Below are 538,513 nucleotides of genomic sequence, written 5' to 3'. Positions count from 1 at the left end.
AATTCCAAGTCAATCAAGCCGTGTATTTACTTTGAAGCATGATGCCATGTCAACTTGTATTAAATTAAGATTAGTAGAGTCTCATTATAGGACTCCAACCTGTGTACATTCCACCTGCCAATTTCAGACATGGCCCTTCCACGCTGTGTTCAAGGTTTTACGCAGCCCAAACCAAGGCCGACGACTTGCTCCAGCAGCATGCTGTGCGACAGTCGTGGGACAGGAGTGACCTTGCAGCCTCGCAGGAACGGTTGTTTGCTAAAATCTAGACCTCAAAAGCCCTGCACTTTCAGAACATATTTCTATGCCAAGCCATGGCTTGACAGTAATCCGTGCTCCAGCCCTGTGGATGTTGCAGCCTAATCGACTCGGCGTTCGGTAATGCCAAGCGTGTGGCTACATACACCGATGACCTTACGTCAGAGCCATGTTCCATCTTGCTGCATATAAGCTCCAGGCCGGCCTCAGCATCTTCCGGCTTGTTCGCGTGGGCAGCTTGGAAGAGCGAGGCCAACTGGGGCGACCGTTTGGTCGTCTGAGTTTGGCCGCTAGGGTAGATCGGTAGATCTGGGGCGAGTAATTGTAGTAAACGTCAAAAAGAGACGCAACCCTACACATGCTCAGGAGGTGACAGTTCTTCTCCGGGATGCGGCGTGGCTGCGAGGGTGCAGTCCCTGAGTTGCGTCACTGTAGTGGGTCTGCAGACACCTGTTGGCAGACAGCTTAGCAGCAAGACACTTGTGCTCCTCGACTGTCTTTCGAGAGTGCTTGCGGGCGAAATTTGACGACCTCATGGCAACAGTGTGGCCCGTTTGCTGCTGCGTCAAGTCGCACCGAACGTAAGCAGCGGGATTGTACAGCGATTGAGATTGCAGGCTCTGACGCTCCACAGCGGCTCGGAGTACCAGACACTGCACCACCAGCTGCTTGACACCATCCGTCAACGTACGCGCGCGGTGCTCAATATCCGGCCAAAAGTCATTGCCCCAGAAAGGATCCTCCCGGACTGCCCCTTCCAACGCATCGAAAAAGAAATCGAAGCTGGGAAGTCGCTTTTGCGCGTCGAGCGGGCTTAATCCTTGTAGGTTGTCCGACAACAGGCACGCCACGGCAACAAATCGGATGGTCGGCTCAGAGTTGAGGACGTGTAAAACGATGCACGCTGGGCAGCGTTCTGTCTGATACCAGTCGTGCTCCTCCCTGAGGATGCATTGTAGCCAGGCGTAGGCGCTGCGTGCTTCTCCCCGAAAAGCACGTTCGCAGTCCGTCGATTTGATCCCGGGTAACGCGCTGGTCGCAATTCGGGAGGCTTGATGGTGGAGGAGGAACAAGGGGAGGAGAATGGTGTGGATGATATCCCGATGGAGACGAAACTCCTCCTGGTCCTGCTTGGAACAAGAGCGACGGTGCAATGAACAGAAGCTGTAACCGTCCAAGTGTCAGATTGAGCCACACATATATGTCATTCCGGATGATCATACCTAGGAGCATCCATTCCCATCTCTTGGCGTCTCAGGTGGTCCCTGACCGCTTTGAAAGCATCGTTGCGATTCAGCTTCTCCGAATGCTTGTTCGAGATCCGAAACGGTGACACAATCGGGTTGTTCGACATGTCTGTGATACGGTGGGTTTATCCTCAAGCCACGAGTCCGTTGTTTCGAGCAGATGATATAATTTCAGATGATGGACGCTGCCAGAGAGGGGCTTGCAGCGGCCTGAACGAGGTACCCACGAAATAAGAGTACACAATCAACAGTATACCGTATTGGTGACGTCGGTCGCCAGTAGTGAAGACGCTACAGATCCCGACCAATCAAGCAATACGGAGGCAGACGGAGCGAATAGAGAGTCGAGAGCACGGCGATACACAGAGGAAGACCCACGGATCGCATGGTCCAGTTTCAAGAAAAGGGAAACTGGTTCTAGTCGGAAGCTTCTGGGAGCTTGACAATGAGGGCGAGCGCGGCAGTTTAAAGTTCGATGAATGACGGAAACAATAACAGTGATGGATTGTTCGAGAAAGGAGCAGAGGAGAAGATGAAACTATGTACGGAGTATAATCAACCTTTCGATTAATATTCGCAATTGAGGGCTTGAAGTTGTTTCTTAAAGAGGAGAATAAGGAGGAAATCCGGATGCGGACAAGGGTCTTGGAAGGGACGTCTTCCACGCAAGCTGCGATGTCGATCGTCAATACCTCGGAAATGAAGTCAGAAACGGATGAAGGGTAACCTGAAACTAGTCGCATAATTTGTACTACACCAAGAGTGACCAGGGGAAAAGGGTCCCTTTTTGTGTCTCTGCTAGTGGTAGGAAGAAGACGTCAACCAAGTGGGGGAGAATCTCCTATTGATAGATAACTTCTACTCCAGAGTACGGAATTAATGCTTCTCTGCTCTCTTCTCCCCTCTGCACAGATCGCAGACATCCAGACCAACTGTCATTTTCCTAAACATTTTGCGACCCAACCAGCAGACACAACCTGGAAGCAGCCAAAGAGATGATCGGAATGATGGGATCTGCTGTGTGTGGTGGACCCGACACGTATAATAGCCCGCGGTCTCGATCACTGCCAAGAGACTCCGAATTAATTATCTCCAACGCCATCCGAAGAAACGGTTGGTTCTCATGCCATGATGTTATCAAACTAAGGTCATCTGTCTCAAAGCCGAGAGCCACCGTCAAAGTAAAACTACAGTCTGGACGGAGGATGGCGATATCTAGTCTATTGATAGAGAGGAGAAAAAAGGGGTCGTGTTGCTGATAACTTATCAATGAGGATTGAGCATGGCCGAGGGGCAATGCATGGATTCTGATTAAATCAGGGTCTGTCCGCCGATCTCATCACAACAGGAATGGAACAGTTACAGTAGAATCTGAGCTGATCTCTTCCGAACAAGGGATGTTATCCTGTTGATCCAACGGTCTAGCCGAAGAAAGTAGTGCTAACGGAGTCCTCCGTGCTGTACTCCAGACTCCGGAGGACAATTGAAGCCCTCGAAGCACGACCTCAAAGCAAACCAAGCAAGTGTCATGTGATAATTCGTTACTTGTGGTGCGATTGACCGTGTTGCTTGTGCTGACTACTTGGCTCATCGCTAACTGAATCGTCACTTGTCAATGTTAGCATTCTGTGCGAAAAGAGAGGTGGAGAATACTCTGTAGATTTCTTCATGAGTTCTCCGTTCCCGTAGAAAGCACCGAAAACTTTACCGGTTAGCAAACTCGAGTACAAGGTCGCGGATAGTCTTCAATGTGACTTCAAACTTGCTTTTCTATCTGCCTGAGACGGTAGTTAGGCACATCTGCCGTACTACTAGCAGCAAATGCCATCTGATCAAGCGCATTAGTGTTGCTTGGGTCTGAGGACCGTGAGGGGTGAAAAGTAATGGTAGCCTGAGTTGTCAGGCATCCACTAGTCATGCTTTGGGACAATTTCTGCCTCAGGCATCAACTGTCACGATAACCTCAAATAGTACGGAGTAGATCCATCAACACCAAGCTCTGTACGGAGTATATCAGACTCATTCTGCCCTTCGCATCTGGTTAGACCCGCTAAGTACCTGATCTTCAAGTACGAGCACTATCATTGCCCTCCTTGTGATGCTTCCACATCCTTTGTGTTCGATCCCTCATGACTCTCCCTGGTTCTCCCTACATTCCTTCCCCCGCCTACACCGCGTCGTTTTCATGATCCCAGCAGAGTCAAAATGCTTCAAACGCGCGACAACTTCTTCATCCAGCAGGGATCATTTAGAATTCCATCAGGGGCTGACAAGCAATGCCATTGACGTCATTTTTCTCTAGGGGCTAGCATGTAGTGTTTGTCCCCTTCACTGAAGTAACAAGATTCGAGCGAGGAGAACTATTTCCAATACCTGAACCAGGAGGCTGAATCGGCTTCCTAAGGATACATATATCAAGGATGGGTCTCTCATCTATCTACCTTGTTTGCTGGAAACAATGCGACATCCAGTTTCCTTCTCAGAGAGACCCGTTGTGTTAGCTCCTTCCTTAGCGGCTGTTTGACTGCCGAATCAGGGAAGTGACTTTGGCTCTTTCCAAGTTGTGTAGTTGCTGTTTTATTTTGATAGCCTCAAAGTTATCTGGAGCGTCTGCCATCCTTTCTCTTCTTTCTTCTCTCATCCTACTTATTTCAATCCCACCGATATATCCTCCCAGTCTGCAGTAATTAAAACATCAGACCCATCTGTGAGCATAGTCTATCAAACGGGTTCCATCTGAAGAAGGCATTCAATATGCTTCGCTCCTCGCTTACTCTGACTGCGGTCTCGTTGCTGCTGGGAGGCTTCTCCCCTGTGGCTGTTGAGGCTGTTCGGACAATTTCAGCTGTTGGTTCCCGCTTCTTTTACGAAGACGGTACCCAGTACTTCTTGAAAGGTGCGAGTTCATCTTCCCCTCAGCCTTTCAGGCAATTTCACTGACGCAAGTACCCTTATTACAGGCATCGCGTATCAGCTCGTTCCTGATGATCCACTCATCGACACGGAACAATGCACTCGCGACGTTAAGCTCATGGCCGAGCTGGGGACCAACGCCATCCGCGTCTACCATGTCGATCCCCATGCCAATCATGACGGCTGCATGAAAGTTCTGGCAGATGCCGGCATCTACCTGTTCGTTGATCTCGACACTTTTGACACACAGATCGAGCAGGTCAGTTCTCATTGCGGGATACATATTCTTCCACCAGCTGATCCCTGACTGACTCGAGCAATAGACTGATCCCCACTGGAATGAGACCCAGTTTGACCGGTTCAAGCAGGTCTTGGACGAGTTTCAAAAGTATGAGAATACAGCGGGTGTGTTCGTTGGAAATGAGGTCCTCACCACAAAAGAGGGCTCGGCCGCTGCTCCCTATGTGCTGGCTGCGGCTCGAGATATCAAAGCGTACCGCGATGCGCAGAACTACCGAAACATTCCTGTGGGTTACTCTGCAGCGGATATTGCGGAGCTGCGTCCCATGTTGCAGAATTATCTAGCTTGCGCGAAAGATCCTAATGATCGCTTGGACTTCTTCGCACTGAATGCCTACGAGTGGTGTGGAAATTCCGGGTACGTTCAGTCTGGCTATAGAGAGCTTCAGAGAAACGCAAGTGGCTATCCGATCCCCATCTTCTTCTCCGAGACTGGCTGCAACGCCGCACGGCCTAGAACCTTTGGTGACCAAGCTGCCATTTTCGGCGAACATATGTCGGATACCTGGTCCGGCTCTATGGTCTACGAGTGGATCCAGGAGGTCAACGACTACGGTTTGGTCAGTTATGGTCCCCCTGCGCCAAATGCTCCTCCGACAGACACTCTTGTTTATGATGGCTTCACTCGCAAAGGTGTCCCGACCCCCGTGTCTCCTGACTTCCACAACCTCAAGACCCAATGGGCTACACTGTCACCCACTGGCGTCGCCTTGTCTGACTATGTTCAATCCACCTCTACTATCAGCCCCCCGGAGTGCCCTGCCTACACATCTGGGGCTTGGGAGGTCGACCCCAGCTCTCCGCTGCCCACTCTGGGCCAGACGCAGACGAAATCTGGCTCAACATACCAGGTCACTAATGTAAGCGGTTCTGGAAACCTGCCAGTCCTCAGCGCCACAGCTACCAGGCCGACATCCTCGACCCCGACACAGCTGCTCCACAGTGGTGCTGCCAGTCCCCTTTCTCTTCCACGGATCGCTGGCTCAAATTATATCGCGAGCGCATCCGTGTTGATCGGATTTGTGATTGGTATGGTTGCTGTGTTGCTATGACATTATGACTACGAAGCGTGTTTGAGACCTTGATGGTGTCTATTCCCTTATTGTCATGTCGAATTTTTTTCGCATGTGGTTATTTGCTGTCTAGCCTAGCCGTCTGATCACGGCCATCATACGTTACTTTGTATCAACATGAGCGCAGGTCAGCCATGTCGACAATAAAATGAATTCCAGCTTCCGTTCGTTCATGGTCACCCATAGATTTGTCAATCTCTCTCGTTTCACTCCCGCTATCAGAACATCGTAGTACCTGGCGAAGGAAAGACGGCTAAAAACGCTATAATTCAGTATAGTTACAGAGAAAGCCATAATATTCCAAATCATGAACATTGACGCTCGTTCATCCCAGACGGTCGGAACCGACTAAGAACCCACGTGCGAGACAGACACAAAAGGCCCCAATCAAAACACTACTCTGGCAGCCAGAACTAGATAGTAATAATCGGATGGGTATACAAGAAATTGCCTCCAGAGCATACTGCTTCAAGACAACGAAGAGGCAAAAGAAAAAAGGGATAAAAACAAATCCGCTCAGCTACAGGGGAAAACCATAGTCGGATGGAGGTATGTCAGGGAAACAATGGCGCGCTTAGGAGTAGATGCCTTGAGCTGCGCTCAGCCATAAAGATGTGATGAAGGGTAGCTGTGAGTGAAACTCTATCAATCAGTGATTGCAACCCCGTAGCCTAGAACAGAATCCCGGGAGGGAGCCGGTCTCAAGGGTCCGTCTGGTGGCATTGGCCAGGGGACCCTAAGTGATGAAGAGGAAGGTGTGTATTCGCTGCTTTCCTGGTCGGAGTCGTCGTCGCTGTACGTGTAGGTGTCTGTCCAGTCTGCGTAGCCCGCATAGCTGGCTACTGATGGAGATGGGGAAGGGTGTCGCGAGACAGCGGGTGGTGGTATCGAGTGATGAGGGGAGTCTGTCCGTTGCTCTGCTGGTTGGGGAGGGCATGGTGTGACTGTGAGTCTGGGGTGGGTTGAACTAGGGGCCGTAGTCTCCGACTCTGAGAGTTCGTGCTGTGGGACGGTCTGCGTCTTGGATGCTTCGGCGGCGTGGATGTGCAACTTGGATGTGCAGTGCAGAGCAACCGACTCATCTATCTGGCGCAGGGCGGCGACGAAGCGGCTTTCCACGCGCGTGGCCGAGGGCCGGTTGCCCGGTTCCTTGTCCAGCATGCTGCGCACTACGGCGAGCATTGGCTCGACGGCGCCGAAAACGGGATCCTTCCGTTTCCTCGCGTCGTGTTCCAGTAGGGCGATCCACGAACTTACCTGGCCGATATTCCGGTCCAGATGGAACGAGCAGTCCGCAACGCCTCCTCCGCGGCCGGCGGTCCTGTTCTTTGCGCCCCGGTGGTGCGCAAAGGCGGTAATCTTGCGCTTGCAGAGGTGCGTGAAGATGTCAAGGATCACGGCTCCGAGAGAGAATATGTCCGATGCCTCGGGGTCTGTCTGTCGGGACTGCCAAGTCTGCACCACGGCGGTTTTCAATCGAGTGCCTGGGAGTCGGGCCGGGTCGAGGACCGTAGAAGCGGAGCTACCCGAAGAGCCGGAGGAGTTGGACGAGGTGATTGATGGAGTGTATAAGATAGGCCGCTTGACTGAGGTGACAACCCGCTTGCGAGCACTTCCACTGGACCCGGAGGACGATGAAGACAACGCGAAGGAGAACCGCGTCGGTGAATCGGGCAGTCCTCCAATGCGAATGGCGGTGCCGTGGGAGGTGACAGACTCAGCTCGTGGACTCAGCGAACGGTCCACCGCGTCATCAGAGCCCGAGCCTCTCGAGAACAGGCTCAGTCTTCCAGGGCAGGATGATGGCTGACGTCGACCCGTGCGACCACCAGATGGAAGAGCTGTTCGAGTGGGGCCGGTATCCTGAACGGTAGCGGCACGTACCCAGCGCTCCGGGGCTCCGTACTGATACGACTCGACGTCGTCGATTTTGGCAGGTGGCAGTAACGTATCGAGTGCCTCAAACTGGCCGAGGAAGATACGGTATTCCGAGTCAATCAGGATATTCGACGGCCGGATGGTGCCATGGACTTGGTTGTGAGCATGCAACCATGCCAGCCCATCAACTAGACAGTGCGGCCAGTTAATCAGGATCTCGCGACGTCGATTCTTGGGCAGGCGTTTGAAAGGTTGGGGAACATCGGTGAGAAAGGACATCAGGGTACGATCGTATATACCGGAAAACAGAACGCACATGGTATCATCAACAAAGTAAGAAGCGTAAATGGAAAAGACGTGATCATGAGATAACCGTCGCAAGGAGCGAATCTCGTCCAGAACCTCCTGTTCTTCAAAGAAATGCGGCGCGCCTCCGACGGTAACCTGGGTTCGCAGATATACCTGACAGACCGCGCCAGCCAGAACGACTTTCTCGATCCCTTCTCGCGCAAGCGCCGCCTCGTTGCGTATCAATTCGACAGGAACGCCTTCGTTCTCGGTATACTTGATATGATCACCTTGATTGATCCCTCGGACGAGGAAACGCCACTGAGCATGGAAGAACTTGGCGTCTAGCGTCGGATTCTCGTCGTCAAGGGAGAGCTTCAGACGATCGACACTGTGGGCTGCAATTGGCAAGTCTGCGTCATCGAATGACTCGTCGACCAGGGAGAAGATGCGCTCAGGGATGCCGATGTCGACTAGGATCAAAAAGAGTCTGCCAGCCTTCTGCAGGATCCAGTCGAGATATGTCTCACTGGTAAGGCCCTCTCCCCAAGGTAAAGGGGCCACAAGGCGAGGCAAAAGATCGGACGGAAGATGACCAAAGACATACTCCGGACATAGAGTGGCTTGGATTCGATCTTCGGGCCACCAAAGGGACGTTGTTACCGACATTGTCGGCGCATGGCGAACCGAGCCGGCGAGGAAGAATCCCCGATGATGGGGTGGGTATTGATATACGATCAGACGTATGGTGATATTGATCGGGAATAGAGGAAGTCTAGACTATTAGAATGATTACATGTAACACGACCCCGCAGCCATGCATAATGATTCTCCTTGCAGGCGTCAGCGGGATTTTCAGCATCCTGTATATTTACAGGGGCCAACAGATGAGGGGGGGTGGATTTATCCTGGAATAAAATGCTTTCGAGAAAGAGATATCGGGAAATGTAGTTAAAGGACCCCGAATGAACAGAACAATAACCTACTGGTTGACACGAGGCTTATCTTGCACTCAGCAAGGGTACGTCAGGGCATTATCGAGAGGCGTCAATAGCGGCAAATCATGCTCAAGACTGACCATGGGTGCGAGGAAATGAACAAGACAAATAAGGAAGGAGAGGTAAGTAGATGAGTTTGTGGGATGGGGGACTCAGTGACTGAGAGGGAGCGCCATGATTGATCCAAGTGATCCATCGAGTAAAAGAACAAGAGAATAATCGCCAAAAGCCGAAAAAGCAAAGGTAGACTAGGCTATAGATAGTGGTCTTCCAGACTTCGAACGAATGGCAATGGTGGAGCCTGGGGAGAGATAACAATCCGCATACCGTGGGTGAGGTAGTTTGTACTTTGTCGTAGTACAGTGGGGAACTCCGGAGAATGATTCAGATGAGGATGAGTTAGGGCTATAGCCGAATGAATATAACAGGGATGTAGATTAAAAGGCTTCGATGAAGAAGATGATGAGGAGAGAGGTCAAGTTGATGGATAATGAAGGATGATGGAGAATAAGAAGTGATGGTCAAGTACGCCTCAGGATGGATTCCAGGACTGCTGTCATTATCTACACCAAGATTCCTGCATCTCCTCGGCGGTTTATGGTGGCTGATACATGAACCATGGTCAGTATCCAGATTCAGTAGTACGCAGTATGTCCGTGTCTTTCAACTAGGTAACACAGTCCACAATCATGAAGCTGAATGGTCTAATTTGGAATACACTAGAAGTATACATGCTCGGACAGGATACTGTGCGACAAATTGGACTCTCTAAACATCAGTTCCGTGCGAAGAGAAGAACTGAGAGAAAGGAAGACGCGGCTAGCAATAGCTATCTTGGTTCTTATCAGTTGGTAAGAGATATTATTTGTCTGACGTCCATCCAAGGGAACTGATAAGACATGTCAACAGGGTTCGAGTCATTTATATTGATTCCATGTCAGATGATGAAGATATTGACACTCTCACAGTTGATCAACAACAACTGCATTATTTGGCCCGTCTACGTATGAATCTTAGATATTGTTTGCTTTTGTCGATCCGCCAGACTCAAGAATTGATCCTGATGATCTCCGCTGTACGGAGTATTGACTATTACATGCACTGACTGGAGATCCTACAGCGTCGAAACTCCGGCGCCAACCGCATGGACAGTGGATATTATCATTATCGCTAAGGTATCATCATTAATGTAGCGCAGAACTCCGGTTCGCCCGTCGCCCGAGGAGATCTTGAAGTGGAGTGAGTGATATTGACCGTTGAAACCCACTGCTTATCGTCCTTTTATTCTCTAGTTCAATTGTCTAGTGAGAAACTAGTTGAAGTTTGATAACAAGCCATCGCATTATTTTCTCCATTGTGTTTCTTTTTCTGGCGTAGAAAGAGGCAACAGGATAAGCTGGGACAAGCAGGAAAAAGACAGGCTTGAGATTCTCCTGACTCCTGTCACATCATATCCATTCCCTAGTCTGGCATACTTTGTTCAGTTTCACCATACTTCCATCGCAACTCGTCATGAACAAGAACAAATTGGTATGAATTAAAGCAGATCACTCAACCTACAATTCATTCCCCTCTCCCCTTACCACTCCTGCTCCCCCTCAACGCCCGCAACCCACTGCGACTCCGTGTCCGACCTCGCTGTTCCTCCCCAGCTCGCCGACTCCTCCAGGCCTTCCGGAAATGCCCCTGCTCATCCCCAGACTGCTTCGCCCGGTGGCTGAGGAACTCCTCGTGCGCTTCTTTCTCTTCCAGGAGGATCTTAATCTGGTCATGAAAACCCGGTGAAATCATCACCAACCCGTTAGTCATCTACACCATGCCTTGAGCTTGTTGGCAAGAAGGAAACGAAAAGGAAAAGGGGAGATGGCTGTTTACGACAGTATCAGACGTCAATTGGTAACCCACATATTCCAACCACAGCTCCTGCTCCGAACTCCACGCCTTCTGACACCGCGCCAGCTCGTGCTGCGCAATCGCGAGTTCGCGCTCCTGCGACGAGGACCACCGCGAGCGGTCGTGCGCGATGCTCTTGAAGCTAACGATGCGGACGAGGCGTTTCCGCTTACCGTTATGGGGATGGTTACTGCTGCTACCTGCGTCTGCTTCTGCGTCTGCGGGTTGCGCCCTCACCGCCAGATCAGGAGTGAAGACGCTTGAAGTGTCGGTGTCAGTGTCGGTGTTCGTATTCGTGTCGCTGTCGGAGAAAGTATCTTCGTTGTAGTCGCCCATCCTCGTCTCTTTGAAGAGCGGCCCGAGCCCGTTGTCTGAGCATTCGATGTTGGGCAAGGTGAGGGAGGGTACAGCGGAATGGCTGTGATCGGCTGCTTTGCCCTTTTGGTGGAATGAGCGCTCTGCTTTCTTGAGCAGGAACGTCAGGCGGAAGACGCATTTGACAGTGTGGCCCATGCCCATCTTGGTAGCCATGTGGATTGAATGTGCAATGGGAATGGAATGAACGAGGTGAGATGTCAATGATTGACTAGGTAATCTCCGGAGTAACTATGTGCTTACCTCTCTCTCTATTTATACCCATACTAATCTCTTTCTCTTCCAGGATGATCCAGAAAACCAAAATAAAATACTGCTGCGAATCGTCGTCGATAACCATAATCGCTATACCTCAGCCATTGAAAGGCCATCACTCATCCTATACTGCACAATAAGTCACATCCAAAACAAGTCAGGCCTCACACTGACGCACTGCATCACCCTTCTACAATAGGCTAGCCAGCTCTCTCCGCGCTCTGTTTGGCTGCTCTCCCCAGACCTGCAGCCTGGTCGGAACCCCAATGCGACGGCTCACCAATCACGGATAGCACAATCTCGTCGTGTCAGTCTAGATCTCTACAGTCACCATGCCAGCTCAGGCCCAGGCGCTGCATAGCGTGGCACGCTCACAGCAACGGATTCGCCGCTCAAACAAGGAACAGGTTACCATACATGCTCCCCGTCCCCATTTAAACCGACACCAGAAGCATCATCGAAGTCGCCAGAATTTCTTTTCAGGTACGATCCAAGAGACCAACTCCATAACCCTTGGCCCACCTGAGCCATTCTACCACGCATAACACCAGGAGAGACGTCCTGCCAACCAGAACAGATACAGGTAGGTTCTGAGTGGCCCAACAAGACAATGGAAAAGAAGCAAAATAAAAAAGTCAAGTCGAGTCATATACACATCGTGTCCAATGATATCGTGCAATAAAATGAGACACCAAACACATTGGCAAAGAAGACCCACCACTGTACTCCACGAGCAGCTGACTTTGTCAATGCCCAATCAAGTCCAATCTGCATGAAAACCAAACAAGAGGGGAATAGTACGTCAATCAAAAATGAGATATCACAATGACAAACCAAAAAGAAAAGCCATGTTTGGAAACCCAACTGGCGGCGTATTCAATCATTGGTCCACCGGATCCGTAATAGCCCGACAATATGTAAACCAAAACAGATCAAAACTCAAGAACCTCATTGCACAGGAAACCAAAAGAGAGGGCCAAAATCAGAGACGACGATCAAAGTCGAGGGTGATGGATGAACGGTCATCGACGCCACGCCGTGAGAGCGGCTCCTCTACCTCCTATCTGCTGAGCTGACGCCTTGTCGCCCATCTCTGCCTTCATTTCCTCTCTAATGCGCTCGCCAATGATGACACTGATCAGTCTTCTATGCATATCGGCTTCTGTCCAGCCAATCTGGCCCGTCCCACCCGCCTGCAGGTCGCCACGAGCCAGCTCTTGCACAAATCGGTCAATGATGGCAAACTGGGTCTCGGTAACACGCACCCCATGCTCACCGTCCGATGTCCAAATCCAATCACCAATGATGTCAGAGCGGCCAGGTGCTGGATAATAAGGAAACCGTTCTGGATGACGTTTTGCCAATCGATAAAGCCGTCGCAGGAGAACGTAGTGATTGTCTGTGAAATATCCTGAGACAGCGAGCGGAAAGTGAGGTTCGTAGGTCTCGACTCTGACATCTTCGACGGGTCGAGCGGCACTTGACGTAGGCGAGTCCGGCTGCGCGTTATTCTGCTCCGGGGACTGCAGACCCTGCCTTGATGTCTCATCCGTCTCTTCGGGATACATTTGATCGTCAAGAAGCGTCTGTGCGTTGGCTGATCTGACGTCAGGCTCCTCTTCTGAGACTTCTCCAGACCCAGGACTGGCTGGTCCGAATGACTTTCGAACTGGAGCTTTCAGCCAACCGGGAGTAAGACTAGTAATCTTCTGAAACCAGGTTGATGCCTGACCATCTCCACCGAACTGTCGATTCTGTGCAGGAGTAGTACTATTTTCTTCGTAGGCGGAACGTTTGTCGGCTAGCGCGGTAGCTGGAATATGCTCGTTCTCGATCTCCTCCGCCATCCGATCTGCACGTTGCATTTCGCTCTCGTGCCTTGTAGTAGGGTCGATCTGAAATGTGTCATCATCCGAAGCCCTGTTAGGGCTTGATTCCAGATAGATGCGTGAACCTTGGTCGTCTTCGAGCCCATGATCTTCCGCATTCTCTTCCGGATAATCGGCATTTGATCGTTGCTGCTCCGGTGAATCTCCGTTCGCACTCTTTTCAGGGCTGCTTTGACCGTAATAGCGACGAATGTGCCGAGGGGTTTCCTCCCCACGAAGCACAGCGGAGAGATCCACTGTCTCCTCGCGCAATCTCTTGACGCGCGAATGGCCCAAAAACGGCACCTTAGCGTTATCGTTCGTCCAGGACTTTGGAGAGAAGTTTTCCCTAGGCTCGCTTGGCGCAGGGCTGCTCTCCGATGGGTTCGATTCTTGACGTGCTTCGACGTCATCATTTTCCCTTCTGTGCAACGTTGACGAGCGATGCGAGATGCTGCTATGGTCTCTCGCTTCTTGTTGCCAGATATCCTCATAGCCCTCTTCGTCTTCCTCTTCGTAAATCTCTTCAGCCAGACCAGGTTCAAAGTCATGCTGCGGCGATTCACCTAGATCAACATCCTGGTCGGGTATGTCTTCGTCATACACTTCCCGGGCCTGATAATCTCCCAACTCTTGCCCACGGGAACCCCCGGGATCAGCCTCCTCGTCTGACTGACTCCCCATTTGATCGCCGTTCGCATCAATCTCCGGACTCGGTGGCCCCGTCGTGTCACTGTCAACCACAATGACTTGACTGGCGTTCGCCATCTGGATCTCTCGGCTCACGGCTTCCCTCTCCCGCTGCCATTCCTCCAGTCGCCGTTTCATTTCTGTACTCGGAGTGTCCTTCACAGCAGTTCCGCTGAGTACCTGTTGAGGAGTTGTGGTTGCGCCTCTGGCATTGCCCGTCAATCTTGCTTCTACTGATGCCGTTTGTCTTGCCCGTTCAATCTCCGTCTTTCTCCTCCTTTTTGCGAGCTCTTGTGCAAACCCCAAGCCTGCGCGCAGTTCTCGTCTCATTCTCGGGTGTAAGTCGCTGAACAAGAGCTCTAACCGCCTTTTGGGTGCTTCCAGACTAGAAATTTGTTCTCTCAGATCCGGTGTACCAGGCGTCGGCACAGGTGCCCCCTCGTATGGACGCCGAAGGGTGCCTTCAAGGGCTACGCCTGCGCGGATAATTCGAGCCAGCCTCGCAAGTGGGTTTCTTTGCTTGGGAACAAAAGCTGGAACAGGGGATTCACGCAATAGAGGTGCAGACCGTCTTTTCTCGGCGGACACGGGCAATGCTTGAGGCTCTGTTGCCTGCAATCTCGATTCTTTTTCCACCTCTACATCTGGGGAATTCTTCCTAGGATTCAGGTTCAGGCTTGACACCTTGCGCTTCGATTTCTCCGTATTCGTCATCTTCTCTCGGGCTAGGAAGGGCTTCAGAGCACCATTGCCACTCTGCGAGTTGATGCTCAGCCCGTGTTGTCTGACCGAGGGTAGTGTATCCAATGAAACCATGCTAAAGCCTTCGCTTTCCATGATAGAATCAAACTCCCTATGTTCTTCTGTTGGGTCATTTGTAGGACGAGTCGTCTTCTGTTCCTGGCCAGATTCTTCAGGATGTGCCCTAGATGCAACTTGGACCGCTCTGTCATCGTCACCCAGAGAGGAGGACGTTGGACTTGGGTATGAGCGTGGCGGTCTGGGTGTATGACCAGCATGTAGTGTATTTTCTGGGGAGAATCCTTGGCTTTCTCGAGAGGGCGACGGCATTTTTGAGGGGGTCGACTGCGGTTCTTCATCATGTCTTTGTCCGTATATCTGATCCACTGCAGTCACATCTGGTGTGTCATACGTACGCTCATTATGTATTCGGGGGGAGCTCCGATCCCAAGCGGCCGCATCGGGTTGCCCCATGTTGTTGTCTTCTGGAAAAGTATCGACAAGCATGAAACCCTCCGGCAAAGCGTCGTCGTCCGAGTCTGCGTCCCCAGCAAGGTTCAACGGACTCCATCGTTGTTCGGCCTCCAGTTCAGGCTCAACGGGCCGGGTGTCTTGATGATCCGCCGAATCAGCCACTTGCGTATCGCCGTCTACCGTATCCGGATTGAGAGACTGTTTCCTTGGTCGACCTCGCTTTCTCTTCTGCCCACTTGCGCCTGCTGGGCCCGGTGTGTGTCCTGGACTGCCTGCTGTAGGTGTAGCATCCTGTTCCCGTATGTCCGACTTCCTTGGTCTCCCTCTGCGCCTTTTTGGTGACTGTTCCGCATGATCTTCGGCGTCCTTGAGCGGTATTTTGACTGTCGTAGCCGTCGACGGCCTCGGCCGCTTGCGCGCCGGGCTCCCTTGATTCATTTCCTCGTCTTGTGTTGCCTCGAGCGTTACTCGAATCCTCCACGGGCTCAAGTTTCCATCCGCCTGTGCCTTTTCTGGAGATAATGAGCGCTGTCGACCATTCAACTTCCTAGTCGGAGACACAGGAAGCAGAACATCGTCGAAACGAATCGAGTGTGCGCCCTTGGCCGGACTAAGATTGATGCGCGACCGCTTTCCCTTGCCCGTCCGCGGGGTCTGAAGGAGCTTAAAATTGGCTGGCGACATGAAGCTCTGGCGACCGGCGAAAGGTCTGATCGGAGATGATATCAAATAATCGGCGTCGCCAGGGGGCCCAAGAATGTCTGGAGAAGAGCTGGAACTTTGAGAGAACATTGCGCCATGCAACAAACAATGCGGTTCATGAAGAGGGGCGATCGGGCCGCAAATCGCGTCGCGCAAGAATAGCAATCTACAGAGGTTGTATTGCCAACGCGACTATTCAGAATTCATCTTCATCAACAAACCAGATTAGCTGTCATCAGTCTGGACTCGACCCTAAGAGTCCGCATATCCCACATAAACAAGTCTCCCGATCAGGCAGACCGAGGGTCCGGGCCGATCTGGATGCGAGCAGACGCGTCGGTATTACATAATCAAGAAATATATTGTTCCGTTCCGAGTACGGTGAGCCATAGAGGCCGTGGCTGCAGTGGTCGGTCGATTTACCAAAATGCTTCAATGGAAACATTCGTCAAGATTGAAGAGTGACTTTTTTCATCATCACTCATTTACTCCATGTATAAGTCAACAAAAGTTGTTGCTAGTCAAACCAGTTCCTCTCAGTAACCTCCTGCGAGCATCTTATTCTCGGCCAAGAGGAGAAATTAAGAAAATGATCGACAAGCCTTTTTCCCTTCCCCGCAAATGGAGGTTGGAATCCCCCACCGGAGTTACCTGTAAAGGTCTAGCGTATTGTCTGAGATTCAACCACGCTTGACGCCTTGCGGCCTTGTTGACCTGAGGCACTCACTAACTAGCCAAAGCTAGATTAACGGTGTTTAGGGGGCGTATTGCTTAACTGTTGCTGGAGCATTGAGAGCAATATACACGGAGAAATTCATTTCGCTTATCCCACAACTGCTATCGGCTGGATCCTCCAGTAGAATCTTCCATTCACTGACAACTTCGCCCCAACTGGTTCCGTCAAGCTTGTTGGCAGGAAGCAAGATAACGTGTGACTGCACGCGGCACGGATCCCTGCACATTCTGGACTAGTCAACCAAAGCCCCCGAGACAACTGGAAGCTTGCCATCTACTACGTCCATTCTCGGTAAATTTACGAGTCATCTCAGCAAATCAGTGAAGCACAAAAGGGTTCAGGCCTGCCCCAGCTTCCTGCCGGTTCCTGCGCTTTGTTTTCCCCGCACGGAGTAGCATCATGAGGTGAATGGGGGCGTTCTACCAGCAGTGACGTTTTATCGTTTTTGGCTAGGGGATTATGAATACCTCCCCAGTATTTAACCGACGCACAACCCCTCTTCGTGGCTGCTTTCGTTCTTTGCTGTGTCCTGCTCGGATAACGCCTCGTGTCTTGATCATTTACTGCTCCTTCTTCATCACTATCACTATTCTACTGGGGCTCAGGATGCACGTCAAGCACTATCTCTCGGCCGTCCTTTATGGACTGCCAGTTTTGGCTCAGAGTACAGAGTCGAGCTCCTCTTCTTCGTCCAGCACTTCAGCTACAGATCCCTTCAAGGTCTACACCATCAGCGCGGAAAACATCACTGCCAAGCTGATTCCGTATGGAGCACGACTGATATCGCTGATGGTCCCGGATCGCGATGGCAAGGAGCAGGATGTCGTCATTGGCTACGATGACCCTGAGGCCTACCTGAATGATACAGAGACAGTCCACACCTTCTTCGGTGCTGTTGTTGGTCGGTACGCCAATCGCATCAAGAACGGCACGTTCACCATCGGCAGTAATGAGTACCATGTGCCGGAGAATGAGAACAACGGCACCGACACCCTCCACGGAGGCAAGGTAGGCTACGACCAACGGAACTGGACTGTCACAGCACACTCCAAGTCTTCCGTCACCTTCACTCTCTTCGATCAAGGTTGGGAGGACTTCCCCGGAGACGTCATCACCCACGCCGTCTACAGTGTCGACACGACTGTCACTCCGCAAAACCCAAAGGGTCTCCCCCAACTGACCACCAAACTGATCTCCCTTGCCCTGACGGAGGCGACCCCAATCATGCTCTCCAACCACATCTACTGGAACCTCAATGCGTTCAAGGCCCCTAATGTCCTGGATGACACCTTCCTGCAACTCCCTTACTCCAACCGCCTCATCGCCACAGATGGCATCCTCATCCCCAATGGCACCATCCTCACCGTCGATGCGTTCAATGGCGCCCCCGATTTCACCGAGGGCAAGCTCATCGGCGCCGATCTCAAGGATACCTACGGCATGTGCGGCACAGACTGCACCGGCTACGATACCTGCTGGCTCGTCGACCGACCCCCTCAATACGCAGCTCCGGACTCACTCGTCCCCATCGTCCGCATGAACTCCAGCGCAACCGGAATCAGCCTCGAAGTGTCGTCCAACATGCCCGCTCTTCAAATCTACACCTGCGACAACGCCAAGATGGACTACCTCCCCATCAAGCCGTCCCAGGAGAAGCGTAACAAGGAAGAGGGCAAGGAAGGCGCAAAGAACGTCATGCAGTATGGCTGCGTGGTTATCGAGCCCGAGGGCTGGATTGATGGCATCAACCACCCTGAATGGGGACAATTGCCGCTGCAGATCTTCTCTCCCAACGATGGTCCAGCCGTCAACTGGGCTACTTATCAATTCGGCACTGTCTAGACTTTTGAGTCGTCCGCTGTGAAAATTGGTGGTTGAACTGTCTTAGCTGACGTTGGGTTCGAAGTGGTATCGCTGCTCTGTTTTGACATACCAGCAGCTTTGAGAACAACGTGTACATAATAATCTAATGCTATTCCAGTCATAATCCTGCTGGCTGTCTGCCATTCCTTCGTAGCTGCACATCTATCGTTTCTCGATCGGAGCGCGATCTGGAAGGATCAAGGAGTCTGTCATAATAATCTCCCAAATCAATAAACTATTCCGATTCTAACTGGGTATCATATATACAGGTCAAATTTCATCTTAGGTGCATGACATGCGAATCAACGTATAGTCACACACGTCCTTGCCCAAGTTCAACCCCAGGCTGCTAGTGTCCAGCTCGACCGGTCCCCGCCTGCTCGAAGACCAGAACGTCGATCAGGAACATGGCCATGATCCAAGTCCCGGCTGGCACCAGCAAGACCATGCTGAAGGTATTTCTCCCGCTCAATCTCCACCTGTCCCCTGATCTTGAGGCTTGCCACAAGACTAGCTCCGGCCCAGGCACCCAGAGATTCCACCTCGCGCAGTATACCATGTACCTGGTGTTTCGTGTCCTTGTCCTTGCTACGGCGCAGCTTCTGCTCAACGAAATCTACCTCTTCTTCGGGCGCCTCATTCTCTTGACTGTCCGGTACCGCTGAACTTTCAGAGGGCTCTATGGTATTGTCTTGACTGCCCTTCGCGGGTGCCGGCGCTTTCAGCCTCAAAGCTAGGAGCTTCTCCTCTACTTTCTGAGTTGCTTCGCCGCGGACTGGGCTCCAGCCATACGTATTGACCATAGCCGCCACCTCGTCGATAACTCGCCGTCGGATGCCGGGAATATTAGCACCACCTCCAACGAATATTATCCGCGACATACATGTGCCCCTAACATCGGGTGGCAGGCCGAGTAGCGTGTTGTAAACCAACAAAGGTATTGACTTTTCCTCGTCGTCCAAATCGCGCTCCGCTGATTCCTTGGCGAAAAGGATCTTTTCAACAGGCTCCGCAAGTGCCGAAAATGGAATATCAATATAGGTCGAATGAGGATTCGATGGAGATGGAATCGACACCATCCTGTTGCCTATGGACTCGGGGCCGTTTTCAGTCGGTGATTGCATGTTGCGCGGTTCTGATGGTGAAGGTGCTTTGTCACCTACCCGGGGCTTGCACCAGGCAAAACGACTGACGACTTCTTCGCAGTACTCGAAGCTGACCGTTATGTCGTCCGCAACTTCAGATTCCCGGCTGGCGTCCGAGGCAAGGCGAGTGAGCATCCTCCCCATCTCCTGAAGCAAGGACTTCATGGCCCTTGTACTTCGCTTGGCCGCAATCTCTCGGTATTCATACAGCCCGGTTACAGTAGTTTCTGCCCATCCCAGATCTACCACCAATGCTGAGCGGAGCCCTGCTGCTACCGCGGCCATTGCAGGGCTTGGAAGAAGGGTAATACTCGGGAATCGCCAGCGACTGAAAAGAGTCGACAAAATCGAAGATAATAACGGATGTGGTATGATAGACGGGATGACCAGCACCAATCGTGATGTACCCGCATCTGTCAGCAGATATTTGTTGTATGTTTCCCGAAATACCCGTTCGATTTTGTCCTCGATGAGCCCCAGGTCGACATCACGTAAATCCATCCTCCACAGTTCGTAAGCGCCAGTCCATTGATCTGCATTGACTGCTCGCGAGCTGCTCGTATTGTTTGTCACCTTCAACCACCCTCTATAGTCGCCCGCTCTCCTCCAGTCTTCAGGCCCATATCCCACTACACATATGGGCGTGCTTTCGCCCTCAAATCCAGCTCGAAACCACCGGGATCCGAGTTCAAATATAATCGCATCCTCTTCTCCGCGGAAGGAAGTGCCCCCCGAGCCGGTGCTCGCAAAGGAAGAGTTATTGGACCGCAATTGCTGTTGAGGTGTATGAGGTGACGACGGTCTGCCGGTTTGATTGTGGCGTAAGTTCAGGGGGAAATTGGTATTGAGGGGAACTGAGCGCTTCTCGTCATCAAGAGAGGCTGTAGACGGGGTCGCCATTGCTTCGTAGCAACTATATCGATCGATGGTAACTTCCGTCGAGGCGTGTTGACTCCTAAATTAAAGCGCGGAGAACGGACCGATTGAGTGTTGACCAACCCCGAGTCATTCTTTCCCTGCGCAACTCACCAGTCAGGGGTCCAATTAACCATAAAGCGCTGGAATATATTGGACACTCATTGATCTGTAATCCTCAGCTCTCCCAAAGTGCAAGCTGCCTAGTCATTGCGAGAGACCGACAAAAGAATTCCCCTCGTCTCCTGTTATCTGGACGGATCTTTTGTCGGGCCGTCGCATCAGCTTCCCCGACGTCAACAACAAACAACACTACGGCAACAATCAGGATATTTTGCCCGCTTCACAGTAGTCGAGACTACTGCCCATTCCTGGATTTTGCTTTTTGGGCTTTTACTTGTGGTCTCTGGTTTGTCTCATGGGGATTCCTGGGTAGGTGCAAAGCTCGTTTTCAGAATAAATACTCCTGGCCTCTCTATATATTTTGAATTGCACAACCTAGGACCACAACATAAGAAAGCTCATTGAACAAAAAGTAACGAGGCTATAAATCTGCAAAGTCAGCTAACATGGGACAGACTCATCAATGCCATTGGCTCTGGAGAACGGATTTCCTTGTCCAAGCTGGCAATAACCCACTTGGAACGGACTTCAAGACCCATACGCATTGCCGTGGATATCTCGATATGGCTGTTCCAGGTGCAGGCTGGTCGAGGTGGACGAAATCCAGAGCTGCGGACTCTGTTTTACAGACTATTGAAGTTCCTAGCACTGCCTATCCATCCACTATTTGTTTATGACGGGAAGGACAAACCGCCCTTCAAAAGAGGCAAGGCGGTCTCTGGTCGCAGCTACGGGAACGCGCCCATCATCCGGCTCTCGAAGGTTCTGATCGATCTGTTCAAGTTTCCTCGGCACGATGCTCCAGGTGAGGCTGAGGCAGAATGTGCTAGATTGCAGAGAGCAGGTGTCGTCGATGCCGTCATGAGCAACGATGTTGACGCCTTGATGTTTGGCTCGACCCTAACCGTTATGAATTTCTCCAAGGAGAGTGGCAGTGGTACCTCCGCAGCCACGCATATTACCTGCTACAGAATGTGTGGTGATGGCGGTCATCCCTCAAATGTGCCGCTTGACCGTGCTGGTATGATCCTATTCGCGATGCTCAGTGGCGGTGACTACTTGCCGTCCGGAGTTCCAAAGTGTGGCAGCAAGTTGGCTGCGGAGATTGCCAGAGCAGGCTTTGGCGCAGATCTATTGGACACTATCAGGTCCGACGGGCCTGAACTCGACATGAAACTAGAAGAATGGAAAGAACGGCTACAGTATGAGCTGGACGAGAACGAAAGCGGGTACTTCCAGACGAAGCACAAAGCAGTACGCATTCCAGAGTCGTTCCCAGATAGGACGGTCCTATCATATTACGCCAAGCCTGTAGTGTCCTCGCCACAGGATATTGAAGTGCTTAAATCCCGCCTGATGAATGCTTGGGATCAGGAAATCGACGTCCTCGAACTGCGAAGATTCACTGCTGATGCATTCGAGTGGAATTACCGTTCTGGGGCAAGGAAGGTGATCAAGTTGCTCGCAGAGCCTCTTGTCTCCTATAGACTTCGCTTGCAGAAAAGCCCGTCACCCTTTGCCGGGAATACCTCCTTGTCAGGCAGCGATGTGCAAATGTTGCAAAGGATTTACAAGAGCCGAACCAGCTTTAGTACTGATGGCCTGACAGAGCTACAGTTGGAGATTGTCCCGATAGATGTCGTTGGTTTGAACCTACTCGCCGAGGAACCTAATCCCCCGATTCCTTCCCAGGAAACGACAATAGTTTCTGGGGATGAAGAGGAGGATGTGGAAGTTTATACAGAGGCTACAGTTCAGTCGCCGACTAAAAAGCGAACCGGGAAGCGTTTCGACCCCTATGCCGCTGAAAAAGTCTGGATCTTCGAAACCATTGCGACCATCGGGGTGCCTGAGGTCGTGCGGACCTGGAAAAAGGAACAGGCCGAAAAGGCTTCCGCGCCGAAGAAGTCAAGCAATCGGAAGACAGGTCCCAAGAAGAAGGGACCAATCGACCCCGGCATGAAACGAGGCAGCATCCTCAAGTATGGCACACTCACCAAGCAGAGATCTGACATCTCAGAGTTCAAAGGCGCACAACTATTTGAGGCGGCAATGTCTGCAACTCCTCCAGAATCGAGAGCGCCAGGGCTTCTGCGTGCTGGGAGCTCTCCAGACGCCTTGAAAAGGGGTACCCCAGTCTACGGCCCATACAGTCATAAGCGCAGGTTGGATATTCAACCGCAAGTATATCAGACTGTAGATGATTTGGTTGACTCATTTACTTCTTCGTGCACCATATCCTCTATGCCGGACGTCAAGCGACATCCGATGGCCACGCTATCCCGCACGGGGAGCCGGCGGGCGGTTGTACGTTCTGGCGATGTTGAGGTGCAGACTCTCGACTTCTTAAGTGCTGAACCTGTCTTCAATTCCTGTCCATCGCGTGCGTCTCCCGCTAGAATCAAAATGAGTTACTCCAATGTCAGGTACGGTGACTCCGCCGATTCTGATCTATCCTCAGACACAAAGTCTGTCGTGTCTCCACCATCGCCTGGAAGCGAGAGTCATCAGCAGACGAAATCGAGGCCCGTCAAGACGTCAGCTAAGCCTCGAAGGGGGGTAGAAGATCAGGAGTTGGAGGACATTATGTCTGCGGTTACACTCAGTGATGAAAGCCCTTATGAACAGTTCGACAGTTTGGCGCAAACACCGACCCGCCTCAAAGCTCGACCACTAAGTGGGCTGAAAATTCATGAAATTCATGCTCTCGCCGCTGAAGCTCAAACAACGCGCTCTTCTCGAACAAAGGAGCTCGTCTCTCCGACCGCAAACCATTCATGTGTGAAGGCCCCCGGTGTACGCCTGCTGCCAAGTGCTCCAAAGACGTTGGTAATGGACCCGTGCGCGGATGATGCGCTCGAGCCGACAACGAAGGAGGAAAAGCGAGTTGAATCGGGCAGTAAGGTGGCAAGGCCTCGCCAGACTTCCTCACATCTGGAATCGGTCATTGTGTGCGGTGGGTTCTGGACGACTGAGGCTAAGTCCCAATCTGAGCTGGCTTCAAAGGAGACAGAGCGTGACTCGTCCAACAGTGACGAAAAGAGAAAGAAGAAGCGCATCCCGCGTGTGAGCATTCTGGACTTGAGCTGAATTTTGCCGACTTCAAAGTTGACTTATTGGCACTCAAATTGCGGTGTTCTGGCGTCTATGGGGATACCAAGGATATTGGAGTCTAATTTCATGTCATTTGGGGCTCGTTGTTTCTCATTTGGCTCTATAATTAAGTACATATCCCTTCATAACACACGTCGCAGTGATTGCGACGATGAAGGAAATCATAATAAGATTGGAGAGAATCTTCAAGCAAGCAACAGTGGAAGCGCCCATCGACGGGGGGTTTGAAACAACCATTGCGGATGTCCCATCGTATATGGCCATCCCAGTCTATAGGGAATCCAAGGTGTCTATTCTCGTAGACCTGTCAAGGAAAAGTAACGGACCGATGTATAGAGTGGTATAAATATGAGCTACAGGAGAACAGTGAATAAGGGCATCAGAGAAAAATTGACAGGCCCGACCTCGGCATTCCTAGGAAAGAGGTATATGTCTATCAAGGTCGAATAGAAAGAGCGAGCAAAGTTAACCGAAAACTTTCAGGAATCCCCACAGCCCAATTCCACTAAGAACGGGGATAGTGAAGTTATCGTCCCAGCTGAACAAGTCGATGAACTCGCTTCCGGCGGCGATAATACCGGAAACAACACTCATGGCACCCAGTGCCAGCGGGCCAGTGATGACTCCGCGCGAGGAATCGGAATCGGCAGTCCAACCTAGGAGACCCCTGATAGGATCCGGGAGTAGGTTCAGACGGCCGGTAAACATGAACGAACCCTCGGGATCGTTGGGAAAGGTCCCGACGTGGGGGACAAACCAGCCCCAGAAAGCAGCGGCGGTGACGACGCCGACGACCCAGGCGGCCAGGGTACCAGCAAAGCTCTTGCCCTTGCGCAGTTGGAACGTGCGCCGGCCGTAGAGACGGCCGAAGGTGGAGGCTGCGGTGTCGCACCAGCTGAGGAGCAGGACACCCATGACCGCCACGTCCTTGGGGAAGAAACGCAGAACGCTGTATGCGCCCAGCAGGTACCATATCACCCCGTTGTAGCCCGACACTTCCGTCTCCCGCATGAGCGCGCCAACGCAGCGAATGTAGATTTTATTGAAAGTCTCGGAGCGATGGCGGATGATGTCTGTCGCGGCGATGGGGACGAGAGCGGAGAGCAGCCATGGGGTGATTTGGAGGGTTTGGACGCCTCGGCTATACAGATAAAGGGTAAGGAAGCCGATCGAGCCATGGAGGAGCTTGCGCGGTATCTCGTGACGATGGATGAAGCTGCGGTAGCGAGTGTGGAGGGGGATCAAGCCCAGAGGTGAGGGTGAACGAGAGATGTCGTGTGCGCGGCCTTTGCCCAGGGCGGAATTAGGTGACAGGAAGTCGATGGGCGATATGCGGCCGTTGGTCTTCAAAGGCTCCGGTTTCCTGGCCGGTATCATGGGATTAGATCGCCGCGTGCGAGTTGAACGAACAGGAGCTGCTGGGCTGCGACTGCGAGACCTGGTCGGCGACCGACTCGAGTCCGCATCCACGTCTTCGCTTCTCTCCTCGGATACATCTACCAGACGCTGGCGTCGCGCTGCCGACCGAGTCCTCGGTCCGGCATAATCATCCCGTGAGCTTGACTCACTCGACGGTACAGGCGAAGGAGATATGACTCGGGGAGTTGCCGGGACGTCGTCGGCAGAAGAAGAGGGCATTTCGACCGCTCTTATAGCGAAAGGCGGAAGGGCCGGAGCCAGTATCAGCCCGGACAGAGGTCGCTGGCGCAGATAGTTATAGTCGCAGACAAGCGCGTCAAGGAAGAGAAATCTGTCAGCTGCAAAGGACGCAATGATGGGCGACGAGATGATGAATAAGGTGTGTGTGAATAGAAAGTTGGTTTATCCCGTAAGACGTTGGCCCAAGGCAGACATGCGGCTGCGCATGTTTCTGTGGATTAGAGAGAGATCGACATGGTCACTTGACCGGCAAAAAGACAGCACTGACAAATAAATATCTGAGAAAATGAGAAGCACTCGGTAGGTACTCGGAAAGCAATTTGCAAATCAGATTTTTTATCCGAGTATTATGTGTTCGTGGTTGCTTTTTTCCCTCTTCGGTTTTATTTCTGTCTGGTACCTTTAGGCTTGTGATTCCGCCGAATCCGCAGGCGATCACGTGTAAATTGGCAGAAAGTACTCACCGCCTCAATATCTAATCGGCGATCGCTTTGATAAGCTATTTTTTTTCCTGCATCAGTCTGGGCAATCGTTGCTGATCATCGGGTCGAACTGAAAGGTCCGATTCTGCACTCGGCTGCTGTCATGGCTCCAAAACCACCTTCAGGCACTTCATCCAGGGCCTGGGATGCAGTGACACCAGCCCTGTCAGAATGGGTCTTAGAAGCAATGTCCTCAATGGGCTTTACCCGCATGACCCCAGTGCAAGCATCCGCTATTCCTCTGTTCATGGCGCATAAGGATGTCGTAGTGGAGGCAGTCACTGGCAGCGGTAAGACGCTGTCTTTTCTAATCCCGGTTGTAGAGAAGCTTTTGCGTCTCGAAGAACCCATCAAGAAACATCATATTGGAGCCATCATCATTTCACCAACAAGGTAGGCATTGATTTCAGGGCGCGCGGCAGCCAGAACTGTGGAAAAGCTCGATGCTGAGTATGTGATTAGAGAACTTGCATCACAGATTTACAATGTACTATCATCATTACTCGCCTTCCATCCTCCTTCAGCCGCTGCGATCAACCCCTCCGAAGACGACGATGCCCCTCGACCTAAGTTCCCCTCATCTACTCTCAAAGTCGTTCCACAGCTCCTCCTCGGCGGTTCGACTACTCCTGCAGAAGATCTGAGTACGTTCCTGAAGCGTTCACCGAATGTGTTGGTCTCCACGCCTGGACGGCTTCTGGAATTGCTTTCTTCTCCTCACGTCCACTGTCCCCAATCCTCATTCGAGATGCTGGTTCTTGACGAGGCCGATCGACTGCTAGACCTGGGATTTAAAGAGACTTTGCAGAACATTCTGCGCCGGCTTCCCAAACAGAGACGAACGGGTTTGTTCAGCGCCAGTGTTAGCGAGGCCGTTGACCAGATTGTCCGAGTCGGTTTGCGAAATCCTGTCAAGGTCATGGTCAAGGTCAAGGGTGGCTCAGGCGTTGACGATAAGCGAACTCCAGCTAGGTTGGTGCCTCTCTACTTTATACTTGAACAGTGGTCTAACTCAATTGTACCAGTCTGCAAATGACCTATCTTACGACGCCCCCCTCGCACAAATTCGCCGCTTTGAAACGCATCCTTTCTTCAGTTCAGCCCACTCCCTTGAAAACGATTTTCTTCGTCTCTACCTGTTCTGGTGTCGATTATTTGTCCGCAATCCTCCCACTGCTGCTCGGTGACGATTTCCTGTTGATTCCACTGCACGGCAAACACCAGGCAAATGTCCGCCAAAAGAACTTCAACCGCTTCATCAACTCGCACGATCCAGCCATTCTTCTCACCACTGATGTTGCTGCGCGTGGGTTGGATATCCCGTCTGTCGATCTCGTCGTTCAAATCGACCCTCCATCAGACCCGAAGTCGTTCATTCATCGATGCGGCCGTGCTGGAAGAGCCGGCCGGAGGGGTCTGAGTGTAGTACTTTTGCATCCAGGACGAGAAGAAGATTATGTTTCTTTCCTAGAAGTTCGGAAGACACCTGTTGTTCCATTCTCTCCATTGATTACTTTCTCTGACGCTGATGCGGCCGCTGCCACGGCCACTGCCCGTAAGGCTGTGTTGGCTGATCGTGCGCTGCATGACCGAGGCCAGAAGGCCTTTGTCAGTTGGTTCAGAAGCTACAGCAAGCACCAGGCAAGCAGTATCTTCCGTGTCTCTGACCTTGATTGGGAAGCTTTGGGCAAAGCATGGGGCTTGTTGAAATTGCCTAAGATGCCCGAGTTGAGGAACTTCACCGGTGACAAGACGCTCGGCGTGAGCCTTGACTGGAACAATTACGCATACAAAGACAAGCAAAGAGAGAAACGGCGGAAGGAGCTTCTCCAAGAGGCCGCCGAGTCTGGTGCCACTCAATCCACGTCAAACAAGAGACGAGCCACCGAAAGTGTCGCATGGAGCCAACAGGCCGAGTCGAAGAACAAGAAGCTCAAGCGACGTGAGCAGAAGAAATCGAAGCACGAGAAGGCGAGATGGGAGAAGATGACGGAGGAAGAAAAACAGAAGGTTCTTGAGACGGAGAAGATGGTTGAGGAGCTGAGGAAGAAGAACGAGGAAGAAAGACGACTAAGACGAGCGGCAGCCAAAGCCGCAGGCGCGAAAGCTGATGGTGACGACGAGGAGGAATTCCAGGGATTTGATTGAGATACCTCGCATATACACACGATATCCGTTGGTTTTGTATGATCTTGATACCTGAATGTATACCTAGAGCTCTTCCCAGATAGATTCCCGTGTACATACAAAACAACTTTTCTTGGCAAGTCTTCTGAAGATACTTTTTCTTTGCCCTGTGAGTTCATTTACCGAATTACCAGTTAACTCGTCTGCTTTCAGAAGACTTCTCATCCAGGTCAAGAACTATCTGCATCCCCTGGACAGGAGCCCCTCTCTCGAGATCAGTCCCTCCAACCTCTTTGGCATGATCTCTCTTATCCTCCTTTTGATTATCTCTCACTTCCTCGTTTCCCTTCTTTGATTCTTCTTCCTCCACCACAGGCGCAGCCTGAACCGTTGGCACTTCAGCAACCTGCGCACCCGAGACCGCATCCTCAACCAACCCTCCTCCCGCCTCATCCTGCACCAGCAACGACTGTATCGATAACTCCGAAGAACAAGAGCCCTGCACGCTCGGTTCCTCCTCATCCCTCCTCTCCGCATCCCCAGCAGTCCCCAACTCCCCCGTACTCTCCTCCCCCATCGGGAGCAACAAATCCCCAATCGAAATCCCTCCCCCAACAAGACACGGATCAATAGGCGTAGCCTGCTGCTGCGATTGTTTAGATGATGGTTCCAACTGCGAGCCCCCAAATCCCTGCTGTTCTGGGTATCCCACCAGCCCAACCGCGGCGGTCGAGGTACTACCGCCAAAATCCGCAGTCCGGCTGCACAGGGCGCAGAAGCGCTGTCCGACGCCGCGTGCGATGTACCGGATAGGACAGACTTGGATCAGGGGCGTGGGGCTTCGCGGGACAGCGAAGACGCGGACTTGTGGGCAGGGCTGGATTAGCTGGAGGTAGGTGCAGGTGCATGGGGGTTTATTGGGCATGTAGTAGCACATCGCCTATGCTTCGGTTGGTTTATAGATAGGACTGGTTTCACGACGATGGGGAGGTTGATGGGTTTGATGTCTTGTGAATTAGTGATGATGAATGGTAGAAGCTGGTTAGAGAGAAGGTGAGAGGGATAGAAGAGCAGAGCATATATACTGAATCGGATGGCGGCATGCATTCATTGTCTTGTAAATGCAATCTTCTCTTTGTCTAGTGATAAAGGATGAGTATGGCTTTGTCGAAGAATGATTCTTTCTCAAGGGTTGAGGGTCGTGACAATCGACATGGTCCTTGTTCACAGACAAGGAAACTGAACATGCCGTAGTGGATTACGAAGATCTCAGAACCAAACTCATGCAGGTGCCGTCATAGAGGCAGATGAATCCCTTAATCCGATGCAGATAGGACAGATGCGAATACTGTTCCCATTGCCAGGTTCATTGCGAAAGCCAAGCTCAAAAGCGCCGCTGGCTACAAAATTAAAACAAAATCTCCTGCTTATGCCACATGCTTCGAGAAGAAAACAATGATGCACTGGACTCCGCCAGTTGAAAACAAGAGAACAAGTCAGATTCGATTTCATAAATTTCATGAAAAGACCTTCACCGAGGAGGCCTACAAACTCCAGTCTCAACAGGCTGGAGGAGGCCGCTGGAGGTTGCTCAGAGAATGAAACAAAACGCAAGTCACAAACGACTTCCGAAATCCCGCAGAAAACACCTTGAAACATGGTCTGGGCCCATAACGATTCCATAAAGCAGGAAGGGGGCCAAACAGGCTATGCTCAGTAGACGGAAGATGGAAACAAAAAAACACAGCAACATAATAACCATACAAATCAAGAGGTATCAAGACAAAGCAAGACCGTTTAGAACCTTTCGTCACCCTGATGACATGACTCCAGCCTAGGCTTGAGCTTTCGTAAATTCCTCCAAACTTTGACGGAAAGCACGGTGAACTTCGTCCACAGCAGATGCGTCCCACACGCTGGCGACCATCTGAACGATCTCGTCATCAACGCCCAAGCTCTTCTGGAGAGTATTGGGTTCCGGCCATTTAAGCTGCTGGAGATCTCCAGTTGAGCATTGCTCATAGAGCCACTGAGCATCACGAGCGAATTGATCATCGTCGCCGAAAGTCTCCACAGGCGGTTGTTGATTGACAACAGGCGAAGCGGTCAGAGGACTTGAGTAACGACTAGCAGTGCGGAGCCCACTAGGTGTTTTGGGTTTGTACTTTTCGGCCTGAGAACGGACTCTGGCGAGAGCTTCCTGATCAACTCTGGCTGGGGTAGAAGGAGGCAATGCTTGGCGTGGCGTGGGACGTGGAGCAGGCGATTGCACACTACACCGCAAAGATCAATGTTAGATGAATGGCAATGGGGCTTGAGTTGAAGGTGTCAGCAAAATACCTTTCTTGTACTTCTGTACTGGTAGTGGTGGTTTGAGTCTCAGAGACAGACTTGGCCGCGGGGGATTTTGGAGAAGGCGCGCCGCTCGACTCTGAATCGTCAGAGAAAGCATCGTAATCCAGCTGGAACGTGCCTTGTTTGTTGGGAATGAAACCCGGGGACCGCTGAGGAGTAGACAAATCGACACGAGGAGCGGGAGTTGGTGTTGCGGGCGCAGCGGCAGGGGAACCAGGCGCCGTCACTCGAGCAGCATCGCCCATGCCGATAAAGTGTCTTCCCGTATAGGGGTCCGTGGCACGAGGACGCGTGCGAAGTTTAGAAGGAGTATCCTCGGGGCTGGCATCGAAACGCACCCTCTTCGATGGCCCTTGTTCCGACCGCATAGCACTGCGAACGGCAGATTTGACTAGAGCATCAGGTTTCGTAGGAGGTACAGCCTGCTGGGGTTGCACATCGGCTTCCTCTTCGCTGTCAGAGCTATAGCAGAAATAATCCAGGTCCAATCCATAGCTGCATCCGGCCGGGTTGGGAATGACATCAGGCGACGGGGACCGCTTGCGCTTCTTTTGAGTAGCGTCCTCAGCGGTCTGAGGCAAGGCCCGCTGTTCACTGACCTCTGTCACTTGAGAAGTCGATGGAGGTTGGTCCTGTGCCGCAGATGGCTTCTCTGCTTCATCTAGACGTGATTCTGGCTGAACGGCTTGGGAGGTTTTCTTAGGAGTAGTAGTCAGATCTCCAAGGAAGCGAGCACGGTCAATCGGAGCCGGGAAGAGGGAGTAGGACAAGGTGCGCTGGCGTTTGCTGGGCGGCTGCTCGCTCAAGCGACGGCGAGAGCGTTTATCGCTCTGGGTAGCATTCTGATTCGAATCGACAACCTTGGTGTGAGAAGGACGCTCTGGCAACGGCTGGGATGATGACACTGGAGGCTCTTGCGACAATGACTGCAAAGACGGCTCTGAAGGCAACTGTGGGGTTGGCGATGGTGCTGCGTCTGGTGAGCCAGGCGCACTGAATCACCAACAAAAAGTGAAAAATCAATAGGGCGAGAAAACGTACCTGGAGGTTCAGACGTCTGAGACCGACCAAATCTTGGAAGCAAACGGGAGAAGGAACGAGGCACAGAGTTGATCAGTCCGCGAATGTTCCAACCTCTTGCCTGAGGGGTAGAAGGAGGCTCGGCCGTGGCAGACACATCTGATGCATCCTGATCGTCTGGCTTGCTCTGTTTCTCGGTAGATTCGGGGTTCATCTGGAGAGGCTCCGTACACGGCTTGACGGGGCTTGACTCCGCTGCCCGGCGGTCGGCTTCGTTCTGAGCGAGCAACTGGGGGAGGCGGAAGACCGTCTTGTGAATCCGGCCTTGGTTCTCGATCGTCCGCCGCCGAAGCCGCTCGGAGTAGGGGGCGGCGTTGTATGTGATCCGCCGGGACAGCGGAGTCATGCGGCGCGCAAAGGGGGTGCTTCCGGGGGGTCCCACGTTCCGCCGCTTATTGGACGACGGGGTTTCGGCCCCGTCGTCACGGGGACGTTTTCTGTTCACTTTTCGAGGTGTTAGCCTCGTTTCCTCTTTGGCGGGCTCCTTGGCGGGTTCCTGGGCCTCTGCCTCGACTCTCCGACAACCTAACAACTCCAACAGGTGAGGAGTAGCCGAGAGAGACAACCATGGTGGGTCGACGCTCTCTTTGGTGGCACCAACACCCAAGCCTGAGCGGGAGCTCATCACCTCCGACTCCTCTGGAATCGGAGAGAGAGCCACACGCGCCCATCGCGCGGCATTCTTCCGCGCGGAACGGCTAACTTGACGTGACTTGTCAACTTCCGCGGCCGCCGGACGGGATCGCGAAGGGCCCGGGCTCAATTCGGACACCTTCGCCGACACCAACCGCCCATCACTAAAGGTGGACGTCGTACCCAACTCAGTCGGGATATCGAAGGTCGCGTCCTGCTGGACTTGACCTGTTGATGCCGGTATATAGCTCAGCAACGGAGTCGCGGATGCTGCCGGCGTGCCGCCGTAGGCTGTATCCGCCAAGCACAATCCAGAGAAACTCTGGATCAGGGCAGCAACCTCGTTGTCAATTGACGACGACACAGCCGCAACAATCGACGGAATCGGGACCTCCTCGTCGCGATCGACAGGAGACAGAGGAGACAGGGAACCTTCGCGAGAAGATTCGCCTGAGGAGATCCACGACACGTCGACTGGGGCGGTGTGTTCCTCAACGACCATGGGGAAGTCATCGAGTTCCGAAGAGCACTGACTGCAGACCGACATCGGCGAACGGCAGTATCGCTCTTCCTCGAACTTTATCCCTTCCATGGCCGCGAGGAACAACCGCGCAGCGATCGTTGACCCAGTTGAGGCCTCCGTCACGGCAGGTGGCTGGGTGTTGTACTCCTCAGAGGACAACAAGACGACATTTGCATCGGATCCACATTCGTCGGCCATGATGCTGTCCGAGTCATCTCTGGCAGCATTTTGCGCTGCAGCCAACTCCACTTGCTTGTGGCGGGCGAGGCAGGCATCAATGTCTGCCAGAAGAGACTCTTTGAGCACGAACCTGAGAGGGGGAGAATCCTCCATCTCGAGGTCCGGTGTGTGAGACCGTTCCGAAAGGGGCGACCCAATGTCGCTTATGTCCTCGAGCGGATCCAGATACCAGGTATCTGCAGGAGCACCGGAAACATCTTCGACGAAAGTCTTCGACGATTCCGCTCCCTGTGGAGATGGGGCCTCGGGAGAGGGTGCCGCAGCTCGGCTCCTATGCGGGAATTCCGTGTCCGGGCGTAAAGGCGAGGATGGCAGTGAAACATGTGGGAGAGGGGGTGAGGGGGAGAGAGATGGTGAGGAGGGCCAAGGCTCAGGGTAAGGCTCAGGAACAACTGCTTCAGGCAAAGGAATGAAGGACAACTCACTGTCCGATGCTTTAGGCTCAGACAAAGCATGTTCACCAATCGAAGGGATGGGCTCGGAGTCCTGGGGTTCCGGGGGTTCCTGTGCGGCGCTCGTTTCATCAACAACGGATCCAGGCTGGGACGCTTGTTCGGCATCGGTCGGTTCTGTTTCGTCATCAGACGTTTTCCGAGTAGACTGTCGCGTCGATCGACGAGTCGAGGTCTTCCGGGTTCGAGTCTGAGTCGTCGGAGCTTCCTCTATAGACGCTATTACGCCATTGCCGGCACGTCGACTACGGGAGCGGGATGTGGTCTGTGTAGTAGGTTCGGCGCTAGACTGTCTGGTGCGTGCCTTTCTGGTGGATCGAGTACTAGACTCTGTTGCAGGCTCCGCACTGGGCTGTCTGCTCGCACTCCTGGTAGATCTAGTAGCAGGTTGTGATGCAGGTTCAGTACTGGGCTGTCTAAGGCTCGCGCTTCTCGTCGATCGAGTGGTAGGTTGTGATGCAGGTTCGGCACTACCCTGTCTGAGAGTTGCAGTTCTAGTAGATCTCGTCCGACGAGGTTCGGATTCGAGAGCGACGAGGCCGCCAGGTGAGAGCGGCTGCGAGCGAGTACGCATCTTGACTGTAGACTGCAAAGCAGAACAACAACCGACTGAAAGAACGGCACCAAGGCAGTATTATACCGCGACGTGATCTGACAGGTGAAATGGATCAAGTAAAATTGAGTTTGCAGATGCAATCGAAATGATACTTGCAAGAGTAGATATCTGTGAGTTTAGAAGATTTGTAGAAAAGACAAATCGTGGACAGTGAGTTGTGAGATGATGATTGAGGGCTAGATGTGTTGTGGTGAGGAGAAAAAAAGTAGGAGAGAGACGGGGGAACGAGGGGATATTTATTTGTTTTGATGTTGCGTTTGTGGGTTTCGCCTTGCACCTGCTCGAGGGTTAGCGACCTAGTGATATTCACTTACCAGGCGATGGTGATGCTGTTGTCGAGTGGTGAATGCGCTACAACAGCATCGGAAGCTCAAGTTGTGTTTGTGAGTGTTGCAAGTGGAAAACGAAATTCGGGTGACGTTCCGGCAGAATTATGGAAAAAGGCGGTCAGATTCCTCCGCCCTTTCTCCGCTCAGACATCGCACAGCGCGATATACATCATTGTGTCCACATAGTAGGAGTGGCAATGGACATGTAAAATAATACTAGCTGAAGTCCCAGCACTGTGCTGACTCTATTTGAATGTCGTCTCGGATGAACTGTACACAGCAAGTCTGCTCATCCAGCCTTGAGCACGGAGCAGATAGCGAATTCATCCATTCCGGACTAAATCGACACCATATGACGGTGTTCTCTTCAGGTATAAGTGACAGTCAGGGATATCGATGAGGAGTTATATTTGTACATTCAGGTCTCTCTTATGTGGACAATAAGAGGGCCAAGCTAAGCAGGAACAGCGCGATCACCTCAAAAGCGCTGGAGAGTGCAAGTGCCATAACATACACACATGCCTCAGTGTAGAGAACAGAGAATATAAATGAAATAGAATACAAGCACGCCGGCAAACCTTTACATGCTGATCTCACCCTTCCAAGCAGCGTCCGACAGGCCGAGCGTTTCAATAAGATGCTGCCACCTTGGTCCACCCCGTTCCTTCCTACGCAGGTACCGAAGCAGTTTCTGTCTCTTGTGAACCAGTAGTCTCAGGTTGCGCTTGTTGTGCTTGTCCTTGTTGGTCGATTGGAGATGTCTGGACAAGTTAATGATCTTTGCGGTCAGAATAGCGACCTGGACTTCGGGAGAGCCAGTATCTGGGCCTACTCTGGGCGTCTTCTCGGGAAGGACAGTGGAGGAGTCCTGAGCGACAGCTGTGGGCTTGGGTGGGAGGATCTTGTCGGTATTATGTCTTCCGAATGTATCAATGCATTTCTGTATGAGCAGACGAGTGCGGTCTTTGGTGTTTCCGTTGTTGATATTGATGATACGGCTGATCGCTTCTTGAGCGTTTCGATGTTCCTCGAGATGTCTTTCTGCAGCCTCCTTTTCAAGTTGAGGGTCTGCCGTTTCCCGGTCCGGGTTTTCTAGCGGTGATGTCAAGTTTTTCGAGTATTCCAGCGCCTCCTGAAGTCCTTCCGGCGAGATAAAATGGTTGAGGGCCGCATCTTCTGAGGTCGGAGCCTTCGTGCCTTTCAGCTCCTCGATGAAAGGGGTAGGTTTGCTTTCCACCGGATTGCCAAGGGACTCTTCACGCTCTCGAGCAAGGGCTTGTTGACGAGATAGATTGGCAGCCTTCCGTTGACGGGATTGGGCCATTAGGAACGGATCATGTCGCCGTCGCTCTCGAGTCTCCGCAGACCCGGCTCGTACAGAGGTCTTGGATGGGTTTAATGACAATGCGGCAAGTGGACTATGAACATGCGAAGACCCTAAGTTTGTCAGTTCAACTCTCAATAAAATGAGAAGGGACAAGAGAGAAAATCTCTGTAAACTTACCTGTAAAGGCCTTGAAAACCGGCTGGGAAAGGAATCGTGGAGGCATCTTGATCAATTGCCAATCCCTTGAGCCTGCTAGCTATCACGCCCTCAGCAATGCTTTTGGACTTTTGATGCTGCTGAAACGAAATCTCGAGACCGCCCGACATGCACTAGTCCTGATGGGGAATGCTACCTCACGTGATAAGGTCGGCGGATCGGAGCCTCAAAGATTACAGCGATACAGAAGAATTACGCGGGCGGTACAAACAGGTATTTGACCTTACGATATCGGGTAACCCTAGCCCTAAAGCTCACAACCGGCAAGCGAAATTCATCTCAGCACGCGGCGAGCAAAAGTTACATCTTTCGCGTCGGCCTCATCCTCCTCCATCACCAGCACGACAAGCGCCAGACGATTGATATATTCAAATCGCCGTCTTTGACAATATCAATCGACCAAAATGGCTCCCTCTCAGCTCCCTCCCATGTTCAACCCCACCCCCCAGGACATTGAGATGCTCCTCGCAGCTCAATGCCACCTGGGTTCCAAGAACCTTCAGGTTCACATGGAGCCTTACCTCTGGAAGACTCGTCCCGACGGTGTCAATGTTATTAACATTGGCAAGACCTGGTATGTAGCCTTGAATTTTTGATTATCGGGACTTTGGTGACTGGCTCTAACACGGGGATCGCGAATTTGTAGGGAGAAGATCCTGTTGGCTGCTCGTATCATCGCTGCCATTGACAACCCCGCCGACATCTGTGTTATCTCCGCTCGTCCCTACGGCCAGCGTGCTGTCCTGAAGTTCGCTGCTCACACCGGTGCCACCGCCATTGCCGGTCGTTTCACCCCCGGTAACTTCACCAACTACATCACCCGCTCTTTCAAGGAGCCCCGCCTCATCATCGTCACCGACCCTCGCACCGATGCTCAGGCCATCAAGGAGGCCAGCTACGTCAACATCCCCGTCATCGCTCTCTGCGACACTGACTCCCCCACCGAGTTCGTTGATGTTGCCATCCCCACCAACAACAAGGGTCGTCACGCCATCGGTCTGATCTGGTGGTTGCTTGCCCGTGAGGTTCTCCGTCTCCGTGGTACTCTCGCCACTCGTGAGACCGAGTGGGACGTTGTTGTCGATCTCTACTTCTACCGTGACCCTGAGGCCGAGGAGAACAAGGAGATTGCCGATGAGACCAAGGTCCCCGGTGCTGAGGAAATTGGCGCCGGTGCCGTCGAGTCCGGCTTCGCTGGTGAGAACTGGGATACCCAGGCTCCTGGTGCTGGTGTTCCTGGCACCGCCTTCGCTGCTGCCACTGCTGCCCCCACCAGCTGGGAGGCTGACGGTGGTGACTGGGCCGCCAGCTCTGCCGCTCCTGCCGGTGAGAGCTGGGCTGAGACCCAGCCCGCCGAGGCCAAGTGGTAGATGATATGAACTGGTGACAAGGGCAGCCGTTGAGGAGAATCAGTTTCTTTTCCTTACAAAAGTATGGCGCATTGGAGGGGGTCCGACGTCTAGGCGACTGACGCGAATAATCATTTGCACAATCCGAATGATGACGAGAACTCATAAGAGTCCTTCCGCCAAAATCTCTTGGCATGTCTACCCTAGTCTCTTGTTCAGGAACTTGCGAAATGAGAAAAAAAGATCAAAAGAAGCTTTTCAACGGGCGCCTCACCATCTCACATCTTCTATACATCTCTTGGTATGCTACAGCGCAAACAAAAAATTTCCGTTTCATCAGTTACTTTACTTCTGATTTCTTTACGCACCGGGGAGGAATTGCAACGTCAACCATTGACTGGCGCTTATGAGGGAAAGATATCCAGTTGTTCTCGTATCAGTGAGCTTCTGGGGGAAAGCCCTGTGCTGTCAATTTACAAGGTGGACTTGATCGTTACCTTGGTTTCTCCTTGTTGCTAAGTAAATGAAAAATTGTGCTACCAGCTATTCTGTGCATTGTATCAGAACTACCTTTGTGTCTTCGTAAAGTCGGCAAGCAGCAATCGCTCCATGGGGAGTATAGACGTAGACACTCAGCGCCCTTTGCGCAGATTCGTTTGTCCTACGCAAGAATCCCAACACCAGAGGATCATTACTGTAGAAGCAACTGAAGCTTCAACATCTAGCAGACCACGCAGCCTCCCTGGGTCTGTCCCCCGGTCTCTGTCGTAGTCATACCCGCCAGTCTCGCCAGATCCTCAAACGTCTCAGCCATAAGTTCCCCAGTGGCAGCGGAACACTCCGCATACCGATCACAGCGTAGCTCTTGCGCAATGCGGTACGACTGCATCTATCAGTCGCCTAACTCTCCATTGACACCGACAGGCGGCTCGTGGGGGCATTGTGTAACTTACTTCTTGCGGATAGATGATACCCTCGCCTTCTTTTCGAAGGTCCCTCTTCAAACCCACCATCATGACGGGTATACGCTCCCCAATACCACGCTGGAAATACCGTATTACATCGTGCCGCCACTTCAGGCAAGATTCGCTTAGCATGAGTCATGGCATATCGGTGAGCTGACTGAAACAAACCTTCTTGAGCCCATCCAGGGTCTCCCGGTTCGAGATGTCGAATGCCAGGAGTACCACGTCCGGCTTCAGGGTCGACCAATGCTGGTTCGGGCTTGCGGTGTCATATAGCTCAAGCGTAAACGACTTCTTCGAGAAACGGATGTCGAAGAGGAATGGCTGGTCACTATCTCGCAGCAGGTCCAGTTGCCATCTTTGCCCATAACTGGTTTCAGCTCTGGGTCTTGCTTGGATGTTCTTTATGGCGCTGTATCACTTCAATGAGCATGCACATCAATCCAGTAATATTCCAATCGATGCGAAATGCCCTTTCAATAAATATAACAACGAGAGTCAAGCTTACGATAGAAACGTGGACTTCCCGCATCCTGGGTCTCCCAGCACCAAGATGGTCACCACTTCTTTATTATCTTGGGGACTTTCCATGTCCACGGACAGACAATATATTGGATCGACTTTGAATCATGTGTTTAGGCAGGTAAAAGCTTCAGAGGATATATGTCAGTGTCTCATGATGTTTTGAACTCAGTGAGTCCATTTTTGTCCGGGTGAGATAAGAGTCCGTAGGGAGAATATATAAAGCAAGTGCGCATACCTACGGTATCACCTTGATAGCATGACAAGGCTACATAACCGTTCAAACCACCAACAATAGGAGGTTTTCCAGAATTCCTTCTGAACCGTTCAAGTACGTATGCGATTCTTATATCAATTACGAATCATGCACCACGATTCATGTCTCCACGAGCGTCGTCGAGCTTCCGACCATGCTCGGTGTAATTACATTACCATTAAAATACAAGTCGAGGGCGGACTCTTAAATTTTTGTTTGATGCATCAAGTTTCCCCCAGATCTACTCCGTAGAGGATTCAATATACCTCGTCCAACACCGTTCGGGGAATGTGGAGAACCCCAGGGAGGCCCCTGTCTACGTTGAGTCGCATCACAGACTCCATTGCAGTCAAGATTCACTGTCGATATCCCCATACCCGATCCGTGAAGCGCGGTCGCGCAAAATCGAACACCATGCCTGGCCCCGCGGATGCGCCTCCCGAAGGCCAACCAGACTATTCGACCTGGACGACTTCCGGTCTAATCGCGCGGATCACAGAGCTGGAGCGTCAGCTTCACTCACGAAACACCGAATACGCTACCCTGCCGTCCAAGGGTGTTAGTGAGGTCGGCGTGACGAGTTCCGCTCCCCCGCCCTCTGAGCATTCAGCGACAGACACACGAGAGCTTGTCCCCGCCAAAGCAGGGAAGGAGAAGAGACCTCTATCGCCTGACGATGATATCACGCACACAAGAGCGCCTACCCGTCCTCCGAAGCAACCTCGAGAGATCGATCCTTCCAAATACAATACTCGCTTCATAGCGCTGAAATTTGCATATCTGGGACAGCGCTACAATGGTCTGGAGCACGCGAATGGGAACGTCACGCCTCTACCCACCATTGAAGAGGAGCTGTGGAAGGCCATGCGGAGGACTCGGTTAATATTCCCTAAGAACGCGGAAGCCTTCGACGATTCCCGGGGGCCGAGGGAATTGAAACCTTACGCAATCAGCTGGGAGGGCTGCGATTACTCTAAGGCCGGGCGGACTGATCGTGGTGTGAGTGCCTTTGGTCAGGTCATTGGAATTAGAGTACGAAGCGCCAGGCCTAAACGGCCGGATGCGGAGGCAACGTCCGATGTTGAGATGACGTCCGGCGCCCATGCCGATGATACTTGGGATGATATTGCAGATGAGATACCCTACATAAGTATGCTGAACAGAGTGCTCCCAGACGACATCCGGATTCTAGCCTGGTGCCCAAATCCGCCTCCGGGTTTCGACGCTCGTTTCTCGTGCAGAGAACGCCAGTACAAATATTTCTTTACGCAGCCTGCTTTCTCTCCAACTCCAGGGCCGCTGGGTTTTGCTATGCGAGGATCGGGTGACAAGAATGCCTCTGCACAGTTACGGGAAGGCTGGTTGGATATCGATGCCATGCGAGAAGCTGCCAGGTACTTCGAAGGAGTGCACGACTTTCGGAATTTCTGCAAGCTTGACACAAGCAAGCAGATCGAGAACTTTGAAAGAATCATCTACCATGCAGGCATCGAGCTCCTCGATCCAAAGAATCACCCCTTGGGCTATGTGAACCAGCCCGGCTTTCAAGCTCTCCAGGATGCACCTGCCGGAACGGACGCCGAATCAGGAACAATCACAAATTCGGCTGCTGCTAAGGTGTATGTATTCAATTTGCACGGGTCTGCCTTCCTGTGGCATCAAGTACGGCACATGGTGAGCATCCTTTTCCTGGTCGGCCAGGGACTGGAGCCTCCAACTATTGTACGCGATCTGCTGGATGTGTCGAAAAATCCTTGCAAACCAACGTACGAAATGGCGTCTGATGCCCCGCTAGTCCTCTGGGATTGTATCTTCCCAGACGAGGCAAGCGGCAGCCGTAAAGATGCATTGAACTGGATTTACGCTGGAGACCCCAGGCAATCCAAGAGTCAACTAGGCAAGGGCAGCGGCAAGTTCGGTGTTGGAGGAGTAGTGGACGGACTTTGGTCTGTTTGGAGACAGCGGAAGATGGACGAGATTCTGGCAGGCGCGCTGCTAGACCTAGCTGTTAGCCAGGGTGACCAAAGTGTTGTCCGGGGTAGAGGATCTCATGACCCTATTTCAGAGAAAGATAATCGGGGGCAAAAGGTTTTCTATGGCGCTAATGAACCCAGAATGGGCGGCAAATATGTCCCCGTCATGCAGAAGCGGAGGACAGAACCCGTGGAGGTTCAGAACGCCAGGTGGCTTGCGTCAAAGCAGCGAAAAGTTGAGAAGGCTTCGGAGCCTGCGCATGGGGACGATTAGAAAAGGGAGGCTTGAAAATACCTTCCCAGAAGCATATAGAGCGTCGCATCATAGACTGATCTTGCCCAATATTATCCAGCTCAAATATCTCATGATTTGGCGTCATATAAACAGCGCCGAGAACCCCTCCAAACCTCTTCCAGAATTGCGCGCCTCGGTAGGAGTTTCTTTCCATCGTCTGTAAGCATAAGTCGAAAAATTGCTGGTATGGAGGGACATACAGGGAAAACCACAACAACGTCCGGCTCACCCTCCACAATCACAGCGAGGTAAAAGCGGACTTCAAATCCTTTGAAAGCTTCATGAATCACTATATCTTGGATCTGCGTCGTAGGAATGAATCTCGTCGCAGCTTTAGACAGATAGGTCGCAGATGAGGTAGATGTCTGGATGCCCAACCCGCGGATGACCAAAAGAGATTCTTCTGCGTTTATGAAAAGGGGTGAGTCTTTGGTGCGACAGTCGTCCACTCCGAGGGATTGAAAATACCTGTATACCCCTTCCTGAACACACAGTAGAGCAACAATATGCTCACCAAAGCGACAACTCCAGACCTATATGCATCCACAATGCGACAGACAAAAGAACCCAACGGGCTTGACCAGATCGCGGTCCATCGCACGAGGGAACCATCTTCGTGAAAGAACGAGTGGCGCACTTTCGCAATGTCAAAGAAGACTATGCAGAGAAAGACGAGAGCCCGCAGCAAGATCTGGAGGAAGAAAAGCACTCTAGCAGGTGTGCTCGTATGCTTGGATGCGTTGGAAACAGTAAATGACACGGTCGTCGGAGACGGACGCCGCAGAATCAGGTGAACCGGCATCTGTAACGAGGGTTGAAGACCTCACAAAAGGAATTGACAGTCGAATTGAGTCCATAGGACCTGTGACTATGCGGCGCAATCAAGTGGCATGTTCCCGCGAGAAGCTGCGAGAGCGAACAATGTAAGTCATAACGCGATGTAGACATGCATGGGTCTAGAGTGAGACACAGACCACTCTTAATTGCTTGGATAATGGATCCTATGGTCTAAACTATTTTAAGTCTAGCTTGTGTACAGCTGCCCGCCAGGCCGCCATACATCATCACGTGTCTGTTCTGCAGCACCTATGTTACCACGGCGGTCCCACTCCTTCCTAGCACATTCACACTTCGATTTTTACCATGGGTGACCGTTCAAGAAGCAGATCACCGAGAAGACGATATGATGAGGATCGGAGCCGGCCTCGCAAGACGGGAGGAGGATTCCGGTGGAAAGACAAACGCCACGATGGTGACAGACCTGGAGCAGAAGATAGCAGGCTGAGTCGGGGTTACAGAGACAGAGGAGACCGGCCACGATCACCACGAAGGGACCGAGACTCAGATCGATACAGAGATAGTTACAGGGACGGCGATCGCGATCGCGATCGCGACCGAAGACGACCAGACGATAATCAGAAAGATGAGCGCCGGGAGAAAAAGAAAGAGAAGCCAGAAAAGAAGGCTGTTGTCGCACCCCAATCCTCAGAACCTATGATTGTGGTGCATGTCAACGATCGTCTCGGAACCAAGGCTGCGATACCATGCCTTGCATCAGATCCTATCAGTTCGTTGCCTATCCTGTGTCTCACCTTCCAAGTGTGGTCACGCTGGACTAACAACAATATCATTTACAGAGCTCTTCAAGGCCCAGGTAGCTGCACGTATCGGGCGTGAACCACACGAGATTCTACTCAAGCGGCAAGGCGAACGACCATTCAAGGATCAGCTCACATTGGAGGACTATGGAGTCAGTAATGGCGTCCAGCTTGACCTGTGAGCAATCACTTTCCTCCCCTACTTCCCTCCTCATCACAATTTATCAGGAAGAAGCATGATACTGACTTGCGATTTAAAGGGAGGTAGGAACAGGCGAATAAAAATTGCATTGCCTTGGATCCAGACGGCCATGCATCTACTTTACCTTTCTTTCTCTGTGTTTTTACCATGGGTTTCATTTAGGCAACAACTGGGACTCGGAGTATTAGGTATCATCATGAAAGTACTCTGGCATTTCAACTTTCGCTTCTTCTGGCCGGTTTCCTTCTTATCTTCCAAGTTTGCATGTACCTACCGGCAAATGACCATGCTCTATTTGTAGTGCATCAGGCTAGCATGTCGTAACAGAAAGAGCAGAACGCTGTTTTTTCTGTGCTGGGGATGATAGCAAGAGTGCTGACTAGCTGGTTATTTGCTGGTGATGTGTTTTTGGACCTTGTTCATTTCATGGACCGAGTCATGCTGTTTGTTGATATTTATGCATCATCATCATCATTACCTGCTCTTCTGTGCTTTCCGCGGGGTATGACGAGATCAGCTCTGCCCGCTTGACCCGATGCGGCAATTTTGTGCCTGAGGCATAACGGCAGAAACCCGAGGCAGCGACCCAAGCCGGTTCCACTGGCGGAAGAGGCATTTTTTTCTATCGCGGGACTCACACGACCTGCCTTTCGATTTCTTCCTCCACTACTCCAATGTCTCCTCAGTCCAATTCGTCGGGCTCCGTCTACGCTCTTGATTCTCCGCCATGAGGTAGTGCTTGTCAACCCTCGCTTCAAGTTTACAATCTCCCCTCTAAAACCCGCTTTTCCACCGTTCCGTTCTCACCGATCGTCTTTTTCTTGTCAGATTTCCCGCCTCTTCGGACACTCCAGATTTCTCTCCGCTCTCAGACCATCCAATATCACCCTTGCTTCTATATCCCTCCGGTTTTCCAAAGTCCGATCAAAACAGTCAGAACCATCAGCCAGCCGAGATGGTTCGGAATATTGTCGTTATCGGGGGCACCTCCCACCCCCAGTTGACTCAGACGATCTGCAACGTCCTGGGTATCCCCCCGGCCGACGTATTACTTTCCAAGTTCGCAGTGGGGGAAACTCGGGTTGAAATCAAAGAGTCTGTCCGTGAGAAAGACGTCTATATCATTCAATCTGGCGGGTTGAAAGTGAACGACTCCCTCATGGAGCTGCTCATCACCATTTCTGCCTGCAAGACTGCCTCTGCCAAGAGAGTCACCGCCGTCCTCCCTTTGTTCCCATACTCTCGCCAAAGTGATATCCCATACAACAAGGCTGGGGCGCCTCTTGTCAAATCATCCAATGCTGGAAAGCCGGGTAATGGCTACACTTTCGAGAGCACCCCGCCAACCCCGCACCCTGGAAAGCCGGAGAGTGGAGGTCTCTTGAACAATGTCGATAGCCTACAGAAGGGTTTGGCAAAGGCGCAACTTGATGATTATAACAACGGCAGCCCGGTCAAGAAACGCATTCCTAATGGACCTCCGCGCAGCGACACCACTGACTCACTGAAGTCGGAGGTTAGCCTTCGATCCACTGTTGTCAATGGGCAGGCGAATGACGACAATGTTCAGTCCAAGATCAGCAGCTTCCAGCCTCGCCCTGGCTATAAGCAATGGGTGGCTCAGGCAGGTACCCTGGTGGCGGATCTTCTCACCTGCGCTGGTGCAGACCACATTATCACGATGGATCTGCACGACCCTCAATACCAAGGATTCTTCGACATCCCTGTCGACAACTTGTACGGCAGACCTTTGCTCAAGAGCTACATCCAGCAGAACATTCCGAACTACAAACACGCGGTCATTGTCAGTCCTGATGCAGGAGGTGCCAAGCGAGCAACCGCGATTGCGGATTCTATGGGAATGGAATTTGCTCTCATTCACAAGGTACGGTTCACTTGATGATTCTGTATGATTATCATGCTGACTGTGTGCGTAGGAGCGACGCCCAACGAAGATTACAGACCGCCAAAATGCTACCATGATGTTGGTCGGTGATGTCAAGGATCGGACCACGATTCTGATCGACGACCTTGCCGACACATCTAACACCATCACGAGAGCTGCAAAACTGTTGAAGAAGGAGGGCGCGTCCAAGGTCTATGCCTTAGTCACGCATGGTATCCTGAGCGGCGATGCGATCGACCGCATCAACGCTAGCGCTCTCGACAAGGTCGTCGTTACCAACAGCGTCGATCAATCGGACCACTTACGCCGATGCCCCAAGCTGGAAGTGTTGGAAGTTGGCCATGTCTTCGCAGAGGTAAGCCGGTTCTCTTTTCTATCTAATGCGAATCTGTCCTAACGCTGTGCAGGCCATTCGCCGTGTCCACCACGGCGAGAGCATCAGCGTACTTTTCCAATACGACTGAACAGGGACTGCATATCTCACTGCTTTATGGCGGTTATGTCTCGCATATGAAAGATATTCCATGAAATTTTGAAAATTTGAACGTATGAAGCGAAGCCGCTTTTTGGGTCTTTCCGTTTTCTCTTCCTTTGCTTCTGACATAGATGTTGGTTTCTGCTGTCATGTCTCCAACCTTTGCCAACTCTTATGAAGCCTTACTATTCCATCCACCATATACCTCCTATACATTGAATATACACGAAGACCTCCACGGGCGAACGCATGAGCTTTGAAATTACGCCCCTATATGGACCAGAAAATGGAGTTGACTGCTTGGATTTGCCTCTCTTGTTTCGTGGCGTTGATTTGCGGCTGCAATGATGTATTGCAGGTCGTGGATGACACGATTATGCTTCTGTATCTTAGGAAAGATTCATGAGTCAGGACATATTGATTTCAACTTTCTAGTCAACCTTTTACTCGTTATACTTTAGATACCACTGGCTACCTTCGACATTGCCTCCTCTCTGCTTAACATTGGTGTTTTGTTGCTGGCTTGGCGTTTACTTGTTTCTTGCAGTTGTGAAGTGGCAAGCTACTCAATCGATGCATTGGCGCAAACAGATATAAGCATGCTTTTGAAAGACGAATCAATTATATGTTACCTGTCTAGGCTATTGGATTTGAAATGTTCGAATAATGAGAAGCGTAAGAAAAATGAGCAAATGCTTCTAGAGTAAGATATTACTCTTTAGCCTTGCTCAAAGAACACTGCACTTATCCTTCGTCGCGGGGGGCTTTCAATGTCAGCCAGGTAAGCCCCGGATTCCTCGCGACGTCATTCGCCCCATGTATGTGCCAGTCCAACTAACGCATAGTCACCCTGCATAAGGACCTCCATGACAACTGATATCCTATTGGGCGCGTCTCCTGCAGTGAACCCATGCTGGCGGTTCGCTATGAGCAGGAAACAGTGGGCGGAAGTAATCGGGGGCAGGTTGTTTGACCGTCATTAGCCGGATATGTGAATCCAGCTTACGATTTAAGGGTGAGCTGTGCTGGGAGCACATTCAATACCCCATCATATAACATGCTTGAAAGGTACCTGAATAAACTCAGGCTCAAGGTCAGATGCGTTCATCTATACTATATCACAAGGAAGAAGATCCCCCAAACGCCGAGGCAAGCAAACAGAGACCAAGACGAAAAGAACTGGCAAGGGTATGCCGAGCGAGTTTGGGCGCTCATAGGGAGGGCACTTGACTGAAGCCAACAGCCCAAAAAATCAGACAACAGGGTCATTGAAACTAGGTACAATAATAACAGAGACTAGGGATCGCGATGAAACGGTATGGGAAAAGGCGTAGCATCGAAAGACGGCGAGGACGAGCTAACATGGAGATGGCAAGGAGCAATCAAGCTTAGAAGACAGAAATGAAATTTCCGATTCTCTCCTTCTGGTTCTGCGCGATGCACTCCGCGATCCAGGTGACGTTTCGGATTTCCTGCGAACCATGTCAGCGGTGCTGTGAAGGGAATATTATCATTGAGCTCGAGCGACGAACCTGTTCCTTGAGGCGCATCCAGGCGTATACCACCGCCGGGGTGAACTGGCGCGTGAAGACAATCTTACACAACTCCATTTCCTTTTGGTAGAATAGATCCTCCAGACTCTTCCCATCTGAGCTGCCACCCATCCCGAAGCCTCCACCGCCGCCCTGGCTGAGACCAACTGCGTCGAAGAAGGCCTTGTAGTCGGCATTCACACTCACGGCCAAAGACACGCCTTCGAGGTCGTCGGCGCGGGACAGCATCAGAGACCCCTCAGGGTAGAGCTTCCCGAACTCGGGGTACAGCTTCCTCCGTTCCTGCTTCGAGAGCTCGGTGCCGAATGAGTTCAGAGTGATGTTGATTGCACGACGGTCGGCCTCGAACTGCAACAGCTCAGACATGACCTCTTGCGTAGGAGTACCCTTGAAGTCCGGATGGGTGTTGACGAAGTTGTGAAAGTCCTCGAGGTAGTTCTTATAGAGCGTATTGCGCACGATTTCGATATTCAGTTCGTCCAAGTCCTGGTGGCTGAGACTCCCCTTGAAATAGTCCGCCAATGGTGTTTCTATCAGCACGGAATTGTACAGTTCCTCGATGTTGGTGGCGACGCATAGCACCGGCAAGGTCTCGAACCACCCTAGGGGATGGCAGCGCTCCAGGAGCTCTCGCGTGTCCCGTTCGTGCAAGGTGCCGGTGATCAGAAGAGCAATGTTGTCGATCATGTATCCGTATGTCAGGTATTGCAGGAACTTGGCGGTAGACCCCGTGGCCTGGGCGAGGAGGTAGCGGAATTCCGCTACGAGCTTGTCCGTCATCTTACCAGCGAGGGCAGATGTGGAGGGGTTGGGAGGTAGTGCGGCGAGGAAGTCGCCATAGGCAGGGGCGAGTTGTAACTTGACATCTGTTCTCAAAGCATGTTAGACCATATGACGGTGGCAGAAGAGACGTCGAATCAACGGACCATCGATGTTTTCGCATTGGGTCAAGTTGGAGTAGTTCTGGCCGGTGAGCAGGCTGTTCCGATACCCCCGGACAATCCCCTCGATGTAGCTGTCCAAAATCAGTAATCGATGCAATGGGGCTATGAGGAGCTCAAGAGCCAGCCTACCCATTGTTAACATTGAAGACGAGACCCTCCATTTCGAAGTACTGATAGCTACCTCGAGGTTACCTGAGCCTCTCCGCAGACCAACACCTGGAGCTGTTTCTCTGCCACAACTCCCGCTGTATTATGTAAGCATGCACGGCCACACTACGCACCCGCCACAGGCTTTGGTGGCTTGGGTCGCTTTTTTTCAACTTTTTAGTTTTCGATGCAAAAATTCCCGCCAACAGCCAGAAAAATTAACTAACCTCCAGCTCGCCCACGGTGGTTTCGCCCACGGTCGCTAACACACTTTCGGCCGTTTCTTCTTCTTTTCTTTCAGATACTCGATTTATTTTTGAGCAGCTGAGAGTCAAGGCCGTGCACCATGACGCTCTTTATCCTTACCGAAACCAGCGCGGGCTATGCCCTGCTCAAGGCGAAAGACAAGAAGCTTCTGAAGAGAGACGATCTGGCTACGGAAGCCTCCACTGCAGAGGGTGTTTCAAACTTGTGAGTGACTGTTGTCATGTCCTTGTCAGAGAGTTGATTGATGTTCAATTCTTGCATGGGCTTCTGCGAGCAAAATTTTTTCTCCGCTTCAAAACAGTGCTCTAACACCGTAGTAGGGTGAAATTGAAGAGCTTCCAGAAATTTGACAGTGCTGCTACGGCTCTGGAAGAAGTCGCTTCGCTTGTGGAAGGAAAAGTTACTCCTCGCCTTGCCAGCCTGCTGGACGAGATCAAAGATGAGAAGAAGGTTTCTTTGGCCGTTGCCGATCCCAAGCTCGGTATGTGACATGAACATCTTGAGAAGTCAGATTACTCAGTTTTCTAATCCTATGTCTCCCAACAGGCAACGCAATTGGCAAGCTTCCCGGCATGTCTATTCAATTGGTCGCGGACTCGACCACGACTGATATCTTCCGTGCTATTCGCGAACATCTTCCCACACTCATTCCTGGCCTTCTCCCCCAGGACATGTCTACCATGTCCCTTGGTCTGTCCCACTCTCTCGCCAGACACAAGCTGAAGTTCTCCCCCGATAAGATCGATACTATGATTGTGCAAGCTATTGGTTTGTTGGATGACCTGGACAAGGAGCTCAACACCTACGCCATGCGTGTGAAGGAATGGTACGGCTGGCATTTCCCCGAGCTCGCCAAGATTCTGAACGACAACATTGCCTATGCCAAACTTGTACTCAAGATGGGCATGAGATCGAACTGGGAGACCGCGGATCTCGCAGAGATCCTTCCGGAGGAGCTTGAGGGCACCGTCAAGGCCGCTGCTGACCGCTCCATGGGTACAGAGATCAGCCAGGAGGATTTGGAGAACATTCAAGCGTTGGCCGAGCAGGTTGTTGGTTTCGCCGAATACCGCCAGCAGCTGGCTGGTTACCTGACTGCCCGTATGAACGCTATTGCGCCTAACCTGACCGCCCTGGTTGGCGAGTTGGTTGGTGCCCGTCTCATCGCCCACGCTGGTAGCTTGACAAACCTTTCCAAGAGCCCCGCCAGTACTATCCAGATTCTCGGAGCCGAAAAGGCCCTGTTCCGTGCGCTGAAGACCAAGCACGACACGCCCAAGTACGGTCTCATCTACCACGCTTCTCTTATCGGTCAGGCCACCGGTAAGAACAAGGGTAAGATGGCAAGAGTGTTGGCCGCCAAGGCCTCTCTTGGTCTGCGTGTCGATGCTCTCGCTGAGTGGGATGACGATGCCACTGAGGAGGACAAGGCCGCTCTCGGTACTGAAGCTAGATACAACCTCGAGCGTAAATTGGCCGCCATGGAGGGCAAACCTCTCAAGCCTCGTGGTGTTGCCATCGGGCCCAACGGTGCCTCCGTGCAGCCCAAGAAGTTCGAGATCAACGAAACCAGAAGATACAATGCCGACGCCGATGCTCTTACTGGCGATCAACCTGCTTCCAAGAAGGACAAGAAGCTCATTGAGGAAGTTTCAGATGAGGAGATGGCCGACGCTGATTCCGACGAGGAACCCAAGGCCAACGGAACCAAGGACGACGACTCGTCCGACGAATCTGAGGAGGAGTCGAGCAAGAAGCACAAGTCCAAGAAGGGCAAGGATACCGAACTTGAGAAGATGGCCGAAAAGGCCGGCTTGAGTGTCAAGCGGTACAAGCGCAAGCTGGAGCGCGGCGAGATCACTTTCGACGCCAATGGCAACCCCAGCGCCACCAGCAAGAAGGAGCTGAAGAAGGCCAAGAAGGAGGCCAAGAAGGCTTCCAAAGGCGATGAGAAGAAGCGTAAGCGATCAGATGACGGCGAGGAGGCCGACAACGGCGAGAAGAAAAAGAAGAAGAAGAAGAAGGGAGAGGAATAAGCCATGCAATGATCTGAAAAGAAAAGTTTACGTGGATCGATCGCTTTATCAATCTTTGTATGATATCACACATTGTGGGTTCAATGCTGCTTGTCATTTTGATTATTTTTTTCCTTTCTTGTGAGAGTTACTTGTTTGGGTGGCATTTCAGGATGCGATTTTGCTGGTCTATCCATGGCGCAGAGGTGCTTATTGGTACAAGGCAGTACAATTCAGGAATAATATGTTCATATCAATCTTCAAGTAGTCAGTAGTCTATCTCACTAGCCTACGTTTCCCTAGTACTACCTCAGTCCTCAGTAATAAGCAATATGTCAAACACAACTGCCTATGTAACCAGACCGCCCATGGTTATCTGCCGGCAGAACAGAAGCATCCCCGCCATCACCAACTTTTTCCAGCCAAAGCACCCAGCACAAAACACAGCTATATACCCAGAAATCACTCAATGCAGACATACCACAGTCATACATCATGAGGGCAAGCTCTCTTAATCTACTCCACCTACCATCCACAATATCTAACTGACCCCCGTACAGATAATCGACCCCCAAAGCGCCGTCCTCACCAACATCGAGGTCCTCGCCTATATAACCGCCAACCCACCACGACGACCCCCGAACCCTCCCCCAAACTCCCGGAACTGGGTTCCTAGTCCTGATCTCCGCGACCACAATACAGTCGTTCGAGAGGTAGGTCCCCCTCCCCTCTAGATAGAGTACAAGAGGGGTAATGCTAACGCCGACGCTGACGGATAGATCCACAACTACATCCACCGTCTCTCCCCGCACCTCCTCAAATACCCAGCCTATATACATGGCGAACCGCCACAGTCGCAACAGCAGCCATCGTCGGGTGCGTCCCCGACGGTACCGCCCGTGCAGCCGAGTACACCTACTCCCATCGACCTCGCGCTCCGCGAGCTGGTTACGCGGCTGAAGCCGTTTGGGTTGACGAAGGGGGAGGTGGTTATGATTGTGAATCTGGGGGTGGGGTTGGATACATCCTCCGCGGGGGCGCGGGCTGATGGGGAGGAAGGCGAGGGGGGAGAGCAGGATGGGATGGAGGTTGATGAGGTGGAAGGAGGGAATGAGGGTGGGGAGGAGGCAGGTATGGAATCAGGGGGTGGGGGGTTGAGTGAGGAGGATTACGGGGCGCTTGCACTGCTGGATACGGTGATTGAGGAGCGGGAGGAGAGGCTATCGGAGGATGATGTGGCGCAGATACTGGCTATTATCCGGGAGACGTTAGGGTCAGGGTCGAAGGGGAGGACGGGGAGTGTTGGGTAGATGGGCATGGGTGATATGGTATGACAACGAATCTACGCACGATTTTAAGGATGTAATGGTCTTGTACTGTGTCTATTCACTGGTCTATCTGGTATACGACTGGTATCTGGCGATGTAGTATGGCTTTTGCGGAAGGACAGAGGTCAACTGTGCTCGACCCATAATCAGGTTGCTTCAAAATGGAAGTCCAAAACAGGCAATGATAAATCGACTCCAAAACACCGAGAATGCAAGATCGTCAGACAATGAGCTGACTATACCAACCGGCAACGGAGCCGCAAGCGTATGTGCAAAGATGTCAAAATACATGCAGAGACAGAAGACGGGCCATGTTTTTCGCTTCTTGGTCATGTGCCGTAGCTAGGCACGAAGGGGACTCTGGCCAGACTATTAAAGTCATCGTTGCGGTCGACCAGGTTGTCTGTCCGCAGAGTCATCTTTCCCCTGACCAAGTTTGTTCTCATTGTTCACCTTTGCCTTTGACCAGTTTGCCGAACTGATTGTAAACAGGCTCGTCCGGGTCCCCGCCTTCGTGGCCCCATTGCCCCAGATCATCGTCGAAAACCTCTCCTTCGAAGCCCGTGCAGACCTCCGCATAGTCGAGCCACTCTCCCTTGTCCGTCCAAACGCCTCCCTTGCCGCCGCGCATATCCCACCAGTCTTGCCCTCCCAGCAATGCAGATTGGGCAGCATCGAATCCAGTAGGGCTACGCATGTACTTGCGGAGAAGGGCGCGAGCCCACGGTTGGTACCACATGTTGTACCACCAGGTATCTCGTATCAATCGTTCGGAGTGCTTCACCGGCCACGCTTTGTCATCCTTGACTGGCTTTTCCTCGTCGAGATGGATCAGGGCCGGCACAGACGCCGAGTGGATATTCGTCAGCAAGGGCATGTTACGCCATGTATGATTTCGTGGATTTGGAAGAGCGTCAAGGGTAGAGTTGAACTCTGGTTTGACCTGTTCGTCTTTGCCGAACCAGGGTTGGACGAAGGGATTGCGCAGTCTCGGACTGGCGAGATCGGGGGGAAGCAGCAGACGTCTCTCTCGAGGAACGCCGTGCTTCATCTGGACGGAAGATGTCAGGGGAATATTGTGGTATTGGAGCCATTCGACATCCTTCTTCGATTTGTGTGTGTTGAAGAATAGACGCGATTCGAAATCAACGCCGATTCCGTATTCGTAGCGATGACCTGTCTCAAGGTGCGGGTTCACACCTGTGATATTCGCAGCCTCGGAAATGCCAATTAGTCTGTAAACCCACTCGTTGAACCAGTTGGAACTTCTCCGTCTTTCTAGCTCTCGCACGTACTCCTGGCGTCCGTACATCTGGGTTAGAGCCAGATAGTCACTGCGGTTGTGCCGGTTCTCCTCCACGAAGCGCAGTACTTCGGCGTATATTAACTTCAGGTCGGCAGCCTGGCCGATCACCGTACCGGGCTTCAGCCACCGTGGTCGGGTCAGGTGTCCCTCCGGGTGAATATCGGTCTTCCACCCGTAGGCATCCGGGGGCAAGCTGGACTGCGGTACGGTGACGCAGCCGGCGTCCACGGTCATGTTGGGGAAGCACTCCTTGCCTGCGGCGAATAGCACTCTCTGAGAGTATTTCTGCAAGGCCTCCTCCAGGCCTTTGCGGTAAGGATGATACTCCTTCGCAAGGCCGTATTTCTTTCTTAACTTGGCATTATCCTCTCGGAGGATATTCTGAAACCGCTGGATGAGCACCTCCGGCGGTAACTGGAAGAAAACATCATAGCCATCGGCGATGAGGACAAAATCGCCGTCTCGCACGTGCGGGGTGTATTGCAAAAAGTTGTATATGCCCGTCACACGGTCCACCACGTAATCATATTCGGAGGATCCGCTTGGGAGCTTTCTGCCGTACTGGACTAAAGTAGGTGGGGGGTAATTCAAGATCATTGCGGATGTTATTGTGCGACACAGCGCGGCGCTCTTCTGCCCAGCGGGCAATACAAGGTGAAAAGAAGGGTTGTTTTTCTCCAGACTGTTCGGTAGAGTGTCATTTCGACTTAGAGCAGGTCCGCCAGTGTTGATCATGGGTGTGTCTTCGGGGCGGCCACCGAATGGATGGTATGAGGGATACTTAAGCCAGTAATTGACGGAGGTCTATATAGACAGCTAGTGTCAGTCGTAGATCAACCTGATGTAACCAGAAAACATACCTGTCTAAATGGCGCTGAGAGACAAACGTAAAGGAAAAAACATGCGGCGAGGGTGAGAATGAGGGCCCTGGCCGGACGAGCCCTCGGTCGACCATACAGATAGACTCGTTGCAGAAGCGTCGTCGCCGTCGAGCGCACGGAGTTATACTGATCGCCCCAGGGGGCGAAACCGCGGAAGGTAGCCATTCTGGCCGCACTGTCGTTCAACGGATGACAATCAGTCGCAGTGTCAGCTCGAGCCGAGCGGAAAAGGAACGTTGGTATCAACCACTATAAACGGAGGTCGTGCTCGAGATAGGCATTCCTGCATTGAGATATTCGAGGGCGAGCGAAGACAATGAGGGATTACAGCCGTAATAGTCGTCAATTGTGCGATTGGAGGAGAGGAGCGCTCAACAGTCAATCAAGCCATGTACCATATTGTTTGCGCCAATGGAACAGAAGTCAATGACGACGACGCAGTGTAATGCGATAGGGGGTTGGATGGTGAGCAGCCTATACAGCTCTAGAAGTCGTCGGGCCCTAATCAATCATCTGCGTCGGATATGAGGTTTAAAGATGAAGTGAAAGATAAAAAGCGCACGTTGCAAAAAGCCACGGGCTCTTAGCAGGCATGGCGACTGTGGTACTCCGTGTGATGGAGCAGGAAATGATTTACATCGTCCCGGTGGAGCTCTCCTGATAGGCGTGGACCAAGATCCATCCGTCGCCATATTTGATGCGATCGCCCGACGCTATGCCGCGTACGACTCTTATTATCTACTCCGTAGCTTGTCGTCATTTAATTTCGCTTCGGGGGTCATTTCAAACATCAAATTTTACAAAGAGTTTCTCTTATATTCCTCTGTCCACCAGTATTGGAGTCCGTTGTATTGATTGTCTTCTATTGCCCTTGCCGCGTCATCGCCCCTCGGGTCCCGGGTAAAAAGACGTTTGGGATTCAGGGACGATTAATACCTGGCCAGGCTTGGCGCATGGTGGTTTCATCAGATCAGCATTTAGTCTAGCCTCTATCTACTCAGTACTCCGGGCTGTCTAGATGGCCTCCGTGTGACAGTGTTCTGGTCCAGTTACTCAGCGAGAACTCCAGGTTTGCACGTCTGTATACACAATATTTCTCTGAATCTGTACACAATCCTATATAACTATAAGCGCATCATTCCAGGTATATCTCCTCACGCAGGCGCTGTAGATTCTTGAAGATGCCACCTCCAGGGCCCTCACTTTCCTGCCGTTGATGGCCCATCGTCTTCCCTCTCGTCGACGCCGATCGCGCTTGGGACTGATCCGAACTGCCCTGGTTCTCCAATGACCGGCGCCGGTCATCTATAATCTTCGCCAGACTATCCAGGAAACGATTTCGCGCCTTCTCTTCAGCGGAGCCTTTCCAGATCGTCGCCAACTCCCGTAGCGCTTCTAACCGCTTCGTAGCTGCATCCAAACCTGCTTGTCCACCACCATTCGTATTGAGCAACTCTTTAATCTCGTTCCGGAGCTTCTTTGCGACCTCCTGCCCCTTCTCCTCAAGACTCTGGCTCTCAGGCCCAGGTTGAGGGGCGGAGACCGAGATGAATGACGACGTCAGGGAGGTCTCCGACGGCGGTAACGGCCACTCCATGGCATCTCCAAAGGTCTGAACCACATCCTCCAATCGCGACCGTACTTGATTCAGCATCCGTAGTTTCGTGATGTAGTCCGGATCAGCGACCGTGGCCTTGTCATCCTGGCCCATTTCTGCCGCTGCCTCTTCCTCTTCCCCCTCTTGGGAAGCCCCAGAAACGTCTTTGTCGCTGTCCATAGTAGTCTGTAGACCCTCGGGTACAAACTGGGCAATGTCCGGCTGAAGGACCTCGGTCAACGTATCCGAAAGCCCAATCGCTTCGCCCCGCAGCACCTCAACCTCATAAGCTAGACGCCCTCCACTCCGCAAAATCTCATCGGTAAGTTGTGTGAGTTGATTGGAAAGCCGGACATTCTGCGCATTAATCTGAGAGAGAATCGATTGGACTTGAGCGGACAATTCCGCGAGGGGAACGGCGCCCGCGCCGCGGGATTGCGATGACGCCAGCGTCAGCGGGGGAAGGACATCGTTGAGGAAATCGGCTGGATCAAAGGATGGGTCGGTATAATCAGGGGTCACATCTTGGAAGGATCGTGTGTTTGACGTCAGGGTAGCTGCGCGAGCCGGACTGGGAGTCTGTGTCGAGGACATTGTGTTGGAGCGTTTACCGGGGAGGACTGGGAACGGGAGCTCGTTCTTTGTAACTTTCACTGGAGCAAGACTAGAATATGACAAGAATTCCTCGCTCCAGACCCGCGACCAACATCGGTTAATCTAGAGTTTCTGTATCGTTATGTGCCGCCCTTGTTGACAGCTCCAGTGGTGCTTCCATCGGTGTCAATGTTTAATCTTCACCGCCTACGGCAATATGTTTCGTTGATGGCATACTGGAAGAATGGAATTGTCCAAAGAAAGCTTCAATTAAGTATAGGCATTATTCATTGCGGAACGCAGAGAAGCAAGTTATTTCAGTGCAGTCATCATCAAAGATTCCAGGAAATAGCCGTGCTATCCAGCAAACCACGGATTTAAGCGCATCAGGCAGTCAATCAACATGAAAGAAAGTGGGTATCGTCGGTCGAATCAGAGGAATTAAGGTAGAGCAAAAGAACGCAGGTACTCATCCGTGACAGATGGCGTCAATGGATTTTCAGCATTATCTGATCTGGATCAAGACACCGGCCTCATCATGTTCAGATATCTTCCACCACTCGGGCATTGATCGCGCGCTGGAACCCGTCGTCCGCCTGTACAGGCTGCCCGGCTCCGTAATTGCTTGGACCCTCGCCGGCATTATCTGCTGCAGCCAGCTGTTGCTGCACCGTCTGGTTGACGGCGGGCAAGAAGATAACCTTGCTGTTGGCGGTCTTGGCCATGGCTTGCATGGCCTCGAGATAGCGGATTTGCATGGCAGGAGCAGAGGACAGAATGTCCGCAGCCTAGATAGGTTCTCGCGTTAGCTCTGGCGGACTTGTCGTGGTGATGAGAGTATAACATACCTGGCGCATGAGCTTGGCGGATTCCACCTCGGCACGAGCAGCAATGACCTTGCTCTCTCCAATACGCTTGGACTGCGCTGCCATGGAGAGCGAGTCCTGCAAATCATTGCTAAAGATGATGTCCTTGATGAGCATCGATTCGACTAGGACGCCCCATCCAGCTGCAACCTCCTCGATGATCTCAGATGTCGACTGGGCGATCTCCTCGCGGCGTTCAATCACATCCTGCAGAACCCTCGCTCCGATAACATGCCGCAGAGTTGTCTGTGTGCGCTCGATCAGAGCTTGCCGTACGTTGGAAATGCCGAACGCTGCTTTGTGAGGCGAAATGATTTGGTAGTAGATAACCGAGGTCAGATTGAGAGTGACATTGTCCTTGGTCATGCAAACCTGGCGGGGTACTTCGACGATCTGGATCTTAACGTCGACGGTCGTAAGATGTTCGCTCAGCGGGTTAACTCTGACCAGACCAGGATCGACCGCACGCTCGAATCTACCACAGGAGTAAGTATACCATTTGTCGCACTTTAGGCAAGTATTCCATACCGTCCGAATTTGGTGACCAGACCAACCTCGCCCTGCGCCACTGGCTTGAACGGGTTGGGGCAGCAGATGCAGCATGGGATAGCTCCCAAGCCACCAATGCACTCACCCAATGTATGGACTATATTTCAACCAGTATGAGTAAATAGACGACATCAGGCGAAGAGTAAAAAGGCCAAGACTTACTCAAGGAAGCGTACCAGCTATGCGCATCCGGGTTATCGGCATTATGCTGGATCTGTTGGGCATAACTTGGCTGCAAATCAGCAAGGCGCGCTGGCTGAACGACCACGGGTCCGCGCGTGTGGGCGCTGTGGCCTGGCGCGCTTTGCACCGGTGCCTTTCCGTTAGGAATGTTCGCTTCGGTGGACATCGTGGCTATCTGTAGTGTTCGCCTGTATGAAAGTTGACTAACAGCGACCAGATAATGGGACTGATTGCTAAGAGTGCAGTATAAGGTGCTCCAGAGGGATAAGGGATGAAAAGCTCAAGTACGAATCAACTTAAGGTTCAGGCCGCCACACTGAAGGGGACGATTGATGATCGTGAGACTTGGAGTGTATTGCGTAGTGAAGGGAGATGGGGATGTTGCGGGGTTTAAATAGCAATAGGCAGCTCTCTCTTCCCGTGCAGTACAGATCTAAACTGCCTACCTACCTACCTATCTATCGATCGCTCATCCGTCATAAGGTACACTACCAGTAGTACCTCTCTAATGCCTCACACCAAGCTGCCTGTATGAGGTAAGTAGCTACCGCGCAGCACCAACCGTGATGTATCTCCGCAAATCCATGTGGGGCGCAGCACTTGGCGATATCCGCTGGATCTCTTCCGGCTAGGCGCTAAGCAGTCTAGTCTCCTGCTCCTCCAGGCTATGTAGGTATTGGTTTCCCACTTGGTGGGCAATCGGGCGCAAACCACGGATGGATGGTTTCCACATCGAAGGGCTGAGCAAGATATGTTGGAGTTGCTCCTGTTGCTTTGTTCTCTTAGGCTCCGCAGAGCTTTGAATGCTTCTCAGTTTCCTTCATGCGCTATTCCATGGTGCCATACGGAGTACACCTCATGCCATTCTGTCCTCATCTATACGTTGCGGTTACGTGGTAGATGCGCTCTCATCAACAGCGAACCGCTGTCTTCATGACTATAGCACCTTAGCTCATCCATGGCTTGCTCAGATCGGTACCCTTTTGGGCACCCCCGTATTCGGCATCCATGAGCCGCAAATGCAGAGCACTGCCGCAGTTGGCGATCTGTCCCGTGTTATCCGACTATCAAGTGTCAACCGCCATTCTGCCCCAGTAGCCTGTGTTCTCTGCTGCACAAAGCCGATGTCAGGCAATACGTTCATCCACGTGAGCCTGCATTGCCTTCCAGATGGTTTCTAGCGGCCCTTAGTTCTGCATTGCCCAGCCTATCCAGCAAATCAGATAAATTCCCTTGAGCTAATGGGATGGAGCTGTGACGTAAGAAAACCGCTGGTTGCTGCGATACAACCCTCGTATTGAGATGGAAGAGTGTACAAGTGGACAGTGACAACATTGGGGTAGCCTCAAAGGTGCAGCGTGAGTATGTTTTGAACCTAGTTAGTATATCCCACGGCCGGCGGAGGCAGTGCTTCGGACATCGGCATGTGCGGCCAGAATCCCCAAATCAACTTCCTATTTGGTATAGGTCGACACCTGCAATTTCATATCAGTTATCTACACTACTACACCCTGAGTCCCATGTAGCACACGTAGACAAAAGGATGGGATGGACAATAGCTTAACTATGCATCAGCGGAGAAAAGAAGATAAGGTTAATAATAGACCAATTTTTCAAGCTAAAGCATCATTGGTCTAGTGGTAGAATTCGTCGTTGCCATCGACGAGGCCCGTGTTCGATTCACGGATGATGCATTTGACTTTTTTTGTCTGTCAGTCCGCTTTCTGTAACCACTCCAATAACCCCCAAAAAAAAAAGTTAGCCTCAGTTTCCTGCCCGAGACATGGGAAAAAAATGCGGCCTATTTCCGTCTGGTTCTGTTCCTCTCTGAGGACAACATAGCAATGCAGAAGGTCCGCGTGCTTACATGGAGAGGCTTTCAATTGGTTTGTCCAAGTAAACAGCAGTGTTACTGGCAAGGTCTCAGGGCAAGATTATGTATTCTGGATACATATACTAGCATCGGATGGAGACCATCTCGCTTAACACAAAACAATGATCCTCCCGTAGACGGTCCTCATCCATTTCTTCGACCTTACGTGACTAAGTATCTATGGCTCCCCAGCCTACCATGGTAGTTGTAACGGCGTAGGTAAGTCTTTCCCCAGAACAACTTCTGCAGTCCCAATGTCACTGCCAAAGAATTAGCAACAAGCCTCGTGCTTGACTGTTTGATCCAAAGCTACACTTACCCAGGTCCTCGTGGTGCCCAGAACTGCCCCGTTTGACTGATATCAAAGCCGTCTATGAACGAGGCCAGAGATTGAGCTGCTTCATCAGGGGTAACAGCTGCGAGCAGTCATAGGATCAGCGCCACTTATAGCACAATAGACAGGTCAATGACCTCTTACCTCCACCGGCATCCCAGTACTTGTCGAATCCTACACTCTTGGTCATTTCCGTGCGCATGAAACCAGGATGTACCAGCCCGACAGCGATGCCCTTCTCTTTCAGGTCTAGGCTGAGAAGTTTCCCAATCATATTCAATGCGGCCTTGCTGGCATGATGACCATAGTTCCCTCCGCCCTCCTTTTCGTGTCGCAACGTGATACTCCCGCTTTCACTGCTGACCAATATCACTTTGCTCCCCTTGTCCAGCAGACCCGCTTTGACGAGCCGCTGCACTACAAAGACGGGGCCAATGGCGGATGTGGTATACATCCTTACTTCCTTTTCCCAGTCGGGGTCATCAAAAGTCTCGAATCCGAAATAGCCTGCCGTGATGATCACGCAGGAGAACTTGGTGGATGAAGGCAGTTGGGATACCAGAGTTTCACCAACATTGGGTTGGGAGACATCAATATTCTGGACCCATGAGACGCGAGATTTAGAACTGTCTTCTGGAGGGGCACTGGATCGACTTGTTGCGAAGACACAGGTTGTTGATGCCTTGGATGCATACAAGTGTCTCAGCGAGGCTCCAAGGCCTCGGGTGGCACCGACAATGAGGATGTTATTGCTCATTTCTAGGTTTCTTATTGAGCTTGCTAAAAGCTGTGAGAGCTTTGGAGGTTGGCACTGCTACCCGAATGCAATTGATGGTCTCCTGCGCTTAGCCACGTGCATAAGCGTTGCGCAACCTGAGGAACGGATGACGTAAATGTATCCTTATTGTGTTCATCAGGGCGATATATATCTAAGATACTCTTATCGACCTACAACAAACCCAATTGCAGACGAATAGCGATCTCACTGGTCATTTCGAAGCTTTTCAATACAAATACATAATAATCATGGCGAAGAAAGTTGCACTCAGTCAAGTGATGTACCATGTCTTCGTTTCATGGGTACAATAATGCTCAAACATTCCCCTCCGATCCACTCTGCCGTTTGAAACTTTTGACTGGCTAGCTAGCTCACTTCAATCAAGTTCTGTCAAATTGACAGACACGTGAATGTCATTAGAGACTGCTTTTTAATAGTACTTTGCGCTATCAAACTATTCTTAGTTCAGATAAGCGTGGCTTAGTCACGGCATTTCTGTCCCTGTCTTGCAAGCGGAGAATAGAATGACAGTAATGGATCTGGAGGTAAGCAAGCTGCCTTCTTTCTTTGAAAGTCCTTCATGACGGGACACTCATCGCTTCTATAGAGAGTCTCACCCTGCATGGTGAGCCGGTGACAGCCCCCCCCCCCCCCTAATTTTGACTTCGAAGGTGGAGCCGGCCTCCTTATGGTTCCCGCTGCTTGATGATGAGTGCGATCCTGCAACAACTGCGAGAACATGCAAAGAAAGCCGGTGCTGCCATTCGCAGAAGCAGAAAATCAGAGGGTAAAAAGCCATACCGGAAAAGTCTCTTTCCGTCCTCATTGTCATCGAGCTCGGTGTAAGTTTTACTTTGTTTATGGGATTAGCTTTGTATATGTCAGCATAATAGCTGACACGGGCTCAGTATCGAGAAAACCGACATAGTACCAACTTCATCGCCCTGGGATCTCCTGCCCGTCGAAATCCAAATCAAGATTTTCGCTCAATGTGGTATCAAAGACTTGCTGCAGCTCAAACTTGTTTGCAAGGCCTTTTGTCAAGTCCTCACACTTCATGAACAGCTGATCGCGCGCCAATACCTTCGACAGGCCCGTCATGGAACGCTACCATCTCCCATCGACAGCGAGAGAGAATATACTCGAAATCCCGAAGACGATGTAGTGCTTCTGTCCGACCTTTTCCCTCCCGCCAAAAGTGCCAAGGGCGGTCATTTATACACTTTCCGCTATATGCATAGCTTGCGACGACGGGCAAAGCTGTGTTCTAAGCTTTGCTACTACCTCGCAGACCGCGTCATGGATCGATTCGTCCACTGCGAGCCAGCTTTTGTTAAGGCAATGTTTCCAACCAGAAATGAGCGCAATGAGTTCCTGAAACGGGGGAAGTCCAGTCTATGGTTCAACCTCATACCACTGATGTAAGTGCTCGTCGCGAATTATCCTCCAGCTACTGATTCTAATGAGACGCGTCTTCCTACCAGGTACTACACGCTATACTTCCTGGAGGCTTACAGTCTTGCCCGTCGTGAGTTAAAAAATGCACTTTTGCAAGACATGGAAGCCGGACGATTGCCCGTTCCTATACCCCCGGATGTCCGTAAATCCATGTACCGAGATTTGCAGATCGGAATTCTTCGATCGGCCCCCTTCACCAATACTTCGACTCTGATCTGTACGCACCATTGTATGCAGCTGCTCGTTTCGTACCTACGACATACTGTGCCACCCGAGGAGCCCGTGGCAGATGACAGCTGGATCGGCTCGCTGCTTACTGCGTCACCGTTTCTTCGAATAGTGGAATACTTCTCCGCAGAGATAGGTGACGGTGGCAGTCAGCGAGTGCAACGAAAGGATTTTATGCGTAACTTTCATAATGATTTGATGCTGAACGAGAAAGACGATATCAACTCGTTGGTGTTCGAGAGCACACCGGTGTCGCATCTACATTCATCGGTGCAGGATGTTTGGTTCGATGTTGCTAGAGAGGAATTGGCCTCACGGAGAGCTTTTCCACATGACGCAGAGAATATCTGGGTCTGGAAGGGTGTTCCCGTGGCACTAGGTTGTCAAGATTGCCGTCAAGGCAGGGCCTGGCGTGCATGAGGAAAATTGTCTTTGGTGTATATTTGAATCTGCTTCCATCTCGTTGACCAGGACACAGGCGTTAGATACAAGGCATGGTTCTCAGTTCGGAGTTGAGGCTGCATAGAAATGGGTTGAGCGCTTTCTTTCTCTATATTGTTATCGCTAGAACAGTGCACTGTATAGGTTGGAAATCTATTCACTGACATGCTTCAGAGTCCAAATTGACTTGACATCTCTCGGTCTCTTACGTTCTGGACCAACAGCCCTAAGCCCTAAACGTATATCCCTTTGGGAAATTTGTTTGCTTTGTTTGCCTGATTGTCGCGTTCCATATCGCGATGAGGTAGATACATCCAGTGGTGGGACTCTTCCTCAACTTCGGTATGCGATCCGAAGTCTTCACAAGACAAAGGAATTCAAAAGATCGTGATGGCACACTCTGAGTTACAAAATCTTTGGAATACCTCATGGACACTACACCGTCTTTCTCCCCTGCACCATGGCAAAGAATTCCAGTCCCTTCTTGGCAATCAGGCCGCCCTGAGAACTTATGCTAGCAGATTGAAGGTTCACCTTGCAGGGGATCTGTTTACTGGTGCTCAGGCTCCATTAAGCGCAGCTGGCGCTGTCGATGACGATGTCTTCTCCAGAACCGGACCTCTCAGAGACTGCGTCTGGCAAACGTTATCGGCACCCTCAACACAAGCTACCTCGGAGAAACTTTCTGGGATCCTGGTCACTCTTGAGTATGAAAACATCACCTATAAAGCTGCTCTCCTCGCAGCACCGGATGGCCGTCGTACCTCGGCAAGGCGACAACAGTCCACTCAGCTCCCGCTACTACTGACGCGGTTCCCAAATCCACTGCGGCAAACCTTCATCTCTTTTTTGTCTGCTAATTTTGACACTTACTGCTCTGTTCTTCGCTTGCCCTCAACTTTCATGTGTACGGCCCTAGAGGTGTACATCGATATCCTGAGGTCGGGAGACCACGACGGGTCTTCCGGCTCTCATCGGGTGTTCGAAGATACCATCAAGGAGACGCAGCTCACGTTGTCCTTTTCGCCGCCTGTTGCGCCGGCTTTGAGATCCCTCAACGTCAATCTTCCGCGTGGCTCCTTCACGGACTTTGTGCGCGGAAGCAACGCAAACAGCGAGTGGACTCACCAGAAGAATTCTGTCTTATCAGGTCTATCCACCTACCTTGAGAAGCACTTGGCGATGAAGCTGAATCTGGGAGATCTGGCCAGCGGTCACCATCCTGTCAACCAACCCGTGCGTCTGACTAAAATCGCATGTGGCAGCTTCGTCCTCGGCGGAGAAGGTAAAATGAAGCTGGTCGCGCCGTCGGGACAAGCTGGCTCCAGCTCTGAAGATGGTGCTACTGCAGCTCGTGAGAGCAGAGATCGTTTGCTATCGCGGGCGAACGAGGCTTTGCTTCAAGCTGTTATAGGTCGAGCTGCTATGACCGGCGACGAGCAGACATGAGCGTGATGAGATGCTTCCAGCGATTTTGCTTGAGCCTGACCCAGCTTTCACTTTTCACTCTTGAGGTGATCAGATACACATGACTGTTTCTGAAACCGTATGCTACGCAGGGAGCAGTCCACGAGCCGTCCCCTGCGCTGGCATAAACACGGCATTAACGATCTGCCTACATACGCTGGCCAGCACATGAGGTGCTCGTGCCTGAACTGGGTCGCCTCCGTGGACGTCGCCCAAACTTTCGCATCAGGGGCGTTACTCAGCCATCACCCGACCTGACGCAGGCACAACGCAGTATTGCGAGCCTATTTGCTACAGAAGTGGCAGCAAATAAGAAAGATCACGTTCTCCACGCAGTACATCATATCATTCAAAGAAGTGCTTGCTCGTCTAAACTCCACAACTATGGAAATCCGCAAACCTTATCCAATGAGGCAATCTTGCGCTGGCTCAATGCTTTTCAAGAATCTATAAATACAGCGTGCTGTCTGGGAATATATGCAGAATCGTCAATCGTTCAAATACATCGTGAAGGTCAAATAGCGACAGGTTGTTTGGCCGTGTGACAGGAATGCTCTATTCCGGACCACTTCAGCTTTCGACCGTCTGCTCTTCCGATTCGGCAAGTTTGAGTGCTTCATCCACACTGGGGACGAAATGCGTCATTCCTCCACATTGTTCCACTATACCGCTTCGTTCGAACATTCGAAAGACGTCGCGATTGGGAAGACGGCAGAAGAACACTCGCGTCCCCTGGTCCGCATATCCTTCCACTATCTCGAAAAGAACCTGAGTGCCAGATCCGTCAATGCTAGTGACACCATGGACATCGAAGATGATATTCTTATTGTTCTCCGGAGAACGCATTCGAGGGAAGGATGGATGCACTCGGCTCGAGCCATATAGCTCCAAACGGCGTAGGCGATTTTTAAGGTCGCCAGTATTGGCAAAAGTGAGAGGCTCGGGAATTTTGACGATAAGGGCGCCCTCGATCAGTTGTACATTCTCGGGATGTAGCTCGGCATTGTCGAATCGACCCGTATCCGGTATCTTTCCGAGAATTTGAATGCGCGACTGAGTCGAGTGCCGGATCAGTATCAGGACGGAAAGTCCCATGCCAAGTGCGATTCCCAACTCGAGTGAATAAAAGATCGTTGAGGCGAAGATCAGAAGCATCAAGGCCAGTTCAGTCCAACCGCGTAGACGAATGAAGAACGCCAGATCGTGAGGACATTCCTCAATCAGTGAAAAGGCGACAACAGAGATCATCGCTGACAGGACCGCTTTCTAAATGACATCAGCTTCCATAGATTATCGCAATTGGCCGCAATCTATAACAGGGGAACCCACCGGAAGATAATATAAATAAGGAAGAAGTACTAGAATGCAGACCAGAGTAATGAGACTCAGGAAAATACTGCTCATGGGGCTTCGAGCTCCAGTGGAAGCATTGACCTTGCTTCTTCCATACCCACCAAACGCAGGTAGGGCCATAAAGCAACCCCCAACGACATTGGCCACGCCGAGGGCCACCATCTCCCTGTTGGGACTCACCGTCATACCCTTGATACCGTTTCCCCTGCTCTCACCCAGTCCCTTCGCGGCTACAGAGGACTCAAAGAAGCCAAGCAGCGCGATAATGAAAGAGGTACTCATTGCGGTGCGCACATGCTTCATATGACTGAACTGGAAAGGCCATTTGAACGCAAAGACGCCATTTCCTGTATTCTTCATGGGACCCAGAATTTCGAGCCCTTTCTCATCCCAGTCCAGACGCCACGTCAGAATCGCCGCAAGAATGACTACCAAGATGCGATCTGGAAAGTAAACGACCTGAGGATAGCGCGGTTGCAGTTTCTTTTTCAACGTTCTGAATAGCGCACCGAGTTAGGACATACATACCCTGCAGGGAGGATTCAGCACATACCGGAAGACCATTATAATGGCGAAGCTGCTGAAAGACATTGCGGCTGTGAGGCGGTGGCAGTTCCTGATATTTCGGAAGAAAAACAGTAGCTTGTCCACAGTACTGCCGTGACTGACCCCGGCGTCTTTCGCCATCTCTGCCAACCCAGCCTCCGGAATCAATTGATCGACGAAGATAACAAAGCCAATGGCAGTGATGAATCCTCTCAGGAAAGGCCGACTGAGGACGTTATCCAGAAATCCCAGACGAGTCAGTCCCGCAATCAGGATCATCGAGCCTGCCATGGCAGTCGCTACTCCCACCACCATGGCATTTTCAGCAGCATTATCCTCATGCGAATTTCCTTGTCGAACACTCGTTTTGACGATTGTACCGGTGAGCAATGACCCTGCTGCCTCTGGGCCAACGACCAGTAAAGGGCTGCTTCCCAAGACGGCATAGACGAAGGGGTTGATCACGAAAGAATAGAGACCATTGATAGGCGGCGCATGTGCGAGGTTCGACGACAACGAGAGTGCCATTGGGATATAGATTGATGCAACTGTCAATGCAGAGATGAGGTCCCCTCGGAAGAAGGACCATTGGTACTGGCCAATCCAATTGAAAAATGGGATGTAATACGAGAGGTAACTGATTTAGCTGAAGGTTAGTCATGACGGATAGACCCTTCAATATGGAACGTCTTCGAACGACACACATGCCCTTCAGGGTATCAAAACATACAGTGCGTTGCGATTCTTCACAGGTAATCCGGATGTCGATGACTCCAACGAGCGTAGGTTGTCTGGTCCATGTCCACCACCCGAGTTCCCACTGGAACCGCCCGAAAGGTCTGACCTTCCGGCGTTCCATCCCAAGACGCCATGTTGTTGCTCTGGTCTCGGGGAGAAAGTGCCATGGCGACAAACCTTCTGTCCGCACACAGCTTCCTCGTCATGGTATGATTCCAGCAGACGAGTTCTAGCATCGGGTTCTTCCGTCGTATACGTCGGCAAATTCCGTGGGTTGCCCTCAGGGATAGCTGCAAAACTGGTAGGGGAAGAAGTCCGAAAGATATCAAATATTCGATCCCGCACCGAGCGGTGTTGACCCGTCCCGTGGAGGGAAGTGGAATCCGACATGCTTATACAAATACAAGACGAGACAATGATCACTCAATAATCGGGGACATCAACGATCATCCAAAAACCGCCATGATCGGGTAAAATATAAGAGAGATAGAGGAAAGAAATCAGGAATTTAGTAAAACAGAGGGGAAAAGGCTAGACCGCGAAATATTAGCTAAATGTTTCAACAAGATCCAACGAAAGTGGTGGCCCAGGTGCGAAGGGCGGTGGAAGGGGCTCGGCCAAGTAAGCCGAGAAATGGCGGAGGGCAGGCCAAGGCAGTAGGGAAAGCGATGAACATCCATCAGAACCGGCTTCAACAAAATCGTTACCGCTGTTGATTGATGTTGAGCTACATGGCAGGGAGACCTTTTGTGACTTGAGACTTCCAGTCTTGCCTCGAGATACGATAGCAGCGAGGCTGACCTGATAAAATCGATAAGCTGGATTGTTTTCTGCCGGGCGGTACATTAAGATGTTCAACACGTGATATAACTGCACTGCTGGTACCTATGGCTGTCCCGAATTCGATGCGGGCTGCAACAAAGCCCAAAAGTGGGTTTTGAACCGCCACAAAGTGATTTGAGATTGTCGAAGAACTCGCCTGCTGCCGCACCTCCTCTTCCCTCTGTACCTGTCGCACACCTTCGATCTTTTAATAGGAGCCATCTTAGAAAAAGTTTCTCGCGCTCCTCATTTGTCTCTCAGCCTCAAATCCTTGACGAATCCGGCCTAATACCAGGCGCAGCCCCGCCAAAATGTCGTTAACAAATTGCCGTTTCTACGAGGAGAAGTACCCGGAGGTCGACAGCTATGTCATGGTCAATGTCAAGCAGGTATGCGACCGTTTTTATGATCATGGTCGTTCTTTTGCAGGAATCTTTGACTAATCCCTCTGTTTCATTTTGCAGATCGCCGAAATGGGCGCATACGTGAAGCTCCTCGAATATGACAACATCGATGGCATGATCCTGCTGTCTGAACTGTCGCGGAGACGTATTCGTAGTATCCAGAAGCTCATCCGGATTGGTCGCAATGAGGTTGTCATCGTGCTTCGTGTTGACAAGGAGAAGGGCAAGTGTGACCGATTCTGACCGTGCTCAAGACCCTCCGTCTAACAGGTTCCGTCTCTGTACAGGTTACATCGATCTCTCCAAGCGTCGAGTTTCTCCGGAAGATGTCGTCAAGTGTGAAGAGAGGTACAACAAGAGCAAGGCGGTTCACTCCATCATGCGCCATGTTGCCGAAGCCACTCAGACTCCCCTTGAGGAGTTGTATCAGAAGATCGGATGGCCACTGAACCGGAAATACGGCCATGCTCACGATGCCTTCAAGATCTCCATCACGTAGGATCAACCAGTCCGTCTACATATTTCGACCTTATGGCTCATCTTATAAATAGGAACCCCGACGTGTGGCAGGATGTGGAATTCCCGAGCGAAGCCGTCAAGAAGGAGTTGACACAGTACATCAGCAAGAAGCTGACTCCCTCCCCGACCAAAGTTCGTGCTGATATCGAAGTTACCTGCTTCGGCTATGACGGAATTGACGCCGTCAAGACCGCTCTTCGTACTGCCGAGGCGAACAACACCCCCGAGAACCAGATCAAGGTCAAGCTGGTCGCTCCTCCCCTGTACGTCCTGACCAGCCAGTGCCTGGATAAGAACTTGGGTATCAAGTTGCTCGAGGAGGCCATCGAGAGAATCGATAGCGAGATCAAGAAAGCCGGGGGTGGCTGTGTCGTCAAGATGGCACCCAAGGCTGTCACCGAGCACGACGACGCTGCTCTCCAGGAGCTCATGGACAAGCGGGAGCGTGAGAACATGGAAGTCAGCGGCGATGAGAGCATGTCTGAAAGCGACGAGGGTGTCCCTGAATAAATTCTCGACGCTGCACCTCTTTTAGTCACGACTCCTTGGGCCAATGGGCCCTTTGCAAATGACAAAACCTCCATTTTTCTTGCATACGTTGGGAATTGGGCTGGTGCCACAAGAGAGAGACGGTTGTTTCAGCGTTGGGTCAGAGAAGGGGGCAAGAAAAAAGTTTCTGATAGAAGGGCTTCGGTTATGACACGAATTACGAGACAGAAGACGGGTTTAATGTGCTCACGAGCGGGATAGGGCTGAGCAGCAATGTCTCAAACAATGGGTTCACACTGGACTTGGTTTACCTGAGAACAGTACACCCATGGGAGGATCTGCTGCCGCACTGCTTCCCGTGGCGTAGCGATGTGTCCTTATCACTCAGATTTGCGTTGATGACTGAGCTCTGGTCACAGTTCTGGGACAGCTCTATCTCTTGATTTGATGTACATAAGTTCATATCTAAGTGCCAACTGCAAGAGTACGTTCTAGACTACGAAGATTATTTCCAAAGGCGAAAGAAGGGTCCATTTGACTGGGCTCAGCAAATATCCATCTATAATCGTAGGTACTAGGCTGCACGACAGACTTGCCAAAGATCGTTGAGAAATGTGATGTTTTGAAGTTCCGGATATATCAGTGGTGGCTGGGGATGGCGGGGACCTTAGTGTGGGAACTCAATCTTGCTCGAAGTTTGATTCTCCATTGCCTTTCCTTTCTTTTGAATCAGGCATACTGCTCTTGAGAAATCCTCGACTGTACGGAGTAGAATCACAGTCCACAGCATTCAGTATGGGGTACTGGGGAGACATCTTCAGCTCTGGAAGTCGAACTCACCATCACCGTCTTCCAGAACGGCGGCGTTGTACGTCATCACCAACGGCTGGGCCTGGTCTCCGGTCAGCATCGCACATTTCTGAAGCTAACACGGCAAATAGTGCTTCCCGCTTACAGGGCTGACCAGGCGGCCTCTGTCAGTCCTGCTAAGGAGGTGACAAAGGTCGCTCTCCGGCTGAAATATCAGATCGAACAGGTCATTCCGTTCGAGATTGACGAGAGTTCCATCACTAAGCCTAACAGCCGAATCATCACCGACGAGGTGATCCAGACTGCCAAGCAGGCAGGTGGAGATGATCACAAAGGCTGTGTGGTGTACTGTCTCCTTGTTTGTCTACGGTGGTTCAAGCTCCAGGCAGGGGCCGAACTCTGGGAGTCTGATCTGCACCTGCGTCGCGCGCTGGCATGTGAGGTCATTGCGAAGCGCATGTAAGAGAAGCTTTCTCAAATTCGTCTAAAAAAGCTAATGTTAACCAATGCTTTCAGTATCGAGTCCGAGGAGGACCAGGACTCCCTCATGAAGGACGCCCTGTTACAGAGGTACTCCATCTTCTTGGACGGAGAAGCAACTACACCGGCCAACGTCATCGAGCGAGCCGTGGATCTCCATGCTCTGAGAGTCATAGGCTCTTCGGGATACCAGAAGTGTATCAAGTATCTCTGGCGTGGGTGGTTCTGTCAAGAAGAGGGTAACCCGACCAATTTCGTTCCCTACCACGACAAAGACAATACAGACTTCAGGATTCATTTCCATCCTGACCGCATGAGAACGCCCCTTTATCAGAACGCGTGTCAGATATTCTTCTCGTTGATATACCTCCTCCTGTATACCATCGTCATCAATACTGTCAACTCTACCGGAGATCTGGACGTTGTTGAAGGAATCCTCTATGTCATGACTTTGTCCTATATCTGTGACGAGCTCACCAAACTCTGGAAGGTTGGAAGGGACTACTTCGACTTTTGGAACGCATTCAACTCCACTCTTTACACCATCCTCGCGGTGTCCTTCTTCCTCCGTGTGGCTGCCCTTACCCGATCGAGCTCCGTCAATGATGAACAGAGGAAAACACTCAACCAGCTGAGCTATAATTTCCTGGCCATGGCAGGTCCGATGTTTTGGATGCGTATGATGCTCTACCTCGATTCGTTCAAATTCTTCGGCGCCATGTTCGTTGTGCTGAGAGTGATGATGAAGGAGAGCTTGATTTTCTTTGCCCTTCTTTTCGTCATTATTGGAGGGTTCTTCCAGGCGTTTTACGGAATGGCCCAGGCAGACGGCGAACTCGCTCTTACCAGGGGTATTATACAAGGCATGGCGAACAGTGTCATGCAGAGCCCGGATTTCGGCGTATTCGAGGAACTGGCGTTCCCGTTTGGTCTCGTCCTCTACTATTTGTTCAATTTCATTGTCATGATTGGTAAGTCGGTCGCCTCGCAGCAGCGACCGGGGGTTGATTTGCTGACGGGGAATAGTTTTGCTCAACATCTTGATTGCACTCTACAATAGCGCTTATGAGGATATCTCCGGCAATGCTGTGGACGAGTACATGGCGATCTTCGCTCTGAAGACAATGCAGTTTGTTCGAGCCCCAGACGAAAACGTCTTCATTCCTCGTGAGTTTTCCTATTGTTCTGCAGACCGGGCATTAACTAACGGCGAGCCTAGCGTTCAACCTCCTCGAAATCATCTTTCTGGTCCTTCCCTTCGAGTGGTGGATGCCGCGCGAGCACTACGCCAAGCTGAATGAGGTCATCATGGGTATTATCTACTCACCACTCTTACTCATCATCGCAACGCTCGAGACCCGCGAGGCACGCCGGATCCGGTGGAATCGTCGCCAGGGAGAAGAGGATGACGATGTTGTTCACGAGTGGGAGGATGTTGCTGAGGAAGTTGACTTTGACGTGGACGACACCTGGAGACTGGCCGTGCGGGACACCACCCCAGATCCGAATGCAGAGAACTGCACCCTGGAGATCATACAGCTGCGGGAGCAGATCAAAGAACTCACAGCTGTGGTCCATGCGTTCATCGAGAAGAAGGATACGGCGGAGCACATGAGGGAGCAATCAAGTTCCAATCAAGCTGACGCGGAGTAGGATCTATGTATAGGATAGTTGTCTTGGTTTGATATTTTTGACGCTTTATTGGTGCCTTTGTTGATATGATGGCGATCTCATTGTGATTTATATTAGTTGACTATGCGCCTTGATGTCTGCATTGTATGCTTTCGTACCTGACATAATAATATAAACTAGTTCATCCTTACAAACTCTGTGATTCACAACGAAAGCTTGAGGTATTCAACTGTCATGCTGACGTGTGTTTGTATACCTGACTTCCCATGAGCAAGTGGATTACGTGGCTGCCCCTGGACCATATCCCCGCACCTCTCTTAAATCAACGACAAATGCATCTTCAGCCTTTTCCTCCTTAGACAAAAACGCTGTTAATTAGTCTAGTGGCATGTGGCGGTTTATCAACCAGAAGACCGCTAAATGGCAGTCTTGCCAGTTAGAAACTTGCATTAAACAGCTCGATCCCATCCAACAGCATGACTGACCACTCCCCCACCTTGCTCTATGCAGGAGAACACTTGGATACAGTCGCAGGATTCCCAACACTCTACACATTCAGTCCTGCAAATCGCGACAATCCTCTGATTGTGTTTATACCGGGTGGCGGCCATAATGCTCGCATCTCATATGGTGGCCATCCTGGAAGTCGCAGTGAGGACTTCTTAGCCCACTGGCTAAATAAGCTGGGCTACGGCCTACTTGCCATCTCGTACCCGCTCCAGAGCCAGCCGGACGAGATCATGGCTGCAACATCACCAGAATTTCGTATCCGTGATTGGGGTCTGCAAGCAGCGGAGGTAACGAAGATGGTGATCGAGAGGCATGGCCTGTCACCCAAGGTCGTGCTCGTTGCTTGGAGTATGGGCGGCCGGGTAGTGGTTCCGTACACGCAAGCAGCGAAAGCACGGGGATTAACCGTTGAGCTATTTGTGAGTTTCGCGGCTACTCCTGGACTGGCGGCTTCTCGGCCTACTGCCCCTGGTATCAAAATGACGTCCGAGGGGTATGCTGCATTGGATAGAATGTCGGAGCTTTTTTTGAACCAGGTCCATGAGCAGAATATTTTAAACTCCCGTGTCATTATTCCGGACGACGTGTATCTCCGCGACTACTACGGGCGTACGCCTGTCGGCTTGCTCGGCTTTGGCATGAGCTATTCTCCGGAGCGCGGGTTTGTTGAAGATCGATATACCTCAACGGAAGATGCCGACGCGAACAACTTTCGTCAATGGCCTTTGATTTCTGCTCTGCACGGTGACAGCATCCTGGACGGACGGCATGTACTTGCGGACAAGGCCACCTGGGGATTCATGCAGGTGCAGCAGCTTGTGAGTACTCTCGAAGGTCGAGGTTATAGATCGCTGAGCCCTGAGCGCTGGGAGGAGGTTGTTAAGCTGGTCCACTCACGGCCGGAGAATATGTGCCGGCAGATTCATGGTAATCACTTTTTCTTCCTGGGGGAGCAGGGCGCTCGTGAGACGGCGGCTGCCATTGTTGAACAGCTGAAAGAAGCTCAGATCTTCATGTCGACGCTTGACACTCTGCTTGCGTCCTGAGGTCATCTTCACAGCTTCTTTACTCGTACTGGACATTTTTTGACTGCAATCGCCTCTGCGTCGAGTAAAGTATCTCTTTGATTGGTCTGGTGACAAAGTCCCCGTCGACGGAGTACTTGGTCTGTTTCAGCCTAGACTTGCTTTTTCGCGACTCCGCAGCTGGGCTTGGTTGGAGCAACTACGATACCTCAGGAATAGCGCAGCATGCGTTGACAGTGGTGGTCGATGCTGGTAGTCATGGACAAGAGAGAGGAGAAAAATTGCGGAGCAAAAAAGAAAGCCGAACGCGGGGGTCGAACCCGCAACCTTGAGATTAAGAGTCTCACGCTCTACCGATTGAGCTAGCCCGGCTGCTCTTGTTGAAGCAGAGTTGCATTAATACCCTATGATTCCACGCTGCTCTCAAAAAATATAGATATTCTTTGCTCCCGTACCTACCTTTGTTAGCAGCGGGTGACTTGCACATCTACCTAGTCAATAATTAATGGACCATATTTTTGATCAATAACCAGGATACAGTCAGCGCCTCAATTGCTCCATAACCAAAGGCCACTATAATATTCTGTCCGTATTGAAATGTGGTGATCCCCTAATACTTAAGTCTGAAGGCACTACTGGTCCGTTACCATCGAAAGGATATGCCAAGGTTGGGAGGGGTCTGAATGGTTCTTTGAAGAGCGCGAGTGTCTACTTACCCCTACTAGCATGTTGCTTGTTCGTATCATAGTGGGAAAGGTAGCAGATGGGAATCGCCTTGTCGATTTTGAGGAATACTCCTATTCGGCAAGGTCAACCAGGTTCAAGATATCTCCAAAGTCTTTTTGACGGATCCGTTCCATAGCCAGTTCTTCAGGCATTGCTTGTAGGAATTTGTCAATCTTATACACCCAAAAAGAGTTCTGTGGGTTGACCTGGTGGGCAGAAGTGTATTTCTAATAATGGATACCAACCAGTGCAAGAAGTTTTCCCTTTAGATCTTTGCTTTATCTAACCCAGCCACTGCTAATTATGTCTCTCTTAATCCTTTCTATTATAATGTAAGTATAGACAGAATGAGTAAATACACATAAGACTTTTAGCACTGGGATAGATGTATGTTGCGATATTAGATACATTATCAATGCTTTAGGTAAATGCATGTAGCCCATATTTAACACATATTCTATCTGTTGATATGAGAACATGCCCTTCTTAAGGTTAAAAAGCTTAAGGGCTCCGCTCGCTAGAAGTGTCAAGCACTGATTAACAAAATTGCTATTGACCGGGTTAGATACACTCAACAGAGGAGTGCATGGCGAGGAGGGAGGCCCTTTTTGACTCGACGACATTATGATTGCATTCGCTAAACAGGGAAGTGTTGGAAATATTTCATTCCTGGTCTGCAGAGGTGTCTAAGTATGGATATTAAGGGATCCAGTGGTTGAAAATATGCAGTACTGTATTAGAACAATAGTCTTCTGTAGGAAGTGATGTGAGGACACTTGAGGTTTATGCTGGATATCCTTAACTTCTTGCACATGATACCATGTAAATACTAGGTCTATCCTCAGGCTGGTGATCACTGTATTTAATACTACTGCTAAACATAAAAGCTCTATAACTTGAGCTCATCCATTATATGATCCATAGTCAATCACCATGGCAATATCCTGCCATTCTTTGGCAGCACAGTATCCTTCTTGGATTGGAGCCAACAGAGCACTCAATCCATTAGCGACGGATGGTTTGAAAACTGAGGGGTCAACTATAGAACCGGTCAGAATAGGTAGTACAATCCGGGACTAAGTACGAGAAGCTATACCACATCGTTTCGGTAATCATCATGCATTTGATCAGTTGTGAAATAAACCAGAGGCTCCAAACCATCCTGTTCCCGGTTAACGCGGAATTCTCGCCGTCCTTGCAAGCTCGACCGCTGGCAGCAGAGTGTGCTCAACAAACGCCAGAACTCCGTTCCCCTCATCAACTCGTCGAATCGCGATGGCTTTATGGATCTTCCTGCTCAAGACCTCAGGGGGTTCAAGGAGGTCTATTTTGCTGTCTTTGACTTTCAGCACAAGATGTCTCGCACGGCCATGGACTTTGTAACCAGGGTCGCTTGAGCTCTTTTACCACTATGTAACTAAGGAACCATCGCGTTCATGATATATGCGTGCTAGAGCTGTTAACAGAACAGTGGTATGCAGACCTGTTCATACACAAGCTTTAGCAACCACTCCTTGGCCGCAATGAACAGCTTGCGTTAGTCCAGACCTACACTGATTAGCTCATTCGCCTCAGGCTGAAAGCTATCTACCTCCAAACTAAACATCAACATCCAAGTACTGTTCATCCAGCACCTGAATAACGGGGTAAAGAAGACCACTCAATGGAGCATTATCGGTTTGTTTGAGGATCTCAGCACCCGCTCACTTCGCATCATGTTTGGATATGAGCGAGCCAAGCCTGTACATATCCAAGATATACTGAGGGCTCCTCTGATAGGAGCTGCCCAAAACAAACTTGAGCTTCTCCGTAGAAACGCCCACTGCGCGCAGTATGGCTGTGATGGTGTACCGGTAGAATTCGGCCCGCCCTTCCACCAGCTCAATCGGGGTTTTCAGGTTGTCGAGGAACGAGTTGATATCGGTCAGGAGCACCGTAGGTCGCAGCCAGCCGCTAGCAGCTGGGCTATTTTGACGGCTGGGACGAAGTAGGCGCCCTGCGGCCGGCCAGTCGTAGCGGTACCTAATTATGAGTATCGGCGAAGTTCTATATCTAACAAACGATACAGTGTCGTTGTCAAAGCAATCTAAGTGACACACCCCAGTATATCCGCGGGTTGTTACTTTCAGCGATGATCTTCTCGACCATTTCGGAGTTCAAGACCTCGCCAAGGTTCTCTTGAATGCGAGCCCGTCTCTCGGATGGCTCCATGCTGGCCTGTCTAGGGGATTTCTAGAAGTACGAACATTTGTGTGCTCTATGGGTATAAACAGGGCTGGAGACATATTATATAGCCCTCACTTGGCGTCAAGGAGGTAGATCTTATTGTTCTCCGTAGCTTGTAGACTACAAGACATAGGGCATGGAGTTAGACGATACAGCTACTTAGGGTTGGTCTCAATATTTTTGTTCCACTCAAATTTGATGTTGTTGGACACTGAAAACGACCAGTAAGTGAATCTAAATACTTATCACAGATAAAGAATTTACATAGTGGCCGTTGGTACAATACCCTAACATGAGACTCCTACTCTTCTAGCAGTAGGATACTATTTATCAGTTGAACTAGAGTAACCGCATAATATAATCAGGCTTCATAGCTAAGAATTCCCTTATAAAAGCAAAACAGAAGTGCCTACCAACAAGAGCAGCCGGGCTAGCTCAATCGGTAGAGCGTGAGACTCTTAATCTCAAGGTTGCGGGTTCGACCCCCGCGTTCGGCTTTCTTTTGCTTTTTCAGTCCGTCAACGGGAGGATTTTTGACTGGAGAGTAAATTGAAGCCGTTAATCTGGTCCATTCTCTGTTACTTATTGTTCATGATAGAAAAGTTATAGAAAAGTTGTGGTCTTGTTCTATGTCCCACACCCAGTCCAGTGCGTAGTGGGTTTACTGCTGCTCCATGTGCTGGCTTTTATGACTCGTAGCCTGCGGTGCCCTAACTACGTGGCTGCAGGTAGCTCGGAGTGTACAATTATCTTCTAAACATCAAAGCATACTAGTATATGTATGTGTGTTTTCAGACCATATGAAGAAGAACGTTGAGGATAACCATCATAAGAATATAGCTTGAATTCATTGAGTCTCACTAAATCCTTCCTGTATGTATAGTTGTTTATGACGAATCCCTAGCAGCACAGACACCCAGACTATACAGATAGAATAACCATCTAGCTCCCAAGCCAACTCTGAAAGCCCAAGCCCCCATCCGGAAAGAAAGACTCCCACCCAAAATCCGGCCCAAGGCCTTCCATCCCCGCCGCCACCAGTGCCGCCTCATCAGGCGACGCCATCCGGCTCGAGCCGGTATCCTCCCTCGTCTTCAGCAGACTATCGCACAACTCCAAGCTATCCTTCGCAGCGCGCGCAACCCACAGCTCAATCTCTCCCCCCGCCTCGACCGCCTCAGCCTGAGCGAGAATCATGCTTAGAAACATATGGTTCTTCACATTCGTCTCACCCAGCCGGATGCGCTCCTCAGACAGCGCGATGAGGTCGCGGACAGCCTGCTTGAGGAAATCGCGGTACTGGCGCGTACGTTGCATCGTGCCGTTAAGTCGCTGGGTTTCAACATGCGCCAGTAGCTCGAGGCTGATTGCTGAGGTGGCGCACCGGATGCCCTCGCGGAAGAGACCACCGGCGGTAGCCATGAGCCGGGCAAACGCTGGGTCTGGCTCGGGAGAAACCATGGCGAGGGCGGCGTCGAGGCTGAGCTTGAGCGAGTAGTGGAAGAGGGGGTTGGTGCGGGCCTGGTTGCTGAAGGAGTAGTGTAGGGGGATCATGAAGCGGCGGATTAGGTAGTCTAGGAGGTTTCGGTGGAAGGGGGTAGATCCGTTACCGTCTTTGATTTGGTGGCTGCATGCATGGAGGGCGTGGATTAGCTCGGAGCTGAGGGAGAGGACGCGGTCGTAGGAGATTTCGGAATGGGGACCGTTGAGGAGCTGAACGATCTGCAGGCGGATGGGCAGCGATTCGATTAAGGCGAGCTGGGTGGATGTACCTGTGAATGTGTCCTTGGCGTACGGCTGGAGCTCTGTCGTTGACTCGTCGAGCTCATCATCGTTGATGTTGGAGGGTGGCTCGGTATCGAATTCGTCAAAGGAGATTCTCGGCGGCATCCAGGAATCCAGGGACGCCTGGACGACGGATTCGAGAATAGTGTACCAGAGCCTCCGGCGCAGCTCGGCTTGTAGAACTGATATAGCGGGGAGGTGTTTTGGGTCCCGGTGTAACCCGAGTTGCATGGCGCTGTGGACAAGCGATCCGATCGAGATCCATATCGTGTCAGCGCCGATGGAGAAGATCTGCCGGGCCAGAATACTCAAGCAGTAGATTTGCAGCCCGGCGATGTCCAGGCGGTCTTTTTCCAGCGGCCCGGAAAGCCAGGTCTGAGCGGCGTAGATCCATTGCTGAACCAAGTCGATATTGCGAAGCGCGGCAGCTCTGTCTCCATGGTCGTATAGACTTGACCCTATGCCGATGACAAGAAGGACCTTGAGACGTAGACTAGGGGCGGCCCCGTCGGGGTTCTCCCAATATCTTTGGTACTCGAGCCAGAAGGTAGGGACGTGAAGTATACGATGCCTGCAGTCACTCAGAGTCAGTATCCTCCTAGTATCCCTCGGAGATATACATACGTCGATTCAAATGATGTCAAATAGAGATTGGCCATGGCATGAGCCGTCTTCCGGGAAGGGGGCGCAAATCCGAAGCCCGGAAAAGGAAGACCTCTCGTGGGTCGGCTGATCTTGATGCTCCTCGCCCTATCCTTGCATTTCCGGAGCAAGTCACTGGCCTGAGAGATCATTACCGAGGCTTCAGGCCCTTGAAACGAGCCGTCCTTGCTACGCTCACCCATTATCTCGCTGTAACAGGCGATTATGGCGGCGAATTCATTAGCTGCGCCCATCCAACGACTCCTGCCCCAGTCTCTTGACTTGTTCAGGACAGCTTGCCACTCTTGCGGCCCCGGCGACTGGCGCACATGGACCTCTTTGAGAGAACTGTTACCGGTCCGGGATCCGCTTGCTGAGGATTCTTCCAGCTTCTGTATCCGATGCAGAAGATCACTAACAGTGGCCCCCAGGTCATTGCGGTCAGAGTGAGGCACCGCTGCCGCTGGCGCTGTGACCCCAGGTGTGATTGAGCTGCTCCCCTGTCGAGGCACCGAGATAGATCCGTTACTATTACTCAAGTCCCCAGCTTGAGCGAGTTGTCGCGGAGCCGAGCTGTCTGACGGCCGGGGGCTCTTGGTGTGGGGCGGCGAATCATGCTGCTGGGTGGTCACAGCGATGGACTGGTCATCAGAATCCTCCGTATAGGTTTTGTATACACATCGAGTCTTGTGCCGCAAACACTGTGCGCACGGGTTATTGTGATCGCATTTGATCTTGCGGCGACGGCATTCTCGACAAGAGAGAGCTGGCCTTCGACGGCGACGCTGCTGTGGCTGCGACTGAGTCTCCATGAGACACTGATTGAAGCAGGAAAATCCACTCTATCTTTGCTTCGGCCGAATCATGTATCATGAATTTGGCAGAGAGAAAGTGCGTCGACGATGGATTGAGGACGCGGAGAATCCTTGCCTGACTGAGGCAGTTCTCGGCCGCATTTGTCCATTATGTCCGTCTCCGAAAGCCGCTCGGCCGAAGAATGATTTATATGTACAGACAGTATAGATCTTCCCTCAGAAACTTTTGGTTAATAACCCCAACTAGTGCCTTGCAGTAATTGCAATATTAGTTAGATTTTGGTTGGACCTGGCGCAGTGAGCAGGCGTTGGTGTATACTGATGAGATGTGTCTATCAAGCGGATATAGCGTGTAGATAGGCCTATGAGAGGGAGAACTAAGTAGAAATAGATGACGCCTACGCAATTACCGATGACTGATTATCTGTTATCTGATTGACTGGGAAATCAGAATTAGAAAGGGTCGAAGGGTAATATTTCGAGCTTATGGCTGTCCCAACGGACGTAATGGGTTTCAACCTCTGCGGAAGACGGAGACACGAGGGTAGAGATCACAATATGCAGTAGACCTTGAGTCCGCGAGGATGGCATGTTATGTCCGCTTCAACCGGAGTGCTCCAGCCAAAGTACCGACAGACGGAGATACCATGGCCCTCCTATTGAGATGACTCCTCTTCTTGGTCTTGTCTGAACTCTATAAGGCGTTGATGCCTCTCTAGTGCACCTTTATCATCACCGATTCCTCAAGTAATACCCTCAGTTCCAGACAGTTGCCACAGCACCATGTCAACCGCAACAGCATTGGGTCATTTCGGACCCAATGGGGCGCAGAACGAGCATGGCCGGTTAGAGGTCACGACTGGAGAGTGCACTGCCGACGCCTGCTTTGAAGCAGATGAAGCAGATGGCGCGCCAAAGTCGATGGAGTCGCGACACTCCACCGTGCAGGATCTCGCACGCCAATTTACCCACAACAGTTCCCCTGACTGCACCGGTAAGCCTATCTTCGGAAGTGACGATCCTGATTCTCCCTTAAACCCGGCCGGTAACAAGTTCAACGCGCGCGAGTGGGCCAGAAATGTTGCCAGGGTTGCTGAGAAACGAGGCCAGGAGTTCCGTCGAGTCGGCTTGTGTTTCCAGAACCTGAGCGTCTTTGGCTACACCAGCGCGACGGACTTTCAAAAGACTGTCGCGAATATTTGGCTGGCTTTGCCGAGAACGATTGCTCGTCGTCTCCTGCCCAGCACTAGCACGTCAGGCCAAACACGAGTGGACATCTTACAACGGTTCGATGGCATCCTCCATCCAGGAGAGATGTGCGTGGTCCTGGGTCCTCCGGGGTCTGGTTGCTCGACTTTTCTCAAAACCATCTCGGGCGATCGGAATGGTATCTATGTCAACCCGAATTCGTACTTCAACTATCAAGGCATCTCGGACAGGGAGATGCACACTGCCCATCGTGGTGATGCCATCTACACCGCCGAGGTCGATGTTCACTTTCCCATGTTGACGGTTGGCGAGACCTTGACATTTGCCTCGTACGCACGCTGTCAGAGGGAGCTGCCAGAAGGCATCACTCGCAAACAGTACTGCGAGCATCTTCGCGATGTCGTTATGGCCATGTACGGCATCAGTCACACCATCCATACCAAAGTCGGAGACGAGTTTGTCCGCGGAGTTTCCGGAGGCGAACGCAAACGTGTTACGATTGCGGAGGCGACGCTGTCCAATGCCCCTTTCCAGTGCTGGGACAAGTAGGTGACCCATGACATAGGCGGAGAGCAATGCTGATTTGTTGCTACCACGCCCAGCTCGACGCGTGGCCTGGACGCGGCCAATGCAGTTGAGTTCTGCAAGACCCTCCGACTGCAGTCGGAATTGTTTGGCCAAACCTGCGCGGTCTCAATGTATCAAGCACCCCAGAGCGCCTACGACCTATTCGACAAGGCCCTGGTCATCTACGAAGGGCGGCAGATCTACTTTGGGCCTGCGTCCCGGGCCAAGGACTACTTTATCAGACTGGGGTTTGAGTGTCCGGCTCGCCAGACAACGCCCGACTTTCTTACATCCATGGCTTTTCCAGCAGAACGCCTCCCTCGGCGTGGCTGCAATCCACCTCGAACGGCCGAGGAATTTGCAGCCGCCTGGAGACGGAGCCCGGAGTACGAGGCATTACAGCGTGAAATTGAGGATTACAAGGCTCAGCATCCGATTGACGGCCCGGACGTCCTGGCTTATCGACAGCTCAAGAAGGCCCACCAGGCAAAGGGTCAACGTTTAAACTCGCCATATACACTGACATACTCTCAACAGGTACAGCTCTGTATGTGGCGGGGCTGGAGACGATTCTGGGCAGATCCTGGCCTGTCGATCTGGGTTATGATTGGGAACGTCATCATGGCGCTCATCATGTCGTCCTTGTTCTACAATATGGACCAAACAACGGCGTCTTTCTACGGACGATCTGTTGTTCTCTTCATGGCTATCCTATTCAATGCCTTTGCCTCGATCCTCGAGGTCATGACCTTGTACGCGCAACGGGCCATTGTGGAAAAACAGGCCCGCTACGCCTTTTACCACCCTTCGGCTGAATCGTATGCTTCTGTCCTGGTTGACTTGCCCATGAAGGTTACTGGTACTGTTTCCTTTAACTTGGTGTTCTACTTCATGACAAACCTGAACCGGCATCCTGGGAATTTCTTTTTCTACCTGTTGGTGGTCTTTCTCATTGTTCTGGCCATGTCTGGGGTCTTTAGATTCATGTAAGTTGCAAGCCTTTACCGAATGAGGACTTGGTCTAACAGTTTAGCGGCGCGCTGTCTCGAACAGAACAACAGGCGATGGTACCCGCCTCAATTCTGATGCTTGCTCTCCTCGTTTTTACCGGCTTTGTGGCCCCAATCCGCTACATGCTCTCGTGGTGTCGGTGGATCAACTACCTGAACCCGGTGGCGTACGGCTACGAAGCGCTGATGGTCAACGAATACCACGCCCGGAATTTTACCTGTTTATCCTACATCCCCAGTTACGGAACTGCTGGTACGACAACCGTGGCCTGTGATGCTGTGGGTGCCGTACCCGGCCAGTCCTACGTCAATGGCGATGTGTACATCAACTCAGCCTACAGCTACTACCACAGCCATAAGTGGCGCAATGTCGGCATTATCGTCGTCATGGTGATCTTCAACCATATCGTGTATTTCCTAGCCAGCGAGTATGTCACGGCTAAGAAATCCAAGGGTGAGATTCTCGTCTTCCGCCGGGGCTTTGTCCCCAAACTTGCCAGCAAGCGCCGTCAGGACGTTGAAGGGTTACCATCGGGCCCAGTTACAGCTTTGCTGGAGAAGCCGGGCAACGGCTACAATTCCAGCAGGGCGGGAGGCTTCCAGGGCTCCACGAGCGTGTTTCACTGGAGCAATGTGTGCTACGACATCAAGATCAAGGGCAAGCCTCGGCGCATTCTGGATAATGTAGACGGCTGGGTGAAGCCTGGGACCTTGACGGCACTAATGGGTGTTTCGGGGGCTGGTAAGACCACGCTGTTGGACTGCCTTGCTGATCGCCGGTCTGGCGTGGGTGTTCTCACTGGGGAGATGTTGGTTGATGGAAAACCCCGTGATATGAGCTTCCAGCGCAAGACCGGTTACGCGCAGCAGCGAGATCTGCATCTTGAGACGAGTACAGTCCGTGAGGTGAGCCTGCAACCACTCAAAGGCCAGCATCATTGCCTCAATCCATGTCACTGACCACTGCTGTTCCTGCAGGCCCTCAATTTCTCCGCTCTCCTACGCCAGCCAGAGAGCGTCCCAAAGACAGAAAAACTGGCCTATGTCGACGAAGTTATCCAGCTACTCGACATGCAGGAGTACGCCGATGCTGTTGTTGGTGTGCCAGGTGAAGGCCTTAACGTTGAGCAACGCAAGCGTCTGACGATTGGAATCGAGCTGGCTGCTAAACCACCGCTCCTGCTCTTTATTGACGAACCCACATCTGGCCTCGACTCGCAGACTAGCTGGGCTATCTTAGACTTGCTGACCAAACTTTCCAAAGCGGGTCAGTCGATCCTTTGCACCATCCACCAGCCCTCTGCGATGCTATTTCAAAGGTTTGATTGCCTGCTATTACTTGCCGAGGGAGGCAAGACGGTTTATTTTGGTATGTTTCCTCTCTAAGCCCTCAAGCGAGGACCTCGCGTTGTGGTATTCGGGCAGGCCTAACATATACTTACCCCAGGTGAAATCGGGAATAATTCAACGACACTTATCAATTACTTTGAGCGCAATGGCGCCAAACCCTGTCCACCCGGCGCCAACCCCGGCGAGTGGATGCTCGAGGCTATCGGTGCTGCACCTGGCAGCTATTCAGAAGTCGACTGGCACGAAACATGGCGCTCCAGTCCTGAATACCGCAATGTCCAGAGCGAACTCGCCCAGCTGCGGTCCAAGAGCTCAGACAACTCGTTCACCGACGGCCACAATGAGCCCTCTTTGTATGACGAATTCGCAACTCCCCTCTGGCGCCAGTTCCGCATAGTAACAAAGCGCGCCTTCCAACACACATGGCGCAGCCCGTCGTACATCTACTCCAAAATCCTCCTCTGCACCGCTACCAGCTTGTTCATCGGCCTGGTCTTCCTCAACTCCCCATTGAGCATCCAGGGCCTTCAGAACCAAATGTTCGCCATTTTCGAGCTGATGAGCATCGTAGGTCAGCTGGTCGACCAGCAATTCCCGCACTTCATCACGCAGCGCTCGCTCTACGAGGCGCGCGAGAGACCCTCCGAAACCTACAGCTGGAAAGTGTTCATGCTTGCCCAAATCCTGGTCGAGATCCCCTGGTACACCCTCGCCTCGGTCTTCATGTGGGCGCTGTTTTACTTTCCCATCGGCTTCTACCATAACGCCAACACCGCCGAGCAGGGCCCCGAGCGGGCCGTGCTGATGTGGCTCCTCTTCTGGGTGTTTCTGGTCTGGGTGTCGACGTTTGCGCACCTGTGCATCTCCTTCGCCGGCTCGGCCGACGACGGCGGCAACATCGCCAACTTCTGTTTCGTCCTGGCCTTCTTTTTTTGCGGTGTCCTGGCCGCGCCGGACCAGATGCCCCGCTTCTGGATCTTCCTGTATCGAGCCTCCCCGCTCTCGTACTACGTCTCGGCTGTCCTCTCGACGGGCCTGGCGAATGTCAATGTGACCTGTGCGAGTAACGAGTTTACCACGTTCAACCCGCCTGCAGGCAAATCGTGCGGCGAGTACATGGCGGAGCATATCGCGGCAGCGGGTGGCTACCTCCTCGACGAGAACGCCACGAGTAACTGTCAGTTCTGCAAGGTCAAGGAGACGAATGTGTACCTGGCGGGTATTCATGCGGACTATGGGGCCAGGTGGCGCAACTTTGGGATCATGTGGGTGTATGTTGCTTTTAACGTTGTGGCGGCGCTGGTCTTGTACTGGGTTGTGAGGGTGCCAAAGGGAAAGAAGTCGGCATAGGCATTTGTCTCCGCTCTCATGACATGCAGTTCTTGGGCCCACGCGGTAGTTCACATGTATATCAGTCTAATAACTTTCGATTGAGCATCTCATCCCATTCCTGCGAGGACGGTTACGGTAGTAGGAAAGAACAACGACAATCACCTTGTTGCAGCCTGAGCTGTTTATTAGTCGCGCCTGATTCCTGCCGGCAGGACAACTATCAATCCGACTCAGCACTAGGACTCGTTATTTACAGATGAGCCTTCTATTCTAGACTCATGAATGCGCATGACATCCTCCATGTTTATGTCCATGGTGGTGATGACGGTGTCCTCGATGACCGGGCTTCTGGCCGGCTTCAGTAGGACGCGGGGTCGGCTGGGGGTCTGGAGTAGATGCAGGAGTACTCGTTCCGGGAGAAGGCGTAGAAGGAGAAGACTGAGGTGTAGGAGTGCTGCTAGCGACACTCGTAGACGCCGAGGTTGACTTTCCGCCAGAGGATACCGCGGGACTTGTATCAGGTGTACTCTGCGGTAGCTTCGAGGTCGCTTTACCGGAGGGCGCAGAAGCAATCAGTGTGTTTGCCCCCGAACCTTGAGCCGCGACATCCTCCTTATCCAGACGATGCAGCAACGATCCCCAGCCAAGCCCATCATAATGACCTGACCCCTCGCCCCAGGACCCTGCGCCCCCTTCCGCACCGCCATAATAGTTCAGAGACTCGTTGAGGAACTTGGTCGTCCAGGGCGCATCCATCCCCTTGATCGTCACGTAGTGGTTATACAGCAGCTCCCAGGTCGGCCGCATTGCGCCGCGCGACGCACTGCTGATTTCCGTGAAGCTGACGATGCCGTTGGAGTAGGGCACGAAGGGGACGTCGTGGCCGAGGTTATACCGGGCCCAGTACTCAATCCTAAGATCATCAGTTGGAGTGCACGTGGAAAAAGGGACAGAAACTCCTACTAACCCCCTCAGAATACGACTATCATTCAACGCAAACAAATCCTCCCCCTGGTTCCATGCCTGCTGCCCCACCACCGCCAGTAACTGAACATCCAGCGCTGAATGGCCCTGGTCGCGACCTGCCTCCTGGCCCTGGCCTAGCGGCGCCCCTGTGCCAGGCTCCTCAACAATATCCGTGATCGCATTATGAATGGAGCCGGTCCCTTCCCCCTGCTTGAAATACTCCACCGCAAAGTCCCAGACTGTCTGGTTGTCTGTCAACACACCCATGGCCATCGCGGACGCGACATTGCACAGCTCCCAGTTCGCAAAGAAGTGGAGGACATTATGTTGCGATGGCTCCTCATGCCAGAGCCACTTGTAGTGCATGGGTATGAAGATCGTATTAGCCATATCGATCACAGACGGGAGGACCCTGGTCGCAAAGGGTTCGTAGTCCCGGAGCAGCTCGGCGGCATTGGCAAGCTGGTACCCCTGCAGTCCGGCTGTGAGGTACTTGTCGTCGCCGCCGCCGAGGGCGGTTAGCTTGGTAGCCCAGGCATGGAGGATGTTGCTCGCTGTATCGGCGAAGGTAGTGTTTGAGGAGATCTTCCAGCGTAGGGCGAGATTGAATGCGGCTGCGACGTCGTGCCAGAGGTTCTCTGCGTTTGCGGCGTTGCCGTCCCAGTCGCTACGGTAGACGACGCTGGCTGGTGAAGGGGCGTAGCTGGCGTCGGAGAAACGCAGACGGGTCAGGACGTTCCAGGAGGTGGTCCATGGGTCTGCGTTTGCTTTGATCTTTTGCTGTGCGCGAGTGATGTCGCTGTCCGTGACGAGAAGGCCAGGGTGGACGAAGCTGGAGGCAAGAGGGAGCAACGCAACAAAGAAAGACAGATTAAGATGCATTGTGAATAAAGTAATGAATGACAATAGTAGGAAAAGGAAAGAACCAGCTATAAAGAACAGAAGTTGTACAAAGAGAGTGGTTGTAGACAAAAGAGGTCAACTGGAAAAGAGCGTAACGCCAGCCGCGTCATTGGGATGTCTGTGATTAATTACTCTGGAGTAGATAGACGCCGATGAATTAACCAAGAAAGATAGTTTACTCTGTACTGCAGTGTCTACAAGTTAATCAGGGGCGTCCGTCAATCGTCAACCCGTGGGGAGATGAGCTAGGGTATATCCAAATCAACCTGAAACACGGCCCATTTGGAACTAGGATCTAGGGTCATGGGGATCCCACCAATAAACATGCTGACAGATCTAAGAAGGATCTGAGCGGGATCTCAAGGTCGAACTGTCGGAGATGAACCGAAGCTATTATCACTAGATGGAACTTAGACTAGGTCTAGCATCCCATTCCCATAGTTAGCCCTAGCCCATACAGCAAGGGCCTCATTGAGATTATTGTACATAAACTACAACGAGTTATGACTCTCTACAATAACTTAAGGTTGTGGTGCAATATCCACTTATAAAAGAGAGTATCAAGAACATAGCATACACACAATTCTTAAAAGACACTAAAGTCTTATAATATCAAGCATGGATCAAGAATGCAATACACAAGGAATTATAAGCACTTTAATTAAATTAAAGTTTCAGAGATTTAGCCAGTGAGACAGGTCTTATAGATTGCATATCATAGCTAATAACTAGTCACGCTAGCAGACATCACGCTAACCAGGAAAGATCTCTGATAGGTGTCTAGCTACAGCTCAACAATGGAATTAATTATATCAGTGAGACACTAGATGCTTCCAAATCACCGTGTCCATACAGCAAGGCACATGCTTTATGCCAGAATGTCACCAGTCGTCTTCTGGGTTCAAGGACTTAATGATGGTTCTCTAGACCTGAAGACCGTCCTCGCCAAATTCGTATTTGCAGGGTCCTTGGCGATGCGGTCCTCTAAGTTCTGTCTGTCATAATGACTTAGTAGCCTCACGGTTGGTGGTCAAGAAACACTTACAATCCGTGCCAGCCACCTGTCCTGCAACGCTCACAGTAAGGCTTTTCTTCTAGTCAATCGTTAGTATGCCATTGCCATGAGTAATACAGTGGCGACAACACACCGCATTTTACTTTGCGTCGTCGACAGGTCCTGCGCCTTTACTTCGTCCGCCTATGTTCACCCTTGTCTTCTACGTAGATTCGATGACCAAGAAGTGGAGGGTTAGTCGAGCGTACAGCTCCAGTAGCCGCTCTTGTTGTTCGGAAATTCAAAATCGGAGACTGATTGATGACCTAAGGATAAGAGTATCTGACCTCCTCAGATGCTTCCTCAGTGCTAGCCGTCAAGCTGACTGCCTGGAGGGCGCATGCTGTTTCCTAGAGCATCAAGCCGGCTGACTAAGCTCGTATAAGACGTGCCAAGCATCATCAGGGGCATGCAGTTCAGCAAGATCTCGGAAAAGTTCAACAAGGTCACACCCCTTTCTCTTGGGCAGTTGGACAGTTGCCTAACCTCAGAGACCAATTCACGATGGACGCTACCTCTCATCGAAACATGCCAAATCCACTTTTGCTCCCGGAAATTGTGGCGTCTGTCATCGACAATGTCCACCTGGTCCCAGATCTCTTGAACTGCGCCTGCGTGAACCGCATGTGGAGTGTGGCAGCTCTGAAAAAGCTCTACAGGGGGTCTCTAAATGATATGCAGTTCCGCACACCTGACATTGGATCACTTAACTGCCTCTTTGTAGCATCACGAGAGCGCTTCGCTCGAAATATGAGCTTTGTGAAGCATCTTCTCCTTTCTCCAGACGCAATCGCACTTGACCAAATCGGAAGAACAAACATCGTATGCCATGAGAAATGTCGCCCGTTGCGCCATCGCAAACATGCGAAGCTCCTTTTGCAGCCGCAAGGAAGTGGTCTTACCAGCCTCGTCGTCCCCTACAAGATGAAGGGTCAAGATTGGTCTACCATTTCCGATCTCCTTTTCACACCAACCATTGAGTACTTAGCTATTGATAGCTTCTACTGTGCACTGGTGATGAACGGCGCCAGCTATTCTCAAGGATCGATCATCCCTACTGTGAGTGTTGTCTGGCCTGTGATTCTTCCCATTTTCAAGAGGGAATGTCTAACTCTAGCGGGTAAAGTTCTCAAACCTCAAAGCTCTCATAATCTACAAACCAGATGGTGGTCCGGGGATTTATGAGCTTTGCCAAATGCTTCGATGTTGCGATTTGCAGTTCTTCCACCTTGAGGAAACGGCTCACAGCCGTGCTGATCGCATGAGCCGATACGACCTTGCGGAAGTCCTGTTGTGCCTTCGACAACACCAAAATCTGGAGACGTTGGCGCTGATCGTCCCTCATTGTTCTCCACCCTTGGAATCAACAAGAGTAGAGGAGCAGGTAAACCCATGGCCGAGGTTAAAGGCATTGTACCTTGCAGAGCGGCCCCAAGAATGGCTAGAGCTATTGCCAACGTTGGACGAGCTTCAAATCCTCAACCTGCTAGACCTCGGACCCAGGTCCTCCACTATCAACCAGACTGTACTTGGAAACATTGCAAAATGCAGAAATCTACGGGCCATCGACCTTAATATCCGTGACCTTGACAATGTAGAAGCACTCCTTGAGATTGCGCGCGGCTGCCCGCTTTTACAGAAGTTTCGTGTGAAGGACGTACGCTTTAGTGGGGAACCTTGTCTGGGAGAAGACCTGTTTCTTGATCTGCTGCGTGCCCTGCCTCATCTAGAGTTCCTTGATCTTGATGCGAAATTCCAGATGGACGGTGAAAAGCTTCGAGAGCTTGTCCATCACTGCCCGCGACTCGTCGTGCTTGACCTGCGTTACACTCAATTGCACCTCTCTCTCGACACAATGATAGGGTTGCATCCCTTCCGGCAGTTAGAGACCATGATGTTTGCACACATATACTTCGAGGATCTACCACGCTTGCAAAGCGATGCCATCCTCACCATTGCGACGTTGTGGCGCAGGATATTCCCAAGGCTGCGAGATGTGCGATGCCATTCGGACCCGCCGTATACGATGGAGGATGATTGGAGCGAGGAATCAGAAGCAGATAATGACGGTATGAGTGATGATGACGACACGTCACTCTCGTCAATTAGCGACTTCGTGGCCAACTCTGACGGCCAGAAGTGTGAACAGTATACTTTACGAAGGAAACTCTGGAGGGTCCTTGGTTATGGGAAAGCCCTGGATATTAATCATAAGATCATATATATGTGGCAGACCAATCTGGAGATCAAGACGATTGGCTGGCCTGTGGTGCCTTTGGCAGCGTTCTCCGATCCAGAAGCATACTCCACGAGTACTAGATGTGGTTGGTAACAGAGGTCATCCTGCACAACATAATACGGCCCTCGATTATATATTCTCTTGCATGACATACGATTGTAGTGCATACAGCATACTAGGACAGTTACCACTAGTGATATTCTGTATACATACCCTAATCTTGTATACTGTGGCAACCCCTGCAAAGCCTCACTCCCGTATCCTGGAGAATTTCATTGCTCTCTTATGCTTTAGATTCTGGCACAAATAATAGGAATCCAGCCAGATCCCCAAACAGCACTATGGTTAGGTGTATACTTTCATAATAAATTTCGTTGAGTTCCCAGGCGTACCGATTGTTGCCGATCCTTGACCACTAAAGAGATGCCAAGGATTACCAGAACTCAATCGGATACCCGAATACCCGCACTTCTCACTGAACTGCGACCAACTATTAGCCACAAACCCGGTACACAACATGAGTCCTACATCGAGGTTGCAGAGCAGACGACCTACGCGATCTTCGCTGGCTTGTCTTCCTTGCCGTTCACGTCATTCGAAATGCGACGGCAATCGTCCGTGTTGCGCCCGCTGCACTGATGCTGGCAGGGAGTGCTGCTATGCTCCCTCACGTCGCGGTGGGCTGGACCGCGCAGCGCTGGCAGAGCGTCGCAAAAGACTCACTGCGACAGATGGCCCTAGAGGCACTTTATCTGTTGACGACTCAAGTCCACAACGTGCTGTCCAACCCGCTGAGGTCGACTTCTCCCAGGACTCGGCCCTGCTCGATACTACCATGAGTGGTAATGGCACATCAAACATTCCATTAATAGTAGCGAGCCCAGCTCAGATTATTAGCATCGAGGACGATGCCCTGGTCGATGCTTACTATAAGAAGTTTCATAAATCTCATCCCTTCATATTACCGCGGAAGCACCTCGCAATAATGTACCAAGACCTGGGCAGACGGCCCAGGTTCACGCCACTCATTGCAGTTCTACGCTTAATCGGGGATATTTATACCTCAAAAGGTTGGTCGATACCGCTGCAGGAGTACATAGAAACCTGCTTTGCACAAGTGGCCCCATCCGACCCCATCATGGTCCAATGTCGCCTTCTATATTCTATGGCGCTCTTCTGGTACGACTATAAGGACGATGCCAAAAAGGAAATGGACAGTGCAACTAAGCTTGCCATTGATCTCCAAATGTTTCGCCAAGAGTTTGCAGCGTCGCAGGGAGCCGATGACCCCGTGCTGAAGGAAAGCTGGAGGCGAACATGGTGGATGCTGTTCATCGTCGATGCGTACTACGCCGGTACTCTGGGGACGATGAACTTGGCGGTTGTGGATATCGCTGCTACTGTCGAGTTACCCTGTGAAGAGTCCGAGTACGAGTCCGGGGTTAGTATTAGCAACATGGCGTTCTCTAACCCGGTCTCGCGCAGGTTAAAGAGCTAACTCGATTACAGAATATTCCCGAGCCGAAAACCATTGAAGAGTTCAACTGCCGCGAATTCAGCCCTGAGGGCACCAAGTTTTCCTCCTTTGCGTATCTTATCGGCGCCGTACAATGCGCAGCATCCGCAATATCGGTGGCGCCGAAGACAGCCGTCAAAGAAGACTCAACGCGTGTCATCCAAGCCGCCGACTGCAGTCTAGACGGATGGCGACTTCTACTACCGACGGATCACAAGCAGGTCATGACACATACTGGGGAAATTGACGAGCTCATGTTCCAAGCTCACCTAGTAATTCACGTGTAAGTATCTCCTATCTATCCTATTTAGACACTACACGATCTCATAAACTCTTTAGCGCAACTATTGGCCTGCACCGGCCCTTTTCGACCCTCAAATTCAATGCAATTGAGGACGTTTCCAGCTGTGCCCGAGAAGCGCCCCTAGATACCCCTACTCCAGATCTTGTCAATGTACACACCGTCCGAGTCCTGCGGTCCGCAGAGGCACAAATTCGCCTCCTTGCCCTACCCGTGCAAGAATTCTGCCACACCCCTTTTACCACCTGCATGGTGAGCGAGGGAACACTAGCGCTGCTTTCGGCCTGCAAATTCCTATTTAAGGGGAAAGATCTAGCAATCGCAAGAGATCAGATCCGGATGACGATCGGGTGCCTCAAGGTCCTTGGCGAGGTATGGCCGAGAACAGCGAGAAATGTTCGCGAGCTACAGACGATTGGGCAGTATGTGCTTGGGGTTGGGTCTAGGGTGGAAAGCAATAGCGATGCGTCGAATTCCACCGAAGGTTTGCATGCTTTTGAAGGAGAAGGAAGTCTGAGTTCTAGTACGGATGTACTAAGCAGCGACATTGATCTTCTTTCTTCTATCAGGTCTATCCAGGATCTGTGTGGATGGTATGGCCTTGGTGATCTGGATGATCTCCCCTGGGGTATGGTCGATGGGTTGTAATATGTAATTTATATTTACTACTTCTACCGGTTGAATGAGTACGAATGTTATGGAAATGGTTGTGCCCGCGGCATTCTCTCGGTATAGAATGATTACACTCTATCATTACATGTCTTTCTATAGGGATCTTATTTAGCTCCCACTCATACCCGGATGCCTGGGTCAGGTGAAGTTCGTGAAATACCATGATAACGGCTAATAGACATATTGTATGGTTCAAAGGACAAGGGAGAAATTGATATGCCGGAATTGGCCATGGTATTTGGCAACAGATTTCCCGGAGACCCTGCTATTAACAATAGGCTATTGCTATTGAGGCAGTCCCTAGCAGCAATTCCGGCGGGAGCCAAATAGCAAGCGTATATCCTGCTTAAATATTTATTCTTCACTCGCCCCTAACTCTTGTAATCCTACTATGTTTATATGCATCACGACTACTCACTTCACTACTACAATCTACACTCGAGAGCATCACTAAATCTCGTCAGAAATGCAAGCCGTCCGCCTTCATCCCGCCCCCAACGGCTCAAAGCCCTACTCCCCCACCAACCCAGCTCCACCATCTGCGTTAAAGCTAGACAAGATCCCAACCCCCAAGCCCTCCCGCCGAGGAGAAATCCTCATCAGAGTGAAAGCCACAACAGCCATACGCGATGCATTAACATGGCCCGAAACATACGCGACCGAGTTTGCGATCCCAGGCAACGACTTCTCCGGGATAGTAGAAGACGTCTTCGCCAACCCGGATAGCACCACCACCACCACCACCAGCCAATTCAAACGCGGCGATCAAGTCTTCGGAATGACACATGCCGACCGGGGCTCAACATGGGCTGAATACACGATCGTGCATGAGCACGAGGCCACCCTGAAGCCCGAAACCCTGCCGTGGGAGAAGGCTGCTTGTCTACCGCTCAGCGGGTTGACGGCTTTCCAGGCTCTGTTTGAGCATGCGGGCCTCCCCTTTCCGGCGGATGCCGCCGTCGGGGAAGAAGAAGGGATGATCAGGAAACGGGTCTTGATTACCGGGAGTTCTGGGGGTGTGGGTATTTACCTGGTCCAGCTGGCTGCGATTGCAGGTCTGCATGTTGTGGCTGCGTCTAGCTCTACCGAGCGCAATGGAGAGTTTCTTAGGGGGCTGGGGGCTGATGAGGTGGTAGAGTACTCGGCCTTGGGGGAGAATGTGGAAGGGTCTTTTGATCTCATTGTCGATACTGTCGGGGGGGAGATTCTCCGACGATGTTGGTCTTGGGTATCGGGGTATGGGACGCTGATATCAGTTGATTCGGCAAGTTTTGATTTTGTGAATGAGCATAGAAAGTGTGGGACTAATAAGGGGAAGGAGGATGTGAGAGCTTTATTTTTTATTGTTAGGAGTGATGCTGAAGCTCTGAGGCAGTTGGCGACCTTGGCGGATCGAGGCCGGCTGAAGCTGTTTGTGCTGCAAACGTTTGATCTATCACAGGCTCAGGAAGCGTATGAACAGGCTAGTTCAAAGGCTTCTGGCTACGGGAAGGTTGTTATTCAGATATAGGAGATCTAGTCTCTGGTCCCTAGATCTTGAGCGGATCAAAACAAACAAGGACAGAATTTACGTTCAAGTCAAAGAATATAGTTTGAGTTAAGTTCTATCATTCATATGCCAGCGTCTTGATTCGCCTCTTACAGGAGAGCAGACCCGACACTGGCAGCTGGGAAGCAGATCTATAAGGAGATTGGTACAATTACCCGATTATTTAGTTCGGAGAGAAAGAAATGTCATTAGATCTGTCCCTAAGCCTGTTACAGGTGGACTACATCATACGGTATACCACCGGCGGGTGCCAGTATTGATATGTTAGCAATGACAAAATCTGTAAATTTCTTTTAGAAACTTCCACATGCCCAAGATATGTGATAGCTCTACTTTCTCCTAGCGTACCTAGACTTTCTCGGTTTCAAGTTACCGATACTCCTCATCGATCTGGATCAGCGCTGCCACTCCATCACGGTCATACACATCCGAGTCTAGGACCATGGTCACCATCAGGGTGGCCGGCTCAGTCGCACTAGCGTTGTCGCTGATGCGGTGATGGCAACCCGGGGCTTCATACCAGGTGCCTCCCGCCTCGATCACCTTCATCGGGTCGTTGTTCATTTTGTTGAGCACCGTGCCGCTGAAGACATAGGCAGAGACCGAGGCGCCGCCATGCCGGTGGGGAGGGGTCGATCCGTTTGGGGGGAATTCCACACGTAACCCAACCATTGTCTTGCCGGGACAATTGACGAGCTTGTAGGCGTAAACTATGCTAAGGGTTGACTTGGGCCGGCTGTGCGAGTTGGTTTGAGTTGAGAGACTGTGGTGTGGAACAGATCATGCTTACCTCGGGTCATAGGTCGGTTCTTGCATTTTGATAATTGATGATTGATGGGCTTTGCAGGGTTTTGGGATCTTGCTTTGGACTTGTTGGTTTCTCGGTCGATAATGAGTCGACAGACTGGTGGTATTTATAGTTTGCTGGCTGGCTATTCTGACTACGTCAGACTCGAATGTTTCTCGGGAGCCTAAACTTGAAATTCTAAATACGGATATCCGATCATACGAACGCGATTCGTGGTCCTGGCCGAAATGATCGCGGATCGGGCATGCGGGTTAAGTTCGGGTACCCGACATGAAATGGATAGCCTATCCGGGTATTAAGTGAAGACCGAACAACCGTCAATCAGCTCACTCCAGCAAACAACCGGGGAAAGAGCTCTTCTTGGACACCCTTTAGCCTCGCGATGGCGAATCTGAATATGTCTTCTGGAAATGCTGGCGCGAACAGCGTGCAGAGATCGGGGAGGGTGCGGAGAAGCTCACTAAGGTGTGGCTACACCTTTTTTTGAAACCTTCCCTCGACCCTTTAACCAGAAGATCCGCAAACTTTCTGAATCCCCTGAGACCGAGGACGAATCAGTCTCCCTTATCGCGAGGCTTCGTCTAAGCATCGAGTACAATACTCAGAAGGATCCCTCGTGGAGGCTACCAAGGCTCAGGGGGCTTAGGAAGAACCACCTTCTCTAGGAAAGAGGAGAAATCCGAAACCACGACCATCACGGAGTCTAGGGAGACTAAGAAGAAGGAATTCAAGAAGTTCACTCTGCAAGATAAGAGGTGCTATAACTGCGGGAAGCCAGGGCACATTGCGAGGGTCTGTCGCAGCCCTAAAGTTGACTCGCGAAAGCTACTTGACTAGTGGCATCAGTCAAGCCTTCCCTTCAGGCTTGGCTAGATTGCGGTGAAGGAACACCAGCACGTCCAGCGCTGGTGGAAAGAGGGAGTTCAGATATTATTGTACCCGCGACCCTCGCGAAGGAAGCTGGTTGGAAGCTGCTTCCCTACCAGGTCTTCGCGAAGACCCTGACTGAGCAGGAGGTCAGAAACGAAGGGGTGGTTGAATTGGAGATTACCCTTGCGGATAGTGAGGGTAAGGAACAGCGGTTCCGCGAGCTGGCGGTGGCATCCCCAGATGTCAGCTATATCACTCTGGGAATGCCATGGCTAGAGAGACATGATTCCGCGACGCTATGGGGTCACGAGGGAGAAGGTCATCTTTCGCGATGACCCATTGACATTGGTGTGATCACTGTGGAAGAGCTTGCGGAGGACGGATATGCTGGTAGTAATGGTCAACATACACCAGGAAGAGACCATTGCGAAGGATACCAGGGTCAGTCCCTGCTTAAGTGGCTTCGTGACTATGCGGATGTCTTCTCAGAGAAGGCCGCGAAGGTACCCCCACGCCGCGATGGTGTGGATCAACTAGTAAAACATAACCCTACAGCAAGTTACAATCGCTAGAAGCACTAAAATAGGCATAGGAGTGGATTACCATTGACTTTATCAGTCGACTATTTACGTTCCTAGGATATAATTATCTTAATATTGACGAGACCAACATAGAAATACCGTAAATATGTCCACCTTTGACGGCCGCCATACCTGCGGTAAGAAGCAATAAACACCTACGATGGCCCCAGGCTAGGACATAAACATAGCCACAGAAACGGACAGGAGCATGACGATACTTAGCGATGGCCAAGAGCAAAATCTTGATCCCTCGCTTGTCGGGGAGGGGCTTGAACTCGAAGTAGAAGTGGCAGTCGAAGTGGCAGTCGAAGTCGAGCTTGTTGTAGCACTGGTGCTAGTAGAGGAGCCAGTGGACGTTGTCGTCTGGGAGGTACCGCTACTCGTCGTCGACGCAGTGCCCGGTTTTCCTAATGTGCCACCACCAACCGCAGCAGGTACCGTTGTATCTCCTGCATCTTGTGCTGCTGACTTGAATGCATCAAGAGTATCTGGGCCATTGCGTCTGCGAGTAAGATACACAGTCAGAAACATGCTTGCTCTGCCGGCGTGTCATACTCACGGAGGATTGATGACCCCGACCATACCAGCCTGGCAATGTCCGACCTCGCCACAGTAGTACCAGATAGGGCTGGTATCGTTAACAGTCAATGTGAAGACCTCAGGCTTTGAAGGTAAAGTATCAGTATGCTGCTTTTCCTAAGGACTTTGCCGAAGGACTCACGGATTCTCCGTCTGTGGCTGAAATAGACCCGCTGAAGAAACTCGACTGGTTAAGCGGGTGGCACGGGTTTGAGAAGGCAGCCTGAGCTACTGAATGGGTGCCCGGGTAGAAGTGAAACTCGACTTTGCTTCCGGGGGATACTGAAAGAGTATCTGGATTGAATGTGAGACCATCCTCCCCTACATCAACAGTGTGGACAGCACTCGCAGCTGAGGATGATGTAGTTGTTGGTGTCTCAGTACTACTGCTTTGACTACCGGACTGTGCATAAATGAGAGGCAGCCATGAGATGGCAAGAATGAGATTCAGCGCTCCGGCCATTGTTCGTATGCACTATTGAACTTGTCCTATGTGGTAAAGAAGGTTGTTCAATTCTACGCATATGGTCCCAGTGCCGATTTATAACTTTGCAGGAACTCGTACTAGCTGTCCCATAGGAGAATGAGTCCCCTCATAATCCTTCAGAAGACCAGAATACATGCGGTTACATCATGACTGGAGTGAAAGCCAAAGTAAGAGCTACCGAAACGATAGTATACCGGACACTGCGCTAGACGCAGAACTCAGATCACAGGACACGAGCTATAGACTCAATCCGTGGAAGCAGTAGATTGGTGGGAGTATCGCGTTATTTTTAGGGCTGTACTCTACTAACAACTTGGTAGACCAACGACACCTCCAGTCTCAATAGGTTGGAACAAAAGCGCTAGGACAAAGGTACATTAAGCTTCCTCCATAAGTAGGATCATTGCGGCCATGCTAGAACCTTAACAATGTGGCGCTCAACCCCATGATCTGACTATCCCAAACTCAATTGTAGCTGTTGTGATGATACTTTGACAGCACGTTGCATTTGTGGTTCCCTGCTGCTTTGTACCATGGAACAGAGTGTTCTCGCCGGGATCTATATCAGCCCACCAGCAATATCAATGGAGGTACTCTGGTGTGTTCTTTCGCGTTACAATATTATTATTCCTCATATGGCTGCGCTGTGCTCATCCACATTCGACTATCTATAAAGTCAACATGCAGAAGGTTTGCACTGCCCTACTTTTGCGCCATCCTGATGGGACTGAGCCAACATTTGCTTTGCATAGAGCCCTTGATTTCGCCGGGGCATGAATGCAAAGCCACAAGCTAATCACACTCGAAGGGGGCTGTAGAAGCTTACATGGTCACACTGCTTGCTGAATTGACGCAAAATAAGCACTCAACTTCCAACTGGTGGTGTATTTCGCCAGCCTCCTTTTATTATATCCTATCCCCGCGGATAGTCAATTGGGTCTACGGGTCTACTCAGGTATCCGGGATACAATGCTTATTGTATACTGTCTGTGTTGGTGGCTCGTCGTATGCAACCACGCATTCGGCCAAGTCCAGACCTTTACTCCTGCAGGAGAAAAGGCAATAGCATACAGCGTAAATGTCCCTGAATCAACGGCCGGATCCGGCTCCGGGCCCATTTTCATTCAGATGCGATCCACTAAAGAAGTGCAGTGGTTCGCATGGGGTCAAGGAGCCGTGATGCAAGGGGCCAATATTTTCGTCGTCTATGCGAATGAGACCGACATCACCGTCTCGCCGCGGTTGGGAGTCGAGCACGTTGAGCCTCTGTACAACCCGCAAGCTCGATTCTCGATCCTCAATGGTAGTGGAATCAGCAATGGAACCTTCACGGCGAACATACGGTGCGATAGCTGTATCACCTGGCCAGGGGGCCACGAGGATGTGACAAGCACATCAAGCCCGTGGATATGGGCCGTGAAACACGGTCCCATGCTAGATTCAGACAGCGTCTCTGCGACTATCACTCTCCATGACCTCTCAGGTGTTGCCACCGTCAACATGAAGCAGGCAACCGGTGGCAGCTCCGAGAATCCGTTTCTCCGTGGATCGATGGCGTCGAATTCCAGCTCCGCGCAGGCCGTCCAGACCGTCAACTCGGAATCCGTCAGGAAGAAAAGAATCGCACACGCCGTCCTCATGATAGTCGCTTTTGCTCTCCTCTTCCCCCTAATCGCCCTAGGAATCCCTCTTTTCCCGTCCTCCAGGACAGTGGTCATCCACGCCTCGCTGCAGCTCTGCACCCTCGCGCTGGTAATCGCGGGGTTCGGCCTCGGCATCTCAATGGCCAAAAGCCTAGATCTCGTCGGCTCCTACCATCCCATTATTGGCATTGTAGTTGTTGCATCCCTAATCCTGTTCCAGCCAGCGATAGGTCTCGTCCAGCATTGGTATTTCCGCCGAACGGGGAAGAAGAGTATCGCCGCCTATGTACATCGGTGGCTTGGTCGTACGGCTATCACTCTGGGGATTATCAATGCGGGGCTTGGATTTCGTCTCACGGGCATTGGGACTTCTGTGGCTCCTACTGGGGCGGTGATTGCTTATGGCGTGGTTGCTGGGCTCGTCTGGGTGGGTTATGTGTTGACGGTTAGCTTCCTCTCGTACAGGAAGCGTCACTCGCGAACTTAGGTCTATTGATGTGATTGCCATATCTGCTTATATATGCGTTCATGGTATCTGCGGTGAAGCTGGCCTGGGATATAGATCACTTCTATATCGTATCCTATGGTTTAACAGTGTTAAGATCATTGTTGGTTTGGAATTCTATATATGTGGCCAGCCATAGACTATTTCTACAAGTTCATACTAGACATGGGGATTTGAGGGTGCAAGCTTGGACATTACTTTCAGCCCAATTGCTCCACTGCGAGGATTTGAGCGGATTTGCGCATTTAATCTTCGTCCAAGTCTTGGTGCGGGGACCAAACCAACTGTGGATCTCCATGAAAAGGGTTATCATATTGCTGTGCCATCCTTTCTCCAACGATATGCAGTCCTCAATTCAAGCTGTCCAGTTCTAATCATGACACGCGCCATCCTGCCATCCTAATGAAGGCTGTGCATAGCGTCCCAAGAACAATTCGCCCACTACAATGCCTCCAACCACCGCGCAGAATACCCCCACATTGAACGTCATCACTGCCAGCATTCTAAACGGTTCAGTGATGGACATTAACAGTCGGACAGGATGCTGTGAACTTACAGTGCGTAGCCCACCAGAGCCCGGAATCCCTCGAGAAGTGAGCTCGTTCCGTCCTTTCGCCAACTCCAACGTCTGTACACGCTCCACCAGCGACGTTTTACCAGGGGGCCTTGCGGCTCCTGATTTAAGTCGGAAGGAAATTCATGGCGTGTGCGTTCAGCATCCGACTCCAGGAACTGAGCCGATGGGAAAGACGCCTCATACTCGGGATCGGTTTCGGCGACCTGCATGTATCGAGGCAGGGGACTTTTGCGGTCCTTGGGAATGGCATGTCGGCGTCGCGCGCTGGGCAGCTGTAGCTTGGGAACTCTTCCCTCCGTCGGCTCGGAATGCTTCACGTCGAGCTGGAACTTTAGCACGCCCAGGAAGCGGTTGAACACGGCCAGGACGAAGAGGAAGATTAACGTAAGACTGTAGGAGGCTGCTGTGGTAGTCGTCCAACCGCGGAAGAAGAGTGTAATCTCGGTGCTGGTGTCGAAGACCATTGACATGGTCATCCCCTTGCTGTGATCGTTCTGGTGCATCCTGTCGACATTGCAATCCCAATGAGCATACGGGCCGGCGACGGGACCTAGATATCCCATTCAGCGGCTTTTGGATCGCCTGCCAAGTCACCCGAGCCCTATGATGATCCTCCCGGGGTCCCGGTGATCACTTGGCTAACGGACGTAGGCGCGGCAGTTTGAGCAAATTCTTGTCAAGACAGCTGGGTGCCCAATTGGAAAGCTCCTTTCGATCAGGTTCTCCCTCCATGTTCAGTCGCGAGATCATATATAAGCTTATCTCTGTACCTGACTCCCAACTCTGACCTTCCATCTACAACGCCTCCGTCCGCTTGGCGAGACACTTTTGAAAATGCACTGCAGTACTATCTCTAGAAGGCTAGAAATAGCCGTCTAGGTACACAGCTCTTAGTCGAGTGGCTTTCTGGCTCGCCAACTGTGACCTAGACCCACTTGAGAGAAATGCGCTCACATCCTTGCACTCGACTTAATATAGGACAGTATTATGCATGATTTGTAGACCGGTGTACGGCGGGCTAATAAATCATCGACCCAAGTCCGTTAATTCAGAGAAGAAGGACACCTGCAAATCTTGCCTGCACCACTAGCATAGGTGGTCTGACAGGATTGCTTAGTATTGCTTCCACATGGACGTCGCTATGATGGCGCTCTAATCACCTCAGCTTCGGTTCTGACTGCATAAAAATGCGCAGATTTGAGCATGTTGCTAGACCCAAATAGACGCACGCTGCACTTGTCCACTACCAATCGAGCGCTTGGCTCGACTGCTATTATAGACAGCAAGGATTCGACTAAGGACACTCCGTTGCTTTCCGGACACTCTACATCCCACTTCGTCGCCGAGGAAATGATTTATTTAGTCAACCCCTTATAATGTGACATCCTTGGAGAAGTTTGTCCTTGACCTTGATCGCACCGCACTGCTGTACAATGGCGGCAACCACTGAAAAGGATGTCAGTGCCCGAACAACAGACAACATCGAGGCTGCCTCCGACACAGTGAGTCTGGAGGAAAAGAACGAGCGGGAAATCATCGAGCATCCCAATGAGATCACGCAAGATGCCCAGATTGGAGTGCAAAAAGCCGAAGCCACGGCCCTAGTATGGTCCAAGACGGCCTTGTATGCCACATATGCCTGGTGAGTAAGAGCAATCGACCTTCTACCAGGACAGACTACAAGGATACAAAAAGAATGACAGCGATTGCTAATGGATACCGTGTACAGGATCTGGGTGTGCTTCTTTATTCTAAACCTGCAATTTTCCATTAGCAACAATATGATCTATTACGCTTATGCAGGCTTCTCATCGGCTCCCCAGATCTCCCAGGCTCATATTCTCTCAACTATCATCGGGGGAGTGCTACAGCTGCCTATCGCAAAAACTCTCAATCTCTGGGGCCGGGCCGAGGGCTTTCTCGTTTTCGTCGGGGTCTTTATCCTCGGGATTATCGTGATCGCCTCTTGCAATGGCCCCAATGGCTTCGCAGCCGGATACACGCTGTATTGGATTGGCTACACTGCCGTCAACTTCATCCTGGTTGTCTTTGTCGCTGACGCGTCCGGATTGCGAAATCGAGCATTTGCCTACGCATTCATTGGGACCCCGACCATCTGTACAGCCTTTGTCGGCCCGCTCGCTGCTCAGGCGTTCTATACCCATTCCACGTGGCGGTGGGCCTACGGCTGTTTCGCCATCATCATCTTCTTCACCTTTGTGCCTCTTGCGCTGGTCTTCAAGTTCTACCAGCGCAAGGCCGAGAAGACAGGCGTGTTCGTCCGGGACCCCAGCGGCCGGACGCCTCTCCAGTCGTTCCTGCATTACTTTCACGAGTTCGACCTCGTCGGCGCCTTTCTCCTCATGGCTGCCTTTGTCCTGTTTCTCTTGCCATTTAGCCTCGAGACTTACGGCTTCAGCGGGTATTCCTCGGCAACCTTTATCAGCATGGTTATCATCGGCGTGCTGCTCTTCCCCGTCTTCGCTATATGGGAGAGATTCTTCGCCACGACCGCTTTCATCAAGTGGGAGCTCTTCAAGAACCGGACTGTGCTCGGGGCCTGCATTTTGTCTGCTGTCATTTTCTTCAACTATTACACCTGGGACCAGTACTACTACTACTACCTCCAGGTCGTCTACAACCTGAACACCGCCAACACAGGTTACATGACACAGATATACAGCGTCGGCTCGACCATCTGGGCCGTCCTCTTCGGCATCTGGATCCGCCAGACCAAACACTTCAAGAAAACCTGCCTGTACTTCGGCGCCCCGCTGATGCTCCTCGGCGCCGGCCTCATGATCCACTTCCGCGGCACCGAGAGCAAGATCGGGTATCTCGTGATGTGCCAGATCTTCATCGCCTTTGGCGGAGGCACCCTCGTCATCGGGGACGAGATGGCCGTCATGGCGGCCGCGGACCGCGACGGCGTCCCCATGATGATCGCCATGATCAGCCTGGCTGGGAGTTTCGGCGGGGCGATCGGCTACGCTGTTGCCGTGGCCATCTACTCCAACACCTTCCCGCAGGCTCTGCTCCGTGGGCTTCCGGATGATATGAAAGGTGACTATGCTACTATTTATCTTGGGGGCTCGACGGCGCAGGTGATGTACCCGCCTGGCAGTGTGGCCAGGAATGCGATCAATCGTGCGTGGACGGAGAGTCAGAAGTATGAGTGTATCACGGCTACGGCGATTGTGGTTCTTGCGTTCCCGGCTATTGCTATGTGGAAGAACTATAATGTTGATAGGAAACAGGTCAAGGGGACGGTCATCTAGGCTGTCAATTGTTGTAATATGCAACCCGGAATAGCATGGCTATATTGAATAGATAATAACCTAATTTCACTGGTGCGCCAAAGGACCTGTACTCCGAGTGCGATACAAATCAGACTCTAGATCAAGCAGGAAATAAAAGGGCCTTGGGACAGAAGTTAAGCGCTGACTGTGAGAGTATGATGAATGAACGCTGGCTACGGCATGAGCTAACTGTATTCTTCTCATGCACGACCGTGTTAGCGTACAATAACCTGCTCAAACCCGCTCACAGGAGACGAATAGTTGGATCTACCTCGCTTAGCCCTGTCTCAGCCACTTTCCTAGTGTTATCAAGAATATCAAACACTTGAGCAAAGACGCAGCCGTCTAGACAACCATTTCTAGCGTAGTAGGAATAGTAGCAGAATATGTCAACACCTCCAGAATCTGCCCTTTCTGTCCTATTCCCAGCTGAATCCTTCTCGTCGGCCACCCCTGCTTCAATCAATGGCTGTATGATCAATAGCACAAGAGTTATGGCTATCCCCCGAGGGAAAAAAAGGAATGCTTTGGCAAAATTGCACCTCACATATCAAACACCCCACCATATCTTCAAATGAATACCCCCGCTTTCCTGTAAGAACACGCGCCTACGCAATGCGATTCGTATTTGCTCACCGACGCGGACTCCTGTGCTTGAAGGCTTCGACGGGGCCAGGAGTTCGGTGAGTGCTGGGAAGCGGTTGCTGGCGATAGGGCCGCCGCCCCCGGGGATGTGGTATAGCCCTGGTTGGCGGGCGAGGGTGGTTACCTGCGTTAAGAACCAATAGAATGATGCTGTTGCCGGTGCCGTCAGACCTGGGATAAATGCTGCGAGTGCTTGAGGTGCGGTGCGTTTTCGAGGTATTACTCAGAGGAGGTAAGACTAGTCCTATTGTCTCTGGCTATCATTGATACTTCTCAAAGTACTTCCTGACCCCCTGTCTGACACTGGCGATAAAACCGTCCTCGACAACACCCTCCTGCCAGCTGAAACCAAGCGCCATAATTCCATCCCCACCGGTGACAACACTAACAGTGACTGCAGCCCCGGGAACAGCAGCACTGCGACTGAGCAGCACGCTCCCTACTTTCCAGAGAGAAGTCCCGGGAATAGCGGCCGGCGAGAAGAGTCCAACATTCGTGACTTCAAACGCCGCATCGCGAGGCTTTCCGAGCATAGAATGGAAGACGACAGACACATCGGGGATGGTCTTAAAGACTACAACGGACGTGTAAGGCTCGCCAGACGGCGAAACGTCGCAGAGGTAGTCATTTATTGATCTAGAGACCTGGCGAGCTCCGGACCATATATCTACCAGGCTAGGATCCTGAGAGGGCTGATCGGCCCGTGTGAGCTGCACTCGGGTAGCGTCGAAATACGTTCCAATCGCATTATCGGCGGCTTGACGAGGTAGCTTGAGCCATGGGCGTAAGCTGACTGGGATAATGCAGGTGAGAGCCTGCACGGTTGATGGAAGGTTGTCGAATAAGGCTGCGGCGACGACTGACGACAGAGCGGAGGTGACGGATAGTTTCGTCTCTTTGCACTCTTGGACGAAGGCGTTGGAGGCGCTCGGCGAGAGGTACAAAGATGCCCAGCGGGACTTGCACGGGATGTGGATGAAGGTACCCGTCCACTGTTTGAGGTCTGTTGTCGGAGAGGGAGGCTGACGCGGGTTGATTGGCATGGGATGCAATTCTTCCAGAGGAGGGAGAACCGACGTGTTCTCATCTGGCAGGATTATGTTCTCAGCCTTGTCGTCAGGCAAAGTAGAGGAAGACGCAGCCTCCAGAGCGTCACGGAACGCATTGTGGAAAGCGAGACCCGAGACCCCATCGCCAATGGCATGGTGGTAGATGAAGGAGGCCGTGAACTCGTTTCTCCCCTTGGATTGTAGGATAATCAGGCGCCAGAACGGCAAAGTGCCGTAGTCAGTCTTGAAGTCGGTGTTATGCTGCTCCTCGAGGATTGCGTCCAGCTCTTTGTCTTGTCCTTCGGCCGCGCTGGCTAACGGTACAGATCGTTCGAGAAAGGCAATGCTCCGACTGAGATCGATCCAAGGTAGACAGGCGAAGTGAGGATTAGGAGTGCCTTCATTCACGGGAATGGCGAATAATATGCGATGCTTACGGACCAAATCTCCAGCCGCAGCGTAGATGAGACCACGCAGGTCGGTTACAGCTGGAGACGAGGACTCGGATAGTTTGTAGTGGGCTGAGAGGCCGACATTGTTGAAGAATTCGAGATGGTGACAAGATGCCGAGACCTGCTCGAGTTTCCCTTTACGCATCAGATGAAGGCATCGTTCCTAGATGAGGTAATACCTAATGGCCGCAACTTTTCGAGCTCATATATGTCTGCCATCCCGGTGAGGCGGTCTACCTCTGTAAGCAAGGCTTTCGATATAACACTACGTGAGCTGAACCTGACGTTTTCGGAGCCAGGAGTAAGACACTTAATAGCGGACGAGCAAGATGGCCGACTAAGGCGACTGCCCGATGTTCAGCTCACAGTAGCCCGGTGATTCCCGGTCATCATGAGCTTGGGTGAATAGGCAGGCTATTTGGCCTCGGTCCGGTCCCAACCGCTGATAATTGCCTCAAATATGCTCCAATCCTTGACATTCACATCGGGATAGGGTCCTGGCTCCACTGGCTCCACTGTCTCGCATGTCTCATGCCTCCTCACCTCGTACTCGGAGATATCTCCAGGTCTTGAAATGCGGTGCAAGGTCGATATGAAATGTTCATTCCCTCATGTCAGAAGGTATCGTTTGCTTCTTTGGATTAGCTCCTTGTGGCTCGTGTCATTAGGAGCATTTAGTCAATTGGAAAGAAGACTCCCATACGAATCTAGTCAGTGTTGATATTGCCTTTCTGGTCAATTGCACATTGCCAGCTTGTCTGCAGCACATCCCTAACTTAATCACAACTGGCCTACGTTAGATCGGCATTGCATTGAAGATCCAGATCGCAATTAGAGGCCCATCACAGTGCATTACCATGCATCACTCCAACAGAATGTCTTACAAGGAAGCAGGGATCTCTCATCTCATCTTGGATATCATCCTCGAGTATGCTCTCAACAAGTTTGACCCTGTACAGGACCGATTGCAGGGGGCTGCGAATAACTTCCTGCCAATCATTGAACGATTTGTCGTTGCAGGCACGCGAATAGAGGCTTGTCTCCCTGCATTCCCGTTCAAGTCGGCGAACAAAGTATACAAGGTGCTCGGGGGCCTGCCCGATAAAGCTGAAGAGCTGGCCCTTGACCGTTTGAATACCATGTGCGCGCGTGTTCGGGAAGTATACTCGCCTGGCCTTCAAGTGACTATTATCTCGGATGGCATCACATACAATGGTAGGTTGTGACTCGGTTCAATCAAAACATGGCTAACTAGTCGAGCCGTGTGCTGTTAGACTTGCTATGCATATCCGATCAAGATACGTGGGCTTACGGAGAGGCTCTACGCAAGATGGCCGCCCAGAAGCAGTACAAATACATTGTTTTCTCCAGAATAAAAGACCTGCTCGATATCCCTCTGCCAGAAGAGATGAGCGAAGTCGTCTACGTCGCTAACTGTACCACTTTCCGCCGATTGCTCCTCAACAAGTATGAGAGAGTCGACCTTGACATCGACCACGAGATTGCCTCGAATCCTGATACCAAGCTGACCTACCTCGGATACAGGAGGTTCCTGGAGTCTGATCTGAAGTACATCTTCCCTCGAGGGGCGCATCGGTCTGCCCACAGCTACAAGCGAGATTGCAAGTATCTTGCTAAGCAGATGCTGATAAGAGGTGATGTGGGTGAAACGACCATCCAGTTATATTGGTATGCTCTCTGACGCTCATCCTCAATAGGCTTTTGCACAGGCAATCAGAATCTCTTTTCCTAATCATTTGCGGCTTTCCATTCACGAGTCAGTGGCCGGCACTAAGCTATCGATATCCCTGCTGAACACCAAGACTGGCTTCACCACTCCATGGCACTGCAGCGTCGCTCAGCTGGCGGACGGGCAGTGGATCAGCGCTCCGATGGGCGAATTCAGCAAGGACGACAGGCTGGAGCTCGTGTACGCGGACGGCCGCCCCAGTCACTTTAGGGAGAAGCCACGAGAGGGGGACGATTTCGGCATCAGCGAGACCACAGCGAGCTACCTCCAACGACCTAAACGACTCAGCGCCAGTGAATATCTCGGCGGACCTTTTACATCCGACCCCGTCTCACCCGGATTGTCTTCACCCAGTACTTCTTCCACCTCGTCTTGTGCGAGCATGGAAGGCAGCGCAGCAACCACACCGGAAACACACTCTCCTCCCACCTTCGCGTTGAGCGGTTTGGGGATCGTCGCGGAGGACAATTCAAACAATGCTTCAGTACCATACGGCAAAAGGCTCATCCCTCAGATCATGGACAGCTTGGCTGCCGCCGAGCCGGAACGTATTGTTTTCTCACTGACGACGTTTTCTGGCGATTCACTTGAGTTCAGGCACATTTCTGCTCGCGCCTTTGCCAACGCTGTTGACAAGACCGCTTGGTGGCTTTATAACCAGGTTGGCAGACCAGACTTCATCCAGCCTGTGGGCTACATTGGACCACGTAAGTTGGCAAAGAGCACCCGGCATGTTGAGCCTTGTTTGAGACAAAGTACTAACTTTATGATTGAAAAGATGATCTACGACACGTCCTGCTGACCTATGCATGTGTCAAAGCTGGTTACGCAGTAAGTCATTGAACCACTGCTTGGACTCGCCCTGCGTCTGTTCAATTGGCTTACGTCGCTTCACTTCCCGTAGGCCTTGTTCCTGTCGCCAAAGAACAGCACGGAAGGAGCACTTGCGGTGCTCGAGGCAACAGAATGCAATACCTGGGTCAACGCTTGCGACATATCCCCAGTCCCTCTGGTCAAGGAGGTCCTGCAGAAACGCCCCATGAATGTTCTGCAGCTCCCTCTACTTGATGAGCTTCTCGATGCCGTGTCTACCGACCCTTTTCCGTATACCAAGAAGTTTGACGAAGCCATCAATGACCCGTTTTGTTTCCTGCATACGTCTGGGACCACGGGAGTGCCCAAGCCAATACCCTGGTCTCACGGACTGATTGGCACCATGGATGCGGTACGACTGTTACCACGAGGGGGCGATGGTGATTTGCCCCCGTGGACAACTGACTGGAAGACAGGCGATACCATTTACTCATCTTTCCCCATGAGTCACGTACGTAATCGAATATCTTTCTCGCTGAGGTGATAAACAGGAAGAAGGTCTATTGGCTGACTGTATGGATAGGGTGCCGGTATTATTATGGATATTTTGATGCCCGCCCTTTTTAACCTGCACTGCGTCTTAGGACCAGCGGGCGTCCTGCCTAATATCAATCTGGTGGAAGCTCTTGCAGTGAATACTAGAATCGATATCTGGAGCATGGTACCGTCCCTTGTCGATGAGTTGGGAGAAACTCCCGGAGTAATGTCAAAGCTCAAGTCGTCCAAATTCATCTGTGCATCTGGCGGTCCAGTCAGTCCAGTAAGCGCTGGCAAGGTTAACGAGGTAATAAGAGTGCTGAACTTGACTGGTACAACAGAGGGTCTGTTTATTGGTAACCTCATACCACCAAGAGAGGATTGGTTCTGGTTTTGCTTCCATCCGTATTCCGGCTTTGAGTTCAAGCAAGTCGAGCCGGACACATACGAGCATTTGGTGCATCGCAACGAGCACTGGCCCCTGTTCCAGGGCATCTTCCACACTTTCCCCGAGAAGCAGTCGATTAATTTCAAGGACTTGTACATGAGACATCCCACCAAGCCCAATCTGTGGGCCTTCAAGGGGAGAAGCGACGATCTCGTCGTACTGTCGAACGGGTACAAGATATCGCCCTTGCAGACGGAAGCCTTCATCACGACCCATTCTGCCATCAAAGGATGCCTTGTTTTCGGAACTGGGAAGCCCCAGGCAGGTCTACTTATTGAGTTGAATGACCCTTTGCATAAGACCGACGAGCTCCTCGACAGCATTTGGGAAACAGTCCAACAGGCCAACTCCATGTCTCGGCACAAAAACCAGCTGCTGAGGGACTTTGTGGCTTTTGCAACACCAGATAAGCCCTTTTTCCGCACAGACAAGGGCACGGTGAAACGATCCGCCACACTGAAGCTTTATGCCGACTACATTGAGCGTTTCTACAGCTCACGCAGTGACGATATCGGTGGCACTTTCGACTTCGACATGAGCTCGACCCACTCAATTGAGGACAATGTTCGTAAGATCCTCGCCTCTTCGCTCCCTGATATCCAGGAGGCCTCTGCAGACACGGACCTGTTCGCCCTTCGGCTTGACTCTCTCGGTGCCTTTGCGGCCATCAAGACAATCCGGGCAGCTACGGGGCTAGGTGATCAGATTGGCCCTCGGCATATCTACGCCAATCCGACCATAGCCAGCCTCTCCGGTACTATCGCACTTCTGGCGGCCGAGGCGCAGAGTGCAAGCGAAACTACCTTATGTGAAAGACCAGTTGACAATGTCGGGGCCAAGATAGCGAGCATGATTGCCCAGCACAAGGCGCGGCAATCATTCAGCTTGAACGCGTTCGACTATGTCAACCCGAACCACGGCATGGGCTTGGTCTTGTACTTCCCAATACGCGACGGGGTCAGTTACGAGCAAGTATTTGCCAACCTGCAGGAGGGTCTCAACCGCACGTTTGATCTGATTCCAGCCCTCAGCGGCAAGATGGCGAACTGTTCGGAGCAAGTGATCGGCTACACCAAAGGAGACCTCTGCGTCACAATTCCGCCTCTTGCCAAGGCAGATTCTGCACGCAATCGTCTGGTCTACAAGGACCTCTCTGCTGTTCTTCCGTCATTCGACCACTTGCGCAAAGGAGGCTTCGCGCCGTCGGCCTTCAGGGACAGTCTTGTCTTACGGGACGATCCTTTCCCCAAGATGCCCGCCGATATCTTCGTAGGACAAGCCAATTTTGTGTCAGGGGGGTGTATACTTGCCGTCGACCTTAACCATTGCTGCCTTGACGGCCTCGGCGCCATGGTCGCTCTCAAGGCCTGGGCCGAGAACTGCAGATATTTGCAGGGCGATCAGTCGGCAACCTGCGGCTGGTATGACCCTGAGAGCTTCAACCACAGCTTGCCGGAAATTCTACATCAGCAGGAAGGCTGGGCCCGACCGCTTCGTGAGGTCGACCCTGGTACATGGGGCTTCCTGCCATTCTTTCCCCCGGACGATGAGAATAACACCAAATCCGAGAAGGCTTCAGAAGAATCTCTTCCTCCTCGACCTATCTTCCCGCTCCATCCAGTCTGGCCGCTGCCTCGCGCCGAGCGATGCCTAAAGACGACCATGTTCCTCATCACGCCTGAGAAGCTGGAGCTGATGAAACAAGACGTCATCGCCGACCCCTCAACCAAAGGCACCATCCCATCCATCAGCGACACCGTGCAAGCCTTCTTCTGGCGTGCCGCCATCAGGGCACGATACCGCGTAGCCACGGAGATCCACAAGCAGAAGTTCAGCCCCGACAACGTCTCCATCCTCGAGCTACCCACCGACATCCGCCCGCATTTCTCCTCCCGCCTCCCGCCAACCTACATGGGCAGCATGCTCATCCTCAACCGATCCAGCATGCCCATCGAGACACTCTGCTCCGCAGAGACCACCATCGCAAAAGTCGCGCTGTTACTGCGCCAGTCCGCCGCGCGCATCACCCCGTCGCTCGTGCACGACGCGCTCACAATCCTGCAGTCCCTTCCAGACCACAGCCGGTTTTCAACTGCCAACATGGGCCTCGAGCACATGCACGCCATGATCTCCAATATGATGCTCTTCCCGACCAGCGAGATCTGCTTCGGAGACACCTTCTTCGCGAACGGGGGCGTGCCGGAGACAATGCGGCCGCAGCTGGAGCGTGGCAACGGGCGGTTTCGATTCTTGGTTGTCTTCCCTATGAGGAAGGATGGAGGGGTGGAGCTTGTTCTGGGCACGCACCCAGAGGAGTTGGAGATGTTCTTGACGGATGAGGAGTTTACGAGGTATGCGGATATGGTAGATACCTGCTGCTGAGCTGCGAGTATTCCTTGGGTGGGCGGGTGTTGAGGTATTATCGCCTGGTGACTGGCATTATTCGGCAGCAGATCCCGACAGCTGAATACCGAAGCTAAGAGATATGGGTATCCGATCAATCCATATCCAATCCACAGCCAGTCTACACAACACTGCCACAAACTGGCAAACACTGCCAAACACTCTGCTGGTGGGAGGACTTTCAGTTGGACAACAGGCACCCTACTCCGCGGTTTGCAGTTACCTGCAGCTAGCAGAGCACGATGCACCACAATTGTTTTCTTCTCGAGTTGCGGTGGAAGATATTGGTTGACGGTCTGGTCATCGCCCGCTGAGCAGCGAGCAGTGAGCAAGTTTAGAGAGTCACGACGTCTGCCCGTGCTCAGGTCGAAAGATATGGCCATCTAGGTGTTGTCAAAGAGTTGTATGTGACGTGCTAATCAAATCAATGGCCACTCGCTTGTGGATTACCTTAGTTAAAATGATCATCGGAAGTATATAGTGTCTTCAGTATAACCACAGAGGAATCGGGACTTTTTTTGATTCCCTTGGCTCATTCCTTATATGTATAGGCTTTGCAACAATACAGATGAGTTTCGCCGTATGTGCTCCAATCCAAACACAACCACTGATGTACGTTCGCCCTGTAGAAGACGACCAATAAATGTATTGTTTTTTCTTTCCCATCCTCGCCCAGCTAACGGCATCCATCTCACTTACATCGTACTGAAGGCGGCCTGCATGGATGATGGCTGGTAGCTTCCCTGGCTTTCTTCAGATTCGGATTTTTCTTTTCACGTCTGGGGTCTAGTGCGTTCTATTAGCATTGCTGACCTAGAGAACTGAGACAACATACCCCGCTTCCGTCCAGCAGATGCGGCAGGATCTATTTCAGGATCCGAAGAATCCTTTGGTGATGCTGGCCGGATGAGGGCGCGCAACCAGAGACTGCTCCTGCGGTCACTCGACGGCCTTTGGTGACAGGAATCCCGCTGGAGACGAGGAAGGTAGGTACTCAGAGTTAGGCTGCTCAGGATCAGTGAATTCGGAGCTAGCCTAGTCCACGTCGAGTTCGGTGGTAAATCCGCTGCTGGGACCTGGGGGCGCTCGCTATCGAAACTGTGTGACAAATTGGTAGCTTTTACCTTACTGCTGGTACACCATCAACAAGACATCCTACAAAATATGGGGTCTTATCTCACCTTCTACTACTGCTACTGCTTCCTCTGCTTCTGTTGCTTCTTCGATTCCCCACTCTCGTTCCGAGGATATCTTTGCCTCCAGTTCTACTCACCTTCCTTTGATTGTGAGCCCAGTGAGGGTGGTAACTGTAACTGAAACGGTCAGTTGCACTGGAATAGCTAACCCACTGTCCATTAGATGTTCAATCTCAACATCTAATTCCATTTAGAAGGAAATTGGTCAATAGCAGCTCCCCTTGGTGCAACACTGCAGCCTTATTCACTGTCGTTGCTATGATGGTGTTACTGTAAATTATTACAAACTTCCCTACTCCTTACGCCGGTACTTTCCTTATTATTATATCGTTTTGGTAGACCTGTCTGGGTTATGGACCTTTGCTCCCTTGGTTTAACAATATTTGTATCTTCTAGCGCAATGTCCATGAGGTTTACAGGTACACAATGAACGACGTAGCTCTGGAAGTGAGAATGCTCTCCAAGCAAAGGGACGGAATTCCACATGATAGATCTTTAAATGAACGCAGTAACGAGGTAAAGAGGCTGCCTGGTAGGGTGCCACCCCACACCCAGCCTCGCATACTAGTGGAGATGACGAATTTGATTTTTGGTGTAGCTGACAGACACCAATCAGGCCACTTCCAACTATTACTGAATACATTATTGTCGATATTTCAGAGTCTAACCTACTTGGTCTTTACTGTGATCGTCGGAGGTATAGGACTTAACCGTGAAAACGGGACAGTCCAGAATCAACGATCGGAGCTCTGGGATGGTAATCCTCTTTGTAGGTTCGCATTCAAAAACGCGGCTCAGGATGCCGACCAGCTCCTCAGACAAAGGGAGAATGGACTTGAGGAAGAATGGATCCTTCCGATAAGCCCGGTACGTCGAATCCTCGATCGACGCACGCTTGAACGGGTTGCGACCACACGTCAGATTGACAAGGATGACACCCAAGCTCCACACATCGTTGGGGGCGGATGCGTAGCACGACATGGGTCGAGGATTTGATTGCTGGCATTCTACTTGTCGTATGAGGTGAGCACTGACTGTAGCAAAAAACAAGTACTAAGGAAACATACCTGGAGACATGTAGAATGTCGAACCGCAGCCAAAATCCGCGGTGAAGTCGTCCGTGGTCGCGAGGTTAAATCCGGCCAGTTTGACCGTCAGCCCCTGACCGGTCACCCAGATGTTCTCCGGATTGAGGTTACGGTGGTAAACTCCTAATGAGTGGCAATAATGGACAGCATCCAGCATCTGAAGAAAGACGCGTTTGGCAAGGGGATCATTGCCCACAAAGTTGCCCTCTTCAGTGATGCTGGAGAACAGGTCACCCTCTGGGCAGAATTCCATGACCATATAGGTACAGTCCACGGAATCCATTATATTAACCAGGGAAACAACATTGGGATGTTCGCTGACCCGATGGTGGAGGCGGATCTCGCGCTGCTGGAACTGGAGCTGCCGGGCATCGAGTCCGACCTTATTCAGTGCTTTGACAGCATACACCACATTTGTGTGGATGTCGATGCCCTTGTAAACCACGCCATCCGCACCGTTTGCAAGAATGCTAGTCAGTTCCAGCCGGTCGGCTAGAAGAAAACCTAGACGATCTTCCGGCGCCAAGATAGGTCGTATTGGGGATGATGGTGAAGGTGTTGACAATGGAACCATAGTTGGCTCACCGGTGACATGCTTGCCAACCGGACTATCAGTTCTCTCCTCACATGATCCTTGTATCTGTTCGGTTGTATTTTCCAGCGCAACATCAATTTCACTCACATCAGTTTTAGACTGGTGTGGCTCGCGACTAGTTGAAACGTTCTCAGACCATGCCTCCCACGAAAAGCTCTCCATTGAGGACCGCTCGGAACTGTAAGATACAATTTCAGGTCGGTCAGATAGCCCACTACCGAGTGTGGACTCATATCTACCGCTGGATGATTTAGGCAGTGAGAAGCAAGCTATACGGCGAAGATGGCCTGCGATATGGACCGGACTGGCATTTGGAGACAGGCACAGGGGGCAGTTACGGATATAAGCTCGATGGTCATTGTCAGGATCTGAGATGACGTTATGTTTTGAGGCTTCGTGGGACATCCAGTCGCTGAGAGTGTCGTACTGTTGATCTGGTTCTTTGCAGTCCTCAAAGGTGCAAACGTAAGGACGCAGATCGCGGAATATATGCGTTCTGGACGTAGGTCAGTCTGCATGTTTGCAACTACCAAGAAACTGTACTAACTCCCATGCCTCCTTGGTGATGAATTTACGGGGGCATATCGTGAAGCAATACGGGCATTCAAACTCCTTGGCATTTGAATCAGTCGCAGGGGGTGGTGGGATTGAAATGTGGTCACTGCTCTTGTCACCTGCTAGAATAAGGCATGATTGTGTCGATATGATGGAAGCCTCGTCTTCTAGTTTTACCCGGGCCACGTTCAGCATTGTAGCTGTGGATGGTTGCGATAGTGCAGATGGAGGTCCATGAATAACACGGCGTTCGCGCTCGAGGTGAATGTTGCCATTTTGGGAAGTTTTCAATGTCATTTCAGTTGACTTGGAATATTCCTCATATTTGACCTTGCGCTTTCTCCAGTATCGGAATTGCTGCCTCCGCCGCGTGTTTGCTCTTGCCAGGCGCTGAACGAGGTAGTGGTTCTTAAGATCATCAGGGTGCCGGTGACCAAAGCAACGGAAAAGCTCAACAAGATGGCTCAGGTCTAGCGATGCATAAACTTCAATCAGATTGACTCCTGTGTCTGGATCCACTTCTGTATACTCCAGCGCCTTGGAAAGACCAGTTCTCATGGCCGGATTTCGGATCTTGAACGAAAGACGGTACAGCCGATCGATAGTTACGGTGATATTTCCGAGATATGCTTTGGTGACTGGTTCGGATTGGTATGACGAGAAGTCCTCTTCTTCAGAGTCATCACTGCAGTCTGACTTCGCTATATTCTTGTCGTCTTCTGGTCTGGTTTCTTGCGCCGAAGCCACCAGAGCGTCACCCAAAGCACCTCTCACTGTGAAAACGGTTAACCGAGTGTCTGGCGAGTAATAGTTGGAGAATGCAGACGCTGTGATAATCCAGTCTCCAAGTCTCGCAACAGCTTGTAAGCATACCGAAAGAGGGGAGGAGAGTCCCGAAACCTATAATCGAGAGAACTATGTCCACCATGATAAAGGCCAAGACTCGTTGCCCACAGCTCGAACCGTTGAAGTTCATTTGTAAAGTTGTCTTTATCACCACCATCGACATCGATCAGGCCGTCCAACGCCGCAAACTGATTGCTGACTCTTATGCCGATTATGACCAGACTCTCAATGAGCTCTGGACTATCATCGACGGCCATCTTAGTAACCTGCCCAATTCCCACAATATCAACTCCAAATGAGTCCGAATGATATGTGTTTGAGCCCGTTGTCCATCAAAGGAAATGTGGATGAAGCGGGGCAGTTGCCATGCCCCTTCGTGTTCCCAATCAAAGAGCGCACCAGGAACAGGGGGTAACAAGGTGGGTTAATCAACTGTGTAACAAGGCTGAAGTAACCCCGCAGTAATATTTTCGACTTCTTCTCAGCCTCACCGTATCACCCTCCTTCTTTGAGTATGCTATCGTCTCGAAATGAGCGGCTTGGAGGTCGTCGGTGTCGTTTTAGGGGCGATACCGCTGCTCATCTCTGCAATCGAGAAGTACAAAACAACCAGCCAGCGGCTCAAGTTCTTCAAGTACAAAGAACCATTTATTGCACAATTGATACAGTCGTTAGAGGAGCAAAAGTTTTTCCTCGAGTCAGATCTCTACGTCCCGCTGAATGCAACACACCTAGGAGAGGAGCAGATCAATGATCTGATCCACCAACCAAATTCGGATCTATTCCAGGATCCTAAAGTTGCTCATGCCATCCGCGAATATCTCGGCGATGGATATGTACCATACGAGCGGGCAGTTGGTCGATGTCAGCGTATTCTGGCGGAGATAGCTTCTAATATTGGTGGTCTAGCATCTGAGTCGCAGGTACTCACGACTGCTATAATACTCCGAGATCGAAATTCAGACTTACTGACATTTATCGTCAGGGTAAACTCTCGAGTTTAATTCAGGCCCATCCCCCGAAAGATGGGAAATATGAGCTCACCAAGAAGATCAAGTTCAGCCTGCAAAGAGATGACCTAGAAAAACGGATCAGGGATCTCAACGATGCCACCGCCACACTACGCAGAATCCGAGAGACCTGTGTATCAAAGACGGAAGTAACTCTTCAATCCACATCTCGAATGATTGCAAAGTTTACCTCTGCGCTTAATGCTGTTCGGAATTATGCAGATCGATTATACTCGGCCATCTCGGCTGGGTATAACGTGGGTTGCCACCCTGAACATGAGACCAGGTTGTTCCTTCAGAGTCGCTCGGCGCTTATGGAGAAGAGACACACAGGCGCCAAGAAAACGACTGTTGCATTCACAGTGGCTTTTTCCCCAAGCAATATCGCCCCAAGTCCGATACCATGCTACAAAACGGACGTCAAAGTGCTGGAAGAAATGGAGAGTTGTTATGCGACGTATGCTATCCCCGAGACCAAACAACCAATTTTGTATCGAATGCTAACATGGTGTTTAATTGGCCAGTGCTAAAGCTGGAGAACATGTCAAGGTGGCCATCAGTCTACCGACAAAAACGAATATTTCCCCGCCTAAAGACCTAGAGGATCTCTGTGACTCAGTACAGCAAGCCAGAGATGGTGAACACTTCCTCGACCTCTATCTTTCTCAAGGCGGGTGCCTCTGCTATTATCATAAGCCTTTCAACGTTGGCGCCCTTGTAGATGCCATCGCAGACTCCACGGAAGATATCATGTCGTTGGAACAAATTCTCGGGAAGATGGAGCAGCCAAATGAGTCTTCGGCAATAATCCGGTGGACTCTTAACCAGCGGATGGCCCTTTCATTTAATATCGCATCATCGATCATGCAGTTAAACTCCACACCGTGGCTTTGCTTTCCGCTTACGTGTAAGTCGCTATATTTCACACGCCGTGTCGAGCTACTTTCCCAGAGAGGAACCGCCCAATACGCAGACATCCCTCAGCCCTTTATTCGTCAAATTTTCTTCAGTGGTGTAAAGGATTCAGCAAGATGTGCCTGCAATCCGAGAGGATCCATGCTTGAACTTGGCATTATACTTCTGGAACTATGGCATGCCAAAACTTTCGAGACATATGCCGTAGAGAGCGGTTTGAGGATCGACCATAGTTTCGGCAGCCGGTATGATGTGGCGGTACAGTGGCTTGACTTCAGTACTTACTATGTTCTACCATTCTATTTGGATGTTGTTACAAGGTGCATCGAATTCACGTTCGCGACGAGTCGCGCGGCGCCCGATTGGCATGATATCGCCTTCAGAAAATCTGTTTGTGAGTATGTCTTGAAGCCGCTTTGGGAGAACTGTCCAGCAAAGTTCCGATGAGTACACAGTCTTGTTGCAAATAAAGAAACTGTTTGGAACTGTGAGTGTGGAGTTAGCAAGGTGTTGGTGAGCGCCTCTGGATTAGTACCCGAGATAAAAGAACCAAGATATTTCAACTTGCTCTCAAAATCAAGTATAAGTTCATGCTGAGCACATACCAATTCGAGGCGGTGCTTTACAGCGATCAATTCCCTCCCATATGATGATCTGAATCATTCGATATCCCTACTATATAGTGATTTGGACAATCCCTATGTAGTAAAAATACTAAAATGGTATGGAAATGTAATGCTAGTTAGGCAGAACCCTAAGCAGTCTACATACTTAAACCCCTAAATACGTTATTTGGCTGATATTTGGTTTAGGAGGGAGATCTTCGCTTCTTTCCTCCCCAGCTTTGTTACTTCCGTTAGATGCCAAGCCCGTGACACCAAGCATTCTACAAAGACTGGATACATCCACCAGTTGGATCCTGCCATATTGAGTGACACCTGCTATTCATCTTGTTTGGCATTGATGCAGTTCAACTCTACAACAGACGGTGGAGAGCTTGATTACATGTGGAAGGTCCACCATCTATCGTAACACTTAATCTGCTTTAAATAGGAGCTGAGGGCATCCTGACCTATCTGCCTAAAGTATTGGCATCTAAATCACCTTCCTGTTTGGTACAGTGTCTTGTCCAAACCCTTTTTCTAATAGGGTGTATAACACTAGTAACTTTCAATTAAAAGCCCTTAGCAAGATATGTAGACCGGAATATAAATCAATGCAGTCATCTTCCAAAAGCTGCCTTTGCATTTGCATAACAGGTATAGGAAAAACCTAATTGTAGGGAAAAACCTATACCAAGGCAGAATACTATTCAGTTAACGCCCATTAGTAAATCCTGTCTCTTATACTCAGCGCCATAGGCGCAGTTTTCCACCGAATCCAGAAATAAAATCTTAACATTTCTTTTGGCTGCAATGAGCGACTGGACCGCAACAGTACGTGCAACCTGTTTTATAGCCTAGTACTGCCGTGGGGTTGAGGCAGGTGTATATAGCTTGCTCTTGATAGGCTTTAGTTTATGTTAGCAACTGATATAGTTAAATAGTACTTAATATTTGCAGTGGGGTTACCCATACAGCCTCCGTTACCCACTTCAGGGTGTTGCTTAAGATACCAGCCACAGTATTCCTTGCCCTGGGCACAGCCTGCTGCTGTGAGGGTAGCAGTCATCAAGCAAAGAGTGAGTAGAGAGATCTTCATCGTAACAGTTTAATTTAGTTAAATTCAATTTCCTTTAGGTGAATTTGAAGGGAGTCAACTTCTTGATTATAAACAGGTGAGAATGCTTCTTTTATAACATGCCTTCAAGGTTTAAGCAAAAGTTGGTTCAATTTCATAGCCCTATCGTTTGCGGAAAAGCTGGAAAAGCCAAGTTCATAATCAAACTTTCATTCTTAAATTCGTTTCAAATTGCTGACGGACGTCCATTATCTCACACAGTCACTATTACCACTATGATTCTGGGCCAGTCCCTTTGAATCAATTTGGTGTATTTTGGTATGGTTATAATAATGATGAAGATGATGGGGGGTGATGATGTTCGTACTGTTGACGCAAAACTTATTTATTTGAATCAACTGACCAGAGTCATAGTGGTAATGGTGATTGTGTGTGACAATGACGTCCGTCAGCAATTCTGAAATGAATGTGAGAAGCAGCGAAACATCGGAAAACGGCACATATATCGTCATCAACTTCCCGCCACATAGATATCTTCCTGTAGCTATGATATCAGGGTATTAAGGTTATGTCTCGATCGATTCGCTCAAGTCACCTTTAATTATAGAAGGTTGTCTGCTTCTGAACTGGTACGCTGGATAGAAGATGACCTAGGATACACAGAATGAGTTTGTTTGCCAAGTCTTTATTTCAACTATGAAGACACCCATGTCTTTCGGATCTGTGATCTTTCTGTGCTATTCTGTGCTGATTGTTCCTTCAGGAGATAAGCATAGACCATAGGAAAGAAACCCACGACCATCTGGTCTCGACCAGCTGTGGGGATTATGCCTTGATTTATGCACTACTCTTGAAAACTAGGTGTAGAAAGGGTTTCTTTCCACTTTTCACTTGAATATAGGTCCGGTTTGAAGATGGCCATGAGAATCTTATATTTCCTGGCCCTGACACTGTTGTTCGGAAAAAGTGATACAATCCCTTGGTTTTAGCTGAATTTCTCTGCTTTACAGACTCCTGGATAATTTAGTGTATCTTAGGGGAATGAGAGCTGGAGAGGGTAGTGCACCTGGCTATCCACTTCCATAAAGGTCAATAAGCTTGACAATGGTCACTTATTGCTAGCAGTGGTCATGTACTAAACAACTAGTAAGAAGTTGGCCACCTCTGTATTCTATATAAAACAATGCTTTTTACGCATTCTAGCACTGGGCTGGAGGGGCTGGGAGCTGAACACTATACAACAACACTATACAACAACATGAATGTAGAAAGAATTAGAAATAAAGTATGCATGCTACCGATTTTTCACTATCTTGCTGCTCTCTTTCTGTCTTGACAATACGGATGTTTTATCGCGCCAAGTTATTTGCAGCCCCTGACTCTTGCTCAGAGATAAAACGAAACATCGGCACCAGCTAGCTCATAAATAAAGGTGGCAGTCAAAGGGGTTTGTTCAAAGAGTTCTTTGTGAAGGAAACCAACTCCAAGGATTCCCATTACGTTTAGCTGCATGAAGGTAAGTCCGGACATGGATGAGGATTAGATGTAGGAGCGTGGGCCTCGCTCTTCCTTAGATGCTTTGGCACCACGACTTCGAACGGTCCTTCGAGCCATGAGCGTTTCCTTCTTTCGATTCCGGCGACGTCTGAGAGCTATTGTGCGAAACAAGGAGCGTCTCCGCGACTGAGTAATTCCCTGTATAGGCGTACTCGCAGTATAGGAAGGACATTTCAAGTCTGTAGAAGTTCAAGGATCTTATTCCAAGATTCGAAGCCAACTTGGCGTCTATTGGAAACTATGAAAGGAAATTGGTACCGAAAAACTCCAAAATCAAGACCTGACCCGTCGAAGAACCAATTGCAAGATGCTTTCCATGAAGAGCAAACGTACAGTACTCTTCCATGGCCTTCGGTCGATAGTCTGGTGGCAGCCACAATATTTTCTGCCCTCTGTATGTTACCCATTTGCGGTCACGTGCCAGAGAATAGAGATTTTTCTCTCTTATAGAATCGAAAGAGCCAGGAAACTCAGCTGCACAGCAGTCCGCGAAATGAGGCAGCAAGTCAAAATAGGTCAAGCCCTTAAGTAAACTGTTTTCATCCAAGCCCTGACCTCTTAGGATCTGTATAACCGCCCGCTTGAGTTCGTCTGCATCAAATCTGCCTTGAATCTTCCCTTTAATGGTCACCCGGTGTCTCTTCTTCTCGAAGATTCTATCAAACATGGACGTGTATGCTGTGATACAGTCATCCACCGTCATCTGCAGCCGACCAAGCATGATTGCAATGAGTCCCCCCGTACTGGTGCCGCCAATCATGTCAAAGTAGTCGCAAGGCTTCGGTGGGTTTTCAAGGTTAATTGTGGCCATCAATTGCCTAAGGATCAAGAGGGACGATAATCCCCGAACCCCACCCCCATCAAGCGCGAGAAGGCGGATTTTCTTAGACTTGAACATCGCACAGATCAGTGGGACAGTATCGATTCGAGAGGCCTGCTGTGTAGAAGCCGATTAGGCAAAGCAATGTAAACCCTTTGTAACACAGTGCGGTGTCTCCGCTTTTTAGGTTCGCACATTGTCAAGCCTTGGGAAGTTGGTTCATGGGTGCTTCATAATGAACAGGAGAAGGAAACAATTGATTGAGACCAATAGCTGGACAGCGGCTAATAATGATATGGGTGCTTCGCCATGCAGATCAAGTGAAAGCTAGCGGCTATCTGAACAATCTTGTTGGTTGTTGTAGCAGTGATATTTGGCGCGCTCCCCAACCATGTACCCAATCTAGTTGATTGGCTATCCTTTAGCGAGGAGCTGCCATTTTCAATATCGCTCTCTTCGCGAGTCAGGATGTGGCGGCGGACCTTCATAATTTATCGACTTTCGTGCTAAAGATGGTGAAAAAGGCTACTCCAGTGGCTGGCGGAAAAGGTTGAATTTGTGAATTGGCCCACGTACGAAAGGCCACGTCAGTAGATCAGGTTTTGCGGGTGATTCTTCGACGCCTCGAGAGGGTGGGGTGACACAGGCGCTTAAAGAATACACGCATACCTGTAAGGTGCAACACAGATCCAGAGTCCAGACCTGGTAGGTTAAATCATAGAGAAATAGGTTGTCATGGGGCTGCGGCCAAGATAGGGTCACTACCTCAGGAAGGCTTATGAGCATGTTCTAGGCCTGGTGATTTCATGGGGAATCACCATTGTAACCTTCTGGTAGAGTGGATAGTAGCTGCCTAGAGCACTACCTTCTTACATAGGTCCATTTAGAAGAGGAAGATATGTAGAAGAGAAATAGTAATGATGGTATTTGAGAATTATATAGGATATTGGGTGTATTAATAACTTTTTATTCATGGTACCCTGAAGCAGATCACCCCCATGGCAGGATTACAGGAAACGCGACTAACCGACCCTACTAGCTCAACGTAAGGACTAAGGAGCCATCTCAATGTAAGCCTATTTTCCCATATAAAAGCTCATATTTCAAACACAGATCTCTCAATACTATAAGCCTACATACTTATAAAACTTAGTATGAACCTTTAGTACTAGTATCTTGATAATATAGTATAAGGAGGATAGATTCTACAGCTTCTACTTAAAGTTAATAGTATCTAGTACTGAAAAAAAATATATAGAAATAGATTTCTAGTATTATCTCTATTCCCATTAAACTATGAAGTCTGTGGCTCTACTATTCTATTATATAAGTAATTCTTAGTATACTCTATATATTAGAGTGATGATAGTCAGTAATTATAGACTAATATACTAGAAATATATATAGATGAATATAGACCTTAAGTATGCGAATAGTATGGATATACTATTAGAATAAGTAATAATTCTAGTATAGGTACATACAACAGAACCTATACTTTTTTATAAAGCTTTTTAATTAATTTTATAGTCTCTATTGTGGTTATACAAGTTATAAATATGCATATCTTTCAATTCTTACCTTGAGAACTTGAGATGCGATGCTCCTTACGTTGAGCTGGTAGGGTCGCCTGCTAGGGCGACCCTGAAACTTAGGTGGAAGGGTCGGTTATATGCATATCTGTTTGAGGTATCTGGCTCTTGTGACTTTAGTGATTCTTAGAGTCATCTTAAGTAATTATTGATACTTTATATTAACTAACTAGTTATGTGAGAAGCTTAATAATAATTATCATCCACTATCTTATAGAAATATAAGCCTAAGCAGGGTCTATATAATAATCATAATCGTATTATACCCTCTATAAGAAGTAGCTAGGAGGATATGCCTATATTCTTTATCCTGAGTATTAATATTAGCTTCTTTCTCTAGCAGGATCTAGATAATCTTTTTATATCCTCTATAAAAAGTAGCCTAGAGGATATTCCTATTCTCTCTAATTAAGTATTAATATTCGCTCCTTTATATAGTAGGTCCTATATTCTCCTAGTTTTAGCTGAACTTCTTCACTATGGGGAGATTCTTGGAAAGCTTTGGTGTATCTTAGGGATGATGAAAATTGGAATGGGTTCAGCAAATGGCTATCTACCTTACAGAGAGGTCAATATAAGAACATTGACAGAGTTCCTTATCTGCTGGGGATTGCGATGTACTCAGCAACTAGTAAGAAGTCGGCCACCTCTGTACCCTACATATATGACTCTTTCTATGTATACTAGACCTAAGTCAGGGAGGTTTGGGTGATCAACACTATACAACAAGATGACCTGAGGAAGGTTGGGAACAGAATATAGTACGTACTTGACGCATTTTTCGTTCAAAGACAATGGTCGATGTTAGGGTGTTTGGTATTTCCTTATCACTGTCTCGAACCTCCTGATCTTGATTCCTTCTCGATACAATTACTTGAACGCGATTGTAATGCGTACTTAGCAGTTGCTGCATGTCAGTGTCCTGAGGGATATCTCGTCCACCGGTCCATCGACAAGTCAAACTCACTAGGTGGTGGCTGGTGGGATAGAGCAAACATCCGGAACATGTGTGGTGCCATTTTGTAGGTACATTGCAGTAGGTAGTGAACAATCTAAAATGGCTATTGACTTGCTCCTGTGTCCAAACCATATACGTCAGTCGGTAAGATACTCCTCTTCGTCCTCTGCCGACTCCTCCTCAGATCCGAGACTGGCAAACGCTGCGGCTATATTGATTTGCTTCTCTGCGAGAACATGTTCTCCTTGACCATTATCCCAGCGCGCCTCATATCTTATATTGTAACCGTCGACGATCATGACAAGGTCATATTCAACGCGGTAATGGCGTCTGCCGAGCTCATTATCCGGCTTGACTGGCCGGATGTGGCCCTCGGTACGCAAGAAAGTCATATCAAGCTCAATCTTGCCCGCCACTTTAGCCCCTAGTAAACAAACTCAAAGATCAGCAATGAGACATTTCCATTATCCAACGGAGAAAAAGGAAGAGATACGTAAGGAAGGTGTGAAGGCCGCTTCTTACCTCTATTGTTCCTGTGGCCTCGTTTGTAATGGCTCTCGTGGCGTTTGTCTGAAACATACAGATGTTGGTTGCATTTAAACCTCTGCTTTGTGTTCACTGGAAATGTGAACATGGTTCGAAACTTGTATTTAGCAAATGGTGGAACTTCATCGCCCTACAGGCGTGAATCTGTGTCAGCCAACGATACACTAGTTTTGGCCGGGTCTCCGTCGCCATACCTTCTTCAAAACCCAACATATGGTATTCTTCACGTATAAGTCTCCGTCGTTCGGATCAGCCTGCTTAGGCCTGCTTGAGAGATGAGCCTCAATAGCATCAGGATCCCAGGGCTCGGTGCGCAGGTAACCGTAGCTCGATTGGATGATCCTAACCGGTCCTAGTTCTCGATTGAGAGCCCGGAGAACTGCACCAGAAGCGACCGCAGTGTCGCTGCCGCATTCGGGACAATCAGTCTCTTATTTGCCGTAAGCATCCAAGACGAACTCACCGGACGTTAGGGCGCACGAGACCCACGGCTGAGCCGACAATCTCAACTGACCGCTGGCGCAAGACCGCTTTGAGATAGCGATGAAGGGAAGGTGACGCAGCGAACCCCCCAATGAGTAAGACTTTCTAGTCCAGTTGTGAATAGCTGCAATATTGACTACAAGACGATTTAGGAGCATGCACAGGCGTACCTTGACGATGATCCCACTTCTGCGGGCTGACTGGAGCTGTTTAAGCATGAGCTTGGAGATTCCCTCCAAACAAGGGCGGAAAATATCTTTAAAATCCTTTCTGGAGTACAGCGCCGTTAGAGATCCAGCATCATAGTTATAATCTGAGCGGGCCTTGGCCTTACTGATCCAGTCTCATTCGGTGGTCTGTGAAGTTCTTTTCTTGATTCTCCTTGAGCCCTTGTATATAAAACGCGTGGCCTGTGAAATTGCTATCCATGATGTCGCAATTCCTTTTGATTTTGGTTTCAAATTCCCAAACTTGGGATGCAATGATTCCCTCGATGGTTATCGTTTTGCGTGCCCCAGGAGTGGGAGAAACGAGGTAGGTTTCATCCTTTAATCTGTCTTGCAAAATCTCCTCAAATCGTTCATTCAAGTAACTAGAGCCACATAAAGCACCTAAGGTAATGAATAAATTTTTAGCGGCCTGGTTTGTGAGTGTAAGACTTACAACGCACCTTCTGGTTTCACAGCCTCCTTTTCCAGCTGTAGAGGTTCAGTGTTTCTCAATTTATATATCACTGCGTCGACAGTCCCACCCCCAGCATCAAGAACCATGAAAGTATCTCCGGCCTATTGTTCTTGTGCATTATGCGTTAGACAGTCTGGGTGCATATCGGGAATTACAACGGGGTGATGCTACCTTAACCTCTCGAGTTGACGCCAAAACATGGGCAGCAGCAGCCTCCGGTTCGGAAACGATGTAGAGATTTTCTACACTGTTTGATATGGTTCGACCGAAGAGCGATCGATGGCTGGCCTCAATTAATGCATCTTGCATTTTTCTCACTGCCCGTCTTCGCCAGACAACTGGAACACAGAGCACCCACTCGACTGAGTCGTTGTCATTGAAAGTATGCGACGAAATGAGTTGAGCTTTGGTATGCGCAAGCAAGTGCCTTAAGAAGTCAACAATTAAGTCCATGCTGTCTGTGATAATCTCTAATGCCTCCAGTTTCTTTGCAGTCACCTGGAGTTGTTCGCGGAGCTCCCTAGTGTAATCAGTCTTGTCCAACAGCAACTTAGAACGGGTGATTCTCTGAAAGCTGCTGCGATCTGCATCCGGTAGCCTGAAATGTTCAGGTACGGAGAACCCCCAACGAAAGATTTGCTCCGTAACGAGCGGGGCGTCAAGATCCATCATCTCAGCAGAACTCGCTTGAGTGGGCTGGGCGTTCAGAGGATAGCACGTTTCAGTGGGCACTTCCATCGTCAACCCTCGCACACTCTCACCAGCACCGGGGTACAACGAAATGCATGAAATCTGGTGGGTATCTACAAAAGTTCTGTCCTCACCCGGTCTAAGGACTGTGTACGCCACTGCGGAGAACGTTGTTCCAAAGTCCACCGCAACTATGAACTGTCTGGGCTGCTGTCCCTCATCCCCGTCATCTGTACCGTTTGTCGCTGGCAATTCAGGACCGGTGGATGATTGATGAATTTCGGACTCAATGACGTCGTCTAAACAATCGTTTGAGAAAGCTCTGACGAACGTGGGACGCATGTTTTGGAAGAAAAGGTCTGGATATTCGTCTTCCGGATCAGTGCTAGGTTCAAGGACGAGGGTGACATAGAAGTTCCTTTGAAACAGGAAAGTATACCTCTGACTCTGTACCGGCAATGTCTCTGCAGAGCTGAGTGAGCGGAAGTTGCTAAATTCGTTCAGTATCTCGCAAGAAACACAACTGAGTGAACTGAAGCAGGAAAGGAAAACCTCGCTCCCTGCTCTTCGATAGCCCATCGAAGGTCTCCTACCAGGGAGCAGAAGTACGAAGAAGAAGGCTCTCAGAACGAAGCGCAGCTGAACAATGTCGCCTAGCCTAGCCAGAAGTCCGTCGTTTGAACTCCTTCTTGCGACATGGACTGGCGCAGACATCTCTGTTTTGATTGGAGGCCCTAGCAATGCTAAATTTGGCTATTCATGCAAGGAGGTGGCGCACGTATCAGACGACTGGGCCAGCAATGGAGACTAGGCCCATTGGGCGGAAGGTAAATTGCGGCGCAGTGAGGTTGCATATAGTCGCTGCTCAGCCGTGCACTTGCAGTTCCTTTTCTCTAACATCTCACTGCAGCCAGTGTCCTTTTTCCTTGTTTGTACACATATTGTCTACTCGTCCGAGCGACTAATTAACCTGGTATGGGGCGGTCTAAACGGGTCCCTCGTGCGGAGCCCGCGAACTGGAAACCCGACGAGGAGAATGAGCTTTTGGCGTGGCTCGACTACAATCTGGAGAAGAGCTCGGATGGGTTCGCAGCTTTCAAGCAATCAGTTTCTGGGCACCTTCATAGAGTGTGCAATGTCAGCTACACCTATGAGCAGTGTCGGAGGAAATTGCATTCATTGTGGTCGCACTACGGAGACGATAGTGCCAAAAAGGTCGCCGTATTGCACGAGCGTGGCTCCAAGACTCTGACTCTTCTAACGACGGCGCAAAAGGATTCTATATTGGCCAGAGTAATTGCGCTTAGGGAAAGGGACCTGAATTTTACCCGACGTCTGAGGAGTGTATCTCGAAACAGTGCAACTCCATCGCGTCATCAGGGGCATAACCGACAAATAACATCTGCGACAGTGCAACGGCCACAGCTACAAGTTCCTTCCGTTGTAATTTCGCCAAATCGAGTTCGCAAAGCCAAGCGGCCCCGGAGCCAGAGGAGGAAGAGAAGACGTCTTTCCAGACAGGTATTGATCCGGCAAATATGGCGGAGATTAAGAGCTGATTCTGTTGAACTGTGAAAAAGGTCCCGGTCAGAGCTTCGGGTCTGGAAGGATAAGAAGATGGCGAGGCCAGAAGCAACAAAGAAACTGACCCAGACGATACGGACACAATAGACAGCATGGATATGGTCATGGCCCGCGTACCTAGCACCAGGAATGGCAGTGATCAAACAACAGCAACAAATCATCGGACCGCAGAGGTATTGGAACCTCTCAAGTCCGAACTTGCAGCACTCCAGGAGCAGGTGCGAGTACTGGGTGATCTGCAAGATGACACTCGATCTTTTATAGTCTTCTTGCATATGCGTTTGCGCGAAGCTGTCCAACGCGACGAAGTGGCTCAAGCCCGTATACACAGCCTTGAACGGGCAGAGGGGGCACGAACCGATGGTAAGTCACTAGTCTCTGAGATGGCGAATCTGGAGGACAGGATCGCATACTTGCAGAGGAAATTGGACGTAGCCAGGGATTTGGGAAGGTTCACCCAGCTCTCGGCAACAGGCGAGATACGACCCTGGAACCTAAAGTGGGTCGACGAGACAATGGACGATATCGATTTCTACATGAAGCAGCTACTCTTAGATCACGATAACATCGACCATTTTGAGGCCCCAAACATCGACAACGACGTGGACCTGACCGGGTTTATGCGAACAACATTGGGGCTGAACCCCCAGGAGCGGGTTTCTACAAAGAAAGTGCGAACTCAGCTGTCCAGATTAAGTTTGCAGTCAGTTGTACGTGCTTTGACTGCGGCCGCTCTCTGCGGATGGGTGTTTCAGGCTGAGCTGCCCGGTATGAGTCTGACAGACTCAGTGCTACTAGATGAGTACAGGGGCCATCTAAGAACAAGAGGTGCACTATCTTTATTCTTCCTCATGTCTTCCCCTCTATTCTTGCTTCCTTCTATGGCCCTGCTCTGTCTCCACTTTCTGCTATAGTGCTAACAGGGCCCAGATGGAGAGGTTGCCCTTCGGAACCTGGATTTTGCTGCGCACCAATCACTTTTCAATGGAACGCTGTTCCAAGACAACATACTCCCTCGACAAGCCGAGTCACTCGCCTGTCGACTGTCGAAGCTCCTGTCTCGGATTTTCCGCAACGACGACAGCATAGTGGTGCATTCCGCAGGATCGTACGGAGTTCCTTCAGCCCATCGTTTCTACACCTGGGGTGTTAATGAGCGCGTCTGGATGAGTACTCGAGATAAAATGATCAAGATATTTCAACTTGCTCTTGAAATCAAGTATAAGTTCATGCTGAGCACGTACCAATTCGAGGCGGTGCTTTACCCCCCTCGGACGCCCTTCCTAGCAGAGCAGATGAAGCCAGAGACGGTGGAGGGCAGCGACTTGACGACATCTGCCTCTACCATGCATGATCTAGAGGTTAAGCTTTGCTTACTGCCCTCTCTGTATTTTTGGAGGTCTGATTGTATGCGAGTGAACGGCAATACGTTTGTGCAACGTCATCCTTCTGATCGGGAAGAATGTGAACGACTTACGAAAGCAGTCGTGGTTGCCGAGCCACTATGAACTTTGCTATATATGATTTGCTTATCCTCAATGATTCAAACTTATATGTGCGTCAGTTTCGCGATGGGAGATAGTGGGCTGTATTGCCTTAGTCAATGAACCATGGGGCATCATCTGGTAGTCGGCCTGAGAGTATCTCTATCCAGCGTAAAATACCAATCTGCTCACGATCTGATAATGGGTGCGCGCGCTTTCCCTTTTCTGGGCCTGTAATGTATATATTCTGGTCTTCACAGGCGCGTGATAACTTGCGGCTAAGTTCGATTGGATCCGTAAATGACGTGCCATCCAGCACCATGAGGCAGAAATCTGGCGACTCTGTGGTCCAGAAAAGAGGCCTTTTAATCAGAATGGCACCTGTACGGTCCAGACTTTGGGTCGAGCCATACAGACTCTTAAGTTCAATGGGTACGCTGGAACCGCATGCAATGGCCTCATCTTTCACCGAGGTTGGGTTGCCCGCTTGCTTGTACGCGAGTTTCTTTTCAAAATCGAACAGCGAGTTCTCTTCAGCCACACCGCGCAAGATCCAACGCGAATTGGTCTCTGTGGCTTCAGATACATCCGTAACCAGACGAAGATACGCCGCGGAAAGAGCGGCGGCCAGTGAATCGCTACCCGAGAAGCGACGGAGGACACGCACCCCATCTGTCTCAACGGTAAGGTCCGGAATAGTGCCGAGGTGTGGCGTGACGAGGTTCCTGCCGGTGGTCACAACCGCCAGTGTGCGGAGGGCTAATCGAGATGCGACGATGCAATGGATCTCTCTAACCACTTGCCAGTCCTCGCGGAGATAGGTATTGAATAGAACCCGAGCACGGACGGGATGATCGGCAAGAGCATTTAGGCAGTGTGGCCGGTCAGTCCACATCGCCTCCAGTTGGTAGACGGCGTTCATGGTGACTGTGATGCTTTCGACGTCTTCCATCAACTGCAGCAGCAAGGAACAAGTGTCGTGTAAACTCGAGCTCGGCTCACCCAGCGATTCTAGCGTCTTTTGAATCTGGGACGCATCTTCTGGGATAGATAATATGTGGAAAGAGAAATGAACCATATCTGAGTGACGAATGGTGGCATGTTGTCTCCAAGGAGGCAGGTGAGTACTGCTTTGTGAGTATTGTAAATATGGACGAGGATCCTCATTGATTACGATATCGGAACAGTCCTCGAGGTCTCCTGATCGAAGACCGGCAGAGTCATTAACTTGCAGATCTCTTGGGGATGGGTCTAAAGACAAACTATGAGTCCGTCTGGTGATAGACCGGAGAGATGTTAGCGTCACAGTATCTTCCTTCGGGTCAGCGCTAGGCGGGCACTCAGGGTAAATAGACAGAGGCGTCTCGTCCCGCCAAACGTCATCGCGGCCACTGAGACAGCGGAGGACATTTGGCCGAAAGATATCTCGCGCCCAATCACATATGTGATCGACAATAAGCAACATCTGCAGGGCATCATCTAGTGAAAGCATGCATCCGTGCCATAAGTCGATAATTCTCTGCAGCCCCATCCAATCAGTTTAAGCAACAAATAGTCCATGAATCGTAAGCACGAACGTATCTAGTCCCATCAACAATGCACGCATACACTCGCCATTCATCCCCTTGGTTTGCCATAAACCATACCAACGGACTGATGGGGATATGATTCATTTGTTGTAAATCTTGCTGCAGCTTCAGCAACGTTCTCAGGGGAAATGCGCTCTGTCGTTCGACTGACTCAAACCCGGGGCTGCCTTTCTCTGATTTCGCTTCGATTAGAACAAAGGGATATGACACATGGCCGTCCGCAAAAGGGCTGTGTCTTAGCGACTGGGAGCTGCGTAACAGTTGTTTCAGGCTGGTGGTATGCTCCAGGCCGATGATGCGATCCGGATGTCGCTGGGAAACGCCCTGCTCAAGGAGGCGGCGATCCTCACTGTGGTATAGAAAGGGTGTTCCCGACCGATCTGAAAACAAAAGATTAGAACCTGCATCATGACTGCTGGCTGGTTAGTGTCGGCATCGTTATCCCTTCCCTTATAATATCCGTAGGATCCCGGTCAGTTACGTACATATCAACTAACATCCTCTCCACGTTGCTGCAAGTGCATGGTAACCTTTTCGCGCGTCTTTCTCGTAGATTTTCAGCTGCTGCAGCCCACTCGGTCTGCACAGCCTGGAAATCCGCCTCCCAGAACCGCTTGCGGCATTTCCGACTGGGTCATCCACCCTTAGCCACGCTTCGTATGAGGAACAGGGAAGCAACGGACTGTTCCTGGGTTCGCTCACCATACAACTTCGGCCTTAAACCTGGAGGTAATAAAATTCTCGGTCGACCACCTCCACGTTTCTTCATTGACCCTTTGCCTACGGCACCGATACGCCTCGCTACGGAGCTTGGCGGCCTCTTGCTTGATATGCATAACGGTGGACAAGACCGTCAATCGGTGATCTAATCTGCCGTCTCTCCCATAATCATCGTAGGTCTCTTGTTTGATCTGTCGGACCTTGGCAAAGTTCTCTCTGTGCTGAATAGGCCAGTCACGAGGGAGTAAGGGCCCATCAAAGGAGATCCCATATTCATCCATCAGGCGCTGCTGATCCTCAGGTCGGAGGCCTTTCTTTCCGCGAGACGCCATTGCTCAAGATATCGTCCTGGTAGAGATATGTTTTTTTGGCGTTTTTCGGCCTTTCGTCTGCTGTACGCAACTGGGAAGCTCGACGACTCAAGGAGCCAACTCATCACCTGGTCGAATTAGCACGCCACGTGACCAACCACAAGGCTGAGGCAGAGTGCGCCTACAACAGGCAGACATTGCACTGCCTAAGCTAGGATAGAGGCAAAGGCAAGTCGGCCGCTAATTGCGCTTGAAGCAATCACAGATAAGTACGATTTTGGCAGAGGTGTTGAACAGTCTCATGGCCATCCTCTTGAGGTCATGGTGGGGTCCTTTGAAGTAATTACGGAAGTAGCTTAGTTGTCTGCTTCTGAGCTGGTACGCTGGATTGAAGATGTCCTAGGATACGCGGAATGAGTTTGTTTATAAGAGTGCTACTGTCCTTTTGTTACGTCTTTATTTCAAATATGAAATACTATGTCTTTCAGATCTGTGATCTTTCTGTGCTATTCTGTGCTGATTGTTCCTTCAGGAGATAAGCATAGACCATGGGAAAGAAACTCACGACCATCTGGTCTCGACAGCTTCCGCGAGCCGCTTCCACGAGGGCCTCCTGGCGGTAATCGTGAGGATATTCAGCGGACTAAGGGCTAGAACGCTGGCTATGATTAGGTGGATCGACGCGACCCATCCTGATGACTGCCCAAACCACATGTCCGTTCCTTCCGGGTTTGGCTTGTACCCTATTTCCCCAATCATTAACTCGGCCAGGCGCTTGCAGATTGACAACCCCAGGCTGGTGCTGGGGTATGGTTTGGCGGCAGAATCTGCGAAGCGGGAGAATGGGGGCATGCCTGAGTGCACCACCTTCACTCGCACTACTGTGTGGGGTCGCAGCAATACAGATAAATGACCATATGAGGCTTGCGTCTGGTGTGGAACGCCAGTTGGCGGTCTTCTGTTTGCGTTCAGATATAGTACTTCACTAAAACCTGATGTATATTGTTTGGGAACAATAAGAGTCCCAAATAGGATGGCAAAACAGTCAGTTCTTATCACAGGATGCGCCTGGCGGAATGCAGTATCCTGCTGAAAAGTTATTCTATTAGAAGCTTAGAACTAATGATACTGTCCAAGGTAGAAGCTTATAAGGTGGGGCTGGACTTCACATTGCCCTGGAATTGGCATCCCGCAGATGAGGTGTTTATGCAACAACGTGATCCACTAAATCTCTCTCTACTCTGGAAGAGAAAGGAGTTGAGACCTTTGAACTTGCAGTTAAAAAGGTAGAGAGCATTGATTCTTTGAAGAATGAAATAGTGCATAGGATGGTGGGAAATTAGATATGTTGTTTAGTAACACTAGATTAAGTAGTTATATACCACCTTTCTCTTCAGCGCAGTCACCATCTGGCTGCTGGTCTAATGTACTTATTAATAGGAGCTTACTAAATCTCATTTTGTGTCCTAGTGTATGAAGCTCTAGTAATTGAAGCTGATGCTACTTGCATCTGCAGTAGGTTTGATAGTAATGTATTTAGTTTATTCAAAATGCTTAAAGTATTCACTCCTCCTCTGCTATCAATGTGTTCTACGCAGATGAAAATACAAATGGCAGATGGGCGAGCACCGATGCTGTATAAATGATCACTAGAGAAGTTGAAACCATGCCAAGAACAGCATGTTGCTGGAGACCTTCACTCTCCTTCATCTACTCTAACATATTGCTGTAAGAGACTCTCCAGTATAAAGGAGATGTTACTAGGAGACATAAGCTTTGTGGAAACCTCGCCCATAAATAAAGTCACGAACTTTAATACCCAGGGGTTCCAGTTCAATCTATAGAGTCTAGACAGGTCGTCGATCAATACTGAGCCAATCTCCTGAGCTCAGAAAAAGCAGATACATATGGAAGGGCACTATGCATGGGTGGTTTAGCTCCTTCGCGCCGTGGCATTGAGAAAGATACTTGATGGCCTATTCAAAAGGATGGTCAGCCTAGACAACCAGCAGATCCAAAGGGCTATTCTTAAGACAGGTCAGGCCTCTGTGAGCTGGGTGTTGGATATTTGGTAGGTACACCTACATCCACCTGTAGTATATACCTGCTTTTCCATATAGGTACTCTTGACGATATACAGTCAATGCTCCTTGCTATCAACCTTACGAAGTATAAGTAGGTTAGTAAGAGATAGGATCCGTGCGACAACTGCCTAATGTCATCAATCCCATGGACAATTTACAACCCAATTCATGCCATAAGTCGTCCGACATCTTCTCCTCTGTATCAGGCGGAACCCATAAGTGATCTGTGACCTCGCCGTTCAAGAGGTCGGGCATGTAGACCTGAGCATTGGTTGCCTGGTCAAGCAGGTCGGCGCCCTGCGGAATTTGTGCGCAAGAGCCAAAGATGTCGTATACAACAAGGATTGCCGCAGTGGCATATTCAATATGAAATTGAGTACTAGCTCCGGGGCCTCCAAGCAGATGAAGGGGAATGGTGACACTCTTCCTGCGCTCAACTTTTGACCAATGAAAGCTACACCGGACCGAGTTCTAAGCCGTCTTGTTGCCTGGACATGTTGTTATGGAAAAGTGTGAGTCGCTATTATGTTCTGTGTGAAACCGCAAAAAGCTGAGTCCGGCTGGACGTATTTTCGTCTCATCCAGATGGTCAGACCTTGGCATAAGAATAATAGAAGAAGAGAGTAGTTTCATGGGGTTAGCTAGAAGAAGTGCCAAGGATACGCCATGACATGACAGGCGCTCTCTCCACCCATTGCAATGATGATTAGTGATCAATTTGCTCTGATTAGTTAAGAGTTCCGTCCTTTTCCTTACTATATCTGTGTAGTATGCGAAAGTAATCTAATTGAGAAACCCAGGAGACATGGCGATGGTTCTTGGTATTCGTCACTCAGTCACTCAACGAACATTGTCGGCATATTCACTGCAGTAATGAATAGTTTTTCCTTCCATTCCAACCCAAGAACAATACTGACTCAAGTGGCGAGCTACTAACCCGATTATTGCTAACTCGTCGGTAAACTTGATTACCTCGGAACCGTTTGATCACAAATCCAACCCCTTCTGGTTCTACTGGCGCAGCTCTTGTCGAACCATCAACTCAACCAGTCCACATGCCACCAGATCAAACGTCATCAAGTTCAGGAAGCTGATGAAGACACCTCTACGCCGAACCCGCCTATTAGTGATCAGTCCGTATGCGGGCAGACTTCGCTGTATTGACATCCCGTTTATTCATCAGACCAAGCCAGTGATGCCGAGGGGCTGCAGTCGGTCACCTATAGATGGGTTAGGTGCTCGTAGCCATGAGGTTAAATATTCTACAACTGTAGGCCATGGGACCCAGGCTTTACTCATAAGTGTTGGCCATTCAAAGTGCGAAGAATACTTGTAATATTTGCCAGGGGAATAACTTCATCTTTTCATGCTTTGCGCATTGCCCCTTACTTACTATAAATCCGGTCCGAGAGCAAATATATATAAGTAGCATGATTCCCATCTCTACGCCATTTCGCTATCTCCTTTCGGTGTCGATTCAGCTCCAGATCTTAGCTACCTGACCGCTTCCGCACGAAGTTCCAGTGATTCAGTAATATCCACCTAGGGCGAATGGGACTGAAGGAATTGGTACAGTCCACTGGCTCCTAAAATCACTTGGCATTCGTCATGTTGACCTAGATACAATGGATTCAGTATATCTAAAAATATATATAGTCCTATATACTCCGGAGTAGCAATTTTACCTCTAAATACTTATCTACGCTTTCGTTCTCCTCACCATGCTGGTAAAGAGCAGAAAGCTTTGCAGACTCTGCACCATAGAGAGCTATGCAGTGTTTATGTACTCTCCACACCGTTACACTCGAACGCTATATTGCCAATTTCCTCCTCAGAAACTTCCGATGCACAACTTCTGCACTATAGAAGGATTAGCAATTCAAGGCTTCTTAAAAAAAAACTGATAACAAGTATGGCATTCTACGTTTCGAGGTTGGTGCTTCTGTAGGTACTGAAGAGATAGTTCTATTAGTCTTGAACATATTAAGGACGAGTAATTTTGGTGAAAAGAACGCTTAAGATGGCGTCGAAATTGAATACTTCCAAGATTAATAGCCATCTCTATCAGCCACTGCACCGTAAGCTGGGCCACCTTTTCCCAGGAAGCCCTTCAGATCAGCCGCCAGCAACTCCGGCACCTCCCATGCAGCAAAATGCCCACCGCGTTCAAACTCCGTCTCTCTCACCACGTTTCCAATGTCACGGTACCACGCCCTGGGCAACATGACAAGCTCCTTCCGGAACTGCGCTACTGCGAACCGCACATTCTGTGGGGCGCGAGCTCCAAGAACCTGTCCGAGCGTCATTGACTTCGTCTCCGCCTGCTCTTTCTGGTCCTGTGCCTCATTGTTCGGCACCGAAGCCTCGTAGTAGATCCTCATCGAAGCTGTTGGTCCCGCACTTGACCAATAATACACACTCACCCAGGTTAAGATCTCTTCGTCTGTCCAAGGGTATCCGTCGGACCAAGAGTGCATCTTATCATAAATCCAAGCCAGCAGTCCTACAGGGCTATCTTGCAGCCCGTACCCTAATGTCTGGGGCCGACTCTCCTGCTGTCTCATGTACGCATTGTCACGAGTAATGTATTTCAGCGTGCTTGAGAGTGATGCGCGGTCTTTCGCCGAGAAGGGTACTGTTAGCAACGACTGAAGAAAGCGCAATGGCCGTCGCCATGGATAAGGCGGGATGACGGGAATGAAGTTCAGGTGAATGGCCTGGATGTGCTGCGAATATAATTGGGCCATTGTGCGGCCGATCATGCTGCCCCAGTCGCCGCCTTGGATTACTGGTAAAGGGATTAACTGATGGGTGCTGCGTAGAGGGAAATCAGGGGAGACAAGCCGTAATTTTCATAACCCATGGTTGTCATGATATTGTGGAGAGTCTCGGCGTACTGGGCCAGGCCAAAACCTTTCTAGAATATGGTCTCACATCAGCCGTTCGCCTGGACTCGCATCGTTGTTCTGACCATCCTATTAACACACCTCTTGGACCCCCTGCGAGAACCCAAAATTGGGCAGTGAGGGCGCTATGACATCGAACGCCGGGCCGTTGCCATCATCGATCGTGAGCAGTGGAATCAGCTTCGTTGCCTCCAGGAAACTGCCCGGCCCTGCGCTAATTCATTAGATAGAACTATACGCTGATCTGAGAGAAATTCAATGTATTCATACACCCGTGGATAAACAGGAGGGGCACAGCTCTTGGATTCCCACTCCGATGGTGTACAACGTGCACATCCAACTCTCCAAACCGAGCAACAGCGACCCGAACAGTGAATTGCTTCAGCTGCTCATTCAGCTTCTGTTCCTGTGCGCGCCAGTCAAATTGCTCGCGCCACACAGTCACTAGCCGCCGGATCTCGGCGACCGGGACGCCCATATCCCAGCCAGCACCGTCGAGTTCATCAGGAAAGGTCGCCTGCTCGAGCTTCTGGTGTATCTGCTGTAGTTGAGCATCAGAGACGGCAATTTTGAAGGGGGTGATAGTGCTCATGGTGGTAGCGTGAGTTGATTGTCAAAAAGCTGCAGGGGCATGGTTTTTCAGTGCGCGAGAAAAAGTTCGATTACACGGAAAGCCTAGCCCTAGGCATGTGCTTCTGGACTAGGGGGTCGGCAAGATGAGAAATCAAGATTACTTTTTGTTAAATAATGTATTCGCAATAAGACCTCGGCAGACTAAGGTACTGTTGTTGTTCTTGTTGTTCTTGTTATCACAAGGGCAGGTGCTTTACCTAAAACGGATATAAAGCGCCGGCTGCGCTACTACTCTGTCATATCCCTGATATGCCGATCTGTGGGTCGCGCGGGGAAACATGCAGCTAACATGTTTGACGTTTGTCTAGGGATACTACTCTTGGGGCTGCCTAGTTAGCGATAACAGCTTACACAATGCCATCAGTTACATGACACACAATGGTGCCTGCAAGCTTAAATACACGCAGCTATGCCACCAGGACGGACCCAAATTACCAATATCCCCCAGTGTACTGCGTCCGCTGACACGAAACTCTCGCAATCATGATTCTTGCTGCTCTTGAGTTCTCGCCGGTGCAATTTTTTGTCTTACTTGCTGGAACAGCCACTGTTGCACTATCCCTGGTAAAGGCGGCCCAGTTCTTTCATGGTACAGAACAGTCATCAAACCGGGAAGAGAAGAAAACAAAGCAGAACTGATGATGAGATAGAGCGGAAGTATGCTCATAAGCATGGCTGCAGACCACCTAAGCACAGCGTGTCGCTTGGCCCGTTTGGCTTGGGTATGATCATGACGATGCTGGCCGCAACCCGTGAGCACCGCTTCCTCGAGCAGGTCCGCAGCTGGCATCGCGCGTATGGCACTACATTCAAAGCGACGATGATCGTTCGGAAGGCTATCTTCACGGTGGAGCCTAAGAATGTCCAGACGGTTCTCGCGCTGAAGTTCAAAGACTTTGAGCTCGGCGAATACCGCAACAGGGCAGTACGGCCACTCCTTGGATACGGTATCTTCTCTACCGATGGCAGTGTATGGGAGCATTCGCGCGCCCTCCTGCGCCCCAACTTCACACGCAACCAGATAGCCGACATCAGCGTCTATGAGACCCACGTTGCTCACCTTATCAAGCAGATTCCGCGCGACGGTTCCACCGTAGACCTGCAGGATCTATTCTTCAGAATGGTAACAGCCCATACTGCGCTCTTCTCGCACCCACGTCTGACTGACTCATGGTAAGACTCTTGATTCAGCCACGGAGTTTCTGTTCGGAGAGTCTGTCCATTCGCTCGGCGATGCTGCCTCTGCCCCAGCCTCATCGTTTGCCGCAGATTTCAACGCTTCTCAACGAGGATTGGCCCTCCGCAGTCGACTTGGTTCGCTCATGATGTTCTACCGAGACAAGCAATTCTCCAACGCGGTGGCTGATGCACGCTCTTACGTCGATCGGTTTGTACAGAAGGCCATCGATTATCGGATTGCCCTTGACAATGGTCAATATGTTTCTGAGGAGGCTCGCAAGGTCAACGAGCAACAGTATGTTTTCTTACATGAGCTGTCCAAAAGGACGCTCAACAAAACAGAACTCACCGACCAGCTCCTCAATATCCTGCTCGCTGGTCGCGACACCACAGCCAGCTTATTGAGCATCACCTTCTTTACGATGGCGAGAAGGCCCGATATCTGGAACAAGCTCCGACAGGAAGTATTGGCACTCGGGGGTCGGAAGCCCTCATTTGAAGATCTAAAATCAATGACCTATCTAACATGGGTGTTGAACGAGAGTATGCATCGCCCAATCCGCCCTAGAAATCAATATAGCCTAACAACTTCCCTAGCTCTGCGCTTATACCCCGTGGTTCCCATCAACGTGCGCATGGCCAACAAAGACACCGTCCTTCCAGTCGGTGGCGGTCACCGTGGAAAGGACCCTGTCTTCGTCCCCAAGGGCTATGAGGTGATATATTCCGTATACACAATGCACCGCCTGCCTGAGATCTTTGGAGATGATGCAGATGAGTACCGGCCGGAGAGATGGGAGAAACTGAAACCGGGTTGGGCATACATCCCATTCAACGGTGGTCCTCGCATCTGCCTCGGGCAGCAGTTCGCGCTTACCGAGGCTGGATACACCACAGTCCGACTCATGCAGCAGTTCGAGGCCATCGAGAGCCGGGACCCCAAACCGCTTACAGAAGGGCTGACTTTGACCTTGGCAAGTCTGAACGGCACAAAGGTCGCGATGAAACCGGCCAAAGGCTCATAACTGGTATGGTGAAGTTTGCTATTTCAGTCCCTACGTCTTGTGTCAAAACTGTGGCCATACTGGCTTCAGCAGTTCCATTCATTCTTCTTCCTACAGCCTCTATGTGCTTGCCGTACTCCCGTCATTGCTCATAGCACGTAGGGGCCAGGGGTGTATTCTGTTACCGGACCTTGCTAATGCCCCTGGAGCTTCCCTCTGTCCTACTTCGCAACCTCTTCATTCTGAGCTTCTTCCTTTCCTGCGTGCTTTTGTTATTTTGTTCTTGTATTTAGGATAATCATACTCGTACAATTTACTCTATCCTGTGACATCTTCAACGCCTCAATAAAGCTAGAGACACCACCAGAGTTTAGTCTTCGTGCTCTTGCTCTTGAACTATACAGCCACATAAACAGCTAAGGATAATATGACAACCCAGCTCATACTACGCAGTCAGAGAATACTCAAACACGTGCTACCAGTGCCGCTGAGAATCGCATACCTTCATTTTGTACCGTTACAATCTCGGAATCACCCAAGTACCCGGTAGGAGGGATCGTACACCCATGTTATGCGGGGACGAAGGTAGTGTAGAATTGAGATAAATAAAGGTCCCCTGGGAGATAGCGCTGCAGAACTGGACAGAAGAGATGAACAGCGTTCTCTAGCAAGGGCCGACACGAACCATTGTCTCCAAACTATGTCGACAACTTCTTGCCCGGTCCGGCTAGACGCCATGTTGGCCCGAGTACATCTAAAGTCTACGGTATTACTGCAACATCAAGATGCGTTTCGACCAATTCGAACCATGTCCCCGCATACCCGGATTTTCGGGACGCTCTGACGCGGTGAACAAAGTCTCGTAACTTTAAAGCACATTCCCTGTGGACAGGAAATAAAGACAAACTGTCCAACGTTTCCTCCCATGGCTCTTGAATCTCAAGCATTGCCAACGTCAAAGGCATTATCACTGGTAACGCTCTCGATTCCTTGCGGGCTGGACGGGCTAGAAGGGATATTTCCGTGAAGATGCTCTTTGCAAAGGATATTGCAGTATCATCTCGGACTCCGAATGGATAACGTAGGCGATGTACTATCAATAGAGCGGCCAACTGATAGACTTTTGCCTGTGTTACCATTCCCAAGATTTCATGTTCCGCATACAGGTCAGATAGGCAATGCGGTGCCCGGGGCTTCCACTCTCGAATTGTTTGCGCTATCTCAGCCAGCCTGTCATGAATCCCTTGTTGAGATTCGATGTTTGCATGAAGGGAATTCTTTCTTAGAGCATGGCTGCACTGACAGATATCATAGAGATGGGGTAATAGTGTCGAGCAGAGGCCCACATACCGATCGACAACGATGCGATTGGGAATAGGGAGCCGTACGATAGGAACTTCGCGATGCACGAGGCATTCGACAGTGTCGATAAGAATTGGGGCGAAGATCACTGTATCCATTTGCGGATCCTGGATCAACTCTTCATACCATGGCTTGGCTGATATAAGCGAACTGCGTATGATGGAGCGGGCCTTTGAAGAGCATGGCTCAGTGAGTACATTAAATACATACATTGCCTGGCCCAAAAGCAATGTACAAGCAGCTTCAAAGTCTCTTGTGATAGTCACATTACGCAACGTTTGTAGGCCGTTTGCAGCCTTGGACATGTTCGGCTCATCTCGGCGCGCGGTGAGGGGATTTTGATATCCTGTCATCAAGCACAGGAATGCCAGGTATCCTTCCGTCAAAATCGGTGCTGACAATCGTAAGATTGTATAAAGGGAAATCTGGAACTCGGACGCAAAAGTGTGTCCCATCATAAAGGGAGCGTGTATCGCTGTGAATCGGTCCGCGTCCATGACTGTACGCAGGGCATCCGAAGTCGTGCGAAGACAAGTGGGAGCCGCAGGTAATCTTTCTGGAGGCAAGCCAATAATACTTCCGTCATCCTCCCCATATGCCCAATCTTTGGCTGTGTCAGTCCAAAAGACTCGCTTCAGCCATTGGTTGAAAATACTTGGCGGAGGGTGGCTCTCGCTTCGGTAGTTTCTGTATCGGTGTTGTTCGACGCCCCAGATGAACATTTTCCCATTTGGGAAAGTTTTTGCAGCAGGCCGGCGACCCAAGCGTGGATTTTGTCGAGATTGAGAGCACACAACTTGAAGGCGATGGCATAGGACACAGGAGAATTGGTCGCCCATAAAGGTACATTTTTGTTTCTTCCGATGACAGCGATCGCAAGCGCCCATACTTTCTCAGAGGTAGCACGGCACACGGTACACAGTCAAGATGCTTAGCAACAAAATAACTAGTTTGCAGAATGTTGGAGAGGCCACAAGCACAGGACATGTTAATGACGCATGAAGGAGGATAGAATCTTAAGTACTCTTGGTGACACCCCCTGGCTTACCCCGCCTTCTCTGACATGTGCGTAAAAATAGTCAGCCGGTGAAGCCAATTTCAGAAATAGCGTAGATAAGATCATGTTGTCATGCTCTATCCTGCGCTTTTTCGGGACTCTCCATTGTATTACTCCTAGTCTGCTTTATAACACAGTTCTTAGAGGCATAAACTCTCTCTTTCCTCTGCCTGCTTCCTTTCCCCTTCTGCCTTGAGCAAAAGCGCCTTGTAGTCCGGAGAGCTGCTCCCACTCCCGCGGAGGATACTTCGGTATGTGGATGCTAGGAAGTCAGCCTTCAAGCAATCAGTTTCCAAGCACCTTCGTAGAGTCTGCAATGCCAGCTACACCTATGAGCAGTGTCAGAGGAAATTGCATGTGGCCGGTCAGTCCACGTCGCCTCTAGTTGTAGATGGCGTTCATGGTGACTGTGACGCTTTCGACGTCTTCCATCAACTGCAGCAGCAAGGAACAAGTGTCCTGTAAACTCGAGCTCGGCTCACCCAGCGATTCTAGCGTCTTTCGAGTCTGGGACGCATCTTCGGAGATAGATAATATGTGGAAAGGGAAATGGACCTTATCAAAGTGACGAATGGTGGCATGTTGTCTCCAAGAAGGCAGATGAGTACTTGAATATGAATGAGGTTCCTCATTGAATACGATATCGGAACAGTCCTCGAGGTCTCCTGATCGAAGACCGGCACAGCCATTAACTTGCAAATCTCTTGGGATGGGTCCTAGAGACAAACTATGAGTCCGTCTGGTGATAGACCGGAGAGATGTTAGCGTCACAGTATCTGACTTCGGGTTAGCGCTAGGCGGGCACTCAACATCCTCTCTCGTCCACGAAGCCATTGCTGCCGGTCAGCAGTCCATGCTCCGTCATCTGCTGTCCACCTGTAGGTATTCTCCCAACTACCGTCCTCGTGCAGCCCCCACTGTTGCTCTTCCACCACTTTCCTACGCCATCGCCCAGTGCGATCTCAACAATACCAGCGTCCAGAGGTGCCTGATTGTCCTACTCTCCCATCCACAGCTGGACGCCAATCTGCGCACACCCATCTTCGGTGTCCATCCGCTCCACTTTGCACAGCCCATCATGATCCCGATCTCCTCTCGGGATTCATTCTTGACAGGTTTGCCACAGCCGGGGTCACGACACTTGGACACACGCTACTCCATGTGGCTTCCTTACCTCTGACGAATTGTCAGACTGTTGCCGCCAATCCAGACGTCGCCAGAAGCATTCATCGCGCCCGCACGCTTGACTCTTATTAGCCTCCATATCGACTTCCCAGTCCGGTCTACATGCAATTTCTGACGCCTGGGGAGACAGGTGTGATTCATCCGCAGCCCATGACAGTAGCCCAGCAACAGGCCCAAAAGGCCACGATTTTGGCGGCGACCTTGAATATGGATGAGGAGACTGTGGAGCTGGTGAGACAGATGGATGGTGGGGAGGCAGTCTGGTAGGAGGCGACGAACTACTGGGGTCTGACCCCAAGGCAACTATGGGGGGAGTAGTATACATAATGACAAATACATATGTGGTAGGTAAGGTAGGTTATCAAGGCCAAGTAGCCAAGTACACGATCGTAAGTATTCTCCTACTTACTGTTAACCGCCCAGAGCACTTTCACTTCGAGGAATTCTCTTGCTCAATATCCTGCATAAGTTGCTCCAGCATCCTTGCTTCATCCTGGTCCTTTCCAACTCATTCTGCTCAGATATCCATCTTAGGTAGGCGGGAATTCTGGAATTCCCGCCTGTCCCTTGAAAACTTGGTGTCGCCCTTCCACAGATTGGACTCTGGGTAATCTAGAGACTCTACAGAGACAGATCCACTCTCCATAAAACTAAAAATGACATGCGCGCCATTTTTAACGAAGGGGACTAGAGCATGCAAATTGGTCTAACCAAGGTTAATCAAGAAACTTAAGTATAGTGCTAGGTACACCTCCATGAGTCCACTTGAACAGGATCCAGTATGAGATGGCATATAATGAGCATGAAATGCATTAGCATTGGTAACCGCATAGTACCCCTTGCCATCAAACGCATCACAAGGGGGTTTCATTTTCCATGGGCCTGCAATGGAAATGTTAGCCTGAGCCTAATCATTAATCCATTGGATATACCCACGTTGCCACGCCTTCCACCGAATATCATCAAATGCCTCCATGTCCCGCCATCGTTTCCACCTCTCTTCAAAGGTTTAGCAATCCACCTACATAATAACACACTGCCCTTTGGCTAACAGCTGGTGGACAATGTCTGTTTGGTTCCATACTATGCGGTCGGAATGGCTCATTACTAAATGGGGAAACTTCAACGACAGATACAGGGGATCTGAAGTTCTTTTCCGATTCTACAAAGTCTGCTTAGCAATGGACACTATTCATCCCATCAGTCATAATTTAATAGTCGCTTCCTCTCAACCAATCGTCCAATAGGAGCTCCTTCGCGGTTGGTCTGTCCTCAGGCAGCCACCGTAATGCCTTCCGTACAAACCCAAGGAAAGGCATCTTAACATCGCCCTGGAGTCGACATTCACGACTCTCAAGGAATTGCTTGGGATGTTGACAGAGCTCCTCTAGTTGCCTGCAACGGATGAGCTGTGATCTAAGTGCTATGAAATTATACTACACTTACCATTCTCATCCCAGAACTTCAGAGATTCTTCGCTTCGTCTAAGAAACTCAAGAGGGGGTGGTCCCAGAAGGGAAATCGTCTCCGCAAAGCGCTGAGCGTGGTCTGTATCATTTTCAAGGGGTTGATCTTGGAAAGATGTCCTTGCTCGAACAGTATCCATGCCTAGGGACGAGAAATTAATGGATCCCCAAACACTCGATCGATACTCATGCCGTTTGACCGACGGCCCATATATCTTCCGAAGTTTTTCATTAGTAGGCAAAATACTAGTGATGGTAAAATAAAAGTAGCGCTTTTCTGATGGTCTGTTTAGATATTACATCATCTAATACAACCTCTGATAGGTAAGGTATCTTTGCCTCTCTAGCATGGACCCAAATCCTAATTTCTGCAAACGGCAGTAGATTACTTCATTTTTGCCATACATACCTACAGAGTTTGACTGCACCTTTTGATAAATTGTTCAATGAAAGTCTCTATCATCCTATCTAGCTCCTAGCTGTATTTCCGTATATACCTCCCACAAGTTTCACCAGGTTTACCAGCAACAGGGGATTCGCCAACGCACACCAAGGAAACAGCTTCTCATCATGTCCCAACCAAAAGAAGACCCAGAGAAGCTAGCGGATCAAGTAGTCTATTTCTCCTTACGCCTTTCCTCTCCCGCGACGTTTGCCTCAGCGGTCGACGGGGCATTCGCGCATGCGGACCCAGAAGAGGCCCAATTCTACCAATACCTAAAGCAAAACAACCGAATCCAGTCCGAATTTCACGCCACTCTTATCCATGTCAATGACCGCACCGCAAATCCTGCAATCTGGGAAAAGTACAAAGCAGATTACAAAGAGGCGCTCAGTCGGGAGGGCAGCGGAGACCTCACCCCTAGCTTAGGTGCTGGGGAAATCCTCCCAGATCACCTGGTCTGGGACCAGAGAATCATGGCTCTCGCGGTTAAGATGAACGGCGAAGATGGACCGCTCCCCTGTGCGAACGCAAGCCCACACGTCACGGTCGGGACAGCGGACGATTCGATCAAGGCGTTCGAGAGCAATGACCTGTTGAAGCGGTGGAGGGAAGGTGATCAATCAACGGGTCCAATCTATGCTAAGGTCTTCCCAAGGGGGTATAATTTTGAGAGCTCTATCCAGGCTAATTTTGCTGGGTGATGGTCTTCGTGCATTTCATCCTTGTGCTTAGGATCTGTCGCCTGGGTCAAATCATCCCCTGTACTCCTTAGTCGTCATATATCTCTTTGGTGTTTAGGATGCAGAGATCGCTTACTACTGTCAGAAAATATACTTGCAAAGCTTGAAATGAGAAGTACACCGAACGAACCATTACTAGAGGTGACCAGGACAGGTTCCTTCTGCTGCCAGGTCACCTAGCTTTTCCTTCCTGATAACTCCAATATGCATTCTTAGTGCATAGAGAGTTTCATGACCAAAGACGCTCCACAACAGTTCCTACTCTATTATATGGAAGATGTATGCGTAAGCAGAGGAGTCATAGTACCCTTGCATCTTATGCTTGACATGGGGACACTTAATGTCAGTGACAGCCTATATTAGTAGCACCAAGTAAAATCTCAATGCCTAGCTGAACAACTGTTAAGTTCAGCAGATACTACAAGAACGGGTATTCCACTACTTTGAACCATTTTTACCAATGCTTTCCTGGCTGGAGTTCTGCTTAGTTAGGACTCCAGTTTCTTCTTTGAGAACTTCTTTCTTGTACCTGTCCTCTTAGATGATATCCTCTTCTATCTCAGTATGGTGACTTGCCAGCTAATGTGTTCATTATCTATATGTCTTAATAATTGCTGATTGTTCTGCATCTTTCAATAGCAGTTGGCCTAACAGCTCATAATTGCTTTCACGGGCTGGCCATATTATGAAATGCAATTAGTATTATAGTAAGCTTACGTAGGAATGGGATTCATAAAGTTCCACCAATAGAGGATGTATAGCGACCGAAGATAAAACATAGCGACAGACAAAGAGATCAAAAGCTGACAGTTCTGTCATCTGCTATGTTTCCTGCGGGGTTGTTGGCTTTGATATTCTAAATGCTGACACGTCCACCCACCCTGCTAATGGCCAGTGATAGTATTCTAGTCTTAATCGTGTAGTATTATAGCCATTTAAGGGTGAATTAAACTCCTACTTAGGCCTGGTAAGCTCTACTAAGTGGGAGATGATGCGATCTGACTCAGACCAGTCGTGGTGAGATATGGACAGCGCTGGCTGAGCTGAGAACGCCTCTATTGTAAGAGCGCTTACTGAGAATGAGGGCTACCTGGTGTGCTTACTTCTTGTTAACCTGTCGACCTATTAATCTGGTCCACGTGTATGCTGATAATATTGGATTTGCTATATAGCTGAATGTAGTTATTCAGAGAGTGGTGATATTTGAGAAATGTGTATTATGACTCACAAGGCTTATCTAGTACCAGGCTGTACATTCTTTGATTCTGCTCTTAACAGCAGACAAGATAACGCAGATATCGACAAAGAAGATGCGCTTCCAGTTGTCTGAAGTCCACCATGAGGCGGACGAATTCGAGGAATTAATTGCCTGCGAGGTAGCGAGCTTCGAGCATCCCCAACAATCAATCTTCAGATTTTTCTATCCTATTTTTGGCCATGAATCTGCGGCAGAAAAGCAAACAGCCTTTCGAAGTCTGGTCGAGCTGCAACGCCAGTGGTCTCGCGATGATCCAGACATAGTGTGGACCAAGGCCATTGACACACAGAATAACAACAAAATAGTCGGCGGCTTGTTGATGAAGGTCCATAAGAAGAACCCTAATCCTCAAAAGGATGACGATGGGCATCAGTCTGCGTTTTGGTATCCTGCCGGTAGCCAGCGGAGGTATATCGATGAGTGCCTGCGCATATTTACAGCCCCGCATGAGAAATTCATGCAGAGACCGCATGTTTGTAAGTTGTGCGCCGAGAGAAAATCTGGAAAGTTTGCGAATTAACAAGTCGATAGACCTATTTATTGGCTTCGTCCTTCCAGAATACCGACAACAAGGAGTTGCCGACATGTTTCTCGCTGATGCATGCCGGCGGGCAGATGAACTCGGAATAGAAGCGTGGCTTGAATCTGTGGTGGCTATGGGGGTGCCGATTTACATGCGACACGGCTTTATTCCCTTCCGTAAGCACGCGGTAGAGCCTCACGCTGAAAGACCCGATGATGAATGGAAGGATATGGAGGGGAAAATGCAACCTCTGCGGTTCTGGCCGATGTGGCGACCTCCCCATGGCAAGTTTGTCCCTGGGGAGACGAAACCACCTTGGAATGAATTTATGAGTGGCATGTTGAGCAGGTTGTAGCTCGTATCAGTATTTCCTTTCAGTGATTTAAGTGGGCCTAGTTAATATAGTTGAATGAGCGTGGTATCGGGTGGGAGTAATGATTGTCAGAGCTGAGAGTAACAGTTGAACCTCTGGAATATTACATTGTCGCCTTTGAAGAACACACTCCCAAGATGGCCGTATGCAGCTAACTAGACAGGAACAGTCTAGCTCTTCTTGAACCAGTCATATGTACATTAATACTGGACCGCAGCGCTCGGAATGACCGTAGCTTAAAAGTCATCATAAGGTAAGATTCAGTCAGCCATCGACTACACTCACGCCGAGTCGCATCTAGCTCACAATAACATATGAGAATATATAATAGTGTAAATTACCCACAAGTAGCGATCTAGGCACCCGATTGAAACTACCACTTCGAAGAATCATGTTCACTAAGCTATTGACAAAAGTTACATCCTCCTTTCTAGGCCCAGGACCAGACTCCTACACCGAGGATGATTATTCACACCTTGTTAGGGATCTGGCAGAATGGATTATGTCAGATTCGAAATGGAGAGCCGATTTTGAAGAGGCAATCACCACAGCCCGTTCACACAATACAACTGAGATGCAGGACATTCAATGTCTAGAAGAGTACTTTCGATTCATCAACGACCAGCTTTACTGGATACCAAGTGAAGCTGCACAGCCCAAGGACTTTCTCTCCCGGATATGTAAAGTGTGGTTTGTTCTCGACCAGCCCTCTGTCGCCGCTTATCAGGGCCCAACTCGACCATTGTCTGAGCCGGGAAAAGACCAGCATGGCAAACTAACCTGGCTCTCAGACTGGATTGTGAGATACAGCAAGGAGATCGGAGTTTTTATGGATTCACCTGCTTCCGCAACATCACTGGATACATTCAGGACAAGCCCTGCGTACAATATACAAGACTACATCGAACCTCGAGGAGGATGGAGGACATTTAACGAATTCTTTCGCCGCAACGTCAAGCCCGGCCGACGCCCCATTGCTGCCGTTGGAGACAACTCAGTTGTAACATGTCCCGCCGACTTCGTGTTTGAAGAACTTTATCCAGTCTCGGCGGATTCTACCGTGACCACGAAAGGACTCAAGTGGCGGATCGCTCAACTGCTCGATGATTCATTGTACACGGAGCGATTCGCCAATGGAACGTGGCTGCATGGGTTCCTAGACGTGAATGATTATCACCGAGTACATGCACCCGTCAGCGGAACGGTCTTGGAGGCCCGAACGATTGTCGGGCGAAACTATATGCAGGTTTATGCTACCAGCCTTCCAGGAAGGGATGCTATACCAAATAGAGCCGCACAAACGAACGTAGTCGGCCACACAGCAGGCGCAGTGCTCAGTGTCCGCAACGAGACAGGCTACCAGTTCTGCCAAGCTAGAGGCCTGATCGTGCTGGATACAGGCGCTGGTCTGGTTGCCGTGTTACCTGTCGGTATGGCCATGGTATCATCAGTCATTCTCACTGCCGAAGTTGGCGCAAAATTACATAAAGGTGAAGAGCTGGGTTATTTTCAATTCGGGGGGTCGGATGTTGTTTTGATCTTTGAGGACGGGCTGAAGGTTGACATCACTATGGAACGGGGCCAGCATTATAGGATGGGCGTGGACATCGGTCATTGCAAGTGTTCTTAATTTTGAGTCTGACCTTTAGGACGTTCACATCTACCTACCTTTTAGAAAAGAGCTCTAATCAACCCTGCGCTATCGGTCCAATACACTACATTGTCGGGCTTACCGACTCATGTATAGATGCAACACCGCCAACAGTTGGGAGAATCTGCATAGGTAAGTTTTTCAGTAGCAACATCATCCCATGTACGACATAGTTAAGTACGGAGTTCCCGTGATTGCAATCGCTGAATCATTACGCTAAATAAGAAGTATCTGCTCATATACAATGAGATGCCTTTAGGATATTAATATGGGGTTTGGGTAATAAGCCTAAGACTCAGTCGACCATCATAGATTTCCGACAGTTCACATAAGTATCCTCCCAGTTGAGTGTACTACACACCCCTAACCTCACCCAGGGAGTGCTGAAGATGTATCCACAACTGAGGAATTTGCCATACTCGACCCATTGGCTGCAATGGCCTCCGCAAAAGCCCGAGGGTGGTAGCTTGAACTGGTATATGTAGTCTGAAAGCCTTGGCTATGTACCGCGTCCATAGGCATGAACTGGTCCGACGCAGGGGATGTGGCGTGAATTCTCCAGTGGTCAAAATCTGTTGCTCCATTCCAGCTTACCCAGAAGGTGGTTGCTGAGTTTGTAGATGCACTGTATGTTCGAAGCGCAGGAGGGTCACTTGGCTTTGCAGTCCAATTGGCCTTGAATGCACGGTAATTCTGTGAATCTGGGGATTCCAATGTAGCAAAGAATATTGTAGTGCCGTCCTCGGTATGTTCCGAAATCGAAGGATGGATGCCCCAACCGATCAGAACGTTCTTGTTTGGCAATATTTGGGTGTTTCCCTGGAAAATAGAAAGCAGGCCGCTGCCAGGGGCATGGTATTGTCTGGTCAATGTTGAGGTGTTCGTATTGTGGTCGATGGAGATAATCTTCCCGGACGAAGTGGATGATGTGTTTTTATGCTTGTTGCTTGCATTATCGAAGAAAGAGAGAATTGTCGTGGTCTCATTCTCCTCTTGAAACCGGGCGTCATGTTGATAGGAGAAATTGTAACCTCTCAGCTGGAGAGAAGATTGAGTGCCGCCCAGTTGCCAGATAATGGACCCATTCTTGCCGGAAATCTTGTATATGCAGCTGGTATGTCTTGCAGATACGAGGTAATCGCCTTCGTGATTCTTATCAACCGAATTAATGTGAAAATAGTCCCAAGCGCTACCGTTAGTCCGGCCATCACCAACCACTCCATCTAACCGTAGAGGGGTTAGGGAAGCCGAAAGAGGAACGTGATCAAGCGACTTCCACTCAAATAAGACCTTTCCTGTCTCTATATCAACCTCTTGGAACACGCCGTCTATAACCCAACCCTTTTCAGGACCTATGCCATATGCTGAGAGATTGTAAGGTCCTGTTTGGTATATTGTTATGAGTGCTGTCTTTCCATCAATGACTCTCATTTCATGCAAATCGCTGGGAAGCGTCCCATTCCCGCTTTGCACAGTGGTTGTTTCTTTGTAAGCGTCGTCCAAAATTGTATGGTAACCCCTTGCATATCCCTCGGTTTGAACTCCTTGATAATAGCAGAGGTGGTCTGATCGATTATAAGGGCAGACATGGAGGTCATGGAAAATATCAGTGGCAGAGCTATTAGCCCCGCTCCATACAAGGTTCTAGCCACGTCAGAGCCGTCACGAAATCAGAGCAGGGTAATGCACAAACACCAGAAGTGTCAAAAATATAGGGCCCCGGCAGATCTACGCCATAGGGAGTGAGAAATAGATAACCCGGGGTAAGAAGACTATCGTTTTTTATGCTGATATTGAGAACTGGGGCGCGGATATCCGGTCGCTTGTCAAGTCGAATCATAGTTAGTATACTCCCGGGCAATATAATGGGAGCTTTCACTGACAGACTGGAAGGACATCGAATTTGCGCAATTTATGACACGAACAAATGTCAAGATCCAACTAATCATCACCAGGCCTTTCCTAAAAGATACTAGGTTGCTGTTCTGGTTCGAAGCCATGGTGACTTGGTTACAGGAAATCACTGCCCTCAGCCATAAGTATCCCGGGAGTGCCTGAAAGGATTTGATAGTCCTATAACTGATTTGGAAAGACAGTCCAGAGCATTAATAGGACGATCTATATGTTGAGAGACAATAAACTTACAATTCTGCATTACATCATGACTTAGCTTCCTGAACTTGAATCTATAGTAGCTGACTACATAGCGTGGAATAGATATATGGTTCAGAATGATATAAGAATGTCTTTGCATTTTCTGAACTTTATTTTCACACTAGTCCTAGGTTGTAAGGACACATGGGCAGTCGTTTCCAAATTGATGGCCATTACTTCTACATCACAAGTCTGGTGAAAAGTTGTGTAAGCTACATATCATGACCACTTACTCCGGCCCTCAAAATGGGCGGCTTTGTCGGAGATAAGTGCCTAAACTCTGGTTGTGTTCACTGGACAGCCGGTTGAAGATAAGCCTAAAGTAGCTGAACTTAGGGTTTAAGGGAATCGGCGGGCCATCGTACTACTGGCAGGAAGTTCCCGCTTTGTTCGGTTCGGGGCCTCATTGACTTCCCCAGATTCCGTACGTACTCCGTACACTTCCCTGTAATGGGACACCATGCGGATGCGCTAGACGCAATACTTAGTCTAGAGACCAAAGTTGAGTTTGTGGCTGTCAGCGACACCTTGGAATATATGTTGGTGCGGTGAAACCAGATCTCAATTACATTTAGACGCATGCGGCTTACATGACCTCATCGCTATAAATCAATGATTTCTCTTCAGCTTCTTTTCCATCAGGCATTACACCTCTATATACTGTAGTCTTTCGCCATCAATGCATTCCATGAATGCACGATGGAAGCAAGAGTATGTATTACATAGTAGTATGCAACTTCCTTATCCTATTTAACCAAGCTTTGGTGTACCGCGTACGTCACAGTATGTATACTCTTCTGGCGCTCGTCAGTCTACATCCAAATTAGCTAAAAGACACGCTGCCTCGATTTAAGAGTACCTACCAATGCAGTAATATCTCTGTAATATTCCACTGATTTATGCTGGCCTCTCGCTTATGCCAGAACTGATTTAGTGACACATTCGTCTTTCCTCATTCTCGGAGCATAAGAGCTGTAAGGAGACGGGCAATCTCGGTAGCCTTGGAAGAGGGCCTGAATGGTCAGACCTTAAGGACATGTCCCCAATCAACGGAATCTAGAGAAAATATTTTTAACCGACTTCGACACTTATTCTATGTTACTTTCATAAAATATGTTTAGAGCCATGGAACACATATTAAAGTAGTTAAGTATCACTAAAAAATGCATTCAAAGGCAACATAAATTAGTAAATAAGCGCCAGAATCCTAAGTTTGTCTAGCATTAAGCCCCATGTAGCCTCCCATCAATCCCATCCAAGAAATTACCAGATAACTTTTGAGAACCTTTTGCAGATCTCAGGGAAATTAGACAGGGATCAGCTCCGCAATAGGGGAGTGCTCATTTCAGCCTTGCACCCTACAGATAGTCTCCCACCTCAGAAACAATTCCGATTGCCTTGGTCTATTGCATTGTCAATGTCGCAACCAGAGATCCTTTCGGTAGATATACATACCGCAATCCCTGGGCTTTTCGCCTCCCTTCACCCACCAATTGTTTCCAGTCCTATACCAGCCCCTGCGATTGTTTAGTAAAGATACCCACTGAGAATACAAATCTCTCACTTGTATTTGCAAATGTATTCAACATGCTCATTATTCCTATAGCTTCCCATCCTATCGCTTCCGTCGCAAGGATACCTGTAGTAAGGGATCTGTGAGTTCTTGCTGCATCGATTCCGGTTGTTGTCGTTGCCGTTCTTTCTCTCCTCGATGGATTCAGCGCCAACGTCAGGTTCTGGAGCTGGTATGGCAAGGGCAAGGGGAAGTAGAACAGTGAGAATGTAGAGTGGTGACTTCATGTTTGAATTGATTACAACCGTATTATTATAGACTCTTTGCTTTGATACTGATGGTCTTGATGGTCCAAGGTTAGGTTGCTGCTTGGGTGAACTTGGGTCCTTTAAGTATTCAATGCATATTGTCTGAGATGATAGTAAAGCTCTATGACGATGAACTTCATCACACGACTGTGGCCACCAAGCATGTCTAGAACGTGGAGTCTGGGCATAACATGACTCCTGAAGACCATTCTAGGCTTCTGATCATGCTCGTCCATGGCTGTTGGGGCCTTTGGACGAATCAAGGCGGAGAGAGGGCAACCGGAAATTTCGCCAAGCAAAGCAATAGGCATGGCAAAAAGTAGAAACTTGGTGCTGAAAAGTAAGTAGACGGACTGGCCTGCGTTGTCCTTTGATGCGAGTCAAAACGGATGGTCTACAGACCCAAAAATAGAAAGAGTTGTTGGTTCAAATAAGCTCAAGCTTAGTTATACGCCTGTAGCCAAGCCTCTAGTGTCGGCCGATCGGCAGTGGCGCTTTGTGGGCCAGGATGGCATGAACTCATGGCCATGACTGCATTGTATTCAATATAAATTAGCATTCTGGGTCGTGGTACACTATGAATACCTTTTGCAATTGTAGATTGAGTTATAGAACATGAAGTCTTCTCTGAAATGATTTCCACCATACTCATGAGACCTCAATGAAGTAATCAACAACTACCCCATAAACCAAAAATGTTCCTTCTCCCATGGAGTCAGCTACGTCTTCATTGCGTATCGAGCGAATCGATTGTCTATGATCCTATTACCATATTGGAGTCAACCAAGCAATTACTGTCATACGTGGTGTCAAGTGGTACATCAAAATCGCCTGCTCCTGTTGCGGCCGCGTCGCCACGCCGGAATCATACGACACCGAACCTAAAATCAATGCATTGTTTTATGGGTATCTCCCAGGATCCAGAATTACAACACAATAGAACTGGTGACTAATTAATTCTATTGTGGTTGGCAGACAGTCCCATCATATTATCTCAACCGTTCTGTGCATCTGACAGAGTACATTCAGACGCATCACAACCACTGTAGGACACAGTATTCCCCCACCAATCCAGTCATCTGCAAGGCGAAGAAGATAAAAATACCTGCCACTGCTATTCCAAAACTGAAGGAGGAGATCATCACCTAGGCATATGTTTTCCACCACGCCGAGTATCTCCGCTTGATGTAGTAGTTGACGATGAACCCAACCACAACTGTAGGCCAGACATAGCTGAAATTGTAAGGAGCCCACATTACTCCTCTTAAAATCACGTGAATGTTAATGTAGCGTAGCCAGGACTTGGAGTAGCGCTTTGCGAGGAAATAGAAGGGGATGGGGAGCAGAGCGCCGATGAGGAATCCGTATTCGAGGGGCTTGGTACATGCTCCCATTGTTGAACATCCGTTTGGGTCCGATCAGTCCTTATATTATTGATACGCTGAAGAAAGAGTGTGTGCCTGTATAATTACTCTTAGATATACGAGGGTGAACGATTTTGACAGGCATGACCAAAGACGTACCTGGACATGTAAACCTCGACGGCTGATCTTTCGTACAAACGTCGGGGATATTTGCCATTTGCCATGCATTGACGCCAATAGTTACAAACGAGGCGATTATCGTCGCCACGATCTGGGCTGTGAACATGGTGCGCGGAGGGATCTTCATGTAATGTCCAGCTTAAATCTGCTGCGAACTGTACCGACTGCAAGCAAGTCACCGAGCTATATGCCTTGAAGATCATATTCGCGATCGGTCGGTTAGAAATCACATAGCCGGCAATGAACTCCGCGATCACGTTGTCGCTGAGCTCGGTGTTTGTGACGGCCTTGAGGATACTAAGGCAGAGCTGCAGGACCAGAGAGATGCCTAGTGCTATGATGAGGCCCCAGATTGGTAGCCCTGTGTTATATACCTGACAGGCTATGCAGCCCATTGCGAATGAGAGAGCCAGGATTGCTAAATACCACTACTCTAGGACTTCCCCGTAGGCTCTCATCAAGCAGCTGGGGATATCATCCTATAAAGCACTTGGTCGCTTCTGCTCGAATGCCGTGCTTATTTTGTTATGATGCCAAAGCAGTGATGCAGTGCCATATAGATGAGAACTACAGGGCAGATGGTGCATTCATGTATGGTGGTCTATAGGCCATATATTCCCTGGTGTTGAGGGGAGTCTGAGTTAAGTACGCGGCTGATGTTGTAGATGTTGCTGGTGCCATTAAATACTCTGTTGAAATTAATGGGCTGATGTGCACTGCCCTAGATATTCATGAAATAAATTAGAATAATAATCAAGAATCCAGCAGCGAAGGTACTAAATGCCCTATTTACTAGTGAGAATCATGGAGTCACTATAGGATCCCTTAAGACAGAATATTCTAGTTAAATGTTGGCTAGGGATTTAGCCCCATCCCACTAATACTCTTAGTTAAGTCACTGTTGCGGCTTTTAGTGTGATTTAAGCTAAATTAACTGGCCATAGCATGGCAGGTGATAAACCAGAAACTATCTCAGGATCCCAGCACATCCAAACCAGTTAGATAAATTAACAAGGCTAGGAGGATCTGGAATCCTGTGCTATTAGCCAATACTTTTATGCTATAGAATATATCTAGTTTCAGTGCCTGGAAGATGAGCGCCATAGCTCTAGCATTGCCTATATCTCTATAAGCTACATTAGCTATGACTGTTATGAGCATATGTTCCTTCTGGTTGAAGGGTCTAGGATTTAGACTGATGTGCTGTCTAAAGATATTGATATGCTTTGCCACCAAAGTCTTAGCCATAAACACCCTAATTAGGTATGATAGCACCTGGGTGAGGTAAGCGCTTATGCTGATTCCTGGCTGATAGTGAGAGAAAAATTGGTTAATACCTGTGCTGAGAACAGTGAATGTAACTCCCATTATCCAGGCTTGGATGGCGTTCACAGGTAATTCAGGGTTATTAGTATTATCTATAACAGCCTGGACTTCCTGGTACAGAGAGTTGCTAAAAAGCTGATTATGAGTGTTTTGAAGGGCAGACACGTCCGTAATTGCGGTCTCCTTATCTGATGCAGGAGCGACTTGGTTGAAAAAATCAACAGGAAAGTTTGGATCTAACTCATGATGTGTGGTTGTTTCCCTGAGCTGCTGCAGAAGCTTTTCCTTTTCGTGGTTAGGGGAAGGGATTCCTCATTCTCGGAGAGAGGCTGTGAATTGAGGTCAGATGTAGGGGTGTCGGATATGTCAAGTGTCTCCTTTGATGGAGCTATTTCGGTATCAATTTTATCCATCATCGCAGATTTGCTTTATCTGCAACAACTGGGAGAAGAGACAAGGGTCAGGTTACAGACAGTCGCTCATCGGAGCACCAACATATACAATATCTGCATATATATTTTACAACTACAACATTTGTCATAATTTATGTGGACAGCCCTATGAACTCGCTTGCCAGATGAGATTCATGCAACCTTCTTCCTTGTCATTTATCTACTTAATGGTACTTGTTATACTACCCATGGTTCTGCAGGTGAAGAGGATTGCTTGCGGAAGGCGGCCAACAGTAATCAAAAGAACCACAGAAGACTCACCATGGGCCTCATAACAACAGGATAGACAGGTATAGTTCTGACCGTATCATTTAAGGCCTACGCGGCTGGCTGATAGTGACTGGCGCGGAACATGGTGTTTAGGGCTACTGGAATATTCCTCTGTTCAGGTCCAAGTCACACTGCATTTAGACCATGACATACAAGATTCTAGTTTCTACCGATAACTCTAGAGCTTATGTTATCTGCTAAAACCTCTATGCAATTTTGTGGCTGATTATATAAGACAATATGTAACATTAGTAGCAATACTCATGAATAGCTGAGAGTTCCATTCCGGATTCGTCCCAACCACTATCCCGCCGCCCTCCCCTACCCAAAAGCGAAACACAAAAACGAGAGAGGTAGGTAGATCAAAAAAGAGAACCCGTAATCCAGCATATCCAGAGCTAATAATGACTAACACTACAGCAACCCTACAACCTATGGCAAAGAACCTTTCTCATAACTGAAGGAGCTGGACCATCCATGAGTAAAGGGCCTTTTTCCCTCCAACCAGAAGGAATGTGTCCAAGGTGATCACACGTAAACTCTAGGCCCTGGATTCCAGTAGTGGTTGCATTAAAAAGTCATCATATGCAAGCTCTTCTGCTGTTGGCCGTTGATCCGGCAACCAGCGGAATATCCTTTGCAAGAAATTCAAAAAGAGGATGTTATCTTCTCCAGGAAATTGCCGCTCTCTCGTCGCTAGCGTTTGCTCTGGTATAGGCACAGAGCCTTTCCATTTACCTGCAACAAGATGTCAGAACAGTGAATGGTCAGGAGGGAAAAATAGGTACCTTGCATGTCCCAAAACTGCTGACATTTCCCACTTCTCTTCAGGAAGTCCTGAGGGGGAGGTCCCATGAGTGACACCATTTCTGCTAGGTGCTGTTCATCATTCAGGACATGATCTTTCTTTGCGAAGAAAAGATGACTGCTTTCGACTAAATCCCAAACCTAGGACATTCTGTCAGCGGGCAAATTAAGCATAGGGAGGAAACTCACCATGGCACCGATTGACCATATGTCAACCTTGGAGTCCCAATCCATATCTAAGATCACTTCCGGTGCCCGGTATATTCCGGGCATAATATCTCCCCTGTGTTTTCCGCTGCCAACTCGAGCCTCACCAAGGTCGGAAATTACAGGCAAGCCTGTACTAACCGGCAGTGGCCGTGAGAGGTAAATATGACGATCATCCAGGACTTTTCTAGCAATTGGTCTCGTCATCTCATCTTCTTCAATCTGCGAGAAAATTAGAAGGATCATCGATTCCAAAGAGTATATTATTTGACGAGATGTCTAAGAATACTGAGCATTGCCTCTTTAATGGTTTGATTATGTACTTACCTGTGTGAATAACATTGTTTTCATGCATAAAAGCCAGGGCAATTAAGGTGAGTTGAATGCTCCTCTGAACAAGGTCCTTTGGGAACTTCTTCTCGGGGAGCAAGTCACGGAATTCAGTGAAACTCATCCCAAGGGGATGATAAATCAAACAAGTGTGCTTCCCATGGGGACCGACGACCTCGAATGAATCAAGGACTAGACGAACTAGTTTTTTCCCAACATGTTCACTGCATTTCATTAAATGCTTGGAAACACTGATCTCATTACTAGGCTGTTGGCCCTGAACACATATCTTTAATGTGTAGAAACTATGGTCTCTGCAAATAATCAGATATATGCGACGCTCTCATGACCTCAGTGGGTACTCACTGAAGATCTCGGCACAGCCAGGCTGTGGAAGACGTGCCATACCCGAGCTTGGAGACGACTTGATACCTTCCCGCAAAAACTTCACCAATATAGACAGGGTAGTATCGTTCTGCAACATAAAAGGGAAGTTCTTCCTTCTCTATTTTCTCTGAGGGGTCCAGTTTGACGAATCCGGATGCAGGAAATTGACGCGGCCGAAGTGGTGGGGCTGAAGTCATAGTTCTTCTAATGATACCAGGTGAAGGAGAAATAAAATTGCCAACTGAACATTTCAAAGACACCAGAAATGCATTAGGACGCCGAAGGATTGCTGACATGGTAAATCGTTATAGAACCGGTTCCTCCTGGTCCTGCCGCCCTGCGGAGAGAAGGAGGGGAGGTCGATTAATAACAATTGGCTCGCGGCCACTAAATTCCAAAGGCGCCTAGTCTACGCGCCGAACTATGTTTATTGATTGTAGATGGCGGCAATTGTTTCAGACCATTCGCCAACAGGATAGGTAATTTGCTCAATGGATAGATTGTACTGGCTTGTTGTCATTGATATCAGCCCTTTTCAATATCATTAGAGCACATCATGATCGGTTTTGCGGCATTGTATGTTCTTCTGCATTGCACTTGGTTTTCTAACAGACCTCTCGTTTCTAAGTTTTCCCGGGATATCTGTAAGATTATATTTAGTATAAGTCAATCGTACCACAGTTAAATATTCCTAATCTGTACTTGGACATAACACATTACTTGGCTATATTATACTGAGCCTGTTCATGGAAGACCCGTGATTATTACCCCAATGGTGGGCTTGGGACTTCCTGGCAAATTCCTGCGATAAAGTTAGTGTGAATGGCATATTTTGTGAGAGACTCATACTTTTGGCTCCATTGGAACTATGGGGTTAGTAATGGCAGTTGGTTCAATGCAAAGAAGCAGGTTGAGATCGGTGGATGATAATGGAATTTTGTAGCTGGTTGAAAGTATAAATGACTCCTGACTATGAAATGCCTTACTTAGAGGATACAGGATGCATATCTGTAGCAATGTTACATAATATTTATCCCTTTATCATATTCCTCATCGGAGTACTTAGCTCCTTTGCAAAGTTGCGTCAACCTCCTGCTTGATATTAACTTCATGACTACCATCCGGACGTCTCCGCTGCGTTACTATCCCAGGCTCGAACATAGTCATCTTTGGAAATGCTGGGTAGGACCCAGGGAAGTTGTGAACCTGCTTTCTGTCATACTATAGAATTGAGCACTAATCTGGTAAGACGCACTGAATTAAATGGAGGATAAAACAACACGAAGGCATCCGACGTCTTCCTGATGGTCAGCAGTCCAGCATTAAGCGATCATGACCAACTCTCAACATTGCTCAATATATGCACGTTATATCTTCTCCTAGGAACCACACTAGGAGAATGCGTTGTTAACATATCATATCCTTCTGAGTATTGCTCACCATGAAGCACCTTCCCTTGCTTTGGTTGATCCTCGCGGTCAGAACACTTTCTGAGCTCTTTCAAATCCCTTTCCAAGTTGCTCCAAGCAGCAGGATTGCGCCAGAGGCCATAGGTGTAATATGGATACATGAAAGCCTAGTTTGTTCTTGGTATAACACTTACTAGCCATACAAGCTTATTATAACTTCTACATTCCTACAGGCTTAGGATGCTATGCTACTTTAAAATTTTATGACTAGAGTGGTAGCATACTTCAATCTCATTAACACCTCTTCATAGTTGTTCATAACTCACAAGTCTAAACTGGAGTGACATTGTTACTACTCATAGCATTACTAAATTAAGCAGAGTATGATCCTGTTCTAATCAGATGAATGAAGAGCAAATGAAGGAAAGCAATAGCTTGCAGATGATTGAACCCATCCAAGCTCCAACAAAGCCGACTGGGACTGCCTTGATTTCTAGGGTTAGAGAATAGACACCTCAGATCTCAGGCATCAAATTATCAAACCCTAACAATCAGGCAGCCGTCTATCAGTGTCAGCACACCTAAGCTTATGAACAAATATTTATGATCATATCTAAATCATCATCGAAAATTCAACATGTCCATCCCTGACACTGTGTACAAACGTCTGTAATCATACCAAAGTCATCATGTCTGATCCTCTTAGCCTCATCTCCAGCAAGTGCTTCCATCGCCGCGTCATTCTCGACACAGCTTATGGCCCCCTCACCATCACATTCGCCGACATAGGCTGCACCACAGGCCCCGTACTGCTCTTCCTACCGGGTATGTTTGCCTCGCGCTATCTCAGTATCCCTATGCACGTAATCGCGGAGCGCGCCGGAGTGCGCCTGCTCGTGGTCGACCGGCCTGGAATGGGCGCGTCGACCGATGTACCACTCACCCAGCGCATCGCCGTCTGGGTCGATATGCTGCCACGCCTGCTGGCGCATCTGGGTATTCCGCGCGTCAGTCTTGTGGCGCACAGTGCTGGAACCATTTATCTGCTCAATACGTGGGCGCAGTGCCGTGAGATTGTGAGCCCTGTCATTGCTTTCTTAGGTATTTCAACCCTACCTCTCTCTCTTTTCTTTGAAGACGAGGGAAAGAAACAAGACACAGAAAAGAGGACGTATAACTCAGTACTCTGTTATAGCTCCGTGGGTTGATCTCGCACATTCCCGCGTTACAGTAATGCAAATGGCCCAGTACGTGCCTACCAAGGCATTCGCAATGTGGCACCTCATCCCGCGCTTCTTCGTAACGCAGGCTAGCCCCGTGCTGGCGTCGAGCGGGGCTGTGGTCCGCCGGATGTCATCACAGAGCAGTGAAGCGGCGGATCGCTCGTTCTTCGATGCTAATTGGCGGCGCGTCGAGCGTGATTATGGCGTGCCGCACGCTGAACAGGCGGAGCTCGCTCGTCTCGCCCTCCGGTTTATGTATAAAGAGGACACTGTTGGGGCGAATAGCGAGGCCTTGCAGTGTCTTCGGAAGGGCGATGGTAGCAGCTGGGGGGCCTGCTCGGACTATGCTCACTGCATGCAGACGCTGGCGGGCCGCGAACGGTCCACAGGTGGCCGGGTGAGTGTCCGGACGTACTTTGCCGCCAAGGATGTCTTGGTGGGCAGTCGGGGCCAAAAGTACTTTGAGGGGTGCTGGCGAGCACCGGGGTTGGAGGCCATTGACTACGTCTCGACGATCGTCGATGCAACAGATCACGATACTCTGGCGCAGTCGGTGGAGGTGTGGGAGGAGATATTTTCTTCAGTACAGTAAATGATTTCTATGACTCGTAATATCTTGGCCAGATTTGGGTGGGCTACATACCTCGTGGCTGCCTCGATGTTCTGTATGACCTGTTCGAATGTTAGTAGTGGGTATTATTGCTTTGCTACACAGTTCAGCTAATGTATTTTCCACCTAGCTGCATGCCTCTATGCGGAGGGTAGTATACTCTAGACCTGTGTGACCAGGTGACTAGATTAAGTCAGGTTATACTAAAACTGTTATCGCCCCCACACATACTAGTTGCGAGATCCACAGCCTTCAAGCCATATATCCCTTGACGATTTGATTTTCTTCCACCGTGACCGGTATGGCCTGAGCTTCGATGATTATGGAACGGTTCCCCAACGACTGATTCCCGATAAATGAGGGCAAAAGAACCATTCCTAGGAGGTACACCGGGACCAGTCTTCCAATTAAGGTGCAGCGTGTCCTAGATCGCTCACGTGATGACGTGCGTTCAGTAGCTCGTCGGAAATATCTGAGGAATTATGACAAATGTCCAGAACTGAGGTCTCGAATGGTCTTGACTATAATTTGAAGTAATCACAATAGATACAAGCCCATAGGGCATGCTATACCCAGAACGCCTCATGCCATGCAATATCGAAACGCCATGCTGAATCCAATAACCAGTAAGCCACCGGACAGATATAGCAAGCAAGACAATTCAATCCAGAAACATGCAGCGTAACTGCAGCAAAGGACCAGCTTCGGACTATGCACGAAGCTGGTTGCCGGTATATACGCCCTCAAAGTCAAGAGCAGCCAGCATGCCATTGATGCGGTCGATCTCCCGACTCAGATCCTCGACATTCATGGCGAGGCTGCTGACCTCATCAAATTTGCGACGTCTATTTGCGTCTGCAATCATTTCCGAGACAAAGAATTTCTGTTCTTCTAGGACGATAAGGCGTTCACGCAGCGCCTTCTCCTCCGCTTCCAGAGCAGAGACGGCGCTACTTGTGTCGCTTGCTAGGCTGGTATTACTCCCGCTAGCAGCTATACCATTATACTTGATGGACGCGAGTGCCGACTCCCTTGGTCGGTGACCACCCACGGCATGATTAGTCGGAGTCCCAATTGAGTTGGCGGGGCTTGCAGGTCGCCCGTTTGGAGTTGCGTGCTTGAGAATCTTGGGCAACGCTTTCAGCGGAAGCATGTGAAGGTGCAAGAAGTTAGTGGCTTGTTGGTAGATGGCCTTTTGAAGTCGCTGTTGTGTTGGTGAGTCGGTTGGCATATCACGAATACGCCTGGCTGCGACATCATACTGGGCGAAGGAATCAGTAAGTCGTTTGCGGACTTTCGAGGCTTCAACAATCTGGGCCGCAGAAGGGGGTCGCCTTGGATCTCTGGTAAGAGAGTATGATGTTAGATATAGCAGTAAATGATTGAGATTTGTAACATACTGCAAAGTTGTGAGCAGCTTCTGAAATTTAGGCAAGAGCAGCCGAATGCCCCTCTCAAACTGCGCCAGATTCTCATACGCTCTGACGTCCGGAGGTCTGCGCATGATATCTGCTTGGAAATCCCGTCGGTCGAACAAGGTCGATTTACATTCCTTGCAAAGCCTTATGTCGACATTGATAGCACCCGCATTCGGTGACTTCTCTCCAGTCGCCTTGGCCACTTCATCTGATTAGCGTAAGATAACAACGCAAAGAGCCAAAGGGGATAACATACAAGGCGTTATACTAAGAGGAACTTCACTGGAACATCCCGTCGCAGGGTCACCGCACACGACCCGCCCGCAGGTTCGGCAATGGTGTCTGCGAAAGGTATAACTGGTGAACTCCTGCTGGCAGAACGGACACCGAAGTACGCCAGAGTCGTCCTGCCAGCTAACAATAGTCTGCTCGAGCGCTTTCCGTTGGTCGTTTTGCCATGAAATTGGCCAGCGCTTTCCCCCTTGTATCTGATCCGGAGGTAGACTCGCTAATAGCTGGGTGAGTCGTGTCAATCGCTTTTCCAGCCGAGAAATCTCCAGTGTGGCTTTGTCAACGGTCTGCTTCCTCACAGCCTTGAATTCGTCCATTCGATCGCGAACGAGGCCTGACTCGAGTCAGTACTGCTCTGTCACAACCACCCACACTATAGACACCTACCATTATGGTCGTTGTACCCTTCCCGTGATTTATAACAGGTCTCACAAACTCTATACCACAAACCCCTCACAGGCTCATGCTGCGCCGATCTAGACAATTTCATCTGGTACATGGTATGCTCCTCGCAGAAGAGCTTCCCGCACTTGCGACAGTTGACGCAGCCATTCGTGGCATTCAGGCGTTTTCCGCACGACGGCTCCAGACAGGTATCATACAATCCCCGAACTTGCCAGTGGTCCTTCGTAATGATGTCTTCGGGGTCCAGTACTCTCGGCGGCTCGTTGTAGCCCGGCTGGGGCCCGGCGGGCCGACTTGCACCAACGGACGGGTGATTGTTCTCGTTCGATTCGAAGACGTCCAGACCTTTCAATTTCTGATTCAATACAGCTAGAGGCTGGAAGCGCTTCGCCTTTTCCATCTGCACCTTAAACCAATCCTTGACTTCATCTTGCCGATCGTCTTCGAGGTTTTGATGTACGTCATCGAGGTGTCTGAAGTTATTGTTAGGCAGGCGTCGCGAATACAGCGCATCGGAACAAATACCTATTCAATTGTAAGAGGGTTACCTGTAGCTTGTTAGCTTACCACACAGTGACTCGTTTCCCAAATAGGAAGCCGGGACAGGGTTGAGGTGAGGGGTGTAGGCTATACCATCTCCTCATTGCAGATCGGACAAGCAAGCTGAGCTCCGGCAGCCGCCGGGGCCGCAGATATAGACGTCGCGCCATTTTCTAAGGAAATCCGGGAAGTGAGATCTTGCGTTTCGGATGAGAACTGGGAGGCGGAGGCCTGGGAACTGAGGGAGAGGCTGCTGGCGGACGGCGATAAGATGCTTGGCTTCTGTTGCGGAGATGGCGTGGACGCTGCTGCAGCGAGAGCGTTCGGAGTGCCCAGGACACGACCTCCACCCAGCGTCCTCCGGGACATGATGAGATGCGGGTTATGGGAGCATGGGAGATAGACCCGCGACAAGTGGTAAGACTAGGCGGGTTTGTTGGCGGGTTTGGGGCGACAGGGCGATGATGAGCGTATCCTGCCTAGCTCAGGCAATCAGGCTGCGGAGCTTATTCGAGGGGGAATGTACTAGCCTAAGGCAGATAATTAATGCCTTAGGCGTTAAGGCGGAAATATCCCCGCCATCATAGGTATCATTCCTCATGTTATTGCTTCAAGATTACTACATTCGGTCCTAATTTCAGAAGCTGATCGCCTTACTGTCTATCTAATGTTTCAAGGTTGGGGTTCATAACGATCGTAATATTTTTTATATCGCTAAAACAACAAGACAAAAAGAACAAACAACAAAGACTGATTTTTTTTTGTGTTTTTCCATCACTTTTTCAACTTTTTTTTCTGTTTTGAAACCCCAAAATTTTCTTTTAGTTTTCAACTCCTCCACAGCAAATGCATATATACCCAGATGCAATCTTCCCTATGTACTGCCAGCGTGTGCCAAAATCCATCTCCATTCCTCCCATTCGCTATCCTCATTATCCCCCTGATCCTCCGAATCTCTATCGCTCATAGTCCCGGTGGTAGCTGGTCCCGGTATTAGGGTTGTCATATTCTCTATGGACACGGACGGTGCCGTCATCGCGGCGATCGACATCGCGGTGTCGATATGTCCCGCTAGGATTCACTCTTTCACGGTGATGCCTCGTCGAGCCATCGGTACGATAGTCCATGTGCTGGTCGTACGCTCCAGTGGTGGGATCGTAGGCGGTTGTGCCGTAGCCGTTGTCGTAGGTGGTGCCGTATGTGCCAGCGGTGGTGCCGTAGCCCCTGGTACCATAGCCTGTGTTGTCATAGGTGGTTCCCGTGGTACCGTAGCCCGTTGTAGAGCCCGTCGTGTCATAGGTGTTGCTTCCCGTGGTACCGTAGCCCGTTGTAGAGCCCGTCGTGTCATAGGTGTTGGTGTTCCCGTACGTGGTTCCGGCGTTATCGGTGTAGTCGGTCATGATGATTGCGTTGTTGTGTTTATCACAACTTGCTAAGACAATATAATTTATTTTTTTTTAGCGGATATCGCAAGAGACTCAGCCTGATTGATACGCAGAATCTGATCTGATCCGGAAAAGACCAAATCCTCTCTGGAGCCTCCCTCGACCTGCCTTATATTATCCCTCGTGGCGGTGGATAGCACAGCAATGATCCCTTTCTGACATCACGGGCGGCGTCAACACCTCAGCGGCAACGAGGCGCGACTGGCCGGAATCGAGCCCAAGGAACGCGTCCGAGTCCGATATTCGTTAAAAATGCCTTCATTCCATTTCGACACGCCTCCTTCCGTGGAAACGGATTTCTTTCCAGACCACCAGGCTGGTTCTGGACTCTGATGATGTATCTCGGAGTGGGCGAGAGCCTCCTTACCACGAGCCACCACCAGAGAAGTGATGAAATTCCCTATTTGGGTAGACTTGCGAGTCACGTTTTCTGGAAAGGCTTAGAACGAGATGGTACTTGCAGATGTCAAAGGTGGCACATTGTGGTAATCATCAGCCGCACTGTTGTGCCGCATTTGCATCATGTTCGAATGTCATGTTGTTCTCCGATATTCTGTCAGTCAGCGAGTTTCTCTCTTGCTCTCGAGTTGTGCTGACGAGGATTGTGATCCTTGCCATGTGCATCGCCATGGATAACTATGTATCAGACCCCTTGAAGAAATCCTGCACTTTGGTCAGCCAATGTTCTAGTGAATTTGGACGTAGACTCACATTTCTATTCCCTGCGTGGACCAACATCCCTTCGTTACGTCCAATCCAACAAAAGAATCTGCATAATAAACATGGTTGTATTCTCTATCCACACGCATCAAAATATAGGGTGCATTTATACACAAGCGAGCGACGCGCTTTGAGTATGCTCGACGAAGAGATAGTCTAGACGTCTACCCACTCCCACATCATTCTAACGCAAAAGAACCAATAGAAAAAATCAAAACTCTAGCTTTAGACCTTCCTCTGTCGTTCCTTCTCTGCCTGACTCTCCAACTCCTCTTGCTTCTTGCGCTCCATCTCGCGCTGCAGTTGATCGGGCCGGCGAACCGCGATGTCCTTGGGCCGGAAGTCACTGAACAGGTTCTTCAACACGTTTTCGATGATCCAGCAACCGGCGTAGTCAATGACCATCAACACAGTCAGTGTGACTTTGAACTCGGTGCTGAATGGAACGAGGCGCATCTTCTCATTCAATTCCGGAATGAACTCGGTGGCACAGGAGAAGGCAACGCCAGAAGCGGCAACCAAGCCCCAGTACATCGCCTTGTTTTCGCGGATGGACTCTCTGAAGGGTCGGCCTTGGTAGTTGATGGAGAAAGTGGATATCTGCTGGATGAGCTGAAGAAGATAGATGGCGCTGTTGAGAAGCGATGGCTCGAATTCACCCTCCAGATCGATGTCGGATTTCCTCCTGGTCAATGTGAGTAACATGAACTGACTATTAAAAGCACAGGGTACTTACGGTTCAATGGAATAGACATAGTTCGACAAGTAGATCAGAGTAGCGATATGGATGGCGAACTGGCCGAGAACGGAGCCGATGATGTACACGTTGAAAATGTTCGGCTGGGGTCGCTCCTTAGACAACCCCTCCACGGACTGAAACGAGAGTTAGCACAACGTGCACGAAGTAATAGATATCGCACGATGTAAACTTACCTTGGCTCGGGAAATTGAAAGGAAGCAAACACTCATGAGCATGCCGCTGATGGTGACCTGACCATCACCAAACTTGATACCGTCAAGGTAGATGACACTCAAACTGTAGGCGCTGATCAGGCAGTTCAGGGCAAGGATCTTGTACATCTGAATAGTCGCCACCAGGGTACAACGACCTTGACGCAGGATGTTGGGGATCGCGATAACATTAGCCAGCTTGCTGGTGAACGGCGCAGCAACCGAAGCGTCTCCCAGCTTGATTGTAGGGGGCTCGCTGTCATCCAATTCCTGCTCCAACATGGATGACGTGAGTTTGTCAGCGAAGCCGGCAGCTGCAATAGAAGCTTGCTGCTGTCGCTGTTGCTGAGGAGTCAGGTTGGCATTGGATTGCTGCAGAGCTTGCGCGCCAGGCGAGGTGATAGTGGGGATATGCTCTTCCTGGTTTCCTGCCGTGGCCAGTGTAGCCAGCGTGGCGGCACCCTTGCGTTGAGCCTCCCTTTCCATAGCCTTCTGATAGTGCGGGTTGCGCGGTCCCGGGGGGTAAAGATGCGCAATCTGGACAGGAACAGGCGGAGCTGGCTGATTGAAGCGTTGCATCATGGCCACCTGCTTCTCATAGATTTCCTTCATCTTCGTCGTGCGGTAGTGTTCCGCGATCTTCGCAAGGTCCTCGGGAGATCCGTTCAGCAGCGCAACACCAACGTGGGCCTGTTTCAAAGCCCCGACGTCGTTAGTTCCGTCACCGCACATCAGAGTGGTGTAACCAGCATCCTTGAGTCCGACAAGAATATCTTCCTTCTGCTTGGGGGACACGCGAGCGTAAACCCAGGTGTGACGCAAAAGGGTTGAGAAAGCCTTCTGACCCTTGAATTTAGCCAAAGCGTAACCAGTGATACAGATGTCCTTTGTCTCGATAATCTCAGGGTCCAAGTCCTGAGTTGGATCCACGTCGCGGTTGAACTTGTCATCGATGGATCTCCACACTAGTCTTGTACCGGACATGTCGTTCTCAGGAGCGTCGAGGATAAGGACGTCACGGTCCACAATCTCAACTTGGCGCGCGACGTGAACGGCTGTCAAGGGGTTGTCGCCGGTGATCATGACCACACGGTGGCTGCTCTCATTCAGCATGCGCACCGCCTTGATAGCGTCATCCTTCAAAGGACATTGAAGGACAAGGAAGCCGGCAAAAATCAGGTCAGCTTCGATTTCTTCACGAACATAACCGTTAATGCGTCCCTGGGACAACTCGGATTCGGCAGAGAGATACTTGTATGCGAGGGCAAGAACTCGAGCACCATTCCGAGTAAAGTACTTGAAGGTCTCTTCATAGTGCGGTGGCGTGTTGACCAACATGGTCCTGATAGTTTCAGGAGCACCCTTGACGCCCACGAAAGTTGCCTTGGTCTTCTTAGACGTCTTACGGTCGGCCGTCACTACTGTAGCAATTGTGCTTTGACGCTTGAGGGCAGAAGAGAACTGGAACCGTCTCTTAATCTGCACAGATTCAACTGCGCGGGGGCCTGCGGGCTGAGCAGCCTTGCTCATGAGAGTGTCGTTCCGGCCCAGAGTCCAGCCGAGCCACTGCAATGTCGCCTTCTCCATGGGGTCACCAACAACTTCGCCTTCGTCCAATTTCACCAGAGCGTGAGCGCTCGCAAGCACAAGGGTCGTGTCGAGTGGGATTTTAGCAGACTTGGCAAGTTCCGTGTGAGCGCCGTCCTTTCCAACATTGGCACCCTCATGGCCCAGGGTGAGACCAGCAATACCGTCGACAACCAGGTCCTCGCCAGTCAATGTGCCAGTCTTGTCAAAACAAGCGATATCGACACGTCCGGCGAAGGGGATACGGAAAGGCTCGGTGCAGAAAATTGCAAACTTGCTCAGGGCAGCCAGACTCGTGTTGACCGCAAGACTGAGCTCCATAGGCAGTTCGGGAGGAACGACGCTAGTGACGATAAGGACGCAATCAAGAAGCAACTTCGATCTCTTGCGATCCTTCGCTACACCCTCCTGCCACACATACCATGCAGCAGCGATGGCGAATATGAGGAGGAAAAGAATGAACAGCAGGGCTTCAACGTTGTTGGCGGAGACGCGCTCGGTGGAATAAATCATGGTACGAACAAGGCTTCCCTGGCTGGTCTCGAAACCGGTCTTCACAACCACACCAACAGCGCCATTGTCCGGAGGAAGGGGAACCCCGGATGAAAGTTTCTGCGCATTCTCCGACCCATCTTCTCCGTTCGAATTGTGATGGGTGATTTGCAATACCTTGGTACCTCCGTGAACAAAGGCGTTCTTGTCCAAACCATCCGGCTCAATCAAGTCGTCTCCGGGTCTAAGCTGGATCGACTCCTTCAGGAGCGGCGTGCTCTCACCCGACAGCATTGCCTCGTTGACAATAGCACTACCTTCGATCAAGAGAATGTCACAAGCAACGCCGCTATCCTCCTTGGTGCGATTAACCGACATTAGATCTCCAGGCAGAAGCTTGTCACTAGTCAGTTCTTGCCACTTCTTTTGGCGGTACACCCAGACATCGTAAGGCTTGATGTTCATGCCACGGAACTCGTTGAGGGTTCTCTGACGTTGCCACACAACGGTGCTTTCGAACACAACCAGCATGAACAGGGTGAACAAAGAATAGTACCAGTATTCGTCCAGCATCCACAAGCCAACGCAGAAGACCTGGAAAACAAAGAAGGGTGCCACGGCATGCTCCTTGAATAGCTCCACGAATGTCGGAACGGGAATATCGAACGTGTTGTCTCCATAGTGATGCTGGATGCGATCGATTTCTTCCTTGGAGGTCAGGCCCTGGGTTTGCTGAAAGACCTTGACGGGGGGCTTGGGCTCCGCGTCGAGGACGTACGACAAGGGCGCGAAACATTGACGCTCCGGGTAGTAGAGAAAGCGGCGCTTCTGGAAGAGGAACGAGAATGACTTCTTTCCACCCATTGTGTCGCAATGCAGAGGGCAAATCTCGGCAGAGCCAGCGTTGGCAACCGGGATCACTTTAATAAGCTGCGCAGAGTCGAGAGATCGGGCCTTGGTCGCGGTGAACAGGGTTTGGATGTTGATGTTCCATTTTGTCATCAACCAAAGGAGGGACTGCGCCGTGATGATCGATCCAGACCAGACGAATGTCCATTCTTGTCCTTGAATGTATGTATCGTAGCGCTCAGGGGAGAGGTAGACGGCGAAGAAGGCAGGCCAGATAATCAGGAAAGGCCACACATAGGCGTGAAGTTGAGTAGGGAGAGGGTTATGCAGTGACGCATATTTAATTTGAGGATCGTCCACGAGTTTCGCCCTAAGCATTGGTCAGTAAAACGGTCATTGCACGCGACAGATTGATGATGTGGGACTAACATGGTGACACTCGAATGACCACGACGGTCAAACGACGCAGAATTATGATTAAGTTCCTCGTTTAGTAAATCATAGGACTAGGCCTCAGGAGTGATAACCTGGCAGTGCCTCAAAAAACACCGAAGATGTCCAAGAACGAGAGATAGGAAACTATCGCGAAGAAGCCACCTTTGGATTCCCTTTTTGAGGTTGCGCCGCTTGAGCCTGAAATAAGTTGGTTTGTTTCTCGCCACCGATTGGCCAACGCCACGTGCCGGGGCTTTCGGACAAAGGTATTTCCGGTTGCTTAAAGGTATCGATTTGTTGACCAATCATCATGCAGTTATGCTTCTCTTCCATGGCTTCAGGGACAACCAGACGAGGGATGAACGGTGCTTGAAACCAAGCAGAAAGGCATGGACTTTGCTTATGTGGAAACTTAGCTGACGCGCCCAGCGCAACATAAGCCTTGGGCAACACTATACCTTGCCCCTGATGGCCTACTGGACACTGACGGGTGGCGTAGTGAAGATTTTCCATAACAGTCAATGCTAACAATTATAAAGGCATTTGCCTCCCTCCCTACAAGCGAGCGAATGATGTCGCCGTTGGAACAAAAAGAAAATCCATGGATCGTTTTTTATAGCAGGATAGGGAACCTGTCTATGCGTCATACTTCATCCGAACTCACAAGGAAAGACTTGTGTACATTCACCCCATGCAAAGGCTCCTGCTTAGGATTCAAGTCCTCCTGGCTGCTACTCTTGCTTCCGCGGGGAGAAGTCTGAATAGTTGTGACGACGGCCCGTGATTCATGGGGATATACGTCAGGTCGCCAGTACTGCGTCGCGTCTCGGTCATGCTTCGATTGGTGTGTCCCATTGCCGTTCCCGTTCATGCTCGAGAGGGGCACGCTGCCGAATGTCTTCTTCGTAGTTTTGCTCCTTCCATAACTGGTGCCGCGGAACCAACGGAAGAGTGGACGGAGAGTCACGAGACTACCGGCCATTATACCCAGCGATGCCTCGACGTTAGACCAGATACTGATGTCCGTTGTTGCATCTGTGTGAAGTCGGTTGATGTTAGCGCGCGATAGAACCATTCGCCGGAGAGACTTACAAAGGAACTCATGGTCTTTGTATAAGTGAAGGTAGGGGATGCGAACGATGACGGCAGCGCTGGCTCTGAGCAGGAGTTAGAAAACAATTTCGAGGCAAACGAGACGCGACTTGGAGACAAACGTACATGCATCCCAAACTCAGAATAGCAGCCAATGCAATTTTTGTCTTCCGCGTCATTTGGAGCTTCCAGACCAGCGAGATGGGCAAAAGACCTAGAACAAAGTCGCACAGTGTGGCAGTTACACTGTAAAGATAGGCGACGTTGATGATAGTGTCCGTATTCAGGCAGGTTCCTTTCGCTCCAGGTGATAATCGGTTCCAGAAATACGACACCGGTTTGCATTGCAAAGTCAGGACGAACCAAAACACAAGACCAACCACGATGGTCACTCCAATGACAGTCCACAGAAGGACTGTATGCAGTTTTGTCACGGTGAGACGGAGGAGGGCTACCGCGATCGAGATTTTGGCGACCACGCACGTTACTACGTAGCTTGTCTGACCGAGCCACCACCACTATGAAACAGACGAGCGTAAGCATGATAAACCCAGTGGCGCACAGGACAGAGTGAAGGTGGTTTGAAAGACATACAAATAGTGCTGTCGAGAACTGTTCCACATTCTCCAATTTGCGGCCCATTCCATACAGGGAGCCTGTTATACCGCATAAGGCGAACAAGATGTTCAAGGCCTGCGAGGGAATGAGTCCGAAGTTCTCGCAGAGCACGGAGACATGCATACCATTGCGGCCACCATGATAGTGTCATCCCACCCAAAGGCCTTGACCAACTTCAACCGGACAAAGCATCGTAAGCATACAGCGATGAAAGACAGACCCAAAAAGACAACAGTGACGATAAAGATCGACGCGCTGCGATCTGGAAAATGCAGCATGATGACAGGCAGTTAAGAAGTCGCCTATGGGTAATTCCTCATGACTGTACAACACCTGATGGCATGATCTCAATGACGGGGCGACACTATGAGCACGAGGGTCAAAGTTGCAGGTCGGAGTCAGTCTCGAAGTCCCAGAAGCTCTCAATAATCAAATGTGGATCATGGTCGTTCTTAAGGGAAAAGAGACCCAATTTACTAGTTCCTAGCATTGTTACAGCAAATAACCTACGCATTATAATAGCCGCAGAGCACAAGGCAAAGTCAATTCCGGCACTCAAAAGTTTAGCTGTCAGAGTGGCGATTAGCATTTGCACTCGCGAATTGCCGAATGGAGCCAACCATGGTTGACTATGTTTAAGAGCAGTGGAGATTCATTTTAATGACCGGTGACAGTGCTGAGTACGGAGTAGTAATGCAGCTGCTAATAATGGCTACCTATACAGTAATGCACGCCGAAAAGGGGGGAACCATAGTTGGGATTGGAGGGAAATGCAGAGCAGTACCCCAAGGTCATAAACTTCTTTTCTTCTTTTTCACATGGCAAATCCTCCTTGCTTGGGCTAACTCTCGCTGTCGTCAGGGCCAAAGTTAATCGAGTGCCTAGGTTACTACGCACTACCTAGGTTTAGAGCGCTGCCAAGGACCGTAAGCGAGATCGAGCCTGGAACGAACTTGCCAGGAACAGCATAGATTCGCACTCTGCTGCCTCTGCAGGCTGAAGCTGGGGGTTGCTGATGTGTACCTTGTCCCATAAGTAGTCTCAGCCAGAGCATCGACACGTGCAGGAGTAGCAGTTTGGAAAAAGATATTGCCAATTTGCGATGGTTGAAGGAAATTAGCGACGCATTATCTATCCTCTACGAGTAAGGTCGCGAAGCCGCAACTGGTATCTACATAATGCAGAACGACGGGTGAGCGGCAGAGGTAACATAGCCATTGTAGCACCACCATTATTTGTCAAGTCAAGTCTGACAGACTGGCATACGACCCGGGCTCGAAGAAGAAAGTGGGCACTCGTTGTCGGGAATCTGGATTGTGGAGATTTTCGTTCGTCGATTCTCAAGAAACGGGGCGCATAGGCACACACACAGACAAGCACCTGCGCATCAGCCAGTTCATGCCTTGGGAGTTGCTTGGGATGCCACTGGATGGAAGTCCGTGGTACGGAGACCGCCGGGAAGTACTGAAACTAGATGTCGATCTGACAGTTGATTTCCACTCTATCATCCCTTGCTGCCCTGCTTTTATGTAGCAACATCGACAGAAGTTTGGTCAACACCTATCTATCCTGACTCACTTGTCCCTGGAAATCGAGTTTCAGCAAACCTAAGCAAAAATGGCACCCATTGGCCGACGAGGATCTTTGCCATCATGGGCAAAAGGAGGACACCTTTTTTAGTTTGGTTGCAACAGCCCACATTTCATGCACCTAGATCGCGCTAACGATGGCCACTACAGTAGTTATTAATAATATTCTGCTCTCTTCCCCGTGCATAAGCGTCGAAGCACGGGATCTTTTTGACAAGGAATGCTACCATGGCATTGGGTTGAGCCTACATTAGTCGACTTGAGAATGATTGTAGTCAATCTAGTATAATTGTGTGGCGCGTCAAGTCTGGAGAAGCAGAAAGTCTTGTGTCTACAAAGTAGAGTTCGGCTAAACCCAGGCTTGTCTTCACCAAGGAGTGAACTGCCGAACAAGGTTCAGAATCGGGCACAGATCTTCCAGACAATCGATATCCGGCATTTTGTCAGTTTCACTTGGCGATCGAAGGTTGCAAAATTTGGATCGTCCTCTTGCAGCCGAAGTTAGCTCATAAATGGCTACGATCTCCGAAACTTGCTCTCTTCCGTATTGCACAGAAAAAGCCTTGTTCTAGAAATTCTCCCCGACGCTTTTTACAAGGGTACCCCTGAATCTCTAAATACTCAACTTTACGATCAGCGATGCTGTGTTCACTGATGGTACGAGACTGATATGTCTTATGTTCAGTCCAGACATCTAGACTCTGAACTGGACGCCTCCTGGAGGTGGCACGGCTTGTTTCACAGCAAGTTGGCTAGCGCCTATACGTTGTCGATCAGCTAGTACAGAAGGGTAGAGCAATCAGCATTCGAAATCCACTCAGTATTCTACGATTTTGACTCAACTAACAAGCTTACCACGGGACAAGCCTATTGCTCCTTCACCTTGAATGCGTTCTCTGCAAGCCTGAAACGGGCCAAGTCATGATCCTGTAGCTTGGTAACGGCAGTCCAGATTCATTGATAAGCTACTTCCGACGGATGGCCTTGAAGCCCAGGTACTTGTCAACTGACTGATCTGCCGGCCGAGAACATTTGCCGGCATTCAGTCATTGACGCAATTACAAGCTTGAAGCAGCTGAGACTTTCTGAATAGGGCTATCTTGACTCATGTCAAGCGACTCAAGCCAACTTGTCAGCTCGCTTAACGGACGTCAGAGTCCTAAACAAAGTGGATCCGCGACAGAAAAGGAAAGTCATGTCCTTTCGTGTCGACCGCGCATCGGTCTTCTCCGATCAGAAGACCGATCTGACTATGACATCGTCTCCTTGTCAGACATTTAAAGGAATCGAGGCATGCGCCCTAACTTTTCAACATCCGTATGGAGTGTTCACGTTGGACTTTAGCTACCATGCTCGGTAGCGCGACTCAAATGCCGGAATATTTACAGAATAGAATCATAGTAGGGTTACATCGTATCATTCTGCTTGACTCCCAGACGTTCTACTGAAATAGCAACATATCAACGTTTCATCTGTCTCGGATTGTCTCGATTTATATCTACTCTGGGACTAGCTGGTTTGGATTTCCTCGTTCTCAAGACCCATCGATCTGCTTGCACAGGCTTGAAATGGTAGACCGACGTACGATGGCAAAGTCGGCGGGGTGGGTTCATGGCTTCCAATGCTTCTCTTGTCGAATAGGCGGTTTTATCGAACAGAGTTTACTATATACAAATGCTAGAGCCTCTTCACATCCAACACCAACCGCATCTCTTATGGTTAATACAGAGCGGCTCTAGCATCTTGATACTGGTGTCTCGAAATATGCCCAACATTTGGTTGCTTTCAAAGCAAATGGCTGCCTGGCCCGCTATATCCTATTAAGCTTGTTCACAGCTTATCATCTCGCAGATGCTATATATGTACACACTGACAATCTTAAACGCTTGCTAGCACATACAGTGAAAGCGTTCGGTGGTAGAAGCCTAAAGCTTCTATGCTGTACTCCTGCAGCATGATGTTTACCACTTCGCCTCCTTGCTACTCAGGAACGCGTTCAGAGTCGCGACGATCTTCTCCAAAGCCTCAACCTCCCGCTTCAAAGCAGCATTGACCTTGTCGGAGTCGCTACCGAGCTTCTCGTAGAAATCCTTTCTGTACGGCGTGGCAGACATCGCGGCGGAGAAGATGGGCTTGACAACGAACGAGTGGTGGGGCTTGAGTGTGTTGCCGTAGGCTTCACGGAAGGAAACCGACAGTTCAGTCTCCTTGTCGAGGTTGTGACGGAGAGCTTGAACGGTGAAATCAAGGCCACTGTCGAAGTCATAAAATGTTAGTTTCACTGTCATCTCGCCAAACATATGCTTGACTTATTTCATGTCCACCTGCTGGTGGATGCGGAGAACGTACCGGACAAGCCACAACAATCCCTCGGTGGCGACGTGCTTTCCAGTCTTCAATTCGTTCACGACAAGTGCCTGGAGAGTCTCAGACTCAGCAGGGGCAGCCAGCTGCCTGTCTCTAACTTTCTATACCGCCGTTAGTCTTGCTACAGTGGACACGTAAAATGAATGATACCTTAATGTTTCCGAGGAGGTCGTTCTTGACGGGGGCAAAGCACTTGCTACCGAGGAGATCTAGAACAGTCATTGAGTCAAAATCAGAACTTCAAAGCAGCTCATAGAAATCCGTTAGACACATACCGAACAGGGTCACCAAGGACTCAGCGGCCTCGAGGAACTCAGTGGTCGAAATGCCATTGTCATTAACAGGAACATCGGCGAAAGACCGCTTGAGAGTATCGAACCAAGTACCACCAGGGGGAATAGCGGCAGCCATTATGAAGAATGTATTTGACCACAAAAATGTACAATTAAAACTGGAGAGAAGATAGAAATGAATAATGATGATGGAAATTGAGGGGAAGAGACAGCTATCAACAATAGCTGAGCTGTCACTCACCGCCAGTAGCAGTACACGCAAGCCACAATAAGCGGGGCGGGGCGACCCCTGAGCATAACGGCAAACAGTAAAAACATACCAAACTAAACAAATGGTGCAGACGGTGTAATTGCACGTGATCCGTGACATCATCGCCCTTGACATCAGCGATCGTCTGGTGCCTGAGGAAACTGTTTCCCTGCTGTTTCAGATTGTCCTCCACTCCTGAATATCAATCCCTTAAAGAATGCCTCGATTACACACAGTGGACTAATCCACCAATGCTTTGCATACAGTTTTCCTTCTGCTAGTTCCGGGGGTCGTGGTGAAATCCGATGAGCACTCAAAGCCCTGCTGATCAGTATGTCACCGCTGGAAGGATGGAGACAGCCCAAAGCGTGTTCGACGAACACCAGCATGGGCTTGAGCCATGGTCTTTTACGGCCGAAAGATTAGTAAGTATCTTACCAATAAGTTCGCTAGGAAGATGCAACTTGTAAGTAAGAGATATCTCGGAGCTGACTGACGGCTTTAAGCGATATGCCTCCGGCTATCACTTGCACATGACAAATAGAAGATTTTTCATCGGACCAATTCCCGAGGGCTGGCTGCAGCATCACCGCAAGCACTGGTACAAAACCAGACTCAAGTTTCGGAACTATACTTCGAGGGCTGTTACGTTTACCGCAGACACAACCACCCCTACCGCAGATCAGCCGGAACCAGAAGCAGCCTCATCATCTGCTCGAAAGCAGGATACCTCACTGGCTGATACTACGATCCAGGTGGCGGTTGAAGACAGGTCAGAGGAGGAAGGTGATGATCGCGAGACGGATGAGCAGCCTGATGGCCTCCAGTCCATACCGTATCCTTTGACAGAGGCCGAAGCTCCCCCCGGGGAAATAACCGTCCTAGATTCGTCTCAGGAACAGGGCGAACCGCAGCTCAACAGTGAATCAACTAAGAAGAAGAAAGGAGCACCGACAGCATTTTATACAGCTAGAGAAAGCAATCCAGGAACAGCTGAGCAAGATGGCCGCACCACTGAAGCAGAAAGCAGGCGGACGTTGAGTATCCCTAGCCAAGATGATGCCAGTCAGTCAGCTCCCATGGCACCCGTTAGCGAATATGGCTCTACGACGGCATTGCTAAGGCCTAGTTTGCGTTCTAAAGGGAAAGGTAAGCTCAAAGCCTTGCCTTCTGCCAGCCTTGGGCGACAGGAGCCGCAGAGTGAAAGAGAAGACGATGTGATCGATCCCCGGCTAAATAGATATTCTACAACTTCACTCGGCGGAAAAGTGAAAAGCTACCAATTGGATGACAAGCTCATGGACAGACAGCAGCGTCTAATGTCCCGTATAGCCTACACCTATGATGTGCTCTCAGGCAATCGTCGACAACGGCGCAAGCTGCGTGAGGGCGAGATTATCCGAGCGGAGAGGATGCTTGTTCGCGTCGAGGTGACTGTGCAGAAGGAGCTCCCGAATGACTACACTGAAAATGATAGCCTCAGGTTGGAAACGAAGGTTGCAGAGAGTTGGAGGGAGTTCCTTGTCGTCTGTCGGCTAACATCCGACGCCGAGTCATCTGTTGCGCTTCAGATGTATAAGACGCGTGTCGTTCCGGAGATACAAAAGTCAAATTCCAGGGTCAAACCCTACCACGAAATCGCCTTGAATCGCAAGAATACCAAGGTAAACCTCTACTCTTGCTTGGATAAGACCATTGTGATTTGGAGACCCTGCAAGCGTGGCACCAAGATATACATAATTCAGCCCAAATCCGCAGTTCATGCCACTGAGTGGTTTACGTTTATTTATCAAGCGTTGGGACGGCACCGTCCAAGTTCATTATCCATCAATGTCCCTGATTTGGGCGTTTCTCTTGTCTTTCAAAATCCCTTTGAGCAGTTGGAGTCCAAGTGGGAGGCTCAGAATGGGGACAATAGCGATGGCACACCCGGTCAATCGAGAGATCGCGTAACCGATGTTGCTGCGGCTATCATTCGGGGTTGTATGGACCTGCTCGAAAACCGCACCGAATGGGCGGAAGTGCTACGCGAGTGGTCAAAAACCGAGAAGATGGGCCTGGCCTGGAAGCGCTACGACAGACTGGAGTGGGTGGTTGGCCTGGGCGAAGAGAAGATGTACGGATCTCTTGCAATGCAAACCACCCACCAGCTTCAGCTGCGACCAAGGCAACACTATCAAACATTCGTCAAGAATGGTGATGAGAAACTCGAAGAGCCACAACCCGTGGAGGGCTTCTTGGTCCGTTTGACATCTCAGAGAGGAGTGCATCAACGGATGAACAGGATGTTTTTTAAACGTCTCTATTTTTTCACACAAGATCATTATCTTTTGTTCTGCAGACCAGCGAAAGCCCTGCCTCCTACTCCTCCGAAGCTTTGCTCGGAAGAGGCTGGCATACCCTCAGCGCGGCAGATATTGAACGAGATGCCTCTCTCATATGACGTTGATCCCTTTCCAATCCATGACGGCGAGATCACATGGATGTCTAGCGGGAATGAGGCCCACCTGAAGGAACATGATCAGAACGCCTATGCACATACCAAGAGGTCCATGCACAACCTCACCCATGCGGATGGGTTCATCGATCTTTGTAAAGTTCGTGAGGTACGTCAAGTGTGGCGTGGCAGCTCCCCTGCAGATCCAAACATCCGGGAAGGTCCCGATGTCGAATTCAACCCTGAGGCGCAAGACACCCATCGGGATGATGGTGCGACAAAGCAATTTGACGATGATCGAACTTTTGAAATGGTACTTGAGAATGATCTTGTTGTTCGACTGCAGGCATATGACAAGACCACCAGGGACGAATGGATAAAGAGAATGGACGCGCTGGTCAAATATTGGAAAGCCCGCGTTGCAGCCGACTCGGTTGAGCTCAAGGCTATTCGGCAGCGCAATCTAAATATCTTGGGCATCGATGAAGGAACTGAGTCCGTGGTAGGACAGTTCTCCAAGGAATGGGAAACAAAGAAGTCAGAAGCATCACCCTTGTTGCACAACATATGTACTCTATCGGGTTGCCGGACAATAAAGGTACGCCATGCGAAGCTACTGCAATTGAATCACATACTGACCATAAGGTTGCAGATGTCCGGTCAGCTCTTTCGAAAACCTCGCCGCCACTCTACCTTCAAGAGGTGCGATGTTATTTTGGCTGCCGGGAAGCTTCTGATCTTCCATAGCTCATTGCGGAAGCGTACTGGCGTCGAGATTCCTCATGTTCATCAGAGTCTCGAGAACACATTGGACCTGGAAGACTGCTACATCTACTCGGGTCTAATGACCGAGTCTGATCTGCTCTACGCAAACCGGACTTTCGACAGCAACCATCCAGGCCACCATGCCTTACCTCGCATTTACCTTTCATCCGATGTCTATACCACCTGCGACGAGGACACAGCTATCACGTTCGTCGTCTGGCAGCCTCTACGAAAAAATTATTTTAGGGCACAGGAGCTCAGTAAGAAAGGGAAAACGAAGCAGAAGCTGAGGCAAGTGTCTACGCTCGGCGTCCCTGGACGGACTGTGGTATTCAAGGCACGGAGCCGGATAGAGAGGGATCGTTGGGTCATGAGTATTTCATCCGAGATAGATCGATTGCAGGAGGAGAAGCCGGAAGACATGCGCCTAATCAAACCGCCGAATGATTGATTCGGCTTTGTCGTTTCCGGCACTGGCAAGACGCCAGAGTAGCTCTTTAAGGCTGCTTGAGCCAGGCTGTTTCGTTTGGATCACCTTGGCATATCATTGTTCATGATCACATTCTTGTATCTTACACTCTAATATTAATACACGACACTATATACAGTGCATCAAGAAAACATATCTGCAAGGAGCCGAGGCATAGGACCTTACTATTCTATTTGAGGTCTTTCCAACTTGACAGCCTCCTTCAACACCCGTTGCCGGACATCCTGGCGATAATTCTCCCCAAACCTATGATCCCCATCACCTTCAACAACCCCCTTCTCCCAATCCCGCCATTTGAGCCACCTAAACTGCGGCCTCAACACGGCAATCACTCGGCCCGTGATGAGACTAATGCTCACAGGCCCATACGTATTGCTATCAAGCGACTTCTTCGGATCCTCCGCATCACCCTCCAACCAGACATGATTGAACGGCACAATCTGCGACGCCTTCATACACGGTTCACGAGTCGTGATCCGATCACCGGGGAGACCGATAACCCGCTTGATAGCGGTGTGTTTAGGATTAGCAGGCGACCTAGGACCACGCATACCGTTAGCATATTCATATTCCTTCCATCAATCGCAATCGCATAACCAGATGTAGAAGTAAAGCGAACGACCCACCGAAAAGTAACAATCATCCCCCGTTCCAACCTCCGTTTCCGCTCCCACGGCCACCCCGCCCCGCCGAACGGCCACATATTCACCAGCACCATATCGCTCTTCGTATGCATGGTTTCGTAGTCCTCGTTCAGGAAGGGCGTCATTGACGGCCCCCGCACCCACATTACCTGGAGGACATGTTCGGAGAAGAAGATCCCGATGGGGACGATGGGTGCTAGTATGCGGAGGACGCGGAAGGTCCGGCGGATGGGTGTTGGGAGGGTCGCGTAGCGTTGGCGGAAGAGGGAGGAGAGAGACGGTCGGTTGGGACGAGGTGATGACTGCGGTGGTGTTTGCGTTTGTGTTTGGGGGAGTGAGGGCGAGGGATATGCGGCGGCGCTGGCGGGTGCGGAGGCGGAGGCGGAGGCGGAGGGTGGTGTGGTCGGCGGAACAGGTGATCTGGATGATCGTATTTTGGCCATTTCCGGTGCGAGGACTCTGAATCTTGAGGTCGTTTTGCCTGTCGGTGGCCCCTCTGGTGTGGGCTGAGGTGGAGGCATGTTTGTGGTCGGTGTGCTTGTGAGTTGTGAAGAACGTTATCGGTGCATGTAGCCTCAATTGAGATGATCGGCTGGTTCGGATATGAGTAAAGACAGTGTGCTCGAGGCGAATTAAGATAAGGAAGATCTATATTGATCTAGAAGTAGGAATAAGAAATTCTCCTTTTGTAAGAAATATCTCGACTGTCGCATGCGATTGTTAAAGATATCGGTAGCGTGACTGCTCTAGAAGCTTGTTTGCAGCGTTTGCACTTTACTTCTCAAAGAAAGGCTTCAAAGTTTTGATGAATCAACTAGGAATGAGATACGCCATCCATCCGCGCCAGAAATACATGCAACGCCATCATGTCCAATTCAGATTATCGTAGCTGCATCAAGTCGTATTAAGTAGCCCTGAGCTTCCTTTCTGTCAACCTGCCACGTGCAGACTACCAGTCCTTTGCCAGATAGTTTTCCACCGGGTGAGAGGCATCCTCCTCGATGATACCACTGGACTGGACACTCTGTACGTCTGCTGCAGAAGGAGCCCTTTCGATCTCGACAGGTTCGTCATCAAGCTTTTCCGCTGGTCCGCCCTCTGACTTGTCAACTTCCTCCCAATCATCCTCACTTTTATCGTCAATTCTGGACTGAACGCCTTCAGTCTTAACGTCGGCGCTTGGTTTGATGTCGTCCGCATTGAGCTTTTGCTTTTTATTTTCAGGTTGGCCTTCCAGGGCAGGGTCTGCAGTGGGTGGGTCGGGAAGTTTGGCTGCAAGTATCTCTGGTGTTGGCGAAGATTCATCGGCCGTCTCTGTCGGGACTTCGGAATGGGTACTATGGCGAGGAAGGTCTTGCTCAACTGGTGGAAAGATCAAGCTATCAGCAGTCAGTCTCGGGCCGCCAAAAAGGTAAAGAACTCAATCAGCGTCACTCACGGGATGGCTTGCTCATAGGCCACCTCATCCTTTCGCTCGAAGTTGCAGAAAATGATCCTTTCCAGCTTCTCGATATTGCCAGGACCCTCCAGAAACTTCCGAACCTCATCAAGAACCGCAAAGGCAGCCTCGTTGCTTGGATATCCATAGACGCCGGTGCTTATCGCAGCAAAAGCAATGCTCTTCATGTCGTTTTCGACAGCTAGCTCCAAGCTTCGACGGTAGCAGCTCCGCAGTAACATCTCAGGTCTGTCGTCACCCTTTGGCAGCTCAAAATGGTAGATTGGTCCCACGGTATGAATAACCTTCTTGCATGGAAGCTCATATGCAGATGTTATTTTGGCATCGCCAGTCCTGCAGCCCTTCAGGGTCCGACATTCCCTCAAGAGATCTGGTCCTGCAGCGCGGTGGATAGCTCCGTCCACACCGCCCCCTCCAAGAAGCGATTCATTGGCTGCATTGACAATGCAGTCGACGTTCTCCAGTTTAGTGATGTCGTTTCGGATGAGTGAGATGATATTATTGAATGAGTTTGACGGCTTGGCAAGTGGAGCAGAGGATGGGACTAGACGGCCCAGTTTGTACAACAGCGACACAGTTGGGATCTCTGCTAGGGGTACAAGGGGAGGTGACATTGTGTAAGGAGTTTGACGCTTCTGATGGGTTGGAAAGCTATTCAATAGGTGTAGGTAGCTTGAGAGTTGATATGCTGCTGAAAGAAACGCAGTGGACAAGTCAATAGAGAACCGAACCCCGCAAGCTGAGATGGAATCACCAAAGAAGGAACCACCAGACAGCTGTATTGTTTCTCACTTGTAGCGTTAAAGATGACCTTTAGCAATTGTCCTCGGGTGAAGAAATAGAGCCCAGGGAGATGCACCAAGCGATTGTTGATGCTATCTAAGTTGTGAAGGTGACAGTTTCCCCGCACGTGATGACACATGATCTGCATGCTTATCGATAAGAGAGCTTTATCTTATCTTTTACATCATACCAATCCGTCAACAAGTAGTGTGACCATCAACAGCTCAAGAGTATTCGTTCATTATTCAAGTCATAAGGTTGCTGCGAGGATCATCATCAATGAAGCGACTGTCCGTATCAAAGTAAAAGGCAGCTTCAAACATCATCTCTTCGAGGATACGTGCCCACTGCAGACTTGTGATATGTACCATAGGGGCTCGGTTGTTTATTAAAAGTGGACACTTTGTATGGACTACAGATACAAGCACCTGGGAGACCATCAAACCAATAGTTTAGACGGCAACAGTCTGATCTGACGTCTCTGCAGTTTGGGTCCGAGATTACGCCGTCCAAATCCGTCATAGAAATTTGACGATCCCTTCTTACGAGACGATACGGAGTAACCATTTCCACTATGGTCGTCGGGATTTGCTATCCATCCCAAAAGCGAAGCAAACACCGTTGCCGTTAGTCCCGGACACTACTTGCCCTCATGGTAACAATAATAATAACAGTATTAATCACGATTATGATCCATGCCAAAAAGCAATATGATTATGTGACAGGGGTCCGATTCCTTTGAAATGGAACTGGGCCGATTCGCCCAGCAGGGAGCTTGCGAGTTGCAACAGTCCTCTTGTGGATTGGTCCTAAGCAACGTTGCTTTTCGAGCACTAAGTGGGCTCGTTATGGATCCAATAATGGACATGAAAAGGATAAAGTATCGAAACCCCTGTGGAGTGTACTCGATACCATGATCCTGAGCTGTAAGTTGAGAGTCGCAATAAAGAGTTGCCTTGTGAAGCTGTCATTCAAATATACTTCCTCTAAACTATTTGGTCTTGATGGCTCCATTTGAAGTCACAATCTTCGGGCCCATTTCTTGCAGTGGGCCTAAGACGTGCATCATGCAGTGCGTGGCGTCTTCTCGCTGAAAGTCATCTTCAAGTCGCAGCGGCGGCAGGGTTATGCAAACACGATTGCAGCAATCAGATGCGGAGCTTCAGGGTGTTCAGTCATGGCGATAGCAGTATCATTCCTGCGTAGGTCCTTCCTACTGTGAGCCAGACTGATCATGCTGGTCAGAGTCTCCGTATCCTGGTCCAGTACCTTCTACCTTGGTTCCCTCACCGGAATCCCCAGCTCCTCGACTCTTCAATGCGCTGCCGCTTGTTGCGAACCCAGATTGCTCGTCGGATATCATGATTGAATAACTATCAGAAGCCACTCTTGAGCCCTGGAGAGACGTCGTGCTGCTTGCTTGAATTACCATCGTCTGCAACAGATCGCATTCAAAATGGCTATTCTGCAAGGCGTTGCCGGACGCTTGGGTCCTTGAGCTCTGACAATACGCACTCCTGAGCCCTGTGCCGCTTTGCCTACGCACAGTTACGATGCAGTTGTTCAAGTCCCGTCGTTTCCCTGCCTTTGCTAGTACAAGGCTTTCATCTTTTGGGTCCCTAGAATGCCAGTGCAGAGAAACTGTCGTTTCTACAGAAGACCAAGCGCGGTCTATGCATATGGCAGCCTCTGTTTCTTCAGGACGGACTTTCCGGTCCGCAAACCACAGGTGTTTCTGTGATGATAGTCCCGATATACGGTCCAGACTCCATCTTGCGTAGGCTCCTCTCTGTGTGAGGCTGTCTATGAGACGAAGCTTTCACCCGTTGAGAAGTGCTATGGACAATGATATAAACTTATCAGAGTCATAGCACGATACGCCATCTCTCCCTTCCATCCTGTAGTATTTGTCTATTATGCTGTGTTCAAAACGATCGGATAGATAGGTACGCACCTGAGAGGCCTGAGTTGGGATTAGCACCGAGGCCTGAGATCCTTACGAGCTCAGAATTGAGGATTGCTGTGCCTATTCTGTACAGAGCATGATAGACTATTTTAGTTCTTGTACGATTCTACACTGATATCGAGATTGGCCTGGCCCAGCGCACGCGGGATCTACTCACGACAATATCCTTGGAAGGCCAGATACTCGCAATTGAATTATGCACAGTCCTTTCTGCTGAAGTATCTAAGCAGCAACTCGCTTTAGTAGACACGGTAAAAGGGAAAATCGTCTGCAGGTTGAATGTATCTCCAGGTTGTGGGGACACGCATTGCGCAATATATATTTCCCATCACCACGACTGTGTCGGGACTAGAACAATCTGACCTGATATTTACAGAGATTCAGTGCAAAGGATAGCCTGACCTCAGTCCTCGAAATCCTAATTACGATCTTTGTGCTCGTTGAGATTTTCCTATCACTTTTGACCATGTGTCTCGAGCTGTGACTTTTGCAAGGCGCTGGTGGTCAATTTCGAGATAGATTAAAATAAAGCACGAAGGAAGCCCCACCAGTGACTTCCTTCCATTCCCTGTAAACAGCTACTCCACTCCGTGCCGCCTGAATCTTCGATTATTCCGTAGATAGGGGGATCGGAAATAGCAAGTCTATTAATTAGAAAGATGTGCGGAATACTCTGTAAATAATACCAAGGGACCCGTCTTCGCTGATTAAATTGTTTCCACCCCACCGCAGGACTCCAGCCACTTGTTAAGGTATTTAGGATTCGAGAAGGAATTAATAGAAACTAGTACACAGAAGAAATTTGATTGCAATCGCGCTTAGCATTCGTGGCGGTGGCTCGGTGGGTAAACTATTATTCTTCGACGGTCATGGGTTAATGCGAGATGATCTTATTGATTGATTATTGTCCGTGGCGATCCTGTCAAATTGTCACAATATTTATAGTAAAGGGTGTGTGGGGTTAAGAGCCAACAGCAACAGAAGCACAAGAAGAGAATCATTACTCTGATGCAATCTTTGGTTAACTATGGAGAAAATAGTGTTCGGGGACATCGTCTGTTGGATTGTCCACGTGTGTTGGCCGCTAATTTCCATGGGTCCTTGATCCATGGTACTTTGTAAAACTGTATTGAATTGGGATGATGGCTTTGGGCCAGACTTTTCCTGCATTCAAGTCGTTCCGCTGCGTTAGAAAGCGGACTTTTCCCAGTTGAATATCTAGTTTCATAGATAGACAAGTTGATGACACAATGCCAATCATCATTTCACTCCGCCACATCGCTGTGCTATCGCGGAACATCCGAAAGGAAGGAAGCAGGCCTGGAATCACCCCATCCTCAGATGTGCAGACTGCAGAGGACGGAATAGATACAGTACGAATTTAAGATTGCAACATCCCTGCTGGCAAAAGTGGAGACGGAAAATCTTCACCCGCGCAGTAGAAAAGGAAAGCCGTTGAGTGGTTGGAATGCATCCCTCGGCGCATCTCCATCGGCCCAGGCAGTCTGTGCAACGATGATGGCGCAGGAAGGCTGGTCTCCTGCAGGTACTGGGTAGCCTGGCTAGTTCGTCTAGGCGTGGAGCACAGCAGGACTCCGTAAGATCAAGGACACGTTATTATTAATTTTTCTCGGCTCCGAAGCAAAAAAACTCGGGTATCCGTTGCTGGTACTAATTGGGACAGGTGCAGCTGTCCTATATGAAAGAGGCAATAGCCAAGGGCGCTACTCCGATATGGGAAGTGACACATAGATCGTCCCGACGACGATGGTAGAGATCCAATGACCCAGCTCCTGGATTGTTGGTAAGATGCATATCGACCTATCTTACATCGATACTCGTAAACAAATGACGCCGAACCAAATAGCTTGGAAACGGTACCAGATGTGACAGCTCGTAGTGGTCCCTCGGGCCCTCCATATACAATCAACCTACAGTAAGATCCATCGTTAATGTTTATTTATGTCAACATCAAGTTTGCGATGTCATTTGCTTACTTTCTACCCTTCTAGACATCGTCTCCTGTAACTTGGTGTCACTCACGTCGCAATCCAGGCCTCCAACCAAGGTAAAAAAGACAAAGCGTCTGAACGAACAATGCCATGTCTGAAAGATTGACTCGCATCCATGGTTACTAATGATCAACCGTCAACCACTTCCTGGAAGAGACGGTCAAGACAAGGCTCCTCTGTCCTCTTCTAGAAAGAACTGGGGCTATTCCTAGCCTATCTACTAGTTCAACGTTCGACGTTGGATGTGGTAGATACCCACTGGACCAAGCAGATTTTTCCCCCCTCTAATTTATATTAAAAAGCTCCATCGCAAACATATAACTCGCCTTATTATAGCCACTTTAGGCTCGATCGATGAGCACCCTGCCAGACTATTAATTCGTGGCAACACTACGTAATTAATCCTCCATTCGAAATCTAAGTAGCGGTGTGTATAAGGAATGGACGGATTTTGATGCAAATCCGCCACGGCTACCTCGCTCTAATACACTTTGACAGGCAGCGATGTATCTGACCCAACTCCCAGAATTAGTCACACCCCAGGCGCAGCAAAAGCGAGTTGAGGATGAGGAAACTGCACAGGCAATTCTAATTCTTTTACACCAGTCATACAGACTTAGAAATCTTGATAATACATGATGCCAGCATTAATCTGCGACAGGCGGACAACAGCACCAAAACCACGCGCGAGTGGATCAGGAGCCACAATGCGGAAAAGATGCTGTGGGGACAAGGTTCAACGGCCTAATCAAGGATTCCGTCACACTCTGTCCTCATTCCTCAGTTACTAGTCTCGATAGTTCCACTCCCTACTCGACGCAGTATGGCGCCATGCATTGCATCGTTTATCGGCTCCTTGGCTTACTCTACAGTGTACACTGTGGAAGGGATACATGCCTCGGAATCACGAGCAGAGCACAGGAACGAGGTGCATGATTCATGGTACGACGCTGCTTGTGGGAAAGGGGCTGCAAGTTGGAACTTGTTTTCTTTCGGTTAGTATCACTTGATTTATTAGATATTATTTTCTGCTGCTGCTAGTAATTATTGAATGGAGCTCTTTGTAACGGCAGTACCGGTGCAGACTTGCCGATTCTCCAATCGCTGTGGAGTCGACGATGGGGGATAGTGTCAGTCTCCGAGATAAAGCTAAGCGAGATTGATTGATTGTCTTCAACGGATTCGATGGGCAAGGCAACCCCCCTGCGACTATCGATTCTAGTTCCCCCCTTAGGGGCTATGGGGTGCATGGGTTATTAATTGATGTCTTACGCAGTAGACAGATAGTGCTTAGTTGCCCATCTTAAGATCTAGTCTAGCATCAGCACAACGTCATGAGGGATTAGCATCCCGGAAGATATAAGCTATAGTATACCGGGTGCACTTATAATATATCGGATTATAGCTCTAAACGAGCAAATTCTCCGATCTACTATTTAATACCATGCAATGGCACGACGGTTCCTGACTCGAACTCTCGTACTAAACAGTCAAATCTTGGTCCGCAAAAAGATGAAAAATATTGTCTCGTGGGACACTTCGTATGGTATGTCTGTCGCCTATCCTCTTCTAAGAAGGTCGTGGAGCAAGGACTCCAAAAACGAAAAGTATGAGATGGCGGTGGGCAATCCTCTGTGTGATTGGTAACTACTCTAGTTGGAGATTGCTGAGTGTCTCCTCATTATTGTCCTTCTTCAACTAACCGTCTGACCGAAGAAGGGTCATGGGCCTCATGACCAAGATGGAGACCAAGGTTTGGCTTATTTTATGAGATGAGCGTTAGGGCCTGTGGAGACAGGGTCAATGCCCAATGCTCAGTGAAGACTACCTCTTTTTTGACAGGTGACGACAGCTGTACGGTATGTCCGTGAAGGCTGAAGTAAAACATGGATAACGAGAGTTGGATGCAGAGAGTTAGTAGAGCAGGAGTCGGACAACATCGTCAGAGTCCGAAAAAGTGGCTGGAAAATTGAATAAAAGCCGTTACAGACACGAGAAACCAAGGCTCAAGGCCGGTCGGTCAAATGGGCGCTATCTGCCCATGGCCAGGCGATTCCGGATCGGTCGAGCTGCAGCAGTCCCAAATCTAGTTTGTCCAGTAACCGCCGCCGAGGCGTCGGCTCAATCTTGCTTACTGTGACGAAACCCCAGCTGTCATCCTGCTTTTCTGTGACAAGACATCGGAGAGTTTCCCGGATGGTCCCACCTGTGGCTTGTGTAAGCCTTGGTTGTGTACGGAGTACATAGTGTGACAAAACTGTAAGCAGTGTAAGGACAGACACAGCATACCTACGGTAGTCATACACTGGTCCAGGTAGTAATGGTGTGAGATTTTGCTGTCGCTTTGTACTCCAGACGCAACATGCTGAAACCATTTGGTCAGCTGCATCAATTGTACAGAGTCACTGCATGGGGACTATTTCTCAATGTGTGGCGCCAGGAGGCTTATAGTTCACGTAGCGATAGGATTTGGGACAGCGGATCGTGACATGCTGTCAGAAGTACATGTAAAAGCAGGATCACTCGGGAGTCAGTCTCGAAGCTGTCATGGTACGGTACCCAAGAGCATGGTGGAACCCCCATGATACTTTGTACAAGTGCTCTGCGACTTGTCAAGATGTCATGTCTCAATTCGGCAAGTGTTCAATTTTCTCCGAGGAACCTGCAATAACCAGACTCAGGAGACGATCAGCTCACAACTAATATGAGAAACTGAGCGCGGAAATCTCGATCCCTTTCCCTGGCAGGAAAAGAACGGACAGTGGATAGCCAGCTAACTACTGCCCCTGTAGTCAGAGGGCCAAATGATGAAAACCAGACCAATCATGAAACGTCACTTCAATTAGTGGCTTTGACGGCGTGTGCTGGAAAATTGCGATCGCATTTAGACTCTTTCCTCACGGAGCCAAGTGACGCCGCTCTTTTCCTCTCCAGGAAGACTATCTGATCATTTTCCTAAAGTAGCAGAACGAGAGAGTGCGGTTCCATAGCTTGGTAAGTTGAGTGCGATTTTGTGAACTATGCTGGATCCATGATCCAATCTCTATTTCGTCGATAGTCAATACCCAATCCTGTTTTAAGCCAGTATTCGGGACCGTTGTGGCTAACGGTCTATGGCCTGTCATATCTGGCGCTGTCGATCTCCTCCGCTTCTCGTTCAACACTCTTTCAGCTTCGTGATGGATCATCAGAGACGGAGTACTACCGTCTGCGATCTGCATGTCAGGGGTATTTCACTAGCAACGGCTATTCAAGTTCTCTCACGCTTGGAGCCATTAGTGTTCGAGTTTTCGGGAAATCAGCTGAAAATGGTTATGGCTTGGTTATTTGAAAGGTAAGAGTAAAATTAGCAACGGAGAGGACCTCGAGTGTGCCACAAAACAAAAATCTTCTTGCCGTTTCCGAAATATTCTGTAATGGACATAAGGCCGCCGGGGAAAATGGACGGATGGGATAGTTATAGCCAAGTCGGTACACTGCTCAGCGCTCCCTAGTCGACCGGATGCACTGTGATTGCTCCAGACTTGCTAGTTTAGCTAAATAATCGAGGACACCGTATGAGTACGCTCTTTGATCAAGGGCCCCGGCTTCTGTCCTCCGTACCATGACATAGAACCACACAAACGGTTACTTGTAGCAGTAACCATATAGCACAATGGCATTATACCAATGGCTGAGCACAGCTTTCGATTGCTTCTCCGAAAACTGAATGGCTCGATAATACAGGCATCTGTTTCTGACTTGAGACAGGAGCCGCGCAGCGGTCACTGAGTCCCCTGCAAATATCCACGTTATTCTGCGCAGGAAGCACGCAAGACCACCCAGTGAGAGCTTGCATTCATAATGATCCTCGTTGTATATTCATGCCGATATCAGGATGCAGTCGGACTCAACTGCAGAAATTGGGCTGTCCTTATTCAAGCGGAACTTCCTCTACGGTGTTCTCATCAGCTCTCGGCCTTACCTTCCATGATCCACGAGTCCTGGTGCCAATGATCGAGCAACAGCAATTCCTTACTCGGACAAAGTAGAACGGCTCGTCAAGTCTATGCAGACATCGTAGTAGTTATTCCAACGCGATCAAGCGATGCTCTACTCCGTAGTTCGATGGCGTCGGTCGCATACAGCATGCAAGCGACCATCCTGCACGCTTGTATCACTGGCTGCCTGGCTCTGGTCGTCGGCCTGTGCTTTGCGAAGCCGCCAAACTTGGAATAAGGTCCAATTTTCCGTAGGTAAGTTTTTGCATTTGCCAATATCTTCTAGTTCATCGGACTTGTGGTTATTATTGAACCAACGTTACATGCATCGCGACGCACCCCTTGCGACCGTTAGTCAAGACTAGGTCTCGCGCGCTGCTGAAGCAAATTCCTCACCACGGAGGCGTACTGGGAATGATGGTTGGAGAAAATACTGACTCGAGTGTTTCAAGAGTTAAGACACGGAATAGCACTAGCAGCAGAACTCGGTTTAAAGTTCAAGATGATCGTTAGCGGAAGTTGGAGAATACTCGGTGTCTCATTATCAAACCTCCATCAAATCCCGAGAAATATCATAAACTTGGGGGCTCTGGAGGAGGAATCATGAGTATTGATCAGCATGTGTGTTGCCCTGCCAATGTTGTTCTGTTATTCATGCTTCCATCATAACTAACTAACTAACTAACTAGTTAGTTAGTTACATGCTGTCCTGGTGACTCATTCTCTTGCCGTTTTCAATGGCCTTGTTCTGTCTGCCGGGGTTTGCTTCCACTTCGGGAACGCATTGACCAAGAGAAACGCTCGGTGCAGGAGCTCTCGTATCTACCTGCAGAAATTCAATATAGATCCTACCGCCACATGTCACTAAGCCGTTAGTGTTTTATCAATCTCCATTTGACGTGTAGACGGCGATGCAATTCATCCCTAGTTGACGATATTAGTGCATCATCAAAGAACTATCGCCTTCACATCTTGCCGTCTCGGGGTAAAGATGGTTGATTATCGAAACACGACGGATAACGCCATCTGCTGGCGAGTAGTTTAGACATTCAGGTTCTCAGCACAGCTAGCGTGCTCGTAGAAGGCAACTCAGCAGGACTTTGCAAAGCCGAGGTTTTATTTTTTTTGTTACTCTCTGTAAGACTGCAAGTCGATGTCGCTACTGTAGTACTAGACTACTCTCTGTACCCCGTACTCGGTTAGACATCGGTGGAAACTGATAGTGTTGTGCGCTAACCCAAATTGCCTGGTACAGATCTTGCATGTCCAGTCAATAACTAAATGAGCGCCTATTATTAGGAAGATAATGGCCGGTCATGCATAGCACAAGCACCACGACTGTGTGACTTGTGATCTGATCTGACAAGCCAATCCCCTGCTGGAGCAAAGTAGAAATAAATAAATCAAAAAACAAGATTGAAAATAAACTAGACCAAACTTTACAGTATTCATGAGAAGGTCGATAATTACGGAGAACAGGAAACTCAACCGGGGGGATAGTTAGCAGATTGAGTTTATCTTCATGGGTCACTCGGTGCGTGAGCATGGACCGCTAAGGAGCGCCCGCAAGGAGCGTTATTGTATCCCCTCGAAAGTTGGCTGTCAGGACAACTCAAAAACTGGTCGACACAGCTTGAAGAAGACCACAAGCGATGCCAGAAGAAAAAAAGAATATGTCCATTATGCTGGTTCAGTTGATGTTTTCTCGCTGCATCCATGCGTCTGGATTTAAGCCATCGATAGAGACGAATCATACGTGGACAGAATGCAAAATACCGCACTAGGCAATACCTGGCAGCGATCTAAGCCTCATATAGATCGAAGCATGCACGATAAACTCGAGGGGCAAGGACGATGGTACTTAGTTGCAGGCTTGCAGGTGGCACGGAGTACATTTCTAGTACGATGATGTTACCGGGTAGTGGAGATTAGAGCGCAGTGGGCAACCAACCACTGGACAACCAGTAGGACGCCAAATTTCCATCACAACCGTTGACAAGACGGATCACATCTGTTTTCCTGTAATACTTACCTATCATTAATACTTCCCCATCATCCATCTGGCAGGTCATCAGCGCAATTGCACCCTTAAATTACCATATCTCAGGCATTTGAAAGTTTGTCCACGGGCTTTGAATGGTGCCGGTGGCGTTAAACGAAGAATTGGGACTAAAGTATCTGGTACCTACTTGTATGTTGTGGTCAGCGCTCAGTACTTTAGGAAGACGAGGTGCATTAACACACCCTTTCCATTTTCCCTTGAAAATTGGAGAAGTAACTGTGTTGGGCTGTTCGTAATAAGTACCTTGCAATGAAACAAAAGATACCACCTTAGGGAGTACTACCACTACCAACAGATGCATGCATATCGGGATCTGTGCATGCGGCCAGAAAGGGAAAGCGTCCGAATCTGACAGAAAAAACCGTTACTGTATCAACGAGTTTAATCTCAAGTCTACCTACACTCAGTGCTCGATGGCTAGTTTACGACCATGGAGAGAAGGTTGAGGGGAGAACGGCATCAATACTTAAGAACTTCAAAAAGAACTAAATAATCTAAACCATACCATTAGAATGGGTGCGAGTGAAGGTTAACTGCCGATGATGACTTAATTAGAGTCCATAAGTTACGTCAAGTCATCACGGCCATGTGCGATGACATACGGAGTAGACCAATTTATTTGGTCGTAAGATACATGCGCTCATCAATCCTTCTAGCTCCAATAGGATGGTCCAGATCGATCGGACGGCGGGAGCAGGTACCTTTACAATCAAACAGACCAAGCCAACATGTGTGTCACAAGCCCATGGCCGTTGTGTCTCGGTAATTGAGAGTAATCGCGGGTGGCTGTACCGTGGAGCGTGATATTGGAAAATGCTGCCTTCGCGACCAGTCAGACGAAGAATCGAGGATTTCTCGTTCCTTGACCACTCCAAGACCAGCTGCGATGAATGCTACATTGATTGATAGGGCAGACATTCATGATGAGACAGCCATGCGATTTGTTATCTGTTTTGGGAAATTGGCCCGACACTGGCTGTTGAGAATAGTACCAAGGTCCAGCTCATAGATAGACTAGACTTCCGCCTCACCAACCGATCGGCCATTGTCCGCCCTCCCCTAGGCCAGGGAGATAGTTGGTCCTTTATATCGACGTCATATGGTTCTTCTCATAACAACAGATCGCCACCATGTAATAATAATAATAATTAACAACAATTGGGAACTTCATCTTGGAATGTTGACCGTACTGGCGCGGTACCTTACGGAGGATTCAAACCTCATGATGACGATGATTATGTCACTTTGGTGAGCGGCTATGCCCGAGATCTCAAGCAAGGGAAAGCGGGGAGCGGTGCTGCGTGCCATGGAACGAACTCCTACCACGCCAGCCAGGCACAAGGGGTTTCTCTCTGAGAATTACCGTAATATTCTGATTTCAGTACTCTCATGTTATTCAACTCCATTTTGAATTCCTCCCCCCTCCAATCACCGCTCGTGGTGTAACCAACGACGATCGAGCATTCGAGAAAGTGGGGAGTGTGAAAAGCCCCTCATGCAGGAAGAGATCTAGCCATCCATACAGAGACCTACCCTCAGTAGAGTCCCGGTTGCTTGTGTCGCGCCAGCGAACGAGCGGTCAGATCTCTACCAGTCGCGATTTCAATGGTGCGACTTTTGCCTTTGGGCTAGCTGCAGGCGGTGATGAGTGTAAGCGTGTGTCTTGCTGATGTGCGATCAAATTTCCCCACTGTGAGTTCGATCGTTCCCAGATCCGGGTCAAGGATAATCAATGTTGCAAGCCTGTGCGTGCTCGTAGAGTCGTAGCCTTATCTTACACACGAGTCAGATGGTGTTCTAATGATCTTCCCTTCTTTTCATCCTGCATATGTTGGTCTACTCGTAGATCCGATTGGGTGTGTTATTCATGAGCATTATTCTTAGCAAATCTCTGCTACAAGCTCTTGCTGCTTGCCGATGTTTGCCATGAGACAGATAACCAAGCCTTTGTTATTTGTGCAGAACTGCTTGGAAACCTCAGAGGCGAGACTTCGGCAGAGACCCTTGTGCAGGATGAAAACAAGGAACAAACTCAGATATAAGGTGTACGGCGCATTAAATTAGATCTGATGACTGATCTCAGATAAAGTTGATGGATAAAAACTCGCTTTCCTGGTTGGCCTTACTGTGTAGTCCGCCATGGTTCGCAAATTATATCAGGCAAGGGAAGCAACATCAGAAGACACACAGCCGTACTTTCCACCTACTTCCCTTGCAATAAGTGCATGAACGGAGGATCTGATCTCTACACTACGGTCAACTACTGTCAGCACTATGGTCATGATGACCGCCATAACGCTTGATTCTCTGAGTAGGAAGCAGACCAGAGAGAACCTCAAGTTTGCATAATCGCCACCAGAACGATCAGGAGGTTCCCTCCAGTTTGCGGTCAAGTTCACCTCATCTTACAAAGAACTCAGAACCCCCCGTCTATTTCCTTTAGTCTTGGAGAGCCGTTTCCCAAGCTAATGTGCATATATGTACGATCCAAGTATGGCGTCTCTCCTACATCCCCTACCCCACCCACCCATTACTCAAGAAAAGAAGAGGTCGGTCTATTGACCTCTATTGGTAATGAAAAGATCCCATCAAGTTTAAACTCAACCTTCTCTCCAGACTCTGGACTCTCGACTCTTGACTCTCGATTTTTGATTACGATCTTTCCCCTGACTTGCGTGGGCTTGGCTAATATTATTTACTTATTATTCAAATTCCAACGCAATGGTCCCGCAAGAGCTATGTGGAAGTGATCGTGTCAATCATTGAATAGGTTAGATCTTACTCGTCTGACCTGTCACCTGTCTTCCCGACAGTTCCAGTACGTATCTGGATTTGGAATACTTCGTACCATGAACATTGACTTCGAGGCTTTCTACTCTAGAAAGAATAATAATGATAATGGGTGAGTTCTGTCATATTGGCGATGGTGGTAATTAGCGAACTGTAGGTGGACGAGAATTTACAGGTGACTTGAAATTTTTTTTGTACGTATTGAAAGTGTTTTACACTTGTAACAAAGAAAATGAGCTTAAAAAAAAAAAAAAAAAGAAGGCAAGATCTAGGTAAGATAGAAGATGAGGGAACCAACGCAGTGGAGATCTACAAATTAATAAGAAATTAATAAGGAAAATAAAAAATAGAAATAAGGGGGAAATAGAAAACAAATTAGATTGGAGAAAGTCGGGAGGGGAAAAAGAAAATAAAAATAAAAAGAAGGGAAAAGCAGAGGAGAAAATGTACTCCGTGGAGAAGACCCAAGAGGCCAGAGGAGAGCAGCCCCTTGTCATCAGCCCCACCCAGATATCCGCTCATCACCAATATTGACCCAACAACTAACTCCACACTATTCGTCGAAGATCCGCAGTTCGCAGCTTGTAAAGCTTCTGTAATTCGCCGTAACTTTAAACAGGTCACAGCCCACTGAGTGACTCGACAATCTGGCAGGTGTAGACTACCATGTCCGATCTCAAGTAGTAAAGGGTCCTCTGAAATCTGTTTGGCCATCTGTCCTTTCAAATGGTAACAGTAAATACTACTCCAGCCTCTGAGCTTATCCGTCCTGTCGATGATTCGACTTACCTAGTCTTCAGCAGCTTCCGCTTGGATGGACTTCCATATCTCGAGTGCGGGCGTGCCTGTGGCGGTCTTGTAATTTGTCTTAATTCTGAAGTAGAATCTAGGTGCACACGTAGTCTGCTAAGGTGTTAAGTATCTTTAGTGAAGTGGTACCCCGTAGGTAGTAACTCAGGTACTAGTCCATAGTAGTAGCCCGTAGTGGGATAAGTAATAATATTGAGGATATTGGAAAAAAAAAAAAAAAGAAAGGTCGATTTATTATTTTGTTTTTTACTTTATCTGCATTAATAATAATATTATTATTATTCTAGAATTATAATTATAGTCATAGCTAATCTCTCCCTCCTCCGATGCTGGTTCTTCTTTAATCTTATTCCAGTAATTATTTAGCTTCTTGCTTCTTGACTGTCTTCTTCTCTACCAATCTTCCCTAAGATCCTGCATCTCATCCTCGCTCTTCAAACTCTTCTGCTTGAAGCAAAACTGCAGATTTCGGAAGAAGCACCTCGAACTTAACCGCTTGCGCGCTTCTTCCTGTCGCCTCTCACCCCTCAGCCTCTATCCATACTGATTACTTACTTTTCCCCAAAATCGCGCTTCTGCTTCCGCGTCAATAATTTCCTCCGTCGTTTATCTGAGATTGACGCATACCTAAGTTGTCATTTGGAGAGACAAAGAAATTGGCCAACGTTTCCTATTACACGCGACGCATTCATTCATTATCCCTTGCATCTACTGCGCCGCCCGCACCTCCCGCCCGCAACTCACACCACTATTGTCAAGATCGAAAGAGACCAAGACCAACACACAAACATTTGACAGCTGGAAGTTTATTTCTACTTTCTTTTTTCTTACCCACGCAAATTGGTTCTTTGGACAGATGTCACTGCGAAACACAAGAACGGCTGTTTTGATCTGACCTGTTCGTCGCGCGCTTCGGATGATTGCCGTATCCTTGATTCCTCCACCCAGAATTGTGAGAGGATCAATCTTATTTGACAATCGCGCCGCCCACTTCTAACCGCATCGCATCGTCCGTGGGCTACTTGATCCCTCCCTGCGCCACTCCACTCTTCTTACGTCGGAGTTTGATCCCAAGCTTTTTCTGTGAAGCAAAGTTGTCAAGAGTCCAGGCTTTCATTCTTCGGAACACCTTATGATCGTCTAACTCCATATCTGCCACACAACCCGCCAACCAACTCAAACAATTTGGTAAAAAAAGGTGGTACCTCTCTTCTTTTCCTCAACATATTCGTCGCAACCATCTTCCCTTCGGCAAGCAATAGGGGATAGTGTTCAGATACTGCGATTTCAGGAAGTGGACTACTGCACATCCCTCAAGGACTTTACTCGAACCTCGAATATTGCCGCAGGACCGCCTAACGCTCTCCAGCCCCTCGTCACTACACCAACGCGACGAACCGCCCTGCTAATCGACAAACGTTGCGATCCCCTCCATAATTGATTGAATTTCGCCGGGCGGCAGTGGCCAGTAGCGGAAATTTGGAGTGAATGAGGCTGGAACACTCAGAGTGACGTTCAGGCGTAATGGGGTCATTAGAGGCAACTCACAGACAGAGGTCAGTTTCCCGTTTTCCGTCCCGTCATGCGTTCCCAGGCAATCGTGAAGGAAGCGTTTGCTGGAGAGTATTTACTGACTGTAAATTTGCTGGATCTAGGGACCATCTACCAACTATAAGTTTCTTCACAAAGGACGGATCTGGATATCCCTCGAGAAATTCGACCATCTCATCACCAACACCACTCATTAGCCCGACTACCATGTATCCCAGCCAACCTTCGCCTTACTCCTATCAGCCTTCTGCGGCTAGCGCACCTCCACAACCCGGATATATCTCCCCTCCGGATTCGAGGCGGGCACTCGAGGAAGAGAAGGAGAAACAGTTGCAACCACAGAGACAATCACTCCCTTCAATTCACGAGGCGTTAAGGAATGATAGCCCTTTACCATACCCTGCTCCGCCTACGTCGGGTCCCCCGCCGCAAGCTCATCCCCCTCCTCCACATGCTCTCGTCGGTCGATCAGCAGGGGATGGCCCGGCCGGACCCCCCAACCCGTTCTCCAACGGAGCACCAGCAGGCCCATACATGCGCGAACCTGCTTATTCTCAGCTGCAAACGGAGGCTTCGCGGTCAAGCCTCGCATCTATCACCACGCAGGAATCGAGAAATCCCTCACTACAGTCGCTCAACTCGAGCAAATCACCTACCCACAGTGCCAAGACTGGCTTGACTTCGATCACGGGCTCGCAGACGGGATCTGGGTACGAATATAGTGCTCCTACTTCGGCGGGCAGTATAGCCTCACCCAATGGATACACTGCGTATTCGCAGCCGTTCACTTTTCAGTCACAACCTCCACCAAACGCACCGACATACCCTCTAGCCCATCATGATACTAGACCCTATGCCGCAACGCCCTGGAATCCTGGCGCGCCGGAACCACCACGTGTCGAGGAATTGAAAAATGGGCTGGCAGGGCGTCCTGCGGTTCCGGTACAACCTCAAGGCGACTCCGCCAAGCGCCACTTGGACATCTACGAAGTGGAGACTTCACTCAACGAGGTATGTATTTTCATTGCGAGGAACATGTTTATCGGCGTTGTTCGCTAGGTCACTAACAGACTCTGGATTAGATCGCCGAAGTGAGTACGCGGACCTTGGACTTTTCCCGGCACTATGCTACTAGAGCGCACCAGACCCAGCGGTCTGGGCCCATGTTGGGGACTTTGCCTTCCCTTCACGAAATTGAAGACATGATCAATCTGCAACGTCGGAATCAGGATGCTTTGATGCGGATACGAACCGCTGTTTTGAACCAGGAGCATGCCCTGGCGGAGCAGATGGCTCAGAGAAAAGCTTTCAACGCTGGCGGAGTCCATGATAGTGACCATATGGCAATGTACCAAGAAGATTTCAAGGGCAGTGGCGGATTTGCTGGGCCAGATACGAAAAAGCGACGAGGGGTAAGTTCTACTCTGTACTCTGCTTATTTGCTCACACCTTTTCTTTGGCTCCTGGCACTATCTTTGCAGCGAGTCTCAGGCTTTTCCATTGTTTTCCGGAGCGTCATTTCCCGACTGGGCAAAGATTTTTACCGAGCTAACCAAGCATCATTATAGAAAGCCGCCCCTCCTGGTCGTTGCCACAGCTGCAACCGAGCCGAAACTCCAGAATGGCGTCGTGGTCCAGATGGCGCTCGGACATTGTGCAATGCCTGTGGCCTACACTATGCCAAATTGACGCGCAAGATGGGCGCTAGCAAGGCTGCATCCCTAGGTTCCAATCTGAAGCCCAAAGCCGCTCTCGATCCCGCGCCTCCCGGTACCCGATAGTCACGTGTTCTCTTATTTTATTCTTATTTTTTTTATTCTCTCCCCTTCTCCCCTTTTCTCATAATTTCCTTGTACTTTGTGGCGTTGAAAAGGCATTGGGATTAGAAGTACTAGGCGTTCTGTGTCCCAAAGTTTTGTTTGGATCACGAGCTCTCGCATCTTGATTCTTTCTCTGGATGTCACGGCCAGTATGTTCTTTACTTTTGCGGATGGATCATCCTCACTTGATCATCCGACAGTGGGTCTCGTTCCTGCTATTGATTTTGTTTTTGGAATTACCCTTTCTTAATACCCCTCGCACGTTATGAGACAGCTACCAGCATAGACTATTTTCTTCTGTACTGGGCGATTATTGACTACTAGTTGATCTAAGACGTCTTTGTTCCCCTTCGTGGCTCGTGTTATTGTACCTGATCTACATTTGTTTTGCAACTCTATACCCCAGCTTCGACCCATGTACTCATCACTCTAACCGTATGCCTGCTGTCTGGGAAGGCTTTGATCCATGGTTCTACTCACTATATTCGAGAAGATGTTAATCAATAAAACACGGATGACCATGTGTCGTGTGCCACTCGTTTTCAGTTACATCTGCTCCGCGATCTGTCGAGAGGGTATACATACCTTAGCGCATCTTCTGTATCATGGCTCAGAGAAATTGTCAAGCAAGACCCACTTAGCGAGCCCTTAGAAGATGGCCACGATCAAGTAGAGGAACAAAAATTTGGGGGGATGGAAACAACCAGAAATAGAGAATCAAGCAATTGCCAGTCAGTACTCCGTAGTCTGTAGGTACTGGACATTGTTAATCTCCGCCACGGTGAGGAGGTCTAGCACTCGCTTGGGTTACTTCACACCACGCAGGCAACAGCCATAATACGGTTCCATAGAGTTACAGACTACGGCCTTCGTATCAGTTCTTCAACGTTTGGGATAGGCACTACTCCGCACAGGATGAGTACACATGGATATAGTGCAGTCTCTCTGGCGGTACTTCGTCACGAGGTACTTTATGACGTGCAAGGCTCAGGAGGTGAACTCTGAATAGATTCATCAGGCTACTAGGACTAGTTGTCTAGTGACTGTTTAGCGTGCATGGGACGCATGGGCCTCCAGATAGACTTTGTCATAGCGTAGGATGTGTGCCGCATGGCTTTGGGATAGAGTTTTATTCCCACAGTTCAATTCCGTGGCGTACGTAGCATCGCTGGTAAGTTGCAGGTATCTCGGAGGCTTGCCGCTGTCCGTCGTGGTTGTGTATTCTTCCTTTCGTAAATGAGAGTACTGCATACTTCTGATGAGGTTGATATAGGAGAAAGGGCTGGATCTTGAATGACTAAAAGCGGTATAGTGGGTACAAGCCAGACCTTAACGGGAATCTTACAGACTCACAGAGTACTGTAAGCACCCAATCACCGAGTTCCTAATTCCAAAATCGCGCTAGAACCCACCAGAACCACCACCGTGGGCCGATTTTAATTAAACATCAATAATGTTACGGAGGAACCCCGTAGTCCCAAATGACAAATGACCATGAGAGACGCTATGGATTTACGGAGTATGGTAGAGATATTTGAGTTTTGACTTGCGTATACGTCCAGTACTTCCAGGCTGAAAACATAGACTATGAATTTCATCCCTGTACTGCGAATATGTATTTACATAACCACAAGGTTTTGCCGTGTTTTTAATACCGAGTGAAACCTACCAACCTGTATCCAGCCTAGTGTTTCGATCGAATCGCATCGCATCGCATCGGATCGGATCTCATGGATCTCATCTCATCTCACCTGATCTAATCTCATCTCTAATCTTGCATGGGTCATCAGACTCGCTTTTTACGACAAAAGGATTTTTTTGGCTGGTGCCACTGTGAGACTATTGATCAAGAGTTCTCCTGACTCCAAAACGGAAGGTGAGGATCACAAGTTCCCCTCACCGCACAATCTGATGATTACAAATAAGCGTCCGATTCAACGCTATGGCGATGTGGTGTAACCTAATTTCAGCTAGTGTCTCGTAGATTGAGTTTGGTCGTTGCTGCTTATCCGGGATATCTCCGCTGGAGCCTGCGAAGGATTGGTGAGAGGAACTTCACGAAATGGGATGCTGTCCGATGGTGGAATATCGATGGCCTAGTCTAGAAGGGGGCAGTGTACCCCGTAATCCATAGTCAGGTACCGTCCCGCTTGACTCAAAGGTTGCAGGTTGATTACATAGATTTCAAATTCGGATCTCCGCGGCATCTGACGTATTGTCTTCTCTCACTTGGCTATCGACAAATAATGCTTCCAAATGTCAGAGAATTATTTGCCGGGGACCATAACCACTGGTCTTCCACATTTGGTACGGCATTATCGGCGACCACGCGGGAACGAGAAGCAAAAGAGCCGTCACCGATCTCCGACCGAACACGGACGAAGGCCGTGGCGACAGGAATTCATTCGCCCAGCTAAGCAAGAACAAAGTGTATGGGATATTACGGACGACCCAATCCCTCGGTGCCAGGGAGCGGTGTGCTCCAACTTCAGAGTTCGGTCTATGGTACCATACTCTGCTCAGTCTGGTAGTAATCATCGTTGAAATTCAAGTCCGTATGCCATAAGGAGTATGTACTTGGGTGATCTGTGTTTCTATTCCACGAGGCATGCATGTCCAAAGTTTATTGCAGAAAGTACTCCGTACTCCGTGCGATATTCCATTCCCGACCGATTATGGGTCTGTTCATGCTATTTTGGTGTTGCATATCGACGAATACAGCCCGCTTAGAGAAAGAAGATACAATACGACGATCTCTTCTAGAAAGGTACCACGATAGCCGGGAGACTAGGACGGCCCAAATTCCAGATCTTAACCTCTTCCTGCCGCGTTTAGCTCGTTAGTGGCGGGGCATTCAGAGTCGAGCCAGATTCCCATTCCCGGTTTGTTATTCTGATTGGGGAATAGTTGATTGTTGAGGGTTGGGGTATTGAACTTGGTTGGATGTTGCTAGGTCAGGTCTAAACTCGGATTCATTCTAAGGGGTAGGGGTGATGTAGGAGTACCAGTCGACAGATGGGTACAGTAGTATGTACCTACCTGCATCATTCTGTAACGGAGTATTTTGCGGTATAGAGCCCGTAGGTACAGCATTAAAAGTCATCGTCGTGCCTTTGCAATCATCTATCACCCATGGTCGAAATTGCATGCAGTTGGAGTACTCCGTAGTCATCCTGTCTTATCTTGGTTGTTTTTCTCCTGGACTCTCGAGTTCAAATGGCCAAGCATGAACAGTGACCCACTACATATGTGTGTCGTTCTCTGATTGCTCGGTGGTGATACCCGAAGATCAATGGGTCCCAAACGGGTAGTCAGATGGGATCCGAAGAACCACTTTGCTCAGGGGAGAACCAGATATCATCACGATGATGGCAAATTCTCAAAACTCAGCCTACCTATTCCGTGTACCATTACCATACTATCGGATCGTCACCAGTCATTCTGGTCTAATAGGACCGGCTCTGAAAAGGAAGCTCCAGATAGTGCCCAAGCAAGGTTTGTTTGGGATATGAGATGGATCCATGTCTCGCTCCGATCTCTGTCTACCACCTACGTTGGGACCGTGGGCTTGAAACACTTTCTTGGTCTCAGTCACCGGGCAATAATATGCGCTAGTAGATCAGCAGATAGGGCAGTTATGACTACTCACGTTACACAGCAGCACGATGGCTTAGATTTTACTAATGACTCGCTATTATGCGCTTACAAAACAGATCGGCATCCTCCACGACAAACGATTTTCTTCGCTTGCATCCGAATTTCTAGTCAATAGCCGTGGCGGAAGCAAGGAGAGATTTGCCCAAATCGACCTCACCTGACTGGTCAATACGCTTTTTCCTGCTGCAGCCTGCATGCCGAGATCTGTAGATGTGTAATACAGTATGCGGATCTATGCGGATGCAGATCCCAGGCAAATCCTTAGGGATACTGTTCACTACGTCAGCGTGTAAACCGCCCAGATAGGTAAAGATGTCCCCCTACCTATGTGCTCGGCTACAGCGCATCAGAAGAATGCCGAGTTGAATGTCCATAGGGCCATACCTGCATGCTTGCATCTCACAAGAGTGGCCCGAATCGAGAGATACAGTAGATAAGAACACTATTGAGACACGGGGCCTCCTGAGACCCGGAAAAGTATGTGGATCATAGAACGCATGACGTCCTGACCAACTGAGTTAAGCAAGACGAACTATCGGCAGTACCTGAGTAGAGGATGTCACTTGTCCAGAAACGGACAGGCTCGATGAGGTTTGAGGCTTATCTGCAATACATTCTGCATCTATTTCAAATTCCTCAGGGCGTGCTGCCGGTTGGACGTCGATGGCCAATCTGCAGATAGAAGATCCGGGCCATGCAAGGCTACGACTTAGCGGCATTTGATCGATCCCCTAATCCCCTATGCTCGTATTGAGTACCAACCGTGGATGCTCGATACTTGGCAGAACACTCGGTATTACATCGTAGATCTGCCTTTGAACTACCAGAGAATGCAAGGTTGAATGTGTCCTCGAAACTCAGCAATCGCCGAAGCGGGATGGATCAGAGATAGATTTGGAACGCTCACTCCCTAGCAGTTTGCGCATTGAATACTACCCTAGTCTATTGTCTATAGTTCCATATAGACCATATATTCATACCTCATCTAGTGTCAAATGTATGGGGTCATTTATATTTTGTATAAGCTGTCCTTTGTCTTTTATTAGTACTCACCTGAGCGACTATTTGTAGAAGTGATCATCGTTGTCATCTCATTAGCTAAACTGCAAGAAAGGAGACTTAGGAAGCTAATCCCAGAATGGTAATTCCTCAATACCCTCCTAATCTTAAGCAATCATTCAGCATTCTCCACCGTATCTACCCGAGAATAGCAAGGGGCTCATCTACGATCTATGGTTGGTTGGAACTATTGACCGGCATAGCTAGCATCAAGACATGCATACAGTCCCAGATCATGCACAAAGAATGTCCCAGCGGTCCGCAGATATTTCCAACATAAAACGGAATGTGTAGCTGTACATGAGAAAAAAACTTTATTCTAGGAGATTAATGTGCTGTGGGTGCGAACATGACTCGTCCGAATATCATTATCAGCATGCACCTGACTTCCATATGAGGTAAGGTGGTAATACCGTTATTCTGCTGACTGTAAGATACTGGTATTTCTGACATAGGTATGTACTACGTAATTTTCGTACCCTGAATAAGAGTCCTCTTACGTCCTATTGGCTTTAGGATCATATACATTGGATACCGATTCTCAATGAGTCTTTTGGAAGGGATACATGACAGCTGTCATTTGCTATAATCAGCATTGTTAATGTTACATTTTCTGTGCAAATGCGAGTATTTGTGACCTTAGTATCAAAAGTTCCGTTGGTATCGAAACACCAACAACCTGTATGTTACACCAGGTTACGATAGAGTAATCTTTGGAGTTGGGACCAGTTTTAGAGTTTTGACATGGCGTAGTGGAGACGTCTGCCCTTGCATACCGTTGTAAACATACAACGTTGAATTTTGCGTTCCTCGCTCGGCGGTATCTCGGGTCGAGTTGTCAACTGGACATTCTATCTAGAGGCGCAGTCGGCAATGGCGTGGAGATTGGCGATAACTGCGCCTAGCATGATTTGGTAATGTCGGTTTGTCGAGGAAAGATGGATATGTTTACAGAGCGTACGAGGTAATTCTTCTGAAAAGTCCTTGGTATTGCAGATATGTATCATGATCATCCGGGAGTACTTCCTACTTACAACAGTAGCTTCAACAGTAGCAGTACTCAAACTACCACGGCGCTGCATCTCCTCTACAATCGTAGAGACGCTTCTGATCCCCAAGGCACATGATCGCTGTAATCATCGCCCATACACATCAGCCTTGGAATTGATATAGTCAATCCCCTTCTTCCGCCATGTGTCGGGCTCCATGTGGCTCGTAACATTGGCGTCGAAGAGCAAGTCGACTGGCTTTCTTCTGCCGTACGGATCCCAATGAACGGGCGAGTTCTTGATGCCCGAGTTCGGATCCAAGTCGTGGATGAATGATGCCCACATACTCGCCATCAGCTTGCTGAGCTGCTTGTACGACTCGGGCGTGCCGTCAAACGGTTTACCACCATGATAGCCAAGTCCTTCGATGTTGTTGAAAACAAACGCCACCTCCTCAAAGTGGGTGGCTCCCAGGAGTAGAGGAACGTCTGCCGCGTGGACATTGAATCGGTAGCAGTACGCCGGCGTAGATGTCTCTGTCCACGCTTCACATTGTCGGCGGCGATTGGCGTGCATCATCACATCGCCTGCGTAGGCGGATGTACGTCGCCATTGGTAGCCCATGGATGGCACACGTTCGGATCCGAGGTACTCAGGGATGCCTTGGGACGGGTCGTCAGGATAGAGCTGTAGGATTCGCTTTGCTACTGGATGGGGGAGCTTGGTCGTCCCCCCATATTTGGCATCTATCTTGGTGGTTAGCAGGTCTAGTAATAAAGATGAAAGCACTCCAACAAACCTGTGAGGTACTCGTAGAATTGCTCCGTGGTATTGATCCCAGAGGGACCAAATGCCGTCCCCTCGTCTGTGTTTGTACCAGCAATGATGGGGACTTTGACATATCTGTGTTCCTTCAAGAGGACACTGCCGCGATCCGGGATGAGATCCCCGTCAACCACGGGGGCAAATCTATAGTTGGGTAAGCCGCCAGTACCGTTGAGCGCGGCATTCAACGTCTCAAAGGGCACGTCACGCAGACATTGCAGCGTGTCTTCGTCGTCTGAGCATTGGACTTTCGACACAAGATCGTCGTAAGAGCCTTGGAACACTGTGTAGCTGGCTGGACTGACGGATATTGAGCCACCAGATTGCATAATAGCTCCGCGGAAGAGTCCATCGTCTCTGCCGTCGTATGCTGTGAGATGATAGCCAACAGACATTCCTCCAGCGGACTCTCCCCAGATGGTGACTTTGGCCGGGTCACCTCCGAACGCCGCAATATTTTCTTGGATCCATTGAAGCGCCAGTCTTTGGTCTCTGAGCCCGATATTAGTGTTCCCACTGTCAACGACCTCCTGAGAACTCAAGAAGCCCCATGCGGAAAGACGGTAGTTGAGCGAAACGGCGATGAACGGTTTGCCTGAACTCGTAAGCATCGTGATAGAGTACCTTCTTGTGCCTGGACATATGGCCTACCAATATCGTACGAGTTTGCAACGATAGCAGACATGTTATAGCGCTCGTCAGAGCCTGAGCCCATGTAGAATCCACCCCCATGTATCCACACACCAACAGGCAGCTTCGAGTTCTCATCGGCCGATGAACCGCGGATGACGTTTATGGTGAGACAATCTTCAGACATCGGATACCAAATAGAGTCCGACTACTCTCAATCAGCTTGCCTGACTTCTGCCAAAGAGGGAGGAGTTGACCTACGCCGTATCCAACACAGATATCCGAGTACTTCTTTGCATCGCGCTCCCCCTCCCAGCTCTCATTCAAAGATTGAGGGACTTTGAATCGCAGATTTCCCACGGGCTGCTGCGCATACGGCATGCCTAAAAAGAAATCTTGTTGGTAATTCGCATTTCTCACGCCAACGTAGGTACCATTTCGGACTCGGACTCTGGGATTGGAAACGCTGCTCGGTGCAGCATTCCCCACAGCCCAGAGGGCAAAGAAAGAAGCAGCCAAATGTTTCATTCTGAAGGCTCAAGTCTCGCTATCTGGAACTTGCACCATTTCCTCCCCCGCGCAAGATTCGGCTCAATCATCTTATATAGACCGGTACCCATTGTGGTGGCGCAAAGAGAAAAAGCGCGAATGACGCTACCACTTCTTGCAAAGCTGGTTTTTTCGATGATTGTTGATCTTCATGGCGTGCCCTCGATTCCGTCAGTAGGCTCTCATACATGCTCCGCATGACAGCGAGTCATGGAGTTTGCGGGGCCCTGAAGGGTGCGGGGATCCCACAAAACAAACCCCGGCCGTTCTGCCTAGAAGAGCAACGATCATCATCTCCATTGCGGAGAACGTAACTTCGTGGGGGCAGAATTGGGTCTAGAAATCGAGAAATAGACTAAGTTATGATGCTCAGGCTATTGCAGGCGGCACAGAAGTGCGCCGAAGAATAGCCGTTCCCGACACGCTCAAGGCATGTGAGATGGAGATATAAGACATCGCAAGCCGAAGTCTGTTGCCGGACAAGAGTCTTCACGGATGATTAAGCTCTGACAAAGATTTATTGGATAGTTACGAGTCAGGGAGGTTTCCTCAGGTGGAGTCATCGGCCTCAGGACCGTTAGAGTTAGAACATGAAGTGGCGTTAAGGTGACCCGGTAGCAGATGTTCTCGAGGGATGGCCATCTCGTTGATGACATCGGTGTTAATAGAGTTGATACGATGATTGTGAGTAATGTAGATGGACCTTCCAGGAAGCAACAAGCAAGAAATGGCTGACGGCTCAATCCGCATGTGCACCATGCCCGCCCGCAGACCGCAAGGGCCGGACGGAGAAGGGGAAGCCAAGCCAAGGACAAGACTCTAGTCTTGGTCCAGCACAGTAATACATGTTTCTTGCTGGCAGTGAAGACCTCGACTGCCACTTCAAGGAACTCCGAAGCGACGGCTCATAGGGGACGCAGCCATTCTGTATTGTTGTACAACGAGTCAATCAACCTTTCCGCGCATCTTACTCTGCAGGTTACATATTTCGATATCCCGAGTTCTAAATCTGGTCAACTACGACGGAAGGTATCCGACAGAAGGTCTATATGGCAACGAACGCTGGCTAACACGGCAAGAAGCTGAGTACTGCTCCAGGAGGCTGTGGGAAATGCTATGCAATCATCCTGCTCGTGTTGCCTCCTAGTCCTGACCATGTCACACAGTCAGAGGCAACCTTTCGAGCCGCATTTCAATCTTCATGTGCCTCTGCCGTTCGGCGGTTAAACGGGTCATACTTGTCAGACAGCAAAAACTTGATGCAGCTCGCAGTGTAACGGTGGCACGTCCAACCCGTCCTGTAAACGTCTTTCCAATGCAGTGATGACGAGATCTGTCAGCGCCATGTCCCTGATTCCGACGGATGCTCTATCGTGTGACAATTTCTGCTCGAAGAGAGATCCCTCGATCAAACATGTGCCCACTGCTCCCTCAAGCTTAAACAGCAGGGGTCAATCTGCCTCTGCAATTCAAAGATCCAAACCCTCTTAACGGGAACCTGCATGTGAAATGGCTGATGGAACAGCCGGGGGGATGTCGACCTTCGATCAAATGAAGGTCTTTCCCCGGAACCGGCAGCTCTCTGCCATTCACTGGCACAGGCGCACACAGCGCAAGCGAAAAAAGCTCTTTTCACTTCAACACTCGCACCTTCAATCAACTCCACAAGTCCACAATGTGCTGGACACTACCAAACCAATCTCAGCGACAATCGGATGTCTCAACCTCAACCGCTTGCAACCTGACAGAGGAGGTCGACGCCATTATCGCAGTGACAAAAGGATTCCTCTCTGCCTTGGAAACAAAGTCTCGCGATGACTTCGACAAGTACTGCGTCAAGGCAGGAGGAATGGCGCTCTGGCCACCGCCACCCAGTGTGCCACGATTCTGCACCATTGGAGCCTTTGTCGAGCACATTTCAAAGATCAAGGCCGATATCGACGAGCGCATGTGGGACCCTGAAGTGAAGGTGCACAAGTCGGCGAATCTAGCCGCTGTGTGGGCCCCGTTCAGGGCGAAGATCAATGGGGTTGTGGACCATGTCGGTGTCGAACTGTTCGTCCTCCATAAGATTAATGGGGAATGGAAGGTGACTGGTCTGGCTGATTCGTGTCGACGACCCACGGACGACGAGAAAATTTCACTGGCCTGAGATCAGTTTGGCTACACACATGATCGGTTTCGAGGCACGAAATGCTTGGATACCTGCAAGCGATTCTGCAGAGAAAGCCAAAGACTAAATGTGCAAGGGCGAGAACTGAAAAGGGCCTGGATATCGAAGACGGTTTTGCACAAGTTTTGTAATAGAAAACCAAGTAACGCAAGAAAATGCTATCTATAGCTGAATGATACTATCCACCAATGCTAGGTCTGTGAAACAAATCTCGTCACTCGAAAATGCAAATGCTTTCAAGTTTATTTGCCCCTCAGTAATTGCCACCCGACACTCCCATCCCTGCCTTCCTTTACGGTCATCTCTTCGACAGCTTTCACAAGGTCGTAGCAGATCTCTTCAGATACCACGCTGTCCTGTTTATACAAAGGATGAGAGGCAACGAACTCTCGAATCCACCGGGCCCCCGTCCAGAGAGTTCCGTTGGCTCGTTTCCTGATGAGGTCAAGGTAGGTAGCTAAGGAACACCGAGTCTCCACGTCCACATTGACGCTATTCAGGTACGATTCAACGAGTGGAATGAGCCCCGGGAATGATCCGTCAGCAGAGCCATTGACAATTTCATCAATAGTCATAAGATCGTACTCCAGATCCACTGGTCCAAGTGGAGGTGACGGAGGGGGTGTATTGTAGGCAGAAGAAGTGGCGGATGAGGCCTCGCTGGCGCTGGTCGATCGATGACTCGCTCTGGGGACGCGGCGGGAGAATGGATCTTTGCGGAAATAAAACTTTCGGTCCAGCACCGCATTGCGTGCATGAGCCGTCTCCATGTTCTCGGTGGTTCGCTGAATCGGTATGTAGAAGTTAAGGTCGAAGCTGAGAATGGCACGAGTGACGAGAACAATAAAGATACTGAAAGCCGCATTCTCAAAGTCCGTCATCTGGATTTCCATTGAACGGAATTCGACACGCCAGCCAATGTCAGCCTTGTCTGGTGGCGGCGGCTTGAAGCGCATGTGCTGCCAGTTAGTCGACTGTAGGTTCTCAAAGTGGTCGGCCTTGTTCAAATCCAGCTCGTCCAGATCCTCTGAGAAGATGACCAAGGGGTCACGGATGAAAAGGTGGGCAAAATGCGTCGCTAGCAAATCATCCATGCCTCCCTCGATAAGTCGTTTCTTGATGTCTTCGTCCACGATCAGTTCGGGATCCAGGTACTCCTTGCGCAGCCTTGGGTCCTGGGAGATGTAGGTGGAGTTGGACGCGTATCGAGACTTAGGGATCCTCCATCTATCATTCTTCAGAGGCTGGCATCTTTGTTAATTCCATTGCGTCGAAAGGCAGGGGATGCGAGAGTCCTTACAAGTTCGCCAAGCTCTTCCCGCGTCCTATCGTCAACAGAATTCCCGATTTGGTTCCATCGAACGTCAGTATCGACAAGGAATCCCTTGTATATTGGTGTCGCAGCCGTAAGTGCCAGTAAAATGGGTCCCAGTGGGCTAAGCTGGTCATACAGTTTCCTCCCTTCCGTTATGTTTTTTGCTTGAAATGTGATCTGAAGACAGCAACTGCCCATTCCAAACGCCATCGCATCCATATAGACATGGCCTTCTTTTGCTGCTCCATTTCGCACATCATCATCCTCAGGCCAATTGTGAAGATCATAGTCAACGGTGGGGTCCTTGAAAGGCACTGGGGTGTTCTTGTCCACGAATACGGGCACATTCAACTCGACCTTTCGGCCTCTTCTCGATCTGATATTTGCTGCCAGTGTTGGGAATCTGATATGTGGATTAGCAATTTCGTCGGGGACAAACTGCGAGCGCAGTGCTGGCCCAGATGGAGGATAGTAAGGCAGAATGTAATCATCCTTTGTTCCTAGACGAGGAAACGTGGTAAGTGTGATAGGGACCTCATTTGGCGCCATGTGAGACTTTGCAATCTCTCGCCTGAACCGTCCAGTTAGTGACCGTAAATACACTTAATGGTAATAACAAACGTACCTCCATTTCATGTTCGATTCCACTTTCAACAGATCCTTAAAGTCGATACCCCACGGCCTTCCTGGAGTAGCCTCTAGCATAAACCGGCCGAACTCGGGATGAAAATGAGGAGGTTCTTCGCCCTCACTAAGTCGCTCGTATTAGGCAGATCCGGCAATAAGGTACACAGTCGAAAAGCTTACTGTTCTTTACCATGCGCCGGACCAGAGCGCTTCTCCTTCCACAATGCCTCGTCTCTGGCCAAGGACTTGAGAATCTCAGCTTGAGCCAGAGACAATTGTGCCTTTTTAACCTCGTCATCGATAGCTACCACAAGGTACTCGACCTGATTTCGCGTGAGCCATTTGGCCAAAAAGAGCAATCAACTCGATGGTGGAGCTATCTACCTCGTCACCCCATAGCAGGGCATCACGCTCTTTCCCTTTGGCTCTGTTCCAGATAGCCAGTAATTGCTATCCCTTATGTCAGTAAGGGCCCTGGTATCCCATGTCGCACGGACAGAGCACATTGACTTCAAAGGGACTGACCTCAATTCCCCATTTCCGTACTTGATCGGAACGTTTCTTGGCTTCCTCCCAATCAAGTGCTGTTCCAAGTGCTCTTAAGCTAACATTAGCACCAGATTCTGCGCATCGTCGCTCTTGACATACAGTAAACCCATAGTATCATGAAAGACCCAACCAACCCAGTACAATCAACCAAAGCGGTCAAGCCGAGGACAAATCCGAGAACCCGCACTGAGGAGGCGGAAAATCCCTGGCAGTCTAGGCCTCGAATGAACGCTGGGCCAGCGAGTAAGGTGCAACCAATGTCCGTGGCAAGCGATGCAAAGTATCTAGGGTACACAGGAACAGGAGAAGAAGAAGTGAGATTATCTGATCATCGCAGAAGTGATGGTTGGACTTTATCTGCTTTTTTGCGCCGAAGCTTCGGTGGCCGGAATCAACCGCCTATTGGCGTAAACCTTCCCACTGGCATAGTAGTGGGGGAGGATTTTTCGTTCCCGCGGGGCAGCAAAATTGGAATAGTCACTGAACCCATCTATGTTGCTGATAACGCGGCGGAAACTGCGCGAAGAGGATTTATAAGCAACAACCTGGAAATACAAAGCGCGGAGAAATCGGATCATGTGATTACGTCTGTGGCACGTAATAGGACAGCAGTGCAAGTATCTTGCTTATTTTTTTTTAAGCAAATGACTAGGACATAGACACTTTTGTAGCTTACTATTGATTTGCTATGACTCGTTGAAGACATCTGAACTCCGCGATACGCCGGTGCGATTTAGAGTAGCGCGCCATGGATGATATATTGTCTATATGGTCCTCTTCTAATGCAAACTCCGGAATTGACCTCCAGGCAGAGCTGGAAATTGACTTCTTACTTTATGGTACTTGAGGAAAGACTGTTTATTGGGAGCATGAGGCAGTCCCTGCGGAATGGTATGACATATCGAGACTGCCACGACATCAGCCCATCCATGAGCCGCTGGGAATGGCCACATTTCGAACTCGACTCCTGGCATAACATAACGGGAGGAAAGACAGGAAGCGGAGACGGGAATACGAGAGCACCAAGAGCTATTTCTGTTGCAAAGCAGATTTGCTGACAAATACCATAGGCCAACAGCAATCTGCAATCGCCAGCCACCTTGGAGTCGACTGAAGCTCTCACACATGACCAACTCAACGTCGTGTAAAGGATGTAGTCACTGCAGAATGCGCCTCGGTGGATCAACAGGGCTTAGGTCACGGCAACTTCATTGCGAAGAAAGATCCCAACGCCAGTCGGTGCATGGACAAATAACCTCATAATCTTATTATGTACACAGTCGGTTCCTCCGTTCATTTCGAATGCACAGTTGGTCTCTCACAAATCAGTTGCTCCGGGCGCCATTCTTCGCGGCTCGCAGCTCATCCATCTTGGCGACGCGCTTCTTGAATTCCTCATATTGACACTTCTCGTAGCTGTGTCTCTCATCCTGTAGCAGAAGCTCAAGGGTTAGTAGCTGCCGGAAAACCGAAATCATGTACTGGCACGCAAAGCACAGTTGTAATACCTCGCATTTCCAAGGAAGGTAGTACTCCTGCTGTCGGCAACGGTTCAATGGGATCAGGAGGTGTGCACAGGAGTCTCGGTACGGCAGCGGAAGACGGGCATCGGACATTTCTTGACGGGAAGCGACTATCTCAATGAGTTAGCAGCCATTGCAGATATCCATCCTTCGGCGCCCGATTCCACAATTCGGGTGCCAATGGCACCAAAACATACCAGTGCTATCCCCGAGCCCAACGGCGCTCTTCACTGACTCCACGACAGTCATATTGATGGAGAAAATAATGCACGGAAGAGTGTGGTTGAAGGATAAGCGACCGGGCAGCGATGGTTGCAGCTCTCTTGCTGGCATTGCTGTTCCTTCGTTCCGCGATACGGTCAGGTGACATCACGTGCTGTGTCTTCCGCAATAGGACTAGCGCATCTCAGGACCACTTTACGCGGTTCTTGCCTCCCAAGCGCGTCTTCGCTAGCCAGCCTGCAAAGCATCGCGTTTCTGGGATGTCACTGAGTGTTCAACGAGCCACTGGTGGCTAATACTTCATCTTTTCATCTTCAAAGCTGTTTGTTTCATAATCTATTGGGCTCCTATATTACTGCATGTTATTTAATGCCCAAAAATAGGTTAATCTAGGCGTTGCGATTGGCCATCAGAGGCCGTCAAGCCGCGTCAAATCATCTGCTGTTAACAGTTCGGGAACATACTGATTGCATCACAACGGTTTGCGGAGACGGGCATTATGGCGGCAGTGGATTTCTCAAAAATCTATTCTGCTACGTACAGCAGCGTAAGTCTTTTCTAATTGCGTTTCTCTTATTTCCCTACAGCCTCAACTTTTCTCCCATTCCTCTTTCCATCCAACTTACCCCTTCCTTCGCCGCGAAGCCAATCTAACGCAGTTCAATAGGTTCCAGTTTACGAGTTTAAAATCGATGGCGAAAGTGTTATGCGCCGACGAGGCGATAATTGGATCAATGCTACACATATTCTCAAAGTAGCTGGTTTTGACAAACCAGCGAGAACCCGGATTCTCGAGCGTGAAGTCCAGAAAGGGACCCATGAGAAGGTTCAGGGTGGTTACGGCAAATACCAGGGTAGGATGTCCTACACGGTCAAGTGTCGTTGTTTGCCTTGGGCTAATATTGTCGTTAGGAACATGGATCCCACTGCCCGAGGGTCGTTTACTCGCCGAGCGCAATAACATCATTGACAAGCTAAGGCCGATTTTCGACTACGTAGCAGGGGATCACACTCCTCCGCCGGCACCGAAACATACTTCCGCCGCCTCATCGAAACCAAGAGCCTCCAAAAAGAAAGCTGTGAATGAGCAGGTATTCAGTGCTGCCAAGCCCATTCGCAACATGGGACCACCGAGCTTTCCACACGAACAATTTGAGATCAACCCTGGTTATGACGATAACGAATCGATTGAGCAGGCGACACTCGAGTCATCGTCCATGGTGGCAGATGAAGAGATGATGCCTATGTCGCAACATGGTTCTTATTCTCGAAAGCGCAAGCGTGAGATGAATGAAGTCACTGCTATGTCGATTAGTGAGCAGGAGCACATACTCTATGGTGATCAGTTGTTGGATTACTTTATGACAGTGGGAGACGCCCCAGAAGCGACACGGATTCCGCCTCCGCAACCTCCAGCCAATTTCCAAGTGGATCGTCCCATTGACGATTCAGGCAATACCGCTCTTCATTGGGCCTGTGCAATGGGAGATTTGGAAATTGTGAAAGATCTATTGCGAAGGGGCGCAAACATCAAGGCATTATCCGTCCATGAAGAAACACCTCTGGTACGCGCTGTTTTATTTACGAATAATTACGAGAAGAGGACATTCCCAGCACTTCTGGACCTACTCCTTGACACAGTCTCATTCAGGGACTGGTTCGGCGCCACCATTTTCCATCACATATCGGAAACTACCAGGAGTAAAGGGAAATGGAAGAGCTCTCGATATTACTGTGAAGTCCTGTTGGAGAAGTTGCACAATACCTGCTCGCAAGACGAAATCGACCTGCTACTCTCCTGCCAGGACTCAAATGGGGATACAGCCGCTCTAGTTGCAGCTCGAAATGGCGCATTTCGCTTGGTCAATCTGCTTCTGGGGCACTGCCCGCGAGCTGGAGATCTGGTCAATAAGAAAGGCGAAACGGCCGCAAGCATTACCCAGAGAGCGCATCACCCCGAGCGGAATATTCCTCCCCCGCCATCTTCAATAACAATGGGGATTGATCACACAGAAGGCGATCTCACTGTCCTGGAAAACCCCGACCAGACCGTTGCTCTTCCGGCCGGAGCTACGCCTGCCACCTCAGCCTTACTTGCCAAGATTAGTGCCATCATGGCCGAAACTAATAAGAAGCTCGCGGCTTGTTATGGGCATACAAAGTCTAATGAACCAGACTCAGACGACGTCGCGAATCCCGAAGCTTTGTACGAGCAGTTGGAGCTGGATCGGCAGAAGATTCAGAAGCAGACTGCCGCCTTGGAAGCCAAAGAGACCGAAGGAGAACCGGTTGAGGCACAGCTTGAACGATACGAGCGACTCAGAAGCACTTACGAATCTCTTCTGGAACAAATTCAACAAGTCCGCCTGAAAGAGCGACTAACATCAATGCCTCCACCAGCAAAAGAGAACATGATGCCGTCATCGAGCGATCAGAACCAATTATTAATCACTTATCAGCTGGCGCGACAACTATGCTCCCTACAGAAAGCGCGCCGTGCAGCTGTCAGAGATCTAGCCCAGCAGACCGCCGATGCGGGGGTAAGCACCAAGTTCGATGTGCATCGAAGGCTTGTCGCCCTTGCAACGGGCCTAAAGGAGGAAGAGTTAGACCCCATGGCTGCAGAGTTGGCTGAGACGTTGGAGTTTGACCGAATGAATGGAAGGGGGCCGGGCGGCGAATCACCTGAGCCAGTGCAAAAGCGTTTCCCTTCTCAAAGGGAGCCATCGTCCCTCCCGTTCTCTGGGCCAACAGTATCTGTGGACGCCTGAACGGGGTGGCTTTGGCTGGGAAGCATGTCCATATTCATGACCCCAATCGTACAAGTTGTACGCCCTTCTGATTTACTCCCATTCCGAAGCGGGGCCTCGTAGCTCTCCATATTCATTTCTTCTCTGCATGTCCCTGCATTATCTCATGATTTGCGATGCTCATTGCACTCCTGGCTGACAGAATGATGCGATGTCTGCCAGCAGATACCCAAGCTCAATTTCGTATGTTTTCTGGATGATCTCGTGTTCCCAACTACTGAGTGTATTTTTGAGAACTTATCTTGTTCGACTATTGCATGTGGATCTCTCATCCGCGGGGACCCCGGCTGATAATAACCTCCTGACACTGGTTCTGCGGTGAATGAAGAGATTGTACATAGTAACAAACCAAATTATGCTGAACAGCAATGGATGTTCTTGGAGGATAACGAAATTTCAAGCAGACGATAGAAGTTGTAAGTTGTAACAGACTGTCTCAAAGTGACATCATGATCGGTCTTAGCTGGCGATCATTGCATGCAAGGGAGACAAACATAGAGCCTCGGCCTGTGGCAGTCTTAAGCGTCTCACCATCGAAACCAGAGCCAAGTCGTCCAAGGTACTCCGTAGAGAGGACCGCTAAGAAATACCATGTACAGCTCTTCCGTCAAGTCATGCCATCATGTGGAGTTCGCTAATTCTATCTTACTCTCCAACACAAAACTATCAGGGCTTGCTGGACAGGCGGAAATATTGCACAGTAGCCATCCCCGTGCCTCAATCCGAGTATCCAGCTGAGTCACAACCTAGAACCTAATAGGTAGATGTGAAAAGTGAACGCCTATAAACTCCAATCCGGCAGTCCTATTGGCTCAAGAGCATCATATGCAGGCAGCACATCGCATATCCTGCAAGCGGTCCAGCACCGCCTGACAGGCCAGTCAGAAGCAGCGGACGGCGGTTCCTGGGCGAATCCTGCAGCAGAAGCGGTTGGCTGGCGACGAGCAAGGCCACGTTGAAGACGCTAGACTGGGATCATCCAAATGGAGCGCGAAGACCTGGACCAATCATGGCTCTTGTTTCGTAAAGAGGAGTACCCCATTACTGTGTTGTCTCGTGTTGTTAGATTATTACTAGGTATGATAGAGACACATGTTTGATAGTTAGTTAATAGCTATGTGTGTTATTAAGCCATGTATTGTGTTAACGACAATGGAGGAATAGAAGCAATTTAAATGAGACCCAAGGGATTGCAGTTGTTGCCCTTATTCATCAGGCATCAATCAGACTCGCCTTGGTCCATTTCATAATTATTTTTTTTGGATCATCCAATCAGCAACGTCTGCTCATACTTTGTTCTTTGTAGGCTAACTGTGTTTGGTTAGAGTTTCTGCCAAGCGAGCCACTCAGCGTATGCATCTGACACTGCAAACCACTGACTTGTCTCAACCCATCATCTCCCGCCCGACTTTCTGGAAATAATAATAAAATTCACTTTCCTTTAAGATTGCCTGGAACAACGCCTTTCAGGGAGTCTTCGGACCTTTTCTCTTCATCTCTTCACTCTTTCTTCACTCCTCCTGTTCATCATCCTCTCCTCATCCTCCCCATACATCTCCATCCCTCTTCTCCATACATCCATTTAACCTAATCCCTCTTCACTTCTCACCCCTTTTCTTCTTCTTCTTCCGCAGCTTCTCTCTTCTGATTGATACTTCTTCTATTCTCGCAGTTTTGCATTAAGATTACCCTGCTCCCCAATCACAATTGGCTCCCTTCCTCTATCTACATCGAGCTTTGGTTGCTGAACCCCGTCCAAGGGAAAAGGCGGGCGGAAAAAGAAACAAGCAAAACCACCGAAGCAGGTGACTGGCGCGTATCAGGCCGATACCCGAACACTGTCAACTTGCGGAGTTCATCCTCTTCGCCCCCAACGCCCACTCATTTCTGCCACCGCACCGTCGACCTTCCTCCCTTTTCTTCTTTTCCCCCCTCTCGGCTGAGAAACAGACTCTATTCTTTTTTCTTGTGCGGGATACCGGGAGACATAATAAAATCGTTTAATAGAGGGTAAAAAACAAAAAGTCTTACTTTTCTTTCGAAGTGAAGTTCTCCGCTTCGCGTCGACTTTTCTGCTCTTCCTTGTCTCTGGCCATCGCTTGTGTCAGAGCTTCTTTCCGCTTATCGCGCGTCAAGCGTCCTTCAACACTGCTGGAGTTGCAGAGCACACTCCACGCATTCATATTATCTTTCTTTCAGATCGGAAACTACTCGCTGGATTCTTCTTCGACGACACTATTGACTAGCCTCTAATTGTCGCGTCTCTCACTGTCGGATTGCATCTGTCGTCGCCGCCTTTCACTTTCATGTCAGTTCTGAGCTAAGGCTTCACTTATGACACATTGAGTTGCTCAACCGTTCGACGTTTGGGTATCATCTGGTTGCTGTTCTCCTGGATCTAATCGTTTACTCTCTTATCACTACTGGTTAGTTGCCTTGGGTTGGTATGCTAATTTGCTCATGCTAACACGTTGTAGGTGTCGACTGGCTCTGTTCCGAACAAAATCAAATCACCAGCAACGCTTTCCTCACACTCCGTCAATCTTTCCAGGAATTCAGCAGTATTGCCTGATTTCCGTCCTGTGTGCCCTCGACATCATCCTAATAACGTAATTCCTTGAACGAAGCCATTGCTCATTCACCGATCCACCTCCCTCCCGCCATTCGCGGAGTGTTGATACTACTCTTTTATTATCTCGTGCACATATTGTCTATATTCCATTTACACGAACTTTGAGTATGGACGCTGGCGGTCTTGCTCAAATGACTTACAATTCGTCATTCGGTAACGGCAACAGTCTCGGAGCTCCTGGTTCCGGGTTTGCTTCTCGGAGAAAGGGCTCCAACATCAAACGTTTGAACGTGCCTCCTCCACATATTTCTACCATCGATGAGTCCCAGCCTTCGGCGCCGGTTCCTCCTACCCCTCGTACTAGCCGGTCGCATCTTTTGGCGGGTCTGAGAACTGCTCCCAAATCTGCGACCCTGCCGTCCGCATCACAACGTCAGCAGCATCTTGGCCTGGAAACAGGGCGATATGGAGCCCATACCAGTGGCACAGCTGATCGTGTTCCGCAAACTGCGACGGGAGCTGGCTTTCCCCGGCGTTCGTTTGCCACCAATCAACATTTGGACATGGGAAATGGGCGGCCGATGTACACTCTACCGGAACAGGTGCTTGCACCGCCGGCCATCGACATCGCGGGTGATATGCCGATGGACGAGACCCTTTACGCGGAACTGATGTCGACCAATCTCTTCCTGGCTGCTCAGCAGCAGCGCTTGCAGCAGCAGTTGATCAGCGTCACCGCTGCAGCACAGCAGTTTCAGGGCCTCAACCTTGGAGCGTCCATGGGCCAGGTCCCTGAAATGCCCTCTCTTTCCGTTCCCGCCATGGGCTTCTACCAGCAGCAGCTCCAGCAGGGTGTTCAACCTGTTGTGCAGCCCGTCCCTGGTCAACCAGGACTATTTTCTGTTTATAATCCTCTAACTGGCCAGCACAATTATGTTTACGACAACAGTTATATGCAAGAGAATGGTTCGTCGCCTTACCGGGAAGAGGAGGATCAATCGCCCGTTATGCAGACTCCGGCCTTCTATGCTGAGGTGTCTCCGCCATCGGAATCAGTGCAGTCCCCTTTGGAAAGGCAGCAGACAGTCTCGCCCCCGAGAACCAGCCCATCACCTCCTAAGGACGTCGCTCCTCTTCCGCCCCCATCCGCCAACGCGTTTCGCCGAGGTCACAAGAAGAGTTCGTCTGTCAACCCAGCAGCAGGAGCCACGATTGACACTGCTCGGGCCAACAACGCTGCCGTCAACTCTGCTGCGCCCAAGTCGGCTGTCTTCCCTTCCACACCGGCGACGGGCACTTTCGGTCCCGGTCAAAACCGCGCTGGAGAGCATCCCGTTCGTCAGCCCCGTAACCCGCCTTCCCTGGAAGAGCTCGTCGCCAAGCCGACTTCCAAACACGAGGGGAGCAAGAATTTTGCAACTCGCCAGCGCCGACGTGCCATCCACAGCCTTGTGCGTGCGGGGATTGAGCGACGTGGGGAGACACGGAGCTTTGGATATACCAGCAGCGGTGGCACCAACACTCCGGCTAGCGAAAAGGACTTTGCATTCTCCGATGGCGATGATGCTACTGTTCGCAGTGGCAGCCTTTCGAGCAAGCCTAGCCTGGGCAGTTTGCGCGCTGTTGCCAACGGTGCTATTGGCTCTGAGCGCAAGGAGCGATCCTCGCGGGAACGCATGTCCCAGGACAGCCCTTATAACACGACTACCCCTGTCAGCGAAGATGGCAGTTTCTTCGGGGGTAAGTTAGCGGATATCCGGGCGGAGCAATCTCCCCCAAGCGGCCCACCCTCTGTGGCTGCTGTCGTCGCAGGTCAGAAGACGGCAGCTCAGGCTCCTGAAAGGCGCAAGACGCCGATGCTCGTGCTTTCCAGCGCCGAAAAGCGCAAGACCCTGTTCATGTAATGTGGACGTCGTACATAATGTGACTTGAGACGTAACGGACTTGCCCCACTTTGAATGTCTTTCTTTTTGTCCTCTTGGTCTTCTTATTGTTGCTGTGACCCAGACTAATCTGGAATATCAACCGTCTTGAGGCGGTATTTTGATTATTATGATATTGGTGCCTTCGTTTCCTTGACTTGTTCAGAGTGTTTGGAACGCCATGGACACCCAACCGCCGACACTTGTTCAGTTGAATGATACATCAGTCGGAGATGAATGACTTTCTTTCTCACTACCGTTCTGCGTCTCCTTTTTCATTCTTTTAATTATTCGAAGAGATTGACGAACACATGGAACAAGCATGCAGGGACATTGTTCTTTGGACTGAGACTCTGCTTGGCTTGACGTTTCATGTTTCTCTCATTATGTGTATGTACATCTGGCTATGTGCATATGGATTCCATAGTAATGGACCAAGTATTCGTACAGACATATTGCTCCAAAGGGCATCCCACTGCCCTTGATCATAGACTGGAGACGTAGCAGCCTTTACAGTAGAAACAGAAGAACATCGTTCTATCAGATTATTGATTGATCTCGGTCGTATTGACAGAGCATTATGGATCGTGACTCATGAGCATCATCAGGAAGAATAACTCGTGTCTCTTCAGAAAAGTATATGGATCAACAATCATGACCACGACATGCTTTTGTTTCTTGCATATGATCAAATCGTATCGAATCAAATCAAATCGCCAACAGAGCATACTCGCTACCAACCAACTACCGGATAATAACATGAAAGAACAAAGCCGCCGTGGAAAACCGTGTTCTCGCCAACAATCAAATCAATCAAATCGATACCGATCCAGTACAGTCCGAAAAAGAAAAGAAAAAGAAACGCAATAGTACAATTGTTAGGGATATCCATCGAACCAAATCAAATCAAAACAAGCTGAGACGAATGGCAGGACAGGGTAGGGAAGAAGCAACGCTAATAAACAGATGAGATGAAATGAGATACGAGATGAATGCGAATGGTGTATGCATGCGACGTATGCGTGAGGTGTGCTTTTGGGGACAAGATGCAGGAGGAGCAGGGGGTGAGTATGGCTTGGACGAGGCGAGGCTAGAAACTGAACAGGCCGCTTCGTTTCTTGCCGAGCGGGTAGACGACCAGCGCGGCGAGAAAGAGGCCTACGGTAAAGCCGATGGCGACCTGGACCATGCCGTAGCCGATGTCGAAGACGACGCCATGGAACTGGTCGTCGATGTGGGTCATGTTGCGGGCTGCGTCGACGAAGCCCTGCGTGCCGTTGGAGATGACGCCGTAGGGCGAGCTGGTGGTTGTGATGGACTGGGCGGAGGCGATGCCTGAGATTAGGGAGCCGCTGGCGGCGAGGCCGGAGGGAACGAGAACGAAGATGGCAGGGAGCATGGCTGCGGCCGCGAGGCCGTGACGGAGGCGGCTGTAGAGGTTGCCCAGGACGCCGATGACGAAGGCGCCGAGGGCGGAGGAGACCTGCGTGCTGGATGCGAAGCGCTTGGCGCCGAAGTAGTTGGTGACGTAGCCGGCGAAGGCGATGAAGAGCATGACGGGGATCTGGCGCCATTTGGCCTGGTTGACAAGCGCGAGGCAGAGCGTGAAGAGGATGACGAAGGGGAAGTGCTGCAGGTACTCGTCGCGGATCGGGCTCGGGGGGCAGGTGTACTCGGTCGAGGCGTCCGAGTCCAGCAGGCCGTACACTGCGGTGCCGATCGTGATGCCGAATCCAAGGAACATTGAGTAGATGATGGCGTAGACCATGCGCACGGAGCCGGCGACGATGCTGCGTGACTGCAGTTCCAGACTGGCGCACAGCACCAGGTACCCGGGCAGAATCAGCGCGATCGACGACTGCGCCAGGGCTGAAAAGCAGAACAACCGTTCGCCTTCGTACCGGATGCTGCCAAAAGCCCTGGCCAGGAAGGAGGTCAGCACCGCCGCTGAGATCTCAAACACATTCGAGTAGAGGTTCGAGCGTGGGGACAGGACCAGTTGCAGGATGCCCAGTAGGCATCCGAGCAAAAAGGCGATCGGCAGGTCGATCGGCCGGGCGTTAAAGGCAAACGGCCCCACGGACGCCGAAGCAAACCCGTGGACCAGGATGAGCATCCACACGGAATACTTGTTCTTCTTCTTCATAATCTCCTCCAGCCGCTGGATGGCTTCCTCCACGCCGATCACATCATGAATGACCTCCTTATAGACAATATGTACATCGGAGAGCTTGCCCAGGTCGACTCCCTGGGCCGATCGGACCACCTTGACCTCGGTGGTGTGCGTGGACGCGTCGTCAAAGGAGATGATCATACAGCCGGGTATGTACAGAAACTGGCCATCGATCTCCAGGACGCGAGCAGTCATGGTCATGTATTCCTCGAGACGATGGGTCGGAGCACCGTACTTCATCAGTGCCCGGCACAGCCGGATGAGATATCGCTGACGCGAGAGCAGCTCGGCGATGTGGACGGTGATGCGGATCTCATCCTCCAGACGGGGTTTGGTCCAGCGTTTGCCGCCCGAGCCGGGGATGGGACCACTGCTCCGCGAGCGCTTGAGCATCGCAATGGGCGAGCTGGACGAGTTCTTGGCCGTCGAGCCGGAGAGGGAGGTGCTAGATTGGCTCGGGGATTTTTCGTACCACTTCCGTTGTCGCTGGGGTTGTTTCCAGCCGGGGTCCGGCGATAGGCCCCGGCTGCTGACCTCCCCCAGACTGCTCTGACGGGAGTGGCCATACCGGCCGCGGGAATAGTGGCTGCTGCCCGATGACTGGTCGTATAGCTTGAGGAGGGATGAGAGGATGCCTCCCCGGTAATGGGTCGGCCGCTCGACATAGGCGTCCGGATCTCTCTCTTCGATTGGGGTGACCTGTCCGGAGCGGAGTCCTGGGGACGGTGCGCGGATCCGGGTCAGAAAGTTAAAGTCTTTACGAGTCATTTGTCGCACGAGCTGATGGGCCTCTGACGTTCGGGTCAATGTTCGTCCATCAACGAGGCCGTCTTCATCCTCGTCGGGAAAGTCGTCGTAGAAATGTTTCTCGGAAAGATTGATCATGGGAATGTCACTACCATCCTCTGAAGGCGGCACGACCTCTGTGGGTGTCGAAGCGACTGATGACGGCACGCTCGATCGGGGGCTTGGTCGGGGAGATTTGGAAGTACGTCCCAGAAGGGACGCCAGTCGCTGGGCTCGCTCCTGAGCAAACTGAAAGGCTCTCCCTTTCTCTCCGCTGATCTCATAGTCCCTTGGAATCTCCGACGAGCCCGCTTGCGAGTGGACAGCGAGGCCCGTGACACCTGCAGGGGCGTTGGAACCCAGATCCACCAGAGGAAATGAATGGGGAGCTCTCTCTGCAGCTGGAATGCTGGCGGCAGGCAATGGTCGCTGAGGAAGTGACGAGCCCCTTCCGTCAAAACGGGTCTCTGACGTCGATCCCGCTGCTGGAGCCTCGAGCAGGCCAGCCTCGCTGACGGTGAACTTGACGCGATTCGCACTTTTCAAAATGCCTGCATTCCGATGCCTGCCCTGGGTATTGATAAAGTCCAGAGGCTTTTCCTGAGATGAGCCCTCATTGGGAGTCACAAGAGGAGAAGTACGCGGCCCTGGGGCAGATCTGCTCGCATTATGGGATTCATCAGTAAGGCTCGAACGGCGGGACGAGGATATCGGTAGATCGAAATAACCGCCGGCCATATTTGTAAAGGCCTTTCTTTACACGACAGACGGATTGCGCAGAGACACACACACACACGGACTCTCAGGACTGTCTGTGCTACCTCCGGATTTCTTTTTGCCTTGCACAAGTTGTGCACCCTCCTCCCCTTTTTCTTAATTCCGATGTTTTGCTGCTTCTGCTGAATTAAATATTAAATTAGATAAGTAGTACTATCTTTTGTTTCCCCCTTTGCTTGTGAAGTAGCAGCTGGAAGGACGTGCAAGGTGTATTTGCGTAGCCTGGCAACCGGGTCAGATATGCACTTGCATCACAAGGTAATCACTGCCAAGGATTAAGAGTAAGTACCGAGACATACCTCGCAGACTTTGTGCCAGAGCCCGAAGACAATGGAGGGCACAGATGATAAGATCTTGGGATTGTAGTTGGAGCTGGAGCTCAACCACTCGGTGGGATGGAAGGGGGTGAAGATCCCGCTACCAAGAATGCAAGTACGTCACGAATACATGGTCGAAAGATCAGATATGAATAAGCCAGCAGGGACCAGGCGAGAAAGAGTACGACAGCTGCAGGCGATCAAAAGGGAGAGGGGGAGGCGAAATCAGAAAGGCAGAGGAGAGATGATGCACAGAGGTACACACACTCGAGGAGGGAAAGGGGAAAAACCAGGGTAATGATGGGGAAATGACGAAGTGAGGATCGGAGAGGCAATTAAAAGAGAAGATTTCGAAAAATTATGAAATGAAAATCAAAGATAAAAAAAGGGATCTGAGGTTGTCTGTGTGAGGATGTGGATGGAAGCAGCCGAATTCAGCCAGCGCAATGAAGCGAATGCGGATAGGGACAGGAGAAAAAGGCTATTGATCAACAGAGAGCTTCCTCAGCATAAAATCATATGAGAAAAAAAAAAAAAAAAAGACCAATCAGTCTCGACCTTTTTGGGTTTTGTGTAGCAAGATGATGTCTGTGGGGATGAAGGAAAATACTGTATGATTCTCGTTTCCAAGTAACTGACGTGAGGCGAGGGAGGAGGAGGAGATTTGTATCCGAAGCTTTGCCACAACACCTTGGAAGAAATGAGATGAAGACAGCAGATAAGAAGGGAACTGACAGATGATAAATTGTCAGATGGGGCAGTTTCGGTCTTTGCTCTGATTCTAGAAGGAAGAGACAATAGGTAGCAATGGTGTGCCCGGAGAGAAGAATATCACAACGCATCGCCGAGACCAGCCAGAGGATTTTGAAAACATAAAGGTACTTGTTAATTCATGGTAATAATGGTAATAGCTTTGACTTTTCATCCTCCTCCAATGATGAATTTGATTTAATGGATTAACAATTAACAAAAGAAATAGAAGAAAGAGCAGGGACATATTAACAGACGGTGACACCCAGCCGCCAGAAGACCTAGACCATTAGAACGGTGCTGCAGGCATAGGCATAGATAGAACTACTCCGTAAACTAGACAGATAGTAAGGTCGACGACTAATCTGGTTCCACGGGATCCATGAGAATGTACCACACCGGCCAAAGGATCTAGTCACTGGGACCGAAGAAAGAGTCAGAGTCACATTGGCTTGTGCTTTGCTCAGTCAGGCCTCAGGAGTACACGGCCTGTACTCCTAAGGTACAGTCGATCAATCTGAAGTAAAGACAGCAGAGCTCCAATGTGAAATCTCCGTTTTCAGAATTGATATTTCAGAATTCAATCCTGAGAGAGGGATCTCCACCGGTGCAGAGACAGATTCTGCTATAGATAGTCCTAAATCCAGAGTCAACGCAGCCACAAGCCATCGTCTAGAAAAAAAAAAGAAGGGTATTTCCCGTTGTTTTTGTCTTTTTTTTTTACTTTTACGTTTATCATCTCGGTGCGGAACAGTGGGAGGCAAAAAAAAGCCGGCAATGTGGATCATCCGAAGACTGATAGACACTTATCTATATCAGCAGCTGTTTAGCGCCCGAACGGCACCGTCGTCTAGAACTCCTGAGACCGAATGGAGAACAGAACTGGGAAGTTGGAAGTGGGAAGTTTGGAACTAGGCTCGGGGGGGAAGACGGATTGGACCCAGACTAAGGAGGACAATCCATGGTTCTTGGGAAGAAAACAATGAGAATGTGCGAATAGGAAGCGTTGTTGCCGTCACGTCAATCATTCGGCAACCCGATGGCCGATAGGAAGCCACGGGTTGACTGTGATAGGATGAGGCAAGTAAGGATACAATTTTCTAAGATTGAGGATGATCAAGAAAGACAGATGGGCATTGGACATCATCGACAGGAGGCGAGAGTTCAGTTCTTTCCAAGTGGGGTGCGAGGATTGCATAGTGGGGCCCAACAATAGACTGATAGCATCAGGTCTTGACTTCTGAGGTCCCTGGAAACCTTGTAACTAAACACTATGAGTTCTATGCATGATACCAAGTGATGACTGATAAGAAGGCATGAAGATTACGAAGCTTCTGGAGACGTCAGGAATGACCAAACAGAGATCTTCATTCTTCACATGGACAAGTGAGGTCCAGAGTAAGTGGTGGTGCTGGCTTGCTGCAGCTGCATGTCAAATGATAAATAAAATAATGCAGTTAGTTATGAATCAGCCCAGCACATCCTCCCGACTGCTGTAGTCCAACCCCTTGGCAGTGGTCCCCTGATGATCATCCATCTCTAGTAGTTTCTGGCATGGAAGGAGCTATGAACTTTTTTTTCTGTCTATAGCTCAAGTGCTAATGGTAACCATACTAGCACTGAAGTTAAGACTACTAAGTATACCAATGCCCAATCTCCACTCCAAGGAGCTTCAAGAATGTTTACTCCTGTGGATAGTTTCCAAAACAAAGTGAAACGTACGTACGCCTCCCAAGGCGTTGTATCAACCTCAGCCGACTCCTTACTTCTCTCCCGGAAGTGGCTTGCAGCCAACCCTCCGAAGGATCGACCATGATACCAGCTCCACTAACAAGTATCTAATGCGTACGCAGTCCAAGCAAGGCTCTCACTCCTGAGTCCAGAAACCTGACGAAAGAATCTAATCGGTGCGATTCCAGCTGCGATGTTTGCTCCAGGCAACACCTAATGACTGCAGCCTGAGCCCCTTTCATGATGTCAACGGGATGCACCGTGCCTCAACTTCTGGATGATTGCGCGGCGGGGTGTTACACAGCCTCTTGGGAGGGTAGGTAGGTAGGTAGGTCTGATCCTCTTCCTGTTTGACGAGGTGGACGACGATGTGCTTGCGCTTTCTTCTGCTTCGATTTACGCAGTGGCTGGATCATATGCACTCTCTTACTCGGTGTCTCAAAACACGTTGGAAAGACAATACCTTGGCAATTCACGCCCCATTCTCACCACGACATGTGCAGGATGTCAACTCAAACCGGTACCATGAGTATCACCAGGAGGACGGTTGCCGAGGATGACTGTACCACCTGCGCAGACGCAGGGACCAATATTTGATCCTCATTCCGTTGCTGCTGTGTAGAGGGAGAAACGGCGGCAAGGGAAGGAGGACTCTGTGACAGAGTCACACCGGGGATGTATCGCTTCCGACCCGGACGGATACTGAGACGTGGTCACTGCGTGCGTTAGGGCGACAAAGCGGATATGACAAGGTACCGGTTGTCATTGTTGTCATTGATTGAAATGGGTATGCGAGGTAAATGCCCGTTGTTGACGTGATGAAGTAGAGATGAGCGTAGGAAGAGAACTCACGAAACTGCTATTTCTGGATTGGGCGGTGGATCCGAGCTCTCGGGTGATATGAGAAAATCCTCAGCGTGGGAAGATGATTGGCGACTGCTGAAGAGCTTAAATTGCCCAGTCTCCCTGATTATCCAGGAGTAAGAAAAATTACCATAAGCGCTAAGTGTCTAGTTAAACTTACCTTGATACAATAACAGCAAATTTTTCTTTCCGTAGCATGCTGCACTCGAAGAGAACATCAATCAGACTCAAGGAAACAGCCAGCACTTCGCTGCATTCAGCAACGTCCATGGAGAAAACTCGACGGTCGGATCCACTGTACCTCCGTACTCCCTACTGCTAGTGCTAGCCTCTACGGTAGCTACAGTCTACAGAGTACTGTGAGAGATAATACAGCAGGTCAAGCGAGTCTTATCCAGTCATCGGCACTTCTAGATCTTCGCCTGCCCCATAGGCTCTGTTCCTCTGGTCATGCGGATGGCAGATCTTACCACTTGTCTAGCTAATTGCTAACTGCTTACTGCTTACTGCTAGCAGCAAATTCGGAAGATTAGCAAGAAAAATATGATCATCACATGGCAGACTAGACCAGACCCGCACCGTTCGCTGTGTCCTAGAAGGCAGACTATAGTAGACATCTATACTCCATGCAGTAATAGTCCTGGCACATGAATACTCTTATCTAAGAATTACTTTTATGACAAGCCACATGAATATGACTCCCTGGTATAGAGAGACGGTAGAATAAAGATATATATAAATACACCCCATGACCGCCACTCCAACCCCCCACGTGGAAACAGCACCTGCATGAGATACCTTCCTGCATCCTTAACTTAATTGGATCCTCGGAGGGTTAGCCCACTTCCTTGGACTGGTGAAACAAGCTGGAGAGTCGGTCAAGCTGAACTGCTTGACTACTCGACTCTACTAGTATGTATCTACTGCGTAGAGTGGCGTATACTACGTATGTAGCACCGAGCTTAGACCTCACACCCTCCACTACATTACATGACGAAATATTGATACAAGAAGGCCAAGACCGGACGCTATGGATTAGAATTGCTGCCCAATGAAGCCTGAGTCTGAGTCTGGACCTGATGACGGATGGCTCTGGCTGTTATTATGGATACTCTGTGTGCGCTAGAAGTACCCACGCAAGGTACGGAAGAGTCTAGGACATACATAGTTTGCTGTGGTAGTCCGCTGTACTAGGTACTGTTTCTTGTGCGTAAATGATAGTGTCCTCACTGAAGGAACAACGCATCTGGATGCATCAGGGATGGAGTAGTGGAATCACTACATCTGCGGTATACTCTGCAGTATCAGGTAGACGATTGCTGCATGTATATATTTCCGCACCGGTGATAACGCAGGAGTGGTATTCTAGGGAGGAATACATGTGATTGACGTAGTCTAAGGTCATGCTCATGTACCGGGTCAATTGCGCTAAGCGCACTATGTTGTACTTGTAGTCGCAGGACTATACAGCATCGCGTCCATCATCCGCAATCAATCAAATCATAACACCTCAACTCCATTGCTTGCATCCCAACCAACCAAGAAATAAAAAGTGACTGCCCTGCTCGTGGCCGCTCGACTATACATAGACATGAAAATGGAAAATTATCGGCCAGGAGACCCTCCTGTACGATACTCAATGAGTGTTTTGACGGACAACAATTGATCACCGTCGCTCCACACGGCTGAGAGCCCCGAGAATGACTCCCAGATCCTCCCTTGGTCTTCCGTGCCGGAGGCTAACACCTCTGCCTTCGGCTTCGCCTCCCTCAATTGCAAGTCGCCTCATCGCGTTCCTGGCATCACGCTCTTCCAGTCGTTCCGCACAGATGCGTAGTACCCGTGTCGAGACTGCGTCCGAAATCGCGCGATATAGCTCGATGTCGTGCACGCCGGCTGCGAACGAGTCCAGAGTTGGTGCCAAGCCTGATGCCACTCGGGATAGACGCGCAGATACGACAGATGGTGGCATTGGTGGTAGATGGCCCGATTGCGTAGTGGCCGATGGCTCTTGCGATTGCGATTTTCGTCGTGCGTTTGCCGTGCCAGGACGTAACATGGCATAGATCTCCTGCTGCGAAGGCTCTAATAATGAGGTATCTATCGACTCTGGCTGCAAAGACAATGGTGATTGAGTCGGTTGGTCGGCCAATTCGGCTTGGGATGAGCCCTGATCCTGGAATATATCTGACGGTTGCTTGGATTCAAGTTTTAGTCGTGGAATCGATGGAGGTCGTAAAAGTTCATTCAGGGAATGCCTTTCCCTTTGCAACCTGTTTCTCGAGTGTCATTTTATGTGCCCTTTAAAACCATGTCTAGCAACATACCTTTGTATTTGCTCCTCAAGCTCCTTGATCTTGTCCGCGTTTTGGATGTTTTTCGGGTTCGGTTTCTTCACCACAACAGCAGGCGGATTCACGTCCTCGCGCCCAAACCAATTCGAGAGCTCGGAATTCGTTGAAAAGTCTTTGAGCAGTTCTTCTTGTATTACTCGAGCTACAGCACGTTAGCCTGACATTTTTGGAAGGAACCTGAATAAAATACCAGCTAGACGAGCACTGGCATCTTCCGGCCGCGCTCCTGTAGGTTTATCTCCCATTGCTCGTGTCGCGCACCAAGTCAAAAGCTGCCTCATCCTCCGCGGCTCTGGGAGCCCATCTGCAATATGCTTGTAGAAATCGGCCGTGTCGACCTCTTTGTGAGGCAACGCTGAAAGGTAGTCAGTACGGCAGTCTCCATCGCAAATCCAACAAGAATAGTCCTACCGTTAGATGCCCCAGAATCAATCAGTGAACTGGCCCTCCTTCCTCTCATCCCCAGGCTACTCCGCCTCCCCTTCCCTCCTTTTTCCGATTTGGCCTCTTTTCGCATCTCCTTGTTCCGCTGGATCACAGGCGTATCGGCTAGAGGCAGCGCAATCTTCGCAGTACCGGACTGCTGTGGTTCAGGCGACACAAAGCCGTTCCTCGCCTCGACTTCCGTCTTGCTCGGTCTGCCTTTTCGGCGCTTTTTCTCCTTGGGCACAGATTCGGTCTCCTCGCGCTTCCGCGTCGATGAACGTGTGACACTCTGCGGTTGGGGTTCTGGCTCTGTAACCGCGGATCTCCTCCGTCGCGTCTGCCGCTTGCCTGTCACTTCCGCACTCTTCTCCGTGTGCTCCACGTTTTCTTCCGGCACCGTTTCTGTCTTCTTCTTCTTCGGCGGTCGACCTCGCCTAGGCGATTGCTGTGGTGGTACCTCAGGGACGGGGTTCAGGTTCTCTGGTGCAGCATCAACCGACGACCTCGGTTTCTTGCTGGGCAATCGCGTAAATTGAAATCCCTCAATATCCTCATCATACGCCACTAACAGCGGAACAAAAAGAAAACGTTAGCAAAAACACCCACAGCCCCTCATTCACCAAAAACCAACTCCCAGGTCACCCCAGCCAGCCCAACCCGCGCAAACTGAAATCACTCACCAGCCTTCCTCTTCCCCCACCCGCCATTCACATTAACCTCCTCGTCCCCCTGTTCCTGTCCTTTATTCAGTCGCGCGCTTGATCGTCCGCCCCTCCCCCTGCCACTCCCGCTCGCGCCGCCAGACGCCGAACGCGTCTGCGCCTGGGACGCAGCCATATCAATCTCCCGTAGTGGTTCGCGCTCTTTCGTTCTGGTCTTGGTCTTGGTCTTTGTCTTGGGAGCGGCGAGAACCGTGACGGTCATGTCAGGGCCTGGGTCGTATGTTGTGACGTGGGTATGCAAGTGAACGGACTAGATCCTGTCTCTTCCGTAGTGTGAGACACTGCTCCAGCGCCCGATGTACCAAAGCCGATGAGACTCGAATATAAGTCCTACCCCGCGCGTGTAATCCAATTCGGTGAGTTGTTTGTTTGACCTCCGCCAACCTTCCCACCGGCGGCTGCGCAACGAGACGACGATGGGTTCAATTCAATTCAATTCGGTATCCGAGTAGAATCGAAAACAGGTTCGCTTGCTGAATTGACTAGGATCCGGAGCGAATGCACGGTCGCAGGTTGCCAGGTCGAGCAGGCGGTGTTTCTGGGTTTGTTGGTATGCGTCGGTCGCAATTCTATCAGCCCCTCGCCGTACGTTCGCGATTGACGGCGGCTGTCGAGCAGACTAGACTGACTTCATTGATTGTCTGGGAAAAGTTGCAAATGCGTGCTTGCGCAGCTGGAGCATCAACATCGGCGTCGGGGTGACGGGGTTTTGCTCTTGCAAGTCGCTGCAGCACGCGGTTGTTTTGGTCGTGGCGCGTGGAGGACGGCGCTAAGCTGTTTTGGGAGCGACACTTCCTCGCAGTTGAGCAACACTTCGAAGCATGTCAATATTATTAACAATCCAAGTTAACAATACTATATTGTTGAATGAGATGAATTTAAAGGGTATGAGTTATCTATGTACGTCACATAACTAATTGATGCACCGTCTGAGACATCCCTTGGCTGCGTCTATTATGTCCATTGCAACACTATTCAACATGTACAAACTCTGCCAGACAGAGAACTTCAAACGCTAGTGAATGCTGAGATGATAGGCCCCAGGCCTCTTTAAGAATAATACTGCAATCGCTCTCAAGTAAAAAGACTTGAAGGAGAAGCAAATTGATCATTGCAATGCGAAAGCATGCGTCGGAGGAGCCAGGCTGCCCTCTATTCTACGTTTGGCGTCCTGCTTCTCCTCAAGGCTGACCTCTTCGGTTGGCTTGGGCATGTCGGGCTCGAACTGAGGGATTTCAGGGCTGTGACCAACAGACATTCCTACTCGGATCTGAATACGGCAGATCTCAAGATTAGCGAGAGTCGACAAAATAGAAATCAGGAATCAGCAAGGGGATTGTGCTCACCAAAGTCTCCAAAGCACCCCTAGAGTTATCGACCAGGTCTCTATCAAACTTCATCACGCCTTCTTCGAAGAGGAGCAGCACAGTACTTCCGCCAAACTTGAAGTATCCAAGCTCTTCGCCACGGGTGACCTTCTCGCCTGCCTTCCGAGTGATCACCGTGCTTCCGACCATCATGGCCCCCACACAGACCACCATGACCCGGCCGTGGGCGATCGAGTCAATCGGTACAAGTATTCTTACGTTTTCACCGTACACATCCAGTGCAGAACGGATCGCCATCGGGTTCACTGTGTAGTACTCGCCCTCGATGGTCTTGGGGGTACCCATAACACCGTCAACGGGAATATGGAAGCGGTGGTAGTCCTGCGGAGCCAGGCGGAAGATTCCCAAGGCTCCATTCTTGTAGCGCGGAGCATCCTCCGGGTACGCATTCCCGAGAAGCCTCTCCACGGAGAACTCCCTGCCCTTGACCCAAATACTGGTCGCCTCGTCGATGCGGTCAAAAACAACCGATCGGCAGTCAGCAGGCGACACGATGATTCTCGGCTCATTTGGAGCTGAACAAGGGCGTGCGCCAGGCTTCAATTGTCGGTAAAAGAACTCATTGAATGTCTTGAATTGGTCAAGGGGTAGCAGAACCTCTGACAGGTCAAGCTGATGGAAGTTGATAAAGTCCCGGATCTGAGCTGCGGAAGCTGGATCATCATATTTCTTGCCTTGTTTGATGCTCAGCGACTTGAGGATCTTACGAACTGTAGCTTGGTCAACCTTCAAGTCTTCGGGGTGTTTTTCGTTTGGCAGTAACTTACTTCGCTTCTTCTCCATTTCCCGGCTCTTGAGGCCCCTGTAAAGGAGCCGAATACCCAGGCGCACGTAAACGCTCATTCGCTCCTCGTTGATCTGCCCTGTAATTCGATCTTGAACAAGGATATTGGCGGAATTTGCGCCTAGCTTGTAGCCACCGTAAGATATCTTTGTGATAACTTTGGAGTACCATTTGCGTTGCGCCTGGCTGGAAGTGACAAAGCCACCCATCACAAGATTGTCAACCTGCCGCCAGTCTTGGCTTGCGCATGTAGCAATGTGGGTGATAATGTCCGCATCGGAGCGCTTCGCGAGCCGCGGTTGATGGCAGAGAGGACACTCCCGAATCTCAATAACATGCTCTTCACCCCGCTCGTCACCAAGATCATCGGGATGGAGATCCTCCTCGCTCGTGGATTGTTGCTCTTCCTGGCCTAATGTCGGTACGGATGCTGTGCCAGGATCAGTATTGGCGGGCAGGTTTGTGCTCGTCTCCACAGGGTACTCGTCGCCGTCAGATTGTTCTTCGCTTCTTTGGCTGCCATTTGAGGATGGGGTTAGAGATTGCATGTTGGCATTGGCCATAGGGATCTTTTGCAGCGCCTGCAGTGTATCCTCCAGACACATCACAACTTGGTCGAAACTCAGATCCACAGTTTCGACGGGCTCGTTTCCGGAACTGAACCGTTGGAAGAAACTGTCAATCGTAGACTCTTTCAGGGTCGAGCCAAGAGTGTCAAGCATCGTTGTCAACTCGACCTTGTCGATTCGACCACTGTCGTCAGCGTCATATTGTTTGAGCATGAGTCTCCAGAATTGCTGACGAAGCGCACGGTAGGGCATATATTTCGCTTTCACAATAATCTCTGGAGAGTGCTTGTCCTCCCACCGTTCCTTGTTCTTTAGTGTCAAAGGGATCTTGTACACTTGAAAGTCATGCGAGTCCATCTGGCCCACTTCGCCTGCAATAGCAGTAGGAGTGCTTGAAATATTGCTGCTGCTTTCTCTTCCCTCAGGAACGCTGGTGGGTGGAGAGGGAGCTGGCTGCTCTGATTGAGACTGGGTAGACAGTGAGGCAGCAGAGCTTCTCGACCTTGTTAAACCGGGCCGTGACATCTTCGAAAGACTGTGAGTCGACGGTGAAGGACTGACACCTGACTTAGCTCCTGATTTACCGACAGAGCTTGTATCGGAACCTGTTGGGCTAAGTGATGGATCCCGGAGCCGATAGAGCCCCGTTTCCGGATCAGCCTCCGGAGCAGCCTGGATCAAGGTCTGTAGCGGAAACCCAGCCGATGCAACAAAGTCATTGCCGGAAAACTTATCTCGATCCATGACAGTAAAGCTCATCGTGTAGGACTGTTCATGTTTCATGACTTGGAAGACCATCTTCTCGTTGTAGACCGGGTTCAGGTTGTGACGAACGACGGGAGTTCTGAGAGTTTTCCGTCCAAGCGAGGTCACGACAAATGGATCCATGTCAAAGGAAGTACGTGTCACTTATATAAATCAGCAACCGCCTTAAACCATGGAGGTCGAGCAACATACCGTTCCGTTCCGGTGGAAGATCTGTTACCTGCACAATCTCCATGAACACGATACCCTGGACTCCGTTGCCGGCCCCAGAAAATTGATACGCTCGAGCTGCTAGTGATTTCCGTTTCAAGCGAGCGAGCCGGAGTCGTTTCCTCCTCTTTTCCACAATCTCTGGTTTCGTCAGGTCGTCGGTCTCATCTGAGGTCTCCTCATCCCTGTCGGCTTCATCCGATTCATTTGTTGGGACTTGCGGAAGGTCATCATCTTCCTCGCCAGCGCAGACCAAGCTCCTGAACCTTTGGTAGATCTCAGTCGGGGGTGCCGACACGTTCGACGGGTCGATCAGCGCAAACTGAAGGAGGATCTCTCCAGACACGGTGCTGTCCTTCTTCTTGGTCGGCTTCCGCTTCGACTTGAGTGTATACCATTTGGGCTTGACAGACGATCAGCTGGTGGCCATGATCTAAGCCAATATATCCTCCTTACTCACCGGCTGATTGATTTCGCCATCGGCGAAGATGTCTTCGAGGGGGATGTCAAACTCGCCCAAGTAATCTTTCCCGAATCTGTCATGGTCCCAGCAGATACACTCCAGCAACGGTACACCAACCACCGGCATCTCGAAAGTCACGTTCCATTCCGGATTCAACGTCTTCGGTATCGTTGGGGTCGATTGTCTTGAGTCTCCGAGTGTAACAACTAGATACTAAATACGCAACCTGATTAGCCCTGTCCTCAGTTTTCGTATCCCATTGATAAAGCTCACCGGATCACTGGTTCCACCTCGGTCTTTAGCTGCAAGATTTCTGCCCTGATGTTGTTCAAATTGAGAAGTTAGCCTCCGGAAGTGGCATTCCACGGAGCTCAGCGGAAGTTCCGGGCTGGAGAAGGGGTCCGCTCACCCTAATTGCAGAAACCTTGAGAACCAGCGGCCTTGCCTCAGTTGTTCTCATCGGACTTGTGCTTCTGCTCTGACCAGGAGTCGAAGCATTGCTCTTCACGCTGAGATGAGAGCTGAGACGTTGAGGCAATGGTAGCCGCACCATGGTGGACGGCGGAAATTGCGGGGGAGCTGCTTAAGATGGCAGCCGGAGGACACGTCGCGTCAGCCCCAAGAATATTCTAACGTCTGAGAAGAGATGATGTCCAGTATGTTGTTATGATAACAGGTGCAGATCGTAGAAAGAATGATGATATAATGAATCGCAAATGGGTGGTTCTAGGACCGTCCACCGACCGGAGGATGTCGCGGTGTGGTTGAATCCGGATTGATCTAAGATCTGGTCGGGTCGATCAGAGTTCCGTTCACACCAAGAAACGGGAGCCACCACAAAGTCCACAATAGATTGCGAAGGAAGAATAAGAATGGAAATTGTGACGACAATGCAATTGAATTTCTTGACAGCTTGATCTAAGGGAGTCAAGATGAATGCGTGAAGAAAAAGACAGAGGAAAGAAAGTTGATGGGAATGTGAATAGGGGATAGATACACTACCTCAAATTAAGAGAGAGAACAACAATAAGTACCAAGACTGTTAGCACGGGTAGTACTATATTTTGGTTTTCTTGGTGGGGGCTTGAGCCTTCTTTAGCTGACCATCTCACTGAGGCGTAGAATGAGGAGATCTCTACAGGATAATATGCAGAATTCTAAAATTGAGTGTCGAGGAGAAAGAATTCACGATTGCAGTCATTTGTCGTGGGAATCCAATTAATCATCATTTATTTGCAGGTTGTGAAGCTAAAACTATACATACATACATCGAGCCTACCGGAAGACTCTTGGTTACGCTTTAAGACGTCAAGGTCAGACACAAACAGGCAAATGATAGAAAGTGACAGAAAGAAGAGCTGTGGGAAGATCAAACATCGATCCACCGACGGCTCAACAAGCACTGGGCAATTACAATTCCGGTCCCCACCACGACCGTTGCTGTCGAGCAATGAGGAATTGAGGCTATTCTTGAATATGGCTGCCTACTTCTCTACCATATCTCATCTTCAATCATTAGAGAGGCAAACCTTCGGAGGCTCCTCCTATGCATGCTAGTTGTGCACCAGTGCAACATTCTCAAGTCGCTTGACGTCTTTTTGCATGACTAGTCCACCTTTTTCATCCATGAGACCGACTCCCACTTTTCCCCTCATTGATCAGTGACGGATCGGATCAGTGGGGGGTAGGTACCATACAGTCTCTCTGGCTCAGTGGAGTTATTCATATCAGTATGACACTACGTACCACATTTTGACTTTACTATGCATTACATAGTATATCTTTTGATCTTGTTCGACACCACCTGTTTTGTAGTTCATCCTAAAGTCAACTAGGGAACTGAGCACAGTTGAGACGCAAGAAGGCGGGGGTTACTGCCGCCAAACCCAAAGTAGCTGAATGGGCTCCTAACAGTGCTACTTCGTAAGCAAGAGCATCAATCATAGTTAAACTAAATGCGGACGATTTTCCAATATGACGCAAGTAAGTTCAACCTAGACATTGTTTCGGTCCGTTCCGAACCGGTGCATAATAATGAAATGGTATACGGATGTAAGGCTTCGATTCCTTGCTAAAGTAAAAGAGTACTCAGAGGCAACGACCAGATAGATGAAACAGAAAAGCATTAGTCTCTCCGTCTCGAGTCTTCTCTTTCCCAAACCTCATCGGCATTGGCCTTGCCCTTGGTCTCAGGCACCCATCCGTAGATGAAGCCCCCAAGAAGGCAAGCCAATACCGCAAAGATCCAGTAGATCTTACCACGGCCGCCCAATGCGTCATTGAGCACGGGGAAGAACTGAGCCACGATGAACGTGGCGGTCCAGTTGGCCGCCAGCGCCCAGCTTTGCGTCGCACCCACAGCCTCGGGACCAACTAGTTCAGAGGCCAAGATAAAAGGTACCGGTCCTAATCCAACGGCGAAGCTGGCCACAAATAACAAAGCTGCTATCGCGGACAAGATTTTCTGATTGAAATAGATTCCAAGCGCCAGCAAGACGGAGTTGCACCCCATGCCGGAGATGCTCAGAAGCAGGCAGGTCTTTCGGCCAATCTTATCAGGCAAAGGTGAGCACGCAAGAGTAATGACCAGATTAAGGGCGGAGATCATCACAGTCAATAAAGCCGCTCCCGTGGGAAGGAGACTTTGTAGAAGCGAGACACTATACATGATGATACTGTTAATGCCGGTGAACTGTTGAGCCACCATGACTCCGATGACAGCAACGATGGCCGGACGGTAGTATGGATCTGTCACAGCTTGCAGGATCGTAACTGGAGGTTGCTTAGGTGGCAAGTTGCCAGAAGGAGGGGTGAGCAGTGACTCCTCCTCCGGTCCTGTGGGCCTCTCAGAGCTCTTCCATCCTTCAATCTCCTCTTCGATATCTGCATCCTTCCCACGTATCCTTTGCAGCACATGTCTGGCCAGGTTCGCCTGTTGATGCTCAGCCAGCCAAGTGGGGCTTTCCGGTACGAAGAATAGACCAAGGAGTTCCGAGCCCCCGAGTAACCCAGCCACGGCAAGTATGGCCCTCCATTGATCTCCTTTGCTGAAAAAGTAGCCGAGCGTCTGGGTAAATAGAATACCTACATTGGTCATAATCTGCGTAAAGGCGCCGAAGAACCCTTTCGCGTTGGGCGGGGCAATTTCGGAGATATAAATTGGACCAACGACAATAGCAGCGCCCGCACCAACACCACTCAGCAACCTACCGACACTCAAGATCGGTATACTTGGTGCAAACGTTTCGGCTGCCGGGCCCAGAATGAAGAAAATCGTTGTAGCTCGCAAGGCGAATAGTCGCCCATGTTTAGTGGAAACGGGCCCTGCCAGCAGGGCACCTAGCAAACCACCAAGGGTGTATATGGAGGACACCAGACCGAATTGGGAAGGGTTCATCGGAATGCATTGAGGCAGAGTTCTGAACAATGCTGAAGCGGTAGAATGGATGCTCTTTCGCTCGCAGGTAATAACAGCTTGGGGGGCATTAAGCTCGGCCTGTTTCAGTCCAGGGTAAGTAACGGCCAGGAGTCAAGCAATCCAAGAGCGCTCTGCACAAACCAGATGATAGCCAAATTGAAGCGGCCCCAGTGTGACAACAAAAACGAGATAGACCAGGTACCCTGTGACCCTGGAACGGGTCAGTCCACTGGGACTCATGATGCTACTGGTCTGTTGGTCTGTCGGAGTGGATATTGATCTGAATCATATAGCTAGATCGAGGTACAAGAAGCCACGAGGGAGGAATTTAGTTAATAATATCAAACCATTGTATTGCTGAGATTGAAGCTGAAAGTATTCTGACCCTACTACCCGTAGTAGGTATTGGTTGGTCGCAGATGACGTTGAAAGGGGCCGGTGGGAGCTTAGACTGCTGCCGGGATAAAGGAAACTCCGTGCTGATTCAGTTCATGTAGATCTAGCAATATGTCTACGGTCTACAAGGAGAGAAGTCGTACGGTCAGCCTATTGAAGTTGATGAAAATACTATGTCCCGAGACTAGCAGCGCCTTCAAAGTATGACTGCGCAGATGCTGGAGTATAACACGGGATCCAGCAATTTGTCAACGACGATACATATCAGCAATGAAAAGTGGCCAAAGACACTACCATGGAATTATGCAAGCCAACTCAGACATTCAGCTAATAAGTCATAAAGAAAGTAAATTCATCATCCGAACTGTATCTCTCATGGAGCGAGAGTGACTTGCGAAAAAGCAACATATGCCTGCTGACTAACAAAAGAGGGGGAAATTCAGGGACAATCGAGAAACAGAGCCAGACCGATCACTCAACATACTCAACTGCCATTGCTATTTGTCTATCAAAACCCAACCTCATCATCGTTTCTGCATGCAATCGTTTCTAGTAGTTGTGGAGACAGGCTGTCAAGAATCCTAAGAGTGCACTGTCCATGCCACTACTGCGACCGTGGATTTCGATGAGGAGATCCTAGTACACTACTATATCCACCCCAGTTGAACGGTTACCGAGAGATACCTCCGGACCTCCACCTTTCGGGCCCTTTTGCTATTCCACACCAATCTTTCCATCCATGAGTCTGACAAACCAGCCTTCATCATCCGGCCCATTAACTGCATCCTCTCGGTCCGCTGCGGCCAGCGTCAGCCAAAATCTGTCTTTAAAACGGAATTTACAGGCCGCTGTTGATGGTAATACCGGTTAATATCATATTGTCACCTATTTTACATCTATTTCTTCTTTTCCTTGCCACTCGACTCTCTTAAGTGCTCATCTTCTCCGTCTTCTACTTTCTTCTTACCCTTTTCAGAATCCTCTCATGTGCTGCTGCCTTCTGGGAGAGATTTAAGCTTTTGTTGCAGATGAAAAGATAAAAAGGCCTTTGAGCTGTGGAGCTCCGCTGCGGCTTCTTTGTATCTTGCCCATCATGTTTGGAAGAAACTTCCCATTCTTTAACTCCATCGGCGGGTTCTATCCACGTGGTAATCTCCCTCTAAGCTGGCCCCAGTGTTCTGCCTGTCATCATTTGCTGCAGGGCCTTTCCTAATGAGTTTATCTATCTGCGGCGAGACTTTCCGCCATTTGACCCATTTGTCGCCTTTTTATATACCCCTGTTCTTTGCTTTAACAAAGGAATTAACTGGAGTCCCAAGCATATACACTCTAAACATCTAGGTTTCTTCAACATGCTGACTCTTTGTTTAAAGAAAGTCTAGACTCGAAGAGACCCTCGGGAACTGGGTATACCAGCAAAGTACGGGTCCGTGACAAGTATCACATCGTTGGCTTCATCAGCAGTGGTACATATGGTCGCGTCTACAAAGCCATCGGAAAGGATGGCCGGAAAGGCGAATATGCGATCAAGAAGTGAGTCAAATCTCCCCCGTTAATTTTTGCCTATAGTGGCTGACCAAATAAGATTCAAGCCCGACAAAGAGGGTGAAATCATCCAGTACACAGGTCTCTCGCAGTCGGCAATCCGGGAGATGGCTTTGTGCTCTGAATTAGATCACCCCAACGTAGTGCAACTGGCAGAGATCATCTTGGAAGACAAGTGTATCTTCATGGTATTCGAGTACACTGAGCATGATCTGCTTCAGATCATCCATCACCACACTCAGCCGCAAAGACATGCCATTCCGGCACCGATGATCAAGTCGATATTGTTTCAGCTGCTGAATGGCCTCCTATACCTTCATACGAATTGGGTTTTGCATCGAGATCTGAAGCCGGCAAACATTCTAGTGACTTCGAGCGGTGCGGTCCGCATTGGAGACCTGGGCCTTGCGCGTCTATTTTACAAACCGCTTAACTCTCTTTATTCCGGAGACAAGGTTGTCGTCACGATCTGGTATCGTGCTCCCGAGCTATTAATGGGCAGCCGGCACTACACGCCGGCCGTGGATCTTTGGGCAGTTGGATGCATATTCGCGGAACTGCTCTCTCTCCGACCCATCTTCAAAGGAGAAGAAGCTAAGATGGACAGCAAAAAGACTGTCCCATTCCAGCGTAACCAGATGATGAAGATTATTGACATCATGGGCTTGCCCAGAAAGGAAACATGGCCCGGTCTCGTATCGATGCCTGAATTCTCCCAACTTCAGTCGTTAGCGATGTCGAGAGGATATCTCAACAGACAGTGCAATCTGGAAGGATGGTACCAAAGTTGTCTGAAGAATAATGGGTATTCCCCAGGGTCTGCTGCAGGCACGCCAGGCGCCGAAGGCTTCGACCTACTATCGCGGCTGCTCGAATACGACCCTACCAAAAGGATATCAGCCCGGGAGGCGTTGGAGCATCCGTATTTCACCACAGGTACACCAGTCACGGCTAATTGTTTCGCGGGCTACGAGGGCAAATATCCCCACCGCCGAGTCACTCAAGATGACAACGACATCCGCTCCGGCAGTTTACCCGGCACCAAGCGGAGCGGGCTGCCAGACGATAGCCTCATGGGTAGGGCTGCAAAGCGGCTCAAAGAGTGATTTGCATATATTTTCTCTTCCGGTATTCGAGCTCAAGCATGTGACTGGCGTTTAGGATTCTTCTCATAGACCATTTAATGCATGGATTGGCGTCCATGGGCTTTCTGATTTTGCAGTTAAGATATCGTTGCGTTTGCGCCGACTTGGTCATTGTCTCAGGCGCAATCATTGGCGAATCTACTATGCTATAGGAGAACTCGCCTCATTCCAATTAAAGTTCGAACTGTGCATGGTAGTAATTAGACTTAGATTGCAAATGAAATAGGTGCCTTGATGTACAAATTCCATCCATTCCTTCCGTCCCTAAACGCCTAATGAAAGCCCATTGCCATTACCGGTTCCCATTCCTATGTCCATTTCATTATTGCATTTCGTAAAATACAATTGATGTCAAGAGTGAGCAGAAAAGACGCGTAATTTCAGTAACCTGCTAGGAGTCAGTAAAAGGCCTGAGGCAACAGATAATCTCAAGCGTAACATACCACTTTGTTCTTTCCGACCATCTCCTCCCTCGTCCTTCTCATTGCCACCATTCCCGGAAGAAGCGGAGGCCTGACCAGCAGCAGCATCCTTGATCAGCTTCTCATCACCACGCAACTTCTCAAAGTAGGCCTTGATATCCTCCGCACTGACCGCCGTGCCGGACTCCGCAAAGGGCTTCAGGAACTCCTTCACTTTATCACGGAGGTGGTTGTACACCATCGCACCCTCGATAGCCCGGACACGGTCGATGTTACTAAGGGCTGCCTCGCCGCGGTCGTAGATGCTGCCCGTTCCGGTGCTGCCTCCACCGTTGGCATCGCCATCCTCCGAGAGAGGGGGCTCGTATGTTTCCTCCTCTTCACGGAGTTGAGGGTACTTGGCTAGGTTGGGGTAACATTCTGGGCAGCGGCAGAAGTGCTCGCGGAAGTCTTCTTTGAGGAAGAGGGAGAATGTTCCGGGTCGGGGTGGGTTAGGGAGGGATTCGTGCTTGGGTTTGGCGGGTTCTGGTTGGGTAGTCTCTGATTTTGATTCTGTGAAAATTTGTTCGCCATCGGCCTCTGTCTTTGCCCGCTTTGCAGCTGGCTCGATTGTCTCCTTTGCCTCTGTCGTGTCATCATCGTCGGTCTTACGTTTCTTGGTGTTGGTCAACGGGTCGGAAGACGCATTCAAAGGTTCTGCGCTTGTGCGCTCCTCTTCGGAGCCTTTTGACAGACCGCCATCCTTGTAGACTGCTGGAAGGAACCCTGGAGTTCCTGCGTATCGCTTCAACCACGGATTTGATTCGACACACTTGTGACACAAGAATGTTTCGAAGTCATCTTCAGCCGGGAATCCGGGGGGCAGAGGTGTATCCTCATCGTCATTCTCATCCGCCTCATTATTCTCCTTTGCGGCTTCGACATCCTCCGTCGCAGCTTTCACTTTCTTATACCAGTTCCTTGGTAAACCGATCAGGCACTCCGGATGCCACCAATCCTCGCCACAACCACCGGTTTCGACCGTACCCAGCCCAAGACACTGAAACATTGTTCCCTTTTCTTCGAAGGCATTGTAGTCCTCGCCGCAGCCGCAGAACCTGTTCTGAAAATTGTGGTTGTATTTGTTCTCCGGCGCTGGCTCCTGGGCCCGAACTCCCTTTGCACCGGTCTCAGGGTCATTTCGAAGCGTACAGGGTAGGCCGGACGACACGCGCGTTGTCCCACAGTCGCAGACAAAGTTTCTCTTACTGAATAGCTCGACGAGTGTATGCTCGCCGTGGCAAGCGATAGAGCAAGAATAGCAGACGCCTGCGGAAGTGTGCGCTGCATCTGGCTTGTCGGAGGGAGGGTTGCATGTGAGACAGGCGAACAGAATCTGTCGCAAAGGTCCTAGAGCTTGTGTGCAGGAATCAAAGGACTAGACGGCGTCAGATGAGGATCGCTTGTTGTCGCGATGGGGAGGAGACCGACTCACATATGGTAGGATCTCGCGGGCGTCGGCCTCGAGACGCATTTGCGATTCGATGAATCTATGGACATCGCGTGTTAGTAAACAGCGGCATAGTCTTCGGATTTCTTATCAAAACCATCATATAATTCAGAAGTAGGCTTCTTACTCTTTGGCGGTTTGCGAGTTCTGAGAGCTGAAGCTCTCTCTCCGCTTACCGGCATCTTGAGAGTTCTTCTGCTGGTCGACGCCGGCTAACGGCTCAACCGGTTCAGATGCGCTCATTGTCGCTATCGCTCTTTTTATTAGGCCAACAGGTCACTGAAACAGGACACTAGATATATCAAGCAATGTCTCAGGTTGAAGAGTATACGACCAAGCCCTATCAGGATCCGACGCGACGCGGGTGCATAAGATGTTTGTTCTGTTTGCACCAACCTTTACTGCTTGTAATGTTCAAGAAGCTCAGGATTTCGCGGATGGCCTTGACTTCGAGAAAGCGAAGACCCGAAAGATTGTCAGTCGTGGATATGGTCGATAGAACAAATTTGGTTCTTCAAGTCTTTTTGGTTATGAGGTGGTCGTACGAAGTGCAGTCAGTATCACCGTCCAGCTTAACACTAACCCTTTAAAGCGGCGAGGTCCGAATGAGGCAAGAGTATTACCCAAGTAGGACTTAAATTGAATCTGACGCGTGGGAGTCGCGCCTTGACGCGTCGTTTACCGCGCACCAGCACCAACACCGCCAAGGATTCTTTTCTCCCTTTGCTCCTCTCCCCACTACTGTAAAGAAGTGTCTGTCATCCCGGCGACTTCTGTGGACATAGCCAATTCAGTCTGTCCTATTCATCCTTGAGTGCCAGGCTGAAAATTACACAAAATGAGGTATGTACTTTAACCTGCACATTTGCCTTGTTGGCTGAGGAGCACTCCGCTTTCTTTCCCAGGGGTCTAATCAATTTCATGGCAGTTCACCACTTCGACCCAGCACATCTGCTGCCAATCGCGGCTTGGGGAGATTGAACCGACGTAAAAGATCCAGAGAGCCTGATGATGAAGCGTCATCTGTTGCTCCTCCCTCGAGTCGTAAGTTTTCATCGCATTTAAAGTCAAAAGTGAATTTGTAGATGGCTGATTTTTCCTAGCTCCTCCTTCCTCTCCTCCTATGCTCCCCTTTGATGATGACGACAACGAAAGAGATGAAGAAGCAGAGCTTCTGGGTGACATCGACGATATTGATGAGATGGCAGAGGATGAAGATGGAATCGACCTGTTTGGAGACAACTTTGAAAGAGATTACCGAGATGCTGGAAACGACCGTTATCAAGGCGAATACATTGACGATGATGGAGACCATGAAGAACTTGACATTGCGACTCGTCGGCAGCTGGAAGCTCGCTTGAACCGAAGAGATCACGAGCTCGATCGTCGCCGCCGCATGCCCGCCGCTTTCTTGCAAGATGATGATGAAGGTGATATGGACCTCACTCGCCAACCTCGGCGGCGAAGACATCACTACGATGAGGACCGCGAGGATATCGAAATGGGCGACGACGCCATGGAAGAGCTCTCCCTGGAGGAGTTAGCTGATGTAAAGGCGGCCAACATCACTGATTGGGTGCTGCAGCCACAAGTTCTGCGCTCGATATATCGAGAATTCAAGGCTTTCCTCACAGAGTTCACCGACCAAGCTGGTCAGTCAGTCTACGGACACAAAATTAAAACACTTGGTGAGGTGAACTCTGCATCACTTGAGGTCTCCTATGTTCACTTGAGTTCCACCAAGGCCGCTCTTTCTTATTTCCTTGCGAATGAACCGACCGAGGTCCTCAAAGTCTTTGACCAAGTTGCGCTTGATGTCACGCTCTTCCACTACCCTCAATACCAAGATATTCACAAGGAGATTCACGTCCGAATCTCGGATCTTCCGATCGTCTACACATTACGGCAGCTGCGCCAGCAACATCTGAACTGCCTTGTCCGCGTCAGTGGCGTTGTCACCCGCCGGACCGGCGTCTTCCCGCAATTGAAATATGTCATGTTCATTTGCCAGAAGTGCAATATCACATTGGGACCTTTCCAGCAGGAGGCGAGCGCGGAGGTCAAGATCTCTTACTGTCAAAACTGCCAGTCGAAGGGGCCGTTTACCATCAACTCCGAGAAGACCGTGTACCGGAACTACCAAAAGCTCACATTGCAAGAATCCCCAGGCTCTGTGCCCGCCGGACGACTGCCGCGTCAGCGCGAAGTCGTCTTACTTGCAGATCTCATCGATTCTGCCAAACCAGGCGATGAGATCGAGGTGACTGGTATCTACCGGAACAGCTACGACGCTCAGCTTAACAACAAGAACGGTTTCCCTGTCTTTGCCACAATCATCGAGGCGAATCATATCGTAAAGTCGCACGACCAGCTGGCTGGTTTCCACTTAACCGAAGAAGATGAGCGCGAGATTCGTGCCTTGTCCAGGGATCCCGACATTGTTGATAAGATCGTGCGCTCTATCGCGCCTAGCATTTATGGGCACCAGGACGTGAAGACCGCTGTTGCCCTCTCGCTTTTTGGTGGTGTGAGCAAGGAGGCACAAGGCAAGATGGCCATCCGTGGAGACATCAACGTACTTCTTCTCGGTGACCCCGGTACAGCTAAGTCGCAGGTGCTGAAGTACGTTGAAAAGACTGCCCACCGAGCAGTCTTTGCAACCGGTCAAGGTGCCAGTGCTGTTGGTCTTACGGCCAGCGTACGTCGCGATCCTTTGACCAGCGAATGGACTCTGGAAGGAGGAGCTCTGGTGCTTGCGGATCGGGGCACATGCCTGATCGATGAGTTCGATAAGATGAACGATCAGGACCGGACTTCGATCCACGAAGCCATGGAACAGCAGACTATTTCTATCTCCAAGGCTGGTATTGTTACCACCTTACAAGCCCGTTGTGCTGTGGTGGCAGCCGCCAACCCCGTTGGTGGGCGCTACAACAGCACAATTCCGTTCTCCCAGAACGTCGAGCTCACAGAGCCCATCCTTTCGCGTTTCGATATTCTCTGCGTTGTGCGGGACATGGTCGACCCAAATGAAGACGAGCGTCTAGCCAACTTCGTTATCGAGTCTCACCACCGAGCCAACCCCACCCGGCCTCTCAGGGACCAGGACGGCAACTTGATCGATTCGGAGGGCAACCGGATCGACGAGGAAGGTTATCGCCTGGATAAGCACGGCAACCGCTTGCCCCCAACTCCCGAAGAGATCGCCAAGCGTGAGGCAGCCCAGCGCAAGGCGGAAGAAGAGAAGGAGGGCGAGATCCCCCAGGAGCTCCTGCGGAAGTACATCCTGTACGCGCGCGAGAGATGCCACCCGAAGCTCTACCAGATCGATCAGGACAAGGTCGCGCGGCTCTTCGCCGACATGAGACGCGAGTCTCTGGCCACTGGTGCCTACCCCATCACTGTAGGTGGTTTCTAACATGATCTTCTTTCACCCTATCGTACTAACCACAATTAGGTCCGTCACCTGGAAGCCATCATGCGTATCGCCGAAGCTTTCTGCAAGATGCGTCTGTCCGAGTACTGCTCCGCCCAGGACATCGACCGCGCCATCGCTGTAACGGTTGAGTCCTTCATCGGCAGCCAGAAGATCAGCTGCAAGAAGGCCCTCTCCAGGGCATTCGCCAAGTAAGTCACTCCCCTCGCACCTCCTTCCATTTTACATTAAAAGGCAGTGATCTAACCACAACGAAATAGATACACACTCTCCAGGCCCAAGCCCCAGTCCAAGCGGCGAGCTGGTATCCCCGCTCCAAACCCATACGCCCTTCGCCCGAGTCAAGTCACGAGGGCGTAGGCATAGGGATAGCTAATAGTGCTCGTGCTTATGCTCACATTCATGATGATCATCTCTGTTCCTCATCTCGATTTCATCTAATTTCTTCCTCCGTCACGATCACCACGTTGCATAATGCTCGCTTCGCTCATGCTTCTTCAGCAAGTCACATGCCCTGTTTGTCGTCTGAAGCTGGATACACATGGGCTTTGTTTTCAACAGGATTGGGTTTGGTTTATGGAATGGTTTCAATGTGGGCGTTTTGTCCTGTGTATATTTCCAATGCTTGGTATCATAATCTGATATAGAAATAAGTTTGTCTCTATCTGGATTATTTCAAGAGTTTACATCTGGGTGATAATGAGTAAAACGCCTGTACTATGTTGATCTTGGAAAACAGAGTAGTGATTTGAATACAGACACAAAGTACCTATCAATGTACGCTGTATGATGCATGATTGAATCTAGTGAAATGACATGACCCTCGTGATAGAGCGATACAGGTGAAAAAGCTAGGGTGTGAAACAAACAGGCGAGAGCCCGTCCGGGCAATGCAGCATCGGATATCCCGTCCCAATCCGAACAAACGCCACTCCTTTTGCACCCCACGCAGACTTCTGCTGAGCAGAACGACACCAGGCCACTTTTCACAAGCTTGTGCAGATCGTATCCCCATATTGGTGGTAGAAAACCTCAGCAGAATGTTCAGAGGTATAAATGCCATGGCATGTCAACGTGCCAAGCGGTGTCCCCGCTACGATGCGGTACAATCATGTCCGAATATCATCGGCATCACGGCAAGTAAGAGCTTATGATACTCCCATACTATAATAGTATCGGTATGGAGGACATCCCGGCGAGTCCGGCACATACGCGTCCAAGCGTCCTTCGATCCGTTGCTTCCCGATCGGATTCATCGGATCGACACAGCCCGTGGAGAGAAAAAAACAAACAGAACAAGGCAAATTTCCGAGAATGCCGGTTCGAGGTCAGGCAACTCAATCATTGCTGACCCGCCGCTCGGGCCGGGGCTTCCGCAAACTCTTCATTCTGTTGATGAAGCCGCCGCCGCCTCCGCTCTTCCCATCTTCAACCCCAGTATTCGAGCGTTCATTAGTGAACCTTCTTTCGAGGTTAGTGCTCTGTTTGGGGCTGCTGGAAGACCGTGCACGGCCGCCTTCAATGCCTGAGCGCGATTCCTCAGCGGTGTTGATCCGAGCGCCTTTCTTATCCCAAGCGTCATCATAATCTTGGAAGAATGGGTTCTTCTCGTTCGCACGAAGCGACCCAGAGTGGCTGGAGCTGAGTGGAGGATTATAGGAGGCGTCTGGGGAGGCCATCCGTCCACCTTGCGGCTTATTGATGCCTCGTAGTCTTTGAGCAAGACTCTTCTTCCGCTGAAGGCCTCCATTCTGGGAGAACTGGTTCTCATTCTCGCTCGCGCGGCGCTGCATCGCAGCACGACTTGCTGGCGCTCCCTCAAGGAAAGTGCTCGTACCAAGGCCCATACTTTCTGCTCCATGAATAGGTTCAATGCGTGATTTCGGGTCGAAGCTGACGGCCTCCCCGCTTCTTGCAGCACTTGTCGAGCCGTAATCATTGAACCCTTCCTCCATCGTACCGTGAAATTGGTCAAGGTTAATATTCTTGTTGACGGGTCCAGAACCTCCCAGGGCCATGTTGGGAGAGTCCTTGGGGAAGGCCTGCATGGGAGCGGTGCGCGATCCTTTGCGGTTGCGGTGAGGGTTGCAGGCATCGAAAGGTCCATCGTGATGGAACACTAGTAGAGGTGATTAGTATTAATTTCACCCTTCTTTAATCTGAATTGAGTTCAGCGGGCATAGCTTACTCCCCGTGCCGTAAATACTGGTCACATCCAGTTTATCGATAATATCCAGCTGGTAGTTGGTCCTCTTAGACCGAGGTTTTCCATCGCGATGACGAGCTTCCCGCTCACGTCGCCGTCTCTCTCGTCGACGCTTCTCTTCATCAGAATCCATAGGCTTCGGTCGGTCCATGATAGAGGACTCTGAGTTGCGGCGGGGCCGTCTTTCACGTTCCCTATCCCGCCTCTGACCCGTGCGACTCGTCGTCTTTGTCAAATTGGGCGGATCGGCGAATATGTCGAAAGGATCCTTTGTTCCACGGTCTGAGCGCTCCCTCGGCGGGCCAGGTGTACGGGAGTTTGACGGTGCTGTTGAGAAGCCGTTGGCGGGAGGGGGTGGAGCTGGTCGGTGACCGTTGCTCTGGGGCTGAGAGTTGAGACTGAGGTTCTCCTGCAGGTCAAGGAGCACGAATGGTTAGATAGGTCCAGAGAAGCCACCAAGGAAATAAGACAAACGTACGAAAAGCTCCCGTGTGTTGGAGGTCATATCCTGCTGTTCCACAGGTGAGAACAGAGTTCCCACTGGAGCCGACCGTGGAGAAGAGAGACTATCGGTATCGTCGAGGAAAGGATTCGTAGAGGTCGGTCGCGGCGGTCGGGATCCAGATGTAGCAGAACCGGCAGGAGACAAGGCGCGGTTTCTGAAAGGGTTATTGGAGCCTAGGTTGACAGCCAGGCGAGGTGAAATCTGACCGTCTAGTTCACAGAGATTACCGTCAGTAAGACAAATCGTTGCGAGTGTAATAGACAAAAAAAAGCAAGCGACGCAACGTTTAGATATAGATAATAATTGAAGGACAGAGCTCTCGAGCCATCAACAGGCCCCGCCAGATATGAAACAACAGAGAAACGCAAATGATCACCGACGGCGAAAAAGGATCAGGATTTTGCAACACTCAAAATAGTAAAGACTGACGCACCTGCTGGGCCCAGCGAAACGCCAGGTGGATAAGGATATGACAGGGTTGGAGGGTGCTGATGGGCGTTCATCTTTGCAGCACACGCAATCAAGATCGAGAAAAGATAGAGATGAACGAGGTGATTGGGGAGCTCAAGACTGTGTTCATAAAAGCAGGATCTTAGAGAGAAGACTAAGGTCGATCAAAATGATTGAGAGCGCGCGTAAAGACTGGACTGTCCCAGCGCCGAGGAGTCGCTGAAACAACGATATTGGTATCCGCCAGATAACGGTCAGGGGGTTGAACTTGGTCGATACGTAGTTTGATTGGGAGGGATGGAAAGAGGGGCGTTGGTAGATGAATGGAGACGGGAGGAAGACGTTGTTAGTCTATGCTGTGTACGTAGGACGGTAGGAGATCCTTTGCTTTTTCAGATTTCTCCGGTAGAAAGAGCAGATTCGGAGAATTTAGCAAGCACAGGAGAAAGAAGTAGTGTTTTGGACTGGGGGAAGAAAAGGAGGAAGTAGAAGGAAGAGAAGGTGAAGGCGGTTGCCCCTGTTCTACGGTTTAAAGTGATCAACTTCTAAGGTAACCGACTGGCTGGAGGAACAGGGAAAAAAAGAGTGTACTAAGACACAAAAGGAGAAAGGGAGAATATCACTTGACAATAATTATTGGTTATCAACTGATTCTGGGGGGCGCAAAAGTAAAGAAGACGACGGGCTCATTGATCGTCGTTAGTTAAGGGGGGGGAAAGAGGAAAAGGACGGGAAAGTGGGCGGTTGAGACCTGTGCGGACCAGAGGAATAACTAGATGGATGATAATGATGACAAAGATGACAATAATAACTAATCAGTACAACGAGGGGCATTAAATGACATCTTGAATAAAAATCAAGAAGAAAGAGTCAGAAAATATTTTGTCAGATGAATCAACGCAACAATGACTGATTAAGAAACCATATGACAGAAGAGGACTACTATTTGGTGTTGGAAGATAAGGGACAACAGAGATTAACCGCGGATCGACGGCAGGAGTTGATTCATTATGGTCAGTTTTAGATACCTAGAGCACACTCTCTATCCAGTTATCGAACCCTGTAGTAAATAATAATTTAGTATCTACTTTCTTACTACTCTGCCCCAACCATGCCTCATGCCCATGCAATGTCAACTTAGCTACTTACTCCTACGTACTCCTCCTGACCTGACTCCACTCTGCCGTACCCCAGAGTATTAGTCCCGTCACTAGCCATTTAGTCGACCACACTGCAGAAGTCAATCACCCCAGTGCTCATAATTGATCCATGACATCTTCAAACCATTCCTTCGACACAAACCTGTACACCTCTAGAACTGATAGAGAAAAAAGAAGAAAAGTTGGCGTGAGCTACATACCAACAACTCCATCGCCGGCAGCCTTCCGTCAGGAATGCCACGCGCGCCATTACCAAGGCATGTGGACTATGTACCAATCCAGGGGTGTGACCCTTATCCTCCTACGACCAGCCTACAAGGTGCCACTGTACTCCGTCATCGGAGCTGGGTTGATAGCAATAAAACTTCCTCCTACAATCTGTACCGAGGGGTAGATAGGATAGTTTACTGTCTACTGACATGGAATGTTTGGGAATTACGTAGTGACGGCCCCGGTTTTCGACCCTGCGCTGATGCAAGGATCCATTCCTATCGTGCTGCTGGTACGTCAGGGACGGCTTTCCAGGGAAACCCATCTTGGAAATGGAAAATAAGAATACTCAAGAGAAACTTGTCAAATATCAGGGTTCAGTATTCATTGTTACATCATTTTCTACATCATTCTCTATCCGTTTAGAATCTGAGACATTGGTTCACACCTCGCCAAATATTAGAGCTCCAGGTCGTCACCATACACCAAGAATAAATACATCTGAAAAACTCCAATCTCTCCCTAGAAGATAAGTAAGTTGGAGTAGCTTTAAGCTCCACCCGAGCACTTATTTGCCCTTGGGTTTCTTGGTCTGTGCCAGTCCAAGGCACTCGGCCATGTTGAAAAAGATATCAATAGAGTTGTATACTCCGCCAAACAGTTCCTGGCATGGACCCTGCGCGAACACGGGCACATCCGTCAGCGAGTGCACGCCCTGGTTGGCGTCCACTGGCAGGGTGCCGTTGATCAGGAACCCGGTCACGGCATCCTTGTAGTTGGCGTAGTAGTTGGTCTTGGAGCCGGTGGCAGGGGTGCGAGGGCCGGACGCGTGGACCTGGTAGTTCTCCCGGTGATCGGGGAAGGCTACCGTTCCCGAGTGCAGAGTGTATCTGGGATCCCAGCGAGCGGGGAAGTGAACGCCCTCCGAATACCGCAGGGTGTTGGCTCCGGCGACGGTGTACTGGGACAGACCAGATTGCTCGTAGACTCCAATGGCCCGACGCTTCTGACGGTCCTCGCTCTGGGCGTTGAGGTACTCGGTGTCAACGGAGCCAGTAACGTCGAATCCGTGTCCGTGATCGGCAGTCACGATGATCAGGGTGTCGTCCAACTGACCAAGAGCCTTGAGCTTCTCAATGGTCGCGCGGACGGTATCATCCAGCTCCAAGAGCTCGCCCAGAGACCGATCATAATCCAGAGAGTGCATCTGCTTGTCAATGCTGGCGGCCTCGGACATGAGGAACCAGCCGTCCTTCCTGTGGCGGGCATTCAGCACGTCAATGGCCTTGAGGGTCATGTCCTTCAGACCGGGCAGATCCTCAGCATCGCGACCGGAGCCGTCCGGGTAGTTGGTCTTGTTCTGGAGATTGGACTGGTAGACGTTGCGGTCGAGCCAGGTGGCCAGGTTGGAGGTCTGGAACACACCCAGAGCCTTGGTGTCATTGGGAGCGGCATGGAGGGCGGTATTGTTCCAGCTGATACTGTAGCCTTTCTCCGCGAACAGGCCGTAGTAGTCCCGCGAAGCGTCCTTGCTCTTGAGGAAGTTCTCCGCACCGGCGCCAAAGATGACGTCAGGACCCTCCAAGCTAGTCCACTCGTACTTGGTCAGACCTTCATAGAAAGCGTCGATGACGTGCTCATATTCACCCCGATCACTGGTGTGAGCGGCCAGAGCGGCGGGAGTCGCGTCAGCTAGGAAGGCAGTTGAGACAATACCGATACCAGCCCCCGGGTACCGGCGACGGAAAATCTCAGCAATGTTCTCAAACTTCGGATCGTCAAAGGGATCCTCAGAGGAGTCGACGTAAACATTCAGAGCATTGACGGTGGTCTTGTGCCCAGCGTACAGAGCAGTCGCAGAGTTGGCGGAATCGGTGATGAACGAATCCATCGAGTGTGTCATCTGGTGGCCCAGAACGGGGAATTTGTCCATCTGCATCTTGGTCATGTACTTGCCGTTGATACTGCGATGAGCGATGAGACGAGCAGCAGTGATCATGTTGGTGGTCATTCCGTCGCCAACGAAAAGGATCACGTTCTTGGCCCGCCGCTTCGTGGAAAGGTCCCGGACAAGCCAGTTGGCCGTGGTTGTCTGGTTTCCATAGTAGGTCAAGGTAGCCTCGTACTCTCCAGGCTCATAGAGTGCAACTCTCCTGTAGGCCTTCGAGGTCACATTGACAAGCGAAGGCGTGTTCGCGTCTTCCGCAAACAGGTCTAACTATGGTCAGCAGGTGCGCTGTTGTGTCGACAGCTAATGACGACCATACCTTCATACCATGTGAAGTTCCATCTTTCGAGCTCGGGCTCTTCGATGTCAAAGTACTTCGTTACAGGGACTGGCTTTTTACCCTTCTTGGCGATAGTGAACTTAAAGTCGGGGTCGGGTACACCCGCGCGAGCCTCAGAGCCGTTGACGGGAGAGTGAACCTCCAGTCGGATATCGAAATATTGACCGGGAAGAAAATCCGCCCTACAGAGAAAACACGCGATCAGCCCTAGATTCTCCCAACACTTATAAACAATGGCAAGCGATATTCTTAGTCAAAACATACTGATCCGGAGGGAAGACACAGCCCAGAGTAGGACAACCACCCAAGCGTTGAAATGTCTGAGCATGGGCGCACGAGGCAAGAAGTGACACCCCGGATACCCAGAGGAACCTCATTTTGACAAAGTCTAAAAGAGACGAGGATTGATCCTTTGAGAAAGCAGATTCAACCGTGGAGGTACCACTCCCTTTATAAGTTATAATACAAATTTAGTCAGGGTGCCAAGGACCATCCTTCCATGATGCATAAGAGGTGCATTGCGCAGGAACTGGTACGGATGGTTCTCTCAGTCGTCGAGACCGTGCACGAGTGCTGTTGGTGGCACCATATCAGACTGGGAATTAGGAAGGTCAAAGGATTGAGCCAAGACCCGACGGGCTTGGCAGATAACGAGGCGTCCTTGCAATGCGGACATGTCCATCAACGACCAATGCGAAACGAGCTTCCCCCACACGTGCACAGGCGAGGTGCTCTCTTAGGAAGCTTGGGTAACAGGGGCACAAGCTGCAGTTCCAGTTGCCAAGCAAAGCCGGCGGAGAAAGCGTCTTGGCGACGGCTGAGATGCCAAGAGCACGTGGACGTCCCCAAGAGTGACAATGGTGAAAAAAATGAGTGGTTTAATTACAAGCTGGGAAAATATACGCATGGTATCGTCGATATGTGGCCTTGCTCGTATCCAAGACCAAGTTCTAGATAGATTTGGCTCGGTTGAGTCCAAATCGAAAAGCCGAACCACCGATAACCGGGCAATAAGGCAATGGGGTCATCTAACAATGCGCGCATTGTTCTGTCACTGTTTGATGTTCAGAGGGTGAGCTTTTCCATTGAGGTTGGTCTCAAAATGCCGTTGGTGACTACGGGCTAATGTCGTGCCCTTTGCGGTTGTCCTTAAGCCGGTCCAGACAGAATAAAATGGGTTGTCTAGCTCCAGAATCAATCAGTATGCTGTGTTGGTTCCTGCTCTTCGATCCTATTTGGCCACACTAATAGCTCCCAGCAAGCTAAGCAAAAAGGCAAATCATCGGTAACAGAAGCTCCATATTTGTTTCTGCCAATGAAAACTGCCATTGAGCGCTCGGGGCCTTCCAGCTCAGCTTTGAAAACGACTCCGACATGGAGACGTGAGAAGCTCTCCAGACTGCGAAATGCAGTGTCTTTCAGCGAGTAGTATTCGCATGAGGTAGTTATGGCCTCAAGCTCGAATCAGAGACGTTGTGCAGGCCCCGACTCTTTCGTGACTCCCGGTACCTGATATACTTTCAGATCTTCCCGACGCATGGGGATGGTCAACGACGATCTGGAACACAGCCTATCCCTGTCTTGTGTAAGCTCGAACCAATTTGTATTTGATGGTTTGCGATCACGTTGTGCCGGTGAGCCTTTGGATCCGTCCTTCAACCGATGAGAGACGATGAACTAGTCATAGATTGGTCAAGGGGAAAACCTTCACCTTTGACCTTGACTGTCCGAAAGAAAAAGCAGTAACTCGTTTATTAAGCAGATAGATTTCTTTTGGGGGATTAGATAACGTTCAGCAGGCACACAGAGTAACTTTTTCAGCTTGTTAATGTGTCGACTCCTCCTTGACCACACTAAGATCACAGAGGTAAAACTCGTGCACAAGTATGTCGGAGTTAGGGCCACTAAAAAAGTTGATTATTCAATGTGTTTCCTGCCATAGTATGTTCTGTTGTCTTTTGGAAGTGAGTGGGACAACACAGGTTGATATCAAGCTTGTGTGGGCCACTGTATCTTTTCCCTTTTTTGGCGAAGCGCGCATCATCAGTTCTCTGAGATCTTGGCAACTCTGAAACAGTTCTTGCACCTTCTCCCCTTCATGCTCCAAATTCAGGACGAGAGTCTACTCGTCCCTCTTGTTTTCTACTTAGAATATACTTGAATCTTCTAGATATCAATCGACCTTTGTTTCTCCGGCAGTGATTCAATCCCTCCTTGGCGATGGACCAGCAGCCTCTGGCTCACCCCCAGCAACGTCCCCCGCCGTCACTCAAAAATCCTCGATTTACCCTTGAACTAGAGTTCGTCTCTTCGCTCGCAAACCCCTACTACCTTTCCCACCTGGCGGTGACTTATCCCAACCTCCTGGGAATCTCCAAATCCAGCGACGACAGTAACACCGGCACCGAGGGCCCAGACCCCGAAGCGCAGGCCTTCGCCGCGTACCTTGCCTACCTCTACTCTTACTGGAAAACACCTGAATACGCGCAATTTCTGACGCATCCCGGCGCGACTTTACGAGCATTACGGCTTCTACAAGAAGAAACCTTCCGTCGCGACATCATTCGCCCTCAAGTCATCGAAGCTTTAGCAGGGACCGGTCTTGAGGATGGGCAGGGTGGACAAAACGTAGAGGCGGGAGACATTGGGCATAACGAAGGAGACCAAGGGACACAGCAAGACAAGGAGAATATCGCTTCAAAGACATGATGGGCTTGTGTCAATCGATAAATGATTCTTTCGTCCAACAGCCCTCAGGGCAGTGTCGCGGCAGGCTCGGCACTCTTTTGAGGTGTTCCCAAGGAGTAAACCCGGGGCACAATTTGCTATTCTGTTGTAGACACAGGATCTGCAGTGGGGTACAGGGCTCCCCTTCCATTATCGAGACTACGACGACAGTATGATCGTGAGGTTCATGCAAGATGCAGATAATGTATGTTCTTACATACAGACCATCATGTGTGACCGAGGCATTCCCTCAATTGTCCTTCATACCGATTACAAGGGAGATCAGGGCGCGTAAGCTCCAAAAGCTTCATCCTTTCCGAGGATTTTGCTTGTCAAATGGATCGCAATGCTATCCCCATTCATCTTGGTTCAAATGTGGGGTCTGTTGCGGGACTCGGTTCAATTGTTGGTGTTCATTTCCGTTTCTATATCTAGACCAAGCACATTGGTCCGAGTATAGATTGGACAAACACTCAAAAATACTTCTACTCCTTGAAAGGTAGATATGTAGTTGAGAAAGAACACGGTTACAGTTGAATCTTTGGATTTTGCGTTATTTCCAGAATTGCATGGGGTCTTTTATTCTTATGCAAACCAGCCAAGTCATAGGAGTTACGTAGTCACTCCTTGTCTGATCAGCTCGGTCGGGGTGAAAGCATGCCATTAAATGCCAAAAAATATTATCAAAAAGGATTTAATGTTACTCTCATCCCAGTACATTTAACTAATTCTATGATCCCTTACCTCACCTCGATTGATTGATCGCACACATGCGACTAGGCTGGTGCGGCCAACGGCGAAGATACCCAGCTTTCCCCAGCCTTAACTCCGTGCGCGACCCAACGCTACTGTACCTCTCAAAAGTAACCTGGAAAAACACCGAGTAACAATCTCACTTCTCCTGCGTCATTCCCCAACACTCGGATCTCATACTCCTCTCATCATATCTTGTGCAGACCGGCTCCTAGGCACAAGCAAAATTATTGAATGTACACTCCGATGGATTAACCCCGCGTTTGGTGTTTATACCGACCGAATCTCCTTTCTCTCTCCTCCGGCCCTTCTGCCAAACTTCACACTGGTTTCTGTAGGCTTGTGCGGAGAGCAGTGCAGTGACCTCGTCCCTCCCTGATCGGCCGATTTGCATATCCATGACATAAAAGACTGCACATTACTTAACCAGTGCTATTTGGAAGTTCCGTCTCTAGGTAGTGACCACTACTTTCACTCCTCCAGATCGTGTACGGCGTTGTTGACGACCGGTCAACTGGGCCTTCGTATTGCCATACAAGTACCTCATAATTCAATTTTGCAACCATCTGTTTCAATGGAGAGCGTGCGCCAATCATGCCGGCCTAAACACCAGGTCTTGGTCCTCAAATGTTACCCACAATACCAGAAAGGAGTCCAGGATGTGAAACCAAATTCCAGTGAACTCTCTTATCTACTCTACTATGTGAGCACGCGCCGGAGCAAGCTGACCAAGGTCGGCGCCTTTCTGGAGAAAAGGGCAGCTCGGGATGTCTGGCGTAACAAGTTAGGGTGAGTTTAAAGCGAGCCCGCGCGCAGTTATCAACCATCGCGGTCGCAATTCCCCCTGACTGATTTGGGTATTTCATATAGAAATGTACAGGTAACACTTCAAATCCTCACGGCGCTCATCGAGAAAGTCCCCCGCGATCTTCCTATCTATGCCAGATCGGTGATGACCGTCCTTGAAACCGTCCTACGCTCCGGAGATCTTTCCATGGTTGAAGAGTCGATATCGACGTTCGAGACGTTCTGTCGGCATCAGGATATGGCCGCGCTATCTGCTGAACAGGATTTCGCCAGTCAATACCGGGTAGTCGTGCAGACGTATGCAGATTTCGCAGACCAGACAAAATCCGTTTCCCAACTGAAGACTGCACCGAGCGGTCCGATGGTAATACGTTGGAGGACAGCGGGATTGCGAGCGATCAAAGGTGTGGTTAGTTCCGAAGCAGGTCTCGCGGCGGACGGCGGAGATTCACTGAGGATCCTTCTCCCGGTCATTCTGGAATGTCTTTACAATGGTGACGATAGCCTGTTGGCGGCCCTCGAGCTCAGACTGCACGAGTCGGAGAAGAATGAGCCGGCGCTTGGTCGACGACGGAGGGTTAGTACTGCAACCGTGCAGACAGTTGACGCAATGGATGGAGATCCTGCATTGGCGTCACAGTCTGCGGCCGACGTTGACAGGCAGGCGGAAATGGACATGCGTTTGCTTGCTCTCCGATGCTTGGAACGCATAGTCGTGACGGGGAGTAGCCGTGGTCAGATTCGCGTCACTACGAAAGTGGTGCTGCAATTCATCCTGGGCAATGGCCCATTATCCGAAGATAGCAAACCTATGCATATGGATTCGACAGGCGGCTGGGCTACGTCTCTAGTGGAACTCGTCGCCAAGTGGTGTCCCGTTCAGGTCCGTTTCATCATTTTGGTTTCGGCAATGGAGGTGTTGCTCGAGGACCAGCCCACAGAAGAGACCCTGCAACGCTCGCACGCCCTGATATACTTGATCGACTGGTTGCTCAAATCCCCTGTAAACATGATCGGTCTTAGTGTTATTGACATTCTGCTGGGCCTGATGCAATTCATGTCGACCCTGTTATCGCGCCCAGCCAGCGCGAGGTCTGCGGAACAAGGACTGGACGAGAAGCTGAACGATCACGACGTGGTTCTGTCCCCTGAGAGATTGGAGATTCTTGCGCTACTTCAGAGGACTATTGGAGATCTCACGACACATATTTACTACGGTGATCAGGTTGTCGATATGGTCAGGACGATCCTGACTCGCGTGAAGCCATCCATCGGCAATAAACTTTCACCTGCCACGGCCTTACCGAACCAGTCAGACAATACGGAGGGTAGTACTGATTCAGCTGGATTCCCTGGAGAGATGAATGCGGCGGCCTTCTCGCTTCCTATTGCAAAAGTGACAGCGCTTAAAGCAATCAAGGACATTCTCTCGGTAGCCAATTCGAACAGAAACACAGCCGCTGGAGTGGAGACTAGGAACCCTGTGGGCATACATGCCTGGGAAGGAACGCAGTGGCTTTTGCGTGAATCCGACAGGGATACTCGCCACGCGTATATCGATGCCTTCCTCACATGGTTGTCGTTGGAAACGACTCAAGATGATATCAGGGCTACATCCGGGCCCGTGAAGGGAACAGGCACTCTCCCAAGACGTGAATCGCCGGAAGTCACTGAGAAGGCTGACAAGCGACCCTTGAACGTGAGTCAGAGAGAGAAAGTCATCATAGCGGCTCAGTTGAACTTCCTCCGAATGTTCCACTTGACAATATACGATATTGCGCTCGACTGCCCTACAGACGAATCCGAGATTCTGCTACTTCATCTCCTTCTCACAAGCCTTGTGGAACGACTCGGAGTCAATGCCGTCAGATTTGGGCTACCCATGGTTCTGAAGCTTCAAGAGGATTTAGCATCTGTGCAGTCCTTGCGTTCTCCAACTGCCAAGGTCAACATCGGAAGCTTGGTCCATGGATATCTGTGGGCAATGTGCGAGAAGTTTGAGTTGGAAAGCTATAGAGTTGGCAACGAAATTAGGATAGAGATTGACAGGCGGAGACAAAATGGCCTTTGGCTCGACAGAGTGCGTATGCCTGCCATTCGTATCGACGATATCATCGAATCGCGTGAGAAGTCTCCGCGCAACGACGATATCATGGCGCAAAGCGAGCTCATCCCTTTCAAGGCCGGTATTGAGGAACTTGTCAGCAGAATTGAGGAGGTTTATAATTCCTCCATGACCTCGCCCGCTCACAGCCCTCCGGCATCACCCGGACACAGCTATGCTCTTCCCGTCCTAGGACATGGAGCCGCGACTGCTAATTCACTCAAGTGCAATTTACCGTCATCTATCAAAGAGCAAATGCTTTCACCATGGTCCAGAGAGGCTTGTCTGGCGGCCGCTGAGAAGGAGAAGGCAGAGGCTATGTCTATCAACGGATCAAAACACGGTACACTAGGGTTGCGTAATTACGCCACCTTAAATGGCGCCGGTAATAGCTCTCATTCCATCGCTACCTCCGCGCATCAGAGCGCCTTCGGTGCTGCAGCAGGTCTGCAACATCTCCGGCGCACGAGCATACCTGACTCGCAGGGTACACCTGTCAACGGCTCGGGCAGAGAGTCGCCAGTGCGCGTCAACGAACTGAGACGGGTTCTTTCTGTGAATGTGGAGGGTAATGCTCGCCGGTTGAGCCCACTCCGCGGGCGGCTGGATGCTTCGAATGGCAGTATTGTCTCCTCGAGTAGTGAGAGCATGGTCAGTGGCTTTTCGTTGTCTGAATATGATGCGGATGGGAACTCAATCAGACCACAGTCCATTCGGGATGGTCGATTGTCCGCCAACGGAGACGGCATGGAAACACCTAAAGCCTCTTCTATTGGTGTGAACGGCGGCCAGTCTCGGCAGTCTTCATTGTCGTACAACGTGCGGTCTGATGGCATCCCTCCGGTGCCGCCGATCCCCCCATCCATAAGCCTGCCCGGAGGGTTTCCGAACGATTCTCAGCGTTCATTGGCAAATGGCGAGCGACCCTCGACCGCTCCCGGGCCCCGTCAGGTTTTCACCAACGGGAACCAAGGGACGTCCTCTGCGGATAACGAGAGGACCCTGAGTAGACACAAGAGCCGTTCCAGCACTGGTCTTGCGGCCACAGCTAATTCCGACAAAGCTTCATACGTGGCTGACGGAGGTCCTCCCCACGCTGCCTTGCGTCGGGACGTGCAGAACCTCATTGACGGATTTCTATCGCCGATGGATGCCGAGTCGAGGCGCAGCGGTACCAATGCCTCTGGCCGCAGGGCCAGCAGCACGCACGCTGGCAGAAGGAGGGCGACAGGAGGGATTGGACGTCCTCCTTATTAGGCCTCCTAGTTCATTCAACATGATGACTATCGATCTTCGTGCACAACCCTTCTACTTCTTCTCTTCGCGTTCGGGCCCCTCGGCAGGCCCCATTCCCCCTCTACTATGCCGACTAGCATGCATATAATCTTATACCTTTCTCTGATCCTCTCGCCTCCATTGCCGTAACACCTCCTTTGTCCAAGACTTTCTCTCCTCACCCTTTATTTCATCTACTAGGCGATTTGTCTTGTCTATCTTGGCTCCGTCATGGCACATTCGTGTATCATGTATCGACATCTGCTCATAGAGTTTGCCAGCTTCGAGTACCCTTCCCCTTTTTTCTTCTCCTTGTTCTTTCAGCGCCGGATCACAGAACATACCATGGTTGGGTAACTCAGCAACCCCAGTTATTGTTGCATGTGAATAGGCGGGAATGGCATTTTGTGCGTATGTAGATTATTGGGAAATATACATATTTGCAAGTCCTGTATGATGTAATTGAGCAAGTGTCAGGGAAGTCTGGGTATATATAACGACAAACATGGATGCGTCGCAGACACGACAACGCGGTTAGTCCAAAACAGAGAAGTAGAATATCAACCGAACACATGGCAAACGCTCAGTCTACAAGCCAGTCTGCTTGAGCAGAGTATTATCCGGAGGAATCTCCACCTCGACCGGCCCAAAATACTCCTTGAAGACCTTCTCCAGGGTCTCCTCAGCCAGCTGCATATGACCACCGGGAACAGTCCTAAAGTCCAGCTTTCCCTGTTCATCCAGCGCCTTCAACCCCAACCAGTCCTCCTTATACAACCGCCTGTCCTTAAGCGGCGTCACCTCGCCGTTCGTCCTATTCACCTCCGCAAACCACGCACTCTCCTTCGGATTCACCATGGTATCGTCCTCAAACATATACATCGCAAAGCGATTCAACCCCGCCAGATTCTCCGCGTACCTTTCATTCTTCAACACACGCTCGTTGTTTATGTCTGCAAGGAAGTTGCTATGCTCGAGGTACGCCTCCAGCTCCTCCGGATCGCGGAAGTACTGCGCAGGCACGAACCGCGACTGCGCGAGACTCGACCACCGGCCCGCGCGCAGCAGCGCCTCCGCCCCCCGGCAGATCCAATCGCTCCACGCGCACTCCTGGAACTCGGCGATCCCGTTGTGCTGGCTGCCGAAGGTGACGAGGTTGCGGACGGGCGGGTCGTTGCACCGCTCGACGTACCCGCGCAGGAACTGCCCGCCTTGCGAGAAGCCCAGCGCGTTGACCGCGGGGGCGGTCGAAAGGATCGGATCTGCGCGGAGCTGGTCGCAGACGAGTGCGATTTGCTCGGTGAGGTTGCCGAGGAAGGTGGCCTGACGGTCGGCGCTGGCGGTGTCGCCGAGGTGGATGAGGTGGACGTAGGTTCCGGGGTTTGTGGACTCGGCGAGCGCGGCGACTTCTTTCATGCCGTCGCGCTGGAAGTCGTCGCCGAGGCCGTGCCAGATAACTAGCGGGAGCGGGGTGAGTTCTGTTTCATGGGGGCGGAGGGGAGATGCTGCGGAGAGGATTGCGAGGGTGAGGGGGAGGAGGGTCGTTAGGTAGTGCATCGGCATGTGTGTATGTGCTCTCAGCTTGATCGAATGATTTCCTGCCTATAGTTTCTTGATAAAAAAGGGCAATATGATGATGGATATTCTGTGTAGGGATGAGGTTGTTGGAAGCTGAGGCAGCAATGAGACTTGTCCGCTATCGGTCACGTTACGGTCTTATCACCAGCTCAACGTAAGGAGCCATCTCAACGTAAGCCTATTTTCCCATATAAAAGCCCATATTTCAAACATAGATTTCTCAACACTATAAGCCTAAATACTTATAAAACTTAGTATATACCTTTAGTACTAGTATCTTGATGATATAGTATAAGGAGGAAAAATTCTATAGCTTCTCCTTAAAGTTAATAGTATCTAGTACTAAAATAAATATATAGAAATAGATTTCTTGTATTATCTCTATTCCTATAAGAGTATGAAGCCTGTGACTTTACTATTCTATTATATAAGTAATTCTTAGTATACTTTATATATTAGAGAGATGATAGTCAGTATATTATAGACTAATATACTAGAAATATATATAAATGAATATAGACCTTATGTATGCAAATAGTATAGATATACTATTAGAATAAGTAATAATTTTAGTATAGGTACATACAACAGAACCTATACTTTTTTATAAAGATTTTTAATTAATTTTATAGCCTCTATTGTGGTTATATTAGTTAGAAATATTCATATCTTTCAATTCTTACGTTGAGGTGGCTCCTTACGTTGAGCTGGTAGGGTCGCCCGGTAGGGCGACCCTGTAACTTAGGTGGAAGGGTCGGTTAGGCCCGTAGGGCAGGAGTGCAGGGCTAATTCGTCGCGCATGTAACGAGCTATTTCTCGTCTTTGTACAAGGTAACCAGGCTCAATGCGATTACCATGTTATTACTAATTCTATGATATGTCCCCTATAGTATTTGGTCTGTTGTACTGACAGTAGGTGCTGAGTCGCATTGTTCAAGTCACCCAACAGGTGTATGATATACATATATATATCAGAGATCTCCGTATAACAACAGAGGATCAGGCGAGGACGAGAGGAGTAAAGGGTGTACGACATTTTCTGTCATTTTTTGCCCGAATATTCTGGGCGATGGTTCTATTTGAGCCCTGTGCTCATTGTGTCCCGGAGTACAACCTTCGATTTCTGAAAAACGCCCTGAGTCGGTTGCTGTTGCATTTCTCTCAGCACGGGCTACAGAAAAGCTGCGCACGGATCCAGGGTTGCTGTTGCTAAAAATTGGAGTCCCAGTGTAAATTCTATCAATTATATTGATTCGTTCATCATCACCAATACCCGTGTGACTGACCCGTGAGGAGCCTTGGGTGTCCGTTGGATTGTCCGGACTTTGGCTGGCAAATCCATAGATCGATGTCGCGTGACTGTTCTCAGTTAACGAAGTAACTTTCGGTTCCTTGACTGCAGAGTTCCACGGTGTCGATATCCAGTCTGTTGTTCCATTACTTGCTTGATCCCCTGCAACATCTATGGGTTGGCCGAATATCACCATCGGTGATGCATACTGTCTAGTCCGCGAATTTCCACAAGGAGTGTCGTTCTGAATAACTGGCCCCAATGGATAAAGAGGGTTGACTTTCTGGCTCAATGGCCGTCGTATACTGCACCTTGGCTCTGGAAGCCATCCAGATGGTGACCGCGTGACTGCCGCTGCACGTTCATGTTCATGGTGACCGAATGATTGATCGAGAGAGTGTGAATATTTTGAGGACTGTGAAAACGGACGCTGTTCAAGCTGCGGGCCTCGATGGCGATCTGGACGTGCCCTTATTATTATCTCATCATTCGAGCACCTTCCCTTCTCGGCAGCTATCTGATCGTCAATTGTGAAGCGATTTTGGATGATTGACCCGGATGATTGATGGACTCTGTTGCTGTCATGGTGCCTCCGGTGCGCCGAGATTGACGCTCCAAAATCCTGACCCTGAAACCCGGGTGCTTGGATCAGTCCACTGTGGTTCCTGCTGGATGGTATCCGACCCGGGATAGCAGCTTCAGAGAGACGAGATCGTGGGATGGCCATAGAATGTATAGACGACTTAGGATCTTCTGATTTCTTCTGACAATATGATGATCTGTCAACCGATTCTTCTCTTGCGCTCCATGCCTTGGCGTCACTGTATGGCTGTACTGACGGATCCGAGCCTTGGTCGGGACGGACTGATATATCTCCATCAAGGAGCATTGGTTGAGAGGAAAAGTTCTCGTGACGCTGTTTGAGAATGTCTTCGCCAGCATGGCACCGCCGTCCATTTATCTTAATATCTAAACCTTCCATCCCAAGTCGATCCGACGATATATTCTGTCGAGGAGCCCTGCGAGACTTGGTAATTTCAGATGGCACAGCCCTGTTTTCCACGGCAGCTATTCTCGTTCGGTCGGCCTCGGTTAATCTTCGTCTTTTGCCAAAGTTTTCGACCTCTTCGACTGGTGTGAACGAGATCTTGAGAGGCCGTGCAGCTCCGACAGCAGCCCAGTCTGTTGTTTCTAATAATTGACGCTTGATATGTTCTATGCGATCGGACGGCTGTGAGTTATTCACTTGCTCAGAACAGACTGAGGAATCCCTAGCCAACCGTGACGGGGAGGGATTGGCCGTAGTCTATTTGAAATACCCAGTTTAGCTGCACATCCAGAGGATGGTCATTCTCCCACCCGCCGTGGAGCCACACAATCGTCGGGTTCGAGGAGCAAGCATCCTACCTGACTAGCCAATCCAAGCCTCTGAGTCTCGTCTCCAGTGGACTTTGCCTGAAGCGATGGTCCAAATGTGGCAAATTCAATGAGCGATGGAGCCTGTCGAGAATCATTTGTGCTCCTCAGTCTTGATTTTGCGAACTTCTGCTTCTGATTTCTAGCGAGATTGCTGGAGCGATTGTTCGAATGCCGTTGCAAACGACCTCCCGTCCAGTTCATTGCAATATGTAGCAAGTAGATGAGCAGACGACGGTCAAGAGACGATTGAAGATGCTCTGTATAGGTGTTCTGATGTGTACCAAGTCCTCAGGCCGTCATGTGATATCGGAAGGCAGTTCAATATGCCCATTGAAGTTCTCAATACCATTTTGCCAGACTGATCGTATTCAAGTATGCGGTAACAATTATATTGGTAGCTAACTACGAGCAGACTGTAAATAGTTCAAGGGGACAAACTGCAACGGCTCTGCTCTTTATGGTGGACGTCTAAGAGGATAGTCCCCATATTGCATGACATCGCGGGACTGTTGCAGCAGCTGCGCGTCATGGCCTTCTGCAATCGTGCAAGTCAAAAGTGTACCCTTGGCTTCGGTGCAATTGTTGCCCAAATGACTTGCAGCGAAGCGGAAGCTTAACGGAGTCGATCCATCGCGACTTCATGACGGGAGTTCGAGCACTAAGTAAGGGGCTCTGAAGCTCATGGCCAGTCGTCGTCCGTCCCAGATGGATGGTTAGGCTACTACATGCATGAAAGACTCCATCGCCTGTACAAAGTTGAGCTGGAGGTGAAGGTTGGTACCTGACTCTGTCTATTGGGTATGTATCTTTGTATTAACAAAAATTCTTATCTCTGCCGTTAAGCTTTCTGTAGGGCTTCCCAAGGTTAGTTCCGTAAGTTTCCGTCTTCGGCGGGCTCGCCCAAGAAATCCTTCCAAGGGAGCGGGCCGTTCCGGAAAGACGGTCTTGAACAGTATGAGAACCAAGGTCGCTCGAAGCCACCGAGTTCTACTTTACGAAGCTTACGGCGATCCAGATTAGATAATAAAGGGCAAAGCAAATAGTGCAAACTATCACGTGATGATTCGCTTCAAAACCGCGTTCTCGCACAGAGCAAAGAAAGTTCTCTTCTTACTCCGTTCATGGTCCAACATCAACCTGAACAATCTCTAAAGCGCTTGTGGCATCTACCAGTCCAATGGATGGCGACAAGATTGCCGTATAGCTACTCGGCCTGTGCCTTGATGCAGGCACAGTCGTTTGTACTTACAGTGCTCAGAAATCGGGCCATATCGGCGCCTGCCTTCTGACGACTCGGAGTCCAAATCACAAGGTAAGCGCTTTTTTTTTTATTTTCAAAAAACCAATTCTCTTTTCATGAGAATTGTTTGAAAGTGCCCCACTATGTTCTCCCTCAATTTGAGCCGGGCGGGATGATAAAGGACCTATTGTGTCCTTGATATGATGATCACCATTACCAATAAGCATAGTTCAACTGAAATCTTCGGATTGCTGAACGACAACCTTCTACCATCTTTCACCCCTATCTGATAAATCTCCCGTCTGCGCTGCTCATACTGTTCATGTTTCTCAAGAGAGGATCGATTTTTGATGAGTTGCTAATAATTCTCGTCAACAGGTGCCAAAAAAAAAATAAAATATTTGTAGATAAAATGAGGGCTAGGCTCGCTCCGACTTCAGTCTCCTCATGCATTGCTGCCCAACCTGGACGGATTACAGTGCAGCCCAACCAGTAGGAAGTGGATTCTCTGGTCTGACGATGCACGGTCGTAGATAAATGCGCACTGCTCACCCTTCCAATATCCTGTTTGCGCTCTCTGACAGCGGTTTTGATGTTTCGTCGCAGGCTGAGCAGCATCAGCAGCATCAGCAGCATCAGCAGCAAATGACTGCACATAGTGAGGCTGCATGAGGGGTGAAACTGCCAGCTACCCCCTGGTTACCTGCAGAGGAAGGTAGTTATCCTAGTTCCCCGATGCGTAGGAGAATTTGACGTGTTGTCGTCTCATCCAAACGATGAGTTTCTGACATTTCAGCGATGTTCACGAGGGAAAGCGGGGCACAAGAGTAAAGGAGCAGCCGATAGTCTAGCTGATCAGCGTGTTCCATCAGCCGCCGTTCACTGGCTGTGGGCCGATCAGGGACGGCATCAGTGACTATTCCCAATGCCGTATCCTCTCGCTTGTAGCCTTGTGACCTTGTTGCTGGATCTGACTCGCCCTCTCGCATGAGTCGCACCATATTAATTCTCTGATGTTCTGCTCTATGTGAGGCAGATTGAGGGATATCTTGGAAGGCTCCCGCAATCTCGCCCTGCACGAGATAAATGGCGGGAGACGCTCTCATCCAATCGACTCCGTAGTGCGTCATGTTTGTTCGAGAAGGAATCGGCAGATGATGCAAGCCCGCAGCCCTCAGACTGGCACATGGCCAATAGAAACAGCAATCGCAAATGGAGCAGGCCTTTAAACTTCCGCTTCACCGCTACATATTGAATTTCCGAATATCCCAATAATAACAATGCCAAAATTACTCCGAAATAACGACGATTGAGCGGGAAATGAATATGATACATCCACTTTTGGAGACGCGAGTTTCTCTGCCACGTCAAAAACTGCAATGATTGGCAGCAGAAAGGGGGAACTATTGGCAGATGGCACACCATCGTCACCACTTGGCGCTGCGCCAGCTGCATCCGAAATCACCGCCCTCTTCTTGCAGGATCGAATCATCGGCCTCGATAGTGCCAGTGAGGCAGTTGGATGCTGCAGGACTCCAGGCCGGCCGCACGCTTGGACGGTCATTTTCGTGCTTTTGCCCACTTTGCTCGCCCCTCTCCTGATCGCGTCTCCTGAATCCCGAACAGGATGAGGTCTAAAAAGGCCGTTGATCCCCCCTCGAGCCAAATTTTCTTGATCTTCTCTTTTCTGATCTCATCATCCTCAATCTTCCGCTTCAGACTTGGCAGCCGACTTCCGTTTTGATACCCCAGGCTCTCAAGAATCTGCATCTCTCTTCTCTAATTCGCTGTCAAATCGACTCTTAGATCAGCTACCTAGTTCATACAATACTGCCAATCTCGCTTGAAGGCTTAATTGTTCTCGTTGTCGTTCTTCTCTCCGATACTGCGCAAGCTTCCAAACCCTGGATCTTGGAAAGAAGAAAACCATTACCCTGGCTTCAAACAACCCAGACTGCCTTTTGGAATACATACCACCGCCCGGATAGGATCTGCTTTCACTGTTTTTTTCTGTTTTTGTCCATACTCCCAGGCTTTAGTCTGAACAAATCATCGACAGATAACAGGTAGACCCCTCAATTGTTTCCTTCTCGTTCCCTTTTCCTTTATTTCCTTTTCTTTCTTCCAACTTTGAACTGGCCATTCTGCGACAAATCTGGACCGCTTTCACAACTCCATACTTCGCCTACTTGGACTCCCTGGACTTCCGGACTTTAGTTGCCTTACTGGATTTCACTGTCACATGACAGTCTCCTTGAATAATGACTCCCACTTGGACTACAAACGTCTACAGCAGCCGCTGTCAGACTGGACACTCAGTGTTGCTTAATGTTGCACACTTGCACATCACTTCCATGGACTTCATCGTTTTGCTTTGCCCTACTATGGACTTCTCACTTCAATCCTGGAGCGAGACTTGGATTTTAAGTTGACCTCGGAGCCTTCATCTTTGCCTGGGAGAACTTCACTGGACTTTGCCTGACCTGCCTTGGATGACTTGAAATGATGCTTATGAACTCCGTTCTTCGCTGGACCTCTGGATCTCTTGAATAGTGCCTAAGGAATCACATACTCTGAGAGTCGACCTTCATGGGACCATCAGTTTACCTGAACTCTGGATTTACCCGCTCTCAATTCATTGTAGTCTCAACAACGAAACTTCCTCTGGATAACAATACCGACATGAACAGGCCTCCCGCAGGATAGATCCGACGACGTGTAGCATTAGCTAAACGTCATTCCTTTGACTTTGCAGCTGTCGAGCTTTTCACACTTCTCGGTGACCATGATCATCACGCCGGAGCAACGACTTTCGTCTAAGTGGACTAGCCATCGACCCTTACCAGGTGCCCTTGTTGTGACGATCTTTTACGGGCGACTTCCAAGCAACGTCTGCAAAACGGCTAAACTGGCGCTTCAGGACATCGACTGGATCTTTAGGATGGACTCTCAATTTTTATTTTATCTGCAATGTGTTATACTATAACGTTTGTGAATGAAAGTCGGTTACTGACTTCAATTGTCTTTCAGTCTAGTGCTTGTCTTTGATTGCTTCCCAGTCATAGCTGGACCTATAAAACACAATGTCTTGCAGTGTCAAGAATGACCCGGAGCGGGTTTCTCTGTCCCAGTCAGCTTTGCAAAACATGGACCAGATCTCTCAGACCAGACAGACCCAAGGAATCTCAAATATGGCCCCCAGAATGATCCAGGATGATGAACTCTCAAGCCAGGATAACTTCTCATTGTGCTCCAGTACACATCATGGCCATGGAACTCCTCACGACCTGAAATGGGCTTTGCATGATGCCGATGCATTTGACCACAGTGTTATCTCATCGAGCAAACCTGAAACCCCTGAGGTGCAACTGCTTTCTTTCTCTTTGTCTCAGCAGCTTTTGCCTACCACCGTTGGGCCAAGCGATGTTATCTACCAGTCAGGATCCGATTTCCAGGATATTGGGGACCATAATGACCTGGATTTCTCGCACGCACATGACTTCAGTCATTATTCTTCCCTCGTGGATTTTGCCGCATATGATAATGATACCTGTGGCCAGAATGGGACCCAGCCCTGCACTCCTGATGATGCTCTTTCCGTTGGACACAGTTCTCATGCTGAAGATTGCCACATGGTCACCACCAATGAATGGAACACCATTCTAGCAGACACCAGAAACTACCACCCTTCTTCCATGGATCACCTCCCAAGCAACATTTTCCAGCCATTGCCTGTTTCTCCCCCTTTGACCGAAGCAAGCAATGATGTTTCCGTGACCACCTCTTGCTCCCACTCAGGGTACCCGACTTTTATGACCCACGAAGAAGCCATGCTGAAGGATATCACTGCCACGCCACTTGGGAGCCAGGGAATCAACTTGGGAGATCCTCTTTTCCCTCTCACGCCGCCTCTCAGCGAGCAGGATCCAAACAGGTCAGTACTTCTCCATGATGTTTGATGTAAGGCAAATATTGATTCGTTTGCAGAACTATCAGGCCTACCAAGAGTGCTCGCAGACCAGCATTGCAGACATCGTCACCATCGTCCCAGGCCCCGGTCAAGCAGGAACAGGAATTCTTCCCACCCCTCCCTGCGAGAGAGCCCTCTCGGCAGAGGTCCAAGGAGAACACGGAGTTGCGGAACCCTCGTGACCACCCATATTATTCCTACCCCACCCACAGTGATGGAAAGTATTACTGCCCCTTCGCCAACGGCGAGAAGCCTTGCAATCACCCCCCGACTACGCAGAAATGCGCTTACCAGTGAGTATAACCGGCTATTATGTTAGAATGTTCAAATCGCTGATAAATCCGCCAGCAAATACCTTGATTCCCACCTGAAGCCTTACCGTTGCAAGGTCCCTGCCTGCATGGAGGCTCAGCTGCAGTTCTCATCCAATGCCTGTCTGTTCCGCCACGAGCGTGAGGCCCATGGATTCCACGGTCACGGTGATAACCCTCACCTTTGCCTGTTCGAAGGATGCGACAGATCCGTCCCTGGATATGGATTCCCCCGTAGATGGAACCTCTTCGACCATATGCGTCGTGTCCACGACTACGCCTCTTCCGAGAGACCTAGCTCTCCGGAACACTCTCCCTCTGGCGTTTCCGCTCCTAAAAAGAAGGAGGCAAGCGGACGCAAGCGCAGAGTCACGGGTGCATCTGGTACGCAGACAATGAAGCGGACCAGATCCACGCACTCTCAGACCAGCACCTTGAAGGCTCTCCAGCAGACCGCAAGCCACCACGGCCAGAGGCTCCAGAATGCTGAGCGCAACTACTACAACTGCCGCGCGCGCTTGCTCGAGGAACTCAGCAATATCACCCCTCAGGATTCCTCCATGCACGACAAGGTCAATGCCAGCCTTCAGGAATTGATCACTCTGGGACTGAACTACCGTCACATTGAAGCCAGCCAGACTTCTTCCCTTCCCAACGGACTTCCCGCATGAATGCACTCCTGGATCCGAGTTCCTTCTTTTTTGACTTCTTCCCCTCTGAGGACTCCTTGTCGGAGACCGATGATCAATCTTGACCTCTCAGTGCCCGGGAGGCAGGTTCTACGCATGGAAAAATCACAGACACGCCCCGGAAAGCTTTCCACTCTGGCCATCGGATTTGCTGTTTGTGTCCCAGAGATTTCTTCCATGTTCAAGAGTTCTCGCAGTGCTCGTCATACCTTCATTGGTATCGGCGCGTCTTGATTTTAGAGCTCTTTCTTTGAACAGACTACTGGACCCATATCGGGCCAGTACCACCGCAGCGTCAAACTTGCTTGACGCGCGGCTGTCTCGCCACAGTCCCAACGGCCAGCTTCTTCGGAAGCCAGAGCCAAGATGACCCAGGTCATCAGGGGAGAGACAGACCCTCCTTGCTTCCCTATTTCCTCCCTACCCTTTTTACAGGGGTATTTGGATTCCCTCTTTTTGTATAAAAGCTTTTTGTATTCGTGGTGACGGGGTGTGCTCTCTGCTGCCCAGCACTTTCGATGGCTGGTCTTGACAAAATAAAAAGTCGGGCAGGCTTTTGTGTATGAAACATTGTGTTCTTTTTTTTTTCGGTTACTGAGCTTAGACTTTTTATTTATAGTCTGTTTGTTTTCGAGTTTGGTTTTTGCTTTGGTTTCGATGTGGATAAACTCTTGGATTGAAAGTCAATATAGCAATTCTCTTATTGATATAGTCCTCTTCATTTGACTAAAAATAAGTAGTCAGTTCGGAATGACAATAATTTACTGTCTATCTCTATATCCAGATCGTCACTCGTCGCGATGTCATTCAACTAAAACAACTTTTCCATGGATCAAAGCCAACAAGCTATGCAATGCGATGAACTACCCAAAATCAAACCGCGCAGAATCTTGAAGAGGAACGAACCCAGCTTTTAAACTCCGTTCTCGCCCGCAAATTCCGCATTCAGGAATCTCACAAACGCATCTCCCACCTGGTCAGGCGCCAGCCCGCCCTTGACCGCCGACGCATGGTTCACCCCAACATACGCCCGATTCAGTCCGATCCACTGCCTCCGCAGACGCTGCAGACGCGGTAAAGCAAGCATACCGCCCGCACCGGCAAGCTCGTCCGTCGTACCTGACGTTGCCACGTGCGCCGGGATGAAGATGGGGGCCGAGGCCTCAGGGACCGGAATTGCGATGCCGCGGGCGTCAGGATTCTGGGCTAGCGCTGCCTCGGCGGAGGGGTTGGCGAGTGTGTAAGAGCGGATTGCGCTGACAATGGCGGAGGTGCATTTCTCCATGGCGTAGAGGGCGGAGGAGTCCGTTGCGGTGGGTTGGACGGTGGCCTGGTGGGGCTTGATCTTTGGGCGTTGGCGCGCAGCAGAGCGCGGGGTGCGTGCTGTGGCGGAGGTGTTGATGCTGGCTGTGTCGGAGAGGAGGGCGCTGGATGCGAGCGCACTTGTGAGCGTTGTGACGGGGGTTTCGGGTTCGGTGGAGGTGGATGGGTGCGGGATGCCGGTTAGGGCGGTCCAGATCTCCGCGATTGGAGGTTCAGGATCGCTCCACGGGACGGTGAAGAGGGGCTTGTCCCAGCGGCTGTGAGTGCTGGGTTCTTCGTAGCGGAAGATGAGGTTCTTGAGGAGGTCGGGAGGGTATGGTTCTTCGGTGTCTTCGGTAGTGGGAGAGGGGGCTTCAGTTTGCGTGGTGCTTTGCGCTTCGACTTGTGCGTCCGCGTCTGCTGTCGACGCTTCCTTTTGTTCTTTGTCGTGCGATTCAGACTTCTGTTGCGCATCCCGGCGATGTATCCTGGCTTCGTTGTTCGCGATGCATTGATCGACAGGGGTCCCGACGTGTACCTTCAACATCCCGAATCAGTCTCCACCCAAAGACTGGATCTAAATTGTAAACTTACGACACAAGAAGTCGTCCCTAACGCCTTCGCCTCACACCAAAGCTGATACCTGTACCCCTTGATGTAATTCATCCCATCAAGAATCACGAAACTATCCCGGCCCAAGGCGCGCTTGGCCCGCGTGTATGCGACCCCCCGCGCCTCCTTTTCCGTCCTCGCATTGTCATATACGGTCCTCGGATGCGAAGGATCATGCGTCGGGACGATGTGTATCTTGTATCGGGGTCTTGAGGCGGGGATAGCGCCGGATTTGAAGAGTTCATCTTGCGTCACCTCGAGGAGCGAGGCGAGCTGTTGGGCGCGGTACGAGAGACCGGAGCAGGGATAACCTGAGAGGACGATGAGCTGTCATTCCTTTAGTATTAACTCCATTTCATAACGATATCGGAACACTAGAGCAGTAACACTTACCGGCATTATAACAACAGTGGATGAGGATGTGACGCTGTGTTTGGCGGAGACTTTTTCTTCGCGGGGCTACTGCAGGCGGCATGTGACTTGGGAAGCTGATGTCTCTGGCTGCTTCGCGTTGATGGACGTAGTCCTTACAACGTCTACAAAGGAATGTGGATACGATTACTTAAGAGCACTAGAGAATTCTAGATTCTATTGATTAATTTAAATGCAGATAAGAATGCTTGCATGCCACTAAGCCAATCATCCTACGGGTATGGGTTCGTCAAGGTCATTAATCGCCAAGGTATATACACTTTTTAGTCTTCACACCCACTGTCAATTCAGTTGATCCGGAGCCCACCGAATCTCATATCCGAATACCGTCCTACGAAGTAATTCGTCCTGCAGCCTTGTCAGCAAACGCATTATGAGAGAGGTCGTCAAACCTACACCAGGGTCGTTCTCGAACAAGACCTTATCCATGACCTTTTCGAAGATCTTGGTGACCTGAAACCCGCTCTGCTCTGCCAATGGAAAGAAAGTCTGGTTCCTGGGAAGAAGCCAGGGCTGGTAAGGTGTAAAGACCACCAACGCGACGGAGTCCTTGGATTTCTTCAGTGCCTTCTGCATGACCTTGATCAGATTGGGATGCTCGTGATAACTGTACACCACGTCGGCCATGATCAGAAGGTCGAAACTGTTTGAGCCCTTGGGGAGATACGCCGTCAACGGTTCAACCGGATCACCCCATTTGTATCCATCAGCATAAAGGGACGACGAGCTCGGAATGATAGCCGCTGAGAGCGAGGCATTGTATCGCATGTTCTCGACCAGGTCCGGATCAGGGTAATCGGTCATGACGACGGTACGAGCTCCTTTGACTGCACTAACGATGCTCGGGACACCTGCCGCAGCCCCAATCTCTAAGACATCTTTCCCCTCGACAAGGGAACTAGCTTTCTCTTCTATATATGTGGCGCTCGTCCGGCCGGCGTTCCACAGCAGATCACCCTCAAATACGGTCAGTCGGCGAAAGCAGAGGATTGAGGTATCAACAATTGCAAGGGAGAGTAATGGGAGGTTCAGCGTGTTCGTACGTAGAGAGGATGACTGCCGACAAGGCGCACGCGCACCGTCTGGCCGGTGAGCAACTGGTGCTCTGCGAAGGTGGGTTCTTTCTCAGGAGGGTAAAACCCTTCCGGGTCCTTGAAGGTGTCCCCAAATCCCACGAAATCTTCTTCATTTGCCATTGTGCAATGGAGTTGCGAGGGGGATGAATGGAATGAAGCGATTGCAAGAGGACATCATATGGCGCAGTCCAATCGCAACAATTTCGCTATCAGTGATAAATTCTCTATCGGGGATGGTGGGGTAATTTCTCTAAGTAGACTAGTGCAAGATTTTGTCACCTGAGATCACGTGAGAATATATCCACAAAGCTGCGGAGGCTTCCCTCGAATACGATACCATACAGCAATCTCGCAGGGGTACCTGCATGAGACGCCGGCAACCCCGCATACGGATACGTGGAGATACGTACCGGGTATAAATCGGGTAACTTTCGCCATTTCTTTTTTCTCCAGAGATTCTGGAAAGAAATCATCCTCCTCATCGACGCGGACGATCATAAATGGGCGACGATAGTCGCTGTGGATCCTTGCGCATAGTTTAGTCCTCTTAATCAAGCATAGACTGCATCTACCAAGTCAGCGACTTGTTAGAGTTCATAAGTACATACTCTCTCTTCTCTTCGTCTTGGCTGGCATCTCTGGGCCAGGTTCATACCAGCGTCATCACCGGTTCAAATACTTTTCCCTCCAGTTTCCTATCGGACGTCATTCCGCGGTATATCTGGGTAAGCCCCCACGTGTTGCGACTTTGAGCGGCCGATGATTATTTTCTTCCTCTCTTCTTTCACTTCACATCACTTTCACCATCACCTCCACCATCACGCCATTCAATCAGTGCTAACTAATACAGCACTGCCGCACTAGCCAGTTTATCGCAATCAGCCCATATTGTCAAGTCCAACACTGCACCCCGCTCCTCCGTCCTTATCCATCCTTCGCCGGCGAAACTTGGACGACTTGATCTTCAAGTAACTCCATTCTGACCACCATCATGGACAACTCTGCCCGCACTCTGCACTCCATAACTCACAGCAACACCCAGGGCTCCAACTCCTCCATACCATCCTCGTCAGTTACACTAGGCTACACGCCCTCAGCGATGGCAGCCCAACCGCAGACCATCCTACCTTCAAGTACAAACCAGACGCAGTTCGGAGCGAGCGCGCAACAACAACAAGCACAACAAAAACACAACCAGACGTCTTCTTCTACCGAGTCTGCGAACACGGCGCCCCCGCCCCCAGCAGCTGATATCTACCCCCACCAGGTCACCGGCTCGGGGGGTCCGTTAGCAACAGCCCCTTTTCTACGAGACTTTAGTCTCGTCGCCGAAGCAGCGAAACGAGCGCAGATGTCTGTCGTGCTGCGGGATTTGGAGAGCGTCACTCTATAGAGGTCTGGGTGGGAGCGGCCATCGCTTTCGTTTGCAGCTATGGGTGCGGTGCATTAGGCAGATGGTGGTCTAGGACATCGGGCTCGGGCGTGCAGGACAGGGATTTCAAGTTGGGCTGATATTATTTATTGGAGTTTACAGTTTACCTACATCAAGGACGGCGACGGGTTGGGTTGGATTCGCGTTAGACTTTACACAGATATACCATTCACTTTGACTCTACAACAATAAAGAACTCAATCTTTTCTCAAGAACAAGAGGTCCTTCTATCTCAACTTCTGCATCGACAGCGACCGATCTGCGGAGGATCAGTTGGAGTACCCTGTACCCCGTACTTCGTAGAGACCGAGGCCTTCGGTTAAATTCAAGGCTGAATGCGATGCCAATGTAACCCAGCAGTCTGCCCTCGAGAACTAGACTACTCAAATGATACCTTAACATCGTAAAGAAAATAATTCCAGCATAGATATAAACTCGTTTTTCCACCAACGAAAGAACAGAAAACCACGCGGCGAACCAATCTGCTCCGCCGCCCTCCATACCAAGAGAAGAATCGATAAAGAAGCCGAGCAGCGATTGGTGAGATTTCACTCTCTAGCATACTTGAGGCTTGACTAGGGCACCCGAGCAGCGCTTATCCTATCGCTAGTAGCTACCTTAGTGTAAGCTGATAACGGCTTCTTCCCTGCTATCGGTTGGTGATTGGTGCGGTTATTGAGTGGCTGGATTATCACATGCATTAAGCCATTAATTTTGGGAGGGGGAGACCAAGGTGATTGATTAAGCTCGAGGATATAGCTATTGCTATAGCTATAGTCTCACTACTAAGCTGTGTACATATATTTGATTCTGATGACGAAAGGAAAGAGATGCAGAGCCAAAGACAGTCTATTATTGTTGAACACCAACACCAACACCAGCACCAAACGCCAAGCTATGCAGAGAACGATGAATATATGCGTGGACCGAAGAGACTTTTACCGAAGGCTGAAAGGGATTAGTTGAACGTTGCGAAAATGCAGGCTAGAATAGCCGTCGCGGTCGCATCGAACGGAAATATATGGATGAGGGTGAGACCAATGGAAAGGCTTGAAACCGTGGCCGGGTGCTACATATTCGTCGACGACCCGATCAAGTTCGGTTGCGAGATGCTCGCGAGCTGTGCCGGCGAAGCCCTCTTCCTCCTCGACCCGAACCGGAAAGTTGACAGTCGATGGCTCAGCCCTCTCGTGGGCGGGGCCCAGTTATCGAAGGAGAGGATGGAGAGGGGTCTCGAGCGCGGCGGGCCAGACGCCGTGATGGGACGCTGATCGTGATGCAGCGTTGTGTCTGTGTCTGACGGGCTTGCGGCCGCATCGAACATCAGCATTGACTGGCGTCTGCTCCGGATCTTGCTGGCCACGTTGTTTGGGTCGAGTTGTAGGGAGAAGTCCTCCTTGATATCGTCGAGGGCGTGCGAGAAGCGGCGGAGGAGGCGTGGTTTCTCGTAGATGGAGGGCTCGCGCTGTTCGAGTCCGTACAGCTGCAGTGGGGTGGAGTTCGGCGAGTCTGCTCGCAATGGGGTGGAATAGTAGCGGTGGACTTTGGGGATGTCTCTTCGCGTTCGGCGACATTGGGGGACGGGGAATGAGAAGACGGGATTGTTGATGTTGCGGCTGGAGAGGGAGACGGGACTGTCGGGGTACGATTCCCGCGAAGAATCTGTTGCGGAGGATGTTGACATATTGCTTATAAGATATGGCGGTGCTGATGATGATGATGCTTATTATTGAAGGCCCTTGTGTGCAAGACCGAAGATTGTGGATGGAGAGACTGCTCAGGAAACACCACACAGGCTTTCCTTGCCAGTTGCAGCTTTCACTGTCAGTTGCCTGGGACGTGTCCCGGTGGGAGAGACGTGGATGAACGAGCAGTAATAACTGGCCATGGGTCTCAGAGAGAAGAGAAGCTAAGTGGAAAGAGTGGAACTATGGAGTCACCAGTCTCTACGGTCCGTCTACGTCCGAAGTCGTACATGTTTGTTTTCAAGAGTCTGCTCCAGCAGCATTGCCCGAGTTTGCGCAGTCGCACGACAGACGACTGTACTCCAGCCATCCTCTCCTGCCCCCAGTCTTCTTTCCGATTCTTCCCCTCACAGCAGACGTAGACTCGAAACTGCGTATACACTTCGCATACTGGGTAAACACTACGAAGCAAAGACCTAAGCCACCAACCGAGCCGATTCCCGATAGCAAACCCGATTGGAGTGCCTGCTCGGACAACGTTCAACGCGCCAGATGACGCGGCAGTTGACGCCGCTGCCAGAAATATTTCAAGCAGCGATTGGACTTGCATCAGCAAAGTGAAAGATCGAATCTTTCATGTCTTGATCTCCGATTCTCAAATCTCAAGTTCTCAACCCATGTCTTAGGTACATGTACGTATGTGCACTCCTGCATCCATGGTCCGCAGCCATGGCTACGGGCTGTTTCACAGGTCCTCCGTACCTGTGGAGACTCTTTTGTCCACTTCGTGCAATCAAGGGATGAACTTTTAACACGGTGAAAGTGCTGCTCCACTACAAATATCCATGCGAAACAAGTGCATATTAGAATGGAGGAGATACAGAGCATGAATACTCGCCATAATGAGCAGAATACTCAGTTTGTAACTCTGCATATGCATCAATGCCAAGTCTGATCATAAAAATAGAGCTCAGCCACCTTGCAGGTGAAACATGGTGTCAGCCACTCCGCTATTGCTGCTAGCCCACAACATCACTTTTCTTGCAGTATTGATTCAATTTGCAATAAATATCGCCGGGAGGTCGGATGCTACAACCTCTGGGTAGCGGTGTGCAAGTAATCTCATGGCTGTGGTGGATTGTTTCATTCAACTCTCAAGGTCAATTGAGCAACTGGCCAGCGACTCGAAGCCATGTTCAACTCCTGTTTTGGCGCTGAGCTCCCAACTTTCAGTGACTGTTCGGTCGGAATAGGTTGTAGGCAGTACTGTGCTACTAAGAATTTCAGAGTGAATGGGTTCGCGCTACTTCGTATATGTACGAGATTTGTAAGTCCAAAATGTGATCGAAACCTCGCAGGGGACGCGACGGAGATCAGAATGGGACATAGGACATGGGCCATGAGCATTCCTTTACTTTGGACAGGGGCTGCTATTCACTTTCATCTACGCCTGAAGAAAGGTACTCTAGAAATTCGAGTCCAATCTGACCATTTGTTACATCTTTGTCACTTCGTTATGCTCCATATGTTGGATATCTAAACAACCTTATGCCGGCTCTTCGATCGCACGCATGACCCATGCGCCTTGATTTAGTCGAAACAGTACTTGACGTTCACAGCTGGTCTGAACGCTAGACACATACAATAAAGTCCATGGAACCCCTGCTATCAAAAGTCACAGTCATATCATCCATCAATCATAATCCATATCCCCGAGTATCATTCACATCACAAAAAGGAGATTCACATCTGTTGCCATGTTAGCTCGCAAATCAATGTTGTACGAGTTGACCCACCTAGTGGATGGCTACAGCTCAGCTGCGGCTTCTGTGTGTACTTCCCCTCGAGCTGTGCTCGAATCGAGTTCAGTAGCTGCAGATAGCTCTGATTCGGCCACTGTCTCAAGGACTTGATGAAAGCCCAGCTCAAAGCACCACGAGCTTCTCCGTCCTGGAATGTGTCCGCTCTAGAGAACACCGTCAGCTCTGCAGAGAGACGATGTCAGTCAATAAGGGATATCAAGAGCACTCACGACGTCTGCGTGTCCTTGGAACCTGAAAACATGACCACATCTGCCGGAGACGTCTTGGTCATCACCGTCCGCTTACGGGCCGAGTCGCCTTTTGCGGCCTTCTTGAGAAACCCAATCGCCGTCATCGCTACTCCGCTCAGATCGCCTTTCCCATATGAGCTAATGGCGCTGAATAGATCCTGTGCTGCTTCTTTGGCGAGGTTCGGTTCTTTCAAGATACCCTGCAGGGGTTAGCATGGTGCTCGATGAGCTTCAGAGGGTCTAAGCTAACCTGAGTTGAATAGACGTATGGCAGATCCAAAGCTGTCCCCGAATGGCAGGAGTCGAATATCACTGTCAGCCGAACGCCAGGACGCAACGGCCGGACCCTGCGTTGGTGAGCTTCAAGCTATTAACCAGAGGAAAGAGACTAACATTATGTTGTGCATTTCATCATCCACAATGTGGCCCGCAACCCGATAGTCGACAGGGTAGATGACGTCGTCATAGCCTTGATTCTGTCAGCCTCTGCTCAAACTTAGACACTAGGCGACTAACCGTCCTCTTCGTCACCATCAAGATCAGGAGTTCGCCCGCCATGTCCTAAGCCCCTCAGTATCTCCTCGCAGCTTGCAAACACACAGCCACCCACCTGAGAAATGAAGGAAAAGCGAGTCGTTCGGCTGCGCATCTTTGACCAGCCACTGCATTGCACGCAGTATATTCGCCTTGGTAGGAATGCTCAGGGGATTCTTCTGGTCATCGGTGAGAATGACCATGTCCTCCCGCCGATACCCGTATCGCTCATGGAGGAAAGTCGACATGTTAGTGACGTCGTTGATGCATCCGCGGAGCTGATTCGGCTGTCCGATATAGTTGATTCCGATCAGCAAGGCTCTGCGCCGCCCTGTGCATGCTGAGTACTGGAAGCGGTAGTGGGAAGGTGCTCCGTTGCCGAATTGCTGCGCCTCGAGGGGCGGGCGCGGAGGGAGAGCCGGCGCACTCCATGACTGCGAGTGACCTGCGATGGGTTAGTTGTGTGCGTACTCACTCCGGTTTGACGAGCAGGGAAAATGGTAGCTCACCATGATGAGGATACTGGTACGGAGATGGCGAGTGAGGAGGCGGCGTGGGGTAGGGCGATGGGTAACTGCGATGGGCAGGGGGAGGAAACGTATGCGCTGGAGGAGGGCCTTGAGGCGGATACGGCAGATATCTGGAAATCGTCACTCATGAATGCATCAATGCATATGGTGTCGCGAATGGAAACCTACTGATAAGGCTGCGGAGGCCACTGCTGCTGCGGAGGGGGGTAGCCACGAGACCGACCCGGGGGTGGAGGAGCCGAGTGACGGTGGTACATCAATTGTTTAATCTACTGTTTAGGGAACTCGCTGAGCGCCGACCGCAACTAATACAACAAAATGGTCGTGGCCAGCAGTCGAAAGACCCGAGGACAATTGATTAGTGAACTAGAATAGTTGGTCGTATGGGTGAGCTGAATCAACAACAAAACCCAGAGTGCACCACAAGTCAGGACCGGAAACAGATTCCAAGAACGAGGAAAAGTTGAAGTTTAGATAAGAAACAACTAGCAGCTTGGACAAATCATGATACTTAAACCTGTGCGATTATTGAACAATGACCCCAGGCACTAAGGCCGTCAGGGCTGGCTGATAGTGGAGAAAGACTGCGCACCGTCAATCGCTGCCATTTGCTCGCAGATCTCGACGGTGTGGGACATGGCACGAGGCACTACACATAGGGCAGAGAAGCGGTATGGACGGTCTGCCGTTTTGTTTCTTGACTTGGCAATATGAACCTCTGTGTTTATCATTAGTTCCTCTTTCTTGTACGCTCGCATCAGGGTTATTGCGCAGTTGTGTTGTCTTGAACACCAAGAACCACATCATCACGCTTCCACAAAGTTACACTCGAAACATCCATCAGAACCTGAGTGGACCATTCTAGTCAATGACTACCTTAGCCTAGGGCACTTTTAACTCGGGCGTGACTTGGTCCACTTCGCCATACTTGATACAGACATCGGTGCAGATCGATCATGGACTGAAGTCATCAAGTTCTCAATTGATATCCAGGCCTGTTGAATGCTATCCCAGAACCCTTTACTTTTTGCCCACACCATTATTATTTTCAACTTACTCGTGCCAACTACTACTTAGAATTTTCTGCTCATGTGGAACGCATGATCTACCCGACAGAGAAGAGCGCCTGAACGGCACCATCCATTCCGGGCAATATGTCGGAACACTCGGTTCATTTAGGCATCTACATTTCTTTAGCCGTTAGCTTCTAGACAATTCTAGTAACATGGTCGCAAATTATGAGCCGTTTTTTATATGCAGAATGCTGATTTGCTGAAATCTGATCTTAGACATCAGAAGGATTCTTGGTTCCCCGCAGAGGGGATTCATTGACTCGTAGGGCTGAAAGAAATTCGGCAACGACGGCAAGAGATAGGGACCTCGAATCTGCCCAAAGATCTTAAGCCAAGTGAGATCAATGGGCGGCGATGAAGGCTATCATCTACTGTGGATAAGCACCTTCCACAGCTTGAGCATCACCTGACATCAAAGCAACGATAAATCAGCTTATAGAGGCTGTAATACCCTTTGGCGCTGTATCCAGCTAAGAACTTGTCCAGTGGTCCCGGATGGATGGCGTCTGAATACACCCTGGAACTTTGAGGATAAATGGATTTCTTCGATGCTGAGACAGGACTCGCCTGCGGATCCTTGTTGTGCTGTTTTTTACAGTCGTTGTTTGGCCATGATTGAGTTTGCGTTTCTCTTTTGACAAGATGAGCGATTGAAAGGTATTTGCACATCGTTCCAGACATTAGACCCCGATGACCACTTCCGCCAGGGAACCTGGATTGTAATTCTCTTATGACCTGCTTATGCAGTAAGCCAAATATAGACTAACTTCTTTTCGAATTTCATCAAAGAACAGTCAGGTAGATTGTTCTCTAGCTTGTAATTCCGAGTCAACGAAGGGGGCAGCGTTCTCATGACCTATTTCGGCTCGAGGCTTGCGTGTGAGCTCAAGTTTCGTGAAACTCTGAAGGGCTACATTATACAATGTCTATTGTCCGGAGATAGTGAAGACGGATTCCATCAAGTTGGCAAGCAAGAGGAAACCATTGACTCGACCCATCGTGACCGCGGGTGAGTGTCATGGAGGCCGCTATCGGATACAGGCGGTTGAGGTCCAGGCGGAGCTGTCGCCGGGATGCGTGCATTGGTTTAATTATAGACGCTGATGATAGGGGCCAAAGTGGCCAATAGTTGACTGGCCATGCGTTGCACCGGGGCGATAATCTGGTATCGAACCCAGGCAACACTAATTTGCTCATAGTCGTCATCTTATCTGTTAGCGCTGACACATGATGCACTGCTTACTGCACTGCTGACCAGTAAACTCCGTGGCACGTCCAATGCCACGGCCGGACTTCGAGGAGCTGTCAAAGCTGTTCCTGATCCCCAAGTCTAGACACCCCGCATCGTGATCGACCGAGAGCACACAATCACATATTCTTGGCTCTGAGCATGATTCCTTCGGGGAGTTTTCTACTGGTGGGACTCGGAAGGGTAACAAGCCCGGCCGGCCATCAGCAATCATGCATCATGCTTGGTCCCGTCCGTACTATGATATCAACAAGGGACATATGGGGAGAACATTCCGATTGGATACAATTCGCCTGTACCTCAGCCTTTCCAACCTCAAGATTTTGATTCTCCAGCCTCGTGCCCGCCTTGTCTGGCGTGCCTGTTTGATCATCATTTCGGAGCTTTGGAGGCGCGAGGCAGTGCAAAGCGGGGGCCAGACCCTCAGGAACTCACGGACGGGACGAACAAGGCTGGGGATTCGAGGCCTCGAAAGTCGCACGCAAAGTGCTCGCTTTGATGGTTGACACATGATGGGGGATTTGAGATATCAGACGTGTTTGATAGCACAGAATTTGGTAGATGCTGCATACTGTCCAGTTAGCGGGTCGGCTGCCTTAAAAACAAGGCCATGGTTGGGTTTTGGGCGCAGGCGGCGAGCTTTCAATGCTGGCCAGCCACCAAAAGGTACGACCAAGAGTTGCATCCTTTGTGGTGAACCATATTCTGGTAACGATAATCATCACGGGTCGATAATCAAAGAGAAACCTGATCCAGAGTGGGCTAGTCGTCCAGACACTCGAAGGTGGCTAGAAAGTTTGAGACCGAAACTTCCCCTCTTTAGGCAGCCAATTACTCCGGGGTCTACAAAACAAACGGAGTATTGAGGCTCGGCAAGTCGTGGCTCTTTAGTCGGTCACTTGACAACAGGAACATGAGCGAATTTGCTCGTTTCTTTTCCGAATTGGGTAAATATTGATCATGGATACGATGATGATGGAATCTTGGAATTTCCACGAGGCTAGCAACTTCGGAAGTCCGTAGGCCAGTTCTTTCTCGAGTGTTCCCCTTGCATTGACACTAGCAGGTCTGGAAATTGCCACTTTGAGCCTCATCACAATCCACAAAGGAGTAATTTTTGGCGGCGGCACTCCGGAATCGGTGAGGGACCGAGGTGGTCTTGGATAAGTCTCACTTGGCCTTCCGCATCATTTATTGGAGATCAGGAATCGACCATTAAAGAGTTGTCATTTGTAAAATATTTTTAGCTCCCGTAAATGTGCTGCTGAGGTGACACAGATTGTAGTGTGAACTCGGTGGAAACATTATCATGGCTTGGGACTTGTTTCAATGGATAGCCCCATTTGGGGGTTAAATGCAAGGACAGAAAGCGATTGGAGAGCCTCGTCAATAACAACACTAGTTAGAATATGCCACATTGGAATGGAAATTGGGAGTCTTGGACCGGATCCTCCGTGGGATTTGCGGCTCTGCAGTGGCCACTACTGGACCATTGGATGCTTTTATGTTCACCCATGATGACCCATCTGAAGATAACTGAGCGTGGCGTTGATCAGCATTCGTGCCGCCCAGACCCTCTTGTGGTGTTGTGGCTGACTGGTAAGGTGTGATCCTTTTTTATTTTGCTTTGAGAGGCAAAGACAACCTTTCTTTTTCTTTCCAAAACAGTTAGACTGCTCTCATTTCTGAGCTCCTTAGAAGCTAGCTCGATCCGTGGGAATCAGGATGGAATCCATATATTCAATAATCCACGCGTCATCTAGTGGGCCAATCCTACCCAAATGAACAAAGCTCTCCAAAGCTTATACGGAGCCTCAACCAGGAGGCTCAAGTCACTGCCTTCATATAATCTACAAATCTCTCACCGTGTGACATCCAAGATGGATGACTGTGTCTCCACCGTTGGAGATAGTCATTATCCTTTACTGTTCGCACCCCCATCACTGTCATCACTTCATCACAGCGCACTTTAACTACAACATCATTACCTTCCTTCGCTTTGTTATTCGATATATTATCCATGCTCTGTTGGAGCTATCATCTCTTCCTCTCGCTTTGGACATGACCGACATGAGCAAGAACCTGGACTCCATCCCATATGATGTATTCTACCAGATCGCTTCGGGGTTGGATTGCCACGACTTTATCCATCTCAGTCGAGTCAACCAGGCTCTCAACACGTTGATGCGAAATGAATCCATTGCGAGAAAGACAATTGAGGTGTGTACTTTCCTCGCAAGTGCAGAAACAAGGGCAGCATCTTAACATGGTTTAGAACCACCTGCTTCATTCCAAGGAGGGACGGGAAGCGGATAGAACTAGAACTGGGTATCGTAGAGCAGTTGGCCGTCTGTTTGACGTCAAGGAAGCTTTCGCCACAGCTCAGCCGTATTCAGCCTCGGTTCTTGCATACGGGTCGGCCTTTTTGTACGACCAAGGCTCCCTCTGCTACATCTACGACAACAAGATTCGTGCCTTGGATGTGCATGGGGTCGGCCAAGTAGAGCAGGTTTTGAACGTGCATAATGTCCTCTCTCGCGCGATCCCAGGCTGCAATCCGGCGCAACATACCATCCAGATATCGCTACTGCACTACCGTGACGGGATTCTGGCATTTCTGGTCGAGATTGGAGAGGTGCGAGATGCTTGGCTTCTTGCAGTAGATATGCGCAGGAAAACAGACTGCAGAACTGGTCGATTACGTCTCCGCACACCGCTTCAGTCCACACGACGACTTTTTGTCCGACATAACAGGTCCTACCTTTACTACGGAACTCAGTCTGCACTGAGTCATTATGGCTATCCGCAGTGGGCCGTCCACTGCGTGGATTTAGCTACTGGACAGCACCTAACTGAGAAACCTGTCGAGCTGCACAACTTCGTTGGCAACGAGATCGGTCAGACCGTCTGCTTTGAGGTGCATCAGGACCATCTGTATGCCGTGTCGACCCTGGTAGACTTTGAAGAAGAAGAGGTTGACTGGACCTCCTTGTACATGTGGATCTGTCTGCCCCCTCACGGGAATACGGGCTCGGTGACGCCTAGGACTGAGTGGCGTCGACAGCATCGCGAAGGCCCAATCAATGACACATGGTCGGACCTTTCGCTTCGAGTGGACGAAGCGACCAACCAGCTCCTGATCCTGGAATGTCGTCGCGAATGGCGCAACGGAGGCAGTGATAATTGCCGGACTTACTACATGCAGCCTCTCCCGTCGCCTGCAGAAATCTCCCGGAGTAAGCGACCGGCCAACCACCCACCATGCAGCTCGATAGCTGCTGAATTGCCAGACGAGCCCTTAACCAAGACACTAGATTCGTCGAATAAGGCAATCTACGAGAGACCCCGGAAACGGCTGCGCAGACACTATCACTCAGAATATCCACAGGACGATCAAGACAACCTCCATCCCGACACCCCATACCAAAGACGCGACTTCATCCTGGCCAAAACTAAGTTCCGCACTTACAACCTCTCAGCCTCGACATTCGTCGACCTCGTCAACGACCCCCACCCATCATCACCAGGAGGCAGCCACATCCCCCACGATCGCCTCCGCCTTCGGACAGTCTCCCGGAAACGAAAAAGCCCCATAGACGAGGCAAGCAACACCCTCCACAAACCAGAATTCACCGACGACGATGGCAACCCCATGGACCACGGCGAGGAGCGGTTCACCTCCCGGGGAATCCACATGTGGCCGCCCGACAACGCCCCCGCGGAGCTGACCCAGCTCCTCTGCCCGTCCCACCGCATCGGCAAAATCCAAGCGGTCGCAGACGAGCGCTCAATCATCTACTCCATCGACCAGGAAGGACTGTGCGGCGGTAATCAAGCCATCATACTCATCAACTTTGATCCTGTCATCAGACATCCAGGTTTGAAACGTCTTACTCCGGACTCGGGCGTCCGGCCTTGGGGGCCCAACAGTGATCACGCAACCGCAATCAGGCCTCCACGCCAGCAGGAGCGGACAATGTTACAGCCTCCCGTCAGCACAGCAAGGACGAACCAGGCGGTGCCATCTGTCCGGGAGGAGCCCGCTATGTATCTAAGCATTAATCATGGATATTGGCTTCGGTGACCGATCCGTCCTCTCTAGTTGCAGTCGTCTGTAATCAATCAAAGAAGCAAGCTATCTGATCAGTCGTAAGCCCGCAACTGGTTGATCATGTCGTAGTCGCACTCGTCACTTTGCAACTAAGACCTGTAATTGAAGGAATACGAGGCGTACCCACTTAACCTTTTTCGCTCGTATGTGCAAAAGCACCGGATGCAATGTTATTAACTTTGAAGGTGGTACTGAGTCATAGGTCTACATATTGAGCAAGAGCTAAGCCAATCTGGACATTGCACTCCACAGTAGGTGGCCTGACAGGCAGCTAGGAGCGGGCTCGCACAACTGATTATGTGTCTGGGTGCATCGGCAAGTACTCCGTACTTTATTCCCTTTGTCTGGACTCTCTGCCAGTATGAACGAGACATCTTCTAAGTACCCTGAAGTATTCATTATTACATAACCTGTCGTCTTGCTGACCCAATATCCAGTCTATTTTGCATCTCCGCAGGATGTGCTTGATATATGCCGTGCGCGGGATATTGATGCTGATATTGACCTGTAGCCTGCGCTCCGGTCGCCGGCATACTCTCCAGACGAGCATATTTACATTGCCGACGCTCCCACAGTGCCCAGGCGATTGATGCCAGAGCAATGGCGCCCAAAGGCACACCATCCCCTACTCCGATAGCCAGGTCGTGGGACGAGGGTGATGAACTATCCCCTGTTGGTGTTGGACAGGCGGTATTGGTAGTTGACACAGAATTTGACGATGTCGTGATTGACGAAGAATTCGAACAGGGGGCGTTTTCGAGAAGAACGACGAGTTGGCCTGGGTATTGGTAATTGACGAAGCGTTCACATAACCGGCTAGAGCTGCTACCCCTGGTATCACTGTCCCGTTTTCGATTGTAAAGGGATCGCCGTCTTGGCATTTATTGTCCACCACGGATCCGCAGCTGTATTTGGGGTTTTTTGTGTCGTAGCCCATATTGAAGATCGGGTAGCCGCTTTTTCGATTGATGTTCGCGAGATGGCATGATCAGCTTGAGGTACCCACAAGTGGCTTCGAAATGTCGAGCAGTAGGTAATTAACGTACAGCATGGAGCATAACACGCCGGTCCCCAGTTTATGTCCGTATAGCTTCCACGCGAGAGGGCATTTGGATGAGAACCCTGCAAATAGCACAAGCCGTTTGACAAGCAGACATCTTGCTTGTTGCAGCAGAAGATTATCGACAAAAGAAGGCGAACAAAGGCTAACCAGTGCGCCGTCTGGGCTGACGGGTGAAGTGGGCAAAGGATGCTGAGGCTTCACCGTACGGAATAAAAGGAGCCAACAATCAGCACCACTGTTGGCTCCTGGTCCCTTGAAGCCCGTGCAGATCCCGCGACTTCAGATTCGGTGATTGTGCTTGAATATCAGTTCGGCATTTACTGAGCCGCTTTAAAATCTCTTTGTCGGTGAACTTCATTGGGGCAATGGAATGGCCCCCAAATTGCTCAAACCGGTCCACACTCTGTGCACTCTGCAGAGCTGACAGACTGCAAAGGCTGGTGAAAGAGTCACATTTTTAAGACGTGGTAAGAGGCGGAATCATCCGAGTTCAGGAATCAAAATGGAGCTGAGGAAGTGCTGGTACTTGAGATGACAAATTTTGAAGCTCTCACTAAAGTAAACACAAGAGGTCAAGCCACTGAGAATAGCAAGCCACAGAGGACTGCAGATATTGACATGTCAGATCATCGCAGCCAGAAGTCGCCTCTGACTAGAAGCCGGCAGTCAGGATGGTAGATGGACCAAGTGTCTCAGGCAACACAAATTTTATCAAACCTATCATGGCCTAGAGAAAATCATGCCAGCAAGCTATTTCGCAAAATTAGGAAGTTCCTTTCCGATAGATCTACAGTTACGCTGATTTATCCGACGGAATCAGAGTTCAAGAATTGTTGGCGCTCATTTGACTAGACGATAGAATAACCAACCAGAGCAACCACATCCGACTAGGTCAAGATGATGTCTGGTTCTAGTTGAAGACTGTCTGTCATAAACACTGGGAGCCCTCCCCTAACGATATGGACCAATGCTCAATCTGGAGCTTGCAACCGTGCGTCTTCCTGCGGCAGAAGTAGAACCCAATCAGCCTACCATACCTCGCAATAACCTCAAATCGTACTCACCACTAAGCTCTTCCGAGTTCAAATCATCCTGCACATGGCATGGCATCTTCATAGCAAAGGGACACCGCAGCCCAGAACCTAGTATCCGCTTGCAGTCGCAACCTCAGGCTGCTGCGTCTACCCTCCTCATCAGCAAGCAAAGCACACTATTTATCAAACGCAAGGCAACAAACCGCATACGGAACCGCAATAGCAGTAATATGCACCTGCGCGGATCCACTCACAGGCTCACACATCATGCGGACGGAGTCAACGAACGAGATGATCGGGCCGACGGGGAACTCTGGACCGCAGATCTATCACGCTGACCTTCAACTTACAAGCAAACCATTGAGGAGAGAGATATGATACTTACAACTAACTGCATAACATACTCATCCGCATTCTCCAATCCATCAATATCAAGCGGGACCATTCCGTACGGCGTAATCTTGCATTCGATACAGGCGGATAGAACGCGGGTGGTTGAATCGAGGAGATGGAGTCTCTCGCAGTGGGAGTTTATCTCGACCCAGAGCTGGCGGAGTTCGCCATAGAACTTTGTTTTTTTGCGCTTGCTGTTAGTTATTGGTATTGCAATACTTGGGATGAGACGAGAGCTTACGTTGATGGTGACGGAGGAGGTAGTAGTAGCCATCTGTCATTTGTAAGGGTTGCTGGAGGCACGTGATGTGTGATTGTGGTGTTGGATGGAGATGGATGACGTAGTTAGGGGTGAGAGGGGTGGGATATGAGGAAAGGTAGAGTGAATCTTGCATTGTTTACTGGGGGTGAATGTGACATGGGGTAGTGAATGGAGTTCTACTGGCACCTGGATTTACAGGACTGTTTTGTTGCGGAACCTGCTGTAACTGTTGGACTTTGCTATCAGTGCTCATGAAGAGATGAGCAATGTTCTGTGACTTATGTCCATAACCAGGTTTTATGTTTATCTGAGAAGAGAACTCTTGTTAGTTTGAACCTCAAGGCAGGACGATCAAGTAGATTTATTAAGCCAGGCTTTGGCTTGCCTAGAGTTGAGAACTAATCAGCGCTTGTATATCATGGGCATATTCAACTTTACTACCTAGCGTAGGCTCATCACTGACTAAAGAACGTGGAACAGCTGACGACAAAATTAGATTGATATTACTGTCAGATAGAACTAACATAAAACGCCCATGAGGACTACCTAAGATTAACCAAGTTAACCAAACACGGAACTGGATACCCAAGCCCGAAGGCAGTCAGCTCTTATTCCAAGTTATTACCCATGCACCGTTGTGCCTATTAAAAAGGAAAGCTTTCCACCAAGGTCCAGAAATCAAGGTGCCGTCTAGACGGTCTCGGTAGTAGCAGCAACAGGTCCATCTTTCTCGCCGTGAGCAGCGACCTTGAGCTTGCCCTCGGCAATCTCCTGTTCGAGCTCCTCCAGTCTGCTGCGCTTGTTGAGCTTGCGCCAGGCGGGAAGGCCGCTGTCGAACACTTCGTCCATTTCCTCGAGAGTGTAACCCTTTGTCTCGGGGGCCATGAGGAACATGTGGATGAAGGCTGCGGTGTTGAAGGCGGCAAACTGTAAGATTTGTTAGTTAGCTTTCCTACGGTTATAAGTTTTCCATGCAAGTACGTACGATCATGTACATCTTCCAGTTGATCGCCCACAGCAGAGGCGGAACGAACAGAGCAAGAAGACAGTTCCAGATCCAGTTCGACGCGGTAGCGAGGGAGACAGCCTTGGCGCGAACCTTGGCCGGGTAGATTTCCGCAGGGTAGGTCCACGAGGTAGGACCGATGGTTGTCGCGAAGGAGCAGACGAAGAGGTAGGAGAGCGCAATGATTGCTTTGCCGACGTTGGGATGGTCGGACACAACCCAAGAAATGGCATCCAGCTTGGGGTCGTCATGAGGGTTGGGCTTGCCAAATCCAGCCTGTAGACCTCCTTCAATGTACAAGAAGACAGCCTGCATCGCAAAACCGATCAGGATGGCAGGACGACGACCGAATCTGTCCAGGTACACGATGGCGGGCAGGGTCAAAGCAGTGTTCAGGATGTACTGGATGGAAGCGGTGAGGAGAGGGCTTCCAGTTCCCGTACTCTGCATGATATACACAATGTAGTACATCATGACGTTCATACCTATCGCAGCAGCCATTAGTCTTTGCCTCATGTAAAGGGTACGATCGACTCACCGCACAACTGAGACCACATCTGCAAACTCATACCAAGGAACACACGCTTGAGAATGCGAGGCTTGACCAGTTCCTGGTAGCTAGTAGACGCCTGCTCACGCTCCAGAGCCAAAGCCTCCTCGATTTCCTGATATTGAGCCAAAACCTTGGGATGGTTGCGGTCTCCGTTTCCGTGAAGGTTGGCAAGTACCTCCATAGCTTCGTCCCAGCGGTCTTTGCTTGCAAGCCAACGGGGCGACTTGGGGTAGAAGAACAGGCCGACGAAGAGGATAAAGCCAGGCACCATCTGGATACCCCAGGGAATGCGGAAGGCAGCAGTACTTTGAGTCGGGTTATCGGCACCTCCGTCGATGTTGCTAGCACCATATTGCTGTCAATTGTCAGAAACTGTCTCCACCTGGTCAAAAATAGCTGGTCACCCACAATAAAGTACTGAATCAAGATACCCCAGGTGATGGCCCATTGCTGGAGGGAGATAACTCGACCACGAATTTCCTTTGGAGCAACCTCTGCCTGGTAGACAGGGACCATAGCCGAGGCGATACCGACACAAAGACCAGCGATGACACGACCGACGACGAGGAGAGCAATACCATTGGAGGCAGTCATGAAGCTAGACAATTAGTTGGCATAACAGATGCAGATACGCAACAGACTTACATGGAGCCGATAGTCCACAAGATAGTCGAGAACTGGATCGCGGTGACACGAGAGTAGCGATCCGCAATGAAACTCGAGCACAGAGCACCAATGAGCGAGCCAAAGGGCATGGCACAGGTGATGCCACCCTAGTACTAGTTTAGAAGAGGGGACTCAGATAGACGGCTAATTGGAACTTGCCTGCTTATACTGGCCGCTGCCCACCCGGAAGTAGTTCACATACGCCTGAGTTCCCAGGACACCTTGCAATCGTCAGAAACTCATCGATTAAAGAATAAAGAACTATACGCACCGCTCATACTACTGATATCGAACCCAAAGAGACCACCCCCTTTTTGGTCGGAAAAGTCAGTAAGGCGTCAACAAGCGGTTCTCGGAGACAAACTCACCCAGGGTGATGAAGCTACAGAGAAAGTAGACATTGTAAAACTTCTTCATTTTTGCAGCCAGCTGTCAAAAGCAGCTTTGTACGACAGGCCAGCCACTGCGGGGGAAAAAAAAGAAGAAACTTGGGAAGAGAAAAAAGAGGCCAAAGAGATAAGAAGTATCCAAGATGCGAGTACCCCACAGCTGGTTAAATACTCTCTGCCGTGCTCTCGCAAGCGACAACAACCAAACCGGACATAGCTCCAGAAGATAATCCGAGAGAAACAAACGGGCCACTTAGCGGCATGGCCCGTTGTTTCTGTTTTCTGATGGACCGGTCCAGTGAATACTACAGTCCCAAACGTCGCCTGATTCATTAACCCCGTGGTGAATGCCTGCAATGATTGGACCACATCCACGGCGCACAGCAACATCCCAGTACTACCTAGCACCCAGAACGATGTATTTAGGATCAGACCAACGAGCGCAAGGTTCTGGACTAGTACAACTCTGGGCAAACGCCACCAACATCATGTGGGCTGGAGGACGATATTACAGGGTTGCGCTGTGCGGATAGGCTGATACTGGATCATGGGGGCCGTCCCTCAAACGCCTCCCCCGCAATCCAGCAAAGTTTACGCGTCGGATTTAAGGCTTGACTGGTCTGGACGAGGAGCTTAGGACTCTTGAGGAGAGATGTCAGCATCGAGGTTACGAAGAATATGACCTATCCACGTGGTGAGCTGGCTTTGAAGTTGCAAACCTGGTGTTACCCCAGACAAAAAGATTACAAGGGTAGACAGCCTCCTCTTAGCTCCACAGGTCAGCCATTTTCCTACTTTATCGGAAATTGAGTCCAGACTATGGAGTATGGACCCTCCCATTAGCTCAAGGAATAGGAGAAGAAAGCCCTGACCGGTTACGGGAAAATGCACACCGAGAAGCGACACGCGTCTTAACCCCCCCAACCTATCTATCCCTTGGCAGTTGGCACAGTGTATAAAGAAACTTCAACCACGGGCTGCCTTGGTTCTGACCAATAACTCTGAGAAGCCAAGATAACCGCTAGACGCTCTGGTCATTGGTCGACGAGAGAACAAAGAGTGCAACCCTCGAGTAATGGCGTGTGATAGGTGGAAGTTGCAGGTAGATCGGTGGAAGAATCAAGGCCCGATGTCACGGTCTCATCTTCACATGGTTTTTGCTTCCGCACGGCGTGCTTGGCTTCCCACGTTTCCTCTTTTGATGCGGAGGGGGGAATTCGTGTGTTGAATTATGGTATAATTCAAGCATTAATATTGTGTTTGTTTATGTATATACAAGGGACTGCTCTTCATCTATACACAAGAAAATCGAAGAGACAATGGAAATCAAAAGAACCCCAAACGCCGCTCATGTCAATATTCCCGTCTCGGATTCATCAAGCAGGTCGTGATTCGTTCACAAGAATCCTTTCAGCACATCAACCAATAATAAGTTATCGTCGGGACGATCCAGGAATTCGGCCAGCGATCGACTAGTCAATTTGCTGCTCAGACTTCCGCCCAGACTGCTCAAGTTCAGATGCTGCAGTTCGGACAGCACGCTGCTAGTGCTTTCCGACGACGATGAGTCCGTGATATTCATCTGGTCGAGGATGTTTGTCCCGTTCTTGTTGAAAATCCCCCGGAGGGTGTTGACCAGCAGTCCACCGATAGGAATCTTCGCGCTAAGGGTCAGGTCCTTCATCACATTCGTATAATATGGCACTTCCACGCCCTCATAAACGACCGATTTGGTAACGGTGTCGAGAGACAGATATCCGTTGCGGAGGGAGTCTTTCTGGCTCTGCAGGACGGGTCCAAGGTTCTTCAACACAGTTTTGAGATCGAGTCTGCCGCGGACGGGATTGGAATGGTTGCCCGGTCTGAGGACGAGATTATCGATCGTTGCATTGCCGATGACGAGATCGCCGCTCTTGAGGTCCAACACAGTTGTGCCCTATCGGTTGTTAGTGATCCTTGACAGCGGATGATACTCCTGACTTACGATTTCCAATGTCATGACCGAGGGGTTGGGTAAAGTGGCGTTGGCGATCAGGTTGGTACCGTCTGGTTCAGCAGGCAGAAGCAATTGCGACCCCTCGATGAAAAATCCAGCGAAGCCGTTTAGGGCTGGGCAGGTCAGCCAGTGGTTTCGTTACTAATAAGAGGTTCGCTTACTGTTTTGCTTGATCGTCTTGTCCATTGTCACTCGGGACTTAAGCTTGCCCAGATACGACATGGTAGTCCCCTTCAGCGACAACGGTGCATGTTCCCCAAATACCACATTGCGCACATATTTGGTCCACTGATCCACATTGAGTGGAGTGAACTGATTAGTGACTCCCAAAGTGGTGTTGCCTGAGATAGTTGTTCCGTTGAGGTACAATTTGGCGAAGGTGCTGTTTCCGGACTCGCCCCGGTTGAAGAGATCCAAAGTGATGGGATCGATACGAACGGGAACTCCGATGGGCAATTTGAGTGCAGACTGCATAGTGAGGATTACCGACTCTGGATGAGGTTGCATGACACTTGCATCGACGAGAACAAGGTTGGAATTGTCGACAACTCGCTGAGAAACAGAGGGAAGAATCACCAGGAAGCTATTATAATGTCAGCAACGTCGGATTGTCGTGAACAAGGGCGGAAGACGCACAAGACCGGGAGGATGATGGCGAGAAAGATGATCGAGAAGAAGACATAGCAACACCAGAACCGGGCCCAATGGCGACGGATGGCCTCTTTCTTTGTTCTCTGTTTCTTCTCCAGCGACAATGCTGTCTCGACATGTTCAATCACCCCACCGTCCCCATTGGCCGGGGGTAAAGGCCCTCGATGGATACCGAGGGCATATTTGGCCCCTTTGGCACTGAGATAGGAGGGCTTTTCTTCCATCTCGGCCATGGTGAGAGTGATCCGGACAGCAAGAGTCTAAAGATAGACCAGACCTCGAAATCCCGGGTAGTTGGTAGCAATGGATATATGAAGAAGACGCGATGGGGAGAATCCGCGATCTTCGCCCTCGATCCGCACGAGAGTCATAGCTGATCGGGCCACACCGTCACACGATAATTTCATTTTCCTTCAATTCCTAGCTCCGAGCCAAATTCAAATGTCTGTTATTTTCTGCGCCGTTTCACTTAGCCCTGGGCCCAAGTGCTCGCAAGTCTTGCTTTGTTGTATTCAGTTTGGCCCATTGCGGTACAGACTTAAGCCCCTTTAGGGGGTTCCCTCCGCATGATCGGCACTGCGACTTCGGCGATCTCCCCCTACAGCCAATCCCGGCGATTGATTACCAGTTCACATGCGGTCATTGGGATAACGATCATCGCAGACTATTAAACAACCGCGGTTGCTAGCTCAATGCTGATAAAATCTGGTCGGTTGAATGGTGGGGAACAGTACGAAAGTGGCTTCATTGTCGGGTTGTTTCGACTCAAGCTTTGCCCGCAAGTGCCACAGACGCTGGACAAGCCCGAAAGTTGGGGAATGGAACTCTCTCCCCGGCTAGGGGGTGAATATGCGGGGTTTAGAATATGACGAAAATTGTCGGATGCGAAGCATGGCAACTGCAGCGTCTGCATGTGGTCTGATCATTTCATCATTGAGCTGAGATGAAAGTGATGAAAAGCGTGTGGAAGCGTTGAAGATCGTATGGGGCCTCCGGTGTCTCCTAATTCCACAGTAGAATCTCTCAATCTTGCAGCAACTCCGTTACACACTGGGAAGACGTCAAAACATTGGCATACGATTAATCCCTTCAACATTATTCTGTAAGGAAATAACAGCGTCGCGTCAAAATGTCTCTCGGCGAGACGCTCCCCGAAGAAAAGATTCAAACACCCACCACCACCAGCATCAAGTCCGAAACCTATCCTCTCGATGCGCTGGATAACCTCGAAATCCTCCCCCAGATCCTGCAAGAGGGCATCCTCTTCGCTGGATCAGGCACAGCGCTTCTTCTCCAAGCAGCCACGCCCGAGATTCGCAACGATCACGACAAAGCCAACAACGGCCCCAATCTAGCCACCGAGCTCGGCGATGCCCTGCAAGCAATGCTGAGCTACTTCTCCTGCCTGGTCTTTGGCACCCGGCAGGAGAAGAAGACGCTACTCGAGATGCTTAATCGAGGACAGCCTCCTCTCCGCGGCAGCGAGCATTACTACGCCGCCGCGCCCGACGTCCAGCTCTGGATCGCGGCGACGCTCTACGCCACGGCAACAGACTTCTACCAGCGCATCTACGGCCGGGTAGACTACCGGACGGCCGAAAAGGCCTACGCGGAGTTTGGTCTTCTCGTCCACACGTTGGGCCTGCCTTCGGGTGTCTGGCCCGAGACGCGCCAGAAGTTCTGGAAGTACTGGGACGACCGCATCGAGCGGTTGACGGTCACGCCGGACGCGAACAAGTTTGCCAAGGATCTGCTGCATGACAAGGCTGTGCCGCGGTGGGTGCAGATGCTGAAGCCGTTTCTGCGGGTGGTGACCATCGAGATGCTGCCGCCGAGGCTGCGAGAGGAGTACGGGCTCAAGTCTACGATGGGGACGCGGGGTCTGTACCGGAGCACGATGGGGTTTTCGAATGCGGTCTATCCTGCGCTGCCGGTGTCGATGCGGTCTTATCCGTTGCGGTACTATCTGAATGAGCTGAGGAAACATTTGAATGTTGTTTAGTCGGTTATTTCTGTATACTCCCTGTGCTCTAATGGATTACCAGCAACGAATCTGCTTCAGAAATTTTACCATCACGTCATTTTGTAATAATCAATAGAATCACTGTATATACATAACTACCCATGAATTCATCACTCATATATACCCAGACTCCATACCAACTACGTCAACGAAGCCAACAACCCACCCAGCAACTTCTCCACAGCCGAAACCAGCTACAACCGTCAGCATCAACTTCAAGAAACGAGGAAAAGGAACATACCGGCGTCGCATCCCCAATCAACGTCGACGTCTCATTCACAAAGTTCGGCGTCAGCAGCGAATGCGCATTATCAATCACGTCCTGGAGCTTGTTGACATTATCTCCCGAGAGCAACTTGGCGATGTTAGCCGGGTTGTCGCCGCCCAGGAGCACGGCGCCGCCTTTGACGATGGTTTGCAGGTCGTTGAGCATGTCCTCGCTTAGAAGCTCTTTGACGCCGTTGAGGATGGTGGGGAGTTCGGAGAGGAGGCCGCCGCCTGTGGATTGGGGGGCTGGTGCGGCCACTGGGTTGGGGTTGGGGTTTGGGTTGGCGAGGGCGAGGGGCAGGAGAGGGAGGAGGAGAGTTGAGAGTCGCATATTGTTGTTATTGTTTTGCTTGATTGATGTAGGTAAGATGTGCTGAAGACAGTAGATATTCTTGACAAGAGGCAAGTATATGTATCGCTATCTACTGTTAATCAACTGTTTCGGATACGAGGCCTCAGTTGCAAGAAACAAGCATCATGATTACCCCGCTATCTACTGTCCAGCTCCAGTGCCATCAGCTTCATCAAATGCGATGGGTCTATCTATGGAGTCTAGAGTAAAGCTCCGATTTGACATGTCTTAGGTTGGTCCCAACCAAAGTCTAGCCCTGCACCCGTGGATCTGGACAATTACCTCCGAGGCTGTAGATTTCACTCAGCCTTTTTTTACTTTGTGTTATCAAGCCAACCTAGAAGTGAATAGATAAAGATGTTCCAATTTCTCGACATTCATGTGATGCACCTGCGCAGTGTTCAGTCCCCCGCATCTCCAGCCTCCAACTCCACTCCCCACAGTGGCCCCCATGCCGCAATGCATTCCCTTTTGGGTAGCTTGACGCCGGTCCCTGGATGATGTGGAGATAACCCCAAGCATCGTCTCGAATATACGCGGTTTCTATTAAGATATTCCTCTCAGATAGATTAATGACCAGGGTCTTTGAGCCACATACGTGGATGCGTCAATCTTTATTCATACCCGGGTTTACACCGTATTGTTGAATTCGCGGTCTGGTACGTTTTCCGAGTGGATTTGACCTTGGTCAAGCTACTTCGGTTAAAGCACTGTGACTGTTGATCGTTGACAATCTGAGTGTAGAGCCATTTAGGGACCTCGGGATCGGAGACTCATGTGAAATCTGTCTACGGAGTACCTCGCGATTCTTTCCATGAATTGGCACAGTCTCAGTGTCGTCGTATTCTATCTAGCACAGAATGAACCAACTGTCTCAGTCATTGCTCCATATGCCCAATTCAAATTATCTACCCTGTCGCAGTCGTAACAAGCCGGTATGTCTTATCAAGAGCGCATCATGAATTCTCCGCATCTCCACTAAAGCTTAACCGAAGAGCTATACCCATGGACACCATTACCCAATAGACAGACATCTAGTTCATCCAAAGCCTAGCCTAGTTCAAGTCATCACATCATTCATAATCCGTACTTCGTGTCATCGCCACTCGTTCCTTGATTTTCAGACATCCGTCAATGTGGCCCGTAGATTACATTCACATTCATTCGGTCGTCCCTCACAGCGCCAACGCCAGCCCCAAAACCCCCATACCCACTCCCCCCGCCATCAACACCCCCGTCGGTCTCGCCGCAGCAGCCATTCCCTTCGACGTAGACGTCGCACCCCCCGCAGACGCACCCGTCTCTGTCGCTGTCCCCGTAGCCGACGCAGTAGCCGCAGTCTGATACGCCAGGCCCGTAGTAGCCGTCAACGCGCCCTCGGAGATCTGGCTCTTCACCACGGACAGGTAACTCTGGACGTCGCTGGGGAGACTGGCGTACCAGGCGGGTGTGCTCCCGGCCTTGAATTGGCTGGCGAGGGCGCTGCGCTGGGATGGGATGACGAGTTCCATTAGTACCGAAGGCGGCAGTGCGGTGATGACTTCTGGGATGAGGGAGCGAGGGGGTGGGGAGATGTTGGCGAGGTTGGCGGTTTTGGTGGGCAGGGTGAAGTTGAAGTTTAGGGATTGTCTGGCGGGTTGTTAGTTGTAGAAGCCCCAAAAAGTAAGAAGGCTAGACTCACAAGGCATTTCCGAGGGAGGACCAGTTGGCTAGGTCGCTGGATAGAGCTTCGGAGTCACTCTGGGGTGCTGCGAGAGCGGTGGTGAGGAGGACGGAGAACCAGGCTGTGACTCTCATTTTGGAAATATAGATCCAAGTTTGAGGTATAGAAAGAGATTAGGAGAATAGATGTTGGAAATGAAAACGAAAGGTAAGATGATATATAAGACACCTCCATGCAAGCTAGTATGGAGCAGACTTCTAATACGAGATCCGACTGGTGGAGACGGACAACTGCTGTAGTGCTTGTCAAGGCTTGTGACGATGATCAGTGACTTCATCTTGTGGCTAAAGACTATGACAGGCTAGCCAAGCGTTTGCTGCCTTGTTCACTACTTCTCTCTTTAATCATTGCAGTGAAGCTGTTGCTTGTATGTAAAGCCAGTGAATAAAGAATGATCTCCTCATCGTATATGTTGAATGATCATTGTCCCTCCCAGAAGGATATATTAACCGCTCTGCTTCCTTCTATTCCTGCTAATTTCTGGCGCTCAATATACTCATCAACTCAGATATAACCACTATATATCTTCCGTTTGTCTCTGCAATGATTTGGTCTTCTATACATATCACATTCCATGGTTTGACTCAGAGAGCTATTAACACTATCCCGAGCATCCCAATTGGCACCTAGACCCGACAATCCAGACCCAACGTTGCGTCGACTAAGGTAGTTTACGCCAGTCTTGACAAATGAGCGAAGCCCTACTATACCTATCCTCGCTGGGCACCGACGGCGGAACATATAGACATCAGACCCAATCCACTCGCAGACATTCCAAGGGATCAGTGGCCCTTGATCACGCGTAAATATTGGAAGATGTCGCAAAGTCGACTATTAACACCTTAGCCCACGGGTGTTCCTCCCAACTGGCCAGGCTGAGCCCAGATGGCAGACCGGTATACCCTCCCCAATGGAAAAGGCCAGATGACCTACCCTTCCGGAAGGGCTAAGAAACGAGTTGCGGCAATGGAAACCATGATTGACAAAAGTTAGCACTGATAAGTTGCAAAGCCACGGAGAAAACCAACCATAGGAAAACGAGGTTATTCTTTGAAATATCCGATCCCGAGTCAGACAGTGCAGAGGTATAGCCATTACCTTCATTTTCTCCCTAACACAGTGCAAGAGTCCCTGATCTAGCATTTTCATGTTCCTAGTTAACATCTGACATTATTCTACAATCTCGACATACGGATCGACAAAGAGACCTCAACCAGCACTCTCCAGCTCGAAACGTGCAACACTGTTACCACAGCTCTGGTCCCAGTCGACTGACGAAAGCAAGGCGAAGGTGCCTCTAGAAACCTCAGTTCATTGGAAGTGTTTGCCAAATTCTTCTCCATCGTCAACAAGGTCATTCTTGTATCGTGAATTGAACTTCGATGTGGAGTGGCCTGTCTTTTATCTAGTAAATAAGGCACCGTACTTGACTGCGTCAATTACCTACATCAGGCTGGAATGGATGCGGGCGACGAGACGGCACGGCTGGCAATAAGGATCTACACGGAACGAAACGAGTCCTGCCATGCAGAGGTTGGGAATCCCAACACTGCTCGCTACTTGTAGGCACTGGTCACTCAAGGCTTCGCCTTGGGAGCAGGATGGACGGATCAGATCCAAGTGGGAACCGCCATACGCGCTGCTCGTCCACTTCGACCGGTACGATGGACCTGCTTATCAAGACGTTGACTGGCATAAGATCGTGCGGAAGAGGGAGCAAAGCTCACCAAATCTGATAAGCCAGTTGATACTGACATCAAGGAGGAGTTCGGTGCCGGCGTTGGATCTGTCATGTTTCCAATGCTTCAAACACAGCCTAATACATCCTTTGCCGTTGGCAAATTGGCCCATTACACGTCAAATCCTGATAAATCATATTACAAGCATTTCATCCATCTCGTTCGCTACTTTCATCGGACCCTGGATATCGGAATCGTCTACAAGCCTCATGACGCAAAGGACGTCATGTCAGAGCTAGGTGTCGTGTCCATAAGGCCCAAGGGATCACCGTATCCGAGGCTGTTCTCAATATCTCCCGTCGCGATTTCAGTCCAGGCCTCTCATACGTTGCAATCTCCTATGGAGACAACGCTGAGACCTGTATCTTCTGCCCAGGGAGCTCGTCAACGTCGGCAAAGCTGTAGTCAGGACTGGGAGGACTCTCTAGCTTAGAAGATGAGGATGACATTCGTCAGGATTCCGTGTTCTTCTTCTCAGAATACATAACATCGACCACAAACTACCTTAAAGAAGGAAGGGATGGATACACACAAGGTTACACGGATTGCCCTCAGCGGCGAGGAACGTACCTGGAACCAGCAGACCTGACCAGTGTCAGCCCAAATACCCGGCGTTGATTTCGACCAGACCTTCTCGCCAACGGCGAAGCCGGCCACTGTGCGGCTATTTTTCGTTCTTGTAGCCATTCTTGGTTACCACTGTGTTGAGGCAGATATCAAGCTGGCCTTCCTGCAAGGGAAATTCTTTAATGACAAGGTCATCTACATGAAACAACCTCAAGGTTTTTATGATAAGTCAGGCTGTGTATGCAAACTATTACTACCTCTTTATGGCCTGAAGCAGTCAGCTAGGGCATGGTATCTCACCTTCCGAACCAGAGTAGCTAAGATATGTTTCCAGCTGTCAAAGGTTAATGAGTACCTGTTCTTTAATACTCATGGTGTTCTCTTGATTCTACACATTGACGACATGGAGACAGCCGGTCCCTTGAGGCAAATCACTAAGGGGGTATGCCAGGCCATAGCAAGCTGTTTGAGGTTTCACTTATTAGTCCGCCAAGCTATTATCTCGGAAGGAAAATTAATCATAATAGGGAGAAGTACTCCGTATTAGATCAAGCTATCCCAGTAAGTATATCTCTAGTGATTAGTTAATACTTTTAATCCAGATTCACAGAAGACAGCTACTACCCCTATAGAAGAGGGAGCAAAGCTTATTAAATCTAATAAGCTAGTTATTACCGATATTAAGAAGTTCAGTGCTGGTGTTAGATCTATTATGTATCTAATGCTTCAAATATAGCCTAATATATCCTTTGCTGTTGGCAAGCTGGCCTATTGCATGTTAAATTGTGCTCTTTGACTTCATCAGACACATGACTGGATGGTCCGATCACCAGCCCCTGGGGCCGTCCATCTTTCTCATGCCACGCACTCATATGCCGGCAGCTGTCTAGGGCCATCTAGGCTGGGATGAACACGGCGTCATGGGCGAGTTAAACCTTTTTTTTACGGGTGCACCTTTCGTACTACAATCATATTTGCAGTATAGTAGCCGAGTTGTGAGCTATCGATGAAAATTTCAACTTTACGCCGAGGTCTATGGCTGCATTTGATGAAGTGGCCCGGACATCGAGAAGTGCATTAGGTCTAGATGTCGATATCATAGGGAGACATCATTTCCGCCGTAGGAGTTGTATTGAAATATTACCCAACCTAGATAAATAAACGGCTGAATGACCGGATCTGTTCGCACTGTCTCTACTTCTGTGGCTCCGAGGATGCCAAGAAAGTGAACGACGACTCGCGTCGGATATCGTAGACGATCTACAGTTGCATTTCAGGAAGGATCCAGCGGAAGTGGGTAGGACACCTGTGCTATAGGCGTTCGCTCTGTTAGCGATGCGGAATAGCTTCTGTAGAACCTACAGTGTCCGCACTTGCGCTGTTCGTTGATGGGCCCCCTTCGAACACGGCACTGATCCATAGCTTGTTGCCGACTCCGAATACAGGAGTCTCCGAACGCCAGTCTTGCCGTTCCATGGTAGTCCAACGGAGTTGAATCGGATGCCTTTGGGCGTGATTGGGGTGTAAGAATAGCCTAGAGACTATTTACAGCAAAGAGACTTCTTCATGCACGCGATGCTCTATGACAGGCAAGTAGGGTTGATGAATAGGGAACAGAAGTAAGGATTGACGATGCTGCTGGAGCCGAAAGCCACAGAAATTGTGCAAAGGAGCCTCACAACTCCTGAAAAGGGCCGTCGATAATAGACAGCAGCATCAAATGGGGCAATTATAAATATTGTGGCATGAGCGCTGAAAGTGGGAAAAATATATGCTAACGCAACTGGACATAATTTGCTGTGGTGAAAAGAGAGTTAGCCTTCAAGATAGAAAGAAGAACAGTGAATAAAACTGACCTGGGAACTGGCCCTCTCGTCCATCAACTCTACCAGTCCACCACTCGTTCTGGTTGTCCGTCCGCTGGATGATCTCAATCACGTCGCCCGCCGAGAAGCTGAGATCACCATGCGCCTGTGCTTCGTAGTCATACAAGGCTGTAACCGTCTCGACTGCCGCACCCAATCGCGCGGGCTTGGGCTTGGGTGGCGGAGGCGCTGGCTTGGCCTTGGCGGCCGCAACAGTACTTGCAGAGGCCGAATAGGGTGGAGGAGGGTTGTCAGTCTCCTCGGTGCGATTCGTGCGGGCGAATGTGCTCTTGCTCTCGTACGCCATCTTGTCCTTACCGGGAGGTGTGAACTTGGAGGGTTGTCGGCCCAGGCCCTTCGTCTTGAAATGGACGATGGTAAGTGCTTCTGCCCGTTCTTTGACGTCACCTCGCTTCTTCTCAAATGCCTCCTCGACATCCAGAGTCAAATCGAAATAGGCGATATTCATGCCCTGCATTTTCTCATGCAGTGTGTAGAAGACATTCAGCTGCATGTAGTAGAACGACTGAAACAGCGGGCGGATGAACTCGGCTTCGAGGGCAAACAGTTTGGGTAGTTCATCTTTGAGCAGGTCGTTGTAGTAGTTGTATTCCTGCGTGGCCTGCTCCACGTCATTCTCCGCTTTGTAAAGAGCCTTCTCATCCTTCAGTGATTTGTCCTTCTTCTCCTGGAGCTTCTTCAGAGTGTTGCGGTGTCGATCGTAGTCCAGCTTCTTGTGATCTCGCTTCACCGCTACCTTCCGAATCACCTTGATCACCTCCAGCAGTTGATTTGCCGGACTCACAATGCGAGTCTCGATCAACTCTAGCTCGGGCGCAAGTGACTCCTGTAGGTCGCGGACAATGGCTTCGTATTCCTCGCAAGCTCGAATTCCTTCCGGGTTGCCCTCAATGGTGTATGTGCTCGGGTCCGAGGCGCGACCGGAGATGGGTTTATATAACTCTGTCATGGCTTTGGAGAATTCGATCTGGTGATTCAACATGCCTGTGTGATCATTAGTCCATCTTGCTACCCGGACCCTGCTCAACAGAATCGACCCCGAGCAAATCAGTACCATTAATAGCTTCAAAATACTTCCTGGACTCATCATGAAGCTTCTTCGTCTCCTTTTCAAGTTCTTGAAATCGTCGCTCGGCATCTTGATAGATCGGATCCTTGGTGTGTTCGCCAATATTGAACCGCGCCTTGAATTGCTGCGGTGCGCGAACAATGCTCTTCTGGAAACCCTTCAAACTCATCTCGATGTTCCTGATGGAGCGATCTTCTTCTGTAGGTGCTGGGCGGAAGTGCTCGGTATAGACAACGGTGGCGATCTAGGTGTGTTTGAGATGATGCTAGGGAAATAAAGTACGAGGGTCTCGGGGAGCAGCAAAGAAGGAGTGATATTAGAGCGAGAAATGGCTCAGTGGTGAGGAGTGGGGGGAAAGCGACCTTCTTGTTCCTTGGAGTGGATTTGCAGCCTTCAGCCCAGCCCAATATACTAGTGGTTCGTCTCGGCGCTGTGGCTGAGCTATGACATAGGATGCTATGGAGGTAAGTGTGGCTGAGAGGTATCAGGTCCGTATTATTCTCTTAGCAGAGAGACATTGCGTACAATAAATGATCGATGAAGTATAGCGATGGGTTTAAATAAATGTAGCGCTCGACAGTAATCTGCGACCAATTTCCTTTGCTCATTTGGGCACCGTTTAGTATGATGAAGTCATACATGTTCCTTGTGACTGAGCATACCGATCGATCAAGGGTGTGGCGCAGCAACGGAGAACCACACCGAATGCCGGAGTCTTCCCTAGGAGCTGTTTAGGCACCGGTTATTCAGGCTTGGTATTCCTTTGGCTTGAATCTAACTTGTGCTACGGAGTACAACATTAGGCATCACCATAGTGATCTGTACCATAACGAATCAACGGTACATAATAATGGCCTAATAATCTCCGAGTACGGAGTACACCTGGGAATATCTCTGACATACTGCCCTTCTCCAAATATTAAATGGAGAGTAAACAACCGCGGGGTAATCGCGTTTCGCCGTACCCTGTCTTTTCTTCCCCACAGAAGCTATATAAGAGATCTTCCCTTTCGACTCTGTACACTTGATGACAAAATAGAGATATGCTGCCCATTTTGACAATTATATACCCTGCACAAATGATTCATCGGACAATAGATAGGGCCGCGGAAGATGGCTGATATGCCGGTGGAAAAGACCGAGCGAATTCACCGAGCTATCTGATTGCTCCGCTCCGATCGGGCTTAGCGGCTATGATATAACCGGATCCAAACCTTTTTCTCACTCTTACGAATTCGCGCCTTTCTCCTCAGCTGTCATCCACTCTGCTATCAACAGACCATCAAGCCATTAATGGTACGGTTGAGCGACATCTAAATTATGTCTAGTGTTACGCCATCTGCCTTGAGACAGGCATCTCGTGCCTATGCTCGTCGACTCTCGTCGACACAGCATGGCTCCCTGGCGACCGCGTCCTTCCCCAGACGGGCGCTCGCCACCTCCAGTGGTGCAGCTTCGAGACGGACATATGTTACCGAGACCAAAGCTGGAAACGCTCAGGTTTCGATCGACACGGCCATCAAACAGGAGCAGAAGAACTTCATCAAGCAGACAGGTCTTCAGCCTGGAAAGGTCGAACTTCCCGCCTCTGGCATCTCCGGAGATGCTTCGATGAGTCCCTCTGCGGGTATTTTGAAACAAGCAACTGTTATGGATCAGGGAACACGGCCCATCTATTTGGATATGCAGGCCACTACGCCGCTTGACCCTCGTGTTCTCGACGCTATGCTTCCCTATCTCACCGGTATCTACGGAAACCCGCATTCCAGGACTCACGCGTATGGTTGGGAGTCGGAGAAGGCTGTCGAACAAGCCAGAGAATATATTGCGAAATTGATTGGGGCGGATTCAAAGGAGATCATCTTTACGAGCGGCGCCACCGAAAGTAACAACATGAGCATCAAGGGTGTGGCCAGATTCTTTGGTCGTTCCGGCAAGAAGAAGCACATTATCACAACGCAGACTGAGCACAAGTGTGTATTGGACAGCTGCCGGCATCTTCAAGATGAGGGATTCGAAGTCACATATCTGCCCGTTCAAAATAACGGATTGATCCGGATGGAGGATCTCGAGGCCGCCATTCGACCCGACACGGCTCTAGTCAGCATCATGGCCGTCAACAATGAGATTGGTGTGATTCAACCCATGGAAGAGATCGGAAAGCTCTGCCGTGCGAAGAAGGTTTTCTTCCACACTGATGCTGCCCAGGCAGTCGGCAAGATCCCCTTGGATGTCAACAAGCTGAACATCGATTTGATGTCTATCTCCAGCCACAAGATCTATGGCCCCAAGGGTATTGGCGCTTGCTATGTTCGACGCAGACCCAGGGTTCGTCTTGAGCCCATCATCTCCGGTGGTGGACAGGAACGAGGATTGCGCAGTGGCACGCTCGCTCCTCACTTGGCTGTTGGTTTCGGCGAGGCTTGCCGCATCGCCAGTCAGGATATGGAGGTGAGTTATTTTTATTCATAATCCTATGTTCTTTGGATGATTGTCGACGGGGATTATATATTGCATGAGTTTCTCGGACACCATGACGGTAGCTTCATACCTTTGGTATGTTGTCATGGCTGCATGACGTACATCGCAGGGGTAATGAGTCGACCGCTACTAAAAATTCTCGTTATGACTTCATCGATGCTCTGATCTGTTTTATACTAACGTATCGAGCAGTATGATAGGAAGCACGTTGAACGGCTGTCGAAGCGTCTGCTGGATGGACTTCTGGCGATGGAACACACCACGCTCAATGGAGATGCTGAGCGCCATTACCCTGGATGCGTCAACGTCTCGTTCGCTTATATTGAGGGCGAGTCCCTTCTGATGGCTCTGAAGGACATTGCTCTGTCGTCCGGTAGTGCCTGTACCTCTGCCTCGCTGGAACCCAGCTACGTCCTTCGTGCGTTGGGCAGCAGTGACGAGAGCGCTCACAGCAGTATTCGTTTCGGTATTGGACGGTTCACAACAGATAGTGAGATTGACTACGTCCTCAAGGCTGTTCAGGACCGTGTCCATTTCCTCCGAGAGCTGAGTCCTTTGTGGGAGTTGGTCCAGGAGGGCATTGATCTAAACACCATCCAATGGAGTCAGCATTAAAAACTCTCTTATGGTTTGCCTCCTCATTTCCAGGATGACCACGCGAAGTCTGTCCATTAATTCATCATTTGCAAATTATCGCACTCGGGACCGGCGTTGGGTTGGCACGTAACAATATGAGATTGATGACGGATCCATTTTAAATAGTCTGTACAGAATTGAGCAATTAGCTACTCCAGCCTCGCGTGCCAGACTATATCAAACTCTTATGTAGGGCTCATGTCTTCCACCGAAACTATCCAGTTTGTCTAACTAGGAAGTACCTTATATCCGGTATTGCAATTATCCATGCGAGATGGTACTTGATTTCCGCAACAGGTGATCCCCAAAAGGTGTACTTCCGATCACCAATCATGTGATCCAAGAATAAACTTTTGAGTCCCTGCTTTCACCGCAGACCCGAATGGGGTGGCGTGGGTGTAGGCGAAAGCGCCGGCGCACTCGCTTATGGAGGGGGAACCGCACCCGGTTTCGCACACTTGCGGGCTGGGAGCGGCGGCCGCCAGTCAGAGAGGGTTCCGGTTCATTCTCTAGCACTCAAGCTAGCACTCGCCAAATAGTGACCCCCTTTCGCTTCCACCCAGTCTGCCGCTGGTGCTGGCGCATAGCTTCATAGGTGCATCTGGAGTATCTGGAGTATATCTTTCGATGTTTTGATATAGAAGTACAAAAGGAGTTGCAATAATGTCATTGAATAACTTGCATACTGACTTTTCATAGCATTCTAGCATGTTTACCATCATCTCCTACCCATGCCACCTTCTCTTGCGTGTCTCATCACCCTGTCTCTGGCCCACCCAGTGCTCAATAATCATCACTCACTCTGCGAAAAGTTAGCTTAAGGCGTTTGCCTATATCGGCCTCGTTTTTCCACGGGGCACTCGCCCCCTTGTTCTCCGGTCTGAATGATCTCTATTCATTGGCCAGGATTTATTGTCTCCTGACATTCTGATTAATGATCCGTCCCTGCCGGGAGACTTAGGTTGTTCCGGAATGGCCATCAATATTCCTCACCCAGTGAAGGTCAATTGGGTCAATCTCTTTCAGTACTTTGAGCACACGACCAATTTATAACTCACAACGCCAGCTCCCTTCTATCCTGCCTTCTCTGCGAGCATTATTAATCCTCATGCCATCCCCCACCGGAGGAGCAACTTTTTCTACCAAGTTTCCGAATCAGAAGGGCCACTGATCATCTTTCTCTCCCGTGCCTGTAGTCTTTTTCTTCCGCTCTTCTCCGCGTGAATCGGGGGAAGCGTTGTCTTTTATTGCCGGGATTCCTGCTTCTTTGTGTGATCTATCCTACTGTCTCTTGTAATACAGTGAAATTCGACTGAAGAACTGCCTGGTTGCGTTGTCTCAGTCCAGTCTTATCCAGTCTTGTCCCTTCCGCTGATATTTGCCTTACCCAAAGACCAGTTGTCTCTCAAGCCTTGGAATATAGGCACAAGATCAACTTCATCGTACGCCCCAGTTCGATCAAAGAATCTGGGGTATCGTCCGATCTGAGCCACTCGGGTGTCAGGTCCGGAGCAGAGTTTAACAAACTTTGGAACCTGAAGTCACGAATTCGCCTCCAGGAGGAACGCGGATTCCAGCATCCGCTAGATAAACAACGGGCTCGGCTTTAATTCTCAATTGCTTAAATCATCCTGTTCTGTATTCGAGCTGCCACTCCAGCTTGTGTGCATTGAATCCTGCCTACACAATGCTTCCTCCTATCCCCGCTCTCGCGGACTACGGCATCTCCCCAGATCATGGCTTCCTTCCCCCAGAACCGCCACTCGAGGCCCTTCCGGATCCTTACTATGCCAAGTGGGAATGGATAGCATCCAATCTACAGTCTCTGCTACACAGTGGGAGGATGCGGGACGTCGTCAACTGTCTACCTATCCTTCAGACCAAATACCTACATTCCGAAGATGAGTGGCGAAGGGCTTATGTTGTATTGACCTTCATGCTTCACGGTTACGTCTGGGGTAGCAAGACACCAGAAGAGGTAGGCTTTCTAACAAACGAGTCCTGCAGGTGCACATGCTGATACTGATGGTTGATTCCCAGAGAGTTCCACCTCAGCTTACTATTCCCCTTCTCGAGGTCTGCGACCATCTAGAGCTCCCTCCGGTGGCCACATATGCCGCAGTGTGTTTGTGGAACTACAAGCCTATCTTCCCGGATGAACCCGCGCACGACCTGGATAACCTCGCCTGCATCAATACCCTCACGGGGTCGTTAGATGAACGATGGTTCTATCTCATTTCGGTGGCTATTGAGGCCCGCGGAGGACCTGCCATTCCCTTGGTTCTACAAGCTATTTCCGCAACGCGGACTGGAAATAGCAGAGTAGTTACGGAGTGTCTGCAAAGTATTGCCGGGATTCTGGACCAGATTGGTGTGCTTCTCGAGCGGATGTATGAGCATTGTGATCCCTATGTGTTCTATCACCGAATCCGGCCATATCTTGCCGGAAGCAAGAATATGGCTGATGCTGGGTTGCCCAACGGCCTGTTGTACGACGACGGAAGCGAGGAACCCGAGTATCGCCAATATGGAGGTGGCAGCAACGCTCAGAGTTCACTTATCCAATTCTTCGATATCGCTTTGGGCATCGAACACCGGCCCACCGGTGAGACTCGTCCCGCCAGCAGTCCGTCCGAGGATGACAAGGAAGGCGTTGCGGGAGCACCCCGGCACGGGTTCATTCAGGAGATGCGAACCTACATGCCCGGCCCTCATCGGCGTTTCCTGGAACACGTGAGCGCTGTAGCCAATATCCGGGAGTACGTTGAAGCGCGACGCTCGGACAAAGCCCTCTGCCTCGCCTACGATGCCTGTCTCGCTATGCTGCGGTCCATGCGAGACAAACATATTCAAATGGTGTCCCGATATATCATCATCCCCGCGCGGGATGCACGAAATCGTGCACCCGAGACGTCCAGTGCCAGGAGGCCATCAATAACGATGAATCTGGCCAATGTTCGGCCTGGCAGCAAGAAGCTGCGCGGCACGGGCGGGACAGCACTGATCCCGTTCCTGAAGCAGGCGCGCGATGAAACTGGAGAGCCTGCTATTGACGCTTGGGCGCGACGACTGCTAAGCAACGGTCCAGCGGAGCCGAGCTTCGCGGCGCTGAGCAAATTGGGCGAGCATCCGGACGGCCACCTGGAAGTGGTCGGGCTATCAGGGACCTGGACGGCAGATGATAGTGAGGGAGGTATCTGCCATTGGTAACCCGATCAGGGCATGACAAAAACGATTATTCATCTTTTTCATATGTTGCCATGCGAGATCTGCGATAGACTTGTCACTTTGCATTAGCGGTGCTTCATTATCGGGCTGTATAGACTCCGAACATCTAAATGACAGCTTGGCACTTTACTCAGCCATACGAATACATTCACTTCAATTTCTACGATGCATGACGCATTGATGATGCCATCCAGTATGTTGCGCGCGTTTGTTTCTGGATATCTAGTGCATTATTCACGAGGCCCCCAATTTGTGACCACATGCTATGATGTCATTTCATGATGTCATCTATCTCAAGCCACAGATATGGACATGACGGTGACGCCAATTGTCTATATAAAGCCACAGACATCTTTGAATCGTCGAGCAAACATATCAGAACGAAACAAACCATCCAAGGCTATTTCAAACAAGACCAATTTTGAACAACGCACAAACGTCCACATACAGACACATTCTACAAACAATCGATCACCATGTCTGACAACAACAACAACAACGCTTCCACCCTCAACAGCTACATCAACCAGGCCACTGGCCTCGCCCAGCGTGCCATGGGCTCCGTCACCGGCAACCCATCCACTCAGGTACGCACCGACCCCATTCCCCCCTCGATGTACCACGTCCAATCCACTAACAGCACCCCAGGCCGAAGGCGAATCCACCCACACCCAAGGCAAAGCCGAGCACGCCGCCAGCCACGAGACCGCTAAGATGGGCCCCGTCGCCGCAGACCCGCAGACAGGCGCCGCTGCCAAGGACGACCCCAAGCGCACGCAGGGCACCTGGGACCAGACCGTGGGTTCGGCCAAGGAGTCGCTCGGCAACTTGATCGGAAACGAGAATCTGCGCCGCGAGGGCCAGGAGCAGAATGCTAGCGGCAAGGCGCAGGAGGCGAAGGGTCAACTGCAGGATTGGGGTGAGGGCGCTGCGGACCGGGCTAAAGGGGCTCTCGGATCGGTTGGTGCTGCGGTCAAGGGGGATCGTACTGAGGAGGAGAAGTGGAGGGATGTGCATGATGAGGGGAAGGTCAGACAGAGAGGTGCGGAGGTGGATATGGAGAAGAGATATGATTGAGTTGATTACGGCCGGGTGGGTGTCTTGCGTCTTTGATCTGGCGGATTGATTCTTTGGTGATACCTTATGAGCTATGATATGATATCCAATTTGATTATTGATTTCTGTCTGCGTTCAGTACGTCTGTGTTTCAGCTAGCTGCTTGAGCTTGTACATCTAAATTGAGATTCGCATAAACCGTTCTATCATTGTTATCAATCTTCGAGTACCAACGGGTAAATAGAAAATAGAACCCGCCAAGAACGCCTGGAAACTAATTCCATCAATAGAATCTGTCATAGCATGATTTAATAGTCCGTAGGTTATCAATCTCGGACATAGAGCGAGCTTGTCAGCTATGCCCCTCATGAAGCCAGGTCCACCATTCTTCTCACTATGATCTCATTGCGCCAATGTTAACGCCCTCAACTCCATTCCACATCACACATCCAACATACTGATTACACCAAATTGAATTGTTAATGTTGCGCAACATGGCAAAGTCCTTGACTCTACGTTCGACATACCGAATGAACTCGGGCCATGAGATTCCCCTCCTGGGATATGGAGTGAGTTGAATATATAACCTTCCCTCATATCTACAATGCTAATCAATTTTGGTGCCGGTGTAGGTCTACATGATGTGCGTACACATCTACAAATTGATATCCGACTACTGACACCGAACCACCCGCCAGTCCCGCATCTCAAACGGAAAAGTCCACGCTAGAAGCTCTCAAAACGGGTTATCGTCATGTATACCAGCCATAACAATCGAGTACGAATACCAGCTTATGTCGGTGTAGGTAGACTCTGCGATCATGTACCGCAACGAAAAAGCCTGCGGCCGCGCAATCCGGAACTCTGGTCTCGATCGCTCCGAAGTCTTCTTCACGACGAAGATCCCGCCGGGCTCGATGGGGTACGAGCGCACCAAGCGCGCGGTCGACTCTAGTCTGCGAGAAGCCGAGGTGGATTATTTTGATCTGTAGGTACCTCCCGGTAGATGGCCCCGAAGGATATAGCTGAGTCATACGACAGAATCCTCATCCACGCTCCCTACGGCGGCAAGGACGCCCGCCTTGGCTCGTGGCGCGCTCTAGTTGAGGCGCAGGCAGCCGGGAAGACACGCTCTATCGGCGTATCGAACTATGGCATCCATCACCTCGACGAATTGGAAGAGTATATCAAGGGCGGCGAGGGCCGGGGCAAGATCGACGTTGGACAGTATGAGCTGCACCCATGGCTGGATAGATCGGAGATCGTCGAGTGGCTTAAGAAACGCGATATTGTGGTTGAGGCGTACTCGCCGCTGGCGCATGGGTATCGGCTTAACGAGCCTATCTTGAAGACCTTGGGGAAGAAACACGGCAAGTCTCCTGCGCAGGTTATGATCCGGTGGAGTCTGCAGAAGGTGAGTGTTCTATCTGTTTACATTTAGGGGGTATGATTGACGGAGGCTAGGGGTTTGTTGCGCTTCCCAAGTCTGTTACGCCGGCACGCATTTTGGAGAACGCGGATGTCTTTGATTTTGAGATCTCGGAGGAGGATATGCAGGCGCTCAATACGGGGGAGTATTCGCCGACGGATTGGGACCCTACTGTCGAGTATGATTGATGTTGTGCTAGAAATGTGATGGTATATCATGTAGAGTAGTATATTTAGCCAAGGAGGTGCCAATGCTGCAACAATCAGCGATATCCTCTCATAGATAGCCTTCTGCATTTATTGCGAGGTGATGTTCTATTTGCATCTACTGCACATGCACCCAATCTGATAACAAGCAGTTGGGAATTCGTAATGCAGTTGGCGTGTCGGTCACCGATATGGTTACAATCCCGGAGCGGAAATCACAGCGGGCGCGGGGCTGCTTAGCAATTCGAACCCGATGCAATCCGTCTTATCAAGCGCAATTTGTCACCATTTCCAAGCGCAACACAACTCAAAATAAATCAATATATCCGGCTTCTTTTCCTTGTATTCTGTCTATAATCAAGGAACCAGTCATGAAGCTGATCCTATCCACCTCGTAAGTGGCAACGTGCTGGGACTAAGGACTACCCTCTATCACCGGACGAGACTGATCGAGATGTGTTTTATTTCGCAGAAATCTCATGACGAGTGGCGGTTCGTCCGTCATCAGACATCCAGGCACAACGAAATCGAACGTCGAGCTGATCAACTCGCTACGAGCGAATTTCCAGGCTGCGCAACAGCTTGCGGCCGCGGATGAGACCGAGACAAAGCCCACGGAGAGATACAAGGCATGGACATCGATGCAGGATGATGCGCTTTACATTCCCGCAATCGACTTCTCCCAGAACGGGCTGGCGGAGGAGAGGTCGCAGTACGATATTACGGTGAAACTGTTCTATCTACCCGGGATCCCGGTGTCGAGACGGTGCGCGCATACGCGGCAGGCGATCGATCTGGTATTGAAAGAGCTACATGTGGATTCTATCGACCTGCTTATTGTTTCCTTCCCTGGGATTTTGTTCGACGCGGAGGATGACAGCGAGGAAGAGGTGTCGTCGGATGACGGAAGCGAGGAGCCAGATGACTTTGACAGCATCATTCAGTCGTGGAGGACGCTTGAGGGGCTGCATGAGAAAGGCATGATTGCTCAGCTGGGTGTGGCGGAGTTTGGAAGCGACAGGCTCGCTCGGTTCCTACCACATACCAAGGTCAAACCGTCTGTTGATCAGATCAACCTCAAGGACTGCTGTGTTGTCCCCAAGTCGTTGATTCTCTATGCGAAGCAAGAGAATATCCAACTGCTTACGCATAACGACTGCAATGATATCCTGCCGGTAGGCACGACACGGGAGCTGCTGGGTCCAGGCGAGAAGGGCGCTGGAATCCTTGCGTCCGCTCCAGATGCCGACGACGGGATCAAAGGCGATGTTGAGCCACAATGGGTGGTCAAGTACACGGTGGTGGTCAAAGACCGCGGAGTGGTGGAGAACAAGGGGTATTTTGCGCTGGCAGACGTAGGCACTTGTGTCAAGACGAGTTCATGAGAATATGCGATGCTATTCAGTGAGGTCTGTTTCTATTCTTGCAAAGTACACATTTTCTTCGTTGCATTGTGCGATAGAGCGTGGCGCAATATCTTGGTTCTTCAATGATGACGAATGATTGCACGTGTATGTTGATCTTCTCATATCTCGAATGGACAACAGAGTCGTGGGTATAGATCATGAATGCTTCGAGCAAGCCGCTCATCCAATCATACTTCTCTTACGACCTCTCATCCGCACTTCCTCTAACCGTTTCAACGCAGAGCTAGCGCCCTTGTAGCTTTCCTTATACCCTTTGAGGACCTCTTCGAAGAGCGGCTCAGTACGAGGATGGGTGCTACCAAACGCCCTCTCAAGCACGTATAGATCGACCGCGCGGTCTTCATCCTGCAGACTCTGACTGGCCAAGCCAAAATCGATCAGAACAACATCCCCCTCCATGGACGGATTTGTCTCGTCAGCGGCGGGTTGCTGCTCCGCATGACTCGGCGGTCGCAGGATGAGATTGCTCGTCGTCAGATCCCCATGGATAACGCCGGCCTTGTGCAGTGCCCCAACAGCGTGCCCAATTCTCCTCATCAAGTCTCGAACCCGCGCTTCTTCCTTTTTCAGTTCCTCCGCGCCCTGGCCAGCCTGGTTCCGCTTCATGTATTTCTCCCACCGCTCCAGTACGACGCGCACCACCAACCCCTCAATCCACTCCATCATCAACCAGGCCCCTCCGAATCCCTTTTCGCCAGATTGGCCCTCCCAATCCAGCGCCAGCACGGCGGGGACATTGACGCCTTCCCGGACGAGTTTGACCAGGCACCGCGCTTCCTGCAGTATGCGCTGGCGCGTGAGCCGGCGGTCGAGAATCGGGTGGCGGTAGGGCTTTGACGGGCGGACCTTCAGAGCAGCTGGGGTGGAGGGTGAGAGGAAGACGGTCTTATAGAGGTGTGCTTCGGCGCCTTGGGTGAGCAATTGCGGTGGAGGGGTTGTGTTCGTGAAGGGAGAAGGGAGGGGAGGTGGTGTGTATGGGTCCGCTGAAGCCATCGTTCGAAATTGATGCCAGTTTCTGTTAATGCTTCTAAGTGCCTCAAAATAGTATTGTCGGGCCCTAGAGTATTTTCAGGTGCTGCAGCTGGGTCCAATGATGGTTGTGGATGTGGTTGTGATAAGTCCGAGAAAAAGTGACGATTCTCTTGGTGGGGCAGGTGCGTGGATCACCGATCAATCGAGGTACGGCATCATCCGTCCATACTACGATAGTGACATGAGGAGCTCCAAAGGGAGGAATTCCTCAATTCTCTGGTTTGAATAGCTTCAAATTCCATAAAATTGCATTGAGCTGCAAGATTTCCTTGAGCCGTGGCCGACCTATATCCGCAGGGCTATGGCCCAGGCCGCTGGCGACGGGTAGTATGATAGTATCTACAGATGACGCTCAATACCACGGCAGCTGATCCAGCTTCGGAAACAACTCATCACCGTTCACTCCCCCTTTCCAACGAAGCAGCTCCTCAACGACGGCCTCCAACTCCATGTCAACGAACAGTTCGTCGTCCATGCCAGGCTTCCATCCTCGTTTAACCCTCTTCGCAGCCAGCTCCTCGCCGACACCATACGGATCCCGTCTCCACAGACCAATCCCACTCTTCTCTTCCCCTGATATCAACGACGCCAGGGGCGTTACTTCTTCCGGGGGATTGATCCCAACGACCGCTCCGGAACACGAAGCTTGGCCCCTAGTCCTCAACCCAAGAGCCGGAAAATGACACTCCATGAACCGCTGGCGCTTGAACTCGTGCGTAACAACAGTGATCTTTGTCGGATACGCTCCGACGTACGATCTGAATCTGAGCAGAGAGAAAAGCACATTCTGATAGGAGTCCGTAGCATTGGTTTCGGCTATGACTCGGTCAGGATGGATCCTCGAAGAGTAAGAGAAGTAATCATTGTCTTTGGCCAAATTCTGTCGGAGGACGTCAACTGATGTCTCGCTTCTGCACTAGGGAGAACGAGATGGGTAGTCTCACATTATATGAGGTGCCTTCCGCTAAGTCTGTTCTGTCTTTCTTTGTTGGGCCTCTGTAAAGAATCAGCTACTACAAATCCGCCGGTGTGAGCTACTAGTACTCTAACAAAGGGGAAGGCGTACCCGGAAAACACCAGCAGTCCATACGGATCGTCCGCCAATGCTTTAAGACCAGCCTGAACATGTGCAGTGAATGTGGGCGTTTCACCCCTTTGGAAAGGTTCAATCAACCTACCCGTAGTACATACAGTTAGCGCGCGCAAAGTGTAGATTATAGTGTTGTATATTGGTGGACATGAGATTATGGGATTCCAAATCGCTTGGAATAGCCAAGCTACACAGCTCACCATTCGTCCTCGGAGAGACCCTTTGTTGGTCCGCCAATGTATATCGCATGACTGCAAACGACTATTAAGTGATTGCAGGCTGATATCTGGGAGCTTGGTGACCTTTCCATCGCTTTGGCCAAGACGTGTGAGAGGTGTGGTTGACAAGGCTAGCGATAAGCGGATGCTAATTTTGGCGATGTTTTAAGGAATCAATGATGCGGCGCACTCATGAGACATCGCATGATTCCCTCTCATCAAAAAGATCCCGACTTTACTCGATTATATAAAGCCCAACCCTCTCATCGGAGGGCTCAGTTGGCACTAAATCATCAAAATAGACCATCGGGCGAGGTACTTTACTTTGTATATTCGGTATGCAAACCTTAATGCAAAAATAAGCTTGGAAATTGAGTAAATAATCTATCGTACAGTACACGTTTGCGTGTTTATGGAACAATTGAAAAAAAAAAAACCCCCGCCCTGAATATGAGTTGGTGTCGTAGAAAGCAGTCGCAAAAGGAATCCGAAAGCATCACAAAACTCCGTCTCATGACCATATCATGACCTTATGTGCGATGCTCAGATGAGAAACATGACGCTGACCTGACAAATGCGACGGTGGGAAAAAATAACCACCGCAGAATGAACGCCGTGGGTTGGCAGAGGATTCACATCCATTTTGTCAATGTGCAACCATAGTAAAGTAAAAAAAGACATCAGAACGATGCGTTAAACTGATGCAATAATCAAGGCCCTGCGCCGTGTGAAGTAGATCTTTCCGGAGGGTATCATAAAAAGAGAGTAGCAAAGGAAAGGAATCAATTCAGAGGATCGTGGCGGAAGGTGCAGTTGTCGCCCTTGAGACACTTTCCTTCGCGCCAGTATCGGCAAGGGACTAATCCAGCCTTTGGCTATTACAGAGTCAGCGATATGTTTGCTGCAAATCAGGTATCGGCAGGATACTTACGTGCTTCTTGTTTGGTGCTCCAAACTTGCTTCGCTTGGCGTAGCCAAATCTATCATCACCGGATTCTTCGGATCCATCCGTCTCACGCACACGCTTGCGCTCCAGTTCTTCGTATTGTTGGCCAGAAGGTTGAGATGAACTAGTCTGCTGATTCTGGTTGGCGAACTGTGAGATTATGGCAGCGAGATTCGGCGCCATCGCCGGTTGCGATGGTGGGACTTGGGGTACAATAGGCGCAGGCGGCATCTGTTTTTGTGCACTCATGACAGCCAATATTTTCTGGAAATCGAGGCCTTGCGTCGCTGGCGCCTGAGAAATGGCCGGAAACTGGGGAATTTGTGGAACTTGAGGCTGCTGCTGGCGGAACATGCTGATAGTCCGCTCCAGGTCAGACATGGGCGCCTGTGACGCAGGCTGAGGCGGCGGCGGTGGCGGCGGAGTAGACTGTTGTTGCGATGCGTTCTGGATGATTTTAAGCAAGTTCGAGATGTCGAACTGGTTGGTTTGAGCAATAGGCGGCGCAGCCGCAACAGGGGCTGGCTTCGGGTTGACCGCTGCGTAATATCGCTCTTGTCGAACCTAGAAATATGAATATCAGAAGCCCGTACAGAAAGTTGCCGACAAGGAAGAATTGGATGTGTTACCTTGATGTGATCCGGCAATTCTCCGAAGGAAGTCACTTCAGTCACAGGTTCATCAGCGTCAGTCTGGGGCGGCTCCTTTGGCGAGGGAGGAATATCCGCAGGAGACGTGTAGAAAACCATGAGCGTAGTAGCTTCCCGATGATCCTGGGCTTGCTTCTCGGGACTTGCAGGCTCTTGCGTGCCACCTCGTTTGATGTAGTTTCTGGAGCGATCCTCAGATGTCATGTCGCCTTTGTCAATTTCTATAATCCGTTAGCGAACACTCCATACCTTGCGTCAATACCGGCTTACCCGAAGGCTCTGTATAGTCCATCAAATTCTCTTCGCGAATGACGCCATCATCGTCATCTTCCAAGTCTTCAAGATCTCTGTGCAGTTTAAGGACACTACCCTCTCCTTTGATGTCACCAATTTCTCCCTGTGATCGATCACCCGGTCCTAGCTCCTCGTCAGGATCGTGGGTGAAGAGACGGACTTCCGTAAGAGACTCGTCAGGTTTCCACGTGACGCGCAATTTTCTTCGAGCCTCCTTGCGAAGTCGCCTCTGGCGTTCTTCTTCGGATTCAGGGGGTCGATCCTCAGTCGGCTCAACTGATTCAGGGTCCTTTTGCTTATTAAGATCTGCCATAATATCGCCAAAGGAGAAAGTAGGTCTAGGAGGTGGCGCCTGAGTTTCTTTCTTTTCGGCCGGAGGGCTGATCATTGTTAGCCTCATTTCTGAAGGCCCACATACAGGCGCTTCGCATTCTGCGTACCTTGTTTTCGCTGCGGCAGCTGCGGCGGCAGCGCGCTCCGCATTCGAGGTGCCTGGCCGTTTGGAAGCAGAAATCAAGCTGCCAAAGAGGCTTGTAGGCTTGGGAGCGATAATGTTGGCCTTCGGACGCGAGACAGCTGCACCAGATCTGTTCTCCTGAGCTGTCTCTTGTGGGCGCTTGATAGAGCCATTAGTGGTAGCATTGCCCGCCTTTGCACTAGGCTTGATATTGGATGTTACAACCATCCGCTTTGAAGCAGCCTGGCCATTGGGTTCTCCCTCCCGAGGCCTCTTCGAACCAGTGATTTCGGGACGGGAATTATTTGCAGGTGCTGCTTCAGAGGCAGAGCTCTTGGTCGCCGACCTCTCTTTAGCTGCGGGCTTGGTAGCCTCCTGTTTCCTTTTCGTGGAAGCAGCAGCATTGTCTAGGATCTTCTGAGAGAGCTCCTTGACAGTGGGACCCCCCTTCTTCACGAAACGGGGTAGAAGTTTGGCAATATTGGTTTTTTGCAGTACCTCCTCGTCCACGGTGCCAAAGCGTGCGAGTAACTATATTTCAGACGCTCTTAGTCCCTATGTCGAACCGGACGCCTAAATAAAAATGGGGGATGTACCTTGAGTATATTAACCGTGAATGCCCCATCCACGTCGGACGCTTGATGTCGATCTAGAAGAAAGGAATACATGGCAGCGAGCGCCATTGGATGTTCTCCCAACCTGAATGTCCATGTTAGCCATTCAGAACCCGGAAATGTGTAATTGATAATGTCAGAAATTTGGATAGAATCCGAAGTACATGCGACAGGTTCAACCAACTTTGACGGGTCAAGGTTAGTTCGTTGGTATTTCAGCGCTTCCTCAAGATCGATATTAAGAGCCCAGTTGAGAACCACAGAAAGGGGTTTTATCCTTCTGGTCCTCGGGCACAGAGCGATTAATCGCTCGTACTAACAATCATCTTCTAAGAAGGCTTCCTGACCATCGACGCTAATAGATTACGGGGGAGAGATTTCTCGATTCGTTTCTGACTTCTAAGGCCATAACGACGAAATGCCTGAAGAACAAGAAAAGGAAAAGATAAAGGACATACTTCTCAACGATAGCCGGGTGGCCTTTTTCAAGAGTGGTACTGACAACCACATCCATCAGGCGACGTTGCAGGACAACATCCTTCTTGAGCTGGGCTGCTCTGTCGTTCTCATCTTTGTTCTCTGCTATCTTCATCGCTTGACTGCTTTCTTTCCACGCATCCCTCACACGTTTGACAACGTCTTTAAATGCAACTAAAGCATTTTTGACCTTATCAGCGTTGGGCCTGCGATTGCGTGGCGACCAGACGGCTTGAAGTGTATCGTATTCCACAGCAGCCTCCGGTTCACTGGGTCGCGTCGCCGGTATGGGGGATGGCTCTTCGGGAAGTTGGATTTCTAGGTCGGAGTCATCAGAAGTCTCGCTTTCCGATGCCGAAGACTTCTTCGCAAGAGTTGTTGATTTCTTTGACACTGTCTTCGTGCGAGCTTTCTTCTTGGGCTGTTCAGTTGGTTTTACCTGCAAAGTTGAGTCTACAGAATTTTGACCTGGATATTATTGATATTAGCTGTTTAGTAAAATAAGGCTACCATGAAGGCAGATGGAGAGGGAAACGCCGCGGACCGCATACCGTTGACTTGGAAAATTCCTTCAAAAGCATTTTGACCGGGAATAGGTCGATTATTAGTTGTACTCTGACCCATAACAGATGGCACTTGCAAGTCGTTCTCGAAGAAGTTAAACAGCCTAGCACGGACTGTAAGTTGATGCCTTTACTTGCAGAATTTATTAGGGTTTAGAACTTACTTCCCATCATCGGGCCGGCCATAGTCAGCTGAATTCACGTAAAGAAAAGGGTTTTGGAGAGAAGGAGTTTGATTAGAAGAAGACTGCTGTGCGGGATTAAGAATCTGAGGATTGATGGTGGGGTCGTCGGTAACGTTTGTAGCTGGCTCAGTATAATTGGTCATGAAATTCATCTACTGTATGTCAGTGAAACGTCCTTAAGAGGATGAGTCTTCTGTATTCTTACCGAGTTCCCTTCGGAATATCCGGTTGGAAGCGAGTACGATGCAATAGGCGTTTGATGTGCGACAGACTGGTAATGATTCTGCTGGGAAGTCTGCGATTGAGAGGCCTGCGGTGAATTTGATTGAGGAAAGGCATCTGGAAGCGACATGTGCTGAGAAGAATAAAAGTTCTGAGGGAATGAGTAAGATTGATATGAAGGGCTGTTGGCTGCAGGGAGAGGCCGTGAATCGAATGTCACCTGGCCTGGAGGATATCGATGAACCTGATGATATTGAGTGGGCACCCCAAGACCTTGTGGAGCTGGCGAAAGTAATTGTTGTTGTTGTTGTTGTTGATGATGATGGTGATGTTGTTGTAGTGAATTCTGTTGCCACGACTGCGGAGTTGACGGTGAATATATGCCATGATCATGCTCTTGATGTGATGGTACTTGTGCTCTTTGCTGATGCTGTTGACTGAAGATCGGATGGTCCCAGCTGATCCCCATTGACTGAGTTTGTTGCTGCGGCTGTTGTTGTTGTTGCCGATGTTGTTGTTGCTGGTGCGACTGATGCAGCAGCTGTTGGGTCGGGTGTGGATGTTGGTGTGGAGGATCAGGACCGGGATATAATGAATCCAGATTGTTCCAATATTCGGGCTGAACTGAACCAGGAGTTACTGAGTTGCGATGCAAGCCAGGCATCATGCCCTGTGACGAGGGACGATCCATTTTGGGCTTAATTTGCCCGTTATAACAGACGTTGACTTTGATCGCAGGTGGTAGTTGTTATTGTACTAAACGGGTAATCTTATAAAGTCACATGTACCCACGTGTCTGGGATACCCAATATAGTAAAGTTCAGTTGCCGCTTTTCTCGGTTCGGAGTCGGCGGGAGCCGAGTGGAGCACTTGAAGGAGCAGCGAGGGATTTAATTGGTTGGCTGCTCAAGCCAACGGCAGTGCAGCTGATTGAAGTGTGAAAGAACGGTTTGGAGAACTTGATACGTCCAGATTGAAAGCGGTCAAGCCAGGAGAAAAACCAAGAAATTCCCGCCTTGCAGAGAGCGGCCGCAGCAAAGAACCTTGAAGGAACCGAAGGAGTTGTCAAGCAAGTTTCTTTGGTGCACTCCGTACGTTATGGCTGACCAGTGTGGCAGTGATTATCCACCCGCTTCGGAGAGCCTACCTTAGGTACCTTAAAATGCCCTGGACTTGGTGGTAGGGATACTGTAGTGGCCACAGGCTGGTAAAGGTTTGTGGCTGCAGTTCCTAAAGGTGTGTCCTGCAAGTCACGTTCAGATCTTGCGACCGTCTTGCGCCTTTTAGAAGCACCTTAGGTACCACAAAAATTGGTCAACACTTCCTTGTTTCGAATACACCGACCAGTCTTAAGGTAGAGGTTGTGGTCTGTTCCTTTTGTTCCTGGAATTCACTGCTCCCACTTCCTTTGTTCCTTAATCCCCAGCCTGATGTTTTGTTTCCTTATTATGCGCCCTTTGTCACTTTGACCTGCCTTGCCCACCTTTTTCTGTCGGGCAGACGCGACCAGTCAGCTCGGACTGCTAGTCCTTGTGGACTTTTCTTTCCTCTAAACTTGTCTTAAAGATAAAAGAAAGAGGTTCTCATACAAAGAACCACCCTGAATAGCAGTTCAGTAGCATAGTAATTCGCTTTACGGGGATGGTTGAGAGAATATGGATGGGTTGTTGTTGGTCGTGGTGATGAGGTAGAACTGGAAAAGCCGGGCGGCTCACGGGCGGTCCTGGTGATATTAGGGTGATTTCTCTGCTACTCCTGTTCGAGCCTAGTTGTAGTCATGTGATTGTCCCAGCCACGGTTCTCCCCAATTCGACAACATAGTTTGCTCTGTTTGTATTGAGCTAAGCTAGCCCGGGATTATGTCAGCTTCAACAATTGGGAGCATCTCAGGATGCCAGGTGGAGAGATACCGCGATAACATCATAGTACGGTCGGTGGTTATTCTTGGATTCCCCTGAGAGTTCAGGGCGAATGCAATAAGGAATTTATTTTTATCATCTCTGCGACTTGATCTTCATCGTCTCTCGCAATCCAGGTTGACGTGTCATGGTTCGAGTATAATTGCTTGATTTGTTGAAACAGCGCATGTGCAAGTGAACATTACCATGGGGTCTCACGCAATGTCTCTGCGAGACCGTCAGGTCGGTAGGTTTCCCCATGCAGTTGAAATTCATTCAATGAGTATAGCAAGTCGCTAACTGGTCTCATAGCGTCTATTCAGAAGATCCTCAATTTGAACCACGAGCCCCACGCGACGGATCATACCCCTCACGATATATCAGCTCAAGGTCTCATCTCCACGCCTATTCTCAATGAAGATGGCGATCCCATTTGGAAGGTCTTAGTGTTTGACAACATGGGCCGGGATGTCATCAGCAGCGTACTTCGTGTAAACGACCTTCGAGCTTGGGGTGTCACTATTCATCTGTATGGTCATGTGGTGCAAGGAGCATAGAATTGCAGCTAATCGTTTGTCTTCAAGGAATCTCAACTCTACCAGATATCCTATCCCTGATGTCCCCGTCGTATACCTCGTCGAACCGACTCCTGCAAACATCCAAGCAATTACGAATGATCTTTCCCGCGGACTTTATTCTCCTGCCTACGTGAACTTTCTCTCGTCGATACCTCGGCCACTTCTTGAAGACTTCGCGTCTCAAATCGCTTCCACCGGTACCGCGGAGCATGTTGCTCAAGTTTATGACCAGTACTTGAATTTTATCGTAGCCGAACCGGACCTCTTCAGCTTGGGACTAGGCAACGACGCATATTGGAAGATTAACAGCGCCAAAACAAGTGATGAAGAGTTGGACGGCATTGTTGACAAGATTGTTAGCGGGCTGTTCAGTGTCAGTGTCACTATGGGTATGTTTCAAACCTCTCCGCGCTCGAGAGTTAGCCGTTGATCATTCCTGGGATAAACAGGTGCGATTCCAATCATTCGTTGTCCGAAAGGCGGAGCTGCAGAGCTGATCGCCACAAAACTCGACCGTAAACTACGTGATCATATTCTGAATTCGAAAGACAACCTGTTCTCCAGCAACAAGAAAACCGCCGCAGGAGTACCTTCTTCACGACCCGTCTTGATTATCGTCGACCGTAATGTGGATTTGGTACCCATGCTGTCGCATTCATGGACCTACCAATCATTAGTACAAGACGTGCTTCAAATGCGGCTCAACCGGATAACCGTCGAAACTCCGATTGACGAGACAAACCCTGCTAAGGGCGTGACAAAGAAAGTATACGATTTAAACAGCAATGATTTCTTCTGGAAGCGTAACGCTGGAGCACCTTTTCCTCAGGTGGCGGAAGATATCGATGCTGAATTGACGCGCTATAAAGAAGACGCAAATGAAATCACGAAGAAGACCGGGGCGTCTTCTATTGAGGACTTGCAGAATGACACCAGCGCTTCTGCGCAGCACCTCAAAGCTGCGATTACCTTGCTTCCTGAGCTGCGTGAACGCAAAGCCATTCTGGACATGCACATGAATATAGCAACTGCACTGCTCAAGGGGATCAAAGACCGTCAGCTGGATAATTTCTTCGAGCTCGAGGAGAACATTACGAAACAATCTAAAACCCAGATCATGGACTTGATTAATGACCCTGCGAAAGGCAGCAACCCGACCGACAAGCTCCGGTTGTTCCTTATTTGGTTCCTAAGCACAGAAACAGACCTATCTCGCGCAGACTTGAGCCAATTTGAAGAGGCTCTCAGGCGCGCAGGAGTTGAGGATATCAGCCCACTGACCTACGTGCGCCAGGTTCGAGAGCTCACCCGGATGACCATGATGACGACTGCCGCACCGCAGCAGCAGTCCTCGGATTTATTCCGTGGATTCTCATCGCTTTCCAACCGCCTCACTGACCGCATAACTTCCGGAGCATTGGGTGCTAATTTCGATTCGCTCATTTCCGGCGTTAAGAATTTCCTCCCCGCCAACAAAGACCTCACGCTGACCAAGATCACCGAGTCCATCATGGATCCGTCCTCAGCCTCCAGTTCTGCAATTGCAAAAACAGAGAACTATCTCTATTTCGACCCGAGGAGCGCAAACGCGCGTGGAGCTATACCCCCGGCATCTGCGGCTCGCAATCCACAAGCCCCAGGAGCCCTTGGAGGTGTGGAGCGAGGGACCAGCGCGACTTTTGGCCAACGTCGCCAGGCATTCAACGAAGCAATCGTATTCACCGTCGGCGGAGGTAGCATAGACGAATACGGCAATTTGCAGGACTGGGTGCGCCAAACCAGCGGACAGCCGGGCGACGGTGCAGGGGCCGGCATTCATGCTGGAGCAGGAGCTATGGGTGGAGCTAGACGAAGAGTCGTCTATGGCAGTACTGATTTGATGAATGCTAATGAGTTCCTGACGGAATCGTTGTCCAAACTTGGCCGGGAAAGTTGATTCGGATCAGCTTTCTCCACGGAAGAAACCAGTTTGGTTTGTAAAGAAATAGATTCGTCTCTTAACGCTACATACCTTAATAAATATCATACATGATTCCGCTGCCTCTATCATAATCAAATACGTGCAACAGAATGGCTAGCTAGTTGGTATGATGTGTTCTTTATTTGGAATATCGAATTAGTACACCGTAGTCATTTAAGCCTACGAACTTGACCAAGCCACCAAAATATATGTTCGAACTCCACGGATTTGACAGTGTCACAGCACGTCTAAAATATAGTACCTTTAGAACTTACTAATAAACCTCGACAGTAAATGGTAAATTAGATATACTCGAAATCCAGCTCATTCGTAATCCCTTCCAGGGGGTTCCACTTCTGGCACTTCACTGCTTGTGAAGAGGTCCCTTGCAAGGCCTCTTCTACTACATACTTTTCCAAAGCTAATTCATTGCCCCGTAGACATCTAAAGCCATTCTTAACCATTGCCAGCCTAGCTGGCTGCTGTGGTGTTAGAATATGGCATGGGATTTAAAAATGCTAACCTTCAGTAAATTGTGCGTTCAGCGGCGTCATCTGTCTGTACTATGATAGTGACACGAGATAGCTCTAAAGGGAGAAAATTCCTTAATTCCTCTGTCTTGCCTTCTTGGAGCTATCACAAAGTCCGTCTGAATGTCTACCAACAACTATGAATTATGACGTGTGGTTTGCAGTCCAGTTGAGCAATTCCTGGTCCATCTGAATATTGCAGTGGAATTGCAAATGCCCGTCAATCTGGTGTAAAGTCCTTGAAGATCATTTGACTCGAAACTACTAAAGAGGATCCCCTGCAGGACGATGAAGTGATAGCCCACGTAGCATCAACGCGAAAGTACAGCAAAGAAAGGAAAAGAAACAAAAAGGAACGTATTAGTATTATGATGACACAACTGGCGTTGCAGCATATCGCCTGCGTCAACTGAAAGAGAGAAAAGCCATTTGGCAGAAACTCCAGATAAATCAACCGCTTATGCATTCCTCAAATGCAATGGTTGCTCAAATATCCCCGTGGGCATCCTTTCGGAAGCTGTGGATGGAGATGTCATGCGCCACCGAAATGCCGAACCCGTTCTCCGGATCCTGCTGGGGTTTACTGGTTGACTGCTCTGAGTAGCATGTGGTGGTCGGCGAAGTCATGGGGGAGCTGACACATTGGCTGGGCTTGTCTCTCGTGGCGCCGTCAGAGGAGAGTATGTTCCACAGATGGTGACGAGACTCGGTAGAGCGCGCGGTGGAGTTTGCCTGGACAAGGGCGAATCCAGCCCAAATGGAGGAAAGAGGGAGCGAGATGATGACGAGGGTCAGGACGTTATGCGAGAACTCCGGGATTCTGCTGAAGTACTGGCAAATGGCGAAAATGGCTTGATGGAGTCTTGATCAGTATGATTCTTTTTTCATTGGATGATGCGATCTTCTCCGGGCCTTACCTGGGATGGTCATGGTTTGGCAACCCATGATAAAGATGACTCTCATCGGACCGAATTGCTTCACACCCAACCGCTTTCGCATTTTGATGGCGAGGCCAAGCTTGACGACGAAGACGGCGCAGAAAAAGCAAATGCTGACGGTTGTCACGATGTTAGTGGCACTCTCTAGCCAATCCAGGTGGTCCATTGTTCCTGCGTGCATGATCACCATGCAGTTTAGCACCGAGTAAGTCAAGCGAACCCCGATCGGAACAAGAGCAGCAAGCGTCGAGGCACCAAGTAGCAGGATCCGATATTGACGACGGAGATTGGAGCAGACAACCTGCACCTGAAGCACCAAGGAGGCCTCCACGCAAATAAAGACTATGGTGAAGAACACAGATGCCATGACTTGGCCGGCATAAGCACCGCGTGACACTCTGGAAAAGTCGCCAGCCAGCAACGCATACATCCTAGCAAATCCGGTGGAGAAATAGCTGAGCTGGCATCCCAGACGTATAATGTTGGCAAGTAGCGCAGCGACGTTCAGAACGAAAACGGATGAGACGCGCTTTTCTGGTCTTGTCAGCAGCAAGAGGACTAGGAGGAGCACGGCGCATGCGCCGAGCTGAGCGCCATAGTTGATGCCAAGACGAATCATGTAGTGCAGGTAGTCGTCCGCTAGTGCCAGAGATGAGATGACCGTCGTCCCGTCGGACTGAGTCAGAGTGATGTTCTGGGTCCAAGGATCAAATGTCGAGTTCATTTTTTACTGTGATCGATCCAGCGATCAAGGAAGCGCCAAAGTCTTGTATATGTACCAGCCGATAGAGCTGCTTGAAGATGCGGATGGGCTCAGAAGATGAAGACGAACACCAGGTCCAAGGGTGTCTAGATATGGAGATTGAGCATTGTAGAAGTCAGCATCGAGGCCGAACTATAGCAGCTGGCTATCTAACCTGCGGTGACGGTCCGTCTAACACTCAGAGGCAACACCCGAAACAAACAATATATGGAATGGCCAGGGAAAGGTGTAACAATATTTAGATGACATCGCGGTGGGCCCCGGTTCACAAAAGCGTTGATCATGACTTTGTCCATATTGACAAGCTGAAAGAGAATGAGTAGAATTGCCGAGACCTGATTGTGATGAGGTCGAGATGAACAATATCAAGGCGGGAGGCAAGAACAATATCAAGACGGACAGACAATAGAACATCGCCCACGGAGAACGTCAATCTTGGCCCCATCGGGATTCACCACTGACAGGCAGCCATCACTGTCAATCTGCAAGGCATTTCATCACCACACCATCGGCATTGGATTTCGACAGCCTGATAGCGGCAGATCCCTCAGTTCTGATGAGGATCCCGGGACGATGTATGTCTTGTCGAGAAGTTTTGAGATAGGCGCGATGTACACTGGGTCGTTTCATCAAGCCAGCTCAAGAACAGGAGCTTCAACCACTGCATCGATGATGTCTCAGGAGCCCAAGAGAACTTTTTGAGTTTGATGTCGTCTCCTCCTGATGAGTTGCCTGATGTCGGCGCCTTCAACCCGCAGGGTATAATTCTAAGCTGTAGGTAGACGCTGATCTTAACATTTGACAGATTGGGAATAGCGAGGAGGTCAGTCACAGTGACCAAGATGAGCTTCGTGATAGCTCCAGTAGAATGCAACCACCAACGTAGGTAAATCAAATAATGACGCGTATCAACTGGATCATCTATCAAGATAGAATCTGGATCGACAGGAAATCCTCCAAGTTATAGCTGGGGGGAGAGACAAACGCGTGATCTTTCTACCGCGTGAACCAGACACTGGAGATCAGTTCCATGCTTGCTGCCAGATTATCTTCAACTTCCTATGCGTCTTTAGCATCTAGACGATCCTTGAGATCTTGGGCATAGATGAATGAAGCCATTTTTGACCTGCCTCCGTGGTCTCTTTGTGTTTGTAGGCTTCCTCTTCTCTGCTACCTTCTCCCAACGTTTTTTTATGAAGAGATAGTGATTCGAAGTTGGATTAGGGTGCCGCGGAAGAATCGTTGGCTTGAAGGAGAAAGATCAGGCCGAGTAGCACGGATAGATTCCACTAGTTTGCCCGTTGAATAGCAGTAACCGGGGTTTTAAGGATAAGCTCGATCTGGCTCTGCGAAGCAGTAGGGGTCCCTGGACGGCTTCCTTCTTTGGCTTCTACTATGAGCTGTAAGATTCTATTGAGCCGTGGCCGACTCATATCCGCATGGTATGGCTCAGGACGCTGGCGACGGATATGTGCATTCGCTATTCCAAAGGACATTCCACATCGCTTTTGCCTTTTAAAATTTGAAAGCCATCACAAAGTGTAATAATCCAGCTGTGTAACTCCCTTTCCTGAACGCCATCCTGCAAGAATAATTTACCCAGATTTGGACAATACGCGGTCATTCGGCCAGGCGATAGCTGACCAGGGTCTCCACTCTGTGGTTATTCGTACTGAAGCTTCGCAGCTGCACTTTCTCGGCATTCTTGATCTCTTTGGCATCGCTGTCGCCCCATTCGACGGGCACCTCCGAGTCTGCGTCAGCGTACACAAGGACGTTGAACGTGCAGTCTCCGTCCAGAACTGGGAGGAAGGTGACCGAGGCCGTAATTTGGCGGAAGATAGCTTGTATCTCTTCCTGGATTTCTTTCTCTGTCTTCTCAACCGCAGTCGAATCTTGAATCTCCGTGTCTCTGTTGCATAGGACAAGGTTTTATTAGTATCGTGGGTGTTGAACATGGGAGGAAGAGGCAGACATACCCCGGAGTGGCATTCTCCTTATCAGCAGATTTTCGAGAAGTTTGGCTCTTGGTATGCTTTCCGAATATTTGGACCTGATGATAATCAAATTCTGATGAGCCTCTGCGCGCATCCATTCAGGGGGCTGCCTTACATCAAACTGCCATCTTTCGACGTGCTCCCCAGTCTCCTTATCTGTAATCACCACAACAAGTTTCGATATCTTGCCTCCAAGCATCCACTTGTTTAACTGCGACATAATCTTCTTGATGTAGGCCTTGACCTGGTCGTCGGCAGTAACTGGGCTCGATCAGCGAGAGTTGCGGGTAGCGAGGGAATGGACCAACCGAGCATATTGAGACCATATTTCTTGACACTGTACCCGCATTAGTTCAATTGTCTACCACTATCGTGGGCGGGCGTAAACTGACGTTGTAAAGTCTTCTGGTGGATATACCCCTCGTTGAAACCTAGGAACCAAAGCGATGAGTATGCGTTGCACCCATCCTCTAGTGCACATCAACATACAGGATGGAGTTTATCGAGTATTCAAACTAAATCTTGTCAACCAGTGTCCTCCATCCAGATCGATGGAATTGACTCACGAATTCTGCCACGAGCTTCGCCGAGCCTGTCATAAATGGGTGAGCTTCAAGAAGCAATCAACAACGGCCAAATTCGTGTCTCACCTTTGATGGAGAGCTTGTGCACCTTGGATTTATCTTTCGTTGCGGACATTTTCAGTGTATTTTATCAAGCTCGAGGTTGTAGATGGGATGCTTGCTCGTTCGTGGGGTCTCTTGACTGGTCAAAAACGAGGCAGCTTTTGTTTACCTCGATAGTCACCGCAGCAATCCGTTGTTCCACCGCCCGGGACTTAGCACTTTTTCTCCGCAGCAAGTGATCCGGTGCCGCACTTTTTTTTCTCGGAATCGGCAGTGGGCAACTCGAATCCTCATCTTAAAAGGCATCCTATTCCCATGCCATTGCAGTACTCCAGATGCGAGGATGCCTGCAGTTAGCCAGATGGCTGAGCGCTGCACCGAAAGGCACAGCTGCAAGCCTGACGAGGGCGCCATTCGTCCTTGCTAACGCTCCCCGATTTTTCACCAGCTCCGCTTCTCACGCCGGATCGAGATCGACCGCTACAAAGCCGGTATCCGACCTCGAGAACAGAATAGCAGCTATTCCAATCGAGCGATACCGAAACTTTTGCATCGTCGCCCATGTCGATCATGGCAAAAGCACACTTTCCGACCGCCTGCTCGAACTCACAGGGACGATTGAGCCCGGCTCGAACAAACAAGTGTTGGACAAGCTCGACGTGGAGCGGGAACGTGGCATCACCGTGAAGGCGCAAACCTGCTCGATGATATACAATCACAATGGTGAAGACTATTTATTGCACCTGGTTGATACTCCAGGCCACGTGGACTTCCGTGCAGAGGTATCACGCAGTTATGCTAGTTGTGGAGGAGCATTGCTCCTGGTCGATGCCAGTCAAGGAATCCAGGCACAGACAGTTGCGAACTTCTACCTCGCTTTCGCGCAGGGCTTGGAATTGATTCCAGTCATCAACAAGGTCGATTTGCCCTCGGCTGAACCAGAGCGGGCTCTTGAGCAGATGAAGAATTCCTTCGAGCTCGACACCGAGAACGCAGTGATGGTTTCAGCCAAGACAGGTCTCAATGTTGAAAAATTACTTCCGACAGTTATTGAGAAGATCCCAGCGTATGGCTATTTCCCTGTCTATCTTCATAAGCTGTTTCCGTTACTGACTCTTACCAGCCCCATCGGCGATTGCAAGAAGCCCCTGCGAATGTTACTCGTCGACTCCTGGTACGATTCCTACAAAGGCGTAATCTGTCTGGTCCGCATCTTCGACGGTGAAATTCGAGCGGGCCAGCAGGTCGTGTCGTTTGCGACGGGTCTTAAGTACTACGTTGGCGAGGTTGGCATCATGTATCCAAACGAAACACCACAGAGCGTGCTCCGTGCCGGCCAAGTTGGATACATCTACTTTAACCCTGGTATGAAACGAAGCAAAGAAGCGAAGATTGGTGACACATTTACAAGGGTCGGGTTTGAGAAAGCCGTTGAACCGCTCCCGGGCTTTGAGGAGCCCAAGTCGATGGTTTTTGTGGCGGCTTACCCGGTGGATGCAGACCATTTTGAGCATTTGGAAGACAGTATCAACCAGCTCGTGCTTAACGACAGGAGTATCACCGTGCAGAAGGAGTCGTCAGAGGCTCTTGGCGCCGGCTTCAGACTGGGATTTCTAGGCACACTGCACTGTTCTGTGTTTGAGGATCGCTTGCGTCAGGAGCACGGTGCTAGCATTATCATCACACCTCCATCAGTACCTGTCAAGATCATTTGGAAGGACGGAAAAGAAGAGATCATTACCAGCCCTGCCAAATTTCCGGAAGACGAAGAACTGCGCTCCAAGGTGGCTGAGATTCAAGAGCCCTACGTCCTGGCTACCCTGACCTTCCCCGAGGAGTACCTCGGCAAGGTCATTGAACTTTGTGAGGCAAACCGAGGTGAGCAAAAGAGTTTAGAGTATTTCACAGCGACGCAGGTCATTCTTAAGTATGAGCTGCCTCTTGCTCAACTGGTCGATGACTTCTTCGGCAAGCTCAAGGGGTCCACCAAAGGCTACGCAAGCCTGGACTATGAGGAGTCCGCTTGGCAAACAGGGAACATCGTCAAGCTGCAACTCTTGGTTAATAAGGCGCCTGTCGATGCTGTTGCTCGCATTGTCCACTTGAGTCAAGTGGAAAGGCTCGGACGACAATGGGTGACAAAATTCAAGGAGCATGTCGATCGACAACTGTTTGAGGTCGTGATCCAGGCTGCTGTTGGTAAAAAGATCATCGCCCGAGAGACAGTCAAACCCTACCGAAAAGATGTCTTGGCCAAGCTCCATGCTAGTGATGTCAGTCGGCGCCGGAAACTGCTGGAGAAGCAGAAAGAAGGACGAAAGAGACTGAGGGCTGTCGGAAACGTGGTGATTGAGCACAAGGCGTTCCAGGCCTTCCTCGCCAAATAAACGCTTGAAATGCTTCCGCATCTGTAGAATAGTATCATCCTGTTTATGTTGTATATCTATTTATTTATCGTTCAATATACCCCTGTCTATGTCTACTGCGCATTTACAGTATCCAAACTAACACTGCAATATCTCCATGTTGGATGAAATTCTGGATGTTGATTGGTCGGAACCTTGAGGGGCCGGAGCTGGAGCTTCTGGCCGCAAAAAAGTTCGTCGCCGACCCCGCCGCCGCAATGATCTGAACAATTTCTCCTCCTTCAACGGTTGCCTCTTCTCTTCAGCTCCTTCCTGGTCGAAGTTCACCATCGCAGCGGTCTTGCTTATCTTTATCACGGAGCACTTTCCGTCTGGAGCATAATATACGCGCCGAATTTACACAGCGTGGCCGTCTGCAGCTCGGTTTAGTCATCTGTGCCTCATTGCCATGATCAGCTCTTGACAACGGCAATGCAGCCTCCGGAAGGTGTGCAGGTCGACCTGGGCAAGGCCCAGGTCATAGACCGCGTCCCCAAAGTTATAAAAGAATTAAAATTCGGTGTACTGTATGAATGTCCTTGTTCCGCTTTCAGAGACTTACTGCCATGGTGCTGGATGATTGGATTGTGACTAATTCTGGATTCGGTGTACCAGGTCCAACGACGACATAGTCAGCCAAGCTGTAGTGGAGGTTTCCGATCGGAAGTTCTTCGATCTCGAACATGATAGAGCGGTGGTTCCCCACGGTCCTCTCGATGGGCGCATGGGTATCTCAAGCAAGACCGCCACTTGCCAAACATGCGGTGGCTCTCTTCAGGTCTGCAACGGTCATTTCGGCCATGTGAGACTCGTCCTACCTGCCTTCCATGTCGGATACTTCAAACGTGTTATCAGCATTCTGCAGGAGATTTGCAAGGAGTGTTCGCGCATTTTGCTGCCCGAGGCAGAGCGACGTGCTTTTCTCCGCGAGATGCGTCGGCCGGGGTTGGACAATCTTCGACGGTTGCAGATCGCGAAACGTATCAACGAACGCTGCCGGAAGACGCGGACATGTGAGGCGTGCGGTGCTATCAATGGCGTGGTTAAAAAGGCCGGTAACAGTGCGCTGAAAATCACACACGACAAATTCCGTGCGTTCAATGTGTCGACATCAGTGAAAAAGGTTCCACCGCCCAGCAAGATTGTCTTCGACCGTTCTTTCGATGAAGCCAGGACTTCGAACGCAGAGGTAGAGAAGCACTACAAGAAGGCTCAGGATGATATGAATGCCCTGCGTGTTCTCAATTTGTTCAAGAAGGTCTCCGATACCGACTGTGAATTGCTTGGACTGAACCCAAAGGAAGCCAGACCTGAAATGTTCCTCTGGCAATTTATTCCCGCACCCCCAGTGTGTATCCGTCCCTCCGTTGGCCAAGATGCTGCTTCCACCGAGGATGACTTGACAGCCAAGCTGGGAGATATTGTCCAGAGTAACATCAACCTGAAGAACGCCCTTATGAAAGGAGCACCCGTTCAAACTATCGTGGAATGCTGGGACTACATGCAGCTCCAGATTGCTGTTTACATCAACAGCGATGTCCCTGGTCTCAACAAAGCCGATTTAGGCAAGCCTATTCGAGGTTTCGTGCAGCGTTTGAAGGGAAAGCAAGGACGATTTCGTGGTAATCTTTCTGGGAAACGAGTTGATTTCTCCGGTAGAACCGTCATTTCTCCTGATCCCAATTTACGGGTTGATGAAGTCGCCGTCCCAGAATTAGTGGCGAAGAACATGACCTATCCCGAAGTTGTCACCCGCTACAACAAGGAGAAACTGCAGCAAAGGGTTCGAAACGGAACAAAGAAATGGCCAGGAGCGAACTACATCATCAAGAAGGGTTCGGATTTCAAGCTGTTTTTGAAGTACGGTAATCTCAACATGATCGCCGATCAGATCCAAGAAGGAGACGTGATCGAGCGTCACATTGAGGATGGCGATATCGTCCTTTTCAATCGACAACCCTCTCTTCACAAGCTCAGTATTCTCTCTCACTTCGCCAAAGTTCGCCCGCATCGGACGTTCCGGCTCAACGAGTGTGTCTGCAATCCATACAATGCTGATTTCGACGGTGACGAGATGAATCTTCATGTGCCCCAGACAGAAGAGGCGAGAGCCGAAGCTATGGAGCTGATGGGTGTGAAGAACAACTTGGCCACTCCGAAGAACGGAGAACCCATCATCTCTGCCATTCAAGATTTCATCAGTGCTGCCTATATCCTAAGCAGTAAGGATAATTTCTTCGACCGTCGGTCCTTTACGCAGATTTGTCTCTATATGCTGGGGCCGGAAACTCGATTTGATCTTCCTCCGCCTGCCGTCCTCAAGCCCCAGATGCTGTGGACTGGAAAGCAGGTCTTCAACATCCTGATGCGTCCCAGCAAGGACGACCCTGTCCTGGTTAACCTTGACGCCGCTTGCAGAGAATTCAAACCGCCAAAGGATGGTCGGCCAAAAGACCTGGATCCAAACGATGGCTGGCTTGTCATCCGTAACTCCGAAGTCATGTGCGGTGTGATGGACAAGGCCACCATTGGTTCCGGAAAGAAGGACAATGTCTTTTACATTATGCTCAGAGATTTCGGTCCCGCGGCCGCCGCCGAGGGTATGAACCGCTTGTCTAAGCTATCTGCGCGTTGGTTCACAAACATGGGATTTTCTATCGGTATCACAGATGTCTACCCGAGTGAAAGCCTGGTACGATCAAAGAATGAGCTCGTTGAGGCGGCTTACGCGCAGTGTGACGAAGTCATTGCCAAATATAAGGCTGGAACACTTGAGAAATACCCTGGTTGTGATGAGTTGCAGACTATGGAGAACCAACTGTCTGGTATTCTCAGCAAGGTCCGTCAACAGGCAGGTGACGAGTGTATTGCTCAACTTAGCAAGTACAACTCTCCTTTGATCATGGCTACTTCAGGATCGAAGGGCTCCAGTATCAACGTCTCGCAGATGGTTGCTCTCGTCGGTCAACAAATTATCGGTGGTCAACGTGTGCAAGACGGGTTCCAGGACAGAACGCTGCCCCATTTTCCGAAGAACGCTCGACAGCCTCCGTCAAAAGGTTTCGTGCGCAACAGTTTCTTTTCTGGGCTGTTGCCTACTGAGTTCATTTTCCACGCAATGTCTGGTCGTGAAGGTCTGGTCGATACTGCTGTCAAGACAGCAGAAACTGGTTACATGTCCCGTCGTCTCATGAAGTCTCTCGAGGACCTTTCCAGTAGATACGATGACACCGTCCGAAACTCTTCAGATGCCATCGTTCAGTTCCAATATGGTGACGACAAGTTGGATCCTGTCGATATGGAAGGTAAAGCCAAGCCTGTCCACTTTGACCGGACTTTCATCCACGCTGAGTCCATCACGTACGATAATGACGAGCGGAGTCTGCTTCCGCACGAAATTATGGAAGTATGTGAAGAGATGCTTTCCAAGGAGCGTGCAAAATTGGTCCGCGAAGATCTACTAGGCAATAAGCTTTCTTACATGGATAGAAGCGACCACGGTGTTGATCAATTCGAGAGCGCGCGTGACTTCCTTGAGTCGATTCAGCAATACATATCCAGCAAAGCTGACAAGCTGATCTCTCGTGGCGGTGATATTGATCCATCAGATGAGAGGAGCCAGAAGGGCTTGAACCACACCGGAAAGCTGACAGAGAAGACTCTCAGAACATTCATTACGTCATGTTTGATGAAGTACAAGAAGGCTCAGGTCGAGCCTGGCCACGCCGTTGGTGCTGTTGGTGCACAGTCAATTGGTGAACCGGGAACTCAGATGACCTTGAAGACCTTCCACTTTGCCGGTGTTGCTGGTATGAGTATTACTCAAGGTGTTCCTCGTATTAAGGAAATCATCAACGCATCGAAGGAGATCAGTACCCCTGTTATCTCCTGTGACCTCGTCACCAAAGACAATGTCATCGCGGCACGTATTGTCAAGGGACGTATTGAAAAGACGTACCTGAGGGATATTATTCACTATGTCCGAGAAGCCTGGACTGGCAAGGAGGCCTACCTTACTGTCAAGATTAACTGGGAGACCATTCAAAATCTGGCCCTTGAGCTTAAGATCAGGAACATCGTCGACGCCATCAAGAACCACAAGCGTTTCAAGGCCGATGATCTGAAATTCCGAAGCACCAATTCTCATATCCATATCTACATGGACATTGACCCTGCCAGCAAAGCGTCTCTATCCAAGACCGAAATTGCAGCAACCAGTGCCGATCCTTTCCTCCGCCTCAAGCATCTCAAGCGCATCCTCCCCGATATACAGGTGCTTGGTCATCCGCAAGCAAGCCGCGCCATCATCCGTACCGACGATACATCCAGCACCAATACACTCCTTGTTGAAGGTTACGGGCTGAAGGAGTGCATGACCACGCTTGGTGTCAATGGTCTCCGCACTTCTACCAATAACGTCATGGAGATGCGTGATGTTCTTGGTATCGAAGCGGCCAGAGTCACGATTGTCCAAGAAATCAGCGAGGTCATGAAGGACATGGGCATTGACCCTCGTCATATGCAACTTCTTGCTGATGTCATGACGTACAAGGGCGAAGTCCTTGGTATCACTCGTTTCGGTCTTGCGAAGATGCGTGACTCTGTTCTGCAACTCGCTTCCTTTGAGAAGACTGCGGACCATCTGTTTGATGCTGGTGGTGCTGGTCGTACCGATCTAATCGAGGGTGTCTCCGAATGCATCATTATGGGTAAGACCGTTAGTCTGGGTACCGGCGCCATGGAGGTCGTGCGTAAATTGAACTTCTTCGAGGGCCAGATTGGTCGGAAGAAGACCACTTTTGAAGACGTGTGGACTGAGATCTACGAGGAGCCTGCCGATGCTCAGAAGGGGAGAAGGGTCAGAAGGAAAATCCGAGCTTGATCTCTTTATTCCAGTGACGTTCTCTTGAGGGTCCATGAAGGGAGAGGAGCGAAAAAATTTGCATTCTACGGCGTTAGGTACTCTGTGATTGTACATGTAGTATTATCTTTTCTGTGCATTAGCGATACCGTTAACGACAGTGATGGATGGCGGCGTGGCTATTTGACCTTTGCTATTCTCATCTTTGTCAATAGTCAATTCTATGATTATCTCGGAACTCTCGATCACGTCAAGATTAGTAGTATTTTCTTGATATTTCAATGCATTCAAGCTGCGGTTAGCCTTCCACAAGCAAGTACCACATGGAGATGGCGGTGATGGCTCCAGCCAAGACGCGATGCGGGGAAGATGGAGAGCGCCTTTAGCTTGGGCGGGCATTTTTGACATGACAACTTCCCACCATGCGAGCTCCTGTATCCGCCTCTTCGACATGGCTGCAGTGCCGCAGAGGACATTGAACTGGCTATACAGTGTGCTGACTCGGGTTTGTTTCAACTTTTAATTCTCCCATCGTAGAGAAGTACTGACTTTTCCAGGATCACTATGATCCCAAGCAAACCTACCAAGATCCCAATCGCACTTACTACGATGTCGCCAATGTCCTCGCACAATACCCTTCACTCTCGCCACGGACGGATGTGTACAGTAAGTTCTCATAATTATGCTACAGCGCATTGATCGTTTTGTTTCCTCTACCTGTATTCAATCTGGAATTATTGGTGCTAATGAAGGTCGCTCATCCCGCAGCATACGAAACCGGTTTCTCTGCCTTACTCCTCCACCTGACCGGCACAATACCAGTGTCATTTCGCGGCACCGTCTACAAATTTCCAATCGCATTATGGATTCCGAACACTTATCCTCGCGAACCCCCGATGGTCTATGTAACTCCGACGCAGGACATGGCCGTTCGAGTAGGGCAGCATGTGACGCTGGAGGGAAGAGTGTATCACCATTATCTCGCACACTGGGCTGAGGCATGGGATGTTCGTTTGCCTGATACCTTGCATTGGACTTTTCTCCCGGGGAACTGTGACTGACTTACGCTTTCGGATGCAGAGATCAAACCTCGTCGATTTCCTGACGATTCTTCGGGAGGTCTTTGCGAAGGAACCGCCGGTCAAGTACAAACAACCACAGGTACCGCAAGGACCTCAACAAGCAGGGCCTACGCAGACACCGCCCCCTTTGCCTCCTCTGCCCCCAGAGCTAAGTTCGTCGACGCATCGACCTTCGCCGACCCCTCAGACCGCTCCGCCGCAGCCGACCGGGCAGGTGCCGCCACCCCCTCCTCCGAAGCCAGGGCAGGCCGTTGCTGCTGAACAATCGCAAGTACCACAAGCTGGGAGGTACAACTCTCCTCCACCTCTACCGCCGTTACCGCCAAAGGAACAAGATCTCCGACGTCAATCGTTGCAATTCCATGCGAACACAGGTGGTCATATCCCCGACAGGTCTTTCCAATATCATCCTGAAAGGGGTGTTGCACCTGGTGGAGGGACAGCGGGCTCGTATGGGTTGTCGCTACCACCACACCATACTGCAGTCCAGGCAGTTCCAGCGTATCTGTCTGGGCCAGGACATCAGCCAGGCGACGGTGTCCCGCCCAGAAGTCCCCCGCCTGCCAGCCTACCGCGAGGACCTCAGCAGCCGCCGTTCCCTGTGCAACAAGCTCCTGCACATCCCTCCTTGTACCAGCAGAATGGTACTCGGTACCAGCAGCCGCCGCAGCCGGCCATGCAGCCTCTACCTCATGGCCAAGCGCAGCCGCCAATTCCCGCCCACGAGCCAGCGCCGAAACCAAAGACACAAACACCGGATCTCCTGACCTCACCCTTCGAGCTTGAACTCCCCTCATTCACGCCCACGGGTCCTGCACCGCCGATCCCGCCAAACCCTGAAAAGGACGCCCTCCTGCACGCTGTGTCTAAGACCCTCGCCGAAACTGTTCAAGCCAACGTCTCCCAGTCCGAATCCGCCGCTCAGTCCCTCCTCTCCCAGTCCCAGTCCCTTCAAGCCGCCATCGCCACCTTACAAGGCGAGATCTCCTCTCTCAATTCTCTCAACTCAACTTTGCAGTCCAACACCTCCATTCTCCAGCAATCGCTCCACCGTGCCGACGGCGTCATCGCAGCCGCGCAGGCACGCATCTCCTCGTCCACTGCTCAATCCCATGCCTCAAGCTCTGGCTCAGACGCGGCACCATCGGCTCTGCCGCCCATCGATGAGGTCCTCGTCGCCCCTACCGTCGTTGGTAAGCAGCTTTATGACCTCGTGTCCGATGAACGAGGAATCCAGCAGGCTATTTACGCCCTGCAAGCTGCCTTGGTCAAAGGAGTCATTGGCGTTGACACGTGGTCGCGGCATACGCGCAGTTTGGCGCGTGAAGCGTTCTTGAAGCGGGCTCTAATTCGGAAGATCGGCAAGGGAATGGGGCTTGAAGAGGCTTGATCGATGCCTTTACCTTTTTCCTATGTAGCCTTATAGAAATGGGCGCTTCCGGAGAATGTTTCTGCACTTGTTACTAGAGCGGAGCATTTGACAATTGCAATGTTGATACCCATATTATGACATGCTGTGATAAATTAGCCGTCTCTAAAGAAATATATGCATCAGCATTACTATCGACTACTTTTTTGTATCCACTAGGCGGTCAACCATCAGTGCACAGCTATTCTTTCACTTTAAAGTGTCACATCGCAAAGGACCACTGACTTCTATCCTCCTTTCTCTCGGGGCTCTATCAGAGTTAGCCATACCATGCCTGCATATCAATTTTAGCTAAGATGTACCGTCATGGTTCCGTTTAGCCCAGTGGTCCGACTCCTGAGACTTTATCCTGCTGGTAATCCAGCATATACCGGAATGGTTGTGTCGCACCACTCTTTTCCGGTGTTCAAAGCTGCTGTCTGTTGATTGACCATGTGGCAAGGAATGCTCAGAATGCTTATATGTCCTTGCTCACGGCCGTCAATCGTTACTGGGATTGCGTACGGAGTAAGCCCATTTACGCCACGGAGAAGAGAGAAGAGTAGAAGCTAAACTTGAGCTGTACAGTGGCCTCGAGGTTTGCCGCGGAAGATGGGGAGAAACTCACTTGATGATGATAATTAGGCTTTCCCAGGACCTGAAGAAGCCCAGATCCCCAGTAGCCCCTGCTCCAGCCAGATGTTCTCGGCAAGACGCTGCAGACTACCCTGGTCGAACTCAATGTTGATTTCCCGGGGGTTGTCCGCTTCTCGCAAGAAGAGATCCTCAAATTCAATAACGAGGGGCTCATTATCGAACAAGATGTCTTCATTCTGTCGCCAGACTATCACCTTCTGTGTCATCTCAGGCTTCCGTTACTGATCTTCCACTTTTCCAGCACAATTTCCGGAATTCGTGGATCCACTGATATCGCTAGGGAGATTTTGACATCGCCTTCCGACTCCTCAAGCCAGAAACGCGCGTCCTCCTCCAGCTTCGATTTCCCTTGGGAGACTCCAACCTCTAACACCACAGTCGGCCATTTTCGAGAACGGCCGGCCGGAGGACGCCTCGGACCCCAGCCATTATCCGGTACTTTGGCACAATCATCTCCTTGAATCATGGTGTCTGAGAAATTTCTCAAAACAGTCGACAGTCCCATCCGATCGACCGCTTCCTTCAGGATATAATTGAAAGTCTGCGTAGCCTCTGTATGCTCGGGGGTGCCCCTGGCGATTTCAACGAAGAGGAGTTGACGGGAGCGATTATATGATTTCCACTGCTTGCTCAGGTCGGTTTCTTCTTGGAAGTCGCGCTCGAAAATGGTTTCAGAGACGTTAGAGAAGACTATCCAGTCGCAGGGAGATGAGCGTTGGGGATCTTTGAATTGATGGAGCTCTGAGTCGACGATGTTCTGGAAATGATCGGGGCCTTCCCATGGGTAAATATTCACTGTTGGAGGGAGACCCTCCAGGTCGTCGCTTGCCCAGATCTTGCCATCACTTCTAGATCCTGTACTGGACATTTTGGGGTGGTCATACGGGTATTGATTCTTACATTGAGACTGGATGTTTAAAGTGATTTGGTGACTATATTTATAAGAATTAGAATTGCCTCATGATGATGGCATTATCAATGCAGGCGAACCCATGCATCTCCTTCTATTTCAGTATGCTACCTAGATAAACTGTGGGGATGAGCCTTAGCTAAATCCCATGGTTGCCTGGGACCCACATTGTGTATAAGTATAACCTTAAACCTTGCTTCATCTTCTATCTAGTCTATCTACTACCCAACCCAGATATGGAGCTGGCTGTTCCAACATAGGTAACTATTGACTATCTTATGGCACTGTTCCAGAGTCCCTGACCCTGATAAATAGATTATCATGGCAGAAGAACAGCTCAATCCGGATGACGAGGGACTGGACAGGCCGTTTCGTTTCATAGTCACTGGCAAATACCTCGCTGTTCGCTATGACGACAACAGCTTCACTCTACACCGTGATTACCATGGCAATGGGAGCCTGTTTTATCTTTCCGATGATGAAATTCACATAATCAGAGATCACACATATGTTGGCCAGCTCAGCAGTTATCCCATCTACAAAGACAACGTGTTTCACATCTGCCGTGGGTCACAGTACCTCTCTCGAGAGGGGCGTTGGACGGACAATATCGATGAAGCACTTGATGTTCAGATCGACCCAGAGGACCCAGACAGGACCGACAGCGCTGATAGTGCTGACAGTGCTCCTATCCTATCACTTCTCGAGCCAATTATCAATCCCGCTCATCCTGTTTCCGCAGACGGAATCGACCTCTACCATCCCGATAAGCAGTTCGCTCTGTATCCCGTTACTGGCGACGGCCTTTGGTACGGTGACGCTGGTAACTTCGACGGCAAGCTTGTCTTCGGCGGCAATCCATACAGCGCCGGAATCCCGTTTCAGCTCTCGGTACACGAAGGCCGCACGCGAATCCGCGCAAATGACGGCATGTACCTTACCGTCGTCATGGAAGATGATCTTGTCCCGTACCTGAAAGAGGAATGCCAGCGGCATTCCAGGGTCAGTTTGTGCGCACACTGTTCAACATGGTACAGCCTTGGCTTTCGTCCTGAGCCTGATGATTGTCTTGTCCTGATTCCCCACGGTCTGCCTAGCATGTTTGTCTTGCATGACGGGGCTTTCTACTACAGCATGAATGTCCTCAAGGCAAGCTATGCCGAGACCGAGCGCGTCAAGCACATTGAGGAGGCATCGCTTTTTCAGTTTGTTGGTTAGTTGTGTCGCGGCCAAAAGAATTCCTGATCAAAGGTGCTCGAAGAAAGCCATAGAGTTGGTTCCTACAATCTATTTCTACCCTATGGACCTAGTTCTAGTCCACTGTTATAGGATAAATCGTATTCTGATCATGCAGGTGGCAGCAGAATTAAAGGTTAGTTTGGTACAGTCAGAGAGAAGGGTAGATAATTTAACTAACTTAGTAAACAGTATTTCTGACCTCTCTAGCTAAGTTGATCACTACATTAATCATCGAATAACGTCTGTGACTCTGTGGGCATGCTGAGCACCAGCCTCTGCATTAATGACGTGTCAGCTTCATTCTGGATGGTGCAATCATATCCTGGCCAGTATGGCCTATGAGGTCATCTCATGATCTCAATTGAAGTCAACAGCTGCTAAAGGTGGGCGCTAAGGAGCCGTCTCACAGCCGGGTTGGCATTTGATCTAGCCATAGCATGCACGAGGCTTCGTGAGTCGGCCTTGTATCCGCATGATCTTATTCATTAAATGCAGGATCCCCGCCCTCCTCGCGCCTTTACATCTTTCCGTTCTTTCGTTGCAAAGCTTCGCCACATCTTCTACCAAAGGAGCTTCTTAACTTGACGACCGTAATCACGGTCTGGTACACGTCCAGCATAAATCTAAAGTTCTATTGGCAGGCACTAACTGTCCCGGAAGTAGCTTCTCCCCACCTATTTGATATCCGTCGAACCTGGGTTCTGGTCTGAGACATAGTAAGCTCCATCATCAGAGTAGCGGACCAGCATAATCCATCCATGATACTAGCCAACGAGCACAGGTTTCAACATGACCAGCGACGAGGATGAAAGACAAATACTTTCGGAGACGGAAAGACAGGGAGCTGAGGCAGCTCGTAGGGAGGCGGCTGCCAGAGCGGCTTCTGAGAAACAGGCCCGGGAGGACCATGCAGCAGTTACAAGAGGTCTCACAGACCAGGCGACGATGCAACAGCTATCATCGTCGGGACATGATGCCCAGAGACGACGCAAAAGGAATTGAAGTTGATCGGGATGGCGTGAAGGTCTATATTCTTGACGATTGATTCAATGAGAATTGTCGCTGCCTCAGTATCAGGTGCCATCAGAACCATTTTGGAAACGCAGACGTAGCTCATTTTCGTAAACCTCCTTGTCTCTCAACTTTCCCTCTAAGATATCCTTGGTACCGACAGCCCAGTACTCGGATACTATTCTTGAGAAGTCCGATGGATCAGCGCTATGCAATGGTGCGAATTTTGGCTGGATATGGTCACGGAAAATGTTGAATAGGCCCTTGGGACTATCCAAGGCTTGGAAGTACCAAAAATTTCCGACTCTCCAGCCACTTCTCATGATGTTTGTCCGCCATGCGCTGACACTAAATAGAGGCGGATATCGCTTCTCTTCCTCCTCGAAAATCTCTATAAACTTGTCGTGTGCTTTGCTGAAAGCGTCAAGGCGTTCACCAAGGATATCATCTGCAGCATGACCTGTCAACCAATACGGAGGGCGCAAGGTCTCAGCTGGGAGTGAGCAGGCCCACTCGAGATCGACAAGGTATTTGATATGCCATTGGCTATCGACAAAGATATTGCTTTGATGCAGGTCTGTGAGTCTGTAGAAGAATGGTCCCTGGCGGAGCTCTCGGTCAGTGAAGAGAGGAAGAAGTGCCCGCATGATAGTCAGATTCGCCACCTGGGCACGTCCGTCTTCCTCATCATGTATGGAGTTGGGCTGGTGGCGTATACGGCTGTCGTGACAGGACAAGATATCGAGGTAGTATGAGTCGGTTGACGGGTAAGTTACATTACGACCGATGTTAGTCGGGATACCGGCATTTTCCAACTGATGCAGGCGAAGAGTAAGAGGTCGATTGGAAAGTTGCAATACTCCATTCGAGTCTATCGTCCAGGATCCTATCCGCGGTAATGGACGCTGGCTCAAGGAAAGCATAATGCGAGATAAGCCCCGGTAGAAGTTAGCTGTTTTGTTGGGATCATGTGGAAACTCGTCCCATGTTTCTGACAGCATCTGCACCCCTGGCTCGTCAATATAGTCCATGACGAGGTAGCCGTGCTCCAGCACATGTTGGCGACGATGGCTTATATAAGGGCAGGGTAGGGGAAATCCGAAGAGCCATGATACGTATCGCTTGAAGTACGAGATCACCCTGGTCGTCACGGGCATGTTTTCGGGTCTGGTAAACTGTGAGCAATCATTGTTAGCCTCTAAGTTGAAGGCTCCATGTGTTTGAATGGCATACGGTCTGACCACCAGCAAATCCAAATCCCCAAAGACGAGGGAGCGGGATATCTGGATGATGCTGTCGTATCCAAATGAACGTGGCGGCCTCACAACGGAGCTTCTCATCGGCGTTCCCAGGATAAGCTGATTCTCCCACTTTGTACGGCAGAGGAAATCGGATGAGGACCCGTTTGGCCGAACATTTGTTCCAGTTTTCGACATAAACCGGGATGCAAACGTTGAAGCTGCCGTGTATCCACTCCCTCACTTCACCCAAGCGACACTGGTTGGGTTGATCGAGTCCCAAATGGTCTGACACCAGTTCCGCAATGTCCTTGCGATGACTGTAGAGAAATACAAAAAATTCTATCCGAGAATCTGGATAAGACAGATCGAGAAGTATATCCTCTTCCTGCTCAAGCGCTTCTTCTAATGTTGTGGAGCCCCGAAGGAGCGGAAGGCTTGATGCCTGACTAGTCATCACAGCGTAGAGTCGGCTTTTTGTAAATAAACGCAGGCGGGCAATCAATTTACTTATTCAGAGAATGATGCGAATAGAACAATGTCAAATTGCTCACACGATGGCATAGCTAGCCCATAAGTTGATGACTATTAAAAGGGGATAAGATTGTAGGATCTTCTTTTGACCACATGACTATATATGCATCACGTGATTGTATAGTGAGCTCTTCAACATCTTGCTCATCGATCGTCCCATGCTGCAGAAGGGATTTATGCTTATTCTATGTATGAAAATACCCTCAGCATAGCCAATTACATCTAACCAAGGGCATGAACTTCTTGAAGTGACCTTATTAGATGAGCGTTAACTTGATGAAGCAGCGTCAGAGCTATTAAATAATTTTTAAAGAGAGTTAAGAGACTCTCAGACTCCTGCATAGGTTTGGCGAATGAAATATGCATAAGATTAAAGAAGGGGAAACACTAAATGTACAGGAACTGCACAGAAGACAGCAATACCAATAGGATCCTAGTAGGAATTTATGTGTCTGACTCTCATACCATCCCCCTCCATAGACGAACAGGTAAATAATGAAATTGCTTCAAAGGTACTACATAGAGTCCATTAAATTAGTCTCAATGAAATCTGCCATCAACAGCAAGCCCTTATCCCGATTATCACAGCCATAGTAATAGTCGACGCTGACCATACATCCATTCCCAAAATGCTTAGTCCCACACTTCCCACAACCCCCAATATTGCGGATATCCTGGTAGGCCTCCCACATCTCATCGCTAGTGATCTTACAATTTTTCCCATTCTGATCCGTGCCTCGGATTTTCACAGAGCATCCAAATCCCGCGTTATTTGCCCAGCAGTTCCTGGACAGAGCAAGTGCCTCTGCATTAGACGTGTAGATTGTTTGGCTGTGGTTCATCTGGTTGACTGCCTTGTTGCATCACTTGACGTTAGTGGTACTGCAGAGTGTCTCGCCTTTGCAGTCGTATGGCGACGACCCAGTGCAGAAGGCTCCGGCACCTGGCGTGCTGTCGTCCCATTCACTTAGGCATGGGTGGAAGACGTTCGTCAGCGACCCATAGCCCTGAGCCTGGACGGAGAAATAGCTAGAGTCGGTGGTGTTGGTGCCGACTGGAAGAGTCCACGTGAAGGTATAGCCGTCGCGTTTGACTGGGGCGGCGCCTTTCGAGGACCACGCCCAGGGGTAGTTGGTTTGTCCTTCTGTTAGGTTGGCACCACTATACTTGTACAGGACCTCATTCTCAACCATGTAGTGAGTGTAGATGAAGTTCCCAGCGTTGAAGTTGATTAGCCATACTGGTATTTGGCAGTGCGTGTTCGGGTCTGTAAGATAGACGCGCATGAAGGCGTATGGGACGAGGAAATCAGCCTGGATGGTGGTGGAGGTGGCTGATTTGCTGACCCTGACGTTCATTACTGCCTGGTTATTGGGCAGGCTCTGGGTTGTAGCAGCCATGGAATTTGAATCTCTGGTCTCCTTTCCGTCCGTCCCAATAGCCCGTACAGTGAAGGACATGGAGGATCCTGGGCTGATGTTGCTGATTATCACCCGGGACATTATACCTGGGAGGCGAGCAACTTCGTTCCCATCACGGTATACCGCGTACGCGTGTGGGGGCTCTCTGTTAGAAATATCCCACTTAAGGCTTACAGAGGAATAGTCAGAGGCAGTCACTGATAATGGGCCTGGCGGAAACGCAGCATGGCCGCCGGCTGGATAAAGGGTGGGATCTGCAACATCCGGTCCGCCACCCTTGATTATATCCGTAATGGCTTTCATATAGGCTTCATCCGGTAGGGTGTCGTACGGGCTGGGGAGGAGGTTATTTGTAATGTGGATAAGGCCGGCTCCGCGCTTTAGGGCCAGCGCGGCGACCTTTCCCGCGTCCGCCTCCGGTACGCTGTAGATGATATGCCAGAGCTTGCGCGGGTCCTTGGGTGTCCAGCCAGGGTTGGGGACGTAGTTGTTCATGTACGTGTCATAACTCTGCTCAAATATCATGAGCGTGTCGGCACTGCGATATTGTCAGCCTTTCTCTTTCTGGGTGTGTAGTTGGATAGATACACACCTATGCTCAAAGCACTGTGGCATTGTAGCACCGGGATTAAGCATGGTAAAGGCTCTGGGGTGTTTTCGCTTTATAGCATTGGTAATAAAATGATACAAATCTGCATACAGATTGTCTGGCCCACAATCGTTCCATCCCTCATCGAAGAAGATGCCGCTGATCTTGCTGGGGTACAGCTGGTACCACAAGTCGACGTCAGTTTGGATCTGCGAGACCCAGTTGGCAAGGTCAGCCGAACCAAGCTGGGTCTCAAAGGCCTGCTGGCTTTGGCCTAGATACCCTGTCCATACATAGCCAAGGATTCGTTTTCCCGAGGTATGGGCCCGGTCGATGACCTTTGCCCAATCCTCATTCATCGTTGTGTCCGGGCCGTTAAGGACGTTGGCGACCAGGACGCTCACCTTACTTGATGGGTAGGCAATCATGCGGTCCCAAGCGACTGGGTCCGCGAGCGGATTAACGTACAATGCTAACGCGATTTGTTCTAAACGCAGCGATATGAGATTAGTCCTTTTCTTTCCCTGTCAAATGACCTGGAACTGCTAGGGCAATACGTACGGCCGTCTCCAGCACCATTCCCATTCCCGTCCCCATAGTTGGGGCACGAGTCCAGGGTCAACGTCTCGGGGATTGCTGGAAAGCCATGATCTTGCTCATTCTTATTGACCATTTCATAGATGACCAGTGAGGCAATGAGCTCGTGCAGCAATATCTGGGGATGGAAAACACGCCCGTATCTAGTAATCATCAATGTCGAGGTCTCTCGTGACAAGCCAAAATCTTTGTCTTACCCGTCTGGAAGTAAATTTGGAATTGTCAGTCCAAGGACACTGGCACTGTTGACTAGTTTCACGTTAGAGGAGGCAATAGAAGCAGTGCCAGCGTCGGAGATAAAGGCCTGCTCTGAGAACTTGGCATCTGGATCCATCAGACGTGTAATCTCCGCGAATTGGTTCACGGTGCCCTCAAACGTTCCTTCGAATGGCTGCTTGTCGCTCCGTTTCCAGGGATTTGTGCCGAAGGGGTCCATCATATTCAGCTCGTAGAACATGAGACCGGTTCTGTAGATGTTAGTATAAGCTTCATTTGTGGTTTGAGATCAAGCACTCACCTTGTGTTGCTTTCGACTGTTGATTCGTCGACACCATTTTCACAAAAGCGGCCTTTGAAATGGCCCACCCAAGAGTCGTAGTCTACAAACTTGACCTAGGAGCCGGCTCTCTTGACTGCAGCCGACTACAGAGCAATTTGAAGTTTTAGTAACGGCTACAATAGATAAGGAAAGGTATTAAGACGAACAATTTGCGCGTTAGCGGCATCGACAAGGTCGTTCATTATCTTCCGATTAGCCCTCGTCAATTTCTGTGCGCCCTGAAATAAGCTGGCTATTTTCTGGCGGATAATCAGTAGGTATTATGGCAGAAAGTATTCGTTTTATGACTACTCACATATATAAAGGTTGACCAGCTAACACTATCACACGCCGGTGATAGATCTTCTGCAAAGAACTTGGCATACCTGTATAGACACTGTCAATAATGCCCCAAAAGGACCGAACAGTATGGCAGTTACCCGGTGTAGTAAATCATCCCACTATCACTTAGTTAGCCTTCAGACATCGATGAGGGTATTGTTACTGACTCTGGACTTAGCTTTTTCTTTGCTGCCTCAATAACAGAATCCAAGCTTCTGCTGAAGGTATCCCCAGCAATGATGTCTCTTGTGCGAGCCAACTGCTTCTCACAGCCATGACCTAACGAGTCCCAGTCGAAATTCGCCGCCCATGCAAACTCTGGGTGTTTCAGAGCCGCTTCCTTTGCCGACTTCACTGTCTCTGGGGCCAAGGCGGCCCATCCAAAGATGCACTGGTTTAGGATGCTTGAGAGCTCAGCATCATTACCACCTAAGATCCCACTCACGTCAGTTCAGTTCATGGAGTGGGACTTCAGATATATACGTACCGACTGATAGCAAGATGACTTGCTGGTTCCCGCTGATTTGAGGGATCTGTTTGTCGAGGGCATCGGCTGTGACTGCACCAGAGCAGGACACGAACTGAAAAGTGCGTGCTTCTGGGTCGCCCAGCTGTGGATCGTTATGAATGAGATAGGGATAGGAGTGATCATAGCGACTGCAAGCCCAATCTTCAGGTGGACAAAATATCTATCAGTCAACATAGTACATCCTTGAGTCAGGGAGAGATTGATTTACCGGCATCAGTTTGAATCCGGTTACCTGCGCCTATTCCAGTCGAGTAGGAGTCGCCGATGGCGGCCATTCTCGTGATGAAGGAAAGATCTGATTGATCGAAATCGGCGGTATCTCTCGCCATGAAGTGCTCGTAGTTCATACTTGCATTTCCTCGCCCATCCCAATATACAAGGGGATTGGCAAGGGCGCAACTTCCAAGGGTAGCAATGGCCGCCAGGCCATGCCATAGTTGCCCGTACATATCAAACATAGGAGGCGAGTAGGCCAGGAGACGGACGAGAAGGGCAATACAATCCAGGACTTCACAGACATGAAAGACTTCTTATAACCACGTTCATGATCTGAGAGTAGTCTTGTGGAGTGCGCCCTTTCGGGTTCGCCTGAATCGCCTCCCCCTTCCTATCCATGAGAACGATACTACCCCTTTCCTCGCTGCTACCCTCGCATCTTGAAAGGTCAGACTAAGTAGTAACATGAACTATAGATCCACCGTGATGCACCTTTTTCTGGACAGCAGGTATTGGCTCATGGCTGCCGCACTTTCCGGTCACCAATTGACTCCTTCCAAAATTGGTTGGTACGAGCTGCTGGACTGAGATATAATCATAAACGAGAAAACCCAGTTGGGACGCTAGGCGATGCCGTCGAGAAATTAATAAGCATTTCTCTTGATCTCAACCGTAACTAACGCACGAGGCATGCTAAACCAGTGGATTCACTGGATTGGTAAAAACGCTGCTCGGCGGCCGTCCGATGAACGCCGTTGGCGCTAGGATTCAGCGGCGCTATATTAGTACAGGGTCTAGTATCTGTGCCTAGGGTCCTTCCATTTGACTTTCCAGAAGGAGCCTTAGCTCTAGTTTATACTGATATCTCTTGTTAGATTAAATTTATCCTGTTTTAGAATGACAAATACTATAGGAGTGATGATACCTTCATTTTCTGTATAAAAATAGTTCACTTAAGTTAGGTCTTTATGATCTGATCTAGATTCTATGATAGCTTGTAGAATAGCCTCACGTATTAAAGCTCTGTCACTACCATATGAGTATTGAGTAGCACCCTATCGTGCGGTAGGGCCCTTCCATCCGTACAATACTAAGACCCTTCTAGTGGATCAAGGAGCACCCACAGCCTCGCTTCGGTACGAGTATCGCATGCTAAGTCGAATTCAGGCCGATTCTGAGTTGCAAATACCATGTGGGCTACAGTACGCAGGATCAAATGCAACCTTCCGAGTCATTCCCACAGCCGGCGCTAAGCATATAGCGTATATTGCTGTTGGTTTTGGAAGAAACTGTCTCGGAGGACGTATACTATGGTAGTAGTGCTAGAAGCATGGAAGGCCCCGCTGAAAATGCCTGTTCGGAGATGTCCTAAAGGACGCACCATCCTGGGAGAAGACAGCCTAGTGCACCGCATTCTCCATTCTGAGGCTGGCGCTGGCCGCCAAAGGAAGATGGTAGGAAGTCCGAAGCGACAAATTGAAACCCCTTCCTCGCTAGTACCATCCGGTTTATAATCGGAATTGAGCGGCACAGGGTTTTTCTTAAAAGGCAGTAGGCTTGCTGATGAAACTCACACTGTGAGGGAATCATATATATCTGCCGGATTGTCGTCGTCCACTTGTGCATGGGTATATAAAAAGCCTAATTTTTGAGAAGAAAAGGAAGACGTACTTCAAGCCCTTGGCCATTATCCTTGCGTAAGTGAATCCTCTATGCTACCCAGCAACTCACATAGTGGCTCATGTGTTTCCAGCTCTGCGCCGGTCACAGTCAACTTGAGCGTTCGCCGTCAACAATGCTCTTCCCATCTGTCCGAGATGCGGGTCTTTTAGTCCTGGGGGCCTTGATCGCGTTCATCCCTATACTCAGTGGTGCTCACGATGTTTCTGTAATGAAGCAACCGCTTGGCCCGCTCAAAGTCACCCTCGACTATGGCCTTGCAATATCTTGGCCGCAGGCGCAAGACGTCAGCCTTCAGCGAGTCAAGCGCAGTTGGCTATTTACCAGCCACATCGTGTTTGCAAGTCGCATCGGGGATTCCGATGAGGCGAACCCTCCAGTCTCAGACGGGCAGCTATGGCAAATCGCGCGAGAGGCGGTCGATGAAATGGTAGCAGACCGAGAGCAGTATGGCATCATCCCTGGCGCAGAGCCCACGGCCGTCGGGATTCTGGCCTGGGGGAATGAAATCATCCTTTCCTCGACCATGAAGTCAGCGGGCCATTACTCCTATCAGTTTCAGAACGGCGACACGCCTGTCGGCAGAAGTCTTCAGAAATGCCAGATGGTCTGGCGAGATAAGACTGGCAAAGAGAAACAACACAAGAACCGGGGTAGTTGCGTAGAGCCTATGGCGGCCCATCTATACTACGGCCAGAACGATGTCCCCCTGAAAGATCGAAAAGCGAGAGTTGGCACATGGGTCAAAGTGGGTAATTGGAAACAGATAGATCCATGTGGAACTGACAGGGAGGTAAGTAACCAATGTCCTCATGAGTATGTCTTTTTTCAAAGACAAACTAACAACTGTGCAGGACTTTTGGGGCTGCAATCTCTTCACAAAAGATCAGGGGCTCAGGGTCTTAGATACAAACACGCCGCCAGAGCCGTACACGCTGGCAACCCTTGCAGAAGGCCCGGTCAAGATTGAGCAGATTCAGTTATGCGGGGGTGATCCCAGAGTGTTTGTTCAAAATTAAATAGCGGTCCGAAGAGATATCGGTAGCAGAAGCTGGAGCTATAATTGCATTTGATCTGCTCACTTGAGTTCTTCTCTTATTATTTGAACCTGAATTCCTGCCTGGGCACCCATGTCTCTGAGCCCCTCTCTCAACTCAGGGTCCCAATCCCGGACTTTGTATATCCTCGACAACAGGCGAAATCCCCGGAGGCGAGGCGTGAATCGCTTCCAGTCTTGTAGCCATGATCTAACAGCCCTCAATAGGTATTCAGTCTCGTACGCCCATTCCCATTCTCGCTGGAGACATAGATCGTCAGTGACGGTCAGCCATTCGATGTTTTTGGGAAGTGCTTCCCCTAGGCCAACTACATTAGGCTCCAATGGAGAAAATCCAAGCAGAAATGGAATTGGAACTTCCAGATTTTTCAGCATCTGGAGTGCACTAAAAGTTTTAAAAGACCCGCGGAATGTGACCTCCGGGTGTTCAGGGGCTGCTTCTGCGAGGTCTGTCGCTGCCGTAATAGTCAAGTCTGTCAAGGTTTCTTGAACGTGAGATAGATCCGCGGCGATTTGGTCCAAATTGATAATATCCGTGACAGAATCATCTTGGAGATCTTCGCGGTAGTACCAATCCCATTGAAGCTTCCGAAGCCCTCGGGTGACTGATAACACTTGACCGAGAGGTCCTTCGCGCAACATCGTCAAGTCGAGCGACGCCAGTTTTGATGATTTTGGTGGATCTTTCCCGGGCCACATGAAAGTGGCAGCAGGGTTATCAACTAAGGTCGTTATCTGTTCAACCGACGGCAAGTAGAAGAGCGGGAGGACATCTGCCGAGTTCCTGACGTCCGTGAACCTGCGAATGTGGAGACCAAGGCCGGGATACACAACTGACACATCTTGGAGATGTGTAAAGGAAGGGAGATGGCTATGTTGGGACTCCTCGCAGAGGGCTGAACGGAGCATCATGCCCATGAGGCGGCTCTCTCGGGCAAAATTCTTGTCTAGATAAAGGCGTCTCAGACTGGGGAGCTGTGATAATAAAAGAGTGACAAACGCATCCATTGTTCCGGCGCGCAACTCTTGGATCCACTGTTCAACATATGGAATCCGGATCCTTTCGATGCATTTCACTAACTCGTCTAAGACAACCTCAGTGACTGGGAGTTTGGGACACTTCTTTCTATAATCCCACCCGTCGGGATCGAAACAGTCCCCACTGAGGATCACAACTTGGACTAAACGGGCGAGTTCGGGCCTGCGCACAATGGTTCGCAAAAACTGAGCGATCGGGGGAGTCCGAGAGTCTGTCCATGTCCATTGAATCTGGGTGTAGAGGAATGGCTCAGCAATTATGCGGAGCCTTTTATTGACAAGACATAGTGCATGGAGTTCAGCAGACGATAGTAACTGGACCACCAAGTACAATATTTCTGCTGGGAAGCTGTCTAGACCAGATGCTGCTTGACGTTCCTAGGGATATTAGTAATAACCTCGAACACCCCCAATAATCACATACAGGTTTCATTGCCAAGGTTAAGAGCTCACTGCTCGTTTGTGTATGCGTACATAAAGAATACTGAGGAACTCGCACGTGGGAACTGATGGATAACAGAAACTGAAATGTGAGAAGGTTGTCAGGTACTCTAAGTGATTGTTGCTGTGACTCTGACCTTTGAAAGCATCGTGGCTGTTGATTAGGCTAGGTCCGCACGCTAGTGATTAGTGTCACTAGAGCGACCCCTCAGATTCAACTTCATTCGTGGATTTCAGCAGTCAAACTAAGTAAGATCGCTCTTCTTTCCTAGTCGGAAAAACCAACTAAAGGCACTACTTGACCCACCGAGTCAGTGGGCTTCATCGGGACGTGTAGGAGTGATGTCGTTGGGCCAGCCGGATTCCCGACGCATAGTGGGCCAGGGGTTTTTCAAGATCTTGGCAAAATCCCGAAAGAAAAGGGTAAATAGCTTTTCAAATTTCACCAGGCTGGCCAGACGATTCCTTTTCGAGATTAAGATCCAACTCTTGACCCGGAAGCTGTGTCTTAGGAGAGGTGGGGTTGGAGGGACGAAGGTGATAATTTAAAGTCATAGTTGACATTCGTGTCAACGGAAAATATCGAGATACCGAAGCTCAACCCACCTACATATCACATGAATTAAAGGGTGATCAGAGAGGATGGAGAGATCTTCTTTATGGCAAGGGCGAAACTTACGCAGGAGGCTATAAAACACATGAAAACTATTCCTCGAGGTACTCTCTCCCCGTTCAATCATCCTGGCCAGGATCAATCATGGGATGGGCATGTAATTAATTTACTGTGCTGGAGGTAAATTAATTCTCTTAGGTATCTCCTATCTCCATTGCTAAACTAAGGTCTCGAGCATTTCAGGAATAGAACTGATAGAGTAGTGATTTAGCCAAAACAATACAGGTTACCATGCAATTGGCCTATCGAGTGAGCGTTTACAAGTGGAACTGAGCGCAGATTAGCCCTGAATTAGGAAAATGCCGCAATATCTAGTAGTATTGAATACAGCGCAGGTGCCAACAGTTTCGGAGAATAGGTCTGCTCTTATGGGCCAAGGCTGGATCGCCAAGACTCTAAATGGACCGGGGTAGTCATCCACTGACAGAATGAACAACGAAGATTGGCCCGGAGAAAAAGACTAGTGCCAAGCCAAGAAAAGTAATGGCTTAGCGAAGCTTAGTCCAGAATCTCAAAAGCTCTGTACCTGGACTAAGGTAGTCTACTGCTGCTAGAGCATACATTTTGATTGCCGCATGATCCATAGTGGACCCCTTATGCGCTTTTTTCAACGGTTGAACGCTAGGATGGTATCCAATCCGTGTTGCCTGTCAATTGACCTGGTGGGTGTCTCTACAGTAGTCGGAGCATCGGGAATCCAAAGAAGCGGATCCATATTAGACGATTTATGGAGCAAATACAGGGATCTTGGCTCACCGATACCTCAATACTGATATCGCGAGCTAGGTCGGATCCGTGCTATTTCAAGTTGACAAATACTAATCATCTCTACGAGAGAGGATTCGTCGGGAATCTCCGAATCATTACAATTACTGCTCTGTGCCACTACTCGTGCACTCTATTGCGCGCCTAGGTGTCTTTCTATTAGACTTTTCTATGAGCTAAGAAGGAGCCCTAGCTCTACGTAGTCTATACTAGACGCTAGTATACCATGTCAGGTCGAATTCGTGCTATTTCAAATTGACAAATACTATACAAAAGTGAATAGCAAAAGAACAGATGTAAGCTTCCGAGTCATTTCTCTCGTCTAGACCAACATCTATCATCTATTGCCGTTCATTGGCAGGATCCTATCCTATCGGGGTATCCTATGGTAGTAGCACTAGGAGAAGTGTTTGCCACGATAGCACTACTAGTACTATTGTACGGTTTCTACCTCTATTGTAGAATAGGACTGTAAGACAGACTTTTTTAGACTGAGAAATAGAGACTGGCAAGTGTAGCGAGAAACCTACAGCAGCCATTCTCTAAAATGGTGCTGGGTACTGGCTTTCAGGGTGACCGGCGGCACACTACATCCAGAGTACTCTAGGTAGGAAACCTTCCCTCCCCTGGTGTGCATTATTCTTATAGTGATATAGCAGAGTATTCTACATCATGATTTTCCCCTAGGCTTTTTCACCTCATCCTTGTGATCTGGTGCGCATTTGGTGATGGTAATGATCTCAGCGAGCGAAAGCAATCTCAAGGTTCTCTGGGCATAACGCTCGATTACGGCATTTGCAAAGAGTTGGCCGCCATCAACTGATGATAGACGCCTGGACACTCAGCAGAACTGGTTTTATAGCAGCGATCTCACATTCAAAGAGCTGGTTAGCACGATCACTGACGGCCAACTTTGGCAAATGGCGGTTGATGCATTGGACGAGATCCCCGCTGTTCTGGCCTAGTACGGCATTTCCAAAAGAAGGCTTATCCACAGTCATGACGGTCCTCGCTTTCGGCAATGAAATCAACCTAGCTTCTTCAATGAAACGCGATGATACTTTCACGTATGAGTTTGGTGATGGGACTACCCCGATTGGCAAGGCTCTTCATCTCTGCCAGGCTCTTTGGGAGGATTTAGCCAATCTTGGTGAAGATGATGAACTTCCCATCCACTTAAATAGAGATCACAGCTGCACATCTGTACTATGCTTCGCACACGACTCCTTTAGCTGGACAAAACGCAAGAGCTGCTGTGATCGTGTACAAGACGCGAGCTCCACCATGTGGTACTAGTGTGACAGTGAGTGAGACTGGCTACCCTTTAATTTGCAACTCTCGCGCTGCAGGACTGATAATTTTGCGCTAGGACCATTGGGGATGCAACTTGTTTATTAAGCAGATGAAGATGAGAGTGGTGGACCTTGATACTGGCAAGACTCCCAATGAGTCCTATGATTTGAGCACTCTCGCAGGTGGAAATCCAAAGATAGACCAGATCCCAGTATGTTCTATGCCCACTGTAAGCTAGATATTGAGCATCTTATTTGTGGATGCGTTGAGCCATTTGACTATGGGCAAGTGGCTCAAACGGGCGAGGATAAATATCAGAAAGTTTCAAAACCATCTAACTTGATCAGCTCAAGTGGAACTCCTGCGTGAGCGCCTAGCTCGCTGAGTTGGTCCCTCATCCTAGGGGACCATTCATCGTTGTCATTCCAGCTTAGTAGCAGAGTAATGCCACGAAGGTGCGGCGTGCATGCCTTCCAATCCTTCAGCCATGATTGAAGCAAGCCTAGCATGGCGTCATCCGTCCACTCCCAGCGAGGCAATTTGGCTACCATTCCATCTTCATTCTGTAGCCTCAAGTCGTCCGTGATGGTTATTCGATATTCCTTGGGATCACATCCTGCAATCATTTCGTCATGTCCTGTGCGAACCCCACCAGAAATGGCCAGGGGACCTGAAGTCTCTTGAGCTTGTCAAAATCAACCATCCCTTGCAACAAGCCCACTGTCTTTATGGCAGGAAAAAATGGTCACCACCTCCTAAGCCGCACGTGGCTGAGAGGGTCAACTCTGTCAGAGTACCTCAGACACAAGATACCATAACCACAATCCAATCGAGATTGACAATAGGCGTAGTGAACTTGTCACTGACACCCTCATCATAATACCAATGCCAGCAAAGGGTTTTAAGGTTCTGGGTGAGTGCAAGCAGTTCACCAAGATACACCTCCCGCACAATGGTCAACTCAAGTGACGTAAGCTTTGATGGGACAGGTAAGTGTGCTGTAGGCCAAGTAAATTTAGCTGGGTTCTCAATCAAAGCTAACATGCGTTGGACACTCAGCAGATAAAATAATGGCAGGATATCTTAAGTAGTTTTGGCCTTCCTGTAGCGGGCACAATCCTCACCATTAGGTTTAAGGAAAGAGACATCTCAGAGATGCCGAAAGTCAGGCAGGCCATAATTCACAGGCTCGCAGATCACAGATCAGAGAACCATACTAACAAGTGCAGTCTGTCAAGTAAAGTCATTGGCAAGGTACAGATATCTCACATTTGAAAGCTATGCTAATAGAAGCGCAACAAAAGCATCTATAGAACCTTGGCGCAATTCCTGTATCTAAAGGTCGCTATAGGGGGCTCCAGTGCCCCAGATAAATGCGATCAGTTGGTCCAGCTCAGCGCCAGAGACCGGAAGTTTAGGAATTTTGAAATGAAAGCTCCAGTGATCATAGAGATTGCCATCAAGGTGTACAGTTATAATGTAAGCAGCTAGCTAAGGCCTGGATAAGAGTGTCTGTAAGAGTTGAGTAATTAGTGAAGGACGGTCAGCTTTTAGCCAAGTCATCTGGATTTTTGAGTAGAAGAATTTCTCAGCAATTGTGCGGCACATTTTATTAACAAGATATAGTGCATGCAGTTCAGCAGATGATAGAAACTGGAACACCAAGTACAATATGTCTGCCGGGCAGCTATTTATATAGAATGATGCTTGTTTCTAATGACATTAGCAATAACCTTCAGAGTACTGGTCATGTCAACATACAGGTTCCATTGCCAATAACAGCATTGGTGTAAGTTCACTATTCTTTCGTGTATGCACACACAAGATGACTGAGAATCTGGTACATGGGAAGTCGGGAACTGATGGATAGAAAACTGTGAGGAAGCCTAAGTGATAGTCAGTGACTCACTGTAACCTGAACTTTTAGTCCTCCATTGCTGGCTAGTTATTAGGCTCACAGCTTAGTATCATCAGAAAAAGGTTGCTAAGGTCAGTAGGCATTAAACCTTAGATTAATTCCAAGGATTAATACTTATTTAGTAGTCACGTCTCCCGCATGGACAAATATTCCCAGCCCTGATACATTTCAAAGGTGTAAGGCCATTGAACCTTCTTTCCTCCCCGTCACAGTGCATTTCGGTGGCATGGTTTTGCCTGATTGGAGAGCCCCTGAGGAAATATTTCTATATGGTTTGCTAAAGGCAAGTATAGTGACGTAAGGCAATCTCTCCCTAGCGACTATAGTTGCCCTACTTGTCCTTTCTTTTGTGCTGATCAGTTCAGAGTAATCTTCCGTTTTCCTCCTGGGTCGCGGATCGAGACTCCTATGTCCCTCCTGCAAAGGAAAGGGAAACACCCTATTACTTCTTATACATGAAGAACTATTTCCTCCCATCTTACCTGGCCAGATTGTCTTAAGGACAGTGTCAACGAAGGAAAGTGCATGCAACTAGCCCAGCTTCATTCCAACGCGGTCGACTACGACAAAACAGGCCAGCCAGCGAACATGATACACGGCCTGCAGATGAACAATAAGAAGCCCAAATGTATAGCCTAATAGTTTCTTATAATATGCATACCTGTTCCGCTCGGAGAAACAAGGAAGGGAAGCTTAGCAGTCGATTAGCTCGTGGATTTACCATCAGTAAGGCATTGTTTACTAGTATGCTCCCTTGACCGGTTGATGATGCATTATGGTAAAGAAGGCTGATGTACATGAGCATGTTATCATGATCACAATAAAGAATCTAGCAGTACTAACCATTTCATAGACCGCCTTCGAAATAACATGGCTTGAGTTATCTTCCTTTGTCACGAATGGCACCAGCAATTGCCGGGCCCTGGTTGGTCTCACTTCACGGAGAAGAAGCACAAGCCAAAGGAAAGAATCGACAAGTCCAGTAAGATCTTGTCAACTCTATTCGACTTTGTTCCCGGCCTTGAGATGCCTTTCATAAACAAAGCCTGACATGCCGCCTGGAAGTCAGAAATGAAAATCAGAGAAGAGCTACTACCGACTTCAAAAGCAATGGTAGTGTAGTAATTTTAGCAATATTCGCCATCAATACTTAGCTGCCCAGTGGCTGCTCAAATTGCGTCTTTTCTAGCAATGACATCTTCAATTTATTCATTGACACGCAGAGCAAAAAGTATCGCAGTTCTTCACGGCAGAATCAAAGTCTCTTTGAATCTGGCTCTCGTTAAAAACTTCTATCCAACCTGGTTCCAGGCATTTCATCTCATCAATGACGATGCCACGTAAGGAGGTATTCTCATGCCCCTGCCAGTGTCGTTGGTAACGCTCCATCAAGCTTGGTAGCGCTCATCAAGCTCTCCATTAGTGTAGTAACGCAAATTGAGACCTTGGTAGGAAGTAGTCTGCTTATTAGATAGGATCATCATGATACTATAGACCACTTTCTGAGTTATTCCATCAATACCGCGTCATTCACTCGAACCATAAGTCCATAACCATATAAAACTTACATTCCCATCTTTTCCTTTGCTTTCTGACAACAACTCCCAAAATCAAAATGTCCATCGATAGGGACCCATATGTCTGTTGCGTACTGTGTGGGATAGAGTGTGCCTTATACATGGGAGAATTAAGAAAAGACATAAAGACTGGGGGGCATGGGCGGCACGAAAATTGAACAAGAGGAAGAGTCTCATTGTGCCAGCAGCCCAGCTTGGAAAGTTGGATCTGGAAACAGACCTCCTGATGTGGCCCTGTTTTTACCGTGCAAGTGAGTCATCTATAACTAGTTTTCCATCCTCTGCTGAGCCCGCCCCCACGCAATAGTACCTCTACCTAGTCCTTGATGATCCAAAGACAGGCCGCCTGTCAATATTTGGAATATCTCCACACCTCATGCCGGACGGCAGGAAGAAGCCGCGCATAATGATCGATTCAGATAAGGCGCTGGTCATTCCTGAGCCCACAATGGCCCGTCAGAGATGGAACATGGATTTTCATATGGCAATCTCATTGAGACCGACCGGAATAGAGAAAAGAATGCGCGTATTGGATATGCCATGCATCCACACTGCTGGCTACTGGTTGATCGGTTCCAGGGACACGGCGTTGTGAAGCAGGACCTGCGCGCATTTACACAGGCTATCGAGATATATTGGAGAGCCTGCTGACTGACCGAACACTTTGGATGCCGGACCTATTCCATGACACTGACGGCTATCCATGCTATGACAATGCGGCACCCTGGATCAAGCAGTACTGTCCCAGATATGCGGCAGACTTTAACCACATACACATCTCCGAGAGTCCACTTATAATCCGTGATCCAAGCATTGATTGCAGTGGCTACTCAAGAGCACAAGAAAACCCTTGGCCACGCCGTGAAGTTGCATTCTATCAATGCTGCTATTCCTGTTGAAATCATAATGATGATAGTTGATACGATCTACCAGAGCCGTCCACCTTGTCGCGAGAGAATCCAAGACACTCGCAACGTGCTAGAGGCCCTTCAATGGAAGCTACCCGATTCATACTGGCAGAGGCGCTGCAACCCTGATCTTGTATTCGAGTGCAAGACGTAATTAAATCGGGGACACAAATCGACTAGGCATACTTCTGCCTCTGGTTGTATGAGCTATTGTTGCAAGAGGACTGGTACTGCAATAGTGGATTATATTTCCGAGGCCAGATCCTGGATTTCATTGAATGTATTAGAGGGAACCTTTCAAATCACAGTCTAGGTATTGAGAGTTTTATTCAACCAGTCCCATACTATGGCCTGATGGTTAGATTTGCGTTGTTTTTCATCCTTCAGTCTCTCATTCAGTCCTCACTCAGATTGAGCTGAAGTCTCTCTTGGTCCTCTGCTGGGCTGGCAACAGAATTCTTAGGTGCTTTACAGAGGTAAACTTCCAATTTATAGTCTAGGTCAGATTCCTATCAAAACCACCTGAAATGGTTGACATTGGTAATATCACGCAACAAAATCTGACAGGGATCGATATGCGATCCATGCTGATATCAAAGAAGCATAGCGGCTCATAGATACAGAGAAGTGAATGTAAGAAATACGACTCGGCCGAAGGAAAAAAGACCCTAAGATTGATTCAAATGCCCTTCTTCGCCAGAGCCGGCAGATTCATCGTTATAAAAGTGCTCATTTCACCTCATTCGCGTCTGAGAAAGGACTCTCGACTCGTGGAGGTGGTACTCGGCTGCTTCTGTTTGACCTGGGTCCGTCATTCGTATCAAGAAAGGCCGACGATCGCACCTCGTTCTGAGAGGCATTTTGGTCCCTGAAGGGACTTTGATCCACTGCGGGAGAATCTTCAATCACCGTTGGGGTGTGAGAGGATCTGGCAGGTGGCGTCTGCCCGGCGCTGTCCTTGTGGTGGGATGTCTCGTCGTCATTCTCATCGTCGGACGAGCTGGCATCAAAGGTGGAGGTCGTAGCATCGAATTTGGGCTTTGCTGTGCTGGTGGGGTGTGCGTCGCTCGTGCTAGACGAGCTAGACTCGGTCTGCTCTTCGATGGCTTGAATAGTCGGTTGGTTTGTGGTCTTTTTGGCGCCGGTGGCCTTCACCATGACAGGTTTGGCGGTGACGGTCCGCGCGACAATCGAGCTCTTGGTGTTAGTTTCTGTAAATGCCGCCTTCGCAAGCTGTGCTTTGGTAATGGCGGGAACAGCTGGCGTTTCTGGTGCAGATGCAGGCTGGTTTCCGTTGTGGATGCTAACAACAGCAGCCCGAGTGCGCACGACCTGCTGGGCGGGCATGGGGCTGACGATGGCGTTGTTGCGGTATATCGTGGTGGCAACGCTGCTGCGCAAGCTGGGAGAAAAGCTGCGATGAGCTTGCGAGACATCGGACCAGGCCGAGTCGCGCAAGTCACCTGGCATGAAGAAGTGCTGATCCGGTGAGGCGCCAGGAAGAGGCGGTACCGGCGGCACTAGTGATCCCGGGGTTTCTGGCGGTGATCGGTTGGTGACACCGGGGATATAAGCTATCTGAATGACATTTGATGCGCGAGTCAAGACTGTGGAGGCAATCGAGTTGGTCGATTTTCGAGACTGACGAGTGTCTCCGAATGCGCTTCTCTTTTCCGCAGCGTCACTACTTTGTTGATCGAATTCACTCCGCTTCTTGCGAACAAAGAACCACCAGATCAAAAATGTGACAATGGCAATGAAAGCCACTCCTCCAATAACTCCTCCTGCAATAGCACCCACATTGCTACCGCCTCCGTCTGACGAGTGGCTGGAGCTGCTGGCGGAAGTGGACGTCTGAACACATTTGGTAGTGGCGCATTGGCTACACGATTGACTGATCATCGTACATGTGTACCCCTCATCGCAGACGGGACATGAGGGTGCTGTTGACTCGCATGAGACGCATGTTTGGAAGTCGCGAGAGTACATGGCTAACATCATTCGCGTCAGTAAACTATTATAGAGGTATCGACGGCAAAAGGTTCATACCGCGCGGGAAGAAGGGATGACCAATGGAGTGAGACATGATGAAGAGATCAAAGAAGCGAGTGGAAAGATAGCAGTGCAGGTTTCTGTCGTGACAAGCGGAAGGACAGTGCCGTCGACTGGCTCGATAGCAAAGATACGACGAATCGAGAAAGGAAAAAGAGTGGCAAGCCGGTCAACGGCGTAGAGAATGTGTAGATATAATCCAAAAGAACGTGAGATGCTGGGGAAGACGTCAAGTCGAAAGCGTTATGGTTGGGTCATAAGTATTTAGCGATGACAGTTGTGGATTGATCCCGACGGTGTAGTGTTGACGGCAATCATAGCCTCTGGGGCATCATGAATTTTGAGTAAACAGAGAGCAATGTCGATTTCATCCAGATCCAGGATCGCCAGACGCTTTCTTTAAATGTATCGATCGGTAAGCAGCACCAAGTTCTTCCGGTTGGTTGACGTCGGAAGACACGCGCTGCGACCGGGGTTGGAAGTAGGGAGCTTGCGAAAACAAACAGATGGACAATCGAGAAGACGAGGGTATATGGAGTGGAATAGAATCAAAGGAGAATAATATGTAAAGGAACAATGAGGAGATCAAATCAGAATGAAAAAAGTAATGGGAGTGATAGTAAAGAGCGGCAAGAAAATGGAAGAGGGATGATTATTGACTTGGAGGGAGAAGGTGGAGAGGAGGTTGTGGTGGTGAGGTAGTACTGTACTATTGTTACTAAGAGGGCTTCGGGAGGAGGATCTTATGCCCACCACAGCTGATATTAACGCCACGGCTTGTTCTTGATTATGAATCTGTGCCAGCCTCAACAGTATCAAAGAGGAGTCGGAGGTGCAACAAGTCTGAATCTCCTTATCGAGGGCAAGCTCTGCTCGATATATATAGAGAATATGCTTCTACGTTGACATTCGAGGTTCTATGCGGGTATCTGGATGATCATATACGATGAAGAAGACGCACGGCGGGCATCTAGATACTCTCTATCTAGAGGACAGGGCCAAGACCCAAGCCAGCAGCATTAACATTGCAGCCACTCTGCAAGGACTGACTTCCTTTGTCTCTTCTACCCTCCTAATATGACACTCGAAAACTGCCACCTAGATAGAGTCAACAAATAGAGTACATACACCAACCCATCAACATAGCCCTTACTTGGAATATCTCATGCCCGCCTCTTGAACAACCAGCCATATGGCTCACTCTTATCGACATATCCCACCAGAACCTGCCTGTCTGTGCAGGCGGCTGTGCCCCCTACGTGGTTGGGGCGTGGCTCAACTGCCCCTGGTCTGGACCATCTCACGTTCTTCCGCCGGGAAATTACACTTGATGACCTGGTCCAATCACATTGCACTGTGGCGTCCAGTTCGTCCTCAGGCACGGCACGAAGAGGAGTCAATTTCAGGTACACCAACTGCGTCGCTACCAGCCTTCAATCTGATTCATTATTTGCCATGGCCCAGATCACTGTTTCACAACCCTTTCCTGGGTTGAAGAGATCCAGAGTCTGTCAAATTCATTAGTGTTCAAACATCGCCCTCGTAGGGCTGTGCAGTCTGTGCTTCTCTTGACTGCTGTGATACGGAAATTCGAAAGGCACTTCTCAAGGTAGTACTGCTGAGTTTTGCCAAGCATGCGTCATCCTGATCCATTCAGAACCTATGGTGCTCCTAATGGCCGCTCTTATCTAGATGCTGCCTTGATAGAGTGGCCTGTCTCTGACTCTCCGTAGACAGCAGAGTTGAAATGCAATAAATAATGTATGTCAGGGATATTGTCAAGCAGTAATCCACACACTAGGTTAGTTGTCTGATCAGTCTCCGTTGGCGATCCCGGTGATGCTACTCTATGTCCTGCCAGCTCGATCCGGTCAAAAACTGATAGATACCCCTTCATTATATGCATTTCTTCTCTTGCGATGACTTGCATAGGTTGCCAAACTGGCCATTGTAGAGGAAGTGAGTGTCTATGTCAATAATCATGTTGCATAATAGATCAACTCGGGCTTGATCAACGTGGGTGCCTAGCCATATATATCTTCATACTAACTGTTGCTAGTACCCACGAGTTTACACCAAACACTACTATTCCACCGTACTTGCCATGGCAATGAGAAGGTCCAAGGCAAGCCATCAACCAGTCAAATACATAAATTGAAATCGTGGTGATATCGCTCCTACTCGAGTGTCTCAAATCCGCGAAATGGTGAGGAACAGCTGCAACCAGAAGCCTTACAGCGCACAAGAATGACCAAGTCTAGTTTAAAACTCGAGGCAGTATGTGCATACATAAGAGTACCTATACTTGAATTCTCGAAGGTGGTCCCTCAGGTACTCATAGAGTCCCAAATTATGTGACTCTATTGATAACTGTTACTGGTTGCTACATATATCATAGCTACATCATCTTCAACAGCAACGACCACGATAATGAACAAGAGAATTCAACAAGTCTAACGGTCTGGTTGATTATACAATTTCGTGATAATCTTCATCCGGTACTTTGATTACTCTCGCGGATACTCTCTGGCGAGAGCTAAGCTTGCTCAAACACTGACCGGTTGACACATTCGAAGAAACGGATGTGTTTGCAATGTCAAAACAGGTTGTACAGTCGCGGTAGGTATGAAGAATCCACATTGAATATCGTCTGTTTCTAGATTAAGACAGAGTATACTCCATGGATATGATCTGTCTATGTGACTCGAGCAGAACCCCTCTTCTGACATGGCAGGTCGAAATAAGCTTTGAATGGCAGAAGCTGATGATAGAGTCAACAGCATGGGGCAAGATGCTCAGGAGATCATATTCTTGCGTGTTGACTTAATCACACTAGGTAGTTTCTTCCACCAAACCGCAGTCAAGCTGCAAGACGAAAGCCAAGTCTGCCGAATTCACTCAGAAGGCGTGACATGCATCAAGTCATACTTGCAGTGTAGGCGACAGGGGCCTTAGAATCTCTCTGCAGGGTTGAACCTCGGAGAAGTGGTTCTGAGGTTCTGGTTCGGAAATTTCCGTCTCCAAGACGATCAACTGAGTTGATCGTCTGAGGTTCGGACCCTTTGGCGGATGTCTTACAGACTCCTTTGCATGGATGTGTCCATCGAGGCTGTGGCTGTGACTTTTGACTTTGACCTGCTTTCTGCATTTAAGTTTCTTTCAACCCCTCCATCAAAAGTATAATTTCAAGAACTGCAGCAAATGAAGTTGACAGACTTAAAAAGGCTTGCATGGTGTAGAGAGGTACAATAGGTAACTGGAGTTTATTTGTCTTGTTCTAAAGATAGGCAGCTATGAAAAGTGGCGGTTCACCAGACTAAGACTGATTAAGCTAGCCAAGTGTGGCAATGATGATCATCAAGCCAATTCAACTGGGCTAAGCAGTCTTTTTATGGAGTGGCACTGTGACAACAGAATAATATAATGTAATAAAATATCAAAGGCAAGGAGATCCATGAACAAGGAGGGACTCCTATCCCCTAATAGTACTGCATCGTCTTAATGTGAAGAAGACCAGTCATGGTGGCCGATCTCATTAATGGATGTGAATTTTAATCTTGAAACCATGGCTGACCTCTGAACATGATACATGCAGCAAATGAACGAATCAGTAGCGTCCCTTGTCTAGGGGATGCCCCTCTAATTAAAGTGAGAATAGGCAGTGATCTCAAGCTAGTACTGACTCCTAAGCTCTGCTGTGTTTGTTTGACCAACAGCTGATGGACACAAAGGAATGAGTGCACTCCACTGTATCCACAAGGTTATATTTGGCTGGGGCGTTAGCCTTTTCGAGAAGCTGTGGATGACCCCCGCCCCCTGAAACTTCAGAGGTATTAAAACTGTATTGTAATTGTATATTTTACTGTAATATATTACAGAGTTATTTGGCCTCTTTGCATGATAACTACAATTCCAAATCTCATGTACAGAGAGAGTAGTGGCGTCTGATGAATATGGAAGCAAGCCACTTGTTGAAGGAGATATGAGCTAGAAAGAAACTAGAATCTACCGAATGTCTCTATGCATATCGATGACAGTATTCAGCCCATTGCTGGGTAGATCAGCATTCTTCTGGATGTAATCTCTACCCCTCTCAGTCATGCTGGCGAGGGGTGTAGAATGCTGGGATACCAGATATTTTAAACAGCCACACTTGGCCATAAGATAACTACGTAAGTATCTTACCAATTGTCGAGGTCCATTAAGTCACGCTGCTACAGGTACCCAGCCATATTGTTTGGATCCTGGGATGTGTGACCTCGACGTTGATATCAAGCATATGTTCCTTCTGAGTGAGTACCGGTAACTGTAATACAGAAGCTGAGTGCCATTAAAGGTGCAACGAATATACCGGCTTGGCTTCCATGGGTGTGTTTCAGCTCTGGGATGAATTTTCATAGGCCAAGGCGATACTGACAGGACTCTACGGGACTCCTCAGGAAAAGAGACCCTGGAAACAAAGAGGTTCGTGCTATGGATAACAACTGATGTTCGCGTAACTTAAACAATAATGACAAAAACAGACTCGATAATATCAGTTGTGAAGGAAAAGAAGCCAGGTCAGCTGGAGTGTTTGCCATGCAGTACCTAAGTCGGAACATGGGTAGGTAAGGTACCTATGAAGAGACGCAATACAGATCTCGGCTTTGTAATACCTTTACCATACCGACCACATCATCGAATCGTTACCCTGCCGACACTTGGAGGTGCTCTATTTCGTTACTTGAGTCCCAACCTCCAAATATGAAGGGCGGGAACGAAAGAACTGCTCAGCACCCTCAAAATATGTTCGAGGTCATGCTTCTTGTAGTGATGTCTTAGACAATTGTCCAGCCTAGGAGAATCCTTTGATGTGAAATGATATGGGATGGTTGGACTATCCGTCAGCAGTACCAGGGATTATCGGTCGACTATCTATGTTGTGATGGTTGATAGGTACTTAGCCTCATCCCAGGTACTCAGGCTCCCGGCTCCTTGGTAGTTGGTGTACTCCGTAAGAAAACCAAATACCCACCACCCAAGGCTCGTCCACTCGCCATCCGCATCGCTCAGCTGTTGCTGCAGACCGAAAAAAGGGCGCCAAAGCGAACTCCTACTTCCTCTAGTTCAACTTCTTAGGTCTAACGGGCTCATAGGAGGGCTGATCATATTTCTGAATTTTTTTTTTTCCCTCTTAGAGCCTGTTCATATCTTTCTTTCACTCTTCACCTTCACCACCTCCCGCTCTCCCAGCTTTGTTTGGGGCAACCAACCGTTATCCCGACTGCCTCATTTGTATACATAAGTGTTTGATCCCCCCTCAGGCTTGTCACCTGTCAACTCGCACACTTTCGTGGTTCGTGGGCTTCAAACATCGGCCCTGGCGGCTTCATCCACGTTTCTTCCTTACTGTGTCCGCCCCTCGACCGGCCTTTCAATAATTTTTCTTGATTGACCTTTCGTCTTTAACTTCTTGTTTATCTGTTTCGCTCGACTTATTGGAGTGTTGATCGAATTCATTGTCCTGTCTGAGCATTATTCTGACTGGCGGTCTCCTTACTCCTCCTGATACCCCCTTCCCGTTTTTCCCCTTGCGTTTCGCTTCAGCTCGCGTCTGTCGATTTTTCAGCGTCCTTCTCGCGCATACTACAACATTTTGACAACAACTTGACAAAGCATCGACACCATGGCCTACCAAGGCTCTGATTCTCATTCGCCGCCTCACTACGACGATAACGGTCACCGACTTCAGGATCTGCCCCATGGATCGGTAAGTCTTGGATTAAGCTTTAGTCTGCTCTATATTCGGCCAAGGCTAATGCAAAGGATTCGTAGTACGAAGAAGAGGCGTCGAGAGGATTGCTATCCCACCAGCAAGGTCCCTTCACAGGCCCCTTTGATGACCCTCACCAGCATGGTTCATCTACTACCAGACCCGTTTCTGGATACAGTTTGAGCGAGACCTATGCCCCCGAAGCCGCATATCATGACCCCTATACTCAACCCAGTCCTGGCTCGGTCTACTCGGCTCAATCTGCGGAGAATCCGGCGGCGGCTTTCGGTGTCCCTGGACGTGTCGCGTCCCCCTATGCTCGAAGTGACACTTCATCCACAGAGGCATGGCGCCAGCGACAAGCTCCTGGAGGCGGCCCCGGTGGGTTGCGGCGTTATGCTACAAGAAAGGTCAAGTTGGTGCAGGGTTCCGTCCTGAGTGTCGATTATCCTGTTCCGAGCGCGATCCAGAATGCCATTCAGGCCAAGTACAGAAACGATCTCGAGGGTGGAAGTGAGGAATTTACGCACATGCGATGTGAGTGATCTCAGACGCTGCACCTGGCCTTTCTATTTCATCCACGTTGCTGACAAGCCCTCGCACAAATCTCAGACACCGCAGCCACCTGTGATCCCAACGAATTTACACTACACAATGGTTACAATCTTCGACCTGCGATGTACAACAGACATACCGAACTGCTCATTGCGATCACGTATTACAACGAAGACAAGACACTCACTTCACGTACACTGCACGGTGTCATGCAGAACATTCGCGACATTGTGAATCTGAAAAAGTCCGAGTTTTGGAACAAGGGTGGTCCTGCCTGGCAGAAGATTGTGGTCTGCCTGGTTTTTGATGGTATCGACCCTTGCGACAAGGACACTTTGGATGTTCTTGCGACAATCGGTATCTACCAAGATGGCGTCATGAAGCGTGACGTCGATGGCAAAGAGACTGTGGCTCACATTGTATGTGTACTCCAATCAGTTGGGATCACTGGACGTACTAATTGGTTTTAGTTTGAATATACGACTCAACTGTCCGTGACTCCGAATCAGCAGCTGATCCGCCCCACCGATGACGGTCCCAGTACACTTCCTCCGGTCCAGATGATGTTCTGTTTGAAGCAGAAGAACAGCAAGAAGATCAACTCCCACAGATGGCTCTTTAATGCATTTGGTCGCATTCTCAACCCCGAGGTCTGTATTCTTCTTGACGCCGGTACAAAGCCTGGCCCGAAGTCACTTCTGTCGCTTTGGGAAGCCTTCTATAACGACAAAGATTTGGGTGGTGCTTGCGGTGAGATTCACGCCATGTTGGGTAAGGGTTGGAAGAACCTGATCAACCCGCTCGTTGCCGCTCAGAACTTCGAATATAAGATTAGTAACATCCTGGACAAGCCCTTGGAGAGTTCATTTGGTTATGTCAGCGTCTTGCCTGGTGCCTTCTCAGCTTACCGATTCCGCGCAATTATGGGCCGCCCTCTCGAGCAGTATTTCCATGGTGACCACACTCTTTCAAAGCAACTGGGCAAGAAGGGTATCGAGGGAATGAACATTTTCAAGAAGAACATGTTCTTGGCCGAAGATCGTATTCTTTGTTTCGAGTTGGTTGCTAAAGCTGGTTCAAAATGGCACCTGACATATGTCAAGGCCTCCAAGGCTGAAACCGACGTGCCAGAAGGCGCTCCCGAATTCATTTCGCAGCGTCGTCGTTGGCTGAACGGTTCGTTCGCTGCCGGTATTTATTCGCTCATGCACTTTGGTCGGATGTACAAGAGTGGACACAACATCATCCGCATGTTTTTTCTGCACATCCAAATGTTGTACAATATTTTCTCTACGATTCTGACATGGTTTTCCTTGGGTAAGTTAATGTTTATCCTAACAAAGCGCATTCCACCCCCAATTGGACCATGTTCTGACAGATGTTCAAATAGCTTCTTACTGGCTTACTACCACCGTCATCATGGACTTGGTCGGCACCCCGAGCACCAATAACGGTGACAAAGCTTTCCCGTTCGGCAAGACTGCAACTCCCATTATCAATACCATAGTGAAATATGTCTACTTGGGATTCCTACTGTTGCAATTCATCCTCGCGCTGGGTAACCGTCCAAAGGGTTCGAAGTTCTCATACCTCGCGTCTTTCGTGGTTTTCGGCATCATTCAGGTCTACGTGGTTATTGATGCGCTGTACCTGGTGGTGCGTGCCTTCAGTGGAAGTGCTCCTATGGATTTCACCACAGACCAAGGCGTTGGCGAGTTCCTGAAATCGTTCTTTTCGTCCAGCGGTGCCGGTATCATTATCATCGCCCTCGCTGCTACATTCGGTCTCTACTTTGTGGCATCTTTCATGTATCTGGACCCCTGGCACATGTTTACGTCCTTCCCTGCCTACATGTGTGTCCAATCGTCATACATCAATATCCTGAACGTCTACGCTTTCAGCAATTGGCACGACGTCTCGTGGGGTACCAAGGGTTCAGACAAGGCAGACGCTCTACCCTCTGCCAAGACCACCAAGGATGAGGGCAAGGAGGTTGTCATCGAGGAAATCGACAAGCCTCAGGCTGATATCGACAGTCAGTTCGAGGCAACGGTCAAGCGTGCCCTAACACCCTATGTGCCACCAGTCGAGAAGGAAGAGAAGACTTTGGAAGACTCGTACAAGAGCTTCCGAACGAGACTGGTCACGTTTTGGATCTTTAGCAACGCATTCTTGGCCGTTTGCATCACCAGTGACGGTGTGGATAAATTCGGCTTCACGGTATGTAGATGTCGTCAGTCCTTGTTAACAGAGGCGAAACTAACATATTGCAGAATTCTGCTACCGACCGGACGCAGCGTTTCTTCCAGGCTTTGCTGTGGTCCAACGCCGTCGTTGCCCTGTTCCGTTTCATCGGAGCCTGCTGGTTCCTGGGCAAGACAGGTTTGATGTGCTGCTTTGCCCGGCGTTAGAAGGGCGTTCTGTCGTAATGAGAGCGATTAGTGGTGCTTCGCCAACGGGTCTATCGATGGCCAAGCACCTCCTGGCACATTTTCCATCACAATATTGTATTTTACATATGACGCTTGCTTTGTTACCTCCTTTTTCCGTTGAAGTTGGCTCTGTCACGGTTGGATCTATGTGCTTCGACAGGGCCTTATGCACTGTGATGTCTCGTAAACTCTTAGCGATTAGAAAAGGAATTCGATGCATCAATAGCTCAAATAGAGCTGCTAAAGAATGTATGTCTCTTTTGCGTGATTGTTTCTGGTTTGATCGTATGAGCGCTGGACACTCCTGTCTACGAATTTGGGTAGTGGCGATGGCGTCAGGCCGCGGGCACATTGCCTTCTTCGAATATGCCCCAGTGCCACGTCTACCCTTTAGTTTCTATTTTATCTTACTGTTTTCTCATAGTGACTAATTCAATCAGTTCAGTTCTGGTGTTTTATTGACCTTTGATCGCAATCTACGGAGTACGCTCTCACCCTTCACCTTGCGCTTCTGCGGAGTGGAGGTTAGGCCGTTGATTCATTGCCTATTGAAGACCCCCGCAGGCCCGAACTTTAGTGACCCTCCTCATACTTCTCTCTAGTTTTCGTCACGACCACTGCAGATCGGGTGTTATTGCTGCCGAAAAATATCCTTTTTCCCTTTTGCTTTTCGATATTCAGAACTCTTGTCGACAACTTCTAGGGGACGTGTGGCGGTGCTTTGTCCAAGATGTTGAAGATCTGGTCTATGGTACAGTCCCTCTCTTGCCCGCGCGGTCCCTGCGTTCTACTCTTGTATGACTGACAGTTCGGTATTACATGTAGAAACAACAGCAACAGCAGGCTGAAAATGCCGAAGGAGCAGCAGGAAAGAAGAAGAAGAAGGTTACGGCCGCGCAGTTGCGCGTACAGAGAGGTACGGATCGTTCGCATGCGTGATGCTGGGGAGTGGCGCACGACGCAGGAAGCAAGGCTGGCTCGCTGACAGATAGCATGGGAACTAGATCTGCAGGAGTTGACACTCGGAAGCACGATGAAGATGAATTTCCCGAATCCTGACGATATCCTCAACTTTACGCTTACGATCGAGCCCGACGAGGGCATGTACAAGGGTGGCGCGTTCCATTTTAATTTCAGTGTTAACCAGAACTTCCCGCATGACCCGCCTAAAGTGAAGTGCACGCAGAAGATTTACCATCCGAATATTGATCTGGAGGGGAATGTGTGTCTGAATATTCTGCGGGAGGACTGGAAGCCTGTTCTGAACTTGAATGCGGTTATTGTGGGCATGCAGGTGGGTTTGGGACATGGTCGATGTCGTTGTGTGTAGTTTGTCGGACTGACCTTTGGATTTGCGTGCAGTTCCTCTTCCTTGAGCCAAATGCCTCTGATCCTCTGAACAAAGAAGCTGCGGATGATCTGCGGACGAATCGGGAGGGCTTCAAGCGCAACGTTCGCACCGCGATGGCTGGTGGATCCGTCAAAGGGGTGCAGTTCGACCGTGTGATGCGATAGTTGGGTCGGGCCACTAGGTTTCAATTGCAAGGTGTTCCGGTTAAGTAGCGCCATATACAATAACGTCACGAGCCAGCTTCAACCAACAGAAAACATACGGCGGACATGATTTGGTCAAGACCGAGGTGATACGGATACGGACATGGATAGGATATGGATATGGAGATGGGCTGCATGCGATGCAGGCTCATAGGGATCCACGTAATCGTGGAATGGTTTATGCACGTACATAACTTGACTACTTAGCGACTGGATAGATTTGATCATGAAAGAAATGCGCACTTATACGATTCCCACCCATCTTCTTTCGCTGATGTTCTTCTAAAGCATTTAGCTATCTTGCTTTCATTCCTTGTTGTTGAGGAGCGCATGGCATTGGTTGTCGGATCGAGCCTCAAGTCTTGCTTCTTGGATACCATAAACAAGATCGGCGGAAGAGTCTAGCAGCTCTACGGACTGATAGGGTCTTTCCCAAAAGGATACAGAGCCTGGATAAAGGAAACGGCATGTCTGGAGCTACAATCACCGTATATATACAACCAACAGGAATGACTGAGCATTGCGAAATAATCGAACAACTTCTTTCTTTTCCTTTCGAAATCCCGGCGTATCGACCCGTCGTTCAACACATCAAACAGACAAAGTGATGTGACACCATTACCACCAATCCCCGTCGAGCACCTAGCCACTCGATACGAACACTCCTGAGCTAATATGCCTCCATGCGATTGTTGGTCGTCACCAAGACCAATGACCACGGGAATCTTGAAATGGAGCGGATGTGAACGATGCCGTTCTCTATGCTGACTTTGTCTGAAGAATGATTCGAAGCGATAGAGTATCAAGTCTATGCTGCCTGCTGAGCAGCACGCTCCTTCTCGAGACGGGTGTAGTAGGCGTCACGGGCGCGGACGCGGGGAAGGTGGTAGCCTGGTCAATTGTGAGAAAGAATATCCACAAAACAAGCATGGAGGAGTTTCCCCTGCTTGGAATGGTGCGATGATACGTACCGTACCACCAGAGGTAACCGAAGGTGGTGCCGAAACCTGCACGCGAACGGGTACATGGTTAGTCTTTCAGTGCTGGATGCGGTGACTCGAAAATATTATGGAAGGCATGTCTGCTTCGTAAGAGGGAGATAGAGGCCATCCTGGGCACCCCGGAAGCCGGTGGACATTCATGCTCTTCCTTGTATTTCCGATTCACCGAGCTGCTGAACGATATGAAATTGACTCACCGAAAGCGGTGCTCAGGTCGAGAACGAGACCACGGCGGAGCATCTATAATGTAGCGTGTTAGCCAATGTGTTACTCAATCGCTGCCGGGTGGCCGAAGGTAGAGGCACGGATGTAGCGTGGGTGGGATGTAGACGTACGCCGGTGATGGGAGGAATAGCGGCGGCCATTGCGACGGATTGACGAGAATATTCAATTCAGAAAGACCGGTAGATGCGATATCAGCAGACAGGTAACCCTGTTATGAGGTGGTTGGGGACAGGCGGAAGGGGAAGGAAAGGAAAGCGAACGATGATGCGAACTTGAAAGTCGAGGTGAAGCTTTCCGATCCGGCACGTAAGCGACCGATGTGAGTGGCCTGACTGGGCCCTCCGAACAGGCAGGAGGATACCACAGAGATTCGGGCCAAACGCTCACTATTGGCTCACTTGTGCTCCAGAGTGAATGATATAGACGGAATCTATTTTCTGGAGGTAGAAACTGCCCATCTTCCTTTCTTTACTCCATCTTCGTTATTACATTGTGATAGTCGTGCCTCAGGCAGCAGCACGTGACCTGACGCGAAGCTCTTGCGATGTCCGGATACAGACTCTCTCGTCACCTTCTCTGTTGTATCTATCATCATCCACCCACACCGCCATGGTGTCCTCAGAAAACTCTCTCAAGCATTCTTCGTCCACACCTTTAGAGCAGCAGGGGCCTGATACGAAGCGATTAAAGCGTTCATATCACCACCATCACCGTTTGCGAAATCCCGTTATCCCAGCTCTTCCGGAGCCCGCGATCAATGATGACGCCCACGTTGCTCACTTGATGAGTCGCTCTATCGGGCTATGTCTCAGAGAGTCCGGATTTGATCTCGCCGACCCAGCCGCGCTGGAGAGTTTTCGCTATGCTACAGAGGAGTGTATGTTACCTCTTACCCGAAGGACTTGAATAGAGACACGCAGGGGATGTGTCGGCTGTGTTCTTGACTAAGCTGCTTGCTAGACCTTCTAAAGCTCGCATCCTTTGTGCGGCAATCAATGCTCTCGAGCCGGCGCAACCAACCAATACCCCAAGATTTCGAACTCGCGTTCAAAAAACACCATTTGCACGCGGACGATCTGCTTCCGCACTTAAAACCTCTGCCAAATATCGAACCTGTTCCTACACTCCTACCTAGCCCTCCACCAGAAGAGGATGCTTGGTTGAGTTTACCATTTCTCGGCCCTGAACTGAGCGGCGAAAGTGACCGTGTTCGAAGCGCTTATATCCCAAAGCATTTCCCTCAATTTCCCAGTAAACATACATACCGGCACACACCTGTGTTCACACAGCGGGAGCAAGACCCACGGAAAATTCGTGAGCGCGCGACTGAAGAGGGACGACATGGCGAGGAGGCATTGCGCAAGCTGGCGCGGGCATCCTTCAAGGATAATCAACTCGGCTGGGCTGGTCGCGAAAAGAGATTATGGGGTCGGAGGATGGAGAGCTTGGACAGTATGTTTGAAAAAACAGTCAAAGGCATCGCAAAGAAAATGCACAAAGATGTGACTGCGCCGGGGACAGCTGCAACGACGGATATTGATTCTGGAGCGGCTGCGGATCCGGAGCTCAAGGCGACTCGGCCGAAGCTCTCGTTCAGCCTGGAGCTTCCGCCAGTCATCAATTGCGAAAGAGGTCTCTGGCGCCGAACGACGGCACCCAGCAATCGGAAAGCGGAAGAGAAACCAGCCGGAACGAAGGATTCCACAAGTGTTTCGCGAGTGGAAAGCTGGGTGAGCACATAATCGTTCATTTCGCATTGCGGCGGGCGGCGTCAGGGCGTTGTGATTTTGTATTGAGCGAACTCAAGAAGATACCCAATGAGTACAATGCAGAGAAATTATGCGATTCAGTTGATAGAGATGGCAAGGATAGATCCCTGGTATCCGATGGCTGTAGACTTCCGAACTCAACTCCGCCCAAATGCAAGTACTTTTGTATCACGCCTTGGTGGCCTCTCCTGCTGCACGTTTTCGTTTCGCCTCTTCTTCGGCCAGTCTGATGGGCTCCCATGCCGTCGTTTCGACCGTTAATCCACCGGCACACCTTTGTGAAGGGAAAAGTCAACGAGTGATCCAGCAAGTCCTGCAGGAGGAACTTACCGTCTGAATAACCGGACAATGGGTTTACACGTCACAACGCCTGGCTTGGGGATGCCGTCCTGAGGCGGATTACACGAGTACTGCACCATCTCCAGTAACTTGCAATTCTCCAGGTCGACTGGCCCGCCTTTGCGCCGTCGTTCCTGGAAATTTCGATTGACGGTATTGACATGCTCTGGGAGAGATTCGGCGGAGAAGACAGGAACGAGGGGCGCCATTGGAGATCTCGTAGAGTGCGGCTTTGTGTCCCAGTCGAGTAGTTAAGAAAAGCTAAGTTATCCCAATGGATAAATGGTATGCGTGCTTCAATCTGACGGTGCAAGAGGAAAAGTTGATGGAAGCGGAAACCTCCGTCTTTTGGCGATGCAATTAATGAGTCGGGAGCGATGCGGAGGCCGAATGCGTGCCGGGACAACAAATTCCCAGGCAATGATCAATATCACGCCTTCTGTGGTAACGTAAACAAGCTCAATCACAAAATACGATGTCAAAATATCCATGACATCTATTCAGCTCGCCCGAGTAAGGAATGGCGGCCAGCTTCGGGGAGAAATTGCTGAGGGAAGTACGCACGGAACGGCTGGATGAGGTATGTTCTAACATTATAATGAATATCTCGGCATTTTTGCTGCGTATTATGCGCGGACTTGACTTGAGGGTATCCATGCTGAGTTTTACAGCTTCTACATGACCTGAGAAGTCTATTTCCGAGAAGTCCTGGGGAGAGCACCTCACAGTTGGGCGTCAAGCCGCTGGATGCCCTCTTGGAGGTGTTCATGCCTTCCCTCTCTGCTGCTCAGGCTCAGATTCAACAGGTGGGACGAGATACATATCAAGAGCAGCAGAGTGAACATGAGGTGCAGTACATTCAAGCGGATGATGAGGACGACCAGAATGCTTCAGCCGAAGACCGCAGGCTCCCTACGGCATCTCTCGCAAAGCAAATCAGCCCGGTTATAGAGATCTCCAGCGTATCTTCAGCAGCCGGCAAGACTCACTTGCTGTATTATCTCACTGCGGTTGCCGTCCTACCATCGACAGTTAACGGGATTCGAGTCGATGGTCTGGCCTCAGCCGTCGTCTTTATTGATGCAGATGGCCGTTTTGACGCTGAGCGACTTCGGACTGTTGCCTGTGGCCTCATAGACAGAAAGCTCAAGGCGCATTCTGATACAGGGACCAGAGAGTCACCAGAATGGCAGACAGCCCAGCCGCTTTTTGCTACTGAAGAGCTGGAATCCATTATCGCGACCTTTCTACAACACGTCCATGTGTTTCGTCCACAATCATCCGCTTCCCTACTCGCGACATTGGAAAGTCTGCAAGCATACCTGCTCGACATTTCGCGCCATTACTCTTCTCACAGGCCACTGCACGCTATCTTCATCGACAGTGCCACTGCCTTCTTCTGGCAAGATAAACTACGCGACGATGTCACCCGCACAGAGAACATTGGGCGCCCTGTCGCCGAGGTCGAGCGCGAGCGAAACCAGAAGCGAATATTCTTTTTATCGGATTTCTATGCCGAACTGGTACAAAGCCTGAAGAACCTACAGCGACATTTTGGCTGTATAGTCGCCTACACTTGTAACACATTAAACAGCAGATCGGTAACCGGCTACCAGAGCCACAACCAGTCAACGCAACAACATTCTGGCCCTTTCGACCTTTACAACCCTTCGAATGTGACGGCGGCTAGAAGTATGCCTTCTTTTCGTTGCCCGTTGCCTGCTCCGTGGGGCACTTTCGCGACGCTACGACTTGTGGTTCGGCACGATGCGGTGCGTCCGTTTCCGCCGATGATGAGCGCTCGTGATGCGCAGCGGGATGCAATCATGCGACAGAATGTTGTTTTGGAAGGCAGATTCCTGGGTTGGGTCAATGAATGGGAACGCGAGGAATGGCCTCGGAGATTTGTGGACGGATTGAAGGAGAGAAACGGGGGCGTGTTCTCGTTTCATGTAGGCAGGGGCGGCGTTGAATTTACCTGATATCATGCGTCCTTGTTGTTTGACTGGAGTTTTATGTATACTAATGATGTATGTACATTATGTGCACGGACTATACGATGCTATGCTATGATATACTGTGCTTCACCATCAGCTGAATAACTTCCCAATTGCCTCAACGGTAGTGTTGCCCCCGGTGAACACAATGCCCATGTCCCATCCATCCGGACCGGCTTCCTTCTCAACAAGTCGCCTAAACTCCTCATTGAACAAGCACACCGCGAGCCCCACAACCGCACTAGGCTCAACAACCACCTTCATGCGTTCCAAGACCAGCCGCATCGCAGCCTTGATCTGATCCTCAGTCACGGCGAACACACCAGCAACTTTGCTCCGGTCCGAGATGACCTCCCAGTTCAAGACCCCCACCGGGGTACGCAGCCCATCGGCAATGGTAAGCGTCTTGACGGACTCCACACGCTGACCCGCCTCTAGTCCCCGGCGACAGTCGTCTGCGCCTTCGAAGCTCGGCTCCGCGCCAAAGACACGCGTAGGTTTCCCGGAGAAGAACGTCGCAACACCGGCGTTTAGCCCCCCGCCCCCAAGAGGCGTGATTACCGCATCGAGGTGTCTCGATCCGGCGTCAGCCTCAGCCCCGCTGGCATGAGCACTCAGATGCGGCTTGTCGGCGACAAGCGCTCGGTATTGCTCTTCCATCTCCAAGGCGGTCGTGCCCTGGCCGCAGATGATATTGAAGTGATCGTACGGCGGGACGAGGATCGCATCCGTCTTGGCCTGGATCTCCGCGACGACGGCTTCGCGCTCGGTGCTCGTCGAGCCGCTGAATATGACCTCTGCGCCGTGCGAGCGTGTCCCTGCTATCTTCGACGGGGTGCTGATGCTGGGCATGACGATGTACGCGGGAACGTGGAGGGTGGAGGCTGCGAGGGCGAGGGCTTGCGCATGGTTTCCTATTCTGTTGTCAGCATCATGAACTTCCAACTTAAGCAGATTTGGTAAATTGTGTACCCGAACTATGCGTAATCACGCCACGTCTCTTGACCTCCTCCTCACCCCGCTCTGCGAGAAGTCGCAGCAAAGCGTGAAATGCACCGCGAGGCTTGAAGGCGCCGATGCGCTGGTAATTCTCGCATTTGAAAAAGAATCGAAACTTGGGATTTGCAGGTGTCTGGCCTTCGAAGGGTGTTCCGACCAATGACTCGGCTGATTGAGGGGTCGAGGCGATGTTGTCCAACGTTTGACAGGTGAGGAGAGGGGTGCGGTGGACGTACGGCTGGATCAAGGCGTAGGCGGAGCGCACGGCATCCGGGGTCAATGATTGCGCTGTAATGGAAGGTTCGGCCATGTTGAATTTGCGGTTCTAGATGTCTTGCTTTCGATAACGAAAAAAGAAGTACTTCAATTCTCAGGAGGCAGGAAAGATGATTTATACGAAAGGCGGGGCTCCTCATCAGACACGAGGCCGATTTGAGTCATCGGATACGGAAATGGCTGAATGTGCCTCTACAGTCATTGCGATGCGGAAGTATGGAAAATAATAAATGAAATGTGGTATTCTCAGTTCCCAATTAATAACTCAAGGATCCCATGTCAGAAAAACAAATCAAGTCATAGTACAGTCGTAACTTTTCCCAAGCCTTCCCATTGATGCAAAATTAAATCACTTCTGGTTCTCAGGGCGGAGGGAACTGCGGTATGATTAGCATATGGTCGTCGATGGATTGTATGACCAAAGAAACTCACCGAACGGCCTTTCCAGCGCGCCAGATCTCGAGATCACGGATGTCCTGCATCTCCTTCTCGTACTTCTCGCGGTAGTCCTTCTGAGAGTTGTATTCGAGCGAGCGCTTGGTCTCAGAGCCGTCACGCACACTGTCGTAGAGTTCATTGAAGATAGGCTTCAGGGTGTCCTTGAAGCGGCTGGACCAGTCGATGGCACCACGACGGGCAGTGGTGGAGCAAGCGGCGTACATCCAGTCCATGCCGTTGGCACCGATCAAAGGGTAGAGAGACTGAGTGGCCTCCTCAACGGTCTCGTTGAAGGCCTCCGAGGGGCTGTGGCCGCGCTCACGCAGGACCTCGTACTGAGCGAGGAACATACCGTGGATACCACCCATCAGGCAACCACGCTCACCGTACAGATCGGAGTAGACCTCCTTCTCGAAGGTGGTCTCGTAGAGGTAACCGGAACCGACGGCAACACCCATGGCAATGGCCTTCTCCTTGGCCTTGCCGGTAACGTCCTGGTAGACGGCAATGGAGGAGTTGATACCACGGCCCTCACGGAAGAGGGTGCGGACGGTACGGCCGGAACCCTTGGGGGCGACGAGGATGACATCAACATCCTTGGGGACGTCGACCTTGGTGAGCTCCTTGAAGACGGGAGAGAAACCGTGGGAGAAGTAAAGGGTCTTGCCCTTAGTGATCAGGGGCTTGAGAGTGGGCCAGGTCTCGCTCTGGGCAGCGTCGGAAAGCAGGTTCATGACAATGGTACCCTTCTGCACGGCCTCGGTGAGGTCGAACAGGTTCTTGCCGGGAACCCAGCCATCCTGGATGGCCTCCTTCCATGAGGCACCATCCTTGCGGACACCAACAATAACATTGAGACCCTGGTCACGGAGGTTGAGACCCTGGCCGTGACCCTGGGAACCGTAACCGATCAGAGCGAGAGTGTCATTCTTGAAGTATTCCTGGAGCTTCTCACGGGGCCAATCCGCACGCTCGTAGACGGTCTCCTTGGAATCAGCGAAGGTCATGGTCTTGACACCACGGACGGGGGCGGTCGAGGCAGCCACACGGGTAGCAGCCTTAGCGAGAGCAGGCCGGGGGAGGGCGGCCGAGATGACTGTGCGAGGGGCGGCAACACGGGCCAGACGGAGGGCACGGGGGAGTCCACGGGAAGCCATTGTGATGCGTAGGATGTATGGAGGAAAAGGGTGTATAGGAAGGAAGAGGAGGGGAGATTGGTCAAAAATTTGATGCTTTGCAAGAAAATAATGAAGAGGGAAGGAAAGTTTTCGTGAGGACGGACACTGAGAGACTTATAAGCTCGTTGTCGAGGACGACGGAAGCAGCTGTGGTAGGCACGTGACCGGAGTTGGTGCTGAGCTCCCCGGCCGATGTCGGATAGTACGCGGTATGATTGGCCGACAGGACCACCGCCATCGCCGTGCAGAACGATCTGTCTGCTCTTCTTGAATCCCCATAGTGAAATCTGTGCTCCGTCCACGGGGAGCATCCACCCAGAATATGGAGAAAATCCCAAGGTTGAGTCACAACTTTTTAGAAGTCGGGGGTTTTGAGATAATAGGAATCATTATTGTGATTCATATCATCTGTTAATTATCACGTATTCTTCTGATTTAGGGCAATTGCCTTGCTCTAGACTGCGTCCGAATTCTGCGGAGTCAACTCTCTTCTTAGTAATTGCTGGATGAACAAGCCTGTCATACAAAGGTACCTCGCAGGCTAGCACTTTGTTGTAGGTACCTTAAGTGTAGAGAGGAACAGAGTACCTTGAGAGGTACTTTGTAGGTACTTTGGTCTCGGAGACGCCTTGTTGCCTGAGGCGTCATTCTCGTATCCCCGCCAGCATCAACAACCACCTGGCTCCAAAGTCGACGGTCGCTGACTGTCTCAACTCCTCTCCACTCTCATTGAGTCATAATCAACTGCCGTGTCTTATCCTAGCAGGCGGCTCATGTTGTCCTATGCGGATATCTTCTAAGAACATCACTTACGCTCCTCTTACCATGTGCATACAATGAGCCTTCTCTCCGCATTCAGTGCTCTGCCCACCATCCAGACACGAAAAGCCCTTTTGCTCCTCGATTTTCAAAATGATTTTGTTCGCCCATCTGGTGCACTGCATGTTCCGAATGCAGCTGATATCTTGGAAAATATATCGCAACTAGTCACTGCTTTTCGTCGCACCGGTGATGTTATCTGGGTCCGCTCCCACTATGAATCGCATCGACCCCTCATAGATTCGGACTTCCAGGACCGGATAGTGCTAGGTCGTGACACGGATGAAAGGCCCGAGCGACCCAGCTCGAAAACACCAGTCGATGAGGAAGCGTTTCTATCGAGCGAGTCTTCGCAATGTTGCCGGCCGCAGTCGAGCGGCTTTCAATTCCCCGCACCCATTTTGGCTGCTATCGATGCCGAAAATGACACTTTGATGGACAAGTCGGATTACTCCGCTCTACAAGATGACGGAATGATACTTTCTCTTCGCACAAGATTTATTACGGAGCTATATCTCTGCGGTTCGCTCTCTAATGTCTCAGTGTATGCTACCGCCCTCGACGCTGTTCGCCACGGCTTCTCTGTAACCCTCATTGAGGACTGCCTGGGGTTCCGCGATTTCGTACGTCATGAGGAAGCTATGCGCCGCATGGCCGATATTTTTGGCGCCAGTGGGATTACAACTCAGGAGCTATTCGAAGAGCTTGATTGGCAAGAGACTGACGCTATTGCTCGTCAAAGTACACACAGACCCGTGCGAGCTGTTATGCCCGCTGGCATCGAAGGCGTCATGGATGAACTCGACGTCAAAACAATCCGTGGGCCCACGGCCAACGAGGGAACAGCGGAGTCGTTGGGCAGTCGGCGACGGAGACTTGATGCTCTCCTAGCAGAGCAGACTGATGGCGAGGAAGACGATCCGTTGGATCTGACAAATCTGACCCGCTCCCGCTCTCGCTACGGTCCATCCGGCTCACCAGGAAGCTCGTCTCAAGCTCATGGTGCAGGAGAAAAGAAGGCACGTGTACGTGTGCGTCGCACAAGACGACAAGATCAAAAGGCGGAGGCGTCTAATCGGACAGAAGAACGACGGAGCGGTAAGACGAAAAAGTCGCGAGATATACGCGGGCCGGGTGATAGGATTGGAGAGGGTGATTCCCGCATCATTTATGACTTGGACCTACCTGAAGACGCCTTTGCGAGTATCCGCAGCGAGGTCGCTTGGCAGAAGATGTACCATATGTCGGGGCAAGTTCCTCGCCTTGTCGCAGTCCAAGGACAAACACAGGATGACGGATCCATCCCTATATATCGCCATCCCGCGGATGAATCCCCACCGTTGCGCCCTTTCACACCGACTGTGAACCAGATCCGCATCATTGTAGAACGTATCCTTGGCCACCCGCTCAACCACGTTCTCATTCAGCTCTACCGCGACGGACAGGACAGCATATCCGAGCATTCAGACAAGACGCTTGATATTGTCCGAGGTTCATTTATCTGCAATGTGAGCCTTGGCGCTCAGCGAGTGATGACACTCCGAAACAAAGTCAAAGCTGCGGACGAAGACCAAAGACCCACGCAGCGCATACCCATGCCACACGAGTCACTCTTCATCCTAGGTGAGAAGACGAACATGCGCTGGCTGCATGGCATACGGCCCGACAAGCGACTGGCGGCGGAGAAATCTACCGAAGAGCTGGCTTATGGAGGCGAACGTATATCGCTCACCTTCCGACACATCGGCACTTTCTTGAACGGGGCCGGTGATGCAATCTGGGGCCAAGGAGCTGTCTCCAAAGACCAGAGTCAGGCGAGTACCGTAATTCATGGAGACCCTGGAGAGACAGAGCGGCTGGTTCGCGCGTTCGGCCAGGAGAATCAGGCCACCGAGTTTGATTGGGATGCTGTGTATGGCGGAGGGTTCGATGTGGTCAACTTTGTCACCACATCGACAGCTAAGTTGGTTGAGGACTCCGACCCTGTGTCCAATCTCCGAGTTCGACTCGCGCTCAGTGAGAATGGTATCCGATATGAGGTTTCGGCTTCTTCAGAGGATGCAAACAGCGTGGAGGGAAAGGCGCGGCCGGTTTTGATTACAGCTGACGGCACTGAAGTTGCTGGGGAGCTGGATATTATGAACTACCTTGCAAAGCATGCGCCAGAGCTAACACGAGCGGGCGTGGAAGTGCTGCGTGGTGGCAGCCAGCTTCTTGAGATCAATGAGCTTTTGCAGGACTGGCGTAACTCCCACAGCAATGGTGAAAAGATTGACCCGGAATCCCTAGATCGATGGGAGAAGGCTCTGGAAGGGCAGTACTATCTTGGGGGAGCAGCACTTGGGCTTGATGACTGCTTCCTCTGGCCAGTACTCCGAGATATTGTACAGACATGCGGACCGTTTTCGAACGACGAATATCCCAATTTGGCGCAATACTACCGACGCGTGGAGAAGCGCGGAATTGTCAAAGCGACCCTGGAGGAGCTCGAATAATCATTTTTGTCCTTATTTCAAGTTCAAAATACCACACAGCGCAGCGTGCAGTTCTGACGAGCTTATGACTAAGGTAGCATTTAGCAACGGCCATACTGTGAATATTCACTTTCGGTTATACTTTGAACGTCGTTCGTTGACTGACTTTGTGGAGCATTTATGTTTTAATATGTACTGCGGAACTAATACATTTTTGAGTAACTCGGGTGATCTGGATTCTGCATCAATTCTTATATACATAAAGACTATCGGTAAGACCACATCATGATCTGCAAACCAGCAGGGGTCTCAATCACAGGCATCTGCCCGAGAAATCCGTTGTTGTCAAGACCTCCTTCAGACGAGCGCCGCTGCACACTACAGCTTTGAGGAAAGCGTGTGCAACTACTTCAGCTCCTTTAGAGCTGGTATGGGTGTGGTCATTTGGGAAATATGAGTCAACGGTCGTCTTGCCCAGAGATTCATACATGTCGGCCACATAGGCGCCATGGTCCACATAATCCACGCCAGCTCTCTGTGCAGCCAATTTGGCGAGCTCGACGAAACGCGACGGAGTATAAGAAAAGGTGCCGGTCTCCCACGGATTGTTGGGCGTCTGACTGGAGATCACCACCTTGGCTTGCTTGGACTGAAACATCTTCGCAGCATTCTCCAAGTACTTGGGGAAGGTGAACACGGTTTCCTTGACACCGTTATAAGTGGTAGTACAGGTCTCGTCGCCTGTTCCGGGACAGTCTGTACGGCCATTATCGGTGCTGAGGCTGCCGCCGTCGTTGTGCCCGAACTCGATGACTACATAGTCGCCTGGCTTCAGGACATCTGCGATGGCTTGGAAACGTTTTTCGCGGGTATACGAGCGAGCACTACGGCCGCCAACTGCATGGTTCGATACTGTGCCAGAGACGAAGGGGACAATGTGCAGACCCCATCCTGTTTTAATGAAAGCCTTAGAGATGTATCTTGCAGATGGACTCGTTGCCTTGAGACTTACCGTCAGTGCCAGATCCACCCCCGCCCTTGGCCATGGTCGAATCACCCGCCATGTAGACGGTTGCACTCAAGGTGCCGGGAAGGAGGGCAAGCGCTGATAGAAAAGCGAAGCACTTCATTTTGAATCGAGGTTTATAGCTTTGAGGACTAATTCCGGAGTGTCTAATTGTACATGCAAGTCTTATCCCTCATGGCTGAAGCAACCAACTCCCTTATATAGTCCCTCCATTCCTATGCCCATACGAGAAACCTACAACTACAAGCAAAGACATACGTGGAAAAAGTCTACGAAAATTGCGGATCTCCACCGCGTTCCAGGCCTCTTTTTCAACCTCTATGTGGCGAAGGATCCGAGATTCCTTCGGGCCACCGGAGTTTCAGGAGGTTGCGTTGAGAAGTTAGAACAAAAGAATCACGGGGCGCCAGATGCTTCTCCGCAACTTGGCATGGTTGTGCAGAATCTTAGGTATTACCCCGGGTTTCTCACCAGCCGAGAGGGGTCGGCTAATATCGTTTCTGCAAGATTCAGGTTTATCATGGAGTGGAGCATGCAACTGATGAGATTTCCCGCTGCAGGCTGAGTATGGAGTACATCTCTGTGGGTTTTTCCACCTGTCATTAGGATTTGAATGGATAGTTCCTGCGGCGGATATATTCCACAGGATCAGAATCAATGGCTAATTGGAGGATTGATCCAGATCCTTCAAACTATGTAGCAATGGGATATGCTCATATGTTACCCCGACTCAAACTTTCGTCACGGAGCACCGGTCCGAGTATAAATATAGTAGAGTCAGGAGAGACAGGCAAGTCCACGCGGGGACGTCCTTATGGAGAAATACGCAAGTAATTACAGTTTTTCAAACGTAGGAGTACGCTTCTTCAGCCCAGATAGCAGCGCAGCTGAAACATCCTTGGTCTGCAGCATGGCACTATTCCAGACGGCAGTATATCTGAGACCTGCAGTGTGTCAGCCGATGGTCTACTGCTTGATCACGTGTAGAGGATGAGGGTGAGTAGAACACTTACCGTCCTGCACAGAGTGGTCCCTCGAGTAATTCAGAATCTCCTTCGTCCCCTGCACCGCGACCGGACTCTTCGTCGCCATCAACGCAGCCATCTCCAGCGCCCCCTGCACAGCCGCCTCCTTACTCTCAAACACCCGATTCACAAACCCAACGCGCAGCGCCTCCTCCGCCCCAAACACCCTCGCCGTCAGCGCCACTTCCTTCACCCACCCAAAGCTCCCGACAACCTTGGGCAACCGGCTCAACGTCCCAATATCCGCCGCAAGCCCGATATCCACCTCCTTGACGGCGAACCTGGTGCCCCGCGCGCAGACGCGCACATCCGCCGCCGTGGACAGATCAACCGCCAGACCAAGCGAGAAGCCGTGCATCGCGACGACGACGGGCTTCTCGCAGCGCTCGACGGCCGTAATGCAGTCCTGGAAGGAGACGATGTGACGGCGCAGATGGGCTGCTTTGCGCGCGGGATCGACTGCCTGGTCGCCGTCTGCGGACAGGAGACCTTGCGATGCGGCGGTGACGTCTAGGCCTGCGGTGAAGGCTTTCTCGCCTGCGCCGCTGAGGACGATGGCACGGACGGAGGGATCCTGCGAGAGGCGGTCGAAGATTTGGCCCAGCTCAATCCACATTCTGCTTTTTGTTAGTGATGTTTGCACCAGATAATGAAGAGGAACAGATAAGTATTAGCGACTTACGCCTCGAAGAAGGCATTCATCTTGTCCGGGCGGTTGATCTCCACGTGGGCGACATATTGATGTTCGGCTGGGAACCGGACGATGAAGTGCTTGAATGATTTGTAGTTGCTTTCTGCCATGGTGATATGATTCTGTCTTGCTTCGACTTGTGATGTTTGAAGCTTCTCTGTTCTGTTGATATGTGCTACGGGACCACGGGTCGATATCTGGGGAAGAAGCTCGGTGGACCTCGGCAACTTTATGACCGTCCTATATAGCTAGCAGAGCACTGGGATATAATGAGCAACGATGAGCCTTGAGAGTTCGTAGAGCGCAGCAAGGCCTTTGGCACGATGGACACTAATATATACAAATTTGAATCATAGAAGATGGATCGAAGACGAGTTGGAGATGCTCTCTGGCGGTGACTTCACGTGCCTCGGTCCGATCAGATCAGCGATAAGTTATGCTGAACTTCAATTGTTCTAAAAAGGCTAGCATTTTCCGATTATATGATCGCAGTTGGTAAAGAATAAATCTGCATATAAAAACCGAAAGGAAAATATATAAACAAGAAGGCTTTAGAAGCAGAGGAAGAAGTAAGGTGAAGCTGAAGTTCGGACCTTGCGAATATATATCCTGCGCTGCAATCTTACAATCAAACACTCTCGGACAACTGGAGACAGTGGACACTATGATACTTCAAGATTCTCAGTATAACTGCATCAATGAAATTATCTCTCTTCAAATGGCTGGATAAATTTACCAGGGATGAACGTGGCTTGACAACAAATGACCACACCTACCATGCCTCTAGGGCCTCCTTAGCCTTCCCAGCGGGGTTCTACCTTCAGCACAGGCAGGTACTTGGACTCTTGAAGACATCACCACCTTGGTCATATATTCTATTGATCTGGTAAATGGCGTCGCGAAGGGCAGATGAACGAACATGGCCTTTGAGAGGATGACTCACGTGGCATGAATGCAGCAGCAAGAATACGAGCACAACCACTTCTCCAGTTCAGCTTCCTCTCATCAACAAAGTCAAACATGTCGTTTATAAACAGCTGGTTTGGCCCTCTCTACGACGCTGTCTTTTGTCCATCATTACCACCCACTTTCCGCTGGCGTCTCCTGGCTTTCCAGCCGATCGTACTACTCTCCAACATAATCCAGTATCTCCCCAGTGTCTTCGCGAAAGGCCGCCGCACTGTCATCTGGATCCCTCTCAAGCGAGCGCCGGGCCACTCAGTCCGCGCCATCGTCTATCATCCAAGAACACAAAACCAATCTGGATCCAGAGCTCTCCATCTCAACATCCACGGCGGCGGATTCCTAGGCGGACTCCCAGAAGGCCAGACATCGTTCTGTCAGAAAGTCGCCCACGAAACCGGAGCGATTGTCGTATCTACTTCCCACCGATATGCACCGCGCTACACCTTCCCAACCGCGCACGAAGACGTCCAGGACGTTGCGGAGTGGTTGATCGAGAACGCCGAGCGGCTTTGGGGCGCGAATCCGAGATCGATGAGCGTGAGCGGATTCTCTGCAGGCGGGAATCTCGCATTGGGCGTTGCGCAGGGGCTGGCGCATACGGAGTTTAGTATCAAGGCGTCAGTGACGTTCTATGCACCGGTGGGTATATACTTTATTCAGCGCCTCCGTCGACTGTTCTAACGTGAGATTATTGTCAGATTGATCTGCGGCTCCCACCGTGGGAGAAACCTCGGCCCGCTGGGTTCCCCGAGAAAGACCCCCTGGCCTTCTTGCAGCCGCTGATGGACGCGTATGCAGGACCAGGACGGGAGAAGAACCTGACTAATCCGCTACTTCATCCTATCCTGGCGGATATTGAGTGCCTGCCCCGGAATATGATGTTCGTGGTTCCCAAAATGGATATTCTGCTGCATGAGCAGACTGTGTTCGTGGAGAGGTTGAAAGAGGAGGCTGCGGCCATCAATCGCGGGTTGGCTGAGGACTCGTCCGAGTCGCAATTGCAACCGTATCGCATTGAGAGTAGGTTCGATGAGGGTCAGATACATGGGTGGTTGGAAAGTATGGCTTTGTATTCCTGATATGCTGGACTGCACTAACTGTGACTTACTAGTTCCGTCAATATTTATCGACGCGAAGCTCAGGGACCAGATATTCGAGGAGGCGGTGCAATTCTTGAATGATGTCTACACTCCTTACAGATAGTGCTATGCAGGTTCATGGCCTATGTATTCGCTATACATGTTTATGTCAATACTCTACTCCCAGTCACATCTGTATAATAGTGCGACGCCTCCACTCAATGCATCTACATACTAAGAACTACGATTGTGAGCTCAGTTGAAATGAAAATAATTAAATTTTAATTATTGTCTGACATAGTGCACTAAGTATACAGGAAAGGACAGACTTGACAAGCGCTTGCAACGGAAACATCATGCCATCGAGAAACTGTTCGAATTAACTCCGTGAATGCCAAGGAAAGACAAGGAGATATGCAAGTATCGTCACATCGTCACATCATGCCCGTATCCGAATGGTTCCAGTCGTCGACCATTTACTCGATGGTAATCTTCTTGGCGCCAGTGTTGACGACCTTCTTCGGCACAACAATGGACAGAATGCCGTTCTTGAGACTGGCCTTGACGTTGTCGTGGTCGACGGGAGTCGGGAACTGGAAGGTGCGGTGGAACTCGCCGACAGAGCGCTCGCTCACCCAGTAGCGGTGCTTCTTGGTGTCGTTCTTGCTGACTTGCTTGTCACCGGACTTGACCATCTCGGTACTCTCCTTCTCCTTCTGCTTGTCGTCAGAGGACTCCTGGGTGGCCTGCTCGGGAGTGCCGCAGTGGTATTCGCGCTCGCTGCGGCCCTTGATCACGAGAGTGTCGTTGTCGGAGAACTCAATGTCAATGTCCTTCTGGGCAATGCCGGGAAGCTCGCCGTCCAGAAGGTAGGCATCGTTGGTTTCGCGAACATCAAAGCGGGGCGCAAAGGAGCGCACAGAGGAAGTCTGGCCTCTGGTCGACCGGTGGACATCGTAGTCGTCCAGAAGGCGGAAGAGAGGGGCGAAGTCGCCAGGAGTGTGGAAGGTGTGGAAGAGAGACATTTTGAATGTGTGTGATGAAGCTGTTAATGAGTTGATATCGCTGAAGAAGTTGTTGTAGTTGATGTGAGCGCGTTGTTATCGTGATTCTTGTGTTCTGATCTGGTGAAGTGAACCTCGAGTAGACGAGGTGTTGGAGGTCCCTATATACCCCAGAGCCATGGTTCGAGAATCTCCCATGATTCTATCCCGATGACTTCAGAAGTGTTGCTCGAGAGTGCCGGATGTTGCTTGATGCGTCAAGAATCATCGAGCATTGTCGACTGGACATAGCTGGAGCGCACTCGATGATTCGCGGAGATTCCACGGTCACGTGACTTAAGGGACCAGGGGAGCTTCAGGCAGCTTGGAGAAGCTTCGAAGCATTCAATGCACTTTGACGAGATGCTGTCCATGGAACGTCCTAGATTGATCATAGTTCATTCGTCTGATGAGCTGTCATACAGGTTGTAGGCTCATTGCATGATTCTCCCCCACAACGTGTTCCTCCATCGTAGGTTCTGGCTACACTCTGAATTCGCCACCAGACCAGAATTCAAACCTGCATCACATCATAGCATGGGATAGATGGCTCTATGTCACACCACAAATGCATTTTGCAACACGCATTATTGCAAGGATTACGCTGCGTGATTTCACAGTGAAATCATCTTGTGGACAGCGTAGATTTCGACGGAATTCTTCGATACCATTTTCGCAGTACTGCTACTGCTCCTTTCGAAGAGCATGCTCGTCGCGACCGTAGAATATCCAGGTGATAGTTCTTCGAACAACGTCGTCAAAGACGGCCTAATGTCGATGGCCAATGGCCATAGACGCGTCCGAAAGTTCAGGAGATTGTATCGTTGCTTCGACAGTTTGGGTAACGTCGTCCTCTACTCGGATTCTGATTCTTCGGGCTGCATTACTTTCTCATCAAGCTCCTATCCAAATATCAGCGCACCCATCGCACCGAAGGAGTTTCGGTATCCATACCCTTCCCAGCCGTTCCTTCAAATTTTGTAGCTGGCTTTCTTTGATGACCAGATGGCGGTCATCGTCTAGGTCCTCGACAATGTAATCGTGACTTTCTTCGTCATACTTCAGTATGATGGCTTTGACGGACGGATCACACTCGATGAGCACTCCTGTCGTACGATATCGGTCAGAAACAGTCAACAGTCAACCATCATAGGGGTTCGACGATCGGCGCACCTTTGATTGCACGGGGCATGACGGAAATTTGTTTCGATTATTGAGATGATGGTCTGAGGTACGCAAATATAGGTTCTTAGGCTGTATCGAACTGGGATCAAAGGAATGTGAGATCTCGCAAGTCGCGAGGTCCTGTCGATGGTCCACATCGGAGTGCCAAGACTCAATGGAACTAAGGCACCAAGGCACCAATTCTTGGAAGACGGTGAATTACTGGATTGGGTTTAGCTCTCTTATTGGGGTATAGTGTTTCCCTCCTGCTCTTATAAGCATCTCCTGCAATATAGAAATCGTCACCGGAGTTGTAATGAGGGGTAGGCAAGAGCTGAAGGAGTGATCTCGTTGGCAAGACTATAAGACCTGCGCAACCTTGAGTTGAGGTCGAATTTGACGATTACAGAGAGCATACCCCAGGCGTCGCCTTGCGTTTTTCTCAGCAGCATATTTCCAGCTCCTTAGGAAGCCTGCAGTGATGCCTTTCAAATGGCGACCAAGCTAAACATCTAACGAAGGGGCGGGGGAGAACCTTGGGATGAATTCGGATTCAAGAATCAGGGGATCACACAATGTTGGCGAAATGGTGTATATAGTATATCGGCTATTACGCAACTGTCCTTTCCGTCTTCACCAACAGTTTGCTACGAGTATGAGATACTCCATAGTCTGGAAGGTATAAAAACCTGCTGATGGACATATATACTGCAAATAAATTATGCGGAGCTTTGGAGGAGTCTATTATTCTCGATCGAGTCTGTCCTCCACATCATCATGGACATCTTTCTCGACCTCATGAGGTGCTCTCCAGCCTGTACATGCTTGAAGCATGGCCGCTACTAGAGCCAGAACACAGCCGCCCAAGATCAGAATCTTGACTGCCTGCTCATAGCTTTGAATGGCCACCTCTTTCTCCAGTCCACTCAGATTCCTCACCAAGGCGGGGCTTCCCAAAAGTTTACGAACAAGGTCATCTTTCCCGGAAAGTCCGTGCTTGCCAAATCCCTTCTCAAGTGCCTTCTTCAGCTCCCGCTGAAAGAAGCCTCCGCCAATGGCCGATCCAAAGCTTCCAGCAGAACCACGGAACATGCCTAATAGAGAGGTCACAATGTAGTGCACGTTTGGATTGGTACGATGTAGCATATGAGACAATGCATAGTTCATCGAAGCGCCGATGAAAAAGCCATTAAAAAAGGTCGAGACGACGTAGGCGATGGTAGGTGAAGAAGGTGTCGATAGTAGGGCCAGAATAAAGTTCGTCAACGCAAAGAGCAGGAAAACTACCAGCGTCGAGCTATAGCATGAGAGGTCAGCTTTGGGACTTTTCGGATCAATTGCAACGACACCCACATGTAGTAACTACTCATTTTGCGAATATGGATCCATCCGATTAACAGGCCTCCAAGGCCGAACCCTGCGTTCGTTGGAACTAGGATCAACCCTGCCGAGGCGGGAGACCATTGTCGGACCGCCATTGCATACACCGGCGTGAAAAAAAGCACAGACCAGCGGGCCATCATCGAGATGAGAGCTGCAAGGCAGGTAGCCAGTACGCTTCTCGCTTTGAGTACTTCAAGCGGGATTATCGGCTCTGGTGTAAACTTCGATTCAAAAAGAAGGAAAACGGCGAACGAGACGAAGCTCAAGATCAGAGGTGTGATCGTAACAGTTGAGTCTGGCGACGCAAGACTGAAGAGCAGCAGAAATACTGAACTTGTCTGGAAGAAATGGTTAATCCTCAAGCCCTGTCGTCAAACCTTGGTAGTCTTACCAGAGTCAAGGCACCCGCATAATCGACTTTGGCTAGTCTTTGCCAGGGAGAACTGCCCTGCAGACTCATAGAAGTACTCTTGGCGCTGGGAACAGCGACGAACAAGGTCAAGCCCAGAATCAAAGAAGCAGGTGCTTGAACCCAGAAGATCAGGCGCTACGGTGCTTGGGTCAGCTCCGTGTCCTTTTCAATGATCTGAATGGAAGATGACATACCCATCCAAAGACTGGCGTCAGCAATCCGGCAAGTAGCGCACCGCAAGAGATTCCCGTCGTCACTCCGACATTCAACAAGCCAATGAAGAGACCTCTTCTCTTCTTGCTTGTAAGGTCAAGGATGAAGATGAAGGACGTGACCATAACACCTGCACTGCCACAGCCAGATAGTGCACGTCCAAAAAGGAAGACCGGCAGGCTTTGGGAAGCGGCAGTAACAAAGAGTCCAACAGATAATATCCCCACAGAAAAAAGAGTGTAATTACGGGCTGTGAAGATCTGACAGAGACGTCCTGCTAAAGGAGAGACACTGGACATTGCGATCTTTATGCAAGGCACTAATTAGCCCACTGGCATGTGATGGACAGCTCTGAATGACATTGAATAGACGTACCAGGTATGCTGAGCTGAACCACGTCGTTTCCGAAAAGGCGTCGAAATCTTCTGCGATATCCGATTGAGCCGTGGTCAACATTGATATGTTCGTGGCTGCAATGGCATTCGTTAGTGATTGCGGCCTCAAAATGTCAAATTTATTTACTCTGAATGAATAGCAACAGGCCCACAGTGATAGTGATGACCGTTCCTCTGAGTAATGAAGGCGATATCTGCGTTTCATCATGATCCGTGAGCGGATGCTCTATCAACGGTGTAGCCTCGGAAGGCATTGTGTCTCTTTGCCGTTCAGCCACCATGATGCTCTCTGAATGCAGGATGTTTTGAAGGCAAAGATAGTAGAGTGTTCGTGCCCATGGATATTGACAATCGGTATATTATTGCTGCCAAAGGTGATAAAGACTCGATTCTGCTAGAAGTAGAAGCTAGCGGATAAGCATTTATAATCAAGCCGGACTGATAACTAATTCTCCAATCGACCCAATCATAAAGGAGGTTTGTTCATTTGCCTGGTTTCCGATATGAAAACCAAGTTGATAACCCATGCAAACATGGCAAAGAATGACCCTCCTGGGTCAATGACCACCCCATTTTGTGTCCCTCCTGGAGCAAGTTGATTCGACGCGAGCTGTTAGTTCAGGAACCCATAACTATTTCATCATCCTGAGACGAGTTATGGAGGCAATTATTCATTTTCGCCAGGATGAGCTCATGGAAATCGACACGAAGATACTTGCAGATCTTCTGAGTACGACCTAGAGCTAGGTGTTCAGGGACAGAAATGGTATGCTCCCGCAGCCCTGCCCATTATTCTCGTACCTGACGTCCCTTTTTGCTCTTGCAAACCGTTGAAAATCACATGATTTGAAGTCAAGACACTAACAAAACCCCCACCGCCTGCCTGAGCAAGCTCCCCACATGACACAAATGTGGAGATCGCGTGTGCTTACTTTGATTGCCTCAGGTGTCATTTTTATGGAGCATTCTGAATTTCTGATGAATTCATGAAAGAGCTCCCTTGTACCGTATTCATACCCGAGATCGAGATTGGAGGCGCAGAAATCATGGAGCGTACCCAAATGTATCCGACAACCGACCCAGGGCTTGCTTACTATCATGTTGTTTGGACTGAACATTTACGAAAGCAGACGTCTTCTTCGATGACGGATAGTTACAGATTGCTGTACTGGCATCTATACGAGCTATTAATTCACAGTTACCAGCAAAGAGCATAGGCAAGAGCTCCTTCACCTTGGTCTCATGGACCTTTCATCAAGGCAACGTTTTGTGGATGAGAGAGCTTGTGTCGTCCTTGAATACCATCACTCTCGCTTTCGTTTAGATGGTGCTATTGTTAAGGACCGATCAGCTGATGTAAATCCAGCCCGCCATATGACACAAATATGTACAGTGGCAGATGACAATCTCATCTGAGCACAAAAAAAAGCACGTCGCTGGATACATACATAAAACCAGTACTCTCGGGATTCTTGACTTGACGGAAAAGAGAAACCTATCAGACCCATCCATTCTCATAATGAAGCCTGTCTACATCTCCGCGATGTTCCTGTACCTTTTCGCCGCCCAGGCAGAACACCGCAATTCTGCACGTAAGATTAACCGTTCTCTGGATCATCAACCGGTATTCATTGAAGTATACAGGAGAAATAAAGATGGCTCACGCAGACGCGCGGAGAACCCCTGCCTTGGACCTAGAACAGACCGTCCTAGGGATCGACGACAGCCGTACGTTGATGCAAATCCACAAATGATTGTAGCTGATGAACGCTAGATTGCTATCGCTGCTCGTCTCCATGCTCGCACGCCGTTTGCTGTCATGGGGAGTTTCCGCAGTGCTGTTCGGACGGGCATTATTGCTACTGTTGTGAGGAGTGAGGGCGTATTATCCAGTTATATGGTTGTCTATCTGTGTCTGATCTAATTGCAAATAACCCACTGCTCCTTTTTCGAAGAGTGGGCGTACATCGTCCAGTTTCAGTGGTCATTCCCTTATCCAGCCAGCGCAGTTGTCGATAGTCCATATCCAATAGAATGCAATTTGTCTTTCTTCCTCAGGGTACCGTGTCAGAACGACAGCACCATGGCATTAAAGTCTAGAAAACTCATCTGGGAAGCCAGGGCTGCACTCTCAATTCTGGAGGATATGCTCCTGCGTCCGCCCAGTCCGCAAGCCATACCTGTCCCTCTGAGTCCAAAGTGAGATTCCGAGGGCCAAGAGGCAATGTAAATGCACAAGCAGAGTCTACTATTAATAGAATAGTTGGCAGGGCGTATGATGTATCACATCCAATTATATTATTGTGTGAGACGTCACATTGACTTTTGATTTTCAGTCAACTATTTCTATACGAATTTATTCAGTTAATTACACAACGATTTGATATCTTCCGGGCTAAAAGGGCGTAGGATATCTAGCAATCTCGACAGGGGGATCCAGTCCAGCCGCCCGTGAATTGTTTCAATGGCGTGGCCGCTGTACAGGACGCGGGCGAAGTATTCCGAAGTAGACGTTTTCCTGCTTTCGTCAGAAACCGATATTGAACCCAAGTAAATGAGGAGACAGACTTACCAAACCTCAAATGCGATGTTCGAGCCCATCCCGGGCCACCGCATCGCTGTGATCCCCAGCGCGCCCAGAATAGGGGAGATATCCCCATCATGCACAAAGTTATGGCTATACGCCAGCTCAGATGCACCTTCCGCGACTGCCTCGAGCTTCCGTACTATCTCTCCAATGAACAAACCCTCAATGACCTGGATGTACCGTGTCGCGTTTGCGTTCCGCCGCCACATGTAATTATACTCCCAGTCACCGGCGCGGAAGACCTCATCCGCTTGGGCTGCGGTCACGCACTGCGTCCGGTCCTGGACGCGGCAAGGCAGCCTGTACCCATTACACAGGCGGGCCTGGAAATTGTCCGCGAAGTGGTCGAAGTTCGAGGTCCAGGAGGACTCGTCCTGCGCGTCGAACATGGCTGTGAGTTTATCACGGAGGGTCTGCGTGACAGTGAGATGCTCGTTCCATTCGGCAGTGGATTGAATTGCGGATAGGAGGGTGTTGCGCGCGGAGCAGGGGAATCCCCGGTTGACTGTGTCGACGGCGGAGGCTTGCTGGTGCACTGGAATCGGCTCGTGGTACTCTGGCCAGAGGCCGCGTAGGACAGCGCCAGCGGAGCCCTGTGTCAGGGCCGAGGAGCTGGAGCGGAACCAGACTCTCTTCTGGTCTGGGACTGAGGGGATGAGGCCTAGCCGGCGGCCGTAGACGGCCCGGAGATCACGGCCGTGCTGGTAGCCGTCGAGGAAGCCGCCCAGAGTGAGTTGGGGGTACTGACAGGACCTATTCACATAGGTGGCAAGATACGGGTTGGACGGGTCTGAGTAGGTTTGGCCATAGACAGCGACTGGCGACGGGTGCTGCGAAGCTGGCGCGGCGTAGACATGCGGATCGATGTTGTCGCAGTTGTATTCTTGATCCTGGATGAAGTTAGCGACCAGTCGGCGCAATTGTAGAAAAGCGAATTACCTCTCCTTCAGGAAGGATATTGTAAGGAGTCCGCCGTTGATGGCGCTGCAAGTATTCAAGATATACCAGCTTAGCCTTGATGGAATGATTTGCAACAGGGGGCGGCAGAGAGTAGGTCTCACCGCGCGGATGAGGCATGGAACAGTAATTGTAGACATCATCGGCGGACGGTGAGCTAGCACTATCAGCGGGAGCAGTGTAGATGCCGCCATAAGTGCCGTAGGAGGTGTTGGTGACGAATGTGGTGTGGTTCAGAGGCGGATAGAAGGTGTCCCGGGAGGCAAGGGTTGCCGTCCCTGAGAACAAGAGCGTCAAGCCTAATGATAGCATGTTGACTAGAGCTTCGTAGAGTGAGATGGTATGATCATGATAGACACTCCATATCCGCATTATTTATACATGAGCTGTTGTGTTCCGAAAAGATAGAAGATCCTCTAGTTGTTGCTGAGGACCAAGTTGAAGTGGGAAACACGACTCTGTTGGATGATCTGCGTCCACTAAAAATGCTACACCTTCCACGTGGTGCAGCCAATACAAACAATAATTGAGCCATGTTCTCAGAGGCTTGCAATCGGTTGGTCATTTTTATTATGGCCAAGAAATCAGCTATCATATAATCTTTCAATGTAATAATGGATTCCGGATAAACATTACAGAAAAGCTGCTAATTTGACCTAAGTGGAAGTTTGACAGTGGACATCAGAAGTTCGATGATATATAATTGTAGCATGTTCCAGTCCACAATAAACAATAGGCCAGTGAAGAAGACAGGGGAATTGAAGAACACTATTAATAGTAATATTGTAAACCTCCTGCGAATAATAGAATTATTCTCAAGAATATGACCTGGCAGCTATTGAAGAACAGCATTAATAGAAATATTGTTAACCTCTTACAAGTAATAGAATTATTATTCTGAATATGGCCTGGTGGCTATTAAAGAATAGTATTAGGAGCAGGCAGGCTGGAGTGAATGAACAGCATAGGTGAGGTGCTTGTGGAAGGAAAGTAAGCTAAAAGTAGGTGGATATTCAAGGCTAGATATTCACTACGTATTTTGCATCTCCTCAGGGCCAGGTGTATGTGCCTCAACAATAATTCTATAGTATATAAAAGACCCCTCTCCCCCAAACCTTTTCTCCTTCCCTCCTTCCCTCCTTCTCTTCTTGCTATCATCATCATTTTCTTCCTAGGAGTATACTATGTCAGGCTCCTCCTTTATATATCTATAACCTACAAGGTGCCCCTTTATAATTCTTCCAAACTGTGATTGGAGCTATGGAGATACTACAGTCAAGTGACATATACTTGCAGACCAAGCTCTACCAAGATTTAGGCCGCCCTAATAACTTGGGTTCACAGCTACAGAGATAACTATGAGGCTGTATCTTCTTCTCCTGAGATGCTATTTAGCAACCAGCAGTTCAATAGTCAACTATATTTCACCCAGACACATTCAACCCTTCTCTCCTCAAAGACCCAATCTCACAAATCATGCATGAGGATGACCTTAAATCTTAAAGATGATACTGGAATTAGCAGCACAAGCCCTACACAGGAATCCTTCAGAAGTGGCTCGCCAGGGTGGTGACTATATTAGGATTACTTCCCCTGGGCTTGCTGTTCTCTTTCAAGCAAAGAAGATCCTTAACTGGCTCCTGGAAAACACAGAACGCAGAACTACAATTGGTCACCTGCTATTCGAAATATGCAAACCCGGTAGTTGCCTAGATGCAGCGATCAGGGCCGAGGATGCCCATAATGAAGTTGGCACCCCGACCACTTTTGCTGCAATCCTCTTCCTCAATGCCCCTTCTGCCAACTATAGCCGCGTCTGTCGTCGACCTTGCATAGAGGCAAGCAGAATATAGACAATTTAAGTAGTCTTCTGTGACTATATAATTACTACTATAACCATAGGGGACTGCTGTGGTGATTTAGTACGTACTAGGTTTGCAATCTACTTGAAGGCATTCTATTTATACAAGCTGCGGGTCATATCCAAACCCCATGTACTTTAGAATCCTATTTGAAAATGCTACTAGGATCAGCCTATTATTTGTCTTTATAAGACTTAATTAGTAGATTAAAGATATCAACAGTTAGAGGACCAATATGAATAAGCCATAAGTCACCGCTGTCCCGTCTAACCCCTCCATTATCCTCTTGACGTTCCAAACAATACTAATTCATTATAGGTTCTGTCAATAAATGCCATTTAATGAATATCATCAAGTCTAGACAGTTGCGCGGAAAGGCCTAGTTGGGATGATAGTGTCTATAGAAGTTTCTGAGCACCAGGAAGTCGCCCGTGCATGGATTATTTGAGTGGTTAACGTTAACACTTATTAAACCAATTATCATGCGCATAATGTCTCTTATATATCCATGTCTCTACCGAATTACTGAATCTTCTTGCATATCATGTGTGCAAAATTAGACCTCTAGATTTTCCTGATGGCTGGTAGTCATGTTCAGAGACTAAAATCTCGCAGGAAGCAAACCGTTTCGAGAGGCCCATGGGGGTAAAGGCAAGACTGAATAGCGATTCTAGCCTACTTCACGATATGTATTTTCTGGATGAAGCTAGTTTGGTGTCAGATGCAGAAATCTTTGGTAATTCCTTGACAATGTCCTTAGAAGTATCTGCTGTGTGCCTCGGATAGCCAGAGGACCACTCTTAATCTAGCCTTAATCACATGCTTGAGTTTGAAATTACCATCTGTCAGTAGACTTAATTGCATGGGTGATATCTCAACCGGCTTTAATCCATGTCTCTCTCAACTGTTATCACAGTGATAGGTGCAATGACCCCGATCGCGTGTCATATCCCAAAAAAGGTTAGGCGTTCTCCGAGCGGGGCGATCCACCCCCGGCATTCTCGACCAACCACAACATATGGCACGGAAAGCTTCCGCCGTGAAATCTATTCCGACATTCCGAGGCTCCGATATCCTTTGGCCTCCCCCTCACATCTCAATCAGGCAAGAAATACGCCCAGGTGGTACAAAATGGCTTCAACTTCGCTGCTGCATTCTCAATGCTCCATCTTTCGATTAATGTGTTTTTCATTATTCAGCCCCTCCCGACATGACTCCTCACCCTCTAGCAATCCTCTCCGAAGCGGAGACTAACCTTGCGCGCGACGTCGTCATTGCAGAGCATCCCAACACGATCATTGATTTTCGTGAAATTTACCTGTTGGAACCTCCCAAGGACCAGCTGCGCGAGTTCTTAGCTCTTGAACACGCTGGTCGTCTGAGCCCAACCACGCCTCGACCTCCTCGTCTCGCTACTTGCCAATACGATGTGATTGGAGCCGACCGCATCCCCTCCTTCCATGAATCCGTTGTCGACGTGGTCGCGCGCAAGCGTGTCAAGCACCACATTGTCGGAAAGCAGCATCATGCTTCGATTACTATGTCCGTTGAAATACATGTCTCACAAAGGCGAATACCTGCTAATGTCGATATTACAGGAACGAATTCGAGAACCTCGTTGAGCGATGTTTTACCTCACCCTTATTCAAGAAAGCCCTGGAAGATTTTGACCTGCCGCCGGGATTTGAGGTCACAATCGAGCCATGGCCCTATGGTGGCTTGGACAACACCGATGAGAATCGGCGGTACTTCCAGGGTCTTTGTTTTGCCACCGACAAGAGCAAGAATAACCCGGATGCGAACTTCTACTCCTACCCTCTGCCATTGATCCCTGTCATGGACGCTCATACCCAAGAGATCATTCGAGTGGATCGTCCAGCCACCGGCGGCAAGGGAGATGGTTTGACCGAGCAAACCTTCAAGCGCGACATTATCGGACACTGCAAGGCCTCCGACTACGTCCCGGAGCTTCTGCCAGACGGCACTCGGCGGGATTTGAAGCCCCTGAATGTCGTACAGCCTGAGGGCCCTTCTTTTCGCATCACAAACGAGTCCTTGGTCGAGTGGCAGAAGTGGAGTTTCCGTGTTGGTTTTAATCCTCGTGAGGGTGCGACTATTCACGATATCTGGTACGATGGCCGTAGCGTGATGCACCGACTGTCTATCAGCGAGATGGTAGCGTTATTTTCAGAGGAATTACTTGGACAATTTGACTGACCAGGATCTAGACTGTTCCCTATGCAGACCCTCGTCCTCCCTTCCACCGCAAACAGGCTTTCGACTTTGGCGACGGCGGCGGTGGTAACATGGCTAACAACCTTTCTATTGGCTGTGACTGCCTGGGGGTCATCAAATACTTCGATGCCATCGTTACGGGACCCGACGGTAGTGCGAAGAAATTGCCCAATGCCATCTGCCTGCACGAGCAGGACAACGGCATCGGTTGGAAGCACTCCAACTGGAGGACAGGCCGTGCTGTGGTCACCCGCAACCGCGAACTAGTGGTGCAATTCATCATTACGCTGGCAAACTACGAGTACATATTCGCCTATAAGTTCGATCAGTCTGGCGGCATGACAGTCGAGTCTCGCGCGACAGGGATTCTGAACGTCGTCAACATCGATCCGGGCAAGGTCAGCGATTACGGTAACGTAGTTAGCGGAGGTGTCTTGGCCCAGAACCATCAGCACATCTTCTGTGTCCGTATGGACCCCGCAATTGACGGACCAAATAATTCCGTCGTGGTCGAGGAGTCTCATCCAGTCCCCATGAACGATGTCACCAACCCAAGGGGAAACTTCTACAAGGTCACTCAACAGACGCTTGAGCGGGCGTGCTACCTCGACGCGGCTCCGCAACTGAACCGTACCATCAAAATGATCAATCCCCATAAGAAGAACCCCATCAGCGGTCACCCTGTAGGTTACAAGTTCATCCCGCTGGCTACCCAGCTGTTACTGGCGGATCCCAACTCCGTCCAAGCCAAGCGCGCTCAGTTTGCACAGCACCACGTGTGGGTGACAAAGCATCGCGACGGTGAGCTATATGCGGGAGGTCGATACACACTTCAGAGCCAGCAGGAGGTGGACGGTGTGGCTGACGCTGTCAAACGGGGCGAATCCGTGGTGGATACTGATGTGGTGGTCTGGAGTACCTTTGGTATCACGCACAATCCTCGTGTAGAGGATTGGCCAGTCATGTGAGTAATGTTTCTCCCCTTTCAACCAGTGACTCGGTGCTAACATCCAATAGGCCTGTCGAGATATTCCAACTGATGATTAAGCCGGCGGATTTCTTCACGGCCAATCCCTCTCTGGATGTGCCCTCGAGCAGGAATGCGGCGTCGAGAGTCGTACAAAAGGAATGCTGCCGTGACGCTCAGCTGTGATTGAGACTGTTGGATGAGCATTACGATTCACGAACATTTATAAGACTGTATAGTTGATCATGGAGTCATGGACAGATCCTCTGGTGGACACCCTGTGGTGGCTCTCTGTATATAAAATTTTCTTAATCGAGGGGTCAGACTGATCAGTTCAATTGATAAGATGAAGGTTGATGCCTCAGGCTCATAGTGAATCCGCATCAATTCCGCTATCCGCCCGAGACGCGGAATTATGTTTCTTCCACTCACCCACCGATGATGCCTCCACCTGATATTATTTCAACCATGCTGCAAGTGTCAGCCCATTTTAATTTCATCGGCATCGATTCCTAGTGTTCCGATGCGGTATAGATCTTAGAATCAGACCAGTTACAGCGGCTAAGGCGCCAGATCATGGGCTCGGAATCCCCTAAGCGCAGTGCCGACATTCCGGGTCAGCCTCGGAGCAAGAAACGAGCCAAGTACACGCAGGTAGCATGGTGCGTCCCGCCATCTTAAGTTCATTGTGATATTTCATCTGATAATGATTGCACAGCAACGAGTGCAAGCGGCGGAAACTGAAATGTAGCGGAGAGCCGGTCTGTTCGCGTTGCGCCCGCGACAATGTTCAATGCGTCTATGTCCCCAACGCACATGCAATCAGCAATAGAACACCTTCGTCACCAGAGGTGCAGGCCGATGATGAAAGGTTCGCTGCATCAGCTTCGTTGAGTGATACAAGCTGACGATGATCAGGGTCTCGACCCGACTGAGTACCGTTGACCGTCAGATTGAGGTGCTGCAGCGCGAGATGCGAGCCATGTCCGCTCGCTTGCGACAAGTTGAATCAGCCTCCCCCTCAACAACGAACAATACTTACACCTCTATCTCAACCGTGTCCTCCTCGTCAACGACTGCAGGTCTCCACCGCATCATGAACCGTCCGCAGTCACCGTCCTACGTCGGTCCCACGAGTGCAGAGTTTGGCCTGACTGCGCGCCAACGGCAGCCGGAGGACTTCGACAGCGGTGACGACCTCGTCTCGACGGCGGTGCAGAGTCCGGCCCCCGCGCTTGGAGACGACATCTCTTCTGACGATCCGCTGGGGTGTCTAGGTTCTGCTGAGGCGCTCCGTCTCGTCGACGTGTACGAGAACACGGTTGGGGTGATGTACCCTTGCGTCGATCTGGAAAGCGTGCGTGCGTATATTGCCGAGTACTTCCGGGATAAGGACGGGGTGGAACCGAGTTCACCGACTGCGCTGGACCAGGAGTGGTTCTTCGCGAGGGATATCGAGGTGCTGAAGATTCTACTGGCGACGGCTTTGTTAGCCGAGTCGCATGGCCGCAGTGAGAGGGCGGCGTTGCTGGCGGATAGCGTGGAGGATCGGTTCGCGACACGGCTCAAAGTCCCGGAGGTGGACATGAAGGAGTTGCTCATTTTGACTTTGCTGGTATTTCCGTCATTTTTGCGTGACGTATCTTTCTTCGAGTGGCTGCTGATGAGATAGTCCATCTTTCATTCCTATCGCGACGACGAAGTTATATCCTGGCGGCTTATCGGCATGGCGGTGCGAGGAGCAATGCAGCTCGGCCTACACTGCCAGGAGACCTGGCAAAAGACCGGTGGCGTGTTCCCCGGTGAGCTGCAATGTGAATATGCCAGCCGGCTGTTCTGGTGCATCTACGTGCTCGACCGCAAATGGTCCTTCGGCACGGGCCTGCCTTTCGCCATCCAGGATTCAGACATGGACACCAATCTACCCGAACCCGGCACAAGCACACCCTACCTCACCTGCATGATCAACTACGCGCGTCTAAGCACCAAGATCTGGGGCCTAGTGGTGGGCTGGCGCAACAGGCCCCGAGCCGCAACAGCAGACTACTGCTCCTACCTCGACTTCCAGGTCCAGCAATGGATCCAGTCTATTCCTCCAGAGCTACGCTTCAACCCGACCAAGTCACCAACCCTGCCTGAGCGTGCCGGCCGCCCAGCAACAGTTACGACTACTCCACAACCCCAATCCCAATACCACACGCAAACCGACAGCATGATGATGCTCCAAGTCCTCCTCGCCCTTCAGGCAAACCAACTCCGCATCCTCGTTTACCGCCAGAACCTCCTCTCCAGCGAGAGCATCGAATCCGACGTGTCCGGCGCCTCGACCGCCGTCGAAACAGCCAAAAGCACAGTGCACATGCTCGATTTCTTCTCCCGCGTGTCGCCGCTCTACTTCCAACGCCCGGAACCCTTCAATTACTTCCTCATCTCGGCATTGGCGGCACTGTTCCTGGCAGTCCTGCATGCCCCCGCGCGGTTCAGCCAAGTCTGTCGGCCCGAGTTCTACGCCGCCGTTGACATGGTGCGGCGGTCGTCGACGCGCGCACGCACCTCCCGCCGCTTACAGAAGATCATAAAGAGCTTGAAGATGATCTGGATGAATCTCGGGGCGCAGAGACCCAAGGAGCCAGTGCAGAAGAACGGAGCGAATCGTCGCACTCCACTTGGGCTGGATGCTACGGGGACCTCGCTGTCGACGGGGAGTCATGCCGAGTCGCCATATACTCAGAGGCCCATGTCGGGTGTCACCACGCCGCAGCACCCGAGGTCTGCGTACGTGCGCGCCATGACGTCTCCGACGACGGTTCTTGCGGACGAGACAAGCTGTGACGACCTGACCAGTTTCTTTGAAATGGCGGGTGGGTTTTATTTCGATTCGAGGATGGGGAATGGGGGAACAAGTGATGGGGGACTGGTACCTGATGCCGCGACGGAGGGGTTTGATGCCTTTCAAGCGGAGGATGAGGCGTTGACGAGGGTAATGGCTGGATTATTATAGGCTTACTGCAAGGTATGAGCAGTCTCATGCCATCATATGCTTTCATACTTCAAGCCTAGACGGCAATGAATCTATGTGCTATTGCTGTGATACAAATATACCGGACTCAGGCTTCCACGGCTTCCGCGGCTTCCACTGCTTCCACTGGCGGTTCCAGAAGCGTCATCCGCACCATCACCTCGACCGAGCTCCACAAAAGACCAGACGGCACATCTCGGTCCCACTCAAAATGGGGATTGACAAAATGCATATCGAACAGGAACATGAATTTGGCGAGCGTGAGCCGAAGCTTCTGCAGCGCGATCTGCCGGCCCGGGCACGAGCGGGGCCCCGCGGAAAACGGCCGGAATGCGCGCATTTCGTCTGGGTTTTTCGGGTCCAACCAGCGTTCGGGCTTGAAGATGTCCGGGTCGTGCCAATACCTCGGGTGGCGCTGAAGAGTGTACAGGTCCGCCGAGACTAAGCACTACACGTCGAGTCCTGTCAGTTGCGGGGTTCGAGGTAAAAAGGCACGACAAGAGGAAGAAGAAACATGAAAGGAGAGGAATGCATGCTACGTACTCCAGGAGGAACGTAGACCCCGTCTACAACCGCGCCTGTCGAAACACGGCTCGTGAATTGCCCGTTCAGTCCAGGCCAGAGTCGCAGTCCCTCGTTTATGCAGGCAGTAAGGTACGGAAGCCCTACGAGTTGGCTGTCGGTGATGGGCTTGCTGGCGGAGAAGTTTGACCGGATCTCCTGTTGTAGAGTGCGGTAGCGCACAGGATCTCGCATGAGAGCGCATAGGATTGCTCGGGTGGAGGACTCGGATGTTTCGAAAGCGGCATAACTGAGAACCTTTAGCACTTTGCTTCCATGACTGAAGCGGTCGCGGCTCACATCAGACCAGTCACGTTGCTAGACATCTGCTTGGTCAAGTACGGGTACTTCTCGTTCTTGTATGGTATTGCTTGGGAAACGAACGTGCTCTTGCCTTCAGCTCGCCTGTGTCCATCTGTCAGTCATGGGGTATCACCATGGGCCCGGCCTTCAGACATACTGCTTCAGTGCAACATCAAATAGGTGCGCTGGGTCAAGGTATTTTGGTATCCAGAAAGGACCAAAGCTATCGACGAGCACCTTGAGTCCGCGCCGGCTCAGAAGGAACGAACCCAGCGCGAAGGCAACCCCGATCAGGTTTTGGTGAGCTTTCTGGCTGGTCCAGTTGTCTATCCACGACGCATCTGGTTAGCATTCAGTGGTGAGACGAGTAGTCTTTAAATGGTGATACCTTTCAGCCTGTCTGGAACGGAATATCCCAGTCCCAAGTCGCCTATGAGGTCCCATTCCAACTTCTCCAGAAGACCAGTGAGATTAACGCATATGGGCACGCCAGGTTTGATGTTCAACCCGGCCACAAGCTCGTTGAATCGTCTCTCGTGGTGGGCCTCCATACCGCCCGCGACTGCGAGACGGATGGCTGGTTGAAACACTCTCCGCAACTCTTTCTGCTCTGCCGGGCTGTGATGGCTGACGAAGGTAACCCCCGGTGGACAGAGACCCTCCACAGCCGACTGGAAAGATCCATATGTGATGAAGGAAGTACTGTTTGTGTTGTAGATGGTGTCGTGGGCACTGAGGGAGCAGAAGGAAAGTTCACTTGGTCCGAGGCGTACGACATCGCCTTTATCCCCGGTTAGTTTATCCGAGCGATCGAAAGAGTTAGAAGAAAAGGGCATCGAGGGCTTACCATGCTTCTGGTGCTGCTCCCGTATGCCTTGATTGAGTTTGTTCGACCAAAGAACACGAATTAACCATGACTATATTTGTTAATTCTGACCTTGACAACGCTGCATAGGACCTGACTCACTGGGCATAGTTTGGCGAATCCAGGCCCGGGAACTTCAGCCAAAGCATCGGAATATACGTAGTACACGGCATAGGCAACGCAAAGACCCGATGCCTACAGCGAGACGACTCGTTAGTACAAAAACATCCATGAATGTGAGGAGGAAGAGAATCTTACCACAATCACAGCCTCCATAATGCCAGAGAACTGGAATCCAGTTATTACGGAAATTGGTCAGAAAGCACAAATTGCTTTCCTATCTCCATCCACTGGGCGATTCTGGCAATCGGTGCAGACCCTTTTTTTTTATCTCTCCATATCTATCGGAAGTAGGAAGGAGGAAGGGATGTGGCCAAGGGGGTGCGCACGCGGCCGACCAGAGTATACATGCACGGGCAAAGTTGATTCATTGGATCTCATCCACACCACATAGCAGGATTGTATCATGTAACGTTGGACCTGCGCTGAAAGATTTCTAAAACGAGAGCGAGTACGCATTGGCATACCACGTTGGAGCAAGGGATGGGGAAGCTTATGCGTTTGGGTGATTGTGATGAGCATGGAATGCACGGGATATTTGCTGGAGAAACGGCTTCATCCTGCTGCAATCTGGGAAGCTCGACGGGGGGTGGCTCGGAGGGCTTCGTGTGTTCAAAAGGCCCCGCGCAAGGTCAACCTGCCTGATCGATGCCTCCGTTGCAAAGCTGCATTTCTACTGGAATAAAGTTGGTAAAAGACGGGCTGGGAAGAATCCTAGGACTGCAAGGGGTACCTTATGATCATCGCGGAGGCGAAATTGTACCTGCGTTTCATCGTAGGGATGGGAGAAGGAGATGAGATGGCGCATCAAGGGATAAACCAAGCTGGGAGATCAATCTGCATTGTTATTACTCGGCATCGTGTGTTCAAACTCTCGTGAGATAGGTCCAGACATTGAACCGACAAGAGAGCTAGTCATTTGCTGTAGCATTTCCGAAATATTTTCTGGGCACGACTCGTGCACGCCTGCTGCCCTGGAGTGGCTAGCTGGTACCGGAAAGCAGTAAACTGAATAGTGGAGGATTCTTGAGGATCAACTGAGAAGTGTTCTCGCAACTTGCAAGATCTTCTTTCATCATTCGCATTGCGGTATTTGTTGGTTTGTTGCCTGACCATCAAACCCAATCGAGAGGTCTGTGAGCCCATGTCTCATTTCTATTTCCGAGCCCTGTCAGACATCCACATTCCTTCAATGGAGTGTAGAATTGCGCACAAGCTTGGGATCTTGCACGGGTCAAAGCATAAATCTTGGCGATGAAGGCAACTTCTCGAGAGGGAGGTTTAGAATTAGATTCCAAGTACTTGTCTCGCGATCCGAACGTATGACCGAACCGGACAGCATTGAGCTCAACAACATGATGATTTCGAAGGCCATGACGAGTGAAAAGAGCACAGAGAACGAGCTAATTCCCTGCGACAACAGACATCAAGAAAGGCACCACAGGGATATGTCGGATAACGTCGTCTTCAAAAACGTCGGTGTAGCGGTGGCCGACAACGCAGGCAAGACGTATCTCAAAAAGACAAGGAGTTTCCGCACAGGCTGCTGCTTTCGAATCAACCGCGCCGAGAGGACCCGCCACTTTGCATGACTGGCCTCCGTGTACCCCAGGAGCATTCAAGTCTGTGAACTGTCAAACAAACAAGAATGAAACTGTGATTATATAGCAGCACCAGCGATTCTTTGCTCGCGACCTTATCTCGTCGAACATCCTTATCCTCTAAGTAGAAGGAATTTCCGAGGTGTGATTCGAGTGAAAAGAGTGCTACCAGAGTACCTTCCACACTTCTTTTCCGTACAATGCTGGTAAGGTTGTCTTCTTTTCAGCGTGGAGGCAGGCCAGACAAAACAGACTATTGGTGGGGCGAATACGCCAGCCAAGGCCCGCAGACCGGTGGATCTGTGTTCGGCAGACTGACACATTCCCCTGCCAACCTCTTACTAGCTGTTTGGCAGGCTATTGATGTTCACGGATAGCGGATTGTGGAAGTGGGTTCATTGATCGCATGTACTCCAAATGCAGTAGCCGAGTCCGTTGGCGAACTACCATCTTGTGCCCATCCAGCATACCTGGTGATAGCATCATATATCCGGTTGAAGTACCGGCAGTCCGGCACTCGCATTGGTGGATATCTGCTCCGTACTGCAGCTGGTGCTGAAACAACCGAAACAGCAACTCCTCCTGTGGCTGGTGGACACACCAACTATGACCATGACATTTCGTACTTAACTATTAAAAACGCTTCGGTTACTCGGTAGATCACGAGCCAAGTACATTTTTCGACATGATGCATTGTGAGGGACTTCTGATGAGAGAGCAGGATGAAGGATCACATACTCGCCCCGCATTTTCTCCGCGACCCCGGAAATTTGTGTTCTGCAAAGTGCCGAGTGCAGCATGGAGACGTCGGCTGATTTGCAGGGATTATCGTGCTAGAAAGACACGACCAAGTGATGCATACAGATTCAATTAATCGGATCATTTGTGCTGGCGGCGTAGGATGGAGATTATCCAGGACAATGTCCGACCTTTCTCCTACCCAGCGACTTCTGACACGGAGCAGGGGAAAGGTGAAACTCAGCACCAGCAATAGTGTAAGCCCCGACTACCCACCCATCTTGACGACTGTGACGGGGCTAAAGAACCTAATGTGAATAGATCCTCCCACCGGAGCAGAAAACGGGCAAATGTTTTGCACAAATAGTTCATTTGTGCTCTGTGAACCGTCGGCCGTACCAGCGGTTGAATGAATTGCACGCATATATATAGGAAGACTGTTTCCTCTTACCATGCCTCTTTTCCCACCATTATTGAAATTGACTTGAGATCGTTCAGTAGCCATGTCTGCCTCAGCTTTCGTGGCTGTAGCGTCCTGCCTGGCAGCCTTAGTCCATGGCTATGCCAACCCGGGGTCGTGTTCGGGAGCTTGTAACGTTCATGATCCTGCCCTGATTCGAAGACAGTCCGACGGAAAGTACTTTCGATTCTCTACTGGCAATAAGATCTCCTATGCGTCATCCTCTTCCATTCAAGGTCCATGGACTGTGCTAGGCTCCGTATTGCCGAGTGGATCGTCGATCAACCTGGATGGAAAGGATGATCTTTGGGTTAGTAATTCTCAGTTGACTCCATCTGTTTTGTTTTCGCTCAGTCGAAATTCTCCGTCTGACGACTCCTGTTTTTCCTGCCTATAATGCAAGCCTACCCGACAGCTTGCTGCATCATCCATCTGGGTTGAAATCTGACTTGAACTGCGTAGGCACCTGATGTCTCCCTTGTCAACGGCGTCTATCATGTGTATTATTCAGTCTCAACCTTTGGGTCCCAATCCTCCGCCATCGGTCTCGCAACATCCTCAACCATGGACTTGAACTCATGGACCGACCATGGCTCGACAGGTATCCAGTCCAGCTCCTCAAAGCCATACAATGCGATTGATGCCAACCTCTTCAACGATGGAGGAACCTATTACATGAACTTTGGCTCCTTTTGGCATGACATCTATCAGGCACCGATGAACTCGGCCGCAACAGCCGCGGCGTCCTCGTCCTATAATATTGCCTATAACCCCTCTGGAACCCACGCCGTCGAAGGTGCATTCATGTATAAGTATGGCAGTTACTACTATCTCTTTTTCTCTGCCGGGATCTGCTGTGGCTATGACACGTCCAGGCCGGCATCCGGAGAAGAGTATAAGATCAAAGTCTGCCGGTCCACCTCAGCGACTGGTAATTTTGTAAGTAATCGCAGAAAGAGACCTCGAATGTTGTAAAGCTGATATTCTCTTAGGTTGACGCTAGCGGTGTCGCTTGCACGAATGGTGGCGGCACGGTTGTCCTCGAAAGTCACGGAACTGTATACGGACCTGGTGGACAGTATGTCTCTCATCCACATCGCTCCATCAGTAAAAAAGTTTTGAAGTGCTGATTCTTCACAGGGGTGTCTTCACGGACCCAAGCCTTGGCCCTATCCTTTACTACCACTATGTCGATACCACGATTGGCTATGCAGATGGCCAGAAGCTTTTTGGATGGAATAAGATTGATTTCTCTAGCGGATGGCCAGTTGTATGAGCAAGCCGATTCTTTTGTGGGCCAATCGCTCCTATCGCTTGAAGTGTAAATGGACAGGCTTCGTGGTTCAAACTTGAAGTATTCGAGAGTCATTTATCAAGAAACATTATCCCCTGTCATATATCAAATGGAGGAGTGCATGTACGGATGACCAAGTAATGTAGAAGTAATGCGGATGAAATCTGCCGCTCAGTGGAAAGAAATTGCTTCGAGCAGGTGCAGAGGGAAGAGGACGCGGTTGGACTGCCTGAGGCCGTCTGTATTCTGCCCTCTTCACGTCCAATTCATACTGCCAGAATCTACCAGTCTCAAGTACGGCCACTTTGAACATCGAAGAAATCCTCGTCCCAATCTCATGCACTTGAGGCTTGAGCAATACATCCAAAAGCAATTCTAGCCATGCCAGCCCATATTGTTATCCTGAAACGAAGTTTAGGGCCGTACTCCCGTGCCATCGCCACTCCTGGTGAGTACGATGGCGTGTACACACCATCCTTTCTGGCTGTTTACTGAGGTGCGCATATCCTCGTTTCCACCAATTATTTTCAAAGACATCTGCTTACTTGGGAATTGCGGTGCGTTAGATCGATGCTCGTAAGCTCAAATTTGGGACAAGAACGCAATTTTTGTATATCGACTATTCTTCTTCCAAGATGCCGATGGCCAGGACTTTTCCACCAATCTCGACTGGTCGTGATGCTGATGCTAATTCTCGACGTTCAGAATGAAGTACTCGAAGCGGATTCCGTCGTTTTATGTGAACTGTCACCCGCGAAGTTTAAGATCAGCAGGCTCCCTATCAACAGGGACTACATTTCGGACCCTGGTGCAAACTGGCAAGCGACGCTCCTAAAAGTTGTCATGATGGTCAATCCAGGAATGGAATTGAGGATGCAGAAATCTGTGTGTACACTCGGATTCACTGCACTTGTAGACCATTGTCCTTCCCACAGAAGCAAGCCGCGAGCTGAGCGAATCGTCTAACAGAATGGGTGAGTGTGAGAAGAGGACGACGGAATCTCCACATTCCCAGTCTGATCGAGACTTCGTGGTCAACAGTCCCACCAAGTAGATGCGTCGGCCTCTACAGGGATGTTACTGCTGCTCAGCTGAAGCGGAAGGTAGCCAGGAGTACCGTTTCATTCATGGAGTCTCCGGCGAATGAGAGGATTCTCATTTGACAAGCGTCTACGTTCGAAGATGAGGATTATCCACATCCTGTGATGGCTTAATATCGGCCAGAATGTTATTCGTCTCGATGACCGTGGAGACATGTAGCGGCGCAGTGTCCATGTCTAGACCTGAAAATGGCTCTGCATGTGGCTGGTTGCGAGACGAATGGATCAGGACACTAGATATTAACTCCAATTCCAATGAGCGGGGTATTACTCCGTACTCGCGGCGTGTTTGGGAATAGACCTGGAGTTATCCTCTTCTCGAAGCGGAAGTCTTCCGAAAACAGTCATGCAGAGTATGGAGATTTGCGAGTCGATTGAGAATGCATAGCGCGGCAGGAGAAGCACACTAGATGCTCAGCTGGGCTGTATTCGTATTCCTCATTACAGAGGTCTTTGGCTATTATTTGATGTGATTTCTCTTATACCCGCGATGAGTCTGCCGCACACATCTGCCATTTAAGCTGCACATATCTGTACTTTAACAAGATACTTCCAGCTCGCTTTACCTGTCACATTGCTCCGGCCATAGGGGCGGACTTGATGAGATGGCTGGAACCTTTGCTTGTTTGATAGGGCGCCGAGGTCATCGTCAGGCACGATTGATCAATCCTCAGAGTGATCGTAATGGCTAGAAGATGATTGGATCATTCGGCGAATGGATGTAGATCATTACGCCGACTGTCATGGCAGCAAAATCAGCTTGCTTATGACTGGCTGGACGTTGATTAAGCTACTCTATTTTCCACCAGTGCGCAGATCTTGCCGTTGTGGACATGCAGGCTAAATAAAGGTATTCGTCACCCACTGACGACTCTCTGCCTTGGCACAGCGGAGTATGTTGACCACGATATTTCTGCTGCTCCGGAGAATGAGCAGATCCAGGCGTTGGCTTTCCTCGGCGTTGGGAGAAGCAACGGGTGTGCATTAGATGGACCGAAGCTTGTCATTATTCGGACGGTGTTACTGCTAGAAGCCTAGCAGTTGACGCGTCCAGTCGGGGTTGCGATAGCGGCTACCAGGGAGACGATCTCTTGATGAGCTCGGTCTCAACTACATGGGAAGTGATTGAATAGCACCTCAATATGGCAGCTGTCGTCTATATAAAGGGTCCGCAGTCCGCTGGCTGTCCATGATTCTTCACTAGACAATCCTCCAGTAGACAATTCTCCAGATACTTTGCTACTGATATTATCACCGAAGCCTCAAGATGCAGCTCAAGCAAGTCCTTTCCCTTTATCTACTCGGAGCCTCCTTGGTGTCCGCTCATCCTGGCCACGAGGAGAAGCGGGCATCTAACGAGCTGCTGGCGTTCAAGGCCCACGTACGTCGTGGTCTTTCGCTGTGTGCGCGCTCTTTCGATGAGAGTGGTCTCAATGCGCGCGCCATTGCTCGCCGTGCGAAGCTCGCCAGCGAGTACCGGCGGCGTAAGTTAGCCGTGCGTGACACCGACGACGTGCTCAACACCTCTCACCTGTCTTCGGCCGACTACACGACCTCGACAGATGAGACGGAAATTTTCAGCAGCACCGGCACCTGCGTCCTCAACCCCGAGGGCGAGACGGGCCCCTTCTGGGTTAGTGGAGAGCTGATCCGCTCGGACATCATCGAGAACCAGGCCGGTGTCCCCGTTGTGCTGGATATTCAGTTCGTCGATGTCAGCACCTGCCAGGCCGTCGAGGGCCTGTACATTGACACCTGGAGTTGCAACGCAACCGGTGTGTACTCTGGCGTGAGCGGTAACGGCAACGGCAACAGCGCGGATACCTCCATCCTCAACGAGACCTTCCTGCGTGGTATCGCCAAGACGGATTCGGACGGGGTGGTATCTTTCAACACTCTCTTCCCCGGTCACTACTCGGGCAGAACGACTCATCACCACATCATCGCCCATCTGAATGCCACCTTGCTTTCCAACAACACCTTGACCGGCGGTACAGTTCCCCATATTGGCCAGCTCTTTTGGGACCAGTCCCTCATCGACGAAGTGGAAGCTACTTCGCCCTACAGCACCAACACTGTCGCGCAGACCACCAACGCCGAGGACCGCGTCTTCTCGGACGAGACGTCTGGTACCACCTCGGACCCGGTTTTCAACTACGTCCTCCTCGGGGACAGTGTAGAGGATGGATTGCTGGGTTGGGTCACTGTGGCTGTCGACCTAACAGCAACCTACACGCCTAACTACAGCTTTGTTTACACCTCCAGCGGCAGTGAGGCTGTGTCTGGTAGTTCGGGTAGCGGTGGTAGTGCTCCTGGCAGCAGCGGCAGCGCCCCTTCTGGTGGCATGGGTGGTGGACCTGGCGGATTCTGAGCGTCTTGGGTCGGATATCAGTCACTGCTCTCCCCAGCAGGTCGAATTGTTGTTTGTTAAGTTGGTGTCTTGACAATTAAGAGGATGTCACTCGTTTGGCGATAGTCTCCCTTCTCTGCAACTGAAATTATTTGTGCCTGTTTATGTACAGAACTTGAATGTAGTCACTTTTCAAATGCCCAAAGTATTTGATACTCAATGCTCAAAACCATCGAGCTTGACTCCTTGAGACATATGGAGTGTTTGCCATCATCGGCTATATCCGCGTCGGGGAAAGATTTCCTCTCGGCCGAGGTTAACCACATTCCAACTTCAGTCATGGACTCATGAAATATCATCCAACATCTTGAATATCGATAAGTAATCGAATCATCAAAATGGAACCTCGTCCTAAACCAACACCAAGTAAAAGCTTTCTCAAATATCACGCTGGCTGGCGTCGCGTAGTCAGCCACTTCAGCCCATCGTAAGTTTGATGGCACAAGCAACGCAACACGACACTGACACTCCACAGATGGTTCTCCACGACAATGGGCACCGGCATCGTCGCCATTCTGTTCTATATCATCCCATTTGGACATACATACCTGCACTATGTATCCATCGTCTTCTTCATTCTCAATATCGTTCTCTTTGCTGTAGTGCTCTCCATGTCCATCCTCCGGTACACGCTGTACCCCGAGATCTGGGCCGTGATGATCCAGGACCCCACGAACTCGCTTTTCCTCGCGACCTGTCCGATGGGTTTTGCGACGCTGATCGAGATGTGGGTGTTCGTCTGCGTGCCGGCCTGGGGGGACTGGACGAGGACGGTGGCGTGGGTGCTGTGGATTGTCGATGCGGTGGCGGCTGCGTCGGTGACAGTGTCATTGTCGTTCGTTCTGTATTTCCAGCCACTGATCATTTGCTGGCAAAAGGCTGACGATGATAGGATTTCGCAATCGTATATTACGTCGCTAGAACGCATCACTGCGCTGCAACTGCTCCCCATCGCGGCGACGATCGTCGCGGCAGGGACCGGGGCGGAGGTTGCTGAGATCTTGCCAAATCCGCAGCATACCATGGGTACCGTGCTTGTCTCTTATATCCTCTGGGGTATGGGAACGCCTCTCGCGATGACCATTTTGGTCATATACTACCAGCGTCTGGCGGTGCATAAGCTGCCGTCCCGGGAGACGATTGTCAGTTGTTTCTTGCCGCTGGGACCGCTGGGCTTTGGCGGATTCGGGTAAGTCCTTATTTCCTGTTGTATAATTTGATCTGACGACAATAGGATTTTGTATCTTGGGAAAGTTCTGCGCAAAGTCGTCGAGACTCACGAAGCGATCGACCCCATGGCGGGATCGGTCGCGTACACCATGGGACTCTTCATCTCGCTGCTTATGTGGAGTTTCGGGCTGATATGGCTTGTATTTGCCCTGGCGACTATCTATCATGCGTCCCCATTCCCTTTCAATATGGGCTGGTGGGGATTCACATTTCCGCTGGGCGTGTATGCGGCGAACACCCTCCTGCTGGGTCAGCAGCTGGATCTGATGTTTTTCAAGATCTTTGGGATGGTAAGCATATATCAACATTTAGCAAACTTTAAATACTAAATGAGATAGATACTCAGTGTGGCCGTCGTCCTCTTGTGGCTGGTCGTAGCCGCCCGAACAGTGCACGGCGCATGGCGTGGGAGTCTTTTCTACGCACCTTGTCTGCAGAATCTAAAGAGCAAGGAGGATCCAGCAGAAGCTTCAATTCGCCAGGCATGATATAAGCCCCTAGTGCATAGTTATCGTGATATAGATCTCGCCAATTTTACTCCGATTAGGAAATCCCGCTATCCTCTTTCGTCCCGCGGGATGCGCCAAGAAAGACACAGCCAATCCAACCCTGGTCAATCTGGGATATCACCAAAGTAGTGCTGACGAGGAAATTGGAAATTCCAGCCGACCCCGCGCCTCGTATCTGCGACTGAGATATCACATGGTGAGATGGATGATGGATCGCGTGCGGCTGAGGACGGGGCGTATTTCATTTTCTGCCCCTCCCAGAATCACCATCATGTCCCTTTCTCCAAAGCATTATGGTATGTCCCCTACGCCTATACAGTGGACATGATGTTAAGCTACAGTGAACAGGAAACCGAAAACGAATTCCCCTTCCTCGAGGAGGTATACACCCCTCCCTCACAATCCAAGATTGAGTACGGATCCTTCCTCATCTTGTGTGCACGAAAGAAGCTGACAAAAGGAGGTAGCTTTGTGTTTGTCCATGGCCTCAACCCTCGTGGCAGAAGTGACCACCCCTACGAAACATGGCGCCATCAGAACGGCACTTTCTGGCCAAGGGATTACCTGCCGCAGGATATCCCGCACGCGCGGGTGTTCGTGTATGGATACAACTCGAACGTGACGAATCCGCAGGCCATGTCGACGGCGAGTGTGAAGGATCATGCGAATACGCTGTTGAATTTGCTCAATATGGAGAGGAGTCCGCAGCTGGTACGTCTAGCTTTATTTGACGGGGTGCGGAGCTGATGGTAGTAGAATACGCGTCCGCCGAAGATTGTGTTCATCGGGCATAGTCTGGGGGGTTTGGTGATTAAGCAGGTAGGCTAACTGACGGAGCCTGGCGTGAGGAGAGTGAGATTAATGTGATAGGCCCTGCTCAATGCGCATGAAGATCCCAAGTATACGGCTATCCGGCTGGCAACCTGCGGACTGGTGTTCTTTGGGACTCCGCACCGTGGCGCGAAAGGTGTTGAAGTCGGTAAGATCGCTGCCAAGGTCGCCCGCTTCGTATCGAAAGGACATGCGAGTAATGAGCTGCTGGATTGTCTCGAATACAATTCGCTCTTCACGCGACAGATGTCCAGCCGTTTCAGTCACCAGCTGGAGGACTACCGGGTCGTGAGTTTCGTGGAGGGCAAGGAAGTATTGATTGGGGGCGCAGGGCCGGCGTCTGTCAGCCATGTAAGACTCCCTCTAGTGCTAATAACCAAGTACTAAAGAAGATAGTTGGTTGTGGACGAAGAGTCGGCGGTGCTGGGCCTCCCCGGCAATCGGGAAACCCGACTAAAACTCGACGCCGACCACTCGCAGATGTGCAAAATCGGGTCACGCGGCCCCATGTATAAACTTATCAAGGGCAACATCAAGCAGATCGTCGACCAAGTTCTCGTCGCCGAACAAGGATACATCCCGCAACAGTCGACGTCGCCCCATCCGGGCCCACCGCTACCTCCGCGCATGCATACCAACAGCAGCTCGCCTTACCCTAGTGCCACACCTCAGACGACCGGCCAACGCATCGTGGGAACATTGTACACGGCAGTCGACAGCGACCCACGTTCCGTCCAGGCGGCCGAACACAAGAACGCCGGACGCTGGGATCAAGCCCGGAACCTGGAGTATGCCATCTTCCAGGAACACCTGCGGACGCTGGGCCCTGATCACAACAGCACGATTGTGGTGGGCTACAATCTCGCCGAGATCGACCTCGAGGCCTCGTACCTCCCCAAAGCAACCGAATGGTGCAAGTGGGTATCCGACCAGGGTCAGCGGACGCTGGGCCCCCGGCACCCACTGACCCTGAGAGCCGAGAGCCTAATGGGCGAAATCCTCTGCGCACGAGGTCGCTACCAGGAATCTGAGTCGGTGTGCGCCAACGTCCTCGCACGCCAGCAGATGAGCATCGGCGATGACGACCTCGACACGCTGGAGACGCGCCGACGCCTCAGCATGGCGTATAGCAATCTCGGCCAGGAGCAGAACGCAATCAACATCGCCGAAAAACGCCACGAGGCGCTGCATCGCATTCTCGGCCCGCAGCACATCCGCGTGCTGGCCTCCGCGCTCGACACCGTCGAGGTGGTGATCACGTCGCGCACGCAGAGCGCCGAGAGGCTCCTCGAGATGCGCTTCAGCGGGGATATCGCCAACACGACGGCGCAAACGGGCAAGATCGCCCGCGAGGTGACCGACCTCCTCGGGCCGCGGCATCCGCTTTCGCTGCGCGCGGTGCGCCTGCAGGGGATCCTGCAGATGCTGCAGCAGGATTCCACTACTGCGTCGGAAACCCTGCGGCGGGCGCTGGCGATTGCCGAGGAAACGCTCGGACCCGACCACACGGAGTCGATGGCCCTGGTCGCCGCCATCGGGATCATGTACACGCTACACAGCGACGGGGGGAACTACATCACGTTCATGGTGCCGGGGAGCAACAACAACAAGCTGGAGATGGCGGGGCCGTGGCTAACGCGGTACCTCTCGTGGGCGGAGACGCACAAGGGCAAGGACAGCTCCGACGTGCAGTCCATGCTGGATATGCTGGCGCAGATGCACCTCGCACGGCAGCAGTATACCGAGGCGTCAAAGTACTACGAGCGGCTGGTGGAGTCGTACCAGGCGGCGGGGATGGCCGTTCCGTCGCTGGTGCAGACAAATCTGCAGACGTGTCGCACGCACACCATGCTGCTTGCGCAGTACTCGCCCCGGGGAACCGGGTCGGCTATTGAGGGGATACTGAATTCGTTTGTGAAGAAGCGTTTCTAGCCTCGCGATTGCTATACACAGGATATATCACATCAAATCATAACATAATCACTGGACTAATTAGAGAACTTCTCGGGAACCTTGTATCTGCTCCAATTAGCCATTGTACTCTATGACAGGAATGAACCTACCCAGTAGCCTTCTCAAACTGCTCCCGAGCGGCATCGGTGATCTTCTCATTCGTCGAGCGCATCTTGGCGGTGTCGATCTTGCCGCCTCCGAAGCGCTGTTCAAGAGCGTCGAGGCCTGTATCATTAGCATACGTCTTCAGCGGCGGAGGAGGGTATGTACCCCTATCGACGAAATCCTCCTGCTGGCGCTGTGGCTCTCCCTGGGTCTGGTTGGCGGATGTGGATTGGCTTCCGCCGAGCTTGGATGCGAGACCGGAGAGTTTGTCCATTTTCTTTTCAGATATAAATTTGGTATTCTTGGAGTGTTGAGATGAAGGATGAGAAGGTGGGATCAGGGGTAGAGGGGTTATATATGGTGGTTTATCAGACCCCGCAGTGATCCGCGCTATTGGATGCCTGACCCCGCCTGCATGAATCTGTCCGGTCTGATTGGATAAATCAGAAGACTGGGATAGATTGAGTTTAGATACGGGAAATTTGGTATAAGATCTGGGTCATTGATTGGTTAGTTAGACATGGAAACTTCAACCATGGTGTCATTACTCTACCAAACGGGAATAGCAAATCAATAAACACGCCTTAGTGACTACCCTAGAACTACCTAGGTAGTAATGATCCCTAGAATAGCATGTCTGTACTGGCGACCCTCTCTGAAACAACACATCAAGCACAAGACCCCTTATTGAGCTCACTGCTCACTGCCCAGACAAAAGCTCTGGCGTCCTAAAGGCCTTGACTACCGAGGACAGACCGACAGACATCTAGAAGCCACAACCAGCAGCCGGAGATATGCCATGGGAACAGGCATAACTGAAGGTCCCGCAGTCCTGCCATCTTTTGCATGCGATGTAGCTACCCGTTCCACCCAACGTAGCAGTCCGGCACCATTCACTCTGCCTGTGTTGCCACAGGCCATCCAGCAGAACCCGCCAGAGCACCCATAAGGCGCATCAAGGTAGTAAGCGTTTTGGCCCGAGCCTCGAGGCCAGGGGCGCCGCTCTGGGCCAATTCGAGCGCTGCATCCCACGGGGCCAGCGATGCACCCTCAGTTGGGCGATGGCGGCCCAGAGGTGGCCGTCGCATTTGCGGACGTCTGCCGCAGTGGCTCCCTCGGAGAGCGTCTGGGTCGTACATCACGACGAGGCTGCCGCATTCTTCGGGGTTGTCGGTGACTGGCACGAGGGTGCCTCCGAGAACCACGCTGGCTGCTGCGACCAGGAGTGTGTCGATGGACAGCTTCATGGTGGATGGGCTGGAGGCAAGTGTCAGGTCAGTACCTTGGTGCTGGTTGAAATGCGGGTTAGACCTACATGGGTCTTTGAATCGGAATCTCAGTCAATAGAGAGCGGTGCTTCTGCCCTTGGATCAATGGATGGAAGAGAGTCAGGACTTGGGGATGGAGACAACGAGGAAGACAGAAAGGTGGTTCTCGAGCCCTCTTTATGCCCCATCGTTGTCCCCTTGGTAGACCACAAAGGACGCTATAAGGACCAGAGACGATCAAATCGGCTCGCACAGACCCTGAAGCCGTGCAGGATGGACTGACTTGACTTAATTTCCCATGCCTCAAACCCTGTCAGGCCTCTCCTTTAGCTGAAGCATGCTAGGATGGAGCGGAGTTGAATGGCATTTTAGCACAGTAATAATGATACACTGGCTGACGCAGAAATCATAATTTGGAAACCGTGACCTCGTTAGCAGGGCCGAGATGCAACTCTTCCATTTTCAACTTTGTGTGTCCAACAGATTGTTGGTCCGCGGAGCAAGAGCAATGCTTTCAAGGTCAAATATGCTGAGTTCGAATTCAAACAGACATAGGGGTTGCTGCTGTAGACACGTAGAACAGTTCTTGGAGATTGAAATAATTTTATAACTGTATAACCATATAACGGTATAATGCCTTGGCAGGTCGGTGACACCGGCCCCAGGGAATTAGTTTCCAACGAACACCCCTCAAATGGGCTAGTGATACTGGGTCATCGCCGGGCCAGCTGGGGTAGCAAACATTCCTAACAGAGCAAATCTAACTTCATCAAACAGCTTATGACAAGACTATAAAGACTTCATACAGCAGACGTCTGCCGGAGGACATAGGTACTGGGTTGGCGTTGAATTTCTAAGATAGATATTCACCTTAAGATATAGGCATAAGAGCTTAAAGAAATGTAGCAACGGCTCCTAAAGAAAGATGATTCACCTACATACCACAGCATCAGATAAGACTGAACATGTTATCTAACCCAGAGGTTATTATTCCACAATTAGCTCTATTTCATCTAACCGCCACGCAGTGTACCCTAAGTGTTATGGCCAACTGCGTTGCCCTAAACCCAAATCAACTTTCTAGATGTCTCGGGCTTATATTGAAATTAACGCAGCTAAGCTTGGCATCTATAGTCACCTAGCCAGGGACACTAGACTACTTCTACTGCATGGTCTCGGACATATCTGATGTAACATGCATGGAGTATGCTCTGATTAGCCTTAAAAGTGAATCAATCATGGGTTCGGCTCTGACCTCGCAGGCTCATAAGTACTGCATTAAAATAACGCCACTGGACTCTAAAAGTGATATGCCCTCAGTCTAGTGTATAATATTTCAACTCCTTTGTATTTGAACGCCCAATGGGCAGGAGTTGTACTTCAGGACCAAGGAATGGTTCGGAAAGGGATGGATGAGGAACCATGTTCACAGTAGTCTTCTGAACTCGTAGATTCGTGTAGACTGCAAGTACATCCTAACACTCGTGGATATCGCAATGACGTCGCAGGGACGGGTTGATATGGTCACACGACAGCATCTGAAGGCACGTTTATACCAGGCTGACCGGATTCGCTCCTACCCGGACTGCGGTATCAGACGAGAATAACCCCCCAGTGACAAAGATCCTTCTATATCTATGATAACCAAGGCCCCAGTGATTCAAAGGAAGTACGTGGCGGATTGGCCGAGATCAAGTAGAGGGAGGATTTTACGTTGAGAAGTCTCCGAGTGCTAATGCTTTTAGCGGCCGTCAGGGTCTTGGACAGCCCAACAGAATATGTATCTGCCTAGTCTTTGGTCCATTAATCTATCCTTAGCTTCAGAACCCCGGTCACTGTTACCTTTAATGGCCTTAGTATTGCACCGCCCCGTATGGAGTACTTGAGGACCCAATAAGGTAGAAGAGAAAGCTAACCAATGAGTCAATGCTACGTATGGAGGTTCTGCTTGCCATATATCCCTCTTATGACTAACCTATTACGATATCTAAACAGTAAAAGGGTATACATAGGCGCTACGTCTCGTTTTCTGCTCAGTTTGGTTACAACTTCCCTTCCCAAAACACTATATCAGTATAGCCCTTCCCTTTCCGTTCACTTACAGAATAGAAAGGTACTGACTGTTTGCTACAGATTAGAAAACATCGGCATGAAGCTCCCTCATAACCTCATCTTACTCCTTGGATCAACCTCCATCGCATGGGGTATTCTTCTTCCCGCCCCAGGCGCCACGGAAGAAGAATGTGGACGTCTAGGAATCATGTACTATGATCCGGATGACCTCCCCGAAGGCGCAAGCCCCGAAGATGTACGCCATTGCGATGCTCATCCCTTGAGCGCCCAGAACTACTGGGGTTGGGGAGACCACTTGCCCCGCTGGTTGTTCCCTTGAGGTACGCAATAGGCAGGGCCCAGCGATGGGTTCGGTCAGCCACGGATGGTATCTGTCTCTTGCGATTCAAGGCATCACTATGTAAATGATGAAGTATCAGTACTGCTACTGTCTCGTGATGTTTCGCTGCCTACTTTCCGGCTGATGTCTACCCCATGTTGTCTTGCGTTTGTCTCGGCCCGTGTTAGACGGGTCGAAGCGTTTTTACACAATGATAGGACGAATATATCCGAAGCATATTCGTAATTCTGGCCCAAATCTAGCTAAGTAGATGAACTATCATCACTGGAATCCTCATGGGAGCAATATATTGAGAGTGTGCAACTCTACCGGTCCAGCAAAAGAGGTGGCGCCGCTGACAGCGATGTGGCCATCTGGCTTGATCATCCAAGAAAATAGTGGATATCATTCTGCAGAATGATCATCGTGATATATGAAACTTCCTGTACTGTGGTCGTACCTCGTGACCCTCTTGAGTGTAGTCGATATTGCTTGCATTGGACTCTTCCCAATATCGGCTCCCCCCAATCTCGCTCGATCCAATAGCTCTCCATTAGTCTCCTTGAGCTTCCCACGATCGCATCTGGGGAAGTTGCTTGCCTTGAAGAGAAGTTGCCCAGTAACCTCCAACCTGTTCCCACTTCCCCGCTTGCAAGTGAGAAAAGGTGCGGGTCAGAGACGCCGTTTATCGGGGCCTTTCCTACTTGCTCCGTGATCTCCTTTTCCTGTGTTGACAGCAAGGATAACAGATATCAGTGTGCAGTGCTACCGATGATGGTACAACTGAATGGACTGATGTCAGTGGGAAGTTGACTCGCTGTAAATGCCGGTCGCAAAACGTATAAGGGCAGCTTAGCCGCATGAGTGATGGCGCTGGGGAATTTATTCGTTGAGAACTTTGCAAGCAACTAAACTTCCAAGCCATCACACCACTTGCTGCTCGCATTCATGCTGATCAACTTGGAGGTAACTCCCATCCTATATTCCTACGCTAATATGGTCCCGAATACTGACTGTCAAGTTTAATCTCTATTTATATCCAACCCGACTCGCTGCCCCGAAGACACATATTCTCTCGCGTTTGCTCAAAATTTGACGCCGGTTCAGACTCGATGAGAAGGAGATCGCACGGTCGGGACGGCACGAAGGGATCAGTAATGATCACTAGAATGGATGAAAATCTGCTGGACGGTCTGCCATATAAGGGAGGGATGCTGACGTGCTGGATGCGACGTCCACTGCAAGTTCGGTTTTCTAATCCAGGCGTGGATTGGAATATCCCCTTCATCGGACGTGCAGTTGCTTCCGATCAACTCTTCATGCGTGTTGGAGAACTCATTGAATAGGTGATGTGGAAGATGTCTCACTCCGGACTTGTGTGCGTGCTGCCGCAGCCTTAGGAAGACAAGAGTCCGTCGTCCCACTCTGAGCTTTGCAGCCAGTGCCAAACCTTCCACATCTTGGAGAGTTAAGGCCATTCGGGTTTCTTTCCGTTGACTCCGCGGAGTGGACCGAAAGTCAATCTGGAGCCTGACAGGCTAAGCAAAGCCAAGTTTACCTACTAGTATCCGTGCTAAGCGACAGATGGCATCTCAGTGGGTCGCCGGACTTGACGCCTTCTCTCCGGAGGAGACTATTGTGAGCAGTCCAGCTATTAATCAACCGCATTCATCGGCGATAATTGGACGAATAAGGGCTCCCTAATCGTAATATCAGGGATCTTATTGATGGTGAGACAAAGCATTGGCATCCATATGTTGCAAATGATTGGTTGCTGATATATTCGAGGCCTGAAGCCACTAGTTGGCCATCAGCTTGACTGCTCCTATTTGCGACCGAGTATCCCCTGGCTGGCGATGACACATCCCGCAAATTCCTTTAACCACTCTGTCAACCATCGAGGAGTGTGTTTTGGAAACAGACATAAGTGGTTCATACCTACAAAAGCGATACCTCAATTGATCTTTCCTTCCTTTGCCTTCTCAACTTCAAGAGCAATCGTCATGGTTCTACACGCGTTTCAGTCCAGAGTTCTGATGCTGAGTCGTCAAGGGCATCTAAGAAAACCAGTGCATGGGTAACTACACTGTCCTCATCGTACCTTTTAACCTTTTCTTTTCCTGCTTATTTCAAGTCTAACCTCAATGAATTTAACAATCACAGTCGTCTCCTCTCCACCACATCTCGTCGATATGCGGATGCCAAATTGAACAGAGTTTCGTCCAAGATCACACAACCCAAATCACAAGGTGCCTCGCAAGCAATGCTGTATGCGACTGGTTTGGAGGAAGCGGATATGAACAAGGCCCAGGTGGGAATCTCCTCGGTGTGGTTTGAGGGAAACCCTTGCAACATGCACCTGATGGACTTGTCCTTGGTGGTACGCGACTCGGTCGCCAGGGCCGGCCTGGTTCCAATGCGTTTTAACTCGATTGGCGTTTCCGACGGAATCAGCATGGGCACGAGCGGTATGCGATACAGTCTGCAGAGTCGTGAGATCATCGCGGACGGCATTGAGACGGTCATGAACGGGCAGTGGTATGACGCGAATATCTCACTTCCAGGATGCGATAAGAACATGCCCGGTGTTGTTATGGCCATGGGCCGGGTCAACCGTCCGAGCATTGTGATCTATGGTGGTAGTATTAAGCCTGGTTGCAGCGCTGGTGGCCAGACTTTGGATCTGGTGAGCGCCTTTCAGTCATATGGCCAATACATTACTGGTCAGATAGATGAAGCACAGCGCTTTGACATCATTCGCCATGCGTGCCCGGGAAGTGGTGCGTGTGGTGGCATGTATACAGCGAATACCATGGCCACAGCTATTGAAGTTCTCGGGCTCACGGTTCCAGGCAGTAGTAGCTGCCCCGCAGAAGATCCGCGCAAGAAAGCTGAATGTGAAGAGATTGGAGAAACAGTCAAGAACCTCTTGAAGGAAGATATCCGGCCTTCGGATATTTTGACCCGCCAAGCATTTGAGAACGCAATGATCGTGGTCAATATTTTGGGAGGTAGCACCAATGCAGTCATGCATTTGATTGCCATTGCCCAATCTGTGGGAATTAAGCTCACCATTGATGATTTCCAAGCTGTGTCTGACAAGACGCCATTTCTGGCCGACCTAAAACCATCAGGAAAGTATGTCATGCATGACCTGTACAAGATCGGCGGCACACCGGCCCTACTCCGGTTCCTGCTCAAGGAGGGCTTGATTGACGGGTCTGGTATTACTGTGACCGGCAAAACAATGAAGGAGAATGTTGCATCTTGGCCTGATTTCCCTGAAGATCAGCCCATTATCCGGCCACTGAGCGATCCCATCAAGCCCACGGGTCACCTTCAAATTCTGCGAGGATCCTTGGCACCTGGAGGCTCCGTTGGTAAGATCACCGGTAAAGAGGGTCTCCGATTTGAAGGCAGTGCCAAGTGCTACGACTATGAAGATGCCTTTGTGGATGCTCTTGAAAAGGGAGAAATTAAGAAGGGTGAAAAGACAGTTGTTATTATCCGATACGAGGGGCCAAAGGGTGGTCCAGGTATGCCGGAAATGCTCAAGCCTAGTGCCGCCATCATGGGTGCCGGACTGGGTCAGGATGTCGCCCTCCTTACCGACGGTCGATTTTCTGGTGGCAGTCATGGATTCCTAATCGGTCATATTGTTCCTGAGGCAATGGATGGTGGTCCAATCGCCCTGGTCAAAGATGGGGACAGGGTGATTATCGACGCAGAGAAGAGGGTGGTTGATCTGGATATATCCGGAGAAGAGATGCAGAGGAGGAAGAAGGCATGGAAAGCGCCTGAACCTCGGGCAAAGAAAGGCACTCTAAAGAAGTATGCAGCTCTTGTCAGTGACGCTAGCCATGGCTGTGTCACTGATGGGCCACTTTGATGTTTATCCATGTGGAGTGTGGATATAAGTATTTCGATTATCTGATAGATTAACAGAGGATTAGCTAGATTGAAGATACTTGACACCAAGGAACCTGGCTGACGCAAAAGAGGAACTGCATATACTAAGAAAATAGATCTCCGTGCTCATGAGATGATATGGCAATAATGACGCTGCTATTGCACAACATTAAACTCTCTACAGACTAAAATGAAAGAAGATGGTATATGAAGTAGACGTTATAAAAGCGTATATCCCTGCATATTTTGGGCGTGGCACCTGGATAGCGGATTCTGACCGGTCTCTCCCGCCGTGCAGACCATTTTCTGCCAAATGCTTACGCTTATTGGCCACATGATATTGACTTACCAACCCTTTCATGAGGAGGGAGCCTCCTAGATTTCGTCACCCTGGCCATCATTAGTGATGCAGATCTTTCGGAGAGTCTACGAGATAGCATCTGGGCCGGGACATTGCTTTGGATAGAGTACTAGGGCTGGACGAAAGACAAGCAACCTTGGTCTATCACGACCAGAAGGTTCGTATGGACTATCGAGCTGGCATACCTTAGATATCCCACCTGTCGTCCAATGATTGGGGACAGTCGAGTGGCAGTGTTGACAGAATAGAGAACGGCTCCGGCAGTGGTGGAGCCAAGGAACCAGTACCCGTTGTCTGGCACAGTCTTAGTTTCCGATGCTTATCTTTGTGCCCTGGACGGACCGTTGAGAATGAGTCCTTGACAGGTGGTAGTGCCGATGTCGCTTCTTCGTCCCATGAGGAATTAGACCAGCTTGTGTAGGGAATTTGAGCTCTTGGATATCATTCTACAAGTTGTGTGTATCGTTGCATGTTTAGTAGTTTATTGTGATAGATTGGTTGTTCATGACACATTCCTTAGTAGTGAATATGTGTGGTGATATAGATATATATCTGTGGATGTCATGTTTTTTCGGATCTGCCATGGTCCTCTTTGACAAAGAAAGCTACATACCTTTTATATGCGGGAAGATAAAGGAAAGCGATTGTGTACACTGGTGCTCTCACATTATTAAATACAACTCTATGGAACGACTGTAGACATACCAGGTAAAAACTGTAGGTAATAACAGATCATTCAACATAATCAGCGAGATCTTAATGTATGACAGCATTATCTTACCAGTCAGAGCCTCGTCTAAGATCATGATTATGCGTCTTCAGAAACAATACCTGCAAACTTCTCAGTACATACTATTATATGAACTCTGAAGTAATTGTTGATAATAAGGTTACATCCGAGGCAAGCATTCTAAGACTATGTTCAGGCAACCAGCTTAAACCTGGTCGTTATCGTCCAATGTAAGACTTTTCCCTGGACATCCCTGTCCGGTTGGGGTCCTACAGACGCTACTGCATTTCTTGTTGGATATTGGCAAGTCTAGTGGGCTTGACCCTGGCTTAGATTCCCGTAGGGAGCCGTACATAGATAAACAACCGCTGCTCACACCTTGGATTGGATACTGTACCCTGATTCTGTTGGTTTCTGACTCACTTCCACGGTGGTCTCTCATTTAGAAAGGACGTGGATGGGGGGCCTGATCAAGGGATTCTCTTGCTATAAAAGCCAGGAGACGAGAGTCCAACGTCTCCTATGATCAGGACTTTCATTTTCCCTCCAATCCTCCTGAATTACTTGCGAATCCCCCAGTCTAGTGAAACTACATACTCGCTCCAAAAATCTCATCCTCCCAACTCACATTGACTCAGATCAGCAATGAGAATCAACATCTTTACCATTCTATCCCTTCTCATCGCCAGCAATCTCGCCATGGCTACAACCAGATACACCGAGCCTATCCCCGAGGGAATCCCCGTCCTCGAAACGCGCAAACAACTGAACGACATGGCGGACCAATATCCCATGGGGACCCTGGACGATAGAAACGGGGGCTACTACCTGCTCGACCACGACGGCGCCGTCTTGGCTGTTACGTCGGATTCCCTATGCGAAGAATTGGACGCCTCTATGGAAGAAGCGAGGAGAATTCATGCCGATAACCTGGATGACGGGGCCGATGTTGTGCCTAGGGGTGATAATGCGGCTGCTACTTGCTCTCACCCGCGCTGTCATACCCATGCTTTGTGTCGCACATATAGTGATTGCCATGTTTGTTCGTCGAGCTATCATTGGTGTTTTTGATTATGGATTTGTGATGCCGCTTGGGGGAGGTGGATGTCTTGAAGATAAAGGGGAAATGGATTGGAGCCTCTTGAGGTTTGTATATGGTGATATTATCGCGTACTGAGTATTCAACATACATGTGAAGTGAGAGGATACGAATTACTTTGCTTCGGTATAGGTAGAAAAACTACTGAATCAAGTACATTCTTTTCATTACTTTACTATGATCTATTAAGTGGCACAGAGTCCTAGGGGAATACTATTGCTAGGTAGTATCAATTCCGAGATGTAGCTCATTTAGCAGCTTTTATACACTTCACCGGGGCTTCGAGAACCTAGCTCACGCTTCCACTGTAGAAATGCAACAAGTTTACGCAAAACTCGATCATTTGCAGGTGTGTTGCTCCTCCACAAGAGATTTCCTGCCCAACCAGGGTTATAGAGCCAAAAATTCACCTAAGTAGTTTTCGACAATGTCGCAGAATAGATGGTAAGCTCCTAGACTCAAACTCGAACCTTTTCGATGTCTCGAATATCGCAAAGGGTTTGGATGCCGGTGTCTTTGGGAGCCGCGTGAGACTGCACTTCAACACGCGGTCTAGGAGTCGAGCCCTCCATTGTCATCCAACACAGCAAATGCGTATAATACCGTGATCCGGTTACACACATTCTGTGTGGAAAATACAGACCGCTGACACTCCTATCAAGGAATTAAGTAGAAAATTGAAATACCAGACCGGCTGGCAGGCGTGTCAGCGACATCCTCGCCAGCCCGCTTCTTCAAAATGGATCGGAGGAGTAGATGCCATTCGAGCTCACCTACACACAAGGCGCATTATCTGATGCCTCAGGACTATTCTCCCACACCAGACCAATGCCGTGCACTTACTGGGAGCGATAGTCTACTCCAGGTTGGTACTCTACAGTCGTTCTCGGCATGGTACCCCTACGTACTTGACGTTCCCGAGGCTCCTCTATGGGGAATGAATGGGAGGAATCTCGCGTTGAGAAACCGATGATTTCGAAGCTTTATCGTGGTGCCGGTACCTTGCATGTATTTGTCTGATATTGTCATACATCGTTGAGCTAAGTCGGATTTCTGGCCGTGAGAATCGGGACGAACTCCGAGACGAGGCGAGCCTTACCGGTAGAAAGTGCCAGATCGCCAGGACGATCTCGCATTGTGGGTTTACTCAAGAACCTACAATCACTCTGAAAGGAAAAAGATACTCGGACTGCATTACCCCGGCCCCGCATCCCCGCATTGTTCGGCTTTTGTGGTCCTTATGTTGATCTCGGACATCCTCCGGGCCGTATACTCTTAAGAAGTCCTGCTTCTAAGACAAGGATTGTCATAGCTATCAGCAACCAACGCGACAGCCAACATGTCGAAATCACCGACTGAACATGTGGAACTTTCGCAGACGAAGCTTGAGAATGCCTCGGACGCCCTGTACGAGGCCTACGCCTCCAAGGGCCCTGAATGGCACCAGCAGATGACCCGACGATTACTCCGAAAGGTGGATCTGCATCTCCTGCCCTTCTTGGTGGTGATGTATCTGCTGAACTTCCTGGATCGAAAGTATGCTTCCTTGCCTCAGAGTAAAATCAAGCTGACCTCTTTGAAGCAATCTCTCACAAGCCCGACTTGGGACATTGGAAAAAGACCTGGGGATGACAGGGACCGACTTCAACCTGGCGACAAGTATTTTGTTCGTCGGATACCTGCTCATGCAGCTCCCGTCTAATCTGCTGCTGACGCGCGTGAAGCCGTCGTGGCTGCTGGGTGGTGCAATGGCGATCTGGTATGTTCCCTCTTGGTTTCTCGAGTCGGTCTGACCAGTCAGGGGCATAATATCCGCAGCTCAGGCAGGAACGACCTCGTTCACCGGGTTGGTTCTTGCGAGATTCTTCCTAGGGTTTGTGGAGGCGCCTTTCTTTCCGGGGGCGATCATGTTGATGTGCGTATACACCTCAAGCCTAGTATGCACGTGCTGATTTTGTAGGTCGAGTTGGTATACCAGGCAGGAGGTATGACTGCAGACTCTGCATCCAAGAAGGTACTAATCAAAGTAGCTGAGCCATCGAATTGCCTGGTTCTACGCCGGCAGCTCCCTGGCCAACGCGTTTGGCGGCCTCATAGGCGCGGGTGTACTGGGTAATCTGGACGGGGCTCACGGGATCGCGGGCTGGCGATGGCTGTTCATCATCGAGGGTAGCATCACAGTCGGCGTATCGCTCTTCTCGACCGTCTCGCTTCCCAACTACCCGGCGACCACTTCCTGGTTGGACGAGACTGAACAGGCCTATGCTCAGTGGCGTCTCATCAACGATGCCGGCGAGGCCGATGATACAAACGCCGCCAGCATCAAGGACGCGCTGGCGATGGTGTTCCGGGACCGCCGAATCTATCTCTTTATCCTGCTACAGCATAGTTCTTTGCTGTCGCAGACTTTTCAATACTTCTTCCCGACGATCGTCAAAACACTGGGCTACGGGAGTATCGAGACCCTGCTGATCACTGCGCCCGTGTGGATTGCTACGTTCCTTGTGTCCCTGTTGGTGACCTGGACTTCTGGACGGACGAACGACCGCAGTTGGCACATCATCGGGTTGATGAGCGTGAGCGCCGTGGGTTGTATCATCTGCACAGCCACGACCAATATTGGTGCCAGGTTTTTCGCCATGTTTCTGTACGCTACTTACATCCGATAAAATTAGAGAGATACTGACAACGGTAGGATGCCCATGGGCGCTGTGTCAGCTTACCAAATCATCATTGCCTGGGTGGCCAACTCATTCCCCCGGCCGCTGGTCAAGCGCTCGGCAGCTATCGCGACGGCCAATATGATCGGGAACACGGCGACGATTTATGGTAGTTATATGTGGCCTTCGTCGTCTGGACCAAGATATGTCCCCGGGGGTAGTGCGACCGCGGTGGTTGCTGTTCTGGTGGCAGTGCTGGCGTGGGTGATTCGGATGGTGCATGTGCGGATGAACAAGAGGCTGGAGGAGCAGGAGAGGGACCATGAAGTGGAGAATCCAGGTTTCCGATACATTCTGTAACCGTTTTTCCTAGTATTACAGAATGAGCGCGAAACACATGTGGCTGAATACCGTTGAATAGTGCTGCCTAGACAATGTGCATAAATTACCCGAAGCAGCAAATGGAGAATGTTATTGCCTAATGTTCAGCCCCCCTAACGACAAATCCTTTGAATCAGCCCTACATGACCCACAGTCCCGCGGGCACCGAGCCCTGAATGATTGGCAGTTATTCTGGAAGTTCCACGGTTTGTCGACTGTATCCACCCGATTCGTGGAGAGGGTCCATCCGGAGATGGGTCGATGATGCTTTACGGCTATTCCGGAAGTATGTCCTGAGCCCGAGAACAGAGTATATCTACTACGTCCATCTTAGCTATCTGCACATTTGGCAATGTCCACTCCTGGAAGATAACCAAAGGCACCGATATGAAGGCCGTTATCTCCCTTCTAACGGCCCTAGCCGTAGCTACGGCCGCTCCTCTCGACCTGTCAATCCGGGCCTTCCCCAACGCTCCCGATGGCTATACTCCGGCAAATGTGTCTTGTCCAGCGACACGACCCAGCATTCGAGGTGCAGGGTCGCTTTCCCCGAATGAAACTGCCTGGCTTGAGATTCGTCGCAACAACACCATCCAGCCCATGAAAGACCTGCTCGGGCGACTCAACCTCACCTTCGACGCAGCGAGCTACATCGACCGCGTGTCCAGTGACGCATCTAACCTGCCTAATATCGCGATCGCCGTTTCAGGGGGTGGATACCGTGCTCTGACCAATGGAGCTGGAGCTATAAAAGCTTTTGACGACCGAACACATGGCTCGACGGAGTCTGGACATCTCGGTGGTCTATTGCAGTCCGCGACATATGTATCCGGACTGAGCGGCGGAGGATGGCTCGTGGGGTCAGTGTATTTGAACAACTTCACGACCATCTCGGACCTCCAATCCGGGGGTAATGGGAATGTCTGGCAGTTTTCCACGTCTATCCTGGAAGGGCCCAAGGCCAAACACCTGCAGTTCCTATCCACAGCCGACTACTGGAAGGATTTGCTTACAGCAGTCGATGGTAAACGCAACGCGGGCTTCAACACCTCGCTAACGGACTACTGGGGCCGCGCTCTGTCCTACCAGTTCATCAATGATCCCACCGGGAATGGAGGACCAAGCTACACCTGGTCGTCTATAGCGTTGACCGACACCTTCCAGCGTGGAGAGATGCCGCTCCCCATCCTGGTGGCCGACGGCCGCAACCCGGGGGAGCTGCTGGTCGGCAGCAACTCAACCGTCTACGAGTTCAATCCGTGGGAGTTTGGCTCATTCGACCCCTCCATCTTCGGCTTCGCACCGCTGGAGTACCTCGGCTCGCGCTTCGACAACGGCCAGCTCCCCAGCGGTGAATCCTGCGTCCGCGGGTTCGACAACGCAGGCTTCGTCATGGGCACCTCCTCCTCGCTCTTCAACCAGTTCATTCTGCGGCTCAACAAGACCGATCTCCCCGACGTGGCCAAGGACGCCTTCTCCAAGATCCTCACCGCAATGGGCCAGGACGGTGATGACATCGCCGCCTACGGCCCGAACCCGTTCTACGGGTATCGCAATTCAACCGCCGCCTACTCGCACAGCCGCGAGCTGGATGTCGTCGACGGCGGCGAGGACGGCCAGAATATCCCGCTGCACCCGCTCATCCAGCCAGTCCGCCACGTCGACGTGATCTTCGCGGTGGACTCGTCGGCCAACGGGGCCTACAGCTGGCCGAACGGCTCCGCACTAGTCGCCACCTACGAGCGAAGCTTGAATAGCTCGGGAATCGGCAACGGAACCGTCTTCCCCCCGGTGCCGGACGTGAACACCTTTGTCAACCTAGGCCTGAACACCCGACCGACCTTCTTCGGCTGCGATCCGGCGAATCTGTCCGCGCCCGCGCCCTTGGTGGTATACCTGCCGAACGCGCCGTACAGCACGCTCAGCAATACGTCCACCTTCCAGCTGTCGTACTCTGATTCCGAGCGTGACGAGATCATCACGAATGGATATAACGTGGTGACGCGGGGGAATGCAACGGTCGACAAGTCCTGGCCGACCTGTGTGGGGTGTGCCATTCTGCAGCGGTCGATGTATCGGACTAACACGTCCATGCCGGAGGTGTGTAACAGGTGCTTCAAGGAGTATTGCTGGAATGGAACGGTAGACAGCAAGACGCCTCAGACTTATGAGCCGAGCCAGGTGCTGGGGAGTAAGTCTACCTCTGCTGCTTACAGGGAGGGGTTGAACTGGCTGGTGGGAGTATTTGCTGTTGGGATGGCAATGGTGATGACAGCATAACAGAGGACAGTAGGCTTCAGTTTGATTGATGTTGGACACACCTTATAGATATATATTTCTTAGCTCCAAGTCCTTAATTAAGGAATGAAATGAAACCAGTGAAGTTGCCTGAGAAGCTGTTCTTGGAAAAATTGCGACTACTTGTAGGTCTGTTACAAAGTGTTGAAAGGCTTCGCTTGGGTACTATAGCCATCTCGTAGTATGATAATCCAAACTATTCCTACGACAACACGTCTAAGGGGAGCCCTCTTCTGCAGTATACGTAGACACACGTTCAGCTCACGCATTCGCCGCCATCAACGCATAAATCTCCTGCGCGGCTTTGGGTATCTTGCCCTTTTCGCCACCCTCCTCGATATCGATCATCTCATTCGCAAAGTCGCAAAGCGTGGCCACCAGATAATCCACCTCTTGCTCCGTATTTCCCGCATGGATCATGACCCTGACGCGAGACTTGCCTTTGGGAACCTGGGGATAGTCAATGGGGACAACGGCGATCTTCGCCAGTTGCAGGTGAAAAAAGAGCCACCAGTTGTACTTTTGCCGGGTCCAGATTGGTACAATGTGCGTCACAAAGTCCAGCGACTCATAGTCCTCGGCCACCGGAATCGACAAGATACCCATATCGGTGGCTTTGTCCCAGATGTCGCTAGAAGTAATGGATTTGAAGAAGTATTTGACGAGATGTTGTATGTTGTCCTGAGCCTAGGTTTTCTTTTTGTCATTATTGAATCTTTTAAGTCATTTCACCCAGACGTTGCATACCTTTTGCGTGGCACCAGTTCTCATCAGGTTATAGGCTGCGCGGATGACTGCAACCGACGGGAAAGATGGGGCCGTGGTATTCACCAGGGAACCAGCATAGTTCAACATCATGTTCCGGACCGTGGCGTTTCCAAGAACCACAGCTTCAAACAATTGCGTCAGTGGTACCGCTTGAGCAAGGGGTTACTGCCAGGTCTATTGATCTTACATCCAGTACAGGCCAAGGCCTTGCCGCAGGTATTCAGGCGAATTGCGACCTCATTTTCCAGACCCAGCAGCTTGACGAGACCGACACCTCTAGGACCCACGACTCCAGTGGCGTGAGCTTCGTCCGCAATGAAGGCAAAGTTCCCCTTGGGACAGATCTCTCGCGCAATCTCGAGCATTTCCACCAGAGGGCAAACGTCTCCATCCATGCTGTACACCGACTCTACGGACACGAGAATCGAGCGTGAACCGTCCTGAAGCATGGGATGGGAGTCCATGGTGGAGGACATGGCCTCTCGAAAGGCGTCAAGGTCATTGTGGCGGAAGGCGACCTTGGTCGTGGCCAGCGAGGCGGCCATGCCTGTGTGCGTGCTGAAGTGAACCAGCTCATCGTACACGATGGCATCTCCGGGCCGTGGGATAGCCGTGTAGATGGCAATGTTTCCGTTGGAGCCCGAGTTAAACATGAGGGCCGTCTCTGCCCCGAGGAAGTCGGCGATCTCCTGCTCCACCTCCTCGATATAGTCGTAGTTGCCGCCCATCACGCGAGAACCCCCGGAATGCAGCGAGAAATCGGGATGTTTTGCCAACTCGGCCAGGAACTCCCGTCGCAGCTCGCCTGTGAGTCCGAGAGAGAGAAGATCATTGGAGCAGAAGTCTATCGCGTCTCCTGTTTTCCATGTGCTTTGTCCTCGGGTCATCAGAGATTGGGTCGACCGTCGAACATCTAGAGCCTCCTCGAGATTCCGATAGAATGTGGGGGCATCTTTCATGCGGGGAGCGATCAGTTTCTGGCTCTTGATCCAGGCGACCATCTCCGAGACGACCTTGCCGTTTGTGCCGTTAGCTGCCATGGTGGTGAGGTTGCGAAAGGTATAGTCTTCGACAGTGCTGCAGCGGCCAGTGCTGTGTCACCTAAAAGAGAAAGAAAGGAAGGTCAGGAATACATCGAGTCAATATGCCGAGCTAATTCATAAAAAACCCATTTAAGGCTCATCTGGTCCCCTATCGGCGTAACCGGCCGAGGTGCTGCGGGTTGTCGCCGACACGGGTTCCGGCCAGCGAGCGGACGGGGGGGAGGGGGGACGCATGGCCGTTGCGGAACCCAGCACATGGGAAATGCATGCAACATTGTCGGCAACAATCATGTTAACGGTCATTTTAAACTCAAATGCAGAGATGGTCCGCCAGGTGACTGACTGCGAAGCAAGCAACTTTTACTTTTAATTCACATCAATGACTATGGACGAAAGTAACGGTACCAATGGCCACGGGGTAACAATGGGCTCGAATACGATCAATGGGGCTACTCCCAACGGCCATCCCACCAACGGTGTGCACACTAACGGCACAAATGGTACTTCGGCCCATGGGGTCCTTCGCGGTGCTCAAGTGCCCATCGCCATCTGTGGTATGGCATGTCGTCTCCCTGGGGGTTTGACGACGCCCGACGAGCTGTGGGATTTCCTGCTCGCAAAGAAAGATGCTCGATGTCGCGTCCCTCAATCGCGCTATGACATCGACTCATACTACTCGGACACGAAGAAACCAGGGACCGTCTCGACCGAGTATGGATATTTCCTCGATGAGAGCGTCGACGTCGGAGCGTTGGATACGTCGTTCTTCTCCATGACGCGAACCGAGGTAGAGCGGGCCGACCCCCAGCAACGGCTTATGTTGGAAGTCGCACGCGAGGCCTTTGAAGATGCCGGCGTGACAAACTGGAGAGGCAAGACTATCGGCACGTATATTGGCAATTTTGGAGAAGACTGGCTGGAGATGTTTGGGAAGGAGACCCAGCCATGGGGTATACATCGCATTTCCGGTTCTGGAGATTTTGTTGTTGCGAATCGGCTCTCGTACGAGTTTGACCTGCAAGGGCCAAGGTATGATCTTCTGTTGGCAGGTTGTTCCAACCACCAGCTCTGTGCTGACACTTTCTCATAGCATGACGATTCGCACAGCTTGTTCTTCCGCCCTGGTGGCTTTGAACGAGGCGTGTGCTGCTATTAGTAGAGGCGACTGTGGATCCGCTCTGGTGGGCGGCGTCAATCTGATCCTCGCACCAGGAATGTCGATGGCTATGCAGGAACAGGGCGTTCTATCGAGTGACGGCTCGTGCAAGACCTTCTCTGCTGACGCTAATGGGTATGCCCGTGGAGAGGCAGTGACGGCGATTTTCATCAAGCCGTTGGCGGATGCCCTGAGGGATGGCAACCCAATTCGTGCTGTCGTGAGAGCCACATCCCACAACGCGGACGGAAAGACCCCCACACTGTCGCAGCCTAGCACGGACGCACAAGAGGCTCTAATGAGGAGAGCATACGAACTCGGAGGTATTACTGACTTCGCGGAGACCGCCATGGTTGAATGCCATGGGACAGGTACGCCGACTGGAGACCCCATCGAGGCGGCCGCTGTGGCCCGGGTGTTTGGAGACAAAGGCGTCTACATTGGATCGGTCAAGCCCAATCTCGGGCATACCGAAGCTGCGTCCGGCCTGGTATCATTATTGAAGATGGTGAAAGCACTCGAGCATCGCGTCATCCCGCCAAATATCAAATTCACCAGCCCGAACCCAAACATTCCGTTCGCGGAGGGTAAGCTGACGGTCCCTACCGATCCACTTCCATGGCCGAAGGACAGACTCGAACGCGTCAGTGTAAATTCCTTTGGGATTGGTGGCGCAAACGCCCATGTTATTCTCGAATCTGCCGCCTCTTATAACGTCCCCGCTGCGGTTTACGAAACACCGGAGACACCGCAACTTCTGTTGTTCACGGCCAACTCGTCAAAGTCGATCACGAGGACGATCGACGGCTACAAGGCATGGGTGGAACAAAATCCGGACAAAGTCAGTGATCTAGCCTACACGTTGGCAAGGAGAAGGGAACATTTGCCGCACCGAGCTTTTGCCATCTTCAGTAATGGTGTGCTTGAAAGTGTTTCACAACCCGCAAACACCAAGTCTGCGAAGCCGCCGAGCGTGGTGATGGTCTTCACCGGTCAGGGCGCACAATGGCCCCAGATGGGACGGGAGCTGCTGCGATCGAACGAAGTGTTCAGGTCTAGCATCCGATCTCTGGATCGACACCTGCAGACCATTGCTGGGGAGAAGCCGCAGTACTCGATCGAAGAGGAGCTTAAAAAACCAGCCAAGAAGAGCCGTCTGTCCTTGGCCGAGTTCTCTCAACCACTTTGCACTGCCATTCAGATTGCACTGGCCGACACGCTCAAGTCCGCGGGAATTCGCCCAGACGCAGTCGTGGGCCATTCCAGTGGCGAGATTGCTGCAGCATACGCCGCCGGGGCTCTCAGCGCTGGAGAGGCCATCACCGCTGCCCATCACCGTGGAGCAGTGACGAGCAGGCAGAAGAGAGTAGGGACGATGGCGGCTATTGGAATGAGTTGGGCGGAAACGGAAAAGTACCTCGTCCCGAACGTCACGATTGCCTGTGACAACTCACCCAGGAGCGTTACAATCTCCGGCGACGTCGACGCCGTCAAATCCGTTGTTGCCGCTATCAAAGAGGCACAGCCGCAGATGCTGGCTAGACTGCTCCAGGTTGACAAAGCCTATCATTCATATCATATGAAAGAGATCGGAGAGGATTACCAGTCCCTTATCGGCGAGGAAGTGGTCGGGAGAGAACCATCGGCGCTCTTCTTCTCCAGTGTGACCGGGCAGGTTCTAGGGCCCGACCACAGTACCTGGTCAAAATATTGGCAGGACAATTTGGAATCGCCGGTCCGGTTCCGCGAGGCTGTCACGGCCATTTTGAAACACGACGTGGGAAAAAATGCTGTCTTCCTTGAGGTTGGGCCTCACGGGGCTCTCGCAGGTCCGTTGAGACAGATCTTCACACAGGCTTCTTCTCCAGCTCCCTATGTGTCGGTCATGGCGCGCAACCAGGACTGCAATGCGTCTTTCCTGTCCGCCATTGGAGCACTTCACTCACTCAATGTCGATGTCAATCTTGAGGCCCTCTTTCCCACGGGTTGCTGTCTTCCAGATCTTCCCCGGTACCCGTGGAATCACGAAGGGAGCTACTGGTACGAATCTCGTCTCAGCAAGGAGTGGCGCAACCGCAAATTCCCGTACCATGATCTCCTTGGTGCTAGGGTGGCTGAGAGCAGTGACGGTGAGCCTGCCTGGCGTAACATGTTCCACGTTACAAACACGCCGTGGATGCGTGACCACAAGGTCGGCGAGAACATCGTCTTCCCGTTCTGTGGCTACATTGCCCTGGCAGGCGAGGCCATCAGACAATTGACCAATGTTGAGGAGGGATTCAGCGTTCGAAACATCATTGTCAGCACGGCGCTGGTGCTCAGCGAAGGAAAGCCGACAGAGATGATGGCCACCTTCCGGCCGCACCGCCTGACAAACTTCCTCAATAGCGCATGGTGGGAGTTCACTGTTTCAGCCTACAACGGGCGCAACTGGACAAAACACTGTACAGGAGAGGTCTGTGCTCAGTCATCGGCGCCCGAGCAGACCCAGGATCCTGCTGGCCTGCCTCGGAAGCTCAATGTTAGAAAATGGTATGAGAAAATGGGCAAAGGTGGCCTCAATTTGGGAGGATCTTTCCAGACCCTCGAGACGATGACGACCTCCACTTCCGAACAGCGGGCGGTTGGCAAAGTTGTCAATGGAAGGCAGGGAGATGAAGCCAACTACCACATACACCCTACCGTCCTCGATGCAACCCTGCAGATTCTGGGTGCTGCTGCAGTCAAGGGCTACGCACGCAAAACCAAGACCTGGCTACCGACCAGCATCGATAAAGTCACCGTCCATAGATGCTCGTCCGATATGATCACCAGCGTCTCCGCTAAGCTGTCGAGTAACTTTTCGGTTGTTGGAGACGGCCGTTGTACATCCGGGGGCACCACAGTCGTTGAAGCTGTCGGTATCCGGATGTCACTTGCAGACGGTGCCGGTGCAACGGACAGTTCGGACACACATGCCGCATCCAGATGTGAATGGAGACCCGACATTGACTTCCTCGATGTGGACGAGCTCTTCCGCACACCGGCAAGCCGAACAGACCATCTGCGTCTCCTGGAGGAGCTCGGAGACATCTGCTTACTCTTGTCCCAATGGCTTTTTTCAGAATCAGCAAGCAATCCAATCCTGCCCCATCTACAGAAATATATGGCTTGGGTCGGGTCTCAATCCAGCGCGATTGCCTTCAGATTGCCGTCGACTTGGACAGGCCTCGATAACGACGCTATCTCCGCTCGAATCGACAATATAATGAGTCAGCTAGCAAACACCCCGGCAGCCCCAGTCGCCAGTGCCATGCATCAAGTCTGCATGAACATGGATTCCCTCTTGTCCGGCGAAAGCCTAGAGAGTATCCTCCCCGGGGAGACCCTAACGCACGTCCATGAATTCCTTGGACAGCTAGACCGAAGGGAATTTATTCAAATGTTGAGCCACTCCAAGCCCAACCTCCGGATTCTAGAGATTGGAACTGGAAACGGCGTGTCGTTGCACCGAGACATCCTTGCCGAATTGACACGGCCTGATGGGGAGATTCTCTGCGCCAAGTACACTTTGACTGCCCCAGGCTACGTTGTGGCGACCACCCAAGAGAAGATATTCCCAAATATGCAGTTCGCCAGTTTGGACGTCAGCCAGGATCCGTTTGAACAAGGATTCGAGGAAGTCGGGTACGACCTCATTATAGCTGTCAACGCTCTTCGTGAGTGCAAAAATATCCAGGAAAGCTTGTCCAACCTAAGGAAACTCCTAAGTCCCGATGGTAGGTTGCTTCTGCAAGAGCTTTGCCCGTCATCCAGATGGATCCAGTATGTGCTCGGTGTGCTGCCAACGTGGTGGGCGGGCCCTGCCGATGGTCCAATCGAGGCACCCTACCTGAGCCAAAAAGAGTGGCAGTCGAAGCTTGCAGCTGCAGAGTTTGGCGACATCGAGGCCGTGGCTCTGGATTCAGAAGAACCCCATCAAGTTACAACCACCTTGGTCGTAAGGCAGGTCCGTGAGACGCCCACCAAGAAGGTCACGGTGCTCCTGGACGAGGAAGGACCTGCTGTCACACACATGTTGAGCGAGCTCGAAAAGGAGGGCTACGAGGTGACCAGATGCAGATTAGAGGATGACCCACCGGCTGGCCAAGATGTCATTTCGCTCCTGGACATCGAACAGCCCTTTTTCCACGGAATCGATGAAGCACGCTTCCTGTTATTCAAGGCCTTCCTTCTCGGTCTTCAGGACCGCGACGCCGGGATGCTCTGGGCAACCCATCTCATCGACATAGGATGCCGTGATCCCCGATATGCGCAAGTTCTCGGCCTCGCCCGAACTATCCGTACGGAGCAGCTGGCTGATTTGGGAACCTGTCAGATCGACAGTTTTGACAACTCGAAGTCCATTGGGGGATTCCTTCGGGTGTTTGCCAAGTTTCAGACTCGCCAAGGTGACGAGGAACTCAACCCCGACTTCGAATGGGCCATTCTCAATGGCCGAGTGCAAGTCGCACGCTTCCACCCTTTCAGCCTGGCTGATGAGCTCTTGGTCTCGGAGGAGTCAAACGAGATGGCCACACTGAATGTCCGCACGCCGGGACGGGTCAACAGTCTACACTATGCGCGGCATGAACGAAAGGACCTCGAGAAGGACGAAGTGGAGGTCGAGGTGTACTCTGCCGGTTTGAACTTTAGAGTAAGTCAATTCAAGAGATTTGCCCAGAGTAAGTGTCATGTTACTGACATGAGACGTCTAGGATATCCTGGTCGCACTGGGCATTGTTGAGCTGCCGGTCCGTCTCTTTGGAATCGAAGCCGCAGGCATCGTCACGCGCGTGGGGGCAGACGTCAGCCCCGACGACCTCCAGGTAGGTGATCGGGTCGTTTGCTTCTGCAGGAAAGACGCCTTTTCCACATATACTACCACGTTGGCTGCTGTCTGCGTGCGTATTCCCGACAGCCTCACCTTCGATCAGGCTGGAACGATGCTTATACCGTATTTCACCGCGATTCACTCTATGGTCAACGTTGGACGCGTCACAAAAGGCCAGGTAAGCGGCGACGGAAGACCCGATGTTATTGTGTAATGTGGCAGTGCATTTACTGATCAATGGTCCCTACATAGTCCGTCCTGATACACAGCGCGTGTGGTGGAGTGGGCCTGGCGGCTATCCAGGTAGCCCAGATGCTGGAGGCCGATGTGTATGTCACGGTTGGCAGCGAAGAAAAGGTCAAGTATTTGATGGAGAACTACCACATCCCGCGAAACAGGATCTTCCACTCTCGCGACAGGTCGTTTGTGGATGGTGTCATGCGAGAAACGGAAGGCCGTGGCATGGACTTCATCCTCAACTCCCTCTCTGGCGAGCTCTTGCACGCCACGTGGAGCTGCGTTGCTGAATTTGGAACTTTACTCGAGATCGGAAAACGCGATCTGATCGGAGACGGTAAACTCGACATGAAGCCTTTCCTGGCGAACCGGAATTATTGCTGTGTCGACATCGATGGGCTCTGGAAGAGAATCCATGTCGCCAGAGCTTTGATCTTCTCGATCTTGGATTTCTACAACAAAGGATACATCTCCCCGCTACCGATGACAATCTTTCCCGCAGCCCAGACCCAAGATGCATTCCGATTCATGGAGAAGGGACAGCACATCGGCCGTGTGGGCGTTTCGTTCAAGCCAACCGAAGGGGAAACCCAGCTGGGTTTGGAAACCACCAAGAGAGCTCTGACGATTGCCTTCAACGGATCCGCCTCATACCTCATGGTCGGTGGCCTTGGCGGTATCGGTCGTGCCGTATCCACCTGGATGGTCGATCACGGCGCCCGCGAGCTCGTCTACCTGTCCCGTAGCGCTGGCCTCACGCCCAAAGATGACGACTTTGTCACCGAGCTCCAGAGCATGGGTTGCGCTGTCAAGCTTGTGAGCGGAGATACCACGAAGCTCGAGGATGTTCAGAGAGCCATTGCTGCGGCAACATATCCTCTCAAAGGTATTGTACAGATGTCTATGGTGGTGGCCAATGAGAACTTTACTCGGATGAGCTTCGACGAGTGGATGGCGTCGACGGCACCCAAAGTTCAGGGAACCTGGAACCTCCACGATGCCTCTGTGGTCGCGGGTATCGATCTGGATTTCTTTGTGATGTTCAGCTCGGTATCGGGCATTGTTGGACAAGCTGGCCAAGCCAATTATGCCAGTGGTAACAGCTTCCTAGACGCGTTCGCCCAGTACCGGAACGGCCTGGGTTTGGCGGCCTCGGTGGTTGATATGGGAGCTGTCGAGGATGTGGGATGGATTTCGGAGCACCAAGGCATGATGGGGAAAATGTCCAGGAGCGGCTTCAAGCCTGTACTGGAGCAGGAGGTCATTGACGCCATGGCAATCTCCATGTTGGTCCACAACAAACCCGGTCAAGCCGTCGCCGAAGAAGCTCTTGCAGCCGATTCAAATGCCACGTCTTATTTCGTGCACAAGAATACTTTCCTCGTCGGCCTTGCTTTGCTCATTCCATTGCACGATCCCAGCAACTACGTGATCTGGAAGAAAGACCGCCGCATGGCCTCCTATCACAACAATTCTACGGTGGCGGCCGCAACCGCAGCCTCGACGGATGTCCTGAAGACCTACTTGAGCAGTGCTAAAGCGGATCCTTCCATTCTCAAGTCGCCAGAAGCAGCCAAGCTCTTCGCTGTCGAGATCGGCAAGAGACTCTTCGACCTGTTGCTTAAACCTCATGAGGAGCCTAATACGAGCTGGCCACTGCTCGATCTCGGCCTCGACTCGTTGGTGGCTCTCGAGTTACGCGCTTGGATCAAACAGGTCTTCTCGTTTGATCTTCCCATGCTGGAGATGATGAGCATTGGCTCTCTTGACATTCTCGGCCAGTATGCAGCAAATGAGGTTTATAGAATCGCGACAGAAAACAACGAGAGCTAATCCACTTTCAAGCGGATTGCTACTCGGAAAGAGTACATTTTATCGTTCTACTACTTGCTGCAATACAGGCTTCACCCGTCCGGTTGAAATATTCCTTGCATCTATTCATGTTTTCTACATTCTTTGTATCTTGCTCAGACCGTACATTTATGTGAGAAATGCCAAGTATCTATCTATTCTCAGAGACTTTTATAAGTAATCTTCTGCGTCCATGAGGGTGAATAATGGGCTCGTCCGTGTACAGGGATAGGAAAACTCAAGGCCTCCCAATTGGTGGCATGTTGGTCTGTATACGATGTACGAAAGGCATTCGCTTGTAAAGATTATGGTTCTACAGGCCTCGACCCAAAGTGATCTCATAGTCCTTTGTCCCTCCGGGCTCAAGATCCGCTGGAGGCCACATGTCTCCCCTCCGGTAGCCTCCGGTCATCCAGTCTCTATGTAAGCTAGGGGCTGATGTGAATCGTACGACATTGACTGATAGACGAACCGAGCATGTCACAGATGCTGCGTGCATCAACCGGGCGATCGGAATCCGAGAGCCCGGAGGTATCAGTGGACGGGATCCGAGTCTGACGACCGAGGTCATGGAACGAAAAAGCCCATATGAAATTATGAGACCTCCTATTCATAAACTCGTATGCAAGCAACTAGGAGATCGGTCATTTTCACCACTCCCATCTTCTCTACCATCAATACATCGTTCGGAGCCCTCCTCCAGAACTCCAAATGTGGCGAATCCCAACAGACGTCCCGCAGGTCGCCGTGCCCAATGGACTCAAGCTTGCCGAAGTGACAGTCGACACGCCCTTGGACGAAGTGTTCAAGCACTGGAAAGAGAGCGGCGGCGTCATCCTGAAGAACATGCTCACCACCGCGGAGGCACATCAGATCACCACAGAACTCGAGTCCCGCATCGACTCAGTCCAACGGGGCTCCCGGGTGCCCCATGAGGACCTGGCAGCCTTCCACGGCACCAAAACCAAGCGAGCCGGCGACCTCATCAACCACAGCGCGACGTTTCGAGAGCGCATCCTCGAAAACGACTTCATCCACGCCATCTGCCAGCGCTGCTACAGCGAAGACGGGCATAACGGAGACTACTGGCTCTCGGCGGCAACCACACTCAACGCGTCCGGACCGCAGCCCGCGCAGGTCTTGCACCGCGATCTGACCTCCTATCCACCATACGCCCTGCTCGGACCCGAAGGCACAGAGCCACAGATCAACTTCCTCTTTGCGTTTTCGGACTTTACGGATGACAATGGCGCAACGCGCATCATCCCCGGGAGCAACAAATGGCCCTTCCATCAACGCGGGAACATGGGACAGACGATCCCGGCCGAGATGAAGACTGGTGACTGTCTACTGATCGGGGGGAAGGTCATCCATGCCATGGGCGAGAACAAAACGGAGACGGAAAGGAAGTGTATCCAGCTGACCGTCATCCCCAGTTTCCTGACGCCGGCGGAAGCACATCCGTTCATCATCAAGCTGGAAACAGTGAAGAAGTTGTCGAAGCGCGCGCAGCGATTTGTGGGGTTCAGATCGCAGTACCCTCGGGGTTCGCCAGGCTTGTGGACAAAGGATTATATCGAATTGGCATTGCATCTCGGTTTGGACGATCTTCCGGGTGCGATGGAGGATTTGCAGCATGTTCTGAACCAGCCCAAACAATGGGATACAATTGATTATGATAAGATATAGTTGTACATAAAGCTACCATGTCCCGGTTACTCGTTGAATAATACACTCTAGTTGATAGTGTACAAACGCTTTATCCATCTTTTTTTCCGACTATTCCTCGAAGCGCTGGTTCCCCAACCCCTGCGACTTCAGATCAATCTCATCCACAAACAGGGAAGTCACCAACCCCAGTCCACTAAGCCCCGTCATGGTGTAAAAGATCGTCTGGAAGCACTTTAGATAGACCCTCAGAACCTGATCAAGCGTTTCAACAGGAACGTCTATTGATCTTAGCTTGTCAATAAAGGCAACCGCATTGGCGACGTCCTTGAGAGGGGCCAGAGGACCGGTAAGTTGGACTGTAGTGGCGGAGATGGATGTCGAGAAGACAGAGTTGAAAATGGTTGCAGAGATTGTGAGGCCGACGAGACCGCCAAACATGCGGATAGTAAGAAATTGTCCGATCGCCAGGCCTGTGTCGTCGACGTTTTTGACGCTCGCTTGCATGGGAAGAAGGTTGAGACGCAGCAAGGCAACACCCGCTCCCCAGAGGATGGGAAGTCCGAGCCGCATGGATGACGACGATCCTACGTCGAACAGGGCCAGCAGGCCGGTTCCCAGCGTGAGTATGATCCATGCCAGCCTCAGAATCCATACATATCCACCAAACCACGGAACCAACATCATGGAGGCAGCTGCGACCACCACGCTAATGATGACGGTGGGCAGCAGGGAGACAGCCGATAAAATGGCAGTTTCGAGTTGTACGGCTTGGTAGATCAAGGGTAGGTACTGCAATAGCGCGACCAGGACCGCGCCATGGAGGAATCCTCCGACTAACGTCATGTTTCCAGTCTTCGAGTAGAAGAGTCGATGAGGAACAATAGGGGCTTCGGGCTTCGCTTCGTAGAACGCAAATATGACCAGTACCGCAACCCCTAAGAGCAGTGGGACGAGAGTCTGCCAGGCACCCCATGGAAATAAGGAGCCCGCCCAACTGAGGGGTAACACAAAGATCGTGATCCCGACGACGACCAACACCATACCAATCCAATCGAGGCGGTTCAAATTCTTGGCCAGCGATGCATCGAGGGGGACTGGTCGTAGCTTGAGGAAGAAGAACACCAAGGGCGTACCGATCCCTAGCAACGGCAAGTTCACCCATCCAATCCATCTCCAGCTCGCATAAGTCGCGAACAGTGCACCCACCGAGGGCCCCATGATATTGCCAATCGCCATGGGAATGGCCATCAAGCCCAGATATTTCGAGCGTTCCTCCAGCGTCGTCATATCTGCGAGAATTACCTCCGCCAGCACGTCAATTCCTCCACCTCCGAACCCTTGAAGGACGCGGCCGACGATAACCGTGTTCATATTTTGGGCCACGGCAAAGACGATGGATCCGATGAAGAATAACGCCATGGATACGTAGAGAGGCGGTTTCCGACCGAACGCGGTGGAGATACTGGCCCACACCGGTTGCATGACGAGGCCACATAGGGTGTAGGACAAGTTCGCCCAGAAGGACTCCAAACTCTCGCCCTTGAGATCAGCCGCTATGGTCTACCGGCGAGGTTAGTCTTGGGGCAATTCAGCACCCGATGAGAAAACGTGGTATTGCTCACCGGAAGGGCGATACCGAGGGCCGTTGCATCCACCTGGAACACAAACATGCTGGCAGCGAGGCCAATGAAAGCGAGTTTAAAGGCCAGTGATTTCTTTGGTGTCCGCTCGACATCATCTTCGCCATTTCTCTCTGCAGGAACTTCCGTCCCGCCTGCCTCTGTCTCTGCGTCTGTCTCTGCCTTTCCTGGTTTTTCTGATATGGGTTCAGAGTCTGGTTCTGGTCGAACTGCGAATGCGGATATCTCGGCGCTGGCGTCCGTTCTGGTGTTAAACTCGGCCTGGCCCATGCTTGGCACGATAGTTTAACTCTCAGGCAACGTCGGCTTAGGGCTCAAGCTCAATCAGAGACACACTCACACAACTAGAAATCAGTTTTCAGTTATCGACGGGTTGGTCCACGCAGTGTGTGGAGATAAGGTACTGGAAGAGTGTCTATTGGAGTGGTTTCTGTATTTGAGCAGCCAAGAGACCCCTTTCCAGGATCTCATATTCTTCCGGATCGCCGGTCGATATTACTCAGCAGAATCCGGACCGTCACGTGTCTTGAGGATGAAAAGAGCAGAATGACAGATGAATGAGTATGTCCTCTGCCTCTGTAACAGCGAATGCGGATGGCCCCAGATGCAGTTCCCAAGCGTGGACAGAGTTTGGAGGATGACGGCTGAGCCTAAGAGGCGCCGGTCCGCACGGGTTCCGGTCCCGAAGGCTCGGCCCGGTTGGTGGAGCAAACTAACCTGGGCAGCGCTATCATGAAAGGCAGTGACTGCGACCACCACCAGGACAGGACCACGATCACGGTCAGGACCAGAATCATCTTTGTCGCGTCGTCAACCCAGTGGCTCCATTAGAGGCAACTTGTCATGGGTTTTCTTGGATTCGGGAGGGAGTCTGCCCCTCCGCCGACCGTACCAACCGACACAATCATTCCCTTCCACTACTGGGATGATGACCATCATACAAGAGGCCTTTCCTTCGACGTCACGTTCCGCTTCGATGACGTCCTGGACCCGGAGAAGCTTCGGTGTGCGCTATCCCGGCTGCTAGAAATAGGAGACTGGCGGAAACTCGGTGCTCGAATCCGAAGGAATGCAGAGGGGGGTCTGGAGTACCATGTTCCACAATGTTTCGACGACAAGCGGCCTGGCTTCGCATACTCCACGGTCGCATATGACATGAACGTGGCCGACCATCCACAAACATCGCGTTTAGCTCAGCCTCACCACCTTGATGCCGCTGGTCGCCCGGCCGTTCAGGGCATTACATATACAACTACACCGGAGTTCAGATCATTCATCCGGACTCCTGCTTTCCCCGATCGCTTGGAAGGTTGGCTCTGTTCAGACAGTCCCCAGCTGGGGGTTCGCATTATCACCTTCCTAGACGCGACACTTGTTACCGTTTCTTTCCTTCATAGCTTGACGGACATGATGGGACTTGATGCCGTTCTGGACGCCTGGTCTGCAGTGCTGCGCGGACGAGAAGATGAAGTGAAGCCGTTTGTGGGATTCGCTCATGATCCTTTAGCTGGCCTCACCGAGTCGAAGACAGAACCGTTGCAGAAATACGTCTTTGCCGACACGCTGCTCATAGGGTGGACCTGGTTTCTGTTTGCATTGCGGTATATTCTTACGATTGAGCTGTTTTGGCAGCACCGGGAGGAGGAACGGGTTATCTTTTTGCCCGCAAAATACCTGCAACAGATGCGATCTAAGGCGATGGCGGAGCTTGCATCGCGCGACGCCAACGACGGCGGCAGACCCCTTTTCGTCAGTGAGGGTGACGTTCTGTTTGCTTGGTGGACGCGCGTGGTTCTCCGAGCCGAAAAACCTTGTCCCAGCCGCACAGTTAACATGCGGAATACATACTGTTGCCGGTCAATCTTAGCAGAGCTGGGCCACATACCATCCGCCACATGTGCATTGGTAACCAATGCCGTATTCGCAACCCTGACATTCCTTTCCGTTCGCCAGGTTCTCGAAGAACCTTTAAGCTTCACCGCATTTGAAATCCGCAAGTCTCTTATCCAGCAACGGAACGCCGAACAACTCCAAGCACTGGACAGCATCCAGAGAAATACTCTGGACAATGCACATCATCCAGCCCTATTCGGAAATCCTAGTATGTACACGGTAATGATGTCAAACTGGGTCAAAGCAAAACTGTTCAAAGTTGATTTCTCCGCTGCCGTCATAAGAACGGGAATGGCAACGGACAAGCGAAGCAATCAGCTGGGCAGACCATCTTGCATCCAAGGAACTGGGACTAAAGGCTACGCGACGCGAAACACTGGCGTGGTGATTGGAAAAGACGCTGCGGGTAATTTCTGGTTGTTGTACAGCTTGCGGAAAGAAGTCTGGCCGGCTGTAGAGCAACAACTTCTGTCTATGTCTGATGAAGATGCCACATAATCATCGAAGCCATGCTTGGTGGCTAGCACAAATAATGTATAAATTGACAAAATCTGGCACTCAATCTCATGCGAGATGACTCTAGGGCCTTCTTGCTGAGCTTTCCCTCATCGTAACTGGTTACTACCATCTTCCCTGCACATCCGCTCCCACCTCCTCCTCAACACCGGCACGACAAACCACCCCATCACCACGCTCAACAACGAATCCATTATTCCAAGTCCTCTCTTGGGGCTCAACCCAACCATATTCGTAAACAAAAGGCTCGCAGCCAATGAATCCTCGCAGATAATAAAATCCCCTTTATCGACCCGCGCAACTATCCCCTGGGCCACTTTCTCCGAAGAAGGGAATTTCTCCTCCAGCTGCGCGAAAGTGGCGACGTTGGTTCCCTGTATCCGCTTGGTGAGGTCAGGTTTGGTGTCTTGTTCGAGGACGAACCCAGGGGAGATGAAGTCGGCCGGAAAGGCGATGTGGATTGTGTAGGTGGTACTGGCGGAGTTGTGGCGGAGGACTTCCAAGCGGAGGGTGTCTGCAAGGGCTCGGACGGCGCTTTTGGCGGCTTTTGAGTTGGATGGTGTTAGCCGGAAGATGACAAGAAACTTCGAATCAACAGATCAAGAGCATTCGGCTTACGCGTATAAGCAACGCTCCCCGGTAACCCCAAGAACGCCGCCGCACTGTTGGCGAAAACAATCTTTCTGGGTTTGGGTCCAGTGGTGTTGGTTGGCATGTCGATGCCGGTAGGTTTCTTGTCGTCCTCAACCCAGATATCCAACATGGCCTTGGCAGCATAAGCAGTGGAATAATAATTATTCTTCATGCAAGAATCGAGCTGCGTGGCTTTGAGATCGATGAAAAACCCGTTCTCGGCATGGTTTCCCCCCGCACAGCAGTACAGGAAATCCGCTATACGGGGTTGGGATCTGAATGCTTCCGAAACCTATGTGTTGGTTAGGGGGAATCCCATTCGCATGCTGCAGTCTCTCCGAGCATTGGAGGAACATACCTCAGAGGCATCAGCCATATTCACCGCCACGGCATTGATCTCTTGCCGATCCGCATCCACACAATTCCCGACTATCTCGTTCTTCGCATCTGCTAGAGGACCCGGCCGTCGCGCGAATATTGTGACATTGGCACCTTAGCTTGGGATCAGTGAACATCTGGGTTTTCCAACGGGAGGGATTCACAAACCACGCGCAGCAAGTATGTTGGAAATCGCTTTTCCTAATCCACCGGAGCCACCCGTCACAAAGGCAGTCTGCGAGATCTGTCAGCGAGACCAGTATCCGCAAAATACGTACATACCTTGCCAAACAGGTCCTGATTTGGTTTCATGCTTTCTTTCCACTCTGGGGTCTTCCAGGTTCGGTGTAAGCAGGGAGAAGATTGCGCAATTGAACATTCAAACAACGCCTGGCGAAGTCAGGATCAATTGAACCTCGTTCCATCGATCTTGTCAAGCAAGCTCTATGGAAAATATGGATCATTATGCCCGCAATGCCAGAGAATGCAAGGAGCCATTCGGAGCCCTCGCCGGTCTGACCAAGCGGGCAGTGATGACGGGTCCCGTCCCCGAGATGAGGGAAGTACGGTCGCTCCAACATCTTCAAATAAGGTCTAGTCGCTCTTCAAGGATTGTTGAGCAGATAGCGCGTTCTCTTTCGTTTCAAACACAGACTCACCATTCGTGTACTCGATATGTCAGCAACGGTGTCCTTAACTAGTCTCCCTTCAAGGGGTTAATCCGCCTCGCTAATGACTTACCCCTCCGTTTCAGTCTCACACTTCACTGTCGACCCATATGCGCAGTAAGCAACCGCCGCAATAACTGAGTCCCGAGCATATATTTTTAGCGCCCCTTTTTATTGGTCTGAACGTTCTGATGAAGGTGGAATCCACAGATTTCTAGTTCAGTCAGTCAGGCAAGCATCATAAGCATGACCAATTGGCCGAGGGGATGGAACCACACCGAAGAACAAACATATTGGCGCCAGGTGAGGGGTAGTAAACCCTCCCTACAGGTAAGCTTACGTCCATTCTCCTCTACTATCTGCTGAGATAGAGGCTGACTGTGCTCGAGAACTGACTCGCTAAGGATCAGCGGAAGATCGCCGGAATGTACCGCAGGTCATGTTTCTCCAGAGGCGGAAGCCAATTTGTCTGATGCTCTCCCGTGCTTGGGTGCTAGTGCAGCTAAGCACACCATCACGGGCGTCAATCTGCTAAGAGACGCGCCACCCCCTCACGCTAGGTGTCACCATTCTGCAGAGCTCTTACTGCCATCAGTCTGGTATGATGCATAGGGTGGTTGTAAATGTTCGCTGGACAGGTTCCACAACGCAGCATGGCACCGTTGCATTTGGAGAGTCTTTTTGGTGTGACCAAATGGCAGAAACTGTTTGACCTCGCATCTCAACTGAGCCGCGTCAGTTCTTTCGAGACAGACGGTAAAAGAGCCGCATGATATCTGACTATGCTCCGTAGCTCCGGAAAAATACCTCCTACCCGAATCACTCGAGTTCCTGTCTCGCCAGTAGATTATCAGCAGCTCCTCTGTAGTTCGCAGTCTATCCTCAAAATGCTTGTCAGAATGTAATTGTGGAATTATTGCACCGGCAAGCTCCGGAAAGCTATATTAGAATGTTATTAGGTTATCAAAATAAGATTTCGGTCAATCAGCCGTGGCGAACAACTGCAGAAGCGAATTCGATCATGGCTTGATGGATTCAGCCGAAACTCGACAGCAGTATATTTATCCAGTAGATCCGGATGTACATCGAGACTACGTCGCCTCCATGTCGAATATTTTTCAAACTATCTTCGCTTCCCTTCTCGGCTGGTATAGATCAAAGATTACTATCTACTAAGGTAATCTAATATATTTGCTGACACTGAGATATGAGCAGCAAATCTAGAACGTGGAGAGTACATTTTCCTCTAACCTCTTATCAGGCTGATGTTGTCTAATTGGGTTGGACATCCAACTACTCTCCACTGATGTGCCCTGGTTGGCCATGTGCATGCTTGGCCTTGGCCCCTAATGACCCTCAGTCGCTGGTGATGTTCAAGTGGCCCCCGGTAAGAATGCATGTCAACATGCAGAAAGAAAATGGACGGACGGTGATAACCCCCACTGCGGCTGGCAAACGGAGCCTTATTCTCCTATAAATGCTCTTACCCGCAGTCATTGTAAGATGTCAAGCTGTACGTTAGACCCGGTTTCCACCTATCCAGAGGATAATCGAAGATCCGCGCGGCCTACGACTTCTTTCTGGCAAAACCGCGACAATGGCCAAGGAACTTAGTAGAGATGAGTACACAGGTAAGCGAGCCTCCGATCTGCGGCCCCCAAAAAGGAAGCAAACCATAGGTAACCAATCATTTCGACCAGTGTGTGACCAATGCCGGGCCAGGAAAATACGCTGCAGTCGAGAAAAGCCCTCTTGCAGGAACTGTGGCCGCCTGGGCTTGCAGTGTGAGTGGTCCGGTCAAGGCAAAAAGTGCAATCAAACAACTCTTCTGTATGTACTACGCCACTACTTCACTACTTCAGTACTTCACGCGTTGCTGTTCCGAGCTCATGATTCATAGAAGCCATACTATCCTGGGTATGGGTAGTCGCCTTGAACAACTCGAGGTAAGCTGGACGCAAGTCCCATACACATCTGTAGACGATTTCTAAGGACCGCTTTTTGAAGACTTCATTGGCCGACACTCAAAGGTCCTTGAAGCGACTTTTCGAGTGTTCATCGACTGTCTCACCTTCCTCAAGACGCCCAGCCAGCCCAGCGAGCCCTACACCGCAATTGAGTGATCACCGGTTCCCCGACTCGTCACAATCGGCCGTATTCACGAGGCCGCTTGGTCGTTTCCTAGTGGACCAAAACAGTGACGAGAGATGCTTTGGCCCGACCTCTCTCGAGTCACTAATGCTCAACATCAAGGATGAGCTCGTTCAGAGTCCTGACACCGACAGGCACACCGTGAAGGAATGCGTAATGCAAGCACAACGCAAGATTGATCATCTGGTTGGCCAGGGAGAAGAGATTCCCATTGGGGAAAAGTCACCGCCTGCGATGCCTCCCTTTGCCATCTTGGACGCAATGATTGAGCCATACTTTACAACAACCAATGATCATTTCCCTATCTGGTCCAAGAAAAGGTTCACTCAAATGGCTACGGCTTTGCGGCAATCCGCGCCATCCGAACGGGACCTTGCTTCTATCGTCTGCTGCAACAACCTCATCCTCATGGCCATGTCAGCGGACTCCCTAGGCTCCCACCAGCGCGAGTCAATGATGTCCAAGCAGACCCGCAAGGCGTCGTCGTCAATCGACTTTGACCTCATTGCGGGCTTTTTGACAAACGCGAAGCGCGCTGTCAGCAATATTGACCAACTTGTGTCGCCGCACCTCATCAATGTGCAGGCACTCTTATCTCTGGTAAGATCTCCGACTACTAATACCCGCCATTCCTAGTTGCACTGAATCACTGACAAACAAGAAGCACATAGTCGCGCAAGTGTACCTCTCTATAGGTCTATCCGAGACGCTGCTAGCTCTAGCAATCAGATGTGCCAAGTCCATCGGCATCCACCAGTGGCACTCCTTTCAGGGTCAACTGAGTGATGACGACATCAAGGAACGACAAAACCTTTCATACTGCTTATACATGCTTGATAAGGCCGTTTGCTGGACGGCTGGGTCATCTCCTAGTATACCAGTCTCCGAAGTCCATTTCGACCCACGCCTGGTGCCTTCTGAAGACGGTATCCCATCCTGTCTCGTTGCAAAGGCCGAGATGGCTAGAATAGAGGAGACCGTATACTTGGAGATATACGCGGTCCATGTGCAGGCGAGAGACGAAGATCAAGTTCGCGGGTTCGCAGCCACGATTTTGTCAAAACTTCAAGTCTGTCTCACCGAATCGGGAGTTGACTTGGACAAGATACAGAAATCTGTTGACGGCTCCGCTTCGAATCTGCAGTTGGCAATCAGATATCTTTCTGTTCAGCTGCTCCTCATTTGGCCCCACAAGCACCATCCTGATCCCATGTTTCAACGGGCTCCCGAGGTCGCTCGAATGTGTTTGAAACTCTTGTTACGCCTATGGCATTCCCCACCCGACCAAGGGAGCCAGGCGGTTTTCTCATTGTAATGACTCTCTCTCTGACTGCCTTGTATCTTTTGAACCACAAATGGCTGAGACTGACCGTTTGGTTCCGATATAGCTTTCTCGCCTCACTCCCGTCACTATATCTTTACGAAGTACTGTCATCCGTCCTCTGTGGTCGAGGGTCCAATCGGGACATCGACATGCTTCACGAATTCGTTGAGATGCTCCAGACCATTACCGACTGCCGCGCAGAAGCCTCATACAATCGACGGCTATACCAGCTGTCACTTATTGTCACCGACGTGGTCAAGGCCAGGAAGACTCAGCACAAACGGCAGAAGCCGACCTCGGAAGGACCAACAGATCCTTACTTGATGTCAGAGCTACTCTCGCCCCCAACCACCGGTTACAGCTACATGAATTCAGAAGTTCAAGAAACCTATGACTCACGCTTCGATGGTGCCGTTTTCCAAGATCCAGATGGTTCGTTTGCGCCCATGGGTCCAATCACCGCGACAAGCGGCGAGTTAGCTCGAGGCTCAGATGAGTTTCTGTCGCAATTGAGGAGCTACGGGAAGTCGGCTCCCGGGAACGAAAACTTCAATTCTCTGGCCATGGAAGCCCTGGGAGAGTCTGTTCTCTTTTGGAAAGGCATCAACCAAGGGGCCAGCGCTGATAGCCCGTCAGTCAGGTGCGATTTGGGGGAAAGGCTAAACTATATATAAAGACGAGACGAATTCTCAGAGCGAATTTGTAGGCATGGAAAAGAACTGGCAGCGAAGGAATCTTAAAGGGCAGCCAATGCAGTCTATTACAAGAGATTAGTCGCGTGCAATCAAATATGTGCTCACAGACAATCTGTCTAAAGTGGGACCCCAGCACTCTGCCCTATACTGATACCGAGTACCTGTCAGACAGTCGACCGCGGAGACGGCGCCCGAGCCCCGGTGGCATTAGAAGTTTCAAGGCTTGGCTGTGGTAGAAGTTACACAAAAAGGAAACCAATCATATGACTGGTCTCAGGTGGCACAAGGCTTGAGCCAACGCCCAAGCCGTCGGCCAGCGATTTGATCCTCTAGATCATTGAAGTAAGGGTGGCCGCCACCAGAAAACGCGGCCTCACTCTGAAGACCCAACAACCACTATGGGACCCATTCGCAATTACTCTGGTGTCCTCTGCCTCGGCATAGCCGCCGGTGTCTACTTCAGTCCAGAATGCGCCATCTACGGCTCCAGAATCGCGACCATTGCCGTGCTGATTACAGGCATCACCATATCAAAGTTGCTCTATCAGTTATTTATCTACCCTCAGTTCGTCACGCCGTTGAAACACTTTCCGGCCCCACCAGTGAGCCATCAAGTCCACCCTTGCCATACTGGACTCGGAATTGACTTGCATCTAGAAACGGCACTGGCTCACGGGCAATACGGGTAGTCTGCTCGTCGACACCCCGCATGCGCTAATGAAGGAGTGGGCCAAGACTATTCCCAATGATGGAATTCTTCGTTACTACATTGTGGGAAACATGGAAAGGCTCACGATAACCAGTCCTGCTGTCCTAAGCGAAATTTTGGTGAGCAAGGCCTACGACTTCGCAAAGCCCTTGGTGATACAGCAAACATTGAGGCGCGTGCTGGGCAATGGCATCCTGATTGCCGAAGGCGAGGAGCACAAGGTAAGAAACAGCAATGCGCATTCCGTTTCTCGTTTGAATCTCACAACCATCCGTGTAGTTTCAACGTAAGAATCTCAAGCCAGCTTTTGCGTACCGCCATGTCAAGGATCTTTATCCTGTCTTCTGGTCCAAGGGCACGGAGATGGCCAGGTTGATCCGAAAGGATCTGCAGAGCAGAAAAGCCCCAGACGATAACACAATCCAAGTGAGAACCTGGGCCAGTCGATCCTCGCTGGACATCATTGGCTTGGCAGGCATGGGCCGGGATTTCGGCTCCCTGCAAGACCCTGAAAACAGTCTCAGCCAATCTTACGAAATGATCTTCGCCACACCGGGTCTGGGAACAAAGATCCTGTTCATACTTGGAATGCTCCTTGGGAATACGACATGGCTAGCAAAGCTACCCACCAAGCAGAATAAGCTCATTGACACGGGCTGCCGCAATATCCGTGATGCCACGCGGCGGATGATTCGCGAGCAGAAGGTAAAGATGGAGGATCCAAATGCAGAGGCCGAGGTCGACATCATTTCCGTCGCAATGCGGAGTGGCAACTTTGACGATGACAACCTCGTCGACCAGTTGATGACCTTCCTAGGCGCCGGCCACGAGACGACCGCTGGGGCGCTTCAATGGGCGATATATGCGCTGTGCAAGCACCCAGATGTTCAGGCCCGCCTGCGTGACGAAGTCCGCGCCAACCTGCCACCGATCAATGTCGAGAATCCCGGTCTGATCGACGCTGCAACCATTGACAGCCTCCAGTATCTAAATGCCGTCTGCAATGAAGTCATTCGCTTCCACCCGTCTGTGCCAAATACCGTCCGCGTGGCTTTAAAAGACACCACCCTGATGGGGCATCCTATCCCCAAGGGTACGCAGGTCGTCATTTCGCCGGAACTTGTTAATCACATGCCGGCGCTTTGGGGGCTAGACGCGGAACAGTTCAACCCAGATCGATGGATGGGCCCCGGTAAGGCCAACACCGGTGGCGCAGCCAGCAACTACGCTTTCCTGAGCTTCCTTCACGGTCCCCGCAGTTGCATTGGGCAGGTATTCGCTAAGGCGGAACTGGCATGTCTCCTCGCTGCGGTGGTCGGTAGCTTTGAATTCGAATTGAAATACCCCGACGCTCCACTGGAGGTGCGAGAGGGAGCGACTATTGCCCCGAAGGATGGCGTCCTGGCCAAATTCACTGCTTTGGAAGGATGGTAAATACTGTTTTGCATCTTTCGGTGCTTTTGGCGATTAGACTTCCCATCAGTTCAAGCGAATCAAAGGCATTCTCAATCGTTTAGCATAAGATGATCTACGTAGGCTGCCAAAAGAGCACAACTGAGCATCAGAGCCAGAATGAGGTCAGGGGGAAGCGAATGCGGTAGCGGTCTGATGCAAAGGGGAGCGGGATCCGGCGCCCCGACACGAAACATAAGCCTCAAATCTTCCCACATTATGTATAATATTACCATCTGAGTGGATCTGTCTTCTTAGAATGGTTTAAATGGGGGGTCTAAGATGATAGATCCGTTGGGAAGCCTTGACCTCAGTTGGAGATAAAACTGTGGTAATTCTAGGACCGGATCCAGCAGAAGGATAGAAGAAGCACCTGACTATTCTACACTTTCCATTGTTTGAGTTCTGGCTTTACACATCATGGCGCGTCAATTGGTCTTCATCACCGGTGCAACAGGTTTCCTTGGCAGTGCCACCGCGATGGCAGCACTCAAAGCGGGATATCGATTGCGAATCTGTGTTCGAAAGCCCTCAGACAAATTACAGGATCTGCTGTCAGGGTATAGCGAGCAAGTGGAATTTGTTACTGTTTCCGATTGGACAGCTGAAGGTGAATTCAGAGGACTGTTAGATGGAGCAGACTATGTCATCCATCTCGCACATCCTCTTCCCAGTGGCACCGATAAGGAGTACTACTTTACTCCAGCTGTGAAAGCGACGACTGCCTTGCTCAAGGAGGCTGCTCGAGTACCAAGTATCAAGAAGGTCGTGATCACCTCATCGATTGCGGCCTTGATGCCCCTGGACGGCATACCGTCTGGTGGCGTCGTCAAAGGTGCGTTTTCAGGGTTCCTGGGCCGTCTATATCGTAACTGGACTGACACCATCCCAGAGGACAACGACTGGGACTTCGATGTTGACGAGACTGAAGACTTCACAGCCTCGAATGACCCACGAGGAATACCTATGCGGTTGTACCATGCATCGAAACTGCTCGCCAATAAAACAGCATGGGAATTCCAGAAGACCGCCAAGCCGCAGTATGCCTTGGTAACACTCCATCCTGCATTTGTGTACGGACGCAACCCGGCGCAGACCACTGCTGAGGAGATCCAGGAATCTTCAAATGGTCTTCTGTGGTATGCTATCATGACAGGCGTCCCTCATCACTCTTACTCCCAGGTTCCTGGCGTGCATATTAATGATGTGGTTGAAGCACACCTCAAAGCCCTGGATCCAGCCATCCCAGACGGGTCGAGGTATCTGCTTTCAGCGAAGGGCGGGACCTGGAAAGAGGTGGCAGATGTCATTCAGCGGAACTATTCAGGCCTTGGGGCAAAGATCACACCAGATATTGAGGAAGAGTTTCTCTCGACCGACAGTAGCAAAGCAGAAGCAGAGTTAGGGATACGATGGCACTCATGGGAGCAGATGGTGCGGGATGTGGTAGACCAGCAACTGGAGTTTGCGAAAGTTTGATTACTCGGAAACCATCATCATAGGGACTAAACCTTGCTGAGCTGATTCGGGATGAGTTGGAAATAGTGTCACGCTTTTGTACCTAGAGAAACCAACTTCCCTCGTTGTCTGTCATTCTACCCTGTACAAAATGCATTCAACCGATTCCCGGGTTAACTTCTTTTTTCCTTTTCTTTTTTTGCCTGTTAGTAACCGTCTAAACTGTGTTTCAGGTTTATTTTAAGTAGCATTTATATAGGGCAATTCTGAGAATGACAATTGCTGGCAGTTGGCGATTGATTTATTCTAGTATACTCATGTATCCGCCTAATCCTGGAGCAGTAATATAGAAGGCAAGGCATTTCCGTAAGAAAGGCAGCTGGATACTAGTAAACCACTATCACACCCTGACTGCTGGTCTCTGCTACTTTATAATCACTATGATACTCCTCCTGCTGAAATACAGACTGTATTATCCAGGAAGGTTACTAGTAGTAGTATGTCAAAGCTATGGCCAGTACATTAGTGATGATTGCAGCCATGAACGAGATGTGATATGTTATATTTGATACACCTGGGTCTACATGGGCTCCATTGACGGTGACGATGTCCATATTATCTACCTTTAACCTCTAGGAAATAAACGTATTCTTAAAGAGATCAGCTCAAAGCATACCAAGGGGAGACTTCTCAACACGCCCCTCTCTCGCCATCACAGCCTCAACCATTTTCTCCCTCGGCGGCTCCAGCCCCGTCCACAGCCGGAATTGATCAAACGCCTGCGCCAGGAGCACCTCGACCCCAGTTACAGTAGCCCACCCCTCATGCCGCTGAGCCACCGTGAGCAGCGGCGTCTGCCTCGGCTTATACGACATATCAATGCAAAGCCCCCTATCTCCGAACAGACAAGCGAACTGCTCCTCAGTCGTCGTCTCTGCCGGAACAGTGCCCACAATCACGTCAGGGGTGTGCGGTAACTCTCCCAGACTAGGCACGGCAATCACCTCGAACAGCCCCGAGAAATGACTTCTGACTTCTTCCGCGACCGCAAGCGTCCGGTTGACAAGGTAGATACGCCGCACGCCGGCTTTGTGAAGCGCGAAGAGCGCCGCGCGGGATGCGCCACCAGCCCCGATGACCAGACCGGTTTGCAGCTGGTGCTGTGTTCTCGAAGTGTACTCCACAATCAGAGTATGCAGACCAGACCAATCCGTGTTATCGCCGGTAATGAGTCGCTGCGCGCCAGTATCCGTGACGATAAGCGTGTTGATCGCGCCGATTAGCCGTGCCGTCTCGGTCTGGGTATCGCAGAATCGGTGCACGTGGAGTTTGTGTGGCATCGTCACGCTAGCACCGCCAAAGGTATTGTCGGCGATTAAAGTGGCCACATCATCGATGGACTTTGACTCGCGGATCTGGTATGTGTGCGGGAGATTGTGGTGAGAGAATCCGGCGTGGTGGATAGTGGGCGAGATACTGAAGGAGATGCCGCTGCCGAAGATGTAGAAGTTTTTCGGTGCAGGTGCCATCATTGGTATGTAAGACTTCGTCAAGAGGGGGATGTCTAAGTTGTTGGTTGAGGTAATGAGAGTTAAGTTGCTCTACCTATAACTACCTATAACCATTAATCTTGCTATCCCGGGCATGCATTTACCCTACATTCAGAATCATGGACTTCGGCAAATACATGAATGAGAGTAGGCAGGCTCTACGCGATTTGACTGCCAGAGATTAAACGACATACTTCCAGCTTGTAGCAGGCATAGATGCCAACCCCTCTCAGTAATTAGAACCGTTGTTCCATCTGATAGGGCCGCTGGATGCCGACATGGTTATGGATATATCCGCTGCGGAGAGACCTTAACCGATACCATCATCTATACAGCCATCCAACTCAGCACACAATTTCACAGCCTTCCTTTCAAATTTACCATTCAAACAAAGCATCATGGTGCAACCCTCTGCACAAAAAAAGCTCCATCTCGTCGGCGTGGGTGTCACCCACTCCATCGCCCCAGGCATGCACACCCATATCGCCAAATCCCTCCACCTTCCCTGGACATTTCACGCAACAGAATGCCCGACCCTCGCCGATGTCCTGACACTAGCAGAATCTCCTGCTACAGCCGGCCTCGTGGTCACAATGCCGTACAAAAACAGCATCATTCCACACCTTGACGAGCCGGATGATCTGGCCGCCATGATCGGCGCATGCAATAACGTCTACTACCGTACGAACGGGGCTGACCGTCGCCTCTGCGGCACAAATACTGATTGGCTGGGTATTAAGGGCTGTCTCCTGGAAAAAGAAGGACAGGGCCAGCGGCCGTCTGCTACCTCTACAGGGTGCGCGCTGATTGTCGGAGCAGGGGGCGCGAGCCGTGCGGCTGTCTATGCGCTTGCCGTGCATTTGAATTGTCCGACTATCTACATTCTGAACCGGGATGAGGGGGAGGTGGATGCTCTCATCGCGGATACGCAGAGATTGCCTGTTACCCCTTCCATAACCCATGTCAAGAGTATTGAGCAGGCGGGTGCGCTGGCTACTCCGTACTATGTAGTCGGGACAGTGCCGGATGACGAGCCGAAGACTGAGCCTGAGCGTGCTGTGGCTGAGATACTCGAATCGTTCCTGGCTCGGGGAGAGAAGGGGGTGCTATTGGACATGTGTTTCAAGCCGCGCAGGACTAGGATGATTCGACTGGCTGAGCGGCTAGGATGGCCGTGTGTGGAGGGCACGCATGTAATCATGTATCAGATAGAGGAGCAGTGGCGCTTGTGGGCTGGCGAGGAGAATGTAATGAATCTAGATCGAAAGGGGGCTTGGGACGTGCTGTTGAAGGCTGCCGAGGAGAGTACGGCGATCAATTAGCTCTACAATGCCACAAGGACTGTTCTAAACTGAATTACTTTCTATGCACATCTTTTTTTCTTACCAAAATCTGAACGATACAGACAAGAAACTATCTCGACAATGGCAGCCAGTACTGAAGTGGAAGTATATAGCTAACTCGGCAATGACCTTAGCCGTATGGACCAGACCAACACAAAACACGACCATCATATATAATATTTATACGCAGCGCTTTTCTCCAGACTACCCTCATAGCAGTAACAAGAACAGTTACAGAAGCAACCAGAAATGCCCAACCTACACTCTCTTCCTGAAGGCACTTGGCCCTCGCTCGCCATTCGCAACAACGGCCCAGACAATCTGGTCCTAGAGCGCGCAAAGCTCCGCGAACTCGCTGAAGGCTGGCCTTGTTACCGGTAAGCCCCTCCACCTTCCCCTCCCCTACTTGCTGACATGTTTAGCGACGCCTGCGAATGGGAGAACTTCTCCTCCATATTCCACGCCGACGCATACGTATACACAACCTGGTCCGGCCGCGTGCACTACGCGGATTTCATTGCCGCCTCGCAGGCCGGCATGGACAAGGGCGCCTTCATCATGCACCGGTGCCACGGGGTAACCAGCGACATTACCCCTGATGCGCTGCGTGCAGTAACGAAGATGAAGGCAACCATTACGCAGCGGTTTACCCTGGATGGGTGCGAGGTCGACGCCGAAGCCGATTGCCGGTTTTGTTTCTTCTTTGAGAAGGTGGATGGGCGGTGGGGGGCGCGGCTTGTGCGACATTGGTATGAGAAGGATAGGCTTGTTCCTGTTGTTCCGGGGCGATTTCCAAAATTAGATGAGGAGAAGTTAAATGGGTATCCCGAAGGGTATAAGTGCCTGGCGTACTGCCAGGAGTTGACGATGGGCGTTACGGTGTTGAGGGATATGCCGGGGCATAGACGGCATAAGGGAGTTTGTGGTGAAAAGCATGATTTATTGTACAGACTGGCGAAGGATTGGCTGGATGGGAAACATATTGAGATTTAACTTGCCTATGTCTCTGCGTTTTGCTTTACGGTTCGAGTTTCTACTGCAACTGCAATCTCTCCTTCAGCATCTCCCAAGCCTTGATCCCCCTCCGCGCATGCTCAACAGGAACATGGCTTCCCTCCGACGACATCGTCCTTGAGAACAACTCCATGGACACGAACCCTTGATACCCCATTCCCTGAATAATCGCCCTGGCGACCTCCTCGCACGGCAGATACCCCCCGCGCTCATCCTCATACATAAATGTCCTCGCATTCCGCGACCAACTCATCCTCGCCGGCTGCCCATCCGCATAAAACGGATGGCCAGCCACCAGTGGTGTACGCATCCGCTCCGCATCAACAACTTGTATATAAAACACCCTTTCCACGTCAACCTCCTTCACCATCCACTCCAGCGTTTTCTGTAGTTCCTGATCCGCATTATCCGTTCGCCCTGTCGGCGTAACCGGATCCCCCCACACCCGGCCCGCAATGTTGAACGTATCCAGGCAAACCCCAAAATTGGGACGGTCGACCCGGCGCACGACGTCCCAGGCTTTCTCGATAGTGTCGATATGCGTGCTCCAGCAGAGAGGCTCGTATGCGAATCGGATGGCAGGTGTTTCTGCGGCACCTAGGTCGGCCAATAGTCTCAAATCAGACGCAATGATATCTCTGTCGTCGATGAGTTGCTCCGCGGGGAGGAAGTTGGCGGGGATTTGTATGGTGTCTGTGTGTAGGCTTTTGGCAAGCTGAAGCCACAGCTTCATCTTCTCCAGGAGATGCGTGTGTTGCGTCCGGTCCTTTAGGCCCTCGTAGAAGAGGAAGGGTTGGAGGCCGATGATGGTGATGCCGTGGGTGGTGCATATGCCGTGGATGTGCGCTGCTGCTGCAAGGAGATGGGTAGTTGTTGGGTTATCCGTGCCGGACAGCTTGCGTGCTTCATACTCGAGATCCTCATAGAAAATTTCTAGACCTTGGAAGCCTGCTGCGGCGGCTTGGTCGATTTTGTAGGATAGGTCGTGCAGCCAGGCGCGGCCGAGTGAAGCGCTCATGATGGCAGGTTGGTAGGTCATTTTGTCGGTTTGATATTGATGCGTGATGCGCACACTGAGAATAGATACGGATGTAGTTGAGGTCTTCTTTCTGTTCTGGGTCCTGTTTAAAAGGTCAGCTAGGACTGCCTTGTGTGGTGGCAAGTTCCCCTTCATGTTTATCTCGGTCTTTCTCTTAGCCGACGGTAGATATAGCTTCTGTAGACATTACAGGAGCCACCGATCATGTAATACGAATGTTTAAAAGGACTTTTCAGGTGATCCTATAGTATGATATCCGAATTGAGTAAAATTGGCCACATAGTTCATAATGATTTCTACCGGTGAAGATACCCATTCTCCTTCGACAGCTCGTATATCACTTTCCGCATGACATGAACCGGAGCAGGCCGTTTAGTAAAAATCTCATATTGGGCAATACCCTGTTCAACCAGAAGACTCAGTCCATCCACCACCACCCATCCTTTCGTTGCAAAAGGAAGCATCTGCTCCATCAGCGGGGTTTTGCACGGGCCGTACGCAACCTACTCAGTCAGCCGAATTCGACAAAAGAAAAAAAGAGGGAAAAGAAAGCCATACCTCGAGGAATACTCCTCCAGTGGTACTCTGCAGCCATCGCTCGGATATCCGCACATCGACCATCTCCTCACTCCCCACCTGCTGGCCAGGGAGGCAAGAAATGACTATAGTCGGTTGGCGGAAGCGTGTAGGCCACTGCTTTTCTATCGACTCAATGACTTCAAGCTCAAGGTGGGTGCCAGACCGATGAGTCCAATGATGGAAATACTCTGCCAACTTGCTAGCGTTCTCAAGCGTACGGTTGTAAATGCAAAATTGCCGGACACCCATCTTGTAGCAGGCATAGATAGCTGCGCGTGCCATGCCGCCCGCCCCAATAATTAAAACTGTTGTTCCATCCCGGATGGCGTTTGCTGGGGAAAGATGCTTGTGGATGCAATTCCTCACTCCGATGTAGTCAGTATTATACCCTTTTCGCGTGGTGGCCATTTGTCCATCTTGACGGCGCCGCTTGATAACAACTGTGTTGACGGCATTGATGTCCCTGGCATCTGGACTGATTTCGTCCAACATTGGTAGGACGGCTGTTTTGTAAGGGATGGAGATCGCTACGCCGCTGCGGCTTCCATCTTCGAGGAGCCTGCGTATTTCGGAGAGCGTCGCTGCTTGCACAGCTTCGTAGCTATGTGGAAGCCCGCAGGCTGTGTACGCTGCGACGTGCATTGCGGGGGACAGAGTATGTTCTAGTGCTTGGCCGACCAGGGTAAACCGCATCTTTGTGGTCAGGTAGCAGGATGTGAGGGCTTTTTGCGCGTCTAAGAGTGTGACGGCTGTGGCGTCCATGGAAGTGGGGACCACCGGTGACAGAGTAGGGTTCAGGCATATGGACGCTCGACCGGAGATTCCAGTGTTGTAAGCAATAACTGGGATGGTTGATTTCTGTATCAGTCTTTGACGAAAGGCAACGCAGGCGAGGTTGTCTTCAATGGAAAAGGACTCGCCAGTTATGCGAATGCAGTCAAACCCAAATTGGGTTGCTTTCTCGACAGGGATGTGAGCATCTTGAGACGCATCTATTCCCAACGGAGTCGGTTGATGCCATGTTGCAATCGTTTTGATGCTTCCCTTTGTACTATTCAACCATTGGATGATTTCATCCGGGCAGGAGAGAGAGCAGGTCACAGCGTCTGGAACAAGTCGGAGAAGCATTTCCAGCACCAAACGATAGGTGTCTATTTTTCTAGGTGAGAATCCGATATCCACGACTACAGGGACACGAGAGTGCAGTCTCAAAGTGGCCATGTGTCTTGCTAGTTGACTCTGCAGTCGGTTCTGATCCTTGCCGTCGACGTCGATGTCGATGAGCAAGGTTATAGCATCAGCTCCAGAATCCAGTATTTCAAAATTCCCGCACGAATCCAACCAATCCAGTGGTACCTGTAAAGCGAACGTGTGCACCTCAGGAGACACCTCAGATGAGAAAGGAGACCGGTGCGACAGTCCGTAAATGCGCCGAACGAACTCGACGAACAGCCGTTCTGTCTCTTTGAGCTTCAGACTTGAAGGAAGCTGACGTTCAAAGTCCCGACTATCGGTATGAGTCTGGTTGTAAAACTCGAAATTGGAACAGGTTTCAAAGAACGTATTGCCCACCTGCCAGACGCGTTCGAACTTGTCCTGGCTGGTACCGGTACCCACGTACCGTCGCAATTCCGATTCAGCCCTCCTCACGTAGACCACGGGATGCTCCTGTGCGAAATCTTTCAACAAGATTTGCTGCTGGTTGCTCGCCAAAGCTCCAAGACCGACAATCACGCAGCCGTTGCTGCATTTTGTGAGCAGCTCTCGGGTCAGATCTTCCTCGACAGTGCGATACTGAGCCGATCCATGCGCTGCGATATAGGCCTGCGGCGACAAATCGGTCTTCTCCCGGAAGAAAGCTTCGAAATCGATGAAGCGGCGGTGCAATGCTACCGAAGCGATGATGCCAAGGGTCTTCTTTCCCGCCCCGAAGAATCCAATAAGCAAGAGCGTGGCATCGGGATGGTATTTTCGAGAGTAAATCATTGAAGATTCGGCCTTTCTGGTCGATGCACGAGTATGCATATCGCTTGCTACGGGATTATCTCATGACTGTTCGCATTCTCTGAATTGATTTGACCTTTGCTTGATTGCATGTCGTCGTCGACAACCGCAGAATCGCCGGCTAAATACATTGCCTATCACGTGCCTCGATTGCCCCCCCGTTGCAGACAACACTCCATCCTCCATTTGATTGTTAGCATGGCTTAGATTGTATCGTTGTTTTCCCCCTAATTATGTCGAGTTCTAGACCATCCAAGAGGCAGCGTATTTGTCGCGCTTGTGACCAATGCCGCCGGCGTAAGTCCAAATGCGATGGGGCACAACCGGTCTGTGAGATCTGCCGTTCGGCGGGTCGAACATGTACATACGAGGCTGGTGGTGGCCGACGAGGATTGCCGTCTGGTTATGTCAGAAGCCTTGAAACAGCTCTTGGTCTGATATTCATAAACATTCCCAACAGCGAGGGTATCTTGCGTGGTCTACTAGCCGAGTGCGGTGCTGCCAAAGCCAGGAATCGGGCAGTCGCAGCATGGCGCAACTCCCAGGTGAACCGTGGTATATCGCAGATGCTCGTCCCAGGTTGGAAGGAGACGTCGATGGAAGACTCTGTTGAGGATGAGGCTGAGTGGGAAGAACTGGAGAATCGTGATGTTATACCCACTATAGAGAGCTCTGAACCCTTCATCTCGACGGAAGAGATACCCCCACAGGTCCAACCGATTATATCAGTTGAACCAAAGGAAGTGCTTGACTTGCCTATTCCAGACAACACGTCTGACCTACTGGAGCTCTACTTCACTCATACCCACTGCTGGTTTCCCATATTGGAGCGCCGAGACGTCCTCCGGGCGATGCATACGTATCCTCACCGATCCACGCCTCGGGATGAAACATGTCATCTCATGTTGTGGGCCGTCATCGCCTATTCGTCCGTTACCGATCCAGACCACAATCACGGCCGACCCAACTCTATGCAAATACTTCATTCCATCCAACGCCGGATCCTGTCGCAATCGGACAAACTGGAGTTAGGCCACATCCAGGCGCTCCTAATTCTTGTTTTACTACATCTTCAGGTCGGCGATATCAAACTCGCCTGGGTCCTGGTTGGTCAGGTCACAAGGTTAGTGACGATGCTGCCTCCGTTGTCGAAGTCCCGATTCCTCCATACCGTTCACGCATGTATCCTACTCGACAGTATAGCCTCAGCCCTTCTGAACAGATCGCCCTGTTTGTCTCTCGAAGAGCAGCTGGTGTATGGACCCGTGCAGGAAGACGATGTAGAGGAGTGGGATCATTGGACTGCACGGAATGGGTTCACATCAAAAGGACCATTACGAGCGTTGAGCACGTTTAACGCTGTGAGACAGCTTATGCAGCTCCTAACTCGGGTATTGTACTGTCCAGTTGACCTGGCTCAATTGCACGCCCTCCTGCTCGAGATACAGGAACAACAGGCGATTCTTCTAGCACAGTACTCAGATCCCAGTTCCGACTCTGCTACGCCGCCTCTTCTTACCTTGCATCTAGCAGCCGGCTTTGTGATTCTCGCACTTGTCCGCCACTGTGGGTCACCTAGTGCCGATATGATCGATCTGACCATCAAAACCTCGCAACGTATGTTTAATCTGTTCGATCGTTATGTCAAATTGACTGGACATCAAAAATCACCTCTTCTCCGTTGCTTCTTTCTACAGTGCCGGCGGTGCTTAGAGAGTTATCTTTCAGCTGCGGATGGCACTGAGATTGACGTCTTGAAAAGTCGACTTTCAACATACTCACAAGAGTTTCAGATGGGTGGGAATTTCAGCCACAAAAATTGCTCGGCTGTTATCCAAACTGCGGGTGAATGGCGGAGCCCCTTAATGACCGACTTCAGAGCCGGCCAGTCCTTCCAAAATGGGATATTAAACCCCCTACAGAGCCACTACGCAACACCTGTATCAGCCGCTCCAACAGCATCACCAGCTCTGCCAGGCGAAGCTGATAGTTTTGATGCGTTGTTTGAGGAGATGGCGAACCTGATCCCTAGTACAAGGTATAAATCCTGCCATCTTCTTCTCTTCTTTGTGCTGATTCCACGCAGACTTGAGCCCGAATTCGCACATAATCTTGGCTTTTGCGCCGGAGACCTAGACACAGACTTCCTAATTCAACTCCAGCAGCCGCCATAGGGATCAACTGCTCGCCGTGACCGACGGATATACATATCCGTCGGCTAAGTCTTTCGCCGCGAGTCTCCATATAAGCGATGACCCGGCTTGAACGAATCAACGCTGCAACCGGAACCCTCATTGATAACAGCCGCAATGCCTTCCATCCTCCTCATCAACGGGCCCAACCTCAACCTTCTCGGCACCCGAGAACCTCACCTTTACGGCTCCACCACCCTCCCCCAACTCGAAGACAATGCAAAAGCCCTGGCGGCATCCAAAGGTGTGAAACTGGAATCTTTCCAATCCAACCACGAGGGACAAATCGTCGACCGCATCCATGAAGCCCGTGGTCATACCGATGCGATCATCATCAATCCTGGCGCGTTCACGCATACTAGTGTCGCAATTCGAGATGCACTGATCGGCGTGTCCATTCCGTTTATCGAGGTGCATATTACCAATGTGCATGCGAGGGAGGAGTTCCGGCATCATAGTTATCTCTCTGATAAGGCTGCTGCTTGTATCATTGGGTTGGGGACTTATGGGTATGAGGCCGCGATTGAGTATGCGGTGAGGGAGATTATCAGTGCCAAGTACGTATATTAGTGTAGACTGGTGTTTGGTATGCCTCCTAGCCTTGTGTTTATGGGATTTGGGGCTTATGGTAGATAGGATCTCCTCAGTCTAGCATCACAAGCAATCGAAATAGAACTAGATGCCATTATGTGTAAAAATAGTGGTCGCAGTCTACAAAGACAATTATAAATATCAGCACAATCATATATGCCATGCATGCTTATGCTAAATCTCATATCCATGCACGTCACGCACCTACACTGCTTCCCGGCATGGGTGCGCGACACTATAACCGAGGACATTCCAGTGTGGTAATGTAACTACTTGCATGAAGGGAGTGATTCAATATTAATACCTGAAACTTACCCTCAGGAATCTGCACTATCTCTAGTAGTGCATCAGAGAGGCCTGCAGGTGGTTAATAGTATCCTTCATAACTACTGCACAGAATGTAACAGCATTAATGATTATGGACATACTGCATTATGGTGGGCCGCCTATATGGGCGAGAACTTAACTATGGAATGTTACTGGCAGACGGCCGTGTCCTGGTTAATATGGTGGATGACGAGAGCATAGACGGCCTGGATGCTGCGGCAATCCAATATCATTCTAACATTATTAGTCTTTCATGGGCTCACCAGCATGGGCATTTGTTCCAAGTGTCTCATGCAAGCTCCACAGAACTTGTAAACAATTAGCCACCCTAACCTTTTTCAAGATAAGCTCTATGTGGCTGTTCTCAGTTATAGGCTTGAGGAGATTCTCCCTTTCCACTTTTGATCTTGCCATGTGCATACAAATGGTGATATGTCAGAATTTCAAGCGCGACGCTATGGCATGATGGCTTTGAAGCTGAGTTTGCACTTTCCGGCCGAATCGATTCTTGCGCACTCTAAGTGGAGTATGACTACGCAATTCACCCATGATAGTACGTACGTACTTTGTTTAAATTAGGAACAACTAGCTTCGGATTACTTCCACGTACTAGTAGAAATAGTCCAACTATCACCACTCAAATCTCCAGTGGATATGCAATCCACGTTGGCTGTCTCAGTCCTGGGTCTCCACCAGCCCCAAGCTTAATTGATTCCACATTGCTACAGATTTATTCCTTCTAACTTTGCTGTACAAGCTCAGCCCAACTGTTTCTCTCTAATAAGTCACAGACATCACCAGATAGTTAGTCGGATCGCCCGACAATCGGAGGTGACCATGCCAGGTCCCACCATGGTGCATAGTGCAGCAGCCCCATACTGCCCCCTTAGTGTGCAGGGCATTTGCGCACTTTTCCATGGCAGATAGAAGTGTCTTCTTCTCAGCTGTAGTTTCGCAGTTGCTGCCAGTGGTGGTGGCTTTATAGGCGTAGCCCTCAGTGTGGGTGCCATTAGAGTCAGTGCCATAGGCAAGGGCGCACAAATTAGGCTCAGACTTCGCCTTCATGATACTAGCAATAAATTCGTAAATAGTGACTGCGGAGCCGGCAGTCATGATGACCTGGGAGGCAACACTGGCAATCTGGGCGACAGCAACCTTAGTAGTGATGCCAGTGCGCGCAGCCAGGACGTTAGTTATATTGTACAGGTGCGCGTAATCAGCGCCCACGACGTCAAACGAGATGGTCAGGTTCGTCTCTTCACCGTCCCAGGACTCAATGATGGGGGACTCGTAGGTCACAGTGCTATCAGTATTGCCTGCAAGACCCGAGCCCACAAGGCCAAGTGCGAGCAGACCAGAAAGTACCGTGCGAGGGACGACCATTCTCCTGTTGTAAATCGGATATAGAGCGCGTAGAGGTCTCCAAGGATAAAACAATAGAACATCCACTGCATGCTGTGGCAGGATGGCTTATGGAAAGAAAAGGAAGACTCGAGGGATAAGAAAAGAAACTTACTCAGTGATGTTCAAGACACTGTATTTATACTCCATCCTACACTTCACCGGTGAAAGCAATTTTTGGAGTTTCCTTTTCCTCCGCCGGCCATAATCCGTGCCTTTGTTATCTAGTAGGTTATAGGGCATGTAGAAATCAATGCAGGCAGCTCTTCTTTTATGCGAAACTGTGCATAGAACATTACTAGCTTATGTGACATGGGTCATGGAGAACCGGAGACGCTATCTACGAGTAAGTAATTAAAAGGGACCAGTAAAATCTCAAAGAATGTAATGCCCCATCGGGACCTTTGGACTGCTGAATATAACAGAGGCCGGTGGTTTTCCGCCTGATCAAGCATCAATTATCCAGGATCTTTCCTAGGTTGGGCGTGTTCATGTTACACCCTGCTGACTTGGATCAGACAATAATAACAATAAGCTTTTCATAGCTATTACGGATTGTCACATAGTTGAGAGTCCAACCACGTCACTGCAGCAGACCCTCAGTTGGTTAGATCGCTATCGGCTTAACAAGTTCCGAGTCTTCTTAGCCAAGATAGTGAAGCCACCCAGTGTCAATCCTTACCAAACAGACAAGGCCTTCGCTATCCACGATCTAAGCATGCAAAGGGGACCCGGCACTTCAGTAATCTTGTTGACAGTCCTTGTCAAGTTATTAAAAGCTTAGAACCGGAGCAGTCCCATCACACTCTGAGCCGACGTCGGCCGCTAGCAGCTGGGAATAGAGGAAGAGTTGTATATACCACAGGTTTACCTCATATACAGTTGGGCTAACCCAGTGTCCCACTAAGACCAAGAGCCAAGCTTCTCTTCCATCCATACTGGCATACAGAGACAATCTCATTTATTATTTCAGCCAACGCCGTTTCTCACAACTTGAGCCGGCTATCCAAGGAGGATGGTGATACGCTCACCCTGACTTGCTCTTTAAACTTAATGCACTAATCTGCTCTTTCCAGTCCTCCTATATTACCACTCTTAGATGCATGGCCACAGTACCACTGCCATCTGATTAACCCCATTCCAGCATGGCCATGCCAACCCTGTATGACTACCTGCGCGACTACGATGCCATCATCTGCTGAGCGTGCAAGGTGGCGGTCCCCAGCTGCCTGGCGCAGTGACGTCTCCAGGAAACCCACCAGCTGCAAGTAGCCCAGGACTAGAGTTGCATCCAGTGTGAGTTCAGGCAACTCTAACCCCGGTTAGAACCAAACTGCTGTGATTTCATGTCTAAATTTCAGAAATCAGAACCAAACCTGATCTATTCTAATTTAGTTTAAGTTTCACTGTAAAATCCACCACTAGGCCTAGATAAGTAATCACTAACTAACTATAGTTAGATTCAGGTCAGTTCAGTTTTGATTATAACCTGAAAGGATTAATTTCAACAGTTTTTAGAATTCAATTTCTCCTACCTTAGGGGCCTATCAAACATGCTTATATAAAATTATTATTATTAGATGAAATATATGGCAATTATCAGGATACTAATCTAAATCTAAAATATTAATTCAATATCTATAGGGTTGAATGGGTGGTGGTGAAAAAATTATATTTAAGTATGATGGTTAGTCGCATATATATAAACCAGCACCACTTCATACCAACCTATAACAGAGATAATTATTCCCTTATATCTCACTAACCATTAAATACTTTGAATTGATATTTCATATATGGATAGATTAGACACTAGGCTATCTAGTGACATTAATATTTGGAGAAATCCTGTAAATTAGTGATTACTAAGCAAAATAGTGAGGGTTGGTTAATCTTAGTAGATAAAACCTTAAAAACCACAACTAACAGTTGTAACTGAACTTGAATTAGTTCTGCCCTAGGGAAACTGAAACCAGTGCAATTCCCTAGGCTAGGGACTGAACCCAAATCGCTTCGAATTCGGTGAGGGTCAGATTCGATTTTAGTGGTTCGGTTATGCAACTCTAGACCGGAATGAAGTCGTCTCCACGGCAGCATTGGGGATGGGATGTGAAGATAGCTCACGCTTACACGCGTTGCGAGTCGCCCATAACACTCGGAGAATTAATATGCCGGATATCCGTGGAACAGCGGCCCTTATTCCTGATTGTCACAAATAACTGATCTAGGCTATTGCAGTCTTCTACTGTTATGACTTACTTTGAACCACCCTCGCCCATATTCGGGCCTCCGTCAACAGAGCTATCTAAGCCTCCGGTGCCATATACTCCCGGGTGGAGATTCACTATCAAATCTCACATTGTTTCATCCCCAACACCAGTGGTGCAAGAATGCTGCATCAATAGTAAAGGAGACAGGAAGGAAAGAAGGCAACTGAGTCCAATTGACCGATGTCTAAAGCACCCCCCCCTTGCCTGGCAAAGAAGGAAACGGTACTGTCAGTCTAAAGGTCATCGACGTCTTGAAAGGAGGCGATGGCCACAATGCTCAGGTGTTCACAGTCCAACTACTGGACAGTGAGTCAACATCTCACATGCTTCCTCAGAAAGGCACACGACTAGTCGCAAAAGTATACGACCCTCTCTACTTCAACGACGATGAAGGGTACCTCAACCCATTCCTTTGCATGGACAAATACTACACTCATGAGGCCAATGCATATATGTTCCTCAGCGAGTTTCAAGGCCAATGGATCCCGAAATACTATGGGTCCTACTCCTTAAATTTATCTGTCGATTCAGTCCACACACGGACAGTCCGAATGATTTTGGTCGAGCATATCCAAGGAATCACTATGGCAGATTCTGAGCCGAGAAATTTCTCCCAGTCAGCTCGCCAAAGTATTCTGAAGTCAATTGTGGACATCGAGAGCCGGATCTACGAAAAGGACATTTTGCTCACCGACCTCGAGCCGCGAAACATTATCATAAGTTCGCCAGACAGCGACCAGCCCCGCGTTGTGTTCATCGATTTTGCACATGCTCTTTTTAACCGCAGGCGAGATGATCCTATTCCGTTCGAATTGAACGATTTTCTGGGAGAGTACATTTCACCCCTTCTTCGGTGGAATAAAAGCAAGGACAGAGACTATGCATTTTTAGATTGGATTGATTGGGACTGGGATCACTGGCTCAATGCCGAGTTTGCCCATACAGCTGCAAACATCACCCCGGAGATGCGAGAACGATGGTCCGATGATTAATTCTTATCGTGCTCGTACCTGGGGAGGCTGCAAAGTCAAGCCGACCTAGGCAATGTCATCCCAATCCAGGCAATGGAGGAATCAGCCGTTGCTTAAAGGGCTATAGTAGACGCATCTCATACGGGTTGAGGAGATTATTTCCGCCAGACCGGTCACGAAATAACGTGGCTTTTAGCGGTCAAACAGAGCCTGGCTGTGCAGTTTTCTAGATATGCTTGCCATTACTTCATGGGAGGATTCAGGATAGCTGCAGAGAACCCCTCCAGGGATGGCTGTCTCAGGCCCCTGATGACGGGGTACTCGGCCAAACTGACGATCAATTCATCGACCTCCAAGCCGTCTCCCGATATCCACCCCAAACACGCAGCACTTCCGCAAACGTACTCTCCTTTGGCTGTGACTCTTTCTGTTTGATCTGCAATTGCACCAGCATAGATCGGAGAATCCAGTTTTCCTGCCGAGTCATGGATTCCATGTCCCGGAGCATACCTTCTAGATTGTCATGGAGGAGACCGAGGACATCCTGTGTATACTTCAGACTCCCACTTTCTTCTATCCGAATCAGGATGTATCGCTTCGCCTCTATCGAAGCCCCATCTCCACTACGTAGCATGTTGAGCCATTCCGTCAGCACCGTGCTGTCTTCCAGAGTATGATAGGCGCGGATGAACGGGAACGAAGGCTTTCCTTCGTCGAGGTCCTGACAAAAGCCGCGTTGGGACGTGTACTCTTTGGATACGAGGTTCTGATAGTCGTCCCGGATTTGGAAGCACCGTCCCAGCTGGTCCATGAAGTGGCGCATATCGAAGCCCCTGCATCTTGATTAGATGCTACCTGCTTCAGCACGATCTTTTGTTGATTAGAAGATTAGGAAAAGACTGACCGGAGAATACCAGAACGGCAGAGGGTGAGAGCTGTTGTACAAGGCGCAGGGCATTATTGATGTGGAAGCATGCAGAGTTGATGGTTTGGCCGACTCCAAATATTTTATGAACGGCTGGCTTCCCACGCCGAAGAAGGCTGCCATCCTGTATATCGTCCAACCTGCGCGCGGTCAACCCTAGAGACAAGACAGTGACAACGTTGTAGAAACTCACATCAAGGAGGCTTCATGGAGCAGGGATGCTACCCCCGAAATCAGCATTAACGAGCGCTCTGGTACATTGAACCACGTCTGCAGAGCATCGATCAGGTGATGGCGGAAACCCTTGGATGGCATAGATGTCATATACTCGTACGGTTTCCATAGAACCTGCAGTTATCAGCGTGGCCTCTTGGATGGGGAGGAAGATATACCGTTTCGTCCAATGCGTCGAGGACTTTGTATGTAGGACCTGTTTCACCTTCGCCTGCACGCGCTTGATCAGCCTCTGATCCGGTGACATTGAATAGATTCCACACTTCCTACTCCGGCATTCCCCTTCTTTATGCTTTCCGGTTTTGACCGCTTTACCTCCAATTCTTTGAAGACTGAGGGAAGTTCAGGAGGGCATATATACGGATTTCGGACGTCAAGGTGATATCGAAGGGCATGGATGCTCCATAGTGCATTTCCTGCCATGGACAACTCGAGAACTTGGAACCATTTCTGTACCGAAAGTGAGGTACCAGGTCTTCCTAGATATTCATCACGGAGGAGACAGTATTGCTCCTCATGCTCGCGGATAATGGTACGGACTATCTGTTTTGCGGACTCTTCGGTAGTATCCTGCATCCGCATGACCATCTGAACGGCGTTGATCAGGGGAAGAGTATCCCCAGACTGCCGCGTCACTCTCTTCTCTTTTTCCCAAGACCACAGATCGTTGGTCACACCAAGAACCACAAATGCCAGATAGGTGACTGGCCCAGTTTCGACCTCTTCTTCCGGTGTGAGTTCGACCCCGCTGGCCCAGCCCATCATGTGAACAACCCAGCTTATTATTGTCAGCGACGGGAGTTTACGGTTCACAAGGATGCATCACAAACTTAGCTCCGCAATCCAAGGCCCTAACAGCCAAGTAATCCTCCAAACTTGCAAACGTTTTGTCCCTCATCTGTTGACCAGTCTCGTACCACTGCTTGAACTTCTTCTGGCAACGACCAAGGTAGTCTTGGTCGATTTCGTTCAAGACCGACCAGATCTTTGCTCTGGCCTGCTTTCTCTTCAACCCACCTTCCGCGGTGTCCTGGAGGTCTTCAAACCTTTTCGACCCTAATGCCTTTGATATAATTCCATCCTTGTCCTGGGAAAGGCGGCAGCTAGGGCCATCGTGAACAGCGTCCACGGACACATCTAGCAACACACCGTGTTAGTAACTAATCCATTTCAACAAGAGGTAAGCACTCACCATCATGTACGAACGCATACTCAATGAAGTAAGAACAAAGCCCGATTCTCTCCGGTAATGCCTCTGGAGCGCAGAGTGCTGTAAAGTCCGCCGTATGCGCATTCATCCCACCGACTACTTTTCCGATCCCGCCCGTCCCGAACAGGTCAATGTGGCACTCTATGCAGGCGTCGTGAGAAACCGCGACATATTTGCTGACCCGCGGCTGAAACCGCGAGATATACTTGCTCTCAGTCTCCGCGTCCATAAGAGCAGGGTCGGAGTGTCCGTACATCGGAGGATGTGACTTTGCAACGTCATTTTCGAACATGTTTAGGCTGCGCCTCTGTCCTTCCATTGCTAGAGTGGGATTCGGCTGGTTGAATTCTGACCATCATGTTGTGGGTGACAGTTCTTTAACAGTTAGTTTTCTTCTGTCCGTCCCGACTTGGAGCGGGTGTCTTCGGGATAAAACATCATGTGATCCATATCTCTGTCCAGTGTCAACCATCTGCAGGACAGATACTGCGTTACATGCAGAAGAATCACTATACTTGGAAGGATAACAAAGTCTACTCCGTATGTCGTACATATGGATAGACAACGTACGCCGGATCTGTTCTTCCAAGTCAAGTTCCAAGTTTAATTACTTAATGTGGCCTAACTAACTAGTTAACTGTGAAAGCTTTGTCATACAATAGGGTTTGTATATTCCGAATATTTAACATTCATGTACCATAAGAATGCTCTTAGGTTTTATTGATGGAACTAGGACTTAGGTTTGTGGAAGCCTCTCACATTAAGCAGACCCATTTACTTAAATTGCATAGGATGCTCATTTTGATGATAGAGGAGCCCAACTGCATTCTGCTGGATTTTAGCCTTGCTCTTCAGCTGGGAGCCTTTATTCTTTATAATTGGAATATTGCATTGCTATTGTGATAATTACTGCGTGGAAACTTTGTTGGTCTAATTATACAGTCAGTGACTTAAGGCACTTCTTTGCAACTTACTCCACCAGCGCTAGATCAAACGATCTACTAGATGATCTAATTGCCTTATTAATATCATCAAGATAACCTTAAGTACATATTGTTTATAATAAGCTTTGTTTACCGCCGCTGATCCTCTAGTTCAGCCCTGTCTTAGAAAAAGCAAATACTCCACGCCACAGATCGACAGTGGGATGTGTTGGTTACCATGACGATGCCCAAATCCCTTACTTTTTTTCATCCTCCTCCAACTCAACCTCATCGTACACAAGTTCCATTATTCTCATATGAATCATGTCAATATCGGCAGTTCCATACAGGGAATTCCTTCGTCAGAAAGAAGCTGAGTTCTTTTCTTTGATTGATCAAGGAGTCATTTCCCCATGGCTGTTCCCGCATGATTTTCTCGTGCTGATCATTCCCGTTTTGGTGCTGCTGATACCCAACAAAGGCCAGTCATGGGTGGTCGTTGTCAGACGGACAGCATTCGGACTCGTATGCTCCCTTGCAATCAATAACCTGCTGCACACGCGATGTCTCACCGGTGGAGGCACTGTCATCGGCTTTTACTACGTCTTTGTAGTTATCTGGAATGCCATATTCCTCCTCTTCAAGGACATCCAGAACGAGTGTTCCCGAATTGAGCGACCGTCAAATGGGACCCTCTATTGGCAAGGCTATCCACACTCGATATGCCACCGACTAAGCTGGCTTCTGGATATGTTCGGCAGTCTGCGTGGTGCAGGCTGGAACTGGAGGATTCCTGGTCTACCTCCGCTTCCAAAGATCAGTTCCAAGGATGAGCTGACATCTACGGACGGTAAGGAGTTACCTCAGGAGGCGCCATCGTCGACTCTTCTTCGGTCCTCTATCATGAGGACAGCTCGCTACTACCTGGTGATGGATATCTTGAAAGTCCTCACCATGGTGGACCCCTATTTCTGGGGACTCATCGATGCCGCTCCTCTCTACCCCCTCGACAAAATATACCACTTTTCACCGGCCCTCTTACGGCTCTTCCGCGCAGTCGTAACAGTTGTCTGGATCCGCACGAGCATGGCCTTTATAGCCTCCACGGTGCCTCTCATCATCAGTCTGGCTGTCACTGTCTGTCCGGGTCTTGTCAAATGGAGCCGTGTACCCCTCGACGCACCGTGGTTATATCCTCCTCTGTTCAATAGCTTTTGGGATTTCAAACCAGTCTTCGACTATGGTCTGGACGGCTGGTGGGGAAGGCGTTGGCATCAGGCTTACCGATATGCCTTCTCAGAGACAGCGCGTTATGTTGTCCCCAACTTCGAAAATAAAGATATGACCAGATTTCTGAGACATTCCGTCGCGTTTCTATTGAGTGGACTGGTTCATTTCTGCGCTGTTCATTCGCATTTTGTCGCCCCGGACTCTGTATATTTTGGAGCTCTACTCTTTTTTATGCTTCAGCCGCTGGGGATGCTCATCCAGAGAAAATTACGGGGGATATTATTCTCGGAAGGAAGTACTTTCTGGAGAGCATTCAACATCATCTCGACATATGCGTGGTTATATCTCGTTATCGGACCTTTCTGCGATGAACTGGCTGCCGCTGGGACATGGTTGTATGATGAGGCATGTCCAATCAGTATTATTCGGGGATTGGGCTTGATTGAGGGTGAAGGCTGGTTTGTGGGAACGAGAAGTTATGTTCGATTGTGGACGGGAGAGAAGTGGTGGCAGACTGGCATTCAGATTCTTTGATATTCTGTGTCTGGTATAAAAGTCATGGTATGAATAGATAGTAAAGCACCGGGCGGAGATCAGTTAATGTTGATTACGCCATCGCGGGGCATCAAGCATCAAAGCATCAATTTTTGCAACAACATCATCCTCTGTCAATATCATAGAACACACCATGGGTTCATCATCTGCACAGTCATTTACAACCATTCCGGTTCTCGACTTCTCGCTATCGGCATCGCCAGACACAAAACCTCGTTTTCTCTCGGAGCTGCGCAATGCTGTGGTCAATGTGGGGTTCTTCTATCTCATCCACACCCCGATTGCGCCTCATATCCAGCAGGCGTTCATCGAAAAATCCCTCGCACTATTTGATCTGCCGCTGAAAAAGAAACTCGAGATCGAAATGGTCAACAGCAAGCACTTCCTGGGCTATTCCCGTCTCGGTGCGGAGACGACCGCCTCCAAAACAGATTACCGGGAGCAGTTCGATGTAAGTGCCCACCTACTACAGTCACCAAGATAGGCAGTAGTCTAACGATAGGACAGTTTGCAACGGAACTTCCGGCACCTGGACCAGACGAGCCCCTCTACAGAAACATTCGGGGACCAAACCAGTGGCCGGATGAAGCCTCTATCCCAGGCTTCCGGAAGGCCATCGAAGCCTACCTGGCTGAAATCAGTCCCCTGGCAGAGGCCTTCAAGTCCCTCATTGCAGAAGCGCTGGATCTCCCCTCAAACGCTCTCTACCCCTTCTTCGACCACCCTCCCCAGCACAAACTCAAACTCATCAAATATCCACCACCCAGCAGCGCATCCCAGGCGCAAGGCGTCGGCGCGCACAAGGACTCTGAATTTCTCACCTTTCTGCTGCAGGCGACTCCTCACTCAGGGCTTGAAGTACAGAACAAGTCCGGGAATTGGATCCCAGCACCGCCGCTGGATGGCTCGCTGGTGGTGAATATTGGACGGGCACTGGAGGCAGTCACTGGGGGAGTGTGTACGGCCACCACGCATCGAGTCAATCTACGGCCGGAGAATTTTATAAATGCAGACGGAAAGCCACTGGGGCCGAGGTTCTCCTTTCCGGTTTTTCAGGGGATGAGTCTCGAGTTGTGTGCGGAAGATATCCACCTGGATATTCCGGCGCATATTAGAGAGCTAGTCAAGGATCAGCAGGTTCGGTCGGATGCGGAGGCTACGTTTAATAAGAAGTTTCAGGGGAAGACAGGCGAGGGAACGCTGATCCATCGGATCACGAGTCATCAGGATGTGGGACGGCGGTGGTATCCGGAGTTATTGGAGTGGGCGTTGAAGGAGAGGCAGGGTAGTCATTGACTACACTCTGCAGCGAAAATCCTGTGTCAATCTCGGTCTACGCAATTCCAAAAGCCGAGTATCGTCAGCAATTGATTATTCCGCGAGTCAGTAGTTGTCTAGTTAGTACGGACATTGCCCGTACACCGTATTAAGCGGGTTTCATGCCGGCGTTTGACCCGACAGTTACCCCGTAAGGTGACGATCATATCTATACTTGGACAATGGCACAATATCCCCAGATTCTGCACAAATCACACCCGGGAAATGTGAAACGCCAAGCAAAGTCCCTGCAGCGGAATGATTGTTTTATATTGTGATGAAGTCTTGGCTGCTCTCAAGCCCCGGTGAGTGTCTTGTTTTTCCAGCAATAGGGTAGAACTCGGGTATAGATATATAAAGACTGGGGAGTGGCTGATGTACTTCGTGTCGTGACGAAGCAACCAGCGGCACAAATGAAGTACTTCCAAATCCTCCTCGGGCTTCTGCCCACAGCGCTCGCCGCGTCCATTTATGTCTCTCCCAAAGGATCCAGCAGTGGCTCAGGGAGCATCACCTCTCCCCTGAACTCCATTCAGTCCGCTGTCAACCTCGCAAAGCCAGGCGATACCATCTACCTTCGCGGGGGGACGTACTCGCCCACCAGCAACATCCAGATCACCAAGAGCGGGACATCGAGCAAGCCATACACCCTGCGCGCCTACGAGGGTGAGAAGGTCATTATCGATGGAGAAGCTCTGCCAGGGTAGGTCGTCCGTCATTTGTACTAGTCGCTTGCTGATGAAATAGAACACCGGCACCACTCGACGCCTCCCTCCCCAACGAAGACCGCGGCATCCTTCACATCCAGAACGCGAATTATTGGCAGTTCTACGACCTGGAGCTGATCCATGGCCCGTACGGCGTGTATGCGCGGGATGCGTCGAACAATCACTACGAGCGGCTTATTACCAGGGATAACTACGAGACTGGTACGTTGCTCTGCCTGGAGGCTGCAGCAAGCATTGCTGACCAGTAACCAGGCTTCCAACTGCAGGGCTTGTCCTCCAACAACAAAGTCCTCTACCTCGACTCCTACGGTAACAGGGACCCCCGCAAGAACGGTGAGAGCGCCGACGGCTTCGCCTGCAAGGAAGGCTCGGGAGAGGGCAACCTCCTCAAGGGTGCGAGGCTGTGGAATAATGTCGACGACGGGTTGGATCTGTGGGAGTTCAAGTCTGCGGTGACGATCGAGGATACTATCTCCTGGGGGAATGGATATAATCGGTACGCTGCCACTTGTTATATGGTTAATGTTAATGCAGCTGACTTTGTAGATGGGGCTTCTCACCGTTCGAAGGCGACGGCAACGGGTTCAAACTCGGCGGCGGCGACGCAGCGGACAAGGGCCCCGCGAACCATGTCATTACCAACTGCATTGCCTTTGGAAACGTCAAGGATGGCTTCACAGATAACTCGCAGACGGGCGATTTCACGCTCAGCCGCAACACGGCGTGGAACAATGCCAAGGTGGGCTTCAAGTTTAACACGGCTGTGGCTACGCTCAAGGGAAATGTTGCCGCGGTTAATGGGGAGAGTGCTACAGTTTTGAGTTCGAAGCAGATTTCCTCAGGGAATTCCTGGGATGGAAGTTCGTCGTGGTCGAATAGTAGCTTCAAGAGTGTGGATGTGAGTCTGGTGCAGGGTGCTAGACAGGCAGATGGGAGGATCAAGGCCAGTGATTTCTTGCTGCCAAAGTCGGGGGAGGCGATTGGAGCGACCACTGTTTGGAAGTAATATTGTTCAATAGGTTGAGGATCAACTATAATCACTATCATCCACTTGCTTTAACTTGACCGTACTGCAGCTCATACTCCCTCCACTTCCTCCCAATCGGCTGAATCAATGTATAACTCGCCTTACTCCCAGACTCCTGCACCCCATTCACCAAATACAACGGTGTCATCTCACCATCCTCGCTGAAAAACAGCTTCGGCCGTTCCCTCCGATAGTAATCCACTCTACTCCTATCGGTAAACTCCACTGTGGTATTATACGCCAGCGTGATATTATTATAATGCCACGGACCGCGCCAGTCCCTCGCAAACACATGCGCGCCGACACGCGGGCCCTTTTGACCTAAAGCAATATCGACCATGTGGTGCACGAGGAAGTGCCAGTGTCCGCGCTTGTCGCGCCAGAGGAACGGGTCCTCGCTGCGCAGGGAGGGGTCGATTTCGGTAAACCCCGGCTCGAAGCGCAGGGAATACGGTCCCCTGTAGCTGGTTGCAGTGTAGATGTTGTTCTTTTCTGTCGCAAGGAGGATCTCGCTTGTGTGATGATGTGGGGACCAGAGGGGCCAGGCAGCGGGATTGGTAACATTCACCAGGAGCTCGATGGGCTCGCTCCAGACGCGGAGGTCCGGCGAGGTCGAGACGGAAATGGTATTGTTGCGTTTGATCGAACGGCAGGTTGTCGGGGGGTCCCAGTCGAGTCCGATGAAGTGCATCAGGTACAGTTTGTCGGCTGGACTCCAGGTTATGGCTGGGTTGTGGTGGAATGTGCCGAAGAGTTCCTGGGCGAAGGTGTAGGGTCCTCTTGGTCCGGTACGTGACTCTGCGCGGATGATGGTGCTGAACGGTCTCCAGCCTGAGAGTCCGCAGCCTCGGTCGATCTGGGAGATAATCAAATGGAAAAGCGTAGGGTCATCCCGGTCGTGGATGATATGTCCACCCCAGGAGGAATTGCCTGCGCCGTCGCGGTAGAAGTCCGGCAGGGTGATGTTGGTATGGTTGTAGCCGGTGTTTCGGTCGACAGGTTGCAGGTCCAACTCGCTGCAGTCAGCAGCGCGCCAGCCAGGGTCACAGATGCATTGGTGGGTTTTTGAACAGACGCCTGTCCAGCTGCAGTCTTCGTCTGTGTGACATGCAAAGGCTGCCACAAGCCGCAAAGCATGGAAAAAGAGCAATGAACGCATTGTGAGTGCTGATGCCACTGACCTTCAGGATCTCTGGGTCTATATCTTCATGCCAAGGACATTAAGCCTGAATGCTGCGGGGTACAGCCTCGAGGGTTATAACCGGTGGAGAAATTATGCTTGTCTTGCATTTCGGTATGTTGATCCCCGAGGTCTGCAGTCAATCGTCTTTATCGTACTATATCCTGGAGATGTATTCTCAAAGTTATATATATGCACCGCCGTAGCATACACAAGCAAATGGATACCACAATTTTATATATCTGTGCCAACTGGATCATGACCTATTCTTCAAAGATGACACTGAAAGGCTACACTGTTTACTCAGAGAGATATACAAGTCTTGCTTCCAGGCACTTCCTGATACATAAGGATCATAGTGGACATGTGAGGAATGCTCAGTCAAGATCGAAACTGTCAAAAGACTGTAAAATCACTTCCGCACGTATGTTTAATTGAGTAAGGCTCAGATGCCTGAATAAGATTGCTTGTTGGAGTTGCATCGCAGCCTAGCCCTCATTGGACGTTTTTCACAGAGCTCTATAATATACCGCTTTGCCGTCTATCAGAGCAGGACGGGCTGAATTGTTCAACAGGCGTGAGAACACAAGACCGGCTTCTAGGGGTAATCTTAACTCTGAAAATAGCACTGCCAAGTCAAGTGGGCCATTAAACTGACCATCACATCGTATCCTTCCGCAAACGATGCAGATCGGCCCCCATTCTCGTGTTGTTCGTATTCGTCATAGACTACCGTTCAGAAAAGCCAGTTCTCATTTAAGGAGAAGTTATATAAAGTGCCCCTTCATCCCTGGTCATGCTGATCACCAATCGCACGAAATGACTCCGCTCATCAAACTCGGCAGCCTTCTGGCCGCATTGCTCTGGATCACCTTTGGCATCGCGACAGTCAACGCCAGCATTCCCTCATCCAAACGCTTCGATCTATCCGCCCCCTCCTACGACCTCTACCGTCACAAAACCCTGCGCGATGACACAGTCCAGCAAGGATTTGCCTTTGACAACGTCAACCGCCGCCTTTTCGTCGCCCAGCGCCGCGACGGCTCCTCCGAAACAGCAGGCGACCTGACAATCACCCAGCTCGACTTTGACGGCAACTACGTCGGACACATGTACCTAAAGGACTTCGGTCATGGTGTCTCCTTCGGCGCGCAGGCCGTTGGGTCCGCAACCTACCTCTGGACAGAGGTCGAAGCCAACGCCAACGGCTACGGCAAGCGACTCGCCCGCTTCGAGTTCGCCTCGGGCACAACGCTGACCAGCTCCTCCGCTGACCTGGCAAAATTCAAGCCCGTCGCAGACGCAACGGAGCATACCTGCGCCATTGACCCGGTGTACAACCGGCTGATCGTCCGGTATCACCTCAGCGGGGCGAAGCATATCGCCGTGTATGACCTCGCTGCGGCGACAAGGGGCGATTTCTCCGCCCCGCTGGCGAACTTTAAGCAGCCGGAGTTGAAGGCGCTGTCGTCCGTCTTTCAAGGTTATGCGGCGTATGGTCTGTATCTGTATCTGTTGACTGGGACTTCGTATGCGGCCAGCGGGGGTAATGTCAATTCCGAGGTAACCAGTGTTGATATGAACACGGGAAAGGTCGTGCAGGGGCCGACGCTCACCAAGGCCGGTTCCACGCTGGAGTATAGAGAGCCGGAGGGATTGGCGATATACAAGACGGCGGCTGGGGAGGTGAGGTTGTTCTTGGGGTTTGCTTCGGGGGTTGCGGGTGATCGCAGGTCGAATCTGTTCTACAAGAATGTGTTGGTTTAGGTTGTCGCGATCAAGGATACCTACTTGATTTGTAGGGATTTGTGTATAAAACTGTTTGTTATAGACAATCTGTACTATTGATATATGACGATGAGTAACCAGGGTTTCTAGTCCCGAGACTGATTATCGTCACCGAATTGAGGCTGAGACAGGTACATAGGTTGTTAACTGCCGAACTTATGGGTCTGTGGTCAACCTGGCCAGAGTAATAATCTAAAGTATGTTTGCGAACAATCCAGTAATGTGACAATGTGCCCTCTATTATGTTGTACCCTTCTATAGAACATTCGGTCAAAGGTCTGTTGTCTGAAGACCCAGAGAGTACTGCGACGAGAACGGAGACAGCAGCCAGCATTGCGCAGCCCAATGACATATCCACAGAATGTTTACCTTGGATGTCAAAGCAGAACGTTGATGTCATTCCGCATTCCGCAATGGGGCTATCCGGACTGGAATGCTGACAACAACGTGGCGTGGCCGCATTCGGTAAGCCATACCATGCTAAGGGGCTTGTCATATTCTTTGTCGCTTCTAACAGCAAATGACGTATGTACCGTCAAATAGAGCTGCTGAGATGATGGAGTATACCAAATGCGTATGCGCTCCGGTGGAGTGGTTCGATATGAAGCATATCTGGGAAGAGTCTCAGATCGGATGACGGGGACGTGAGTCCTGTTATGCTTCTGTAAAATGACGTCGTCTGGGCTGTATCATCTGCAGTAGGTTATCTGCAGTAATATGCAGGCTCTCGTCAGGTACACATACATCATTGGGCGTTGTTGCATGCGGAAACCACTCCCGTATCCATCATGAGCAGGGGTATAAAGTACTCGACGACGACGTCTTGGGCATCACGCAAAAGATACAGACATAAGGAAGATCAAGATGACTATACCATCAATTCCTGAAACTATCCCCGAGCACTCCGAGCTCAAAGGAAAAGCCCCGCTGCGAGATATCTCTGGCATTCCAGCCAACCCACGGCAAACTATCCGGACGCCCTCGTGGGATCTCACATCCACATGGCTGATCGGCGCCAACGACGACATCCGCACCTGGTGGGACTGCATCGGTCCACAGGTGGCCATTCTCGCTGATGAAGCGGGATACAGCGTGGCGGCGCAGACGGAGATCCTCCTGCTGCTGCACTCCGTAGTGCTCCCGGACATGGGCCGATTCCCTCCAGCCGGACAGAACAAACCAGCCGTGCAGTACAGCTGGAAAATCAACACGGACGACTATGACCATCCGATCCTCACGCTTACCGTGGAAGCACCCGGCGAGCATGCGAAGGGCTCCAGCAGTATGATCCGGCACCATCTCCAAGCGACGCAGAATATTGTGGAGCAACTAGCGGCACAACTCCCCCCGGTTGACCTTACGTGGTACCGGCATTTCGTCTCTGCGTTCCAAATCGACCATCATACGGACCACTCCAGCCATCACCGGACATTCCTAAGCACAGACAAGGACACCACCCGGCCGCGGATGCCTCTGTCGTTCGAGTTTACCGACACCGGCGTCATCCCAAAAGTGTACTTCTACCCTCCTGCGCATGCGCACGAGAGCAAGCCTTCCCTGTCCATATTCACGGATGCCATCCGGCCCATATCGGAGACTAACCCCCTCCCGGCTTTCGAAGAGGTTGTGGCCTTTGTGGATAATCATCCAGTGGGCGTGACGCTCAACCCCGAAATGCTGGGCATGGACTGTATCGAGCCCGCGCAGGCATCGCTATATCTGCATGCCAGCACGCCAGTCACGAACTTTGAGAGCATTATCGCTGTCATGACGCTGGGCGGACGAGTGCACACGATGGATATGGCGATCATGGAGCTGTGGGAGCTTCTGTGTTTAGTCTTGCAGCCGAAGCATCGCGATAGGATGTTCTCGTGGGGCGATGATTTGCCCGTATGGAATGCGCATGCGCAGGGCGATGAAGAGCAGGGATTGAAGTACTGTTTCGAGATCCTGCCTGGAGCAGGAGTGCCAGAGGTTACGCTCTACATCCCGGTTGTTCGATATGGGCCGGCAGATGAAGATATGGCGGTTGGGTTAGAGAGGTTTTTGAAGAAGAGAGGACAGGCGCAGTTTGCTGATGGGTTTTGGAGGGTGTTGAATATGTTGAGCGAGGGTTGGACAGACTCTCGACGGGTTGTAACGCATATCGCGTGTTCCTTTCGGGGGGAGTCATTGGATGTGACTTCATGTTTGGAGCCTGCTATTCTGCGCTCGCGAGATGAATAGATGATTGATGACAAGATATGATGTACGATATGTAAATGGTAGCGACGAATTGATTTGGAATTCATCTACTCTTGAACAACCTTGTAGGATGGCTACGTAGAGGCAAACAGATTATACATCTTCTTTCTACTCAAGAGGCTCGATTCTTCCAAGGGCATTATCCGTCCACTCTTTGAGTCTTTTCGCAAAATTCGGATCCTGTACGGCTGACGATAACGTTCCAGGCACTCCCACAGGTTCATAATACGTGCCGCTGACCACCTCTGAGCTCGTGGCCGCCCATAGATGATATCTGATCCCGGTAGTCACAGGCACACAGAAGAACGGTGCAATAGGCTTAGTCAAGCGTGCAAGGGTACTTTCTTTCCACAACGAGGTAGCCATACCCGTAAGAATTCTCCCTGGGTGTACGGCGACTGTTTTAATTTGTGGGTAGTCGCGGCTGAGTCCTTGCATCAGGCCAATGAGGCCTGCTTTGCTCTGCCCGTAGCGCTTTGGATAAGGCTACAACAATATAAGTTAGTTTCCATGAAGAGAGAAAGAAAATACTGACCAGATTCGAACAGTTGGTCCTGACAAGCTCGAAATCGACGCCTTGTTTAGGCGCTGAAACGTGCCCCTCGCTTGACACATCAGCTCCGGGCTGTCGCTGCATTGTGCGAAGCAGCATCGGCATCAGTAGACGCGTCAAGAGGGCATGGCCGAGATAGTTGACTCCAAAATGGATCTCGTAGCCTTCCGAGGTTGTTGCCGGAGGGACACGGATGATACCTGCATTTAGTATTAAAATGTCCAGATGTTGTTCTTGAGCAGCGAACTGCTGGGCGCATTTTCGAACGCTCTCGAAAGATGCAAGGTCCAGATCGAGAAATCGGATCTCGGTCGTCGACGTCGTGACGGCCGTGTCCAAGGTAGGGGGATATGAAGTCCCCGTAAGCCTCATCATGGATCTGGCGGATCAGAGCTTGTTTGGCGTCGTCGTTGCGCGGCAGATCTGCGATGTATATGCGACTAGGCCGGCCATAACGAGCCAGCTCTATGGCCGTTTGTCGGCCGAGGTCGCCCGCGGCGCTTGTGATGAAGATGATCTTGTCTGCCATCGACGGGATATCTTGCGCCGGGTTAAAGGCAGGAGCACCATCGCGAGACGTATCGTTGTTTGATCCGAATAGAACGACGCGAATCATGTCCCTACTAGTTTTCATGATAAAGCAGAGGTGGCGACGATGATGACTGGAAGACTAATTATGAGGGTGAAGACTGAAGAGCATGATCTCCAGGCTTATGATTGTTTTAAATATAGGATTACGTCTTATTGCTTACCAGCTGAGGTGCCCAGCATGGAATAACTAGGATTCCACTTGTGAGGGGCTGGCTAGTACATTATTAATATAGTTAGTATCTATACGAGTTGAACGGTTGGATATAAGCAGGAGTGATAGTCGTCCTTCAATTATTATTAAATAGCTTATTACCTACTAGGAGTGCTAGGTTTAGTGTAACTAGTCCTACATCAAAGGGCTAAACCCCCTATTCCCCCCAACCCTTGACATGTTTAGAACCCAAGCCTATGCCCCTCCTTAACCTAGAAACTCAGGCAAATCTCTAGAGAAGGCTTTAGACCTTCCTGAGTGTGTGCCTAGCCATGTCCGTCCTAGCAGTTACCTATCGCGCTGAGAGCGCATTAGGCATCTCTTCCTCATCATTAATTCACCCTCGACTGTGTCTCATCTTCAAAGTGACTTCGGCCGCCGTGAAGCTTTCATTGGCTAATGTACCCATGGAGATAGCCTGAGACGACCTGCTGTCTGACCAACAGATGCAGCGGTCTTATGCTCATTGAGAGTATCCTCAAGATTGAGTCCTAGTGAGCCCCATGCCCTCTGGAAAGGTTGGTGTGATGAGACTATTGGGGCAGAGCGTTTGTCTTTGTTTGATGCTGTATTATGGCAGGATCAAAAGACTCGTAAAATGAGGCGGAAACGAATATACAGGGTTTGAGACCAGGTAGATAGAGTTCTAGCCAAACGAAGAAGTAAGCGGTAGTCAAAGCCATAAGCACAGATTGGGCTGTTGTTTAAAGAAGATACTCATCCTACCTGGCCTAAGAGTACATGGCATTCGAATTTTGCACACCAAGTATGCCCCTGGTACTAATGTCTGCGAAGCCCAAGGAGCTAGTGCTCTATTCTCATAGCCTTACCCTCAGAGCACAGTGCTAAGGGAGGGGGAAAGAGCTGGGACCTCACTCAGCTTAGCACTGGTCATGAGTCTGATGTTAGGACATCTAAACAGCTACTAATTATAATGGTCTTCTAGGTAACTTATCATAATCCACTACAGCCAAAGAGGAGAAAGGGAAAAAGTCAACAAGCTAACAGAGTCCAGATTAACAATACTCCCTGTCCTAGCTATATATGGACTAGCGATTCTTGGCTGTCAGACTGATCTAAGCCGCAGACTGTACGGAGTAACTAAGTGTTGAAATCAATAATACTGTATCGATTTACAAGGCACTAGCAATTTCTATGGCCAATCGAAAATCAATGAAGGTCTGATTCTTCTAAACGAATGACTATATAGCTACTATTTATGCCTTCCACTAGAGGCAGGGGTTCGGCTTATTAATGAACGAATATATGCCGAATATTGGGCGAATACTGCCGAATATTATCGCCAAGGGACGGCTCGGTGGAATCAAATCACTTCCAAATCGGGCAAGCGGTCATATAATTCAATAGATATTAAGAATCTAATATTAAGAGATTTAAATATATAATATAAGTATATAATTTAAAACTTAATTCAGAGGCTAGCTATCTTATAATAGTCTAGATATATAGTATTATAAAGAGACTATTGTCACACCCTGGGATCCGTCTCTGCTGTTCTTCTGCTAGTCAACTACTTTGGGAAGGGGTGATATAGTCCCTGGACTATATCCGATACTTGCCTGAGGCCTACCGACCAGGTAGCCTAACAATATACCGACCAGGTATATGTTCGATGCAATGATACAATGATCTGAACAGGATCAAGGACAATCCAAAGGTAACACAAGGTCAATGAACAGTAAAGATAGAAGCAAGGCCTATTAAGGACGTATCCTTAATAGTAAGAGAGTAACTAACAAATCAGACTAGTGAACTTGTACTCAAGTAAGTTATTGATATTAAATGCAAGGAACTAAACTAAGAGTCCTAGATACAGTGGTAATAAGTGTCCTTATATAGTTCCTCCCTTCTGGTCCATACCCTGAGGTTATCCTAAGGTCCCATTGTGGACTGCCTTCTCAAGGTCCCATTATGGACCGTCCTCTCAAGGTCCACGGTGGTGTTATGTAGTCATGGTCCCTTATGGACTGTTATCTTCCCTTAGCATTAGGGACTGTTATCACGTGACTTAACTGCTTCCTGGTCTTGAGCCTAATTATACATCAGACTGCACTGCCTTTCTTGTAAGCCTCATCTAACCATTCTGTGCTGACTGCAAGTGTGCCGTAACAACTATATAAAAGCTAAAGACTATAACTTAGTAGACCTTATAGACTTAGTAGGCTATATAATCTTTATAGCCTTTATAGACTTTATAGGCTTTGCAGGCTTAGTAGGCTTAGAGAGTTAAGAGATAATAGACTCAGAGGGTTAAGGGATAATAGGCTTAGAGGGTTAAGAGATAATAGGCTTAGAGAGTTAAGGGATAATAGACTTAGAGGATTAAAGGATAATAGGCTTAGAGGATTAAGGGATAATAGGCTTAGAGGATTAAGGGATAATAGGCTTAGAGGGTTAAGGGATAATAAGCTTAGAGAATTAAGAGATAATAGGCTTAGAGGGTAGTAGTATAATAATAGACCTAGCATAATTATTATCTATATTATCTAAGAAGGTAAAAGTATTATTAAGGAAATCTAGGTCCTTATTATTATTAATATATATTCTACTTGTTATATTATCTATCTTACTAACTAACTAATTATAGTAGTAAAGTAGATCCTATTTCTAAAGTAGTTTCTTAGACTTAGAGATATTATATAACATTTAGAATATGCCTTTAGGGGCCCAAGTCGCTGAATCGGCGATTCTGGTAGCTGTTTTGGGCTGCTTCGGCCCCGGGAGCTATTCCTGAAGGGGCAGTATTTGCATGCCGCTTTAAATCACCAAAATTACCATGTCGGCTCTGTAACGGCGTTACGCGCTCAACGGGACCCACCAAACAGAACTATAGCACCAGCATCCACGCTTTCCTACACAGCGTGATCCTGCCAGCAACTCGGCAGTTGAACTGGATGACAAGCAATAAAAGAACAATACCCGTATACCGCTGAATGGGTCTAACCTGAAGGATTATAAATAGCTTCATCTCCGTCAACTGCTCGTGAGTCCGCGGATCCTCACTTGTATCTGTATCGAGGACCATTCTCTTACAATGGCGTTCTTAGGTCTTCCCAAGGCAAAACCGCAGCATCATGGAAATGGCAAAGGGTCGAATTCCTATCTTTATTATGCTAAGCGACGGCAACAGCATATTGAAAATGGCCCAACACTCCCCCAGTACGCTCCGAGAACGAACCTGAGCGCAGCTTCGGTGCGCGGTAAATGGCACAGGTGAGCTCTAGATCAGTACTTTGGAGCTCTAGAGGCTTACCACTGCTAGGTTTTGCGCCGAGACTCGCCAGGACCCGGATGTCCTGCTAAGAAAACTGACCTCAGCCGATGTCAAGTCTTGGTTTGATTGGATTGAGGATAAATTCAGCGGTTCAATCAAGGCTCATGGGACTCTCGCTCAGTACTGGAGGACTTTCAAGCGGCTATATTTTATGAAAAATAGGAAAGATATGCCAGAGTCAATGGCCAATGACTGTATTAACGTAAGATTTTTCTCCTGAGCGCGAGAAGTGGTCTTTAACTTGGGAGCAGTACCTGAATGAAGTCAGCAAGCGAATGCGTCTACGCAGACTCCCTTTGCCCAAAGACACGGAAAATTCACTTGATCTGCTCTGTTACCAGACCGCCCACCTTGTTCATTGTAAAGCAGTTTTTCCTGATGAGAAGCAGAGGCTCTACCACATGGCTACCCTCAACTTGTCGAGCATTACTGCCTGTCGAGCGGTTTCGTTTTTCGATACACGATGTCAGGACAACCTACACCCGGACGGCAGCCCGGTCAATCCTGGTGAAATGGAGGCAGACAATAATGGAGCGCTAAATTCCCCAACCTGTGGTCAAGGTGGTGAGCCTCACTGCGACTCTGGCTATGAGTCAAGCCGCAGTGGTCGCTTCAACGTCGACGAAGATGACATGCTCGACGAGGTATCCAGCGACGATTCTTCCGATGACACAGTGAGCAATATCGGCTACATGTCAGACTGTTCTAGTGTTGTTACAGATGATGGATATCTTGCTGGTGACGATCAGACAGGCACCATCCTCTGGAGACACGTTGAGTTCTGCATCGTCCGGAACCCAGAACCCGGGCGCCCAAATGTTCTCGTTGCCATTGTGACCATCGTTCATACAAAGGGGGAAGATCGGAAGAAGCGAATGTAAGCGAAGGCCCTCAATCATGCCGGGTTTAGTCACTTACCGAAGCCTAGAAAGCGATATGTGATTGAACATGAAGATAACTTAATGTTTGATCTTCTGTCACAGCTTCTGGCACTAGCCTTACACGACGATATTTTTGCGCCCGACATTCGGGACGTTGAACGCATCTATACCAAAAAGATCCCACCACACCGAAGGGGTATGAAGTTGAAAATCAAGAGGGAGTGGTTGGACATTCCAATCTTTCGTGAGCCGGAGCGGACCGACGAGGGTTACCGGACATCGAGCGAGATACCCATGAAGGCCGCTACTTCAGGCCGATATCTGAAACGGACTGGAGAACATGCTGGCCAAGAGAGAAACCTGACCCAAAAATATCTCAGACGTGGCGGTATCAATGCCATTAACAGTAGGATGCCTCCCTCCACCCTACTAGTCGCTGTAGCTGACAAAGTTACTGGAAATAGATCGGGCACCGGCCTCGGTTCGAGACCAAGTTGCTGACCATGAGTCAAATGCCATTAAATATTATCTTACTGAGATGGTGGACTTTGACACAGCTGCCGCGTTTCATCGCCGGGTCTCAAATGAAATTGTGCAAAGGGAGATACGATCGGCCACTCTCCTAGCTGACAACACTGCCCCCCTGGGTCTGACCGATGAGCAAAAGCGCAAGATTAACCAAAACCCCGAGGTCTGGCGTCTGCGTAGACGTTGTAGAAGACTTACAGAAGAGATCCGAGCACAGGGTTATCGAAGAGTGCGCGACGCGGCCGGAACCGAACTCGGCGAGGAGAAGCGACAAGCGGACACACAGCTGGCTAGAAAGCTGACTGAACTCCGACAAAAAGCAAAGACTAAGAATCGAAAGAGACATTTTCGATACAAGGATACAGAGCTTTTTAACCAGCGGGATGAAGACGGGCCTCAACCCCAGGAAAGAGATCCTCAGCCTCATTGTCCGCATCACTATCAGATCCCAGAGCGAGCTGAGTTGGTCCAGTTGCTCCTCTACTCCCCTGCACCAACTACGGGAGAGGAACTTTACAAGCGGCGATTGAGGTATATCCGTCTCCTTGTCCAGTGGCAGTATCGCCAAGAGGCGCCCCGTCGAGGGAAGCAGGCCGAAGCAATTATAGCACAACCCCAGCCGACCCCAGCGTCTCCATCCCTCGACATCATTGCCGGAAGATACGACCGCTTGCAATGCCCATTTTGCTTGGCCAACTCGGGTTTACCTCTCAGTACCCGTGTAAAAAAGAAGAGCAAAACCAACAAACTTTGGGATCATGTGGAAAACCTGCACCGAGCAGAGCTTGCTGCATTTGGCACTGGTACTAAACAGTGTGGATTATGTGGCATGAGGAGTATCAATTACCTCCCGTCGAGTGTTCCGGAATTCAAGAATCATACTGAAAGAGTCCACGGAATCCGGCTTCGAGCGTGACATTCATTGTTGCGTACTGGCTGTCATTCCATGTGTCAGTTAATCATCGTGGTATCTTTTTCCTGCGTTTGATTGATGAGGTTACTCATCAGTAGGACGCTGCTTTAATGTACTTTAAACTCTTCTTCAAATTTCCTTCCCATAAGAGGTACATAGACAGTCACCAGCTTGAGTTAGTCAGCGTTTTGGTCTAGAAGCAAGAAGATATGTCTTCACCCAACAGGGTGGTCTGGGTCTCAGGGGGTCCAACGCATTTGATTGAAACTGAACGATTCGTGAATTCTACTGGAATATGACAATGGAATTCATAATCTTGCTGCAGGCTTCAGCAAGCAATCTCTATTCCAGTAACGGTTTAGATTTGAATAAGGGATTTGTGTAAAGAATGGAACTCCAGACTAAAGTGTATTATCATGTATCTAGTACAGAAAAGGTGGGTGGGCCTCTCATATACAGCTGGCAGACTAGGCAGTTTCAGGAAACTTCGCTTTTCATGTCAATAGACCTTACCAGATCTCCCGATCTGAAACTGTGCCCTCCTGCGGACAGCTATTCTGCAGAACTGTCATTTTCTTCTCATTCAACGTCAGATCGGGAAAATTCGCCAGAGGTATCGTCTATGAATTTCCGGACAGGTGTAGGGAAATACGAGTTCTGGGCAGCGTTAGAACCCATCTAGAACCCAAAGGTGACAGTCAGAACGCACCAGCTGCTCTGCAGATGGATCCCATCCCGTGGTACTAAGTACGTATGTCTTTCCATCTCCTTTTGTCTGCAGCACCAAATAGCAACGGGCGTTGCATTTGTTGCAAAAATATTCCAGCTTGCTGAAGATCGTCCTTCTCAGACGCAGGGTGCGCTGAGTGCGCAACTTTCTGGATTGATTCTGGGACATTCACGTCGATCAATCGTAGCTTCTAGTCGTAATAAGGAAGAATATGCGGAAGCTGCAGAGGAGATAACTGTATATGTGGGCGCATTGAGCAGTTATAGCTCGCTCCGAGGATATAAATGGCCAGTGCTTAGTAGTCAAGTCTCACTAACCCATTTACACTCAATGTAATCAGCATAAAGTAGCAATCTGCTCATTTTACTGTCATGACTTAGGACTACTTGGAAATCCTTTTGCCTGTACGTTGAGCAGTAAGCTGAATATGGAATTGGCAATATCACTAGGGCGAGAGAAACCTCAGGGATGAATTACGGGTGGGATTGCTCAAATCCTTCTGTTTACTGATTTTAGTACGTAGATGGCCAGAGGTACAGCACTCGGTTCAACCACTCAAATTCGTCCTCGGGCTTCTCTAATCAGCCCGGTCTTCCAAGGTCATCTGCATAACAGCTCACTTGGGCATTGCTTAGGATCCTCGCATGACTGGCTGGAGAAATGGCTTTTAACGCTACGCGGTTTTTATGCGCAAACAGTTTTGCCTGTACCCACAGCATCCGTCTCTATGAACAAATCTAAGACCCTAAGGTCCATCGGCATAATGGAAATGAAGCTGATGATAGTCTCCTTACGCATACCGAATTCGAAATCAGTCGGGCTACCAAAAATTTACTGTACAGGCGTGACAAGATGAGAAGGGCTAACACCATACAGTTCCAAGCTCACGACTCTGTTTCGACTTCCTCTTTCATGAAATTCCCAACGAGCAGGCGGGATGTCTATTGAAGATTGGTCGACAGTAACCTACAGGGGAATTTCGGAGGACTTTCCCTCCTAAGTTAGTATGAATTCGACCAACTTCCAGAACATACGAGTGCTAAGTGGATCTGTTTTAGACTGCATGACACGCCGTATAGGGAGAATGGGCCATTGAACAAATTACCTATCGGTTATCAGACTGTGGTCGTTCACGCGAGCAAATACCGGTAACTGGTAGCTGGTGGCTGATTTAGATCTTCCATATGTTTTGAAGTTTCTTCGTTAGAGAACATTGGGATAGCAATGATCGATCGCGAAAGAGGTTGATCAGTGTGGGTCCAACTAAGTGGGTATTTTTTGAGTTCAACCCGCAACTAAAGTTCAACCCTCAGAGAGATCTACTTTTAAGGAAATTAGTTTGGGGGCTAGTCTGGACGTGGCTAGTGTGTTTGAGTGCCTAATTACTTCTCTGATTGGATGAGGCATACCTTTCAGCGGCTGTTTCCCCATTTGGTCCCACTTGCGATCAATCAAAGGAATAGAATCATTAAAGGGCATTGCGCAACTCACGGGTAAATTTTATTTGCTAAATATCGCCAACAACCAGTAGCTCTTTTGGAACTATCTAAGAACGGAGCTAAGATCAAAAGAGTCGAGGGCAGCTCATTCACACCGATGTAGGTAGTCATACTTGAGCTCTGTACCGCTTAAAAATAAGAGGCACATGCTAGAAGTCAACTGAGCAGCAGTCTTCCAAACTACCAAAGACATTATTACTCTCTAAGTTCCCGGCACTGTACTATAGAGAAGCAGGCCATACTTTCGTTCCTTTGCATCATAATGGCCCATTCCCGTCCATCCAGTGCCTCTCGAAAGCTGTACCTAAAGGGGAAAATAAGCGGGAGAATATTCTCAAATGAAGGGGTTACCCGAACCAAGTTCATCGAATATTGCCGCACCAACCCACGTCAGGTGTTTGAGGCACTTCTCGCGGCGCAGGAGCACTTCATCCGAAGCATAGCTAGCCTTCGAGGTCGACGCGACGAGTACTATATGGATATTCCCGAGGAGGCAGATGATACGACAGGTGACGAGCAGTATGAGGTCGACTATATCCTCGATTCTAGGACGCATGACGGCATTTTACAATACAGAGTCAAGTGGTCAGGATACAAGGATGACCCGGAGTGGTACAATGCAGAGAATTTTGAAAGGGCACCCTACAGGCTACAGGAATTCCATTTCAGATATCCATGGAAGCCAGGGCCGCCGAAGGATCTTGACGGTTGGCTACTCCGCGCAGGAGATGGTGAATTGACTTTAGATGAATATTCTGCACCTGATGTATAGGAAATTAAACATAGGCATACCAAGTCCTTCTTATATTGAGACGGGAAGCTAGTTGTCTCATGTATCCAGTGTTCAATGCGTTGTAAAAACAGCCTGAAGTAGCAAGTCCCCGCGAGACAGTAGCTGAGTACCTGGTTAGTACAGTATGGAAGCTTCGTCAGGAACATTCATCGCTAACGAGTATAAGTTGCAGTGGGAGGCTCTTACTAGTTTTGCCTGTACCAGAATATGAACGGCAACCCTGTGAATATCTAGTGCTACTTTACCATGATGATGAGTTATAGACCGCGGTCAAAAACTGCTGCGATTAAGGAAGGTGCAAAATGAACTAGACTTGTGCCCAGCTCAGCGACCTGATCTGTTGACAGGCCAGTTTCCCGTCTGCCTCACAGGCGGACACGGATTGTAACAAGCGAACTTGGACAGTATTTGTGTCCTTTTGTCTGCTCTAACCCTGTCAATAAACCTGTGTGATATGCTTATGATGGAGAGTTTAGATCGAACGGTTGCCGTAGTAGGAGAGCTCTTACGTAGATGTTGCGTGGGTCTGAGAAGTGAGAGATGAGCGCAAAATTAATGAGGAAACCCACTTCCTAGTTAAATGGAAGGGCTGGCCTTCAGAATATAATCAATGGGTCTCGGAGGAAGATATGGCGAAGGCCCGGGGGATTATTGCGAAGTTCAGGAAGCAAAGAAAGAAGTGAATTTTGGCTACATCAAAGACTCGCTACCACGCCATCACCAAAACGCCAACGAAAAGGCACCCCTCCGGCAACGAAGCGACAAGGCAACTCAGATTTCCTCTAACTCCAAAGGAAAGTCTCCCCGAAGGATCCGCTCAAAGTAATCAGCAGAAGCTTCTCTGCTATTACCATCACTGTCACCATCGCCATCAGCGCCCTCAACCTCATCTATCGCATCCCCCCACTCTCGAGCCACCACTACTATTCTCTCAAGGAAGGACGCTTTCGCCTGCAACCAGGCAACGAAACCCTCATCTCCCGGTAGCGTACGCAGAAGCTTTTTCGAGCGAAACTCTGCCCACGCCTCCGCACTAGCATTCTGGGCTGGGGGAAGGATCCCCGCCAATTCCTGACGACGGGTCGCAAGAAACGCATTGTAACTAGGACCGGCTTTCTATCAATCAGATGGTTAATCAGGGCCGAAACCCGCACGAGAGGAAGCAACAGACCTTCGATTCCCCTTTACTCCCCGTTAAGTCGTGATACTTACGATGGGCCATCTCCATCGCATCGAAGGACTTACAAAGGTCCTTCGAACTCCCAGCGACCTCCAGCCGAACCGTTAAGGGCCACTCCTCTAACCCATCAACGTTATCCATCGCCGGCCAGAATTCGGCGGCGGCCCACTTCAAAATAGTACTAAGATCATGGGCGTCGCCTAAAACCCCTGTTGCTGGCTAAAGGCTCGTTAGCACTACTCCCCCAAGAGTCTTCGGGGAACCCACCAGAAGACACGTCGTACCCCTGGCGGAACACTGTTGACACAGTATGGACGACTTCGCGTCCAGGATACACTCAATCCGGAGCGCCAGGTCCAGGTTAGGCTCGAAACCTCCTACCTCCGTACGCATACAGTGCATACACCAAAAGCGTGTTGCAACAATAGGGTTCGTGAGGGCTGCGCGAGTACGGGGAGGCATGGTGTAAGACAAGGAGAAAGGCACTCGAGAGGATCACGAATCTCTGTCGAAAAGAACAAGTTCTGAGGGATTCGCAGAGGAAAGAGTGCGACTGGACTCGACGCCCAATTTGAAGTTGGTGCCAACAAAGAAACGCGGTTTCTCCCTCGCCCCATCTTTCCTTTGTTAGCCCTGTACCAGGGTCTTCCATTCTGCTCCATCGCTCGAGGGCGAGCGAACCTTAGAGGGGAGATAATTGTTATGGTCTTTTCTCCCATGCACTTCTTTTTCTAGTTTCCTTGAGGTTATACCTACCTGACATATCCTCCTGGGAGAAGCGGTTTCTTTCCGCCATGAAATCGGTGGCGTGACTTGATTTGTTATGCAGTTTTATGTTCCCCCTCTTTTAGGTAGGGTGAGATACATATTTCTTGCATTAGTCCTTCAGCTGATGAGTTGTCCTCGTATTCAATTTCAAATCATTGATTACGCTTGACAAGGACTTAGAAGTTTCTTGGGGAGGCTATATGTTAAATAGAATGTTTTGAAAGGGATTCTTGAGGGTTCCTCAAGAAACAGTCTTGCCACAATTTGACTTGGTACCTTCTTCCTTACCTGACTGACAGGCCTTCTACCCTGCATAGTAGACACTTTAACAGGCAGCTACTCCTTATATAATTTAAATACTCTATTCCCACTGTAATAAATAATTATCCTATATTCCTACTAGTTACCTCCAATATCTAATAAACCTATATATGCACAGAGGCTGTACTCTCTTAATTAGATAAAAATAATGAAAATAAAGATAGTACTATAGTAAATATTTATAATAAGTAAAGGCTATATAAATAAATAAGTAAAAAGTAATAATAAGTCTTAAAAATCATGAAATATAATGTCCTGCCATGCTAGTTACTTAGTGATATTAATAGGTTTATAGACTTTTAGGTTATGGATTATCTATAATATTCTCTTAATAAGAGATCTTACTGCCTACTAAAAGTAGTATAGACTAGAATTATATATTATAATATAAGTAAAATAGGTATCCATAACCTAACCTGTATGGATTTTAAGGCAGGTTACTAATGTCATGGGTTAACCTAAAACCCATGTGGGTTGGACTGAACCCCCTGCGGATCCATCCAAACCCAACCCACGACCAGTCTATAGGGAACCGCCTCGGGTTCGGTTTCTCTACCCCAGAGCCGTTTCGGGTTCGGTTAAAACCGCCGGTTACGGTTTTTGCGGTTTTATCAGATTAGGTTAACCAACCTGCACTATTTTACCTATAAATCACTGAATGCTAGATATTTTTAATTGATATTAATATCACTAGATAGCCTGAATCAAGCGCTATCTAGTAATATAAGTATTATTCAAAAATACCTAGTGGTTGCTGAGATATAAGGGAATAATCATCTCTGTCATAGGTTGGTATGAAAGTAGTGGTGGTTTATATATATATATGTGACTGACTCTGACAACCACCATATTTAAAAATGATTTTTTAACCACCACCCATTCAAACCTATAGATATTGAATTCATATTCTAGATCTAGATTAGTATGATGGCAATTACCATATATTTCATATAAAAATCATAATTTTATATAAGCATGCTCGATAGGGGCGTCAGAGGGGTCCCTGAAGGGGGGAATGGCAAGGGTTAAAACAGCCAAAATTAGCAGTTTAACCAACCTGAAACTGAACCAAATCTAACCATGGTTAGTTAGTATAGGCCTAGCTAGGCCTAGCTAGGCTTAGCAGTGGGTTTTGTGGTGAAAACTGCAACTGAATCACGTCAGGTCTTGGTTTGGTGCAGGTTCTAAATTTTGAACCTGAAACCACAGCAGTTTGGTGCCAACTAGGCTTGAACCCGCCCAAACCCGCACCAAATGCAACTCTACTCCTGCTATAATAATGCCTACAGATTAAGTGAGTGAAATCTAACCTAGGTTAGATTTTCAACTACTGATATATATATAGGATCACCTCTGGGCAGTTAATATCTACTATAGTGATATATTTAATATAGAAATATAAATAACCCTATAGAGTAACTAGTAGGAGGTTAATAATCCTAATTCTAATAGAGTATTCCTAGTTAGAATACTTAAGGTATGAAGATCCACAAAGATTTGGAAATCTGAAGCATTCTCCTACCGCCAGACTCTAGGTTACTGATGTCAGTATCATTGTATCATCCTTAATGCTCATGACACAAATCCCCTATCACACCTGAACCCTTTCCTGCTTTTACAGAGTGTGTGCTTCTTGCCCTATATACAGTGCATATGCCAGGATCATGGGCCATCTCCGCATAGGAACATATCTTCCAAACGACAGTGTGAGTGGTATTCTCGCGACAGAAATACCTTCCTTGTCTTCATCTAATGACCGACCACTGCAAGATCCAACCCCTGCAAAACCGGGACCTTTGCTACCAATTCCGTAATAATTTCTTTCCAGACTATCTCCCTGACCTTCAAAGCAGTCTGACTGCGCAAGTTGGATGCTGACAAGCTGAGGTTCTGACATGTTAGTTCATCATCGAAGGCACAGGATAGGTGTGTAATGAAGCTGGATCAGCCATACCTGCGGTATTCGTCCTCCGTGAACAGGGACTGAATGTATTTACCCTATCGGACCCGTGTCAGTCATAACCTGTTCAGCACACTATACAACACCTCGCGTCAAGAAAAGCACTCACATGTTCGTCAACAGATGTCCTCGCCGCCTTGACGTAGAACCTCGCCCCGAAGTCCGCGGACTTGCCAAAAAGACATTGATGCATCGGTACGAGGACCTTCAACCAAGGATAACTTTCCACTATCGACCGACCAAGGCTGGTCGAAACGAGCCCGGGGCAAACGGTGTTGATGACCACATTGACTCTGCTTAAAACCCTTCGCACATGAATTGAAAGTAAAAGAGGGTGAGGGATGATCTTACCTTCCGTCCGCCTCCGCTGCCCTCTCGCACAGTTTCTCCACCGCGTAGGTCAACGCGAGTTTGCTGACCGCGTAGTTCGGATCCAGCGCGCCACGGGGCCAATTCTGTTCCTCGCTGAAGAATCTCAGGAGTCCGCCTGGTCGAGCGGAGTATTCTTCCCAGGGGGTGATGTCGGGGTCGAGATGGTCGCGCGAGGTCACGAAGACGATGTGAGGTGGGACGCTTTTAGATTTATGGTTTGGTTGCTGTCCCATCCACTCCAGCAGAAGAAGTCCCAGGAGCGCTGTGCTCAGTGTGTTCACTTGGATTGTTTGCTCCCTGAAACGAACATAATAAGCATTATTGTAGTGTGAACCAGAAGGAACTGACCTACCAGCCCTCCGGACTGAGCTTGAAGTCGACATTGATCAAGCCAGCGTTCAAAATCACTACATCAAGGCGCCCTGCGCTACTCGCCGTGTGTTGCTTCAGTTGAGAGACGAAGGAGACGCACGACGAGTACCGGCTCATATCCAATTCCAGGACCCGGATTCTTCCCTGGCCGACGATCCCGACGCGTGTCTCAACATGTTCGGCTGCTGTGTGACCGGCGGCTAGGGTTCGCGCGGTGAGGATCAGGTTTGCGCCCAGGTTTGCGAAGTGCACGGCGGCTGCGAGACCGAGACCGGAGGTCGCCCCTGTGATGAGGACGGTTTGGCCTTGGAATGAGTCCGGGGGCGGGAGGGGCTCGGCCCAGAGCTTATCGCGTACGCGCCGGGGCAGGAGGAATACCATGATTAGGGGGAAAGGAAGTGTGCTCGGTGATTGATTTCGAGAGAGTACGTACGTAACCTCTGGATTGTAAACCTGCTCTGCTATGGGTGGTGGGCAACCTAGGCTCCTGAGGGTCCTGACAACGCTATCGTGTTGTCATCCTGTCAGCCAGTTATCCACTCGGCTTATGCTGTCAGCCACAGACAGATCTCTGGTCAGACACGGCTGATTCGTCGCAGCAATCAAATCGTGCGAGTATCTTCTGAAAACATGAGTAGCTAGTGTACAGTACCCACGCGGGCGAGATACGGTCAGCCTTTGTATGCTTGACTGGACTTCCATGTCGGCCGCTCGCACAATGGTAAGATCGTTGTCTGAAATCTGCGTAGCAGTAAGATACAGAATCTTGAAGGTCAGATCCATGAAAAGCTCAACCTACCCCCGCACGATCACGGTGCAAGTAAGGTAACGTCCACGCGGTAGTGCATGATGGCGGACACCACTCCTCAGGGCGAGGGTTTCATGTCCGAAACCTTTTCGGTCCGAGTCTCAGAGAATGCAGGTATAGTCCTCTGTCCAACACCACAAGTAACAGGCTAATGATAACTATGCTAACTTGCCCCGCGACAAACAGCCCTTCAAAACGTTCTCTGTCGCTGGCAAAGATGCGGAACTGCACTGAGTGAATACTTCCACGCCATTGACCTCCTCATTAGCGTAAACGCCCCACAGACCGAGCAGTCTGAACATGCCAACTACCCCGAAGCCAAAGGAACCGTACTGGAAACTCTAGTGCGGCAAGCCTGCAATATCGTCGACGGAGATGCCCTGCAAACCGACATCGTCGTAAAGGTGATCCTCGCACCCAGAGCCGGATACATATGTCGAAGCGACATTCTCGACCTCAGAATGCGCCACTCGGAGTTCGTCTCCGCTGTGATCCCATTCACGACCTGGCGAGACTATCTCCCCAGGTTGAGTGAAGAAGACAGCATCCTCCCGCTCCTCCGCTCATCGCCCGGCGCACTGCTAGTCAAGCAGTCGACGCACCACTCCTCCTCCGAGACCCTGCACCTGCTCCAAGACGACCTCGCCATGCGGCTATCCTTCCCGTGGACACTCCCCACCCAATCCAAGCCGCGCAGGGTAGCCGTCGTTGGCGGACGGGGCATGTACGACGTCCACGGCAAAACATACGGGTCGCAGGGGTTCTTCGAGGCGGCGCACGCGCTGGGAGTGTCGCTGATCGTCCTCGACGAGCGGGACCACTGGCTCGCGGGCGAGACTTACGCGCATCTCCGCGAGGAGTTCATCGCGCTCGACCTCTCCGCGCGCGCGAACCTCCCCGACCGCATCGCAGCGGCCGTCCGCGGCAGAGCGATCGACGGGATCGTCACCTTCACCGACGAATACGTCGTGACGACGGCCGAGGCCGCCGAGATTCTGGGGTTGCCGACCGAGCCGGCGCCGGTGATGCGGCAGGCGCACCACAAGCACGAGATGCGGCGGTTGCTGCTGTCCATCCACGACGACGACGAGGCCAATAACAAAGTCCAGGCGGTCCGCCTCCACAGCGCCACCCAACTCGACCACCCTCCCCCCGCCCTCGCCAAACAACTCGCCTCACTCCAGTACCCACTGGTCGTCAAGCCCTGCCGGGGCCAGTTCTCCACCGGAGTGAAGAAGGTCTCCGACGAGGCCAGCCTCCGCCAAGCGGTCGCAATGCTAGGGCAAGATAACCGGCTTGCCGAGCAAGGCATCATGCTGGAAACGTACATCTCGGGGCCGGAACTGGACGCGAACTTCGTCCTCGTGGACGGGGCGGTGCTCTTCCTCGAGGTGACGGACAACTTCCCGTGCTCGGGCGACGATAGATCTGCGACGCTGGCGGCTAACTTCGCCGAGACGCTGCAGATATCCAACACGCGGTTCCCGGCCCGGGAGGTCGAGGCGATCCGCGAGAAGCTCAGCCAGAGTCTGCGGGCGTTGGGCTTCCGGTCGGGGGTGTTCCACGTCGAGGCGCGCATGCGGAATTCCGCCGTGTGGTATGAACGGGTGGATGTGCGCGACGGCGATGGCAAGGTTGGTGGCAGCATCATGGATCTCGTTGCAGCGGGAGAATCCGAGCTCACGCCCCCACCGTCACCCCCCGCCCCCCAGCCCGACCCCTTCCTCATCGAGGTCAACGTCCGTCCCCCGGGCACCGGAGGCACCTGGTCCACTCTATATACGTACGGGGTGGACCTCGGCGCCCTCCATCTCCTGCGCGCGCTGAACGACCGCGACCGCTTCTGCGCGCTGTCGAGCCCGTTTCTCTTCCCCGGGGGCCATCATCCCGGCGACGGCGGGGGCGCGCAGTACTGGAATGCGCACTGCATGGTCCCGGTGCATCGCGACTGGGTGAGGGTGCCGGGGGACTTCTTTGAACAGGTGTACGAGGCGATGCCCGAGATCGTGCCGCATGTGTCACGGGCGGAGCTGTCGGTCGAACCAGGAACACTGGTTCCTTCGGATGGTGAGATTCCGTGGATTGGGTATCTGTTGATGCATTCGAGGGTCAGTCGACGGCATTTGCTGGAGATGTATGCGCGGTTTGCGGGGGCTTGTAGGCGGGTTTTGGACGCTGCGAGTGGGGATGATCTTGTCTCTTAGTTGTTGTATTGACTTTTGCCGTCTAGAGTGAGATTATAATATGATTCAATTTAGATTAAGTATGCTAGGGTAGAGCTAGTACTGAACATATGTTGTGAAAAGTTTGCTACGAACCAGCAACGGCCACCAACTCCCCAAACCGACTCCCAGCCCGACCTTTCAGGGCCGCCGGATTCCCAACCTCCACCACCTCTCCGCGATCCATCACCACCACCCGATCGAAGTCCATTATCATCTCCAGCCGATGACTCACCGCGATGATCGTGTAGTGTCTGAACTCCGCCCGAATGATCACCTGCATCATCCGCTCGGTTTCCCGGTCCACGCTGGAGCTGACTTCATCGAGGAGGAGGATCCCCCCTTGATCTTGATTGTCGGACCCCTCCTCCGGGGGGGAGGACGTTGAACGCAGGCGGATCCTAGCACGGAGCACCGCCCGCCCCAGTGAGAAGAGCTGCCTCTGCCCGGCACTCAAGGTCCCAGCTGTGATGGGCGCATGCAGCCCCTCCGCCCGTTCCTGGACGAAACCCCATAGCTGGACCGCTTCGAGAACCCGCTGGCACTCCGCCAGGGTCGCGGTGTTGGTCGGGTCGAGGTTCGCGCGGAAGGACGAGCCGTCGGGCAGGAAGACGGGGTCCTGGGGGACGGCGATGAGCCGTTGGCGGAGGGTCGCGCGGTGGATGCGGTGCAGCGGGATGTTGTCGATCAAGACCAGAGGTTCCTGGTCATGATCGTTGTCAGTTGAGGGCAGCGGATCAAGGAGTTTGAGAAGGAGAGCGAGGAGGCTAGATTTGCCGCTGCCAGTGCGGCCGCAGATGGCGACCTTTTCCCCTGGGTGGATGGTTAGAGTGATGTTCTTGAGGGCTAGGGGCGGCTTGGTGATGCCAGAGACAACGGAGTTAGAGTCAGACTCAGAGTCAGATTCAGCCATGGTAGTGGATTTGTACTGGGCAGATACACCACGCAACTCAACCAGCCCGCGATCCGGCCAGTTTATGTCTGGGACGATGTCCTCCTCTCCAGGACCATCGCGGTCCTCAGGCGTGACGGTCTCATTGAATGTTTTCAGTCTCGCGATCGCGCCGATGGAGGTCTCCAGTCTGGTGTAGTAAATGACAATCCCAGAGAGGCTCTCACCAAAGGTCATTAGTGAGTACAGTGATGCACCGGCGAAGGCCGAGTTTGAATGCAGCCGGACCGCCAGTGTCGTAAGGACCGCCGCCATGACCATCACGACAAGGTTAAGGAGCAGGTTCAGCCACTCCTGGATCATGAGGAGGAGATACGCCGCACGCTGGCTTGAGTCCACCAGACGGGCGTTCTTATGTATGTCATCCGGGATGAACCCAAAGGCGCGTAGCGTGGCTATCCCCTTAAGGGTGTCAAGGAAATGTGTGTAGAGCGGACTCTTAGCCTCTAGGTCGAGCAATCGCAGCTGCCGCGACGTGCGGAGATAGTATTTCTGCACAAAGTAGAGCAAGACGCCCAGGATCGGGTAGCTGATGGCCAGGTAGACAGATGAGGTGAGCATCACAGCTGCTTGGCCAATCGACTGAAATACGCAAAAGAGGGTATTAAGGGTAGCCTCGGGGAGTTCAGTGTCAATGAGGTTGAGATCCTGGGAGAAGAGGTTCGTGACCACCCCGGTGTCGGTATTCGTGAAGAAGGAGAGTGGTGCACAAATTAGGGTGTGTAAGGCTTGCTGGTGGAGACTGGCGCCGGCTTTCTTCACTGAGATGATGAAGAGTGTTATCCCCAGGAGGAGGAGGGTGATAATAGCGCAGATCTGCAGGAGGGCATAGATCCCCGTATAGTAGGACTTGGAGTGCACAGGATGGACAGACTCAGTGGCATCACTCCAGTATGTAAGCCCTGCATTTTTATCAAGTTAATTAATAGAATTTATTAAAGATAATTAGGAGTGGAGACGCACAGATAGTTGGGTAATTAGTGAACAGACCCCAGAGGGCCGCAAAGAACAGACTACAAGCTGCCACAAACCATCCCATGCTTTTGACATACAGCTTATAGACAGTGGCGTCACCGACCTGCCGGGCTGCGGCCACCGCTGGGGCAATTGGGGTGGATGATTGCGTCCTGTTAACAGTGATCGCAGGTTCAAGTTTCGTGTTGCCAGCCCCAGTCTGGCACTCATGTTCGGGACGAGGACCAGGCTCATTATTAGTAGTAGTATCCTCACCCTCCTGCTTTAGTCCCACCTCCAGACGTTGAACATAACCCGCATGGGTTGACAAATAGGCAAAGGTGCCCTGCTCTGCAAGTCTGCCATTTTCCAGCGCGATGATGTAGTCCGCAGTCGGGAGATGCCTGACACTATGTGTGCACAGAACCACCGTCGACCCCCGTCGTCGCAGGAGACCATCCGGTCCAAAGACCTGCCGAAAGACTTGCTCTTCAGTATCAGCATCCAACCCGCTGAACACATCGTCCAATATCAAAAAGTCTGAAGGTAGATATAGTGCTCGCGCAAGAGACAGGCGCTGCTTCTGCCCGCCCGATAACGCTACACCATCCGACCCAATATTCGTTTGGTCTCCCTGGGCTAGGTGGGCGAGGTCGAAGCGCAGGGAAGTGGCTTCAATAACTTGGTCATACCGCTCGCGGTTAAAGGGGGTGAATCCAATGATGTTCTCTCTGATCGTACCGTTCCAGAGAAAGGCGGTTTGTTCGCAGAAACCGACGTGACGGGGGGAAGTGCTCATCCTGACGCTGCCTTGGCTGAAGGGGATTTCACCTAGAAGGGCCTTACAGAATGTTGATTTGCCTGAGCCAATGGGACCGATGACCATTGTCAGGGACGAGGCGGGGATTTGAGTGTTGATAGTATTCAGGACAAACTTGTCTGCTTCCCATCCGAAGTTTGCGTCTCGGATGATGATGTAATCCGTAGGTTTTAGGTTAAACTGTTCTGAACTCTTCTCCATGCTGCAACTCTGGGCTTCGACCAGGGGCTGCCGATAGTCCTGATGAGGCTCTAATTCTAAAAATGCCTGAATCCGACCCAAGCAGGCCAGGCCCGAAACGAGCTCTGGGACGGACTGGAAAAGCTGTGAGAGCGGCTGAGTTAACAGAGTCAGGAATGAAAGACTGGTAAACATGGTTGAAGCATTTAGCATCTTCTGGGTGAAAGCAAAGGTTAACGGAGGGCTGATCAACTGAGGTATGAATGCGAAGACGGCGGCGATGATCATGATTCTGCGGTATCGGGCACCAGCAGCGAGTTCGTCGACACGCAGCTGCTGCACGTATTTGGCCACCGGACCAGCGAGACTGGATATCTTGAGCGATTTCATGCTGGTGATGACGGTGGCTGTGAGCCCGACCCGTTTCTGGACACCGGACATCCAGGATCGCTGTGAGTCACCGGTGAAGTTGATCAGGATCCCTAAGCCAACGAAGCAAACTACCACCACGCCCACGGGGGCAATGAACACGACCCCAAGTTGCCGATAGAGCATCCAGGCGGCAAGGCCTGCCTGGATCATGCTCGCCCACGTCTCGTGCACGAAGCGGAGACCCATTCTGATGCGCTCCATGTCAGTGCTCATGAGTGTCAGCGCAGCGCTATCGTCGCCTGATCCCAGCCGGATTCGTGTGGCAGCTTTAAACGTCTCAGTGACCAGTATGGAGCGGACCATCGTCCGCAGTCGGTGGTGGCAGTACCTAGCGATCGTGAGTTCACTGAAATATGCCGTAACAGCAGGTGGATATCCATACCAGTACAAGGCATATGAGATTCCAATCCCCGAGTAGATGAGTATGGCAGCGCCAATTAGCCCATATCCCACATTTGGAGCTGGCTCCGATTGAGACAGATACGTGATGAGACTCTCGATGAAAAGAGGTTGGCAGATGTAGAACGCAATTAAAGCCGCCCTTGGAGGAATAGGCAGGAGTAGTTGCACCCACAATGTACGTACCAGCACCTTCAGAAGGGCGAATTTATCTCCCTTCAGCTTAGGGTAGTCCATTTTCTTCGCGAATCCCTCATGCAGGGCTTGTGCGTCGAAGGAGCTGTCGAGGGGGTAGAGGGTTTCAATTGTGAAGGTATGTCTATATCCAGCCAAGAAGAGCTTATTTAGCCAGAAGAAGACGCCTAGTGAAAAGATTCCGCTTGTCTCCTCAGGGCTGTGTTTCGTTGCATCCCAGGTTACCCATCTTGCTTTTTGGCAGGCCTCTAGTAACAAGATGGCGGTCTTCAGCCCGACTGATGCACAGAATATACTGCTGTAAATGATCTCAGACCCAGGGCCTGATGACAGGAACAGAGTTCTTGCTCGCGCGATATCGAGGAGAAGGGTGAGAATCAAGTAGCTGTTAAGCAGCATCGACGGTCTAGGGCTACGGCTGTGATCCACCAAACTTACCGCCAGCATGAAAAGGGCCGATATAAGCTGCAGGATAGAGGAAGTGATAAACATGCGGCTAACATGGAAGGACCCGACCGCGGCTAGTATAAGGAGTGCAAGTTCCAAGCCAGCGTAAAGTACAATGACACCCTAAGCAGTCAGTGGGCAGAAACCCTGTAATAGAGGAGGGCATACAGACTGTTTTGATGAATTGCAAGACGGGGGCATTCACCACAACGGGCTTGCGTATCTGTGCCAGAGTTCGCCATAGCGATGATGGAATAAACAAGACGGAGGGAATAATCGAGAAAAAGAGGCTCTCAAATTGAAGGTTGAAGTCAAATTGTTCTTGGTTGAGATGGAGCATGTTGCCCTCCCTATTAATGAAGGGCATTTTTTGAAACAGCAACTCCCGATCCTTCAAGTCTCTACTCCCTGTGGCAGAAAGATGGAAGGAAGAGATTCAGATGGGGAAAAGGAAGAAACGACGGTGAAGTTGCATGATAAGTGCAGTCATTAGTGCACACGCTATTTTGGGCTAGGCGCATCAGGGAATTCAACCTTCTGCAGCTATTTCGGCTGTCAGCCACCGGTTGTCAGCCAACAGACTGTCAGCCATGAAACTAGCGCCTAAACTCAGCCAAGACGGATATGTCCAGATACACAAGAGGATCTATAAAGATGATGGAGCTATTTGGGCCACCGCCGAAGGATCCTACGTGGATGCTCCACATATCTCCGAGCCCACCCCCGCATACTATGTCCAATCTCACCACTCGAACAATGAACAACTCACATTCCTCAGAGCCACTAGACGGCACCGTCGTCGACCTCTTCGACCAATGGGCCGAGAAATCCCCGGAGAGAGTCACAGCGGAGTGGCAAGGCGAATCCCTCACCTACGGGGCTCTCCGCGACGCCTCTCTCCATGTTAGTCGCGCCTTATTATTGGCCGGCGTACGGCCACGCGCCCGGGTGCCGCTGTTGACCCAGATGTCGCTGGATATGCTTCCGGCAGTGATCGGGATTTTGAGGGTAGGGGCCTGCTATGTACCGATGGATGTGGCCGCCTGGAGTCGTGTTCGGATCGAGGCCGCACTCTCCGAGCTGGCTTCCCCGGTAGCGGTCATCACTAGCCCTTGTCCCGGCCTCCAATTACCTGTCATCACGGTGAATTTCCAGAGGGAATGGCTTGTCTCGTCGCCATCGGACAAGGACGGCCTACGAGTGGAGCTGGAGGCACGCCGAAGCGGAATGCGCGCCGAGGACCTTGCGTGGATTATCTTCACCTCGGGCACAACGGGCAAGCCGAAAGGCGTGATGGTGTATCACAGGGGTATATACGCAGTCTGTACCGTGCAGCACAGCAAGGAGCTCGAAGACGCCGCGGAGCAAGGAGGTCGGTGCCTGCTTGCCTTCTCCATCGCCTTCGATGGCTGTGCTGCAGTTGTCTGGACGACTTTGTCCAAGGGTGCCACGCTGGTGATGGCCTCGCCATCAGACTTCCCAGAGGTCGCGACGACTTGCCAATCCTTAAACTTGACACCGTCTATGCTTGCTGCGTTGGATCCGTCGGGCTCTTACGATGGCGTGCGCTATATATTCCTGGGGGCTGAAGCGCCAAAGCTGGAGGTTGTGCGACGGTGGATTACGAAAAGCAGAAAAGTGTTCACCACGTACGGTCCGTCGGAAACGACATGCGTGATCAGTTTCGGGGAACTGCATCCAGACCAGGAGGTGCCTTTTGGCGAACTTATCCCCGGGGTGAAGGTTGTCTTGGTCAATGAGGAGATGAAGGAGTCCAACTATGGCGAGGTCCTGATCTCAGGGCCTGGTTTGGCTGCTGGATATCTCAACAATCCTACACTAACAGCGAAAAAGTTCATCAAATGGAACGGAGAGCGCTTCTACAGGACAGGGGATCTCGCACGCAGGACCGAAGACGGACAGCTGATATGGGCAGGTCGCGCAGATTCGCTCGTCAAGAATCGCGGCTTCTTGATCAATCTGGAGACTGAAGTTGAACCAGCGATGCAGGCTTATCCTCAGGTCAACTTAGCTGTGGCTTTCCAGTGGCGTGATAGGCTTGTGGGTTGTGTGCAGCCGTCCACAGTTGATGTTGAAGAACTACGCAAATTTATGCAGAGTCGTGCAGATCCGTTTGTTATCCCTGATATGATCTTCGCCATGGATAGCTTCCCTCTCAATGTTAATAGTAAGACAGATCGCTTAGCGCTTCAGGCTCAATTGGACGAGAAGCTGGGCCAAGACGATGATCCCGTCGAAGGCGCTTCTCTTCTTGAGACAGACAGGCTAACGGCTTATGACGCGTTACGTTTGGCCTTTTCCCGGTGTCTGCAGAACAGATTCAGGAATATGGACCGGAGCTCGTCTTTCACGCGACTGGGAGGAAACTCGTTGGCGGCCATTCAAGTTTCAAACTTTCTGAAGCAGCGAGGGTACTCGATTCTGGCTGCGCAAGTCCTCAAACTAGACACGATCGAACGGCTGGAAGACCGCCTGAGAAGCCAGTCTGACGTCGAAGTTGCGGAAGGAGGGAGCAGGAGCTTGCAGGCTACAGCGACACCTGTGCAGAGGCTCTTCCTCACCCGGTCTTTAGAGACACCACATACCTTCGCTATCATCGGCCTGACCAAGTACATCGGCGACTCCTCCCAAACTCCTACAACCAGTGAGCTGCGTGGCGCTATGGAAAGGACGCTCTCAGCACACAGTATCTTCCGCACGCGGTTTGATCTAACCGACTTCACCCTCTCCGACCTAGGCCGACTCAATCTCACCTGGGACGAGGTCAGCGTGTCTGAAGACGAGTTCGAGCAAGCCTGTGAGGCAGCCGAAGAAGAATCATGGCAGGCCGTGAGCAGGACGACGCGCGCCGACAACGAAGTCCCGTACTGCGCGGTGACCTGCATCTCTGTGCCCGGCCGCAGAGCACTCGCCTTTGTGACGCGGATCCATCACGTCCTCACCGATGTGTTCTCCTCTGCCATCCTGTCGCAGGATCTGGAAACTGCCCTAGCAGGTGGCGAAGTAGCACCAGGCCCCCGGTTCGAGGACTTCGCGCGGTTCATGCACAGCTACACACAAGCCAACATCGAGCGGGCGACGCAATGTTTCACCAAGATGCTAGAGCCCCTACCGGCCTCATGCGTCCTGCAACCCCCGGCCCCGAAGGAACCTCCCCCGCCGGAAGCCCTCAATCTCATCCGTCTCCAGTCATCCCCTTCCATCACCCGGGCCGCCCTCGACGCGTCATCTCGCCGTCTCTCCGTGACCCCCAGCACAATGATCTACGCTGCATGGGCGCTCTTCCTCCATAGAATCACCTCGTGGACCCGCGTCGGCTTCTCCGTTAGTCTCTCGGGCCGCACAGTCCCGTGGCCATCGGCCCTCTCCGTTGTCGGACCCCTTCTCTGTCGCTCTTTATTCAGCACCAGAATTGGCAAGGACGCAACCGTCCACGACTGGCTCGCGACGGTGCACAAGACCACTCTCGATATCATTGAGTTCGATGGGCTCACGCATTCGCTGCCTCCATCTCTGATGGCCGATCCCCGCACGAACACATCCAACGTGCTCTGCTTCCTGGACGTCCCCGAACCGTCGCGGAATTGGAGCCACAAGGACCGCCAGAAGCATTATTATGCGCTGTCGTGGTACATCACCCAGCGGGGTGAGCATGTGGCGACGGAGTTTGAGGTTCACTTGGAGAAGGTGGATCTATACTGGGCGAAGGCCGTGGCTGGTCTGCCCGGGGAGATCTTGTCAGGACTTATCAACGCGACGGATTCTACACGTGTGGCGGAATTAATTGCCGCTAAGTAGCTAAAGCCACCTTCTGTACATACAAGTACATTAGGTGGGAGTCCGTGGGTAGCATTGTAGCATTCCTTTAGACAATCGAAGTAGAGTCCTCGCACTCGTCCAGCCAGGTATTCGGAGTAGCCAACCGGAACCACCAAAATCGCACAATGATATCGTAGGGTCCGCGGGAAATCACCACGGCATTGATAGATTAATAAGGTAGAACTGGAGGATGGTAGATACAAGGTCTCAGGCTAGGTAGCTATGCACCCTCGGGCCAATCCCAAACAATCTTCCTTAAATACATAATTTTGGCAGGCGGTTGTCTCCAATTTACCTCTATAATTATATTTTCTGTTGCGCCTATGTGAGTCTCAGAGGGATGATAAAGCGTTAAAGTGGTTTCCTAATCATGTACGTTGAATTGAATCCCCAATGAGAGCTGTCAGAAACTCGAGAGGGGTATTCATATAATGATTTTTCATTTACTTGGGCGTATCGCCAACAAACACCAGTACTAAGAGTTGATCCACTATTTCCATTATCCTGCTCTACTTATACTGGGCATAGATTCTAGTGATGAGGAGAAAATGGGGGGAAGAGACGAGTATACTTAAAACTTATATAAAGGTATAAAGGAACAATAGTAGACCTGAAGTTTCTGAACCTGTATTATCTCTAACAAACTTCAATTATTACTTATTCTTTATGGACTCCTGCCTTTTTAGGGATCGATACAGATCAAAACTCGTTGAAGATGAAATACCCTGGTGCTGAGTTCGCCGCAGCCATATCTCGACCTGTCATGCTTAATATAACTACTGTAGTACCTACCTTAAGGTACGTACAGTATCGGTAGACTCGATAAGGTTTGATAGGTTGGATTTCGACCTTATTGACCACAGAAAGGACACACCCATTTATCTACAAAACGGCACAGTCACGCCAGAATAAGAACAAGTCGGTCGGCTAGTCCTACATAAGACATCAACATTAAAATAGTAACGACCTTATTTTCTCCACCATGGCCGAGGCGCCTGCCTTAATAGGATAAAGTCATCTAACAAGGATGTGGTGGTCATAAAGGGTCACTTACTAGTTAAAATACATTTGGCTAGTCTTAATCCTTGGATAAAGCCACTAAAGGAAAAGTGGTGTGATCAACATAGAACTTCCATCCTGTTGCACGCTGATATCCACATCAGAAGACTAGTATAAAATAAAGGTCACTTAAAGACTGTTCCTTACCAAGGGGTTGCTCAGCCACAGCAAGGTCGAGCGCCGCGGGAAGTAGATAATAATCTAGATACGCTTGCCCGGCATTTTCAGCTGGGTTGGCTTGTGTCTTGGGCACTCTCGTCTTCAGTGCCTCTCATTCATCTTTGCTGTTTTCCAGTGGTAACCTTGTGGCGTAATTTGGTTGAGTAGTTGACTTGCAGGGATGATACGCTTTGGTCAGGAAGGGGCGGCGATCTCCGCTCATGTCATTCCCTCTCTTTCCTTCAGCCGCACCAACACCAACAGTGCGTTTTCACCTTAAGAATATGGCCGTTGTTCTCCCGAAGTATTGGGCGGAAGAGGTGAGTTAGCATTGGACAAGCATCAGGCACAAAAGTGAAATAATATGCTGGTTTCAGTGATTCAACTGAGAGGACGGCTCTCCCGCGGATCTCATGGATGTCGTGGGAACAATTAGATAACTATTGGCGGCTAGTTCTTGATATGCCGCCGAGGTTGGTATTATTAGAAGGAATCTCCACTCGCGCTCTGTGTTCCTTACTACTTTCGCCACCTCATACTCATAATACTGACCGTCCTGCCTGCCCGCTCAACTCGCAAGGTTTCGTCCGTAAAGCTGCTAATGCTCAACTATCACACCCTCATCCAGACTGTCGGGTCTGTAGAGTGGTATCGGGCCCAGTGCAGGCATCAGACGGTGGCCCCTGACTTGCTTGGACGCAAACAATTATTAAACTAAATCTGATGAGCCAGATGCCTTTGGGTATTTCGCTGTCGCCTAGTCTTGGACTTCATGCCTGGAGCCCTTGAGTCTTGAACCGTGCTCTCAGTCGCGGATTTAGGAGACTTTGGATGCATGCTTTCCACGTTGACCATATTGGGTGTGTTGGTCGTCTTCTTGTGAATGGTTCATCATGCTATGTACTCTGTACACACAGGATACTATGTGTGGACATCCTCATACAGAGCACTAGTTGCAATCCCTGCTAATACACTTATATTCCTTACCACTACTATGACCATCGTCTGAAGCAATACGGTATTGGTGTCACTAACCTCTAACAGGGTTCCCCGCTCAGTTGACACAACATTATCCATGCAGCATCACGTTCAAGCAAGCTCACATTTTGCTTGTTTTAATTTTCTTATGTACTGTCATTTCCGCCAGAAGACGTAATTCCCAACCAATGGGCCTGGGCCGCAGCGCTTTTTCATTACGGGTCTTTCCTCCTTAAGGGAACAAAAGTCCTTCTTTTCAGCTTCTTATCTCATCATTTGGCCTACAGATAGTTAGAATCCGTCGGTCTCCGAGAGTCTATCGGGGCTAGCTCTGGCTCGGCGTTGACTCTGATTGACGGGAATAATCACCGTTATTCTTATCAGGGCCAATTTGGCCACCCGCCGGTCCTGCAGTAAGCAAAATTAGTCCTCCTCAAATTGCGTTAGCGCATTGGCATTGTATGAGCCCCATGAGATTCCCCCTTTCCCCCCCCTCTCAGTGGCTCATTATACCCTAGACTAGTACCGTCGAAAGGGTTAGAGAGAAGGTGAGGTGCTCTGTCTACAGTGGTGAGATGAGTTGGAGACGGTTATAAATAATTGGATCATCAGCTATGTTTTCCAATTGCTGGTGCAGCACCAGCACCAGCAGGACAAGACAACCGTTCACAGGATAAGACCAGATAGCATGCTCTCGACTGCAGAGCCATCCAAAGCTACCAGGAAGTCAGGTCGGTCGACTAGCCCCAGGGCTGTGGAGAGGAGGAGGTAGGAGTTTTCACTCTTTCTGCCTGGGATGTACCAACTAACCAGTGGATCCGATGCGTGGAAAGACTCCAGAACAGACTATCGCAGCGTAAACACCGTATGCATCCACATTGACACCCCCTGCTCAATGTGCACGACACACAGCTGATTGAGGAGCTTGAGACAGGACAGAGGGTTAAAGCGAGTACCCAGACGACAGAGGCAGCAGGCGGGAGTCAGACTGACAGTGATACGCAAGACTTGCAGAGGGGCAACGACCCATCAGAGGATATCGATAGCCCTTCACAGCTTGTGTCGGCCGATTCTAGAAGCGCGATGCAGCATCCACTGACAGATAATGACCATGACCCGCTCTGGCTGCCCGTGGACCCAATCATCACGCTGCCCACACTTATTGGGAATGAGGGCAGAGGGTCACAGTCAGGCTCGACATCCTCAATCTGCGCCTGTGGCAGCAGCGTTAGTACGTCCGGAAGTCATACAGCCTCTCACCACAACTACCATTCAGCAGACAGTGTTCCGCAGAGGCGACAAAATCAATACAAACTCTTTACCTCGAGGTGCGTCTTCGAGTAGTATACCAACCGCCGTCAGCTCTCCCTCACATTGAAACGTTCTTAGTACCTCGCCATGTCCCTCCTGCCTTGCCGGTTCCCGCGCCAATTACAATCTCTCCCACTCAACAACCTGCGCAAAGAATCCATCTGGGTCTACATTCGCCATAGACGCGACCTTTCTCAAACGATTCCACCAGTCGCAGTCGCAAATGCACCCTACCCCTCATCTGTCACCGACCAGCGAACTCCACTCAATCCCCTACGCAGCAGCGCAACCAGACCCGCTGCGGGGCGAGGATGAGCTCGCAGCCGCAGAACTCGGCGCCGCTGAAGCGACGGATGTCACGCGTCGGCTGGCGATCGTGCTCGAAGCAATACGGACCGCGGGGTTTCAGGACTTCGATGACACGGCGGTTGCGTACTACACCGCGCGATTGGACAAAGGGAGCTTCCCGGCCATGGTACAATGCGCCAGCCGTGGCCGTCGATTGAAGACGATGCTACAGACCGTCCAGCGGAGTAGCCAGCAGTGGCTGCGGTGGGAGTCACAAGGGCTCCAGGAGAGTATCTGCAAAGGCTCAGGTAAGTTAGTTCCGCGACACCATACACTTCTACATATATATCTACGCAAAATCCAGTGTGGGAATGGTAGTAACAGTCGCTTTGCCGCGTCGAACGACAGCAACCCTCTGCGTGGCCGAGCTGAACCGTTTCAGTAATCGCAGCGTACAGGTTTGCGGCGAGAACGAGCCGGCCTCCCTCATCACAGCGCTGGAGTCGCTACTGTCTAGTCACAAGGTGGGCATGTTCGGAGAGACGGGGATCCAAAGCCTGACCCCACCAGAAGAATCGGGACTCTTGGAGCAGATGGAGAACGCACCGGATTTGGTAAGTGGACACAGCTTTGAGAAACCGTGTACGGCTTCACTGACGGTAGCTTAATTTGACGTGCAGATGCCGTTTCTCTGGTCGCTGCTGACGGAGTTCGCCGGCACGAGGAGCGTGTATTGCGACAGAGTCGCACGCCTTATCCTTGCGATCCTGCTGTATGCTAGGAGTGCCCAATAGCATATGTAGATCACGTTCTTCAAAGATTGACCATCTCATCATACCTGCTAATGTACATAACAGGCAGTTAGTTCTTGATCCTAATGTAAGTATACGCGCATTGGTCAAATACATAATCACCCAGCGCGGCCGTGTGCTGTTGCACCACCATGTCTCTACCTGGTTGGCCATTGAACAATAGTGGAGATGACGTGCTTACATGGCTTCATGACTAGGACGCTTAGTTCTGACATTGTGCCATTCAGATTGCTTCAACGTCTAGCTATAGCAGACAGCAAGCAAGTTGATTCCACCCACTCAATCTAAATGTAAGCTCTACTACTAGCTCGACAGCCCCATGGAATACGCCGCCCTCGCCGCCCTCGGCAACGCATGCTTCGATCCACTGCGCTCCAGCTCCAGCATCTCAGTCACCCAATCCGCCACCGTTTCCACCAGCCTATCCACCTCCTGCTCGGTATTATGAGCATGGAACACGAGCCGGATGCGACCCGTTCCCTTCGGCACGATGGGGTACGAGATGGCGTAAGCGTTCATGTTCGCCATGGCCAGGTGGGCGAACAGGTAGTGCTCATGACCATTCCTGGTTCGCAACGGCACGATGTGGCTGTGGAAGGGTCGCCCTTCCCAGTCCTCGGCGAGGGGGACGTCGATGAGACCCTCGTCCATACCTTCTCCCCAGACGGGGTGGTCGAGGAGGGTCTGGAAGAAGTATTTCACAATGGTCTGGATGGCGGTTTGTTCCTGACACGGCGCGTCAGCATCAGCATACGTCCCGGCACTCCGTGGAGGGAAAAGGAACCTCTCAAATACCTTCTGGGTCTCGCCGCTCATCAGCAGGTGATAACCCGCCCGGATAGAGGCCACCATCGGCACCGACGGCGCACCGCTGTAGGTCAAGGATCGCGCCGAGTTCACGAGAGCGCTGCGCACCGTCTTGTTGCACAAGATAACACCCCCCGTCGCCCCACAGTAAATTGCTCCTTCTTGCTAGTCACGGTTTCAGTCAACAGTTCCCACGGTCTCATAACGGAGTTGGTTCAATATGCCTAGAGATCCCGGTTTCTGGAAGTATGTTTTCATCTCAACTGTTTGTAGCCGAGAATTAGCCATGCTAACCAGTTTAGAAGGTATCCTCCCAAAGTTTGCCTTGACGCCCAAGTAGCATGGTGTGGCGCGGAATTACCGGAATTTACATGATTGAAGTTGGGATTCACCCTTGTCAAGAATATCAGCCCACAAACTAACTAATCAGGCAGCTGACGTCATGGAATAATTGACGGAGCTTCCCCAGATTGACGGCATTGATCGATTCCTGTACTAAACTGTACTCTAGGTTCCGAGACCGTTGAGACCCGCAATCAACCAGTTGTTGTGTTTTTTTCCCTCAGCGGTGGATCGGCGCACATCGATCGTCCAATGAAAACTGAGGACAGATGGAAACGGTTGTAATCGGCTTCAGTGTCCGCCATTCGTTGGCAATTGTACACGGAGAATTACATATCGAAGGCTTGAGTAACTGCATAACTCTTGAGTGCACACATCACTCACTGAGCTGGATACATAGTCTACGAGTGCCTCTAAAGGCTCCCACTAAGTCCATGCCAACCTCTGCCAGTTTTCTCGCTATATTCTTCAGTATTCCTTCTATTCCTACTCACCCTTGCATCGCGAGGTTGACCTCTCCGTTCCCAAGAGCGACGTTCAAGCAGTTCAGGTACAAGTAGTAGCAATTAGCTCGAGTGCTTTCATCTAGTTCCTGCTGAAGACCCCATGCTAGTGGCGTGAAAAAGGAAAAAGGCTAAACAGTATAGCGCGTGGCGCAGTCCTTGGTCACGCGTTGTGGTCATTGTCGAGTCAAGCGTTACAAGCAGCACAAATCCCGGGCTAACAATCAGGATATTATCCTGGAAACTCACCCTATTTGACAAAGACGAGACGGGGGACTCAATTTCCGCATTCAATGGATTGCCTCACACCAGGGCATCCAAGACAATTAGCAGGCCATCGAAGCCAACAAAAGAGGCAACAGGTTGGCGACAGGTCTAAGGGCACCCGTGGCAGGTTGATGGAAATAGTGACCAACGAGACGGCGCCGAGACCAGGATACCTGACAAGCCTCAGCCCGGGCATCAAGAGGAGGACAAATGAGGTTGGTTGATAGGTTGGACAGGAGTCGGCCAGCCAAGGATTTTATGGAAGCAGTTTCCAGTGTCCCCAAGGATTCTGGGAACATCAGACCACAAACGATAAAACCTCCACTTCAATCAAAATCAGAAAAACAGAGCCCCTATCGCGCCCCCTGTATCTCTGCGGGGTAAGAACTACTGCAGGATCCCGGACTGGTGTACAAATGTAGGTGGATCAGCCAAGCCAGGCTGTGTGGCGAACTAGGGTCGGAGGCAACAATTTCCATGGAGACACTTGAGAGGCGTGTGACTGAAGACAGCTCATAAACAAGGCTATAGGGGCCATATGATTAGAAGCGAACCCAATTCGTTTCAATCTACAAGGGATGGTATATCAGCCTAAGAACGCTTACGTAGTTATGAGTGTTAGCGCAACAATGGTTGACTATATCTCTCTTACAAAGCAGTATGAGTAGTTACTGGAGTAGAATGTTGGTAATACCACTGTTGAGGTAACATTTAATGTCTACTTCTGCGTGGTAAAAGTCTACGAGATCAGATGTGGTTACCCTTCCTTATGAACTGGATGTATCGTTAATAGGACGTCGATAGTGACAGACAATACTACCCTAGAAAGCCTCTCCTAACCTCAAAAAAAATTGAAATGAATAGGGGCTGAAAGTCAAATAAGTGTTTACTAGACTATGCCAGTACAGAATATGATGATATTTTGTACGTATATCTAAGTCAAGATGGGTAGAGAAATAACCGTTTTAACTACTAACATAAGTAGGTAATATCCACTCACAAATGCCCAAACGGATATAGATAGGGTTGAGTTTCCCCCTATGATTTAAACATATCACATTCATTTTCATCTCCGCTCCTGGCCTAGACCAATTATAGTACATTTGACTGGTGATCTCAGTAGTAGCTCCCGAGTTAACTAAATTTTGCGGAGGTTTAAAGCATCTGCCTTGCTTTTGCCACCAGCCAGGATCTTGCCGGCGAATATAAAACAACTCTGATCAACACATCTAGTTCAGTTTAACAAATTCTAATTTTGTCCAGATATCATCATGGCGAACCTTTTCCGAAAGCTTTTTCTTTTTGGGGACGCCCAAATTCCACCCCCAACCCACATCAATGTCGCTGTTACTGTCTCATCATCCACACTACACAAACACAGTTCCGACGACGAATTCCACATTACCCTTGAGGCAACCCTTCCTCAAACCCCGAATACGCCCGACAAGCCGCTTACCATCCTTGTATTCGGCACGCTCCTTGACCCTGGCGGCATAGCCCTTTATGAAAACGGCTTCGACTTTATCAACGTCGATACAGGCGCCGTCCAAGCCTGACCAAACATTATAGCTTTGGTGGGGTGTCTGATATCCCCATCGAACCCGAGTTTGGGCGGTATTTTGTTACCCTTCAGCCTGGCGTGCCTCACCAAGTGATATTTACCTTATGGCCCTGTCCCAGGAACCAGCCACACAATAAAGACAACCCTGAGCGGCTTAGAGCTGCGTGTGGGGAGCTAGTTATAACTAATGAGGATGAGGCCATAGTTGCTGCGGGCTTTTCTCAAGTCACACATTTGGAAGTGGGATCGACATATCGTGTTGAGCTCGGAAATAAGCTGAATCTGATACCCTGGTATCGATATGGGCCAAAGGAGCAGGTTCTGGAGGGACAGGGTGCTGGGGGTGGTCTTGCGAAACAACGGCGAGAGCTAGTAGGGGACAGTGAGATACAACCAATTCCCCTAGTGATGCAGGGTTCCGCTAGCTTCACTGTCGAAGAGTAGGAACTTATAGGATTTAAGATAGGCAAGCTTGTTTTCGGATCTAGATGGGACAGTTGACCAGTAATGACACTGATGTGCACATAACCCATTTGCATAGAAGCGAGCACCTAACATGATCGTAGTATATAAAACATAAAGAGCTTCAATGGAGCCCTGCCGACATACTGATCGGGCAGCGCACCTTCTTAGCAAGCTCCGCATCGAAAGGGAATTTCTGAAGCCTAGCGACTTGTTACTGGCAAAAATGACTCTCATCCAATTTCCTCAAATCCATTTGTCAACGCTGACGACATTCTGCTGCGGCGCAGGCTGGAGCTAACGTAGCCGATGCCCCATTTCTGAGGTAATTCTTTCAGCAGGTTACCTGAAGGCGTCTATGCGTCTCCTATGGGTGCCCCGCCGTAACCGCTGCGGTATTTCCCGGATGGCTCTGGGACAAAATCTGTGTATCACGTCAACGGTTGACGTTCGCTCTTTCTCAGTCAGGGCTGGTGTCGGTACGTATATCAAAGGGCGATGGCACTTCCCGAGAATGGTGCTCAGCCATTAGCTGCTCTTAATTGATTTATTGGCGCCGGAAGCATACGAAAAACACCTCACTGACAACATGTGCCCGCACCCCTGCATCTTTCACAGATTGGGAGATCACAGTGACGTCCATATGTTATAGTCAACAGGGTATTCATCCAGTTTTTTGCTCCTTGGCACGATGCCAGAGCACTGGACATCATGGCTGTTGGTGACAAGCACATGCACATTTTGGTGACTTGGTCAGGAAAAACGTCAATGGGTTGGGTCATAGGACGCTTGCAGCGTGATATGTGCTCTGGGCCATGAAATATAAAAAGGGGGTGGTACACACCCCTTTCTACAGTATCTCTATCTTCAAAAGAATCTGAGATACTCTGAGTTTTTGCATTGTCATAAGATTTAAGCTCTTTGATAGCACTTCCTCCAAGATGCATAGCTTTCTTACTCTCGCTGTGGCTATTTCAGCCATATTGGCAATCGGATCAGTGGCTTACCCAACGGAGTTTGTTCCCCTTGTTCCCCTTTAACCCCTTTGGAGAATTGCATTAAGTCTTTTATCAGTGCGCTGGAACTTGAAGCTCGAAGCCAGATAACTAAACGTTCATTGCCGCGACTTGTCAACTTTGACAATAACAACGCCGATGACCGAAAAAAGAACCTCAAGATACGACAAGCCTTCCGTGACAGTCTCCAGCTGATGGACTACGTTATCAACGGTCTTAACGACGGCGTATTCAAACAATATTTTAACGAAGCTGACAAAAGCAAGGTCCAAAGTGTTTTTCAGAAAGCACTGGGCGGCGACCCTGCAAGAGGTGCAGATGAACTGGGAGGTCTCTACATCACAAACATTGATGTGAATAAAGAATGTGGAGATGACCCTACCTTGTTAGCATATACTGGTAAAGATGAAAAGGGCAATCAGCTTATCCATCTATGTGACCGCCTTTATAACAAGCCGCTCATCAAAGATGTTAAATGCAAGAGAGTCTAGGAGATACCGTTGGTGCTACGATGGCTGTGATGGGTGCCACTCTGTTGCATGAATTCTTGTGAGTAACTCCTCTTTCAGTGACGCTTACACAGTGGAGCTATCTACTGAATAACTAACAATTAACCTACCGGTTTTACAGGCACGCGGACACTATTGGAAAGGCTGCGTGAGTTTCACACCAAAGAACATACACCAAATCATTCGCCGTCCCTTTATTAACTTGAAACAGGCTGGGAGAAAGTATTATAGACGTTGCCAATAGCTATGGGCCTCTTAAAACCCGCAATCTGAAGGAGAGTGATGCCCTTAGGAATGCAGATAACTACGCATGGATGGCTACGGTAACTTTTCTATCGTCCAACTTCTTGAAATAGTTGTCTGATGATGAGCAGGAGAACTAATGGACTGTCATCTGTCAAAAGACCTTTTCAGGACCACGGGACGAGAGAGACACTTCAGACCCAGACTGCGGCGAGAAGACATGCACTATACAGTGATGATAGCACATATTGACTGTGGGACTAGTCAGTTATAAGCTCAGCAAATCTGAAACAGAAGATGAATTGTCAGATATGATACTGTACTCCAAGGTTCCTGTCCTGACTCAACACCCTTTTTGTGTTTGTTTCTCATCCAACGTTCGTTCTGCACGAAAGTTAGAGAATTGTGGTTGAGAAATCTGAAAGAAGCTCTAGCCACCTGATTTTCAACCTGAGTATTTACTTCCGCGCCATTTTATGCATTTGAAGACGCATAAGAGTTGGCTGAAGCAGCTACCCTCAGAACAGGCCTTGGCGCTGCGGACTTGCCGTCTCAAGCTTGTCTGCAGGACAGGTCATTGGGCGGGGTCCAGAAGGTTCCTGCTGCCGAAATTCAGCAGCTGCTTTTTGGGCAAAACCAAAGGCTTATTGGTCATAAGTGCTTCAGGGGTCAACACCAATCAAACAGAAGTAGCTTTCTGGCGTGTTGGTAGGCAAATGAGGACGACGGAGTAAGAGGGAGTATTTCAGACTCATCAGGGCAATGAAAACGCGAAAGCAACCAGTCCATCTTTAGGAAGTCGTTGGCATTTAACTCGGTCGCCTCCTGACCTTTCCTACATTAAGCCCATTCAGTGCATTGTACCAGGCCAGCTTCGTTGAAGAGACACCTCTTCCTGTTACCTACCATTATCGAATTTTTTTTTTTTTTTTTTTTAAGATACTAATTCGGGCCCCATGAACCTCCTTGATTTACCATGCGAAATTCTGCTTTCTGTTGCAGAACAATGTGATGACTCCTGAGATATCCTGTCGTTCGCATGTCTAACACACACTACTTATAATATCCTACAAAAGCTGCTTTATCGATCATGCGCTCAACAGCAAAACTGTATTGCCCTACATTATGCTGCGAAGTATAATAATTATGATATTGCACAGACACTCCTCTGATATGGAGCTAGTGTCAATTCCAGACTCAAGACAAGCACTGCTCTCATTGTTGCGGCGGCATTTGGTTCTGAATCTGTGATGGACTTACTTCTGACCCAGGAGGACATTGACGTGAACGCACGAAACATGCATGTGGCGTGCTGTATATGCAGGGAGAGGTTCGGCAGTAGCAAGGCTGCTGCAACAAAATGATCTCGAAATTAACATTCCAGATACATTCCATGGAATTACTCCATTTGCACTGGCAGTAGCCAACGGGAATATAGGCATCGCCAAGGCTCTTCTCGATACAGATAGGGTTAATGTCAATTTTCGAGACGCACAGGGCAGGACCCCGCTCCATCATGCGGTGCTTTCGAAACACGAGCCTTCAGTTTTGCTGCTTCTCTCCAGGAAGGAAATTGACATCCAGTTACAAGACGAAAGCCAGTGCACGCCACTATGGTGCGCTACTGAGTGCGGGAACTTGGATGCTGCTCAACTGCTCTTAATGTACGGCGCCAATCCCAACATATGCGACTATCATAGGATAACCCCACTGAACAACGCTATTTGCCAGCGGGATACTGCTATGGTAGAATTACTACTGAACCAGGACGATCTCGTGATTCCACGACATGTTGGTTGGGCGGAGCGCGCTCAACCAACGCTATGTGCTGCCGTTTGTGTCGGAGACGCGAATATCCTTAGGATGCTACTCTGCCATATGGCAGAGTGGGTTAACACCTACAATTACGATGGATACCAGCCACTCCTTTTAGCGGTACGGAGAGGAGACTCGTCCATGGTCAAGCTACTTCTCAGCCACAAGGATATCGACGTCAATAAGAGAGGTAGGGGTAGGTATGGATTTACTGCTCTTCATCAAGCAGCGTACGACGGATGCCTTTCCATATTAAACATGTTGCTTGCGCATCCAGGTATAGATATTAATGCCAAGGACGAATGGGGAACGACTCCGCTCTGGTGGGCGACCAAGAGCGGCCATTGCTCGGTAGTTAAACGGCTTCTGGCGGAGAGCACTCTGGATCTCAACGGTTTCGTCGAGCTCCTATCACCCCTTCATCCTTGCCGTTGATCTCGGAAACAGGATGGTTGTGCCTTTGCTTCTGGCCGAGGAAGCTCTCGCCCCAAACTTTACCAATAAGGACGGATGGACGCCGCTTGACTGCGTGGTACGGAGGGGTGATAGGAAGATGGTGGACTTTCTACTTACAAGAGCGGCGCAATGATCAACGCTGGTAATCATAAATCGCTCTTATTCCTTATTTGGTAGCAGAGGGGGGTACTCAAAGCATAGATGTTGCACCTTGTTTACTACAAACGCGAATAAAGTCCTTTTCAATGATTGATGCACCCGTGGTACATACTATCCGTATGAAGAAAGAATGTTACCCAGAACAGCAATCATTCCATGACCACAATCTTCTGTGGCAACTGTCCGGTAATTGGCACAGCCATTTATTTGACGGCTGTCATTGTATCGACGGGTTTGAGGCTTCATCATCCATTATTATGATTCCCCGTCCTAGGAATGTTATTAATGGCTGTGCTCTAGGTACTGACACCCCATCGGATGCGGGTGGTCTCCGTCAAGATAACCCGAGTTGGAATTCCGAGATAGAATCTCAGAGGCTTGTACTCCCTGCTTCTAGATAGCCTTCATAGCATGGCTCCTCCTTGTCTTTGAAAGCGGACTACCAATCATACAACGACAGAGACAATCAGCACTTATAAGTTACTATAGCTAGTTTGAAAGATAGGAAAAGACTATATGGTAAATATTTAGGAGCTTGCAACAGTCCAGGCAACCGAATAACAACTACAGAGTGGGCGGAGTTTCTCCCACTACCTCAATCTCATCTAGCTCACACTGTCATATGATAACACCGTAATCCACCTGAATTGCTCCAGGAATTTATTATGCAGCCTTTCCGTTTAGGGATACAGTATCTCGGCACACGATAAGCATTGGTGCATCCTATAGTGTCTCTAATACTCTATATTTGTCTAATCAAGTCTTATAGACAGCGGCCAACTCCTGCCAAGTTATCCTTAAAGGTGCAGGATAGTGAAAAGCCTTACAACCATTAGAAACCCACCAAGTACAAAAGGGGACGAAAAGTTTACTAAGTCTTCCCGCGAGGGGACCATCGGCTATCTAAGTTAAAAATATATATCTGACCACTCTCTTTCAACTGAACAATGAGTGAAATATCCGCGTCACACTCCTGGCAGAACTTAAATACCTTCTGGAATAAGATATTTCCTTGTCATTTGTGTTGCTGTCGTTTTGCCTTTGTGTTATTAGACTAGTGATGGTAGATTTTCCTAGTCTTTGCCATCATAAAATAATTTCAGCAGTAAGGACAGTATTGTAGCAGAATAATTCAGAGCAACTAGTGGTTCTAAAAACCCAGAGTACCCTGGGCCTTTAAATATTCCTGTTCTCATCAACAAAAAGTCTTAAGAAGGTGCATGGAAAGCATGCTGAAACACAGAGTGCGCTCCGAAATAGTCTATGCCTTGTTTAGGATAGGCGGCGATTGACAGCTGAATCTGGGGTGAACAGGCGATCAGCAGGTGATCAGCGGCGATCTGACTGGTTTAACGTTGAACTGGGCCCACAAGTCTTAAATCTGCCCATCTCATCTTGATTTTAATGGAAAGCTGTCTGGGAGGATGGCTGAGGTGCGCTGAAGGCGCTAGTGCTTCAGGCATTGTAAACCTCAGCGAACTATAAATTACCAGACGTAGGCCCAATGAAGGGCTCACATATACAGCACCAAAGCTTTATGAGGGCTAGTCTTCAGTCAACAATGTTTCATGCCAGTGCCTTCCAGAGTTACTATGCTTCTAGCAGAATGTCAACATATATTCAAATTTAGATATTCTGTTTCTATAAAACCCAGAACTCAAGCACACTACAGTGCCGTCAAGTTGCTTCTCTCGAAGTACCTGTGATTGGTTATGTTGAAGGTAAGTGTCCTTACGGCAATAAATGGTTCATTAACTCACCTCCACGTGGCTTAGCACCACTAGCCACCTCAGGCGAATCTAAGATGGACGCAAATCTTCCGAGCAACAATACTCAGAGTGCTGCCATGGTTCCTATGGTTCCTCCAATGGAAATGAAGACTAGCGCAGAAAACGAAACAAACTCCTCATGGTTGAATTCCTCGCCTGGCTCTGAAGAAGATGATGACATTGATATGATAATGTGTCTGACAGCGGTACACGTTTGTCCTCTGGCTATGGCTTTGGGCTGCCTGATCGCGCACCCATAAGGACTGCGATTTGCCTTCACTTGGGTTTGGGATATTGAGAACGATGTGACCTCCAATTGCAGGTTGCTACAAGGTAACAAGCGGTGGATCATGTACGGTTAGAACTTGGAGGATAGAATATACCTTGAGAGGAGCCAGAAGTTGGATAGATCTATATTTCTTTCATAAACGCAGCTAGCCCAATGACAACTGACAAACATAAAAGTACCTAACGCCTCTCGACAGCTCTCAAATCATTGGAACTAGGTGTACTCTGATACCTCTCGCACAAAGTTCTCTATAAAACAATTCGTGGAAAGCACAAATAACCCTTGCTGCCGTGGCTATGTAACCCTGACGTTTACTGCATTGAATAGTTGAAGCTAAGATACTGGCATTACTGGCTTCTAATATTCTCTTCTGAAACGGGGAGGGCCTGTATGCGGTATCGCTAAACCTTGAAAAAATCTCCATAGCGTCCAAAAAGACGTCAGTTGCCGGCGTTTATAGACCAGGATTAAGCCAAAGTCTATGATAGGATGTTACCATATTGAGGCAAATCCTATGTAAAAGGCCTGGATGTGCAAGCCGCGGACCCCCTGGGGACGAGTCGAGCAAGGAAGATGGAGTCGGATAAGACAAAAGATCAGGGTCTTCAGGAGATGCCGCAGTTCCTACAGGCGTCGCCATGGGTTCTGGACAAAAGGGATCGACTGCGTTCAGCACTCCTGGGGAAGCCATGCATTGTTCCAGCAGAAAATCAATTTCGGCACCAGTGTGGGGAGAAAGGTTCACCAGTCTCAACAATATGTGATCACTGGTCAGGAGGGAAGGGTCAACAGCAAAATATGATGCAGATTGCAGAATGTCTGTTGTGAAGCACCCTACATATAAATACATGGTTAGATGGAATGTAAATAGGCTGTTAGAGATGGGAGAGCAACCTGATGCTTCTGAAGGATTAACATCAACAGATGCATGGTTCTGCTGCACCTCAAACCATTCGACCATGCCAGCCGCGCGAAGCCATTCAAAAACCCACATTACCTGGTCCCTTCCCAGTTTCCGGATCTTGTTGAGGTCTGCTCCAAGGGCTTGAACAAGCTACCTAAATTGTTAGAATCTACCAGGATCGTTCTTCCGATCGACTGACCTTGCAGAGCTTTGTCTCATCTAGAGCGTCGGGAAATAGCCCGGAACCAGGTTCCTGCGACACAGGGTCAGTGGCTGAATGAGTCCAAGCATAGAGAATTTGATCACCTCTAGGCTGACTGAGACACAATACATGTTCGGACAACCATCTCGGAAATTCGATGATATCTCAGCTTCCTCTGTGGCTAGAATATGCCACCAAATATGGCCCCCTTTCTTGGCTCCTCCTAACACTTCCAGGATGTGTTCAATGTGGAGTGATTGTAACCGTTTGAGATTCCTGCCAAACTAATTTACTAACTAGAGTGGTGTGAGCAACTACTTCAAAGAGCTTATGAACGATATACTCGCATCCGAGCATTCGTCATCGTCCAAAAATAGCACCTGCTCCGGATGAATCTTCGTGGTAAAAGGTGAGTTAGCTAAACATCACTGGAAAGGGGAATGAAACTGCACTTACAGGGAGGCCAAGATGAAGAAATAACATCTTAGCGGACCAGCCGCACAAAGAATGAAAAAAATGAACGTGGAAATAGCAGTGGACTGCGACAAGACAAAAGAATGACTGAGGTTGGCAAGGAAATTCGTGCTGCTCGGTCGGCTGTGGGGGAAGGGGAGAAGGCGGGGGATGGAGGGAAGCATTGTGGAAGTAGAGAAAGTAGATCCATTTATAGGAAAGGGGAGCCAAAATCGGCCTCAGAGAGGTGAGTGTAGTTAAGATGGTCAATTATCAAAAGTGCCCTGGACGAAAGGAAAAAGAGCGTCTTGGGAGCAGAATTGATGGTCCCTCTAGTTTAAGAATTGTGGCCCTGGGCCAGTACGGCAAGCCATTGGGACAAAACTGAAATAACGACTTTAGGACTTTAGGATATGCAGACTTTCATGGTTTTCTGCCGGCAATAAAATTTGATTTTTTACGAAACAATAATTATTAGTAGTGAACATTTAATTTCTTTAACATCCTCCTTATTAATTAGGTCATCAAGGTCATTAGCATTATTATTTATACAGGGATCTTCTTTAACATTGTCCTTAATAATCACAGGGTCATCAGCATTATTATTTATATAGTAAACTTCTTCATCTTTATGACTTTATCATTATCACTAAAGAGATGATCTTATGATATTTATACAGAGGGGGAGGGTTATCAGGCTTATGAATTGATATAGTAGAGTGAAAATGAGGTAATGAGATTCATATAAGATAATTAATAGTCTTAGTAGTTATTAAGAAGTCTTTATTCTATTTATATAAAAGAAGACATTCACTGTTGAGACAGTCATAGTATATATAAAGGAGTCTTTATTCTATTCATACAGAAAGAGGAGATAGTTTATTATCTATATTAAGTCTCTCTTAGCAGTGAATGTCTTTAGATTTTATGAGATTCTTCATAACATCATAATAACCTTATTAATGAAAATCTTAGAATATATAAAGACCCTTAACCCCCTTCCCCCTTCTACTCTCTGTTCTTCTTTTTTATTTATGATTCTCCTTATTTTTTCACATTCTATATCACTATCAACTTCTTGTATGAACTCTTCTATTATATTACTAAGTATCACCAAGCTATCACCATGTCCATAACTCCTAACAATCCTAGCCCCTCTGAGAATGAGCCTAATGTAGCTGAAAATACCCTTATACTTATTAACATAAACTATATAATCTATAATCCTTCTACAGTTGGTCAGACCGGTCCTCTTTGAAAGAAACTGCTTGAGCACACCTATAAGTTTAATGTTAATGGCGACTAGTATGAGACTGTATGACTGACTGTAATGGGTAATACTGCTTTGCGCTAACTCTGCCATACTGAAGATCAGAAAAATATCTGGTGTTTTCCCGCATATCCTTTCACCATATAAAAAGGTGCTATCTCTGTGCAGTAGATGAGTATCTTACTCCTCTTTCTTATATTATTATACTTAACTTTATCCTAGCTATGTTAATGCAATCCTAATTACTTCTTGTAGGGTTACTTAGGGTTTTCCATGCA

At 50.2% G+C, this 538,513-nt stretch overlaps 192 protein-coding genes and 3 non-coding genes across 195 annotated transcripts, besides 25 other annotated features; 96 read left to right on the top strand and 99 right to left on the bottom strand.

Moving 5' to 3' along the window:
• Positions 1–620: 620 nt before the first annotated feature.
• On the bottom strand, positions 621–1,612 carry NFIA_064160 (uncharacterized protein; the record flags this gene model as incomplete). The annotated part of the gene is made up of 2 exons (XM_001263148.1): positions 621–1,422; positions 1,482–1,612. 2 exons carry the CDS (start codon positions 1,610–1,612, stop codon positions 621–623), a joined length of 933 nt encoding a protein of 310 aa, XP_001263149.1.
• Positions 1,613–4,259: 2,647 nt separating this feature from the next.
• On the top strand, positions 4,260–5,770 carry gel6 (putative 1,3-beta-glucanosyltransferase; the record flags this gene model as incomplete). Its single annotated transcript, XM_001263147.1, has 3 exons — positions 4,260–4,401; positions 4,466–4,677; positions 4,742–5,770. The coding sequence occupies 3 exons, from the start codon at positions 4,260–4,262 to the stop codon at positions 5,768–5,770; spliced, it is 1,383 nt and encodes a 460-aa protein (XP_001263148.1).
• A 666-nt stretch (positions 5,771–6,436) lies between these two features.
• NFIA_064140 (protein kinase domain-containing protein) lies at positions 6,437–8,626 on the bottom strand (the record flags this gene model as incomplete). Its single annotated transcript, XM_001263146.1, has 1 exon — positions 6,437–8,626. The coding sequence occupies one exon, from the start codon at positions 8,624–8,626 to the stop codon at positions 6,437–6,439; it is 2,190 nt and encodes a 729-aa protein (XP_001263147.1).
• A 1,892-nt stretch (positions 8,627–10,518) lies between these two features.
• On the bottom strand, positions 10,519–11,379 carry NFIA_064130 (uncharacterized protein; the record flags this gene model as incomplete). Its single annotated transcript, XM_001263145.1, has 2 exons — positions 10,519–10,719; positions 10,861–11,379. The coding sequence occupies 2 exons, from the start codon at positions 11,377–11,379 to the stop codon at positions 10,519–10,521; spliced, it is 720 nt and encodes a 239-aa protein (XP_001263146.1).
• Positions 11,380–12,500: 1,121 nt separating this feature from the next.
• NFIA_064120 (putative AT DNA binding protein) lies at positions 12,501–15,935 on the bottom strand (the record flags this gene model as incomplete). The annotated part of the gene is made up of 1 exon (XM_001263144.1): positions 12,501–15,935. One exon carries the CDS (start codon positions 15,933–15,935, stop codon positions 12,501–12,503), a length of 3,435 nt encoding a protein of 1,144 aa, XP_001263145.1.
• Positions 15,936–17,295: 1,360 nt separating this feature from the next.
• Positions 17,296–18,531, top strand: NFIA_064110 (aldose epimerase family protein; the record flags this gene model as incomplete). The annotated part of the gene is made up of 1 exon (XM_001263143.1): positions 17,296–18,531. The coding sequence occupies one exon, from the start codon at positions 17,296–17,298 to the stop codon at positions 18,529–18,531; it is 1,236 nt and encodes a 411-aa protein (XP_001263144.1).
• A 356-nt stretch (positions 18,532–18,887) lies between these two features.
• NFIA_064100 (putative actin-related protein RO7) lies at positions 18,888–20,597 on the bottom strand (the record flags this gene model as incomplete). The annotated part of the gene is made up of 1 exon (XM_001263142.1): positions 18,888–20,597. One exon carries the CDS (start codon positions 20,595–20,597, stop codon positions 18,888–18,890), a length of 1,710 nt encoding a protein of 569 aa, XP_001263143.1.
• A 433-nt stretch (positions 20,598–21,030) lies between these two features.
• Positions 21,031–23,825, top strand: NFIA_064090 (crossover junction endodeoxyribonuclease; the record flags this gene model as incomplete). Its single annotated transcript, XM_001263141.1, has 2 exons — positions 21,031–21,044; positions 21,173–23,825. The coding sequence occupies 2 exons, from the start codon at positions 21,031–21,033 to the stop codon at positions 23,823–23,825; spliced, it is 2,667 nt and encodes an 888-aa protein (XP_001263142.1).
• A 489-nt stretch (positions 23,826–24,314) lies between these two features.
• Positions 24,315–25,487, bottom strand: NFIA_064080 (diacylglycerol/polyprenol kinase family protein; the record flags this gene model as incomplete). Its single annotated transcript, XM_001263140.1, has 1 exon — positions 24,315–25,487. The coding sequence occupies one exon, from the start codon at positions 25,485–25,487 to the stop codon at positions 24,315–24,317; it is 1,173 nt and encodes a 390-aa protein (XP_001263141.1).
• Positions 25,488–26,093: 606 nt separating this feature from the next.
• spb4 (ATP-dependent RNA helicase SPB4) lies at positions 26,094–28,138 on the top strand (the record flags this gene model as incomplete). Its single annotated transcript, XM_001263139.1, has 3 exons — positions 26,094–26,383; positions 26,453–26,962; positions 27,016–28,138. The coding sequence occupies 3 exons, from the start codon at positions 26,094–26,096 to the stop codon at positions 28,136–28,138; spliced, it is 1,923 nt and encodes a 640-aa protein (XP_001263140.1).
• Positions 28,139–28,304: 166 nt separating this feature from the next.
• On the bottom strand, positions 28,305–29,054 carry NFIA_064060 (uncharacterized protein; the record flags this gene model as incomplete). Its single annotated transcript, XM_001263138.1, has 1 exon — positions 28,305–29,054. The coding sequence occupies one exon, from the start codon at positions 29,052–29,054 to the stop codon at positions 28,305–28,307; it is 750 nt and encodes a 249-aa protein (XP_001263139.1).
• An 897-nt stretch (positions 29,055–29,951) lies between these two features.
• Positions 29,952–33,974, bottom strand: NFIA_064050 (uncharacterized protein; the record flags this gene model as incomplete). The annotated part of the gene is made up of 3 exons (XM_001263137.1): positions 29,952–30,390; positions 30,458–31,448; positions 31,514–33,974. The coding sequence occupies 3 exons, from the start codon at positions 33,972–33,974 to the stop codon at positions 29,952–29,954; spliced, it is 3,891 nt and encodes a 1,296-aa protein (XP_001263138.1).
• Positions 33,748–33,866: a microsatellite.
• Positions 33,975–34,925: 951 nt separating the features above from the next.
• On the bottom strand, positions 34,926–35,895 carry NFIA_064040 (mitochondrial 37S ribosomal protein uS15m; the record flags this gene model as incomplete). Its single annotated transcript, XM_001263136.1, has 2 exons — positions 34,926–35,782; positions 35,850–35,895. 2 exons carry the CDS (start codon positions 35,893–35,895, stop codon positions 34,926–34,928), a joined length of 903 nt encoding a protein of 300 aa, XP_001263137.1.
• Positions 35,896–36,292: 397 nt separating this feature from the next.
• rps0 (40S ribosomal protein uS2) lies at positions 36,293–37,258 on the top strand (the record flags this gene model as incomplete). Its single annotated transcript, XM_001263135.1, has 2 exons — positions 36,293–36,462; positions 36,535–37,258. 2 exons carry the CDS (start codon positions 36,293–36,295, stop codon positions 37,256–37,258), a joined length of 894 nt encoding a protein of 297 aa, XP_001263136.1.
• A 700-nt stretch (positions 37,259–37,958) lies between these two features.
• On the bottom strand, positions 37,959–38,793 carry NFIA_064020 (putative Rho-like small GTPase; the record flags this gene model as incomplete). The annotated part of the gene is made up of 4 exons (XM_001263134.1): positions 37,959–38,120; positions 38,191–38,280; positions 38,371–38,614; positions 38,711–38,793. The coding sequence occupies 4 exons, from the start codon at positions 38,791–38,793 to the stop codon at positions 37,959–37,961; spliced, it is 579 nt and encodes a 192-aa protein (XP_001263135.1).
• A 601-nt stretch (positions 38,794–39,394) lies between these two features.
• On the top strand, positions 39,395–41,227 carry NFIA_064010 (pseudouridine synthase DEG1; the record flags this gene model as incomplete). The annotated part of the gene is made up of 1 exon (XM_001263133.1): positions 39,395–41,227. The coding sequence occupies one exon, from the start codon at positions 39,395–39,397 to the stop codon at positions 41,225–41,227; it is 1,833 nt and encodes a 610-aa protein (XP_001263134.1).
• An 89-nt stretch (positions 41,228–41,316) lies between these two features.
• On the bottom strand, positions 41,317–42,050 carry NFIA_064000 (PIG-H family GPI synthesis protein; the record flags this gene model as incomplete). Its single annotated transcript, XM_001263132.1, has 3 exons — positions 41,317–41,394; positions 41,449–41,651; positions 41,717–42,050. The coding sequence occupies 3 exons, from the start codon at positions 42,048–42,050 to the stop codon at positions 41,317–41,319; spliced, it is 615 nt and encodes a 204-aa protein (XP_001263133.1).
• Positions 42,051–42,391: 341 nt separating this feature from the next.
• NFIA_063990 (ubiquitin-like protein HUB1) lies at positions 42,392–43,028 on the top strand (the record flags this gene model as incomplete). The annotated part of the gene is made up of 2 exons (XM_001263131.1): positions 42,392–42,815; positions 42,886–43,028. The coding sequence occupies 2 exons, from the start codon at positions 42,392–42,394 to the stop codon at positions 43,026–43,028; spliced, it is 567 nt and encodes a 188-aa protein (XP_001263132.1).
• A 975-nt stretch (positions 43,029–44,003) lies between these two features.
• Positions 44,004–45,418, top strand: NFIA_063980 (ribose phosphate diphosphokinase subunit PRS5; the record flags this gene model as incomplete). Its single annotated transcript, XM_001263130.1, has 3 exons — positions 44,004–44,933; positions 44,986–45,309; positions 45,362–45,418. 3 exons carry the CDS (start codon positions 44,004–44,006, stop codon positions 45,416–45,418), a joined length of 1,311 nt encoding a protein of 436 aa, XP_001263131.1.
• A 1,399-nt stretch (positions 45,419–46,817) lies between these two features.
• Positions 46,818–48,087, bottom strand: NFIA_063970 (H(+)-transporting V0 sector ATPase subunit d; the record flags this gene model as incomplete). The annotated part of the gene is made up of 4 exons (XM_001263129.1): positions 46,818–46,901; positions 46,962–47,848; positions 47,909–47,997; positions 48,056–48,087. 4 exons carry the CDS (start codon positions 48,085–48,087, stop codon positions 46,818–46,820), a joined length of 1,092 nt encoding a protein of 363 aa, XP_001263130.1.
• Positions 48,088–48,419: 332 nt separating this feature from the next.
• On the top strand, positions 48,420–50,376 carry nop58 (RNA-processing protein NOP58; the record flags this gene model as incomplete). Its single annotated transcript, XM_001263128.1, has 3 exons — positions 48,420–48,544; positions 48,661–48,821; positions 48,887–50,376. The coding sequence occupies 3 exons, from the start codon at positions 48,420–48,422 to the stop codon at positions 50,374–50,376; spliced, it is 1,776 nt and encodes a 591-aa protein (XP_001263129.1).
• Positions 50,339–50,364: a microsatellite.
• A 311-nt stretch (positions 50,377–50,687) lies between the features above and the next one.
• On the top strand, positions 50,688–51,665 carry NFIA_063950 (uncharacterized protein; the record flags this gene model as incomplete). Its single annotated transcript, XM_001263127.1, has 3 exons — positions 50,688–50,726; positions 50,916–51,068; positions 51,135–51,665. The coding sequence occupies 3 exons, from the start codon at positions 50,688–50,690 to the stop codon at positions 51,663–51,665; spliced, it is 723 nt and encodes a 240-aa protein (XP_001263128.1).
• A 460-nt stretch (positions 51,666–52,125) lies between these two features.
• On the bottom strand, positions 52,126–54,035 carry NFIA_063940 (glycosyltransferase domain-containing protein; the record flags this gene model as incomplete). Its single annotated transcript, XM_001263126.1, has 2 exons — positions 52,126–53,793; positions 53,850–54,035. The coding sequence occupies 2 exons, from the start codon at positions 54,033–54,035 to the stop codon at positions 52,126–52,128; spliced, it is 1,854 nt and encodes a 617-aa protein (XP_001263127.1).
• A 970-nt stretch (positions 54,036–55,005) lies between these two features.
• On the bottom strand, positions 55,006–56,061 carry NFIA_063930 (uncharacterized protein; the record flags this gene model as incomplete). Its single annotated transcript, XM_001263125.1, has 1 exon — positions 55,006–56,061. One exon carries the CDS (start codon positions 56,059–56,061, stop codon positions 55,006–55,008), a length of 1,056 nt encoding a protein of 351 aa, XP_001263126.1.
• A 542-nt stretch (positions 56,062–56,603) lies between these two features.
• Positions 56,604–57,825, bottom strand: NFIA_063920 (slipin family protein; the record flags this gene model as incomplete). Its single annotated transcript, XM_001263124.1, has 4 exons — positions 56,604–56,849; positions 56,910–57,402; positions 57,456–57,573; positions 57,639–57,825. The coding sequence occupies 4 exons, from the start codon at positions 57,823–57,825 to the stop codon at positions 56,604–56,606; spliced, it is 1,044 nt and encodes a 347-aa protein (XP_001263125.1).
• A 1,457-nt stretch (positions 57,826–59,282) lies between these two features.
• On the top strand, positions 59,283–59,353 carry NFIA_063910. The gene has a single exon. It is a non-coding gene; the product is annotated as a tRNA-Gly (tRNA).
• Positions 59,354–59,725: 372 nt separating this feature from the next.
• Positions 59,726–60,623, bottom strand: NFIA_063900 (oxidoreductase, short chain dehydrogenase/reductase family superfamily; the record flags this gene model as incomplete). The annotated part of the gene is made up of 3 exons (XM_001263123.1): positions 59,726–59,792; positions 59,852–59,948; positions 60,011–60,623. 3 exons carry the CDS (start codon positions 60,621–60,623, stop codon positions 59,726–59,728), a joined length of 777 nt encoding a protein of 258 aa, XP_001263124.1.
• A 729-nt stretch (positions 60,624–61,352) lies between these two features.
• Positions 61,353–62,750, top strand: NFIA_063890 (F-box protein; the record flags this gene model as incomplete). Its single annotated transcript, XM_001263122.1, has 3 exons — positions 61,353–61,486; positions 61,553–62,065; positions 62,129–62,750. 3 exons carry the CDS (start codon positions 61,353–61,355, stop codon positions 62,748–62,750), a joined length of 1,269 nt encoding a protein of 422 aa, XP_001263123.1.
• A 411-nt stretch (positions 62,751–63,161) lies between these two features.
• NFIA_063880 (uncharacterized protein) lies at positions 63,162–64,220 on the top strand (the record flags this gene model as incomplete). The annotated part of the gene is made up of 1 exon (XM_001263121.1): positions 63,162–64,220. The coding sequence occupies one exon, from the start codon at positions 63,162–63,164 to the stop codon at positions 64,218–64,220; it is 1,059 nt and encodes a 352-aa protein (XP_001263122.1).
• Positions 64,221–64,808: 588 nt separating this feature from the next.
• Positions 64,809–67,265, bottom strand: NFIA_063870 (SulP family inorganic anion transporter; the record flags this gene model as incomplete). Its single annotated transcript, XM_001263120.1, has 4 exons — positions 64,809–65,504; positions 65,568–66,087; positions 66,145–66,774; positions 66,868–67,265. 4 exons carry the CDS (start codon positions 67,263–67,265, stop codon positions 64,809–64,811), a joined length of 2,244 nt encoding a protein of 747 aa, XP_001263121.1.
• A 743-nt stretch (positions 67,266–68,008) lies between these two features.
• On the top strand, positions 68,009–69,130 carry NFIA_063860 (translation initiation factor eIF2 subunit alpha; the record flags this gene model as incomplete). The annotated part of the gene is made up of 4 exons (XM_001263119.1): positions 68,009–68,086; positions 68,162–68,324; positions 68,389–68,596; positions 68,653–69,130. 4 exons carry the CDS (start codon positions 68,009–68,011, stop codon positions 69,128–69,130), a joined length of 927 nt encoding a protein of 308 aa, XP_001263120.1.
• A 774-nt stretch (positions 69,131–69,904) lies between these two features.
• yvc1 (putative potassium ion channel Yvc1) lies at positions 69,905–72,052 on the top strand (the record flags this gene model as incomplete). The annotated part of the gene is made up of 5 exons (XM_001263118.1): positions 69,905–69,977; positions 70,051–70,378; positions 70,436–71,370; positions 71,426–71,566; positions 71,619–72,052. The coding sequence occupies 5 exons, from the start codon at positions 69,905–69,907 to the stop codon at positions 72,050–72,052; spliced, it is 1,911 nt and encodes a 636-aa protein (XP_001263119.1).
• A 455-nt stretch (positions 72,053–72,507) lies between these two features.
• On the top strand, positions 72,508–73,587 carry NFIA_063840 (thioesterase domain protein; the record flags this gene model as incomplete). Its single annotated transcript, XM_001263117.1, has 1 exon — positions 72,508–73,587. One exon carries the CDS (start codon positions 72,508–72,510, stop codon positions 73,585–73,587), a length of 1,080 nt encoding a protein of 359 aa, XP_001263118.1.
• Positions 73,588–73,865: 278 nt separating this feature from the next.
• Positions 73,866–73,938, bottom strand: NFIA_063830. Its single transcript has one exon. It is a non-coding gene; the product is annotated as a tRNA-Lys (tRNA).
• Positions 73,939–75,995: 2,057 nt separating this feature from the next.
• Positions 75,996–76,503, bottom strand: NFIA_063820 (uncharacterized protein; the record flags this gene model as incomplete). The annotated part of the gene is made up of 2 exons (XM_001263116.1): positions 75,996–76,288; positions 76,392–76,503. 2 exons carry the CDS (start codon positions 76,501–76,503, stop codon positions 75,996–75,998), a joined length of 405 nt encoding a protein of 134 aa, XP_001263117.1.
• A 439-nt stretch (positions 76,504–76,942) lies between these two features.
• On the top strand, positions 76,943–77,015 carry NFIA_063810. The gene has a single exon. It is a non-coding gene; the product is annotated as a tRNA-Lys (tRNA).
• A 445-nt stretch (positions 77,016–77,460) lies between these two features.
• Positions 77,461–79,757, bottom strand: NFIA_063800 (C6 zinc finger domain protein; the record flags this gene model as incomplete). The annotated part of the gene is made up of 2 exons (XM_001263115.1): positions 77,461–78,874; positions 78,928–79,757. The coding sequence occupies 2 exons, from the start codon at positions 79,755–79,757 to the stop codon at positions 77,461–77,463; spliced, it is 2,244 nt and encodes a 747-aa protein (XP_001263116.1).
• A 786-nt stretch (positions 79,758–80,543) lies between these two features.
• On the top strand, positions 80,544–85,246 carry NFIA_063790 (ATP-binding cassette transporter; the record flags this gene model as incomplete). The annotated part of the gene is made up of 5 exons (XM_001263114.1): positions 80,544–81,514; positions 81,572–82,522; positions 82,570–83,452; positions 83,525–83,915; positions 83,994–85,246. 5 exons carry the CDS (start codon positions 80,544–80,546, stop codon positions 85,244–85,246), a joined length of 4,449 nt encoding a protein of 1,482 aa, XP_001263115.1.
• A 258-nt stretch (positions 85,247–85,504) lies between these two features.
• NFIA_063780 (uncharacterized protein) lies at positions 85,505–87,076 on the bottom strand (the record flags this gene model as incomplete). The annotated part of the gene is made up of 2 exons (XM_001263113.1): positions 85,505–86,141; positions 86,196–87,076. 2 exons carry the CDS (start codon positions 87,074–87,076, stop codon positions 85,505–85,507), a joined length of 1,518 nt encoding a protein of 505 aa, XP_001263114.1.
• Positions 87,077–88,679: 1,603 nt separating this feature from the next.
• Positions 88,680–90,483, top strand: NFIA_063770 (uncharacterized protein; the record flags this gene model as incomplete). Its single annotated transcript, XM_001263112.1, has 2 exons — positions 88,680–89,210; positions 89,269–90,483. 2 exons carry the CDS (start codon positions 88,680–88,682, stop codon positions 90,481–90,483), a joined length of 1,746 nt encoding a protein of 581 aa, XP_001263113.1.
• Positions 90,484–90,907: 424 nt separating this feature from the next.
• Positions 90,908–92,855, top strand: NFIA_063760 (putative C6 transcription factor; the record flags this gene model as incomplete). Its single annotated transcript, XM_001263111.1, has 3 exons — positions 90,908–91,831; positions 91,900–92,189; positions 92,246–92,855. The coding sequence occupies 3 exons, from the start codon at positions 90,908–90,910 to the stop codon at positions 92,853–92,855; spliced, it is 1,824 nt and encodes a 607-aa protein (XP_001263112.1).
• A 490-nt stretch (positions 92,856–93,345) lies between these two features.
• Positions 93,346–94,389, top strand: NFIA_063750 (NADP-dependent oxidoreductase; the record flags this gene model as incomplete). Its single annotated transcript, XM_001263110.1, has 1 exon — positions 93,346–94,389. The coding sequence occupies one exon, from the start codon at positions 93,346–93,348 to the stop codon at positions 94,387–94,389; it is 1,044 nt and encodes a 347-aa protein (XP_001263111.1).
• Positions 93,606–93,625: a microsatellite.
• A 408-nt stretch (positions 94,390–94,797) lies between the features above and the next one.
• Positions 94,798–95,244, bottom strand: NFIA_063740 (cupin domain-containing protein; the record flags this gene model as incomplete). Its single annotated transcript, XM_001263109.1, has 2 exons — positions 94,798–95,191; positions 95,219–95,244. The coding sequence occupies 2 exons, from the start codon at positions 95,242–95,244 to the stop codon at positions 94,798–94,800; spliced, it is 420 nt and encodes a 139-aa protein (XP_001263110.1).
• A 374-nt stretch (positions 95,245–95,618) lies between these two features.
• NFIA_063730 (zinc finger CCHC domain-containing protein) lies at positions 95,619–96,678 on the top strand (the record flags this gene model as incomplete). The annotated part of the gene is made up of 4 exons (XM_001263108.1): positions 95,619–95,701; positions 95,902–96,032; positions 96,083–96,424; positions 96,473–96,678. 4 exons carry the CDS (start codon positions 95,619–95,621, stop codon positions 96,676–96,678), a joined length of 762 nt encoding a protein of 253 aa, XP_001263109.1.
• A 180-nt stretch (positions 96,679–96,858) lies between these two features.
• Positions 96,859–97,729, bottom strand: NFIA_063720 (cupredoxin domain-containing protein; the record flags this gene model as incomplete). The annotated part of the gene is made up of 3 exons (XM_001263107.1): positions 96,859–97,189; positions 97,247–97,350; positions 97,409–97,729. The coding sequence occupies 3 exons, from the start codon at positions 97,727–97,729 to the stop codon at positions 96,859–96,861; spliced, it is 756 nt and encodes a 251-aa protein (XP_001263108.1).
• Positions 96,972–96,999: a microsatellite.
• Positions 97,730–98,881: 1,152 nt separating the features above from the next.
• NFIA_063710 (cytochrome and DOMON domain-containing protein) lies at positions 98,882–99,883 on the top strand (the record flags this gene model as incomplete). The annotated part of the gene is made up of 1 exon (XM_001263106.1): positions 98,882–99,883. One exon carries the CDS (start codon positions 98,882–98,884, stop codon positions 99,881–99,883), a length of 1,002 nt encoding a protein of 333 aa, XP_001263107.1.
• Positions 99,884–100,271: 388 nt separating this feature from the next.
• crmD (putative copper transporter crmD) lies at positions 100,272–100,981 on the bottom strand (the record flags this gene model as incomplete). The annotated part of the gene is made up of 2 exons (XM_001263105.1): positions 100,272–100,404; positions 100,458–100,981. The coding sequence occupies 2 exons, from the start codon at positions 100,979–100,981 to the stop codon at positions 100,272–100,274; spliced, it is 657 nt and encodes a 218-aa protein (XP_001263106.1).
• A 930-nt stretch (positions 100,982–101,911) lies between these two features.
• Positions 101,912–103,756, top strand: crmC (siderochrome-iron transporter crmC; the record flags this gene model as incomplete). Its single annotated transcript, XM_001263104.1, has 2 exons — positions 101,912–102,120; positions 102,208–103,756. The coding sequence occupies 2 exons, from the start codon at positions 101,912–101,914 to the stop codon at positions 103,754–103,756; spliced, it is 1,758 nt and encodes a 585-aa protein (XP_001263105.1).
• Positions 103,757–104,682: 926 nt separating this feature from the next.
• Positions 104,683–106,068, bottom strand: NFIA_063680 (putative alcochol-O-acetyl transferase crmB; the record flags this gene model as incomplete). Its single annotated transcript, XM_001263103.1, has 1 exon — positions 104,683–106,068. One exon carries the CDS (start codon positions 106,066–106,068, stop codon positions 104,683–104,685), a length of 1,386 nt encoding a protein of 461 aa, XP_001263104.1.
• A 730-nt stretch (positions 106,069–106,798) lies between these two features.
• On the top strand, positions 106,799–108,516 carry NFIA_063670 (ICS-NRPS-like enzyme crmA; the record flags this gene model as incomplete). Its single annotated transcript, XM_001263102.1, has 4 exons — positions 106,799–107,138; positions 107,222–107,583; positions 107,642–108,380; positions 108,452–108,516. 4 exons carry the CDS (start codon positions 106,799–106,801, stop codon positions 108,514–108,516), a joined length of 1,506 nt encoding a protein of 501 aa, XP_001263103.1.
• A 196-nt stretch (positions 108,517–108,712) lies between these two features.
• Positions 108,713–111,853, top strand: NFIA_063660 (transferase family protein; the record flags this gene model as incomplete). Its single annotated transcript, XM_001263101.1, has 4 exons — positions 108,713–108,997; positions 109,070–109,627; positions 109,664–110,695; positions 110,723–111,853. The coding sequence occupies 4 exons, from the start codon at positions 108,713–108,715 to the stop codon at positions 111,851–111,853; spliced, it is 3,006 nt and encodes a 1,001-aa protein (XP_001263102.1).
• Positions 111,854–113,733: 1,880 nt separating this feature from the next.
• NFIA_063650 (putative protein kinase) lies at positions 113,734–116,411 on the bottom strand (the record flags this gene model as incomplete). The annotated part of the gene is made up of 4 exons (XM_001263100.1): positions 113,734–114,077; positions 114,138–115,249; positions 115,301–116,150; positions 116,234–116,411. 4 exons carry the CDS (start codon positions 116,409–116,411, stop codon positions 113,734–113,736), a joined length of 2,484 nt encoding a protein of 827 aa, XP_001263101.1.
• Positions 116,412–116,684: 273 nt separating this feature from the next.
• Positions 116,685–118,526, top strand: NFIA_063640 (uncharacterized protein; the record flags this gene model as incomplete). The annotated part of the gene is made up of 3 exons (XM_001263099.1): positions 116,685–117,077; positions 117,140–117,621; positions 117,689–118,526. 3 exons carry the CDS (start codon positions 116,685–116,687, stop codon positions 118,524–118,526), a joined length of 1,713 nt encoding a protein of 570 aa, XP_001263100.1.
• Positions 118,527–120,989: 2,463 nt separating this feature from the next.
• Positions 120,990–121,018: a microsatellite.
• Positions 121,019–124,823: 3,805 nt separating this feature from the next.
• Positions 124,824–127,803, bottom strand: NFIA_063630 (Hsp70 family protein; the record flags this gene model as incomplete). The annotated part of the gene is made up of 8 exons (XM_001263098.1): positions 124,824–125,110; positions 125,209–125,362; positions 125,427–125,637; positions 125,696–125,820; positions 125,886–125,985; positions 126,050–126,326; positions 126,386–126,500; positions 126,571–127,803. The coding sequence occupies 8 exons, from the start codon at positions 127,801–127,803 to the stop codon at positions 124,824–124,826; spliced, it is 2,502 nt and encodes an 833-aa protein (XP_001263099.1).
• Positions 127,804–128,765: 962 nt separating this feature from the next.
• On the top strand, positions 128,766–130,181 carry NFIA_063620 (uncharacterized protein; the record flags this gene model as incomplete). Its single annotated transcript, XM_001263097.1, has 2 exons — positions 128,766–129,441; positions 129,604–130,181. The coding sequence occupies 2 exons, from the start codon at positions 128,766–128,768 to the stop codon at positions 130,179–130,181; spliced, it is 1,254 nt and encodes a 417-aa protein (XP_001263098.1).
• Positions 130,182–130,269: 88 nt separating this feature from the next.
• Positions 130,270–131,079, bottom strand: NFIA_063610 (uncharacterized protein; the record flags this gene model as incomplete). The annotated part of the gene is made up of 1 exon (XM_001263096.1): positions 130,270–131,079. The coding sequence occupies one exon, from the start codon at positions 131,077–131,079 to the stop codon at positions 130,270–130,272; it is 810 nt and encodes a 269-aa protein (XP_001263097.1).
• Positions 131,080–132,238: 1,159 nt separating this feature from the next.
• On the bottom strand, positions 132,239–132,798 carry NFIA_063600 (uncharacterized protein; the record flags this gene model as incomplete). Its single annotated transcript, XM_001263095.1, has 2 exons — positions 132,239–132,375; positions 132,531–132,798. The coding sequence occupies 2 exons, from the start codon at positions 132,796–132,798 to the stop codon at positions 132,239–132,241; spliced, it is 405 nt and encodes a 134-aa protein (XP_001263096.1).
• A 4,111-nt stretch (positions 132,799–136,909) lies between these two features.
• NFIA_063590 (epoxide hydrolase family protein) lies at positions 136,910–138,359 on the bottom strand (the record flags this gene model as incomplete). The annotated part of the gene is made up of 4 exons (XM_001263094.1): positions 136,910–137,649; positions 137,706–137,778; positions 137,849–137,976; positions 138,038–138,359. 4 exons carry the CDS (start codon positions 138,357–138,359, stop codon positions 136,910–136,912), a joined length of 1,263 nt encoding a protein of 420 aa, XP_001263095.1.
• Positions 138,360–138,986: 627 nt separating this feature from the next.
• On the top strand, positions 138,987–140,604 carry NFIA_063580 (cytochrome P450; the record flags this gene model as incomplete). The annotated part of the gene is made up of 3 exons (XM_001263093.1): positions 138,987–139,523; positions 139,579–140,122; positions 140,177–140,604. The coding sequence occupies 3 exons, from the start codon at positions 138,987–138,989 to the stop codon at positions 140,602–140,604; spliced, it is 1,509 nt and encodes a 502-aa protein (XP_001263094.1).
• A 1,261-nt stretch (positions 140,605–141,865) lies between these two features.
• NFIA_063570 (uncharacterized protein) lies at positions 141,866–142,667 on the bottom strand (the record flags this gene model as incomplete). Its single annotated transcript, XM_001263092.1, has 3 exons — positions 141,866–141,881; positions 141,934–142,095; positions 142,156–142,667. 3 exons carry the CDS (start codon positions 142,665–142,667, stop codon positions 141,866–141,868), a joined length of 690 nt encoding a protein of 229 aa, XP_001263093.1.
• A 2,731-nt stretch (positions 142,668–145,398) lies between these two features.
• NFIA_063560 (uncharacterized protein) lies at positions 145,399–145,793 on the bottom strand (the record flags this gene model as incomplete). Its single annotated transcript, XM_001263091.1, has 2 exons — positions 145,399–145,574; positions 145,634–145,793. 2 exons carry the CDS (start codon positions 145,791–145,793, stop codon positions 145,399–145,401), a joined length of 336 nt encoding a protein of 111 aa, XP_001263092.1.
• Positions 145,794–146,223: 430 nt separating this feature from the next.
• On the top strand, positions 146,224–146,799 carry NFIA_063550 (uncharacterized protein; the record flags this gene model as incomplete). The annotated part of the gene is made up of 1 exon (XM_001263090.1): positions 146,224–146,799. The coding sequence occupies one exon, from the start codon at positions 146,224–146,226 to the stop codon at positions 146,797–146,799; it is 576 nt and encodes a 191-aa protein (XP_001263091.1).
• A 1,349-nt stretch (positions 146,800–148,148) lies between these two features.
• On the top strand, positions 148,149–148,974 carry NFIA_063540 (uncharacterized protein; the record flags this gene model as incomplete). The annotated part of the gene is made up of 2 exons (XM_001263089.1): positions 148,149–148,572; positions 148,628–148,974. 2 exons carry the CDS (start codon positions 148,149–148,151, stop codon positions 148,972–148,974), a joined length of 771 nt encoding a protein of 256 aa, XP_001263090.1.
• A 520-nt stretch (positions 148,975–149,494) lies between these two features.
• NFIA_063530 (phosphatidylserine decarboxylase) lies at positions 149,495–150,622 on the top strand (the record flags this gene model as incomplete). Its single annotated transcript, XM_001263088.1, has 1 exon — positions 149,495–150,622. One exon carries the CDS (start codon positions 149,495–149,497, stop codon positions 150,620–150,622), a length of 1,128 nt encoding a protein of 375 aa, XP_001263089.1.
• A 390-nt stretch (positions 150,623–151,012) lies between these two features.
• NFIA_063520 (arylsulfotransferase family protein) lies at positions 151,013–152,074 on the bottom strand (the record flags this gene model as incomplete). Its single annotated transcript, XM_001263087.1, has 1 exon — positions 151,013–152,074. The coding sequence occupies one exon, from the start codon at positions 152,072–152,074 to the stop codon at positions 151,013–151,015; it is 1,062 nt and encodes a 353-aa protein (XP_001263088.1).
• Positions 152,075–155,763: 3,689 nt separating this feature from the next.
• Positions 155,764–156,557, bottom strand: NFIA_063510 (uncharacterized protein; the record flags this gene model as incomplete). The annotated part of the gene is made up of 2 exons (XM_001263086.1): positions 155,764–155,851; positions 156,142–156,557. The coding sequence occupies 2 exons, from the start codon at positions 156,555–156,557 to the stop codon at positions 155,764–155,766; spliced, it is 504 nt and encodes a 167-aa protein (XP_001263087.1).
• A 2,194-nt stretch (positions 156,558–158,751) lies between these two features.
• On the bottom strand, positions 158,752–159,290 carry NFIA_063500 (uncharacterized protein; the record flags this gene model as incomplete). Its single annotated transcript, XM_001263085.1, has 3 exons — positions 158,752–158,948; positions 158,999–159,158; positions 159,207–159,290. The coding sequence occupies 3 exons, from the start codon at positions 159,288–159,290 to the stop codon at positions 158,752–158,754; spliced, it is 441 nt and encodes a 146-aa protein (XP_001263086.1).
• A 2,749-nt stretch (positions 159,291–162,039) lies between these two features.
• Positions 162,040–163,165, top strand: NFIA_063490 (alpha/beta fold hydrolase; the record flags this gene model as incomplete). Its single annotated transcript, XM_001263084.1, has 2 exons — positions 162,040–162,451; positions 162,546–163,165. The coding sequence occupies 2 exons, from the start codon at positions 162,040–162,042 to the stop codon at positions 163,163–163,165; spliced, it is 1,032 nt and encodes a 343-aa protein (XP_001263085.1).
• Positions 163,166–163,892: 727 nt separating this feature from the next.
• Positions 163,893–166,206, bottom strand: NFIA_063480 (putative vacuolar segregation protein (Pep7); the record flags this gene model as incomplete). Its single annotated transcript, XM_001263083.1, has 6 exons — positions 163,893–164,526; positions 164,584–164,809; positions 164,858–165,226; positions 165,280–165,770; positions 165,823–165,845; positions 165,931–166,206. The coding sequence occupies 6 exons, from the start codon at positions 166,204–166,206 to the stop codon at positions 163,893–163,895; spliced, it is 2,019 nt and encodes a 672-aa protein (XP_001263084.1).
• A 587-nt stretch (positions 166,207–166,793) lies between these two features.
• Positions 166,794–167,237, bottom strand: NFIA_063470 (uncharacterized protein; the record flags this gene model as incomplete). The annotated part of the gene is made up of 1 exon (XM_001263082.1): positions 166,794–167,237. One exon carries the CDS (start codon positions 167,235–167,237, stop codon positions 166,794–166,796), a length of 444 nt encoding a protein of 147 aa, XP_001263083.1.
• Positions 167,082–167,193: a microsatellite.
• A 990-nt stretch (positions 167,238–168,227) lies between the features above and the next one.
• NFIA_063460 (ion-transporting P-type ATPase SPF1) lies at positions 168,228–172,259 on the bottom strand (the record flags this gene model as incomplete). The annotated part of the gene is made up of 3 exons (XM_001263081.1): positions 168,228–168,687; positions 168,739–168,875; positions 168,936–172,259. The coding sequence occupies 3 exons, from the start codon at positions 172,257–172,259 to the stop codon at positions 168,228–168,230; spliced, it is 3,921 nt and encodes a 1,306-aa protein (XP_001263082.1).
• A 700-nt stretch (positions 172,260–172,959) lies between these two features.
• NFIA_063450 (putative integral membrane protein) lies at positions 172,960–174,149 on the bottom strand (the record flags this gene model as incomplete). Its single annotated transcript, XM_001263080.1, has 4 exons — positions 172,960–173,351; positions 173,409–173,473; positions 173,535–173,926; positions 174,003–174,149. 4 exons carry the CDS (start codon positions 174,147–174,149, stop codon positions 172,960–172,962), a joined length of 996 nt encoding a protein of 331 aa, XP_001263081.1.
• Positions 174,150–177,576: 3,427 nt separating this feature from the next.
• NFIA_063440 (GLTP domain-containing protein) lies at positions 177,577–178,393 on the bottom strand (the record flags this gene model as incomplete). The annotated part of the gene is made up of 4 exons (XM_001263079.1): positions 177,577–177,868; positions 177,965–178,083; positions 178,133–178,191; positions 178,258–178,393. 4 exons carry the CDS (start codon positions 178,391–178,393, stop codon positions 177,577–177,579), a joined length of 606 nt encoding a protein of 201 aa, XP_001263080.1.
• A 482-nt stretch (positions 178,394–178,875) lies between these two features.
• Positions 178,876–182,178, top strand: NFIA_063430 (PH domain protein; the record flags this gene model as incomplete). The annotated part of the gene is made up of 2 exons (XM_001263078.1): positions 178,876–178,950; positions 179,032–182,178. 2 exons carry the CDS (start codon positions 178,876–178,878, stop codon positions 182,176–182,178), a joined length of 3,222 nt encoding a protein of 1,073 aa, XP_001263079.1.
• Positions 182,179–182,381: 203 nt separating this feature from the next.
• NFIA_063420 (putative mitochondrial inner membrane protease subunit Imp2) lies at positions 182,382–183,382 on the bottom strand (the record flags this gene model as incomplete). Its single annotated transcript, XM_001263077.1, has 2 exons — positions 182,382–182,754; positions 182,844–183,382. 2 exons carry the CDS (start codon positions 183,380–183,382, stop codon positions 182,382–182,384), a joined length of 912 nt encoding a protein of 303 aa, XP_001263078.1.
• Positions 183,232–183,255: a microsatellite.
• Positions 183,383–183,810: 428 nt separating the features above from the next.
• On the bottom strand, positions 183,811–184,934 carry NFIA_063410 (macro domain-containing protein; the record flags this gene model as incomplete). The annotated part of the gene is made up of 2 exons (XM_001263076.1): positions 183,811–184,240; positions 184,300–184,934. The coding sequence occupies 2 exons, from the start codon at positions 184,932–184,934 to the stop codon at positions 183,811–183,813; spliced, it is 1,065 nt and encodes a 354-aa protein (XP_001263077.1).
• An 8,793-nt stretch (positions 184,935–193,727) lies between these two features.
• Positions 193,728–193,749: a microsatellite.
• A 3,990-nt stretch (positions 193,750–197,739) lies between these two features.
• Positions 197,740–197,768: a microsatellite.
• A 2,479-nt stretch (positions 197,769–200,247) lies between these two features.
• On the top strand, positions 200,248–202,055 carry nsdD (GATA-type sexual development transcription factor NsdD; the record flags this gene model as incomplete). The annotated part of the gene is made up of 4 exons (XM_001263075.1): positions 200,248–200,279; positions 200,379–201,285; positions 201,357–201,686; positions 201,843–202,055. The coding sequence occupies 4 exons, from the start codon at positions 200,248–200,250 to the stop codon at positions 202,053–202,055; spliced, it is 1,482 nt and encodes a 493-aa protein (XP_001263076.1).
• A 1,734-nt stretch (positions 202,056–203,789) lies between these two features.
• Positions 203,790–203,826: a microsatellite.
• Positions 203,827–203,828: 2 nt separating this feature from the next.
• Positions 203,829–203,863: a microsatellite.
• Positions 203,864–207,946: 4,083 nt separating this feature from the next.
• NFIA_063390 (carboxylesterase/lipase family protein) lies at positions 207,947–209,782 on the bottom strand (the record flags this gene model as incomplete). Its single annotated transcript, XM_001263074.1, has 4 exons — positions 207,947–208,545; positions 208,599–209,219; positions 209,276–209,462; positions 209,516–209,782. 4 exons carry the CDS (start codon positions 209,780–209,782, stop codon positions 207,947–207,949), a joined length of 1,674 nt encoding a protein of 557 aa, XP_001263075.1.
• A 1,696-nt stretch (positions 209,783–211,478) lies between these two features.
• Positions 211,479–211,955, top strand: NFIA_063380 (uncharacterized protein; the record flags this gene model as incomplete). Its single annotated transcript, XM_001263073.1, has 1 exon — positions 211,479–211,955. The coding sequence occupies one exon, from the start codon at positions 211,479–211,481 to the stop codon at positions 211,953–211,955; it is 477 nt and encodes a 158-aa protein (XP_001263074.1).
• A 263-nt stretch (positions 211,956–212,218) lies between these two features.
• NFIA_063370 (glutamate--cysteine ligase) lies at positions 212,219–214,577 on the bottom strand (the record flags this gene model as incomplete). Its single annotated transcript, XM_001263072.1, is given in 7 exon segments — positions 212,219–213,220; positions 213,277–213,862; positions 213,917–214,050; positions 214,146–214,241; positions 214,303–214,368; positions 214,444–214,516; positions 214,528–214,577. The coding sequence occupies 7 exon segments, from the start codon at positions 214,575–214,577 to the stop codon at positions 212,219–212,221; spliced, it is 2,007 nt and encodes a 668-aa protein (XP_001263073.1).
• Positions 214,578–215,792: 1,215 nt separating this feature from the next.
• NFIA_063360 (NADH dehydrogenase [ubiquinone] 1 beta subcomplex subunit 7) lies at positions 215,793–216,239 on the bottom strand (the record flags this gene model as incomplete). The annotated part of the gene is made up of 3 exons (XM_001263071.1): positions 215,793–215,897; positions 215,976–216,100; positions 216,188–216,239. The coding sequence occupies 3 exons, from the start codon at positions 216,237–216,239 to the stop codon at positions 215,793–215,795; spliced, it is 282 nt and encodes a 93-aa protein (XP_001263072.1).
• Positions 216,240–216,711: 472 nt separating this feature from the next.
• NFIA_063350 (putative APSES transcription factor) lies at positions 216,712–218,983 on the top strand (the record flags this gene model as incomplete). The annotated part of the gene is made up of 3 exons (XM_001263070.1): positions 216,712–216,759; positions 216,880–217,066; positions 217,125–218,983. The coding sequence occupies 3 exons, from the start codon at positions 216,712–216,714 to the stop codon at positions 218,981–218,983; spliced, it is 2,094 nt and encodes a 697-aa protein (XP_001263071.1).
• A 2,778-nt stretch (positions 218,984–221,761) lies between these two features.
• Positions 221,762–223,498, top strand: NFIA_063340 (uncharacterized protein; the record flags this gene model as incomplete). The annotated part of the gene is made up of 1 exon (XM_001263069.1): positions 221,762–223,498. The coding sequence occupies one exon, from the start codon at positions 221,762–221,764 to the stop codon at positions 223,496–223,498; it is 1,737 nt and encodes a 578-aa protein (XP_001263070.1).
• A 1,108-nt stretch (positions 223,499–224,606) lies between these two features.
• On the bottom strand, positions 224,607–227,213 carry NFIA_063330 (threonine/serine exporter family protein; the record flags this gene model as incomplete). The annotated part of the gene is made up of 1 exon (XM_001263068.1): positions 224,607–227,213. One exon carries the CDS (start codon positions 227,211–227,213, stop codon positions 224,607–224,609), a length of 2,607 nt encoding a protein of 868 aa, XP_001263069.1.
• Positions 227,214–232,580: 5,367 nt separating this feature from the next.
• Positions 232,581–234,618, bottom strand: NFIA_063320 (Mis12-Mtw1 family protein; the record flags this gene model as incomplete). Its single annotated transcript, XM_001263067.1, has 5 exons — positions 232,581–233,187; positions 233,242–233,410; positions 233,459–233,623; positions 233,680–234,258; positions 234,375–234,618. 5 exons carry the CDS (start codon positions 234,616–234,618, stop codon positions 232,581–232,583), a joined length of 1,764 nt encoding a protein of 587 aa, XP_001263068.1.
• A 906-nt stretch (positions 234,619–235,524) lies between these two features.
• NFIA_063310 (putative phosphatidylserine decarboxylase Psd2) lies at positions 235,525–238,721 on the bottom strand (the record flags this gene model as incomplete). Its single annotated transcript, XM_001263066.1, has 5 exons — positions 235,525–235,686; positions 235,763–236,514; positions 236,572–238,065; positions 238,115–238,535; positions 238,593–238,721. The coding sequence occupies 5 exons, from the start codon at positions 238,719–238,721 to the stop codon at positions 235,525–235,527; spliced, it is 2,958 nt and encodes a 985-aa protein (XP_001263067.1).
• Positions 238,722–240,720: 1,999 nt separating this feature from the next.
• NFIA_063300 (putative MFS glucose transporter) lies at positions 240,721–242,253 on the bottom strand (the record flags this gene model as incomplete). Its single annotated transcript, XM_001263065.1, has 2 exons — positions 240,721–242,091; positions 242,155–242,253. The coding sequence occupies 2 exons, from the start codon at positions 242,251–242,253 to the stop codon at positions 240,721–240,723; spliced, it is 1,470 nt and encodes a 489-aa protein (XP_001263066.1).
• A 1,249-nt stretch (positions 242,254–243,502) lies between these two features.
• ssn3 (cyclin-dependent serine/threonine protein kinase SSN3) lies at positions 243,503–245,060 on the top strand (the record flags this gene model as incomplete). Its single annotated transcript, XM_001263064.1, has 3 exons — positions 243,503–243,557; positions 243,783–243,942; positions 243,995–245,060. 3 exons carry the CDS (start codon positions 243,503–243,505, stop codon positions 245,058–245,060), a joined length of 1,281 nt encoding a protein of 426 aa, XP_001263065.1.
• A 303-nt stretch (positions 245,061–245,363) lies between these two features.
• NFIA_063280 (putative metaphase-anaphase transition protein (Mlo2)) lies at positions 245,364–247,253 on the bottom strand (the record flags this gene model as incomplete). Its single annotated transcript, XM_001263063.1, has 4 exons — positions 245,364–245,407; positions 245,543–246,938; positions 246,996–247,050; positions 247,138–247,253. 4 exons carry the CDS (start codon positions 247,251–247,253, stop codon positions 245,364–245,366), a joined length of 1,611 nt encoding a protein of 536 aa, XP_001263064.1.
• An 880-nt stretch (positions 247,254–248,133) lies between these two features.
• On the top strand, positions 248,134–250,806 carry NFIA_063270 (MCM DNA helicase complex subunit MCM2; the record flags this gene model as incomplete). Its single annotated transcript, XM_001263062.1, has 3 exons — positions 248,134–250,413; positions 250,468–250,637; positions 250,722–250,806. The coding sequence occupies 3 exons, from the start codon at positions 248,134–248,136 to the stop codon at positions 250,804–250,806; spliced, it is 2,535 nt and encodes an 844-aa protein (XP_001263063.1).
• Positions 250,807–251,783: 977 nt separating this feature from the next.
• On the bottom strand, positions 251,784–253,660 carry NFIA_063260 (uncharacterized protein; the record flags this gene model as incomplete). Its single annotated transcript, XM_001263061.1, has 4 exons — positions 251,784–252,565; positions 252,635–253,061; positions 253,131–253,366; positions 253,591–253,660. 4 exons carry the CDS (start codon positions 253,658–253,660, stop codon positions 251,784–251,786), a joined length of 1,515 nt encoding a protein of 504 aa, XP_001263062.1.
• Positions 253,661–255,545: 1,885 nt separating this feature from the next.
• On the bottom strand, positions 255,546–257,642 carry NFIA_063250 (alkaline phosphatase; the record flags this gene model as incomplete). The annotated part of the gene is made up of 3 exons (XM_001263060.1): positions 255,546–257,191; positions 257,245–257,447; positions 257,530–257,642. The coding sequence occupies 3 exons, from the start codon at positions 257,640–257,642 to the stop codon at positions 255,546–255,548; spliced, it is 1,962 nt and encodes a 653-aa protein (XP_001263061.1).
• Positions 257,643–259,485: 1,843 nt separating this feature from the next.
• On the top strand, positions 259,486–259,974 carry NFIA_063240 (mediator of RNA polymerase II transcription subunit 31; the record flags this gene model as incomplete). Its single annotated transcript, XM_001263059.1, has 1 exon — positions 259,486–259,974. One exon carries the CDS (start codon positions 259,486–259,488, stop codon positions 259,972–259,974), a length of 489 nt encoding a protein of 162 aa, XP_001263060.1.
• A 1,345-nt stretch (positions 259,975–261,319) lies between these two features.
• Positions 261,320–264,913, top strand: NFIA_063230 (uncharacterized protein; the record flags this gene model as incomplete). Its single annotated transcript, XM_001263058.1, has 2 exons — positions 261,320–261,534; positions 261,616–264,913. 2 exons carry the CDS (start codon positions 261,320–261,322, stop codon positions 264,911–264,913), a joined length of 3,513 nt encoding a protein of 1,170 aa, XP_001263059.1.
• Positions 264,914–265,519: 606 nt separating this feature from the next.
• Positions 265,520–266,494, bottom strand: NFIA_063220 (palmitoyl-protein thioesterase family protein; the record flags this gene model as incomplete). Its single annotated transcript, XM_001263057.1, has 1 exon — positions 265,520–266,494. One exon carries the CDS (start codon positions 266,492–266,494, stop codon positions 265,520–265,522), a length of 975 nt encoding a protein of 324 aa, XP_001263058.1.
• A 4,575-nt stretch (positions 266,495–271,069) lies between these two features.
• Positions 271,070–271,103: a microsatellite.
• Positions 271,071–271,103: a microsatellite.
• A 2,439-nt stretch (positions 271,104–273,542) lies between these two features.
• NFIA_063210 (putative C2H2 finger domain protein) lies at positions 273,543–275,411 on the top strand (the record flags this gene model as incomplete). Its single annotated transcript, XM_001263056.1, has 3 exons — positions 273,543–274,393; positions 274,447–274,722; positions 274,778–275,411. The coding sequence occupies 3 exons, from the start codon at positions 273,543–273,545 to the stop codon at positions 275,409–275,411; spliced, it is 1,761 nt and encodes a 586-aa protein (XP_001263057.1).
• A 931-nt stretch (positions 275,412–276,342) lies between these two features.
• Positions 276,343–277,742, bottom strand: NFIA_063200 (putative RNA polymerase II Elongator complex associated protein Kti12; the record flags this gene model as incomplete). The annotated part of the gene is made up of 3 exons (XM_001263055.1): positions 276,343–277,269; positions 277,326–277,670; positions 277,737–277,742. 3 exons carry the CDS (start codon positions 277,740–277,742, stop codon positions 276,343–276,345), a joined length of 1,278 nt encoding a protein of 425 aa, XP_001263056.1.
• A 315-nt stretch (positions 277,743–278,057) lies between these two features.
• Positions 278,058–278,971, bottom strand: efm7 (putative nicotinamide N-methyltransferase Nnt1; the record flags this gene model as incomplete). Its single annotated transcript, XM_001263054.1, has 2 exons — positions 278,058–278,732; positions 278,819–278,971. 2 exons carry the CDS (start codon positions 278,969–278,971, stop codon positions 278,058–278,060), a joined length of 828 nt encoding a protein of 275 aa, XP_001263055.1.
• Positions 278,972–279,842: 871 nt separating this feature from the next.
• NFIA_063180 (uncharacterized protein) lies at positions 279,843–280,244 on the top strand (the record flags this gene model as incomplete). Its single annotated transcript, XM_001263053.1, has 2 exons — positions 279,843–280,138; positions 280,172–280,244. The coding sequence occupies 2 exons, from the start codon at positions 279,843–279,845 to the stop codon at positions 280,242–280,244; spliced, it is 369 nt and encodes a 122-aa protein (XP_001263054.1).
• Positions 280,245–281,352: 1,108 nt separating this feature from the next.
• On the bottom strand, positions 281,353–281,967 carry NFIA_063170 (uncharacterized protein; the record flags this gene model as incomplete). The annotated part of the gene is made up of 1 exon (XM_001263052.1): positions 281,353–281,967. One exon carries the CDS (start codon positions 281,965–281,967, stop codon positions 281,353–281,355), a length of 615 nt encoding a protein of 204 aa, XP_001263053.1.
• Positions 281,968–283,514: 1,547 nt separating this feature from the next.
• NFIA_063160 (caspase family protein) lies at positions 283,515–285,342 on the bottom strand (the record flags this gene model as incomplete). Its single annotated transcript, XM_001263051.1, has 9 exons — positions 283,515–283,552; positions 283,765–283,934; positions 284,001–284,221; positions 284,272–284,368; positions 284,415–284,490; positions 284,538–284,582; positions 284,632–285,000; positions 285,065–285,195; positions 285,254–285,342. The coding sequence occupies 9 exons, from the start codon at positions 285,340–285,342 to the stop codon at positions 283,515–283,517; spliced, it is 1,236 nt and encodes a 411-aa protein (XP_001263052.1).
• Positions 285,343–289,468: 4,126 nt separating this feature from the next.
• Positions 289,469–291,491, top strand: fbx15 (F-box domain protein; the record flags this gene model as incomplete). The annotated part of the gene is made up of 2 exons (XM_001263050.1): positions 289,469–289,627; positions 289,683–291,491. 2 exons carry the CDS (start codon positions 289,469–289,471, stop codon positions 291,489–291,491), a joined length of 1,968 nt encoding a protein of 655 aa, XP_001263051.1.
• Positions 291,492–291,919: 428 nt separating this feature from the next.
• On the bottom strand, positions 291,920–292,399 carry NFIA_063140 (uncharacterized protein; the record flags this gene model as incomplete). Its single annotated transcript, XM_001263049.1, has 1 exon — positions 291,920–292,399. The coding sequence occupies one exon, from the start codon at positions 292,397–292,399 to the stop codon at positions 291,920–291,922; it is 480 nt and encodes a 159-aa protein (XP_001263050.1).
• A 1,392-nt stretch (positions 292,400–293,791) lies between these two features.
• Positions 293,792–294,282, bottom strand: NFIA_063130 (uncharacterized protein; the record flags this gene model as incomplete). Its single annotated transcript, XM_001263048.1, has 2 exons — positions 293,792–293,941; positions 294,001–294,282. The coding sequence occupies 2 exons, from the start codon at positions 294,280–294,282 to the stop codon at positions 293,792–293,794; spliced, it is 432 nt and encodes a 143-aa protein (XP_001263049.1).
• A 678-nt stretch (positions 294,283–294,960) lies between these two features.
• NFIA_063120 (sugar porter family MFS transporter) lies at positions 294,961–296,912 on the bottom strand (the record flags this gene model as incomplete). Its single annotated transcript, XM_001263047.1, has 8 exons — positions 294,961–295,197; positions 295,256–295,761; positions 295,815–296,184; positions 296,238–296,427; positions 296,475–296,602; positions 296,655–296,716; positions 296,767–296,805; positions 296,864–296,912. 8 exons carry the CDS (start codon positions 296,910–296,912, stop codon positions 294,961–294,963), a joined length of 1,581 nt encoding a protein of 526 aa, XP_001263048.1.
• A 1,368-nt stretch (positions 296,913–298,280) lies between these two features.
• On the bottom strand, positions 298,281–299,764 carry NFIA_063110 (DUF3712 domain-containing protein; the record flags this gene model as incomplete). Its single annotated transcript, XM_001263046.1, has 4 exons — positions 298,281–298,820; positions 298,869–298,993; positions 299,042–299,463; positions 299,517–299,764. 4 exons carry the CDS (start codon positions 299,762–299,764, stop codon positions 298,281–298,283), a joined length of 1,335 nt encoding a protein of 444 aa, XP_001263047.1.
• Positions 299,765–300,660: 896 nt separating this feature from the next.
• Positions 300,661–301,533, top strand: NFIA_063100 (oxygenase MpaB family protein; the record flags this gene model as incomplete). The annotated part of the gene is made up of 1 exon (XM_001263045.1): positions 300,661–301,533. One exon carries the CDS (start codon positions 300,661–300,663, stop codon positions 301,531–301,533), a length of 873 nt encoding a protein of 290 aa, XP_001263046.1.
• A 161-nt stretch (positions 301,534–301,694) lies between these two features.
• Positions 301,695–302,152, bottom strand: NFIA_063090 (uncharacterized protein; the record flags this gene model as incomplete). Its single annotated transcript, XM_001263044.1, has 2 exons — positions 301,695–301,748; positions 301,796–302,152. 2 exons carry the CDS (start codon positions 302,150–302,152, stop codon positions 301,695–301,697), a joined length of 411 nt encoding a protein of 136 aa, XP_001263045.1.
• Positions 302,082–302,106: a microsatellite.
• Positions 302,153–303,348: 1,196 nt separating the features above from the next.
• On the bottom strand, positions 303,349–303,970 carry NFIA_063080 (uncharacterized protein; the record flags this gene model as incomplete). Its single annotated transcript, XM_001263043.1, has 2 exons — positions 303,349–303,802; positions 303,855–303,970. 2 exons carry the CDS (start codon positions 303,968–303,970, stop codon positions 303,349–303,351), a joined length of 570 nt encoding a protein of 189 aa, XP_001263044.1.
• A 1,633-nt stretch (positions 303,971–305,603) lies between these two features.
• Positions 305,604–305,837: a mobile genetic element.
• Positions 305,838–306,236: 399 nt separating this feature from the next.
• Positions 306,237–306,986: a mobile genetic element.
• A 574-nt stretch (positions 306,987–307,560) lies between these two features.
• Positions 307,561–309,326, bottom strand: NFIA_063070 (amphiphysin; the record flags this gene model as incomplete). Its single annotated transcript, XM_001263042.1, has 3 exons — positions 307,561–307,736; positions 308,059–309,072; positions 309,143–309,326. The coding sequence occupies 3 exons, from the start codon at positions 309,324–309,326 to the stop codon at positions 307,561–307,563; spliced, it is 1,374 nt and encodes a 457-aa protein (XP_001263043.1).
• Positions 309,327–310,477: 1,151 nt separating this feature from the next.
• On the top strand, positions 310,478–312,253 carry NFIA_063060 (IscS subfamily cysteine desulfurase; the record flags this gene model as incomplete). The annotated part of the gene is made up of 2 exons (XM_001263041.1): positions 310,478–311,608; positions 311,831–312,253. The coding sequence occupies 2 exons, from the start codon at positions 310,478–310,480 to the stop codon at positions 312,251–312,253; spliced, it is 1,554 nt and encodes a 517-aa protein (XP_001263042.1).
• Positions 312,254–313,961: 1,708 nt separating this feature from the next.
• Positions 313,962–315,484, top strand: NFIA_063050 (indoleamine 2,3-dioxygenase; the record flags this gene model as incomplete). The annotated part of the gene is made up of 2 exons (XM_001263040.1): positions 313,962–314,252; positions 314,315–315,484. The coding sequence occupies 2 exons, from the start codon at positions 313,962–313,964 to the stop codon at positions 315,482–315,484; spliced, it is 1,461 nt and encodes a 486-aa protein (XP_001263041.1).
• A 494-nt stretch (positions 315,485–315,978) lies between these two features.
• NFIA_063040 (CsbD family protein) lies at positions 315,979–316,579 on the top strand (the record flags this gene model as incomplete). The annotated part of the gene is made up of 2 exons (XM_001263039.1): positions 315,979–316,089; positions 316,151–316,579. The coding sequence occupies 2 exons, from the start codon at positions 315,979–315,981 to the stop codon at positions 316,577–316,579; spliced, it is 540 nt and encodes a 179-aa protein (XP_001263040.1).
• Positions 316,580–317,379: 800 nt separating this feature from the next.
• NFIA_063030 (aldo/keto reductase family protein) lies at positions 317,380–318,175 on the top strand (the record flags this gene model as incomplete). Its single annotated transcript, XM_001263038.1, has 3 exons — positions 317,380–317,546; positions 317,600–317,972; positions 318,023–318,175. 3 exons carry the CDS (start codon positions 317,380–317,382, stop codon positions 318,173–318,175), a joined length of 693 nt encoding a protein of 230 aa, XP_001263039.1.
• Positions 318,176–318,564: 389 nt separating this feature from the next.
• On the top strand, positions 318,565–319,578 carry NFIA_063020 (putative gamma-cysteine synthetase regulatory subunit; the record flags this gene model as incomplete). The annotated part of the gene is made up of 2 exons (XM_001263037.1): positions 318,565–318,587; positions 318,666–319,578. 2 exons carry the CDS (start codon positions 318,565–318,567, stop codon positions 319,576–319,578), a joined length of 936 nt encoding a protein of 311 aa, XP_001263038.1.
• A 201-nt stretch (positions 319,579–319,779) lies between these two features.
• Positions 319,780–320,613, bottom strand: bud32 (serine/threonine protein kinase BUD32; the record flags this gene model as incomplete). The annotated part of the gene is made up of 1 exon (XM_001263036.1): positions 319,780–320,613. One exon carries the CDS (start codon positions 320,611–320,613, stop codon positions 319,780–319,782), a length of 834 nt encoding a protein of 277 aa, XP_001263037.1.
• Positions 320,614–321,004: 391 nt separating this feature from the next.
• On the bottom strand, positions 321,005–322,052 carry NFIA_063000 (DUF218 domain protein; the record flags this gene model as incomplete). Its single annotated transcript, XM_001263035.1, has 4 exons — positions 321,005–321,532; positions 321,597–321,648; positions 321,719–321,826; positions 321,943–322,052. 4 exons carry the CDS (start codon positions 322,050–322,052, stop codon positions 321,005–321,007), a joined length of 798 nt encoding a protein of 265 aa, XP_001263036.1.
• A 690-nt stretch (positions 322,053–322,742) lies between these two features.
• On the bottom strand, positions 322,743–326,147 carry NFIA_062990 (uncharacterized protein; the record flags this gene model as incomplete). The annotated part of the gene is made up of 8 exons (XM_001263034.1): positions 322,743–322,835; positions 322,892–323,470; positions 323,536–323,777; positions 323,827–324,838; positions 324,904–325,201; positions 325,380–325,837; positions 325,909–326,075; positions 326,126–326,147. The coding sequence occupies 8 exons, from the start codon at positions 326,145–326,147 to the stop codon at positions 322,743–322,745; spliced, it is 2,871 nt and encodes a 956-aa protein (XP_001263035.1).
• Positions 326,148–326,663: 516 nt separating this feature from the next.
• Positions 326,664–326,706: a microsatellite.
• A 140-nt stretch (positions 326,707–326,846) lies between these two features.
• Positions 326,847–326,891: a microsatellite.
• A 1,582-nt stretch (positions 326,892–328,473) lies between these two features.
• sly1 (syntaxin-binding protein) lies at positions 328,474–330,780 on the top strand (the record flags this gene model as incomplete). Its single annotated transcript, XM_001263033.1, has 4 exons — positions 328,474–328,513; positions 328,579–328,795; positions 328,851–329,233; positions 329,294–330,780. 4 exons carry the CDS (start codon positions 328,474–328,476, stop codon positions 330,778–330,780), a joined length of 2,127 nt encoding a protein of 708 aa, XP_001263034.1.
• A 1,040-nt stretch (positions 330,781–331,820) lies between these two features.
• Positions 331,821–332,996, bottom strand: preB (alpha-factor pheromone receptor STE2; the record flags this gene model as incomplete). The annotated part of the gene is made up of 2 exons (XM_001263032.1): positions 331,821–332,185; positions 332,252–332,996. 2 exons carry the CDS (start codon positions 332,994–332,996, stop codon positions 331,821–331,823), a joined length of 1,110 nt encoding a protein of 369 aa, XP_001263033.1.
• Positions 332,997–334,655: 1,659 nt separating this feature from the next.
• NFIA_062960 (spindle checkpoint protein MAD2) lies at positions 334,656–335,731 on the bottom strand (the record flags this gene model as incomplete). The annotated part of the gene is made up of 8 exons (XM_001263031.1): positions 334,656–334,947; positions 335,015–335,088; positions 335,148–335,293; positions 335,341–335,369; positions 335,425–335,463; positions 335,522–335,547; positions 335,599–335,624; positions 335,683–335,731. 8 exons carry the CDS (start codon positions 335,729–335,731, stop codon positions 334,656–334,658), a joined length of 681 nt encoding a protein of 226 aa, XP_001263032.1.
• Positions 335,732–335,993: 262 nt separating this feature from the next.
• NFIA_062950 (GTPase GUF1) lies at positions 335,994–338,045 on the top strand (the record flags this gene model as incomplete). The annotated part of the gene is made up of 1 exon (XM_001263030.1): positions 335,994–338,045. The coding sequence occupies one exon, from the start codon at positions 335,994–335,996 to the stop codon at positions 338,043–338,045; it is 2,052 nt and encodes a 683-aa protein (XP_001263031.1).
• Positions 338,046–338,495: 450 nt separating this feature from the next.
• NFIA_062940 (DNA-directed RNA polymerase III core subunit RPO31) lies at positions 338,496–342,945 on the top strand (the record flags this gene model as incomplete). The annotated part of the gene is made up of 2 exons (XM_001263029.1): positions 338,496–338,590; positions 338,679–342,945. 2 exons carry the CDS (start codon positions 338,496–338,498, stop codon positions 342,943–342,945), a joined length of 4,362 nt encoding a protein of 1,453 aa, XP_001263030.1.
• Positions 342,946–343,330: 385 nt separating this feature from the next.
• NFIA_062930 (putative endosomal sorting complex protein TSG101) lies at positions 343,331–345,396 on the top strand (the record flags this gene model as incomplete). Its single annotated transcript, XM_001263028.1, has 4 exons — positions 343,331–343,429; positions 343,482–343,590; positions 343,693–343,931; positions 344,005–345,396. 4 exons carry the CDS (start codon positions 343,331–343,333, stop codon positions 345,394–345,396), a joined length of 1,839 nt encoding a protein of 612 aa, XP_001263029.1.
• Positions 345,397–346,055: 659 nt separating this feature from the next.
• NFIA_062920 (uncharacterized protein) lies at positions 346,056–346,939 on the bottom strand (the record flags this gene model as incomplete). Its single annotated transcript, XM_001263027.1, has 2 exons — positions 346,056–346,258; positions 346,294–346,939. 2 exons carry the CDS (start codon positions 346,937–346,939, stop codon positions 346,056–346,058), a joined length of 849 nt encoding a protein of 282 aa, XP_001263028.1.
• Positions 346,940–347,302: 363 nt separating this feature from the next.
• NFIA_062910 (uncharacterized protein) lies at positions 347,303–348,459 on the top strand (the record flags this gene model as incomplete). Its single annotated transcript, XM_001263026.1, has 2 exons — positions 347,303–348,194; positions 348,428–348,459. The coding sequence occupies 2 exons, from the start codon at positions 347,303–347,305 to the stop codon at positions 348,457–348,459; spliced, it is 924 nt and encodes a 307-aa protein (XP_001263027.1).
• Positions 348,460–349,293: 834 nt separating this feature from the next.
• On the bottom strand, positions 349,294–350,926 carry NFIA_062900 (uncharacterized protein; the record flags this gene model as incomplete). The annotated part of the gene is made up of 2 exons (XM_001263025.1): positions 349,294–350,406; positions 350,465–350,926. The coding sequence occupies 2 exons, from the start codon at positions 350,924–350,926 to the stop codon at positions 349,294–349,296; spliced, it is 1,575 nt and encodes a 524-aa protein (XP_001263026.1).
• Positions 350,927–351,866: 940 nt separating this feature from the next.
• NFIA_062890 (Fibronectin type III domain protein) lies at positions 351,867–355,468 on the bottom strand (the record flags this gene model as incomplete). Its single annotated transcript, XM_001263024.1, has 10 exons — positions 351,867–352,962; positions 353,017–353,500; positions 353,575–353,753; positions 353,808–354,077; positions 354,128–354,222; positions 354,316–354,408; positions 354,465–354,534; positions 354,658–354,919; positions 354,978–355,160; positions 355,228–355,468. The coding sequence occupies 10 exons, from the start codon at positions 355,466–355,468 to the stop codon at positions 351,867–351,869; spliced, it is 2,973 nt and encodes a 990-aa protein (XP_001263025.1).
• A 1,508-nt stretch (positions 355,469–356,976) lies between these two features.
• Positions 356,977–357,934, top strand: NFIA_062880 (uncharacterized protein; the record flags this gene model as incomplete). The annotated part of the gene is made up of 2 exons (XM_001263023.1): positions 356,977–357,708; positions 357,770–357,934. 2 exons carry the CDS (start codon positions 356,977–356,979, stop codon positions 357,932–357,934), a joined length of 897 nt encoding a protein of 298 aa, XP_001263024.1.
• A 59-nt stretch (positions 357,935–357,993) lies between these two features.
• NFIA_062870 (uncharacterized protein) lies at positions 357,994–358,980 on the bottom strand (the record flags this gene model as incomplete). The annotated part of the gene is made up of 1 exon (XM_001263022.1): positions 357,994–358,980. One exon carries the CDS (start codon positions 358,978–358,980, stop codon positions 357,994–357,996), a length of 987 nt encoding a protein of 328 aa, XP_001263023.1.
• Positions 358,981–361,888: 2,908 nt separating this feature from the next.
• Positions 361,889–362,420, top strand: NFIA_062860 (uncharacterized protein; the record flags this gene model as incomplete). The annotated part of the gene is made up of 3 exons (XM_001263021.1): positions 361,889–362,039; positions 362,122–362,192; positions 362,259–362,420. 3 exons carry the CDS (start codon positions 361,889–361,891, stop codon positions 362,418–362,420), a joined length of 384 nt encoding a protein of 127 aa, XP_001263022.1.
• A 3,055-nt stretch (positions 362,421–365,475) lies between these two features.
• Positions 365,476–365,514: a microsatellite.
• A 1,800-nt stretch (positions 365,515–367,314) lies between these two features.
• On the bottom strand, positions 367,315–368,671 carry NFIA_062850 (uncharacterized protein; the record flags this gene model as incomplete). The annotated part of the gene is made up of 2 exons (XM_001263020.1): positions 367,315–368,576; positions 368,635–368,671. 2 exons carry the CDS (start codon positions 368,669–368,671, stop codon positions 367,315–367,317), a joined length of 1,299 nt encoding a protein of 432 aa, XP_001263021.1.
• Positions 368,672–374,302: 5,631 nt separating this feature from the next.
• On the top strand, positions 374,303–377,355 carry chsG (chitin synthase class III; the record flags this gene model as incomplete). The annotated part of the gene is made up of 6 exons (XM_001263019.1): positions 374,303–374,386; positions 374,452–374,926; positions 375,002–375,363; positions 375,415–376,261; positions 376,335–377,164; positions 377,218–377,355. 6 exons carry the CDS (start codon positions 374,303–374,305, stop codon positions 377,353–377,355), a joined length of 2,736 nt encoding a protein of 911 aa, XP_001263020.1.
• A 751-nt stretch (positions 377,356–378,106) lies between these two features.
• On the top strand, positions 378,107–378,891 carry NFIA_062830 (NEDD8-conjugating protein UBC12; the record flags this gene model as incomplete). The annotated part of the gene is made up of 4 exons (XM_001263018.1): positions 378,107–378,127; positions 378,202–378,292; positions 378,381–378,670; positions 378,739–378,891. The coding sequence occupies 4 exons, from the start codon at positions 378,107–378,109 to the stop codon at positions 378,889–378,891; spliced, it is 555 nt and encodes a 184-aa protein (XP_001263019.1).
• Positions 378,892–379,738: 847 nt separating this feature from the next.
• Positions 379,739–380,296, bottom strand: NFIA_062820 (cytochrome c oxidase subunit VIIa; the record flags this gene model as incomplete). The annotated part of the gene is made up of 4 exons (XM_001263017.1): positions 379,739–379,821; positions 379,902–379,937; positions 380,129–380,171; positions 380,267–380,296. The coding sequence occupies 4 exons, from the start codon at positions 380,294–380,296 to the stop codon at positions 379,739–379,741; spliced, it is 192 nt and encodes a 63-aa protein (XP_001263018.1).
• Positions 380,297–380,765: 469 nt separating this feature from the next.
• On the top strand, positions 380,766–381,898 carry NFIA_062810 (TBP-associated factor 8 family protein; the record flags this gene model as incomplete). The annotated part of the gene is made up of 2 exons (XM_001263016.1): positions 380,766–381,033; positions 381,117–381,898. The coding sequence occupies 2 exons, from the start codon at positions 380,766–380,768 to the stop codon at positions 381,896–381,898; spliced, it is 1,050 nt and encodes a 349-aa protein (XP_001263017.1).
• A 195-nt stretch (positions 381,899–382,093) lies between these two features.
• Positions 382,094–382,473, bottom strand: NFIA_062800 (uncharacterized protein; the record flags this gene model as incomplete). Its single annotated transcript, XM_001263015.1, has 2 exons — positions 382,094–382,199; positions 382,256–382,473. The coding sequence occupies 2 exons, from the start codon at positions 382,471–382,473 to the stop codon at positions 382,094–382,096; spliced, it is 324 nt and encodes a 107-aa protein (XP_001263016.1).
• Positions 382,474–382,784: 311 nt separating this feature from the next.
• On the top strand, positions 382,785–384,246 carry NFIA_062790 (putative Rad51 family DNA repair protein; the record flags this gene model as incomplete). The annotated part of the gene is made up of 2 exons (XM_001263014.1): positions 382,785–382,844; positions 382,936–384,246. The coding sequence occupies 2 exons, from the start codon at positions 382,785–382,787 to the stop codon at positions 384,244–384,246; spliced, it is 1,371 nt and encodes a 456-aa protein (XP_001263015.1).
• A 108-nt stretch (positions 384,247–384,354) lies between these two features.
• On the bottom strand, positions 384,355–385,570 carry NFIA_062780 (threonine/serine dehydratase; the record flags this gene model as incomplete). The annotated part of the gene is made up of 2 exons (XM_001263013.1): positions 384,355–385,175; positions 385,234–385,570. 2 exons carry the CDS (start codon positions 385,568–385,570, stop codon positions 384,355–384,357), a joined length of 1,158 nt encoding a protein of 385 aa, XP_001263014.1.
• Positions 385,571–385,885: 315 nt separating this feature from the next.
• NFIA_062770 (Ketol-acid reductoisomerase) lies at positions 385,886–387,131 on the bottom strand (the record flags this gene model as incomplete). Its single annotated transcript, XM_001263012.1, has 2 exons — positions 385,886–385,913; positions 385,969–387,131. The coding sequence occupies 2 exons, from the start codon at positions 387,129–387,131 to the stop codon at positions 385,886–385,888; spliced, it is 1,191 nt and encodes a 396-aa protein (XP_001263013.1).
• Positions 387,132–387,988: 857 nt separating this feature from the next.
• NFIA_062760 (isochorismatase family protein family) lies at positions 387,989–390,466 on the top strand (the record flags this gene model as incomplete). The annotated part of the gene is made up of 1 exon (XM_001263011.1): positions 387,989–390,466. The coding sequence occupies one exon, from the start codon at positions 387,989–387,991 to the stop codon at positions 390,464–390,466; it is 2,478 nt and encodes an 825-aa protein (XP_001263012.1).
• A 292-nt stretch (positions 390,467–390,758) lies between these two features.
• NFIA_062750 (rhamnogalacturonan acetylesterase RgaE) lies at positions 390,759–391,575 on the bottom strand (the record flags this gene model as incomplete). Its single annotated transcript, XM_001263010.1, has 2 exons — positions 390,759–391,396; positions 391,458–391,575. 2 exons carry the CDS (start codon positions 391,573–391,575, stop codon positions 390,759–390,761), a joined length of 756 nt encoding a protein of 251 aa, XP_001263011.1.
• Positions 391,576–392,306: 731 nt separating this feature from the next.
• On the bottom strand, positions 392,307–393,298 carry NFIA_062740 (enoyl-CoA hydratase/isomerase family protein; the record flags this gene model as incomplete). The annotated part of the gene is made up of 3 exons (XM_001263009.1): positions 392,307–392,416; positions 392,486–393,114; positions 393,180–393,298. 3 exons carry the CDS (start codon positions 393,296–393,298, stop codon positions 392,307–392,309), a joined length of 858 nt encoding a protein of 285 aa, XP_001263010.1.
• A 910-nt stretch (positions 393,299–394,208) lies between these two features.
• Positions 394,209–395,357, top strand: NFIA_062730 (putative lipase/esterase family protein; the record flags this gene model as incomplete). The annotated part of the gene is made up of 3 exons (XM_001263008.1): positions 394,209–394,793; positions 394,853–395,213; positions 395,266–395,357. The coding sequence occupies 3 exons, from the start codon at positions 394,209–394,211 to the stop codon at positions 395,355–395,357; spliced, it is 1,038 nt and encodes a 345-aa protein (XP_001263009.1).
• Positions 395,358–395,709: 352 nt separating this feature from the next.
• On the bottom strand, positions 395,710–396,258 carry NFIA_062720 (Hsp20/alpha crystallin family protein; the record flags this gene model as incomplete). The annotated part of the gene is made up of 1 exon (XM_001263007.1): positions 395,710–396,258. The coding sequence occupies one exon, from the start codon at positions 396,256–396,258 to the stop codon at positions 395,710–395,712; it is 549 nt and encodes a 182-aa protein (XP_001263008.1).
• Positions 396,259–398,184: 1,926 nt separating this feature from the next.
• Positions 398,185–400,124, bottom strand: NFIA_062710 (putative MFS multidrug transporter; the record flags this gene model as incomplete). Its single annotated transcript, XM_001263006.1, has 6 exons — positions 398,185–398,737; positions 398,794–399,161; positions 399,215–399,370; positions 399,430–399,753; positions 399,824–399,918; positions 399,971–400,124. 6 exons carry the CDS (start codon positions 400,122–400,124, stop codon positions 398,185–398,187), a joined length of 1,650 nt encoding a protein of 549 aa, XP_001263007.1.
• A 2,083-nt stretch (positions 400,125–402,207) lies between these two features.
• Positions 402,208–403,759, bottom strand: NFIA_062700 (histidine phosphatase family protein; the record flags this gene model as incomplete). The annotated part of the gene is made up of 3 exons (XM_001263005.1): positions 402,208–402,361; positions 402,416–403,320; positions 403,370–403,759. The coding sequence occupies 3 exons, from the start codon at positions 403,757–403,759 to the stop codon at positions 402,208–402,210; spliced, it is 1,449 nt and encodes a 482-aa protein (XP_001263006.1).
• Positions 403,760–406,459: 2,700 nt separating this feature from the next.
• On the top strand, positions 406,460–408,637 carry NFIA_062690 (putative copper amine oxidase; the record flags this gene model as incomplete). The annotated part of the gene is made up of 4 exons (XM_001263004.1): positions 406,460–406,791; positions 406,848–407,424; positions 407,478–408,448; positions 408,502–408,637. 4 exons carry the CDS (start codon positions 406,460–406,462, stop codon positions 408,635–408,637), a joined length of 2,016 nt encoding a protein of 671 aa, XP_001263005.1.
• Positions 408,638–409,027: 390 nt separating this feature from the next.
• NFIA_062680 (transcription factor domain-containing protein) lies at positions 409,028–411,452 on the top strand (the record flags this gene model as incomplete). The annotated part of the gene is made up of 4 exons (XM_001263003.1): positions 409,028–409,113; positions 409,170–409,322; positions 409,370–410,066; positions 410,124–411,452. 4 exons carry the CDS (start codon positions 409,028–409,030, stop codon positions 411,450–411,452), a joined length of 2,265 nt encoding a protein of 754 aa, XP_001263004.1.
• A 106-nt stretch (positions 411,453–411,558) lies between these two features.
• Positions 411,559–413,170, bottom strand: NFIA_062670 (putative cytochrome P450 monooxygenase; the record flags this gene model as incomplete). The annotated part of the gene is made up of 5 exons (XM_001263002.1): positions 411,559–411,918; positions 412,014–412,281; positions 412,332–412,436; positions 412,492–412,660; positions 412,723–413,170. 5 exons carry the CDS (start codon positions 413,168–413,170, stop codon positions 411,559–411,561), a joined length of 1,350 nt encoding a protein of 449 aa, XP_001263003.1.
• Positions 413,171–416,161: 2,991 nt separating this feature from the next.
• NFIA_062660 (arabinan endo-1,5-alpha-L-arabinosidase) lies at positions 416,162–417,394 on the top strand (the record flags this gene model as incomplete). Its single annotated transcript, XM_001263001.1, has 4 exons — positions 416,162–416,428; positions 416,581–417,057; positions 417,111–417,196; positions 417,259–417,394. 4 exons carry the CDS (start codon positions 416,162–416,164, stop codon positions 417,392–417,394), a joined length of 966 nt encoding a protein of 321 aa, XP_001263002.1.
• Positions 417,395–419,714: 2,320 nt separating this feature from the next.
• Positions 419,715–419,743: a microsatellite.
• Positions 419,744–419,779: 36 nt separating this feature from the next.
• NFIA_062650 (intradiol ring-cleavage dioxygenase) lies at positions 419,780–420,883 on the top strand (the record flags this gene model as incomplete). Its single annotated transcript, XM_001263000.1, has 1 exon — positions 419,780–420,883. The coding sequence occupies one exon, from the start codon at positions 419,780–419,782 to the stop codon at positions 420,881–420,883; it is 1,104 nt and encodes a 367-aa protein (XP_001263001.1).
• Positions 420,884–421,260: 377 nt separating this feature from the next.
• On the top strand, positions 421,261–422,640 carry NFIA_062640 (TDT family transporter; the record flags this gene model as incomplete). The annotated part of the gene is made up of 4 exons (XM_001262999.1): positions 421,261–421,349; positions 421,398–422,111; positions 422,157–422,442; positions 422,491–422,640. 4 exons carry the CDS (start codon positions 421,261–421,263, stop codon positions 422,638–422,640), a joined length of 1,239 nt encoding a protein of 412 aa, XP_001263000.1.
• Positions 422,641–422,985: 345 nt separating this feature from the next.
• NFIA_062630 (LipA and NB-ARC domain protein) lies at positions 422,986–425,424 on the top strand (the record flags this gene model as incomplete). Its single annotated transcript, XM_001262998.1, has 4 exons — positions 422,986–423,372; positions 423,418–423,480; positions 423,532–423,843; positions 423,889–425,424. 4 exons carry the CDS (start codon positions 422,986–422,988, stop codon positions 425,422–425,424), a joined length of 2,298 nt encoding a protein of 765 aa, XP_001262999.1.
• Positions 425,425–425,480: 56 nt separating this feature from the next.
• On the bottom strand, positions 425,481–425,824 carry NFIA_062620 (uncharacterized protein; the record flags this gene model as incomplete). The annotated part of the gene is made up of 3 exons (XM_001262997.1): positions 425,481–425,511; positions 425,556–425,670; positions 425,716–425,824. 3 exons carry the CDS (start codon positions 425,822–425,824, stop codon positions 425,481–425,483), a joined length of 255 nt encoding a protein of 84 aa, XP_001262998.1.
• A 619-nt stretch (positions 425,825–426,443) lies between these two features.
• Positions 426,444–426,797, bottom strand: NFIA_062610 (uncharacterized protein; the record flags this gene model as incomplete). The annotated part of the gene is made up of 1 exon (XM_001262996.1): positions 426,444–426,797. The coding sequence occupies one exon, from the start codon at positions 426,795–426,797 to the stop codon at positions 426,444–426,446; it is 354 nt and encodes a 117-aa protein (XP_001262997.1).
• A 4,676-nt stretch (positions 426,798–431,473) lies between these two features.
• On the top strand, positions 431,474–433,099 carry NFIA_062600 (dihydroxy-acid dehydratase; the record flags this gene model as incomplete). The annotated part of the gene is made up of 1 exon (XM_001262995.1): positions 431,474–433,099. The coding sequence occupies one exon, from the start codon at positions 431,474–431,476 to the stop codon at positions 433,097–433,099; it is 1,626 nt and encodes a 541-aa protein (XP_001262996.1).
• Positions 433,100–434,909: 1,810 nt separating this feature from the next.
• Positions 434,910–435,387, top strand: NFIA_062590 (uncharacterized protein; the record flags this gene model as incomplete). Its single annotated transcript, XM_001262994.1, has 2 exons — positions 434,910–435,171; positions 435,239–435,387. The coding sequence occupies 2 exons, from the start codon at positions 434,910–434,912 to the stop codon at positions 435,385–435,387; spliced, it is 411 nt and encodes a 136-aa protein (XP_001262995.1).
• A 1,261-nt stretch (positions 435,388–436,648) lies between these two features.
• On the top strand, positions 436,649–438,329 carry NFIA_062580 (putative MFS transporter; the record flags this gene model as incomplete). The annotated part of the gene is made up of 6 exons (XM_001262993.1): positions 436,649–436,845; positions 436,892–437,068; positions 437,111–437,224; positions 437,270–437,294; positions 437,340–437,956; positions 438,005–438,329. The coding sequence occupies 6 exons, from the start codon at positions 436,649–436,651 to the stop codon at positions 438,327–438,329; spliced, it is 1,455 nt and encodes a 484-aa protein (XP_001262994.1).
• Positions 438,330–438,450: 121 nt separating this feature from the next.
• NFIA_062570 (lysophospholipase family protein) lies at positions 438,451–440,630 on the top strand (the record flags this gene model as incomplete). The annotated part of the gene is made up of 2 exons (XM_001262992.1): positions 438,451–438,607; positions 438,685–440,630. The coding sequence occupies 2 exons, from the start codon at positions 438,451–438,453 to the stop codon at positions 440,628–440,630; spliced, it is 2,103 nt and encodes a 700-aa protein (XP_001262993.1).
• Positions 440,631–440,909: 279 nt separating this feature from the next.
• NFIA_062560 (aminoacyl transferase sphA) lies at positions 440,910–442,456 on the bottom strand (the record flags this gene model as incomplete). Its single annotated transcript, XM_001262991.1, has 3 exons — positions 440,910–441,335; positions 441,396–441,538; positions 441,604–442,456. 3 exons carry the CDS (start codon positions 442,454–442,456, stop codon positions 440,910–440,912), a joined length of 1,422 nt encoding a protein of 473 aa, XP_001262992.1.
• A 382-nt stretch (positions 442,457–442,838) lies between these two features.
• NFIA_062550 (reducing polyketide synthase sphB) lies at positions 442,839–450,537 on the top strand (the record flags this gene model as incomplete). Its single annotated transcript, XM_001262990.1, has 4 exons — positions 442,839–443,488; positions 443,550–448,290; positions 448,352–448,645; positions 448,720–450,537. 4 exons carry the CDS (start codon positions 442,839–442,841, stop codon positions 450,535–450,537), a joined length of 7,503 nt encoding a protein of 2,500 aa, XP_001262991.1.
• Positions 450,538–451,266: 729 nt separating this feature from the next.
• On the top strand, positions 451,267–452,244 carry NFIA_062540 (monooxygenase sphC; the record flags this gene model as incomplete). The annotated part of the gene is made up of 1 exon (XM_001262989.1): positions 451,267–452,244. One exon carries the CDS (start codon positions 451,267–451,269, stop codon positions 452,242–452,244), a length of 978 nt encoding a protein of 325 aa, XP_001262990.1.
• Positions 452,245–452,334: 90 nt separating this feature from the next.
• Positions 452,335–454,136, bottom strand: NFIA_062530 (MFS-type transporter sphD; the record flags this gene model as incomplete). The annotated part of the gene is made up of 2 exons (XM_001262988.1): positions 452,335–453,786; positions 453,849–454,136. The coding sequence occupies 2 exons, from the start codon at positions 454,134–454,136 to the stop codon at positions 452,335–452,337; spliced, it is 1,740 nt and encodes a 579-aa protein (XP_001262989.1).
• Positions 454,001–454,032: a microsatellite.
• A 573-nt stretch (positions 454,137–454,709) lies between the features above and the next one.
• NFIA_062520 (acetyltransferase sphE) lies at positions 454,710–456,257 on the top strand (the record flags this gene model as incomplete). Its single annotated transcript, XM_001262987.1, has 1 exon — positions 454,710–456,257. The coding sequence occupies one exon, from the start codon at positions 454,710–454,712 to the stop codon at positions 456,255–456,257; it is 1,548 nt and encodes a 515-aa protein (XP_001262988.1).
• Positions 456,258–456,364: 107 nt separating this feature from the next.
• On the bottom strand, positions 456,365–457,598 carry NFIA_062510 (putative short chain dehydrogenase/reductase family oxidoreductase; the record flags this gene model as incomplete). Its single annotated transcript, XM_001262986.1, has 5 exons — positions 456,365–456,819; positions 456,894–457,200; positions 457,267–457,400; positions 457,455–457,521; positions 457,569–457,598. The coding sequence occupies 5 exons, from the start codon at positions 457,596–457,598 to the stop codon at positions 456,365–456,367; spliced, it is 993 nt and encodes a 330-aa protein (XP_001262987.1).
• A 2,594-nt stretch (positions 457,599–460,192) lies between these two features.
• Positions 460,193–462,103, top strand: NFIA_062500 (transcription factor sphG; the record flags this gene model as incomplete). Its single annotated transcript, XM_001262985.1, has 3 exons — positions 460,193–460,705; positions 460,770–461,347; positions 461,494–462,103. 3 exons carry the CDS (start codon positions 460,193–460,195, stop codon positions 462,101–462,103), a joined length of 1,701 nt encoding a protein of 566 aa, XP_001262986.1.
• Positions 462,104–462,522: 419 nt separating this feature from the next.
• Positions 462,523–464,267, top strand: NFIA_062490 (cytochrome P450 monooxygenase sphH; the record flags this gene model as incomplete). Its single annotated transcript, XM_001262984.1, has 3 exons — positions 462,523–462,726; positions 462,782–463,054; positions 463,113–464,267. 3 exons carry the CDS (start codon positions 462,523–462,525, stop codon positions 464,265–464,267), a joined length of 1,632 nt encoding a protein of 543 aa, XP_001262985.1.
• A 438-nt stretch (positions 464,268–464,705) lies between these two features.
• NFIA_062480 (ketoreductase sphI) lies at positions 464,706–465,764 on the top strand (the record flags this gene model as incomplete). Its single annotated transcript, XM_001262983.1, has 1 exon — positions 464,706–465,764. One exon carries the CDS (start codon positions 464,706–464,708, stop codon positions 465,762–465,764), a length of 1,059 nt encoding a protein of 352 aa, XP_001262984.1.
• Positions 465,765–466,408: 644 nt separating this feature from the next.
• On the bottom strand, positions 466,409–467,573 carry NFIA_062470 (shikimate dehydrogenase family protein; the record flags this gene model as incomplete). Its single annotated transcript, XM_001262982.1, has 2 exons — positions 466,409–467,307; positions 467,537–467,573. 2 exons carry the CDS (start codon positions 467,571–467,573, stop codon positions 466,409–466,411), a joined length of 936 nt encoding a protein of 311 aa, XP_001262983.1.
• A 118-nt stretch (positions 467,574–467,691) lies between these two features.
• On the top strand, positions 467,692–468,615 carry NFIA_062460 (shikimate dehydrogenase family protein; the record flags this gene model as incomplete). The annotated part of the gene is made up of 1 exon (XM_001262981.1): positions 467,692–468,615. One exon carries the CDS (start codon positions 467,692–467,694, stop codon positions 468,613–468,615), a length of 924 nt encoding a protein of 307 aa, XP_001262982.1.
• A 270-nt stretch (positions 468,616–468,885) lies between these two features.
• Positions 468,886–469,629, top strand: NFIA_062450 (putative pathogenesis associated protein Pep2; the record flags this gene model as incomplete). Its single annotated transcript, XM_001262980.1, has 2 exons — positions 468,886–469,013; positions 469,059–469,629. 2 exons carry the CDS (start codon positions 468,886–468,888, stop codon positions 469,627–469,629), a joined length of 699 nt encoding a protein of 232 aa, XP_001262981.1.
• A 40-nt stretch (positions 469,630–469,669) lies between these two features.
• Positions 469,670–473,293, bottom strand: NFIA_062440 (putative pentafunctional AROM polypeptide; the record flags this gene model as incomplete). The annotated part of the gene is made up of 3 exons (XM_001262979.1): positions 469,670–470,771; positions 471,002–471,192; positions 471,248–473,293. The coding sequence occupies 3 exons, from the start codon at positions 473,291–473,293 to the stop codon at positions 469,670–469,672; spliced, it is 3,339 nt and encodes a 1,112-aa protein (XP_001262980.1).
• Positions 473,294–473,505: 212 nt separating this feature from the next.
• NFIA_062430 (Zn(II)2Cys6 transcription factor) lies at positions 473,506–475,446 on the top strand (the record flags this gene model as incomplete). Its single annotated transcript, XM_001262978.1, has 1 exon — positions 473,506–475,446. The coding sequence occupies one exon, from the start codon at positions 473,506–473,508 to the stop codon at positions 475,444–475,446; it is 1,941 nt and encodes a 646-aa protein (XP_001262979.1).
• A 135-nt stretch (positions 475,447–475,581) lies between these two features.
• On the top strand, positions 475,582–476,034 carry NFIA_062420 (type II 3-dehydroquinate dehydratase; the record flags this gene model as incomplete). The annotated part of the gene is made up of 1 exon (XM_001262977.1): positions 475,582–476,034. The coding sequence occupies one exon, from the start codon at positions 475,582–475,584 to the stop codon at positions 476,032–476,034; it is 453 nt and encodes a 150-aa protein (XP_001262978.1).
• Positions 476,035–477,121: 1,087 nt separating this feature from the next.
• NFIA_062410 (uncharacterized protein) lies at positions 477,122–477,765 on the bottom strand (the record flags this gene model as incomplete). Its single annotated transcript, XM_001262976.1, has 2 exons — positions 477,122–477,159; positions 477,234–477,765. 2 exons carry the CDS (start codon positions 477,763–477,765, stop codon positions 477,122–477,124), a joined length of 570 nt encoding a protein of 189 aa, XP_001262977.1.
• Positions 477,766–480,376: 2,611 nt separating this feature from the next.
• On the top strand, positions 480,377–481,045 carry NFIA_062400 (uncharacterized protein; the record flags this gene model as incomplete). Its single annotated transcript, XM_001262975.1, has 1 exon — positions 480,377–481,045. The coding sequence occupies one exon, from the start codon at positions 480,377–480,379 to the stop codon at positions 481,043–481,045; it is 669 nt and encodes a 222-aa protein (XP_001262976.1).
• A 316-nt stretch (positions 481,046–481,361) lies between these two features.
• NFIA_062390 (putative polyprenyl synthetase) lies at positions 481,362–483,712 on the bottom strand (the record flags this gene model as incomplete). The annotated part of the gene is made up of 7 exons (XM_001262974.1): positions 481,362–481,857; positions 481,892–482,089; positions 482,143–482,297; positions 482,342–482,449; positions 482,556–482,961; positions 483,014–483,320; positions 483,376–483,712. 7 exons carry the CDS (start codon positions 483,710–483,712, stop codon positions 481,362–481,364), a joined length of 2,007 nt encoding a protein of 668 aa, XP_001262975.1.
• Positions 483,713–484,640: 928 nt separating this feature from the next.
• NFIA_062380 (wax synthase family protein) lies at positions 484,641–486,080 on the top strand (the record flags this gene model as incomplete). Its single annotated transcript, XM_001262973.1, has 1 exon — positions 484,641–486,080. The coding sequence occupies one exon, from the start codon at positions 484,641–484,643 to the stop codon at positions 486,078–486,080; it is 1,440 nt and encodes a 479-aa protein (XP_001262974.1).
• A 154-nt stretch (positions 486,081–486,234) lies between these two features.
• On the top strand, positions 486,235–487,397 carry NFIA_062370 (isopenicillin N synthase family dioxygenase; the record flags this gene model as incomplete). The annotated part of the gene is made up of 2 exons (XM_001262972.1): positions 486,235–486,552; positions 486,609–487,397. The coding sequence occupies 2 exons, from the start codon at positions 486,235–486,237 to the stop codon at positions 487,395–487,397; spliced, it is 1,107 nt and encodes a 368-aa protein (XP_001262973.1).
• Positions 487,398–487,831: 434 nt separating this feature from the next.
• Positions 487,832–489,152, top strand: NFIA_062360 (putative pectate lyase; the record flags this gene model as incomplete). Its single annotated transcript, XM_001262971.1, has 4 exons — positions 487,832–488,121; positions 488,166–488,347; positions 488,399–488,642; positions 488,693–489,152. 4 exons carry the CDS (start codon positions 487,832–487,834, stop codon positions 489,150–489,152), a joined length of 1,176 nt encoding a protein of 391 aa, XP_001262972.1.
• A 37-nt stretch (positions 489,153–489,189) lies between these two features.
• NFIA_062350 (glycoside hydrolase family protein) lies at positions 489,190–490,332 on the bottom strand (the record flags this gene model as incomplete). The annotated part of the gene is made up of 1 exon (XM_001262970.1): positions 489,190–490,332. One exon carries the CDS (start codon positions 490,330–490,332, stop codon positions 489,190–489,192), a length of 1,143 nt encoding a protein of 380 aa, XP_001262971.1.
• An 840-nt stretch (positions 490,333–491,172) lies between these two features.
• NFIA_062340 (putative FacC-like extracellular signaling protein) lies at positions 491,173–492,120 on the top strand (the record flags this gene model as incomplete). The annotated part of the gene is made up of 1 exon (XM_001262969.1): positions 491,173–492,120. One exon carries the CDS (start codon positions 491,173–491,175, stop codon positions 492,118–492,120), a length of 948 nt encoding a protein of 315 aa, XP_001262970.1.
• An 885-nt stretch (positions 492,121–493,005) lies between these two features.
• Positions 493,006–494,367, top strand: NFIA_062330 (putative dimethylallyl tryptophan synthase; the record flags this gene model as incomplete). The annotated part of the gene is made up of 1 exon (XM_001262968.1): positions 493,006–494,367. One exon carries the CDS (start codon positions 493,006–493,008, stop codon positions 494,365–494,367), a length of 1,362 nt encoding a protein of 453 aa, XP_001262969.1.
• A 126-nt stretch (positions 494,368–494,493) lies between these two features.
• On the bottom strand, positions 494,494–495,572 carry NFIA_062320 (uncharacterized protein; the record flags this gene model as incomplete). Its single annotated transcript, XM_001262967.1, has 3 exons — positions 494,494–494,871; positions 494,921–495,138; positions 495,206–495,572. 3 exons carry the CDS (start codon positions 495,570–495,572, stop codon positions 494,494–494,496), a joined length of 963 nt encoding a protein of 320 aa, XP_001262968.1.
• A 2,064-nt stretch (positions 495,573–497,636) lies between these two features.
• Positions 497,637–497,694: a microsatellite.
• Positions 497,695–497,975: 281 nt separating this feature from the next.
• Positions 497,976–498,204: a microsatellite.
• A 591-nt stretch (positions 498,205–498,795) lies between these two features.
• Positions 498,796–501,360, top strand: NFIA_062310 (uncharacterized protein; the record flags this gene model as incomplete). Its single annotated transcript, XM_001262966.1, has 5 exons — positions 498,796–498,974; positions 499,024–499,237; positions 499,287–499,912; positions 499,964–500,322; positions 500,381–501,360. 5 exons carry the CDS (start codon positions 498,796–498,798, stop codon positions 501,358–501,360), a joined length of 2,358 nt encoding a protein of 785 aa, XP_001262967.1.
• A 2,488-nt stretch (positions 501,361–503,848) lies between these two features.
• Positions 503,849–504,366, top strand: NFIA_062300 (chromo domain-containing protein; the record flags this gene model as incomplete). Its single annotated transcript, XM_001262965.1, has 2 exons — positions 503,849–504,293; positions 504,359–504,366. 2 exons carry the CDS (start codon positions 503,849–503,851, stop codon positions 504,364–504,366), a joined length of 453 nt encoding a protein of 150 aa, XP_001262966.1.
• Positions 504,367–505,150: 784 nt separating this feature from the next.
• Positions 505,151–505,700, bottom strand: NFIA_062290 (uncharacterized protein; the record flags this gene model as incomplete). The annotated part of the gene is made up of 3 exons (XM_001262964.1): positions 505,151–505,495; positions 505,551–505,561; positions 505,625–505,700. The coding sequence occupies 3 exons, from the start codon at positions 505,698–505,700 to the stop codon at positions 505,151–505,153; spliced, it is 432 nt and encodes a 143-aa protein (XP_001262965.1).
• Positions 505,701–507,743: 2,043 nt separating this feature from the next.
• Positions 507,744–507,772: a microsatellite.
• An 820-nt stretch (positions 507,773–508,592) lies between these two features.
• NFIA_062280 (putative short chain dehydrogenase/reductase family oxidoreductase) lies at positions 508,593–509,733 on the bottom strand (the record flags this gene model as incomplete). The annotated part of the gene is made up of 4 exons (XM_001262963.1): positions 508,593–508,646; positions 508,718–508,901; positions 508,960–509,277; positions 509,333–509,733. The coding sequence occupies 4 exons, from the start codon at positions 509,731–509,733 to the stop codon at positions 508,593–508,595; spliced, it is 957 nt and encodes a 318-aa protein (XP_001262964.1).
• A 468-nt stretch (positions 509,734–510,201) lies between these two features.
• Positions 510,202–512,364, top strand: NFIA_062270 (uncharacterized protein; the record flags this gene model as incomplete). The annotated part of the gene is made up of 2 exons (XM_001262962.1): positions 510,202–510,274; positions 510,347–512,364. 2 exons carry the CDS (start codon positions 510,202–510,204, stop codon positions 512,362–512,364), a joined length of 2,091 nt encoding a protein of 696 aa, XP_001262963.1.
• Positions 512,365–512,470: 106 nt separating this feature from the next.
• Positions 512,471–517,128, bottom strand: NFIA_062260 (putative ABC transporter; the record flags this gene model as incomplete). The annotated part of the gene is made up of 4 exons (XM_001262961.1): positions 512,471–514,236; positions 514,298–516,048; positions 516,103–516,884; positions 516,934–517,128. 4 exons carry the CDS (start codon positions 517,126–517,128, stop codon positions 512,471–512,473), a joined length of 4,494 nt encoding a protein of 1,497 aa, XP_001262962.1.
• Positions 517,129–517,493: 365 nt separating this feature from the next.
• On the top strand, positions 517,494–520,580 carry NFIA_062250 (putative NRPS-like enzyme; the record flags this gene model as incomplete). Its single annotated transcript, XM_001262960.1, has 1 exon — positions 517,494–520,580. The coding sequence occupies one exon, from the start codon at positions 517,494–517,496 to the stop codon at positions 520,578–520,580; it is 3,087 nt and encodes a 1,028-aa protein (XP_001262961.1).
• Positions 520,581–524,331: 3,751 nt separating this feature from the next.
• Positions 524,332–525,190, top strand: NFIA_062240 (uncharacterized protein; the record flags this gene model as incomplete). The annotated part of the gene is made up of 3 exons (XM_001262959.1): positions 524,332–524,704; positions 524,805–525,010; positions 525,077–525,190. The coding sequence occupies 3 exons, from the start codon at positions 524,332–524,334 to the stop codon at positions 525,188–525,190; spliced, it is 693 nt and encodes a 230-aa protein (XP_001262960.1).
• Positions 525,191–525,511: 321 nt separating this feature from the next.
• Positions 525,512–526,662, bottom strand: NFIA_062230 (uncharacterized protein; the record flags this gene model as incomplete). The annotated part of the gene is made up of 3 exons (XM_001262958.1): positions 525,512–526,180; positions 526,387–526,408; positions 526,598–526,662. The coding sequence occupies 3 exons, from the start codon at positions 526,660–526,662 to the stop codon at positions 525,512–525,514; spliced, it is 756 nt and encodes a 251-aa protein (XP_001262959.1).
• Positions 526,663–531,834: 5,172 nt separating this feature from the next.
• Positions 531,835–531,854: a microsatellite.
• Positions 531,855–532,796: 942 nt separating this feature from the next.
• On the top strand, positions 532,797–533,168 carry NFIA_062220 (ankyrin repeat domain-containing protein; the record flags this gene model as incomplete). The annotated part of the gene is made up of 2 exons (XM_001262957.1): positions 532,797–532,923; positions 533,017–533,168. 2 exons carry the CDS (start codon positions 532,797–532,799, stop codon positions 533,166–533,168), a joined length of 279 nt encoding a protein of 92 aa, XP_001262958.1.
• Positions 533,169–538,513: the final 5,345 nt, after the last annotated feature.

The sequence above is a fragment of the Aspergillus fischeri genome, genomic scaffold (assembly GCF_000149645.3).
Source record: "Aspergillus fischeri NRRL 181 1099437636252 genomic scaffold, whole genome shotgun sequence".
Taxonomy (NCBI): Eukaryota; Fungi; Ascomycota; class Eurotiomycetes; order Eurotiales; family Aspergillaceae; genus Aspergillus; species Aspergillus fischeri.
Note: the sequence above shows the minus strand (reverse complement) of the source record. Positions and strands in the feature narration are given on the sequence as shown.